The sequence below is a fragment of the Ooceraea biroi genome, chromosome 1 (assembly GCF_003672135.1).
Source record: "Ooceraea biroi isolate clonal line C1 chromosome 1, Obir_v5.4, whole genome shotgun sequence".
Taxonomy (NCBI): domain Eukaryota; kingdom Metazoa; phylum Arthropoda; class Insecta; order Hymenoptera; family Formicidae; genus Ooceraea; species Ooceraea biroi.
This window is the reverse complement of record NC_039506.1, coordinates 10,807,134-11,374,910: the sequence shown is the minus strand read 5'-3', so window position 1 is coordinate 11,374,910 and position 567,777 is coordinate 10,807,134. Positions and strand designations below refer to the sequence as shown.

The window sequence follows — 567,777 nt, the reverse complement described above, 5'->3', positions numbered from 1 at the left end:
GCAGCTGGATCGTGAGGTGTTAAGGCTATTTTCCATTTCTAGTTAATAAGTATCTGTGACCTATCTCAGAGTCTTACCCGGCACCGTCGAGAGGAGCATCAAACAAACCGCCAAGCTGCTCATCTTCTCTGATGGATCTGTTGTCGCGTGCACTACCTCCTCACGTTAATCTCGCATCGACGATCCTTCAGCCTTTCCGCTGCTTCATGCTTTATCGGTCTAACTGAGCACACCAAGAAATGGAGCCAGTTTCCTTGTCTTCCTTGTTTTTTAAACCGCTGTTTGCTCGCTTTCCTGTTTGTTTTGTATGAGCTATTAAATGAAACAGTAGCGTTACAAGCCGTTGCGAAATACGTGTAATACTTTAATACGTGTAATATTAATATTATACATATTTTTTTGTATAAGTACTTTAATACATGTTAAGACACAAGTAAAGTTCTGTTGTTTGTAAATCCTTCAAAATATTATGATAAAGCAAACAACCTTCTCGCGTTAATCTCGCATCGACAATCCTTCAGCCTTCCTACTGCTTCATGCTTCGTCTAACTAAGCACACCAAGAAACGGAACCAGTCCATAGATGCCAGTTAGGAACCTTACAGCATGCTACTGCATATGGAGGGGATACGCACACAAGCGAGCAACCAATCGCACTTCGGCCGCCAAAGTGTAGCGCGCACACGTACATGGTTGCTCGCTTAGTGCGTATCACCTCCATACGTGTAGCACAGTATACTGATATACAGTAGGGACAAAGAGCGTCGGCATCTTTGATCTTTTTCAACCGATCTTTTAGGTTCCGCCATGTCTTCGGGCGGCAAGTAGAGTATCAATAATATTAAAAACCACTGCTATCAGTAAATATTTTTAATGTGTTTTCTTAAAAAAATTACATATTTTATAAATACATAAGTAATGCATACCTTTCTTTCTCTTTTGGAAAGCGAAAAATGATATATTATCACATTATCATTGTGAAAACAATTTTGCACCGCACACACTCGATGTATTCTCTTAGACATTGTTTTTAACAAAAGCACAAAACAAATAATACAATACAATATACGAATTTTTATGTTTGGTTATGTTTCTCTATCTATATGTGATTACAGTTACGGAGATAATGTGCGTTCTTTACTTTAAACGGGATTGGTGCTGCCCAAGAACATGGCCGCTTGGGATGCGCAAGCAAATCTGCGTGGCTGACTCGAAAACGGGTGCTTGTCCCTACTGTATATCAGTATACTGTGCGTGTAGCATGCTGTAAAGGTAGAAATACAGGTCCATATTCTCAGCTCACTTTTATGATAAATGTATGCATTTAGTATATAGTTCATGTTACATATATTATAGAATATCAGAAATAAATACGCGCATTTATTGATAAAAGTGAGCTGAAAATATGGACCATAGACTTTTGCATAAGGCATAACACATAATGCATAAGGAAATAAACCAATCAGAATCCTCTATTTCCCTCTCTGGGATGAAAATGGAGGATTCTGATTGGTTTATTTTCTTATTCGTTATGCGTTATGCAAAAGTCTGTGTTTCTGCCCTAAACGCAGGGATCGGCAAGTGGGCACTGCCCGCGGGCACCCAGTTGCCCGCGGGCAAAGCTGAACGCGTTAAGGTGCCTTTAGATGGGAGCGTCGAGCGTCAAGCGTCGAACGTCAAACACACGTGCGCAGCACTCTTGCGCAGGATTCAAAACAACCAGATTGCAGCTTCTTGACGCTAATAGTGCCAAATAGTGCCAATGCCAAATAGTAATACAATGTCTAGTCCAACGACATATATAAATAGACCAAGCATTCTCTTTACAGCAGACCCTCACCGGAAGTTATATAATTTATATAATATATAAATTATAGAATTACGCAAATGACAGCATATATTAGAACTTAACCAAACATTAAGGCCGGTATTCATAGTCGAATCTTATATTTAAGACCGTCTTAAGTGTATCTTCAAATACTCCATAGCCAATAAAATGATCCATACAGCATCTTCAGATGAACTTAAGACGGTCTTAAATATATGATTCGACTATGAATACCGGCCTAAGAAAATAATTGGCATAACTGTTTTATAAATATAAGATGAGTATTATGCCAATTAATTTCTTAATGTTTGGTTAAGTTCTAACCCATACAGCACGAAAACGTTTCAGAAATATTTCAGAAGTATTTCATCTGACAGATGAAAACATCTCATAAACATTGCAAAATGTTTCTGCAACAGTTATGAGACAACTCCGAAATAGCAAAATGTCCACGCACTTGCATTCAAAACCTTATAGAAAGGTTGCTGAAAGGTATAGATCAATCTGCAACCTTTCTGAAATATTGCCGAAAGATTACTGAAATAGCTGAAATCTTTTTGATATATTACTAAAGGTTAATTGAAATAATTTTGAAACTTTCCTATGATGTTGCACACAAATTACAAAGCTCTTATTAAAATAAATTGAAAATACTTCAGAAATTATATTTAAATTTATTATACGAGTGTTCAGAAGATTGCAAATACTAAAAAGTTATAATAAAAATTATATATAAAATGTATTTATTATTTTTATTGTACGTTTTTATTTAATATTTGCAATCTAAATAATATAATAAATATGATTTCTGAAATATGCTTAATGAAAAAAATACATAATATATATAAGATGTATATAGATATGCATATATATCTATATATGTATATAGATATACACATACATAGCTACACCAAGTATTCACCAAATTTCCCTTTAAAAAGCGTTGTTACGTCCAGTAGACTCCACGGTTCCTCGCTTCCAAAACGAAATATTCTTTAAAAGATTTTATATAATATTTTATGTACGATTAAATCAGCGAACGTCGTTGCCACGCGCGAAAAAGATTTCGCGTGAGCGGAGGTCTCGGGGTCACGATGAGAGATATCGCGATTCCCGGAAAAGAAATAATTAACTGATTCCTGAGCGATTGCTCTCATCGGAGCCGTGAAATTTGGCACATGTCCGGTCAAAACAAGTCTTTAAATCATGGTTAAATCTGGGCTAATAAAGCAATCGTCACGTTACCGCGACGTTCGAAACCTATTTATTCATCTAGGGGTTAAAAAGGTTAATTATCGCAAATGACACGCGAAAACAATTATCAAAGAATACCGCCAAGAGATTTCTTTGACTTACGAAAACAAGTATTAGACCCATTCACTGATACCAAGTAAATTAACTATCGCAAATGACGCGCGAAAACAATTATCAAAGAATACCGCCGAGAGATTTCTTTGATTTACGAAAGCAAGTATTAGACCCATCCGCTGATACCAAGTAAATTATTATAAGCGATAACCAATGGTTCGCGCAAACAATTTTTTGTGAATTCCCGGAAACAAATAGCACTCCCCATGGTCCTTTAAACGCATATAAAAAGGCGACGATCTGCCCAGAGACTCACTCACGGACTCACTTGTAAGATTTTTCTATACTTATATTTTATATTATTAGAGTAGGATCGGGACCCGACGGATATGATGGTGACGTATCACAGTTGAGTCTTATACTCGATTATATTAAAAATTACGTGTATATTTTACGAGTAAGTTACATTGCGCATATCAAAACCGGTGATTGACGGAATTTAGTCGAATTCGCATTAATTATAAATACCTCGGGAATAGATAGAATCGGTTACGAATACAAGAGAACAAAAAGAAAAAAAAGAAGCGAATATATTACTCCCCTCGAGGTGCTTAACAATAAATCGGTGAGTTGTTCCCTCGTTGGCTCTTTCTCCTGCTCCAGGGTCTTTACTGATCCTCGCTGCCCGGGTACAGCTCCGATCGTCTTCTGATCGTCCAGTCAAATGATAAATGCTGAGCTCCTGCAAGGAGCGGGTCCTGGGTAATAACGTAAGTGAGTTTCGTGCCGAAAGTTGCCTCCTGATCGTTCTCTTTGCCAATTCGATGATCCGACCAGGAACAGAGTCCGTAGACGCCGATGTTGCTTCGCCGAGACCTCGGAGCGAAAGAGATCGAGTAATGTTGGAGCGCTTCCTAATTACCGCAGAGGTGTTTTACCTCACATGCGCTCCGATATCATCGCCGATTCTCGCCGTGGCCCACCGCTCGCGCCCGTATACGTCTGACCCCTTGCGGTCCCCTTACCAATCTCTTACACACTTAGTAACCAATTTCTTGTGTGGGAGTTCCGAATAATTTGTTGGAAATAAGTCTCAGTTATAATCGGACGTGTGATAAAGTCAACGTTCGCCTTCTTTCTGTCTGGAGAACTGGCAATCCCACAACGCTGAACATATTGAATAGACTTCGAAAAAGTAAGCGAAACTCTTTACATTATTAACAAAACTTGTAATATATATATATATATATATATATATATATATATATATAATAATTATTTTACCATTAATTGGCAAACTCAATTTATCAATCAAATTGTAACGCTCTCTGCCCCGCTTCAGAAAAGATAAAAATATTACATCAAATTATCATCCAACTTATATATTGCCGAAGAAATTGGAATACATTAATTTGTAAAATATCTTCATCGTGGTTATCGTTCTCCATTCCTTTCGTGGAGACCTCCGTCCAACAAATATTCCATTTTGCGTGACTTGTCCCTTTCTTTTAAGTGGCTCCTACCAAACGCGGATCCGAGTGTTCGAGTTCTGTAATAAGTATAAGTGGCGCCACTAGTGTGTGTGCGAGCAATCTTGGCTGAAGACGCCATATTATATAGTTTTAGTTCTTCCTTGTATTACGAAGTAATCTTTTGTATAACGAAGTAATATATTGTGTTGCAATACTATAAATAAATATTGTAACTGTTGAGAAAACTAGTTTAAACTTTGCGCTAATTCTGCCCAATTGTCTCGGGAAGATTCGGGCATCAAATATCGATAGACAAATATTGGCACGACGAGACGCGTAGCGATGTATTCGACCCTTTTTCTCACGCGACCGTTGTAGCGAGCGAACGTACTGAGCGAGCGAACAAATAAGTGGATCCACTGGCGGATAGTTACTGGCGAATAGTTTACCGATATAGAATAAGGCGGATTTGTGCACAGATCTGAAAAACGAAAAAGGCAACTGATATCTGGAAGTCACGGAATCAATCGGATGAGTAGAAATTTTTCTTTAATTTGATTTATGAGATTCTTTGCTTGAACAAAGCATTGGCTAATTTTGTATCTTCTTTTCTTGTGACTTTGAGGTTTACACGTATATTTTCTTGCTTATTTGTATGTGATTGATATATAATTATTTGAAACTGTTTGAATGTATTGTTACATATTTTTCGTAATTATATATATATACATTTTCTTTTGTTTATTGAAATACTGAACACATTTATTTATACCTTATCTCGCACATTTGTAAAGGGAAATAATCAAATTTCAACAGTAACAACAACAAGAGGTCTCGCTTATTACAAGTTCCCCTCAGGAAAATAACCCACGGGAAACCCACGCAGTAGAGGGAAATAGATATCTTACGGGCGAACCACCGCACAAAAGAAGTTGTGAACCGATCCCTTGGTTTAGACACTAGTTCATCTTCACACTCGTCACCACCCTCTCACTCTTCTTCCTCTTCCTTGGAAATATTACCAGAGATCTCCTCCATATATAAGATATCTTCATCCTCCTCTATATCAGTTAGTCCGTCTTTGTCTCCACGTTCGTCCCCTTGCCCTTCCCCCGTTCCCTCTTCCCCATGGTACTCACCAATTGGTTCACCAGATCTCGAAGAATATCTGGATGAACCTATTCCTCCTCCAACATCCCCTGAACCAGTACCTACCGCTCGTTTTCCTTCTCTCGAAGGGCTGAGGGATTTCTACGAGCGTAGTCTCGAGGTCTTTCGGGAACACCTCCTCAACCTTTTTCCCACCTACAAGTTACCCCTTCCGCCCAATGCATTTCTCCTCGGTCCTGATCCCATTGACGTTCCTAGGTTAAGGGCAGCACTTGTCCATGTCAACTCTAACACCGTTGTTTCCCTCATTACCCGCAACCGCCAATATCCCGTCCTAATCCCTGCGTTCCTCATACAAGATTTCTTTAGAGATTACCAATGATTCGGATATCTGTCATAATTATAAATAGTTTCACCATGTTTAAATTTATCTCGATGTATTCTATCTCCGTTTAATTTATTTCTTTTCTTTATGTATTTGCGTAATATTTTCTAAAATATATAATTTTAATTTGTTAAGAAAAGGAAAAATCACTTTTATTTGAATAACCCTCAATCACTCCCCTTCCCACAACAGGTCGTACAGGTCCTATCCCAGGTAAAAGAGATTGAATTCTCTTACCTAAAAAGGGACCAACGAGCAGACTTGTTCCAAATCTAAGGATAAAATCGACCTTGGTCGTTGACCCTACAGACGGAACTCGCAGTCAGCTCGACTCAAGTTTTGAGACCGAGTGTCTCAAATTTTGAGAGGCGTGTGTTACGCCCTTCCCTTGAGCTCATAGAGCTCTGGACGTAACAGATCCTAAAATTTGGGGGCTCTTCCGGGATAAAAGTACGATCTGTTGAGAGGGGAATGAATACGAGGTTTCAAAGTGATAAACGGGTGGTTGAAGAGAATTATAAATTAGCAATAGGCAGAATTGACGCTCCTTCATCATCAGCTCTTCACACTTCCACCCCCATTCAAACTCGCAAAGAACAGCACTTTTCACCAGACCATTCCTTTTCACCAGACCAAACTGTAGTCGGCGAAGAATCCTCTCTATTTGCATCCTTTGATCACAGCGAAAAAACCCTCACCTTGCGCTCTTGCACTCGAAGAAACTGAAAATTCGATAACCATGGCTCAAAACCCTTTCGCCACGTTGAAATATGCGATTGAGGCCGTGCCCTTCTTCGACGGTAGCAACATTTCTTTGAGCTATTTTGTCGAAGGTTGTGAAGAAGCAAAATCTATGCTACCTAATGAAGCCGAATCGCAATTCACGAAAATAGTTAGAACACGCGTAGTAGGCGAAGCGCGTAGAACAATACAGGGACAAGTTTTCGAAACCATAGCTCAACTGACAAAATATTTAAAACAAATTTATGGCTCTTCGAAAAATGCCTATCAATTACAGGGAGAATTAGGAAATATATACCAGAAAAGTGAAGAAAATGTAGTCACTTATGTTAACAGAGTAAAGGTTTTGGGGAAACAGATATTAGAGGCATATCGCAGCTCTGGCAGCCTTCAATCCGATTCGAATGTTAAAATTTCATTAGAAAAGGATATGGCAAAATGTTTCATTAGAGGATTGAAACCGAAAATAGAACAAAGAATTGCTAGAGATCTAGATGTGCACGCAACTATTGCAGATGCTTTAAGAATAGAAAGAGAATTACACGCAATGACAGATTTACGAAAACGGTCAGATAATACTTCAAACAAACATAATTTACAGAATACAAATCAACCCTGTCAGATATTTTACAAGGTAGACCATGCAGCTAGTAATTGCAGGAAGATTATTAAACCAGACTTAGGGAATGAAATCCTAATTTGCCAAATTTGCAAAAACCGAGGGCATAGCGCCGAGAAATGTTGTCTCCACGATCCTCAATCGCGAGCAGCCATAAATGTAACTCCGGCAAGCACAATAATTTGTCAAATATGTTCTAAATCTGGTCATAGTGCTAAAACGTGTGGTTCTAATCCGAAAAACAGCAAGAGAATTTCCGTAATTTGTCAGTGGTGCGAAAAGCCTGGTCATTCAGCCAATAACTGCTGGAAAAAACAAAATTCCGAGCCTAACTCTAAACCAAGGATTACGTGTCAACTTTGTAATAATTTCGGTCACGTCGCAAAAGATTGCCGGTTAAAATTGCTTCAAAAGGATAGCCCTTGTCGATATTGTAAAGAACAAGGGCACTTGATCGAAAATTGTCAGTTGCGTATCATAAACAACAATAAACGAAATAGTAATTCACAGAGAAACTACAACGGTCCTTTGAAATCGGGCGTACAGCAAGGGACCGAACAAGCTCCACGTCCGTCAACGTCTCAGCAACCCAAATAGAAACGCACGAAACACGGCCAGTGACAGCAAACCTTGACAAATATGGTCGGTTGCCTACTGTAAAAATTGATATTGATAATTACTTTACGGAAATACCTTTCATGTTAGACACAGGATTCAGACATAATATTATTAAGGAACATTTTCTCCCAAGAGGGGTTCGCATTAATCACTCAAAACTCTTCCAACTAAATGGAATTAATAAATTTCCGGTATACACACTCGGTGAAACTGCATTATCATTTTTTAATACATCAATCGTATTTCATATAGTACCAGATGATTTTCCAATATCTCAAGCTGGAATATTAGGAAACAATTTTTTTGTATACACGGGATCCAAGATTGATTACGCAGACGGATATTTAGAAATGTCCGATATGAAAATACCTTTCTTTACATCGGAAACTATCATCGTTCCTCCGCGATCCGAATCAGCATTTTACATCCGACTGCAAAATCTCGAGGTTAAGATAGGCTATGTGCCGAAGATTACACTAACACAGGGAATTCATTTAGGAGACACCATCGCAGACAACGTTAACGGGAAAGCTCATTTGCCTATAATAAGTACTTTGGACAAAGAAGTGGAAATACGCGTGCCGACTTTGCGAATGGTACCTTTAAATGAATATCTGGATGACCTATTAGCGGACTTAAGCAATGAACAAAGTAATAAGCAAAAGGAAGAAGGAAATATGGAAACGGCAAGTATAGAGGACTATGATAATGGAAAACAAGAATGTTTTATCAAATCCAGTGATAATTCCTTGATAGAAGAATCCGATATTTCCGGGGAGGGAAGTTTCCAAACCTCTCCAACCGATATAAATTATTTAGGAATAAGTGAGGATTATCCACCCTCAATCCAGTATTCTTGTCCTGTCGAGTGCGATGAGGGAAGTTACCAATTCTCATTAGTCACTACGAGTCCAATTGAAGAAATAAAAGAAGGAAATATAAAAAGAAGAAAAGAAATAAACGAGAATAAAAAATTAAAGGAAAATAGAAATAAAGAAGAAAATAATTCCTCCAGAGAGGGAAGTTTCCAAACCTCTCCAAAAGATATAGATTATTTAGGAATAGGTGAGGATTATCCACCCTCAATCCAGTATTTCTGTCCTGTCGAGTGCAATGAGGGAAGTTACCAAACCTCATTAGTCACTACGAGTTCAATTGCAGAAAATAAAGAAGAAAAAATAAACAAGGAAGATAATAAAAAGGAAAAAGTAATAAAAGAAAGAAAAGAAATATACGGGAATGAAGAATTAAAGGAAAATAAAAATATAGAACCAGACAAAACCAGTGAAATAAGAAAAAGGAAAAATAAGGATGGAGAAGTAACAAGTAAAAAGAAAAGAAAACTTTCCAATATAAATTTTAAATTCTCTAGAGAAGTAAGCTACCATACCTCTTCAATGGAAACCAACAATTCGGAAATAATTGAGGAAAATAATCAAGTAAATTTAAACAAACTACCCTCCATGGAATTTGCACCAGTACAAATGAAATCACAAGTAATAGCAAACAAAGCTATACGGAAAAGGAAATCCAAATCAAGGAAACTACAGAAATGCTTCAGAATAACAAGTGATGCATCAACGAAAAGGGCTTCCGAAATAATAGAATTGTTACGCCTGGATCATCTGAAAGAGGAAGAAAGAGGGAACATTGAAAAACTCATTGCCAACAGTCAAGATAGGTTCCACTTGCCCGGAGAACAGCTAACCGCAACAAATGTATTACACCATGATATTCTAACAACAGATGATCGACCCATAACCACACGACAATACAGGTTCCCGCAACACATAAAGAGGAAATCAACAGACAGGTAGAAGAACTACTAGCAGGAGGAATAATAAAACATTCGCAATCACCTACAATACACCTCTGGATAGTACCGAAAAAGGAAGATTCAAAAGGAAATAAACGCTGGAGAATGGTCCTTGATTTTCGCCAATTAAATGATAAAACCATAGGAGACGCATATCCTGTACCAAATATAAACGAGATCATAGATCAGCTAGGAGGAGCTAAATATTTTACTGTATGTGATTTAGCCTCAGGGTTTCATCAAATAAAAATGAATCCAGCACACAATCACAAAACTGCATTTACAACCCCTTTTGGACATTACGAATCCTTAAAAAACCTTTTTAAAAAAAGAAAAAATATATACGCCAAGTACATAAAAACTCCCAACTGTCAAAACTCAAAACTAAATATGAAATAAATAATTAATTAGCCAAGTATCTAGAAGCAGTTTGAGTATTTTACCCAAACGTTTTCCATGCATACTCTCTTATCGCATGACAACATTGAAGTACTTGGCGTGCCCGAATCACATTAAAACGTCCTGTCCTACCTATAAGAGACACAAAATCATTTGCGAGTCATTATTGAAAATCATGAAGATACAAATCAAGATATTGTACAAAGTTACAAGAATACATGACCACTGCGATTCGGGCACGCCAAGTACTTCAATGTTGTCATGCGATAAGAGAGTATGCATGGAAAACGTTTGGATAAAATACTCAAACTGCTTCTAGATACTTGGCTAATTAATTATTGATTTCATATTTAGTTTTGAGTTTTGACAGTTGGGAGTTTTTATGTACTTGGCGTATATATTTTTTCTTTTTTTAAAAAGGTGTTTTAGGGATCTCACTCTTTTTTGTAAATTTTAAAAATTTGACTATATTTTAGTTTTACATTCTTTTGAACATATAATTAGTATTACATAATTTCTTTTTATGTTTTATTATCAATTATTTTGCATGCTAACACGTACATCGTTCCGATGCAATTTGTAATAAATTTTATTAAGAATATATATTTATTAAGAATAATCTTTTGATTTTTATATAAATGTGATGTAAATAATTTTTATATATTTTATACTTTTTTCTGTTTTGCTAACAACATTTCTCTATGTGATTTACAATATTTTTTATTATAACTTTAACAATATAACTTTACTTTCACATAAATCATTTTTACGAGTTTTATAATTTTATGCAATGAATGTGGTAGCGCTCGACGTTATGCAATGAAATTCGTGGTATTGGTGCAGTCAATCCCTTTCTCACTAACTAATATGACGTTGCATCACGTCGATGACGGCGACAACAACAACGACGACGACGACGACGACGACGATGACGTTGCACCACGTCGACGACAACGACGACGACGATAACATTGCACCACGTCGATGACGGCAACAACAATGACGACGACGTTGCATCACATCAACGTCATCGTCGTCGTCGTCGTCGATGATGTTGCTTGCAATTACTTGCAATTTATGTCTTTATCGTGAAATAAAACATTTCCTCTGTATCACATTTTTTAATAATTTTTTAAAATAATTTTTTAATAATTTTTTTTATAGTATTTGCGATTTATATCTTTATCGTAAAATAAAATATTTCCCATATATTATTAAAATAATTTTTAATTCATAATAAATTAAATCATGCATGTGTGAACAGCAGCTTGAAGGACAAAATCGCTTTGCATGTGTATGTGCGAACATACGTATGTGAGTCTGAACCAGAATACGGAAAACGGAACGTCACGATTCTACCGTACGATTATAATATCTCAGGATTGACTGCACCAATCTTATTCGAACTGGTCGCGATCGAAAGCTCGCATTCACATTTTATTATACAGGTGCCGTTAGATTTTTGATTACGGCTTTAATTCCTGAGATATTTTAATCATAAGTTGATATGACCTGTCAAATGGCATAAATTCCAGATAAGCTACTTGGTAGCGCGCGACGTTTATGCAATGAAATTGGTAATACTCGATATTATACAGTGACTCTCATTGTTCGGAACCTTATTTTTGATTATGTACTTGGCGTTGCGACGCTACCGCGTCGCTTGATTTGTAAGAATGTCGTTCGGATTAAAAAATGCACCTTCAACGTTCCAAAGATCGATGGACTTATCTTTAAAGGGAATGCAAGGCCGGGAAGTATTTGTGTACATAGACGACATAGTTATTTACGCGAAATCTATAGAAGAACATGAGAGGAAGTATAATTTATTAATAGATCGCCTTCGGAAAGCTAATTTGAAATTACAACCGGACAAATGCGAGTTCCTGAAAACTGAAGTAACCTATTTGGGTCACGTAATTAGCAAAGATGGTGTTAAACCCGATCCAAAGAAATTGGAAGCAGTGCAACAATTTCCCAGACCTAAAACTCCAAAAAATATCAAACAATTTCTGGGATTGGCTGGATATTACAGACGATTCATACCAAAATTTTCGAAACTAGCTAAACCACTAACAAATTTATTAAAAACGATACACGTTTTGAGTGGACCGAAACTCAAGAGGAATCTTTTGAAATATTAAAACAAAAATTGTGCGAAGAACCCGTGCTACAATATCCTGATTTTTCAAAACCTTTTATTTTAACCACAGACGCCTCAGGTATTGCTGTAGGCGGTATATTGTCACAGGGTGAAATAGGCAAGGATCAACCGATAGCCTACGCTTCCCGCAGTTTAACAGACACTGAATTTAAATATGATACTTATGAAAAGGAAGCCCTAGCCATAATATATTGCGCGAAACATTTCCGACCCTACTTATACGGACAAAAATTCACCCTAGTTACCGATCACAAACCATTGATGTGGTTCAAAAACGCACAGGATGCAAACATGCGAATACTCCGATGGAGATTGAAATTAGCCGAATATGACTATGAGGTGGTATATAAAGCCGGTAAAACGAATGTAAATGCCGATGCATTATCCAGAAATCCAGTTAATTATAATGAAAATGATTGCAAAATAATTAAGCCTGGATTCTATGATCCTGACCGTCCAGAAGACGCTGAAGCAATATCTAGATTACTGGAAGAATCTGACGAAGAGGAAGATAATAACTTTGAACTATATTTACAGGATGATGAGAATTTTGAGGAATTTCAATCAGAACAGAATCAAATTGCAGAAAGGGCAGAATTAGAAGAACAGATAACCGAGACAGCATTAATTCACGATCCACCTATCATGAAGAGAAGACAAACACGCAGTCAAACCGCAAATCAAATACGAGTTAGAGATACAGCCACTGATAATGACGAAAGAATGGAAATTACCGATAAAGAAAGTGACAATGAAGGCGAGGATGAAGAGGAAACAAAAGAAGAATCGGAAGACATGGATATAACCCCAGGGCTAATGAATTAAACAAGTAATATTATCGAATCACGGGAATTACTATTTCTACGGAAGGACAACGTAGCATATTTCGTAGATACGGACGGAAACCCTCTGGACTCTGGATCTCGGAAACTGAGCGTAATGACCTACCAAGGATAGGAACTCTCATGTTAGGGCAAGTTAAGGTAATAAAACACAAGAAATTCCTCCACATGGTATTACCCATTAGCGAAAAACAGACTGAAGGACCAACAATGACAATGGATCGGATCATTTTTGTCGTACACAACTTGAGGACTATTACCGATAAATTAAAAATACAAACGCTTAGTATCGCAAAAACTGATTTAACTAATAATGTACCATGGAGTAACGTGAAGTCACAACTACAAACAGCCTTTGCAGATGCACCGACAAAGCTAATAATTTGTAACGGGCAAATTAAATATCCACCGAAGGATTTACGCTCCGAAATAATCCGAGAAATGCATTGTTTGCCTACGGGAGGACATCGCGGCGTTACTAAAACATACAATAGAATCAAACATAAGTATTATTGGGAAAATTTAAAAATTGATGTGCAGAAACACATACAACAATGCTTACAATGTCAATTGAAAAAGTTAGCCAGAGTTAAAACTAAACAGCCGATGATAATCACCGACATGTCGGGTGCAGCTTTTAATAAAGTTGCTATGGATATCGTAGGACCCTTGCCGAAAACGGACAGGGGCAATGAATATATCTTAACCCTCCAGGATCAGTTAACCAAATTTTGCATGGGAATACCATTACCCGATCAAACTTCCGAGACCATAGCTGAAGCATTTGTGAACAAATTCATTTGTGTATTCGGAGCACCCAAGGCCATACTAACCGACCAAGGAAGAAATTTCATCAGTGATTTGATGAAAAAATTAGCAAAAATATTCAAAATTCGAAAATTCCGAACTATCGCGTTCCACCGACAATCGAATGGATCGTTGGAGAGATCACACCACGCCTTAAGCGAATACCTTAAACAATACGTTAATGAGCAAAAACACTGGGATCGATGGGTTGATCTTGCGATATTTAATTATAATACTAGTGTACACGAAGCTACGAAACACACCCCGTATGAACTAGTATACGGCAAAATAGCTCGAATTCCGTCTCACGATCCCTTAAACCCCGACGATAAATTGGCTACTTATGACGAATATCTAGTAAATCTAGTTACGCAACTTCATAACATTCAAACAACCGCCCGTGAAAATGTTATTTAAGCTAAACATAAATCCAAAAGATATTATGACCGGAAAATAAACCCACAAGTCTTTAAACCAGGTGACCAGATATTTTTATTAAAGGGACCGAAACCAGAAAAATTTGGAGACCAATATACAGGACCACACAAGGTTCTAAAGATATTAAATAAAAATAATGTGAGGATTAGGATAAAAAAGAACAGCAGAGTAGTTCATCCGAATCGACTTAGAAAATCGCATATAACACCTTAACGCGAAAATAACCATTTTTTTCAAGATTCCAGATGGAACCAATAAGCAAAAGCGTTTTTACCTTCATATTATTATTAACAACATGGATATACAACACACATGGAATTACTGGATACGATTGTGGTGCACCCACTACAAATATAACTACATTGTCCTTACTTAACATCGAGGAATGTGATATACCCCAGGTAACCGTGAACTCCAGCAGACAGTTCGTACAGCTGTTACAATTGAATGATTTCCAAACCGTGCACGTAATACAATGCAAGGTAGAAATAAACAGATTAATCCGGAAATGCGGGATGCTCTCCCACACCATAGATGTTCATAATGGAAAATTTGCTTATATAGAAGAAGTAACTAGAGAAACTTGCCTTCGCATGCACGTAATTGGAACCGCACAAATAGTCGGAGTCTTTATAACAGGACTAAAATCAAACGAAACCACGAGTCGGCTGGCTACATTCACTGGTTATGTAGATTCCACTGGAACCTGTAACGGAGGAGGTTACTCAGATCATTACGGAAGCTGGACCGACGTTGTAGTGATCGGCACCATAAAAATTACTCTACAGGACTATGACGCAGTTGTACGAATAAATACAAATCGCGTACAGCTAAAATCTGGAATAACCTGCGAACTAAGTGACACAACATGCGTTGACATAGAAGGTGGAAACACCTTCTGGGAAGCACTACCACAAGACTCTTGCAAATTCTCAAGATACAGTCTGCTATTCGAGGGATTCACAGACAAAATTATCGACAGTATAACTGAGCGTTCTCAAACAATATATTCCCTAACCGCAGAAGAAACTAGTTTTGCTCTGGCAGTCAGAGGAGAAGAGGTAATTTGCAGACATACACTCATAAGGACGGAACATCCTAAACTGATAATATTTTCAACTGAGCCTGGACTCGGGTTATTCAAAGCACCAAGACGGGTTAACAACCTGGATAGTTTTGCCTATATGAATTCAAAGTTCGTACATGTCGAGAAATATATCAGTGCACAAATTAATCAGTTATACCGGAACATATTAATCCAACAATGCAGGTTAGAGCAACAAATGTTGCAGAATGCTCTAGCCATAGCCATGCAATCACCTGATATATTTGCATATCATCTGATGAAAGGACCAGGATATATGGCATTGTTAGCTGGAGAAGTGATACATATCGTAAAATGCGTACCTGTAGAAGTGAAAATTCGACAGACATCGGAATGCTACAGTCAGCTACAGTCACTCGCAACAATCAATCGTATTTCTTAACCCCTCAGACGCATGTATTACTAAGGCAAGGCATACAGATTTCCTGTAACCCATTGGCACCTACCATGTACCTTTTGGGAGACGCCTGGTATAAACTTGCACCCAGACCAGTGGACACTCTACCGCCGGTCACAATGAAACCACTAACAAAACCGACATGGAAGTACATTAGTCCAGGATCACTCGCAACCAGTGGCATATATACTGTTACGTCCAGGAGACTCCACGGTTCCTCGCTTCCATAGGGAAAACATAAAATAAAGGGAAGAAACAGATAAGAATTAATCCCCATTAGCGGGAAAACGACCGGACGAGCGTAGGGGGGAACAGGTGGTCTTATTGTAATAGATATCATGAAACGATACGTAAACCATAAGGTTCACAAAATTATTTCACACACCCCCACCTGCGCTTAGCTGAAACGTTCGATAAGAGAAAAAGAGGGAAAAATCACCCGGAATCAATAGTTAATCACTAAACAAAGACCGCTTCTGGTTCGGAAAGACAGAGCGGGACTTGGGAATTGTCACTTACTGACGGCAATAAAAGTAATCCAACGATAAGGAACCCTGCCATACAGGGGCAGCTGTGAAATAGATTAAGGAAATGCAAACATGGATTGTAATATGGATGGTCAAGTGAAGGGTCTTCACAAGTCAAGTGCCGGACTCTAATCCTTGGAAACGATAACGTAAATCCATCAGATATCATAGTAATACAAAAGCAATGGACGCTTCATTAGAAACAATTTTATTGCCTTTTTCTGTTCTTCTTTTCTGGGAAAAGAGTGACCCCCGCCTACACTCTTTAGTCCTATATAAAGGGAAAAATTTAGCCAGAGAGTCCTCTTCTATCTTGGCCAGCCTGCAATTCACATCGTTACTGTTACGTTCCCGTGATCGGGACATCGGGCTTAAATATTAGAGTCAGTGTTGGACTCCACCCGAGCGATTCTGGTCTGGTTGGCTCCATCGCCTGACTCATTGACAATCAACTCCATCCGAGAACCGATACAAGAAAAGTAAGCCTTTTTAATTATTTCATTTAATTACCCTCTAATCGTTTCGCGATTCCAGTAGAGCAATTGTCTATTCCGATTTATTTCCATTTAAGTGGCCGATAATATTCGCGGACCAACCGATTCCTCAGCAGATTCGGGTTATTCCTCATCGGCAGATTTGCTATCGTGCAACCAAACTGCACCCCTCCCAGCGCCGGAAACAACCGAGCAACTTGATACATTTAGCGATAGAATCGAGCAGCGATTATCATCACTTACAATTAGCATACCATCTCCTACCTCAACGACTGTTAATCCACCTTCCTCCCCTAGTGTTTCCCCTTTTTCCCTACCTGAGTTATCCCCGCGGTGGTACTCACCCATCTCTTCTGAACAGCTTGGACAATTCCTGAATTCGGTCCTCCCTACCCCCGCTCCTGAAATCAACCAAGGAACATTCCTTGACTTTCCACCCCCCGTTCATGAAAACCCTGAGATTGGAGGGATGTCAATCCCCTCAATTTCAACACTTCAAGAATTTTCCCAGAGAGCCTTCAACTTGGTTCTTGATTATTTCCTGGATCTTTTCCCCACCTTCACTCATCCCCTTCCTCCACACACCGTTATTTGCGGCCCTGGATTGATCGATATACCGGCTCTCAGGGAAGCGCTCAGTTACGCTGGCCCTGATACCTTTATTCCCTTTATCACACACAACCGCATTCACCCTGTCCTGATCCCCGCGTTTTACATTAGTGAATTTTTATATAATTTTAATCCTGCAATGTAGGCGTAAATAATGTAATGATAATAATATGTATCAACGATTTTTGGATTAGCTATTATACGTTTGAGTTAGAACTAATTTAGAATTATAAATATGTACCGATGTTCCTCTGAATGAATCGGATTACACAGTTTTTAATTTTCAACTTGTACAAATATTTTTAGTTAAAATTTGTATAGATATTGTATTGTGTTTCCTGTAGCGGCGTTTTTATCGAATTATTGTAATCATGTTCAAATCCGCATTCCAGTGTCAAAACTTTAACCATTTGTACTCGTATTTTCTGATGACCATTGACAGAATAAATTATTGTTAATTTACCAAATAAATTTCATTTTAGTTAATTACCCTCGTTTCACCCTCGTCCTTGACAGATCATACGGGTCCTATCCTTGTGCAATAGGGATTCATTTCTGTTACCAAAAAAGGACCATCGAGTTGACCGTTTCGAACTATTAGGGTAGATCGACTTAGGTCGTTGACCCAAAAATCGAGTGTCCGTTTCGAATAATAGGGTAAAATCGACTTTGGTCGTTGACCCGAAAATCGAGGGACCGTTTCAAATAATAGGATAAAATCGACTTTGGTCGTTGACCCGAAAATTGAAACAAAATCGGTCGGCTCGAACACACGAGGTACTGCGGTTGTGTGCCTACGTACCTCGAGAGGCGTCTGGTTGCGCTCTTCCTCGAGCTCACGGAGCTCTGGACGTAACAATACACAACAGGACTTGGAGACACTCCGAGATCACATAATGTTCCCTGCTGAACGACCCGCGGTCCTTAACACTGTAGCGAGAGGAGTAATGGGCCGACCTACCACCCTACACGAAGGTTCTATCGCCAACCTACTTGACGAAACTTCCATAGAGAAAATAGCTATGTCAACCTGGGAGAAATTCTGGAACAAGTTTCTAATTTTTGGCAACCTAAGCGCAGGATGTATCGCCATATATCTAATCATCCGCGTAACCAAACTTGTACTGGACACCTTTGTACATGGATATGAGCTACACACTGTCTATGGCTGGTTCGTCTATTTACTCGGAGCCTTATGGGAATCCCTCACACAATTGCTATTGCATTTAGGGCGTAAAAACCCTAAGGCCGCACCGCCACCTGACGTAACGATAATAACACCGTCTCAGGAAACCGGCAATGAAAGCAACAATAAAACAACAAAGCCAACTGCTACCGAGAATTCTGTCAGGCATGTTTCCTCGGTATCCAGTGTTTACCCGCTCCTGTCCTCTTATCCTCCCAAAGATGAACTCAAAAACGTTACCTTCTCATTCGATATCAAAGAATAAAATTTTGTTTTAAAAAAAGGGGAAGGAGAGAGAGAGGAAAAAGGGATGTCCAAGTCTACAATTTGATTACACCATTATTATAGATATCAAAGGTTCCTGATCACCATGGAAATTAAGGGAATCCAGTCTTCCCTCCTGACACGTCGTCCGCTTGCAGTCACTGTCATCAGGGTCGACTCACCGGGCCTAATCTGGATACACATAAAAAACTCAGAGAAAGACTACCAGGAAATGAGGGAGGACCTCCAGGTGATGATGCAGCGCAGAGGGAGGTATTTGGGCTGCTATCCAGATCAAGTACAAGTGAACCAAGTTATCGCCATCAGGGATGGCAGTCAATGGCATAGAGGATATATAACAGCCATCGAAGGAGACCTAGCACGCATCACCCTGGGAGACTGGGGGCGAAAAATCTTACGCCCGCTCCATGAGTGCCATCGACTTCCTGTGCGCCTCCATGAGTTGGCTTGGCAGGCCATCCCCTGCAGTCTCTTCCGCATAGGCCCGATGCAGCCCTCTGAAATCTGGCGGTTTGAGACTCGGCAAATGACGAAGATGTTAGCAGAACACAAAAATGGCTGGATTAGGATCCGGAAGGCAGAAGATGATGCCGCCATCGTTGACCTGACTATTGATAACCACCCCGAGGACGGACGCTACGATTTTAAAGATATATTGAGCAAGATGGGCTTCGTGCAACAAGCTCCAAAAACCTTCAAACCAGACATGTATCTAGGACTAACTCGCAGACCTTAAGAATGCGCCGTACAAGTATGTATTTCATGAAAGCCGCTCATACACGCGAAAGTACAGTGTTCCTTACAATATAGAAACCGTGTCAATAGATGACCAACAGACAATCACTTAATGATAATTCATAGGAAGTATATATATAGTAATAATAATTACTGAAGGTATAACATAGCTTAAGTCTGTCTAAGGTGTGGCAACTGACATTTTGAATAAAAGTAAAATATGAGAAATAAGAATGAAAGAGAGTATTTCATTTCGACACAAGATTATTTTAATTTCTATGCAAGATTATATCATATTCATATTTATCAATAGAAGAATAACCATAAAATTTATGCATTCTCTTCAAAAATTATTTTTAGAAATATGTTGATAATAGAAATGTCAGTTATCACTTTTCTATCTTATATTTAGGAAATTATAATATAAATCAAGATAATTTCATGGCTTTTTTGTCTTTATGTAATTTTTAATGTGCCTACAGCCAATATCTGTTGCGGCTTTTTGGCACTCTGTACTTGTTTTCGCAAACCTTTCTCCACCTATTAACAGAAAAACATGGTGCAATTTGATTCGTCAAATAATCTTACCGATATCCCTCAAAAAAGACCATAAGGCATACAACGGGTAGATGTCCAACTTCTCCAACTACAACTGTATATCATAAGGATAACCAATGTCCATTGCTTCCAATGATCTGTAAAATTTAGTTCTCGAGGCGTCACGATAACAACAAACGAAAGCTACGTGTTCTATAGTCTGTCTCTCTGCTCCGCATTCGCATCTAGGACTTTCTATTATATTTTTATTTGCTAATGAATCATTCAAATTAAAATGTCCCGTTCGTAATCTGTTCACCATAGTTACAAAACCTCTTTCTTGTTTTATCGCTTGAAACCATGGTTTCTTTCTCTCTCTACTATAAAACCTACTGAAATAATTTTTTCCCTTGTATTTTCCCTCAATCTCCACCCTATCTGCCGTTCTCGTATACATTTCTTCTTTATACAACGCTGTCCAATCCTTATATGGCACCTTCACCCTCTCGTCTGTCTCTAAATTTGTTGCTTCTTTAGCTAACTTATCCGCCAATTCATTTCCCTGTATTCCTTTGTGCCCTGGAATCCATCCTACGACCATTTTAATTTCTCTGTTATCTAATCTGGTGCGAATTCGTTGATAATCGTATATTCTTTTTCTTATTCGTGTGATATAGCTATTTTTATGAACATTTATCCTATTTCTACATAAACTTTCGCACACACTTTTGGAATCAGTTAAGATTAATACGTCTTTATTATCTCCGTTTTCTTGTAAAAATCCTATAGCCTTTTCTACAGCTACTGCCTCCGCTGTAAAAATTGAGCAATTTCGGTTTATACTCATTTGATATCCTATATCCGAATCCTCCCTCGTTATTCCGACCCCCACGCTTTTCTTTTCCTTTTGCTTCGACCCGTCCGTATATATAACTATGTAATTATCCTCCAGTTCGAATTTGTCTTTGAATCGCCGTAACATTATCCCGTCGCTCCAATCATACTTGATTTTTTCTTCTCCAATTTCAGTATCTACTCTTATTAAATTTGTCAGCGCCCAATAATCACTATCAAATACTTCAAATTTTCCTTTCCACTCCATTTTCTTTTTATACAAACTAATACGTTTCTATGCTTACAGTATTACACTCCTACCTCCTTGAGGGTGTACTAACCGATACCTGCAGTTCAATATATCAAATCTATTCATTAGTCCGATAAAGTCTTTATCTCCGAACATCATAATTCTGGTCCAAAAATTTCTTGCTAGAAGACCTGCTCTTTCCTCCTCCATTCTCATAAACTTTGCCTCTGCTAACATAACATTACACGGAGTGCTATTCCTGTAACCTAATGCAATTCTGAGCCCCTTATATTGTACTCTTTCTATCTTTATTTTCTCCGCTTACAATCTAGGAAAATATACAAACAGTCCGTATTCCACAATCGATCTTATATACCCAGTCAGTCAAACCTGCGAAGAACAGACATTGGCAAAATCTGTTCGATAAAATATGTGAGCAGAGAGGCCACAGATTGGGTACAAAATCCACCCAGTAAGCACACTGTCAGCAGTATGCCGACAGATTGGCAGCAGATATGAAGCAGAATAATGCAACAGATCCGGTACCATCTGTGTCCGCATTAAGCTTGTGTTCTGCCAGCAGATCCTGCTTATAACATGATCTGACAGCAGATTGGCGGCAGAAACTGAACAGAGCTTGCCGACATAACCTGGCGGCAGATTGGCGGCAGAAATAGAGCAGGATCTGCGCAGTGTAGTTGGCAGCAGATTGGCAACAGAAACCGAACAGAGCCTGCCGACATAACCTGGCGCCAGGTTGGCGACAAAAACCGAACAGGATCTGCAGCTTTTAACACTATTCAAATTTACACGGCTAGGAATATGCGTTTTCGCTCCGCACCGCTAGGTGGTGAACATGTTGAGTTCTTACTCGACGTTAAGATTTAGCCTGACAGTTATATAATAAGTTAATATACGCGTCTTGACATAATAATATTAATTTTTCTAAGAATTTTTGCACTTGCGGCACAGAGGTTCTCATGGACAACGTCCATACACACCGCAAGCAATCTGAAGGCATTAAATTTGCCCATTTAATCAAATTAAGTATTGATTAAAAAAACAGATTACTTTACAATAGTGGACCAATATAAGAAATTAATTCATACCCCACATAAAAAATTAGATTTATATTGTTAACCAATATTGCTCCAATACATTTGTACTACTATGGCACTTTCTCGCAGAGCCTGCTCGATTTCTGCTCCCAATCTGCTGCCAACTACACTGCACAGATCCTGCTCTATTTCTGCCGCCAATCTGCCGCCAGGTTATATCGGCGGGCTCTGCTCGGTTTCTGTCGCCAATCTGCTGTCAGATCATGTTAGCAGGATCTGCTGGCAGAACACAATCTTAATGCGGACACAGATGGTACCGGATCTGTTACATTATTCTAATTGAATCTGCTGCCAATCTGTCGACATACTGCTGACAGTTTGCTTACTGGGTACGCTTTATACATTAAAACAGCCGTCGCGACATCCATTCCCCAAGAAACTTTACAAATAAATCTTAAGATATTGCATCCTCTGTCCGCTTTACCTTTAACCTCCTCCAGCTGGTCTTTGAAGGACAGTTTATTATCGAAAATTATTCCTAAAAATTTTGCCCTTCTTTGGTAATTAACTCGCTTGTCCTTAACTAATATAAAACTATTAAGTCTAACTAAACCTTTTCTATTAAAATCAATTATTTGAGTTTTCGTCGGTTCTAAATCTTGTTGGGCAGGTAATATTTACACAGCTTCGTAAAGTTAAATAAAGGTTTTATTATATTCGGAATACACTTTTACTTCTTTGTGAAATAACACGTATCGCCAGATTAGCTTTCTTGATCGATCAGTGAAAAAGCGCGCGCGGCTATATTCAGGTTTACCAACCTCTTATAACGAAACATAAATTCATTTTGCCAACGCAATAATACTTTTCTGACACAAGTTACTAGATTACAGCACTCTAACACCCTCACTTAATCTATAACTTGTACGCTCTTACATTTCTTTCTTTTCTTATTGCATACCAATGCCTTTAACACAAAATTGATGTTTACAATCTGTTAACGCCTTCGTTAACACATCTGCTATCATCTCTTCAGTACACAAGTACTGAACTCGCAAAAATTTTTCCTTAATCCATTCTTTAATTTGATAATACTTAACATCTATGTGTTTACTCCTTTTGTGTAATGTGTGGCCATCGCATAATTTTCCTGCTGCTTGATTATCATTATAAATTGTAACAGTTTCAATTTCTTTTGATAACTCAGACATAAGTCCTTTCAAAAATACATATTCTTTTCCACATTCACTTATGGCCACCTACTCTGCAAAAGTAGTACTATCTGCAACAGTCAGGGATCTTTGCTTTTTAGCTGCCCAACTTATCGCACCATTTGCGAGTTTGAACACATATCCTGTGAAGGATCTTCTGTCAACAATACAGCTACCATAATCTGCATCAGCATACGCTTTTAATTCGTATTGTCCTTTAAAAAAACTTAAACCCATATTCGTTGTACCTTTTAGGTACCTCACTACCCTTTCAGCCGCCTTAAAATGTTCCTTACTGTTGCAGCTATTAAACTGACTTAAATAACTTACAGCGAAACATATGTCGGGTCTCGTTGCCACTGCTAAATACATTAGAGCGCCTATGAGTTTTTGATACAATGGGTTTTGATTCGCATTATCAGTCGACTTATCTAACCTTAAGCCTAGCTGCAAAGGTGTTCATACAGGCTTGCAGTTTTCCATCCCGAAATTTCTGATAATGTCTATAACATAGTTCTCCTGATCTAACTTGACAGTATGCAATTTTCTATCTTTAGTTACTCTCATGCCTAAGCATTCACTTACAGAGCCTAAATCTCTTATTTTAAAACATTCAACTAACCTTTTTTTAAGTTGCTTGTTTCTCTTTTAGAATTAGAAAAAACATAAAAATCATCCACATGTAAACCAATTACAATGTAGTTATCTTGTTTTCTCTTTATGTATACGCACGGATCATATTTAGATCTATCAAATTTCTGCTCAACTAAAAACTTGTGAATCTTGTCATTCCAAGATTTAGCCGCCTGCTTAAGACCATATAACGATTTTTTTAGTCTGCATACTTTATTTTCTTCGCTGGTTTTAACAAAACCCTCGGGTTGCTCCATAAATATCGTTTCCTCGAGATCTCCATTTAAAAACGCAGTTGTTACATCTATATAATCCACTTCTAAATTTAATTCAGCAGTTAAAGCAAAAAGCGTTCTAAGTGATGAGAGTCTCACTACAGGTGCGAAGGTTTGATCGTAGTCCCTACCAGGCACTTGCGTAAAACCCTTTGCGACAAGTCGTGCCTTATATCTTTTTAAACCATTAATCCCCTTTTTAAGTTTATACATCCATTTACATTGAACGACATTTTCGTCTGGAGGCCTATCAACTAATTCCCACGTTTCGTTTTCAACAAGCGATTTGAATTCCTCCTTCATAGCGTTCTGCCATAATTTTCTATCCGACCTTTCGCACGCTTCGAAATAAGTCTTTGGATCTTGAGGTCCAACAGCGAGGAAAGAATATTCAAAATCATTATTTCTATTAGGCTTTCTGATTCGTTTAGGATATCGCCCCCAATTTGATCAGCCTGATTATCATTAATATTTTGAAAATCCTCACATTCTAAATTATCATTATCACTCAAACTTTGGTAATCATCATCATTTGAGATGGATTGATTTGTCTGATTTTCCATTTCCAATGTGTGACATGAAGCCGCATCTGAACTTCTTTCCTCTCTGTCTTCAAACTCAACCACATCTATTACTACTTTATCGCCTTCATCTACAATGACATGATCACCATTAGTGTCACTTACATCATCTCGTTCGCAAGTATCATCATTATTCTTAAAAATTGACGAATTAAGTACATCGGTTTCAAAAAAGACTACACTCCTAGCAATACCAACTTGCTTTGGATTACTCTTATCAACTAAGCGGTATCCCTTAGTTTCCTCACTATAACCTATGAAAATCATTTCTTTTGATTTTTTATCTAGTTTTAGTCTTTTCTCTTTTGAAATATGTACTTGAGCACGACATCCGAACACTTTAAGATCTGAAATATCAATCTTTGATCCAGACCATATCTCTTCCGGTACAGCATCTTTAACCGCTTCTGTAAGAGATCGATTCTTTAAATAAATCGCTGTGTTCATGGCTTCAGCCCAAAATCTTTTATCCAAATCTGATTCAAACAGCATACATCGAACCTTTTCAGTCAATGTCCTATTTGTCCTCTCAGCAATACCGTTTTGCTGAGAACTGTATGCCACTGTGGTCTGATGCACAATCCCGGATTGTTTCAGAAACAATTCAAATTCCTTACTTGTAAATTCACCACCTTTATCTGTCCTTAAACACTTAATCGATTTATTTAATTGTTTTTTCAACAAGTGCTTTAAAAAGACGAAATTTTGAAAGCGTTTCTGATTTATGCTCAAGCATGTACCCAAAAACTTTTCGGCTGTAATCATCGACAAAAATCAAACAATATCTAGCTCCACCCCATGACTTCACTTCCATAGGTCCTTGGATGTCGCTATGAACGAGATCTAAAACAGCCTTAGTCCTACTACCTTTCTTAGGAAAAGATTTGACGCATTGCTTTCCTTCGAGACAAGTTACACAAACTTTATTGTCCTCATCCTGGAAATCGATACCTGTAACAATATCTTTTAATATTCTCATTCCTTTTCTATTCAAATGGCCCAATCTTTTGTGCCATAATTCCTGACTGGACATTCGAACAGCGGACACTGCCCTCACTGATTCCTGTAACGAAGTATCTACTACGTATAAACCATCTCTTTTCGGACAAATAAATTCAATATTACTAGAAATTGTACAACTTGATCCATCAAAAACTTTACAGGATTCTTTATCGAAAACGACACTGTAACCTTTTTCTGTCATTTTGTTCACTGAGAGCAGGTTCGCTGACAAACTCGGAACATATAATACATCCGTGGCAATCTTTACATTTTGACTATCTAGCCTAAGGTTAACTTTACCGACACCTTCAGACTTAATTTCTGAATCATCGGCAACCGTAATCGATACACAAGCTCGTGAATCCAAGTCGTACATTGCACATTTGTCCTTTGCCATATGGGATATCGCCCCTGAATCGATGATTCACGTTGAAGGAGTTGTGTGGTCACAAGTGCACGAGCCAGCAACGTAGAGTTCTTCTTACTCACTGCTTGATCAGCTGACACATGTTGGTTCTTCGCTTTCTCCTTCTTGGCAGGATCCTTTTTGAGTTGTGGACAATCTGGTTTTTTATGACCCGGATCGCCACACTCGTAACATTTGATGTCCTTCTTCTGCTTGCGCTGAGTCTTTTTAACTGATTTAGACACTAGCGCTGTTCCAGGCGTCGATTCATCTTTAACGCGCCTTTCACTCTCACCGAGTAAAGCAGCCTTGACATTCTCAGATCTAGCCTCCTCCTGCAGTTGTTGGTTCATAACGGCCACAAAGTTTTCATAATCTTGAGAAACACCATTTCTCATAACGAAAGAGATCCATTTATCTTCAATATTCTCGCCCATATCAGCCAGCCTCTGTACTACAGACAATATGTCTTCGATATACGCTTCCATGGAACTATAAGATTCTTGTCGAATATTGAAAAACGTGCGTGTTAACTCAAACTTGGTGGCCATGCTGCACCCATCGTATGCCTTTTTGAGGTTAGCCCATGCATCTTTTGAACTTTTCACATTGTGTACGTGCATGTAGCAGTTCGCCTTGACGGATAAGCAAATTTTTGCTAGCGCGTTCTGATCTCTGAGTCTATCGGTTGCACTATTGACGGACACTGTTCCATCGACGTAACCAAACAGGCCCTCGAGCATCAAAGCCATCCTCATCGCAAATTTCTAGCTCCCGTAATTGGACTGGCCCTCCAGTTTTTCTATGTTAGGCACTGATGTTGAAACAGTGGTCCCGGTAGAAAAACTCTCAGTGGAGGTTCTTGCTGCGGTTGGATTTACAGTAGCTTGATCCATTGTCTCCGGCATGATCGTGTACACTTAACCTTTCAACTTCTCTTTATATGTATCAGCGTTGAATGTTAGTCTCAAACGCTCTATTATTCTTCCGCTGGGCCCATAACCTGTTGGGCAGGTAATATTTACACAGCTTCGTAAAGTTAAATAAAGGTTTTATTATATTCGGAATACACTTTTACTTCTTTGTGAAATAACACGTATCGCTAGATTAGCTTTCTTGGTCGATCAGTGAAAAAGCGCGCGCGGCTATATTCAGGTTTACCAACCTCTTATAACGAAACATAAATTCATTTTGCCAACGCAATAATACTTTTCTAACACAAGTTACTAGATTACAGCACTCTAACAAATCTAAACCCAACTCTATTAATCTTTTATTTAATTCCTTTATCCCCGTTTCGAGATCGACCTCCATTTCTGCAATGTACTTTCCTGAGATATATAACACTATGTCGTCCGCATATTGTAATATTTTAACAACGTAATTTAAATTCCTAGATATGTTCTTAGTATAAATCGCGTACAAAATCGAGCTCAGCACCCCGCCTTGCGGTAACCCTTTATTAACTAACCTCCTCTCTGTTCTGTTCGTGTCTATAACAAAAATTGCATTTCTGTCTCTCGTCCATTCTTCTATGTAATTTATAATTTTCACAGGGCACCCTGCTTCTCTTAGTATTTCAACTAATAAACCTCTATTTACATTATCGTATGCCGCCGAAACGTCTAAAAAGGCCGCAATTGTACATTTTTCTTCCAAAAAACCCATTTCTATATCCGCAGCTAACTTTGTAATGTTGTTTAAACAAGACCACCCTTTGCGAAATCCATTTTGATTTTTGTCTAAAACATTATTCTCTGCCCACCACATCAATCTTTCATTAACCAATCTTTCTAGAACTTTTCCCATACATGACGACAGGGTAATTGGTCTTACCTTCTCCTTATTGCTTTTATCAATGAAAATGACTTGATTCTCTTTCCAATCAGAAAACATCTTTGACTCAGTAAAACAGTACTTAAACATTGCTAGTAATTCATTCTTGAACTTCTTACTCATACCCTTTATCATTCGATATTCGATATGATCTAAACCAGGTGCTGATTTTTCGCGAGCCATCCCTAATGCTCTTTCCAACTCATTCATTGTAAATGGCCTATCCATCTCTCCCTCTTCCACTTCTGCGCATTTGAACTTCGTAAATTCAACCCACGGAGGTGCTATTCTGTCGATTTCTTTCACGATCTCATCCTCTCTGTTTTTGTTTTGCCATTTTTTCCAGTCAATTACCTTAACACTATTTTGGAGAACTTTCATTTTATTCCAGACGTACTTAAAATTTATATTTTTATTTAAACCTCTAACGAATGCTTTAAAACTTTCCTTTTTTTTTAAATTTGATCATTTTTCTAGCTACCGCCCTGCACCGTTTATATTTGATGTAACTGTTCACATCTAAACTTCTTCTATACACTTTAAGAGCTTCTTTTCTTTTCTTAATCACTTCTTGACAATCTCGATCCCACCAGTCCACCGGGTTCTTTTTCCTAAATATACGCTTGACATTTCCTTTATATGTTGTATTTTGACGCTTTACACTCCCGTAAGTAGCCACCTGTATTGCTTCTTTCATCAATTCTACTATCTTATTATATTTTTCTTCTATACTACCTTCTAAATAATCACTTGAATCTAATAAACTTTCTCCTCTTAAAATTAAACTATCATAGAAATCCCAATCTGTTTTTTTAGATGATAATCTATTAGGTTTCTTTCTATAAATTGTGTTGTCTATTAAAAAGTCAAAAACTATCGGAAAATTATCTGATCCCCACATATCATTTTCTTGCTGATAACTAACTTTGTGTATTAAATTTCTAGAACAAATCAAGTCTAACAAGGGGACCTTACGGCTACCGGGTCTCCGATTTTCTTCATACTTGCAGGATTTGAAGTTCAGTACCCGAACATCAATTTCCTAAAGCAGTACGATGCGCTTCTCAAAAACACTCGAGAAAATCGACTTTGAAGATTTCCAAGAGCTATAAGTATAGAAAATTTGAAACAGTTGTCAGAGCCGCTCGTAGCCGAGCGCATAGCACTCTAGTCTCGTAAGCGCGAGGTCGCCGGTTCGATTCTCATTGGCTGTAACTTTTTTTTATTAATTTTACTTGAATCCTATATCTAACATTAACATTTATCAAATTGAAATGCTAATTAATAAATATGTAATCGTAATTTTGGCAATAAAAATTAACATCTTTTTATTTTTAATTACCACTCGCTTGAAAATACGAATATTTATAATAAATTAAAATGTGGTACAAAAATGGAAGACATTAGATAGGAAATAAAATACTTTTTTATTTCTAGAGATTACGAGTAAATACAAAAATAATATTAAAAACACAAAAATGATATTAATAAAAATATTTTTTTAATTTTTATGAATTATTAATTATATATATTAATTGTATGAAATATATAAACAATAAAAATATAAGTATAAATATAAATATAATAAATATAAGTGATAAAATAACTGACAGTATTATTGATACATATTATTTTTGCATTTAACAATAAGACGTTTTCCATTTTTGTACCACATTTTAATTTATTATAAATATTCGTATTTTCAGGCGAGTGGTAATTAAAAATAAAAAGATGTTAATTTTTATTGCCAAAATTACGATTACATATTTATTAATTAGCATTTCAATTTGATAAATGTTAATGTTAGATATAGGATTCAAGTAAAATTAATAAAGAAAAGTTACAGCCAATGAGAATCGAACCGGCGACCTCGCGCTTACGAGACTAGAGTGCTATGCGCTCGGCTACGAGCGGCTCTGACAACTGTTTCAAATTTTCTATACTTACAGCGCTTGGAAATCTTCAAAGTCGATTTTCTCGAGTGTTTTTGAGAAGCGCATCGTACTGCTTTAGGAAATTGATGTTCGGGTACTGAACTTCAAATCCTGTAAGTATGAAGAAAATCGGAGACCCAGTAACCGTAAGGTCCCCTTGTAAGTTAGATGGACAGACACCCCCTTCTCCCAATCTAGATTTAGTATCTATATTTACTACAAATAAATCCATATCTTAAATTTCTTCTAATAACCTCATACCATTTCTGTCAGTATCTTCGCAATTCCACATAATATTGTGCGCGTTAAAGTCTCCCGCTACTATAACATTCTTAACATTTTTGTAATCATTTATAATATTCTTCCAACCATTTTGATCGACTACCTGACTTGGCTTTCTGTAAATACCTATTATTATTATTTCCTCATTTACTATATTCATTATTTTGACGCCAACACAGTCAAAATCATCATTAGGAATTTAAAATTTATCAATTACCTGTATTTTATAGCAATCGCGGACGAATATACCAACCCCACCATTTCCTCTATCCGTTCTTCTTAATTTACTTTTAAAAACGCCATTGAAACCGCGAATTCGAAAAGTGACATCCGGCCTCAATTTCGTTTCTGTAACAATAGCCACATCATAATCTTGTACCCTCTTCCAGGTTTCCTCTTTTTTGCTATTAAGTCTTCGAGCGTTCCATAACACAAGTTTTAATTCCATTGTTTACCTCTTTGCTGATTCGTCTCCTCATATCCTTCCCCACTTCTAACTCTTTCTCTCTCTACTTGTACTTGTAGCATTTCAAGCCTCCTCCTTTCCTTTCTTATTACTTGAACCATTTGTTCAAATTGTCGGATCATGTTTTCGAATCTGATCTCCTGCCTGTCAATTTCCCTACTCCACTCTGATCCAAGCATTTCTGTCGAAATACTATCCCTTCTCTCACCCGTAATTGCTAATCCCCCTTCTTTCTTTACAAATTTCATATTCTCTAGAATTTATCTCCCACCTACTTTTAACATAATCATTCCCACGCTTATCCTTCTCTGTCACTATCACATTTCCGTTTCTGTCCCTTACGTCTTCCCTTTGAAACTCCTCTACTTCACGAGATTGCCCGTTGTCATCATTTCTCATATGATTTACACGATTTGCTTTTCTTCCTATTACCCCTGCATAACCTTCCCTCTCATCTCTCTCTCCTCTGTCAGTAACCGGTATTCTTTCACCTATCGTCTCGTAACCTTTCCGCTGTAAATCCGGTCAAACTCCGTTACTTTGTAACGAATTTATTCTTCCTCTATCGCCTGTCCTTATTTTCGCTGCTTCTTGAAAAGAAATATTTTTTTCTGCCATTAATTTTTTGATTTCATAATTTACTTTATATATTTCACATATCTTACTCGTAGGTCTGTGGTCTTCGCCACAGTTAATGCAACTTATTGGTCTATCACATTTACCGTGAAAATCCTCACCACATGAGATACATTTTTTTGCTCTACAACTCGATTGCATTGTATATATGACATGTTTTTGAAGAATGCTTGATATTTTGTTTTCGTTTCACTTTCTCAGTGGCTTTCGTAGTGTACTGACGTGGTATCGTGGAGAGATCTGTGAGTCTTTGTGCGTTGTTCCAAGTCTTTTTCTAACAGTGAGTTGACTTTAGTTCATGGTTTTTGGCTTTTCGCATTCCTATAATTATTTATATTTTACCGTTTCGTGATTTGTTTATTTGTAGAAATCGACTTGTTTGTATTACACTTAAAGAGGGCTGGAAACCCGGCCGAAACGTTGTGTGCTTCACATTAAAATTTGCCAGTTTGGTCGAACAACTTATATTTTTATTCATTTACTTTCCTGGCGGCTTAAACTAGTTTGATATTAATATTACTTGCACGTTTCGCCCTTTCTTTTACCATGGAGACATTGAAGAAAAGTGTTTTCTAAAAAATTAATCCTCTTCAGAGCAATCATTTTAATAATGTGCAGATATTTTATTTTAATATCTATTGATAACCACACGATAACGATATGTGATGATTTTCCAATGGCAAAGAGGAGTGAGATTGTTAAAGATTTAACTTGAAATTCTTTTAAATACTAAGAATATTGATTAATATGATTAATAGTAATATTAATATTATTTAATCTAATTTATTGAAAATATTGCAAATGCAAATTTTTCGTTTCTCATTGCAAATCGTAGGAAACAAATTAATTTCCTTAAGTATTTTATTTACTTTCGATTACTTTTAATAATTTGCGAACTTCGAGAGAATGTACGACGAAATAAAATATTTGGTTGCCCTGAAAAGGGCAAATTATTTTCCCGTTTTCTTTCTTCACAGAAGATGTTGGAAGTGGCCACCGTCCATCCCGACGCAAGCTCTCGTGCGTCTCAGTAAATTTCGCTGAGTCTTCTCCATCAGATCACTGTCGATAGCCCAAATGGCATGATGCAGTTTCTCATTGAGATTTTCAATATCCTCAGGAGACTTTCTGTAAATAATTTCCTTGCAATATCCTCACAAGAAAAAATCCAATGGATTAAGGTCCGGGGATCTTGCGGGCCAAGGTATTGGACCATACCGGCCCATCCATCGTCCGGGAAATTGCTCGTTCAGATAATTTGTAACCACTGGTATTGTGTGGTCCAGCACCGTCTTGTTGGAATATAATTTGATTCCTTTGTGCTAATAGCACTTCTTCCAAAAAATCTGGAATATTTTCTTCCAAAAATTCCAAATACGATGCACTATTTATAATATCCGGCAGAATAACTGGACCTAGTATGTTCGTACCCATGATCCCTGCCCAGACGTTCATTTTCCAGCGAACTTGAAAATTTCTCAGTCGAGTAACTCGAGGATTCTCGTTGCTCCACATATGCATATTATGGAAGTTAAAACTTCCTTTTCGTGTGAACAGCGATTCATCGCTGAATATCACACGAGAAGGAAATTCTGGATCCTCTTCTACTCTCCTCAGAAAATTTTCACAAAATCTCTTCCTCCGAAGATAGTCTTCCTCTCGCAACTGCTGCACGGGGGTGTAATGTTAGGCGTGCAACTTTTCTTCCTTGAGGATTCTCTGTACTGTGGAGTACGACAAATCGTGCTCTCGAGCAATGGCCCGAATACTGATTTCAGGCTCTTGTTCGACAGTACGAAGGACTGTCTCCACATTCCGCAAATTTCTTCTTTCGCGATGTCTACCGCAATCTGTTTTTTTTTTTGGTAAGATGGATCCAGTTTCGTATAAGCGTTGAGCTGTGCAAGGATAACGGTGGCCGACGGGTGTCTTCCTCGATTCGGATACAATTCTGCGTATCTTCTTGCAGCAACGTAATGCTGCCCCTGGCACTCGTCAAGTGCCATCAGCATTCGTCCGCGGGGACGCGAAAGGGGCATCGACCCCCCGCGAAGATCGTATAAATAGGATGAAGCGATCGATAGTGCAATCAATAATCCCTCGATTATTAGAAGCATTAGGTGACATGGCAGCATACACGAACGAAGAGTACTACGACATACTGATGGAACTTGGCGAGTGCCAGGGGCAGCATTACGTTGCTGCAAGAAGATACGCAGAATTGTATCCGAATCGAGGAAGACACCCGTCGGCCACCGTTATCCTTGCACAGCTCAACGCTTATACGAAACTGGATCCATCTTACCAAAAAAAAAAACAGATTGCGGTAGACATCGCGAAAGAAGAAATTTGCGGAATGTGGAGACAGTCCTTCGTACTGTCGAACAAGAGCCTGAAATCAGTATTCGGGCCATTGCTCGAGAGCACGATTTGTCGTACTCCACAGTACAGAGAATCCTCAAGGAAGAAAAGTTGCACGCCTAACATTACACCCCCGTGCAGCAGTTGCGAGAGGAAGACTATCTTCGGAGGAAGAGATTTTGTGAAAATTTTCTGAGGAGAGTAGAAGAGGATCCAGAATTTCCTTCTCGTGTGATATTCAGCGATGAATCGCTGTTCACACGAAAAGGAAGTTTTAACTTCCATAATATGCATATGTGGAGCAACGAGAATCCTCGAGTTACTCGACTGAGAAATTTTCAAGTTCGCTGGAAAATGAACGTCTGGGCAGGGATCATGGGTACGAACATACTAGGTCCAGTTATTCTGCCGGATATTATAAATAGTGCATCGTATTTGGAATTTTTGGAAGAAAATATTCCAGATTTTTTGGAAGAAGTGCTATTAGCACAAAGGAATCAAATTATATTCCAACAAGACGGTGCTGGACCACACAATGCCAGTGGTTACAAATTATCTGAACGAGCAATTTCCCGGACGATGGATGGGCCGGTATGGTCCAATACCTTGGCCCGCAAGATCCCCGGACCTTAATCCATTGGATTTTTTCTTGTGAGGATATTGCAAGGAAATTATTTACAGAAAGTCTCCTGAGGATATTGAAAATCTCAATGAGAAACTGCATCATGCCATTTGGGCTATCGACAGTGATCTGATGGAGAAGACTCAGCGAAATTTACTGAGACGCACGAGAGCTTGCGTCGGGATGGACGGTGGCCACTTCCAACATCTTCTGTGAAGAAAGAAAACGGGAAAATAATTTGCCCTTTTCAGGGCAACCAAATATTTTATTTCGTCGTACATTCTCTCGAAGTTCGCAAATTATTAAAAGTAATCGAAAGTAAATAAAATACTTAAGGAAATTAATTTGTTTCCTACGATTTGCAATGAGAAACGAAAAATTTGCATTTGCAATATTTTCAATAAATTAGATTAAATAATATTAATATTACTATTAATCATATTAATCAATATTCTTAGTATTTAAAAGAATTTCAAGTTAAATCTTTAACAATCTCACTCCTCTTTGCCATTGGAAAATCATCACATATCGTTATCGTGTGGTTATCAATAGATATTAAAATAAAATATCTGCACATTATTAAAATGATTGCTCTGAAGAGGATTAATTTTTTAGAAAACACTTTTCTTCAATGTCTCCATGGTAAAAGAAAGGGCGAAACGTGCAAGTAATAGTAATATGTTTTGTAAAGAATCGATTTCGTGCGACATTATACGTTTTATTTGTTTTCGTGACTGTGTTGAATTCCCGCGTTTTGATTTCTGAGGCTTCAACCAATTACGCATTCAACAGTGTTACCACATAATAAACAATAAAATCAGTCGACTGCTCGCTATCGTCGCGTAAACATGTGTTGTGTGTTCGTCGCGAAAACACGTCCCATACAGCACCGATTAATACAGAAAGCTTTCAAGAAGGTTTTTATTGCAGAGAGGTTGTAGTAGGACGATCGAGTAACTCAGTACTGATATCAGGCCGTAGTAACTCTTTCCCATACAGCACAGAAGCTTGCACCAACATTGCAGCAACGTTGCAACGTTGCAAATTGCAATGCAACAGTACAAAAACATTGCAGAGATATATATCCGCAAAATACCAGCACACTTGTAGCAACATGACATTAATACTTCGGAAACATTGCACAATCAAAATTTGTAATTAATTAATATTAATAATTCATTTTATTAAAACATTGGAGTCTTCCTATCCTAATGAGATTCGTCCAAATCTATTCGACCAATGATGTGTGATGACCAGAATCTAAGCTCGGTAATATATATGTGCATGCGGTGTTTGTCTCTTTCGACTATCTAAAGAACATGGTGGTTTTACGACGCGAGCATTATTCTAAAAGAAAGTAGTTACGTAAAAGAAAAAGGTAAGTACTTTTTTATAATATTATGTCTAATTATAGCACTTGTGTGCTGTTACTCTTGTATCTATTAATTATAATAGAGAATCACTCTATTTGCCTATTTCACAGTTTATATCACTATAACCTCAAAATTATGGAAATTCATTAGAAAACTGCATATTAATAGTTGTAATATTTTTAATAACTTTTTCTGTTATAGAAGCTGTTCGTGAAATACACAATCATGCCACTGATGCAGAAATTGCTGAATGCATTTCCAAGTGGCTTGCTCAAGCTCCGGTTAGGATTAAGAGATCAAAATATGTCATTTTACATATAATTCTATACATACTTGCAGTATGTATATTTTTATGTAATTTTATGCTAATATATGAATTTTAATTCCTATTTTATTTTTACAGGCAACATACAAACAAAAACGAAGAAGATTCAATTATTTAATTAAAGGAAAAATATTTTAACATAATTAAAGGAAAAATAATATCTCAAAAAGAGGATTTTTAAGTTTTTTTTTATAAAGAACAGTTACTTTTTTATAACAAAAATAGAGAAAATGTTTATTTCATTTTTTATTACTATTGTTATATTACATATAATTGTCTATTTATGTTAATAAATAAAAATATTGAAGTTATATAAATAAAAATATTTAAAGTATGTAATAATGAATAATTATAATTATTGCAAATTCATTACATTACAATATTATTATGACGTTTCGTTGCAATGTTCCGAAAAGCGGACATTTTCACATTCCTGCAATCCCATAGCAATACTGCAGAAACATTTCGCAGTGAATTTGCAATGTTGCTACGTTGCGGTGGAAGATTCTTACAATATATATGCAATCTTTTCGTGCTGTATGGGTTATTTATTCGTAAGGCTTGTATGAAAAACACAATAAATATATCGTATACAAATTTATACGGCGAACAAAACAAATCACAATATGAACGTAAGAAAAGCGTATGATCGTTATAATAAAAGAACGAACAGTAAAAGAACCCAAAAACAAAGGTAGATGGGGAACATGCGTAAACAAACGCGAATCGCGTACAGTGACGCCTTGCGGCAATATCTATAACAAGCGAGGAAGTTTGATTTCTAACACCTTCCCTCAAAATTAAACGCGAGTAACATTAATGTCTTTAATCCCCATCCCATTGAAACAAAACGCATGTTTTTCGCTAGATAGGGCCTTTGTTAACACGTCGGCGATCATGTCTTCCGTGCACGTGTAGACGAGGTCCATGCGATGATCCACCAGGGCTTGTCTAATAAAATGACACTTGATATCAATATGTTTCGAGCGAGAATGAAAAACAGGATTAACTGCCAGCTTAGCTGCGGCTTGATTATCGTTGTGGAGCGTTATTTTCGACAGCGTTGGCGAGTCGATTTCCGATAGAAGTCTCGATAGATGAATGGCTTCTCTTGCGGCATCGCTGAGTGCAGCATACTCAGCCTCGGTTGACGACAGAGCTACGGTTTTTTGTTTCCGTGATTCCCACGATATGGCGGCGTTCGCTAGCAGAAAAACTGAACCAGTGTATGATCTGCGATCCAGACTGCAACTTCCCCAGTCTGCATCCGTGTATCCGATGAGATTTTTGCCAGATTTTGTATAATGTAATCCGTGATTGATCGTACCTTTAAGGTATCTGAGGACCCTCTTGGCACACGTCCAATGAATTTTCTTGAACGATGTGTTCCATTGACTCAACGAACTTACAGCGTGAGCGATGTCAGGTCGAGTTCCTTGTGCCAGGTACATTAATGAACCTATGAGTTCCCTGTATGAAACTTGTGCGTTGTCAGCATCGAGATCGTTATTATCGTGTAGCTTGATACCAGTTTCGAAAGGGGTACGCACTGGTTTGCAGTCAGACATTCCAAATTTCTTCAAAACGTCGCGAATGTATCCGCTCTGAGAGAGATGAATTCCCTTTCTGTCTCGATCTATCTCGATGCCGAGACAATATCTCGCGTTACCAAGATCCTTGATTGTGAACCTTTTCGCGAGCTCTTCTTTCAAGCGTTTAATATTAGTGTCATTGCGAGATGCGAAAATAATGTCGTCTACGTAAGCGAGAGCCAAAGTGGATTTACTCTCGTCACAATAGACGCATGAATCAGCGTTAATTGGCTTCATACCCAGACTCCTCAGCACAGTGTCGAGTCGCTTGTGTCATTGACGTCCGGCTTGTCGAAGACCGTATATAGCCCTCTCTAATTTGCAAACCTTGTCACCGCTATTTAGTTGCGATAACATTGTATCAGCCGTTTTCGTCAAGGTGGGGTCATCCTCTGTTGCGATGATTCTTTGGAGCATCTCTTTCAGCATCTCTGGTTTCTCCATATACACTGTTATATCCATGGCACTGTTTAGGTAGGCGGTTGTGATATCGATCTGGGAGATCTTCAGGTCTCGTTCAACGGCTACGGCCATGAATGTCCTTAATGAGCTGAGTCTTCCCATACAGCACAAAAGTTTGCAGCAACATTGCTGCAATATTGCAATATTGCACATTGCAGTGCAATGTTGCAGAAATATTGTATAGTCATGAATTTGCAATATAGTTTAAACACGTTACAGCAACATTGTAAAATATTGTGAAAATAACATGTCCTTGTATTGTGTGTTTGTGTGTCACTTACAATTAGAGTAAGTATTCAAAAATGTTTAATATTATAATAATTTTAATACACATAGGATTGAAAGCATTTTTATATTAATTATATATGTATATAAATTTGTCTATTACCTCCAAACCCTAAGATTAAAATAAAATAAACTTATGCGTTATTATACATACAAGTTGGCATGTTAATCTTAATACATTAAGTGGTGTTTAAACTTTTCATAAAAGATCCATGTGTTCTAGAATGGTTTTACTTCGTGTTAAAGCTATTATGCCAACATGTGTATAATCTAAAATAATGTAAAATAATGTGTGTATTTATATTAATGTTGTCATGATTATTATAACAATCAAGTAAATGTGCCAATATATCGTTGGACTGGATCTTTTGTGCCTAATAATATTTTTTACACGAATTTATGTACAGTCTTCGCTTAGACTTCGCTTAAACTACGATTCAACTTGAGACTGCGTTTTAAGACCGTTTACTATCGGTCTTGAAACGCAGTCTCAAGTTGAAGCTAGAAGAAATCACATAATTAAATTTAATTACGTGATTGCATAGTTTGTTAAGCGAAAAATATACATACATTAACGCGAAATATATTATTAGGCACAAAAGATCGAGCTCAACCATATATTGGCACATTTCCACAGTAGTTTGCATGTATATTTTACTGCAATATTGCTACAACGTTTTGTAGCAATATTTCTGAAAGCGGACATTTTACCGTTGCTGCAATCTTGCAGTACTCTTGCAACAATATTTCGCAATGGTTCTGCAATGTTGCAATCTTGCCGAAAAATGTTGCTGCAATATTGCGGCAATCTTGCCGTGCTGTATGGGTTGCGACCGGGGCGAACGTGTCATGGAAGTCGATGCCGGGACGCTGAGAAAATCCTTTTGCGACCACACGAGCTTTCCTTCGCTCCAATTCTCCGTTGGCCTTGTACTTGTTTCTCAGGACGGTGCGACAGCCGATTACCTTTTGATCATCCGGTCAGTCGACAAGTGTCCATGTCCCATTGCTTACGAGAGATTTTACTTCGTCGTAGATGGCATCTTTCCAGTCTTCGCCATTCGGACCTGAAACAGCTTAAAAAAATGGTATATCTGAAACTATCATAGCAAATTGAGCATCGAACCATGCTAAATCATCGTCTATGTAGAGGCTGGGCGCCTGCAGAGCGGTAGCCGCCGCTACATACACGCTAGCCGGCGTGCGGCGTGAGACCGCTCACGCGGCGTAGTTCCGCGAGCGCCGCTAGGCGTCGCAGCGCCAGCTCGCTTACTCGCGCGCAAGAGTCGGCCGGCGCGATATATAAGACTGCGCGGCAAGACCTCAAGCATCTTCTTCGACTCGCTCTCCACCACGAGCATGAGTCGAAACGCTGCTACAAGCAGATAAGGGAGCGTAAACCTACGAGATCAGGAAGGCCGATAGTCCATCGCAGGCCAATTCAACCGGCAGTAGTAGTACCCACTCCTGCCGACAACTTGCAGCCAGGACGGAGTATTGGAGCATTATCGACCACATCACCGGAACCAGTACTCGCAGCAGCACCTCGTCGTAGAAAGGCGACCATCCGGGCCATTTCAACGGTCCAGATCCCGTCTCTCCAATTACCTCTACGACGGCAACAGATTCCGGCGCCAGCAGAGAGGGCATCGCTAGCACCAGCGACCAGAACATCTCCGGCGTTAGCGGAGAGAGCATCGCCAGCCAGAACATCTCCGTCACCAGTACCGGCCCCAACATTGGTATCTCCGGTAGCCGGGACATCCGGGTATTCCTCCGCAACCTTCGAGGACGAACCACCACCAAGGATCTGTGAGGACATTTTACCGTGGGCACTACGGGAGATACAGCTGTCTCCACCACGGCGAACACGTCCACCCAGGAACACCCTGGACCCGTGGGACATCCGAGTTCGCCGCCTCACCAGCCCTCGATTAAGGAGAAGCTCGGCAACACCATCACCGAGAAATCGGCCAACATCCGCCGATAAAGAGAACGTCGCGACCCAGACCAATATCTCGTGGGTCGATGTATCCAGCGACGAATCTCCTTCGCCGCCACGAGATAAGTGGGGCCCTATTCTCGTCACCCTGACGAAGCCCCACCTATCGTATAGAGAAAGACGCCTGGATTAACATCCATCCACCAAGGAGCACACCATCGCCTCCAGCCGCGTAAGCGGCTACTAAACTTCCACGACATCAGCGCCGCCACCGGCGCTGCCTCCTATAAAAGGAGACATCACGACGACGAGCAGCAGCAGTCAGCAGCAGCTAACGCTCCTGACGACTCCAGCTCAGCTCTCGTCGAAGATACGGCGCAGCTCGCCGTTACAACACTTTTTATCAAGACGTGAAGACGTCACGACAACTGTATCAATTAGTTATCTCGAATATAATAATAAAAGAATAAATTATTATATTCCCTGCCTCATTCTCTTCTCCGAGCGAACCAACAACGTTCCCACAGTCTAGATCCTCCTCTGTGACTGATAGAGGAGTGGGTTCCTTCACGTGGTATTGTTTGGCAGGACGACCAGATTTTCCGGTATGTATCTTTCGTGGACGACCAGGACCACGTGTTAACGGTTGAGCACTCCCAACCTCGATGCCTTCGTCCGATGATTCGCACTCGTGCTGTTACGCTACGTCGATTGCATCTTCCGCAAAATTGTCGTTTGAATTATAATTCGGTGAACCGTTGTCGTTCGCGATCTCAGCCGTTCGATTTTGAACAAAATCGTCACTTGCGAAATCTTCATAATTATTGTTTGCGTCAAACGTCTCCAGGAATTTTACATCCCTTGCGATGACAATCTTACTGTCCTTCGGGATCCATACACGATATCCCTTACTTGCGTCTGCATATCCGATGAAGATTCCCTCTATTGATCTAGGTTCGAATTTTCCTTTATTCGGATTTTTATTCAGGACGAATACCTTACTTCCGAACGTTCGAAGATGGCCTATATCAGGCTTCTCTCCTTGCCACAGCTCGTAAGGCGTGTTGTCGCCTAGGCTCTTGGAAATGCAACGATTTCGTATATAGTTTGCCGTGTTTATAGCTTCCGCCCAGAAGTGTGCGGGTAGTCCGGATTGTGCAAGGAGGCAACGTGCGGTCTCGACGAGAGTCCTGTTCTTGCGTTCTGCGACTCCGTTCTGTTCAGGCGTGTGTGGTATAGTTAAACGTCGTTTGATAGAGTGAGTCCCGATTGCGCACATTACTCATCGGACACGAAGATATTTTCTGATCGGACACAGTTTCGATCAGACACAGTTTCGATCGGACACATTTCCGATCGGACACAGTTCCGATCGGATACATTTTCGATCGGACACAATTTCAATCGGATACATTTCCAATCGGACACAGTTCCGATCGGACACATACAATTTCCATCGGACACAGTTCCGATCGGACGCAGATTCTATCGGACACATACAGTTTCCACCGGACACAGATTCTATTGGACACACCTACCAGCTGCATTACCCGCCCCACGCTAACACTGTCGAGTAATTGGTACGATTCTGTATTGATTCAACGACGTGAAAAATCAAAAACATAGACCTCCTTGAACCCATGTGGAATCGTACTGATGATTCGACAGTATTCGTGTGAGGCGGGTAATGCAGGTAATGCACCTGCACCCCCGCCGAAAGAAATATAAATAAACTTCAGGGGGGCTACCCCGCCCGAGGTGGACCCCGATTGGCGTGGAATGTCCAAGACACGGACCCCGTCGAAGACATGCGGAATCATTTACTAATCATTAAACATATTTTGGTAATAAATGTGTCCGATCGAAACTGTGTCTGATAGAGAATGTGTCCGATGGAAACTGTGTCTGATAGAGAATGTGTCCGATGGAAACTGTGTCCGATGGAAATTGTATGTGTCCGATAGAAGAATCTGTGTCCGATCGGAACTGTGTCCGATGGAAACTGTATGTGTCTGATAGAATCTGTGTCCGATCGGAACTGTGTCCGATCGGAACTGTGTCCGATAGAAACTACATGTGTCCGATACGGGGTTGGGCAGATACTTCGAAACAAAGTATTTAAGTACAAGATACAAGATACTTTTTCGACATATATTTAAATATTATTTAAATACTATGGCTTTGATGTGTATTTAAATACTAATTGTATTTAAATACATTTATAGATACTTTTAAATACAATTATTCTTTAAATTTACGTTTATTTTTTAAATAATAGTAGATGACCTTATTGTAATTACTTTAATAAAAATAAAAAATAAAATAAAAGTTATAGCCTGAAAATAGAATCGTATGTATCGAAAATTGGATCGAAAGTAAGGTAAAAGCAGCATTTTGAAAATTAATTAATTTATTTTAACTCATAAACTTTTTTTCAAGGTAACAGAGGTATAAAATATACATATAATAGGCAGCTACTATATCACTAAACCACTAACACTATATAATATATAATAGAATATACTCTGCATAATTCAATGGATTTAATATTCTGCAATCGAATATAGATATAGAACTGATTTCTTTCTTTAATGATAAACAGAAAACGCTTACTATACTATATATATAATATATAGTGATATAGTATACAAAGTATACTTTATTTATTTATTATTGCTTTGGTAATTCTTATTGCCTTTTAAAAATACCAATGTTTCAAATATTTTATCAGATAGAAGACCACGAGTAGGCGAATGTATAAATCCCGCAAAAGAAAAGAGTCTCTCTACAGGAGCAGAACACAGACTAGTATTAAATTTTATAAACGCCTTTTTCACACGTGGATATTTATTTAATGTATCAAGCGTTTTCTGTTTATCATTAAAAAAAGAAATCAGTTCCGTATCTGTATTTGATTGCTGCAGAATATTAGATCCATTGAAGATAAAGAATTCATCTTCACTGGAATTAGAAATACTTGTGACTTCAAGAGGCACAAGCTCGTCTATAGCCGCGTTACACAAGTTTTGAAAACGTAACTCTTCCTCGCTGGACATAGACTTTGGAAGCCACTTTAACTTAAATGTTGGGTGTAAACACGAAGCAATGATAGCATCGTTTACTGTTGGCGAAAAATTGAAGTAGTCTTTAAATCTATTCTCGAGTGAAGTGATGAGAATTGTTACAACGCCATTTAAAAATCTCAGATTTCTTTCATGTAGCATTCTCATTCTCATTTTAAGAGAAAAAAGAGTTGGCATTAGAATGCCATAATAGCATTCATTTTCGCTCTGCAATCGGTCTAATGCTGATGCAATGGAAGATAATACATCGATGCATTCTTCTAAATAATTTAATTCTACATCTTTAAAAAGAACATTTGAATCTAATTTTGACATTAACTTATTTAGATTTTCTCGATGTACTAAAAGATTGGACAGCGCATCAAATAACGAATTCCAGCGTGTAGGGGTTGGATACTTCAAACTCTTTCCTAAGAAATCAACAATTTTCTCTGATGTACTTGGTCTTCGAGACATATTCCATAACATCGTGCATTTTCCCATTGCTGTATGATGAATTTTTGATGCAACAGGATTTTGTTTCAACGCTTTTGTAAAGTCCGTAGTTGCCAGCAAGCTTAAAGTATGGCTTGCACATCTTAGGTGCTTTGGTAGTTCAATAATAGATTCAACATCAGTGTCTTTTTGCTCGATACTACGAAATTCAAAATCTATATCAAATTCATCGTTATATTCATCTAAATCCTCTTGTCCGTTATTAGAATCTGAAAAAGAATGCATTTATAAATTATATTCAAATATATATTCAAATCTGTAATGACCAAAAATATTTATTTATAAATTCATGCATACGAACATTCGGAATCTATTTCTCCTTCTAGTACAATAGGTATTTCTTCTTCTAGCGCAGCAGGTATTTTTATCTTATAACCAAATTCTTTAAAGGCTTTAACAAAATTTTTTCCATTGTCAGTTACTGTTGAAACTATCTGTTTGCTCTTCAAATTATATTGCACATTTATTTCATATAAAAAATTTGCTATCCGAATATAATTATGCGTTCCCTTAAAACGTTTACATGCAAGAACAGCACCGTGACGTTGAAAAGTGTTCTCGTCGATCCAGTGTGTTGTCACGCCCATAAAACTTCTATGTTTTGTGGACTAAATATACTGCTGTAGTGCATATAAATTGAACATTTTGAAACACTTGTAATAATTGTCCAGTAACGGATATACAGTCCTCTTCTATATTTCGACTAAGTATTCGACGAGACATTACTCTGACAGAACTGTCTAAATCTCGGCATAATCCAATAAAATTTAGATCGTCAACAGTATGAAGTGGTTTCATACTTTTCACAATGTAATTTATTAAATTTTGATCAAAGAGTGCTTGTTTATGTTTGTTGCTAGCTATGTTAACCTCACTAAATTTCAACTGCTTCTGTTTTACACTACTTTCAACGTCAATGTTTGTAGGTGCAGATTCGTCATATTCATTTGCCACTTTTCTTTTTTTACGATTATAGGATCTTATTGGTGTCTCCGTGAATTTCTTGAATTCTATGGGATGTAATCTCTGAAATTCAAATTTTAAGAAATTTAACACTCATGCTATATGTACATATTTAATTCTCAGATTTATTCAAGTTTTTAAGTTTTCAAGGGTTGTATTAAACATATATTTTTTTAAATAATTTTATAAAAAATTTACCTTCAGGTGTGTACGAAAATTGGATGTTGCATTTATTGCGCCTTTTATCATTATTTTTTTATGTTTGGAATTGCAAACCTCACATTGAGCCGTAACGTTATTGCCATCTTTATTTTTTATGACGAATAATTCGCCATTTAGGATAGCCGGTATATTTTCTTTTTCACACTCGTTAGATATTCCGGGTTCAGGATCCATTTCTTATGTTGTATGCTTACGTTCGGAAAAATCTTCAAGAAACTAATCTGTAAGGCTAACTAATTTGTTGGCATTGTTGATTGTTACATTGATTCGATTGTTTGATTGTTGCCAACTCAAGAAACCAAATCGTAAATTAATGGACAGCAGTGCTGCCAAGAACTGTGCATGCGGTAGCATGGCTACCAATGCAGTTTCTGACATCACTGATTGGACGGTCATGTATACGGATCTTGTGATTGGTGAGCCAGCACATAATTATGGTTGCGGTTGTTTATAGCGAAAGTTCGCTTCCTTTCGCCATAAACAACCGGATCACGAGATAGATACACACGCTCAAAAAATTTCTAATGAGAACGGCTTCAACGATCAACAAAAAATGTATAAGGATACATAGATGGTGTTGGTATAGGTGAAATATAAGTAACGATAAGCGACAAAATATGTAATTAGTAAGTATATAAATACATATAAATACAAGTGTTAAGTGCAAAACGAATGGAGTGTTGCACACCGCCACGCTGTGACCGTCGGTGTTCTCTCGAGGTCGTGCGTGGTCGAGAAAAGAAAAACTCTTCTCTAGATTTGATGATATTTATTTGATCCCGCTCGTGAGTTCGGAAGTCGCGGGGAACTTGCCGGACAATTACACACAAAAAATCGCTAAATACAAAACTTCGAACGTGAAGGCAGTTAAGCGATGTTACGACGGCGACGACTGTTTTGCGAATGACTCGGGCGCGGCCTCTGCCGAGCGCGCGACGCTCGGAAGAAAACAACAGAAAAACGCTCGCGCGATCGGCGATCGAATCGCTGGGCCTGCAGCCGCGCGTAAACACAATACAAAAAACATATTCGAACGAAATTAAACGAAATAATTAACAATAGCGGTAACATACTGCCCCCTTTGAAAGGACGCACTTTCAATGCCTAAAATAAAATTAAACGCATCGTATAAACTAAGCTTAAACTTAAACAACTACACAAAAAAACCATTAACGAAAATACATTTCATTCCTGAACGGGTAAAATCGCAAGCTTGAATAATGGTCTAACAATTAGACCCTTGGCAGTTCGAACGGCGGCTGATCGCGCAACACCGTCGGAGCCGGGATGCACCTCCTCCACGCGCCCTAAAAGCCATTGCAACGGCGCTAGGCCTTGCTGCTTTATAAGCACCATCTGATTAGGTTGGAGTTGGACACCCTTGTTAGTTTTCCATTTGGAACGCTGCTGCAAAGAGTGGAGATACTCAGCACTCCAGCGACGCCAAAAATGCTGCCTAATCTGCTCCACTCTCTGCCAGCGCGTCAAACGGTTTTCATTAACGTCATACAAATCGTGGGAAGGAAAGCCATTCAACGCCGTACCAACCAGAAAATGACCAGGAGAAAGGTACATCAAATCATTAGGGTCGGTGCTTAATTGCGTAAGGGGACGCGAATTTAATATCGCTTCGATCTCGGAAAGAACTGTCTGCAGCTCCTCGAAAACTAAATGCGCTTTACCAATGATTCGTGACATATGACACTTGGCTGATTTAACGGCAGCCTCCCATAACTCGCCAAAATGAGGGGCGTTGGGAGGGTTGAATTGCCAGGAAGTTTCCTGCTCACACAGGAAATGCCTGACAGGTTCTTGTGTCCGCTCGTCATTTATAAAATCATATAACTCTTTGAGCTGTCTAGCAGCTCCGACAAACGTGGTTCCGTTGTCGGAGTACATGCAACTGGGTTTACCTCTTCTTGAAATAAATCTTCGAAGCGCAGCCATAAACGCATCCGCAGTGAGATCGCTTACTAACTCTATGTGTATCGCCTTCGTGGCGAAGCACACGAAAATCGCAATTTACGCCTTGTGGTTTCGAGCGTTTCGCCTTCGCCCTTCCCGTAACATAATCGGTTCGGCGTAATCAACGCCGCAGTGCTAAAACGGCCTTGAAACAGTGACGCGACTAGCTGGCAGGGATCCCATCATGGCCTCTGACAAGCGGGGCCTTGCCTTGAAGCAGATCACACACTCTCTAATAATTTTTCTCGTAATTGAACGTAAAGATATAGGCCAAAATCATTGTCGAACAGTAGCCATAGTGGATTGCGCCCCTGAATGCAAAGAGCGCGCGTGTTCATGCATTATTATGCGTCTTGTTAAATTATGATCGCGGAGTAACAATATAGGATGAAGCGCGTCCGCTGCTAATTCGGAACTTTGTAATCTGCCTCCCACCCGTATTAAACCAAATTTGTCCATGAAGGGAGCTAGCGACAGTAATTTGCTGGTGGAGCCGAGTGGTCTACCACTGCTAAGCGCGACGTATTCGGGTGAAAACGCGCTCCTTTGCACCGACCTGCACGCAACGCGCATGGCGTAAGAAACTTCATCGGGAGACACGTGCATTGTCGGCACCACCGGCCAATGTTTCTTGCTTAACCTGAGACAATAAGCTATAATGCGATAAACCCTACCGATATTCGAATGCTTAATTAACAATTGATCGACGATAGGGCGCTCCGAAATTGTAGTGACAGCGGAAATCCTCCGCCGCTCAGGAAGACCATCTTCTGAGCGAACAAAGTCGCCGCCTGGCCATTGATCCGTGTCACAACGCAAAAACGATGGGCCATGCCACCATAAATCCGACGCCGCTAATTCATGCGGATCAAGCCCCCGCGATAAAATATCAGCGGGATTGCTCGAAGATGGGACGTGATTCCAACTTTCTATTTCGCTCAACTGCTGAATTTCTCCGACTCTATTGGCGACAAATACCGAACATTTTCGAGAGCGTGACGCGATCCAATTTAATGCGACTGTTGAATCCGACCATAAAAAAACGCGTGCATGAGACAACTCAACTGAGCTGTTTATTTTTGCCATTAATTGCGCCACTAACAATGCTGCGGATAATTCCAAACGCGGAAGGGACACGGCTTTGAGAGGAGTAACGCGCGATTTTGAGCAAAGGAGCTCATCGCGGTACTCGCCACTTTCGAGAACTGAGCGGATATACACGCAAGCTCCGTACGCGCGCCGACTGGCGTCGCAGAAGCCGTGTATCTGCACACGTGAAAGGTCTGTCACAAATTTGACACGGCGCGGTATCCGTATTTGATTCAATTCCGGTAACCGGGATTTAAATTTTGACCAACTCGAAAATATGGCCTGAGGGACCGATTCGTCCCACTGGATACCAGCCTGCCAAAGCTACTGAAGTATTAATTTTGCGATCACAACTGTCGGGCCGAGAAGCCCGAGAGGGTCGAACAGGCCAGCGATTTCGGATAATATAGTGCGCTTAGACACAACTTCATGCGGATCGTGGCGCATGTACGAAAAATGCAACATGTCATTGACTTGGTTCCAATGAACGCCTAAAATACGCGAATCCGAACAATCACTAATCGTTTTAAAAACCCTGATCACCGAAATTTTCCAACACCTCGGGGGCATTAGAAGCCCATTTACTGAGCTCGAACGCTCCTAATCGCAATAATTCGACCACTTCGTCGCCGATAAGCCTAACCTCGTCGAGGGTATCCGCTCTGGTGAGCAGGTCGTCCACATAAAAATCGCGCTTAACGCGATCCGAGCCTGTTGGATATCGTGCCTCATGCTGATCGGCCAGATGCTTAAGGCATCTCGTTGCCAAATATGAGGCAGAAGCTGTACCATAAGTAACCGTAGTTAATTCATAAACTTCGACGGGAAACTCAATGTTGCTACGCCACAAAACTCGCTGCAAACAGGCTTGCGACGGATCGATTAATATTTGCCTGTACATTTTAACTATATCAGCAGTTATAACATACCGAAAGGTGCGAAATCGCATCAAAATGGACACTAAATCCTGTTGAACGACCGGACCCACAAACAGAGCATCGTTCAATGAATACCCGGTACTTAACTTGCACGACGCATCGAAAACAACGCGTATTCTTGACGATTTATCCGATTTCTTAAAAACAGCATGATGAGGCAAATAAAAAGACGCCGCTTCCTCATCAGCCGGTACATTTACAAGTTTCATATGGCCAAGCAATTTATACTCGTCCATGAAGGACACATACTGAGCTTTCAAACTTGGATTGCACAAAAATCGTTTCTCGAGACCGCGCAAACGTTTCAAAGCGGCGCCCTCTTATTTTCCCAACTTACAGATTAAATCTTTCTTAACCGGAAGCTTAACTACATATCTACCTTGCTGAGTTTGGCTCACACTATCTAAAAATTGTTGCTCGCAATATGCTTCTTGAATAGTATAATTAATCGAATAACTGGCAACATCTTCTAATTGCCAAAATTGCTTTAACTGATCATGCAACTGCTCGTTAGCTACGGTTGCGTGACAGACCCGGACGTGTCGTGTCGCGCTCGGAATTGCGCCCAACTGGCCCGCTAATATCCATCCCAACCGCGTTTTCTGTAATGTGGGATGTGACGGTGTGGACGCGATTTGTCCTACACAAACTAGGTCCCAAAACACCTCCGCGCCAATTAAAATATCGATGTCGGAAGACTCATGAAACTTGGAATCAGCGAGATCCAAGTTACGCGGAATGTCGAAAGCGGCCTGCTGTAACGAAACCGCGGGAATTTTTTCTGTTACTTGGGTAGTTACGATACAGTCGACATGCGTTGTATATGAACTTAATCGAGACTGCAACCGAACACGCGCGATTTGATTAACTCGAGTAACAGTTTTGCCTATGCCTGATATGGAAATATCTATCGGACGCGCTTTTAGGCTGAGACTGCTAAAAAACTCTCTCAAAATTAAATTAACTTGAGAACCGCTATCCAATAACACGCGAGCACGCCTTTTCGCGCTCTTGCCATCTTAAACATATACGACGGCGGTCGAAAGCATAATATATTTGCTTTCACGTGAAGTCAATGTATGTGTAACTAACGCGGACGAAGACGCCGACTCGAGACTCGATTCCTCGGAACCCGTAACGTTCTTTTCTTGCGCGTTTGATAACGCCGGCGCGTGGAGCAGCGTATTGTGCTTGGCTTTGCAAACCTTGCAAGCTCCCGACGTACATTTGTTAGCGGTATGAGTCGTGGCACGCAAACAATTAGTACAAAGCTTTCGACTACGAATTTCCGACACCCTACGCGCGATCGGAAGCGCCAAAAACCCTTCGCAACGATACACCGAGTGATCGCCCTGACAATAACTGCACTTAAATTTAACCGTGGTAGCGCACGCCGTATGACCCTTTGTGTTGACCGGTGAACGCGGTGAGACACCCTTTGCAGGGGCGGTCACGCCTTTGCCGGTAGCCTCTAACACGCGGCATCTATGCGTGATAAAGTCCGTGAACTGCTTCAAAGTCGGCAAATTGGAACCGGTTAACGAAACCTGCCATTCCCGCACTGTGGCTGCATCGAGTTTAGCGCTCAAAATGTACATAAGTTAATCATCCCAATGAGACGTCGGACGGTCGAGGGCCCGAAGGGCGAGAATATGCTTGGCCGCGCCGTCGGCAATTTTCCGCAAGTCGCAAGCATTCTCTTTCGTCATGGATGGAAGATCCATGATAGCCTTGATATGCGTGTGAACGATAACTCGCTTGTTATCGTATCGTTCCCTCAAAAGCTCCCACGCTACGCTTAATTCAAATCCGAAATCTCTAGGGAATGAATAATATCACCAGCTTCGCCGCTAATAGCCGTTTTCAAATATTGTAATTTCTGGACGTTACTAAGTGACGCGTTGGAATGTATAATCGAACCAAACGTATCATGGAACGGAAACCACTCGTCGTATTTACCCGAGAACTTCGGTAGCTTTAATTCTGGCAATTGGATGTGAGACACCGTGTCGGAAGCACTGGAAATTCTCGGCGACGGCGTCGCTACAGAATTTGCCGAAAGCTGCGGCGGATGCAAAAAACCTCGAATTTTCGTAGCCAATGCATAAAAAGACTCCTCAAAAAGTGCACGATCGTCTGCGTCGCGATCATCTATTACCTCTAATTACGATTGTACATCGTCGTACTCTTTCCAATACTGGTCTAACCTAATCTTGCGCTCTTCTAATTGAGCCACTACCGGTGACGACGTACCTTCGATAGAATCGACGTACGTTTTTATGCGCGTGCATGACCCTTTAATAATAGATCGCCGCTTTCTTAAAATAACCGGGTCTTGCTCACTGGTCATTTTGAACGTATATATTTGGATCGCGGCAAACAACACGATATCTTTTCTGGTTGGCAACAACGGATAACTCTCCTTACCCGACCGCAACAGACGCGAAACTCAGGCTGGATCTCGGGCTGGTTCCGTTGAATTTCGGGGCGCCGAAGACTCTCCGGGACGTGGTACTCGGCCGCTTGCAGTCCTCCTCAGGTCACACCCGCTCGTCTTCAAAGCGGTGAATTTAAGGCCTCTGGTGACGGCCTTTGGATGAGGCGAATGCCTCCGCTGATAACCTCTGAATGAGACGAATGCCTCCGCTGGATGGCCTCTGGATGAGGCGAATGCCTCTAATGACGGCCTCTGGATGAGGCGAATGCCTCCGCTGGATGGCCTCTGGATGAGGTGAATGCCTCCGCTGGATGGCCTCTGGGTGAGGCGAATGCCTTCGCTGGATAGCCTCTAGATGAGGCAAATGCTTCCGCTGGATGGCCTCTGGATGAGGCGAATGCCTTCGCTGGATAGCCTCTAGATGAGGCAAATGCTTCCGCTGGATGGCCTCTGGATGAGGCGAATGCCTCCGCTGGATGGCCTCTGGATGAGACGAATGCCTCCGCTGGGTGAAGCTGACCCGTCCGAACACGCACGAACGTTGGCGGGATTCGGAACCTCCGGATTAAATCCGGCTCGAAGGACCAAGTTGTGTTAAGTGCAAAACGAATGGAGTGTTGCACACCGCCACGCTGTGACCGTCGGTGTTCTCTAGAGGTCGTGCGTGGTCGAGAAAAGAAAAACTCTTCTCTAGGTTTGATGATATTTATTTGATCCCGCTCGTGAGTTCGGAACTCGCGGGGAACTTGCCGGACAATTACACACAAAAAATCGCTAAATACAAAACTTCGAACGCGAAGGCAGTTAAGTGATGTTACGACGGCGACGACTGTCTTGCGAATGTCTCGGGCGCAGCCTCTGCCGAGCGCGCGACGCTCGGAAGAAAACAACAGAAAAACGCTCGCGCGATCGGCGATCGAATCGCTGGGCCCGCAGCCGCGCGTAAACACAATACAAAAAACATATTCGAACGAAATTAAACGAAATAATCAACAATAGCGGTAACAACAAGATACATGTAGATTAAATAATTAATTACAAAATTCAAGATACTTGATTATTCAGTATTTAAATACCGTATTTAAATAAGATACATAATTAACTATGTATCACAGATACTTTAAGATACGTATCTGCCCAACCCTGGTCCGATAGAATCTGTGTCCGATCGGAACTGTATCCAATGGAAACTGTATGTGTCCGATAGAATCTGTGTCCGATCGGAACTGTGTCCGATGGAAACTGTATGTGTCCGATCGGAACTGTGTCTGATAGAGAATGTGTCCGATGGAAACTGTGTCCGATGAAAACTGTATGTGTTCGATCAGAACTGTGTCCGATGAAAACTATGTCCGATGGTAACTGTGTCCGATCGGAAATGTGTCCGATCGAAACTGTATCCGATCGAAAAATTTCTTCGTGTCCGATGATTAATATGCGCAATCGGGACAATCCCGTTTGATACCGGAATCCTTTAAAATCTTATCCATCGTAGCGTTGCAGAATTCCGTTCCGTTGTCCGAGTGAAAAGCTTTTATACGTAAACCGATTTGATTTTCGACGAAGTTTTTAAACTCGATGAATTTATTCGCTGCTTCGTCCTTGCTCTTTAAAAAATAAACTTGACACAATCTAGAGTGATCGTCGATGAGCATCATAAAATAACGAGCGTGTCCTATCGATTTGACTCGCATCGGTCCACAAAGGTCAGAGTATATTATTTCGAGTCGTTCCTTAGATCTGCAAGTGCAAGATGAAAATGGAAAGCTGGTTAATTTTTGTGTTATGCATACCTCGCAATCTGAATTTCTGGAAATGTCTTTGAGCTGAAATCCGGTTGCGGTTTGCTTCTGAGACATATACACTAAGTCATTTAAATTGAGATGACCTAGGTGTTCATGCCAGATTTCGGTCTCGAAGCGCTTCGTTCGCGTAGCTGTGTTTGCTTGTTGAACAGATCCTTTGACGAAATATAAGTCACCTTGACGCTCGGCGATGAGCTTGATGTTTCCTTTGCAATCTTGTACGGATGCTCTATGAGGTTCAAATATGAGTCGATAACCTTTGTTTGTGATTTTGGCAACAGATAACAGGTTTGTCCTTAAGTCCGGAACGTGCAGAGTATCCTTTAGTTGAATTACTTTGTTTCTATTACCAATGTTGGTGGAGAATATCACGTCTCCCTTTGCATCTACGAAACTAGTTGCATTATTTGCTAATTTGATGTCGCTTCGTGTACGTACCGATTTTGTGAAGGTCTTGGCATCCTTGCATAGGTGAGATGTACACCCGCTGTCGAGACACCATTGACTCGCGTCCGTATGTTGAGGGCGCTCGGACGTTGAATATTGAACAACATCAGTAAAAAACTCTCTACCTCCGTGTTGTTCGCTTTCTCGGCTTCCTGTTTCTTTCTCTTACGGCAGTCAGCGTATTTATGACCAATGATCTTGCAGAAAGAACATCTGTATTTTGGACGGATTAATGCTTTCGTGTCGTCTTCGTTGCGTGGCGTTTGTTGATTTTTATTGAATTTTGTGCTTGCGTTGCGTTTGTTATGGCGAGCAAGCATCGCGCCTGATTCGCCAACTGTTGTCTAATTTCGCGTTTCGTACTTTTCTATGATTTTTATTTTTAATTGTTCAGCGTTAGGCAGCGTATCGCGTGATTCTATTGCGCATCTGAAGTTCTCAAAACTGCTAGGTAAACTATACAGGAGCATTATGGATAGCAGGTCTCCGTTTATCGAAACATCCATAGATTCTAATTTATCAACGGCATCGAAGAACTGGGCAATGTGTCCTTTTTAACTCACTGCCTTCCGACAATTTTGTTTGAATAAGGCGTTTGAGCAGAGTTGCCTTACGTGCGGGACCTTTTGAGTCATATATAGACTTCAGCTTTTCCCACACTTCACTTGACGTTTTACAACCACGTACCTGTTTCAGCTCGGTAGGGTTAATAGCTAGGATCAGGGCATCTATCACGTAACTTTTCCCCTAGGATGGAAAATGAAAAATGAAAATTTCGCGTGAACTTTTATGTTATGATTTGCTGCTGAGATGAAGAAATTTTCATTTTTCATTTTCCATCTTAGGGGAAAAGTTACGTGATAGATGCCCAAGTCGGATTTTGCTTTACGATCTTCTTCTTCCCATGTTCTGATGGCAACAGGACCGCTACTTGAAGATGGACATGTCTTTTCACCGCTTACATAACACCAATTATCGTTTTTCACGAGTAATGCCTCTACTTGTATCACCCAAGTATCGTAGTTGTCTTTGGTTAACATTTCCAGTCGCGTGGAATTGATTGTATTTATTTGCGCCATTATTTTGGATACCTTGTGAGTGAAATCCTTTGCACAACTATTGTGTATCTTCGTTTCGTCCTCGCGGCCCTAGGCCCATAACCTATTGCAGAGCGCGGTTGTAGTAGAACGATCGAGTAACTCAGTACGGATATCAGGCCGTAGTAACTCTTTTATTTATTCGTAAGGCTTGTATGAAAAACACAATAAATATGTAGGTCTCACTCGCGAAACCGACATCCACTGTCTCTGATGAACTCTGGTTATATTTGTGCAGCTTATGCTCAAAAGAAAACCACTCAACACTTTAATGGATATAACAGTTTATATTATATAGAAATACACTTTTTCTAACGCATTTGGTGCCTGCCGTTACAACTCTCGACATGCACACGATCGCCGCGCTCGAACAAGTCTCTCGTTACCAAGCGGGGAGACAAAAGATCATCCGTCAAGCACCGAAAGCGCTCGCTCGCGTCCAATACTCGCACACCGCACAAGGGCGCCTACAGCACCCTCGTGCCCGCGCTAAACTCCCTACAATTATATCGTATACAAATTTATACGGCGAACAAAACAAATCACAATATGAACGTAAGAAAAGCGTGTGATCGTTATAATAAAAGAACGAATAGTAAGGACGCAATCCCATGGTGCGGAACGTGCACAATGCGGAATTGGCGGAACGCTCATGATTGGTTCGATCATTGTTACGTTCGTTCCGCCGATTTCTTTCCGCACATTTTCATTTTATCGCGGAATTAGGCCTATGGCAGAGAACGCGACGTAAGCACTTACGTCGTAACGTAGTTCAAGGCAGAGAAAAACATAAACGTATATGGCGTATATGGTATATGCTTACGTCGGACATAGTCGTAACGTAGTTCAAGGCAGAGAAAAACCATATACCATATGCGCGATATACGTTTATGTTTTTCTCTGCCTTGAACTACGTTACGACGTAAGCGCTTACGTCGCGTTCTCTGCCATAGGCCTTACGTTACTCACGTCTGTCGTTTCCGCAATGTGGAATTGACGGAACGAAGTCCGTCCAATCACAGACGTTCCGCCAACTGTATTCTGCTGAAATGTATTTTCCTATGTCCCATGCACCAGAACTGGCGGAAGCGCAATTGGCCTCCGCCAATCACATGATTTTTTCCGTAGATTCTTCTGTTGTGTCTATCGGAATAGCGTATATTATTTGCGCGCACAAATTACGCTTCTGCGTTTTCCGCTGCATGGGACATAGGAAAATAAACTTCAGCGGATCGGAATTACTACGAGTATATGCACGTGAAAATGCATGTAGGCAAACCAATGAATTCAGAAGAATTGTTTGTTGTTATTTGTGAGCTACTAAAAACATTAAAACAAAGTTGGTGTGTATTTAAAAAACAGGAGATACGTCGCAAAATTGTGAAACTGTATTTATTATACAGAATTGCAAGAAAAAATGAAAATATACAGAATCAACGGAAGTGTTGGGTATGAAACATATTTAGTGCCGAAAGAAGATTGCTACAAGGAGCAAGCGATAATTTTGTAAAAGAAATGCTGGTCGAAGACATAGAAAAATATATAGATTATTTTAGAATGCCACCTCAAATATTTGAAACGTTATTAACATTGGTCCAACCAATCATCAGTAAAAAATATGTTGTTCGAGAACCTATTTCGCCTGAAATGCGGCTCCACCCAAGGAACACAACGCAGTCAAAATGACATCATTTTGACGTCATAATTATGTCATGATAGAAAAAGTCAATATGATGATTTTTGGTTTCAAAATTTGACGATTTGTTGACGTCAAGAAAACATCAAAAAGACATCCTATTGTAGTAATATAGGAGGAACCAAAGCGGTCTAAGAGCCGGAGCACAGACTTTTGCATAATGCATAAGAGAATCAACTAATTAGAATCCTTCATTTCTATCTTCAGGATGACAATCCTGAAGATAGCAAATGAAGGATTCTATGATTGATGATTATTTACATTATGCAATTGTCTGTGCTCCGCGGTCCTATACGAGTTTTCTATGTTTTACAATATATAAGAAGATTGCTACTCTCACCTAACATAACCTGTTTGCTGTCTGTAAGTCATGAAATGCATGGATAAATTTTTTCCTTAATGTTAACTTGAGCTTTCTTCAAAGTTAAATACAGAATATAAACAAAAGTTAAACACAACATAAGTAAAATATCGTAATGCACGGCTATATAATATACTTACTGGTTTTGCAGTATCGTCCATCTTAACGAAAGAATATTATTTCAATTACAGTAGAAGATTCTTTTACTATTATTATATATTACTGCAATTAATAGCACTGTTTTCACAAGACTTATAATGCAAAGTTCGCAATTTCACAAACATTCGTTGAATAGCGGGAAATAATACCGTTGCCGTTGCACATTGCACATTGCACACAAGGGCCATTACAAATGCGCGGCAAGAACTGACACGATGGCTACTCTTCCGGAAGTAGCAAAACAGCAAGAGATGATTGGCTACTGTAGCGAATGTATATGAACACTCGGTAAATTCAAATGAGTCAACGGCACCTCTTCAGTGTATTGCACTTTCTATATCAAGTTTTTGTAATTACATTACTCGAAAAACGATTCCACTGCGAAATTAATTATCACATACATGTAATACACATAATAGAACTTTTACAAGCTGAAAAATACGCGTTTATAAGATGCTAATAGAAAGACTATTAAATTATAAAAGTGATCCATTTTAATGCATTAAAGTGACCTGTAAGGTCATTTATGAATATAATAATATATAATTTTGAGAATTTTTTATCATTTTGAAATCATTTTCACATTACTATAACTTAGCAGGGCCAGCGTAAAATCGATCATATGTGATGATATCATGATAAATCAAATTTACGTCACATGGAAAATCATGACTATTTTGAATCAAAATAAAGTCATTTTGACTTTTTCTTGATTTCAGTGTGTTCCTTGGGCAGATTACACTGCGTTATCTAGCATCAGGAGATAGTATGAAATCACTATCATATGCCTTCAGAGTCGCACATAATACAATCTCAAAAATTATACCCGAGACTTGTGAAGCCATGGTTACGTGAGTAACGTAATTCCGTGATAAAATGAAAATGTGCGGAAAGAAATCGGCGGAACGAACGTAACAATGATCGAACCAATCACGAGCGTTCCGCCATTTCCGCATTGCGCACGTTCTGCACCATGGGACTGCGCCCTAAAAGAACCCAAAAACAAAGGTAGATGGGGAACATGCGTAAAGGAACGCGAATCGCGTACAGTGACGCCTTGCGGCAATGTCTATAACGAGCGGGGAAGTTTGATTTCTAACAGTTTTAAAATCATTTCAAGATTTCACATTTCATATGCAACATTTCTGAAAGGATTCCGCAATATGTCATATGAAATGTTGCAACAGAAATGTTTCTAAAACCTACCACATGCAATAAATTTGAAAAAATGTGAATATTGTTAAAAGTAAAATTATATACAGGGTGTTAAATTTCAAACGTACCAGGTGGAATATCTCGTAAACAATGCATTTTAGAAAAAAATGTTTCCTACAAAAGTTGTAGGGTTTCGGAGGGAACATAACATAATAATATTCATATAACCTTGGGCGGCGTCTCCAAGGTCAAGTGGAGGTGAGAATGAATTTTTTAAATGGAAACCCATATTTTTTATTATTACATCTTTTTCTACTAATTACTTTGAACAACTTATGTCTAAAGCATTTTTTTATTTACCTAATATTTTTTAAGATATTCAAGAAAAACTTGATAACTCTTTCAACATTCAGTTTATGATATTGAAGATTAAATGACGGAACGAAAGGACTCAGAAAAGAAAAAATAAAATAATTAATGAAGCAAATAAGAAATAGACTTTATTAATAAATTTTCATTCAAAAATGAAAGAATTTTTGCAAAAAGAATTTTTAGAAAAAGTAACGAAGTCAACCAAATTCTTTCATACCCAGACAGCACAAAGATGTCCTAAGGACATCCGAAGAACATCCAGGACGTACATGTGTGATATCCTGAGGATATCCCATTTTAATCCTCGGATTTCCTCTGGATGTCCCGAGGAAGAGGAAATGATAACCGTATATGATCCTCTGGAATATCGAGGGAAATCCTATGAAATATCCTAAGGATTTCTATAGGATATGTTTGGGATATTATTCGTACGTTTCAAGGACGAAACCCATACAGCACAGAAGCTCCAGGGAACGTCGCAGGGACGTCCACAGGATATGTCCTAATTGATTTCTGTGCTGTATGGGTATTTATCAATTCTATATATCAGTGCCTCAAAGATAGACAGAGTTAAGTCACATTTTTGTAAAAAAATAGACTTTTATATTTTATGAATTACTCTCTAAATTTCGTGTAGTGGAATCTCACTCTTTTGGAATGAGATATCACTTCAAGCAATAATGATTTCAAAAGAAAAGAAGAAGAAAAGAGTACTGGATCGGTTTTCCGGATGGTTATTTATAAGATGATAACGCAAATGTTTCTTGCGAGAACGTCACGCCTGGCCTGGCCATCTATCGGTCGCTTGGTGAATTAGAGGCGGGAATCTCAGGATATCCTGGATGTGTTTAGGATAATTTTAGGACGTTATAAGCTATCTGACATAATATAGACAGGCCAGATATTTTACAAACATCCTGTGGTTATCCAGTGGATATTTATGGGATATTTATATTTTATTACAATATTAAAAATTTCTAATTATGTTAAATATTCTACATAATTGAAAAAAATTATAAATGCATACTAAATTTTCATAAAACAAATTTAGAATCATATCTTAAAACATCCTCGAAATATCTTGAATCGTCCTGGACATATTCAGGATGATCCTGAGGACATTTGGTGCTGTCTAGGTATATATGCATATCTATATACATCTTATATATATTATGTATTTTTTTCATTAAGCATATTTCAGAAATCATATTTATTATATTATTTAGATTGCAAATATTAAATAAAAACGTACAATAAAAATAATAAATACATTTTATATATAATTTTTATTATAACTTTTTAGTATTTGCAATCTTCTGAACACTCGTATAATAAATTTAAATATAATTTCTGAAGTATTTTCAATTTATTTTAATAAGAGCTTTGTAATTTGTGTGCAACATCATAGGAAAGTTTCAAAATTATTTCAATTAACCTTTAGTAATATATCAAAAAGATTTCAGCTATTTCAGTAATCTTTCGGCAATATTTCAGAAAGGTTGCAGATTGATCTATACCTTTCAGCAACCTTTCTATAAGGTTTTGAATGCAAGTGCGTGGACATTTTGCTATTTCGGAGTTGTCTCATAACTGTTGCAGAAACATTTTGCAATGTTTATGAGATGTTTTCATCTGTCAGATGAAATACTTCTGAAATATTTCTGAAACGTTTTCGTGCTGTATGGGATGTTTCTTTCTTCAAATAATTGTCACGCGCCGAATGATTAGTAGTAATCGATAGTGATTTATAGTGATTAACTGATCGATTCGTTAATGCATTCCTCATTCTATCGATCAAGTGAGTGAATAGAATGTATCAGTGTATTGAAACGTCAAACAATGAAGAAGAAAAGAAGAAAAACTTCTACTTAATTACTGGACCTTAATTACTGGATGGATCTTTCTCATTGTGGAAACAACAGCTGATCGCTACACACGACCCACACGGAACATGACGTCCATTAGACGTCCATATAACCTCCACCGCTCCATGCGACATCTATCTCCACGATGGATGTTAGGTAGATCTCTAATAGAGATCCATATTCCCTCCATAGTGGATATCCACTACACATCCATCATGGACGTCTAATATACATCTATTATAGATATATAATGGATTTATAACTATACACAAAAAAATTAATAGTGAAATTTTCTAAATTATTTAAAATTTGTAATAGACGTTAACTGGATGTTTTGTAGCTTCTTTAGAAATTTAACTTTACTTACAAATATTAAAAACTTGATTAATTATTCATACTTGTTGCACATATTTTATTTACTCATTTTATGTGTATAAATGATTGGTTTTAAATACAAGAAACATATTTCTCATATTCAAACCGATCACTTACAAACACATAAATATGAGTAAATAAAATATGTCCAATAATTGGTATGAACAATTGCTCTCTTTCTTAATTGCCTGACAGTAATTAAGGGGGGACATACACCTAGAAGGATCAAAAAGAGACTAAACTTTGCGAATTTTTTCCGGAAAAACGGAAAGAGATAGAGAGATCGAGTTTGTTTCTATGTAAAGATCACAGTTTTCTCTATTAAAAAATTTGTGTTTTATTATTCCAAAATTCAAAATGGCGGTACTATGCTACAGCTCCTAACTCCTAATTTAAAAAACGGCGTTTGCGGTGAAAACCGTGGCTCCCACAGAAATCATCTGAAAGCAAAATCACCTCAAGGGTTATACAGTTAAAACATAAATCTAGTCTTTAACATAGCCGTTTTTCGAAATATTGTGTTTGGACAAAATGGCAGCCGGTCAAAGTTGACATAACGATTTTTTGACCAAAAATGTCGCACATTTTTGGCTACAGAAAATAAACTAAGCATCGGAAAAAAATCCTATGTTAAAGACTAGTTTTTAGTGTCTAGAAAAAGTGTGTAAAACTGCAAGCCGATCGGTTGAACCATTTTCAAGATATAGTTGTCACGCGTTTTGAAAACCTCGTTTTGAGAAAAACGCGTTTAAAGTTTTATGTTAGGTTTACACAACGAAAAGATGACAAATTTTATATTTACACTGAATCATCTACTCCAGGCCCATATAGTACACCCTCTGCCGAAGTAGATGCTTCTAGAAAGTCTCTCTGTTCTTGGCAACGACGTATTCTCTCCTCTCTCGTACTGCTTAGCGCAGACGTGCTATAGTTCTTCTCTTCTTGTTCCATCTGAATGCCGATTCCTAAGCAGTGGAGGTTTCTTTGCTCTTGATTTTCGAATATTTTCAGATGTTCGGAGATCTCTAGATCATTTCCTGCGATCCATTTCTGTTGTATTATTTTGCTGTACTATTCGATTCTTTCGATTGCTCATCCGGACAAGAACTACTGTGGAACCGACTGTTTGTGTTTTCCAAGCAGATCTGATGCTTGGTATTGGTATATAATAAATAGAAAAGGGAGGGGAAAAAACCCTAACCAGAAAGATCTTTCGTTTTACACCTGTGAAAACCGAAATGACCCTAGCGCGCTCGAACGGACTCGAATATACTTACGTGTAACTTTTATATTACTGGCCAGATCGATTTATAACTGCACAAAAATATTTTTAAGATATCATACTTTGAAAATATATATAGAAAAAAAATCGATTTTTTTTATCCTTCTAGGTGTATGTCCCCCCTTAAGAAAGAGAGCAATTGTTCATAACTTATTGGACATATTTTATTTACTCATATTTATGTGTTTGTAACCCAGGCAGTACATGTTAGCCTAATATATGTTTCTTAGACGTATCTAATGTCTAAGAAACATAAAGTACCATTTAAGAAACGGTTTAAATAGAAACCGTTTTTAGACCTAAATTTTAAAAACGTATTTTTCACGTTTCTACAGAAACGAAAAATATGTTTTATTAAATTGATTCGAAATTATATAATTAATATAGAAAAAATAGTAATTTCTACTTAATTTGCGAGTATTAATTATTTTTACATCATACGTTTCAATGTACTCGATTATGGAACAAGAGATAAAAATCAACACAAGTGTGTGTGATTCCCGCCTCTGATTCACCAAGCGACCTGGCCAGTCGTGACGTTCTCGCAAGAAACATTTGCGTTATCACCTTATAAATAACTACCCGGAAAACCGAACCAGTACTCTTTTCTTCTTCTTTTCTTTTGAAACTTTTTCATAAAATACACATAAAATGAGTAAGTAAAATATTTGCAACAAGTATGAATAATTAATCAATTTCTTAATATTTGTAAGTAAAGTTAAATTTCTAAAGAAACAAACAAAACATCCAGTTAACGTCTATCTTTCATCCATCAAAGCTCCTTTAAATATCTACGATTAAATATCTATATTACATCCACGAAACATCTATGGATACGTCTAATGGAGGTTGTATGGACGTTTCAAATGCGGAACTATGGATGTCTAGTAGATGTTTACTGGATGTTATGTAGATGTCTAATGGAGGTTTCGAATCTCCATGATGGAGGTCTAGTGGACGTCCATTGGAGGTTTTTGTTCCATGTGGGGATGGTACGCGTGTACACGTTTAAACATGTTGGAACATGTTAGAACATGTAGGAACATGTTCTCTCTCTCTCTCTCCCCCTCTTCCTGTTCCTCTCCCTCTCTCGCACGTATTTTAAATATGCTACTTTTAACTTAAGATTAATATTTAAGTGTGTGGTGTATGTGTGTGTGTGTTATGTGAATTTCAATGTATATGTTAGGGTGGCAAGCCTGCAGGACTTGCGCACAGCAAGTGGCGCGCAGTGAGCATAGATATAACGATTCACTTGTATGAGATAAGATTAAAATATATGGTATTAATCCAAATTGTAAGTAATTCCAATCGTCTTGAGACCTTCCGTAACATGGTGTCAGAAGTGGTACTTCTCTAATATCTCAGAAGAGCAGTACATCCACGCATCAACCAGAGATCCATTCGACTTCGATCTCGTACAAACGGAGAAGAGGTTAGAGTACACACGATGGAGACCAAATTAACTGAATTTCTAGCGGCACAAACGCTACTTCTCAAGCAAATGCAACAAAGCCAGGCTCAGGAGTCAGAAAAAAAACGCCAAATGCTTACGATCCATAGGAGTCGCCTTCACCGAATTAAAAAACCAACTGCAGCAGATTGAGACAGGCGGCCAAAGGGCTACGGATTTACATCTCGACCTCACGAATACATCTAAAGCCCATATAATACAAAACATACCATGGCCTCAGCCTTTAGAAGTCGATGTTGGAAATATCAATGACAACTTCGACCTTTTTAAACAGAACTGGAACTCATATATCGTCGCATCGGGGATCGATAAATGGGGACCGCAAGAAGAGGTACGCAAGATAAATATACTTTTATCTATCATAGGTGACAAAGCCAAAAAGAAGTTTTCCAACTTTTATTTAACGGAAACAGAAAAGACTTCGGCCGAAAGAGTTCTCCAGTTAATTAGTGAGCGAGTCAAATCAGATCGAAATTTGTTGTATGACAGATATATGTTTCATACGTGCAACCAACAAGAAGACGAGTCATTTGACGATTATTTTATCAGATTGAAACAGATTTTCGACGTTTGTGAGTACAATCAAAACGTGACAGCCGACAATATTTTGAGAGATCGCTTAGTTTTTGGTATTCGCAATATGGATTTAAAGAGAAAATTTTTGAAAGAGGATCTGACAATTTTTACCTTAGATAGATTAAAACACACATGCAGAGTAAAGGAGACGACGGATCAGCAACTTCAAACGTTAGTTTCTGAAAACAAACCAGTTCACATGATAACAGATAAGAATAGAGCGAAGAAGGTTTGTAAATTTTGCGCAAGGGTACACCTTTTTAAGAAAGAATTGTGTCCCGCTTGGGGAAAATCATGCTCTATTTGTAGCGGAAAAAATCATATTTCCCAAGCATGTAAGAAAAATAAGAAGGCAATTCAGCAGAAAGGTACAGTGGAGAAAACGAAGAAACCCCGAAGAGTCAAGAAAATCGACAAGGAGACGCAAAGTGAAGAGGAAACAGAGGAGGAAGAGGACACACAGGTTTTCAAAATATCAAAAATAAATAAAATTGAAGTAACCAAACGGAAAAGCCGTGCGGAATTAAATTTTAAGTTCGCAGGGAGATGGAAAAGAATCCTCTGTGATTTAGATACTTGTTCAGAAGCCAACGTTATCGGATTTAAAAGGTATTGTAAATTAGTGAGAACGTCGAATCCAACACTCAGACCTTCAAATGACCAATTAAGAAGCTTTGGAGGTGATCCTATCAAGACAATGGGTGAGGTAATAGTTCCCTGTTTATATAAAAGGCGAAAGCACATCATATTTCAAGTAGTTGACGTGGACCATGGACCTTTATTGTCCGAAAGAACATGTTTAACCTTAGGTTTAGTAAAATACTGTTTCAAGTTAAGCAAGACGAAAACAGATCCAACACTTATACAAGGCAGATTGGAGGCGGAAAGGATCATCGCGAAACACAAATCCATATTTGAAGGGTACAGCTTAATCCCAGGAGAAGTAGAGTTAGAGGTCGACCCAAACATACCATCTGTAATACAACGGGCACGGAGGATTCCCATTTGCGTGCGAAAGGATTTAGAAAACGAGCTGGCGGTATTAGAAAAAGAAAATATTATCGTACGAGAATCAGAACCGACAGACTGGGTACATAATATTCTGCTGGTAAAAAAGAATAATAATTCACTAAAGATATGCATCGATCCAGTGCCTTTGAATACGGCCTTGAAACGCCCACACTTTCAATTCACCACGTTGGACGAGATTCTCCCTGAGATTGGTCGAGCTCGTGTGTTTTCTACGGTGGATACGAAGAAAGGATTTTGGCAAATCAAACTATCGGAAAAGAGTAGTAAACTTATTACTTTCTGGACACCATTTGGTAGATACAGATGGGTGAGGTTACCATTTGGTGTATCTCCAGCACCGGAGATTTTTGCACAGAAAATGCAAGAAATTACTCAGGGCCTTAAAGGCATAGAGATACTCGTTGACTATATTTTAGTATACGGCTGCGGCGGAACTATGGAAGAAGCTACGCGGGATCACAATAAAAATTTAGAAGAGTTGGTGCTTAGATTGGAAAAGAACGGTTGTAAACTTAATACAAGCAAATTAAATTTGTGTCAGGACTCCGTAAAATTTTTCGGCCCTCTGTTGACAAGCAAGGGTCTTTTGCCAGATGACACGAAGGTTGAAGCAATCAAAAATATGCCGGCACCGCAAGACAAAAAAGGCTTATTACGTTTTTTTAGGAATGACAACGTATCTAAGCAGATTTATAAAAAATCTGTCATCCGAAACAGACACCTTGAGAAAATTAACCAGAGAAGACACTCCGTGGGCATGGACGTCGATTGAGAACAACGAATTTAGGAAAATAAAAACCTTAGTGGCTAATATCCATAGCCAACAATATTTTAATCCACAACAACCTGTCACAATAGAATGCGATGCAAGTGCAACGGGTCTTGGTGTGGTAGTCTACCAGCTGGAGCAAGTTGTTGGATATGCATCGAGAACTCTCACACCGACAGAGAGAAACTACGCTCAAATTGAGAAAGAGATGCTAGCTATCGTATTTGGATGTACCAGATTTGACCAGATAATCGCAGGTAGTATGAAAACCATTGTAAAAACAGATCATAAACCTTTGATTTCAATTTTTAAAAAACCTTTACTTAAAGCTCCAAAACGACTCCAACTCATGTTGATGACGCTTCAACGATATAATCTGGAGGTACAATTTGTTAAAGGAAAAGAGAATGTAGTAGCTGACACTCTTTCAAGGGCGGCATTAAAGAACGACAACACGAATCAGAGCAGGGTATACAACCGCAATGTTTTTGAAATCGGTAAAGATGTCAAAGTCTGTCGAATGATAGAAAAAGCCAACGTACACGGAACTCTACGAATTACACCGGAACGAGTCGACCAAATTAGAGAAGCAACATTAGGCGATACTACTATGCAGCGATTGGTCTCGTACATTGTAACAGGCTGGCCCAGGTACGTACAGGACGTACATGAAGATTGCAAAGTCTACTTTAAATATAAGGACGAGCTATCTACACGGACAGGTCTTATTTTTAGAAACGACCAAATTGTTATACCTTTCGCGCTACGGAAGACTATGATCGATAAGGTCCACGTGGCACATTCCGGTGTGACAGCTACACTTAATCTTGCTAGAGAGACGATATTTTGGCCCGGCATGTCAGAACAAGTGAGGCAAAGAGTGCAGAACTGCAATGTTTGTATGGAGTTCAGAGACTCCCAACAAAATCCTCCCATGCAATCACATGAGATTCCACAGTATCCATTTCAGTTTATTTCGATGGACGTATTTTTCACGGAGTATAAGGGTAAAAAGAGGAAATTTCTTATCACAGTCGATCATTATTCGGATTTCTTCGAGTTAGACATCTTACCAGACATGTCAGCGGAAACGCTAGTATAGACTTGTAAAGAAACGTTTAGCCGACACGGTATACCATACAGAGTATGTAGCGACAACGGCACAAACTTTGAAAACAAACTGATGCGAAGTCTGGGACAGGAATGGGGCTTCGAGTTTGTTACCTCAGCTCCAAATCATCAACAAGACAACGGGAAGGCAGAAGCAGCAGTAAAAATCGCAAAAAAACTGGTAAGGAAATCAGAACGAAGCGGACAAGACCTGTGGTACATGGTGCTACATTGGAGGAACACGCCCAACAAGATAGGATCCAGCCCGGTACAACGACTTTATTCCAGACGAACTCGCTCCGGACTCCCGACCGCGATCTGCAGTCTTCAACCCAGAATCATACAGGAAGTACCAGCAAGAATAGAACACAATAGACGGAAAAGCAAGTATTATTATAATATGAAGTCAGCAAATTTACCCGAACTAGAAGAAATAGGCCAACCAGTGGCACTACAGTTACATCCTGATAAGAACAACTGGAGTAAGGGGACGGTGCACGACAAACTAAGTAAAAGAGACTACATCGTAAATGTAGACGGCGCGAGGTACCGAAGAAATCTAAAGTCACTAGATAGATAAAGTACCGCAATCGTCCGCCATTTTAATTCCAACTACACGGTGTTTTTATCACAATATGTTCTCTTCACATCACAATATGTAACCTTCTCAATGGACATACAACGCAACGCTGCTTCGTAGAATTGCACTTAGTGTGTTGATAAGTTGCATGTTTGCACTAAGTACACTTCCAACGCCATTTTTATTCCATGTATTTTATCACGGATTGCTATACTTTATCTATCTAGTGACTTTAAAGAAATCTAGTCCACATAAAACCAGCTCCTCCGGACGAACATAAGAAAATAATTCCTTCAAACGAATTGCCGTTGGAACACACACCCACTACAGACCTTAACTTAAGCGATACAATATCCGATAACATAATACACACGAAGGAAGGATATACCAAATCGGAGAAGACCAATATAGAAAAGGATAGTCAACAGTTGGATCAACTCAACACCCAGCGACAGAATATACACCAGCAGATATCGTTGGAACCAGTAAAAAAGGACTACAAATTAATACTAGACCCACGAGAATTCACAAAATGCCAAAGAATTTAGATGATTATGTCGTTTATAAGTAGATAGTTTTTTCAAGAGTAGTTTTTTTTCGTTTTGTTTGATTTTATTTTTTTGTCATATTTTATGTTTTAGTTAGTTTTTTTTTCCTTTAATTTATTAATAAAAAAAAACAAGGAAAAAGGAAACAATTAAAGGAAGAAACAAACAAATTGACAGGGAAGAGAGGATGTTAGGGTGGCAAGCCTGCAGGACTTGTGCACAGCAAGTGGCGCGCAGTGAGCATAAATATAACCATTGAAATATAACCATACTGGAACGCGCACTGCTTTGTTCTCGCGCGGTCAGAGCTGTGCGAGTGAGATAGTTAGGCCAGGCACGTGCTATTCTTGTCTAACTAACAGTCCTAATCACGTGATGTGATATACTACCCAGTCTGAGAACATTGCCTTTACATACATTTTCTACACATTGAAATTCTATTGTATCAAAGGAAATTTGTAATAATAGTTTTCAGAATCGAAAACTAAAATAATGTATACAACGAAAAATGAAATTGTTTATATGTAGTAATACAAAAATAATCTCATGTTTTGTAGTATTTTATTTATATTTTGTATTATCTTATATTTTGTATTATTTGTATTGTATTTTGTATTTGTTATATTTGGATGTATTTATGAAATACAATTATAAAAATGCAAAAAAATTCCATAAATAACTTTATTATCTTAAAATTATTTAACGTAATATTGTTTTGCAGAAATAAAATAATATAATAGTATATAAATTCTCGGATTATAAATATCACAATGTTTTATGAAAAACGTACATGTAATAGAAAATTATAAATTTGCAATACCATATATGTACATTAATATGTATATTAACAAAATGCTATAAATGTGTTTAAAAATAGGCATTATACATAAAGAAAACTGTATGATTATATATTAATATACTCACTAATTGCATAAACAAAACTTTAATATATCAGTCAATCGTTCATCGCATAAACAAAAGTTTGGTATGTATCACTCAGTTGTTAGTCGCATAAACAAACCTTTGGTATGTATCAGTCAGTCATTAAATTGCTAATAGAGTGCAATACTTTTAATTTCAAAAATAAAGAAACTGTATGTTATGCCGAAAATCAAAATAAATTACATTACAATCTTTTAGCAACTGATCATACATTAACAAAACGCCACAATACTCTGTATATGTTTTAACGTTACATAAATAAAAATCTAAAAATGTTAACACATTAGTATAACGTTATTAGTAACAAAGTACAGTAATAAAATATAAAGAAATATAAAAAGAAACGAATAAAAGAGAACAGATTATATAGAATATATACTATACGTATATATAACTTGACTACACACGACACACGTCACATACATACAAGCTGGAACCAATGTTTTCAGCCACGGTAGTTTACGTTTAGAAAGAGACAACACGGTCCCAGCCATAGACGTATAATATATAGACCGCGCATTCGGCTTGGAAAGGTGTCACAGATTGAAAAGAGTCAGCATGCTTTGGATCACCATTCTGTCTTTGTCTAAGAATGCAGAGTGGAGATCCCTTCTCGACAGTTCTCTATGCTGTTTCCCCACTCGAAGGGAGGGCGTCTCTCCCACTACGCGTCATTAGAAGAAGACAGAATAGTGATCGTACAGAGGCTTTCTCTTTCTATTCTGTGACGCGCTCTAACTGCGGGAGACATAGGACCGCGCGGTCTATATATTATACGTCTATGGTCCCAGCACTCTATTTCCCTCTGACCGCTCGGTCTCGTGGAAGGGGTAGGGTAGTGCGCGTTCCAGTATGGTTATATTTTAATGGATATAACCAAGGTCGGTAGATGGAGGAACTGGCGAAGTAAGGTCCTCGCATGACCGCCATTTTCGGGACAGTGCGTATGTGTGTATGTATGTATGTACACGTAGTATCATGATATATACATGTGTATTGATGTGTATGTCAGTCAGCAGGCAAAGTCGACAACAAAGTGAACAGAGTGTTGTGAAACAAAAATGCCAGGTTGTTTTGCCAAAACCTGCATTTATGCAAAAATACTTTACCGTTCTTACTCATGTATCTCGCATAAAACGAGAATAACCTACATTTCGCCGCCATTTTCGGGTCAAATCGTGTGAAGTGGATGCGAGGACCTTACTTCGCCAGTTCCTCCATCTACCGACCTTGGATATAACGATTCACTTGTATGAGATAAGATTAAAATATATGGTATTAATCCAAATTGTGAGTAATTTCAATCGTCTTGAGACCTTCCGTAACAGTATACGTGTCCTACGTATGCGTACATCAGCTGATCGCAGCGGGCGCCTCACGTAAGCACCCGCGTCTAACAGTACGTTGCGCCATCCCTGCTCATCTTCTCTACGCGACCCGTCATACGCTAACTATTTTTCCTTATAACTTAAAAACTAAGCTTCGGACAAACTTTTGCCAAAGGAAAAGTCGTCTCAGAATACCATCAGGAATATGCTCCTTTAAGGACAAGTGGTTATTCTGAATCACCCTGTATATATATGTAATAAAAATAAAATTGATAAAAACATATCGCAAATAGATAGCTATGAGCTGTGCTGGATGTTCGTGCAATGTAGTTTATTCTTCAAATGTTTGTACATACGTTTCGGTCTACTCATTAGACCATCTTCAGTGTAACCCCAAACTGGATAACAAATTAGAAGTTAGGAAAAAATTATCAAACTGAATATACAATTAATAGTTATTTACATACCAAAAACATATTATGAAAATTATTGGTGATATATCCCAATTTCTATATATAACTAAATCTAAGAATTATAGAATTATTGATGAATTTTCAATGTTTCAGTATTCAGATTTACACTCTATGAACAAGTTGCGATTATTTGATTTTATAATTATAAACAATTCGTCTCTATATCATATGCATTACTGTTGCACTACTAATATTTTACTCTTTGTTAGATTGATTTATAAAATATAACATTCTGTTTCTTTGTTTTATTTAAAATATTCCACTACATATATATAATTGTGAAGAAACTACATTCCTCATCTTCATATTTCGCACATTTTTACTACAACCAATCATCATTGCGGCACCAAATGTACCATGTGACCACATTCCCCCCCCCCCCGCAAAGCGACTTCACTCCCCTCACCGATAATGCGTGTTTATGCTCCGTCCCCTTATTCCTATATCTATGATCTCTGTACTTGGCGCCAAGGTCCGTAAATAAACAGAAGACAATAGAGAAGGTCTTCGCATGGGCGCCATTTTGGATCCACGAAGTGAGACAAATATATATTGTTTGTCACTCTAACTTACTGCACCAATACATTTAAGTGCACCACTACATTTAATGCAAACAACATCTGTACGATAGTGGTCGCCATATTGGGGCCAATGTTATGAAGTGAGTGCGAAGATCTTTATACCATCTCCTCTTCATCTACGGACCTTGCTTGGCGCATGCGCGACTGAGAAGGACAGAAGGGCCTACATGCAACGTTCCTTTTCTATTCCTATATCGCAACCGCTTACGCGTTAGCATATGACTCGCACACTGTATTCTTATATCTCTATGATTTATATACCAGTTTGATGACTATAATGTCTTCGTTCGAGAAAAGTGCTGAACGATTAAGTAATTCTTACACGGAGGGAAAAAAATTCAACATGTTTCCCCACTGTAAAATAATCGTAAAATGATACCAGAAATCGAAATATGAGCAATCGCAGTTTGTCAGTTTTAGTGCCCTTTAGTTGTTTTCCGTTTTTTAGTACGTAAGCAGTCGTTGAATGAATATGAATATGCTTCAAGCGGAGCAGGATATCGTTCACTTTACACTTTACATATATATTAAATTTAAAATTACTGGTAAAGTACATAAAATTATAAACTTTTATTCGGATTTATTCTTCTCTCTTACGCTTAATGAATGATTTAATGACAAATTTAAGTGAAAATTCATAATATTGTGCTATAGAACGAAATAAACAGAAATAGCTAAGTGTATGAATATTATCTTGCGATCCTGGAGTCGTCCGTATTACCGGCGGAATCGGTGATTTTGTTGAAACACTATACTTTTTAATGGTTGTGCAGAATAAAAAATCCTTTTCCACGAATAAAGTATACACGGTCATGGATACGGGTCCGTTTGAGTTTATATTAAACACGGGAAAAAGTTCTAAAATTACAGTTTTGTTATCGATAGCCTAACTTTGGCTTAATATAAAAGTTTAGCACTTTTTATATACAAAATGAGGGTACACCCGGCTGGGGATAGAATAAAAGAAAATGCTTTTAGAAGTGAATTTAGAAGCGTAGTATAAAAGAATAGCGTTTCAACTTTTGTACATATGAAATCGTTACCAAGAGTAAAAGAAAGCACAAGATTAGTTCCTTGATATCGTGCAAAAGGATTTTTTCATGGTGCAAAAGGATTTTTCATTCTGCGCTATTAATGAAAATAGTTATTAAAAAAACTCATTCATTCCGTCAGTAATACAGACGACGCGAAGGAGTTCACTAGCCATTGCACAGAATAATAATTCCTTCTCCACTATTAAAGTACACACAGTAATGAACTGTAAGGTGGTCAATTTTATCTTAAAAACGAAGAAAAGTTAGAAAATTAGTTTTGTTATCGGCTTGTGACATAACACCTCAAAACACATATTTGCTTAATATTTTTGTTTTGCAGTTTATACGCCTAAAGTAAGACCAGCTTACATTCAGGACAGGATCTAGGAATATTATGAAACTTTAAAGACCTGTGTCCACGATCCAAGAACTTTGTCAAAGTTCTAGTTCCGAGAAAAATTTACTAAAACTTGGATCGTGGACACACCATAGACTTATACTAGGTTTGTTCTTTTTCGCTGCACTTCTGAACCAGTGCAATAAGTTAGAGTGAGAAAAAATATACTTGTCTCACTTTAACGTATTGCACTAGTTCAGCAGTGCGGCTGAAAAGAACAGACCTACTAAAGTCACTAGATATATAAAGTACCGCAATCCATAAAGCCCGGTGTCCACGATGCTAGAAATCGGTCCGAGTTCTCGGTCCCAGATCTCGGACAATAATGTTTACACTCGAACAAACATAGATAGCGCTGTAATCGAGTTACGATTCTAATTTCAATCTGTGTCATATGTACCAACATGAACGCCAAATCGAACAAAATACTAAGTTCTAACCTTAAAAAGAAATTGTAAATGCTTCGTTTGTATAGTGTGATTCTATTCTGAAACAGTAAGTATAAATATTTTTAATCGCGGTTTTTTAAGTAAGATTTGTAAATTGTATGATACATTATTTTTCAGCAAAGACAATAATTTATATGTTTTGATTTTCAGAAATTTAATACAATACGAAATCTTCGAAAAATTATATTAAAATTGTGTACTCATATTTTGTCTGCTACAATGTCTGTTAAATTGAAGCAATTAATCGCAATTGCTTCACTAGTTGAAATTGTGGAGGAAGAAGAAAAGGATACAATAAAGAAAGTACGAGAAAAAAAGCGTCATCGAATATGGACACGGGAATGGATATCCCGAAGAAATCGCGAATTACGAGGCACAATTAATTTAGCTCATATAGAGCTGAGAAATGAGGATGCTGATTATTTTCAAAGATTTTTTGGATTGCGACATGATTTATTTGATCGACTTCTGGAACTAGTAACACCTTATATACAACGTCAAAATACTAATATGAGAGAATGTATATCTCCTAAGGAACGATTGTCACTAACTCTGAGATTTTTGGCTACTGGTGAGAGTTATAGAAGTTTAGAATATTCAACAAGAATTCCAGCATGTACAATTTCTCGAATAATTCCTGAGACATGTCGTGTTATATATGAAGTTCTTCGAGACGATTACTTGCGGGTAAATAAGAATTTACAATTAATAAAGATATATTGTGACATGTGTATAATAAATTGTGTCTTCGAAATGCTTATTATTAAATAATGTATTTAATGATTTTTATAGATACCAACTACAACTGCTGAATGGGAAGAAATAGCAAATAAGTATCTTGAAATGTGGAACGTTCCAAATTGCATTGGTTCCCTCGACGGTCGACATATAGAATTTAAAGTACCACTTCAAGATGGATCATTTTATCGAAATTATAAGGGAACGAACAGTATTGTTCTCTTAGGATTAGTCAATGCCCATTATCAATTCATGTATATCAATGTCGGTGTTAATGGTAGGGTAAGCGATGGAGGGGTGTTTCGTGACAGTGACTTATCGCAATTTATAAATGATCCACAAAATACACTTAATGTGCCTAGAGATAAACCATTACCTGGTATGAATGAACCTGTTCCTTATGTCATTTTAGCTGACGCTGCCTTTCCGTTACAAAATCATATATTAAAACCTTATCCATCACGAAATTTATCGTATGATGAGCGAATATATAACTATAGATTAAGTAGAGGTAGAAGAATCGTCGAAAATGCGTTCGGTATTTTAGCAAACAGATTTCGCGTTCTTTTAACACAAATTTACCTTCCTGTTGGGACAGTTCAACAAATAACTCTTGCATGTTGTGCTTTACACAATTATCTTTCTAAAGAAAATGCTACTTACTTACTTGGAGCTGTAGACTTTGAAAATGTAGAAGATCGAGCTGTACTACATGCTCCATGGAGAAATGATAACGTACAGTTACGCAATTTAGAAATTATTAATGTAAGACCTAACAGAAATGTAATGCATATTCGTAACGTTTTTAAAGAATATTTCAACAGCGTTGGGAGAGTGGAATGGCAAGATTTTATGGTTTAACTTTCTATCAAATTTTTATATATGTACTGCTGTTTATTATAAATGTATTATATATGTATTGCTTAAACTTTTTATGCATATATTAATAAATATATAATCTTACATAATTAAATGTATTAATATTTTTTATTATAACAGATACATAACAAAGATAAATTAAACGCCTCACCATTCTTCTTCTTTTCGTCTCGAGAACTCTCTAATGCTTTAAATTAAATCCTTGTAGCTTATTTTAAGAGCTTTCCAAAACACTATACTAAAGTATTTTTTCGTTAGGTACATCTCGAGTAATGAGACTTGAAAGTTACAGTACCGCCGGCATTAGCATTACGCAAGATGTACCACGTAGAGGTTGCACGGTCGGATTTACACCTCGTGTGTTTGTGCGCGTGCGCGCGTGTGTGCATGTGCGTGTGCGTGTGTGTATGTGCGGTGTGTGCGTGCGCGTGTGTGCGTGCGCGTGTGTGCATGTGCGTGCGTGTGTCACCGCAGGAGGGTTTGGAGTCTCTAAATATCGGGGAAGTGACGAGCCTTGGAGTCCTGATCCCTGCCGTGACACACACACGCACACCCACACATACACACACACGCACATGCACACACGCGCGCACGCGCACAAACACACGAGGTGTAAATCCGACCGTGCAACCTCTACGTGGTACATCTTGCGTAATGCTAATGCCGGCGGTACTGTAACTTTCAAGTCTCATTACTCGAGATGTACCTAACGAAAAAATACTTTAGTATAGTGTTTTGGGAAAGCTCTTGAAATAAGCTACAAGGATATGCAATAACAAATAGGGGTCCTATTTAAAAAAGTCAACTTGACCTTCATATGACCTTGCGTACTCCAACCAAAGTTAAAATTCTTATCACTAGTAGGTATATTTTATATAGTCCTACAACTTTTTATCTTACAGATTTTTCATTATAGTTGATTGTTTTCGAAATATTTTAGCGTTTCCGGACTTTTTGAAAACCCTGTATATATATATATATATATATATATATATATACAGGGTGTTTCACATAAGGATAAAAACCTTTCGCTCACAGGTAGATCATGTCAAATTGAATTAAAAAGTCCTGCATCATTTTGCGCAATAATAACCGAGTTATTAACGTATTGATATCAACGTATGGGAGCGCGGTCGTGCAGCGAAGCCGTCGCCCGTCGGTCATTGTTGGTTACAGCGCAGTGAGGCAGTAGTGCCCGAAAGCGTGCTTTGTAGCATGCGGTGAGGATGGAGTGGGAATGGTCTCGTGAATCGTTGCACGCTTGAGGCCCTAACCCCACTCCACTCACATCAGTGAGGCCAGAGACTCGTCTGATCTTATCGCGCGTACTGATATGTTAATCTTCTTTTATTAATATCTCAAAATTTTACTGGTTATTTGCAAAATTATATAGAACATTTTAATTCAGCAACGAGATCTACCTGCAGGAGAGTGATTAAACACTTTACGCGAGACACCTTGTATATCGCATATTTTATGCAAGTAAAATAGGAAAAACGTATTTGTTTGCAGCTGGTGAGTGCATCAATATCTTACTTCACCTTCATGTACTCCATGAAGAAATAACAATAACATAGAAATGCGTGATAAAATAGAAGAGCATTTAGGATTAGTAATTAGGATAGAATAGAAGATAAAGTACATATTTTGCCTTATTTTTTCATGTTTAATATAGAATGTTGATTATAGCGTTAGTACATACTATAATTTACCTGCATATATTAGAGTGGTACTTACTTATCCTTAGTAACAAATCTTTTTCGAACTTTTTGAGCTAGTAGTGTAGTGTAGTTTAAATCTTAAGGTTGGCACTTTAGAACCGACTAAATGGTGGGAACATATTTGAGTTTAAACCGGAGTTATGATTAATTAAAAGTAAAAACATCGAATTAATTGCCGCTCCTAATACAATAAAAAATATAACATAGACTTGGTATTAGGAATTAGTACTTAAACATAATTACGTAGAAAAAGTGAGAAATAGTTATAATAGACTTTTTCACTTTTTATGCATGCATTTAAGAAACAATGAAACGTCGATAATGCATAAATAAAATGATGATTCAAACATTAAATATATTTGAGCATAGTACTTGTAACATTATCTCGTTAGATCAATAAAGAAACATGAAACGTTATAATAAACATTTATTGTATCAATATTTAATTCATGCAATTACGATGCAACAATCCATCAAATAACAGGATAGGGTGTGTTCGGGGAGCACGCTATTAGCGCTATCAGCGTCAGGCTATCTTTGTTACTCATTCAATATAGAACAAAGACTGATGCTAACAGCGCGAAAATACGCTCCCCGAACACACCCATAGTATATCAAAACAATTGAAGAGATTATTAATATAATTAAGGGGATCCTGGAGTTGTCTATTACCGACAAAGTAAATGAGTTTTTTTACTATTAGATCTTTTCATTGATTGTGCAGAATGAAAAATCCTTTTGCACGATATCAAGGAACTAATCTTGTGCTCTGTTTTATCCGTTACCTCGATTTTTCACTGCATTTTTCACAATTCATATGCACGAAATTTTCCTGCACGCTAATCTTTTTTACTAGGCTTTTAAACTCATTTCTAAAGGCCTGTGTCCACGATCCAAGAACTTTGTCAAAATTCTAGTTCCGAGAACAATTTACTAAAACTTGAATCGTGGACACACCGCACTTGGATGCAAAACTTGTTTTCTATCCACGTTTTGCATCCAAGTTCGGTGTGTCCCATAGACTTATACTAGAGACACTAGAATACAGAGTCTGGACATCTCGTGGACATCTTTCCATTGGTTGACGTTCTCAGACCCCTCACAATGGCGGAGCCAATCAAAGTCAGTGATGGGCCGCTGCCAGCACGGAATAGGAGTGGAGAGGGTATGCACGTGACGCTGCGTGACGCACACATCTATCGTCTCGTGTCCGTGAACGAGGGGTTTTGGGTGAGATGTCCAGACTTTGTATTGTAGTGTCTCTAGCCTGAGTGAATGTGTCTCTGTCTAACATGCGCATAGTGGGGGGAAGGAAAAGAAGAGAGTAGAGAAGAGAAGAACAAACTGTTAGTATGTACCCTGTACATATAACGATAATTGCGATTCGAGTTGTTAAATGTGAAAAATAACACCATTAATTTGAAAATGGTGAGATATCTTATTATCAGTCCAATTATATTTATACAACTATATAGTAAACTATATAGTACAACTATATAGTACAACTAGTATATTGTATATATAATATATAAATATATTTATATTTTATATGTTCTCTTATAATTAAAATTATAAAACACAAAAATACTATTTTAGAAAATGTATTTTCATCGTTAGGTATAATTAATAAACAATTTTACACAAAAATGCAAATAAAAACATTTTTGATTGGCGGGGCTTGAACTGTCGTCGTCCTGTCGGCGCCTTTTCCTTTTTTTATAAAGATCAAATAATGTTTAATGGAATAGGTTATTTTTATTGCTATGTTTATTTCATATTGATATGTTCAACCAATAAAGAAATGTTGAACAAAAATTTACTTCGATATGATTTGAACCGGACGCTTCAATCACTGTTACGATATTACATTTCCCCTTGAGTCACTTCTCCCCTCTCTTAACAAAGAACGAGAAAGATAGCATGACTCACGGAATATCTCTGTCCTTCAATGTAGTCTTCAGCACGCCCATAAGGAGGCGCAGTCTATTAGTAGGTCTTAAAGTCACTAGATATATAAAGTACCGCAATCATCCGCCATTTTGAGTCCAACAGCTGTTCGCTCAATGTATGTATGTATGTATGAATGTATTTTGCGAATTGTATATAAATGTATCTACAAATAAAAAGGAAAACCATATAAATTATATAAATAAGTTTTTATTTCTTACGTTTTATTACTTACATATGCTTTCATAGCAACACTTTTACTGCTGCTAACGTTTTTTAGAACATTAGGTTCCCTTTTTACAAAAAAATGTATGCGTGCTAGCACAAATGTTTTTTAAAAGTTTATACATAATATTGTAGCACGACGGAACAAAACTTATAGGACAATATTGTAACAACATGTGAACAAAGTCTATAACTTGTACTTTATTTGCAAGTTACTTAATTTTATTTTTTCTAAATAATAGTTCTCACTTATATATAACATTATATATGTCTATATTTGGAAAGATTAAAATATTTTCCTTATACTCTCGAAGTTAGTGAAAGAACTTATATTATATTTACATCACTCATATCACTCACAAGAGTATTAAAACAATGATCGCAATGTTTAAAGTTTTTCTATCTTATGTAATAACGCACCTGTTAAATGATACAAAGCTGTTTGTAGCTGTTTGTTGTTTCATATATAATAATTATTATTATTGCAATATACAATGTTTCACATAAGATTATAATTTCATTAAGGGGATCCTCGAGTGCTAGTAATACCAAAATCTAGTGACTTGTTTTGTAAACGCTTTACTCTTTATTGGTTTTACAGAATGGAAAATCCTTCTCCACGATAAAAGTACATACTGAAATACATTCAAAAGTGCTTGATTTTATATAAAAAATAAAGAAAAAGTTTTAACTTACAGTTTTCTTACAGGTGTAGCGAGCGTATTATTTATTTGATTGTTATGCTACATTTAAGGCAGTTTTAACGCACGAGGAACTATTAAAACACTTCGGTTTAGGTGAAAATATATAAAGATGCTGACTTTATTTAATACAGACTAGAACTGATTAATTAATGCACGTGTGACTTATAGCGCGAGCAATTAGCTTCTCTTTGTTCTCTGATTCATCCCAAGGCTCTCCATCTCGGTATTCGTGCTGCCCTCTCATTGGTTGGGCTAGTTCTGCCTTGTACTCCTTAGATGCCGCCACACAGGCTTTGACCTAACCTCGTAAAATGATTTCCTTAATATAAAAGTTTGGCAGCTTGTACGCACAAAAGTGAGGCACTTTTGAATGAAGACATAATGAACGAATATGAGGCGGCTTTTAGAAATGAATTTAGAAGCGTAAGAGAAAAGAAAAGCGTTTTGAAAATTTGGTACATACATCAGGTTAGAAATCATGGCCAAGAGTCATGCAGACTACAAAATTAGTTGCTCGATATTGCGAGAGATGGCGCTACTCGATATGTCCCCTCGACGGGGCGCGTATTCGGGCCTGGGACCGGCATTGCCACATATCCAGAAGGAAAAAAGCAAATGTGCAACAATGCAACGGACGATACGGCTACGGCAATGATAAATGTGGAATACGGGACCGTGCCGGCATTAATGCCGCGATACGCGCCTCTGGCCCCTGCACCAGCATATGCTTTATATTTTCTACAATACAATACTTTATGCACTTTGTACGTACAAAATATGAATGACCCCGACTCGGGATAGAATAAGGATTATTAAGGACGCTTTTAAAGAAAGTTTTCCGCGTAGTAAAAAAAGATACGTTTCTGCAAAACTTTTGATGCATACGATTTGCGTGAAATCAGGGCCAAGAGTAAAACGTATGTTTGTACGTATGCTGTACGTACAGACATACATTTTATTCAACATAAAAAAAATTATTAATTCCGTGTGCCCCAGCTCGCGATCTCCCCTTGAAAGTGAGAAGTGTTGCTTTGTATATTCAATGAAAGTATGTTATGTAATACACGAATATATTATATATGTTTTTTGTATAAATGTATTTTTTAATATGTATCTGATCTATATCCTTTTTTATTATATACTGTATTATGCTAATATGCTAGGAATATTTATTATATTATATGAATTTTATTAATCATGTATACATACCATAACTTTTTCTTTAATATGAAGCAATAATACTTTCTCACATAAATTAAGAGATACATATACGAGAGGCATAAGGGAAATCAAAATTAAAATAGATCATGTATGCATTCGTCAGTCCCTGGTAAAAAATTTTCATATATCATATCCTATAAAACTGTACGTAATTATATAGAAACATATAAAATTATGTATCAAATATGTCCATATATGTCCATATATGTCCATACATACTTCCTTTCTCTTGTATAATTTTTGATCACATATATGTAGAACAAATAATAAGAAAAATAATTGAAAAATAAGTAGAAAAGTAATTTGCGCATTGTCTTTTTGTAAAATTGTGATTTTGTATAATTGTGAGATAATATATTTTATACATCATCATATATAATCGTATATAACATATTTCTATATATAGATAATATTTTATACATCATCATATATAATCATATATAACATGTTTCTATATATAGAAATGTTATATACGTTATATATGATGATGTATAAAATATATTATCTCACAATTATATAAAATCACAATTTTACAAAAAGACAATGTGCAAATTACTTTTCTACTTATTTTTCAATTATTTTTCTTATTATTTGTTCTACATATATGTGATCAAAAATTATACAAGAGAAAGGAAATATGTATGGACATATATGGACATATTTGATACATAATTTTATATGTTTCTATATAATTACGTACAGTTTTATAGGATGATATATGAAAAATTTTTTACCGGGGACTGACGAATGCATACATGATCTATTTTTAATTTTGATTTCCTCTTTATGCATCTCGTATATGTATCTCGTTACATTTATGTGAGAAAGTATTATTGCTTCATATATAAAGAAAAAGTTATGGTATGTAATACATGATTAATAAAATTCATATAATATAATAAATATTCCTAGCATATTAGCATAATACAGTATATAATAAAAAAAGGATATAGATCAGATACATATTAAAAAATACATTTATACAAAAAAACATATATAATAGTATTCGTGTATTACATACTACATACTTTCATTGAATATACAAAGCAACACTTTCTCACTTTCAAGGGGAGATCGCGAGCTGGGGCACACGGAATTAAATAATTTTTTTATGTTGAATAAAATGTATGTCTGTACGTACAGCATACGTACAAACATACGTTTTACTCTTGGCCCTGATTTCACGCAAATCGTATGCATCAAAAGTTTTGCAGAAACGTATCTTTTTTTACTACGCGCGAAAACTTTCTTTTAAAAGCGTCCTTAATAATCCTTAATTCTATCCCGAGTCGGGGTCATTCATATTTTGTACGTACAAAGTGCATAAAGTATTGTATTGTAGAAAATATAAAGCATATGCTGGTGCAGGGGCCAGAGGCGCGTATCGCGGCATTAATGCCGGCACGGTCCCGTATTCCACATTTATCATTGCCGTAGCCGTATCGTCCGTTGCATTGTTGCCACAATTTGCTTTTTTCCTTCTGGATATGTGGCAATGCCGGTCCCAGCGCCCGAATACGCGCCCGTCGAGGGGACATATCGAGTAGCGCCATCTCTCGCAATATCGAGCAACTAATTTTGTAGTCTGCATGACTCTTGGCCATGATTTCTAACCTGATGTATGTACCAAATTTTCAAAAACGCTTTTCTTTTCTCTTACGCTTCTAAATTCATTTCTAAAAGCCGCCTCATATTCGTTCATTATGTCTTCATTCAAAAGTGCCTCACTTTTGTGCGTACAAGCTGCCAAACTTTTATATTAAGGAAATCATTTTACGAGGTTAGGTCAAAGCCTGTGTGGCGGCATCTAAGGAGTACAAGGCAGAACTAGCCCAACCAATGAGAGGGCAGCACGAATACCGAGATGGAGAGCCTTGGGATGAATCAGAGAACAAAGAGAAGCTAATTGCTCGCGCTATAAGTCACACGTGCATTAATTAATCAGTTCTAGTCTGTATTAAATAAAGTCAGCATCTTTATATATTTTCACCTAAACCGAAGTGTTTTAATAGTTCCTCGTGCGTTAAAACTGCCTTAAATGTAGCATAACAATCAAATAAATAATACGCTCGCTACACCTGTAAGAAAACTGTAAGTTAAAACTTTTTCTTTATTTTTTATATAAAATCAAGCACTTTTGAATGTATTTCAGTATGTACTTTTATCGTGGAGAAGGATTTTCCATTCTGTAAAACCAATAAAGAGTAAAGCGTTTACAAAACAAGTCACTAGATTTTGGTATTACTAGCAACTCGAGGATCCCCTTAATGAATTATAATCTTATGTGAAACATTGTATATTGCAATAATAATAATTATTATATATGAAACAACAAACAGCTACAAACAGCTTTGTATCATTTAACAGGTGCGTTATTACATAAGATCAAGAAAAACTTTAAACATTGCGATCATTGTTTTAATACTCTTGTGAGTGATATGAGTGATGTAAATAATAATATAAGTTCTTTCACTAAACTTCGAGAGTATAAGGAAAATATTTTAATCTTTCCAAATATAGACATATATAATGTTATATATAAGTGAGAACTATTATTTAGAAAAAATAAAATTAAGTAACTTGCAAATAAAGTACAAGTTATAGACTTTGTTCACATGTTGTTACAATATTGTCCTATAAGTTTTGTTCCGTCGTGCTACAATATTATGTATAAACTTTTAAAAACATTTGTGCTAGCACGCATACATTTTTTTGTAAAAAGGGAACCTAATGTTCTAAAAAACGTTAGCAGCAGTAAAAGTGTTGCTATGAAAGCATATGTAAGTAATAAAACGTAAGAAATAAAAACTTATTTATATAATTTATATGGTTTTCCTTTTTATTTGTAAGATACATTTATATACAATTCGCAAAATACATTCATACATACATACATACATTGAGCGAACAGCTGTTGGACTCAAAATGGCGGATGATTGCGGTACTTTATATATCTAGTGACTTTAAGACCTACTAATAGACTGCGCCTCCTTATGGGCGTGCTGAAGACTACATTGAAGGACAGAGATATTCCGTGAGTCATGCTATCTTTCTCGTTCTTTGTTAAGAGAGGGGAGAAGTGACTCAAGGGGAAATGTAATATCGTAACAGTGATTGAAGCGTCCGGTTCAAATCATATCGAAGTAAATTTTTGTTCAACATTTCTTTATTGGTTGAACATATCAATATGAAATAAACATAGCAATAAAAATAACCTATTCCATTAAACATTATTTGATCTTTATAAAAAAAGGAAAAGGCGCCGACAGGACGACGACAGTTCAAGCCCCGCCAATCAAAAATGTTTTTATTTGCATTTTTGTGTAAAATTGTTTATTAATTATACCTAACGATGAAAATACATTTTCTAAAATAGTATTTTTGTGTTTTATAATTTTAATTATAAGAGAACATATAAAATATAAATATATTTATATATTATATATACAATATACTAGTTGTACTATATAGTTGTACTATATAGTTTACTATATAGTTGTATAAATATAATTGGACTGATAATAAGATATCTCACCATTTTCAAATTAATGGTGTTATTTTTCACATTTAACAACTCGAATCGCAATTATCGTTATATGTACAGGGTACATACTAACAGTTTGTTCTTCTCTTCTCTACTCTCTTTCTTTTCCTTCCCCCCACTATGCGCATGTTAGACAGAGACACATTCACTCAGGCTAGAGACACTACAATACAAAGTCTGGACATCTCACCCAAAACCCCTCGTTCACGGACACGAGACGATAGATGTGTGCGTCACGCAGCGTCACGTGCATACCCTCTCCACTCCTATTCCGTGCTGGCAGCGGCCCATCACTGACTTTGATTGGCTCCGCCATTGTGAGGGGTCTGAGAACGTCAACCAATGGAAAGATGTCCACGAGATGTCCAGACTCTGTATTCTAGTGTCTCTAGTATAAGTCTATGGGACACACCGAACTTGGATGCAAAACGTGGATAGAAAACAAGTTTTGCATCCAAGTGCGGTGTGTCCACGATTCAAGTTTTAGTAAATTGTTCTCGGAACTAGAATTTTGACAAAGTTCTTGGATCGTGGACACAGGCCTTTAGAAATGAGTTTAAAAGCCTAGTAAAAAAGATTAGCGTGCAGGAAAATTTCGTGCATATGAATTGTGAAAAATGCAGTGAAAAATCGAGGTAACGGATAAAACAGAGCACAAGATTAGTTCCTTGATATCGTGCAAAAGGATTTTTCATTCTGCACAATCAATGAAAAGATCTAATAGTAAAAAAACTCATTTACTTTGTCGGTAATAGACAACTCCAGGATCCCCTTAATTATATTAATAATCTCTTCAATTGTTTTGATATACTATGGGTGTGTTCGGGGAGCGTATTTTCGCGCTGTTAGCATCAGTCTTTGTTCTATATTGAATGAGTAACAAAGATAGCCTGACGCTGATAGCGCTAATAGCGTGCTCCCCGAACACACCCTATCCTGTTATTTGATGGATTGTTGCATCGTAATTGCATGAATTAAATATTGATACAATAAATGTTTATTATAACGTTTCATGTTTCTTTATTGATCTAACGAGATAATGTTACAAGTACTATGCTCAAATATATTTAATGTTTGAATCATCATTTTATTTATGCATTATCGACGTTTCATTGTTTCTTAAATGCATGCATAAAAAGTGAAAAAGTCTATTATAACTATTTCTCACTTTTTCTACGTAATTATGTTTAAGTACTAATTCCTAATACCAAGTCTATGTTATATTTTTTATTGTATTAGGAGCGGCAATTAATTCGATGTTTTTACTTTTAATTAATCATAACTCCGGTTTAAACTCAAATATGTTCCCACCATTTAGTCGGTTCTAAAGTGCCAACCTTAAGATTTAAACTACACTACACTACTAGCTCAAAAAGTTCGAAAAAGATTTGTTACTAAGGATAAGTAAGTACCACTCTAATATATGCAGGTAAATTATAGTATGTACTAACGCTATAATCAACATTCTATATTAAACATGAAAAAATAAGGCAAAATATGTACTTTATCTTTCTATTCTATCCTAATTACTAATCCTAAATGCTCTTCTATTTTATCACGCATTTCTATGTTATTGTTATTTCTTCATGGAGTACATGAAGGTGAAGTAAGATATTGATGCACTCACCAGCTGCAAACAAATACGTTTTCCTATTTTACTTGCATAAAATATGCGATATACAAGGTGTCTCGCGTAAAGTGTTTAATCACTCTCCTGCAGGTAGATCTCGTTGCTGAATTAAAATGTTCTATATAATTTTGCAAATAACCAGTAAAATTTTGAGATATTAATAAAAGAAGATTAACATATCAGTACGCGCGATAAGATCAGACGAGTCTCTGGCCTCACTGATGTGAGTGGAGTGGGTTAGGGCCTCAAGCGTGCAACGATTCACGAGACCATTCCCACTCCATCCTCACCGCATGCTACAAAGCACGCTTTCGGGCACTACTGCCTCACTGCGCTGTAACCAACAATGACCGACGGGCGACGGCTTCGCTGCACGACCGCGCTCCCATACGTTGATATCAATACGTTAATAACTCGGTTATTATTGCGCAAAATGATGCAGGACTTTTTAATTCAATTTGACATGATCTACCTGTGAGCGAAAGGTTTTTATCCTTATGTGAAACACCCTGTATATATATATATATATATATATATATATACAGGGTTTTCAAAAAGTCCGGAAACGCTAAAATATTTCGAAAACAATCAACTATAATGAAAAATCTGTAAGATAAAAAGTTGTAGGACTATATAAAATATACCTACTAGTGATAAGAATTTAACTTTGGTTGGAGTACGCAAGGTCATATGAAGGTCAAGTTGACTTTTTTAAATAGGACCCCTATTTGTTATTGCATATCCTTGTAGCTTATTTCAAGAGCTTTCCAAAACACTATACTAAAGTATTTTTTCGTTAGGTACATCTCGAGTAATGAGACTTGAAAGTTACAGTACCGCCGGCATTAGCATTACGCAAGATGTACCACGTAGAGGTTGCACGGTCGGATTTACACCTCGTGTGTTTGTGCGCGTGCGCGCGTGTGTGCATGTGCGTGTGTGTGTATGTGTGGGTGTGCGTGTGTGTGTCACGGCAGGGATCAGGACTCCAAGGCTCGTCACTTCCCCGATATTTAGAGACTCCAAACCCTCCCTGCGGTGACACACGCACGCACATGCACACACGCGCACGCACACACGCGCACGCACACACGCGCACATACACACACACGCACACGCACATGCACACACGCGCGCACGCGCACAAACACACGAGGTGTAAATCCGACCGTGCAACCTCTACGTGGTACATCTTGCGTAATGCTAATGCCGGCGGTACTGTAACTTTCAAGTCTCATTACTCGAGATGTACCTAACGAAAAAATACTTTAGTATAGTGTTTTGGAAAGCTCTTAAAATAAGCTACAAGGATATGCAATAACAAATAGGGGTCCTATTTAAAAAAGTCAACTTGACCTTCATATGACCTTGCGTACTCCAACCAAAGTTAAATTACAAGAAACTTGATTTATTTAATCGACCTTATACTGGCATATAAACAATAATATATCACGCAACGTTTCGACCTACAATTTTGGTCCTTTTCAAGCGTGAAATTTCCAAATTAACATTACGTGAAAGTCGTTTTCTAGAATGTATCTCATTTTTTATATAAGATTTTGAGTGACTCTATCCCCTCTCCGTTATCATGTGTGCGAGACAGTTGAAATTTTGTGAAAGGTATTAGTAAGTGTATTATTAAGGATGAATTGCTTATATCTTTGGATGTCGTGTCTCTTTTTACTAATATTCCAATAGAGTTAGTAATGAAGGGAATCGAGAAAAGATGGCCCATGATCCAGAAGGGTACCATAATGACGTTAGATCAATTTAAATACGCCATTGAATTGGTGTTGAATTCCATAAGTTTTTCATTCAATGGTAATTTTTATGAGTAAATTTTCGGATGACCCATGGGTTCACCACTGTCTCCCATACTGGCGGATTTGGTTTTGGAGGACCTCGAAGTACACTGTATTAAAAAACTCAGTTTTGATCTTCGGATTTATCGTAGATATGTTGATGATATTATAACTATTTTACCAGTTGACAGAATCCAAGAGGTTGTTGATGTTGTCAACAGTTACCACCCACGTCTAAAATTTACTGTGGAAAAGGAATTGAATGGTTCTATAAGTTTTTTAGACACAATGATTATTCGTGATGGAGATAGGTTACTCACGAATTGGTTTAGAAAACCGACGTTTTCGGGTCGATATATTAATTACAATTCAAACCACCCGGAACATCATAAGATCGGCATAATTAACAGGTTAATTGATAGGGCAGTTTTACTGTTAGACTCTAGGTTCCATGATGTTAATATTGATATTGTGAGAAACATTTTATTAAATAATGGTTATCCCTTGGACATGGTCAACAAAAATATTTATAAGAGAGTCAAAAAGATTAAGTTTGAGAATGATGTGGTTGGTGACGTTGAGAACGTTAATAGAAAAAATAATATTTGTTTACCATACATATCTAAGTATTGTGACAAAATCAAATGGAATACATAATCACGAATTTGATTGGATGAATACTAAAGTGTTACATAGGGAAACTCATTATAAAAAGAGAGAGATTGCTGAGATGGTGTATATTAAAAAACAAGAAAATTCGATTAATGTTCAAAAAGACACTGATAACCTGCCTATTATGTATGACTCTATTTTTAAATGTATGTGACTGTGAGTAGTGGGGTAAGACTTGTTTTCAAAATTAGACTCTGTTTTCTTCTTGGCTTGCTCTCTCTCAGTTTCATGATGTCTGCTGAGTGTTACTGACATGTTTCTTTAAATTTTGTTATTGTCATGGAAGGTCGTTTTCTGCCAGTAAGTTGGTTTTTATCTTTATTTTTATTATTTGTGGGTTAGTCTACAATAATGACTTTTCAATCCTTTTCTAGAAAACGACTTTCACGTAATGTTAATTTGGAAATTTCACGCTTGAAAAGGACCAAAATTGTAGGTCGAAACGTTGCGTGATATATTATTGTTTATATGCCAGTATAAGGTCGATTAAATAAATCAAGGTTCTTGTATGATTCACTGGCGTCAAGAAGAAGTTTTGCTTGAAATCAAAGTTAAATTCTTATCACTATTAGGTACATTTTATATAGTCGTACAACTTTGTATCTTACATATTTTTCATTATAGTTGATCGTTTTCGAAATATTTTAGCGTTTCCGGACGTTTTGAAGACCCTGTATATCTGTGTACCGGGTGAGTCATTTAAAGTGTTACAGACTTATATCTCGATAACAAAGCATTTTAGAGAAAAATGTTTCAGACAAAAGTTGCATGGTTGAAAGGGGGCCATTCAATGGCGGTAACAGATTGGTCATTCGAGGTCATTTTCAAGAACATTTGAAGGTCAAGTCAAATTTTTTAAACAGAAACCGATACTTTTTATTGCAGATTCTGATTCTCCGTTGAAAAGTAAGTAACTTTTGTTCGAAACATTTTTTTAAAAAACGCCCTCTTTATCCCGAAAACTCACCAGTATTTTTTAGTATTTTACTCAACAGTAAAATACTAAAAAAAACTTGGACTTCCGTTTCCGGTGCGAGAGAAAGTGACACGTGAAAAGATAGAAGGATTTTCGGTAACGAGAGAGAGGAGAAGGAGAGAGAGAGCAGAGGAGAAAGTGAGAGAGGGAGAGAGTGGGGAGGTGAGAGAGTGGTGAAAGTGGAGGAGGTTAGGTCGGGAAAGGCAAAAGGGAGTGTGAGAGTTAAGAAGTGGAAGTTAGGAGAGTGAGGTTAGACATAGACTGGATAGAACATAGAAGGGAGAGCGTAGAGTAGAGGATTGGAATACTAGGGCATAGAGTAGTGGGTTAAGAGAAGTGATAAGTATAGACGGGGCGGAGAGGCATAGACTGGGGAGAAGGTAGAGAGAGAAAGTAGCAGATAGGGAAGAGATATGGACAAGAAGATGGGAGGGTTGAAGAAAGAGGAAAGGAGAGCGAGTTATGGGAATGTGGAGGAGATGCTAAAGAGGAAAAGAGAAGAAGCGTTAGGAGGCGTAGAGGGGGATAAGGAGGAGATATTTAGAGATAGTAAAAAAACACAGAGATCGCCAGGGGGAAAAGCGAAGGAAGGAGAGGCAGACAGGAGGGATATAGGAGATATGAGAGGATGGGATGAAAAAATGAAAGAGATGATTAGTGAGTTGAGAGAAGTGTTACGAGAGGATATTAGAAGAATGGAAGAGGAGGTGAAAGGAGAGATTAGAGCGCAAGGGAAGCAGATGAGAGAAGAAGTAGAGGATCTAAGAAGAGAAATGAAGGAACAGGAAGAATTAGGAAGGAAAGAGAGGCAGGAGATAAATAATAGATTAGAGAAGGTAGAAAAAGAGATGAAGGAGTTAAAGGAGGAGAAGAGGAAAGAGAGGGAGGAGGGTAAGGTGGTAAGAGGAATGAAAAGGGATAATTTAATAGAAAATGTAATAGATCTTGAGAGAAAGATGGAGATGAGGGAAAGAGAGGAGAGAAGGAAGAATGTGGTGATAAGAGGAGTGGAGGTGAAAGAAGGAAAGAGGGTGGAGGCTGTAAAGGAAGTGTTAGAAAAGATAGGGGCAAGGGGGGAGATAAGGAAATGTAAGAAAATTGGAGAGGATAAGGGAAAAGGAAAGGAGATGATGTTAGTAAAGTTAGATAATGAGGAGCAAAAGAGAGAGATTATGTCGAAGAAGAGTAACTTAAGAGGGAGAGAAGAGAGAGTAATGGATGACTGGACATGGAAAGAGAGAAGAATGAGATGGCGGTTGGAGGAAATAGCGAGAGGAGGAAAGCAAGGGGAGGAGAGTATGGTTAGTTTATGGAAAAATAAGAATAGATGATCACTGGTGAAAATGGGATGAGAAGGAAGAGGTATTAAGAGATGAGAGAGGGATGGTTAGACTTAGTTTACAGAGGGAAGGAGAGGAGGACAAGGAGGAAAGGATGATAAATTAGAGAAAGGAGTTATAGAGTTTGAGGAAGGAGGAAGGCGAGAGGGGAGGAGAGAGAGATGGAAGGTGGCCTTTTGGAATGTGGCAGGGTTATTGAATAAGAATAAGGATTTTTGGATAGAATTAGAGGAGTGGGATGTTATGGTATTAGTAGAGTCATGGTTAGACGAGGGAGGATGGCAGAAAATAAAGGGTAGATTACCAAGAGGGTATGTATGAGAGGCGCAATTAGCCAGGAAGAAGAATAAGAAAGGAAGGGTGATGGGAGGGATGGTAATGGGAATAAGAAGTGAATTGGTAGAAAAAGGATCGAGTGTAGAGAAGGGGAAAGAAGGGATAATGATAGGAAGGATAAGATGAGAGAAGGAGAATTGGAGGGTGATAGGAATTTATGTAAGAGGGAACATAGAGGAGACGTTAGTGGAATTAAAAAGATGGATGGAGGGTGAAATGGAAGGAATTAGAACTATAGTATAGGGGAGATTTTAACGCGAGGACTGGTAGGGAGGGAGGGATGATTACGGGAGGGGAAGAAGAGGAGGGAGAAAGAAGAAATTCAAAGGACAAGACAATAAATAAAGAGGGAAGACCTTTGATTGATTTTATAGAAGAAAAAGGATGGAGTTTGTTTAACGGGAATATTAAAGGGGGTGAAGATAGGGAATACACGTTCACGGGAGGGAAGGGGTGTACGGTGATTGATTATGTAATGGGGGATAGTGATGTTAGAGAAAGAGTAGTGGAGATGAGGGTAAGAGATAAGATTGAATCAGATCATCAGCCAATAGATCACGATAAGAGGAGTAGGGTTAGATAGGGGTAAAAGGAAGAAAAGGGAGAAATGTTGGAGAGGAGTGTGGAGCGAAGAGGGAAGAAGGGATTTTAGGGAAAGGTTAGGTAAATTAGATTTTGAAGAGAGGGAGTTAGTAGATGAATGGAGAGTGATGGAAGGGAGGTTAAAGGAGGTGATGGAAGCTACAGAAAAAAAGGTAGGAGTGGTAAAAAAGAGGAGTGATGAATGGTGGAATGAGGAGTGTAGAGAGAAGAAGAAAGAGGTGAGAAGGGATTTGAGATTGTGGAGAGGAGGGAGAGGAATGGGGGAGAGGTATAGAGAAAGGAAGAGAGAGTATAAGAAATTATGTGAAGAAAAGAAGAAGGAATTGAGTGAGAGGTGGGAAAGAAGGCGGCGAAGGTGATTAGGGAGGGAGAGGTATGGGAATTAGTAAATAGAGATAGAAGAAAGAGAAAGAGAGTGAACGAAGGAATAGACATAAAAGAGTGGAAAGAACATTTTATGAGACTATTAGGAGGAGTAGAGGAAAGGATGGTTAGGAGGGAGAAGGGTGCAGGATAGAAAAGGGGATGAGGAGAAAGAGATAAGCAGAGAGGAGTTGAAAGAGGTCTTAATTAAGCTGAAAGAGGGAAAAGCGGTGGGGGAAGACGGAATTCCGAGCGAGGCATGGAAATACGGGGGGGAGGAGTTAGAGAATTGGGTATGGAGTTTTATTAATAGGATATGGAAAGGAGAGGGGTAGCCAAGAGGGTTGGAAGGAAGGTGTGATTGTGCCAATTGTGAAAAAAGGAGAAGAGAAGGTAGTGGAGGAGTATAGAGGAGTGACACTAATGACAACTAGTTATGAAATTTATGCAATGATTTTGGCAGAGAGATTGACGAGGGAGTTGGAGGAAAAGAAAGTGTTATCAAAGAATCAGATGGGATTTAGAAAAGGTATGGGGATAATAGATGCTATATATAGTCTAAATTATTTGATAAATAGAAAACTTGGCAAGAAGGGGGGGAAACTAACGGCTCTATTTATTGATTTGAAGGCAGCATTTGATACGGTAGACAGAGGGGTGTTGATAGAAGCAATGAGGGGAAGAGGGATTAGAGAGGGGCTGGTATGCAGAGTGGAGGAGTTGTTGATAAGGGAAACTAAAAGTAGAGTGAGGGTGGGAAGAGTGGTTGGGGATAGTTTCTGGACAGCAAGAGGGGTACGTCAAGGGTGTCCACTGAGCTCAATTCTATTTAATGTGCTGATGGCGGATTTGGAAGAGGAAATGGGTAGAGTAAAATGGGGAGGGATAAGGTTAGGGGAGGAAAAGATTTATTCACTGTCGTATGCGGATGATATAGTATTGATAGCGTAAGAGGGGCGTATCCCGTTTGCATGCACACGGAACGATTGCATACCGCACGATTGCACACGCAATATTGCACACGTTGTATTGCACACTGTTTTATTGGACACAGCACGATTGTACACCGCACGATTGGCCACCGCACGATTGCGCACGCACATTGCACGATTGGACACCGCACGATTGGACACCGCACGGATAAACTTTCGAAAAGCTCCCACACCCAATTTACATATCCTTTGGTGAAAATGCTTGAAATGACTCAAAATGAATACCCTTAAATAGATTTTTACCGACAAAAAGGATAAAGGCATAAAAAGTTCAAATAAAATAATATGTAGTGATTGAATATTTTCAGCTGGATTTTTGTAGATGTACGGTTTTCTATGCATCATTATATATTTTTACATGAACTTCTAATGTGTTTATTGTGTATCTCAGATGTTTCTTGTACGGTACGGAAAATAAAGACATCAGGCACACTGTATACACGCATGTACTTTGCAAAATAAAAAACAGGGGATGGGTTGGGTTAGGTTAGATTTTTTGGAAGTGGAGCCCCCCGAAGGGGGGCGGAACACACTGTATCCACGCATGTACTTTGCAAAATAAAAAACAGGGTTGGGTTGCTTCGTCTTGCAAAGGAGTAATATTAGTTTCAACTATTTAAGCCTTTATCCTTCTTGTCGGTAAAAATCCATTTAAGGGTATTCATTTTGAGTCATTTCAAGCATTTTCACCAAAGGATATGTAAATCAAGTGTGGGAGCTTTTCACAAGTTTATCCGTGCGGTGTCCAATCGTGCAATGTGCGTGCGCAATCGTGCGGTGGCCAATCGTGCTGTGCACAATCGTGCTGTGTCCAATAGAACAGTGTGCAATACAACGTGTGCAATATTGCGTGTACAATCGTGCGGTGTGCAATCGTTCCGTGTGCAAATGGAGGCGATCCGCGGAAGAGGAAGAGGAGATAAAGAGCATGATAGAGAGATTGGATAGATATCTGGAAAGAAAGAAATTAGAGTTAAATGTGGGAAAAACAAAGGTCATGAGGTTCAAGAAAGGAGGAGGGAGGACAGCAAAGAAGGATTGGAGGTGGAAGGGAAAGAGACTAGAGGAAGTGAAGACATTTACCTATTTAGGATATAAGTTGCAAAGAAACGGAGGGCAGGAAGTGCATGTGAGGGAAAGGGTGAAAAGGGCAGCGAGTGTAATGGGGCAAGTTTGGGGTATAGGGAAGAGGAGGTTTGGGAAGGACTGGGGAAGAAGGCTATGGTTATTTAATAAGTTAGTATGGACGGTGATGGGTTATGGAGTGGAGATTTGGGGATGGAAAGAGAGAGAGGGTATGGAGAAATTGGAAGAAAGGTATTTGAGGTGGATGTTGGGAGTGGATAGTAGAACACCGGGATATTTGGTTAGGGAAGAGTTACAAAGGGATAAATTGAGAGGGAGAGCAGGGAAGAGGGCTTGGGGTTTTGAAAGAAGACTGGAGGAGAGAAGAGGAAGTGAGCTGGCTAGGAAGTGCTGGGTGGAATTAAAAGAGAGGGCGAGGAAAGGAAGGGAGGGAAAGGAATGGGAGGGGGAAAGAAGGAAGCACTTTGATGAGAGAGGTGTGGATATGGAAGAACTAGAGAGGAAGAGGGAGCAAGGTGGAGTGGGTTATGAGGAGTTGGAAAAGGAGGAAAAGAAAAGAAAAAGAGAAGAAAGATGGGAAAGGATAATTGGGTCAAAGTATAATAGATGGTACAAGGTAGTAAAAGGAGAGGGACTTCCGGAATATCTAAAAAAAGGGTAGGGAGAGAGCAGATGGAAGAGAATAGCCAGGTTTAGATTGGGGAATGAGGTAAGGGATGGAAATTATTGGGAGGAAGAAGAGAAAAGAAGGTGTAGACTATGCGGGGTGAAAAAAGAATCATGGGAACATGTCTGGGAAGAATGTAGAAATTGGAAGGTGGGGGGGGGTAGTTGGCAAGATGCGGTGTGTTGGGTATTAGGACAGGAGGGTGAGGGGGAGTGGTGGATGAGGGAGATAGAGGAGGAGAGAGGTAATGGAGGGAAGGGAGGAGGGGAGGTGGAGAGGATATGTGAATGACTGGGTGAGTGTAATGGGAAGAAAGGGAGAGAGAAAGTGAGTTGAAAGGAAGAAGTAGAAGCACGAAAAAAGAAAAAGAGAAAATGAGCAGTAAAGCAAGAGGAAACGGAAGTCCACAGGGGGCGCGCGTGTGTGTGTGTGTGTGTAGATAGGGAGAGAGCAGGTGTGGACGGATTCCAATAGGAGGGTGTTCACACTTGAGCTGACTTAGTTATAAGGTAGGAAGATAAGTTAGTGTATAAGGTAGATATAAGATAGCTGTAAGAAAGATTGTAACCCACTGGGAGCAATCAAATATTTACATATATATACATATACTAAAAAAAACTTCAGTGTCTGTTACAAAGCGAGTTATTATCATTGGTCCGTCAAAAGTTGAACCTGAGTTTTCAGGATAAGAAGAGCGTTTTTAAAAAAACCTGTTTCGGACAAAAGTTACTTACTTTTCGACGGAGAATCAGAATCTGCAATAAAAAGTATCGGTTTCTGTTTAAAAAATTGGAATGACCTCCAAATGACCTTGAAAATGTCCCCGAATGACCAATCTGTTATCACCACTGAATGACCCCCTTCCAACCCTGCAACTTTTGTCTGAAACATTTTTCTCTAAAATGCTTCATTTCCGAGATATAAGCCTATATAGTAACACTTTGAATGACAGGCCCGGTATAAATAAATATAATTTATATAACTTTATGTATAATTTACTGTAGAGAAACATTCTAAAGATGCTGTAAATACTCCACCAACATCCAGGAAAAAAATTCTGGTGCTCCTTTGTAATAGAAACAATACTTGTTTCTGTACTTGTATCGGTGCTAAGTATCATGAAACATTGTACCTATAAAGAGATAAACTAAAGTAAAAAATACTATGAATAACTAAACAAGTATGAATATAAACTATTAATAATATATAAAAAATAAAATTGACAAGTTAAGAAGTATAGAAAAATTAATTAATAATTTTTCACAAATATGCAGGTGTTTCTATTCTATTCTACTTTCATCATTAAAAGCTATTAGCATGAAGTCGTGAGCACCACAATATAAAAATATCACTTACGTGATTATATATATATAATTACTATGATCTGTAATTTCTTGTCCGGTATAATTAGCTAGGTACATACCTAGAATCATACCTAGTACAGCTAAAAAGTGCAATACAACTTCCATTTCCTTCGTAAGTGACTCAGTTTGAAATATCTGAAATATTATTGTGTGATCAACATTTTACAACATTTTACGCATTACTTTACGCAAAATCTAAAATTTATTGCAGAAAAATGCAAAAGTTGTAAGGGAGCAATATTTGTATTATATTTCTCGTATTAGAAACTTACCAATGTTATCATAAAATTAGGAAAATTTGAAATTTGTATGTTACATAATTTTTGAACATTTTGTTCCTTTTTAAAAATGAAAATTGCAAAATCTTAGCTATAAGTCGCTTATATATATGTTGAAAATAGAAAAACTTACTCGAAAAAGATTGACACTCAAGCAAAGCACAGTAGCTATTATTAAAAAGAAGAATGATCCTTCCATTTCATTCATGAAACATTTTGCGAATCTTAAACATAGATATTATTATTAAATATCAAAAATGTTATATCAGCCATTAGAAATAAAACTTTCGATTATAATGGTACAATATTTCTAAATATTTTCAATCGTTATTAATTATTTTATATTTCTGACTAGCATCCAAAAGTTATAATACAGTGTGTTTTGTATATATATATGTTGTAGGCTAATAGGCTCTTGCACGAAAATAGTTTCTGACTAGACAAATGCTACCTGCTTGGTCAAATGCTAGTGTCATTTTATTTGTGTCCAAATACTATTTTCCTCACAAATAGCATTTTTCTGTCCGCTTTTTAGGAGAATAGACAAATGCTCCTTGCAAATCCCTCCCCTTGCACCCCTCCCTGCAAAAACCTAACCTAATCTAACCTAACTTAACCTGTAACTCCTCCTTTCGCGTAGATAGCTGAAAATATTATCCTGCAATATTATTAAATGTTTTTTGTTCATAACGTTTAATAATATTGCAGAATATTTACAGGTTGAGTTAGATGAGTGGCCTTCATTTGGACACAGTGTACAATTGGACACAGCCATTAAAATTAATCAAATCTAACCTAACTTATCCAAACTAAGCAATTTGATTGGTGTTACGTACATTAAGCGTATAATGGCGAACGAACTGCGGGCTCATGCCCTTCGCGCGGTGCTCTCCGGCGTTTTCTCTCGGGAACGACGCGGTCAAGGAAAATGCTCCTTTTGTTTGCTATATTAAATGCACACGGCGACACTTTTATTGCAACTTTATCCATGCTACAATCGTACGTGCTAATCGAACCGTTGGTTGCACGCTTCGATACGTATATGGATCGCGTATCGAGCGATCGAGCGAATCTTTGAATCTGAGCACGGCACGCCCGGCTCGAGCGGAAAGAAAAACGAAAGGGGCCGAACGCGGCCGACGCGATACGGAACTAGCCGAGAGGTTACGGACGCGTCCGAACGACAAGCGTTATAGCGGACACATAGCAGCGCACGCGAATGGGCGCGAAACTTTTGGCGCGGACGGTACCTTTAAATCGTCAAATAAATAACGGATATATATATCCTTAACAATTGGCTTGTGTCCAATTGCACCGTGTCCAACTGAACCGCTCCCGTTAGGTTAGGTTTTTGCAGAGGGTGCATGCCCTAACAGCACATGATATCATTCAAATATTCTGTACTCTTACTATCAATATACATACTATAACTAACATACTGAGAACATGTCTGTAATATCATTTATAGCATGTTATTTCTCGTTTATTCTCAGGAAATACTTGGAATATCTCATATAGTATATTATTTCTGATACATTCTCAGAATATACTATTGAAATACTTAGAAGTTGAATCAATGTATAACAACGCCATCTGAGATATACGTATAACCTCTGATATCGCCGGTACCGGTCTTTCTCATTTTGGCATTGCGTGCCGCTGGTTTGGTGTCCACGTGAAAAGATTATCCAAAGTGATCGAGTGTCTTGTTTGAAAAGAAAAGGACGAAGATTCCCACATAGCAAAATATAAGAACAGAATTTAAAACGCGCTTATCAAATATACTCGATAGCGTAGTGGACGAGAACGAGGACTGTGGATCTCAGCGACGCAGGTTCAAATCCCGCGTGGTAAGTGGAAATTTTAATTAACAAAATACATACATATCAAGTAGCAAAGCTCAGGGGTAAATATAGTAAGAGTATATTAATTGATAAATAGGTAAAAATTAATTTTTTTTATATATTTTTAATCTAGCCCAGGCTAGTTCATTACTAGACAAATATATTTGTCTAGCGGCTAGGACTTCTAAGCGTCCCAGTAAGCATTGTGATATCAAAAAGAGCTCTTCAAATAATCAAGTTTGAGAGTTGGACTTCTGACGATGCCATCTTGAAGATAACATAATGATGTCAATAAGCTCTCTAATGCGTCAATATTTGAGACAAAAAAGACATCACATAAATGACATCTAAAGGAATACAAGAATTTGATATCTTATAAATGTCAAGAAAATGTTAACATTAAGAATTGCTATTTACTAGTACTATTTATATGAAAAAAGATAAAATAACCGAATATATGTATTACATATATAAAATTTTATTACACGTATATATAGAATATAATATTATTATAATATTATAAAATCATTTTAGAAATTACATTTTAATAATACAAAGATAATTTTTTTATAACATACAAAACTATAATTTCAAAAATAATAGAAAATACTGAATTGGTGTATGTATACGACTCACACATATATACAGGGTGTTTCCTAAGTAAGTAGACAAACTTAAGGAGGATATTCCTTGGCTTATTTTAAGAAGAAAAGGTCATATAAACATATGTCCTAAACTGCTTTGTTTTCCAAAAAAAGTACATCACTGTTTTCGTTCACTTTTCGTTTATTATAGAACAGTTTGTGTTATTGCAAATGAAACAAATGAAAAACTTTTTGATTGGTCCTTTCTTTCTTCCCTTGAAACTTAACGGTGCTTCGTATCTACATTTTCTTGAAGATGAGCTACCTTAGGAAGATATTCCACTCATGCTCAGAAATAGAATGTGGTTTATGCATGATGGCGCTCCACCCCACTTTAGCTTAGCAGTTCGTCAATTTTTGAACAGGAAGTTTGCCAATCGATGGATCGGTCGAGGTACTCAAAGACCAAACCATTTATGGCCTGCAAGATCCCCAGACTTAAATCCAGTAGATTTTTTTCTATGGGGACAGCTTAAATCTTTAGTTTACGCTACACCTATTCAAAATGAAGAAGATCTCAGAAATCGCATAATAGATGGATGTGAAAGAATACGTAACACTCCAGGTATTTTTGAGCGTGTACGTCAATCAATGGAAAGGAGAGTTGAGGCGTGTATCATGGCTGCAGGTGGACATTTTCAGCAGTTACTGTGATGTTATTATTTTTCTTTTTAGTTACTATTTTCTTTTTCGTTATAATTTTTCTTTTTGGTTGCTATTGTTTTTCATTTGTTTCATTTGCAATAACACAAACTGTTCTATAATAAACGAAAAGTGAACGAAAACAGTGATGTACTTTTTTTTGGAAAACAAAGCAGTTTAGGACATATGTTTATATGACCTTTTCTTCTTAAAATAAGCCAAGGAATATCCTCCTTAAGTTTGTCTACTTACTTAGGAAACACCCTGTATATATATATAAAAAAATTATTTTTGTATTATTAAAATGTAATTTCTAAAATGATTTTATAATATTATAATAATATTATATTCTATATATACGTGAATTGAAATTAATTTGAAATTAAATATATATATATATATATATATATACATACAAAAAATGAACATGTTATATTAAAATTGTAATTAAACTTTTAATTTCATTTGAATACTTGCCATATTGCACACACGTGAAAAATAAAATCATGACAATAATATAAAGAAAATTTCAATATCACTTTTAAACATTTTTTTTTAATTTACCGATAAACAAAATCAAATATTAGAGTCAAAATCAAATATTAAAAAAATTAATGGATGCATTCAGTAATACAATCGCTCACTGAGCGACTAACAAGGAAGGTTAGCCAACCCGGAAATTCAGAAAATTCTGAAACTTTGTGTGCATATAGAGTAGTTTTCCGTAACATAAAACTATTTTTTTTCATGCTGAATTATACAGTTCAAGGGGGTGACATCACCCCTTGAAGAAAAATGTAGGTATTTCCATTTTGCGAAATAACTGCCAAACGGTGAGATATACAAAAAAAGTTTATACAAAAGTTGCATCTCTTTTTTATGTCTACAAAGCTGTGTACGGATAAGTATCGAAAAATGAATGCTTTTCTATTTACCTCTCCACCACCCCTTAAAATTGAATTTTTTTTACTTCATAAATTTACGTCAAAGTACTTCTCCCTGACCTCTTTTCATACGTCATAATCAATTTATGTCTGTTATATTAAAAAAAAAAAAATAAAATAAAAACCTTAAAAGAAAAACTCCGATTCCCAATTCCGCGCGTTTTAGCAGTTTAATTATTAAAATGATTTTAAAAAGTAATATTTAAATTTCTCGTACCGTTGATTTTATAATAGCCTCTTGGTTAATGCGGAAAACAGAAATGAAATGTTTGGTAAAATAATATTCACAACTGTTTATTAAAGGAACTGTATATATGATATAAAAATATAAATCACACGGGATAAATCGATAAGGCGATAAATGTAGTTTTGAACTATCGCGATCCATTGGAACGTCTTTCCTCGCATTTTTATTAGATTATTTTGTAAACGGCACGATAAATATGATGTTGCATGAACAAGATATTGCACTTTGACATTAAATGACGCAGATTCATATTGATGCACCGATAACCTTGTCGAACTTTCCGATTTACACAAAAAATGCGGATTGATTCTACAGATTACATAGTACATATTGTGTGATTGATTCTTGACTTATTGTTAATATATATTAGTAAGATATTCTGTAACGATATAATGATGTCACAATATTTAAATCATAATTTATATCAATTTCAATCATTGTTCGCTTATTTCAACAAGGTAGTTTGTATCTATTTTCAACGAATGTATTAATTGATTTTATTAATCCTCATATATATAATATTTGCATTCGTACATTCGTTTTTTGTACATTCTTTATGGTTTACTTATACATTGAAAATGTTATTAATCGAGTACAACAATACAAGTGTTAGTAGTGACAAATACAGTAAAATTTGCTAATTGATACAGTAATGATATTCTTCGTAAAAATGTTTAAAACAGAAATATTAGTACACGCTCTATTGTTTAATTATACATTACAATAGTTATATTAGTGCAAAATGATAGATATACTAAAAATTACGGATTGTAATTGGTACAGTAATGATATTCTTCATAAAAGTGTTTAAAACAGAGATAGTCGCCACACCATGCACAGCGTATAAAAGCGGCCATCCCACAAATATTACAGTTGGGTATATTCTTTTCATTTTTGAAGTAACAGAAATCTACAGGATTTTGAACTTCGGCAGGATGCGTTTCTACATATCCGCTTTTATACCAAGCATATTGAAACAGGTTTTTAAATCTAGGTGAAGAAAACTGATTATGGGTTAGTGATTGCAATTTAATTATTTCATTACGGGAGTGTAGATTAACATCTCTCTTCAAGAATTACATTATCCGAAAATGTTCGCCCAAAATTTTTCCAAACCCGGAATCCGAACACATCTAAAGGCTGAATCATTCCCGTTGTCTTTTTGGAATGGTTAAAAATTGTACCTCTTTGTCTTGTGGAATGTCAACTGCTCTAGTTGTCTTGGGCAGTGTCCGTCCATGAATGAGTAACATGCTTTTACGGCCAGTATTCGGTAGATACACTTTGCTGAACCAAGTTTTGAAATGTTCAGACGTGAGTTTTCCTGATTTTGAAGCTTGGATGTAAATGTTAACTGGACGGAAAAGAGTTTCTTCCACCCTCGGGCCAAATGTTCCCGTAGACTCCTTCAAAACTATGTATAGTGGTGAAAGAAGACGTTCACTTGCTGAAATAATAGGCATTATAGTATAACTGTGTGTTGTAGAAGATACTGATTGAATCATTGCTTCAACTGTTTTTACTCCTAATTTCGTCAATGTTCGCCTAGAATGTATTTCAAGCTTGAAACCACTCTCGTCTGCATTATAAATTTCTTCAACTCCAAAAACTGGAATGTTTGACTTTGCGTTTGAAACAAACGATTTTGCGATATCTTGTAAGTTGCCAATATCTTGAAGCATAAATTGCGTCCTGAATGTTGTTATCTTGCGGGAAACAATTCTGTGCACATTCCTGAATTTCCAAATCCACCATTTACTTGCCTTGAATTCAGGTAGGTCCACTTGCTCCTTTGCCTCCAAAGCCCATAATCTTAAATTCATGTCATGCATAATAGATTTTCTATCACATGCTTCTTCAAACTTTTGCAGTACATATTCCGTAATAAATGGAAATTTATCTGCATTTGTTCCACCTTTTTCTATACTTGCTTCCCATCTGTATAGCTGCTGTAAGGATTTAACCTTACGAAAACTGTTCTGTACGCTAGTTAATGCCCGACGTGCCTTCTTTCCGCTTTTCCAAAACTCTACGGTCTTTCTCTTATAACTCGAAAGTCGACCTTCCCACCTTCATCATCGACAATACATTCTTCATATTCAAAACTGTCTTCATCTTCTTCTTTTTCTGCAGGCGTAATGTATTCTACAACTTGTGCTCCATGGGGTTCTGATGGATCAGCAAAATCAAGCACGTAATCATGTTCAAATGATGAACGTACGTCTTGCAAATTTTGTAGAATATCACGAATTTCATTATGCACTTCAATTGCAAAAGGCGTTATAGGTGTCTGTGTTATACTCGCAATTTGAAACGTAGTCGCTAACATGTTTATTATGTTCGCAACATTAACCGGCGTCATTTTCTATCAGGCAAACTTTTCAACAGAATGCTGATTCCTGTCGTAAATGAGACTGGAAAGTAATACTTCCTCGGGCATATTTATATGAATCGAAAACCGCGATTACATAAACTTATTCACCGAAAAAATGTTGGAAAAAAGATTATAAGTTGCACCATTTTCCTCATTTGCGACAGTAGTCCAATCTATGCACCAACTTATCTAATTTTTCGTGTGGTTTGCAAAACAGATAGACACATCCGTATTACGTAAATCGGATAGTTCGACAAGGTTATCGGTGCATCAAAATGAATCTGCGTCATTTAATGTCAAAGTGCACACAGCTTTGTAGACATAAAAAATAGATGCAACTTTTGTATAAACTTTTTTTTATATCTCTCACCGTTTGGCAGTTATTTCGCAAAATAGAAATACCTATATTTTTCTTCAAGGGGTGATTTCACCCCCTTGAATTGTAATTCAGCATGAAAAAAATAGTTTTATGTTACGGAAAACTACTCTATATGCACACAAAGTTTCAGAATTTTCTGAATTTCCGGGTTGGCTAACCTTCCTTGTAAATAGATTCGCTACTTTTTCTCCACTATTTTTCTAAACATTTCAGTTCTTCAATTCATGTCGTTTGGTATTTTGATTGATCCGATCTCCAGCATGCTGTAGCCAGATTTTAATAACTGTTTGGATAGAATGGGAAGAAATACTGTTTCCACTACCACTGATAATGACTTCTGTAAAAATACGATTAATAAAATGTTTTTAATAAAAAATTATTAATTAATAAAACTTATAAATTGTTCGTTTTATGTATTTATTATTTTCTAAAAATATATTAAGAAATATCAGAATACAAATGTTTCCAAAAGAAATTAAAATTAATTCTTGAACGTTAAACGTATGTAGTGAATACTTAATGAACAAAATTAACTGGAAATAATATATAATAATAATAATAATAATAGTTATTCTAATAATTTGGAAAAATTGCAACAAAACTATGTTTACAACTCTTTTGCTATTTATGGTCAATGCAATTTTCATTATTATAAAAACATAATGACAAAAAATGATAACGTTACCTCTTGTTTCCTTCTTCCTAGTCTCTTGTAGTCAGGTTATGTTCTACTCAGTGAACTTTATTAACAATATTATAGGAAAAAATTAAAGCCGAGTGAGACCGAAAAATAGTGCCAAAGTTCTTTCTCTCTTTGAGAGTAATTCTCTCTCTCTATATATAGTAATTCTTTGTATTTTATAGATATTTCTGCGTGCAATCTAGCGCTATACACCTTTCTCCATATGAAAGTAAATGGTCGCAAATAACCGCGCGAGGCACGATTGCACGGAAGGTATCATAAAGAGCTTTTTTGAAAGACATCTTATGAAAGGATAACTTATTGATATCGTTTTTAGAAGATGTTAATGAGGTCTACAAAGTCTTCTTAAAGAACTCATGCTCTCAATAATGCTCACTTATTGATATCGTTTTTAGAAGATGTTAATGAGGTCTACAAAAAGTCTTCTTAAAGAACTCATGCTCTCAATAATAATGCTCACTGGGGTTACATTACTGGCTCAGTACTAGCTACGTTTGCTAGACGGGGGCTATAATATATAAAATATATAATATAAAACAAGTATCGGCTAGCTAGTGATTGGCTACCGACTAGGTTAAATTTCCACTCGGGATACTGGCAACGTTCTATCAATATACTATCAATATACTGAAAGATATTCACAATATATACTACGAACCAGAATATGTGGGACATAGGAACTTTCTCAGTATGTACTCATAATGTCACAGTACGTATATCGAACGATCTGAGAATCTACGCAATATACTTTTCAGATATTCTCCGAACTTTCTCAGTATCTACATGTGCTGTTAGGGTGGGGAGGGGTTTGCAAGAGTCATTTGTCTATTTCTCTAAACAGCGTGCAGAAAAATGCTATTTGCCTAGGAAAATAGCATTTGACTATAAAAAGTCTTAATAACTGAACACGAGCTATTCGACTAGGTAGATAGCATTTGTCTAGTCAGAAGTCATTTTCGTGCAAGAGCCTATTAGCCTACGGTATATACTTTGTTTATATTGTACGGTAATACTTTGTTTTTATTGTAACCGATATGTTTTAGGAAAAGCTATAACTTTGCTGTTACAATGCTTTAGCAGCATTATTTCTACGTTTAATAGACATATAGGTATTATCAGTTAAATACTAACTGCATAGCTTTACGATGTAAGTCTACAGCACAGATTATCTTCTTGTAAATTACAATCTCATTTTTCGTATTAAGATCACGTAACAATTCGATCGTCATTGCTTGCTCAATTCGGTAGCTATAAATAACGTTTCTTCTATACATTCTGTTAAATTTCCTTTCCAGATTGTTTGAAACAGAATATAATATTTTTCAGACAATCTGAACATCCATTGTTTATTGCATAAATCATTTCTTTACCTGGCAATCGCAAACATTCCACAAACATGCTTGAAAATCGCCATCATCATTGTTGTCGTCGCTCCCAGTACGATCAATTCTGTAGTACAGGCTGCGTTTAGATGCACAAGGATTAAAAAATAATACTTTTCTGATACAAAGAAGTAATTGGTCACCATTTCCATCATGTGAATTGCATAAGACTCATTTTTCGGCATGACGATGTCAAGAATGTACGGCGAATATATTATAATAGAATTACAAAACGTACCGCACATAGTAAGTACTGAAAACAAAGTAGTCTATATAAAAAGAGTTATTATTCATGTTTCTAATATTCTTTCCAATTTATTTTTCTATATATATTGTGATAATAATCATCGACTTCTTTTCTTACCTATTACTTTAGTCGTAAGACGTTTCCCAAAGTATCCGTATTTTTCATAGATTTCAATTTCGTTTCTGTCCTTTAGCCCATCGTAGATGTGTTGTAATTGATCCAAGATATATTTCACCTATCATGTTAAAAAGTTTTTTATGTCCTGCAAAATTTGAAAGGACATTGCCACGTACAGTAATTCATTTATGGCAGTCACTTTCTTTCTGGAGTAGAGGCATAACTTACATTTTTCATGTTAACCCACAAACAGATGAACATAATCGCGAGCATGAGAAAGAGTGTCGCGGAAGAGAGTAGTCTGATAGCACGATCAATGCTACATTTTGCATTGAAGAGTCTTGAAAACTACAAACAAAAAATTAAATTTATTGATGCAAGTGGATAATTGTTAAATGACATATTTCAACACTCAACAAACACAAACGATAATGTTAAATCGTTATGACCTAGATTATCTAATATTGGTGTGCTATGCCAACGACACCTTGGTGGTGGCCGGGAGCCCAGGATGGAGGGAGGCCACACGAGCGGCGGAGTTCGGGGTGGCATGCGTGGTCCGCGCCATTCGCGCCCTTGGGCTGGAGGTCTCGCCGCACAAATCGGAGGCCGTCTTTTTTCATGACGGCCTCCGTGGTGCACCGCCTTCGGCCCATATCATGGTGGGGTACGTCCCTGTCCCGGTGGGGCCCAGTATGATATACTTGGGCCTCACACTGGATGGCCGCTGGTCGTTCAAGGATCATTTCATGGGATTGGCCTCCCGGTTGGAGCCATGGCGGTCAGTCGCGTGATTCCCAACCTGGGGGGCCCAAACGTGAAGGCTCGCCGCCTGTATGCGGGAGCGGTCCGTTCGGTGGCCCTTTATGGGGCACCTGTGTGGGCGGGCGATTTGGCGGCCACCAGCCGGGCGGATAAAGCTGTCCGGCACTTCGGAAGAAGGGTGGCCGCCCGCGTAGCCCGCTTGTACCGGACCGTCTCCCACAGGGCGGCGACGGCCTTGGCCGGCACTCCCCCCCCCCCGATTTCCCTGCTTGCGCCCGCGTACGCAGATGCGTACGAGCGGGCGCGGCAGGTGCGGGAGCGGGGTGCTAAATTAACGGCCAAGGCCAAAGAGATCCTCGGACGACAAGCCAGGCAACAGACGCTGCGAGCTTGGCAGCGCCAACTTTCGGACCTGACCGTCACGTCGGGCCGAAGGGTTGCCGAGGCCATCCACCCCTGTCTGGCGGAGTGGCTGGACAGGGGATGGGGGCGGAGTGACGTTCCGCATAGCTCAGGTGCTCTCCGGACATGGCTGTTTCGGGGAGTACCTGAGCCAAATAGGGCGCGAAGATGGACCACGCTGCCACCATTGCAGCGCAGACCAGGACACGGCGCAGCATACGCTGGAGACGTGCCCGGCGTGGGCAGCGGAGCGCCGTGTCCTGGTCAATAGGATTGGAAGGGATCTCTTCCTCCCGGCGGTCGTGCACACGATCGTCGGGAGCGAGAGATCCTGGCGTGCATTTGCTTCCTTCTGCGAGGAAGTCATCTCGCAGAAGGAGGCGGCAGAGCGGGTCCGGGAAGCCGCCGAACCCGCTCTGCGACGAGGAGGAAGAAGGAGGCGAGGGGTCGGGCGAGCTAGGCCCAGGTGACCCTGCCGGGGGGATCTTGGTTAAAATCCCCCCTCACATCGAGTTGGCAGCGAGCGGGAGTGGGGGCCGCGGGGTGCAAGTCATGCACCCCATATGCGGCCCCGAGATAGGAGGCGGGGCAGGCCCAGTACCGGCTGGGTCTGCGATCGCGGTGGGGAATCGGGCGGGTGACAGGGTACGCCGGGCCGGCGGGGCATTTGCCCGGGCCTGGCGTTCACTCGCCCGATTCAACACGGCATTGCACCGGCAATGCCGTGCACGTGGCGGGTCCTCGGTGGGGGCTGGGTGCCGTTGGGGTATTTGCCCGGGCGCCCGGGGGTTGGCCGGCGGGGTACTTGCCCGGGCCATCCCCGTCACGATGTCCCTGGACGTCGTGACTCCCAACGAGGACGGGTGGGATAGACGGGGCGAGAGCTGTTTTGGGACAGACAGCCCTCGCCCTAAAAAGCCCCCCTCTATGATGGGGGTCCCCGTGGAGTGGTGGTCTGCCACGCTCCATGGGGTGGGACGGGCCCGCATTGGCGGGCACGCGCTTTCGCAGCGCGTAAGGCCGTATACTTGGTGGGGAGAAGCCAGAGGAATCCGTAGCGGTTCCGGGCTTCCCCTATAAACACCAGGGCTGGCAGACGGAGGTAGGTTTAGTGAGTAAGAGTCTCACACTCCCTCCGCGTTCCGCCCAAGGAGCGCGGGGGGGGGGGCCTATGACGGGTTCCTCCTCCTAAAAAAAAAGATTATCTAATATATCTATGTTAAGGCTGCTGTAGCCTCGCCGCGGCCATCTTGTTGATGACGTCAGAGGCGAGAAAATCATGCAAATTTACGTTGCGAAATTTATGGAAATAAAAACATATGCACAAGGTGACACTCGTGATGAATTCAGCACACTTGTAAAAATATCCAGACGATAAGCCTGAAACTCAACAATCAATACGTAACCTCAAAATCAGCCTGGAAATTGGGCTGATTTTGACAGAAGAGGTGCAAATTGACAGCTGGCGCATACAGTGAATATGAAGTCTCACATATGATGTCACACTCTAATCATATCGTCCGTATATTTTTGTGATATTGCTGCACACACCACATGTCACTGTAACGCACAACAATAAATATTAACGGAATAAAGCGCAGCGTAAAATTGACGTACTACACTGACATTTTCTACGCCTATTAGATCATCGCTTTCCGCCGTGAGGCGCTGCACGAGTTTGGGTTCTGTTCCGTGCGAAGTAAGTAAGATGGAAAGATTGTTCGTCTTAGTCTAACCTACGGATTCAGGATAGAACAGAATAGGTCGATCAAGCACGGAACAGAACCGCTAATCGCTTTTACCAACGAACTACCGCAGCAGCACTTTCAATTCGGAGTTCTCAGCTGCGGGCTCAGCAGTCTTAAAATAACATCAGAGAAATTGATGATTACCGATCCGGTGACATCAAATAAAACAAAGCTAATATAAAACATCTTTTTGCCGTCTTAATGTTATAAAACCGTATCTGTTAAGTTATATTTATTATGTTTGGCAAGATAAGTGATTTTATATAATCAAAATGAGAAAATCAGATTAATAAAATGAAATGTTCAATAATAATAATTCCATACATTCACACGAAATGGCATTCGCTATTAATCGTTAATGCTGCCACAATTAGAAAATGAATTACGAACGCTCTGATTTTTAAAACTTACAAAACCAATAGATCATGGATGTAATTTCTGTTTTGATATTTCAATGGCTTTGCGTTATATATATATATATATATACACAGGGTGGGGCAGTTAAGGTGTTACAGACTTATATCTCGGAAACGAAGCATTTTAGAGAAAAATGTTTCAGACAAAAGTTGCAGGGTTGGAAGGGGGCCACTCAGTGGAGGTAACAGATTGGTCATTCGTGGTCATTTTCAAGGTCATTTAAAGGTCAAGTCCAATTTTTTAAACAGAAACCCATACTTTTTATTGCAGATTCTGATTCTCCGTCGAAAAGTAAGTAACTTTTGTTGAAAACATTTTTTTTTAAATGCCCTCATCCCGAAAACACAGGTTCAACCTTTGGTGGACCAATGATAATAACTCGCTTTATAACAGACACTGAAGTTTTTTTTTTAGTATTTTACTGTTTACCGTCAGCATTAGCGTTACCCAGTGTGCACCACGTGGAGGTTGCTGATCGGATTTGCACACCTTGTGGCCCTGAAAAAGGCCGGTTGCTTCGCTTTACACTAATCCATGAGATGTTCAAAATGTCCTCCAGCATTTTCTAAACATAATATACTTCTTCTTCTGAAATTACGTACTGCTTCTTAGTTTAAAGCAGAGCAATCGGCCCTTTTCAGGGCCACAAGGTGTGCAAATCCGATCAGCAACCTCCACGTGGTGCACACTGGGTAACGCTAATGCTGACGGTAAACAGTAAAATACTAAAAAAAAAACTTCAGTGTCTGTTATAAAGCGAGTTATTATCATTGATCCACCAAAGGTTGAACCTGTGTTTTCGGGATGAGGAGGGTATTTAAAAAAAAATGTTTCCAACAAAAGTTACTTACTTTTCGACGGAGAATCAGAATTTGCAATAAAAAGTATGGGTTTCTGTTTAAAAAATTGGACTTGACCTTTAAATGACCTTGAAAATGACCACGAATGACCAATCTGTTACCTCTACTGAGTGGCCCCCTTCCAACCCTGCAACTTTTGTCTGAAACATTTTTCTCTAAAATGCTTCGTTTCCGAGATATAAGTCTGTAACACCTTAACTGCCTCACCCTGTATATACAGGGTGTTTCCTAAGTAAGTAGACAAACTTAAGGAGGATATTCCTTGGCTTATTTTAAGAAGAAAAGGTCATATAAACATATGTCCTAAACTGCTTTGTTTTCCAAAAAAAGTACATCACTGTTTTCGTTCACTTTTCGTTTATTATAGAACAGTTTGTGTTATTGCAAATGAAACAAATGAAAAACAATAGTAACCAAAAGGATCCTGTTTCCATAAGACGTTGATGGATTCTGATGAAAGTCGAAATATGAGGTACCTGACGATTCGGGTATCTGTCATTGTAAATACGTCTTGCTTGACGAGCGTTTCCATTAGCAAGACCGTATACGAAATGCATATCTGCCATTTCGGCGTTTGTGTAATTTACCATAATTAATAAAATTACTAAACTTAATAGGAACTAATAAAGTTTGCGTCAAAGATAACGTGATAGCAGTGATGCCGGATAGCGTGCTTTTGCAGTACGAGTCAACAGCGGTGGGGATGGAGTGGGGATGGTCTCGCGGCGGCCGCGCGGCGCAGTCTGAAACGAGTGTTCACTTGCGGCGCCGCGAGACCATCCCCACTCCATCCCCACCGCTGTTGACTCGTACTGCAAAAGCACGCTATTCAAAAAGTGAACGAAAACAGTGATGTACTTTTTTTGAAAAACAAAGCAGTTTAGGACATATGTTTATATGACCTTTTCTTCTTAAAATAAGCCAAGGAATATCCTCCTTAAGTTTGTCTACTTACTTAGGAAACACCCTGTATATACCCAGCATATACTTTTAAAAATTTATTAAATCGTTAAAAATCTTTGAATATGCTGGGAAAGTGTATGCTTAGGTGTACTGCTTCGACATATGTAGATCTCCATATATTACGTCTTAACTACTAATTTTAATTCGCACGTTTTTCAAATTTTTTTTGTTTATAACTTTTTAATGAACAACGAGCGACGGCTAAAACCTCTTGAAGGTCACTCAGGAGGGTAACCTTGACAACATATATCAAGATCAAGGTCATTGGAGGGGGCTCCCCTTTTCTGAACTTTTACCCTTACTTAATATACAGGGTGGGCCATTTAATGTCCCACCCCAAATATTTCTTTTCTTACACCTTTTACAAAAAAATGTTTCCTACAAAAGTTGTTTGACCTCGGGGGGGACACAAAACAGCGATATCAATTTGTTCGCAGATGGCGCCACTTTCGAGATTTCTTCATGGCAGCGATTTTTTTTAATGGAAGTCGATTTTTTCTCGAAATAAAAGTTGTAGCTTACAATGAAAGGAATACAACGGTTTTTTGTTTTTTTAAATTGGACCATTTTTCGCTGAGTTACAGTGTTTCAAAGTTTATAATGTAAGTAAAAAGCTTCCACGCCCATAAGTACAGTGTGCGTACTTTGTGACTCCAAATCTCACCTGTGTGTGTGTGCGCGCGCGGGTATGCGTGTGTGTGCACGTGTGTTGTTTTTCTCCATTATCTGGACTAATGCTCTTTTGTTCAAACTTCCGTTTGATGGTTCACCAGCTCGAGAGACGCATTCTCCAGTGCTTAGCATTATCCAGGATGAACGACGTGGACGTGGCGGGGCTTTTGTCCTTTGAGATGCTTGATTTACGTGAGTCCCCTTGCCTCTCACAATTGGGGTGCTTGTTTAACGTGAGTCCCCGTGCCTCTCACAATTTGGGGTGCTTGTTTATCGTGAGTCCCCGTGCCTTTCACAATTGGGGTGCTTGTTTAACGTGAGTCCCCGTGCCTCTCACAATTGGGGTGCTTGTTTAACGTGAGTCTCCGTGCCTCTCACAATTGGGGTGATTTTTTAATGTGAGTCCCCTTGCTTCTCACGTTTGGGATGCATTTTTAAAATGAGTCCCTTCACTATATTACTGGATGTTTGTAATATTAGCACAAATGCTCAAACAAGTTTCCATTGACAGCGGCACACTTTATTAAACGTAATTGAAAGCTTTCTTGGACTTTTTGCAATACACCAGGAGTAATTTCTAAGAATGCGTTTCTGATACGAATTTTCATGTTGTCAATTGATGTTGATTTTGTCGCAAAAACTGTTTCTTTTACGTATCCCCACAAAAAAATCTAGTGGCGTAAGATCAGGAGATCTTGGCGGCCACTCTTGTGTTTGACTACTGATGCCGATCCATTTGTTTTGAAAGAGATTATTTAAATACGTAACTACGTGGCGATGTCTATGGGGGGGAGCTCCGTTCTGTTGGAACCACGTATCACGACGAAGTTCCAAGATAACATTTTCCAAAAGACATGGTAAATGATTTTGAAGAAACATCAGATAAGTTTCACCATTTAAATTTTCCTCGAAAAAATAAGGTCCGATCACACAATTGCCTATAATTCCTGCCCAAACATTTAGAAACCATTGGTGCTGAAATTCTTCATTTCTCTGCCAATGAGGATTATTTTCGGACCAATAATGACAATTGTGACGGTTTCCTCCTCTTCTGTTATTAAACGTCGATTCATCTGTGAAAAGAATCCTCGAGAAGAAAGATGGATCTTCAGCAAGTTGGTTCTGAGCCCAATCACATTTATCGATAAATGTGTCTCTCTAAATGTGATTTAAACATGTTGATAAAGATGGACGTATTCCAAAAGCACATTTATCGATAAATGTGATCTCAGAATACAGGCCAAAGTCCCGCCACGTTCACGTCGTTCATCCTGGATAATGCTAAGCACTGGAGAATGCGTCTCTCGAGCTGGTGAACCATCAAACGGAAGTTTGAACAGAAGAGCATTAGTCCAGATAATGGAAACAACACACGTGCACACACACGCACACGCGCGCGCACACACACACACAGGTGGAGATTTGGAGTCACAAAGTACGCACACTGTACTTATGGGCGTGGAAGCTTTTTACTTACATTATAAACTTTGAAACACTGTAACTCAGCGAAAAATGGTCCAATTTAAAAAAACAAAAAACCGTTGTATTCCTTTCATTGTAAGCTACAACTTTTATTTCGAGAAAAAATCGACTTTCATTAAAAAAAATCGCTGCCATGAAGAAATCTCGAAAGTGGCGCCATCTGCGAACAAATTGATATCGCTGTTTTGTGTCCCCCCCGAGGTCAAACAACTTTTGTAGGAAACATTTTTTTGTAAAAGGCGTAAGAAAAGAAATATTTGGGGTGGGACATTAAATGGCCCACCCTGTATATAAGTTGCGACTATGAATACCAGCCTTAGTATTTTTTATCGTTTTTATTTCTATTTTCTTCTGAATATAATAGTTAATACTATATATATTATACATAGGTATCGTTAATTAAAGATTGATAAACACTGTTTAACAAAGTATGACTTTTTTCGAACACCGGAACGAAACTAATCGTTTTTTATAATTTTTTGGACACTAGACGTGAATCCGATTTCCAAATTGCTCCATCACATCAAAACCGATATCAAAAATTCCTTTCGAGGTGTTTCGAATTGAACTCCTTATCATATATTTGCGCTACATTCATGAGCGAGAATCTTCTCAAAAATACGAGAAGATTCGATTAGAGGACTCATGGACAAATATCAGATAATTGCATAAGTTCGTGCCCGATTTAAAGATAAACTTTAATAGGTTAAATTTGAAAGAATACAGTTTTATTAATCAATTATATAGTCTCCACCCTTCTCTACAATTGTTTTCCAACGATCTACAAGCTTGTTGATTCCATTTTTGAAGAAAGAGCTTGGTTTTCCTTGAAAAAAGTTCGTGAGGTGGTTTTCGACAGCTTCCTCGGACTTAAGATTTTCGCCATTCAAACTATTCTGCAAAGACCGGAACAGATGAAAATCTGAAGGCGCAATGTCTGGAGAATATGGTGGGTGCTGGAGAATTTCCCATTGCAACTCCTGCAGTTTTCGCAGCGTCTGTTGGGCGACGTGCGGTCTAGCATTGTCGTGGTGGAAGATGATGCCTTTCCGATTGACCAAAACCGGACGTTTTTCTCGAATAGCCGCATCGAGTCTAGTGAGTTGCTCACAGTACTTGTTCGCCGTGATTGTTTCGCCGCGTCGGAGTAGCTTGAAGTGAATAATTCCCCTGCAATCCCACCAAACACACAGCAACACCTTCATTGGATGCAGGCCAGCTTTTGCGACGGGTTCTGCACCTTCACTTGCTTTTTTTCAGGTCCTCTTTCTCTGTACGTTGTTGTACAGAATCCACTTCTCATCGCCTGTTATCATTCGATTCAAAAAAGGCTCTTTTTTGTTACGTGCGAGGAGAGAAATGGCCACATTCATGCGGTTCAGCTTATTCCTTTCAGTCAAGAGATGCGGCACCCATGTATCGAGCTTGGAAACGTATCCAAACTTTTTTAAATGGCGAAACGCGGTCGAATTATCAATTTTCAGCCTCTCAGCAATCTCTTCAGTTGTAATCCTTGAGTTTTCTTCCACTAAGGCACACACAATGTCGTCATCAATGCCAGAAGGCCATCCAGAGCGGAGTTGATCTTCCAAGTTGAAATCACCATTTCGGAATCTGCCAAACCACTTTTTAACTGTCCGGAGAGCAGGAGCACGGTCCAAATAAACGCTCTGAATGTTTGTTTGTGCAGTCCCAACACTCACGCCTTTCCGAAATTCGTATAGCATTACATGCCGCAAATGCACCTTTTCGTTCTCCATTTTTAAAAATTTCTCTTACGCACAAATTGACTTATCTGAACGATGCCTGACGCTAAAGTGACACAAGACACTGTCACCTATTCAGTGCATGCAATATAACCACACAAAAACACCGGAGCTCCGCCACGCAGTAAGTTAACCCCATCTATCTGAAAATCGGGCACGAACTTATGCAATCATCTGATATTTGTCTGGGAAGCAGTACCTGAGGCAGAAAAACTGCCTATTTGCCAAGTTATTTGTCTGACAAAAGTAACCGATTTCGGCAGGCGAGATCACTGAGACATGCGCGAGCGCATGACGTAATTGGGCGACGGCCAATCGCACTGATAGCCTCGCACTTCGCGCATGCTTGGAGATCGCCGGTCGAAGTCAGGATCACGGATTCCACCAATCGATTGATGTAACCGGAGGTCACCCCGTATAATTTGAAACTATTGGCCAGCGAGGCCGAGAATAATAGAAAACCGAGGATATATATATCGCGCGCGATAGCGATAGGCCGCTTTTGTCTTACTTAGTCTCTTGGCTCTATTCTGATCGCGAACCCGCGCTTTCCGTAATATCTACGCTATTAAAGTTGTTAAATGTTGTGAAGTTGATTGTTAATAATAAACTCATATTGTTAGTGAAAGAGTGTCAATTCTTGCGCTTCATCCTTTCGAATTTCCGATACGAAATACGAGGGTTGAAAATCCTAATAACATATTTTATTTTAATTGCAATTAAATTTTTCCAGTACGTCACATTTTGTAGCTATAATATGATGAAGTTTGTCAAAATAGCCCTTTTTTGTCACTTTAATTGCAAAGGAGGAGGACCGATAAGCCACGATTTCGGCCCCCTCTGGATTTTATTGTAAATTATCAGAAACAATTTCTTAATACATAAAACACTAAATTAAGCTGTTTTCAGCCTAAACGGACATGTTCAACGTGGTCGTTATCTTGTTTAAACATAGAAATTCGTATTTGTGAATATTTTGTGCAGTACTACACAACTCGTCTGAAAATCGTGGATATTATATTGGAAAATCATGAACATCATAATATAATTATTTTTGTACGTAAACTTGATGCTGATAGTGAAACGTATGGGGTGCTTGATTCACGTGAGTCCCCTTGCCTCTCACGATTCGGGATCGTTCCTTACCAACTAAATATTCTTTCGCATAACATACCCAGTGAACAGGAAATGTGCAAGATGCCGACAAGATGCCTGCAAAAAGATAGGGAGATGACGATCAAAAATTGTGGAAAATGTCCCATGCCGTGATGCAGATCGTGACGGTGTTTCCTTCCTCTGATTGGTCGGCTGTCATGTGACATGCGCCATGTTAATACCGCGTTATTCAAATGTGGTATTTATATGAAGGTGAAATGAGAACGTTATGTCAATTGCCCATTATAGAAAAAGGTCAAGTTAAATTAATTGCAGAATCATTATTAATGTAAACGCAAGAGAACAAATAAAATACATGTAATAAGAGAGATTAAAATAAAGAAAGCAATATATATATATATATAGTTATTTATCCGATTATATATACTTACAGTGACTGTAAGTATATATACTCGGATAAATAACTATTACAGGGTGTCCCGGATTTTAACCGACAAACTGCGGGAGCATATTCTACTAGTGGAAATAAGAAAAAATTCTTATATCGAGTTTGCTTAGAAATGCTTTATTACAAAGTTATAAACCAATATTGAAAAGAAATATGAGATAAGTAACAACGGAGTTTTTCACAAAAATAAAAATTATGTACGCAATGATTTAGTGACGCATTTCAAAATGTTGTCCTTGCACATCGATACAAGCTAGACATCGACGTAGTACAGAATTTGTTACAGTACGACATTCCTGAAAATTTTGTTGCATCTCAGTAACTGAATTAGTAATTCGTTGCTTTAAATCTTCAAGCGAGATTACTTCTGTACTGTAAACTTTATTTTTTACAGTTCCCCATAAATAAAAGTCAAGAGGCGTTAAATCGGGCGATCTTGGAGGCCAGAAAACCGGTCCTCCTCGACCAATCCACCTATGAGCATAATGTTCATCTAATCAGTTTCTAACTTGTCTAGCATAGTGCGATGGACAACCGTCTAACTGTATCCAGCTGTTTTGGCGAAGATTTAAGATTCTTTCCGAGCGTCGTCGGTGTCTTAGAGCTGAACGAACATCATCATATTCATTCATAGGTCGAAATGAACCCAAATTACGTAATTGCAAATGGGTATTACTAAACACAGAACTATCTGGTACTCTCCTGTTAGGAAATCTACGTTGATACTCTCGTACGGCAGCTCGTGCATTTCCGTCACAGAATCCGTACACGAAATGAATATCAGTGTATTCCTCATTTGAAAACACTTTTGGCATTCTGATAGTAATTGCTAGTTCACACGACGATTGAAATCTAACAGCTACTGTTGTGAAAGTAACAATCATACTGAATCGTTTCAACATAGTGAACATGAATACATGTGAATACACATAACATAAACATCTTCGACCTTCCAAATTCTACACTATGTTCCGTTGTTACTTATCTCATATTTCTTTTCAATATTGGTTTATAACTTTGTAATAAAGCATTTCTAAGCAAACTCGATATAAGAATTTTTTCTTATTTCCACTAGTAGAATATACTCCCGCAGTTTGTCGGTTATAACCCGGGACACCCTGTATATAAAGGGTGTCTCAGAAAGAATGGGACAATGCTCGTGTGCAGATAGAACGGACTGAACTGAGTCGAAAAGTTTTGTACCATTTTACAATTTTCGCAATAATTAACGAGTTATTAATTATTAAAAATTACTGTATTATTCCGGCCTACCGCCGAATGCAAGTGCGCGGCAAGATGCGACCGCCTACAGCGATCGAAGTTGCTAGGCGCGCGGGGTGTTGTTTATTACAAGTGGCCTGCCTAGCCATTGCCACTGCGATCGCTAGGCACTCGACCGCTAGGCGGTCGCATCTCGCCGCGCGCTTGCATTCGGCGGTAGATCGGACTAATACAGCGATTTTTAATAATTAATAACTCGTTAACTATTGCGAAAATTGCAAAATGGTACAGGAGTTTTCGACTCAGTTCAGTCCGCTTTATCTGCACACGAGCATTGTCCCATTCTTTCTGAGACACCCTGTATATATTGCTTTCTTTATTTTAATCTCTCTTATTACATGTATTTTATTTGTTCTCTTGCGTTTACATTAATAATGATTCTGCAATTAATTTAACTTGACCTTTTTCTATAATGGGCAATTGACATAACGTTCTCATTTCACCTTCATATAAATACCACATTTGAATAACGCGGTATTAACATGGCGCATGTCACATGACAGCCGACCAATCAGAGGAAGGAAACACTGTCACGATCTGCATCACGGCATGGGACATTTTCCACAATTTTTGATCGTCATCTCCCTATCTTTTTGCAAGCATCTTGCCGGCATCTTGCACATTTCCTGTTCACTGGGTATTTCTTACACAAAGTCACTTTTTTACCTCATAGATTCAGTACGATGAAAGACGAGTTCATTTTTCACGGTTTTGCAGCCAGGTATGTGTGTGCTATCTGACCTATTTCACTGTCAGCAGCAATTTTACGTACAAAAATAATTATATTATGATGTGCATGATTTTCCAATATAATATCCACGATTTTCAGACGAGTTGTGTAGTACTGCACAAAATACCCACAAATACGAATTTCTATGTTTAAACAAGATAACGACCACGTTGAACATGTCCGTTTAGACTGAAAACAGCTTAATTTAGTGTTTTATGTATTAAGAAATTGTTTCTGATAATTTACAATAAAATCCAGAGGAGGCCGAAATCGTGGCTTATCGGTCCTTTTTCTTTCTCAAAATTGTGACGTGATGAAGCAATTTGGATTCGTATTCAGCGTTCAAAAAACTATAAGAAACGACTAGTCTCGCTCCGGTGTTTTTTTTGTTGAACTGTATAATAATTTGTAATATATGAATCATTGTTTAGTTTTTGTTATATCATAGATAATGTATATGAATCTTGTTTTGTCTTTCTGAAAGCCTATTTTAGTATTTATATATATTCTAGCAAATTGAAGTATACATAATTAATAGTATATACATACATATATACTATGTATATATTATATACATAGTTTATGTAGATCTTACTAATAAGGAGAATATGTTTCATTAATGAAGAATCTCATTTCTATAAACGATAAGTTTGTGCGTAAGTTTAGGGTTTAATATTCATAATCGTCTATCTTATTAAAACGTAATTATAATGTCACTGATATGAAGTAATTAAAGTGTCACTGATATGAAGATGAAAAAAGTCGCGGAGTCGTGTCTTTATAACGACATGATATTTCATGCGTTCGTCATATTATATTATATTAATAGTACATTAAACATAGTATATTAATCCATCATTTTAACGCCGTTACATTAGTCATCCTTAGTCATTCTATGACTAAACGTGACATAGGTATATTATCTGGTTGACGTACCTGAAATGCGATGCTGCTCATCAGTAAACAACAAAAGAATCTTGCTTGAAAACGAGTGAATTTTGTTTCCTTGTCAGGCCACAAGCCGAAAGGGAGGAGTAGTATCCTATTCCAGTTGAAGTATCTCTTTCTAATACAGATCATCTTTCGTTGAAACTTCGCACTTGACTGCGAAATAATCTACACCAGTTTGTCTATCCCCTTTTTCCATCACTAGAGTATTTTAAAATTTTCCTCTCACCGCATAAATTTCCAAATAAATTTTTTAATTTAGCATAAATGTAGCGCGAGGTGGTGCACGATACCACCGTGTGATTGTAACACCTGTTTGATGACTATGTAATGTCTTCGCTTGAAAAAAAGTGTTCAATGATTAAGTAATTCTTACACGGTGGGAAGAAAAATTCAAGGAGTGTTTATTTCCCCACTGTAAAATAATCGTAAAATGATACCAGAGATCGAAATTCGCGCAAGCGCAGGTGCTCGTTTTTGCACCCTTTTCTTTTCGTCTTTTTATTCTGCAGTGAGCACTCGTTGAAGGAACATATGCTCTGAGCGGAGCATTTTATCGACTTTATACACATATATGTCAAGTTTGAAATTATTACTGGTAAAGTACATAAGACTATAAACTTTTATTCGGATTTATTCTGTCTTGCACTTGATGAATTTAAAGTGTATATTAAAGTGACAATTTAAGAGATTCTTTTGTAGAACGATATAAATGTGAACAAGTACGTGAATATCATCTTTATTATCCATTAACATTAATCCATTAACAGGGAAATTAGAGAATTAGATATACGTTTACATTACTTCCATTTACTTTCTTGTTGACAGCGCTTAAACTTTGTTAGCAATATAAATTACTATTACATGTATGACAAGTACACATAATTGCATAATAATTGCACATGATTGGAAAATGGTTCGATTAGATTTTGATTATAAGCTTTCACATGCATGCGCATTGCGTTAAAATACAAGAATTGAAAAAATGAGAGATTGACTTATGTCTGCCCCGTGATATTTCGGACACTTTGTGTAGCAGAATATTAGTATTATATTATTATATGTGATGAAAATTTTTCAATCACTACTCAATTCCAATTATTATTCAATTATTCAATTATCCAGGTTTCCTGTACTCCAAAGGCGGTTATGCCATTTTATCAGGGTTAGGCATTTATTCATAAATTATAAAAGTCTGTATTTATACGTGAGCAATGTAAACTATGTATAACATCCCAGTAAGCAAAATGTTCGCAGCCTGCCTGCAGGCTGATAACAGATTCGATCAGAAACCCACACCAGAACCATAGTCATCTGTGTCCGCATTAAGCTTTTGTTTTGCCGGCAGAGACTGTAGAACAGAACCTGACAACAGATTGTCGACAGAATCTGTATAAAACATAACTGGACAACAGCGCCGCGCAGATCCTGCTCGGTTTCTGCCGTCAATCTGCTGAGTTATATTAGCAGGCTCTGCTCGGTTTCTGCCGACTATCTGCTGTCTAGTTATGTAAGCAGATATTGTTGTATTTCTGCTGACATACTGACAACATCATTTGTTATATCAGTTCCTGTATGCAGTCTGCAGTCTTTCTGCCTTCAAAATTTGTAGCGGGTATTTGACGAAAATCTGTTCTAACAGACTTGGCTATCTGGGATGTTACCTAAGTCAACAATTTAAAAGAATATTCTAGTTTAACGGGTCAGAAAAATCATTTTTGTGCATATTTCGTAAGTATTTGGTATGGATAACATGTCTGCAAAAAGATTTACCTCGATTCACAAAATTAACAAAGTTATAGCACCTGATAGGGAGCAGCCGCCGGCGTGTGCTCGACGCTCGGGCCGCGTGGCGCACAATAGGGATATTTCGAAAATTTTCGAACATTTACTATTAATTTTATTTTGCAAATAAATATCTGTTAGAGTGGACATAGTTCGTTTACACACAGTTCTTTTGCGCACAGTTCATTTGTGTTCCTTTGGACATGTAAAAGTTGGAAGCGAAGTTGCAGGTTAGTTTAGACTAGATTAGGTTAGATTATGGTGATTATGGTGGTTATGGTAACTTAGCAGTGTGCAATTTTGTGTTGTCCAACTTCGCGGTGCCAAATGAACGGTGAGCAAAAGATCTGTGCGCAAAAGAACTGTGCGCAATCCAACTGTGCGCAAAAGAACTGTGTGTAAACGAACTATGTCCATTCTAACAGATGTTTATTTGCAAAATAAAATTAATAGTAAAGAGTGATGCCAAAAATCGCCTGTTTCGCCACCCTTGAAATCCGACTTGAATTTGGTGTTAAACGATAGTTATACAGGGTGTTTCCTAAGTAAGTAGACAAACTTAAGGAGGATATTCCTTGGCTTATTTTAAGAAGAAAAGGTCATATAAACATATGTCCTAAACTGCTTTGTTTTCCAAAAAAAGTACATCACTGTTTTCGTTCACTTTTCGTTTATTATAGAACAGTTTGTGTTATTGCAAATGAAACAAATGAAAAACAATAGTAACCAAAAGGATCTTGTTTCCATAAGACGTTGATGGATTCTGATGAAAGTCGAAATATGAGGTACCTGACGATTCGGGTATCTGTCATTGTAAATACGTCTTGCTTGACGAGCGTTTCCATTAGCAAGACCGTATACGAAATGCATATCTGCCATTTCGGCGTTTGTGTAATTTACCATAATTAATAAAATTACTAAACTTAATAGGAACTAATAAAGTTTGCGTCAAAAATAACGTGATAGCAGTGATGCCGGATAGCGTGCTTTTGCAGTACGAGTCAACAGCGGTGGGGATGGAGTGGGGATGGTCTCGCGGCGGCCGCGCGGCGCAGTCTGAAACGAGTGTTCACTTGCGGCGCCGCGAGACCATCCCCACTCCATCCCCACCGCTGTTGACTCGTACTGCAAAAGCACGCTATCCAAAAAGTGAACGAAAACAGTGATGTACTTTTTTTGGAAAACAAAGCAGTTTAGGACATATGTTTATATGACCTTTTCTTCTTAAAATAAGCCAAGGAATATCCTCCTTAAGTTTGTCTACTTACTTAGGAAACACCCTGTATATAAGACATTGATCCCCTGAAAGTTTCAGATTGAGCCTACTCTTTATCTTCAAGATATGAGGGGTCAAAATTCGCATTGTGCATCAACGTCCTTATCAACTGTTCTGACCCATTTCAGATGGTGCTTGATTAGCGTGAGTCCCCGTGCCTCTCGTTGCATGAATCATGTATACGTTTTGATATACTCCTTTAATTTTGCTTTTTAGGAATGGTTATTGACACATTGCACATATCAAGGTTGGGTATATCGATCCCATTGTACTGTCCATAGCCGATATACCATATAATTGTCATTTTATGGCTGCAACATCCGACAGTACGTGAACCGCTCTCGCAAGTACAAAATATTCGACAATCGCGTTTCTACCAGATTTATCGTTGTCTGTTAATACAAAGATGTGATGATTTTTCCCGCTGCGATACCGAGATTTCATGTAAGCTTTTACAAGCAGCAGATCTGTGATGGTAATACCATTGGCGTAGTTTAAATTACCAGTCCGATGTCCCGAACTCGGTTCGAACTTTTGTACTAGAAAGATTTTTTTCTTTTGATGCTCTGCATAATAAGAAATTGCATTATTTATCTGATAAGGCCCAAGACTGATATAATATAAGTCGTCCATCGTAAGGTGTGGAAATTGAAGCAGAGTATTATTTTCTTCATTATCAAGAAGTGTATATTTAAGATCAATATAAGGAGCTCTCAGTTTAGAAAGATTGTATTCCTCAACGATGCCTTTCAAACGGTTTGGAGTATTCAATCTTGATTTCATTACATATGCAATTTCTTTATTTGCTCCATCACTCACAATCAGTATTGGCGTATGGAACAGGTTAAGAAGTGCAAAAGCAATCATAAGAGATTCAAAATCGTGATGTAAAGTGGCGTTATGAGCTGGCAAAGCGAATATTTTGAATTTTTTCTTCAGTCGACCGAAAATTTGTTCGATAATCTAACGGATCTTTGTCACGAATCTCGATTTATTTGCTTCTAAGGTGCCACGTTCCCCGGTGCCGGGAATGTAAGCAAGCAGCTTCCTTTGTTTAAGATCCTCCATGATATCTCGAAACCCATTATCGACGAAAATAACATCATTTTCTCGGAGAATCGCCAATATCTCCTCATATCTATTGAAACAATCTTTCAGTATTATCGCATCGTTGTGGGTAGCGTCGAAGGGCCCTAACACAAAGAGGACATAGCCATCAGGAGCACACCCTACCATTGGTTTTATGAGCGGCATTTTTTTTGTTCGCTCCATAGTTGTTTCTGGCCCGCGAAATTCTTCGACTTTTGCGTTAGTCGATACGTTGCATCGAAGACACATGAGCCGTTGTCATCGGGAATATCAAACAATATCCTCGCTGCAGGCGTAGTATGGTTCACTATAAGTGTTCGATCATTTTTATTAATAAATCCTGGAACTAAATTCTCCAGTAAATCCCTTCTCGCTTTATTTATGTGATTACTGATCGTTTGCTACAGCATCCAAATAGAAAAGCTAACTGTTTATTTGAGAGAGAAGTGCGCAGTTTACAAAGAAAAACAGCACCGTGCTCAAGTTTACATTTCTTACTAAAATCACAGATTTTCTGAAACTGGCTTTTATCAAAAGCAAACCATGATTGGAAAGTATCGTTGTCCATGGAATGAATGTTGTCTATATGAAGAGCATGTTGTTTATTCATTTTAGAATTATGATAATAATCAAACATGAGATCACTGATAATTTTTTTTATCTTCAGCTGCCACTTCGCATGTGATTTGTGTCACAAGAGGCCAATAGTTATGGACAGCCAGATGTTCAGAATACATACGAGCATTGAGACAAATAAAGAACTTATAGTTCATGAGAAGAAGATGACGTGTATCATTCGGAACTGAAATTAAGTTTCCTATATAGTATTGCAACCAAATGTACACTGTGTATGAGAGTTCAAACCTCTTCTGTAAATCGTAAAGTCAGGGGTGTTTTGATTTACTGCAACGACAGGATTGCCGCGAGCTAAATCATAGCAAGATTTGCAGATTTTACTCGCTGCTGGAATATCGTTGATTTCATCCAGTTTGCGCTTTTTTGCGTTTGTATTTTTGTCTCAGGTTGTTGATACTAATTAGAGAGATGAGATCACTAGAATAAAACTTATCAGTTCGATCGTTTTTGCTCTTGACAGCTGAGGCAAAAAATGGAAGGCATTTTCTCAATACCAAATGGTACGCCAAATCAATGCACCGTATTGTTAGACAGGAGTGACTGGGTTCGCTCCTGTGAAAGAATGTGCGTAGCTCTGAAAAGTGCTGATACACAGTAGCTCCAGCGAAAGATCGTCCACAGAAGCCCTGAAAAGGATTGACCTGGACTCAAATTTGCAAGAACCAATGCAATACAGTTCTGGACAGGAGTCCAAGGAATACAACGCAGTCAAAATGACATCATTTTGACGTCATAATTATGTCACGATAGAAAAAGTCAATATGATGATTTTTGGTTTCAAAATTTGACGATTTGTTGACGTCAAGAAAACATCAAAAAGACATCCTATTGTAGTAATATAGGAACCAAAGCGGTCTAAGAACCGGAGCACAGACTTTTGCATAATGCATAAGAGAATCAACTAATTAGAATCCTTCATTTCTATCTTCAGGATGACAATCCTGAAGATAGCAAATGAAGGATTCTATGATTGATGATTATTTACATTATGCAATTGTCTGTGCTCCGCGGTCCTATACGAGTTTTCTATGTTTTACAATATATAAGAAGATTGCTACTCTCACCTAACATAACCTGTTTGCTGTCTGTAAGTCATGAAATGTATGGATAAATTTTTTCCTTAATGTTAACTTGAGCTTTCTTCAAAGTTAAATACAGAATATAAACAAAAGTTAAACACAACATAAGTAAAATATCGTAATGCACGGCTATATAATATACTTACTGGTTTTGCAGTATCGTCCATCTTAACGAAAGAATATTATTTCAATTACAGTGGAAGATTCTTTTACTATTATTATATATTACTGCAATTAATAGCACTGCTTTCACAAGACTTATAATGCAAGGTTCGCAATTTCACAAACATTCGTTGAATAGCGGGAAATAATACCGTTGCCGTTGCACATTGCACATTGCACACAAGGGCCATTACAAATGCGCGGCAAGAAATGATACGATGGCTACTCTTCCGGAAGTAGCAAAACAGCAAGAGATGATTGGCTGCTGTAGCGAATGTATATGAATACCCGGTAAATTCAAATGAGTCAACGGCACCTCTTCTGTATTGCGCTTTCTATATAAAGTTTTTGTAACTACATTACTCGAAAAACGATTCCACTGCGAAATTAATTATCACATACATGTAATACACATAATAGAACTTTTACAAGCTGAAAAATACGCGTTTATAAGATGCTAATGGAAAGACTATTAAATTATAAAAGTGATCCATTTTAATGCATTAAAGTGACCTATAAGGTCATTTATGAATATAATAATATATAATTTTGAGAATTTTTTATCATTTTAAAATCATTTTCACATTACTATAAATTTGCAGGGCCAGCGTAAAATCGATCATTTTTTCGTCACTGAGCAGCGTATGTGATGATATCATGATAAATCAAATTTTCGTCACATGGAAAATCATGACTATTTCGAATCAAAATAAAGTCATTTTGACTTTTTCTTGACTTCAGTGTGTTCCTTGGGAGTGGCTGGGATTAGTCCGGTAACTGACTGATGCCCGATAGTCTACAAGGAATCGTCCACTTTAGCCCTCGAAAAGACTGGCGCAAGATCGATGTTGCAACAACCAATGCATCGCAATTCTGAAGGGAACCGTGTAGGAAAATAAGCCAATATATCTAGCCGCTGCCGACCGCGGTATCGAAAATCAGCGCCATCATGTAGAGTAGCGACGTACTAAGTGCGCGCCGCGAAGCGCGCGCATAAAACAATGAAGATTCAAAGAAGCGCTCGTCCGAGAGACGACGATTGAGGTGTAAGTCCGGATCTGCAACAGGTGTAGTAAGCCTCAAGCCGTAAGAATTGACCAATCACAGTCGATCTTTCTCCTCATATTCCACTGAGATTGGTTAATTTCTTACGGCTTAAAGCTTACTACACCTATTGTAGATCCGGCCTAACAGTTCGAGCCGACCGTCTGACAAAGGACGTATATTATTGTGTTAAGTTAAAGAATCGAATACAAGTAGTAAACGAATATTTTCGACGTATATTTCGTATTTGAGACAACCGTAAGGTTTAATTATCTTACATATCAGAAGTGGGATTTGCTATACGTGCCTTGTTGGTCGTCTAACCTACGACGTGTACGTGCGAGCATGGGTCGCCATCGCTCGCGTAATAGATCGCACCATGGCGAGGCGACGGAGAAGAGGCGACGACGTTCTTCGTCGTCGACAGCGAACGATGAGAGGGAGCGAAAAGACGAGCGTTTCGAGCGATTGGAACGCATGGTGGAAAGTTTGGATCGACGATCATACATGAGTAGTTCATGTGTGCAGAAAGGTGACGAACAAATGATACCGTTGTTTGACCTATCGAAGGATGATCTGGTAATTGAGAGGTGGATCGAGCATGTGGACGAATTGGCTGAACAGTACGGCTGGGATAAACGTACGATTATGCGTCTGATTCCTAGTCGCTTGAAGGGTCACGCACGGTAATGGTATGATACTCGTCAAAACGTGGCCATTTCGTGGACGGAAACAAAAGAGATGTTACAACAGCATTTTCGTAAGTCTATTCCTTTTGCTAAGTTACTAAGAGAGGCGGCACTGTATGGAAGCGTGCCAGGTCAAGTGCTGGGGGATTATTGCTTCCAGAAATTGAACAAGTTACGTAAGTTAGATGTTCAAATACCCGATAAATATCTTATTGACGCGGTAATAGGCGGGATTACGGATCCAAGTGTTGCGAGAACGGTGCGCGCTGTACAGCACGCAGATGCGAACGCTTTGTATGCATTCATGACGGCGTTGGATAACGTGGTGTCAAAAGGCGCGAAAAGTAAAGTTACGACGGATCAAAAACACGACCGAGGTGAGCGGGTTTGGAGTTCCTCGCGTCGGGAAAAATCGTAGACCGCAAAGGAGGAAAACACGGCGTCGGCTAGTGAGGTTAGTGACGCAAAAGCTAAATACGCACAAATAGAGTGTTTTAATTGCGGCAAGGCAGGCCATATTGCTAAGAAATGTCGGAAGCCGCGCGTAGAGTGCGATAAATGCAAGCAGTTAGAACATTGTAGTGATAGGTGCCCATTTAATAAAGACGTGAACACTGTCGAGAAATCGAATCGTACAACGAGCATGTACGTACTCACGGTGCATGTTAACGGACATAAGGTAAAAGGGCTAATAGACACAGGAAGCGTTTGTACCTTACTGCGAGCGTCAGTTGTTGATAAATACGATAAAAATGTGCATACAACGGCAGAGTTAGTACTGAAAGGATTTGCCGGGCAAACGGTGGCCAGTAACAAGACTACGTCGTGCGAAATTAAAATTATGGAAGCAGTTGCGTGCGTTAAAGCTGTTGTGGTGCCGGACGATCTTCTTATTTATGACGTGGTTGTCGGACGAGATTTTCTAGAACAGGAACACATTGTGGTTATTAAAAGGAAAAACGAATTGCTGTTGAAGCAAGTAGCTACGGTCGACGAGAAAATAGAACGTACATTCGAGGTTAATTGCGTTGACGTACTAACGATAAAAGCAATGCACATAGGCAACGTTGATGAGGACGCAAAGCAAAAGTGTGCGAAGTTGCTTGAGGAATACCGTGATTGTATTTCATTTTCCATGAAGGATTTAGGCAAAACCAACGTTATCGCGTTGAGTATACAGTGCACGTCTGACGTGCCGATAGTTTATCGTCCGTATCGTTTAGCCGCGTCGGAGAAACAGATACTGCGGGATATTATTCAGGAATTGTTAGAAAACGATATAATTCGAGAGTCGAGTTCGCCATACGCTAGTCCCATCTTGCTCGTAAAGAAAAAGAATGGCGAGTATCGTATGTGCGTAGATTTCCGGAAGCTAAATGCAATCACAATTAAGAACAAAATGCCGTTAATTGAAGAATAGATAGATAACCTAGGCGGTAACAAGTATTTTATAGGATTCGATTTAGCATCTGGCTATTATCAAATACCAGTAGCAGTAGGTTCCATTGAGAAAACGGCATTGGTGACTCCAGAGGGTCACTACGAATTTTTACGCATGCCGTTCGGGTTGACTAACGGGCCGGCCCTGTTTTAACAACTTATGAACAAAGTGTTGGGAAAATTAAGGAATTCTGTGGCTTTCCCATATGTAGACGATGTAATTATTCCGTTCAAGACGATAGAGGAAGGAATGATCCGACTACGACAGGTGCTCGAAGTATTTCGAGAATATCATTTAACTCTTAAACTGCAAAAATGTTCATTTTTTGTTGAGACAATAGATTATTTAGGTAGAGAGATTAGTGAGCAGGGAGTCAGACCTGGAAAGAATAAGATCAATGCGGTATTGCATATGGAGGCTCCATGATCTGTGAAGCAAGTACGCCAATTCCTAGGGCTGGCTGGTTACTTCCGAAGATTCGTCAAGGACTTCGCAACGATAGCCGAGCCATTGACAAGACTGACTAAGAAAAACGAGCCTTGGGTATGGAATAAGGCGCAGCAGGAAGCATTTAGCATGATTAAGATTATTCTTACGACACGACCGGTACTGGCGATATTTGATCCAAATCGAGTTACCGAAGTTCATACGGATGCGAGCGCAGTTGGTGTGGGAGCTGTACTGTTGCAGCAAATTGATGGTCACATGATTGCTATAGCGTATTACAGTAGTTAAGCAAACGACCGCAGACCAACGCTGCTATCACTCCTATGAGTTGGAGACAATGGCGGTTGTCTTGGCGCTGCGTCACTTTAGAGTATACTTAAGCCCGTATCAGACTACGTATTGGAGATTGGAGATTGAAATTTGACCAATCAGAACAAAGCAATCTGGGTCTGCTTTGTTTTGATTCGTCAAATTCCAATCTCCAATTCGCAATCTCCAATCTCCAATACGTAGTCTGATACGGGCTTAACTCGGACTAAAGTTCAAGGTTGTAACCGATTGCAACGCTTTACGTACGACCTTCACTAAACGAGATCTGCTCTCGCGCGTTGCCCGGTGGTGGTTGGAGATACAGGACTATACGTTTGATATCGAGTATCGCGCCGGATCCAAAATGGCGCATGCAGATGCGCTTAGTCGCAATCCTGTGTCGGTAGAACTAGAAGTGGCGGGAGTGGACATTACGGAAGATGATTGGATTCTGGATTGGCTCAATTACAAGACGAGCAGCTTTCGCGAATTCGCACGATACTTTTACGCAATCAATCGACACATGAAACGAAACATTATTTTGACGAATATTTGATCAAGGACGGTAAGGTATATCGACGTCTGGACCATCAGACGAGTAGGTGGGTAGTGCCGCAAGATGCGCGGTTCAAGATCTGCAGGCTATGTCACGACGATGCAGGTCATTTGAGTTTGGAGAAAACGCTGGAACGCATCAAGCGCAACTATTGGTTCGCAGGTATGAGATGTTTTGTATCAAAGTATATAAACGCTTGTTTAAATTGCGCATATTACAAGAACACGGCTGGGAAAAAACAGTGTAAATTGAACGTAGTTGAGAAGGTGCCGATATCATTTCATACGATACACATGGATCATATCAGCCCTTTTGAGACGAGTAAACGACAGAATAAATTTCTTCTAGTAATTGTAGACGCATTTACGAAATTCGTAATTGCCGAACCCGTGAAAAGTCAAAAAGCATGTTACGTTATACGGACGTTAATGAATTTGATTTATTTGTTTGGAGTTCCAACTCGGATTATCAGCGACAGGGGAACGGCCTTTACATCTCAGGCGTTCCGAACTTGTTGTGATACTTACGGAATTAAGCATGTGTTGAACGCAGTAGCCATGCCTCGAGCAAACGGGCAGTGTGAATGCTACAATAAGACAATTGTACAGGCGTTGGCTACAACGAACGCAGAACGAGATTCCCGTGATTGGGATTTGACAGTCAAACAAATTCAGAGTGCGCTGAACACGACGTGCAATAAGGCTATTGGCACGACACCCATGAAGGAACTCATTGGGTGTAATACGCGAGGAGCCGCGGAGGCATGACTGCTGTCTGTGGTTCAGGATACGGAGTCCTGGTTGAGCGTAACTGAGCTGCGACAGGACATCACGGCTCATGTCAATAAGGAGTAATTAGCACAAAAAGAACGGTATGATAAAACGCGACGAGATGCAAAACAGTACGACGAAGGTGATCTGATTCTGGTACAGATCACAAGCGAGCCGGCAACCGGCTCGAGCAGAAAATTGAATCCTAAGTTCAAGGGGCCTTTTCGAGTGCGAAAGGTTCTTATAAACGACGTACGAGGTTGAAGATCTAAGAGAAGGGTTCAGACGCGGCAGGACAGTAGCAGTTGCTGATCAGATGAAACCCTGGATTGTGGTGTACGGCGAATAGTTGCCAAGCAATCGATTCCACACTATTCAGTTATAACGAACTGTCTAGTTATTACGGACTGTCTCATGTTCGCAAACGGCGAACATCGGGTTCAATTATTACGGACTGTCTCATGTACGCGAACGGCGAACATTGAGTTCAGTTATTACGGACTGTCTCATGTTCACGAACGGCGAACATTGGGTTCAGTTATTACGGACTGTCTCATGTTTGCGAACGGCGAACATTGGGTTCAGTTATTACGGACTGTCTCATGTTTGCGAACGGCGAACATTGGGTTCAGTTATTACGGACTGTCTCATGTTTGCAAACGGCGAACATCGAGTTCAGTTATTACGGACTGTCCCATGTTTGCAAACGGCGAACATCGAGTTCAGGGGGTCTATTACGTATCTCTTCACGGAGTGAAAATGTGAAAAATGAGCAAATTTACTAGAATATTTATAATTTGATTGGTCAACACCTAGTGAATTTGCTCACTTTTCGCATTTTCATTCCGTGAAGAGATACGTAATAGACCCCCAGTTATTACGGACTGTCTCATGTTCGCAAACGGTGGACATTGGATTCAGTTATTACGAACTGTCTCATGTTCGCAAAAGGCGAACACTGGGTTCAGTTATGACGAACTGTCTCGTGTTCGCAAACGGCGGACATCGGGCTCAATTATCACGGACTGTCTCATGTTCGCAAACGGTGAACATTGGGTACAGGAATTACGGACTGTTTCGTGTCCACGACAAATTTTAGGTGCAGTGATCCAGTTTCTTAGACCATGATGTGGGGACGGATAACTGGAGCATGAATGCCGAAGAATAAGGTACAGGAGTGCAGCAGCATGCAACCCCGAGTACCGCAAGGATGCCTGAGGACAGACATCGGAACGGATGGCCGAATGTAGGAAAATAAGCCAATATATCTAGCCTCTGCCGACCGCGGTATCGAAAATCAGCGCCATCATGTAGAGTAGCGACGTACTAGGGGCGCACCGCGAAGCGCGCGCATAAAACAATGAAGATATGAAGAAGCGCTCGTCCGAGAGACGAGGATTGAGGTATAACAGTTCGAGCCGACCGTCTGACAAAGGACGTATATTATTGCGTTAAGTTAGAGAATCGAATACAAGTAGTAAACGAATATTTTCGACGTATATTTCGTACCTGAGACAACCGTAAGGTTTAATTATCTTACAACCGACTCAAATGACTTCGGTAACTGATTGCTGCATAATAGCTTCGCAAGGAATCGTTTACAGTAGGCACTGAAAAGGACTGGCGCGCGATCAATCTTGCAAGAACTAAGGCGCCATCATGTTTGACCGAAAATCAATTTTACAATAAATTGTTTAAGCAATTATATTAGAAGAAATTGTTTTCACAATTTTTCTTCAGCAATAATCATTACTCTTGGTCAGATCCTACATTCAGTATACTGCGTTCACGGAGAGAACGACCAGGCATTTCGTCTGGTACGGTCAGATCCTGCCCCCTCCACACCGGCAAATGGGTGTGGCGTCTCGTAGGCCAGTGCTGTTACAGCAATGGTGCCAGACTTGACACTGCCACACGCGCACACAATCGAAGAATCGTGTACGACGTGTGCCGCTCGATGCTCGGGCATTGGCTGCGCCGAGCGCCGAGTGGCACACGTACACAGTTCTTCATTGTGTGCGCGTGTGGCAGCGTGTCAAGTCTGGCATCACTGGATTACAATCGGCAGAAGGGGCCCGCACTAGGAGTCGCCTCCACTTGGACACAGTACAATTGGACACCGTGCAAATGGACACCGTTGATTTGGACACCGAAACTTGTACACGATTCAATTGGACGCCGTGCATTTGGACACAGTAAAATTGTACACCGTTCAGTTGTACACAGAAAAGTTGTACACCGATCAGTTGTACACAGAAAGTCGTACACCTTTCGGTTGTACACAGAAACTCGTACACCGTTCAGTTGTACACAGAAAGTTGTACACCGAAAAGTTGTAGGGGAGAAGGAGGCAGTTTAGGACAGGGGCAGTATTGGACATTTCGAATAAAAAACAATTTGTCACTTTTTCATATGTTGAACGCATTTTTCGGTTACCAATCGGTCAAGAGGTAAACGTCACGTGACAGCTTCCGCGCTGTTAACTGTCAAACTAACCTACAAACTATTAATAAGTTTTGCTGGCTGATGTAATTATCTTGGCTCGCAAATGTAAGTATTTTTAGATTAAAGTATTGCTCAAAAGGAACCTATTGGTATATTCTGGTTAAGATTATGTTTTGCGTTGTAATAAGCGAAATACAACGGCATAATAAAAGAGTTGATAAGAAATATTATGTTTTTTTTTTCAAGTTAGAGTTGGGGCAGTATTGGACGAAATTTACGGGGCACATTAGGACATGTCCTAATGTGCCTTGCAATTGTTGCTAAAAGGAATTTTGTGTCATTTGTTGAGTTTGCATATCGAAATATGTTTTTCTTTAGGTACATTTAAAGTATAAAAATGGTGCGAAATTACAAAAAGAAGAGAGCTACATCTGTCAACGAGGAAGACTTGAAGAAAGCTATGCAACATGTCTTGGACAAAACGATGACACTCAGAGGAGCTGCCAATGCTTTCGGAATTACAAAAAGCACACTAAGCTATCGCTTGAAAAATATTAAAAACAACAAAAAGTCTAAAAGTGAAGATTTTTTTTTCAAATATTCAGTCTGCCAGATATTCACTAATTTAGAAGAAAATATGTTAGAAAATTACATGCTGAAATGTTGTAAAATGAACTATGGCTTAATATATCGTCAAGCTAGAACTGTAGCATATGAATATGCTAGGGCTTTGAAAAAATGTCCTAAATCATGGGAGCAAAAAACCTGGTATCTACCCTTTCTCTAGAAATGCTTTCACAAATGACGACTTTGAATGTGCAGAGGTAACAAATCGTGCCCTCAAACAAATTTCGAGGCACGAAACTACGGAAACTACTGTTATATTCGATCAAGAATCTTCAGATTATAATGACCCGAGCATTGTAGGTGAGCAGTCCTCAAATACCAGTAATCCAACTCAAATGCGAGTAGAACAACCGCTACCAGAAGTTAGTGCATCAGCTGTCCAAAATAAAGAGCCACTAACTTTAATTGAAAATGCTGCATTATCTGAATCAATTTGTTTACCTGAAATGATAAAACCTTTTCCTAAAGCACCTCCGCGAAAGGAAGGGTCCAAAGGTAGAAGAAAGGGAAGATCACGCATTTTGACGGATTCGCCTGAAAAAATAGCAATAGAAGCAGCATATGTAGACCGACAGAAAAGATTAGAAAAGTCAGGACTAAGAAAAATTAAAGGATTTTAGCAAAGACAACAAAAATCAAAAGCAAAAATAGCCAAAATTTCAAAAAACAAAGATTCTAGTCCAGAAGATACGAAAGAAGAAAATTATTGTTCCTTTAATGACACTGAATTGGAATTAACAGATAAAGATGATGTTTCGTTAAATACAGAAGATTTTAACGCAGATAATTTAAATCCTGGAGATTTTTGTTTAGTGAAATGTTCATCTGAAAAAAAGAACTTGTCCTTGATTTTTGTTGGCAAAGTAGAAGAAAAATTTTTAAACGGTTTCACTGTTAGTTTTTTGAAGAAGAAACCAGGATTTTACAAATTTTTCTTTCCTGAAAAGAAGGATGAATGGCCAGTGACTGCTACGGATATCTTAGCCAAACTGCCATCACCAAACGATGCAGGTAGCACTTCGAGAACTGCAGGGATGATGACGTTTAGATTTAATTTTTCTAGCTTTAAACTTGGCTGATTAATTTTAAGTTTATTACGATCTCAATTTTCTTTTGTTATGAAAGTTATTTTTAAAAGTCTAAGAAAGTTATTTTTGTTAAATTTTTACTTTTTAATTTGTTACAAAATTAATAATCTTAACACTTCACACTTTAATTTTTTAAAGGGAGTTGTTAGATATTTTATTATTTAAAATAAAATAAGACTGATTCTTGGCCTTAAGGCAATAGATAGACACTTATGTTTATTTCATTACGTAGTACAAATTACCTTACGTAGTACGCGTAGTACAAATTACTTATTGTTAAACAAAAAATATATTAAAAGAAATTTGTAAGACTGTTGCCTAGTAACAGATTTATTATTTTTGGTAATTATGCATAGAGGAGCCAGCCCCGATGACCTTGACCTTGACATATGTTATAGAGGTCACCCTCCTGAGTGACCTTCAGAAGGTTTTAGCCGGCGGTCATTGTTTATTAAAAAATTAATAACCAAAAAAGTTTAATAATTTTGCACAAATTTTCAGCTATCTACGCTCGTTCACAGCCCGCTTCGCGGAAGGGCGGGGAGCAGGGGCTTCGCCCCTCCCCCCCGCCGGAGCCAGTGTAACAAATTTCACCGTACAGAGTTCGAATTAAAAAGTTATTAACAAAAGAAGTTTCGAAAATGTAGTAGTTATTTTGAATATTCAAAGACATAAACGATAAATATGTATATGAACGAAGGAAGGAAAGTCATTTAAAGCAGTGAATCGTTAATATATAGAATAGTTTCTTTTAATATAAGTACAAATTATTCTCTGCTTTAACCTAACCTAACTTAACTTAACCTAACCTAACCTGGCTTCGCCCCTCCCCCATCGGGATCCGTACCGTGTACCACGTGATCAAAATCTGTACGGTGAAATCTGTTACACTGACTCCGGCGGGGGGAGGAGCGAAGCTCCTGCCCCCAGCTCTCCCGCGAAGCGGGCTGAAAACGAGCGTATGTGCCCGGGGCTCCACTTTCGGAAAATATAACCTAACCAAGGATAGGTTAGGTTAGGTTAAAGCAGAGAATAATTTGTACTTATATTAAAAGAAACTATTCTATATATTAACGATTCACTGCTTTAAATGACTTTCCTTCCTTCGTTTATATACATATTCGTCGTTTACGTCTTTGAATATTCAAAATAACTACTACATTTTCGAAACTTCTTTTGTTAATAACATTTTAATAAACAATGACCGCCGGCTAAAACCTTCTGAAGGTCACTCAGGAGGGTGACCTCTATAACATATGTCAAGGTCAAGGTCATCGGGGCTGGCTCCCCTATAATGCATAATTACCTTATTTTTAATAAATAAAGTGAAAAGACGAGAATTATCTCGATTTTTTATTATCAGTCCTAAACTGCCCAGTGGTGTCCTAAACTTCCCCTCCAGGGAGGCAGATTAGGACAGAGAAAACATTTTTTTAAAAGGCAAAAACAACGCACTACTTTCAAATGTGTTTCTTTCATCATACGTTTATATTAAACATTAACAATCAAATTAATTTATAATTGTATTGGAGAACCAATTTCTTAAAAATTGAAAAAGCTACAAGCTTTAAACAAAAAAGTCTCCTATAGTGCCCCCTTCTCCCCTACACAGAAAGTTGTACACTGTCAGTTGTACACCAAAACTTGTACACGGTTCGGTAATTATTAAGAATACGGGCATCATCTCAAATATCGATGAATTACTCAATCGACGCGTTTTCGTCCAAAACGAAAGAATCTGGCAGAGAAAATCGTCGCTCTGTCCCGTGAAGCGAGATATTAATTGTCAAAGTTGGCGACTCTTCAGGTTAGGATATCTGTCATACCGGCGATATGTAGCGACACGAGCATCCTCTGTGGTCACCTGCACATGCTGAGAGCGAGGTTCCACGCAAAGCAAAGTTCTACATTGTAACTTCCACGCAGTACTTTTGGTCACCCCAAAGTTTTGTTATTTTTTTTATGTGGAAGAGTACTAGGTGACGGGCAAAGCCCGTCTCCTCGTGCTCTTCCACCCAAGCATATACTTTCCCAGTATAAAAAATTAATAATATTAAAGTAAGAAAGTTTCTACTGGGAAAGTATATGTTTGGGTGGAAGAGCACGAGGAGACGGGCTTTGCTCGTCGGTACGACAGATATCCTAACCTGAAGAGTCGCCAACTTTGACAATTAATATCTCGCTTTACGGGACAGAGCGACGATTTTCTCTGCCAGATTCTTTCGTTTTGGACGAAAACGCGTCGATTGAGTATAAATTCATCGATATTTGAGGTGATGCCCGTATTCTTAATAATTACCTATAAAATGTTTTGGGATAAAAATTTGAAGGATCACAATCGAATGATTATCGTAAATTCTGCATATATAAATGCAATTTCTGAAGAATTTTTACACGATATTTTGGCTTTCACTTTAACAAGTGCATATACTAATGAGAGGAAACGCAACATTAAAGATAGATTTTGTTATTTAATTCACGAGGTAATTCTTTTAATTTTAATTAATAATTATATCAAATATTGTTTTTTATATACTTTGTGGGAATTTAAAGCTGAAATAAAATGCTATCTATCTACTTTGTAGGAATTTGGACGACTTCGACGCAGCCGTGTATATAGTTATAGCGTTTATTTTAAAGAGATGTTGGATTTAAATTTTAATCCAATAAAAAAATCTTAAAATTAAATGGTAATTATACGATTCCACTGCTTGAAATGATTTTTAAAGCAGTAAATCGTTGATATATAGAATAGTTAAAGTTATAGAATGCTTTAAATGATTTTTCCAAATGATTTTTACTAAAATCTAACCTAACCCAATCCCATTTTTTATTTAAAATCGGGAAGGTCGTCTGTAGTATACTTAATTACCAAATTATCTTTTTATTTGCCAATGAGCATCATTTAATAAACAAAGAAATACAGTGTCCGAAGTGTAATAGCAATTTGGAAATTAACACAAGTAATCTTACATTTCGCTGCTATAAAGTATACTATGAACAAAATAAGCATAAAAAGCGTGTGAAAAAACAATGTTCCTTTCAAACAAATGCAAAGTATGATATATGGTTTTCGAAATTAGGTAGATGTTGCGGCCTCCGCGACATCCTGGAACTTCGGTGGATACAATTGGGTAATCGCACAGAAGAAACTGCTGAGTCGATCTTCGAACTTATGAACGCGTTTGAAAAGAAATTCGGCTAAATATCCCGCTAAGTGGGAAGTGCGTGTCCCGTAACGCGGGATATTAGCTCGAACTTCTCTCCAAACGCGTTCGATGTGTTGTGTGTGGGCTCCTTAAAATTAAAAAAAATGTTAATACATTTATATTACATTTATTTATTTTTTCATCTTGAAATATCTATACTTACTAGTACCTGGATCAACGAAATTCACTGTGATTCACTGTCAGATGCTGGAAGCCTTCATTGTTTAAACAATTGTACGACTTCCAGCAATCTGACATTATCGTTGTTCCAGGTAGGATCCACTCTTTAATAACACCCAGCAAAGTTTCTCCTGTGCAATCTGGAACGGGAACTAAAAATATTTTTCCAGATTCCCGTTCGTATCCACCGAAGATCCAGTTCCCCTTTATTATTCGGCCACAGTTGAATTTCCTCTTGCCGATTTTCGCCTCGTCGATTTCTACGACTTTACCCGGACCTCCGAGTTTGGTGGAATTGTTTTCCGCCCAAAATAAGCAAACCTATATCATGTTGTACATTAATGTTGACTGTATTCCGTGCGAATTTTGCTCGTAATAAATAATTATATTATACTTACCTCTCGGCAAAAGGAAATCCAGTCAACGACCGCATGAGGGGAAAGGTGCAGCTCTTCGCACAAAACTTGTTGTCTTGGAGGCCTCAACATTATAAAGTATGCGGTTAGTCGGCATACCGTTCCCAAATCTAATTTTGATTTGGAGAACCATGTATCACACTTTGCACTTGTTTGAAAAGAACATTGTTTCTTCACACGCTTTTTATGGTTATTTTCTTCATAGTATACTTTATAGCAGCGAAATGTAAGATTACTTGTGTTAATTTCCAAATTGCTATTACACTTCGGACACTGTATTTCTTTGCTTATTAAATGATGCTCAATTAGAAAATTTATCAAATCTTTTTTATCGTGTGTCACGGCCAAGAAGTCGTGTGCAGCTACATCTTGATATAATAACGTAGAATAAAACAAAAAGGGAATCATTTCGCGTTCGGGGAGACACTAGCGCTATCAGCGCCGTGTCTTTATTACTAATTAAATATAGAACAATAAGACGACTAATAGCAACAATAGTATACAGGACGCACCTTTTAAATTATGTTACTTTTCTAACTTGTCAATCAGACAGCTATCACGTGATCACTCTACTCTGTATCTCCAATCACGTCACCGCGCATGCTTGGTCAGTGTCACGGAGTTAAAGAAAAGAGCATAGGTCTGAGGGGGTGAAGCAATGGCGGGGAGGGGGATTTGATCGTCGGCCATGTCTTTACGGGCTACTAGTAGTGTCACCTATCGACAATGAACTATATCATCTGTTTGTTTAGTTGGTAATATCGATAAGTTTGCACAATCTGAAGCAACAGAGGAATTCCTGCAGATGATGAACGACTTATTTGATATTTTTAATTCTAGAAATTTACGACAAAAGTTTTATAAACGTCCAATAAATCCAGATAATTACGAATCAGTTTTATGCAAACTTGAGGAATGCAAAGAATATTTGTTAAACTTAAAATTTGAAAATGGGCAATTAGTAGTACGTTCTAATCGTAAAACGGCAGTCCTTGGCTTTTTAATTAATATCGAAAGTTTGAAAATGTTATATCAAGATATATGCGATAAGGAACAATTTCTACCATGTATACCGTTATATCAAATTAGTCAAGATCATCTGGAGATATTTTTTGGATGCATTCGAGCTTTTGGACGACGGAATAATAATCCTACTGTTAGACAATTCAAAGCTTCTTTCAACAGATTATTGCTCAGAACAGAAATTAAGGGTGCAACAACGGGAAATTCTATAGCTCTAGATGATATACCTATATTAAATGCGACTTACACTATTATAACCAGAGGAAGTAATAAATAAAACTTCTACAGTCGTGCGTATGATAGATGATTATCAAATCAATAATGAAAATTATGTAAACAATGTTGCAATTGATTTTGATCATCCATATGTAGCTCTATTACATACTACCAATTTAACTGAATATGCTACGGAAGTTGTTACGTATATTGCTGGATTTATTGTTCGACATTTAACAAAACGAATTATGTGTGAACTATGTACAAATGCCTTGATCGACGATACAAAATCAGAACAACTTATACATCTATCATACGCACGACTGTAGAAGTTTTATTTATTACTTCCTCTGGTTGTAATAGTGTAAGTCGCATTTAATATAGGTATATAATCTAGAGCTATACAATTTCCCGTTGTTGCACCCTTAACTTCTGTTCTGAACAATAATCTTTTGAAAGCAGCTTTGAATTGTCTAACAGTAGGATTATTATTCTGTCGTCCAAAAGCTCGAATGCATCCAAAAAATATCTCTAGATGATCTTGACTACTTTGATATAACGGTATACATGGTAGAAATTGTTCCTTATTGCATATATCTTGATATAACATTTTCAAACTTTCGATATTAATTAAAAAGCCAAGGACTGCCGTTTTACGATTAGAACGTACTACTAATTGCCCATTTTCAAATTTTAAGTTTAACAAATATTCTTTGCATTCCTCCAGTTTACATAAAACTGATTCGTAATTATCTGGATTTATTGGACGTTTATAAAACTTTTGTCGTAAATTTCTAGAATTAAAAATATCAAATAAGTCGTTCATCATCTGCAGGAATTCCTCTGTTGCTTCAGATTGTGCAAACTTATCGATATTACCAACTAAACAAACAGATGATATAGTTCATTGTCGATAGGTGACACTACTAGTAGCCCGTAAAGACATGGCCGACGATTAAATCCCCCTCACCGCCATTCCTTCATACCCCGCACCCATAGTAGACCCTAATGCTCCCTCCTTTAACTCCGTGGTCAGTGTGGGCTACGCCCGTAGACTGCCGGTATGACAGATTTCCTAACCTCGAAACTGTCATTTTTCAGTAAGCTGTAACTTTGGTTCTACTTGAGAGCGACGATTTTTCTTCTCGCAATCGTGTTTTAGGACCAAAATATACATTTCTACCAAGTTTGAAGGAAATCGGAGAGGAAGGAGCTCTCCTTCACAATTACCATTATTTATTATTTAGCTTTAACAATATATAGTATATATACATAAATATATACAGGATGTAACAAAAGTTTGGAAACGGTCGAATATTTCATAAACTATGCATTTTAGAAAGAAATGTTTCAGACAAAAGTTGTAGGATTTCAAGTAGCGCATTACATAGCAACATCAGTATGACCTTGAAGAGTGTTGTCAAGGTCATGTGAAGGTCAACTTTGTTTTCTTAAATGGAACCGCCTATAAAATGTTACATATTTGGATTCTACGGGAAAAAAACGAGTAACTTTTATCTAAAACATTTGTTTGAAAAATGCTTCTATCAAAAGTTATACGCATTTAAACCTTAAAGTAGAATACATTGCAAGTAATGATAAATTAATTAAAAGACTTTATCGTTTTGTTCTTTTACTTTATTAAATGTTCGAACTGGTGTCCATTAACATCTAAACACTTATTAAGTCTTCTTACGAAACTGCTCTAAATAACATTTCTGGGGTCACGCTACGCAAGCTTCACGTATTCTTCGTTCGAGTCATGATTTTCGAACTTGATAAGCAGCATGAAAACCAGCTCAAAACTAACTAAATGCATAAATTTGTATTTACATTTTCTGATGTGTAAGTATATGTTTCTTTTAGTTAACATCGAGTACGTACTCCAAGGCCATTAGCTAGCGCTAGCATGACCCCAGAAATGTTACTTAGGGCAAAGTTTCGTAAGAAGACTTAATAAGTGTTTAGATGTTAATGGGCACCAGTTCGAACATTTAATAAAGTAAAAGAACAAAACGATAAAGTCTTTTAATTAATTTATCATTACTTGCAATGTATTCTACTTTAAGGTTTAAATGCGTATAACTTTTGATAGAAGCATTTTTCAAACAAATGTTTTAGATAAAAGTTACTCGTTTTTTTCCCGTAGAATCCAAATATGTAACATTTTATAGGCGGTTCCATTTAAGAAAACAAAGTTGACCTTCACATGACCTTGACAACACTCTTCAAGGTCATACTGATGTTGCTATGTAATGCGCTACTTGAAATCCTACAACTTTTGTCTGAAACATTTCTTTCTAAAATGCATAGTTTATGAAATATTCGACCGTTTCCAGACTTTTGGTACACTCTGTATGTATGTATGTATACTATGATTACGCGAACGATACTTATGTTATTAGCATTTTATTATTATAAAATAACTATACAGAAATAAAAAGTGAATTTTTTAACAAATATTGATACTTTAACTCGCAAAAAATAAAAAAATATTTAAAAAATAGTCATTTAAAAACTGATTCGACTTCTTTTTTAAATGTCTTTCTATTTAGGAAGTTTTTAACATTTATAAATAATTAAAACATTTATAATTATAATAATTTTCATGGATGACTACGATTGCTCTTCCTGGAAGTGTCGCAGATTATCGCAGCTAATTGTGACAGAAAATGGTGAAGTTAAACTTAAGCTTTAATTTAAAAAAATAATCGTAGCGAAATCTTGCGAAACAATTAATTTTTTGCTTGTAAAAGAAAAAGAATGTTATATTGCCGCCTAAAACAATATAGAATATTAACAATTAAAAAATCAATCTAGCCATAATATGTAAATACACTACTTATCATTTTGATCGATAAGTTCTTAATGTTATTAAAATATAAACAATAACTTAGTTTTTAATTTTTGCAAAAATATGAACTCGTCAGATTAAAAATGGCATTTTTTAAAAACAATGGTTAATTTTTGTTCATAACTGCAAATGATTCTTTGATAGTCAATACATTATTTATTAAACTCGATTTCGAAAACACCTTAATTTTATATTTTAGGTTTTGAATTTGTAAGAATTCGCCTGTGTGGGGGATTTCGAAGGGGACAGTCGTCAGGTGCACAACGGTTGTTCCGAGTTTTTTTTTTCAACTTGTTATTTCGTATTTTGTATTTCACTCATTTTTGCAATTGGCTGTATCGAACCTGAAAGGGATCGGGTGCCATTCAACACTAAGAAGAAGAAGAAGAAGAAGAAGAATTCGCCTGTGTGCGCCGTCTCCGTCTACATCGCGGTCGTGCCATCTGCCGTTACCGGCCAGTTACTCATAACCGACCCTCCAGCTTACCGATAGGCGGGAGTCGGTCATTGTGTGCGTCACACGGATATATGGAAGGCATTTATGCCGTTGCTTGTACAACTTTACTGTGTCCAAATGCACGGCGTCCAATTGAACCGTGTACAAGTTTCAGTGTCCAAATGAACGGTGTCCATTTGCACGGTGTCCAATTGTACTGTGTCCAAGTGCACTACTCCCCGCGCTAGCGCATACGGCAGTGGGTAGCGCGCTCGAGTCCCCCCCCCCCCACTCTGCCTAAAGCTGCGCGAAGCGTGGTCGTTCTCCCCGTGAACGCAGTAGTCGGCTCAAAACCGACTATACTGCGATTCGACAATTTTGAGCAAATTGTAGTTTGCTTAGGCATGGACAGAGCTGGGATAAAACTTTGAGCTGTTCATTTCCAGGTAGCAAGCACACGTCATTGTGACGTTTCAAATTGGTAATTTTTGGTTATATGTCGTCAAACTGACCGATTTTTAACCTAACCATATATTGACGTCAAGAAGGGAGTCCAATTCGGATCGTCGTACGAGACGGATCAGAACTAGAAAGTGTTGTCTGATGCAGGTTGTGCAGAGGCGGTGTATTTAGAGAGAGAGTGAAAGCTAGTGCAAAGAGTTTTATATTCAGAGCCTTTCTCGTGAGATTGATTTGAAATGTCCGCGGTTCCCCCGATCGGACGGGGGAACAGATTCAACTCGTACGAGAAGAAAAGTAGGAAAAGCTAGCGGAGGAAGAAGTAAAGAATCAAGCGGTATGCCAGTTATGGGGAACAAGAAGAAAAGTCCAGTAGTGCAGAAAATCGAGGTTGAAAAGAAGGCCTCAAATAAGTCGGGAGATCCAATAAGTTTGAAGAGTGAAGAGTTGGTTCAGAAGAAGCCGATGGTCTCGAGTGCTCAGGAAGATCAAGATGAATCACGAGGGTCCCGAGAAGAGATATGGATGTGGTGGATTCAAATCTTGTGTTAGAGATGAGTCAAGAGTTAGTTGGTGAGATGGAAGGACATGATGGCGACGTGTTGTTAGCTAGAGGTAACACGGCGACAAATAGCGACAAGGTCAGAGATAAATCAACAACAGATTGTTACGTTGTTATTGACGGGTCATTGTGGAACGTTCAGGACGTTGATGCGCAAACGTTAGATAGACTAAAGGGGCTCGATATTCAGCAGTTAGATAAACAAAAAGAAGGTAACATCAAAATTAAACTCAAAATATCGGCAGAACATGCGGCTTCGAATAAAGGTAAAAATTTATTTAAAATGTTGTCATGGTGTAGTAAGAATCAGGTCGTTCCAAGTAATGCGGAAATGTTAAAATTTAATTTAGCTCTTCTTACATTTAACAAAGTTATAGAAGCGAAAGAGTGTTTAGTTAAGGTTAATTCTTTGAATGATAAATGGCTTGTTGGTATTATAGATAAGAGATTATTTTCCTGCAAGGGTGTAATCGCCGACTGGCCTTACGATATTCCAGAACTTTGGAAAAACATGGTGGACAAGGACAAGGATGATATTATTAAAATTGAAAGAATGAAGAGGAGGATCTGGAATAAGCAAACAAATAAGTACATATCACAATTTACGGATAATTTTATTGTTACCATGAAGGGTTCTACTTTAAAGGATAAGTTCACTATTTTCGAGAATTTACATATTATGTTACGTGTGAGGCCATACGTGGAACCGGTGGTTCAGTGCTATAACTGTTTTATGTTCGGGCACATTAAGGCCCACTGTAAGAGAGATGTTAAATGCATCCCAGCAAACGCAAACATATAACTATAATATTGTCGTTATAAAACGGAATATAACGCGCAATATAACACGAATGTACTAGGTTATATACACGTTAGTAGTAATTTCCTACTTATATGAATAACATATATATAACATGTATATAACATGAAAGTAACGTGTACCATAATCGTTATGTTACATGAGTATAACACATTTATAACATGTTATTAAATCTTGTTATATACCTCAACTTTGTTATTACATAGTTACATTATTGAGATAACTTCAGAATTAAACTTTTAACTATTATATACTTGTCTTTCATAAACATTAACTCAAAAGATATCAAATTCATAAATTAATTACAAGCACAAATAGATAAAACTCGATTTATCTGTATTTGAAATTAATTTAGAAATCTGATATTTTTAACATTTACGTTTATGAAAGACATTAAGTATATAACAGATAAAATTTTCATTCTGAAATTCTCAATTATTATTAATAAAATAATCATTATTAAAGTTTATTGGGCATATAATCTGTGTAAAAAAATAGTAATATAAACAGTCCAAACATATTTTAATATATTATAATGACGCAGCTTTTCCAGAGGAAAGGGAAAAATATAAATATTTAATCATTGTATTTTGCACTCTAAACATATACATATAAAATATACATAGCGTGTTATTGTTGCGTGTTATGGAAGCATTCTCTTTATCCAAGGTAATCTTTTCTAACAGTAACATTAATATTAAAAGTATTCAAAATAAGTATTATATTATAAAGAAAACTAAATATTTGTACATATAATTTTACCAGTATTCTTTAACTTATTACAGTTAATCTATGCATATGTAAAATGGTAGTAGACAAAAGTCGCATTGCAAGAATGCAACGCCGAGTCATTTCCACTTCTACGAAACATTTAGAATTACTTAATTTCATTATCAATCTTTAGAGTTTTGTACATTTGATAATAATAAGCATTTCTAAATGTTCCGTAGAAGTGAAGACGACCCGGTATTGTATTTTTGCAATGTGACTTTTGCATACATAACCTACTACACCATTTTACATATGCATAGATTAACTGCAACAAGTTAAAGAATACTAGTAAAAATATATGCACAAATATTTAGTCTTTATAATAATACTTATTTTTAATCAATGTTAGAAATTAAGGATTACCTTAGATAAAGAGAACACTTCCATACCACGCAACAACACGCTGACACGATGAAAGAACCAGCAAGAACTGAAAAGAACGCAAGGATGCCAACAACGAAAAGAGGAAACATTTTAAATATATATGTTATATTCATGTTATAATATATATAATATAAAATGAATATAACATCTCTATATAACACGTTGTATAACATCAAAGTAATAATAATATAGCATTTGTAATATCACGTGTTATGTTCAATTTATATTGCTGTTATATTATTATAACCAGGAAATAACACAGTTATAATAAAGTTTTAAAACAAAGTAATATTACAGTTATAAAAGGAAATTATGTAGCCTCAATATTAATAGTGTATAACAACTGTTATATTACGTGTTACTTCTGAGATATATAATAGTTATATTCTGTGTTTGCTGGGATTATTTGTGGAGATAAGGCTCATGGAGTTTGCAACGATCAATTAAATTGTATTAATTGCGGTGGAGAGCATAAATCCACGGACAGAAGATGTCCGGTTTTCCAGAAAAACAAGGAATTGAAGGTCATTATGGCTCATAATAATATTTCATTTATAGAGGCAGAAAAGCTAGTGTTTGGTAAACACGATGAATCAAGCATGCGATACGATAGATATACGAATCATAATGCCTGGCCGGCATTAGGTCTTTCCAAGAGAAATAAGCAGAATATACAGGAGGATAAATCGGATCCGGTAAGTGAAACTCGGTTCGTTCACTACAATAACAGATTTGATCGAAGGAATACGAATTATGAAAGAGAAAACGTACGACATAGGAAAGAAAGAGAAAGTGTAGATAAAAGAAGACAAGAGTTTTTAGGTTACAATAAACGATTTAATGGTCGAGAAGAGGAGATCTCTAAAGATAGGTTTGGATTACTTTTACAGCAAAATGAGATTAGTAATACTTCGAATAAAACTTATACCACGGAAAGAAGAGTAAATTATGTCGAATCCCACGAAGGTTATAATTGGGTTGCGGATATTGAAAACATTATCTCGTCTTTGAAGGATACAAACAGGGAGACAATGAGTCTCAAACATGACTTGTTAAATCTTATGTTAAAATATAGTGTGCCTGTATGCTATCATGGAGAGGAGGAAACAGTGTTTGACAGAGTTGAAGATTTCAGAGAAGAAGAAAGAAGTAAAAAATGTAGAAGCGAGGAAGATTTAGTTAGGATAAGAAAGTTGACGGCTGGTATAAAGAGCGGTGTCAGGGGTAATGAAGGCGGTCGATAATACATCTTCACAATGACGAACATACTGTTATGGAATGCTGGTGGCATCAGAAATAAGAAAGCGGAATTGTTGCACGCTATATCCCCTTATGATATAGTAGTTATAACTGAGACTAAGGTCTGTAGTGATAGTATTATTTATTTCCCTGGATATAAAACGTATAAGTCCGATAATTTAAACAATAGTGGTGGTGTGGCTATTTTAGTAAAACATGGCATGGAATTTGAAATAATAAAGGATCTAAAGGTACAATCGGATAATTTCGACGTCATTGGTATCAGGGTTGTAAACACCACGAGAGTATTTAACTTGATCGCGGTATATAGAAAACCTTACGGACGCGAAAAAATATCAACGTGGAATGAATTGCTCGATTTTAGTGAAGCGGAAGAGGATACGATCATTCTTGGGGATTTCAATGCTCATCACACTTCGTGGAATTGCGATACAACAGACAAGAATGGAGAAAGATTATTTTTGGCTATAATGTACGATAAGGGTTACACTGTCTTAAATAGTGACACCAAATCTCGATTGAATTATTATAATCAGGTTGCCTCAAACATAAATTTGGTTTTTGTCAATAATGATTTATCGGGTTTACTAGAATACAATCAGCTTTCCGATACGTGGGGATCGGATCATTATCCTATAGAGATTTCGTTTGACATAGAGGTGGAACCTTATAGAAAATTAACCAATAGAGTTACTGTTGGCAATAGAGTTCGGTATTTTACCAACACGACGCGAGCGCTACGCGACGCGATTTATGTATTACGGCCGGTATTCATAGTCGGATCTTATATTTAAGACCGTCTTAAGTGTATCTTCAGATACTCCGTAGCCAATGAAATGATCTATACAACATCTGCGGATAAACTTAAGACGGTCTTAAATATAAGATCCGACTATGAATACCGGCCTAAGTAATCGATGAAGTTAAGATGTCGATCTCATACGACACGAGTAATACACGCTGTAACGTTACAAATATATCTTTTCGTTGTGTATAATCACCAGGACACTCTGCTTATCCTACCCATAACCAACAGGTTATGGGCCCAGGGCGACTACACTGTGAAAGTATTGAAGGTAATAGTAACGAGATTCGCGAGTAATTTGTGATTTGTGAAATCAACGCTCGGACAATAGCGACAGACGTGTTACCGCCATATTGAGACAGTTCGCGTTCAGTGCAAGAAAGTGAGGTTAGCGAAGATTGTGTACGACAATGGCTAACAGCATCGTTAAAATTGAGTTTCCGGCAGCGGCTAAATTGAGAGCCGGTAATTACAAGTTGTGGCGATTTAATATAGAACGTCATTTAAAGAACCACAATGTATGGGAATACGTTGTTGACAACAAGAAGCCAGTTAAGGCCGACGGCGAGGCGGTTGCGGTGTTCGCGGCAAGAGAAGGTGCGTTTAACCCGAAAAATATAGTTGCCGAATTGATAATTAGCAATTCTATTGAAGAGTCTGAGGTGGACCACATCATGACGTGTGAGAGTGCTTATGAAATGTGGACGGCACTGCAGCGAGTTCATGAGAAAAAGGATCCGACCAGCAAGTTAGCGGCGTCGCAGGCTTTTCACGACTATCGTTACGAGACAGGGATAGAAATGTCAAAACACATTGCAAATGTCAAGAATCTGGCGCGTCGATGCAAGGACTTAAATGATGAGTTGTCTGAAACTTCGGTTATGGCAAAATTGCTGCAAGGATTACCAGCAAAATATCGAAGTGTCGCGACGATCTGGTGCAACAAGAGTGAGAAAGATCAACATTTGCATGAGCTCTGTGCAATGTTAGAACACGAGGAGGCAGCTCAAGATGCTGATGATTTAGCAACGGCCAAGATGGAAGCGCTCAATGTCAAGCAAGATAATAAGAAGAAAACGCAACATAAGAAGACATTGAAATCAATACAGAAGAAGAAAGAACCGATTCGTTGTTTTAATTGTGACGGGCTTGGTCATGTGGCGGCTAAGTGCCCGAAAGAATCGATTCGTTGTTTTAATTGTGACGGGCTTGGTCATGTGGCGGCTAAGTGCCCGAGTGATAAAAGAGAGAACACCTCGAAACAGAAATCAGAGAAATCGAGTGGTGTAATGACTCTAGCTGCGGATGTAATTTTGGAAACCGATAGTGAATGGTTGGCAGACAGTGGAGCGTCGGCACACATTATGGGAAGAAGAGAATGGTTTTCATCGTTTGAATCCATGTCGGCAAAGTTTTCATTAGCTAATAGCGAACAAGTAGAAATCAAGGGCTGTGGTGAAGTCAAGGTCGAGTGTTTGGTAGATGAACAATGGCAATCAGTAACTTTGAAGAAGGTGTTCTTCATTCCTGGTTTTAAGAAGAATCTATTCAGCATTGGTGCTGCAGAAGAGTTAGGCGTGATATGTCAAACCGGAAAGGACTCGATGATTTTCAAAAGAAACAGGCAGAAAGTGGCTGAAGCAAGGAAAACCGATAATAATTTGTTCATCATGAAAATGAAAGTGTGTCATCCTCGAATGCCAGAAGTCAATGCAGCTGTGGATTTGCAAACATGGTACGAACGTTTAGGGCATATCGGAATTAATGCCATTAAGGGGTTACATACCTTCTCGGCGCCAAAAAATTAACGTACTTTGGGAATTTTTTTCTGGAAGTGTGTAAAATAAATTGGAAAACCAATTATTCCGTGTTGTTCCTTGATATTTATTTTATATAAAACAATTTTTTTTATTCATTTATAGTATATATAGACCCCGTAATTTCCAACCGCGTAAACCCTTACATGAAAATCCGGGGTTCATGGGCAGCATCCTAATTTCCTGTAGAAACACAATATTTTAAAAATTCAACCGGTGTCTTGTAAAATGATGTAGCTATGGTCCATTGGGCCAAATTTTTAAATTTTTGAAAAATAAGAAAATGAGACCATTTTGAAAAAAAATTTTCATTTTTCGTCTAAAATTTACACCTTTAAATGTACTCCAACAATATTTAAAATTAAAATAAAAAAAAAATGGCTCGATGGACGATAGACAATGTAATTCTGCGTAGATGGGCGCAAATTTGATCCAAAAATATTGAAAATTGTTCAAGTTATCGTGCTGCCCGTGTTGAAAAATGTGGTTTCGAGAAAAACGCGTTTAAAGTTTCAAGAAGGAAACACTGTACTAATTTTTCAACTTACACTTAATTTACCATTCCTGCAGCATACTGTGGACCTTCCTGCGCCTTAAGTTGCTCATTTTGAACAGTTTTATGTAACTTACGAGCAGTGCTAGCCTCTTTTATACTTTGTATTGCTGCGATCCTCGTATTACGCAAACGATTGGCGTCCTCTTTGTCGCAGTACTCGTATAATTGCTGGCCAATTTTACATCCCAATTGTTGTAAAATGTGCATGTAAATGTGTGCACCATCATTATATGTAGCTGAAGCAACATCAGTAGCTATTTGAACAATGGAGCGACTTCCGGGTGTTAGTTTTGGTGCAATTTTCCAAATTTTTGAATTTACGCTCTAATGTGCGCAGGAATATGCACAGAATCTCCAAAAGGTCTCTCACTAATAAAACGACCGTTACCGAAAATGTATTTGTGAGTTACTACCTGAACGTTTTACCTGGCTCTTTATTGTTCGGCGAAACCTGTTTTTCGACCGTGCGCGCTCTAACATTTTTGCTCATATCTTCGTTAAAATTGCAATATCGTTAAAAACCTTTTTGCTCCTAATTCTACATACTCTAAAGATTTGATTTCCGTAAAAAAAGAAAAATCGATTTTTTGAAAGTTGAGAAGGTATGTAACCCCTTAAGGAGATGTCAAAGCGTGGCTTGCTCGAAAGCCTTGAAGTACCAGAAAAGGCTAAACTACAGTGTGAAGCGTGCGAGCTAGCAAAGGCACGTCGACGCAGTTTCAAGACTAACACGAAGAAGGTCAAATATAAACCAGGCGAGTTGATCCACACCGATGTTAGTGGTCCATTTCCAATGCCATCATACAGTGGAAAAAGGTGGTTCATTTTATTCAAGGATGATGCCACGGGCTTTCGGATGGTATTCTTCATGCGTCACAAAAACGAAGCACTGGAGTGTTTCAAGAAGTTCGTAAACTTGATCGAGAACAAGTGGGAGCGGCATGTGAAGATACTTTGTAATGACAATGGCTTGGAATACGAGAATAGTGAATTTTTATCGTATCTGGAATCTAAGGGCATTGAACATGAACCGTCTGCATCCTATACGCCCGAGCAAAATGGGCGAGTGGAGAAGGACAATCAAGTGATCGATGACAGTGCGCGGGCAATGTTGCTGGCAAGAGATCTCGATGAACGATTGTGGGCAGAGGCAGTACGAACGGCGGTTTACTTATTGAATCGTACACCGACAAAGCAGTGTCCCGATTCTACACCATATGAGGAGTGGTCCGGTAAGAAGGCATCGATGTCACACATTCGCACATTTGGATCAGTCGCTTATGTGCATGTGCCGAAGAGTAAGCGAACCAAATGGACACCAAAGGTTCGGAAGATGATTTTAATCGGCTATGAAGGCGAATCGAAGAATTATCGGTTGATGGAACCGAACAATCCAAAGAAGGTGGTTGTGTCGGCAAATGTCAAGTTCCATGAAACAACTAAGTGTGAAATCGAACCGGAAAAGACGTCAAAGCTACAGTTTGTTCAAGCAGATGTCGAAAAGGAGCCAACGGACATTGTAGTCAACGAAAATATTTCCACAGAAGATAGCTCGAAAGATACGGACGATGACGAGGAAGAGTTCTCGACACCGTGTCAAGATCGATATCAACTGCGAGATCGCAAGCAGTTGCACAAACCAAGTAGATTCGAGATAAATATAATAGAGTTCGAAGAGCCATTGACGTACGCAGAGGCGATGACCAGTAGTCATGCAAGAGAGTGGCGAGCAGCAATCGATGTTGAACTTCAAGCGCTTCGGAGAAACAAGACCTGGATCACTTCAACTTTGCCGAAAGGTAAAGAAGCTATTTCATCTAAATGGGTGTTTAGAATCAAGCGTGACGAATTTGGTTGCATTGAACGGTTCAAGGCTCGACTGGTGGCACGAGGCTATAGTCAAAGAAAAGACATCGATTACACGGAAACGTTCGCCCCGGTCGTTCGTTATGAAAGCGTGCGTACTTTTCTGGCTATGGCAGCTCTCGAAGGTTTTGAACTTGGACAGTTCGACATTAAGACGGCGTTCTTAAATGGCAAATTCGAGGAAGAGATCTATATGTGGCTGCCAGAAGGAATAGAAAAGGAACCTACTGTCGTCAAACTTCAGCGATTGTTGTATGGCCTGAAGCAGTCGCCACGTCAATGGAACAAGAGGTTTCATGAGTTTTTAATGCAGTTTCAATTTACGGCTAGTGATCATAGAACTTATATATATGGAAGGGGAAAAGGACCCGCACAACTGTGTCCAAAGAGTGAGACAGAAAACTATAGTCCTGTCTCGTTTCATTACTTTTCCTCGCAATGCGCATGAGCGGCCGAAGCGAGAGTGTGAAATTGTATTTGTGATTGTAGGTTGTGTACCACGTGTCAGTTTGTGATTGTAGGTTGTGTACTATTGTCAGAGAAAAAGAAATGGGAGTTTATTGTGTGCTGTGCGGCAATCGGAACAAAATCGTTTCATATCACCGGTAAAGAAATTAAAAATTATTTTTGTATAGGTTATGTATATGTTTCAGAATATATACGTTTATTTACTGTGAAATTTAATAGTTTTGGCATTGAAAATTAAAATGCTCATATGTGCTTTACAGGTTTCCGAAAGATAGGCATAGTAGAGAAAAATGGTTATCTTTCTGTGGAATCGGAGAGAAGGATCTCAATACTGTTACCTTCCTATGTTCTAATCATTTTAAGGAAGAGGATTTAACGAAGAGAATAAATTGTGTTATTGTAAATCCTGGAGCAATACTATTCATCAAGACACAAAAAAGAAAGAAAAGATACTATTTAATAAAATTAATGTGGTAATTGTTTGTGTGTCTAACTTTGTGATTCTTGAGGGTATCACGAATGTACAATTATAAAATAAAAATATATTGCAGATCAAATACAACAGATGACAAATATCAGCCACTAATGAAAAAACACAATTGGGATGAAATGTCCATTGTGGAAGCTAGTACATCCTCTGACAATTCTCAGACAGTAGCTAATATTGTATCTACATTGATCGAAGGTAATAATTATTTTATGGATTTTTTTCGGAAGTTCAGCCATTTTATGTTTATATCTTTGAAATAATTTATATAATTATAAATAATAAATAATAAAGTTACACATTGTAGCAATATTAATAATTATATACTTCTTCAGTGAACTGTCAAACATCTCCAAGAACAACACCTCCAAGGACAACACCTGTTCTCGAACCTCGATACGTTGGTGACATTCGAACCCCACATTTAGCTACACCTCGACGACCAAAACAAGCTATAGCTCTGACACGACGAGTTATCAGTCAACATACGAGGACCATTAAATCATTGCAGCAGTCACGAAACAGATTACGTGCGCGCATAAAAAGCATAAAAGACTTATTAACCGAGTTGAATCGAAAGAATTTAATTTCTGAAAGTGCTTTTGACAATTTGATGGTAGGTTTGCGTTGCAAATATACTGATGACTGCAATGAAATATACTAATAACTGCAATTGTAAATGAAATATAATTGTAATTGTTACGAATTTGTAATATAACATCAATTGTAAATAATTTATGGAATTCACATCAATGAAAACATAATGAATAATTAGTATTATTGTATCGTTACTATTGTTATTGTTATTATTATTATATGGCATTCGTATTAATCTCAGTTGTGCTTTAATGTTTTATTTTATGTTTTTATTGTTTAATGTTCTATTTATTTATGTAATAGACAATACAAGTATTGTATTATAATAAGAAACAATACATATTTCATTTATTACACATTTATGGTAAAAATTAAAACATTATTCGTATCTCTTCATTCTCAATATGTATGTTCCTTCCAAAGATAATATATAATAAAGTGCTTACATACATTATACATATCATACAACTGTTCTATATACATTGCTACACGACAGGTTATAAGCATGCGTCAACGATTTAGCGTGTGCGCATAGCGAACCAAAGTCATGTTCTGTCTATCCTTGTCGCACAGATGTTAGACACAGTTTCGGCCTACGGAAAGTATATGTTATTCCCCTTCCATGTGTATAAGTTCTATGGCTGGCCCTAACAAACTGAGGTTAGATAATTGCAAATGGCGTCCAGCCATAAGAATCTATTCCGTTCAGCGGACTCCCTCTCAATTAGGGGACAGAACTAGGACCACTTTTGTTTCCCGGAGTTCGGCCTCCTTATCTCTTACTTCGTGCTGATGAAGCCTGTCGGTGACTGACGGTGTTGCGTAATTTTAATTCCCGATTTTTATTTTAAATCGCAGTCTGTCAACTAATTCTTAATAAAAGAAAGAAATATTCTCAAAATAAATTGAAATATCACTATGAGAAATCGTTTGTAAATAAAGCATATAGCTTAGGTTTTAATTTACCCATGAAATGACACTAGTTTGTGATTTTGTAATGTCAAAGTTATAAACTATATTAAAATAAAACATGTTTTTTATATATAAAACATAAATACATATATTTTATGTTGGTATGCGATCTCGTAATTTTAGGTTTAAGTCTAGTGGCGAAAGTGTTGCCGCGAAGTTAGGTTATTTGCCTGTCTATGTTATTTTATAGTTCGTGATCGTGGTTTGTGAATCCCCGCGCGTTGCGTTTTATGTTAGTCGTTCCTTTTTACTCAAACCGTACGTATCACATTATACGATACTAAAGGAACATTGTCTACGATTATTTAAATACCTCACAATAGGCACCCAGCATTATTGAGAGCATGATTTCTTTAAGAAGACTTTTTGTAGACCTCATTAACATCTTCTAAAAACGATATCAATAAGTTATCTTTTCATAAGATGTCTTTCAAAAAAACTCTTTATGATATCTTCCGTGCAATCGTGCCTCGCGCGGTTATTTGCGACCATTTACTTTTATATGGCGAAAGGTATAGCGCTACATTGCACGCAGAAATATTTATAAAATACAAAGAATTACTATATATAGAGAGAGAATTACTCTTAAAGAGAGAAAGAACTTTGGCGCTATTTTTCGGTCTCACTCGGCTTTTATTTTTTCCTATAATTTGTTAATAAAGTTCACTGAGTGGAACATAACCTGACTAGAAGAGACTAGGAAGAGAGGTAACAAGAAGGAAACAAGAGGTAACGTTTATTTTATGGTATATTTATTTTGATTTATAGTTTTTGTGTAATCATTTTTAAAGTAGAGTTCAAAATGGCATTTCGCAAAAAATTGAAAAGCTTATCTGTAAGTCAAAAAATAGAAGACTCCTTAAAGAATATGAATATTTACATGATACAAAGATACAATACAAATAGATACAAAGTGATGTGGTAAATAATGTGGAAGATGATGTGGAAGTATGTATAATATATATAGTTGTTGATTATATATCTATATTACTCTTTTTCTCAAACAGAAGCTTGTCGAAATGACATGAACAAAATTACACGATTATTGGTTACAATCCAACAATTGTTGTTAGATGTCCATCCCCATTCTTCACAAGAGAATGCAATAAATTTCAATTTACCGATTAGAACGCATGAAGCACTAGAGGAATTTAATAAATTGTTAACACAAGACTCGGTATCTTTATTGCAATATGTAAGTACTTTTTATCAATTACACATAAAAAACTAAAATATATGTACACTAGTTACATTTAAATAATCTTTTACAGAAAAAATTAATTAGAACTACAGGAGGAAAATATCCAGAACAACATGTAAGAAATGTATTAAAACTTACTCTAACTGATCAACTAGCTTACAAACTCTCATGGACAGGACAAAAAAATATCATACAAACGAGAGGCATGAAATTTGTTGATGTCATTATCGGTAATTTTATATTTTTATTTAGTACTTTTAAATTACTTCGAAATTGTACTGGGTGTTTCTGACATAAATGTTAATCTGACACACACACACACATACGTGCACATACATACTTATGCACACATGTATGTATATATGTATAATTGTTATTAATTTTATAAACTTCAATCATATTCAGTACTATTTTATCATTTTTTGTCATTATGTTTTTATAATAATGAAAATTGCATTGAGCATAAATAGCAAAACAGTTGTAAACATAGTTTTGTTGCAATTTTTCCAAATTATTAGAATAACTATTATTATTATTATTATTATATATTATTTCCAGTTAATTTTGTTCATTAAGTATTCACTACATACGTTTAACGTTTAAGAATTAATTTTAATTTCTTTTGGAAACATTTGTATTCTGATATTTCTTAATATATTTTTAGAAAATAATAAATATATAAAATGAACAATTTATAAGTTTTATTAATTAATATTTTATTTAAAAAATTTTATTAATCGTATTTTTACAGAAGTCATTATCAGTGGTAGTGGAAACAGTATTTCTTTCCATTCTATCCAAACAGTTATTAAAATCTGGCTACAGCATGCTGGAGATCGGATCAATCAAAATACCAAACGACATGAATTGAAGAAATGAAATGTTTAGAAAAATAGTGGAGAAAAAGTATAAAATCAAACACCTTACGCGTGTAATATAATTAAACACCAACCACAAACCCAACACTTATAAATGTTTGAAATGTCAAACATTAATAAACATCTTGAAAACGGCGACAACGAAAGTGTTTGAAATTTCAAACACTTATTATTTAGAGTGTATATAGAAACAGTCCATAAACATACGCAAAATGTTCATAGAATATGCTACAGAATATTTATAGAACATTCAGAGAATGTGAGTTTTTGTCTACTTCAAATGTTCCATGGAAGGTTCACAGAACTCTGAAGCATTATATGAGAATATTCTAAACATTCTCCGATATTATTCTATGAATGATCATAGAACGATCTTGTGCTGTATGGGTTAGAAGATGATAATATTAACCTTAAGAAATATTAACATGCAAAAACTATTTACTAATTTTGATTCCCATATACAAGATTTAGATCTGATGGAAAATCATAAGTATGTACTGGTTAAGTTAATATTACAAATTTTTTTAATGTTCAATTAAGTTATTATGGGAAACAAAGTACCTTAAATGAATATAAGACATTCGTGAGGCATACACTAACAAAAACAGTCATTTTTTCTGCCCAGTAAGTGATGTTAATATGTTGCGTTTTGTCGCGTAGATGCGTGCATTTATGAAGCGATTTTCATCATGCATGACAGCTGGACTGGTCTATTCGGACACATACACGCTCGCGTACGCACACGTATAAATTCCATTCAGCATTGCCCATTCGATCGGTCACTCTCTCGTATTCTCTCGTTATTTATGGAACAAAAGACATGCTCGAATCTCGAACGGTTATTAACATCACCAAGGAATCGTAGTAAACAAATTTCCAAGGAACAGTTCCGTTCATCTTGAGCCTTTAATGTGTTCAGTTCAGTAGAGTATGTGTCCGAATAAGTCGCGACCCAGAGTCAAGGCTCCAGGCGTTGTCGTGCACCAGTCTGCAAGCGATACAGGGCGAAGGCCCCTAAGTGTTATAATTACCACGAGAAAAGGACAGTTGCTGTATTGACAATAAATGTACGTGATACGAAACCACAGCGTGGATACGAAATATTATTGACGCTGCTACGATTCACGTTTAAACTTTAAACATATATATTTATATGTTAAAATATATGTATTTATGTTTTATATATAAAAAACATGTTTTATTTTAATATAGTTTATAACTTTGACATTACAAAATCACAAACTAGTGTCATTTCATGGGTAAATTAAAACCTAAGCTATATGCTTTATTTACAAACGATTTCTCATAGTGATATTTCAATTTATTTTGAGAATATTTCTTTCTTTTATTAAGAATTAGTTGACAGACTGCGATTTAAAATAAAAATCGGAAATTAAAATTACGCAACACCGTCAGTCACCGACAGGCTTCATCAGGCTTGATGCATACGAAACAAGCATGGCGTTGCATTTTAGTTCGCCGCTCTCCCGTTTGGTACCTTGTAGCGCAACAGATGTTGGACACACGAAAACGTAGGACAAATGGGACTGTTAGCAGTCCATACTTATATAGTCAAAGGATCAGACTGTAATTCCATTAGGAAGATAGATGAGCGATCACCGGTGTAGTTATCGTTCTTTTTTTATTACACTTGTGTCCGTGTCAGAATTTTCGATGATGAATTTGGCGCGACTCGATTCTATCGTACATTTCGTACAACCTCACCCGAGTCACAACCGATATTATGATAACATGGCATAGCCAAGCGAAAAATAAGTGGAAGTATGCTCAGCAACGGGAGAAGTGACAATCAGAAGATTGTTCCTATGTCGTTCTGGCTATTGGTCATATTTGGTACGTACATATTTAATCATTAATGTATTATGATAGCTCGCTGACGTGAGATTCGTTAGGAGAGAATTCGCTTTATATCAAACATATTGTACGCATTGTAATCATTATTCGTATATTCGTAATGTAAAAAGTATTTATATATAGTCATTAATGACGACAAATACTTCATGTAATTATGTCAATTAAAGAATTTATAATATTTTGTACATTTCTTGAAGTTTTTAGAACGGATGTCATTTATTTTGTTATTATCACAAAATATTAATTAGAAGGGATAATATCTAGAATCTAAAATAAATAATTTATTAAACAAAATACAGATATGTGATATAATTATTAACAAAGTTTCATAAATTAACATACAGTAAAAAATGCAGTATATTTATGTATATATGTGTACACAATATATACAATTATTAAATAACAAAAATATTATCATATACTTACTTTTGCATAACTGCAGATTTCATAAATTATTTTGTTTCTCTTTAGATAAATAAAGGATGGGTTGTATCAATAGCAAGGTAGAAGTTAACAATATGCACTCAAACATATTTGAAGTAATGTATATAGATGGTAACATCACTTCTCCTGGACGCTTGGAAGTTACCGAAGTAGATATCTCATTGTATCAACAAGACAAGCCACCACTCACATGGCCGCTAATGTGTTTACGAAGGTATGGAATTACCAAACCAGGCGAAATCTTCACCTTTGAATCAGGTAGACGTTGCTACACGGGTGCTGGCATATTTTCCTTCAAGTGTAAGCGGACTGAGGATCTGTTTAATCTCATAAAGTTAAAAGTCAATCAGGTCAGTCAGGTACTAACATGAACCTTCCAGTATTGATCCACCTTTCAATATCGATACGTAATATTAGGGGGAAAAAAAACATTACAAGTATTTCATCGATAGGTGCGCATCATCAGTAGAAGTCTTGCGCGGGCAACGGAGCTGCCATATACGTTGCATCCTGCTGCAGCAAGAGCACGACTGGCATTGACGGAACCTTATGACATGGAGGAGCCTTACATGAATCCAATACCGTTCAGAAGCGACGTTATTCGCATGGGTTCCGTGATACCAAAGCGCTCGCCACCTTCTATGCCACCGCCACCGCCACCGATCTCTCAATCCTACCCGTCCTCTCTTTACACCAACAAGGAGGTCTTGTCGTCCATCTCTATGGAAATGAAGCACGACAGTAACAAGAGTCTTGGCAGACTCGATAATACGATATCCAACAACGGATGTATGGAGACCGAGCTGATGAGCACTCAGTGCGGCATGGAAGTCATCAGTCATGACGCGACATCGTCGTCGTCGCTGACTATGGCGCCGTACATGAACATAGAGAACTGCAGCAAGTCCAGCTCGCGTTTGTCCACGCAGAGTAGCTCCGAGACGGTTCAAATCGGCAAATCGGAAAGTAACGACACGAGCGCATCCGATCCCGTTTACATGAACATAAATCCTGGGCAGAAGCATGTGCAGAACATCGCTACTAGTATAATACATTATCATCGTCGTCCTCCTCCTCCACCACCTCCGTCCACACCCAGCTTGCATCCGGATGAAGAAGAGGGTTCCTACGTTAATCTGAAAACGAGCGAGATCGAGAGTCTCAGGAGAAGATTTCCTAGTGCCTCGGTAACCTCGGAGATATCGCTCTTGGATTCGTTTGCATCGACAGGATGCCCAATCGGAAGGGTAAATTATGCGATTCTGGATCTAGATAAGAAAGACGTACCTGCCAGCACATCCGATAACACGACGACGAATCCTACGCTATCGCCGCCTGAATCTTCGAGTAAGCCGCGAAAGGGCTACGTCACAATAGACTTTAAGAAAACGGATGCTCTGGAGATAATAAGCCAGTAAGTGAATTTTACTATTTTCTACTTTGCCATTACGTTCAAAACGACGATCTCTGTGTTCCATACAGTAAAAAAAAAGAAATGAGGAAAATCGAGCTAATGAAATTTAATGCATAACATATTTATAATATTTACAATTGATGCAGATTATATGTATACTTTATTATACATATAACTTTTTATTATACATATTTGTATATAATAATTGTATTACACGACAATGTTAAACTAGTTTAATATATTACATAATATATAAGGTTCCATAATAGAAGTATTTATTAACGCTCCTATAATAGAGATGATCCAGCTGAGTCAAAAAGTCCTGTATCGTTTCGCGATATTTGCGAATTTTATTATTGTGCAAAAGTTGTTAATTGATCAAGATTTGCAAATCAGATGGCCTTTTACGCATCGAGGCAGTAGAGAATGTACTTTAGTTATAGCAACAGCTATAACTAAATATAATTTCGTAGGATAATGCGTCGCTGGCATCCTTTTCTAATATTTCCTTTTCTAATTAGGTCGCTGCCGTGCCTAAAGTACTCCGGTTACTGTCTCAGTGCACGAAATGCGTTTTGATTTGCAAATCCTAATCGATTAATAACTCTTTTATTGCGAAGATCACAAAACAGTATAGGACTTTTCGGTTCAACTCGACCCACTCTATTTCCAAGCAAGCGTTGGCTAGAACTTTCGGACACCTTGTATATTACACACAAAGATGCTAATAATATTGTTAATGATTTAATGGTAAATCAGACAATTTCTTTTTTCTATAGCTTAATATTTGACCAATAATGTAAACAAGCACAAATTGTTTTGTGCACAAATCCGTGTATATAGATTGTTTCTATATACATAATTGTTATGCCTACATAATTAATTATGAAAAACGGAATTTATATATTACATATTTACAGGTATTATATTTTAGAGAAGCTTATACAATACGATATTTTTCTTAAGTAAGTCCCCCCCTTTTATCAGTTACGAAATATTCCAAAAAGCACACACATACAGACACACGTGCGCGCAGCGCGTGTCTATTTACATGACTTGAGAGATGCGTAGAAAATTACAAAATACATAAATATGAACACATTAGACTATTACTAGTTTTTATTTACTAGAATTTTATTTTATACGTAATTTGTATTTCAGAGTCTTTGTTAGCGAAAATATAAGCTTCAATAGATTTCACGTTTGGTTATTGAGACCTTAAGCTTCAGCAAAAATTAACTTTTTTTTTATAAAGAAAATAGCTTTTTACTATTATTACATATTTTTACGGATATTTTTGTGCTAATGTATTTTTAAATATAGTTAATCGTATAAGCTGTATGCAAAAATTTCACAATTATTTCAAGAATCTGTTTTTATTTTAAATAACTTATTGCTTATCATTGTGTTTTAAAGAATTATAATTATAAAATTATAATATATAAAAAAGACCTATTATTACTTAATTGTATTATTTGTTTTACATTTTAAATATATTATAGAAACTTAAATTACATAATAACAATAAAGGATTGTTTAACTTATTGCTTAAGAGCAACAGATTTCTGAAATAATTAAGAGTCTCAAATGTTATTAAAAAATGCCTAATTAGCTTTATTTAAATAGATAGTAGATAAATCTATTCCCTTTTTATTATTTATTGTCATATAGAAAATATTGTTATTTTATTTGTTGTATATATGCATTTTAGACAGAATTCAATTTTTTGTTATCAAAGTATACAGAAGATTAATTTTTTCGTTATTTTCTTCATTTTTTAATATCATAATTATTTATCTACGATAAAAGATCTATACAAGCGTTTTTAACAGACATGGAAATAATGAACTTGTTTTACTCATATAAAAAAATATTTTTTAAAATATGCACCATTTTCGAAAATTAACATGTTCGCTATTCTATAAATATAATATATGCAAAATAACAGTTATTAGTTAGAATTGTTATTATTTAGAATTATTTAGAATATTTTTGCAATTTATGATTTAAAAAATATTGAACTAATATACAAAAAACGATATGTAATACTAAATTATTAAAGTTTATATAATAATTTTTCATATTTACTATAAAATTTCATCATTTAATTAATTTGATAATACATATTATCTTAAATATTCTCGTTTGTTCATCAATACTATTTTTACTTAAAAATTTCAAAAACTTTTCAAGATAAGAAATATGTACTTTTGAGGAAAACTATATTAGGATCAATAAAATATGTAGAAAATAAATATAACAAATATATAAACAAGTAAATACGAAAATAGTGGTGGTGTTAGTACAACTAAAGTAAATTCTCTATTATATGATTTCAAACACTTTTTAATGCGATGAACAATAAACGACCAATCTCATATAAATGTTAGGTAATCCATTTCATATGATCTTTTTCTACAATTTTTGTAATACTTATGTGTGTAATTTGCAGAATTTGTAGTTTTGGCAGACTGCATAAGAAGATATAAATATCAAAATGACTAGAATTTATTAGCAAATAATACAATATTAATACAAAATAGTATTAACATTCTATAATATAGCATGCGCGCGCGCGCGTGCGTGAATGTATGTGTTTTTTCTGTATAAATAATATTTTTATAATATATGTTTATAATTTTATTTTTTGTCCATATATAATTCTTAAATATTTGAATGCCAGAAAACTTTTAAATTAACCATTTTATCCATTTCCTTGATTGTTTTGATAATTATATCTTCATTGAAATTTATTAAATTACTTGATACATTTATATAACACAACATAACATTATGTAAAAGAAACTTTTTTATTCTGTCTAAATGACTTTTATAAAGTTTACAAAGTTTCTAAAATATAGAAATTTTAACTAACTTAATTAATAGAAAAAAGTTTTTTTCTTACATAATGTTGTAAAGAAAATTGATTCATATGCATACAGTTGTACGTACAGTTGTATTCACGCAACTCTATAAATGATATGTGTGTATATATGTGCTTCGAGGATTCTGTGTGCATATGTATGCGTACTCATTAAACTCTATTTTATAATATGTTTGTATCATTTTTATTGCTTTTACACACACACACACACACACACACACACAGAAAGAGAGAGAGAGCACATACACACACAAGGTGTGACATTTAAATTAAGACGCCTAAACATATAAAAAATAAAATAAAATGAAAAGAAATCTTTCAGACATTGTGCTACTTGAGTTTTGGAGTATCAAAATGAAATTATGAAGGTCAACTTCATATTTTTTAATGGGACCCTACTTTTTCAAACAAATTATATTTGTAGTCCTTTTCACGACAAATTCAATTATCACATACTTAAGATCATTCGAGATCAAATAATAGAAGCAGAGTTTAAATCGTTTGTTTTACGATTCAATGTTCAAATGATGATGATTAACTTCGATACAGATGATCATTAATTTTGATACTTTTGAGTACGTTGAATGAAAGATTGATGAACGTAACAAAGTCATCCTGTTTAACATCGTGACATCTCTGATTTTCCATAGTGTTACTAACGTTTAATTTTGAAAATCATTATGCTGTAGCTGTGATGTAATGAGTTGTGATATAGGTGCAATTTATAACGTTTAAGTATTCGCAAAACAGATATTCAGATATTTCAGTACAGTGAGAAATATACTACTAGTACTTATTTGTGGATTATGAGCTACTTCTATTGTATTTATATTGTTGTATAGATACAATACAATAATATTCCTAATACAACAATTTCATTATTTCCATTAGTGAATCTTGCCATTTTCTTTTTTCCTCCTGAACATTTATCATTTAAAACTTGTTTTCAGAACTCTACAAAAGTTTTTCATACTGTATGGTTGATTCTCAGCGAGCAACTGAACTGACTTTTATATCACCAACTGGAAGATGCGTTATTGTAGACAATAATATTATTGTGTGCAACGTGTGTCTTTCAGTTAGCAATATAAAATTCATTCTCTCTATGTTGCTCGCTGAGAATCAAGTATGTAATAAAATGATAGTGTACACTAGTTACTTCGTTCTTGTCGTATCACTTGTGTAATCTGAGAGAAATGTTCCATCACGTTCTTCGATTTATTGAGTTATGAAAAAATTTTTAAAAGAATGTTCATGAACTCTCTGCTTGAGTTAATATCGAATAACCCTGAGTTTGTGATCATTGAATTCTGAAAATGTCATGAAAATGGCTACAAAAGTAAGTTTAAAAAAGTAGGATTCTATTAAAAAATATGAAGTTGATGTTTATTTCACCTTGACACACCCTGAAGATCAAACCAATAGCACAACCGCACGTCCCCTTTGAAACCCTGCAACTTTTCTTCCTTGAAACATTTCTTTTCATTTTACTTTATTTTTTATATATTTAGACATCTTAATTTAAATGCATATATCTATATTGCATATGTGTATTGTATATGTGTATATGTATGCATATGTATATGTATATATTAGTTACTAAACTGTAATATAGAGTCTCATCTATCAAAAACGTATGATATTCATATATTAATGAAGAAGCTCACATGTGTTGGGTCAGTTCGGTTTCGGCATTAAATTTTACTTTATTGCATTGTAGGAACAAGTTATCAAGCAAATAATCATCATTGTCTGTATTATACGTAAATTAGTTTGAAAACTTGAAAATTGAATTGTTTTTTGATCCTGCATATAATCATCTCTGATATACATATATTGCAATACATATTAATGAATGATATCATGTTTATACATGTGTGCTTTGAAGTTAATGACTGATAGCGTCATTTACGAGCTGAAACGTGAACACATATGCAATGCTTAACATGGATAAAATATTTATATGTTATAGCAAGCATAAAAATACAATAGAAGCTTCCCTAAATAAATACATATCTTATTAATTTTATTCGCACATGTATTTATTCTTATAAATTTGTATTGCAATATTATAATACTATAATGGTCTATAACTCAACATACAGAGTATCCCAAAACTCATCAGGAATAATTTTAAAGGCAGATTCTATGAGGAGAATGTCTTAGGACAAAAATTTTAATATGAAAATATCGCGCGGAGCTATAATCGTTTATTAGAGTTTTTAAATAGAGAACGATTAAAGTTCACTGACAAAATTGAACTTGGTGCACTCGCGTATATCGAGATTTTATATAGCATATATTTCATTGTTTTTAATTTTTAATTATATACGTATGCAATGTAGAAACGCGTATTGTGTATAAGAAAAAATAATTTCTTTATGAAATTATTACCTACTTGCACAATAATTTCAATATTGTCGTAGAAATTCATGGAAGCACCTATACTGTATAATTCTGTATTTCGACATACTAAACATGTGAAATTTCAGCTATGTTATTAATGAATTTCACTCGCTTTCTATTTAAAAAATTATTATATTATAGCTGAAGCTATTATCGTGTGCGTGACATTTTCATATTAGAATTTTTATCTTAGAATATTCTGTAAAATCTGCCGTTAAAATTATTACTGCTGGTTTTGAGATACCCTCTCTATGCGTGCGTGCGTGCGTGCGTGTGTTAAATACTATGAATGTATATGTTCAAGAAGTCTTTTTATTCAAAGAATATACTTTTAACGTATAGTTTAAAATGCATTATAGCATGTAAATTTAGTGTTGCACGTAAATGGAATAATTACAATCACGTACGTTTCGATCTAGGTCCAGGCCCTCTTCAGTGTAATACAATGATACTCGATAGAAAGAAGAATCAGTTATGAAAAGATAAACTGGATATTCGGGATATTGCAAATCATAACTACGAGCCATGAGAGAGCGGAATGGGTTACCATAAATCCCTATGTATGGCTACATGCAGAAAGCGTCCATATATTCCAGAGTCACTACTCATCAACAGCACTTCTTTTGAAAGCATGAAATACGGAAAACGAAAATCAAGATAAGCAGAAATATTATACAGAGAAACGAGTTTATCTACGTTACAAATCGACCGATGGATCCACAACGACGAGAAGAGGTCATCTACGATAAAAAATAAGACGCGAGAAAAATTTAATATATAGATTTCTTTTTCTTTCGAGATAAACGTATCGACATCTAGTCATTAAAGTTTAATTTCAATTTAGTCACAGGAATCCAACCAATATCATCATTACGATAAGTGTAAATAGATATACTTCTCTTTGCTTTGAACGAAGACGACCAAGCCAAAGTATCGAAAGAACAATGTGCGATTTTTTAATCAGAGTCAGGGAATATTTGAATTCACGTGACCATGATTTTTTTTGTTTGTCATTCACGAAAATTATATGACTTGAATCAATAATGTTTCTTTTATTATTTAGTTGTTTCGATGCTTTATACATCATAATGTTATTTTATAAATTGTTATTAATACTAATTGCATCCAGATATCTGATATACTGATATAACAGTGGCAATAGAAACAACTAAATGACAAACTGCTTAATACACGGTTTTTCTACGTTTTGGTGCGACTGATTTTTTTTAATTGTTTAATTTGTCATAATGCACCATCTCTTGATGAGTGATTGCGTTATAGAGCTTGGATGAGATTGACATATCAGCTATAATCACTCAAACTTTCAAGGCTAACATGTCTGCGTCATTAGTTTTGACATCAAGTATGACAGATCTTATCGATAGTATATTCGTTGAAGAAACATGCTTACGGAGGATCAAACAGGTGCCAGAGTGGAGCACTGCAAAGACATGCTAAGAGTGGCCGATTCGGATTTCATCGTTACTATTGACAAAACGTATTGTTTTCAATATGAGCCACAGAACGGCAGAAGACAGTGCGCGTGCAGAAGATTCAAGATATTGCTCACCGTTTTCTTCGATTCGGAAAAGAATCATTCACAAGTAATTTATACGGGAAGGTCAAATTCGCCCTGAATATCGAGAGCAAGGGTCTTGATCGCTTCTGCACGATAATGCAGACTAGTGCACAAATCAAAGATTGTACACAATTCGCCTGATTTGGCTCCGTGTGACTTCTGGCCTAAACTCAAGTTGTCGATGAAAGGAAAGCGTTACGATATTATTCAGGATATCCAAAAAACTTCAACCGCAGTTTTCGAGGCGATTCCGAAAACGAAGTACAGTGACTGTTTCAAAAAATTTTTCAACTTCCAACGTTGACTCAGAAGAAGTATATCTTGGATTTGAAAAAGATAAAACCAAAAATTAACTGTCTGGTATTTTTTTTCGGCAGCCGTACCACAGCTCGGACAGATCGTGTAGCTAAAGCACGAAACAAAAGATTTTATATTTTCATGATTCAAGTGACCTAATGATTGGCCTCCATCCGCAAATTTATGTGTGATGGTTCTATAATATAATAATTATGTATATATATTACTTAATTAGTAATATGTAAAATATTCTGTGTGTGACAATGATTTCTTTAATAGCAAGAATATTGATTGACCTAAAAGTAGAAAATTTGTTATTGATCATCGTTTTTTTATTTCATTGTATTTCTGGTTTTTTCTTCTTTATTGTTTTATCACATATTTTATAAAAAACATTTGGATTTATTAATTATAGGTGTATATATATGTATATGTTAATTATATATATATATTTATACATTTTTAATAAATACTGTAATGGTAAAAGAAACTTCTTCCATTGCGCACAAAGATATTCATCATGCGGATGAAGATTATTATTTATGTTATATCAATTAAATTTTAGATAAATATTAGATTAAAATTTCAGATTTATGTGATTAACTTATATTCATCTCAGTGCTTTACCATGCTTGAATAGTTTAGTTCGGCTTTTTTTATAACTGATTTTTTTCTACTATATATTATTGTATTACACTGAAGAAGGTTTTTATATATATATATATATATATATATATATGTGTGGGTTGAAATGTGTATAATTATGTTATTTATTACAAGAGATTACAATTAGTTTCATAATAACGGCGATCTGGCTCACAGTAGCCTCGCCTTAATTGATCAACGGTAATTGATTATATCAAAGAATCTCATTTTGTAATTAAAGTATTTTAAGTAAATTAGGATATAATCGACCTTTTTAGGTTGCAATAATGTTCTTAGGACCATTCATCTAGCCATGCGCATGATTTTATAATGCAATCTGTGTGTACATGCATGCGTGCGTGTAATGTGTATGTGTGTGTGTGTGTATTTATTGTATTATAAAATCATGTATGGATTGCAAATACAATTATAAAATTGCGTGCGTACGTGCGTGTACGTGTGCGCGCGCGCACCCGTACAGCATACACACTTTTCTCTTGTGCCAAAATTATGTATATTGGGGATTCCACAAGATTAAGCATTTGTGAAAATGTAGAATCTGTAATTAAGACTGTTCTAATAAAACAACAAAGTTACTGAAAGTGATGGACGCGAATAAGTGAACATTTAGAATACATTGTGGATGTATTTTGTACGTATATATGTATATCTATTTATCATTAATTACTTTAACACGTATAATAATATTACGATAATACATACCATTGTATCCACAAGACAATCCGCAATGTATTTTATAATGATTTTCGCAGTTTAGCAAGGGAGAGAGAGAGAGAGAGAAATTGTATACGTGCGTTCAAAGTTTTTTGCATTATATTTTGAAAAAACGAATACGGCCTGTAATGACAGTATCATTGCGTCAATTATGAATATGTAAAATACTGCAGCCTATTATATACATGCCTATTCATGACTGACACGATATGAACGTATACGTATATTTTAAAGGGAATATTTTTTTAAACATAACAAAGATATAATTGAGGTAAGCGCATGTAGTATAGCACGCACATCTGTATATGTAATACGTATAACGTATGCGCGTATCTGAATTATATGTAATAAGAGATTATCAGTAGGGCGAATAATATGAGTATCATGAAGAGCGAAAGTGTATTCAGCGCAAAAGTGTATACGCGCTAAACATTCCCTGGTCTTTTCTAAATATCTTAAACGGCTTAAACCATCATGAATTAATTTAACTATGCGTTGAAACGCGCTACGTTCGAATCTCAAATTCAGCGTCGATGTTAATAATATTAATATTGTAAATTAATTTTTTTATCGAAATTTTATGCAGCATCTGGCAATCCTGATCTGCGTCAATAGCGCGGTGTATGTTAAAATTTTACGGCTGTGAGAGATATGTCATGTAATAGACATGCATTGGAAAGAGTTTTTGCAGTTTGTACGTCCGTTTTGCCCGACTCTCTAATGTATATAACGAAAAGAAGTTTATATAAAATAGTGAAAACTATTTATTTTTATGTAAAATGACATATTTATTATTTAGGTCTTTTTGATATTTCAGTGATCAAAATTCTGTACATCGTACGCGATCGTTGCGTAATATTTATTTCATAACTCTAACACAGCCAGTCAAACGTTACGTAAAATACTTGAAAGGGGAATAGTTTGAAATTCATGTCCAATTGTACACATGTGGACACGGTTCTAGTTTACTCAGTCTGGCTTAATTTCATGTAAATCTACGAAATATACAATAATGTATTTAAATGTACAATAATGTATATGTATGTTGAAAATCGTACTGTCTCATTTTATTAATTCCCACTCTCAATTAATTAATTGTGATAACAACGTAAACGTAAAGTGTTAAAATGCAATAATAATCACAATGGTGAAATTGACAAGATGACAAAAATGTAAAAAATCATCGATACATCGGTTTTATTTCGTCAAGATACAATGACAATAATACGTTAACAGGTATTCGCGTAACGAGAGTCTTACATATTCTAAATCGTAAACGTTGCAGTCTTTTTTTTAAATTAAATGCACTTTGAACTACAGCCAGAGGATGGACCTATGGGATTTACGACAATGATTTCGCATTATTGCATCTCACAATTGCACTTTTATACAACCAAACAGATTAATCACGATATTGAGCAACTGGCATGACAACTTACGTTAATTCTATAAAAGTAATCTTCGATATTACACATATTGAATTAGCAATTATTGAACGCAATTCAGGATGAATCAGGCGGCGAGTTGCCGACGCCTGGTCAATTCGTGATCGATGAGGAGCGAGATATCGGGGTGACGGCGCAGAATGGTCCCGCAATAGCGCATAGTCTGGCTAGGATCAGCGCCAGCTTTCAGCAGTAGCCTGACGGCGTTGATGAATCCACTCTCGGCGGCGACTTGTAACGCCGTCAAACCATCGATATTGACCTTCTCTAATTGGGCTAACGGCGACGTGACCAACAGCGATACCGTCTGATGAAATCCCCTCGCCGATGCGAGGTGCAAGGGTGTGTTACCCCCGGCATCCTGCGTGCTGGGGTCTTCGCCGTGCTCCAGCAACTTCGCCACGATATCGACGTGGTTCTTCCGCGAGGCAATGTGCAATGGGGTCTCACCGTACCGTGATGCGATGCCCACTGATGTGCGTGGTATCAGCAGCATCGCTGTATTCAAGGCACTGCACTCCAAGCTCTCGTGGAGCGCCGTCTCACCGCGATCATTCTGCAGTGCGGTGTTCACCCCGGCAGCTAAGAGCGTCTCGATCAGCGATTCGATGTCAGTCTTGTGATTATCTGCGGGATTTACAAATTTGCGATAAAAAAATTTTGCAATTGGCATTGCATTGATTAGATAACAAGAGTTTATACTATTTAAAAAATTCTCACCCGGTAATATTGTGAATTAAGAAATTAAAGTTCGAAAATGCCATGTAAGGATGCACAGAATATTGACTTAGAAGGAGTATATTTTGAATAAAGAGTTAATAAAAACTGATTGACGTCTTGTTCTTTTTTTCAGTACCAGTCGCACCAAAATCTAGATAGACTGTGAATAATCAGGATTCGTTTTAGAAAAATGAGACACTCATGCAGCGTCTGAGTTCAAAGTGACCGGAGATTAATAATTTTTTAAAACTTAAGTTGAATGAATACGAATGAATATAAGGAAAAATTTGTATTTTGTGATGTTAATTTTAAATTCCAACTTCAGACTTCAATCGATCAACTTTTAATTGGTCAATTAAACTCGATAATGTTCAAGGAAAAGGTACACAAAATTGATTAAAAAGTTATTCAGAGTTCAAAAAAATATAAACTTATAAACTTGATTATTCTAGATTATTATAGTCGTACCAAAGATTGTCGACGAGGCCAAAATATGCAAGGCGCTTCGGCCTTGATGATCCTTGGCATTAACAGGTCCTGCTTGAGCCAATAATTCTAGTGTTTTCAGAGCCGCATCAAAATTGTGATGAAGAGACCTTAACGGCGCGTGAGCTAACTGGCGGGAAAGCATATGCAGCGCGGTCGATCCACTGCCGGCTTCCTTAACACTTGGTGGACAGCCGTGCTTTAAAAGATCCTCTACGAGTTGTAACATGTTGCCCAGTCCACTGTTTAAGATAACTCGATGGAGTGCTGTTTCACCGCGCGGCGAACGCACAGCTGGATCACATCCACTTGCCAATAGTATACTACACGTGACAAAAACTTGCAAGAAATTCATATATGTGTCCTGGTCATGCTGTGTATTATTACGTATAAAATATAATATCGTATATATACGTTTTTATATAGGTATTTGTTTCAGTAATGCATAAAAAATATAGCATAAAAATAAAAATATAAGCATAAAATTATTAAAATAATTAGATTTATAATATAGATTTATAGTATATTCTCGCATATTATTATTAATACGCGAGAATAAAGTATTAATATTATGGACAAATATTTCTAATTATTATGATGATGCGTCATACATATTGACTCAAAGAACATGTAAGCACATTATGAATATCTGTTATTAAGTTATCATCTAAGCTATTTATAGAATTATCAAGTTTTAGAATTACCAAAAATATTTTACACGTACAAGTCTGAGCTTTGAATAATTTTTTTAAGTAATTATGTCAAAATGTAATTTGAACTATTAAAATTACAAGTCTATAAATAAACCTAAGAGACAATTTATATAATAATTTTTACATATTTTATAGTTTCTTTCTATATTTATCACGATAAATCAATTTTCCAGATAAATAAATTAGTAATAAAAAGTGCCGATTGTTTAAATTTTAAAAGAAGCGCGAGCGCTTCAATGATTTATTGCCGAAAGGACGTATACCTTTGCACAAATCTTGGCAAGAAAAAAATTATGCAAGAGACTGTAACTTGGTTTATTTTCATTTAAGTTTCACGAGAAACGTTTCGCATGTTTCGCATATTTCACCTGAAAATTTTACCTGAGTACAGGTAGATAATGATTCGTGGCCGCTACTAGTAAGGACGGATCGCCCGACACGTTCCAATCCGGTTCATCCAGATTTTGCACGCAGCCGCTGGAGATTAATGCTGAGACACGTTTAGCATTTCCCGATCGCACAGCGTCGTAGAACAATTTGTTGCCATCGTCCTGTTGTCCTGTTATAATTTCAGCGTCTTCGACGCGACCCTCGTCCTTGTCCAGGCGAAGCTCCGCCACGTTCTCACAATAAATTCGCACGTCCGTCATTACCGTGGAGACTTGGGCGTCCCCGTCAGCGTGAACGTTACCACCATCGAATGCCGCATTTCGTTCCTGCATTTGAATTTCCAGCACGATTTGATTTTTTTTATTCTTCTCCTGGTCTTTAAATTTTCTCTCCTCCCTGATCTGCTCCTGCCTCGCTGCTCTGCACGTGGGTGCACCTTCCATCATAGTACCGTACGCTGTTGAAATCGAAATCGATTCCTTCTTCTCGTTCCCGTTCGTCTCCTTACATTTATCGTTGCTCGTACTTTCGAATTCCTCACTCCTGGATTTGTCCATTTCCGAAGTATCGCTTATCAAATTCAGGAAAATGCCCAAGTTTCTCTCCTCGTCATTGTCTTCCTTCTCGCGTGCTCCTTCGTTGACGTTTTCACCGTACGATTCGCCGGGTAAAATGTTTTCTGCAGAAGAAGAGATCGCAGATTCCTCGAGAGACGAGTGCTCACTTACTATGGGACTGGCCAGTAATGATGACGGGATTTTCTTCATCCGGCCGGCGAGCAAAGGGCCTGGATTGTCCGGTTCACAATCGTCGAAACAAGTTTTCACGGACCTGCATGGAGTTGTCATCTTTCGCTGTTCGCATTCTATCATCGTCTCGTATGCGGAAGTCATCACGCGCGACATTTAATTGACCCCGATTAATTCGCTCGCGCTTAAACGACGAGAGAGGTACTTTCAACGCAGAATAATACACGAATCATACGATCAACGCGCGTATCGTTGGTAACCGTACAATAAAACACGTGTTGTATTAAAAAAAAGTCAAGAGAGAGAGAGAAAAGACACACCAATGAGACGTGAATGGAGCACACGAGTAGAGCAGAGATCGTTGAAAAGAATCGAGACAAGCAGAAGCCGCCGGCACTTTCAGGCGTTTTATAACGCTTCGCTATTGCGGCTTCATCCTGCCTGCATCAACTTCTCCCTTTCTTCCTCCGCCTCATTTTCGTTTTCTTCGTCTCCCTCCACATCTCCACATGCGGCTACGTTCCGCATTTTGCGTGCGTTGCAGACCTTTCGTTGCCTGCCCCACTTCGCAGACCTGCGTACTCCTTAATCCTCCAACTCCGGCGAGCCATAGGTGCCGAACCAATGGAATTTGCAGCAGTCAGACTGATAAGTAGTTGTTGAATTTGTCGAGAAATACGGTAACACCAAACATACTTGTAATAATATTATAAATTTAAAAAAAGAGAGAAGGTACTTTTTTCTTCAATATACCTGTATTTCTGTATGAAGAAATTAATTATATTCAAAATTTTTAATTAAAATTAAAATTTGAGAATACGTATGTAATAGATGTAATATTTATAAGAGAATAATTTACAATAGAACTAAATCAGTGAACAATTTATCTTTCACTGAATCATTAATGCAGCTTTTTTACTTAAAATCCTTCAAGTGTGATTCAGTTCACACGATTGGTACGTCTATGTACTCGCCTTCTGTCAGGTACCGCGATGAAGCAAAAAGATCTTAAGAGAGACGATAGAAAATTCGGCGACGCCCTGTTGCGATTGCAATGAAACGCGCAAATGTATATGTGAATAAAAGGAGGAGAATAATTTTTACGTTAAACCTGAAGCTACGCTAAATGTTTAACGTGCGTGGACTTGTAATTTTGGCAAAATGAACATTAATTAGAATGAGAAATAAGTACAGTTCAATGCTCGTGGTACATGTCTGAAAACTTTATTAAACATTAATTTACATTAACTTAAACACGAACAATAAATATCTACTTATGTAAACCTAACTTATATAATCGAAACTACAATGTTTCTCTTTTTGTCTTACAGAAAAGTAACAATACCTTAGATATTTATACACTCCTATTATAAGGATCAAAAATCATACCTTTCGTATGCGCCTTTTTAATGTTTAATGTTAAATAAAAAAAGAGGTTGCTCTAATTATTGTTGAAATTTCGTAGAGGTCGCAACTTTCTAATTAAATCAAAGAAATATATCAAGAGTCGATTGACCGTGTGTATGTGTGTGTGTGTGTACATATACACATGTTCACTGAAATAGAAACATGTCTGATATATTATGTTAATTCAACGATAATATCGACATATAATATTTACAAAACTTACCGTTCAGCTGCTTCGCGATTTAGAGTCCAAACGAGATTTAGATTTGTCACGGTTCCTGGAATCAGACTTCCGTTTATTGCGATCATTTTTGGTAGAGGAATTTCTGCTACAGGATCGACTGCGCCATGACGATCGCGAGCGAGATCTTGAGCGCGACCGTGATCGCGATCGTGATTTTGATCGCGAGTGGGACAACCTGAAGTAAAAATCGTCGTAAATAAAACTTGAGATAACAATTGTACGATTATATGATATATTTTCATCTATTCTTTTAAGTATCAAACGTGACTTCTCTATTGTTTTTTACAATTGGAGATTATTGATTAAATATTAATTTTCAAATTGTATAGAATATCTGAAATTATTGACAGTATTCCACTTTTACTACCGGTTAGCTATTAAGACCCATATTAAAACGCATTATCGAACCAACCTCTTTCCAATTATCTTCGCAAATATATGCAATTATTATTTTCTTAATTCGTACATGTTATATGCATAATAATACTAACATGTGTATGTGTGTGTGTACACTATTTTTCTGGCTGTTTACAAGAGACAAAATCATGTGACAAGCGGCTGTACGAGAGAAAGCGAATGAATAATTTATACAGAATAGAGGATCGAAGATGATTGGATGAAGGGCGGTTCAAGAAACTTCTGAATAGTTCTCTCTCAATAACTGTTAAAAACCAAGACCAAGACCAAGACCGAGACTAACGTAAGACCAAGACGAAGACCAAAGATCAAGACTAAGACCACGACGACGACGACGAGGACGACGAGGACGACAACGACTATTTTGAACGAAGAACGCCAGAGATATGCTTAAACTTTTGGTTTAAGATCAGCCATTGGCCAGTAGATCAGTATCCAGTGGAGATCAGTAGTGGATGCGTAGAACTAGTCGCTCCGTATACACCCATATTCTTTTAGCCGTATTTCTCACTCGCAAAGTGTGCAAAGGGAATCTAAAGTAGATGTTCTATTCTGTAACTACGATCCGCGACGTGTCACAAACGTGAACCCAAGGCGTGAATCGATGCGCGCGACTACGATGAGGTAGCAATATACATTTTTGTGCATCGTATATGCTCAGCCGCAACTCCTATAAATAATGGGTAATGTTACATCGATCACAGTACCTTACAGTTAATGTTTTCTAATCTTTCTCTTTTAATCATTATCAATTGTCTCTGAATAGTTCTTAACGAATATTTATTCAACAAACACAACCTAAATTGTGTAAATTTTTTTGCACAACTATATACGAAATTAGCACATTGATTACAATATTTATGACATTCTCTTTTAAGTCAAATATTTTTCTCACATAACTCAATGTAAATCATCTTATTGAAGACATTGCTATAATCTTGCTTTCTAATTATAAATTATCAGAAAATTAATTAAGTATGGAATAAAGATCCACAAAAATCTAAATACAAGTAATTTAGGTAAAACAGAATATTGCAATCGCTTGGATTTGTATTTTGATTTGTGTAGCGAAAATATAAAGCTACTTCTCCATAACTATGTTGCGATACTTTTCTACTTTATAGGATTACTTCTCGTAACATGTAAGAAGACAAGAACTTCCAATGCAGTTCGAGATAATAAAATCTAAAAACTGTAATGTGTATAAATTTTAGATGCCCAAATTAGGGATATTGCATTTTTATAACAAAATTTATTATTATAAAAGAATTATTACTTCCACTTGAAGAAGTCTTAGACAAAAAAAGTCTTACCTCTTTTTGTGAGAGCTCCTTTGACGATGGCAATCTCTTGCATAGTGACCTCTTTCGCCACATTCGTAACATCTGTCCTCGGGATGAAACGGTCTACCTTTTCTCGATAAACCTCTGTCTCTTAGTTTCTTTCCGTTTGACAATTCTACACGGACACGTCTTCCACATATAGTGCGACCGTCCAATCCTCTCACTGCATCCTCCGCGTCTCTCTGATCCTCAAATTCAACGAAAGCGAATCCAGGAGGATTTCTGGCAACCCAGACATTTTGTAATGGTCCATAGTAAGAAAATGCATCCTCCAAATCCTGCTTACTAGCATTGCTCCCTAAGTCTCCCACGTAAACCTTGCCGTCAGACGAGTAACGCGACACCTAATAAGTACATAAATAATGAGACAATAAAAACCTAACAGAGAAAACAAATGCATAGTTAAACATTTTCTCACTCCTCGGCATATCTACATCGAAAGACATAACATCGAATAAAACGCGTAATTAAAGAAAAGGAATTCTTACGTTTTTTTTAAGCTATTCTTTTTTAAGAAAACATTATATGTTATATTATATCGTCGGTAATTAAACTCTTTTTAATACCTTGCTCATTTTACTCGGCTTGTAAGTTACGCACAAATCCAAACTGACAAGAAACTGTTGAAACTGTTATTTCGTCTGAAAATATTTTGTTATATTTTATTTTATTAATTCGGAGTGTATGGTCGACAGCTTCGTGCTATGTCGATTTGATAAACAAATTATAAACAATTACAAACTGATTATAAACCATTTCGCAAAACCACCTCTTTTTTAATATCACTCTCGTTACGGATCACAAACAAAGAACGCACTCTTTTCCTAACAATCGACAAGAGACATATAGAGACTTCTAGTGGCGTTCATGCAAACTACGTTTAGTCTATTCAAAATTGCAGCCAAATTAAGAAATAAATAATATATTATTTACGGAATTTTAATCAAGAAGACTGCTACGAGATAAGTACAAAGCAGAACTATAATATTAGAATGGACGCACCTATTATTTGCCTTGATTTGGAATGATGCTGAGAGAGAGATGACCTTAAAGCCTTGTGTCCACGATCCAAGTTCTTGGTCAAAATTCTAGGTCCGAGAAATGTGTAGCCAATCAACATGCAGCTTTTATGTAAAAACTGTAAGTTCATTGACTACACATTTCTCGGAACTAGACTTTGACAAAGTTCTTGGATTGTGGACACAAGCCTTAAGGTGCCTTTTCATGCAGCGAATTTTTCGCTGCGAATGATTTTTAGTGAGTAGCGAATAATTCGCCGCGAAGTGACGAATAATTCGCCACGAATAGTTTGTGAGCGTCACATCTGTATGGTTGCATGTCAACAATAGTAAGAAAATATTATACATAGTTGTTTTGAAATGCTTTTAAATATTATATTTAACAAATATAGATTAAATTATTACTTTGTAGGAAAATCTTGAAATCTTTGTAATGGACGACGAGTCGGTTATAAACTGGACTTGGTATAACCATCAACTGCAGTGGTTATTGCAACATGTATAAGCAAATTATTATTATATTATACAGAAAAGGAAAACTGCTGCAGTTGCAGCTACACTTTTACATTTGAGAAAAAGTGGAAAAAAAGATATTGTAAAAAGAAATATTGGATAGCACCCATTTTTCAAGAAAGGAAAGTGCATGGATTCTTTCATGCTGTGCTACCTAAACTCGTTTTAGAAGATTTGAGATTTAATAATTACATACGCATGTCTGCAACTCAATTTGAAAAGTTAACATTCTTAGTTGGAGCAGACATATTCGCTCCTTGCGAATATTCGCTACAAGCTGAAACTTTTCAGCGAACAGCGATTACTCGCTAGCGAACAGCGAATGATCACGTGACCTTCATTCGCGGCGATTATTTCGCTGCATGAAACGGCACCTTTAAGCCTTGTGTCCACGATCCAAGTTCTTGGTCAAAGTTCTATTCGTATACACTTGACCGGAATTGAACGTAATTTTAAGGAACTGCTATATACAATCGTTTGTATTTCGTTTGAAGAGTAATGAAGTGTGATTAAAAAGGTTTGTGAGTCCCTCAGTTAATTGTAATTAATTAATTATTTTTGCTTAACGTATTTAGCCGGAACAGATTAGCCGGAATAACTTCAAACAATATTTTTGTATGGAATCGTTTGTATTTTGTTTGTAGAGTACTGAAGTGTGATCAAAAAGGTTTGTGAGTCCCTCAGTTAATTGTAATTAAATGTTTATTACTCGGTAGTTAGCCGGAATGGCCGGAATATAGATTTTAGTTCCTCATGTTAAAAGAAAAAGGCGCCACTGTTCCCTGAAATTCTATTGACAGTTTCCCTTCTATGATGTTGAATGATTTAAGCCATTATATACTTACCATGCATACTAAAAAAAGCATAAATATATATAAATTAAACACTTCTTTCCCGTGTACATCAAGCTGTAAGATGTTAAGTAAGATATTTCATGATAATAAACGCCATGACGCTTGCATTATTTCTTTGTTTTATTCTTATCATAGTTATATATATAGTTATATTATTATATATAATACTATTTATTAATTCTGCGTTTATATATGTATATATTCCTACATCGTATTCGTCCCACGTTTTAATGAAGAGCAATACAGCATTGTATTTTGTAAACTTAAAGCTATCGGCAACAGAGCCTAAATTTTAATTACCATTTATAAATATTTTAATTGTTTCTAGATCTAGATAATAAAACAAACTCGGTTAGAGAAATAAAAAACAATGTATTTTTACACATTACAGATTTGAACAATTTGCATGTTTACTAACAAATTTATATCATTATTGAAATTTGTTCTTTAATAATCTCGCATGCACGCACATGTATACGTGAAATGCTGTTAAAATGATGGAATGTTTTATTGTCCGTTTTTTTAATACATATTTTTAATTAATAATTTGGAAAAATGCAAAGAAATATATTTACACTAAAGCCCGTTTTAGACTATGCAATATATTATAATATATTGCGCTAGATTTGACGCAATTTCTTGAGCAAATTTTTGCTGCAAGAATTGCTTGCCGTTGATTGCATAGTCTAAAACGAACTTAAGATATTAAAAACGTATCACTTATTTTCACAATTGAACGTGATGTATGAAAAACGATAAATAACGATAAATAAAGTAACTGCAATGGCAATGATACGCGTGTAACACTATTTGAATATTTTGAATTAAATTATAGATTGTCCGAGGGCGCACCACACATACAGTAAAGGCTAGTTATTGGAACATTCTGATCTTGGTGATGATGATCCAACCTGGTAATTGATATGTGGTCCGCGGCATGTTCCTAGCAATCGACGGTTCTCCTGTAACAAAATTATATCATTAATAAAACAATCTAATAGGGTTCATCTCCTGTTAAATTTCCATGGGACAAAGTTATTCAATGCAATGTCTGTTTATTATGTTTACTATTGTTTGGGATTAGATAATGTTTAGGAGAAATTAGAATAGAATTCATGTTGTCGATCACATGTTTTACTTGCTAAATTAATGTTATTCTTATAATAAAAGTTTCTCAAACACATTTTGTGAATAACCTGTGGCTTTTTCATTATGATTTTCTATATCATGATTCTTATTATATTACGTTACATACGAACCTCGAATTAAATAACACATCAGCTCGGTTATTAATAAACCACACCAATATGATTAAGGTGCCGGCAACCAGACTACCCAAGATCATGCTGAAACGTTCTGTCGCTGCTGATGGTTTAAGAAACATTCTAACGCTCAACGTTTGCCATATGGACTCTGTCTACATAGAGTACACATCAGACTTCATATTATATCCTAAAAATGAGAAACCATTATTCAAGAGAATCTTTCAGAAAATATGCAATGCACAAGTAATTAACGCATAACTTAAGCTGGAGACACAATGCGAGACGATAGCGATAGGAACAGGGAATAACCAATCGCGTTGTTCGATTTGGTCATCCGTACTCAAATCGTGTAACGCGATTGGTTATTCCCTGTTCCTATCGCTATCGCCTCGCATTGTGTCTCCAGCTTTACCGTCAATGATAAATGCCGAACTCACAGCTGTACTATAATTGACGGTTGAGTTTATGCATATTTCTGTAAAATTGTATTCACCCATCCATGTGAGGCAGTTTTTGTGACAAGTCGTTTCATTTATGTCGCTGAATTTCTTGCCAGACAGCAAGGCTAGAAGCTGTCCAGTTAACGTCGTCACGGCATTGGGCGCTCAGTGCACACCGACGTACAGTGGCAAAATCTGATTGATCAATTTAGCACCGGATGTCGAGGCTGCATGAAACCGAGTGCATTTAGCACTTTGGATGTAGCAATATAACATTTCTGCGACGAGATCTTCCAGCGGTATCGGCAGATCGGCAGACTGCGGCGCTGACTCGCCCGTCACTATCATTTTTAAAACATGATACAGGAAAATCTTAATAATGAAAAATGCATAAAACGTATGTCGAAATCGAACAGATTGTGTACCTATTAAAACCAAGATTTTCCCCGTCGTCCAAGATACTGTTGTAGTATCGATTTAAAAATTTTTTTCCATGATTGGTTATAACAACAGTCGTTAGACTGGGCCTCGCCTCCAGAAAACTTTGCACAGATGTAGGTGGTACGCTATCATCTAGAATCGATGCATTCAACACTTTACTCAAACGATCTGTGGTATCATCTTTACTGCTGCTATGGAGAACTATTTTCTCTTTGCCCAGTTGGCCGAACTCGATCACACTCTTGATATCATCCAACTTCAGATTAATCCCACCGAGAGCGTTAAAATTGTTCTGCTTCATATTGTAGATTATACGACTTGATCCTATGTAATCAAATGCCTTTCCTTAAAAGGATAACTTTAAAACAGACTATCGATAAACCATATGGATTACGTGTGCAACATCAACTCTCAATACCATAGAAGGGAAACTGTCAATAGAATTTCAGGGAACAGTGGCGCCTTTTTCTTTTAACATGAACTAAAATCTATATTCCGGCTAACTACCGAGTAATAAACATTTAATTACAATTAACTGAGGGACTCACAAACCTTTTTGATCACACTTCAGTACTCTACAAACAAAATACAAACGATTCCATACAAAAATATCGTTTGAAGTTATTCCGGCTAATCTGTTCCGGCTAAATACGTTAAGCAAAAATAATTAATTAATTACAATTAACTGAGGGACTCACAAACCTTTTTAATCACACTTCATTACTCTTCAAACGAAATACAAACGATTGTATATAGCAGTTTCTTAAAATTACGTTCAATTCCGGTCAAGTGTATACGAATCAAAGTTCTAGGTCCGAGAAATGTGTAGCCGATCAACATGCAGCTTTTATGTAAAGCCTTGTGTCCACGATCCAAGTTTTAGTAAATTTTTCTCGGAACTAGAACTTTGACAAAGGTCTTGGATCATGGACACAGGCCTTTATCACTGAGATATAGGGTGTTTTCCAGCAACGACACAGTGTGACACAGTGTATCATTCTATCTTTGTTGTTCGCTGATATTGAAAGAAGATAGAATGATACACTGTGTCGCACTGTGTCGCACTGTGTCGTTGCTGGAAAACACCCATAATAATACTGGAAGAGGCACTCAGCACTGTTATGCTTCGACCGTAAGCGAAAAGTGGCCGTGAGACAGTAGATTTTCAGGTCACGGTCTGTCTTTGTCTGATGTGCGGGACGCATGCGCAATTACTCGCAGTACAATCCGGGCCAAAAGTTAATGATAAGTTTCGTACAATCTGTTCAATAGTATCATAGACATGGAGATATGGACTGCACCATCCATAGCTGTATCGTATGCTCAGGAAAAATGAGAAGGAGAGGATGTGAAGACGGCCAATTTCTCTCTCTTTCTAAGCGTTGAATAGAAAGAGAGAGAGATTGGCCGTCTTCATGTCCTCTCCTTCTTTTTTCACGACCACTTTTACATATGGATGGCGCAGTCACGGAGTTAAGGGAGAGAGCATAGGTCTGAGGGGGTGAAGCAATGGCGGGGAGGGGGATTTGATCGTCGGCCATGTCTTTACGAGCTACTAGTAGTGTCACCTATCGACAATGAACTATATCATCTGTTTGTTTAGTTGGTAATATCGATAAGTTTGCACAATCTGAAGCAACAGAGGAATTCCTGCAGATGATGAACGACTTATTTGATATTTTTAATTCTAGAAATTTACAACAAAAGTTTTATAAACGTCCAATAAATCCAGATAATTACGAATCAGTTTTATGTAAACTGGAGGAATGCAAAGAATATTTGTTAAACTTAAAATTTGAAAATGGGCAATTAGTAGTACGTTCTAATCGTAAAACGGCAGTCCTTGGCTTTTTAATTAATATCGAAAGTTTGAAAATGTTATATCAAGATATATGCGATAAGGAACAATTTCTACCATGTATACCGTTATATCAAATTAGTCAAGATCATCTGGAGATATTTTTTGGATGCATTCGAGCTTTTGGACGACGGAATAATAATCCTACTGTTAGACAATTCAAAGCTGCTTTCAAAAGATTATTGCTCAGAACAGAAATTAAGGGTGCAACAACGGGAAATTCTATAGCTCTAGATGATATACCTATATTAAATGCGACTTACACTATTACAACCAGAGGAAGTAATAAATAAAACTTCTACAGTCGTGCGTATGATAGACGATTATCAAATCAATAATGAAAATTATGTAAACAATGTTGCAATTGATTTTGATCATCCATATGTAGCTCTATTACATCCCAAAGAGAACAAAAAGTCAATAAAAAGTCACGATAATGTCAAAATGATGTCTTTTTGACTCAAAATGGTCAATTTATCATCAAGGCTCCTTGCAGTAATGTCAAATTGACATCATTGTGACATTATCGATATGTCGATCTATAGCTAGATTATCGATATCGAGAGTCATTCTCGAGTCGGCCAGAAGACAGAAGAGAGCGGATTTATATCACGCCCGCGTTTTCGTCAGTACTAATTACGTAGTGTGGAAATTCAACGTGGTTGTGTCTGTATGGAAGCTGCCGGAATGGAAATTACTTCATTAAAGGTATTTATAATGCTAAATTATTATCTCGACTCTTAAGTTTGAGTTGAGGTATATTGTTGTGTATCGAGAGCTTATAGTACTTTTGGAGGTTAGGCTATTAGCAAGGAACAAAGACGTGTGTTTATACGTTTATTGTAATCGTTATCGTAAACGGGAACGTGAAGCCAGGCAGAGAAACCGATAGTCATGAAAGGTTATATTGGAAAGGCTATATTGTCTGGATGCGGACAATAGTTTTTTTCATGACATTACTTACACTTTCCTCTGCCTTGCTAACACATTCGTGCTGAAAAGTGTAATAATCACTTAGATAGTCAAGTATTATATATGGTTAGTTTTCTTCCAACGTTAATAATACATGTATTATTATACGTGTTCATTAATAATTTGAGTGACTTTTTCTGTGTTTATAGTTGAAATACTTGTTACGGAAGGCAAAGGGACACACAAGTTCTGTCTTCACTTATTCTGTTTTGTCGACTTTACTTAGAAATAATCTGGCACAACTTTTTAGTTTTTGTGAGTTCCATAAAACCTTGTATGTTGCAAACTTGCTGCGATTCTTACGCGTTTTATTTGTCTTTTATTTCTTAGTTTTTGTTTAGTAAACTTTATTTCTTTGTGTGCCTTTAAGGCTTTTATTTTTGTTCTGCTTCCAATTAAAATATAAAGCATAATCTACTACCATTCTTCATTTTGTAAAATACCATGTTTGTTCGTGTTTTAAAAAAGTTTCCTCATTTTAGTATGTAAAATTAAAAGAAATGTTTTAAACTTACAAGGTTTTTCATGTGCTTGATGCATATAAGTTTACTTATTATTATTATTATTAAATCTCGTAAACGATATGGTAAAAGATATTAAACTTTGTTATACACGTACATTGTTAGTTTAATTACTTTTTTAATCACGTACATAGTATTAGCTGTTAATGTTTCGAAGTTAATAATGCAAAAATTAATTAAACTAACAATGACATATCTTAAGAGATCTCTCTTACGTTATTGATTAAAGTGTCAAGACTTCTTTATAATAGTTTAGATATTTGAAATACGCAATATTTTATATTTTATAATATTTTATGCAACTATTATTATATAATATTTTCTATTATATGAATATTTTTCATATTATTACTATTCTTCTTTTATATAAATAATAATATGTATTACATATGTACTACAATAAAAAGTAATAATTTATTTTTGTATTGCTCCCTTATCACCTATGAATTTGTGAAACTACTTTGGCCTAATATGGAATGCAAATAATCAGCGGTGCGTTAATCAAAATGACGGCATATTATAATCAATTTTTTGCCCGGTTTGACGTCATTGTGACTTGTACCATTTTGATAACATTTTGACATCATTTTGATATTATCGTGATTTTTTATTCTCCTTGGGTAGGATTATTATTCTGTCGTCCAAAAGCTCGAATGCATCCAAAAAATATCTCCAGATGATCTTGACTAATTTGATATAACGGTATATATGGTAGAATTTGTTCCTTATCGCATATATCTTGATATAACATTTTCAAACTTTCGATATTAATTAAAAAGCCAAGAACTGCCGTTTTACGATTAGAACGTACTACTAATTGCCCATTTTCAAATTTTAAGTTTAACAAATATTCTTTGCATTCCTCCAGTTTACATAAAACTGATTCGTAATTATCTGGATTTATTGGACGTTTATAAAACTTTTGTCGTAAATTTTTAGAATTAAAAATATCAAATAAGTCGTTCATCATCTGCAGGAATTCCTCTGTTGCTTCAGATTGTGCAAACTTATCGATATGCAACACACTTCTGCACATTTTAAGTGCATTTGCAACAGACGAACTAAAGATTTGGGCTGCAAAGCGACATTCATCTTTTTTTTACTCTGTTCGTAATTTGTTACCCATATGTAAGCCTTCGTTTTGTTGGAGTTCGTGCAATGATACGATATATTCCCATGATATATTTTCGTTATTCTTATTTTTAATATTTTTGTAATCTCCAAAAATGTTCCGTAGTAATTTTATCATGTGACACGGATCTAAGAATACATATATTTTCGACTTGGAGATAAGATCTACAAACCATGTCTGTAAATGTTTAGGATCCATGTTGCATTGCAAGCTACGTAACATGCTTAAGTTACATGCTGCACCGTCACATGTTACAGTCTTTATATGTATTCCACAATCGTGCAATAGTAACAAACATTGAATAATTAAATTTGCTTTTTGTTCACCGTTGATGCCATTAATCAAAAAATATGCAACTGGTATTTTCCATAACTCATTAATGCCGACAACCAAAAATACAAGTGCTTCTTTTGCAATAGAACATTCCTCACTCGTAATGTTATTGCCAACATCACAATAGCCAACAAACTGTTTCCCATTATATTCAATATGTTGTCTTATTGCCATTTCGTCTAACATTAGAGCCCCAAGTAATTTATGATTCTCATTTTTTACACGTTCTTTAATAAATGCTAAGACTTCCCTATTAAAACCGGGTTCACCATCTACAGACCAATACCATTTACATAAAGTTTTTGGATGCGGAAGGCATGAATCGAAAGTTTCTCTGACATACGAATATCCTCGGGGGGGAGTAATAATGTAGCGTTAAGGCAAACGTTCGTAATTCTGGTGAAAACTTGCGAGTGAGTAATTTTTCTTTTGATTTAGCAATAATTCGTTTAAGCAAATCTTTATTTCCTGCTGCAATACCTTTTAAATTATAAAGTTGTTCTTCTTGCAGAAAATTGTTTTCCTTTAAACGTGCAATACTGCTTTCATATTAGCTATCTTTTTTTTTGCATCCGTCTTGTTTTCTGTTTCAGAACTTTGATCCGTGATTGATAATATTTTTTCATTCTAGATAATTCTTCTCGTAATTTAACCTTTTCTGGTGGATAATAAATCCTGCGAGGAGATACTACAGTACCTTTGTATACTTTGGAAGATGATTGTGCTACAGAATTAAGCCAGAAGGAAATGTCATTGTATATATCTCTATGCATATTTGTATGTATATTACAGAATGTAGCAAGAAATATTTTCCTGTTGCATATTATATGCAGAAAATACTTACATGTTAGATTAATTTTTTCGTCCATATTTTCAGCAGCTGTTTTCTTAAGTAAGTTTAACTGTAAATAATAAATTAAAGTTTTAACAGTTGTTTATGTTATACAAGTAAGTAAAGCTAATCAAGGAAAGTTATCTTAAGAAAAAATGATTCCTACCATGATATTTGCTTTCAAAAAAACTATATGTTTTAATTTTTTCTTGAGACTAAATTTTTATATTAAAAATCGAGAAAAATATGTTGATGATTTAATTGTCTTATTCTATATGTTAACGTACATAGTATTAGCTGTAGCATAGTGTACCTGTGTGATATCAATATCTCGTCTTATTTCCATCTGGTTCGTATCTATAATTATTGCAGAACCTTTAGTTTTCTTATGTATTTTCACAGGTTCATCGTTGTATCCCAGGCAGCACACATTGGTTTCAAAACCGTTTCATAAACGTTTTGCCGTACCATTTCATAACCATTTTATTGAAACGTTTATTTAGGAGAAAAATGTCCACCAAAAAAACGTTAGGAGAAACGTTTCTTTTTCGGGAAAATAAACGTTTCAGAAACCGTCAGAAAATATCAATTCTATATATCAATGCCTCAAAGATAAATCAGTGTTAAGTCACATTTTTGTAAAAAACCTAGACTTTTATATTTTATGAATTAACTTAACATTTCCTTAACAACCTCATTCATAAAATATAAAAATTTTGTTTTTGCAACAAATGTGACTTAACACTGTCTACCTCTGAGATACTGATATATTATGCTTTCTAAATATACTCTTTGTGCAATTAATAATAATGACAAATATTGCTTGAAAATTTATCAATGATGCTTCATATAAAATTTCTTTGGCAAATTAAGAAACAACATTTGTCACTTTGTTTTTTAGTGTACAAAAATCATTTGGAAAGCTGAACGTATATCTTTTTATGCTTTATCATATAAATAAAACTTTGATATATAAAAGTATTTTAAACGATTTCTGAAATTGGTATTGGTAATATAGAAAATTACACCTTATATACTATATCAAAAAAGAGGCTTTCTTTGAGATTTCCCTTTACAATCATTCTACACACACACGCACGCGCGCACAAACACACACACACACACACAATGACGATAAAATAAGAGCGACCAAAGAGATTCCCCTTCGAACGCGCACATGTAGAGATTAAACATTCAACTACACTTTTTATTAAAAGTTATATTTTTATATTTACATATATACATATATGTAAAATTTCAGGACCACCCTGTATATATATGTGAACTTCATATTCTGTTTTTGATAACATTTGCAGAACATAATTATAAATAATATATTTTAGAAATCAACACAATTTAGAATTGTACATTTGTACAAAGCTTCAGGTTTTTTTTGTATATGTTTTATAAGGAAAATGTCGGTACAACTTAAAGTACGATGTTTTTAGTATTATAAATGAGAATAAATGTGATACTTAATGTTTAAAGAGTAAATAACAACGTTAAAATAAAATTAATTAACGCATATAAAAGTTGTAAAAGAATTACACACACAAGCTACAAAATAAACTAAATGTTAATGTAATATTAAACTAATACATAATATAAAACTGAAACATTATAAAATAAAATGCTAAACTGTTACTGATATTTTTATGGTATTAAAGTATATAATTTTTGTTATATCTTTTTACCACCGTCAAAGTATCAGAAACATCGCCAACTAAAAATGTGTAAAAGTATATAATATTGCACATTGCGTATACATATATGTACTAAGTTTTAAATTTAAGTTTTAAATGTAAGTTTTTAAACTAAAAGTTTTTATCGATTTTGGTTTTAATTTTTAATTACATAATTGTATTACGCATAACATTATAACAAAACAACTAACAGTGCTTTTATATTATCGGTCATCTTTGCGATACATTATTAGGTGGTAAAGAGATATATACTTATTTTAATGCTTCAATGAGAACACGTTTCAGTGGCGAGTGCGAGTACATTGCAGAATACTATGATAATACATATTCCTAATTGTCCTGCAAATTACTAAATAATAAATCTCAAATTCTTGAAATGGAATGGATAGAAATATGTAAATACAAAATAAACATTAATATCGAAACTGAAACGATGAGAAATTATACTTTTCTTGAATTTGTCTTCAATGCCCTGGAATCGGCTAAGGTTACACGAAGAGGTGCTAATTTGAGCTAATCTTTTATGGACTTTTCTACATCATATATTGCAGCATTTGGTTCAATAGCCTTGACAATAGCTAAAAAAAAGAGATAAATTTACATATGATCAAATGCCATATATTAAATGTGATAAATGTTGATCAATACTAAAAATTAAGACGATACAACAATAAACATGTGAAATTATGATTCAACAATAATGAAGTTTTTGGAAGAAAATTTAATCAGAAAATAATTTTTCAGCGCAAAACTTATATGTAAACATCAATAAGAAATTAACATATGTAATATCATATGTATTGTCTATCATGATTAGTATTTATATAAAATTTGTTATAAAAGAAGAAAAAACAAGACAAACCTATGACTAAGTCCTTTATTTTAAGAATCTTGAAAGATTTCTTCGGTGTTCTTCCTGCCGTTAAAATTTCTAGCATAATTATTTGTAATTATTCTTTCCAGAGTCCTTCTACTGATCTGAGAAACAGTTGTGCCACCTGATATGCTTAAAGTATTAACCTATCAAACAAAGATGATAATTAATGTGTTAGTTTTATATGAAAAACATAAAGCAATAAAAAAAGATAATCACAATACAAAAGAAAGAATTTCAAATTGTAGTGTTAGAATTTCAGTGTTCGAAACATAAAGTTTAACTTTAACACTATTTGACACTGATGAATAGATCAAATAAAGAGGACAACAGAAATAACAATTACCATGTACTCCAAATTTGTATTAGTATCCAAAAACCTTTCGAATTCTTCCAAATTTTCATCACTGTCAATTGGAAGTTTGGGAACACCTTCCATATGAGATACTTTCAATAGTCGGAAGTGTACTATAAGTTGCTTCACCATTGGAAGAAGTATATTCATTGAGTTTTCTAATGCTCCTAATTTTGTAATAATAACACGAAACAAATCTGAAAAGAACATGTACCTTTTAGACAAATAAAAGTATTGAAAAAATAACAAAATTTAACTTAGTTTGTTCGCAATTGATGCTAATCGGTGCTATTATGATTTTGTAAATATAAAAAAATCCTGTCAAAACCGTACCTGATGAGTGCCTAAGTGAAGTATTTAATGTAATGTCATGTAAGCGCTGTGAAGACTCAGTTCCTCTTGATGAGGAACTTTACGAACTTAGTACAATATTACAAGGTGAACGTCTTGGAGATGAACGTCTTGGAAATAAACATGATGGAGAAGAAATTGTTTTTGACGAAGGTGTACACGTCTTATATTTTGATATAGTGCATATTTATTATCTATTAAGAATTTTATTTATTGAAACAATTTATCTGCTTTATTTAATTTGTCTTGCTTTCTTTACAATATCATATGATATTGTTATGTTCGAAGTCTGCCCGAACACGTAACAATATTTATAGGTTAAGAATATTCATGTCGAGATAACTTGTTTCAATAAATAAATTTCTTAATTAGGTAATAAATTTTCAATCATGTAATTAGAATATATTAATAAATCAGTACACAATGCTTACCTTAATAAACTGGCTTTTCCCACCTTCTGTAGAGAGAGAGAGAGAGAGAGAGAGAGAGAGAGAGAGAGATGATGATGAAATCGAGCCCGAGCCTAACTCTTTTTCTTTTTGCGGAACAGAACAGCTTTCCGTTCAAGGCAATAATGGGAAATAAGGTTAATAATTCAATTAACCAAAGCGCCGATACTCGCAAGATAGCCTAGGCACACACAAAAGAAAACCCGACTGCATAATACACGAACGTGTACAAACATGTGCGTTCCACTGCGCTCGACAATCAACAGGCCGATGCTTCGACGTTCGAATGTTTAGCGTAGAAGAAAACAATATATAGCCTTTTCTATCTCTTGTCTACCGATCATGCGAACGCGCACTCGATGCCGGCGCGCGTAATAATTATGTTATTTTTCCGCGCAATGTAAATGTATAAATAAAAACATAAATTTAAAAATAAAATAGGTACAACTTTTTTTGTTTCACTTACAAAAGAATCATCACATCACATAAATGGACATGACATATAATAATCACATAACGGACGTATGATACATAAATCATTTTCAATGAAAAAATTTTTTAAATAGCTTTTATGTAATTATAACAAACAAAATCTCCATATATCCAACACTTTTTGAAATTTGCCAAGATAAAATTCATATAATTATTGAAATTAATCTCTGCATTTCAAAAGTGTAAAATTATGTATACTTAAGCACACACACACACACACACACACACACTTGTGTTGATTTTTGTCTCTTGTTCAATAATCGAGTACAGGGTGGGGAAAAATTATTGGTCAAGCTTTCGCCAGTCGATTCTACTCGTCGAGATCGCCAACATTGCATCATAAACATGGTGTCGCAAAATTAACTTTCAAGGTCATTTTCAATGTCAATTTTTTTTATTGGCTTAGTCGATTCTACTCGTCGAGCTGAACAAAAGTCTCAAAGGGACCATATGCCGGAAATCAATATTTCATAGAGAAATCTTCGTTTGAATTTTTTTTGCCTGAAATTTCAAAAAAATCGATTTTTATGAAGTCAGAAAATAAATCTGATGCTTATAAAGTTCTTAAAGTCATGTTCTAAATATCCTGATCATGATTAGCGAAAATCACCCCCCAAAAATGACCCTGAAAAATTCGTTTTCAAGGTCAAAAATCTGCTTAATCTACTCTTAGCGCTACGCAGGAACAACGACGTGGACATGGTAGATTTCTGTTCCCTTCGGGGTGACTTGATTACATTGAGTTCCCCTCGCCTCTCACCTCGGGGTGACTTGATTACAGTGAGTTCCCCTTGCCTCTCACTTTATCGTCGTCGACGCTACCTACGAACAAACAGAACTGACCCATCGGCCCCAATAGCTCTGAGCAGTTGTGCTTGTCTGCCAGCTTCAATGTGACCACCACCGTTATCAATGCAAGCTTGGAGTCTCTCCACCAAATTATCTCGCACTCTACGGAGCACAGCTCGATTTCGTGCTAAAGTAGCAACCGCCTCTTCAATGCGATCTCGTAAATCCTGAGCTGTCCTTAAAGCCCTGCTTGACCCATAAACAATAGCTTTCAGAGCTCCCCAGAAATAAAAGTCCAGAGGGTTCAGGTCAGGTGAACGGGCGGGCCATAAGTGTGGCGCAGGATTACGACTGATCCATCGAGTTCCAAAAGCTCGTTGTAAAAAAGCGCGGACTTGCCTGCCGAAATGCGGTGGAGCACCGTCATGCATAAAAAAAATTCGATTACGGGCATTCCTCGGAACCATACGTCGCAGTCGATTCAGGAGAGTATGACGTAGAAACCGCAAATATTCAACGCTTGACAATCGGTTTGAGAGAAACACAGGAGCAATATAATCATTCCCGAGCATCCCTGTCCAAACATTGACTGAAAAACGGCCCTGCTGAACTCTTTGGACCATTGCGTGTGGATTGCGTCTGCGCCAGATGCGAACATTTTGCCGGTTCAAAATGGAAGTGCTGGAAAAACTGGATTCATCAGTGAACACTATATTTTTCAGAAAGTGCCGATATCTTCGGATCTTGCGAAGCATCCACCGATAAAAACGAAGACGAGCTGTGCGATCACCAGGTCGTAACTCATGCACTACCTGCACTTTGTAGGGTCGTAGGCCTTCCTCACGGAGAATGCGCAAGACTGTTTTATAATCAACCCCTACTCGCGCGCCTATGCGTCGTGATCCTATGACAGGATAAGTTCGAGCTAGAGCAATCACACGTTCCTCAATTCTCCAAGACACACGAGGACGATCTGCCCTACGGTGGCCAGCACCTGCAAAATTCATTTGCTCCTGATCATGTAATCGTTCATCAAGTCGTTGAAATTCTCGACGATCAGGCATGGACCCTGGACGTAATGGTCTGCCATTAGCTTGGCTTCGCAACCAACTAGCATAAAGAGCTCGTGCTCGTGTGTAATTACCATGAGCACGATCAATTGCTCGAAGTATTAGACGTTGGTCACGCCCATCCCGAAGCACCCGATCACGACCACCACGGCCACCACGTCGAGGCATGCTACAGCAACGTTATTCTTAGAAAAAATTTGGTAAAAAATTTAAACAATTTTTTTAAATTTTACACTGAAAATTGATTCAAGATCAGCGGCGGTCTTCTAATAATCACGAAAAAGGTCTGGATATGGATGGAAAGCTTCTTAAGCACAAATAACGAATGTCTTATGGAGCGATATATTATTCCTCTCCGAGGCAAATGATCGTTGCTTTAAGGAACCAACAGCCGTTGAAATGTTACTGGGTACCAAGATACCCCGAAGGGAACAAAAATCTACCACGCCCACTTCGTTGTTCCTGGGTAGCGTTAAGAGTAGATTAAGCAGATTTTACATTCATCACAATTAATTTTACGAAATTTTTTGGCTTCTAAAAACTTCAAACGAAGATTTCTCTATGAAATATTGATTTTCGGCATATAGTCCCTTTGAGACTTTTGTTCAGCTCGACGAGTAGAATCGACTAAGCCAATAAAAAAATTTGACATTGAAAATGACCTTGAAAGTTAATTTTGCGGCACCATGTTTATGATGCAATGTTGGCGACCTCGACGAGTAGAATCGACTGGCGAAAGCTTGACCAATAATTTTTCCCCACCCTGTACATTTAAACGATGTAAACTAATTAATACTCATAAATTAAAAAGAAATAATTAATACTTACAAATTAAGAAGAACTTAAGAAATTATTATTCTTTCTATATTAATTATATAATTTCGAATCAATTTAATAAAATAAATTTTTCGTTTCTGTGGAAACGTGAAAAATACGTTTTTGAAATTTAGGTCTAGAAACGGTTTCTATTTAAACCGTTTCTCAAATGGTACTTTATGTTTCTTAGATATTAGATACGTCTAAGAAACATATATTAGGCTAACATGTGCTGCCTGGGATGCTTCTAAGTTTTTTGTACATTTTTCTTTGCACGCTATTGATGTTGGTTTCACTAACTGAAAGTATTTACACACAATAGATATTAAATACAAATGGAATATTCTAGTATAATCAACGTGTAATACGATATAATTGTTAAACATCTTACAAAAGGAATTGCATATTCTTTAACATATCTACGTATTTCTGGAGATCCATACAAATCTTGTACTCGGAAATGCAAGGAACATAATGTTGATCTTGTTGTTAAACAAGCTTCGGGTATATTAATCGCTTTACACCACGCTTTCTTCTTTCTTTCATTTTTAGGAAAACTGTAATATACATATTCTTCAGATTACAGTTTATCTGAGGTGTTTCATGTGCTTATTTTAATTTTAGTTAGAGTATCTTAAAATATCGTTTACGAAAGAAGATACAGGTTTATATTTTTAATCAAAATATTTAAAAAAATTTAGGTTAATATTCTATCTAAATATATACGTAAAAAATGAAATTTTTCCTTCTTCTTCTACTTCCTCTTGTTTTCTTGATTTTTGTGATGTTCTGCTGTTGCACCCACTTACGACACAGCGTACCATTTTTGCACAAAATGTTTCAAAACGAAGGACCGAGAATAAAGACGAACTGTCCGTGACGAACATCACGCTTTCCTTTAACATAATTCCGTTAAAAACAAGTGAATTAAACAAAAAATCTTTTATATATATACATTACTCTGTATTACCAACTAAACAAACAGATGATATAGTTCATTATCGATAAGTGATACTATTAGTAGTCCGTAAAGACATGGCCGACGATCAAATCCCCCTCCCCGCCATTGTTTCATACCCCGCACCCATAGTAGACCCTAAAGGCAGGAGCACAGACTTTTGCATAAGCGCATAAAAAGATGTATAAGGAATTTGATTGGTCTATAAGCATGTGCATAAGGAAATGGACCAATCAAATTCCTTATGCATCTGTTTATGCGCTTATGCAAAAGTCTGTGCTCCTGCCTTAATGCTCCCTCCTTTAACTCCGTGGTACAAGGTCCGTAGATGAACAGAAGACAATAGAGAAGGTCTTCGCACGGGCGCCATTTTAGATCCACGAAGTGAGACAAATATATATTGTTTCTCACTCTAATTTACTGCACCAATACATTTAAATGCACCACTACATTTAATGCAAACAACATCTGTACGATAGTGGCCGCCATCTTGGGGCCAATGTTGTTAAGTAAATGGGAAGACCTTCTCTATCGCCTTCTTCATCTACGGACCTTGCAAATGTACACCATTTTGAGGGGTTTTGGGTGAGATGTCCAGACTCTGTATTCTAAGGTCTGTTCTTTATTGCTGAACTGCTGTACTAGTTCAGAGTTTATCTTTTTTACACATTGAAAGGAAAAGGATAACCTCTGAACTAGTGCAGCAGTTCAGCAATAAAGAACAGACCTAGGCCGGTATTCATAGTCGGATCTTATATTTAAGACCGTCTTAAGTGATCTTCAGATACTCCGTAGCCAATGAAATGATCTATACAACATCTGCAGATAAACTTAAGACGGTCTTAAATATAAGATCCAACTATGAATACCGGCCCTATAGTGTCTCTAAGAAAACCTATATCATGTACCTTCTGCGCATGCTCAGTTGCCCTTGATTCCCTTTGGTACAGTCCAGTCAAAAGTTAATCAGTTATGCCCGATTCCACCAATGTCGCTTAATTTTAACAGTAGTTTAACTCACTCTTCGTCTCTTTCTAACTACCTGCCTTAGAAAGAGACAAAGAGTGAGTTAAACGACGGTTAAAATTAAGCGACGTTGGTGGAATCGGGCATAAATGTTTCAATGTGATCCGTTTGCATGAACAATTGAGCCTCTTCTGCGAGATTATCATTATATTGAATGTCTGAGCAGTCAGATGTCCTAGAAGTATTTTCGTGTATGTACATACATGTCGTCTTCCATATCCATGAAGGTAACCGACATCAGATCATTTTCCGTATTTGTTGCATTTGATAAAGCATGCCCAGAATATACCATTTTAAACGGTTTTGCAATTCCACTGGCGAAGGATGATCATTTGCATGCCCCATAGCCATAACCCTTATATATGAAACGAAGTTCTCGAGGATGTCCTGATTTAGTCTTCTTGTAATGATGAAATCGATCGTTAATGCATCCGTCGAATATTTTTTTCTTCACGTACTGAAGTAATTGCCATAATGAACGGTTACTCAATAAGATTCCCTTTTGAGATGGAAGTAAGTCGATCTCTTTGGAGTTCGCATGTTGTTAACAAGTTCTTCCATTTCATCAAGTATTTTATAACTACATATAAATTCATTTCAGAAGAAACTGTGCATTTGAAGCTCTATCTTACTATTATATAAAGAAAAGTCATATTTTCCTTTGTTACCTAGGATCTTTAAAACTACTGAACCAATCGACTTGAAATTTTAGTATGAGTATCTTGAGGGTCCCTGAAATGTCATAGACTATATCATTTTCTATAAACTTATTTTCTATAAACTTATTTTATAGAGCGAGCGAAGCCGCGATGGGGGATGCTAGTTTATTATAGCATATTGTTGCATATTTCATCCATAAGTGCATATTTTTGCATATTTCACCCATATGTACATAATATTTACATATTTTAACAATGTTTTTTACATTTCACATTGTTTCCTGATTGAAATTCACGATTATTTTTTCTAATATAGTAATAAACAGGATAATTAAAATAAAAATATGCTGTGGTATATCTTTTTGTTTCGACTGATAAAGGAATTTACTAGATTGCTAATTTTCGAACCGCACGCCGCGCACTGATACGCACCGAGAGGCACCTTTTTTCTGTATGCTACGAACAGAAAACTTTTGGATTAATATTAATATGTATGTGTTTGTATTAATATGTTGTTTTGTTACTTAATTTAATGTTTTCGGTTTTTTAAAAATGCAATAGGATTAATTAATAGATATATAAATCTACAATACAAACAATTTTTCATTAAGTTTGTACTTCGTTATTATAAATAATTTAGAAAATATCTGAAAATTAAAAAAAAAGTAAGTTTTAAGAGCATATTTTCTTGTTTTTAGAGCATTTTTTCACTTTATGGAGCATATTTTAGGTGCTTAAAACAGATTTTTTTAAAGCATATTTTTGGTTGTCCTAGTAATGATGATCTTTAACTTTGCGTTTATTTAATATAATTTATACTGTACAACAGTTTGTGAAATATGGAATGAGATTTTGATATCTTTAATTTAAAGATATATAAACTCAATGTATGTTTTTCCAGAAAAATATTTAAAACTTTTTACAAAAACAATGAGATTCCACTAAAAAAACTTCACAAAGGTGAAAAAAATACGCCAAGTACATAAAAAATCCTAACTTGTATGCAACAAGAAGTTCAAAGAAATATTTATAAAATTCAAAACTAAGTATGAAATCAATGTAGCCAAATATCTAGAAGCAATTCGGTTTGAGTATTTTATCTAAATGTTTTCCATGCATACTCTGTTATTGCATGATACCATTGAAGTATTTGGCATGCCCGGTTCGCATTGGACATGTATTCTTATAAATTTGTACGTATCTTGATTTGTATTGTATCTTGTATCTTGATGATTCTTAATAATGACTCGCAAATCTTTAGTTGAAAATATTAAAATAAACGTTTACAGTTTTACAGACTAGTAAAGTGATTATAAATATTTCTTTTCATTACTCAATTGATACAAATAATTTACACGAAGACATTATTTACATAAAGTGTAGATTATAAATAGGAAGTATGTTTTAATGCGACGTCAAGTATTTCAATGTCGTCATGCGATAAGAGAGTATAAATGGAAAACATTTGGATAAAATACTTAAACTGAATTGCTTCTAAATGCTTGGTTAGATAACACTAATAAAAAAATATTTTCTTTTCATTACTTGAAACCAGATAAGGTTTTTCTTATAAGCGTATTTTATACCGATTGTTTAATACGCGTATTAAATAGTAAAGAACTAGTGCATCCGTTTAGTCATTGGCTGATTAGCTCAAATGTACTATTCGATACGCGTATCAAACAATCGGTGTAAACTAGGCTATAGATTTTTGGATGCTGAACATGATGCGGCAAACCAAGTTTTACCAGCACGTCAAGTTTGAGAAATAATGGAAGTTTAATATGCAAAAAATGGTTTTTTCACGATATTTTAAATTTTTTTGTAAAAATGTCAATATTATTTTGAAATACTGATCAGAAGTCATGACGTATTGTTCATCACTTATAAAATATATTTCTATTATTTCGATATCTTACTTTTTAGCCATGTTATGAAGGATTTAAATACAGAGTTTTGCTGAAATAGCAAATATTCCGCCTATGATGATGAAGTCATATTTATATATTTATAATTTGTAGTTTAGGTATGTGTAGCTATCGATACATATAAACAATATAGTTTATCGTGAATGTATATTTATATATATATAGGATGTCTTATTTTAATTGCCCACCTCCTCAAAATAAATACATTTTCAAAAAAAATTTATTTAATCCAGTCGAAAGTTATATATGATCTAAAGGGAAACAAATGGTAAAATCAATTTTGAAAAAAAATTGTTTTTTTCCAAGGTCACATAAAGATCATACAAAGGTACATGTGACGCTGCCTCAGCGTCCTCATATGAGAAGTAGTTCTTAGCTTTAATCTTTCAAATCATGGCTAAAAAATAAATTAGCGAAATAAAAACAAAAATGCATTATTTATAGGGGATGAACAATACATTCATGACATGTGATCAGAATTTCCAGATAACGTTACCCTTTTTTTACAAAAGAATTTCAAATATCGGAAAAACAGCCATTTTTTACACATTAAATTTTAAGTATTTTGGAAACTTGACGTGAAATTTGATTTGCGGCATCGTTTTCAGCACCCAAAAATCTATAAGAAACACCTTTTCTGGTTTAAAATAATTTTTGGCTGGAAAGTTACTAGTGTAACTATTGATTTCATATTTATTGCGACTCGCGCACAATTTTCCTTGTATTACGACACATTATGACATACACAAGGAAACTAACTTGGCGAACAATACCGAAGTGAAATGTTAAGCAGACTTGGGTGGATTTCGTCGATGTTCGACTCTCGTCACGTGAATTATACCAATTGTAACCAACTGGACAGAGGCGCGTGACTGCCTCGTTGCTGCTGTAGCATGCGATTGGTGTGTGATATTGCTATAACGTACCAGTACTGTAGCTTTATCTTTACCCACAGGTTCCGCTGATGTCATCTGTTTCTATTAACATTGATTTGATAGTTTTATATTTGTACCACCAAATCTAATGTTTTCTAAATCTTTCCGAAAGATTTTCTAAGATTTATTCAATAATAATCACTGCCTTTGTTCACACTACAAAGGAAAAAGAAAAGATAACATATATTCGCAAAACTTTATAAAACTTACTTTGTAAAACTAACTTTTTTCTAAAACTTATTTTGCCAAAAATAAGAATAAAATGTTACACAACACACACACACACACACACACACATATCAAGAAATTTTCTGTTTATATAAATTAATATATACCTTTTAAATAAATTTTTGATAAAAAGATATTAAAAAATGATAATCGAAAATACAATCGCAATATTTGTCATCGATAAACGAAATTGTTTCACGGAACTTGATATCTTTTTTACATCTTTCTTGTAATTTTATACGTGCACATTGCAACGAACATTTTTCTATGATTTCACTTAAAAAGAATGAAAAAGAAAGACAGAGAGAGAAAGAACGTGAGCAATGTCGATTCATATCGACTACGATAGTCAAGCGCAGTTCACCCATCACCGAAGTCAGTCGCTATCGAGTCACTGTTGTGTGCGGTTGTTGTTATCGACATCGTTGTTGCCACTTGCGGAGGAACCTCATCAGCAATATCTCGAAATGGGTCACGAGGGAGAAGTCGTTCTGATTCAAAACTCTGTAAGTAATCGCGAATGTGAATGCGGATCGGACCTGCCGAATAACCTGTAACCGTGTGAACGCGATGATCGCGATTACCGTTCACGCGGATATGCGAAATGGAGATAACCTTGAATGTAAAAACGCGCGGAGACGCATTTGCCGTTACGTCCCATTCTGGCGCATTGTTACCAAACGTCGGGGAGTAAAATGATTTCCGAAACAAATGACAGTATACATTTGTCGTGCCTTATTACAATGATAATTTAAATCATCATCCTGCATACCGATTATATCGATCTGCCTTTTTTTTGAGAGAGAAAATCATCCAAGTTAAATTAATACTTTTTATTTCCAAGTAACGGAACTGTGCGAAACGCCGCTTATCGTATGCGCGCAATGGAAAACGTAAAAATAATTGCATGAGCATACATGATTGATAGAAGCATATGGTCTGGCAACAGTGTGTCCAGAGAGTAAATTACGTTATACATTTTCTTGGAACCGGCCTCGTCCCTGGCCTTGAGCGCATCGATTTCGTTCCACGTTTTTCCGCAATTCGCAGTCCTACCAATCTAAGCGGGATCCAGACGTGGATTCCACGGAATCGCTTCGCCGTGAATATTCATCGAGACGGTTAATTGGCGAAATATTACGTCAATGTTCAATGAGTAATTCCAATTACGCCATCTTTCTATCATGACCACTCGGGTTCTATTCCGTTATTCTCTGTTCCATTGATTAGATAATAAATCAAGCAAAATAAAATGAACGTTGCTAATATTAACAGTAACAGTGAAATAAGACCCTAATGGAATTGTTGAATAAAAAAATATGGCATACACTGTCATGTCCCTTGACCGGCGAATAAATTAAATGTAATCATCGATCAAGATATCTGTATCTATATATATGTGTGAATATCACCGATCTCCGCTTATCTACGCGCGCGCGTGCGCGCGCACGTATGTACACGTAATATTTCAACAATTATATGGCATTTCATAAAAAATATGAATAAGTTTTAATAATTATTGTATATCCGCATGTGCAGGAGGACCTGAAGAGCAGACTTGAGAAAGCAGGCACCAATTTGGTGGTTATTGATTTCTTTGCGGTATGGTGTGGACCGTGCAAGATAATTGGTCCAAAGATCGAAGAGCTGTCAAAGGTTTCGATATCTTTTTCTGTATCGATATTTCTTTTTTTTGCATTTTAACAAATTTATCTTGCTAATTTGTTGAACAATTAACATAAACTATTTATATATCTGCGTGTAGGAACTGCAGGATGTCGTCTTTCTGAAAATCGATGTGGACGAGTGTGAAGATCTTGCTGCCGAGTATGACATAGCCAGTATGCCTACATTTGTCTTTATAAAAGAAGGCAAAGTGGTATGTATTAAAGTGATTGGATATTTTCCATTAGTTATAATTAATATAATTAATTGATATAATTACAAAATCGATTTATTATTAATTATTATTAAAAATTAAATATTAAAAATTAGATATAATTAAAAAGAAATTAGTTATAATTGATAAAAGGATGGATAAATGAACAGCCATTAATCAACTAATATTTCTGCTTTCTTTCAGTTGGAGACTTTTGCAGGTGCAAATTACGATAAACTTAAAAGTACAATTCAGAAACATAAGTAAATGACGTATCGCGTTCTCAAGTTGAATAATAACGTTGAATTAGCACTATACAATCAATACAAAACAGCTCTTTGAATAGACAAGCAACTTTCCATTGCACGTGTTGGAAAAGGAACAGTCGATTTGTTTTTATTAATATTATTACGGTCGTTTACGCTACGAGACTATCGCTTTTAGAACTCTGAATAAAGTAGCATGCTTGTATAAGTATAGTATTTGTTCGATGTAACTATTTGCCGTTTTGCAGTAAACATTTTTCCAAATATTTAATAAGATAAAAAGATAAAATTTGATAAGGCCTGAGACGTATCTGCTCGGCATTCAGAGATATAGACAAACTGTTGTTTGAAGATGGTTCAACACTCGAAGAGTTGTGTAATGACATTTTGGCCCCTGATTGCGTATTTCGATCCATTTTAAATCACCGGAAGTCTTGTTGTGAAATAAATATTACAAAGAATTGTAATCTGCTTATATAAATAAATACGTATATATATGTGTACAACATATATGTAAAACATAACTGTGTATCAATATTTATTAAAAATAAATTAATTGTGCGAAAATATTCTGTCTGTCGCGCTATATGACATTCCTCGATCATCGCACACCTTGCGGCCGAAAATCGAAGTGAAACATCCTCATTAAGCGGACTACCCTCACTACTGTCGTAGTCGATGAGCCGTTGCGCGCACGTTGATCACACAGCATCGCGCTGGATATTCGCATTTTTGGAGAATCATCTAAAGCAAAGAACGTTGTCTCTTGCTGGACCTATACCGTAGTCTGTGGTCAGTTCCATCTGAAACTAACCTCAAAAAAAAAAGAGAAAAGTGTGGTGCCAGTCACACAAAACAGGAGGTGGCTGACGGCACATTAAACAAATCATAAAAAAAAGAGAAGTATACATTAGTGAATAATTTTAGATTGTACTACTACTTTCTGAATTTGCTGTAAATATTGACAATATCGCAACAATGTCAACGGCTAAAAAGTTTTTAAACGAAAAACGAAAATTAAAGAATATGAGGTAAGTCTTATGGTGGAACGAATGTTTTATGAATTTTCTAATTTTTCGAATTCTAATTTCTAATTTTGTGTTTTAGTAAGGTGGAATTGCAGCAAGTAATAATTATGAAGAAACAATGTGACGCGAAAGCCCTTGCGATAGTCGAGCAACTCTTGGAACCAGATGTAAATTCGGATTGGCTTCTGCAAAATGTAAGTACAGTAGCATATATTATTTCTAACTGCTAACTGCTTGACAACAATAATAACGTTTATCAATTCCACAGCTGAGATTTTTAAAAAAATGTCACATGGAGGACGTAATAGAGGAAAGAACGATACTGAAGTTATGTGGATATGTTCTCTGCTCAAAACCATTAACCGTAATTATCCAACAACAGTATCACATATCGACACGCAGCAATAAGGTATACGATGTCAGTAAACGGAAGAAATTCTGTAGTTCGTCATGTTACGGGGCATCCAATTATCTTCTTGAACAAATGCTGGACAGCCCATTGTGGCTGAGAGATAAGGAGGATATATCAGTTTTCAAAATTTTATCACGTGATATAAATCGTAAATTCACTCAATGTGGAGAGGAAGTTAATATTCTTAGTAATAACCACTCGCAAGGTATAACTGATAATAACAAAAATAAAACTGATAATAACAAAGAATATAACACGATCGAGCAAACGAAAGAAGATGTATTGTGTGATACTTCATCAAGCTTCAAAGAAGAAGATACATATAGTTCTTGTTCAGTAGATGATGTGAATGCTGAGAAAGAAGATGTACACGTGAAAGAGATTTCCATAAATACTGAGTCACAAGAATTACTCGGCTGTGAAATAAATCCATCGAAACTACATAAAAATCCGATAAACGAAGATTGCAGTTTACAGGAATCCATAAAAGAAAATCACAATGATGATACGCAAAAGTTAAATATAAAACCAGAAGTAGAAAGACAATCCGAAGAGATTCTACATTCTCATGAGCACGACACGGATACAGAAAATACAAATTTTGAATGTGAAAATGTAATCACATGTAATAAGGATAATAAAACTTTGCAGTCCCAACCGGATGGCACAGATAATAAAACTGATGGGATTAAAACATTACAGCCCCAATTGGATAGAATATGTAGCAGCAGTACTATAATTTCTTCAGATTCTCGCACTAAACATAGAAAAAACAGGGACGCGGATAAAAGTAAGAAAACTAAGAAATTCAAACAAAAAGAAGCGAATAATGTGGTGGCAACAACTGATGTTTACTGCAATCTTATAGCACGTGTCGAACAAAGTGTTAGAGAATGGGTGACAGAGAACACGCTTTGCCTCTTACTAGGCAAGGAAGATGAGAAGAATCAGTTATTAGAAAGCCTTATACAGCAAGAAAGATATCAGAAATTGTGTAAGAAACTGGATAGATTACAATTGGAAGATAAGATGAGAGATCACACCAACCTGGAGAGAGATACTCTCAAACCTTTACCTGTTTCCTCTGTACTTCAAGAGGAAGGGAAGAAAATCGAATTGAAGGTACAAGCTTGTTTTCTCTTAATCGAAAACAAGATACATTAGATAATCAAATAATAATTGTAATGAGAAATTGTACAATACGTAGGTGCGTGCATTCTATGCAGGGGAGACAACATTTCCATTATCCGGAGATAGCAGTAAGGAATCGGAGAATAAAGATGACAATGGTGAATCCGTATTACCACTAACAGAGAAATGCGCGCCCAATGTAATTCGGCGTCGAATTTTCTTGGATAAACTTAATACGATGTAACTATTCTGATTTCAACATGATTATTGGAAATGTTAAAAAAATTTATTCAAGTCCTAATTATCATTACTTGACAAAGATTTACGTTTATTGATTCCAGATTGCCGGATTTACTGCGTACTCTCGCGAACAATGCGAACGTTTCTTCAATGATGCAGTACACTCACAATAATGAGAGGTATTTCCTGATCAAGATTTTGGTCAGCACTTTTAATCTATCTGCTGGAAACATCATTTTTAAAACTGGAGAATGGACACTCGTGGGACTCATCGTCATCAAAATGTAAGTTGGATTAACGGGACTTGTAAGTGCAAAATCTCAAAGTACGTGTAATTATTCCAGGTTGAGCTTTATCGATGTAAAACTGCAATCACTACTCCACTCGAAACAAGCTTCGATGTACACGTCTATGATGCTCACATTGTACAAATTGGATGGCAATTATTTGGACAGATTTATGATGGAAGTCACAAACAGTATAAATGCATCCGAGTTAAACGATAGGAATTGAAATTATAAATTAGTATTAACGGACTGTATGAGTTTTATAAATGTATAAATGTACAATTTTGTAAATATACACATGTACAATTTCGATTCTTATAAAACATCGATTGTAAGTAAGAACCTTATTAGGGCATTTAAAATAATTGTTTGTTTTTTTATAAACTTTCATATTTGTTTCTTTTTATAGAATTACTTTTTTACAATTATATTTAATAATTATAATTTAGATATAATTACAGTGTTTTATTCTTATAAACTGATCAAGTCAAAACATTTTTGGAAATTTTCAAAAATCTTAAAGGTAAATAAAACTAGGCAATTGGTCAAGATATATTATGAAACGTACCAATAATAATGTGTCCTCATAAAGCTCCTAAATCCATAAATTAGGAAAGTTCAATGAACATTATTATTATTCATTTCGAAAGATATTTCTAAAGCGCGCTTGATGTTGGAGTTGATAACCCAGTAAGTGTAGAGGAAGGACAATCGAGGCCTAACGTATCCATTTGAGCTCTTGATGCTAATTGATCTTCCGTAGAGTGGCTACCGACCTTGTCACGCAGAGATTCATAAAGAGTGTGAACTGCTTCGTTGTGCTGCAAATCGTGAAATGTTTAATTAACAATAGAAAAAATTTATTATACTAAATTATCCACAGCAGCATTAAAAATTCTTTAAATATTGCGACAATAATATTGTTACCTGACTCGTTGGTTGCAAGGCTTTCAACAGCGAGTGCAATCGCGTGGAAGGCAACTTAGGATATATATACCAGAGGAGTTTCAACAGATGCCGTGTGACATTGTCTCTGCCTAAACCAGCTAAGAAAAACTCGTCAAAAATTACTGTACAGAAGGATTCATTCGAGAATTCATCAGCCATGTTCAGTATCAGCAGTGAAACCTGCGATTAAAAATTGAGATCATCGCTATAGTAGTTATCATTAAAGTTCAGTATTTTGCACGTAATTGCAACAAATATAATGTTCGACAGAATTGCGCACGATATCAATAAACATGTTACCAATGTGTGCAAAAATGGATCTTCGAAAGCCCGTTGCGCTTCGCAATTTGGTAAAGTCGCCAGTACCCTCATCAGACCCCTGGCGTCTCCTCTGCCCCGTCCAACTCCGCCGCCGCCGCCAACGTGTAACGCATAATACATGGACAAAACTGCGGCCACTCCGGAGAGCTGAGCATAGGCCTGGCACGCGTCGGGAGGCGGCCCAGAATGCTCTATTATCGCAATTGCGCTTTCTCTTTCGTCCGGTGGAAGTCTACAATTGAGTTGTCTTATCTGATCGTCCACCTAAGAAATTAATTACATTATCGTACATCCGCGTCGTTAAATTAAGTCTCTTAAATTAATGAATCGTTGAGTCTTCCGCATATACTTCAGTCCAAATATTGAAGAACAAAACATCTCGTAAAATTACCATGAGTGACATCAGTGCTGGCAGAAACTTCGTAACGACTTGACTGTCTAGTTTTGGCTCCTTGAAGTCTTGCAAGTCGATCATCTGCCAAGCGGAGAGTCCCAGTGCAAGCATCCGTAATAACAATACAAGCACGGCGTTCTCTCTGGGTAATGCTTCACCGTTTATCAAATGAAGCGCTATTTTGATTGCACTGCTGGCGAGAAAGTTCACCGCATAGGGATCGCACAGGGTCATACTGAGATCCCCCAACACCTGCTCTTGTCCCTTCTACACAAAACTATAGATCATATCGCTGTCCTGATGTAACAGTTAAAACGATATCAGTACAGTTCAATCTCATACCTTGATGCTATCGAGAAAACCTTGCAACTCACGAGATCGCTTAACGTCCACGTTCTTCTCTCGGATACAGGCATCCAAACACCAAGTGAACTTGTGACACGGATCTACGCAGATGATTTCTTGCACCTACACATAATGCAACTAAATAAAAGTCAGAGAACGATATTGGATAGAATTAAAGCAACAAAGTGTGTCGTATGGTGTTATTTTTTATCGATAAAAAGATCTGACGAAGTATACGTACGCATGTTATATGTATTATTTACCTCTAAATCGTGCAATGCCATTAGCAGTTCCGCTCTCAAAGTGCAATAATGAATATTCTTGGTACGTAGAAACAAGGTCCTTAGAAACTGCAGTACCATGTCGTACAATTTTACGCTGTGCCCAATCATGTGGGCTAATTTTTGCACAACTTCCCCTTGCCTCCTCACCTACGTAAAACGTAGTTAGAATTACTAGATCGAATCACAAATCTAATTTGCATCAGTTACAACGCACGTACCTTAGGAGACGGCGTAAAAAACAGACTATTTAAATTGCGATGGTCAAATAAAATCTGCTCCTTCTCGATGATATAACGGCTAAATAACGGAGAAACTTCGTCTCCGAAAAGACTTTGATTATCCCTCCAGATTTGTCGTTTCACTTCTGTATCGGCATCATTGTACAACTCCTTTTCTTTGACCAATACTCGTAAATATTTGTCCTCGATGTGTGGTGTATTTCTTAAAATACACATGACAACAGGTCGCAAAGCGGGGACTCTCACAGCAGGAAAACTTTTAGACAACAATTCTTTCAGTCTTTTATCAGCGGAAGAACTTTTTTTATCAGTTCTTTCCACGCCAAGCTCGTTAATTTGTTTAATTAACCTCTCACGTAGCTCCTCAAGAACAGAGGCGTGAAAATCTAATCTTCTAACCCCATGTAGATCAAGTAAGGGTAACATGGGACGCAGTGATGGTAATAATATACCATTCTGTAACTGAAATACAACAGACACTTATTATAAAATACAAAATGTTAAATATTTATTATAACCAACCCTATGTGCTGCTCAATTATTAGGTATGTACATTTACTGCAAAAGTTTCTAAGGTTACAAATGAATGGATGCCTCAAAAGATGAATCAAATTATCAGCATGGGAATTATTGCCCGAAAGATTATTGATAGTAGCCAATATTTCAATTAAAATACATGTCATCTCATTGTCATTAACAAATAAAAATAGCTTTTTATTTTATCGTATGAACTTTGCAAGCAACTAATATCAACACAATTTTCTATACAACGATCTTTCTAAAATCTTTCTAAGATACAATTATTTCCCAGAGTACAATCACACTCTGAAAAAGATAGTATTTCATCGTTTTGCGTGAATATGTTTGATTATTTACCTGAAATTCTTCGATGGCTTTCAGTGGATCTGTACAACTCGTTAAAGCGTCTCTTAGGTAAACTTGCCCAGGTATTTCAAGATCCTCCAGTCCGTTACCAGTGGACGTGCTATTGCTCTTTACCGAATTCATTATTGCGTCTGGTTGAACACCGCAATATCTCACACATGTATTCACATAAAGTTGCGTATATTGCGTTCAAACTGGAATATCTTGAATAGTTATTCGTTTATACACGTGTGATACATTTGATGACAAATACTCGTTACTTACCTGACATCTGGCGTCCGCTGTTATCGTTACGACCATTGAAGTAGTGGAATCATGAAGACCGACAGTGGCACGTGGGCACGGTCTTACTGCTTACATTATGAAATGTTCGGAAACGATTCCGATCGGAATGATTCCGTTTTTTCCCCACATTTTTCCCTTTCTTTCCCTTTTTTTTATAATAATCTTAGATACTATACTACTGGACCACGCACTGTTGCACAATAAGTTCTGCTGTACTGCAATAACGAACAGGATTTTTGCCAGTTCTGCAATAGAAAACGCTTTAGTATACTTCTTGAACTTGTGCAATAGAGCAATAAAAAAACAAATCTTTTAATAACATGTGACTGTATATAAAACAAAATTTTATGAATACGTATACATTAATTTTCATAACTATTATCTAATTTTGCATTTTAATATAAATAAATATTATAAAAAATTGTAATTGTGTAGCAAACATATTTTTTTAATTTTAAAACGCTTACTTCTTTAAAATTGTATTACAATTTCAGATTAAATTATTAATATATTTAAAATTAATATATTTAAAAACCAGTGGGAAACGAATAAACGTATGACGAACAAATCAAAAGTGGCCTTCCCACAGGCATTTATTTATCAGAAACGCTATCATTAGAGTGTCTCTAATAAATAAGTTTATGAAAATTAATAAGTATATGTACACAATATAAGAACAATGTGTTATAAAATTTAATTATTACGCTATTATATACAATAAAAATTAATTCCACAGAACGTAAATTAATGGCATGTAAATTAAGAGGGAATTTTATTCTTATATAACAAAGAATAATTTTCATAAAAAAGGATATATTATTTTATAGAAGAGGTACATATTATTCCTTCCTAAAAGGAGAAGAGAGAGAGAGAGAGAGAGAGAGAGAGAGAGAGAGCACTATATAAATTACACAGCAAAAAATATTTCTGTATAACAATACGATTCTTTCCACGCAGCAAATGTTATTTCTCATATCTCAATCACTTTTTAATTACGCGTAATGTATTAATGATATTTACATAACAGTACAAGTAAAAAATTTATTAATTTAATGAAGCATCGATGCGATGTCGATAAAGCAGGATGTTGCCAGCATCGCAAAATCAGGCTAAAGTGGTAGAGGTGAAAGGTCAAAGGCAACGGGTTAGCATGGATATCGACTCAGGTGAGATCGAGAGGGCGAGGTAACCCGGTTACAGCCGGGGCGGGTGAATAGGCGCGAAAGCGGGTTGCGCCCCAGAATTCGACTTTGGCGTTTTCGCACACGCGCGCTGTTTAACAACACCCTTCGCTCCGAATTACGAACCGAAAAAAGCCAGGCGAGCCTCCGTCAATCCCGTCTACGAAATGTAAGATATACGATATACGTAGAATCTATTCTTCAATCTCAATTTCAAGTGAACTTTAACAGATCCGTAATGCAGCATGCGAAGTATATTTGCTAATATAATGCTCTTCAACGACAGATAGCGTTTGCTTTGACGCGATCTTTTTTTTTTATTTCTCTTTTACACAAATATCTTGTTTTTCTCAGCAATAATTCTTCTCTCGTGAATGCGACGCTTTTGCGGAAAGTAAAGACAGAAAGTAATGAGTCAGCTGTCGTTACTCTTGGACTCTTGCACCCCCGTCTAGACTCGGCCCTGCGCGCAGGGGTGCTACTGCGCCGATGTGTGCCGAGGGTGGAAAGAGCGAAATAGAGGGAGAACGAGAGAGCAAGAGAAAGAGAAAGAGAGAAGGAAATGGAGAAAGAGAGAGTAGAGGCGCGTGCGATGCGGCTGTCTGCGGCTGCTCCGGCCGTCAGTCGGTGGTCGTGAATGGTCGCACGTACGCTCGCGGGGTTGACGGGCGCGTCTACCTACATCCGCGAGAAAGGCGATGGAGGCTTCGTGCGCCTCGCCGACGATCGAGTGAGAGACACGCCGTTCGTTTTGATCGCCATCGCCGTGCGCGTTCACGAAGCGTGCGTTTCGTGATAAGGCTGCATGGACGGACGCACGGACAGAGCAGCGCGAAAAGAAGGGTGCCCACGAGCAACGGGGGCGACAAAATGTCGTACCACTATTTATCGTGAACGAGTCAAGTGAACGTGGGAGAGGGAAAAAGAGAAAACGAGCGGACGAGCGAACGGAAAGAAAGAGAGGGAGAGGGAGGAAAAAGGGGGTTGAGCACCGTGGCGATATCTCTCTCTCTCTCTTTCTCTCTCTTCTCGTGTTGTTTGGTACGCGCAGTCATTTTTGGTGTTGTTGGTTGATGGCTTGATGCCTGTTTCTTTCTTTTTTTCGTTTGCTATATAATTGCTGTTGCTGCCGCCGTTGAAGCCGCCGTCCGCTGCTGCAGCGGTCGCTAGCGATCGAATCGAAAAAAAAAAAAGATTTACACTCGAGCGTAGCCCTTTCGTTGTCTCTCATCGTTGTCGTCGTCGTCTTCGTTGTCCCTATAATACTGTCTCCCTCGCGATATGTATATACCTCCCTCTTGAATGAGAAAACAAAAAAAGATTTTTTCGTCCCCCCATCGAGAAAAAACGATGCGAAAAACAAGAATCATGATATTCCCGGGGGCCACCAGCCAGCCTGTAATTTCTATCTTTTTTTTATCACGAGTAGATGACAGTTTCTCAGTAGGTCACTACTTTTCTTCTAATATCTCTCTTACGATATCTCGTGTTCGTCGTGAACGTTTCTTGGTCCCGCGAATATCCGCGGATTTTTCACGTTGAATATATATTTTCCTCTCGTAACTTTTTTTGTGCACGCATGTACCGTGTCATGCATGCATGTGTCGCTTAGCCGCTAGGCATGATCAACGCTTATCACTCACTCATTCGTCATACGTTTTTTAACCGCTGCATAGTTGAATTGGAGAACGGTCCTTAGAATCTGTCATTCAATTTTCTTTCAACATGAGTAATTTGACTCCCGTTTCATCAACGTCAGTTAATTATAATTAAAATGTTATATTATTTATTATTTTTATTACTCATTTAAGAATCAAAGTTGGGAACTTGAACAGTGTCAATTGATTATTATTCATCTTCTCTGCAATTAGACTAATATTAAAATTAATTGATGAAACGGACTCCTTACCATTCTTAAACCTTGTGTGGCCAATCAATTTGCACTTTTACGGAAAAGCTGCAAGTTGATTAGCTACATATTTCTCAGACCGAGATCTCGAACCGATTTCTAGCATCGTGGACATAAGGCTTTAGTAATCAAATATAATATATTAATTACTATCTTACTTATACGTAATAATATAATTTAACTGACTTTTCTGTCTAGAAAAGTAATTCTTTTCAAAAATAAAAAGATGAAAAATTAAATTATTTTGGAATTTAATAAATATTGCTGAAATCAGCTACGAAGTATCAAAGTAATCATAATGAAAATTTACATGTAACTGCGATATGTTTTATTGCCATTTTTCTCACTATCTTACAATCATCTCACAATAAACGCTTGTAATTTATAATCAAGCACTTTTATTTAATGTATAAATATGCATATAGAATATGCAATAGAAATAGCTTTTCGCTCATTTTTTAAGCACTTTAAACTGTTAATAGTGACATGAAGATTGTTATGCTTGAAGCAAGTTCGGAGTCTGTGAACGTGCTTTCGACACACGTAATCGAAATTAAATTACGAGTAAATATCAATATGTTTAATACACAACTCAGTTGTACGTACATTTATGACGGTCATGGAAATTGCCATGTATGATATTACTAAACTTTTAAAAATTAATGCAAAATCATCTTGAGATCGCTTCTTAAAATAATAGAAATGTAACAAGAAAATATTACACATAATTGTTTATATATATGTATAAACAGTAATACAATATTCTTTTTAAATCACTTTACATATATAAAGTTAGGAACATTTTACATATGCATATTATATGATTAAGTTTGTATAAATGTGAAAGAATTATAAATGTTATGCAAGATAGAAAGAAGTTTTCAGGTTTATTTGAAAAATTCTTTCCAGTATGCATATCGTGACTGTACAAAACCTTTTTATGTTAATAGAACTATATGAATAGCAATTAGATATAAAGCTCAACTGTTCTTGTCTTGCCATTAGGAATTAGCGAAAACTGAAAGCAGAGCAAGACATTCTGACGTATATACTTTACATAGAAATTTTCGGAAAAATCACTATTTCAAATTCTGAGTATTATTTTGTTATTTGTTATTAAATCATAATGTTATATAACATATATATATACATATCTTAACTTTTCTAAATGCACACTTTCTGATACAACACGAATGAATTGCTCGCTACGTATATTGTTATATTCGTACTTGCTTTTCGAATATCCAGCGAACGCATAACCGAAAAGTTTTATAGAGACGCTATATATAACATGATTCTAATTGATTGCAATATGTGTAACGTGCAGTGTTTGAGTTTTGAGATTCAATTTCGTATTTCAATTTAAAAGGTAAAAATGATCTTTTTCTTTTTTCATATCCTTTCTTCAAATTTTATTTTCTCTGTTTTTATTTTATTTAATATGGAAAATGTGTTTATTTCATTTTGAATTAGAAAACAATAATATCTAAGAGTTAGATTTAACATATTGCTTTATTCATGCTTTGAAAACTGTTTAAGAAGAAAAAAAGATTGCTATTTCGGAGAAAGCATGGAATAAACGTGATGGCAAGTTATGCTTGGAATACGCGAATCAAACCAAGTAAATAATGCGTTACGCGTTCGCTGATTAGTGGTGACTCAACCCAACGTAAAACGAACCGCTTTCAACGTGCTTGCCACGTAGTGATTTAGAGACGTAGACTGTAACGACGGGCGCCACAGCGGCCGGAGCTCCGTCACGTTTCTTGCCGTTCCAGAGGGGGCAAGAGAAAAAGAGAAAGAACGTGGGAGAGGAAAAGAGAATTCTTGCGAGATAAAATAAGGAATCGAGAGACACATGACATGGATTGTCAGCATCATGCGACATAACTCGTAACGAGAACGGGGCAGCCGGCCACGAAGCTGCTTCTGAGACGGACAGGCGGGAAGAAACCCGACAATCTGCTGAGCGATGTACGCCGCGGCGGGTGGTGCCAGCATCGCCAACCGGAGGAAGCAGAAGCGGCTGCAGCTCAGCAAGCAGACACCGGTCCACGTCGTCCCGCCAAGATTGAAGGGCGTTCCACCCGGTTCGCGTCATCATCAGCAGCACTACCAGCACCACCAGCACCAGCACCAGCACCAACATCACCATCAGTACCAGTACCATCACCACCACCATCACCACCACCATCCGACCAAGCTCGTGACTAATCGTTCGCACCAAGTTGCGCCCACATCGCAAGTACCACGAGCACATCAGCAACAGCAAGCGCCGACGTCGACGTCGTCGTCGTCCGCCGCGTTCCACCCGAGCATCGACGATCGGCACCGTCACGCCGACCACCACAAGTCCCAGCAGGTCGCGCCGGTCTCGCCGATCCAGTTTCCGATCTCGCCACCCCCGCTCTCCCTCGAATCCTCGGCATCCGCCACCTGTCCGGCCAACAAGTCCAGCAAATTCCCCTTTCCGCCGCCCTCGATCCTCGATCTCCGAGCCTCGCCTCCTACTTCGGAGCTACAGGTGGGTACATCGTCGGGAACTCTCTCTTCCTCATGACCAGCCTCCCGGACTCATGCTGTTTCTTAGCCGCTCACTCTCGCCCAAGTCACGTACCACCACTATCACACCGTCCACCCTTCTTACGTATAGTTCTCCACATGTATTTATTCACACGCAAATCCCAGAAATCACGCAAATGTGAGATAAAATGCGTCACGCAATGCGCCTATCAGGCAGAGAAAACTGTTGAATTGCCGGTTATTCGATGCTGATGCTTGGTTTTGTGATGGATGCTTGATTGGTCAAACGATATAAGTTCAACGACAAAATTATGATATATGTTTTAAGAATCGTTACACGCGATATCCTTAGGCGTTTAAGTTGACCGGGAAGCTGTATGTTTATTTTTATAGTTCCACCATTTTTCTGTTAAGTTTTTAGTACATTGAATTCGTCATTATATGAAGTAAAATCAAAGTCAAAATAGATAATAAAGATTTGCTTCTCTCACAGACAGGCAGTGTATTTCTTTACCGCCAACAATCTCGATTGGAAGGGATCCATTTTATTATTCTTTCCGCTTCAGTTTCATGTTTGAGCGTACACCGATCGAACTTGATTATGCTACTCATCGTACAACCGTTATCTCTGCCAAGTGCGATCATCGGCGAATTAGACCAACGAATATTACGAGCTCGATACACACACACACACACATACACTCTATCGCTTTAGCGCGACTCACCCCTCACTTAAGCGTGTATACGCTACCTCTGGTTGCACCACATCTCTTTTGCCGGCACCTCGTACAACGTATAGCAAATAGCATCGATCGGCTGTCTGGTGGCGTACAACACGCGATAAACCTATCAAGGAGTAAGAGAGGCGACAGATTCTCCACGCCCGAATATTCTCCCGGCCCTCGGCCAGGTCGGCTAAAGGCTCGCAATGTAATTTCAGTATAGCGTGAAACATGCCTCCTACGATTCCCGTCGGTGAACACGAGCAGCGATCGATGTTGATGGCGATGGGTAGCGCGATCTTAGCCGTAGACCGTCACGTCCGGTACCGATCGGGATCGGCGGTGTATCTATGAGGTGGTGGACCTCGTAGAAAGAGCGGTCTTCTCTTCATGTTATCGGGTAGGGGAAGATAAGGTAAAAAAAGATAAGAGGAAGGAAAAAGAAAAGTCAAGCGAGGGCCAAAGAAAAAGGTCAAGATTCCGACAATCGATAGTATATGCAAATGAGTGAGCAGAATGCAGGCTGCTCTATTGATTAGACGAGAGAAACACCGAATACGGGGGGGTAAGGTGGTGAATTTTAGAGAATTACCTTCCAACTTCGCCACCAGACTCATTCCGCCGCTTCCACGATATCCCCCACGATCTTACGTGTACGGGGTAAGTATCAAGTCACGCCATACGACGAGTCGTCAGCCGTCGAAAAGCGATCTTAATCCTTCCTTCCTTCGCGTGAACCCTGCGTAAATTAACATCGCGACTTGTCGTGCGGTTCTTCCGAGTGCCAACAACACTAACGAACGAAAGGTGTATAGAATAATGTTAGTGCAACGGTTCCGCGAGTATCGATCCGCAATATACGTGCTGTTTCGCCGATCAATGTCTCCTTCAGCCTTTTACGGCAATTACGGCAAAATCGATCGAATGATCTTCGGGGCGATCCTGCATAATGAACTGAACCGATAAATCATATCCTTCTCAGCTATCATTTCTGATTAAAATAACTTCTCGTTCATTCATATAACACAATCATCAATATATTTATAAAGGAGTTATCGAAGAAGACTTTCACGTGTCCATATCAAATCCAAGATATGCATAATTGTCTTTTAAAATTTTATAACGAATAAAATAATTGTGCAAAATATAGTAAATCAGAAATAACTTACCGAAAAAGTAAAAGAGCAAATAATTCGTTGGACGAGGTCACTTTAACGAAAGTTCATACGATTTACATTGGCCTTGACAATTACTCGTGGCGATATGTCTGAGAGTTACATATTTCAGTGTGGCGGTCAGGGACCTGGTAAAGCGGCATGGCAAGGCTGCAACAGACCCTCGCCCCTTCCTTTATCTCCTACGTCGCCTGGATACAATCGGGAAGGCTACAGAACGAAGCAATGCGAGGCACATCGGCGATGGATGAAGAGGAACAGGGTAAACGTTATTGAGACTGTCGTGACACTGGGAAAAGAAAATTATCTATATTATATTGAAAAAGAAAATGTTATATTGTTTACATTACGATGTTTAATTAATACAGATACAAGTACAAATCAAAGAGCAAATTAAATTGCATAAATTCGAATTAATTTGCTGAATTAATTTGTCGAGGAGAGATAAAGTTGATCTCTTATAAGAATCTACATAAGAATCTATATAACATGTTGCGGCGAGATTTTATCGAGCGAGATACAATATAGTCGGAAATTGAGTCTGGCGAGGGAGTAACTCGTTTCGTCGCGTTTCAGATAAGGGATGCCAGTTACTGCTACGGGAGCAGCGGCGAGGACGACGAGGAAGATGACAGCAGTAACGCTATTCGCCAGAGGGGAGAGGTCAGCGCGGCAGTGAATACTGTGCTGTACGTGGGTCTAGGGACCACGGCGCTCGGTTTAATTATCTCGTTTGTCGGCATCGGGGAAAAGGGCTTCCTAAGCCCACAGCTAAGGCTAGTCGGTCCATCGTTACTGTGCGCCGGACTACTGTGCTGCCTGTTCCGCGTGCTACTATGCCTCTGCCTGTGCCGTTGCGGCCCGTGCCACTGGCGATTCTGCCACGTCGCCTCGCACAAGAAAGAGAAGGCGAGGAAAGCGGATGCACGATCGATGGGAACGTTACCGACCGCCTCGCTGCTGCCGCCCACGCAAAGGCAACAGCAACAGGAACGACCGATCGCGCCTACGAGCCGCTCCGTGTCACCAGCGACGAAGGGACACGAGCTTCTGCTCTCGCCTGCCCAATTACCGGAGTGAAGGACAACGTGTCGCATCACGAACGTTTTCTACGAATGAATTCTACGCCGATTTACTGCCGGTTCTTGTCCAAGTACCCGACTCTAGTTTCCGTTGCGGCCTGAACCACGAGTTCTCGCAGCCTAACGAGTAGTCTGAATGCGTCTTTAGAGCTTAAACAATAGAAGAATAAAGGAATCGGCTACGTTTTTCTACCCTTGTGTCGTGTTCGAGAAAATAGCGATACCACCATTAGATCGATCCACCAGGTCTCTCTCTCTCTCTCTCTCTCTCTCTCTCTCTCTCTCTCTCTCTCTCTCTCTCGTAAACAGTCTCTTGCAGTTTATTTGCGCTCACATTCTTACAAGCTTCTTGCTTCTTTATAAAGATTATTTTTACCTTTCGGTTCGATCGAATCTTATAATGATTATGCCTTAACATTAAAACTTAAAATATTTCGCTGCCCATGTTACTAGGCAAAGTCGCGTCTCTTTTCTCGGATCTGTACGACGATTATCGATGCCCAATTTCACAGATCGCACAGAGTATCTTAGAACGTGTAACGCGTGTGTCTTACGTTATATCGATATCACTTTAATTCCCAGTGATCAGGAAAGTTGGAATTGCATCTGTTCGTTGGATGAATAACTATAGATGACCGAATTGTCAGAACTGGTGACGCTCGATGCCGTCGCAGTGATGGCGAATAGCTGATCCTCGTACATGTTACCCTGCGTTTCCATTTTCCCATTACCAGTAGCCGCCCCAGTGCTCGGAGGATTATCGCCCTTCGTTGCCTCACGATACTTTTGCAGATACACTTTCAGAGGCTCGACGTAATTGTCGAAACCAAGCGTGGTCATAGCGAACAAAATGTCTTCACCATTGATAGTTTTACGCTTCTCCATGTGACACCTGTCACTCGCTTCCGACGTGATAAATGAAATGAACTCCGACACGCACTCTTGTACACATTCACGCGCATCCTTAGCTATTTTCCCAGCCTCAGGGATGGCTCGTTTCATGATCTTTGCTACGTTCGCTATCGGCAAGAAGCGATCCTGTTCTCGGAGAGGTCCACCAGCCGTGGAAACGCCAGGACTTTGCAATGGATCCCCCGTACCGTGATTCGAGTCATCTGTGTTCTCAGGGTCATCTAGGTTTGGAAGCATTTGTTAAAATTTACACTTATCCTTTATTACTCGAGCAACTCATCTATCAATTTGTTTGCGACCATTTACAAAGGAGAATACTCGTATAAATATACTGCTCAGATATATATATATATATATATATATATATATACATATAAAAATATCGATCTTTTAATAAATACATATGATTGATACATTTTTATTTTGATACATCTTATGTAGCAAACTAATCCCATCTCTCAAGTACAGACACAGTTTTAGTAACCTTTCAATACGTTTAAAAATGGTTTATTAATCATTGACGCATATCGCTCGTTGATGGTTTGCAACGCAAAGATAGAAAGAACTTTAACGAGCTTCATCACTATTGCAATAAAAATTGTAAACATGGTACAGTCTGAGAAACTGTATACTTATACATGAGATGTGATTAATGATATGATAGATACAAATATAACAGATCGCGAATTCAAATAATATTTAAATGTACGACGAAATGTGTACGTGACGATCGTGAATGCCAATGTGAACGTTATCTCTCCGAAGAAAACGCTAACCTACCTTCCATGTCGTCCGATTGTACGCCGATGTAAGACGCCGCGACGCCGCCTCCGCCCAAGAACGCCGTCGATCCTAAAGGGCCACCATCGTCTCCGCTCTCACCACTATTCTCCATTTCTGATATTGCTTGATTCGATGCAAATCAAACACTTTCTACTCTCTTAACCTATGCTATCTTTGTTTTCACGCTGCTACAAACCGAAGAGTGGCTTGTATATACACATACGCATCACATCATGGCTGCATTCAGCAGATTCAACCACGGTATAAACGTATATAAGTAGCGACACTGAACTCCTTCAGCGGTATCCAATTTTCAGTGCGCGTGCGTCGGTTTGTCCTATCAGAAATATGCAATTGGACACAGCCAATAAAAGTAGTCAAATTTAACCTAACCCAATCAAACTAAGCAATTTGATTGGCCTGTGGTCAATCGGGACGTGGACAAACGTGGACGCGTGCTGCATCCTGTGTGGAGGAGCCCACATGCTCCACGCAAATATTCCTATATCCATGATGTACAATCTTACGTGCAAGAATTCGTTTTCCACGTGCTTGGATTATAAAATAAGATGTTACAGATCCAAAAGCATTTTTAAATCTTTAAGGAGAGGAAAATTTTATTCAGCATCCGCATCCAATCCACACTATCCAACCGACAAACCGAACAGCCTTGCTTCAACGAAGAAGTAAACTACAGTATCACAACATACTACGTGGTCCATATTGCTATCTCAGTTTCCAGTCTGTGCGATTTTTAGTTCCTCTCTCTCACGTACGCACGCGATACGTTGATTGTCCGTATAACGATTTGCGGGCGTGTGTACGTACGTGCGAGGTATTTAGCGAAGAATATTGCGACACTGTGAACATCGTTCAGGAAAACATAGGTAATCGGGAAGATGCGATTCGCGAACACGTTCGACCAACATTTATGCGATTGAACGACCTCGACAGAGATAGGTAAAGAACAATGTTCGTGCGGCTGAGCATACAGTTGTGCGCGTATATGTATACGTTCGTAACAATGTACGTCACGCCACGGCAACTGCCATATCTGATGTGCTTAGGTTCCGGGTTTTTTTTCCCTTCCTAGCTTCGCTCGTCGCATTGTGTCGATGTGATTCTCGCTAGCCTTGTCGAGACGAGGCGTCGTGACGCTACGCACAAAGTCGCACGAACGATCGAAGCCATTGGCGTCCTTTAGCCTCGCGACAACGAACGCATCGTTGACGATCGCCTCGGTACCGCATACGATGCCTTTTTATCTGAAATTCCAATAGCTGAGCACGTACAGTGCCACGCACGGCTCGGCATTGTCCGCGAGCTTGCCAGTCCCCGATTCGTTTTTTCTCGTCCAATCATCCGTCGTCCTCTCGTGCTCGCGAATCTGCGTCCGCCACCACCGCCGCCCGCATCCTGCCACGTTCGATAAGTGATAGTCGTTCAACCCAACGGTGCGAGTACCTCCGTAACTCTGTTTACCAGTGTACTCGGAAATTCTTGAAATTACGAAAATACCAAAAAAGAAAAGAGGCGCAGGTCGGTGATGGGTCTATTTTCCTTGCTGCATTAAAGTTACATTCCTTTTTACAGTCGGAAGTGCAGCTAAAATACACGAGTCCATCGAGTCGGTTCAGTTCCATGTTCTTGGTTTTTTTTTTAATTATCCAATACGAGTAATCGAGTATCAACAATCTCGTGTGATTAACAATTTTGGAAACGGATGTTAATTTCAGCGCTAAAAAAAATTAATGAGATTTACAAAATGATGGATTTTCTGTTTAAGATCAATTAGTATGAAATAAAATATATTCATAAATTCTTGATTGTTTTTTTGAATTTTTGCATCTTTAAAACTGAGTTATTGTTATTATTGACAGATAACTCTATAATCTTAATAAGCTGCATTATAGCTCTTGAATCACGTGAGAATAATCAAAGGATCACCAATCATGGAGTCATCGGACAGAAAGAATGTGTATCTTGCAAAAACTGGTGACAATTCTTTAAACTCAGCAATGAGAGACACCATGATCGTTGGCCAGACTAATATGGCACCAGGTATATGGTTGTAACTTGAAAACTGCTTCAGTTTTCCTTCAGTGGTGACTACTAGGTTCTCTTTTATAGAATGTGGCGGAGAAAGTGTGATGAAGCAGAACAATGTGTCCACAGTCTCCAATAATCAGGCCAAGTGGTCCAATACTGGACAAAGTAAAAATTTCATCATTAATGCCGTACCGGTGAAGAATGAGGTACAATAATTTGTATTCATCTATACATATAAAATCCCTATTCTGTCTGTCGTTGAATTGATCGAGTACTTCCCGACATGCTAGAAACACCAAATTTCGCATGGTGATAGGGGTTCATCCCCAGGTAATGGGAAAATTCTTGAAATCTTTAAGGGGATGCTGGAGCTGCTAGTGAACTTCTTCGCGATGGTGCTGCCATTTGCACAATAAAATGCTTTTTATAACAATTTCGCAATTTGTACGCACAAAATTGCGGTTGAACGAACTCGGGATAAAATAAAGGAATATAATGAAGCTTTTCAAAGTGACTTTAGAAGCGTAATAAAAGAGAATTCTCGATTCTCCTTTACGTAAAGGAGAATCGAGAATTCTCTTTTATTACGCTTCTAAAGTCACTTTGAAAAGCTTCATTATATTCCTTTATTTTATCCCGAGTTCGTTCAACCGCAATTTTGTGCGTACAAATTGCGAAATTGTTATAAAAAGCATTTTATTGTGCAAATGGCAGCACCATCGCGAAGAAGTTCACTAGCAGCTCCAGCATCCCCTTAATTTCAACAATGGCTGTGTTCAGCAGAAAAAGCAGATCGGTAAGCGCTTAGTGATTCTTTATTATGATTGGTTTCTGCACTTGAATCCAGCGAAGATCTAAAGGCAAGAACCAATTGTATTAAAGAATCACTGAGCGCTTACTGATCTGCTTTTTCTGCTGAACGCAGCCAATGATAACGCCTGGCGTAGACAGGTGTTTCCCTAGTAATACAATAAAATACATTATATTGAATTTTATCATATTCATAATACAATAAATTCAATAAAAAGTGGATATTCATCAGTTGACATACCTTACAAGTACTTGAATTACTATAGACAGGCCTTATATTTAAGGCCTCCTTAAATTCATCTTCAGATGTTCCATAGTCAATAAAATGATCCATAGAGTATCTGAAGATAAACTTAAGGAGGCCTGAAATATAAGGTCTGTCTATGAATACCATAGTTAGAAACAACCTTCCCAACAATTTAAGAAATTTTAATCAAATTTGAGAAAAAAAATTGTTTAAATTGCAGTCTTATCTAATCAAAGAGAATGATGAGCATGTAAAACAACCAAAACATTTTGATTAGTCAAATCACAATTTCAATTTCAGATAGTATGATAAAAGCTTTACAGTAATTGCAATTAATAATAATGATGTTTTTTTGTAGATTGTACATCTGGAGGATGGTAATGCCCATTGCAACAACAAGAAAATGTATTACTATGAAAGACACTACAGCGGTCACGAGGAGCCCGAGAGACCAACGCGTAGAGGAACGAAGAGATATAGGGACAAGGATGCACCGAAACGTGCTCTGTATGTGACAAGTTTCGAACGAATGACAATTGAATTTTACTTCGATGCCTTTTACATGCACTTTAATATTATTATTGCTTGATGTTTTTTTAGTGTTATTACGATTTTTCTTAGTTAATACGATCATATGTTATAATGGGAAAAATATTTGTTATTATAGTTTATGTTAAAAGTTCAAACTGCGATTACCCATTGTATCATTTTGTTATTGTATTGTATATCTCATAGGTCAGCGTTCTTCTATTTCTGCCAAGAGCTGCGCGGTAAAATGAGGGAGCTGCACCCCGAGATGGGAGTAGGCGATATCGCAAAGGAATTAGGAAAATTGTGGATGAGCACGGATCTGCAAACGAAATCTAAGTACATGGCTATCGCGGAAGAGGATAGAGCTCGATATGAAAGAGTACGTTGTTGTTTTTGGACTGCACTGGAAATAAAAACGAATTCGAGACTTGACATTTATTTTACAGATTTTCGTGCAAATATTCGTAATTAATTAATCCGCATGAAATCTTTGTAAATTTAATGTAAACCTACTGATTTAATTTGCAGGAAATAATCGCGTACAACAAGAGAGTGAAAAATTATGATCCGGAAGAAGTTGGAACCGTATAAATGACACCACCAGACAGAACTGGCATGCTGGATTTACTTTGATTCAAGCATTGCATGCTTGAAAATTTGACTACTAACCTAGTATTATTGATCGTTGTATATATTATGTATACTGTTGATATTGTCCGGAAAAGAAAAAGAAAAATGACTTGCGAAAATTCAGTTATATACTTATAACACAAAAAATAGATTTGGAAACAAGAATTCCATTTTATAATGACTTTCTCACACGGAAACGCTATATTATATATACGACTAATGCTGCTAATTATATATAGATATATATATATATATTACTGATGATGCAAATTCAGTCAGAGTCCCAATTATCCATTGGCAGATAATCGAGATTCTGTACAAGTTTTAGAGATAGTTAATGATTCAAATAACAGTAAATGCTATTATGCGACATTAATATTAAAATAATGATAGCGATGATAACGATATTGGTAACGTTCAAGAATAATAGAAACGTACATATTGCACTATGCACTCTTATACCGCATTAATAGAGCTACAGTAGATTGCTTCGCGTGACATAACAGACGACGCAAAAAAGATGTTCATTAGCAGATGATAAGGAAAGGACAATGTAATTTTATTACATGATAACCGCCTACGTATATATGACAGATTTCCAAGAGAGATTGTTAGAAATAATTTTGCCGCCTCGCAATACACTTTATATACGCAATATACTGACTTTGCTACTTACAAAGTAACTTTAAGAATAGTGGATAAAAAAAGTACGTTGTCTACAATAATTTAGTAATTCTAAAATTTTTAATCTAAAAAAGATTTTTAAAATCGATCATTGAATTGATATTCACATCTTGCAGAGGCAAGAAGAAAATGCTTGTTACAGCAATATAAAGTATTTGTAACGGTAAACGGATTGAGAATCTAGGATCAAGTTCAAAATTGCGAGAGTAATGAAACAAATTCAGAAAAAAAGGATTGTCTAAAGAATAATCAGAAAGCATTAGCAGGCAGCATGGAAATACTTTTTTCCAATCGTGTCAAGAATATATAGATCGTAATTACATCGTGTTAACAAATAATGAAATTTATTTTTTAAATTATTAAAATTTTAATTTCTTCCCTATACTTTTATCATTACATCAGTATATAATGTATACAATCTTGATATTTCCAATGATATATATTATTCTTTATTACATCTTCATATTAAAGTTTAATCAAATATACACTATTTTATTTTCTTTCGTTTATAATAAAGTCGAATAAAGCACCTTACACTTTGTATCGATGTTTATTTTCTGCGTACAATTGTCTTTCAAACAGACACGTAAATAAATACTTTCTTTATCCACTAAATATTTCCGAGGAATTATAAAATGATATACATATTTCTTTTTCTAAAGGGAGATGGATAAAAAGTTTTTATAGAGAGGCTTAATCGATAGGAGAAACCATTTAATTATTACAGCGATTATGTCGCTAACGAACGTATTGAGAAGGCATATAACAAAGTAAAAATTGAGAACAGGAAGAGCGTTGTACAGTGCACTTGTCAAACTGCACATATATTCATATACTTACAATAAATTTAGATATATACATATATCGGGAAATTATATCGAAGTCCCGAAACCACGGAATATATATTCTATGTATTTTGTTCTTTTTTGCAATAAAGATAAAGAGACATAAAAACACATTGGTCGGACAAAAGTTGTTTATTTCATAATAATTGCACGCGTGTTGTCTTTCCAACGTACACTATCGCCCGCAGTTTCTAAAACGAAACGCACGAGCGATCCCCGTGCATTTGTACACTTTTATCACGTTAAGTTCTATGTATGCACACATACGAGTTGTCCGGTGTGAATAAAAAAAAAGGTAAAATAAGTGAATAACTTTGATACTGAAATATATATATGTTACAATATTCACCGTAACGTATACATACATACATACATACATACATACATACATATCTCTCTCTCTCTCTCTCCTCTCTCTCCTCTCTCTCTCTCGTTCGCTCGCTCGCTCTCTGGCTTTCCCTAATATATATATGTTTTATACACAGTTTCTTATAAAATACATATACAAGTAAAAATTAATATTACACTTATTGCATAACTAATGTATAATAATATTACAATAGTTACATGGTGAAATTTGCAGTCGCACTGCAAAGTGCCGCTACGTCGTATCGCTACTACTCAGACCATTTTTTTGATCCAGCTTATTCGCATTAGTTTTAACTGTGTATATGAAGAAACTTAGAGCTTCCTTCTCCACTACCGGGATAGTCTTGAAATGCTTCATCAGAGTCTGTAACAATAATCCGATACCTTGTAATTCTTGAGAGTATAATCATTAGAATGGTATAACAAAATAACAAAAACCATAAATATTATTCAGGAAACATCTCCGTGCATAACACGATATTTATATACCTTAAACATTTATGTTGATTAAATTATATCCTTTAAGATATTTATATATCTCCTTATATATATAAATATATTTTTATATATTTATATAATTATATTTATATTCAGTACTGCATTAGCATCATGCGTACGCGAAATAAGAAAATGGTAGTAGAGAAGAAAATAATACTTACATCCGCTAACTGAGCCTTATTGAGACCAGGACGTGTAGGTACTTTATAGTGCCTTTTGTATCGCCTCAAAGTCCCGACTTGTAACTGGAAAAGATCGACTTCAGGAAGATCGTTGTCGGTTTCACCAGAGTCCTCCTCGGAGTCTTTACGCCTGCGTTGCTGTTGCTGCTTGGTTCTCGCACACTGGATTACTTGTTTGTGATAATCACAGATGTATATGTGTCGTGCCTGTACACATTGTATCCAAACGCAAAGCATTAGAATAATAATAAAATTATAAATCTACATAATATATGCAAAGCGTCACAATTGCCAAAGCACTTTGCTGTATGATCACTATCTCCGTTTCTGAATAGAAATCAGCTGTTTGCATGTGACAATAATGCCTTCTAATAATCAAAGAACTTTTAATATAAATACATAATTAATATAAAATTTCCTTATAAAAAGAATGTTATTGTTTGCACCATATTAGTGAATCTTCTCGTTGCAACAAATTTATAGAAATATTTATGCAATGTTACTCCACAATTTTAAATTGAAATGTAAGTTCATGAAAGATAATAACCACTTGGCATGTTATTTAACATGCATAACATGTTATTTGAGTAGTCACAAAGTACAATTTATTAACAATGTCTCATAATACTTCATTTTCCTTAGAATATGTTACATGGAACAACAGTCTTGATGCGTCACTGTTGATGCTTCATATATCTCAAATATATCCATCACTCTTACTATTCTAGTAATTATATTTTTCAATATTACGATAGACGCAAAAAGATCAGCATAATTAACTGGAATCCTGGTAAATATCGCTGAAACGTCGCAAAATGCCATTGCTACTCCGGTTCTCGTGAAAGTAAAGAATCGAAACGCGTGCGTGTAGAAAGTTTAGCTCGTGTGCGAATTTACTCCTATTTACGCGCATACGGACCATGTGATCGAGATTGAGCTTGAGCCGCCGCTGAGTGACGGTCTTCTGGATGCGTTTGCTGTAGGACGCGTTACCAGCCGGACGTGAGCATCGCTCTCCCTCGTCGACCAGGCAGCAGATCTGGTCGGCTGCCCCACGGGAGTCTTCCTCGCCGGTGCTGAAGCCGTTCATCCTGCCTCGCTGCTGATAACGGTCGCGATTACCTCGCTCGCCTCGTTACGTGCCCGGTAACTTCGTCGGCGACGCCGACGACGACGACGATTGGCGTGGCCGGCGTGTCAAAAGTCGAGCGTAGCACAGCCGGCAGCTGCGACGAGGCGACGATGACGAGAGAAACAGCGACACACCAAGCGATCACGCTCGCTCATAATTTCCTCTCGCGCGCGCTCAACCTGAGACTCGGAGCGTTTTTTTTTTACCTACAAAACTCTTATAAGTCGGTCCCTCCCTTCTGGGACGCGGTTCGAGTATCCTCGAGTATTAAGCACCGGGCAGAGGACCGCAGACCGCACTACGCCGGTTACAACACCGTGGAGCGCTCGCTCGCTCGCGCGAAACGCGGTGTCTCGGCAACTTCACGCGACTGTTCAGGAGAGCCCGTCGCCGAGCAGAGCTAGTCTCGTGGAACAAGTACGTGATTCTCGCACGTTGTTTCTGATTAAACTACACCGACGATCGTCTGGTGTTACGCTGCTCGCGACGCACGCAACGCACAATCACAGGTGCGATTTACTTTCCGCAGAGAAGTTTACTGTTTATCAGTTTGCTGCGATCGCTATTGCGACGCCAACATCACTTGACGACAACAGGAACAAGAATGACGGTCACTCCAACCGATACGCATCACGATCCGTTTTCGACTGCGCGTCGCAACTCTGCAAGCAGTGTTTTGACTACGCTATCAATGTTCCCAGATCCGTGCAGTTTTGATGAATCGACACGCATGCGCGTGTCTCCCTTCCTACTTTACCAGCGTCATCGCACTAGTAAACCAATGAGTGCACCCGAGGCATATTCAGCGAGTACGATGTTGTTTCTAGACTGTAGTCCAGTTAGCACTGCGAATGCTACAAAACACTTTTTATCCTTGTTTTTTTTCAAATAAATAAAAGGATGAGAAGTGTTTTTGCAGCATTCGCAGCCTTAGATACTTGTGCATCATGACTCTGAACGAAGGCGACGACTATCGACCTTCGTGCGCATCTTCTGAAATGCATTAAACGTAAATTGCGAAGTTGCTATCTACACTTGTCGCCATTTTGATTATTTAGGTAGAATTTATTTGAAAAATTAATTCAACGCATTCATTTGTTTCGTTCTCCGAGCACGTTTTGTACTAGACATAAAAAGGTAAGGAAGCGCCGGCAAAATGAGTCTTGTGCTGCAGTATCAGGTTTTGACCGCAGAAAAAATAAATGCAAGGAAGGAAAGCGCAAATAAACTTAAAAGACTTATTATTTTAATATCAATAGCGATAAAGATAACACGCATCTTTTGTATGGGTTCAGTATAATTTTACATCAAGAATCTTATTCGTATACTCATTATTTGCATGTGCTTGAAATTTTACCATTAATCTTTTATTCTTCGAGCAAATAATTAATTTAGATAATTTATTAATTGTTCCTACATCAACGATAAATATCTTAGGTTAGGATACGCAATGTCACTAATTCAAATAATAAATTAATATAATGCATTTGTAATAGCTATTCGATCTATAATACTCTTCCATCTCTCTTTTATGTTAGGAACTAAATATTTGCCTCGTAAAGAAATAAAAATCTGGAAAAATGTATTTTTTGTGTATTACGTTCAAAAACTATTTTTTTGCGTTCCTACGAAAATAATAAATTTAAATTTTAAAACGTACACTTCCTTCGTAAGACAAAACATAAAAAGGACGAAGAAAGAGAGAAACAAATGAACGACGAGCATCACGGCATCAAGCAGGGACTCAAGTTTTCCTTGCGCGTTATTGGTTTTTCCGCGTGATGTTGGCGGTACTGTGTCAACCGTTGCATCGTATCGCGTTCTACGTCAACTGGCGCCATCTGCGATAGAAATAATGCCTAACCTCAACGATCCCGCATAGTCGATCGTGACAATCTGTCGTCGAGCGAAACCTAAATCGACACTCGGGATCGGCCGTTGAAGGTGACGGCTTCCGATAAGGTAATCGCGGTTGTAACGAGTGCGATCGCGTTCGTCGACAAACGAGTGACTTTGCACACATGCATTTTCCCGCCCTTTCGGCCGGCCGACATTTTATCTGGTGGGGGGCAAAAAGAAACGCACCAAACATAAAAGGTCAGCGCTGATTGGCTTACTTTTTGCGGCTTATCTGAAATAAGCCAATGGTAATGGGAGATTTTCCCCGTACACTGGTCGTATGCCGCACAAGTGGCGTGGGGTCGCGATATTCGAAGCTGAAGAATCCTTTTAGCCGTAGCGGATCCCGTTCCAGGTAAGAAAAATCCAAATATTTTTCGTGAATCGCGTTGACAGATCGAGCGGATACCGCGCGGATGCGCCGCACGTATGCCCGCGCCGCCGGGCTCGCCCAATACGAGCGTGTCCGCTGGTTGTAGGCCGCTACCGTGCTGCGTTTATCGTACGTATAGCTTTTATTTCCGCACTACCGTCAGCACACGACAGCAAATGGCTGCCCGGGCGGACGCTACGCGCGCGTACACCTTGCCGTCACGTCGTTTCGTCGCGCGTTATCGAGATATCGTACGACAAACAAACGACGGTGAGCTTTGCTGTGTGGTTACGCGTATCGCTGAGGAGCCGCGGAGACGCTCGCCGTCGCGGTCGTCGCCGCCACCGCCACCGCCGCCGCTCGCTCGCCTTGCCTCGCTCGTTTGCTCCGCTGCGTCAACGACGTTGACGTCAAGGCTACGTGCAACGTGTAGGCGACGTCTCGCAATTTTTCGTTGCTCGTTGCCTTGCCATGCATCGGATCGGCGATCGGGTCTCTCAGGGGTCACGAGACGCGTCCATTGTCGGAAAGTCAGCTGCACTCTCGCGCGGTCATCGCTTCACCATGCATGGCGCGACATATCGGGACGCGCCGCCAGCCGTTTTCCCGCCGCCCCGATCCTCCGTCGAGAGCTGTCACGAGAGCGAGCGAGCGAACGAAAAATCTCATCTCGAGCTTTCCGAGGAAAATCGACGCGTCTCTCTCCTCTCGCGTCCCGCCCTTTCTTCCGCCCATAGCTTAAATTATTTTTCTCCGCGATATATACGCTCGTTTGTGCCAGCGGAATGTCGCGATGCGCTCACGATCGAGCAGCGAGTTGGCGGGAGTAGAGCGGAGGGAGAGATAGAAGAACATAACACGAGGAAGAAAGAGAGAGAGAGAGAGAGTGTGTGTGTGTGTGTGCGCGCGCGCGAGCGAGTGAGAGAGAGAGAGAGAGAGGTGTTTACACGTAGGCGTTTCTCTTGCCGATGGTGCATCTCGCGCGCGCGATGCGCGGCGTAGCATAAAGGTGCATCCAGACTTGTGACTCGTCACGATTGTGCGTTGCATCGCCGCATGACGTTAGAAACGATGGTAGGTTGCGACATTACGGCCACGTATCGGTTGTCAGCCGTCACTGTGCCGCGCGAATCCTGACTGATATCCTGATAAATACGCGGTACGTACGCAGTGTGTTAGCGATATATTTTTACGTAAAGCGTCGCTCCGCTATGCGGGGCATTTTTTTAACGTGTACGAGTCTGGACGTGACTTGATCGTGCGACGGCAGTGGAGGCGCCAAAAGCGAGCGTGTCGTCAGTTGACTCGCTTGACGTTTTTATTCGATCCACCAGTCGTCGTCCGACGTGATCTCTCGCGCGTCCGAAATAAATGTTTTCCGTTTTCGTGACACCATAGGTTCATACTTTTTGACTGCATTTGCCTTACACTTTCGATCGTTTTTCTTTCTCTCTCGTTAATGAATGATTAATTATACATATATATATAAATATATACACACGTAAGAACTCGGTATAGTTTGCTGTATTTTAGTTTGTGATAATTTTCGTAGAGGGCATTGCAGAACGTGTGATATTCAAGAAATATTGGTATTCTGTTTTTCAATGAATATGTATACACTAACGTGTGAATCTTCCATTGTGTGGTAGAGTTTTATTCATGGGAAGACCGTTACAGATGTAACAGACGTGAATCTCTAATTTTGCAAATTAAATTATTAAAATTAAACAAGTTGGAATTGAAACTGTCATAAATTATCTTGTAAATTTTTCGTTTCTACTTATCACTTGTCATTTTTACTTTCTTATCTTAAATGTAACGTAACGTAAGTGTAAGAATGCAGCTAAAAGAACACAAAAATCTCGTGTAAAAAAGGTTTCTATATTCACGCGATTAATGAACGTGTGATGTTCACGAAATCGGAACCGAAATGGCGCAATGTAGTGTAATTCCGTAATCAAATTAGGTTGTGATGGACAAGCAAAACTACTCTCTCAAGTGAACAAGTTACAATCAGTGGATTTATTTTCCGTAACATGGAAAACGTGACGACTGACTCGCAAAGAATAGTTTGACGTGAAGATTGTTAAAAATGTTAGTAATAGAAAAGAAGAAACGCGTGTGTGTGTGTGCTATATCCATAAGGCTATTATTATCATGAAGAGAATTTTATGGCTTGTGTCTCAACGACACGCATCCTATTCTCGGTTTTTAATAGTAATCTCTACTGTTGATCCGAGACAGCTTGTTTATAAATGAGTATTCAAGTGTACATCACGATATTGAACTTCGCGGTGGCTTCGAGCCTTGCAAACATTCACGAGCTTTAACCAAGCTTAAAAACTTATACACAGAAAAAACCTAAAAACTCATACACAGAAAAAACTTAAAAACTCATATACGAGCTTTAACCAAGCTTAAAAATACACAGCACGCAATGTAGAGTATGGTCAGTGTTTATCTAGATACAATTATTCAGATTTTCATCTAGATGCGATCATTGTTTATTTGATCTTTTATTTATATAATTAAAATATGTGGCATCTTTATCTGTATCTCAGATAAGAAAAGTAATATATTATGAATATATTTTATGAAACATCTAAGATAACGTAATCAGTGCGCACTGAGTGCAATTTTTCTCAAAAAATATCGCCTATTCGATAAAAGCCTATTAAAACACTGTTAATACATTATATATAATATTCTTATTATATGTAATGTATCACTATTGAAATATATCTCTATTTTCCGTAGTTGCCTCGAGTGTATTATTTTTATATATTTTAAATTGTTTTAAATAATATCTTAAAAGTATCTAGATAAAACACTTAACTAATTCATCTTTTACCTAGATACACTCGAACCGGAATTATCTTTCTCTTATCTGAGATGCATGCTCATATGTTTTATCAAATCTGTATCTAGATTATTTCAAGTTAAACGCAACACTGACTATAGTCTACGTAAAGGGAAACACAGCCGCAAATATTTGTTTCTTACTCGATGCGCAATATCTTCTCGATCGATTATCCACAAAAGCAAAACTTAGTTGGAACAAATCGCATATCTCCCCGCTTCTCGCAGTTTTACTTCTTCATTCGTTTTGGATAAACGATTTTCCGTCGGATGTGCCAAGAATTAGAATTTAAAATTAGGAATGGAGAAAAATTGCATCACCGACATATAAATAAAATACGCGCATATTCTATATCTTGTTGCTTTTATATTGTAAAATATTTGCTTAAAAATCTTTTTACTGAAATCATGTCGCAATTACGCTTTTTTGACGGAATTATTGGAATTTCGCGCAAAACTAGTTTAGAACAACGATTAGAAACGTTATTCTGTAATATTTAATTGCAAGTTTCTCTTAATTATACGAAGCAGGTTTTCTCTTATTTTTTAAGTCATGAGCAATCATTTGAGCAATGGCGGATTAAGAAGCATTTGACAATTAAATTTCAACTCGGTCAAAACGTACGTGTTGCCGTATTTTGTTTCAATTGCATGGTAAAAAGCGCACCGACAGGGCGCGACAATTGTACTGCCACATGGCACGATTCGAAGCTTTCGAAAGGCAGATGGTACATTTCGGAGGGTTCCCGCCATTGTGATTCCACCGTTTCTGTCTCGCGTGGCCGCTCGCAAACGCATTATATTAGATAAAGAATTACGATACATTACGAAAAAGCAAATGCGCAACATATGTAAGATACACGCACAGAGATGTACACCACAAACGTACAAATCAAATGCGTAACACGCACATATACACACATCGGTTTCCTTTGCACATCTACGATTTAGGATTGATTCTCTCGAAATTTAACAACAAATTCTTATCTCAATCGAAGCAATCGAAAAGATATCAAAAGACGCATTTTTATACCAAGTATATCTTTTAGCAATACATTTATCCTTACAGATATGACTTGAATATTTCAAATTTATTGAAATTTTTCTAGCGATATGATATCCAATGAAATCTATATTAGACAGCTGTAGATAATTTGGTTTTTTGTCGAGTCGAAAATATATTCCGAATTATGAAAGTTGGCGTTTTTTCGGGCGCAATATACAAGTATATTTCGAGTAGATCGGTTAGTCCGGCTCGATCGCTACCAACGTAAACGAAGGATCTCCATTCCATCGTCTCGTTTCCTTGGTGTACTCTATTCTCTGTATTTTGTAATCTCTTATTTCTTTTCCTTTTTGTCTCATTCTGCTAGAAATTCGCTGGTTTCAACATTTTCGTACGTAAATGTATACGTATGTCCGTTCGTTAAGTTGCCAATGCTGGAACCTGGGAATGCGCGATGGCTTTGTCTCTCTTCGTCTTTCTTGTGCCTCCATCCCTCTCACCTCTCTCGCGCTTGTACATCCCCTCTCCTGCGTCTTCTCCTCGTTCTCTTCGTCCCCTCTAACCTCGACAACGCCACCGCTACCTCTGTCTCCCTCGCTTTCCCTGTCTCTTTCGCTCATGCGTCTTATTGACCCGGACCCGGTTCTCTTCTCCTCTCTCTTCGATTCGCGCCGGGTTACCCGCACCGACTCACCCGCCGCCTCACGACGGCAAGGGTTGCTCGGGGGGGGGGGGCGGAAGAGGGGAGGAGGGGATTGCGAGGTAGTAGGAGGGATAGGGAGGACAGGTCCGACGCACAGGTTCCGCGATATACATTTTCATTTCATCTTTCTATCAAAGATAGAGAAAGAGAGAAACAGAAAGAAAAAGAAAAGAGCAACGCGCTCTCGGGGAGGGAGGGGTCAGGAAAAATTTCGGCCATTCCCCCGAGGCCGTCGATCGGCCAGCTTCTCTATCCGGTTCGCGCGAGTCGGAATTCACGATATTCGCAACTTCACAAGCGAGATCGCGAGGAAATTAGTATGACGTGAGGATACATCGTCAAGAGCAGCGCGCGCGCGCGTCACATTCTTGCGACTGTTGATCAGTAAAGAGATAATGAGCAATACAAGAGGGAAGGAAAAAGCGAGCGAGTAGCCGTACAGTGACAAATTGAAACTCATTGCGCCCCTTAAGTTGTAACGCGAATCGGACGCTGCATCCCTTCGAATAATGAAAAATCTATGTATTCTTTCTTCTAATTATGATTATGGCGCAAGCGAACCGTTTAAAGTGAGGGTCGATTTGCAGTTAACGACATGATCCGAAACTATGCTGAAAATTCTAATGATTTTACGTGAAATTTTACGAAAAATATTTCTTTCAAGGTGGTGTGCGATACTTCACATAACTAGTCGAGTTTGTACGTAAACCGACTCTGATCCGTTCCGTTTCGTTGGAGCATGATTCAGGTCCGCGTAGTTGATCCTTGGGGGGACATTCTTCGCGGAATGAGAAATTTCGGTGCCTTTGAAGGTTCTTCCGTATCGACCGACAAGGAGCGGTTCGCCGCCGGTCGGTAAGGATAACGACGCGTGTCCTCATCCTTGCGCGTACGTACGAGCGGGAAAAAGGGCGTACGACGAACGAAAAGCAGGAAGCGTCACTTGTCCAATGTGGGGCAAATTCCACCGAGTTAGCGAGAGAGCGTTGTAGCAGTGTAACAAAACTAAGAAGGGTAAAAAAAAAGAGAAGAAAGAGAAAGAGAAACAACGAAAAAGGGGGAGAGAAAGAGAACGACAACGAGGAATCAACCAGTCGGTCGCGGTAGATACGTCTCTCCTCTCTTTTTTTCCTTTTCTTTCCGCGTGCTTCTCTTTCTCTGCCTAAAAGTTGACCTCGAGTTTCAAGGGTAGAGAAGGGTTCGCAGTCGTTGTACCCCTCTGCATCCCACTCCTCCCCTCTTTCAATATCTTACGCGAGGGACTATAGCGCGCGGCTCTCTCGAATTCTCTACGAACGGAGAGAGAACGAACGGAAGAGGAGAAAGCGACGTTGCCTGTAGCGCAACGGTGGTAGACTCCCGCCATCCCCACCGGCGGCATGACGCCGTTCGATTGGCCGGCGCGCTTAGGTTCTCCTTTGTGAGCGGGCGGGTGAAAGCGTGCTTGGCAACGTCGCGAGTTTGCCGGCGTCCGCTGGAAGGAAGGCTAAACTGGTACGGGTGTACAAGCGAGAGAGACAGAGAGAAAGAGAGGGACAGAAAGAAGGATAGAGATGGCGAGAAGCGGCGAACGAGACAGCCGGTAGAGGGTAGTGGGGAGGGCGGCAGGGAAAACTGAGAGAAGGAGAGAGAAAGAGAGGAACAGGGAAAGAGAGAAAGAGAGATCGTATGAGCGCGTCCAGGCGGTCCGTTCTCGCCAGGTTCGCCCTCTGTGTGTGCGACGTCGCGTGTAGTGAGTCGGTAGAGGCAAGAGAGAAGCGAGTCTCGCGCGCGCGTATGCTTCTCCAATGTGAAAAAGCTATTACTACTACTACCACTACGGGCTGCTGTTGCTACTAATACCACTACTATCGCCACCATCGTCATCGTCAGCGGCGTGCTCGTCGGACGTGCCGGCGTCGCTTCGCTTCGCGTCGCGTCGCGCCGCGCCAAACCAAGCTAAACCAAGCCAAGCCGCCGAATCGCCGCGAATCGCGAGCCGTGTGCGTGTAACGCGCGATAGGAAACTCCTGTAGACGCGCGTGATGCGCCTCTTGCGTCGCGCTTAAGCGTCATAGACGCTGTATATCATCGTTGTTTTCGTCGAAATTTTATTACTGTTGTATCGAGCTCCAACATTATATCAAGGACGCGGAGTATTATATATCCGTATCCTTCGACGACGCCGCTGTTGGAAGAAGGAACCACCGTGGCCGTCGAACGAGCGGGTCTCGCCACGGGACAGTACAGTGGGAGGGAGTGAAATAGATAAACGGGCTTGAGGGAGACAGAGAGAGAGACGAAGAAAAAGAAGGGAAGGAAAGAAGGCGGGAGAGAAAGAGAGACGAAGCGTCGTGAGCGTTCGACGTCGTTGCTTCTCGTCGTCGATGGTGGGGAGACAGAGGGAAAAAGAAAGAGCTAGAGGGGGAGAGAGAGAGCGCCCTCCCCTACCCACCCGCCCGCTTGCCTCTTCTACCCGCCGCCGTACCTACTCACGGAGCTAACGAACGGTCGAGCGTAGCGTCGAGTAGACCGCATCCCAAGTATAACGTACCGTACGAATATTCACGGGAACTGAACTAAGCGCGCGCTCGCGACACACGTTCTACGCACTTATCAAACGAGAGGGCAAGACGAACGCGGTGGTCATTGTCGTGTGGAAATGACCACGAGCAACGTATAACACGGTGTTTGGTATTTGTGGTAGTGCAACCACCATCGGCCGGCTGAACGCGACAGTGTCGTGTGACAGTGAAGAACGCATTGAACGCGTGCGTGCGTGCGGTGCGTGGTCTCTCCTATCCGACACCTAAGCGTTGGTACTAGCGAGTTCCCAAGTGCGCGAATGTGAGACAGACTTCTTCTTCGTGCACGACCGAGAAAGAGAGAGAGAGAGAGGGAGAGAGAGATAGTCACACCGTTGTGTGCACTGTGCGTGCACGCGAGATGTTACCGAGTATGAGCGTGCGAGCGCGCGCGTGTGCGTGTGAGTACTAGAGAGAGAAAGAGATAAAGAGAGTGAGGGAGGGAGAGAAAGAGAGAGAGAGAGAGAGAGGGAGTGAGAGAAAGGGAACGCTAGCGCGTGCATGTGTGCGCGCAATTCCTCCGTGCATCCTTCTTTCTCTCGCCGTGTGGTGCCCACCAGTGGGTAAAACGAGAGACTGAGGTGACGGACAAACGGACGTACTTGCGTGTCCGATATGTCGGAACACCACCGCGTGGCCGGTGGCTGGGGCACCGCGAGCCCGGGTAACCGAGAGGATGCCTCTGGCGGTGCCGCCTGGTGGCCTTCGAGCTTGAACGCCGTCTCGACCGATCAGCAACAACAGCAGCAGCAGCAGCAGCAACAGCAGCAGCAGCAGCAGCAGCAAAATCTGCATCAGCATCTGATGAATCAACAGCAGCAGCAGCAACTCGCTCAACAGCAACAGCAGTCGCAACACCATCCAGATATCGTCCGAAGTACTGCCGCCGCAGCGAGCCAACAGCTCTTCTCCTACAAAATGGCCTCCAGCTTCCAGAATCCGGCCACCACCGGCACGGCGTCGAGTCCGGTGTCGACGTCCACGCCGGTCGGCGGCGGCGCCGCGTGCATGAGGGGAGGATACGATTATAGGCTCGGAACGGCGCCTGGTCCTGGACAAGGCGCCGTCGCTGCCGGTGGTGGCGGCGGTGCGGGTACCGGTGGTGGCGGTGGCGCCGGTGCTGCCGGTGTACCCGGCACACCTTCCGCACCGCCCGGCGTACAGTGGTGGTATCCAGGCGGAGTCATGGACGCCGCCGCCGCTCAGAACAACCTGCATCAGCAATTGCAGGGTCAGCAGCAACAACAGCAGCAGCAGCAGCAACATCTTTCGCCCATTACTACGCAAACGTCCACGCCCCCCGTTATGTCCCCGGTATGTTGCGAAGTACGAGTACGACATAGCACCGCCCCCTCAAACACGAAAAGTTTCCCTTTTTCGAACGGCCTTTTTCCTCGAAGCGCCGCGCCACGTCGTTTTCTCCTCTTTTATGCCTTCGTGACACTTTGGGCGTTCTCATAAATGCCTTCCCGTTACCCAGATGCCCAGTTTTCGATTCATGTATCGTGTACATTTGGGTATTTGTGTCCGGCGTCCTCTCAATGAACAGGCGGGCGACCAAAAAAGCACGACGATTGGCAATCAACTCGCTTGAGCTCGCCGTGTCTTTTCATTCTTAAATATCAAATTGGGAAACGAAATAAGGCAATTACTCTGTCTTGTTACAAGTTTAGAGACACAGTGAATCGGATTTAGCTAAAATTACAAACGGAAGACTCTGAGACCGATGCAGGCCTTCTGTTTCGCAGATCGAATCTACGTCGGACAGTCTCAATCTAAGAACCGGCTATCCGGTAACGGGATGGCGTTTACACCTTTGTATCGCGTTGTAGTAGTAGGTATACGTAGCCCGAAACGCGACGACCTCGCTCTGCACCCTTCCCTCTTCTTTCCTCTTGCTTGCTGGCCTTTCGGCCGCTTTCGCGCGCGCGGCAAACGAGCGGTTGACTATAATGTGGAGAGAGAAAGAAAGAGAGAAATATATATATATATATATGTATGTATCTATATATATGTACTTGGTCCGACCAAATGGCCACGCGGCACTTTTGACAACTTTTCCAGCCGACTCTAAACGCGGGAATCTGTTCTTTTCAATTATATCTTCGCATACTTTTTCTACTTAACTAGATATGTATTTGCGAGCTTTAATATTTTTCGTTTTTTTATGTAGAAAAATACCTTTTTAGATAGTTTTCGAATCGTAGAACAATTTTTAAGGTGTTCTCTCTCATGAGTCACCAAGGAAACTTTTATATAATGAAATCTGCGTCTGTTTTTAGCATTCGTTTGCTGTTCTTTCGCGCAACGTATTCATCTTAAGAAAAACGGGCTTTATGGTTTTCTCTCTCCGTCCGATGTTGGCAACTGATCTATCTTTGTTGTTTCTTTCTTGGCACGTATTCCGTTGATTTTCTCGCAATCATCGAAAATTGCGTATCGAACACGCCGTTCTTCATTGAGAGATCTCGACAAGAATAACCTTTAATTGACAAAGTGGTATCATCAATAAATCGAATATCTAATGTAATTACGATAATTTAAGAAACTTTGACAGACATGTTTCTTATTAAATTAAGAGATTTCATGATGATTACACCTCGCTCGTAACATTGTGAAAGAACCCACTGTCGGTTAGAAGTTACGATCGCAATCGATAATATATTGAAACAATGAGATACATTGAAATTTCTTCGGTTGCACTCGGAATGAACTTTGATAGGCAACGAAGAGGAGGTGATCTATTCCTGCGAATTGCGATAATTGTGAAAAACATCGCGTGCATATGTATGTTCATGTGTTTCTTCGTATCTCTTTGTATCCGAACGAGTTTAAATTGCAAGGAATTGCAGCCCGTGGAAATTTCACGTGCATTATCTACATTAGAGATTTTGCAAACGTAGAAGTAACAATATCCTAGAAAGAGAGAAATATTGCTAAGCAAAAGAATGTTTATTTTGCTTCATCTTGTGTGTTGGAATTTGCCGATCTGGTGATCTTGACCAATCGCTGATGGTAAAAAGAGTAGGAAAGAGAGCAATTCCGGATGACGATGAGCTAAGCAATTTGTACGTTGATCTTGGAAATGGAACGGCGTAATACAAATCAGATATGGAATACGTCTCTCTCTGACAAGATTTTCCATAACTTAAAATTTTCTTTGTCTTGTTGGGTGGTCGTTCGAGTCGGTTTTCCTCAATAGATTTACACAGCATTGTAGCCTGTGTGTAAAGGCAATATCTCGACTCAAAAATGTTTCTCGGAGCAATTCGCGTATCTCTTTATCGTTGAAAAGGACAAACGATCGCTTGATTTACGTGATTTCTTACTTGACTCAGTCGATTCAGTCGACACTTTAAGACACGACAATGGAGGTAGGGGTTCAGAATCTGCCCGGTATCCTCGTACAAACCGAAAAGTGCACTCTTGTTCTCAGTACACTACTTAATTCTATTCCATCAACGGCAGATTTTACGATGTGGGGGAACAAACATATCGTAGGAAAAATTGGTCTTCTGCAATTTGAATGTGTAGCCCAATATGGTAAAAGACCAGAAAATCATTAATTGCCGTATCGGCGGCGTGCAAGTAAAGTGAACACCGATTTTCGCGCGTTTCGTCGTCAGCGTTCTCGTCCTGGCTCGCGCGCGCGGCTCTCTCGCCCCGCCGTGTCCGCGTCCGTCCGCCCGTCCGTACATCCGCCGTCCGCTATTGATTCCGGGTTTCATGCGGCCTTCTTCGTAAGTGCGTTCGCGTTCGGCGAGACCGGCTGCGCCGGTCGCTTTGGTATCTGGAACCTTTTCATTTCTCTTCCGTGATTTAACCAACGTCGAAAAAGTGTCGAAATATCCGTTTTCAGTAGCACTGTTGTGTACCTCCTGTACACTCGGTAAAGAATGAGTTCACACATCTTGGCAAAAAAATGAGGAAGAGTGGAAAGTTAAACAGAACGGAATTTTATTACGAAGTTGATCAACATAGAAAACAGAAATATTCTCTAGTCGATTATATTGAAAGAGATTCGTTGTCACATTAAAATTAAAATTAAAAATTAAACTTCCGTACAACTAATATTTCTAGTTTTTAGATACTTGGGAAATACACGAGGCTTCGCGATTATTTACGCTTCTCACATTTTTATGCATTTTTGTTTCAAAGTAGTAATGGAATTGATCTTTTCTAAGCTACAAATTTCATGAAGATTCGAGGTTGCCAACTTCACGTAGTAATGCTTCGATTTTATTTATCCGTGTTGGCAATGATATCGAGAATATCGGGATCACGTGCGATTTTCTCGTGAGATCATGAACAAATAATCGGACTTATAATATAAGAAAGCGGAATCCTGTTCGAGATATATGCTACATGAAAGTTACATGTATGAAAGTTTATGATAAATGATCCGTCCGATTACGTACTTTCGCGATGATAATTCTTTAAAAAGAATGACGCGATTTTACGTGATATTTTATTCGGAAATTTCTTAGAATTTTCAAAGTATTTCAAAATATTTGAGGAATAGAAACAAATGTAGGAAATGAAATTTGTAAAATGAGAAGTAACGAGTATATTTTCTAAACTAGAATCGAGTGTTAACTTTTTAATGATATTGCCATGTTAAAAAGTAAATTATATTCTTCATTTATTTATTATGTATTATATAAAAATTCTAATATTGCTTAATATTTTATATAATTATCATATTTGTTTACTGTAAATACATTATACGTGAAAGGATAGAAACATTAATTTCTATTAGATACACGATGTGTAAGAAGGTTAGAAATAAATTTATTGATTTAGCATAAACATTGCGCTGATTAAGAGAAATGTATTTCGATTCTTCATTTACATTCCAGTTTTCACATGATAGGTGTTTTATTAAAATATTTCTAAAACTTACCCTAGCATGGATGCGCGTTATTGAATGCCAAAACTTTAATGCTAAGGTCATTTTTTGCAAACAGTTTTTAACGAGTACACGAGTTCGACAATGAGAGTACACGTGTTTCAAACTTTAGTGTACAGTTGAAAGTAATCTTCGAAAGTAAAAACGGTTGTCTATTGTTCAATTGGTAAGAAGTCACCTTCGTGTAATACTTAGAAAGGAACGTAGAAGATTACAGAGGAAATTCGTTTCTTATTTACTTTTATCCTCATAAACGTAATTTCCATTCGGATAAAGCGAATAAGACTAAAACAAGGAAATTATTCTCTAGATCATTCTTTGTTAATACATTGATTTATAAATGCGAAATCATTATTCATTTTATTACTCTCAAATGAATGTTAAATTTGGAGGCATTACAGTTGTGATGCAATACGCATGTACAATGCGTATTGCGAAATTTTTTACTGAAAAACATAATGTTTGCCCACTTTCCATTTCGGCGGATTAATAAAATCCGCGCGTATTCACGACGAAAGTATTTTGGGAATGGGAGCATCGATAGGAATACCTGCCGAACAAACAAGACCGCTCGGAACTCCTTTTGATTGACGTTCATAGGAAAGATAGCACAACGTAAACATCTGGCCTCTATTATAAGTCGATTGTTCGGTTAATTTTATTTCTATCCCCGCGAATATAGAAGATCGTACATCGTAATACAACGCCTGCGACCCACGAGAGGCATAAATTTTTAATCCGTTGCATATATCGCAGCGTGTCTATAGAATGTTGCATGGCAAAGTGCGCTACTGCGGGAAAGCGAGAGAGAAAATAACGCGTTCGCTCGATAGAGAGAAATTTCCCGTAATTAAAATATCTTTTTACATTTGTTATTTTTAGATTATTACTACGTAGGTAAAATAGCTTTAAGAACGTTTATTCCCAGGCACCAGGATTTTAATTAATTAATTACATTGAGACATAATTAATTAATTAAGCCAGATATATTTTATGTAATGCGATATATTGGGCCGCGCCATGAATAATGTGAGTTTTCCCTCAGATCGCTATCGCTATTTTTCGATTTCGAACGTACGAAAGCGCAGTTACGCGCCTCGGGCAAGAGCAAGGCTTCCGTTTTGTTTGCAAAAAAATCTCCAAAAGTAATGCGAGATACTCGCATTACTTATGGAGCGGCTCAATACCATTTTCGATTCTACATAGTAGTTATTTTGCCGGCAGATCTCACATCCGCACGTAGGTCAACTAGATTTCCGATTATTTCTGCAGGTACGTGGTAACTATTATTATCCGGAGTAATAACGGTCGGTATATTGTACGTATAGTACAGGTACATATAATGATACGTCATATTCGAAGACTTCAGACAGCGCACAACCAACTTTACATAAATATGTTACATGGTATAAGTGTACAAACTGTAAATCTCGCGCGAGCTGCGCTTTGTAAGCATACGCAGTCGTTAAAGTGAATCTTGCGCATGTAACTTGCACACATGTTTCTTCAAAGACTACTTTTGACTTTACAACTTTATTGATTCTTCGTCCATGACGAAGTTTAAGAGAACGATATTTTATTCTTCTAGTGCGTCTATAGATGACTTCATGCAAGCTGTTACAAAATTCATCGTGTTAGTTTAAATAGATGTATATATTTTGTGCAGTCGAATTATGTGGGGCCATTTATTATACCTAGTATTTCGCATCTGATAACATGTGTATAATTAATAACTTAACTTGTAATTTATCGCGTTATTTCCTGTTTTGAAATGGCTTAATAATATAATAAATAAAGTGATGAATTTTGTGACACGCCATGCATGTGTATATAATATAATGTTAATATGTCATAATAACGTAATGATGTTAACAATATTGTCCATCTGTACTATTATTGTGGCACTACATGTAGTAATAACGACGTGATAATTACATACATAATGATAATAATATATCGTATAATATTAATATTGTGCACGTACGTACAATATAATGACCATTGTTACTTGGCAAAATCAAAAACTCGCGTTTGTACGGCGAGCATTGTTACGTGTGTCTCATTGTCAATGTGAGATCGCGGGCCCCGCAGCCGTTCATTAATTTAACACGCAAGTCGTATTACGTAAAGTGCGTAACGACACGTCTCAGTTATCGCAAATAATTTGCTAAATTTGCTCGTGCCAAGTTTGAGTAACTAGCCTTTTGCATTTTGTCATCTCTCTGCAAATCTCCGTGAGATTTCCATAATTGCTCCTTCTCGCGCTTTAGTAACACGCGATGAAATTTCCTTCTCATTTTTTATGCAATATGCGATACGACAATTACGTCTTTGCATAATATACACGAATTCTCCTATCTATTTCAAGAATTATAAATTTCTATTTTTTTTACATCAATTACATCTTTTTAATGTGAAATCTTGGAATTTAAACATCTGATATAAAGACAGAAAAGTATCATTGTCATAATGACCATTGTTATTATTTTAAGATCTAAACTTGTTTTCGTATACAGAGATAGAAAGTATTGTTATTATTAAAAGCGAGTCTCTCGAGTTACTTTTTACGGCAGCAATTTGCATTGTAGATCATTTGCTTGGGTTTCAGCACCAAATACTACCGCAAAATAATCTTCAACAAAATAACGCTCAGAGTCTGCAGCGGGACAATATGCCGAGAGGAAAAGATTCAAAGCCAAGAGGACGGATGACAGCGTACGCATTCTTCGTCCAGACATGTCGCCAAGAGCACAAAAAGAAGCATCCCGAGGAGAAGATCGTCTTCCGGGAGTTCTCCAAAAAATGTGCAATGAGATGGAAGGTGAGATTCCCTCAGACTTGAATTATTTATTCTAATACATTTTTTTCTTGTTAAAAAGATACTCTTTGTTTTATATATAGATATTAACAATACTATATGTAAATATGCAATGTTAAAACTTAATCACATATAAATGTGTGCAAATAATTATTAAAGGCAATCTCTTATGAAGAGAATTCTTGTGTAATAGAACTCTGAAGAAATCGCATATTTTATGAAAGTCGAACTTGCAGCATCAGTTTCACGGTTGGAAGTAAAAAGCGAGAGCGAGAGGCGTAATATTCTGTCGAAAGTTTTGCGAATTTTACGATATCTACTATGATCTGTGACTGTGAATAAACATGTGCGTTAAACATTACGTGCAGGCAGGACACTTGTATTATTACAAATAAGACGCTCAGCTTTATTTAAATTGACAGTCTATTTCAGCCGTATAATTGATATTATTAATAAATTAATATAATTATTAATAAAAAATGCGCGTATTAAACTTTCCATGTCATTAAGGAATGAGGAACTTTCTAAACGTGTACTCTATAGTCATACGCATACAATTCATGCCCCACAATTCTCTGGATTCTGAATTAAAGAAACATTTATTCTCCAATAATGAAAAATGTTGAAAAATGTTATTCGATGTATTACATTTATTACATTAGTCGAGGAAATTTGATACAAATGAAATAAAGTTTGAATAATGTACAAAATTTTCTGACTTTGTGATTACTAAGGGGAGATAAAAATATGTTTTATTAATCGGAGTGGAAAATTCTCGGACTAACTATGCAAAAATGGTAATGCTGCGCGTATTTATATATCGAATATTGTGTTATAGACTATGTCAGACATAGAAAAGAAGCGTTTCCATGAAATGGCAGAAAAAGATAAGAAGAGATACGATGCGGAGATGCAGAACTATACACCACCTAAGGGAGAGAATAAGGGCAGGGGCAAGAAACGCAAACACATTAAGGATCTCAATGCGCCAAAAAGATCGCTGTAAGCCTTGTTTGTAGATAACGTTTGTGTAGAAATAAGGGATAATAAAAGTGAAGAATATTCTAGAAAATTTCAAAAATGAATTTTAATAAATTTTCTGGAAATTCGATGTTTAGAGTAAGTTTTTCAAACTGAAAAAGATTAAGGTAACCGTTACTAGTTTTCGCAAAAGAGGAAGTGGTTTAAATCTTTATTGCGCTGTATACTTTTCACATAACTCACAGATACGATTTCACAATTAATTTTATCAGGTCTGCTTTCTTCTGGTTCTGCAACGACGAGCGCGGTAAGGTCAAGATGCTGAACCCCGAATACGGCGTAGGCGATATAGCTAAGGAATTAGGCAAGAAATGGTCGGACGCAGATCCCGAAACCAAATCTAAATACGAGGCTATGGCGGAGAAGGACAAGGCTCGATATGAAAGGGTAAATTTAAATCCAGCAAAACTAAAATCCCTTTTAATCATTGAAACATGTTAGCATATAAAATCAAAGGCGAAATTAGCTTTCTGGTACATCACGACGTATATTCAATAGAATAAATTTCCGAGGTGCTCTTAGGACACTCTCTTTTCCATGTTTTTGCAACAAGGAACTTTTTTTTTCTGTCGCAGGAGATGACGGCGTACAAAAAGAAAATGCAAAACGACGGTGCTCCGACGGTGATGGGAGGAGCGCCGGCGAACCAAAAAAGCGATAGTGAAGAGGAAGGATGGAAGGATGACGACGAATAGCGGATGCACGTCGAAATTTCTTCATCTATCACCCCGTGTCCTTCATCCTGAAAGCATACCTCACCTACTGTACGTACCATTGACCTTAGCGTGAGCGTACTTACACCACCATCACTAGGAGAACAAAGTAACTAACCACCAAGCAACCAAGCCCTCCCAACTACAGTTTCCACAACAATCAATCGCTCTCCCAGTTCTCTCCCTGATTATTTACGGTAATGATAAAGTTATCCGCGATGATTATGATAATTATTTTAAAAAGGAAACCTAGTATGTATGAGTGCTGCTGCGTGAGCGAGAGAGGATCATTGTGTGAGTGAACATTTGTACTTTAACATATTGATAGTAACGATCATGTAAAGTGGCTAGTAGGATAGCGGATGGAAGAAAAAAAGGAAAAGAATCAAGAGGAAAAAAAAAGCAAAAAACCGAAAAGAAAGCGGCGAGCGCCCGCACTTTCTCTACTCGAGCGGAAGAGACGCAGGGGCTCAATCATTGTTTTGACTTTTTGCTCTATCGGCGCTATGTTACAAGCTACATAGCTACATAGTTTACTAATGACGAAGCATCGCGATGTGATGGCTCGTGCGGGACGAGAATCGGAGATGGCTGGCTATTTTACCGAGTTTTTTGAAAAACTAAAAAAAAAAGAAAAAAAAATACGTTCTCGCTTCCTTCGCGTATCGGCGTATACCAGATAAATAATCGAAATTACGGCAACATTTCCAGCGATCTCGTGGGTTTCCCTGTTCCCGGGACGAACGAGTCGCGTCGCGTTGTTGCGAGATATATACTAGTTTCGGGGGTAATTTTGATTTCAGTTCAGTTCATTCGTCGCCAGCGTCGTCGTGATGCATACAGACACGTACATGCAAATCATTGTATATCCTTGTACAGAGAGCTTCGTTTTTTCTTTCGTATATTGTTAGTGGACCGATCATGTTGAACGCGCGTACCGGGGCATGGGACTGCTTATGTGCGCGCTTTTTTTTGTAATTGATTTAACAACCGAGTACATGTCTCTTGTAATAGTTGTAAGTGCGTTTAGTATTAAGTGTATCTTAACACAGACCTGGATTCTTTGCGACTCTCTACGTCTTTTTTTTTAAGCATGCGATTTACTCTTTTTCTTGACACTACACGGCGGTGTTACGAGCTACGAGCCACCACGTGATTGAGCCTTAATTACGTAGCTGATAAGCGATTGCTCGATGCGATGAATCGAATTAAGAGAATTGTGTGTGTGTGTGTGTGTGAGAGAGAGAGAGAGAGAGAAAGAGAACGATAGAGAGAGAAAGAGACGGAGTGCGTGTGCATGTAGCTCGCAGCTTCCATTCGATCGTTGCATATGAGATGTCGCTCTTATACGAGAAGTTGACGTTTTTTAGTGACCATTATCACGTTATACACATCACGTTGAAGTGACACGATTCTTTTACAAAAATACCTTTCAGTTTTTTGCACAGTATGTTTATACATGAATTCTTTTATATAAGTTTCAAATAGAAATTTGTCGGAACGTAGAGAGAAAATTGAGGAATCCAATATACAACTTACTTTTTAATTTTAAAGTCGTTGTGATATTATTGATATTAATAATATTATACGATGATATTAATAATATTGATAATATTATTAACACAATAACAATAGTTATAAGACAATTGTTATAGAAAAAATTTATGTAGTATCACTTCCATGTTTAAGAAGAGTCACATTAACGTGAGAGAAATGAATATTAGCATAGAAAAAATTTAACATATTCACACAATATAATGAAGGAAAATCATGTTTATATACAATTTTAAATCCTTTTTACGTTTAACTTGCTGATTTTTGTGGAACGTATCGATCGAGATAAGATTATTGAGATATTGTATGTTTATTGGGATATTATATATTTTCATATTTTTGAGAAACTCATGGAAAATCATGGAATCTTTTTTAGTTGATATTTATATTATATATACATTTATATATTATTCACATTATACATTTGTATCGTACATGTACTTTTGTTTCCTCGAAAGTAATCTCTGAAAAAAATTGTTGATAAAACCGACATTTCATATGCAAGGGCTAATATTAAATCAAAATTACTGTCACGGTATCCCAGCGCCATGGAGCAGCGGCATCGTCGAGTCCTAATACTTGACAAAACGACGACTGTTGTATATTTCATGAAATTAAAATACCATTTTTTTTATCATAGATACATTCGCGCTGTTTCGGGGCTGCCGGCGGCCTCGTGTAAGCTATCGCCACTGCAGCCACGAAACTATTTTCCTTGTAAGACCACGAAGATGAATTGTAACGCGAAACGATAACGCGATTTCCTGGCACTCATTTTAATAGTAGACATCAAATTTTTGTTCATTAATCCCGAATTTGATTTCAGTAATTAAAGATATCAGCAGAGTCGTTTTTTTTACTTTGTTTTCCTTCTGTCGCTTTTAGCGCATGACAAAAGACAATGTTTTGTACTTTGTTTTCTCTCCGTTCAACTTTTTCTCTCTTTATCTTCTACTCTCTCTCTCTCTCTCTCTCTCTCTCTCTTTTCTCTCTCTTTTCTCTCTCTCTGTTTTTTAGTCGATACTGAAGTGGTCCCTGCCCCTTGCCATCGCCATTCTCCCTCTGACATTCGTTTTTAACTTCAGAAAATAAAAGTAGTAAAGCAAAATACGTTCAAATCTCTCATCTCGAGACTCACGTGAATGATATAACGATCGCCATTTGCTTCGTCGAATCATGTTTCTGGGAGCGAATTAGTAGAAGATAGCTCCCCGCGAAGAAAGGCGTTTCTCTGTCTTGTACTGCCTCGAATCATCTGGTGTACAGCAGGTTGTATTATAATAAATTATTGTGGTTTCTTGTAATATTAACATTCCTAGATCCTATAGCGTGTACAGTGATTCTGATCGCATTCGGGATTAGAGAGGGGAAACGAGAGCAGCCGAGTAATAATATGCTGAGATAAAAAAAAATGAAAAAAGACAGGAAAGGAAAAAAATAGGATCTCACTGGTTTCTTCTTCTTCTACTTCTTCTTCTCTTCATCATCATCGTCGTCGTCGTCGTCGTCGTCGTTGTCGTCGAACGGTAAAAAGGATCTAAACATATAAAGTATATATGTGTAGTAATATATATTTTATATGTTTCTCTGTATTTATTTATCTTGCGCGTGCACATGCATTTATATAAATATATAAATATAAATATATATATTTATATAAATTTTAGAAGCTTCATTATAATTCGACCGACACTTGCACCTCGATATTTGGCTCTCTGAAATCACTATATCACTTCTCTTAAAGTTAAAGTCAAACCTTTCTTTGTCTCCCCTTCCCCCTTTCCTTACTGTTTTTAGGACACATTGGTTCACATTGTCAACGTAAAAGGAAATGATTTTAAATATTGATTGATCGATATATACACGTTCTTACATGTACACACATACACACATGATGAGCAGAACGAATGAAAAGGAACCTGTTTTCTAGAGGAAGTTAGAGGATGCGAATAACAAACGACTGTAAAATATCAAATTGTAATATTTTAATACTGATTTGCAGAGATGTGCATAATTTTAACATATAGCTGATTATAAAAAGAACGAGCGAATTGTAACTGATACTGATATTGTGTGAGGCACGGTATCCGTTCTAGGGAGAGACAACTGAATAAAAAAAAAAGAAAAAAAACGAACGGAGTATTCGAAAAGATCATGACATTAATTTCCTGTGTTATACTACTAGGGGAATTATGATAGTTAAACGAGAAGATATGTTTGTTTTGTATATCTCTTAGGGATAAATAAACTTTTCAAAAAATATCTCGACAACGGCTCTTCTTTCTGGCACAAATTACCCGTTTTCGAATTAATCTAATAACAAAATAATCAAATGTAAACGGATAAATATTTGCACGGTTACCATTATACGATTTGTCATTCCATGATCATTATGTAATTTTATATCTGAATATAAAACAAAATTTTTGTGTTTTCGAGTGAAATATTTCTGAAACTAACGCTATCATAAGGAGTTTAAAAAGATACTTGATGCAATATCGATATAAATTTTTGACTGCAATCATTCCGAACAAGAGTGATCAGTTCGAGAAATTTGGTATGCCAGAAATGATGCCGTTCGTATTATTTCTCTTATCTCGTTCATGCCGAAAGATTGAACAGATAAGAATTAAGGAGAGATGTGACAGATCAAAGTAACAATTAAATTGTAGTTATCTTATATTTAATACTTAACTTTAAGACTCTTAAACACGTCTTATATTTAATACGCAAGAGTTAAACCGTCAAGAACCCAACTGGCTACATTAATCGTTTACTGATTGTTTGTTCTTGTAATTAGAGTTCGCATGTCAAAATATAAACATTGTTTATTGAATATCCCGATAATTCTTGTTAATAACTGTACATTTTTTGTTAAGTTTTTAGTAAGCCGTTACATCTTTTGGAGGATTCTTCACGCTTCAGTATTCGTGATGTCATCAATAATGTTCTATCGTTCAATGTTTTTAATTTATTATGTGTTTAATCGAAGAACTGTTACAATTATGGTTTTCTCAAACTCGTGTTTAGCGAGCAAAGCTGCAAAGAGGATTTTAATTGAAGGTATTAGTTATCGTTTTATGATTTGTTTTAAACTTGGGATCGTCGACCTTCAAACATGTGCCAGATAAGTGCTTTACCATCGTGTGGATCGCTAAAAATCTCCGATCGTTAAGCCTGTACTTAGTTTTTGCGCTCGTCTAAAAGGTTTTTGTTTGAACTGTAGGATTATATATGCCAGCCGTGTGTGATCGTTGTCACAATTTTTACAGCAATATCCAATACGTCGATACGTAAATTTTGTTTATTAAAATATGTCAGCAGGACTCTCGATGCTAGATTGTTCTTACGATTGTTCCTTGCACTTGCTTCGAATCTGATCTGATGAATTATTGGATTTCGCTTCTGATCGTATTCGTTTTAATCTAAAAATAAAATTCTTCGGTAACTCCTCGAGATTCACTTACTCGCTAATTTATGTGCTTGCTAATGCGGCGATTTAATTTGTTTTTACCTGTCTCGTTAAAAACCAATGCGTCAAAATCAGACATTGCATTCAAACAACATCGCCGCATTCTCTTGATGAGCTTAATGCAATATTTAATTTTAATCCATCAATCCAGAATCAAATTTCGTCAATACATTTTTCCATGCTCACATATGCAATCTTCACGAATATTATTTAGCTATATATATTCATCGAATATTTATTTCGGGGTAAAACAGTGGAATACAGAGAGAGAAAAAGCTTCACATCGAAAATTCCACAGAAAATTTAATTAGATAAGCAATAATCTAATCAATTTAACACAATAAAAATTCAAAAAGTCATGGAATGAGTCAAGTAGTTAAATATGTGTACTAATAAATCATGATTGTCAAAATGTTCGATTAAAATCCTGTTAAACGAAAATAACAGGATACCTAAAATTATTGCCGCGAAAAAAAAACATTATCATAACATTATAACATAGCGTATTATCCTTCCCAAGTCTTCCTGAGGTATAAACACATCGTGAATAATCGGTAATGCGAACAGCATTGTGAACATGACTAAATATACATGCGACATCAGAGTGATTAGTTCCAGTACATTTTCGTCCGATAGCTCAAAATATATTAGAAAAATTATGACCCAGACGTGCGCTATTAGATACATTATTATCTCACTGATATGCACTTTAAATTAGTTTGAGCTGCTGCTTGATCCGGCTGGCAAGTCCCGAAATAAAGTTAATGGAATTCAAACTGAGAAATTGCGAAATAATTATTTGAATTCTTAAGATCAATTCACGTAGGATACTACAGATCACACAATGCCCGCGAATGTGACTTGGTTCGTCAGATGTGACTCAAAACAAAACAGATTTCTTATGACGATCAGTTAGACATTGCGTGGGCATATTCGAAAATAGTAAAAGTGTATAAGACGATATTTTCTAAAATAATTTCAAATTAATGAGCGTGCAATTTAAAATATAAATAAAAAATTAAAATAAATAAATATGTATATATTAATCTTATATATAAATATATATATATATATATATACATATATACACGTGTATAATACATATTTATAAATAAGAAAAAAAATTGAAAATATATAAAATAATTATTAATTATTGAATATATAATAATAATAATAATAAATTGAGAATATATCAAATACATAGATAAATATAATGCACAAGTAAATATATTTATTGCAAAAAAATATGCGCTGTCAAACTTTTTTTCATAATATTTTTAATTTTAAACTATTATAATTTATATTAAGTATTATTATTAATTTTTATTTATATTTATGTTATGTATTATTTTATATATTTTCAACCTTTCTACTTATTTCTTATTTATCTTGTACATATAAACATTATTAAAACATATACTATTGATCTTATTTTTATGCAATTTTTATTACAATTTTAGATATAGTAATATGCTAAAAAAAGAGCGAAAGATTGAGAAATAGAAAGAGTGAGTAAGAGAGTAGAGGTACTTATATCCATACAACTTACATAAGCGCATAAACAAATGCATAAGGATTTTGATTGGTCCATTTCCTTAAGCGCGTGCTTTGTAGATCGATGAAATCCCTTATGCATTTATTTATGCGCTTATGCAAATTTGTGTGGATATATTCTAAGGCTAATACATGCTAGGATGACGCAACCTAGTGTATTAAGTTATTAGTAGTCTCTGATGTCACCTGTCTCATTGATTTTATACTATCGCATATATACAACAATTGTTTCATTGATTTCGTCCAAAAACATGGGCAATGTGCAGAACGTTGATTCATGAGAATAGGTCTTTACGCAGCGCGCCATCTCCCGGCACGACGTTGAATTATCCTCGCGTCGAACGGATCCTCGGACGTTCGTTTTGCTGCTCTAGATATGGCCATATTTTTGTTTGCGTTCCGTCTTGACAGTTACAAGGGAGCACGTATATTTGAAAATTCAATGTAAGAGACTTGGTACTTTGGTAGCCGTTGGAAGGTCGTGAAAGGTCGGTTCGTCCGGCGGCACGTTTACACTTTTATGTTCATTGCGTTTCCAGCAGTCGTTCTGACGACACGACTCAGCGCGATTATCAACGCCGGGCGTTGAAACTCGAAGACTTCTATATGCGGTCATCTTGCTAGGTAAGCCCGAAGACCCCTTCCTCGAAGAACCATTCCTCCCGATGTCGAAATTCGTCAGTCTCTCAATTTCCCCCGTTGTGGCGAACCTCTCTGACAGATAAATATTTTTTAATCATTGTTCCGCCGGCGAATAAATCGCAAATGAAGATACAAAGTCACGCAGTCGGAGGGCAGACGTTTCTGCAATTTTTTTAAGTTATTGCATTTACATGTCAATCTTTAGCCCCATTTTGAGAATTTACAAATAATTTCCTTTATGTTACGATTAAATTTATTAGTGTTACAATTTTCGTTAGTGTTGAAATTTTATTCTTTTACCAAGCGTCACTTTACTGAGTTGTCAGATTAGATTCAGATTTTACATATAATGGCAAGCATTTATTATAAACTTGTTACTTTTTACTGCATCTATCATATTTCACAATGCTTTGTTAGTGAAACAAACCATTGTGAAACATGATTATACCATTCATGTCGGTTTGACCTCATTTACCACGTGAGTAAAGAAATGTTCCAAATATTCTTTCAGAATAATTAATCACCATGGAGCAAGATACGGAATACGTGAAATTGCCTCTTGAAGAGCGCTGTGCACACAAGGTAATGCCAATACTTTATTTTTTAACTATTTCTAGCGTTTCTCACATGTTGGATTCTATTTGACTAGGATAAATTACTTAAATTAATTTTGTCAATACCATTGCAATTGCTGGAATTAATAAAGTTTTTATTTGCACATGATTGTAAATTACAGCTGTTATCTTGATTTCTAAAAAATCTTACATGTTATACATATTACATTAAATAATTAATATTTTATGTGTGAATTTGCAGTCTTGGCGAGCACGCTTGCACGGCTACGAGGAATGTGTGAAGACGTTTCAGTGCATTGACGATGAGAAATCACCTGAATGGAACAAGTACACGGGCTTCATCAAGAAGTTTGTGATGGACAGTAACGCAGCGGCGCAGGAAAAAGGCCTGGAGGCAACCCTGGCCTTTGTGGAGAACGCCGCGGTAGCTAGCAAAATAGTTGTCGAAGTGATGAATGGCATCGTGTCCAAGTGCATCGCCGCTCCCAAGGCCAAGACGAAGGAACTGGCCGTACAAATCACACTGATGTACATCGAGATCGAGAAGTGCGAAACGGTGCAGGACGAATTGCTGAAGGGCACCGACGCAAAGAATCCGAAAATCGTCTCGGCATGCATCGCCACCCTAACACTGGCACTCAAGGAGTTCGGCCCAAAAGTGATCAACATGAAGCCGCTCATGAAGAAGATAGCGAACTTCCTGGAGGATCGGGACAAGACTGTGCGCGAGGAAGGCAAAGCGATGGTCGTGGAGATGTATCGGTGGGTGGGAGACCGCCTGAAGCAGCAGTTGAACACGCTGAAGCCGGTGCACATCGCGGAGCTCGAGGCCGAGTTCAACAATCTTGCGGCTGAAAAGGTGGTGCCCATGCGCCATTTGCGCTCGCAGAAGCCGAAGAATCGGGGCAATACTGATTCGGCAGCGGGAAGCGAAAATGGCGAGGACGACAACGATGACGCGGATGGTGCCTCGATCCCAGACGTAGATCCGTACGATATGTTGGCGCCTGTGGACATCCTGTCGAAGCTGCCGAAGGATTTCTACGAGAAGCTCGAGGCGAAAAAGTGGCAGGAGCGGAAGGAAGCGTTGGAAGTGCTTGAAATGCTCACCAAGAACCAGAAACTGGAGAACGGTGACTACGGTGACGTGGTGAGAGCCTTGAAGAAGATCATCTTGAAGGACACCAATGTACTGGTAGTCACGTTGGCAGCGAAGTGCCTGGCCGGCTTGGCTGCGGGCCTGAAGAAGCGATTTCAGTCATACGCTGCTGCCTGTCTGCCCGCCATTTTAGAAAAATTCCGAGAAAAGAAGCAGACAGTGGTGCAAGCACTGCGTGAAGCCGCTGACGCTATTTACGAGAGCGTGAGCATTGATGTCATCCTTGAAGACACCGTTACTGCTTTGGAAAACAAGAACCCAGCCGTGAAGGCCGAAACGGCTGCTTACTTAGCTCGGTGCTTCGCTCGTACGCCACCCGCGAGTCTCAGTAAGAAACTGCTCAAATCGTACACCGGAACGTTGCTGAAGACGTTGAACGAGCCGGATCCGACAGTGCGCGACAACTCGGCGGAGGCGCTTGGAACTGCGATGAAGCTAATTGGCGAGAAGGCGATGATGCCGTTCCTCACGGACATCGATAATCTGAAGATGACGAAGATCAAGGAATGCGCCGACAAAGCGGTAATAACCGTCAAGGTGACGTCTGCCCCGAAGAAACAGGAACGGCCCAACACTGCTCCGGCGAAGGTAGAGTTACAAGCGGGCAAGGCGAACAAGGAAAATTTGAAGAGTGCCAAATCGAGCAGCGCGAAGAGACCCAACACCGGCACCATCACTCTGAAGAAGTCGGGCAGGAAAGCTGGTGGTGCCTCGTCGCTCACGAATCTGGCGTCTTCCGCAAAGAGACCGGTTCAGATGGAGAAGAATTACAGTCCGGAGGAGATCGACGAAATGGCGATGCAGCTTCTGCCGGCCGAGGTGATCACTGGTCTTGTAGATGGCAACTGGAAGACTCGTTTGGCTGCAGTCACACAGCTGTCTGATATTATTAAGACGATGGAACCGACGGAAGCATCGGCGCAGGTGATCGTGCGCATTCTGGCGAAGAAACCTGGATTCAAGGATACAAATTTTCAGGTAAGAACAGAATCAAATAAATTGACACGTACAGAGTGGTATAAGAATTCGTCATACTTTAGAGCCAATTTTTGGTTGATGAAGCCGGCGGACAGCAAAACGACTTCAATATATGAGAAAGTCATCTTGCCATGTCTTGTTTCTATCGCTCGATCCTAAACTGAAACTGTTATCTCACGCGTTACATACGTCTTTATTCGAACGGTCAACATAGTGATCAAAATATACAAAGAAATCAAGATACGCAAACACGTTCGATCAGTTGATCGTTAAACGAAACCTTCAAATTGCTACATCTGAAAAGCAAACCATATCAATAATATTGTTTTCAACGCCAATTTTATTTTGTTTGCAATTACTTTTGCTTCGAATACTTCATAAAGTGTTTGAAATTATTATATTTACTAGTTAAATTTAATTTACGAGACACTTATTTCTATTTTCAGGTGTTGAAACTGCGTGTCGACGTCGTGAGGTATCTGGCAGAGAATCATCCGTTCACGGCCACCGTCGCTGAATATTGTCTTACGGATATCGCGGAAAAGCTAGCGGATACGAAAAACAGTTCAATTGTCATCGAAACATTGTTAGCGATCACTGAAGCTACTAGTCTCGAATACGTGGCAGAGGAAATAGTTGCATACGCGTTTAATCAGAAAAATCCGAAGGTGCAGCAGGAGACACTGCTATGGTTGTGTCGAGCAGTCACGGAATTCGGTTTGTAATGTTTTTATATATTTACTTAAAGTATATTGAAGTGTAATAACTTGTAATGAGGAAAGTAAAACTAAATAACAATGATAATATTTAATCTTAATATATACATACTAAAATAAACAAAGCATTACTTTGTCATATATTAGGAATTCATGTCTTAAATCCGAAAAATATTAAAAATAAAAATCGAAATATCAAATTTATTAATGTGAATATTCCATAATGTTATATAGGTTGGAGTCTCAACATCAAGTCCATCATTGAGAATATGAAGAAAGCTGTAGCAGCAACGAATCCTAGTGTGCGCACCGCCGCAGTGACTCTACTGGGAAATCTGTACTTGTACATGGGCAAACCACTATTGGCATACTTTGAGAATGAGAAACCTGCGTTGCGACAACAAATTGAACAAGAGTGCGAGAAGCACAACGGCGAAATACCACCGGCAGCCGTTCGCGGGGCCAAGGCCAAGAGGAATGCGAATGCGAACGTCGAGGAGGAGGACGATGATGAGGACGACTCGGAAAAGAAGCAAAACGGCAGCGAGCCGGAGTTGAACGAATTGATCCCGCGTGTTGACATTAGCTCACAGATCACCGAAGCGTTACTGGCCGAATTGGCCGACAAGAATTGGAAAGTCCGTAACGAAGCGTTGCAGAAGGTGAATGCTCTTTTAGCAGAGAACAAGTTCATCAAATCTACCATCGGCGATCTGCCGCAAGGGTTGGCTCTGCGCCTCGTAGACAGTAACAGCAAGATTGCGCAGTCGGCTATAGGTAATGGTCGGATAGTAATAATTTTTCTAATTTTTGTATTTATTTTATTAACGCTTTAATTAATTAATAAAATTTTTTAAATTGTGATAATTATCTTTCTCTTTCTCTCTATCAATTCTTCAATGCAACTTGTCTTGAAAAATTAATAATTAGCTATTTTAATTATTTTAGGTATATGCGAGGCTCTGGCCACAGCTATCGGATCACCAATGAAGCAGCACATCCGCACTTTGTTCCCTGGATTCCTGCAGTGTCTAGGTGATAGCAAAAATTGGATCAGAACGGCCGCGATTTCCTGCATCAATACGTGGGGAGATCAATGCGGCTACAAGGAATTCTTCGATGGCGAGGTGATAGGGGACGCCTTAAAGACAGGTTCACCGATGCTACGAACAGAATTGTGGAGCTGGTTGGCGCAAAAATTGCCTTCGATTACAGTAAAACAGATTCCGAAGGAGGAACTTCTTGTGTGCCTTCCTTATTTGTATGCTAATTTGGAAGATCGCAACTCTGATGTTCGAAAGAATGCTCAAGAAGCCGTTCTTGGATTTATGATCCATCTGTCTTACGAAGCGATGGCGAGAAATACTGAAAAGTTAAAGGTATTACGCGAATTACAAAAATATTTTCTGTAGTTCATCTTTTCCAATATCCAGATTCAATCTGTAGGAAATTGTTTCTTAACAATATCGAAGCAGTAATTCTTAAATTATAAGCAATTAAAATTTAAACTAAAATGTTCAAAAAAACATTTCATAAAAATACATACGTAGAAGATAAGAAATATATACATAGAATATACATGCAAATATAAATAATTTGATGTTAATTTGACTTAATTTAACTTAATTTAACTTATTAAATTATACTTTTTTATAGCCAGGATCAAGGACCGTGGTGCTCGCTGCACTGGACAAAGCTCGTCCTAATTTACCTATGAAACCTCTACCCAAAAAGGAGCTTTCAGATGACAATCTCCAAAAGGGTAATGCGAAAGGCGCGAAAGTGGTGAAAGCGGTTAAACCGGTAAGGAAATTGAACATATGGCTCGATATAGCATGTGCACAAATACAAAATAAAATAAAAATATAAAATAAAAATACAAAAATTAAATACATAGATCTGTTTCAATTCTTCCAAGTATTCTTTCTTCGTTCGAATTGTTATCTTTATATTAAATGAGTTTAATACGATATGCTCTTACAAAACAGCGCGCGCGCGCGCGCACACACACACACACACACACACACACACACACACACACACTTTTATAGTTTAGAGATGATTTCTTTTTATATTTCACGATGTACCGTTAATTGTCGATTGTTCCAGAAGAGCGCGTCATCGAAACCGGGCAGTGCCCGTAAAAAAGACGACGACGTGGATACCAGTCCTCTACTGATGGTCAACAACCTGAAGCATCAACGTGTGATCGATGAGCAGAAATTAAAGGTGCTCAAGTGGAACTTTACTACGCCTAGAGAGGAATTCGTCGAGCTTCTAAAAGATCTTATGACTGCGGCGAGTGTCAACAAGACTTTGCGGACGAATATGTTTCACTCCGATTTTCGGTATCATTTGAAGGCTATCGAAGCGCTCACTGAGGTAAATATATCTTTCTAAATTATACAGGGTGTCCCGGGTTTTAACCGACAAACTGCGGGAGCATATTCTACTAGTGGAAATAAGAAAAAATTCTTATATCGAGTTTGCTTAGAAATGCTTTATTACAAAGTTATAAACCAATATTGAAAAGAAATATGAGATAAGTAACAACGGATTTTTTCGCAAAAATAACAATTATGTACGCAATGATTTAGTGACGCATTTCAAGATGTTGTCCTTGCACATCGATACAAGCTAGACATCGACGTAGTACAGAATTTGTTACAGTACGACATTCCTGAAAATTTTGTTGCATCTCAGTAACTGAATTAGTAATTCGTTGCTTTAAATCTATCTGGTACTCTCCTGTTAGGAAATCTACGTTGATACTCTCGTACGGCAGCTCGTGCATTTCCGTCACAGAATCCGTACACGAAATGAATATCAGTGTATTCCTCATTTGAAAACACTTTTGGCATTCTGATAGTAATTGCTAGTTGACACGACGATTGAAATCTAACAGCTACTGTTGTGAAAGTAACAATCATACTGAATCGTTTCAACATAGTGAACATGAATACATGTGAATACACGTAACATAAACATCTTCGACCTTCCAAATTCTACACTATGTTCCGTTGTTACTTATCTCATATTTCTTTTCAATATTGGTTTATAACTTTGTAATAAAGCATTTCTAAGCAAACTCGATATAAGAATTTTTTCTTATTTCCACTAGTAGAATATGCTCCCGCAGTTTGTCGGTTAAAACCTGGGACACCCTGTATATATTTTTTATTTATATTTTTATTTATATTTTTTAGTTATACAAATTTATTTATAAAGATTTTATCTCTATTAATATAGCTTTCGCAATAAGAACAGTAATGTAAAATTATGAAAAAGATCTGTTTTATTTTGCTAAACAACACTTACGAGATGTGTAATATTTTTTACACATAACATGATGTTTGATTCTTTTTTTGTTCTCTTTTCCAGGATCTACCTGGAAACAGCAAGGCATTGGTATCTAATTTGGACCTCATCCTCAAATGGTTGACACTGCGATTCTTCGACACTAATCCGTCGGTCCTGTTGAAAGGACTGGATTACTTGCAATTGGTCTTCAATATGCTAATTGATGACCAGTATCATATGCTAGAAACTGAGGCGGCATCGTTTATTCCTTATCTTATTATTAAAGTAGGTATACTTTATTTTTTTTTTTTTATATAAGATATGCAAAATTGTGTTATTATATATACTCATCTTATTATATCGATTAACAGATAGGCGATCCGAAGGATGCCGTACGTAATGGCGTGCGAGCTTTATTCAAGCAGATGGCTCTGGTATATCCCGTGAGTAAATTATTCTCGTACGTAATGGAGGGTTTGAAGTCGAAGAACGCGCGACAACGAACAGGTAAGCGATCTTAATCCAAGCTTTCATACGAAATGTTTGGAACTCGAGAAATGCTAATTAAAATATCTCCGTGTTCGCAGAATGTCTGGATCAATTGGGATCGCTGATTGAGAATTACGGAGTTTCTGTCTGCCAGCCGTCCCCGTCCGCAGCGTTGAAGGAAGTCGCGAAGCAGATCGCAGACCGCGACAATTCCGTACGGAACGCCGCGCTGAATTGCATCGTTCAAGCTTATTTCCTCCAGGGAGAACGTATATTTAAACTCATCGGCCAGGTACGCGAAATCCGATTAATATTAAAATCTGATTAATATTAAAATGTCAAATAAAGTGAAATGTGCGAGCGTGAATTATATTGCTTGCTGTAGATCTCGGAGAAGGACAGGTCTTTGTTGGACGAGCGTATAAAGAGAGCGGCGAAGAATCGGCCCGCAAAATCCGCGTCTGCTACTCGACTCTCCGCGCCTGCAGTCACAGCTTCCAGTCCGCCGACAGACGACATGGAGGTGGATTACGAAGAGGAACCGGAGGACATCCCCGAATGCGTGGAGTCAGTACCGGAATTGTAAGTCGATTCCTGGAATTACTGCTGCTATTGTTGCTGAATATGCTATTTATGATTAAAATAACTCCGTGTTCTTTTTTAATGACTTTCTACACTTTTCTGCAATTATATTATTTAGTCTTATTTCTGCAATTTTATCTTTTGGAGTATATTCATTTGATGTGAAATACAGAAAGTGTATTGAGATCTAGTTAAAAAGAACAGATCTAACCTTAATTATAACATTAATTATAACATTTAAATGTCTTAAACGCAGAAATGGGGATTATTTTAATGAAATAAGATGTATATACGCGAGAGTTACAACTCTACTTTCATATGTGACTTTTTTATATCTCAATTTGATTAATTCAACTTGTTAAATTATCTATACAATTAAATATTTAAATATATAGATGATTCTCTTTCGAGTTAAAATATAAAGAAATTCGAAATAGATTAATTTTCATTTGATAACAATTATTGTCTACATAATAAAAAATAATAGTTAATTAAAGAATCATTATTCAAATCAAATCAAATTAATATCAAATTTTATTAATTGGAGAATTCAGAACATCATCAAGTCATTTATGTTCGCACGTGCCTCGCTTTTAACATATTCACAGGGCATGTGCCACTGACAATAATGAGGACAAGCAGGTACCTTCTACGGTTGCACAATCTGAATCACCTACAAAACCGGACCAGGAAATTATCAGCACACACGAAACTGACATGCAAAATCATCTTTTCGATCAAGACGATCTAAAAACGTTTGTGTTGCTTCTCTTAATCATTTACGTTGTCTTTGCGACACGCTGTAATTGTGACGTGGTGCTGGGAAACGCTGTGGAATTTTCGGCATTCTGCTTGTAATAATTCGTCCATTCGGACTGTTATCGTTTGCAGATCTTTTTGATTGCACTTTCTGTATCATCTTTCTATTCTTTCGACTTCCTTTTTGAAGTTTGAATTAACATCTTGAATATACATATACTATACACCTTTTGATTTTAAAAGTAAAGTACATATAATCGAATTTTCTAAACGCTTATGATAAATCATTTTGAAAAAAGATTTATACAATTTTAATATATATACATTTTTTAATTTTATACTTTTTACATACACTTTCTATTCATAATTTCCACATATCTGAAATCTTTCAGGCTTTTAGAATTTGCATTGGTAAATCTAATTTCTGTGATAATGCACTGTGCCAATGAGAGTGTGAAAAAAATGAATAGGCACATACACATGACTGAAATAACGAGATTTTTGTTACCTAGTACAATATATAAATCATGTACTTACAATAATATCGTATCGTTCACTTCACTTATCATTCATTATCATTCACACATTTACTGTAAGATCGTTCACTGTAAAGTAAATGTTCGACTGTTAAACGTCTCTAATCGAAATTGTGGTAGTATAATTCGAGTAGTAGTGTGTACATACATAGTGTTCGATTTGATATGATAATTCAAAGTTTCAGGTTTGATCGGCATGCATTAATTTTTTTAGAAATTCTCCTACATCGGCTCAATCAAAGGGTCCTTCTGGTCCCTTCGGACTGGATATGGAATTCCTGCAAAGGCTCGAACTGAGCGCCCCAGTGAAATATCGCAATCCGGTACTGGTGGAACCCAGCTTGTCGGATCTGAATGAGCCTCCAGTTAATGTGTTAAACCCGCCCAAGACACAGTAAGTTATATAAAAATGTTGCAATTATATAATCGCTAACAGAATACATTATTTAATTAAACGATCTATTATTTTACTATTTTATCCCTAAATTGTTAGTTTAGAAATAATTTATATTGTATGTGAGGTTGCTTTTTCTTTTAATAAATAAAACAAAATAATTCTATATAACACGTATTCCGCAGGATGATACCCATTTCACCACCGAAACTGTTAGTGTCGAAATCATCATCTGCTATACCACTTGCTACTGATAATAGCAAAGACGACACTCTGGAGCGTAACATCTTGTCTATGGCCAGTATGGACTTGCCCACTGCAATACAGTCCATGAATGCAATGGAAAACGTTTGTATTTGCTCTCATAATATGCAATGTATAAAGTCGAAAGTTCGAAAGAAGAAAAGTTAAATTAATATTTTATTAATTAAAAATTCTGTTACATTTTCCAAGCTAGATGGACAAGTTAAAACCTTGAGGCGATTATTGATACGTAATCCACGACTTAGTTTGTGTGAATAAAATATACAAACATCTCGATCCTATTTTGAATCCTTCTCAGTAATTGACCGTGACCGTGATCCAATAATGGTTGTTAGATGATTTTCATACACACAATATTCACACACAATAAATTATGCACTAATAACCGCGTTCAAACTTGCTCATCTAGCTTGGACTAAATTAATAATCTTTGTATTAATTATACAAAAAATCTTTGAAATTCTTTGGAAATCTGGAAATTTTCTGATTTATTATGTAATAAATATAATATTTACGTATTGCAGTTACTAAAATCTCATCAAGCGGCTAGCTTGCAAACTAAGGAGGACAAATTCATCGGATCGATAAACATGCAACTGAAACTACTGCAGACGTATCCATTGCGTCAAGAAAACGCGGATGTGTCCAGAGGCTTCAGGAACACATTCTTGCTTATACTTGTGGTGAGCATTGTTATCTTTTATTATTAATTTTAGTAAGAAATGTTAACAACGTTTGAATTAAATTGAATTAAAGATCTCAATAAAACATTTCGATTAGTAATTTTATTTCTTCAACAACAATAATTTCTTTCAGTTTTATGACACTGGATTTCTCGGGAAGAATGTTTCCTTCATACATCTGAAGGAATTGGTAGATCAGATGATAAGCCTGCTGGCCGAGAACAAACTGGAGCACTTGCATCAAGCCGGAGCATATTACAGAGTGATAAATAATATCATGGTGAAAATTATTGACAATTCCAATCACACCACTATCATATGGTAGGATTTCGCAAGAACTGTGTGAAAAATTAATCTTATTACTTCGATCACGTACCAATTTATTACATTTTTTTTAGCGTACTGATTAAGTTACTTCATTCTTGCGCCGAGTCGAATGTCCCCTCGAAATACGAGGAGCTGGTGATGAAGTGTTTATGGAAAATAGTGAAAACGATGACAAATTGGGCAGCCGACTTGAATTACGATACGATACTCCTGGAGGTGCACCGTTTCCTTAAGGTAGCGTAGTTTCTGCTCGATGACTATTTGGTTAAATATAATTTGAATATTTGAATGAAATCGATTTGTAACAAAATCTATATCTTGTTTCATACATTGAGTTTTTATTTTTAAAGACGCGATGTAAATAATGTATTATGTTTTATAGGATTATCCTACTACGTGGTGGAAGAAGCGGAAGTCGGATACACCATTACGTACGGTGAAAACGATTCTCCATAGTATGACAAGAGTGAAAGGCAGTTCGATACTTAATCATTTGACGCTGATAAACAACACCAACGAGTCCGAGTTGCACGCCTACTTAATAAGATTAATCGCGGTTAGTAATAATTGCTGTAAGCTAAAACTTTAATGCGGATTATGAGACGTTCTATAGTAGATGAGAAATTAATATTTATTACTGTATCAAGTTGTAACGCCAGGAAATTCAAATATCCAATCACTTTCAACGACCAGACTGGCAGTTTATTAACGAAATATATATAAAACCACAACGTTTCGATCACGCTTCTGATCCTTCTCAAGTGTTACAAAAATTAATCAAATCTCATTCTACAAATTAGAGAAAGAAAGAATAAACAAATCATAAGATACAATGTTAAAACTTAGTTAATATAAAAGACTCACTGGCAAAAGGAGATCTAGGGAGCAAGATGTAAACGATTTGCAAAACGGGCAACCGTCGCTGATGGAGATTCACAAACAAGTGAGACAAAGGAGCAAGCTATGTGTTTGTCAAAATCGTGTCATAAACACAGGGCAAATTCTCAATGTCTAGCTGTAGATTGATGGCATTAGGGTGTCTCTTAATGAAAATCATCTCTCTCTTACGTAAGTTATTTTCAGAATGTAGGATGCCAACGTTAGACCAATCAAATTCGTGATCGTTCTCCAGTCTGTGTCTGCTAATAACCGACAAACAATTATCACTTTTCTTAATATTTGCCTGGTGTTCTTTGATAATACTTGCGGTTAATGTTATCGTTGGCATCCACACCCCTATCCGCATTCACATCCACGATCCGAGTCCTATGCTTAATATTGTTCAGCCTTTCATTTACGTATTTGTTGATAAAAGCAAGTGGATAACAATATTAAGCATAGGACTCGGATCGTGGATGTGAATGCGGATAGGGGTGTGGATGTCAACGATAACATTAACCGCAAGTATTATCAAAGAACACCAGGCAAATATTAAGAAAAGTGATAATTGTTTGTCGGTTATTAGCAGACACAGACTGGAGAACGATCACGAATTTGATTGGTCTAACGTTGGCATCCTACATTCTGAAAATAACTTACGTAAGAGAGAGATGATTTTCATTAAGAGACACCCTAATGCCATCAATCTACAGCTAGACATTGAGAATTTGCCCTGTGTTTATGACACGATTTTGACAAACACATAGCTTGCTCCTTTGTCTCACTTGTTTGTGAATCTCCATCAGCGACGGTTGCCCGTTTTGCAAATCGTTTACATCTTGCTCCCTAGATCTCCTTTTGCCAGTGAGTCTTTTATATTAACTAAGTTTTAACATTGTATCTTATGATTTGTTTATTCTTTCTTTCTCTAATTTGTAGAATGAGATTTGATTAATTTTTGTAACACTTGAGAAGGATCAGAAGCGTGATCGAAACGTTGTGGTTTTATATACAGGGTGTCCCCAATTTAAACGTCAAAACTTCGGGAAGGTGTAGAGGACCGATAAACTAAGAAAACAAATCCTTTGGAGATTTGCTCGTTTTTGCTCCGTTTTCGAGAAAATCGCAAAAAAGATTTGTGTCATTATCAGTTGCTCTTTTGAGTTGATTGGCACCGAATAAACTTTCTCCTTCAAGATTCCCCAGCACGAGGCGGAGATTCAGGAAGGTAAGCAGCGATACATAACATTATTGCGCGTGTACGCTCTTAAGCGACGCGCGTTATCCACCGTCGCGAGCGATTCCTACTCCCGGTCGCCGATACCACCAGCATCGCCATCGTTCACGGCACGGCTGGGCTCGTCGAGCTCCGACCAACCGATCCGACCTCCGAGGATTCTTTTGTTTCTTTACATTCTTGCTCTTTCTCCTTAGTTATTACGTATTAGTCAGTTACTTGTTACAGAATGTAATTCACTTCAAGATATCCGAGTAACTGACTAATACGTAATAACTAAGGAGAAAGAGCAAGAATGTAAAGAAACAAAAGAATCCTCGGAGGTCGGATCGGTTGGTCGGAGCTCGACGAGCCCAGGAGCCGTGCCGTCAACGATAGCGATGCTGGTGGTATCGGCGACCGGGAGTAGGAATCGCTCGCGACGGTGGATAACGCGCGTCGCTTAAGAGCGTACACGCGCAATAATGTTATGTACCGCTGCTTGCCTTCCTGAATCTCCGCCTCGTGCTGGGGAATCTTGAAGGAGAAAGTTTATTCGGTGCCAATCAACTCAAAAGAGCAACTGATAATGACACAAATCTTTTTTGCGATTTTCTCGAAAACGGAGCAAAAACGAGCAAATCTCCAAAGGACTTGTTTTCTTAGTTTATCGGTCCTCTACACCCTCCCGAAGTTTTGACGTTTAAATTGGGGACACCCTGTATATTTCGTTAATAAACTGCCAGTCTGGTCGCTGAAAGTGATTGGATATTTAATATTTATTAAAAAATAGAGCCTTAAACCAGATGAGATGAACGCTGCGGCGAAGGCGGCGCCAAAATTAAGTAACAGTGGAAAAGCGCAGAAGCACCTGTCCAAATCTACTCGTCAGCAATTGGCCGAGATATTCAAGAAGATTGGATCGAAAGAGCACATGCAAGAAGTATGTATATACGTAAAAAAATTAATTACATATCTTTCCTAGTTTCCTTCTCATTGATATCGTAATTTAATGTGATCGACATGTGTTGATCACGTACATACTTCAATGATGTTTTAATAATATACTTTAACGATGTTTCTATTATTTAAAGCGCACTTTTCATTACATTTTTTTCGCAGGGCTTGGTGCAATTGTACGACTTCAAACTTCAATATCCCGAGGCCGACGTACAACCGTTCCTGGTCAAGTCCCATCAGTTCTTCCAAGATTTCATAGAGCAGGGACTGAGAGAGATCGATCAAGCACGAAAAAATCAGAACATTTTATCCCAGGCTAACAATCAATACTCTAGTGGTAAATATAATTGAGCTTATTGACTTCTACAACCGCGCAATAATAAATTGATATTATCCAAACGGTCACTTAAAATTTTTTCGGTTTAATTTACTGATGAGATTCTAATACAAAGACGAAAAACAAAGATTTCCGAAATTTATTCAAACTTTTCAAGACCAACAATTCAATATAACAATGTAAGATTAGTATTCGACACAACTGGCTATAAGATCTCTTTATTACAACAACGTTTCGACCATACGGGTTGTGGTCCTCATCAGGTGACAGTGTTACATCTAAATTAAAATAAAACTAAGTAACTTATCATATACCATAATTAAACAAAAGCGCATAACTTACAATCATTGTCGTGTGATCAAAATCAAAATTACAATCGCAATACAGTCATCCGTGGACATAAGACAAGTTACAGCACGTCTAAATCGAACAAATAGCACAAACAATCTGACAAGCAAACAACCCAAATTCAAAACAAGCAGAGTGATAGATTACTACTTTAGTCAACATAAACTGTCATATACACTATTTAAACTTTCAGTGTCCGTTTGTAGATTAATAGTGTTATCAAACTTTTTTATGTAGTACATTTCGGCGATCTGTCTCTTTCTCCAATGTTTTTCTTTATTTACTTCGTTTGGTTTGTCCAACATATACCGCGTTACAATCTATACAATCAATACGATATACTACATTAGTCTGCTTGCCATGTTCAAGTCTATCCTTGCCTCTTACGTATCAGGCAATCAAGTTTCTCAGGTATCGTATGTAAAACCTCAAGATTACTTCCACGCAAAATACGACCGATCTCGTCGCTGTGTGAATCGCAATAGGGAACAACGACGCATTGTCTCTTTTCCTTTTGATTGGATGTCTCCACGCTAGTACAAACCCAGATTTTAAGTTCTCTGACACGACGCTTGATCACTTTTCTAATTAACTCAATCGGAAAACAATTATTACACAAGATATCTTCAACAACCTTAATATTTGCATCGTGAAAGCGATTGTCCGATAACAAAATAGCATGGTCAACTAGATTTACGACCGTATTCGTCTTATACTTTAATGGATGACTGGAGAAGAAATTAATGTAACGGCCAGAGAAGGTCGGCTTTCGATACCAATTAGTAAACAATAAGCCATGTACCGTTGTGTTTAAAAAATTTTAAGTATTATTCTCCTCCAGTTCATACGTAAAGGACAACCTTGGATGGTAATCATTAAAGATGTGAAGAACTTCCGAAAGCTTCGTTTTCGGAAGAATTGCGAAAATATCGTCCACATATCTGTAAAATCGCGGGACATCAAAATCTAATAATGACAAACAACGTGTCTCCAAATCGCGTCCGTAATTATGTTCACTAAAATAGAGGATAGAAGAGACCCCATGGGACTACCGAAAATCTGCTCATATGATTGTCCATTACAGTTAAAACAAGTACAGTCAAGTATTAAATTAATAGCGTATAGAAATTGTTCTAAGTTTAGTCCCACGTGAGATATCATTCCATCTACTCTCATTACCCTTCAATACTAGTTCTTTAGGGACATTTGTAAACAACGAAGAGACATCCAAAGAGACCATTACTTCGTTCGATTTGATTTCTTTACCAGTGATTAAAGATACAAAGGACCAGCTGTCCTTTACGTAAGATTTTGGTTGCGGGATTGTTCTTTTCAGAATATTATGTAGAAAGGTAGTGCCGAATACTAATCTTACATTGTTTGCTAAGTTATTTACTGGCGTTGAGAAAGAACATTCCTTGTTGAATTTAATATAACTTGTAATCGTTTAATTATATACGAAATAATAATTAATGCAGGAACCACCGAGTCAACAACAGTGGTTTCCGATGAGAAGGACATGATGGACCCAATGTACAGGCTCGAGAAACTCCGAGCCCTCGAAGCGCAATGTAGAACGACTTCTTCGCAGCCGAACCCACCATGAATACTCGTATATGAATATATAAATTAGGTAAGCGACACACGATACATGTATCCATATATTTGTGAGACGAGCGTATCTGTTTCATCGTTATTCTAAAATGTTCAACACCACGTTTTCCATCGCTTTGTTTTCCATTCAAACGAATCACGTGTCACACTTTGAATCGTCCGAATCCTCCGCAAATTCGGCAAATTATAGTTGTCGTAGACTCGGTGGTTCCTGCATTAATTATTATTTCGTATATAATTAAACGATTTTAAGTTATTTGTCATTTTATGTCATTATATTGAATTGTTCGACTCGAAAAGTTTGAATAAATTTCGGAAATCTTTGTTTTTCGTCTTTGTATTAGAACCTCATCAGTACATTAAACCGAAAAAATTGTGAGTGACCGTTTAGATAATATCAATTTATTATTGCGCGGTTGAAGAAGTCAATGAGCTTAATCTGCTTAAATTAAGTTTAATGAAGATAAGTAGTCGGACTTCGTTGTCTTGTTACAAGAAAGAAAAAGAAACGTTTAAGCAGATTGCGTTATAATTTGCCGAATTCGAAAAGACTTAAACGAACGTGAACCGCAACAAAAAATGCTAAGTAGAACATAATGTATATCATAATAATCTGCGTTCTAACTACAGCAATTATGTTCCCGTAATGTAATGATGTTATTGCGTGCGTGCACGTTCTCAATCAATGTTTTTTATATAATATAAAAAAATTAAAAATGTTAAAACTTGTGTTCGAGCAAATCTTATGTTCATCAAATACTTATATATGAAAATTCATTCGTACGATACTTTAAAAGAAAATCATTAAAATAAAAAAATGTGTATTTTTAATGCTTTTGTTGCTTTTAATTACATAGGAATATTTTGGTCATGTTTTTTTCATTCTGTAAAGATAGAAGGTTTCGCACTAAACAACAATTATATATAAATATTTGATGAATATAAGACACAAGTTATAATTGTTTTTTCTCTGATTTCAAGTATGATTTAGATAAGTCTGATTTTACTTTATTTTTTCTAAACTAAATTCTACTTAAATTTACTTAAATTTGATCAAGTTTATCATTGCTGCGTCATTGTTGTTTAGTGCGAAATCTCCTATCTTTACAGAATGAAAACAAAACATGAACAAAATATTCCTATGTAATTAAAAGCAAACAAAATCATTAAAACTACACATTTTTGGATTTTAATGATTTTCTTTTAAAGTATCGTGTGAGTGAATTCTCATAGAATTAATAATATATAGTATCTGTTTAGAGGCTTTATTTCTTCCATAGAATTTCTCTTACGTGAAAAATTACTAAAACTGATGGGAGGTTTCACAAAGCTGACAAGGATTGTTTTATTTATTGAGACGCAAAGTTATCATTTATCTTTTATCCAGTATTTATAAATAGGATCGAGAGAAGTAACAGGTTGTAGCGACTATATGGCATCAATACTGATGTCAATAACTCCATATAATAAGAAGTGACGTTGAGTTGCAAAGAACTCATAACTTAAAAGACAGCAAACTGTTTTTAATTTTTTTCATGTTAATTCGCAATCAAATGCCTATTGCTAGCTAGCGTCTTTCAGAACAAAAAAGAAATGATCCATTTGAGTTCCAAGTAACATACTACGGCTGCAAATATAGCCGCAAATTGCGATATACCAATGCAATCATTCCACTTTTTTATTACACACCATTGTAGATATTTGTGAGTAAGAAATGTTTTTATGTTACGAGATTTTTGCAGCTCGATGATGGGAAGTGTTCACCTTTCTATTATTGGTGCAGAAAAAAAGGAAAGCAGGAAGCGTAGTTAGTGTCTATTCAAAGCGAATTATCTTAAAGAAAATTAGGACGCTTAGTGAAGCATATAATAATGTACGAATCTCTTAACGAGTATGAGGTTGCTATATTTGAGAACTTATCGCTTTTTCCCAAGACTTATATTCTGTAGTGTAAATAGAACATGTATATACATGCACTAATAAAAACAGTGATACTCGAACAAGAAGACGATGTATTCGATGATTCAAGGAGTTCATACTAGTACCAATTAATACGAAGTTTTGAATGATTTTCCCTTATATATCAACGTTATTTGATATTTCTCTCTCTCTTTTTCTATATATATTGGATTGCATTGCACATAAAATGCTAGATTCCGAAAACTTTTAATTTTATGATCTTACAAAGTCTTTGAGTAAATTGTAGATTTCTTACAATAATTTTGCGGGAACGTAAAAAATTCAGAAACTTCTCCAACATAATCCTGGCATTTTATATATAATGATATAATATTTATATTTACTTATTAATATTTATTTATCTTAATATAAGCTCTTACAACATGTACTTAAAATCGTTTTTTTACATAGACTTTATTTCATCAACCTTATGTAGTGTCTCGAGGACGATTCATAAATTTTATTTGCATACATTAAATTTTTCATTGTATTTGGAATATTTCATTCCATCCGCAAATAGAACATTTCTTTGTTCTTTCTATTTTATAAAGCAATCTAGCAACATCATAAACGCACCATTCACATCTTGTTATACGTATATACATATTATCCTATTTTTTCTATTTATATATCATAAAAAACTAGTTTTCTTTAGTATCTTACAAATGGCATATATAAATATGCTACTGGTAAACCTATTTGTGTGAAGTACAGTTGAATATCGCATTCAGGCGCACAAACCGATGAATTACATACACAGATTCAACAACACTGTTATATCACGAGGATGTCTACTGCATCGATATTACCAATTACTATATTACAGCTGAAAAATAGTAAAGTATATTATTTTTTTACATACAATATATGATACAACAGACAGAATAGTAAAAATGCTCTTTCTTTGCTTCGTTTTCTTCTACATAGTGTCAATTTAAAAGTAAAAATTATGATTTTACGATATGTATACACACACACACACACATATATCTTGACTTTACATTTTACAAATTTACAAGTAATAACAAGAAAAAATCGTTAATTCCAAAATAACAGTCTCCACTGAAACAAACTTCTTTTTGATCTCTTCTTGGATATTCAAACGTAAATAATCTGCTATTTATATTAGGAAGATGAATTTTCCGGCCGAACTCTGGCCAAGAGCATCTAGTTAACTTCATAACCACTGCAAAGGGCTATGGAATAGAATCATACTGTACAAAGATACAATACTCTATATATGATACATAATGTTCACAAAATAGTACAAATACTGGTAAAAAATCTCCAAAGTCAAGGGAAAGGAAATCTTCAAACTTCTTCCACAGGATTGATGAAGAGCGCCGATAAGGCGAACAATAGGAACACGAAGCCTCCAATGATAGTCACTGAGAACGTAATAGTACAGTGTTATACTGCATAGTTTAAAAAATTTTTAAATAAAAGTATTTATTTAATTTATTCTCTGTATTGCGTGTAAAATGCACAATAAAATGACTTGTTTTTGACATTACCTGTTCTCACGGATATCTTTTGCGCTATTATACGTCCTCCCAGTACCGCTAAGCTTGTGCAGAACAAGTGGCCTAATATTCCGCCCAATACAACTCCGTAAACATCCTAAAAATGATATATTAATACCATTACGTGTAATGTATGGAAAGTTGTTATTGTTACAGTAGAGATCACTGTTACAAGGTACCTCTCTTGCCGCGAGGATAATGGTCGTTAATTGAGAACGGTCACCCCATTCCGCGAGGAAGGTGAGAGTGAATGCCTGAAGGTATATCTTCGAAATCAGCATGAACGCGCTGGTTTTCGTGTGCTTTCGTATTATTACTCCGGATTCGGGATCCTGAAGTACGGTACTCGCTGTCTGCTTATCGTACTGAAAGCGATGACATTTAAAGATTATTTAATCTACAAAAACGGCATCGTAAATGTAAATATGCAGCTTTTCTGTTACTATTTTAAACTAGTTCTCTCTCACAGAGGAATATCTCTACAATTTACACTTGTGATTAAATAAAACAGCTCGATATTAAATGAGGGGAGTACTAAAAAATAATTGCCACGCACATAAATATAGAGAATTGTATCTTTAGGTAATTAGGAAATAACATGATTTATAATTCTCTACATAATTTTTTTGCATCTAATGAGAAGAGTCCATAAATTTACCTCGTCGTCTCTTTTCCTCAGGTCCGTTTGAACCTCTTCTAATTCATCTTGTCCTTCGGAAGGTGACATATAGTATCCATCTCGTAACATTTTCAATCCAAACAAGGCGAACAAAAGGGTGGAGATATAATAGGTATACACGCGAGGAATTATTGTAGCTGCATATCCGAACACCACTGAAAGTTAATAAGTTTTAGTTTCTGTTCCGTTAAACTGAGAGATTGGAAGTTTATACTTTTCTCACAAGAAATGTGATATAGATTATTATTATTATGAAATGCTATAAGATATTTATTTTATTATATTACGTATAAAATGTTTTGTATCAATGAGAATAAATTTCAGAAAATGTCAGGAAACAAAATACATTTCACGTAATATGCAACGATTCAATAACAATTACTATAAAAATATTTGAGATTATATCATCAGTTTCAGCTTCCAGATTGGAAACATGTATTTTCGCGTATTTTAATTCTGCCATTTTGGCCATTTCATCAGCAAGAGAAGTAACATGATATACTGGAATATCTAGATACTGGAAAAATGATCTGATATTGAAGATTATATTGATACCTGACAGAATAGTCATCAGCGCAAGAGCACTTATTGCTCCTAATAATACAGTCAGTCTTGTATGTTTCATTGCCATAATGGCAGCAATAAAAAACGTTTTATCGCCTAATTCCGATACTACGATGACCGATAAAGATGCGACGACTGCATGCAGGAAACCCAATCTGTCAGACTTCTCAGATGCAGAGTCTGGAGATTTCTAAAATAAATACATAAATCAAAATTTAGAGAGATTTAAAATATCGAGATTTTTATATATATTTTCTGTAAGTTAATACATTTATAAAGTAAAGTTTAAAAGTACTTGTTTATGTTTTAAATCTGAAAAATCTCAATACTTTATATTTGAAACTTAGACTATTTTCAGCATTTTTTTTAGAATATTGCTATTACAGAATTTTTTAGGGATATTTTTAAACTTTTCAAAATATTTTCTAAAATCTAATAATTTAAGAACTTTAAGATCATCATAGCATTTTTTTTTAAATACGAAAATTTAGAGAACTAAATTTACAATTTTTTATATCGTTCTTGTGAAAATTTAGATTGATATGCGACATCTTTCTTATCAAACATTTCTTTGTCGATTTAACAACTCTTATGAGAGCAATGTTTTTTACTAATACGAATAGTCACGAGATTTGAAGGAATATCGAAAAAACTCACCGTTGATGTTGCAATGTGAAGTTTCTCATCGTAACGCGGCTCTATCTCACCGGCGACCACCGAGAGGTAAAATATCGTAATGAAGCAACAAGCGCAAATTAAACGCTCAATCTCCATCGCGCGATGCTTCGAAATATGCATCGCTATTATTGCGGGTGACACTCGTGACAAGCGTTGCGAGATAACCTCTAAAAAACGGTCTCCGCTCGTACTTATATATCTATCGAAACCACCATATTGTTAAACGAACGGTTCGTACAAAGGTTATGTCGCATCGCTGTCAAAGGTGACGCGCGTTTGATGGGAACGAACAAACGAAAAGGTTGTCTGCACTGATTAAGGTCTATTTTGATCAAATATACATTCATGTGCACGGAGAAATCAATCACGCGTGTACAAGCAACGGCATAAATGTCTTCCTTCGGTTATGAGTAACGGTCGGTAACGGCAGATGGCACGACTGTGATGTGGACGGAGGCGGCGCGGCGCACACAGGCGAATTCTTACAAATTCAAAACCTAAAATATAAAATTAAGGTGTTTTCGAAATCTAGTTTAATAAATAATGTATTGACTATCAAAGAATCATTTGCAGTTATGAACAAAAATTAACCATTGGTTTTAAAAAATGCCATTTTTAATCTGACGAGTTCATATTTTTGCAAAAATTAAAAACTAAGTTATTGTTTGTATTTTAATAACATTAAGAACTTATCGATCAAAATGATAAGAACGTGCTAATAACATAAGCATTGCCAGCGTAAACATAGTATGTATACATACTAATATATTTTTATGTATATATACTATATATTGTTAAAGCTAAATAATAAATAATAATAATATAAAATTTATTAAGAATATTTTTCAATATATCTATTTAATATATATAAGATATATATATATATATACATATATATTTAATATATGATATATGGAAAGTTATTCAAGAAATATGTTTGAGACTGTTTCGACGTTATTAAATCTTTGGTGGCCCTGAAAAGGACCGATTTTTGGCCCTGAAAAATAATATATATTACTGCAGATAATGCGAGTTAGTCGCATACAGTGATGACAGCCTCATTGTTTGCGAGTAAAGGTCGTTCTACATTAGACGCAAGCAAGCAATCGCATGAACGTAAGCTGCACTACTTCCGATCGTAAACTGCTCGCAAGCAGCAGTCGCAAAGTTTGGTCAAATTTGACATTTGCGTCTCTGCGATTTGCAATAACCTGAGCGTCGAACTTTGTTATCATGGCAACTATATGATATAATTCCAGCAAACACAAAGTAACAGGTAATATACATGTTAGTTATAATTTCCCACTCAACAATGTAATTGTTACATAACACGTATGTTATGTTGTATTTATATTGAGTGGGAAATTATAACTAACATGTATATTACCTGTTACTTTGTGTTTGCTGGGATAAGACTCGTGCGACTTGCGATTAATGTGCATGTGGTCAATCGCTTGCGACTAATGTAGAACAACCTTTACGCAGCCTCGAAAAGAAGAAATAAGCAGGGAGAGTTCCGTCTTCTCTCGACGAAGACGTTTTGTTTATAACATCACTGGACTCGCGCATCGTTTATATACCCAACGGGGTGTGTCGATGCGAAGACTTGTCTTTTCTAACTTTTTTCCATTTTGAATATACAGTCCTGTAGAGCGGACTTTCTTTCTATCTATACTTCATTTGTGGAAAAGGATTTTTTATTTTGCACAAGCAATAAAGAGAATTTTCGAAACTGCAATTACCATCGCTATAGTGAAAAATAATATCTCACTAGCAACTCCAGCTTCCCCTTAACTGTACTCATAAAAGTGAGTGAAAATGAAAAGGACATTGTAGAAACACACTGCGATTTCCCTACATTAAGTGATTGTGAGCCCATGTCAGATAATGTAAAACAAGCATTTTATAGAATGTGTGGATATGTGGTTTTCAAGTTGAGATACTCAATAAAATGTGAAGACTGTTATCTGAAATTGCAAGACAATTCTAATTTTGCATATACACCATCATCTTTATCTGCTTTTGTAGCTATTACAGATTATACTCCTGGAGCTCAAATAAGAGTTAGCAATGAAGTATTTGACATTCTTGAAGGGGCAGAAAGGATAATGTGGAAAGCCAAGTCTAAATTGTTATTTTCGGGAGTCTTTGCATAATGAATTTGTATCCTACTTCGACACTGCTTTGAAACATCTCCCTTTAAGCACTTGTCACAATGTTAAAGGAAAATTAATATCACGATTTGTGTCAATGCGTTTAAAACAACTAGCAATAACTTTAGGTAATACAGAGGATTCAAAGATGAATATGTCATCGGGTTTTGCAAGTAAAACGATGGGAGCAGCAATATTAGCTCATAGATTCAAACCAAAAAATTATACACTAAAATATTAAATTAGAGAGTAAGTGTTTTCTATATGTACTTTAAACAAAAATATTATTATAGATATTATGGTTATCCTGTGATATTATTTTTATCTATATAATTATCTGTATGCTTTCTGTTCAAATGTGTTATTACAAATCACAAAGTGATCTCATTGAGTTTTGTAATTGCTAGTAATATCTTTTATTTGTTTTAAGTTATTATGGATGGTTATTTCATATGACTGGATTATCCTAATATTTTTGTGATATGTCTATCAATGTTATCATGTGCATATTTTTGTACATTAAAAACTGTTGCGAATTTATTTTCGTTGTGTTTTTGTAAACTGTTGCGAATTATTAATTTATAAATAAAATTTTGAAAATATTTTTCATGATTAATGTTCCCAACTATTCTTTTAACTTCCTTATAACTATAAAATAAAACAATTCATTTTATTCTCCAAAATTATATTATTATTATAATATATTCTACTTACAAACTTATACTTATTACTTCTATTAAATGACGTAAGTAACACGCTTTCATATATTAAATAAACTATACAAGATTATTATACAGATACAAGATTATACGATACCGATACAAGACTACTAGTATTAGTACACAATTGAAATACTATTATAATTGATATTGAAATCGAAGTAGTAGCACAATATCAGTTATTTGCCAACAATCATTTTATAAAATATGTACAATTGAAAAATAGGTAGAAGTAACCAATATTATCAAATATTTAGTGCATTATATGGAAACCAAAGGATTTAATATGTACTAAATCATCTTGTAAACGATGAACTCTTTCTTTTAAAATTTCATTGTCCTCCTTAATATTATTTAACCGTCCTTCCATTTCCTTGTAGATTACTAAGAGCTTCTCTTCTGCATTCTCCTTTTTGGAAGATAATGTTAAGTACTGATAGTAAATCTATACCCGTATACTTAAGAATAAACTTCAACACAAAACACAATCCGTACGAACGTGTAATTAATTCTGGCTGAAGTGTATTCTTAAGAATTGGTATTAAGTATTGTGCGGACGCTCAACACATTTGTACTCTAATACATTTGTATACATGTTTCGGTACTCACTTCGCACAGTGCAGCGGTTTTTGTGGGCTTCCAATCCGTAATTCCACTAGCAGTAATCCACGCTTCTCTTCTTTCATCGTCGGGTAATGTTGTTAGGCAATATCCGTTTTTATTAGAATTTGCACATCTCGGTGCACTGCAGTACTTCGGCATTTTGTAATCATTTATAATTTTCATAACAACAAGGAAACTGAACAAGGAAAATCTGCAAATAATATGTATATTCGTAGCTTTATTTCATGTAAATCAAATCGAAGAGGGGCAAATATTTTCAAAAGTAATAATGTATTACTTACGGAGATCCGACTGATACGACGAAACACGACGGAACTATACTTTTAACCTCTTAGATGTCAATCATGGAGCTTACAGCACCCCATCCAATCAGAGGCGATGCGGTCACGTGACCCAGTTCGCCACTCTCTCTCTTAGAGGCTCTCTAGTGTACACTATGTAAAACAAAAATACTTCAATTTTTAAAAACTCGTTTCATTTTAAAATTTTTCAATGTAAAAAGTGTTTTTTTTTTAAATATGTAAAAGTTATTTTTATGCTGATTTTCAATAAAAGTATAATAAAATAAGCGTCATAAAATAATTTTTTTTATATTAGTAGCATGTAAAAAATGATTCATTGAAATATCTATTTTAATATATTTACCCCTAGGCGTCTTACATCGAATTATTTTTCCCAAAATTATTTACTTACGACGTAAATCATTACTTTTGCTGTTACTGCTTACATTTAAGCGACAAAATAAGGAATAAAATAAGAAAATAAAGACAAATACGTACTTCCCATTTTATATTCGTTATTATATTTCATACTTCTTGAAATCCAAACACATCTATTTGTTATCTATCGATGAAATGATATATAATAAATATCCGCACTATATATCCTAAAATTAACAAAATATTTTTCCTTTTTTTTTGCTATCTTCCTTGGTCTAAAGTGTATGCAACTTGTTTTTATTTTTCCTTTTTTTTAGAAGCTTTTCCTCTTTCCTCCGAAGACATCTTCTTATAAATTTAAATGCAGTATATCCGTCGTAACAACAACCAGCCTTAGCCAATAGTTTATCTATTGTTATTATTATTATTATTATTAATATTACTATTATCATTAATATTACTATTTGAGAAAAACGTTGCGAAGCGGATAAATTAAGTGAACGATGTAATTATATCGATTATATAAGCCTTTAATGGTGTATATCGAGTTTCTTATTATCCGTGGACATTAAAACAAGACAGAAAAGAAAAATATGTATATCTAGAGATACAAACGCGTAATTGTTCCCTCACGATTGCCATAACCGTTTGTGGAAAAGAAAAGGAAAGGTAAGTGAGGAGAGGAGATTACAGATAAGACATATCGGGCCATATTCAGAACCTTTAAAGTGAGGCCTACAACGAGAGAGAATTTAAGGTATAAAACTTAAGCTTTAACTTAAATTTTTAACCATAAGAAATTGACCAATCACAGTCGACTTTTTTTCACATTCAACCGTGATTGGTCAATATCTTACAGCTGAAAACTTAAATTTTATGCCTTAAATATTCTTATTGTAGAACCCATTTAAAAGTGGCTTAAAAACCAGCAACTAATTGGCTGAGGAGCCACGTCGGGGACGTTTTCATCGTTGTGAGCGTGTTCTGAATACGGGCCATCGTGTTCGCGCTAAAAACTCGATACTGATTAAGACAGGAGTACAGACTTTTGCATAAGCGCATAAAAAGATGCATAAGGAATTTGATTGGTCTATAAGCATGTGCATAAGGAAATGGACCAATCAAATTCCTTATGCATCTGTTTATGCGCTTATGCAAAAGTCTGTGCTCCTGCCTTTACTCACACTTCTATGGAACTACGTTCAGAACGGTCTAACAGTAATATCGACCTAAAGATCATCGATTACTCGTTTTATCTCTAGTTTTTAAATTTATATTATTCGATTCTATACAAATAGAGCGGAGTACGTGAGCTAGAAAAAAGAATCACCGTCCCGTTTTAATGACTCGCTACGTGAATCGAACTGTTTATAAACGTTACATGTTTTTCTCCTCGTGGAAATTTCATTTCGCGCGCTATGTTTCTCCCTTCTCCGTTCGATCGCGACGCCCTCGAGCGTTTCGCGAGCAAACGGGTCCAAGTGAGATACAACGGAGCGAAGAGAGAAATTCGGATTTCATCGGGGATGAGTCTGAGTCCCCAAACTTTGCAGCTTCGCCGTTGCAATCGTTGCGATATTTAATTAAAGCCAGCGCAATTTATGTTCGTGTATGTCCAAATGGATCTGTGCAAGATTCACTTCAAAATAATCAGAATGATCCTTTTGATTTAATTTAAAAAATACAGAAATGCGAATAATTGATTTGTGATTGTAGCGAATTTATGTCTTAATTATCCTAAATCGTCAACAATTTAAAAGAAAAGATTTTTGTTACCACAGAATAATTTTAATGAAGAGACAATGGAGATACAATCAATGGACAGGAAACAAATCGCAGAATTTTCCGCTTCTGATATCGCAATCCAACACTCGTGTAACGTTTGCAACGACTCGATCCCGAAAAGCCTGGCGACGAAGCTCGCACACGAATCTTATTCTAAACCGAAACGAAGAATCGATCTCGCTATCGCGCGCACTCGCTGCTTAAAGTCCACTACTACTAAGCGCTGGCGGTAGAAACGCGTAAAGATCTGCGTCTTGGATGCACAGGCAAAAAACGGAAAAAAAAACAAAAAACAGACAGAGTGCCTCACATAGACGTTCATAGACGAGGATCAGCTGCAGTGACGTCTCCTTCGTGCGTTACATCGTCGTAAAATAGAAATTTGTAGAAATCACTATGTACGGCTAAGTGTCTCAGTTAAGTAAACATCATCTGGCGCGGTCGGGGATCGCGCGGGCGAGTCAGGGCAAGGTATAGCGCACGTACGGCACCTCGACGTCGTTCCCGTCCTCGTCGTTGCAGCACAGCTCGAACACGAGAGCGCGCACGTGGGGTTCTAGCTTCTTCTTCGACACCTTCTTCACTACTTCCGACATGAGCAGTCCCATGCGCTCCTGACACTTGAGCTTCGCCATGAAGAACGAGTAGAGCATGCAGATGCCCTGCGACAGCATGGTCACCTCGAGATTGTGATTTTCCTTGAAGTAGTCGAGGAACTCCTTCAGCGTCAGCTCGCCCTTCACCTCGAAGCGGTCCCACAGCGTCCACTCGATGTCGTAGTACTTGAGCTTCGGCGCGGCGATCGGCTCGCTGAAGCCGAAGAACGGTAGCGCCAGATTCACGAAGCCGTTCTTGTAGAGCGACAGATCGCGCACACCGCGCGTCAGCTTGTACAACTCCAGGCAGACGAGACCACCCACCACCGAGGTAGTGGTGGCGATTGCAGGGATGATCTTGCCAGCGATCAGTTTGCTCTTGTGCCGGTCGGCCGGCGAGATCTTGTAGTTAATGGCGCGTAAATTCGATGCCGCAACGATGAAGTCTATGTGGAAGTTGGTGTCGTCGTCCTTTTCGAATTCTTGCGGATAGATTGTCAGGCCGTTCAAGTCTTCCACCTTCGGCAACTCCTCCTGCAGCTGCGCTAGCCGCTCGTGATCGATATTACCACTGCCATTTGACACTTGCACCTGTGAATAGCGTCAATCCTTTTAGATCTCTCTATCACATTTTGATTATTAATTTAACAGAATATTTCAAAATTTCCCAAACTTTTATTATCGTTAATGCAATAATAAGTAATTAACAATAATAAAAACTAAAAAAATACTACATAATTAATATAAATTTTTTACATTGTAAATTAAAAAATGTTTTATCTCAAATAACACTCGTATGAATTTGAAGCTTCTGAGAAATAATTCTAAACGTACAGTGTTAATCAATTACCTGTGAGTCTGTCTCGGCGATCTTTACACCAGATTTTGGCGCGAATTCAGGCACCCTGACAGTAGCCAGGGTCGCGGCGATCTCCTCTCTATCGCAGTTCGTGGGTATGCCGTAAACCTTGGCCTTGAGATTGGCGGCGGCGACGATGTAGTCCATGTGCAAGGGGTCGTTGACGTCAAAGGTCAACGAGTCTGGGCAGCGTTTCGGGCCGGACCAGAAGGGCTGACCGCTCGAAGTCACCTGGTCCGGTGGGAAATTGAATAACAGCTGACGGATCTGATTGCTGTACTGCTCCTGCCAGTGGCAGCGGGCCCACGCCGCGCAGTCGGCAAACGTGGTCGGCCTTTCTTCTACCAGCGCTGTCTTCACGGACTCGAGCACTTCTAAGGGCTGCACACCGGGCAGTTTGAGCGTTCGTTCGACGAATTGCGGATCGGAGATGTATTGCGCGGCGTTCTCCGCGGATTGACGGAAGAGACCCTCGAAATTGTCACGCGCCCACTGCAGAGTGTGCTCGATCGCGTTGGGGAAGTTCTTGAGCGTGCAGATTGGGATGCTCTTCTCCGGCGGGTCCTGCGACGAGCTGTACGACTCGGTGAGGAAGGGCACCACCACCTGGGTGTTACCCTTGGTGCCGAGAGTGCCAGACTCCAACAGGGGTTTACGATAGTACACGCAACGGCGATCCATGTAGATGCGTGCGTTCACGTTATCGAGCGCGTTCGCTACACCGTCCAACACCTCGAAGAAGTCGTCATTGTAGATCTTTTCCGTTTCCGGGCACACCCGATTCTCGTGCGCGATCACCTTCATGTCAGGGTTCATACCCTTGATGACCCGGGCTGCCGTTGAAGACTTGGACCGCTGCACGTCTGACGGCCTGAACAGGAACTGTCGATTCAGATTGGACTTTTCGATCAGATCCATGTCTGTCACCGTAACGCAACCGTTGTCCGCGCCCACGCCGATCATCGCGAAATTCTTCAGCAATTCACAACCTATCGCGCCGGCACCGACCACGAAATACTTCAAGCTACCGATCTTGGCCTGGAATTTCCGGCCAAAAACAGCCACCTGAAAGGAGAGCATGATCAATTACTGAAATTAATATTTTAGTTTGTTATTCAAAATTTGTTTATTTAAAACTATTTTTAAAAAGTCGGAAAAAAAGATCGCGATCAATTAGTGGCCGATGCTGTACCTGGGAATCATAACGAGATCCCGTGGGACAACAGTCCTCCTCGGTGAGCTCTGAGCGATCGGCAGGCAGACATTCGATGGCATCGAAGTACAACCATTGATAGATGGGGTGGAACTTGCCGGAGCAGGCTTTCATCACCTCCTGGGCGACGATACCGCCAATCGTGGCGTTCATAGGGTTCAGATCTCCGGCGGACACTTTGGCAAATATGCGCAGCAGCTCGCCATTGATCTCGGTGTCAAAACCATACGTCTCCTTAACTTGCTCGGTAGTCGCGATGAACTCGTCAGCGTCCGCCTGATTCCATGAACGTGGTACCTTGCCTTTCTCGGTCAGGTACTGGTGCAACGCCAGGAAGGCCAGATGCAGCTGCTCCGGATAATCGAACTTGCCAAAGTCGGTGATGAGAAACTCGGGCTTCTTCAGAGCCGTCTGCAGTGGTGTGAAGCGCAAGGTTTTCGGCATCTTCACTTGGGTAACAATGCCGCCACGCATGTATTCGGAGAACCTGACAATATTTGATTTTTTTTTGTACAGTAATAAAAAAATATTATCATTAATCGTATCATAATTCTAATTAATCTGTTTCTGTTTCAGAAATAGCAGATAGTTATTAATAAAGTTGTTTAACGCAAAAAACAAACGTGATTAAAAATCTTGCCATATTGAACAACAAGACAATATATTTAGATAATAAGAAACATATCTCTAACCGCCAGGAGTCTCACCTGGAGGTGTCACCGATGCTGAACGTGTACGGTCCCAGCACCTTGATCTTGATCGGCTCGCAGCCGTTAAGCTCGGTCATGCCCTGTATCTCGGAGAAGGTGACGTAGTCGCCATCCTCCATACCGTGGCGCGTATCGTCCAAGCAAGTGACAACACCCTCGCTGTCGCGAGAGACGCTGGCGACCATCGCGCTCACTGGTGGCTCGCCGTTCGTGTCCACCACGGTAAAGGTGTCACCAAAATCGCAGAACACCTGTGAGAAGAGGCCACGGGTATCGGCGATTATGAGAGCGATGTCGTTGGCACGGGTGATTTCTGAGATGCGTAACTGCTCAGCCAGCGGTGTCTCCGTTAATACCACGACCTTGAACTGCTGAATGTAATCCTCGCTCAACGGACCAGAGTAGTGACGGGTAGGCACGTAGTTGTTTAGCTCTGACAACCGCTGGCAGCACGCGGCCGCACGGTTTTTACCTGTCGAGTGAATTTAATTTTGATATGAAATCATTAATAACATATTCCTTAAAACTTATATTTTGCCACAGGCCACGTGTGTTAATTTAATATACGTGAGTCATTATGTGAATCATTTTTATTTCATCGATTTTTGTGAATTTGTCAATTTGGGAACAAAGAATTCTATTATATTTTGGTTATTTAATTGGTATGTTGTTATCTCAAATTCTATTTTAAATGAGAATAGTGAAGATAACGATAACTACGTTTATTAAATGATGTAATATAATCGTAATTTGCAATTTCATTGCATAGAGATTATTATATTTCAATTAAATCTTATCGTCCTGAAGATTATTCTTTTTGATTGCACAAATTTATCAAAGGAAACTGGAGACTTTGATATTATTCTGATAAATTTTATTTGACAAAAGAATGTTTTAATTTATAATAATTATTGCATAAGCTGACCGAAGAAAATGCTCCTTCTAGTACTTTCTCATCTATTTTTGTATCTTTCTCTTGGTAAAATTTAAATACAAAGCCCATTCTCTGTCTTAAATTCATTGAACATAGTTGTTTAACAGCCATTCATTGTGCATTAAAATTCCACTTTCAATATAAAACTGAAAAATGTAAATGCAAATGTAGAAAAATGTAATCAAAATGGATGAACCTTTGGTGAACATTAAATGTTCTTTTATGAATATGTATTCCCCTTGCAATATATTTTCTTCCCCCTCTTTCCGTTCTTTTTTTTCAATATTTTATATTTAATATTTAATCTCACAAGGGCCTTCTAGAATTGTTCCAATCATTGGTATGTCAGAATTATTTGCCAGTGAATGTGCTTATCGACTCCAGCAAGAGATAAAAAATGCATTCGCGCTTTTTTCGTCGTTGGCGCGTTTCACGTGTTTTCGATCGGCTTTCACCTTAGCTGAGGGCTAGTTTCGCTCATTCATTCATCCTCACCTACGTCCGCCTCGGTGAGATAAAACTGCGAGCCCAGATCGGCCAGTCTGCAGAGAGCGTGGTCGTGCAGCGTGACGGACTTGACGCCGCCAAGGATGACGTTCTTGGCGATCTCGACACCAAGACCACCCAGGCCGGAGATGAGCACGTCCGAGGACGCCATGCGACGCATGGCGTCGTGGCCGAGGACGTAGAGCTGCCGTGAGTAGAGGCTCTCGTCGATCTCGGCGGGCGCCCGGCCGGCGGCGGCGCCGCTCGCGGAGCCGCCTCTGCCGGTGCTCGTGGAGCCGTTCTTCGCCATGTCCATCTCTGTGATGATAGTTGTCGTGGGCTCGTCGTCGGCTCCTCCCGTCGTGCTGGCAGCACCAACGCGTCGCTTCTTGGCTGGGGGATCAACGGAGCTCTCCGCCACCTCAGCACTAGACATCGGAGGACTTCACGGACGTGTCACGGAGACGTCGGATTACGTGCCGTCGATTGTTTCCCCTGATTGTGCCCTCAGTCCCTCACTCTCTCTCTCTCTCTCTCTCTTCTCCCTTGCGCGCGTCTTTCTCTCTTCTCTCTCACTCTCTCTCTCTCTCGCTCACCCTCCCTCTCTTTCTCTCTTTCTCGCACACTCCTCTTTCACTCCCACACTTTATTTCGCGTTCTCTCGTTCTCTTCCCTGCTTTCCCTAGTGATTCACTATCGCGCTTGCCACCGCGCGCGAACACACGGTCCACCGAGCTCCGAACGCTGCGCCCTGACACCGATGGCAACGACGACACCAGAATGAAAGCGGATATCAGAGCACGGATGCACGTACCGACCAACCTCACTGTCGCCACACCGCACGTCGCCCCACTCTCTCTCCCTCGTTCCTCCCACCGTAAACTACTGCCACCGCCGCCGCCGCCGCCGCCGCCGCGTTGCAGCCCGCGAAACTCGCTCGTGCTTGACCGTCGCCCGCGATTGTCTCCTATCTCGGATAATCTGTCTCGAGAGCACCGTCACTGCCGCTTCTGTTTCCTTTTCCTTTTTCCGGGATCGAGTACTGACAGGAATCTCGCACGCACGCCGATACGCCACTCCACCGTCCAACCCACCGACGACGCTGCCGTCCCTCTCCCCTCCCACTCTCATTCGCTGTTGCCACACGGATTCGCGGATTCGCCGACTCACCCGACGTACTGTCAAGTTGGCAAGATACGCGCTCCGATCACGAAACACGAGCTGTGCTTATGTATATATCTATGGCTGCGCTCGCTATCGACTCTGATTGGACACGTCACGACAAGGAAACTGTAAGGGCTCATGCACAATGAGACACAACGAGAGGAATAAGGAACACGTAACAGAACATGAGGAATAAAAAAATAGGGAATTAAATTTCGTTCACCAGTTCACGCGTGCGTGGCTTTTCATGGTCGAAATTTAATTTTCTATTTTTTTAAATTCCTTATGTTCTATTCCATGTTCCTTCTTCCTCTCATTGTGTCTGAGCCCTAAAGATGCGCGCGTTTATGCGCATGCGTTATACAGTCGCTCATCCGAGCGCCATCATAGGCCATCATAGGTTGCGAGTTCGATGCTCGAAATAGATTTTTATTACATATTTAATGAGAATGAGACGAACACAGGAAACAGAAAGTTTGCAATCAAAGCTTTGTAAAGCAATCAATGCTTTTTATAAGCGAAGCATACGTGTATCTTTGATTATTTAGTTTGTTACGCCATTGAGTTGAAATAATCTAGAAAGAAAACGAATCGATCATAACCTTTCTTCATAGAAATGAAAAATATAGACAAAACATAAGTAAATAAGAATAACAGTATTATTTAATTTGTATTATGTAACGAAAAAACTTTTATTTTTCCTGCTAAAATAAATTCAAGTTTTAATCTAAATCTTGATAAACAATAAAATTTCATAGACGCGTGTCAGTTGGTAGAACTTGAGCACCAATCACAGGGCGCGTTTGCAGTAAGCAAGTAGTGTCGCAATACGCGAGCAGCAAAGGCTTGAGGAGCGTGACCAATCAGAACTTTCAGCACCTTTTATTACAGCCTGTTTAAATTTAAAACATTTAAATCGAACCATTTAAAAAAGAATGTTAAAATATCTTGTGAAGGAAGACGTAGCGAAGACGCGCGCGAGAATTTTTAATGAAAACCAGTTGCAAATCGCGTAATTTGTCTAATTATAAAATATCAATCTATGCAATCGTCAGCATCGCAATATCATTCGGAAACAATTAGTGATATACTTGCACAATCACGAACAGGTAAGATTGCACAAAAATTTAAAATAACGTTTTCTCAAATAAAAGTTAAGGAAGAAGTAGCCTATACTCCATTTTTTCTAAGGATGGTCGCAATATTTTCGCCATATTAAAAAAATACAAATTTGGTAAAATTAAAGAATATTAAAAAAATATTACATTTATAGAACAAAATTAAAACATTAATAAATATAGATTTAGTAAAAAAGCAGATGGTAAAAACTAAATGGATTAAATAAAGGCTTTAGCTTTAGCTTTAGGCAAGGTTGATCGCAAGAAGCGTCCATATATACACAAAATTTTCTTTCAGTTCATCTTTTAATTCATCCACTTTTTACAATTTTAATTCGTCTATACGTTATTCTGTACAACTCTTATGTTTCCCATTTCTCTCTGAGGTCTTCGATGAAGGCACGTAAGCTAAGAAAAACGACTTGTCTGACAAGTATGGGAGTGTATTTTACAAGTATAGATATATCGTATACGATTAATTATAAATAAACGCGTTCATTCAACGTCGTAATGTAACATTGTTCGATGTTTCCCGTAAGTTAAAGAACAAGGAGAGAGTTTGCTCCCTCTAATATGTTCTTTCGCAGCACTGTTAACAGCATTAAGAGATCGTTCGTAATTTCTGCGTCGGTAATTTAATGAGATTCACAATCTAAAACCGCGTGTCATCACTGTCCACGGAGACCGGGCTGCCGAACACCCTTTGCTCGTCCTTGTCCCTTTCTTCGGCGTTCCTCCTGCCGTTGCTGGCTCGCGACTGCGACTGCTTCCGGTTCCGCGATTTCGGTTCCGGTTCCGCCGTCACGAAGGACGACGGGGGTGAATGCGATATCGGCGGGAAGGGGACGGTGGGGGTAGCCGAGTCCGCGGTACTGTTAGGGGTGGAATTGGCGCCTTCGTCGAGGGTACCGCTCAGAATCGAATCGGGCGAGCCGTTAGATTGCTCGGCGGGCATCACGGTAGTATTGGTACTGTCATCCGCAGCGGCCGGGTTGTTTGACCTCGACGGCGGAGGCTTGCCCTCCTCAGGAACCGTCGAGGTGCGCCGCGAGGTCATCCTTCGACCTTGACTGTCACCGCGCGTGTCTTCGGTTAGTTTAGTCGGCTTTGCTCGGGTTCGGAGCGAACAGACGGCAAGCATCAAACATGGTATTATTGAGACAAAGCTACCTCTTTTGATGTAAACTTCGATTGGTGAAAGAATTCTTCTGTTTCATTATTAGAATTAAAGCAGCCTTGCTTAGCCAGGAGGCCGGTAAAAATCACAGATAGATACATTTTTCTATTATTTTCTATTATCTATATTTATTTCTATTTTCTATTATTTATTATCTAATATATTTTATATTATCTTCTATAACTAACATTAAATTATTTGCTGTAAATACATGGAGACACATAAATACCGTGCTTAAATACCATGTTTGATGGAATTAGAAGCAATAATTCGCAAACTGCTTACAATTACTGCGTTAACAATCCATTTACATTCTCTCGGGGAAGACAATACGTTTTTGGAAAACAACATTTTAATATGTTTTAGTTGACAATTCTAAAAAATATATATACATAATTATGTAATGATGTATAAAATTTATGTATATATAATGCGTTAGTAATAAAGAAAAGTAGTAATATTATTAATTTTGTCCAAAAACGTACTCATTTCATTAACACATTCGCAGCCGGCGGTTCTGACGCGAGAGCTTTAGTTGGACGTCGCGTCGTCTAAATACGAAAAAAGACATCCATAGAACTACGTCAGCGGCAACCAGCTATAGATTTTTAAATGACGTAGAATTACGTCACCGGCAACCAGCTAAAAGATTTAAAATGACGTAGAATTACGTCACCGGCAACCAGCTAAAGACTTAAAAAATGACGTAGAATTATGACGTTGCCGGCTGTGAATGTGTCAAGAGCAAATTTTAAATTATACATATGTCAATAGTATAGATTACTTACTGATTTATATCCACCGGAGAAATTCTTTGTTCCGGGCTGATCAGAGGCCGGTTGCCATTGTCCCACGAATTGTGGCGGCGATGATTGCTTTTATCTTTATAAGCTTCGGCGATATTATTGTAACTACCGACGATCCTGCGTCTGTCAAGTTCCTTCAATACTTTTTCCGGCATGCTGCCGGCCGATCTGCCGACATACAATCCGCTGCCTAGCGTATGCTGTAAAAAATTATTTCTTACGAATGTAGATAAATCGTCAGAAATATCGTAAACGCTAATACATCAATTCCAGAAGAGTCAGCAAATAATCATGACAATACAAGTACACGAAAACAATTTTATATTATTTTGTATTGCTATAATCTGAATATAATTTTTCTGCATAAATGCATATCGTGCTTTTCAGATGCATTTCAACCGTACCTTCGAAAAGGAGTATATCGGACTGGGAGCGGCGTTCGGATTGGTCCAGACGTTGGTTGCACCAGGTACGTCCTCATTGTTATCATTGAATAATTCCGCCGCGTACGAAGGCTTCGCCGGTATTATGGGTGATCGGCAGCATACGCTGTTAAAACATGATAACATTAAAAGTAAAACTATACATTATCACATAAAATAATACATATAATTTAGAAACAATTTATAAAATGCAAAATTCGTCAGATTTTCTTCCTAACGTTCGTGCTGAAATTGTTGCTATTCAGCAAACTTACGAGTTCACGTCCTCGAGCTTCCTAAGCAATCTCTCGTTTTCCCGACAAACGAGTTCCTGGTCGCGTATCACCTGGTCTCGCGTGATAAAGAGCTCCGCATTTTCGCGACGTAGCTCTTCGTTCTCCTGTATGTATTCTCGGATCAATTTGCTCAGTTCCGACGTCTCCATCTCGGCTAACTTGTCAAAGTCCACCTCTGGCGGTGTCACGAGTAGTCGTCGGTCAGCTGCAAGTAAATTTGAAAAATTAACGATAATTAATCAAACAACGACGATTGTCAATGATTTCTTAAGAACATATATGTAGTTCATACTTTTGGATTCGCTGCGCATCGCCTCGGTGCTGAGATGAAGAGCTGTCCTTAGATGCTCGTTCTCGACCTCGAGAGCTTTCACCTCTCGTTTCAAGGTGAGAATTAGAGCTTCGCGTGGATCCTAAAAGTAAAAAGTTTCATTTTATGTATTCCTTTAATATTTCTTTACTTTAATAATTCTTTAATATTTCTTTAATCGAATTTGTTTGATAATTTGGAACTTGCTCGAAGCAAAGAATACGCGATCTTACCATCACTATAAGAGGTTTCGTGAAAATCTTCTTGGCTCTCGCGGCGTATCTCAAGGTGTTTAAGGTTTCGCTGGCATTCGAGCGAGCTGGCGAAACACAGGCGATCTAAACATATTTGATTGGTATCATTAAATCGACATCATAATTGCAATCTTGCGAACCGAGTATAATTAGAAATTTTTACGATTACGAATTCATTAATTAACAGATATTATAAGAAATCTAACAAATTAGAAAGGAAAGGCGTTGATTTTATTGTTCAGAATTCTTCTTCGAACACTGGATGTTCAATTCCTCAATTCGATTGCACTTATCTATTTGCTTCATCTCTACTTCTATATCCAATGTATAGCTCATCGTAATTAAGTTATTCCATTTATTTATTTATATATCCATTTATATATTTATTTAATTACTTAATCTACACATTACCTATGTTGGTTTACTGTTGATCATAATATTAATATTCGTCGCGTAAATACGAATTACGTTTTTGCGGAAACATGTTATTGCAGCATCAATTTGTGAAATAAGAATGTTATCTACTTGCCATCAAGGTGACGCCATTTCCGGCGAGACTGTCCGCCAGGAGCTTCGTTAATTTGCTATCTCGATAAGGAATATGGCCTGACTTTCGTTTTCCGTCACTCAAGGAAGCAATGCAGTATCCTAAACACAAACGGACCGCCTTTATTCCCTCGGATCGATAAAATAAACAAATATTCTTTCGTGAAGTCGCGAATAAGAAGATATCGTGTTTCGAAGGAATTTGCAAAACGCATTCACTATAAATAAAAATGTTTGCGAAAGATCCCTATTGCTTCTTGGTGTAGCTCTAATCGCGAAAGTTTATCGATTACTTTCCATAGGCGGAAGGCACAGCTTTTCATATGTCAGTAACTTTATAATTCACTTATCGATTACTTCAGCCATTATAAATAATAAACGCATCGCGATTTCAAAGTCAAGATCTAATCCAATTTTCAGTCGATAAATTAATCACAATGGCTATTCATAGTAAAGCGTACTGCCAAGTGTGACATGTACTTCAGTTTGCGTTATATTTAGATATTACATTATTGCATACATAAAATGTCTACGGTAAACTAATTTTATAACAAATTATACGTTATACATTATGCGATTTCGTTATGTCGAGAAAATTTTCATAATTTTTGATATCACAAAATATTCGATGCCATTATTATAACGGGCTTTTATAACTTACCTAATACCATGAGGCTTTTGTTAATGTTGTTCGCTTCCTCTAAGGTTTTGCCTTCGCTCTGGGTTTTCTTTGTCATCTCGCTTCCAGCAAGATCCACGAAATTAATTTTGCCTTGTTTCGAGATAAACACACCGTTCTCCATCTATCGATACGAGAAAAACTTGTTTGAAATTTCGATATCGAAGTAATTGCGGTAACATAAAGTAGTTGGCGATGAGGAAAATTAAACTTGTCTTACTTCATGATAAATGTGTTCAATTTAAGGAGAAAGTAATGTGTAATTATCGTAAAATATTAGATGTATGCAAAAGTTTTAGTCGCTTTAAATGCATAATATATGTATGCAACACAGTTCAATCATCCAAATATTTGTCCCTTTTTTCGATTTTCTGTCATCTCTATTTTTATTTAGAGATAAATTTCTTTATAAAAAAAGTTTTTTCGTATCTCAGCCACATCTCGAAAATACTATCCAGTTAAAAAATATTACATTTAGGATAAATAATAATCCGAAGGCGCCAAGTTGGGAGAATACACTTAGTTCAGAAAACTTTTCCAATTCAAGTTCAAAATGCTTTACTGAATACGAAAAGCATACATAGCTTTTCATCGCGTTCGTTATTGTTGGTCAAAGTTTATTATGATATATCACATTTTACAAACTTCGATGCTAACTCTTTAAAAACATAAAAAAGCGAGAATTAACGAGTTTAAAGTTTAAAGAATAATACTAAAGTGGTGAAAAAAAACGAAAACTTCTATACATACAGCTAATAATTGTTTTGACTTACCGCTTGTTCAGAAGTTATATTTACAGTCAGAATCGAGTGGCTTCTGCTAGAATAGTCGTTCATATTGTGCGAACCGATAGATCTATGTCTCATTCCTAGAAAAATTCAATAAAATTTTGTGTTAAATAAAAAATATATAGAATTTTATGAAATAGAATGCTAGAAAATCAGTTTTGAACTTAATGCAAATGTAAAGAAAATTCTCAATATATTTCAACAGCTATGATGTTTGTCAACTGAGAAATCTAAGAATTTGCGAGATAATATCTTATCTCTCTTTCAAATCATTTTTTCCTGAAATTTACCTTCTTCAAGAACTGCTAAGAGATCGTCCAGTTCTTCACATTCCACCGTGAAAAGATTTTCAACGAAAAATCCACGCGTTTTTTTGCTCCATCGAACTGCCAGAGGTTTTCTCGAAGTACCAGGATTTAACAAATCTATCACCTAGTTATTTATTTTCTTGTTATTATCACTTTTATAACAAAGATCTTTCCGATAATAACCACATAATCACATCGTTCTATTTTATAAAATTATATTTTTTTAAATCCTATTTTGTTGTTTTTACCAACAATACGTGATATCATAAGTGGTATCATAATCTTATCATTATAAGAGTAATCGAGAGAGAAAGAGAGGGATACCTTCTCATTGTAGATTTCCAGGAAAGAAGCCTTTAACACAAAATTGCAGTTGTCATGTTCTTGAAGGACTTTAAACAGGTAGACGAAGGAACGGAAGACCAGACCATGGTCCTCCGAGTACGGATCCATCCTTTCGAACTACAATAAAAAATAAAAAAATGAAAGAGAGAGAGAGAGAGAGAGGGGGGGGGGAACGTAAAGCCACGCAAATTTAACTCTAGAAAGGTGGCTTAATGTGACTTGACTCTAATTGAACTTTACACTAGAATTTGCATATTCAAAAGAATATCGATAATTGAGTTCCTCCACGTTCTTTGTTTTCCATAATAGAAATATTTTCAAACTAAAATAATTAAAATAATTAAATTAAAGTTAAAATAATTTTAATTTTAATATTACCAAATATATGTATCGTGAAATATTTCGCTCGCTTTTTAATTATTCTTAAAACGCGCTCTTTATCGATCCCGTTATCTTTCTTCTCCGTATTATACATACATGTCATGTATACTTGACCTATCAAAATTGTAATACCGCATTTAGTTGCAAGAAATAATATTACGTGTGACTTGGACGCGTCGTATTATCTTATCTACGAAAGACAATCAACTTTAACCTTCCGACTGACTATATGGATATCGATCGTTAACGTCACCATATGTTTTACGTATTGTCTTCTGCAAAGTATGGACAGTCGCGTAGCGCACTATACCACGAACAGAAAGAAAAAAAAACACTTCGCGTAACTTTAAAGTCTGACTGATTTCTCTCGAGACACTAAAATAGCATTATTATCGCGAAAAACCGTCAAGAACTCATTTACTTAAATTATACAACTCGAAATAAATATCTTAAAATAGAACTTAAAATGAAAATTTTTTGTGCTTATTAGTAAACGTGCAATCAAACTCTAAAAAAATGCCTTGATATTCCTGCAAATGCTTAATGACATTTTAAAAAAGCAATTGAAGCAAAAGCGTCAGAACGAAGTTTGTCACTCACGAGTCTCGGAGGTCCAGTCAGGGTATGCGTCTTGCCACTTCCGGTTTGTCCATAGCAAAACGCGGTGCAGCTGAAGCCTTCCACGGCCATCTCGATGAGGTTTTTAATGCCAGAGTACTGCAAGATATCCTCCTGCGTAGCGTTCGGCTCGAAAACAACGTTGTAGGAAAATACCTTCGGCTTCTTGTCGCCGCTGCTCGAAACTGCATCGCACTGCAAGAAGAACAAAGCATGAGCCAAATATTATTAAATAAGATATCTTTTTTAGTTTTGACGATTCTAATGATATCGATATGAAAGAAATATATATATATAATATAATATAATATAATAAGAACATTAGGAGAAATTCCACGGAACAGAATAGTTTTGAGAACGAGGGTGGAATGCAGTATTTTCGAAATGGTTTTTCAATTTTCGCACTTACGTAGATTTGTCCGTCACCGGGAAATTGCACGACCATTTCGTCACCGGCTTTAATCTCCTTATTACTGAGCGGACGAACTCTAAGAAGAGAGTAAGTTATTCCAAGTTTAATGTGTCATTGTCATAATTCCAAGTTTACTTGAATTCTTTGTGTTAGAGCGATTCGGGTTAAATACCTGACGACGACATTTATGTTGTTTTCTGGAAGTAGATGCTTCGTCGCGATTACCCGTTTATCGCCGTCTATCAATCTTTCGATGCTACCAATCCTAAAAATACGTAGCAATATTTTCACAATATATCATATCACAATATACATTAGTTTTATGTCTACTTTAGATGAATAAATTTATTTATCTGACATGATAGTGAATCAATAAACTAGTAAATTTTATTAAAAATAATAACAATAACAATTAACGAAACCGTTAAAGAATTTAGCTAATAAAATAAGAATATTGTAATTGTATATATTATAATTTATTATCTATTTTCTTAGGATTAAAACAGTAGATAATATTTTATCTACTGTTCTACATAGTTAAAAATCACCGTGTAGATCTCAGCATTGACGTTCAAGCTTCTATAGTTAACAAAGAGACATAGAATTTGTAGAACTTGCAGTTACTTGTCATTACGTAGATATACAGTTACTACTGCGATGGTTCTATTATTAAACGCGATCGTCGATTTAATTCCGCAAATTAACGGCATTCCATGAATAGGCGATAGCAAGCCGATACGGAAATGTCCAGTCAATCGTTCGATTGACCTCTAATCGTGTAGCCAGCTCTCATAATTTACGAAGCCCGATCGAAGCACATCGAGCCGATTTGTTCGCGTGTTTTGCCGCGTCCTCCTGGTTTGGCGCGATTTCTTTTTCATTCCGAAACATCGCAGTATCTCCAAGAAACCTTTTTTAATGATTCAGGATCGAACTTGGTAAGTATCGGATCGTTAGGTCGGCAATTGACAAGAAACCTCCCGTTGAGAGTGCGCTCTCTTCCGCAAAAATCTCATATCCAAACACAATATCATATTGTATTATTTGTAAAAAAACTGTTATCGATATATATATTAAATTATAGGATATGAGATTATTTTATCAATTATTTATTATTTTATCAATAATATGACATGATATCAATAATAGGATATGAGATTTTATCAATAACATGTTTCTTACATCTTCAGAAATAAAATATACAATATAATATTGTAAACATTCAACAACTTTTTGAGTTTGTCAAAATAAAGAGCAGTCTCCATACTTTTACTTTAATTAATAGTACACGTTAATCTGTGTAAAAATAGAAAGACTTTAAAAATGGAACAAATTTTAATATTTTTATATTTAGGAAATAACATCACAATTTAACGTAATAAGTAATAGTTGATTTTCAAGAGATATTGTTATAAATATTCTCTAAAACTAAATCTATGAAATCTAATATTTTGTCCATTTCAATACACAACGGTGCAACACATATTCAATTCATATTCAATTTGATTTATTCACCTAATTAATTTTTACTTAGGACAAGTATTATTTAGGAAATGTTTCGACAATTTTGGAATAGGATCCCTCTCAATGGGTCTCATAAATCACGTGTAAGCCGATGTTTATCTCTTTGCAACGTCATATCGCTTCTCATGTCACATTAGTGCTGTCATTCACGTTGGCCCCCCTCTTTTACGAGGCTCAATTATTTACAAAAATCGATCGATGTGTTTCATGATATTAATTAGCATGTACACACATGCACAACGTACGCACATTTATATTATAATATACGTATTTCGATGCTACTTATTGATTGTGAGACCTTGCCACGCGACCTCTCAGTATAGTCGATATTGTAACGACTATTCTGTGCACGTACATGCGTAATATCTCGATGTATCACCCGTGCATTTATCCCTTCTTTTCTTTCTTGTATGTACAGAGACAAGTCAGCAGAGACGGAAAAGTCTTTCCTGTCTTTCTTGGAAAAGATTAGGGTTTAAAACGATACGTATCACGCGATCTTAGATACTCGTCAACTATAGTGGTATTTTGAATCTTAATACCTTTTATATAAATAAAAAAGAAAAATTTTCGAATTTAAAATTTCGAATTTAAGTTCGAAATTTTATTAAATAAGATAGCTTTTTTAGTTTTGACGATTCTAATGATATCGATATGAAAGAAATATATATATATATACATAATATATAATATAATATAATATAATAAGAACATTAGGAGAAATTCCACGGAACAGAAATAGTTTCATGATTGCAATACAATTTAATTTGTTTTGTAGCAATTACAATGCACGAGAGATTAAAATATGTAATTTTATTAAAAAGAAACATTAATAATCTTTATGATATTCAAAAGGATAACTTTGAAAGAGAAAAGAACAGTGCTCATTACAACAGTGCTTAGTGTTTCCGCTTTCGAAATCATCGAAATTGGGCTTTTGCACGCGTACGTTTGTCTTATCTTCAAGAGGAGTGTTTTTATGTGCTCTATATTTCTAATGAATTATTTCCCATATGTTTGCCAGCATATTTACATAAAATGATGGAATGGACTTTCATGGTCACAGGCAAAACAGATGAGATTAAATTGATGCGCAACTACTATTCAAACACAGTCGCGTGCCTACTACCAACACAAAACTGTAAAAGCATCGTCATCGCGCGATCGAGAGCTAATCTTTTTTATGTAGTGATGCTTTTTGAAATATTTAAATTTATTATTGCGGTTCGCGTGTCGTATTATAGTCCATCGGAAAGTACCCATTTCATTCTCCGTAATTCAAATATTTCTATATTAGTTTAATAAATAAATAATGTAAAGTTAAATAGATAATGTAAAGTTTTTTCTATCGATTATTCTCGATTATTTCGGGGGGAAAATCGCGTATCCCGTAATCAATAAACGACGTTGATGCGATGCCGTCTTACGTCTATCTATGGATACCCCATAACGTGCGAACGTTCACTGTCGCAACATGTCGTTCCATATGTGTGTATGCGCGCGCACGTGTGTGTGTGTGTGTTTGTAGGGTGTTTTTTTTATCAACGTGTGTGGAGCTCATACGAACCACCTCTAGTAAAATCGAATCGAACGCGCCGCATACGCGCAAGTTACTGTTGTCTCTGTTGATGGCCGCATCGTGCGGCATCTTTGTCCCAGATCTTCCGAACAATTTCCAGCTAGGCGAATTTTTCCCGTCGACTAATCTTTTTACGAAACCACCAATCGATCGAGCAGTTTCCGCGTTTCCGCGTAATCTCGAAATTAAGTTGCAAGAAAAAGCGCCAAAACAATGTCACAAATATCCGTGTCGAGCCACGTGTACATAAAGTATTGAACGCTGATTGGTACCATCAGTTTCAGCTGACGGGTTTCTGCATAAAGAAAAAAAAGATTACATCACGCGCGTTCTCCACGCTATCTATCAATTCCACATATACCGCAATCATCGTCACGATGTTATCGCCGCAAATCAAAGCGATAAAGCACGAGGCCCCGATAATCGAGGTGAATTCTTTTTTCCATCACATATTTGCGCGGACATAATATAGGCACGTCACTTCAGCCTGTCACGTATCGATCGATTGTCCATTATCGTTAACTTTTTTTTTCGGCGATCAATACGTCAATACTTTGTTACTTTGATTGTTCGTTTCGTTTCGATTAGGTAAATTGCTTCACAATAATTTTATCGCCGAGATCTAATAAATTATTATCCCTGAGCCAGTTACTTGACAGAAAGATATTAATATATTTTTGGAAAATAGATACAGCTACATATATGTATAAAAAAAGGTAGACATAATTATTAATCATTTCGATGTCGCTAAATTATTCGCGCGCAATGAGTTCTGTGACAATAAAATATCGATATATGAAATTTCAAATTTGCTTCTAAATTATCTTTCCCAGCAGAAAGAGTTTTATATTTATAAATAATTTATATTTTTTAATACAAATTTTTTATGTATTTTGTGAATATTCCGTAAATTATTTTCGAAACCAATTAGATATTTTTACAAGTGAAATATTAATATTAATTACATTAAAAAGAAAGAAATTTTAATCGCTCCCTCGAGATTATTAGTATACAAAATAACGTGTTATAATCAGGCCGCTTGAATGCCGGAAGTAAAGATCAAGAATCTCTATAGATAAGAGGAAGTGTACGCCGGGCAACTGGGACAGCTTAGATAATTCAATGCACAAAACGATTTAGATCGATTCGCAACGTGTTTCTTCCTCTCGACATGCAACTAGAAGCATAATACTTACTCGTTGCCCCGCGAATGCAATAGTGCACTTTTCCCCTTTCCCTTGGAGTCGGAGCTGTCGTTCTTTGCTGGACTACTTCCTCGAGAACCAGTTTGATTGGCGGGACTGTTCCCGCGCGAACGTCGTTGAGAATTTGTCTTTTTTTGTCTTCTGGACATCTCATTTTTCCCATTTTCTCGTTGGGGGCTCGAGCCGCGCGTGGGGGACGTATTTTTCACCAGCACCATTCGTCAACCTACCAAATCCATAATGACCTATGAATTCGATCAAAACAATGTGCATTTGCGTGTGATAATTTCAAAGTATCACTAGCATCGATGTGAAAATTCTCCCTCTTAAATAAAATAGAGATGTTAGAATAATTTACTGCGCGATTCGTGAGCTTATCTTCTTACAATCTTTTCGGTAGGCGCGCAAAAAATCGACGAAAATTTATGCAATCACGTGCGCATCTAACAGTCGACTAATTACGGATACTTCGCGCTTAGTACTCGACTCAATTGCGGGCCTTCGCCAAGCTTGGTTTCGCTCGCGTTGGTAATTAATGTTGCTGCGGTTAAAGCGAAAGCTGCTTCGAAATGTTTCAGAATTGATTTATCTAGAAATTCTCCTCGACGAAATATATCGTTGACGTCGACATCGAATAAATATTGTACAATAAATAATTGATGAATGGAGGAAATTATATATAAAATCATAAACGTATTAGAGGGATAAAAAAGATAAAAACACGATGAATATAGTCTAATGTAACACAAAAATCCATCTGTGTGAATTGTTTGAATCCGTCGATTTCATTCCAAGTATTTCATCTTTTTAACTGACCGGAGGATTAATTAAAGTTGTGCTATGAGAGCATTGAAATCACCGGTCCTCCCTCTCTTTCTCTTGGAGTTTTCCCTCCCACGGGTGGACATTACCGTTCCGGAAGTTGCGCTTTGTTACTTTGTTGCAAGTGAAAGTGAATGAACGTGAGGCGACTAATAAATATATTTTACGCGTGTCTAATTAAGAAAGAAGGCCGATAACACGACTAGTAACTTGAAAATCAACCACTCGAGAAATTGACGACCAATTAAAAGTGACCGACTCTTAAACAGGTTTACAGGGTAATACTATCCCGCTCACGTAACCGTTCGAATATCAAAATCAAGATTCCGTTAATTTCCGCATAGGATCAATATTCCTTCAGAAAAATAAAAACGGCGAAACGCCTCAAGGCTTAAGCCCATCTCTCCCTAATGCAGCGCGGGGAGGATGTTTTCATAATTAAAGAGATCGCTTAGGCCGCTTATATCGCGCTTAAATCCAACATTACGTCCACCATAGTGTATAGTCCAGCCCGGCAAAAGTGCACTTACATTCGTAGTTTCATGTATCGTCCGGAAAATTCCTGGCGCCCGTTTTGAATCGCGAGACCCACCCCCGAACGACAAAGACTACGCGCGTTCACGCGGCGTTGCGTTCGCGATGATCAGTCAGTGGCGATGATGATTTCGAGCGCGTCGAGCGAGTCATTGACACGACACGGATATCGCGAGGGTAAGAACACTCGTCTCGCTGCAGGCGTGTAGCAGCAACCACCACCGACGCCGTACTGACACTCTTGGGGGAGTGAGTCTTGACTCTAGGATGGCCATCGTCGGCGGAAACGTACGGAAAAGAGAGGGTAGTTTTCCTATAGTCAGTGCGTGTCGCGCCGATCGAAAGCGGCAGTCGTTCGTCACAACACTAGCCACCGCGGACGCTATTACTACCACCACCGTCATTACCACCACTGCTGCTACCTGCTGCCATGCCACCCTCGTCTGTCCAGCGCGGTCACCGTCCACGTGAACTTAAAAATACACCCCCGCGAACTTGACATCGACGACGACGTAAGACTCTCTCTAATATTACGCGTTAGACATTACAGACAGTAGTTGTCATAATAAATATTTTTTTATTCACTTCATCACTCGAATAAAATTTTATTTTGTTATTTGCATCCATTTGTATTTGTATTGTTTTTAGAAAGGCGAATAAATAGATCGTGGGGAGAGAAAAGGGATTAATGCAATGTTACGACGACTTTTCGGAAATTTACGTCTTGGAGAGCATGATGGATGGATGGTAACAGGAGCGTTTGGTGTACGCTGATGTCGAACTTCCGAAATAACGCGCGATGCATGAAGCCAGGTGCACTCGATTATCCGAACGTGCTCGCCTTTCCATTCATCGAGATATTATACTCCCCGAAATAGCTTCTTTGTGCACTTTGTGCAACGCCGTATGACGGTTTTACGATAGCTAGACGATACTTCGTTGCGGTACGTCGACGCTGGCGAAATGAGACAATTTGCGGTCGACAGTATCAGGTCAATTAGATTTATGCAGAGAAAAGTTGTAGAATTTTAGAGCGTGGGACAGAAATTTAAGACGTTAGCTTTTACATCTATTTTCAGGATGAAAAACATACTTTATATAAATGGACATTCCAATTCCTAATTTCTAATAATAGAATACTATTGTAGTTATATATATAATTTTTTAAATATTTAGCACCTTTCATGCATCTCTTATTTTTCTACAACTAATAAAGAAGAAGACAAACGTTCGACAGAAACCAAATCTCACGTCTCCGAAAGGCTCGGAAAAATTGAACAAAGGAGTGAATTAATTAATTTAAAAAAAAACCGAGTCTTCCATCAGCTGGTGTCACAACGAACATCTGGACAGACGCCATCATTCATGCTCCGTGGAAACCCGCTCGAAGACCCACGAAACCCACGGTTCTCCTAGCAGACCCCATAGGACCCCGTAGATTTACACGGACGATCGCGTCGCGTGCACACGCACGTACACGCGCGCACACCAGGGGAACGAATTCCTCTTTCTCCTTCCCCGTGAGTCGTCGGGCCGCCTGTTCGCCTTCCTTCCTCTCTCTTTCTGTCTACCGCCGCCACCTTGTACCACCGGGGCACCGAAGAGGAGAGGCTCCCTCAGACCGACAGTTTCGTGCGTTACACCGTGGCGTGTACACGGGACACCACGAGTAACGCGATTCAACCGTTATCCACCGCGATTATCCACGACGGTTTTTTCTCGCGATCCCATCGCGAAACCGCAAGGAAATCGTGATCGGTTCGCGAATCTCTCGCGAATCGTGGTACAGTGTACTCTCCTTCTTTCTCTCTCTCTCTTCCTCTCTCTGATGGTGACCTGACGGCGATGGATAAATGCGCCGCCCGTCTGGACTCGTAAGCCGCCACTGAACCCGAGAACGAGAGTACTCGACGCGCGAAACGAAAGTGAGTACGAGTACTATCCTCTCCTCATCTCTCGAGCACGCTTCATTACGGTTTACACAGTCGTAAACAAGGGTAGGTACACGGAGAAATAGATGCAGGAACGAGTTTTGAAATCGAAATCTTTTTTCGAAACCTCTCGCTTCATTTCTCTTTTCTTTCTTCTCTTTAAAATATTTATCTCTTCTTGTCTTAAAAATGTTCATCTGCATCACCATTGCGATTTACACATTGTAATTGATTATAATTAGAGAAAGAAGTCGGAGGAGTTCGGTGGGAGTAAACCTGGTGGCTTTGCATTCTCGCATTCTTTCTCTTTTTAACATCCGCGAGATCGAGATCGAATTAACAATGTCTGTTCAATATGCATTCAGGAGAGGCACTTCGTGGGCGAACGAATTTCTTTTGTCGCAGGTTCCCACGTGATCCGCGAGTAAACGCGGGCAATTGTAATTTATGTGACATCCGCGTGAGTCACGAGGAAGAAATCGCGATCGCGTCTTTTATTAGTGGATGCCGAGGGAATGCGAATCGCCGCGGATGTCGCGGATGCGCTTGCACGGACGCGGCTTGGATGCATCGCTATCGCGACTCGCGGGAGCACTTTCGCGTAAAATCATTTGCGATTTTGACCTGTTCGCACTGGCATTGCTGTTTGTTATTGCCCATTGCGCAACACGTTACAATCACACTGTTACAATCGTTCGCGCACGAGTAAAATCGCGATTCCGTTTCTTGCTGCAAACCTATTTCACGGTAATCATACCGTAAGAGTATCGCGTTCGTAGCAAGTCGTCGAGTTCTCACCTTCAAGATTAATCGGACACGCTGTGCACAAACTCTGTTGCGACATTTTGTTCTTTAAAAACACTTCTCGTATCTGATAAAATGTTGAACTTTCAATAGCTTAATTAATTAAGTATAATTTAATAGCGATAAATTGATTGATTAGACTCAAGAGAAACTTACCAAGACTTTGTTACCGAAATAGTTATTGTGATAGAACGTGCTAAAACATGTTTGCCAGAGACACGACAGCACATCGTGAAAGGGTCAAGAAGTTGCTCGGTGGGAGTCACCGTATCGTTGTCCGCTTTGAACGAAGGTTAACGGTTTTTAACCGCTTTGATGAAGATGTCATTGGTCTGCCAAGGCCGGTTTTACGTCATCGCACCGCTGCATTTCAAGTGCGATTCGACAACTCGCTCGAAATCAACGAAGGACATTGCCAAGTGCGGTATCAGTGTTCTCGACGATCGACATACACTCCTTATCTATCGCGTCATTTTTCCGAGAAATGACAGGTCTGTCAGCCAGTTTGGCTCTTTCCTTAGTTTCCAGTTTATCACTGGATCGCAGTTTATCTCGCATAAATCCAGTTAATAATCCGATCCAGTTTATGATGAGATCCAAGTAATCCCGTAACTTCTCGACGCAAAACGTCCACTCGATTCATTCACGAATATTATTTGTACATTCGTAAACCAGCGTACTCTCGAGCGTAACTGCGTTACGCAATAAATCGCGATGTCATGCGGGACCCGCGCGTTCGATGATCATTCGGATTCTAGGCGAGTCGAAGCAGAAATTGCGCCTATCAAACGGTTCGTAAAACTTTCTACAATTGGCACGGGGGATTCCGCGCAGATGCCAGCTACGGAACCGCTGAATTATCTTCCTGGAAAGTAGACAGAGGCGCAGAAACAAAAGCGAGAATTCGGTACCATTGTTGTCGGCCGGAGAGTATACTTGGTACCCCCGTGGGACCTGGAACGGATTTCTTTCGGCATGTGCATCCTCGATAGGGGACTCGAAAAGGAAATGAGAGAAAGCGGGCCTGCCTTCTTTTTAAGACAAAGGCAGAAATCGGAGCCGCGACCGCCGTGAAAGTGACGATTAAACAATTTTAAGTGACGCGACAGTCATGCATAGTGATGAATAGCATATAAAATGTGAAAATAGCGTGTAAAGCTCTGCTCCGTGGAAACGCTCCGGGGTGAACGCGAACGACAGGTCGTTCGCAGTAACGTTTTTCCTCCCATGCGTGAGAAAATTGAAGAAAATGCAGGGAAACTGTCTTGCGGAACGTCAGTCCACGTCTCTGACCTCAGAGTGCTGTTGCGATACCGTTACGCGATGAATATGTATCTTCCATGTGCTTAAAATATGATGAACATTAAATCCCGAGAATTATTACTTTCCTTTTCACCGAAACTACGAACGACCATGTTCCAACTCGAATTGCTATAAATGCGAATTTTATATGTAAAAATATCACCTTGGGATTTATCTGCAAGTCTTTGATACGAAAATCGAAAATTAGTAGCGATTCTAATTATTTTATTATTGATGTACTATTTACTGTTAAAAGAGAAAGACTATCCTCACTTTCAATCACTCAAACGCGTGACGCGATCGTTATTAAAGACCGCGCATTGCATATATCATCGTACATCGCGAAAACTGGCACGCAAGTAATTGTACCGAGACTGAAGAAACGTGTATGCAGGGCTGAGTACGTCTGTTTCCCAGAAAGTGCGTGTTTAGCGGCATGAGATTGCAGGAGCTGCGAATTGAACCGGAACGAATGCGCTTGCAGGGTAAAAAAAAGCCGGAGTAACATTTCTCTCCGCGAGCGCGGATATCAAATTGATACATCGCGATGGAAGATGATCTTCTGAGCTTGTCTCGCTCGTTTCACTTTTCCGCGGACGTTTAATTAAGGCTATCGACAATTGCTCCGATAAAACTGGCAATTGCTGGAGCAAAAAAGTCAAATACGAATTGAGACGACTATACCAAGCGTGAATTATTAACTTTTTTCCTTAATATTATCATATTAGGACAAATTATCGGAAGAGAGAGAGAAAGATTGTGATATTATAATTGTTACATTTATTTTATTATAACAGATATTACAATTAATTATATTTGCTCTGTAATAAAATTGCAGGTAGCGAAGAAATGAGTATTTTCATCGTAATCGAGTGAGTTTAATCATGCGGAAAGTACAAATCGAAACGAAGTATTTAAAACAAAAACTTTTTCGGCTATTTAAAGCACGAGGGGGTTGTCAACAGGATACCTACTTTCTAAAAGCAAGTTTTTTCTCAAATCGCTTCGTTCACCTGGTTCACTCACGTCGTTTACACACACGCGTAATATTCGTGTCTATCTGCCCTGACATTTCACGGTTGGCGAATATAATATAGGGTCGCGCGAGCACCGTACATGGTTCGCCAACCGTATTCGGTGTACACGATAAGTGACGGGTTGCGTGCCAGTTGCGCAAATCGCATAAAAAATCCATCGTATTACGCGATCGGTTACATCGCGGGTTCCGAACGGGTTCCGACAGGCGTTTTTGGGATCGGTGTTTCTTTTTTTCCCCGATCTGATAGTTAAAAGTGCCCTCTGACCAAGGAACTTCAAGAAACTTTTAGCAAGAACGAGCAACTTTTTTAAGAAACATGGAACATCAACAAAAAGTTGCTCGTTCTTGCTCCAGTGGGGACGCATCGATTAAACGCAAGCGCGCCGGAGTTGGATTTCCACTTGGGGTACCGGATCGCATTACGATGACGGCAAACGGCAGTGACGACGTGACGGTATCGAGATCGGCGGCTTTCTGGAAATTGTCTACGCATCAACGATTCGACGGTGATCGGGAATTAATCGTAAACGATTCGGCGGAGTTCTCGCGTGTCTCGCTTTCGGCAGCCACTCAGGTATCGCGTGGCGCAGCGAATTAGCGGGAAACGTTTGTTTCGCAAGATGTCCAATTGCCTCGGAGAGGGAGCGTAACAATGCATGAATAATGCTGGTACGACGATGAGAACGCGGGACTTTGCGTGGGTCAAGACGAATATTTATTCGAGCAGCACGCGCGTGTCCGCGCCGCGGACACAAATTTTTTCGTTTCAAATACTTCATTTGCATAATTTGTACTTTCAGCATGATTAAATTCACTCGATCACGATGAAAATGCTCATTCTCTTCGCTACCTGCAATTTTATTACAGCGCGGAGCTAACTTTTACTCGCGCGCGCTTTACGCTGATCGGGGTGTCGAGGAGGAGCAGCGGAGACGTACCGAAAATAGATCGGCGCTTACTTTAAGTTTAAATCGACTCGCCGCGGTCTTTCCACCCGTGCTCGCCTCTTCGTCTTCTTTTTGTTGTCCTCTCGCCTTCCGCCGCCGCGATTCGCTCTTGGCCGGTTTATTATTACACACGATGTACATTCCCTGTCTCTCCCTTTCTTGTGTACACACTCGGCTCTCTACCTCTTTCATCCTCTTCGCGTCTGGACCGCGCGAGCGGAGCTTATTAAGGCTCACTACTACCGCGGATGATCACCTTGAAAGCCCTGAACTTCAGGCCCGACGATGACCGAGGCTCAAGGTCGGTCCGAATACGAACTGGCTAACCGGTTTCCCCGAGGAAGATTCAGTGCGAGGAATACGTAAGATCACCACGCCTCCATAATTTAATGCATTAGCCGTCAATAAGAACAATATCTGGAAATTGATGAGGTGTGCGTAAGGATATTTGCATTTTTTTTATCGCTGCAAATATCATCATTTTCGATTTATCGTGCGACGCTTGCGCAGAGTGAGATATTGTTGCTTTGAAGTTTTATTATATTTCTGTTATATTGTGTATGGTGTCAATTACAAGTTTATGATGCAAGAAGACCTAATTATTTATAGATTATTTATTTTTTATTTTATTTTATTCATTATTCTATAGTAGTGATGAGTAATTAAAGAGAGTATCATCTGATATAAAATAATATAATATTAATAATAATAATAGTAGTAATAATAATTGCAGTCCGATTAAGTGTGTAATACAATGCAAGCTAAAATTATATCAAGAAATTAATATAATAATATTTTCCATGTGTGACTTCTCATGGAAAAAACCTCTCACTCTGAATCTTCTTGGCGAGGAGCCGAGGATCGTGCTGAAAATAGATTCCACCATCGGCCCCCATAAATTTCAGTCACCGAGTGCAACCTGTGCAAGCAAAAAAAATGGCGCTAAGCTTCTCTAACAGTATCCCGACGAAAAGGCAGTAACACGCGGACAGGAAATGTCGCTGGACGAGCACGTCGTTCCTCCTTTTGTTGTCGTAAGATAAGAACGCTTTTACTATGCGGACTTCGTGTGACTGCGGAACGTGTCCCGGAAATTGTCCATCGACCACGGCGATCGAAAACGCGCCACGCGACGTGTCGCGCGGCATGTACAGGGTGTTTAAAAATGAAGGGTTGCGCACGCTTGGAGAACGCGAGTCGCTTATAGTTGATAAAGACGCTCAATTAGCGGATCACACTGGTGGTAATTACGAATTTCGAATTAACGAGGAATAAGTCATCGTTAGAGACATTTTTGATGCCTAAATTTTGTTATAATAATTCGCAAATGTATAAAATTTGCTATAATCCTGCGCACGAGCGCTATGCTGCTCGGTGGAAGCCCGTCTCTCTTCTCGCCGACACGAGAGAGCCGACAAAAGGCCAACCGGTTTCCGGAAATGGGTTGCTTCGTCCTCAAACGATAGACGAATGTACAATATATTTCGCGTCGGACGCGGAGATGCGAGAAAATAAGGTTACCTAATTACCTAGATTGCGCGACAATAATTGCAGCGATCTCCCGATTTTATCCAATTAAGATCAAAAGCGAAATTGCAAAGCGAACAAAATAAAATATTTCAACAAAGTACTTTTGAATTCGAATTATTTTTCTATATCAAAGTGTTTAAGAACGTTGATTAAACCGAATAATTCAAATTTAAATTTAAATTTAAATTTAATTGTCAATTTTTCAAATTGTCGGATCAATATGAAAGGATCTTATTAGCACTCTCTTTGTCTTTATCTTTTTTTACAGTTTCTCAATGCGAGCTCTTCTTGCAACGAAGAGCTCACGTTCACCCCTCGCGCGCTTATTTTCGCCTCGCGTGACGAGCAGCGATGACCTCTCGTCGCGATTTTTTATTCACCGAGCATCTCCATGTGGCCCGAAGGCCCCTTTTTTCCCCTTGACTCATCGTCCGACTACGCATTACGTCAGCGTCCCCGATTCAGCGGGTGCAGAAAAATGCAACGGAACGACTTTCCGTTTCGCGCGAGTGTGCGCGGCATATGTAGAAGCGCATAACGATCGATTCTAACGGATTAACCGAGTAGAGGACATCACAAATTGGAAGTTCCGATGAACGACCAGCTCGACATTCTCGTTAAAGAGAAATTACTTGGCAAATTGACCGAGGAAGCAGGTCGAAAATCGATGAAAACAAGAATTGTCGATCTCTCTTCTCTTTTTCTCTTTCAGATGTCTTATTTACAATACGTATTGCATTATATTTATCCATTTTTATTGCATATATTATATATATTCTATATTATATTTTTATACCAAAGATAACAAGAAATTGCAACATTTACGTCACACGTAACGTTCTTGTTCTCTTTTTACTACACCTGTTACATATATTTTCGATGCATTAATTATCTACTAACTATTTTTCTAACTATCCGTTAAAACGTAAAATTAGTGTCATAACAAATTTAATTGATCGAGTTGTACTGTTGTCAGACTTTTGTTTTCACGCCTCATTTCAAATATTGAAATTGTACGATCCACTTTACTTAATAATTGTTATCCACCGCAATTTATTAACAAGCATATTAACCAAAGATTAAAAGTAATCAAATGTATTGACAATTTTAGCAACATCAACGAAGATATACAAATTAATAAAAACCTTATAACTATTCCTTACATCAAGGATCGAGCGAGAAAAGCAGACGAATATTGAAGCAATGTTGATTGTATTTATACTGTTCCTAAAAGACTTGATTGTATTATTAAGGAAAAGACAAATTGGCTGATGGTCAACAAACAGGTGTTGTTTAAAAAATAGATTGTCTAAATTGTGAGGCATGTTACACTAGACAAACCAAACGACATCTTGAAACACGTGTTAAGGAACATAAGTCGGATATTCTGAAGCATGAAAGTGATCATTCGGTTGTCAGTAAGAGTTTTTAACAATCATGAGTTCGATTGGTCTAACGCAAAATATTTGTATCATGAAAATCATAATAGAAAAAGAGAGATCGCGAAAATGTTTTTCATTAAGAGACATTCCAGCTTGATTAATTTGCACAAAGATACGGAGAACTTGCCGGGTGTTTATGATGCTATTTTGAAAAGTACTTGTTATTTGTTCGAGGTCGTTTGCTGTTGTCGTGAAGTTGCTCTGTGATATAAGTTCGGTCATTTTCGGCCAGTAAGTAATTGTATTATTATATAGTTTATATTTTTATTTACTTTTCCTTATTGATCTTTGTAATTTTTAGAAAGTGACTGATAATTTACACTTGACGAGGACCTGAATCTAGGTCGAAACGTACTTGTATGTACTCGTGTACTTGTTAACAAATAAAACTGCCAGTTTGATCGACCATAAGGAGGCTTTAATGAACTTTTTATTGAACTCTCTGACGAAATAAACGAATCAAATTGATTGTATTTTCTAGACACGTTTACATTTGCCGCTTTGTATACAGAAACTACTTTGTATATACGGTCAGTGGAATGTAGATGATGACATAACGCTTTTATCTATATTACCGTTTATGAAAGCTACATTTTTTGACGCCGGCCGCAGACGAGCCAGCGACAATGGTCCCCTTTGTGTGCCACGATTGATAACTCCTCTCGCCGCAACGATGTAAACGCGATCAGAACGAAGTAAGTAACTCGTTGCTCGCCGACCCGCATTCGCGATACCTTCTCCAAAGCATTCGCCAAGGCGAGGGAGATATTACTCATCGAACGCGGTGGGTTCACGACCGAGTGCCAATGAGTCAGATCGATTCTTTCGTTCCACGAAAGAACGACCGGTGTTGCGTTTGCGGAGATAAACACCGTTTAATTATCGATCCTGCAGTTCCACCGCATGATCCAAAGGATCATTAATAACGGTTCCCGCTCCTTCCCTCTCTCTCTCTCTCTTTGACTTATGGATCTTATCTCCCTGTTCATGCACGCTAGATATCATACATTCATTATTCACATGCAACAGGCATTTTCAAGCGTTCAAAGCGCGTGGCAATTAGACAAACGCATATATCCGTGTGTATCGTATTTATAAATACGATATTTCTCATTTGAATTCAAGCAATAACATCTAAATTAACTTATCGATTTGAGAGAGAACACCACGACTCTAATCGCGTGTCCCCGATTTCTCGTTGTCTCCAGGATCGATCGCCTGAAAGATTAATACGACGATTAGTTAACGCAACAATGTGCCATGAGTCCCACCGCGATAACGTAGTTCGCACGCGAGGGACATTTCGCAATCGGACCTTACACAACGATGATCCCGATGACGGAAAAGCCGCGAATACTCTTACCGGTTCTGCAGGACAGTCACGTTGCGTTGCACGCGTCCGCAGAAAGAAAGGAAGAATGAATCCAGATTAGATTAGATTAGATACCGACCTCACCGTGACTTGTTAGCTTTCCATTATCGATTAAACCGGTTCTGCACCGGTTAATTGCATTTCGGCAAGTCCTACGAACTATCAAACAATCGCTGCTCCAGGTCTTTGACTTGTGCGGACACGCCGCGTGACGTCAGCCGCGGAGCGCGAGCGGTTCTCCCGCATTTTTCATTTCAGTAATCGTCGTTTGCATTTTTCTGACTCACCCGCTCGGAGCCGGCAACAATTTGCAGGGACAAGATTTAGCCCGGACCTCCGATCTCCAAGCACAATCTCTTGTGTGCACCATCCGTGCAATAATTTAGCACGCAATTCGCGTTCATGTGTAACGCAAAGAAGTATCTTCCGACTGAAGATCTACCGTGACACATCCTTTTACCAATTTTCCGCCAGGAATCGTTTCTTCCTTTTTTATTGCATTTCGCCATTAGGCGTCACGACGCGCCGCGGCCGTTCCGCTCCGCTATCAGTTGTGCGGATAACAAGCGTGGGGTGGGTAGGCGAAGGGGGAGGGGAGATGGACGTCGCCGATGGACGATGGATGGAAGAAGGTAGTGGTCAACCGTCAGGTCATTCTTGAGTAGCAGTCGCAGGTGGTTCCTCCGTTACGTCCGGTAGCTCCTCGCTTGGTAGCAGGCCCAAGCAGATCGTTCTGCGCGATTTTTCCTCGGCGGAGGAAATTTTTGCGAACCGAGGGATTTCTCTACTTCGTCATTGTGCGTTTGCGTTATCTATTATCGTGACGAGCACGATGGACGGTTCGCCTTCTACCTGGTGGCTCGCGATTCCTCCAACTGGTCCCCCACGTCACGTGAAAAATTCACGCGTGCCCGTTACTGCAAAGAGACGCAATCGCGTCACGTGAAATTGGGGGAGACAAATGGACCGCGTTACTACTGCAAGTGAGAGTGCGTCTTGTGATTAGAATGAGAGAAACGAGACAGTGTGGATGATCAGTGGATTGGGAGGAATCTTTCCTTGTGCGTAAAGTAGACACAGTGATATCGCGTACGAAATTACGAAGAGACTAACGCACGCATGTCGATCAGACGTTATTCGAATCGAGATTGATCGTTGCGACATGATATTTCAGCTTCTATTCATTTCAGCATCCATTCCGAGTCTTGCCTACCTTGAGGCCAAAATTTGTCCTCTATTTCTTGTAGAAAATGTGGCTGGAATCGTAGAATGTCTCTTTAGATCTATATCTTTGATTGTTATTTAACAAATGAATTCGCTCGTCAATTTTAAATCACACTATCTATGATTGCCTAATACTTTGAGCTTGGTTCCGCGATATCGAACGTCATAATGCGCAAATTCGCACTTTATCTTATCTGGCGAGTTTAATCTTATAACCAGGTAGTGAGGAGTAAACCAAAGTCGGATTCGCTCTCGTGATTGACAATGCCGAAACGAAGAAAATCGAGTTGAATACTTTTTTCTTTTTTTTTATTTGGATATTATAGGTGCAGGTGACACCGAGCTCGCGGGAACATGGGGTAAGTTCTTCAATGGATTAGAGATTGTCGAAATAACTTTTAGAACTTTATTTACGAATATTTCATCAACTGGATCTGTTAAGTCATCAAAAATTTATATATTTAAATAGTGACAAAAATTTTATAAAACTTTACTGCTATTCCAGGAACGAAGACGATTATTATTACTATATTCTTGTATCGATAATTAATATATACGGCATTTTATATTATCAACTTTCTCTTCTGTCTCTTTATCATTTGCTCGAGGCATAGAAATATTTGTCGATCGATCTATTGCTGTAGGTTGTATTGTCTACAAGTGTTGAATGTTACGAACCGCTCCAATATCTAATCTGAGTCTTTATCGTTCGCAAGGCCAAATAAAATGGCGAATAACTTTATGCACGTTAACTGTTAAATAAATTTTTAACGTCGCTTTAAAACAACGGAAATGCACAATTAATTCAACATAATCTAAAATTTTCTTAATTTAAAATTTAATGACGAATATGAAAGAATCAAATGCACGTTAAATTAATCTTAATTTGCTTAAATAAATTTAAGCAAATTAAATAATAAATAACTTATTTGTATAAACCTTACGTCGAATAATCGTATTATTTATCATTAAAATTTGCGCAAAATGTTAATTGATAAATAAACGGATATAAAAGCAGTCAATCAAAAATTTGACCCGAATGCTTGCAGTTTGGAGACAGCCGATACCGGGGGTGGCTTGAGCAAGCCTGGCGCGGAACCGGAAGTCTTCAAACACGACCGGAAATTGCTCGGGAACATGGAGCGTGGATTGCACGAACGCGACCGAGTCGGCGTTCAAGACTTTGTTCTGCTGGAAGACTTTCGCAGCGAGTCCGCCTTCATCGACAATCTACGGAAACGATTCAAGGAGGATCTCATTTACGTGAGTAACAAGCGAAATTAATTCTCTTAGGACAAGTTGAAAAATCAACTGTCAATGATATATTTAATTCAAAATTAACTGTTAATGATATAATATATTTAATTAAAAATCGACTGTCAATGGTATGTTTAATTCATTGTTAAAAATATGTACGATAAATTTCGATGTAACTTTTTCAATTTTTAACGTATTTTTAATCTTGCATGGATGCGTGATAATTAATGAAAAAAAGTAAGTCCCATATAATCTTGATCTTATTAATTATATACATTTTTAGAGAATGAAATTTACACGAAGAAATTTAATTCTATGTATTCAACTTACTTTCACGAAACGATAAAAATGTATAAAAATAATTTATAAAGAGTAATAAAACTTTAAACATATTATACATCTTTGATATTAACAGACGTACATCGGTCAAGTGCTCGTCTCGGTAAATCCGTACAAAAAACTGTCTATCTACACTCCGGAAACCATCCAGTACTATCACAGAAGGAACTTCTTCGAGGCGCCTCCTCACATGTAAGCATATTCCGCGTATCTTGTATTTTGCATGGTCTCTCGGAAGAAAATTAATTCTCAAGATAAGAAAGAGTCAGCACGCAATTCAGGATATTCTACATAAATCAAAGTTGCGATTACTTGAATTGCATTTATTGTAAATTTCTTGTCCGCAGTTTTGCTCTGGCGGACACCGCTTATCAATCCTTGACGAAGGAGAATCGCGATCAATGTATCTTGATTTCAGGTAAGAGCTCGCATTTTTATTTTATATTTAAGCGATCAGCTATTAGTATAGTAGTAAATTATTTTCGGTTTCATTAATTTTATCATGCTTTAAATACCAAGTTATTTCTCATATTTCTATGTTTTATTTAAGGCGAATCGGGATCTGGGAAGACGGAAGCATCCAAAAAGGTCTTGGAGTTTATAGCGGCAGCCACCGGGCATAAGAAACAGGTCGAAGAGGTGAACGAAAAATTGATCGGCAGCAATCCCGTGCTGGAGGCATTCGGTAACGCGAAGACCAATCGCAATGACAACTCATCCCGCTTCGGCAAATATATGGACGTACAATTCAATTTTCAGGTAAAATTCCGGTTCACATAAGAATTGTTTAAATAATAAAATTTAAATAATAAAATAATTAAATAAAATGGGATCAAACGAAATAAACGAAACTTTTTTCGCGAAATTGAAAATTAGAGAGATTAAAATTAAAAGAAATTAAAAAATTTGTATGCTAACGCTTGATTTCCATATTAATGTTTACAAATGAATTATTTCTGATTAAAAATTAGTAAGAATTTAAAAAGTCATATTATCTGTGCCAAATATCAGAATAGCCATCAATTTCTTTTAATTGAACTATTTTTGCAAAAGCGTTTTATTTATTTAGGATTGGATAATATTTTTTTCCAGGGAGACCCAGTTGGCGGTAATATCTTAAACTATTTGCTAGAGAAATCCCGAGTTGTACATCAGTCAGTCGGCGAGCGTAATTTTCATATCTTCTATCAGCTTTTGGCAGGCGCGGACGACGACACGTTGCGAAAGCTGTTCCTGAAAAGAAACCTCGACACTTTCTTCTATCTGAGCAACGGTGTAAGCGCATTCAATTTTGGTCATATATGCCATACATTGCATTTCATATGTATAGTATATTCCATACATTTTGTATTCAACATTCTACATTTTAAGTCGGTATTTTCTCTCCACGTTTTAAATTATAATTTTTTTCTTCTTACCAAAGTCTCGTTTACAATTTCCTCGTGTTTCCGTAAATCTCAGACGAAAGGTACGGTGGATACCATCGACGACGCCAATCAGTACAGAGAGGTCATCCGAGCGATGAAGACCATGGAAATGTCCCAGCAGGAACAAAATGACCTGTTCGCCATAGTCGCGTCCGTGCTGCACATGGGTAACGTGGGTTTCACGGAGGAGGAGGGCGTGGCAAAGATCCTGAAACCGGCGTCCGTCGATGCCGTAGCTGCGGTAATTATTTTTAACAATGAGATTTTTTTCGATAGAATAATTAACGAATTTATAAAATTAAAATATCATTAGAAATGAATATTTATTACAACATATTATGAACGGAATATTATTTGAGAATGTTTGAGTTTTCAATCTTCATAATCATCATTCCGTTACATAACTATTTTTATTCTTAATTATCTTGTTACATGCTTGATTTTTCAATGCTTCAACAAAATTCAATGCCATGGCATTGTACAATTATACGAACGGCTAATGAGCTGATATTGTACAGCTGCTAGGATGCGACGTGAAGCGACTGGCAAAGGCGTTCACTCACCGTACCATAGACGCTCACGGTGACGTGGTGGTTTCACCACTGAATAGAGAATTAGCTATTTACGCGAGGGACGCGCTAGCGAAGGCTGTGTACGACAGATTATTCACCTGGCTCGTGACTAGACTCAACAAATCTCTGCAACCTCAGACTGATCCCCGGCGCAAAATGGTCATGGGCATTTTGGACATTTACGGTTTTGAAATCTTCCAGAAGAACAGGTACCTGTTGAATGTGCGCTAACATTACAGAAAACATTTCGTCAAACTTATGGCTTTCATTTTACATTTTCATCGTGTTTTATACATTTATAAATAAATATTTAATATTTAAATTTAAATATTAAGAAATATATTTTTTTATGTGTATTACGTTTTTTGGTATTTAACATTGCACTTATATTTTTATGTTTTACATTTTACAATGGTATTTATTTGGGGAACGGAATTTTTCTTGCTAGAGAAATTAATTATGTGAGATATATACAGGGTGTTTCCTAAGTAAGTAGACAAACTTAAGGAGGATATTCCTTGGCTTATTTTAAGAAGAAAAGGTCATATAAGCATATGTCCTAAATTGCTTTGTTTTCCAAAAAAAAGTACATCACTGTTTTCGTTCACTTTTCGTTTATTATAGAACAGTTTGTATTATTGCAAATGAAACAAATGAAAAACAATAGTAACCAAAAAGAAAAATTATAACGAAAAAGAAAATAGTAACTAAAAAGAAAAATAATAACATCACAGTAATTGCTGAAAATGTCCACCTGCAGCCATGATACACGCCTCAACTCTCCTTTCCATTGATTGACGTACACGCTCAAAAATACCTGGAGTGTTACGTATTCTTTCACATCCATCTATTATGCGATTTCTGAGATCTTCATTTTGAATAGGTGTAGCGTAAACTAAAGATTTAAGCTGTCCCCATAGAAAAAAATCTACTGGATTTAAGTCTGGGGATCTTGCAGGCCATAAATGGTTTGGTCTTTGAGTACCTCAACCGATCCATCGATTGGCAAACTTCCTGTTCAAAAATTGACCATCCCCACTCCATCCCCACCGCTGTTGACTCGTACTGCAAAAGCACGCTATCCGAAAAGTGAACGAAAACAGTGATGTACTTTTTTTGGAAAACAAAGCAGTTTAGGACATATGTTTATATGACCTTTTCTTCTTAAAATAAGCCAAGGAATATCCTCCTTAAGTTTGTCTACTTACTTAGGAAACACCCTGTATATACCTCCATCTTTTTCAACGTCTTCAATTACGGAACGATAATTCTCTCTCTCTGATTACTTCGATGTAGCTTCGAGCAGTTCTGCATCAATTTTTGCAACGAGAAATTGCAGCAGCTGTTCATCCAGCTGACACTAAAGTCGGAGCAGGAGGAGTACTTGCGCGAAGGAATAGCTTGGGAGAACGTAGAGTATTTCAACAATAAGATTATCTGTGACTTAATCGAGGAGAAGTATAAAGGTTGAATCTTTATAGAAGCCCGATATAAAGCACGATCAATCACATTCGCGATTACGTGCTGTTGTTAATTAATCGTCCATGTGGCAGGTATGATATCATTGATGGACGAAGAATGCTTGCGGCCTGGCGAACCGACAGACATGAGTTTCTTGGAGAAATTGAACGTGAATCTAAGCAACCATCCCCACTACATCAGTCATCAGAAGGCAGACTTACAAACACAGAAAATTATGGGTCGAGATGTAAGAATTCGTTAATTACTTATGTATTAATTATTAGGTGCATGCAACAATTTTGGTCATTTTTTTGCACGTTTTCACTTTAGGTGTATAATATATATAATACGATTCAGTCGTTAAAATATTTGCCCTCGCTTTTTACGATTTTCTGCCATCCCTCGGATAAATTTTAAATTCCTTGCGAAAAAAGTTTTTTTTTTGTTTTTCTCAGCCACATCTCGAAAGTATTATTTAGTTAAAAATACTACATTGATTGGTAATCCGAAGGCGCCAAGTCGAGTGAATACGTCCTGTGCGGAAAAACTTTTCAGTTCAAGTTCAAAATAGTTTGCTGAAAGCATGTATAGTTTTTCATTGTTCATCGCGTTCACTATTGTTTTTCGAAGCTATGTTTATCCTTAACTCATAACGTTTTACAAACTTCGATGCCAACTCTTCAAAAATGTAAAAGAAGCAAGAATTTATTTAAAGTTCAAATAATAATACCAGAGCGCTGAAAAAAGATTAAAACTTTTGCATACACCTAATATATTGGAACTAATGAGAGAAAGAAGAAAATTCTTATTTCTTCTTCCAATTTCTTCTTCTAAATTATTTTATTTTATTTAGATTAACTTTAAATTTTTGTGTGATTATATACATATTTGTGTGAGTTATTTAATATTAATAATTTATTTAGATAATATTTTTACGATAATTGTTTTGTGTTAATCTTTTAAACACAAAATTAAGCATGCTATAAAATATAAAGATAATCTTATTAATGCTTCAGGAATTCAGATTGGTACATTACGCCGGCGACGTGACGTATAACGTACGCGGATTTCTCGAGAAGAATAATGATCTATTATTCCGGGATTTGCGTGAAGTTATGTCGCACACGACAAACTCCATCACAAAGGTAAGATTTTAACATTCACAAGTAAACTACTCCCACTCTTTGATTTTCTCAAATTTTAAATATACGTTGCATTTCTGGCTTTAATGTACAGAATGTATTCGACGTGAAAGATTTAACGAGTAAAAAACGTCCGGAAACTGCTATAACTCAATTCAAGAATAGCTTGAATAATCTGGTCGAAATCCTCATGGGCAAGGAACCATCTTACATTCGCTGCATCAAGCCCAACGACTTTAAAATGGCCAGTAAGTATAAAACCAATTTATCATAAAACCAAATTGAAACAAAGTAATTTTTATTCAATTACTCGTCATCAATCTCCTTATCCAAAACGCCACTTTTATTTTTTAATCGTTAAATATTTTTAATAACGTTTAAAATCTTCATTCGACTCTTGACGTGCTTGGCGAAAATGATTAGATCGTATCATTGCATCTTTCAAGAGAAGTCTTCATGAAGCTCTCGCTTTTAGATCAATTCAACGAAAAGATCGTGTTGCATCAAGTGAAGTACTTGGGCCTGATGGAGAATCTACGAGTGAGGCGCGCCGGTTTCGCATATCGAAGACCATACGAGCAATTCTTGCAGCGTTACAAGAGCCTTTGCTCTGAAACCTGGCCAAATTATCACGGCCCGGCGAAGGAGGGCGTTCAAATGCTCGTATGTTATCTCGGCTACGAGCGCGACGAATACAGGATGGGCAAGTAAGACCGTGATTCCTGCATTAAACATGACCCACTGAACCAAAACTCATTAATGACTATTAAACATATTGAAACTGAATTGAATTTTGTGACTATTGCAGTACAAAGTTATTTATTCGATTGCCGAAGACGTTATTTTACACGGAAGATGCGTTCCAAGTGAAGAAACACGAAATAGCCGCCATTATCCAAAGCAAGTGGAAGGGTATATTAATGAGAAGAAAATATTTGGAGATGCGAGCAGCGGCGATTGTCTTCCAACAGTACATTCGTAGATGGATTGCGAAACGCGAAGCGAAGAAGCGTCGAAAGGCGGTTGTTACTATCCGCAGGTATTTTTTCCTCTACCTCATTTTCCACTTTTTATTTAAAAAAATACTTATTGTATTATTTAACGTTTTCTATTAGTTTTTTATTATACTTTATATCTCGTACACACACACATTTTATTTTTTTATTTTATATTATAATTAATATTTTTCATATGTGTACAGTGTACTAATTTTGTTTTGGTAATGTGGTATAGATTCATTCAAGGCTTCATCACTCGGAACGGACCGCCTACTGAGATTAATGTGGCATTTATCGAACTGGCGAAATCGCAATGGCTCATTAGACTCTCCAAGACATTGCCACCACGTGTCTTAAATAACTACTGGCCACCATGTCCATACGCTTGCCGAGAGGTACAATCATTTTCTTTTATTCTTCTATATAAAGATTTTCAGCAAAATCGAAATCATATGCTTGAATATTTATATGTATATACAATAACTAAAATTGATATAATTATATATATATATATCATATACATATTGTCTTGCTCAACTAATAATTAATATAATAAATATCTAATCGCAGGCATCAGAGCATTTGCGTGTAATGCACAAGCGATGGAAAGCCCGTTGTTACCGAATGGCATTGAAAAAGGAAGATAAGGAGCACTTTGAGTTGAAGATTCTTGCCGAGTCCTTATTTAAAGGCAAGAAAAAATCCTACGCGAAGAGTCTAGGTCCAAGATTCCGAATCGATCGTCTCGGTCAGGAACACAAAGCGCTGCGACAGAGCTTTATCAATAATATCCTGCCTTCCGGAGAAAATATAAAGGTAACACTAATTTTTTTTCATGAAAAAATATATTATATTTATATATACATATATATCTCTCTTTTCACTATATTAAATTACACTTTATTTAACTTAAGTTAATCCTAAAAAATAGAAGCTTAAATTGAAATACATTTTTTAGTACGCAACTCCCGTCATCAAGTACGATCGGCACGGTTACAAGCCGCGCGAGCGAGTGCTCATTTTAACGGAGAATGCCGTGTACATTCTCGACACGCTCAAGACTTTCAAGCTTAAGCATCGCCTACCTTACAAGGCTATCGAGGAGTTGGTTGTCACTGGAGAGTCCGATAATTTACTTATTGTCAGGATACCACCTGAATTGAAAAAGGATAAGGTTTGTTTTTTTTCGGAATTTCAATAAATCTAGGAAAATAAATGCCGATGATAGAGATAAATTTGATAATTAAAAATTACAAGTCAAATTAGAACAAACTACTAGAAAAATCATTTTAAATTGTAAGGTGGAATACTTTTCTTACATAATAAGGCAAATAAGTAAAAATAATTGAGTAAACGGTATTCTTACGAATTTCTATTATTTTATTTTTCTTAGGGCGATCTCATCTTGGAAGTTCCGCACATAATAGAAGCTTTAACGAAAGCAATTGATATTACTAGTAACCGGAGCATTCTCAAAATCGTTAATACCGAATCGTAAGTACCCTCCAAATAATTTGCGTATTTGTTGTTTGATTAGCGTCTATCAAAGCTAATCAAAACTCACTTAAATCTAAATTTGCTTCCATCGAATTCAGTTGGTGCGTGATTGTAAATCTATATACAGTGCTGGCAAAAAGTTCCGGAACAGTTAAAAATCTTAGAAAATAATGATTTAGTGGAAAAATGTTTCAAACAAAAAGTATAGGGCTTAAAAAAATCTATTAGATGATGATACATATTTGCCCTTGGTATGACCTTGGAAAGCCCGGTCATGGTCAACATAAAAATCTTAAATGGAAACCCCTATTTTTTATTCCATATTCTTGTAGCTTAGCTCGAGAGCTTTTCGAAACGCTATAATAAATTTTTTTTCTCTTACGTACTTTTTGACTTATAAGGCTTGAAGGTTACACAGTACCGCCGGCATTAGAATTACCCAAGGTGTACCGCGTGGAGGTTGTACGGTCGGATTTACACCTCTTTTGTGTGTGTGTGTGTGTGCGCGCGCGTGCGTATGTGTGCGTGTATGAGTGTGTATCATCATCTAATAGATTTTTTTAAGCCCTATACTTTTTGTTTGAAACATTTTTCCACTAAATCATTATTTTCCAAGATTTTTAACCGTTCCGGAACTTTTTGCCAGCACTGTATATCTATATATATAAGCCAAATACCACTCACTCACTGACTCATCAACGTGCAGCCCGAACCACTGCACCTATCGACTTGAAATTTTAAGGGTATATTCCTACTATCACGTAGGTGCTCACTAAGGGTGGGTTTTCCGAAATTCCACCCCTAACGGGTGAGAAGGGATAAAATGTGTTTTTATTTAATTCTACATATAAATATCACGGGCGAAGCCGTGACGGGGGATGCTAGTAAAGAATATATTAATTAAAATTTAATCCAACAAATCGATTATTATTTATCTCAGTGTATCCTAGTTCCACTAATGTTCGTACCGTGTTTCAGTGTGTCTCACAAGCTAGTCAGTGGTAAAGAAGGAGTCATCGAATTTAAAACCGGCAGCACTCCGGCAATTAGCAAAAATCGGCAGAGTGGACACTTGCTAGTGGTAAAAATTTCGAATCTCTAGATACTTTTAATCCTTTCGACTCATTGTTACGTTTGCTTTTCTGTACTTAAAAAAATTGTTAAATTGTAGGTGGCTTCTCCATAAAATAAATCCCAGAAAGGAGATCTTTTGAGGATCGAAAGAACCGCAAGTGCTATGATGCCCGGAGCAGCCTTGATACAATGTGATTTAGAGAGTACGCGAGTGTTAAGAAGAGATAATATATGCGACTTTGATGCACTAAATTACTCTGGCAAGTTTGTACTTCATTACAAACGAATGACAACAACGACGCGCGCGATCACTTTTGTTTTCAACGTTAAAATTGTTTCGAAAGGCACAGTGCCATAAGGCCGTTTTTGTATAATATTCCTCTGTAATCTAAGTAATAATATTAATTGATATTTATTCTGATCGAAAGGGAAAGATCCGATCGAATTGGTGAGTTTACGTGTGGCGAATTTGTAAATGTTGTTTAAATATAAGCTAAGCTTCAAAGATGTCAGCGCGATAAATAAAGAGAGGCAAATCTTTTCTTTTTCATCCCTTTTCTTATTTAACGAACAAACATTAATACCGTTTAGTTAATATTTACAATACATTAGCCACTTGCGCAAGCGCAAGAGCAGTTACTTAATATATCATTTCTTTTGTGAACTAGCCGAGTCTTTCTTCGTGAGAGTCTTCCTTCCCTCTAGAGCTCTCTCGCGCAGTTCATCCTCCACAACGGTGTTTACCGTTTTCGTAATCATCTTCTTCAATTTCTGGGTTTCCTGAAACTTTGTCTTCTTGGGCTGCACAGGAGCATCTTGAAAAAGAATATTAATATTTTAATGTTGTGCTCAATGTTAGTAGCAACATTATTATGTAATTGATTTTGTGATTGTTTTCTCTCGTTGTTGGCATCACTTACTTCCACGTCTTTGAACAGCAGCGCCTTTCTTCTTGGGTTTATTAGCCTTTGCCTTTTTTGCGGAGACTGGCAATTTTGTTTTAACTTTAAGCTTTCCTTGCGGCATTTTTAGATTTTATCACCGTGTTGTATATAGGTTTAAAATATCACTTGTATATCTCTCTACATATAAAAGAAAAAATTTAAAAAAATTAATACAGAAGAAATAATCTCTCTAAATCCCTATATTCATAAAAAATAAAATAAATACAGAAGAAATAATGTTCCTAACTTATATTCATAAATTGTAATAATATATTCATAAATATTAAAATTATAATAATATATTTATAAATATTATGTTATATGTATACTGGTATGTATGTGTCCCTAATATATGTACATAATATTCTATTATTATATTATTATACTTTCTTAAGAGAGTTATAATCAATTATAATATGAATTTATATGATATTATACAAAACTATGGATCATAATTATGCGGTTACACAAATTTTTACAGCTACCAAATTTATCAAAGACGCAATATGTAAATGCGAAACAAAATGTAATTATACGTAGTATCTTGACGTAACAATCACAATAATTCATATTATCATTTACGAAAGTAATAATGTTATAAGATTAATTTATTCTCCATGCACGTGGAGGTTATGTCACAGCGTTCGTGACACTCACACGAGCTGTGACTAAAATCACTGAATTTTAATTATAACCAATGCGATATTACAATTCTACCACCGCGTACTTTGCATTACAGCAGTTTGACACCTTCGTATTATAGGTCAGCTTTGCATTATTTAAAGAGTTTTGCTATAAGATATGCAGCTTACGTAAAGAAACTTGTCCAGCGTTGACTTACGAATATTTATCAAATATGTACTGACGTATAAAGTGTTATACGTCATTCAGTCTGTACACCTTAGGCTCACACCTATCTCGAGCGTCGCAAAGAATTTACTTACAAGTTATTGCTACTTAATGCGTAAACATCGGACATCCCCGTAACGTAACCACGTGACACTCGAAGTAGAAAAACAAGAATCGAGAGTGCGCATCGAGTAGAGTCGACCGAAGTCACCGACTGAACGACTCGGGTATATTTCGTTCCTTGATCTTATTTTCGAAAACGCGCATACCTATGACGCACACTCGCATTAATTAATTTTTTAATTAATTAATTTTCCTTTACATGTATCTCGTTCTATCGTTCTATCAATACTGTAGTTTAATTCCGAAATGGAGCTGCAATGTCGAATTGCCTCGTATCTACGTTCACGACACATGCTTCAAATTTTTCAAATCATTTACGAATTTCGAAGTCACGCCAATTTTACGATTACACGATCAGTCGAACGTTCAAAGCACAAGATTCGTAGAAAATCCATGGATAGATAGTTGGCTTATCCGTGACGTGCGAAAGCCAAATGAGGTTATATATCGATCATTTTTCGAAATTTGCAGCTTCTACTTGTTGAATTGTGCAGTTGCGCACAAAATTCACTATTCTATAAATTGTCTAGAGAATTTTCGTGTGCGATCGCTCGATTTCGGAAAACAGATATGTCAAACAGAGAGATTTTACGTAAAATTTTACGAACTTCATTCACGTTGAATTGCGCGTGAAACTTACTCGAATTGTTTTGTATTTTCTATACATTTACTGTAGAAATTATGTATAGTTTACTATAGAATTATTATATTATTATGGAATCGCTATTATTATAGAATCACGATATGACGTCGGCTCTTTGAGATTTCAAAACAGGACTTGTTTTTCTACAGTTTGACCTTTGCCCCCTAGTAACCGTATATTGATTTTTGCGAATCACTGCACACTTGTTGCAGGTTCATCGAAGAAAGCGGACATCGGATTTGAGAAAATGTCGCTCTCGAAGCCATCCAATCTCATGTACAGTCTCATCGGCGCGTATCTACAGCGTCTCTACACCAATCCCTTGAAAACGAAGGCCATAACGAGGTAACCAAGACAAAATTCCATTATATCAAAATCTATACTCAAGTATTATAATTAAATAAGTTGCAGTCGGCAATTACAATCAACATATGTCTATATATCAACATGATCAGAATATATTCCTTACAATTTCTCATAGTCGTGTTACTAGGCTTTGCTACTGCTCCGTCATTATAAAATAACATTAAACGTTATTATAAAATAACATTAAACGAAGCCTGAAATTTAAATAAAATTTAAGTTCCTTAAAATTGTTTTCAGCTGCATCATCACTGCCCTTGGCAATGTAGTGTCTCAGAAGTTGTCCGGTGCCAAGCAACTCAATGAAGACAGTGTACTGGCCTTCGCTCTCTTTGGGTAAATTATGCGCTGTTTGTTACGCCACAAGTTGACACAAAACAAGATTCTGATATTTAAATGAACTCTCATGTGCATCGTTGCAGTCTGTTCTTCGGAGGACCAGTACCCCATTACTTTTACACATACATACATTTACTCGTAAGAAGTCCCCTGGGAATCCTGCTGATAGAGAGGCTCATTTACACACCGTGTTTCCAGGCTTTGGCGCTCTACATGCTTGCCATTTTTGAGGTACAGAGATATTAAATTATTGTTAGTCATTGTTGACAAACTCTATCTTAAGATAAAAATTTCAGTGTTATTACGTGACGAATTTAGCTCAAGCATCACAAGATAAAAATTGTTGACCGATCCTCAATAGCTATTTAAAAGTTGCTTGCATTGTGTTGCTTTTGATTTCTAAATAGAAATCTTTTTACAGGGCAAGCCACACCGATTGGCACACGCTCAAATGCAAAAATTATACCTGCCAATGTTGATAGCTAATCTGAAGTATCTGACGTTGTTGCAGTACATTAATATAAAATACGTCCCGCCAATGGTAAGGTAACGTGCACATTGTGCATTCTATTAAACTACACTTCCTATACACTTTCAGGATTACTTACAAAAAATTAATTCAAGCGTTACATAAAAGTTTGCCTCTTTATATTTTTTCTATAGAGAGTTTCTTATATTTTTTATGGAGAATTATTTGTATTGAATATTCCTTTTTCCGTTCGTCACAAATATTCTTAATTATTTGTATTATTTTCTTTTTATAATATAGAACTCATAGGCAGTGTAAATAATTCTCCCTTTCATGTTTCATTTGATTTTTCAGTTGAGAGTCTTGGTAGTGAATCTCATTGGTTTTATGTGGGTTGTCTATCTTGCAACGAAACGAGCGAAAGCTTCGAAACAGAAGTAAAGGGAGATGCGATTTTTGTTGTAATTATTGTTATACATATCTTTTTTGTATAGGTATATAGATTTATAAATATTTTTATAACTATGTGAAAAAAATACGACGATAATAAGTGGTGGAATGTGGCATCATTCCAAGAGGTGACGGTATCTCACATATGATATAATATATAACGTATCTTGAATTTAAATATATCCTTTCTATCTTAGACAAAACAAAGTAACAATACATTCCAATTGCAATTTGTTGTCCGTCGAAAAACTTGTAAAATACGTTGACTTGAAAAATTGTGAAAAATATACATTAATATATAATCAATATGTATTTTGTAATCAAATATGTATATAAATATTTTAATAGATTATTATATAAGATACAAATAAAAATGTGAAATTTTTAAAGCAGTTGTTTGTTAAATCACGATTTTTTTCCAGTAGAATTAACGAATTTATTGAATATCATTTATTTGTCTATCAATTTCAATTATTTATTATGCGATAATAATTTCCTCCTGGCTTTATTATATACTTATATCTTGAAAGATGCGGAATAAAATTATTTTGAAAACAAAATACGGCGTTGCATATATGTTTAAGATTTTCGATTTAATCACACAACAACAATACAGAGTATATTACAGATATAATATTCGAGTTTCTTTCACTTTAACGAGACAGTAACATTCCATATTGTAAATCATAAGCAGATACAGATATCAGCTTTAAAAAGCCATGATGGATTCTTCTCAACAAGATGATGCGCTCATGAACAAATTGGAGTTTTGCTTTAAAACTAATTCGGACAAGTAATTACCTTACACATTGTGTTTTTTTTTATGTTCACAAATAGTATGGAACTGATCTTTTCGGAGTTGCTAAAACGGTCGCAGGGTACAATGCGAAAGACGTTCCTGAATTCTTAAATCCCATAATACGGCTTTCACTGTACGTGTACGTGTGTTTGGAAATTAATAAGGAAGCGATTACAATCATTGTCCCGCAGACTGTAAAATATCCGATTTAGATGAGTTTCATATGAACTCAACAGCGCTGATCGAGCAGTCACAATATTTTATCAGAGAATCTTTTCATTAAAATAGAATCAGTCGTTATAAATATGAGAACTAGTGCTACATAGTTTCTTTATCTAATCGTAAACGATGTAGACTTTCAAGTACGGTCTTTAACTCTATGTATATATATATCTTCGAGACTTAACTTCGCGTAATCATCGAGATTAATATTCTAATCATGTCTTTTTGGTACGCTGCGCTACCCGACCCAAGTTTATGGGTCTGAGAAATCATCTTTCTGTGACTAGAGTATTCATTCAAATTGCAAATATTGCGTGTAAAACTCGCAATATTATAATGCGGTAATGTATAATATTCGTAGTTATAAAACCTAAGATTGCTTTATAAAATAAAGAAATCAATAAATAAATATTTTTACAAATAGAGAAATAAATATACTAAAAATTAGATCTCAATTTGCTTTGCGTGCGTTCTGCGTTATTATTTTAAAGAGACTATCAAATTCGCAAAAATTTATTTGTTAATAATTCATGGAATCGCTCGCACAGAGAGCACCTTCCTTGTAACTTAGAATAAAATTATCAAAAGATAGAATAAAAAGAAAAAGATGTATAATAAATAAAATAATATGTACAATATGTATAAACAACAGAATTTGATAGTCTCCAGACATCACGCAAAGAGTTAAAAGATTTGAATTGTTTCAGAAAAGTACAGAGTACTCTGAGAGAATAAATATGTACAAAAATGACTTAATAACATTGCACTAAAGGATTATACATAAATTCAATCTAAATGGTAGTTACAGCAGAATATTATGACAATGAAGACAACGAACGAAGGATGCTCAAAATCGTTGTAAGTTATTGTTTACATCCACACAAGAGCGTTAGAGAATTATACGACTAGAAATTTAGAAGCGCTTTAATGATAATTCGGAATAAAATTTTACGCTCACGAAGCATCGAAGGTTACGAAACCTTTCTTTCATAAAGAGAGAGAAAGAGAGAATACGCGAGTGTACGAGAGAAGAGTTCTCACTTCTATCATTAAAATATCCATCTATCTTGTTAAGTCGACATTTTAAATCAGATAAGAATCTCTTCTAGAAAGTTATAGAAAAGTTACTGCATTTTTATAGGAGTCTATTCGAAAGAAATAGGAAAAGAGAATACAACGCGTCAAAATCTACATTGATACTTAATCTTTTTCGTGATAAGTTTTTAATATCGACGATAATTGTAAAATTGCACATTTAAATTCCGAAATAAATATTGGTCGGAGTAATATCTTCTTTCCAGATTAAAAACCTGTTAGACTGGATATTACAGATACAGATATTACAGATACGACCAAGGATACTGTAATTTTCTTTGTAAATGTAATATCGATTAATCGATATCGTATTGTATTACTGAAAAAAAAAAATACATAGTTTCTAGTAGAAACTTTCTACATAGTTTCGAAATTTGCTTATGCATTAGGCTCGGAGTGGCATATCTACTTAATTAAATAAAGTTAAAACAGATATCGTTTATGTAATATCTGATAAACAATCGACAATTGTATACGTTTCACAATCTTTCAAATAAGTCTTTTAGGCTTTTTAGACTTTTCTTTGAGTTAATTGATATCGTAAATGATTTATGTTCAGAATGTCTCAGAATGGGCTGAAAGTGTCCACGCAGTGTTGTAACTTGTGCAATTCGCTGTGAATATTTTCTCAGCAAGGATAATAAAAATCAATCTAAATAATTGAAACAATAATTCAAATTTATTATTCAGTAAAATGCTATTAAATCTGAATTAAGATTCTATAGTGATTTTGAATAAAATTCCGTTGTCTATTTATATCTCCGCAAGTCTAAAATTTTTCAATCAAGAAAATGATACTTTTCGTATTGATCTCAAAACTTATCAGTAACTTAAAATTTTTTTAATAAAACTTAATTCCGAGTTTTACAAAAGACAAAGCTTCGTGCCCACTCTTCGAGACATACTGTCTTTTCAAAAACACAAATATTTAATCTATTGAATATTTTTCAATTCTTTGTGACCTGAATGCTCATTCATGATATTGATATTTACAATTCCAGAATAATACCTGTTTAATATATATACACAGGTGGAAAATGGTGCTCTCTGCGAGATCTATTCCTCAGAGTTTGTTGCAGAGGTCCTGAATCACCCTGTCTATACACGTAAACATTTAAATTAATATTTTGAATATATTAGCGGGTTCGGAAAGTCCCGTCAGGTCGTCAAGGGATCAAAGTATGCCGCTCCGAGTCTAATGTACGAAGAAGGAACGTCGATTCCCACCGGGAACTTACACACGTCCCTCAACGCGTGTAAGACGGACTACGGCTTGCGGAACAACTGGACCGATGACTCGGACTGGACCAATTGCTGTGCCTGCTACTCTCAGAGCTACTCGGCGACGAAGGTGGCGTCGGAGTAGGTCGGTGATACGGAATTGGACGTTTCCTCGCACTAAAATAAATATTTGTTAGTATATCAACAATACTCTCTTTAGGATGTTACTCGACAGATGTTTATCTTGAAAGCAGTAAAACAATTATACATATGTAGCATTGTTCTTATTATATTAATAAAAACGACTTTATTCTGCACAATTAACTTGATAATGATAGTATGTATCAAATGTGGATAATAATAAAAATAGTTGTTATAAGTAGTGGATAATTAGTATAATTAGTAACAAATATAATGGTTATTGTATCGTAAATTGTTATTAATCAATAATTATGATGGATAATATGCAAGTTGGAACTCTGGAATATTAATAATAATTAGTTCTTAATTGTTAAAGATGGCTAAGTCTATTAATTATGATTAATCTGAACAGATAGTAAAATACACATGCGTGATGAATTAAGGAAACTGCATACATAAATACTGGCATGTAAAAAATATCATAACTCACCTGTCTGCAAAACATTTCTCTGGAGAGAAAAAGATACAGTGTGGCACAAGAAACATTCATAAATCGCGAAAATGTGTAACTAAAAAAAATCATAATTAAGAAACTATAACTAAGAAAAAAAGAAGAGATTCGTTCATTGATAATTTTTGTTTATTTTGCGGCATCGACATCGATAAAATAAAAGGTATCTCCTACTGCGAAAATAATGTAATTTACAATATTTATACGGGAAAACGTACACGCATGCTACATCTACACGATATTCCTAGATCTACAAATTAATAAAAAAAAAAATGAAGAAGGAATATAAAGAAAGAAAAAGAATCATACAAATAAAGAATCCGAAAAATGCAAAATAAAATATGAACGCTGTACTATTCTACGAGATTGTCAATAATAATAATTAGTTCCAATAATATTTGGTCACATGTTACATGGAACTTTCTATGCGTTCTTTCCATTGCATTCATGATTTGAATCCAATCTTATATAATTTTATATTTTTCAAGTCTTTATTTAATACTACTATCAGTTATATTGTTTTTTGAAATTACTTAACACTTCACATTTGCATGATTAAATATTATATGAATATCTTTTTTCTTCAAGTATTGTGACATTACCCAATGCTAATCGTTCGGACGCGCATTAATATTTAAGATAATGTCTTAAAATAATACAAATAGGAGATGTTAACACGTTTGAAGTATTAATCCTAAGTCTGCAAATAATAGCTTGCAAAGACAATTTATAAGTCTATACATCCGATTGTTGTTATTATATGTATATTAATAAATGTAGATCAATAATGGAAACATCTCTGTGCGAAGCCGTAATTCTATCTTCTATGCCTGTCCCTCGATCTGTCTCTGTAGGACACAACAAACAGAATATTAGCATATCGAAAGTCGAAACTTAGAATCATACTCAGAGGAAAATTTGATCATTTCCCGGCGAGGGAAAGTCTCCTTATATGTCTAAAATGTTTTTTTAATCTTCATACAATGTTTCTCAGGAACTTTTCTGGTTACGCAGTTCTTTCGCAATTACAAAGTACTTCATCACTGCATCGAAATAATAATACTAATAAAAATCGAATAAAATACTAATAATCAAAGACATGAACCAAGGAAAGCGTGTAACTGATATAATAGTGGCAAGTCTACGATTACGAGTGGACTCAAGAAATCAGCGTAGTGCGTGGTAAATACATATATGAACTATCACGATAATATCGCACACACGCTCGCGCTCGCGCACCTACCTTGTAATACGACGTCTGTCGAGGAAGCTGGGTGAGCCGTGACGTCGCGGTATAGACGGCGAACGTGATCTGCTAGAGGCGGAGCTGCTGGAGCTGGAGCGGGAGGATCTACTGGAAACACTGCTCGAGGATCTAGACGAACTTGAGAAGCTCCTGCCTCGACTATGCCTCGAACTGTAAGAAGAAAGTAAGTTTCTTAGTGTATTTCTACTACATGTAGCAGTTGCATTGGTGCTTTTGAAAAGCTATCGACTCTTACCTAGCGGAGGAACGCGAGCTGCTTCTCGTGTGACTGCGTTTATCCTTGTCTCTTGATGCTCTGGACGCTGACCGCGACCGACTCTTGGATTTCTTCGACACCGAGCGGCTGCGCGACCTCTTCTTCGACACTGATCTACTCCTGGACTTCTTCAGCGATACGGAGGAGCGACTGCGCGATCTTCTCTTCGACGTCGAACGGTTCCTGCTTCTGGACCGTGAGGCGGATTTCTTGCACCTCGAGGACGACCTCGATACACTAGTGCGCTTCGACTCCGCCGAGGAAGATCTCGATCGGGACGAGCGTTGGTGCTGCTTCGCGGCTTTCGCCTTAAGCGACGACTTCTTCGCGCGAGAAGCCGACCTGGAGGCTGATCGCTGCCCATCGGGCGACATCGGCGACTTCTTGTCTCTCGATGGTGATCTGGAAGACCTCGCTTTGCCTGCGACGGACGGCGACCTCGTGCAAGATCTTGACGCCGATCTGGAGTACAGTTTGCTCCTTTTCGGTGACTTCGAGCGCCGATCCGACCTGACTAGTGAAACGTTCGGCAACGGCGGCGGCGATTCGCTCGGCGAGCGCAGTTTCATCATCGCGTTGTCCTCTTTCGACGTCGTCGCTGCTGCCGTGGGAGAGTGAGAAGACGACTCGCCTTTGGTAACATCTTTTCTCAAGCAAGCAATCGGTGGCGAGTCTTTCTTGGTGCCGGTAGTACTCGGTGACCGCGACGATCGACGATTTGCCTTGCTTTTCATGCTAGGCGATGCGGAATCGACCTTGTCGAAAGATTGAGGTATCGACGGCGGTGGCGGCGATTCACTCGGTGACCTAATTTTGATTGTCGCCTCCTCTCGAGTGAGAGGAAGAGCCGGTGATGGTGATCTGCTGGATACCGGCGACTGAACGGCCGGCAAGGCCTGCACCACGATCGGTTCCCTAGATTTCGATCTGTCCCGAGAGAGCACGGCCGCGTTTTGCGCGGCATTCTTCGGCGGCTCGCTCGGCAAAGCAATGTCTAACACGCTACTCTCCTCTCTTCTCTCGATCTTTATCTTCGTCGGACTGATCGTCTTCTTCTCCAGCGCCTCGCGCGCCTTTGCCGCGAGACCGCTCTGCAAGCGCTTCAACGTATTCAGCTCGATGATCCTCCTCTCCTCGTCCTCCTGCTGTTGTTGCTGTTGTTTATCGGGCTCGTCGTCAGCCAGATCGGCCTCGTCCTCGCTCGACGATCTCAAACTCACCCTGGGCGCAACCGCGACCTGCTGTGTCCTCCTATTCCTCGATGTTGAGCGCGATTTCCCCTTGTCTCCCCTTGTCTTCTTCTTCTGATCCCGCCTTGATTGCTTTCGGTCCTCCAAGATGTCCCTGTAGCGCTCCGGATTCTTCCTCACAGGTGAGTAACTCAAGGTAGATCGTGATCGTCGACGGGAATCGGATCGCCGGCGTTGCTGCTGTCGTCTCGGCGAGCGCGATCTTCGACGAGAATCAGTGACATCCCGGCGTCTCGAGGGTGACGCAGGCCTTCTGCGGGAAGATCCGTAACGATCGTACCTGGAGCGACTCCTGCTCCTGGACACAGAATGCCGGCCGTGTCTTCTGGGCGACCTGGAGTAGCGCCTCCGTTTGGGAGACGGACTCACGCGACGTGACCTCGAATATTTCCTAAGGGATCTTCCTCCTCCACCACCCCTGTCTCCTCTGTCGCCCCGATTTCTGGAGGACGACCTATGTCGCCGTGACGGCGGAGCGGGACTCCTGTTGTGACTCATCGGCGACTTGTCCCGCCTGTCCGTCGTGCTCTTTTTCGTGGGCGAGTCTTTCTTTGTCTTAAGAGTGGTCGACGATGGCGGTGGGGTCTCGTTCCGAGACGCTGTTCGCTCCGCTCGCTTTGGTGATCGGTTCGAACGAGGAGGAGGCTCCCGCGAGGCACTCGCGGCACTCTCGGAAATCTCATTTCTCGATACTTTGTCGGGCACAGCATTTTTCACCGACTTTTTCGGTCTTTCCACAGAACTGTAATTTCCCATCGGGAAATGACGGTTAATATCGTGTCGATTGAACCAATCAATAACAAATTTTTAAGTAATACCTCTGCAAATCTTTTGGATATTAAAAGAGTAACTTGATGTTCAATAAATAATAAGGATTTTTATTGTCAAAAATGTGACTATTTTTTGCCAAGCATTTTTAGATCAACGATAAAGTATAAAACTTGAAGGAAGAAAAAAGGTAATTGTTCGCGATGATAATACTCGTGTGTCGGTATTCAATTAATTGATTTGCGTTCAACTCAATAGAGTTAACAGTCTCTCGTTAGATCATATGATCATTCCATGTACATAAGTGTATTATAATGTAAACATATGTTTTTTGGTGCGACCGTAATTTTGACTCCGTCTATCATGCTTTGATCCTTCTTATTTTACATGCTTCTCCATTGATTTATTGCGACGCGAACAGCAATTAACTTACCTATCCGTGGAGCTTTCGGATGACTGACGTTTCCGTTTAGTCGAGGTCTTCTTCTTCTAAAAGAAAATTCAAGGTGGATCAATATTGCTTGTCGATTCTTGTCAGTGAACATCGATCATGCATTCGTCAAGAATACAACGAAAAAAAAAAAACAATAACAGAAAAAGAAACGATATATTTGTTTAAAAAACGTTTTTGCGGAGCCTGCTCCTTTTTCGCGGGATTTCCAATTAGCAATTATTGCCAAACAATGGCAGAGATATGTACGAAATAAAGAAATGTCTTTGTATTTCTTTTAACTTGATCGTCGATTTATTCGTCTTGGCATGCATGCCTAGGAAAAGCACTGCACCTTGACAGTAATCCCGTGTTGAAGAACAAGCAGTCTCCGAGATCGATCTTCCGTAATTAGCGTGTAATATAGTGCTCGACATACAACGAGTGAGAGAAATACAGAGGCTCTTACACGACAATAGTAAACTCGTAAATTTCAAAGTACACGACGTACGTATGAATTCACAAATTAGAAATTACATTGAGTAGCGGCATATCTGGTACTCACTCAGGGAATGTCTCCTGTCAAATGGCGCTGAATAATTACAAACAATACTGAGATTTATACTTTGAAATAATGAACTGTCGAAAAACTGGAAATCAGACGAAAAATCGTATTTTTACGTAAAAACAACAAGCGAACCCCGAGGAGAAAGAGGAGGATGGGGATGATCATGCTATCTTTTTTCGAGACAGTGGCCAAACCCAAGAGATCGATTAACGATAATGATCACGCAACGCCGATCGATTAACGAATTCAGGAGAAACGAACATAAACTAGAGACCATGCAGCTTCCACCGTGCTAATGTATATATAGATAATGTATATAGAAATAGAAAGAGAGAAAAAAGAGACAGGATTTACATTTGGTTTTCTTCGAAGCATCGTGCGTACCTCATGTTTGTCCTTCCCCTCGAGAGCTTTGAGCTTTTTCTTTCTCTTTTTCTTCTTCTTCTTCGATTCGGTCTCGGATGAGCTACGCAATGCACATATATTTTTATTTCAGTTCATGTATCATTTTTGTAAGTAATTTTTATTGAATAGAATTATGCCGTAAATATAGAATAAAGTTACAGAAAGAACGAATTGATTTTCAAGGTAGAAAACAAAGGATGACGAGGAAATAGATAAAGTATTTTTCGATTAATTTAAAGTAATTTTTCTTTAACAAAAATATTTAAATTTATTATATGTGATAATGAACAAAATATGTTATTATATTATCAACTTATTGTATAAATTAGATAAATTGATTATCATTACTTGCTGTCACCGGAATCCTCGCTGGAATCACTGTCAGACGACGTGGCCTCGGCCTTCTTATGCTTCCTCTCCTTCTTCTTCTTCTTCGATTTTTCTTTTTTCTTACTAGACTTGGGAGATTCCGACCTATGAAATCGAAGATTGACAATCGTTACGAGAGCCTCAAGACGGTCGCGATATTGTTTTGTTTTGTCAAACGATATTTAGTCTTATATAAATCTTGCAGTGGACGTCTTCCTGTTGGCAAGTGCATACCTTTGTGCTGACAATATATAAAGAAAGCTGTAGTACACAATATATATATATATATATATATATATATATATATATATATATATATCCGTGTACGTGAAAACCAATGCCCCATTCTATCGAATATATGAATGTATACACACGTATATAATATACACAAACTATCCGCTCTCGAAATGATACATAGCTTGCCGCGATAAAATTTGTAAATTGTATTTTCATCGCCAAGAGTGTAAATTACATTCTCATTTCAGTCTCTATTCAGCTTTTCGACACCTAATGTCTTCACGATGTAACTTGATTTCGAAACGAAACGCAACTTTACAGCAAATACAATTTATACAGAATGTTTCCGAGATAATTGTGCAAACTTTAATATCTCTTGCATCAAAACGAAAAAGAAGTCCGCATCAATATTGCATCAATGGACGAGATATTTATTATACTGATGTGAACTTCTTCTCTTTCGTGAAGTTGCAGTTCGTCTAAGTACTTCAGAAATATCCCGCAAATATATCGTAAATACACTTCGCATCGCAATATCCATTCCAAGTGAATAAAGTAACAAGAAAACAGAAGTCAACGATGCGCATACAAGTGAAATATTCACAATATTGCGTAATATTGCAGAATATTGCGGCTATAGCTAACAAATCGACTACGTAGTAGCTCGTTTTGAAAAATCTGGTTTTTACACTCACTCCCATAATTTCCGAAACCACTTTCGACCTCGGATTGGAACTATAATCGCGAAAAACCAGATCTTTCAACAAAAATTTACGAAAGACAATACGAAATATATATATATGTATAATATATATATATAATACATAATATGAGGAGTATTGATATAAATATGGGATTAGTATTACCTTGATAACCATCGATAGGGACGGACTTGTCAGAAAAAAATAGAGAGATGACATTAACAACAAGCTTCATCGATAAACAACAACAGAGAGATAGAAATGTATGATTTTCGTTTTTTTTCTTTGAATAATTTTCTCTAACTTTTGTTACGCTTACTGCGAAAAAGCCGCGTTTCTCATTATTTCGCAACCCCCGGCAAATGTTTGCTCGTTATTGTTCAAAAATTAAGATTATGAAATATTTATATATTAAATTTATAAAATTACTAGAATAATTATTATATTCATAAAAATCGTATCAGAGTCGTATATAATATAAACAATCTTTTAACACGCAACATCTTCGCGTATGTTTCTTTTTAATTTTTAAATTTTAATTTAAAAATTGTAAATTAAATTTTTATTAATTCAAAATTTATGTTATTAATGTCTATTAAAATTTCGTACAATTGAAATAACTGTTAACGTTTTCAATTACATCAATTAATCATCGTGAAAAGCTCATCGAAAGTAATTTGTACATAATTTCTAATATAAAATATTTTACGACTCTGATTTGAAGGACGAAGTACAGCAAACGTTTACCCGTGGGGAAAATATCTAAGTGCGTGAAAAATAATCCCGTGAGAGAATCCCACGATCGATATCGTTCTAATCGCGTTTCTGCATCCGACGCAAGACATTAAGCTTTCTCGAAGAGTGTCTTTTTGTCTTTTTTTTTTCTGTTTTTGGCAAATTAGTCGCGACGACCACACTTACCTACTGCGCCTACTGGGTAGGCACTCAGTCCTCCTCAGTTCTGTTTGAAACAGAGAAAGGTGTACGGGATATGAAACAGTAGGTGGTGAGTCATGAGTTTACAGTTCTGTAAATCCGGCTATACGCGTAAAAAAGCAAGAGAGAGAGAGAGAGAGAGAGAGAGAGAGAGAGAGAGAGAGAGAAAGAGAGAGATTGATAGAACGAGCGTTTGCAAAACGAACAATCCTCTCGATTAACTTCGACTGTAGGAAGAGAGAGTGAGGATAAGTTTCTACTCGGATCTTGGTAATTTCCTTTTCTTTAGTATCGAGGATCTTTCCGGAGGTATATGGCGGGGCCGGGTGTGCGGTCTTGGAGCCTCGATTCGCATTTTATTCAAAACGAAAACCGATGGTCAAAAACGGAAGCGAGAGAAAGAGAAAGAGAGAGAAAGGTCACGTGAGATCGAATCCAGCCTCCATGGAACCGTGCGCACACCGTTTACGTTGTGCTGTACCTTTCCCGTTTGTGCTTCTTGGCCTTCTTCTTCTTGCTGGCGCTCGCGCTGCCGGAACGCTTTCGCTTCTTCTTCTCGACGGCGGTGGTGGAAGCCGCGTCCGGCGCAGGTAGCGGCGGGGACGCCGGGCTCGGCGTACGTACTAGCTCGTAGACTTTGCTCGCGGCAGCGGCGGCGGCGGCTCGCGCTTCCGCCTCGCGCGCGTGCCGCTCCGGGTCTAGACTACTACCCTCCACGAAGAACTCGGAGATGCCGAACGCCTCGCGTAGCTTCGCGTTCTTCTCCTGCTGCGCCTCGGCGATCTGATGTGTCTCCCGCACGCTGAAAGGAGAATAATTTCGTTAAAACGTTAAAAGTTCAAATTGTTTTTGCAAATAGGAGAAATCGCGGAATTCACAATAATAGACAAAAGGTAGAAGCCTCAGGAAATAAACTCTCACGTAATTTTGATCAGTGGAAAAACGCTGCGGGATTACTTCGATTATCGATTTGATGTTTACGATGGAAATGAGTCCACGGAAATATCTATATACAGTGAGTGCAAAAAGTATTCATACAGGGGAGATTTCTTTAAAAAAATCCTTATTTGTAGAAAATAAACTTTAATTAACGATATATTAATACTGAATACAATATATGTTACATCTCTGAATAATATTACATCAACAAAAATATAATAATTGAAAGAATCGTCCTTATAATTAACAAAAACAAAAACTTGTAGTAAATCAATGCGCAGAAAGTATTCGTACAGTTGAGAGATTTAGATTGTAGCGTTGCGACACAAGTGTTTATGTGGAGCTTTTTTGTTTACAATAGGAATATGTGTTTTACTTCTCGGTTACGGTGCTAGAAATACTATCTATATCAGTCTTACTGCGTTATTAGAGCAAAATGGGTCGCAAGAATAAGGAGACTAACGAAGAAGAGCGAAAAATCATTATTAAATTACACAATCAGTGTAAATCTCTATGGGAAATTGCTCAGCTCATCGATAGACCTCGATCAACAGTCCAATCAATAATTGACCGTTTTTGTATTAGAAAAACAGTTAAAAATAAACCAAGAAGCGGCCGACCACAAGCCTTCACTGAAACCGACAAACGTTTCATTCTTCGCCAAGTAAAGCTGGATCCGAAAACAAGTGCTCCAAAGATTGCGGGCGAACTAAAAAATCGCGGTGTGAACGTTTCCGCTAACACAGTTCGAAATGTGTTGCGAGGAAACGGATATCATGGTCGTGTTGCCAGGAAAAAGTTCTGAGTAAATGCGACTAATCGCAATAAACGATTAGAATTTGCGAAACAATACTTAAATAAACCGGATGAATTCTGGAAAACAGTTATTTTCTCAGATGAGAGCAAATATAATATTTTTGGCTCCGATGGCAGGCGTATGGTATGGCGTAAAAACAAATACAGAATTAGACCCAAGAAATCTTGTACCGACGGTTAAACACGGTGGCGGTTCTGTACTTGTTTGGGGGTGTATGAGCGCAGCTGGAATCGGCAATCTACATTTTATTGATGGTATAATGGACCACAAAATGTACATAGAGATTTAAAAAAAAATCTTCATACTAGTGCACAAAAATTAGGAATCGCGGAAAAATATATTTTCCAACAGGACAATGATCCTAAACATACAGCATATAATACAAAACTGGCTTTTATATAATGTTCGGAAACAATTATATACATCTCCCCAATCACCTGACCTCAATCCTATTGAATCCTATTGAACATTTATGGAAAATTCTTGGAGATGCTATTAGAAAAAGGTAAATTTCTAATCAAAATGATTTAAAAACAGCTCTTCAACAAGAATGGAATTCTATCTCATCAACTGTCACGCAAAAGTTGGTACATTCGATGAATCAAAGACTACAAGCTGTAATTAATGCTAATGGAAACCCTACAAAGTATTAATTAATAAGTTTTTTTAATTAAAAAAGGAGTGTATGAATACTTTCTGCGCAAGGAATTAATACAAGTTTTTGTTTTTGTTAATTATAAGGACGATATGTTTCGATTATTATATTTTTGTTGATGTAATATTATTCAGAAGTATAACATATATTGTATTCAGGATTAATATATTGTTAATTAAAGTTTATTTTCTACAAATAACGATTTTTTTAAAGAAATTTCCCCTGTACGAATACTTTTTGCATTCACTGTATATATATAAGCCAAATACCACTCACTGACTCATCAACGTGCAGCCCGAACTACTGCACCTATCGACTTGAAATTTTAAGGGTATATTCCTACTATCACGTAGGTGCTCACTAAGGGTGGGTTTTCCGAAATTCCACCCCTAACGGGTGAGAAGGGGTAAAATGTTTTTATTTAATTCTACACATAATATCGCGGGCGAAGCCCGCGTGACGGGGGATGCTAGTTATGTATATAATTAACTTGCCTATTTCGCATCATTTAACTTATTATCGACGTTTCTCGCTAAATATGTCACGTTGATGGAATACATAACATAAAATAAAATCTAAGAGAAATATACGCTGGCGCAAGTTTGATATTATATATTTGACACACATTTGATGCTTGATTGTCGCCTTAAAAAATGTTGGGATTATTATTTTCACAACAAGCCATTCAGATCCGCGATGATCAGTGTAACACACTTATTGGTACACCAGAACAGAGAATTATCGTGGATCTTGGAACAATGATCGGGATCACAAACGGGATGACAAACCGAACATGACCGAGATAGAGCCTACCGCGTCGAGATCTTCACCGTCATCCTCGCTGTACTCCTCGGGTGATCGCTTCTTCGAGAGCTTCGGACAAGGGAGGTATCTAGCTTCGCGAGAACACCCTGTACAGAGTACAGCACCTCGGCGTCGTTCTTAAGAGACGCAAATGTCGCGGCGCTAATGACATAACACGCCACTACAGGACGACTACAACGGCAAGCAGGGGCAGCAATCGTGCGACCCACCCTCTCTTTTCCTCTCTTCTTCTCCCTCTATCTTTCGCTACTTTTCCTGCGGCAGTGAAAAGCGGCAAACCGGGTTGAGCCGGGGACGAGAGCCACCCCTGCGCGCCTGCACGCACGCCACCGGAACACGGTGGATCAATACAATCCAGCTGTTCTCTTTACTGGCATCCCCTTCGCGCCATACAGCAGAATCGCCGTTGACCCGACACCGAGTCGATTGGCAAACAATTGAGATTCAAAAACCAGAGTAAATAAGTCATTCCTATTAAAGATTTTCTAGATCAGGACTCGAAATAAAATATTTCTTTTCCGTTTCATTGCGCCAATAGTTTTCAACATTTATAACAACATTACAAATATTATAGGCGTTTACAACCAAAATCGATAAAAAAAAATCGATAATGATCGACAACAGGAAATTGCATTCACAAAATTGTGTTTCAACGTCCCGGGCAACAGAAGTTTAATCATACAACCCCCCCCCCCCAAGTCTTACACATAAATAAGTAAACTGTACATTGGAGTTATGTTTGTCCGAAAAGTAATTTAATTTTCAAAGTTATATAACATAATAAAAAAGCTTCTCAATTAAACAAAATTAAATTTTTGTTAAATTATTTGACTCCTTTTTACTTGCAGTAATCGTTGTAGGCGACAAAAGTACTTGAATATTTTTTATTGTCGTTACGTAATAAAATCGCATAATAAAGTCGCTCGAGGAGCCATTGAAACAAGAATGAATCGTTCCCCGATATCTGGTTCTACATATCAAGCTGAATGTTGGAAGCGGAAGATTCACCTGACGACAGAGCGCATGTTGCTTCGCCGTCCGGCGAGCAGGTGCAGCTGAATACGCTGGCAGCAGCAGCAGTGCTGACGCTGCATCTGCAGGAATTGCTGCTGTTGCTGCTTCCTCTTGCCGCCGTTATTAGCTGCCGTGTGATGTAACTTGCGTTTGCGCGAACGCTTTAGCACCTTCTGTCGGTCCAGCAGAAAGTTGCCGCCGCGCCACAAAGTCTCGAAGAAGGCCCGGCCATCGGCCGGACCCCGCCCGCGTGCAGGTTTCGCCGGTGATACCGCCGACATCGTCATTCCTCAAACTTCTCCTTTCCCCTCTCGGCGAAGTCCGTAGAATGCCACAGAATCGCTAGTCCTCACTGAATACTATCTCTGATGAAGGATCACTGAGTTTCAGCTCTTTGAGATCGTTCTCAGGATCTTGATGATAGATCGAATTTCAAGTTTTTAGAAACTGGACAGTATCATGCTAGTTGTCCAATGTCCTTCAACAACGTAGAACAATTAGAACTGTTTCGTGTAAGACTATCTTTGCTCAAGATTAATTATCCAGCCTGACAAATAATACGTATCATAATTTCTCTTTATATTCCCAGGTATGCCCTAATAATCGATAGTCCAAATGATATTCCAGTTGGAGCTCGGTTTCTGTGTTTTGGTTCTTCACGATTTTAATCTAGATCGTATTAGGTGAAATGAGATGTGGTGGCGCATAATCTTGGCCAGGTAATTAGGCCGCTAATTGAATGGTTGGCTCACGTTGCGCAAGTAGCTCTCCGACACTTAATCCTTTCACGAGGAAAACAGAAGGGGCGGAACAACGGGGGTAAGATTGCAGGCGATGATAATAGTTCTCTCCCTTTCCGTTACCGCGCCTTTTGTACTCAGTATTCCGGCTTTCCTAGGTAAAACAATCATCCGACGACGGTGACAATGGCAGGTTCTGTCTCTCGCTTTCTTTATGCGTTATTACATTCGATATTCGTTGAGCGACTTTTATTATTTGATATCGTAGTGTTCCCAAGCGTTCCATAATGTGTTGTCAACGTATCTTAATCCTTTCTCTCTCTCTCTCTTTTTTATTTCGTTATTCTTATTATGCTTCTGATTTTTATAATAATTATTATATTTTGTTTGTATATTATAATTGTATTATCCTATGTTGTATTATTTATTATTATTATTCGTGTCACTCAGATCATTAAGATCCTTTCCTTATTCTGTACCGTGGAAGAATATATAACAATATGTATATTGGCGAATATATAGCAATATATATATTGGCGAACTTGTATGTACTTTAATTCGAGTTCAGGAAGACTTTAGATCAGGCACACTATTAAGGTCATACTTCTCAGGACGAAGCAGGACACTTTCCTTAACAACGTACCGTCAACTCGTAGTTGACGACTTGGAGACACATGGATTTCGTAGAAAAAGCTTTTCGAATTTCTTCTAAAGTGGAGACACGTGAATCAGTACGATTCAAAATTCTCTATTCGTATCTCTCTCTTTCTTTGATCCCGTAAAAATTGAGAGAGGAAGACGCAATGTAGATTCTTCACAAGACTGCATTAAAAATAAAAATGCTTGTTTAATTTAAACGTTTTTTTTTGCGCAAATTTAGTCCTTTAATTAAAAACACCTTTTTGTATAAATTACAATTTTTGAAGCTTTTGCAGCATTAAACTTTCACTTTCTATTTCTTCATAAATTTTTATTGCCTTCTTCTATCTTTCATGATTTTTTCTTTTGTTAATTAAGGTGGTCAAGTTATTCCTATTTCACGTATATCTCGTTGTACGTTGTAAAACTTTAAATTTAAAAAATTGCCTTCGTGCACATTAATCCTCTTTATAGATACAGCTCGTTTAATCTTCTTCGTCTAAACTTCTTCGCGTAGTTTTCTCTGAGATCTTCTGGAGTAATGTTCAACACTTAATACTTGATATATGATACTATAGTTAATATTTTCCACTTATTTGTATTATGATTTAGTCTAGTAAAATGTACATAATTAATATCTTCTGATAGATTTCTTCTCACTCAGAATCACTCAATCGATATTTATTAATACCCGATATTTTCCATACATATCTATATTGTGGCTTGCTCGATCTTCTTCGCAAATTTCTTCGCTTGATATCACTTTAATTACTCGATATCTTTCGTGCGCTCAAACGGTATGCAATCAAGCACTGCTTGCTTCCGTGAGACGTTAATTCTAGACTTAAATTCTATCCCGCGATATACCCTAACTTAGCACTTAGGGACAACTTAGCGGAGTAAAATCGCGGTATCGCGGATTAAACGTTATGGAAGACTTTTGTGATTTGTTCGCGGATTGTGCGTCGCGCCGCGTCACATGTTCCTCTCCGGCGAAGTCATCCGGTCACCCCAGATTAATCAGAGTCTCGGTGCACCACCCGACGACACACGACGACGCATCCGCTGGCTGCGTCATGACGCCGGTCCATCCTCATACTGAGGCCGTCGGAAAAGAGAGCCGAGCGAGATGCTGCGTTCCCTTCCACCACCTTTTCATCCTTTTCCGCCCCGAACGCATCCTCAGGGCGCTTCTCTCCCCTTTAGCGCCGGCGCTATGGGATACGTCGATAGCGCAACTACAACACCCCTCGACCCCTGACCTCTCTCCGCGTTTTCACTGGGATTGGCATAGAATGCAACGCGTCCCCGCCCTCTTGCGATATATATCACGTATCTAAGCTAAAATATTTCTCAAACCCATTGATTGCTTCATTTGCAAAGAAACATACGATTAATTACTGATGAATGGAAATTAGCGTCTTATGGCGTCTTGTACCACAAGTGTATCAAAAGTTATTCGTAACTTTATTCGAAACAAAGTAATTTCGAAAATAATTGATCTCACCTTTTCATAAAATATTTTCTGTTCGGTTATTTTATTATATATTAGTATTATTATTATATATAAATTTTGTAATAAAATTCATTTTCTCTCTTTTTTTATATTTTCTGATTGATATTTCCGATATTTAGGAAACAATATATTTCGGTAGGTATGATGTATATAAAATCACATTTTCATGCGATTATATTTTCTTAAGGATATTTTCTTTTCTGTTTGTGAAAAGTTTAATATCTATATTTTTCTTCTGAATGCTAAGAATTTTTTGTTAGGATACACGTTTTCTTTAACGTCGGATCGAATAAAACTGCGACGAAATGATCCCGGAAAGCTCAGACACTCTTAATATTATATGTGTCATATGGCACCCACGCCATCCAGGATAATCCCAGATTTGATGGCCGAAGGAAGCCAATAGGAAGAGAGAAGCTTTCCTCTCAGATGAGAGAATCATTCTCCCAGTATTTTACGAATTCTCTTCAAGAGAACACACTGATATTTTATAAGCTAATCGTTTCCAATGAAACCAGATCAATACATCTATTATTAAATTTGATATAACGTGATTTACGTTTTACAATGTCAATTATATACATTATATTTTTTATTTACTCATACTATGTATGTCAATTATTTTTGTTGTCCGATTATTATATTTCAATTAATTCCGTGGACTTCATAATTCAATCTATTAGAGTGTTTCATGCGAATCTCCGAATTCGAAGAAAAATTCAGTCAAGAAAATATTAAATGGGAAATGTTACTTACTTAACACGGCCAAATTCATCTTGCGGCGTGACTGGCTTGACATCACTCCCCATTAGCATCGATCTGTAGGATTCTACTTTGTCTTTTATTTCCTCGCTCGTAAATCTGCAATTCACACCAAGAACAACATAAAAAGATATATTTATTCTATACTTATTACATTATTCTATCTGTCTCCCACAATTCGCAATCTTTATTCTAAAGATAGATCTTTACAAAAGATCACTATTAACAAACATAAATTGCAAATTGTTTAAAAAACGATGTTAGTCTCTGTTTATCTGGAAATATTTATTATTGTTTATCGAAAAATATTATATTAACCAATTTGGATCTCGACAGAGCGTTATCGTTTTTAATGCTGTTAATTCTTAAGCAGTCTCCTGACTTTGATATTCAAATTGGATTATAAACTCTAATAGCATTTGTTACACCTATCTTTGGCTTCAGTATGCTCTATTAATAAATACTGAAGATGAAGTATCAAGGTAATAATACAAGTAAGAAGGTTGTAAAAATATTATTATAAACATCAAAATATATTATTCATTTTTTAAAATTATTATAATCTAGCTTTATGCTATACTATAAGATTAAGCTAAAGTAACACAAACATAATTACTACTACTATATTTACAGATTCAAGCTTATCTTACAATTAAGACTGCAAAGAGCATAAAAGAAAGGCCTATTTACCCTTTATCCTCTAGAATATCAGTCAATTCGGCACACTTGACTTCGATTCTTCGCTTCCTGACATGATCTAAAATTTCCTTGTTTGGCTGTTTATTTAGTTGGTCAGCTTTGCTCTCTTCTGCCTTGTAAGCAACTTTATCTTTGTTTTTACGCACGATAGCCCAGTTTCTCTGCACGTGTCCATTGGTTCCAGATCCACGTGGAGTTTGAAGTCCAATGCCATTGTACATCTTGTTTCACTCCTGCAAATCAACAATAAGTAGTAAACTTTAATTGGATGAATAATAAATTAAAGATATAACAATAAAAGCACATCAGATATTCATAAGTTATGACATTAGGAGACGTATGCAATTAAGTTCGAAAATAACAAGTTTCTATTGCAACAGCATTTTTCATTTCATGGATATCTTTGAATGTGCACCTGCATAACGACTATTTCGACCTTAACTTGTTGGATCGCAGCATTGCCAAGAACAGCATGTGAACTTAATTCTAAAATAAAAATCTTACAACGTGAACAAGTAACGGAAAATGATAATATTCATGAATCAAACAGTAAGATTAAAACTTTAAAATTGCATTTTGACATATCGTTACACATCTGTGCACCTTTGAAAATGATTCTGCGTATTTGTTACACGGAAACTATTTATGAGCCATCTTACACCCGTGAATTCCTCACCAATTCGAAATTGATTTTTCGCCAACAGGTAAATTGCCAAGAATCACACCACCGTGAAAAAAGTTACAAGCGCCGTGCCGTGCCGTTCCGTTCCGCCGACTATATCATACGAACGGACTGACGTTCGCGTCAGATGACGGCACCTTATCGCGACATCAAATCACTCAACAATACGTGTGTGTATACATGTACGTATGTACAAGGCATTTAATAATCTACAGATTCACAGGACCTAGGTTATGTGCACACGCTAATCAATTATCGATCCGGTTGCGCGGCGTTGCGCAAATCACGCTCGTTCGAACGAGACCGCGTTCGTTGTCACTTTGGAGAAATTACTTTACCTGCACCCGTGAGAGTAGCCGACAACGTTCCCGCACGAACCGGTAACCCATTCGCCGTTTACGAGTAAGAACACGAGACAGAAGCTGGTAGAGAGAAGAATCTCCCAGCACTCCTACCGCGACTGACTGCAACGCAATGAGCGCAAATGAGCGCTTTCTAGTTGACCGTTGCGATTTTCGGCTCCTTTCGGCAATTATCGCTAATTTTCGGTGCCGCCGACGCGACGGAATATCCCACCCAGGTTTTCAGTTTCCCCATGAACAGCCAACATCCAATAGGAGAGCCTGTTCTATAGAACCGAAATATCACTAGTTCAAATTTTATAGGGTCTCTAGTTTATTCCCTGAAGCTAGTTACATTCGGGAAATTATCTGTTCGAAATGTAGCTGCAACGTGTCACATCTGTCACATTCGTGCATCATGACTTGAATCGTGGTTGACAGACCTGACAGTTTTGCTGCGATCAGCTTTGACGTATATGCAAAAGACTAAATGTAAAGTTAAAAAAAGGTACGTAGCATCACGTAGTATCAGATCGAACGGCAAGAATGACGACTGTAGGTTTCTCAAGCAACAGTCACGATGTACGAATATCTAGACACAATGCATATGCCGGAGCACGTTCCGAATGCGTATGTTCCTCTCCCTTCATCTGATCGCTCGACCATTCCTCTTGTAGAACGACGTCACGCACGGAAGCGATCGCCGCGACATCCGCGAGCGACGCCTGACATTCCGCCGTGCTCCCGTCCGTCGTCGTCGACGGTTGCGTCAATGCCGAGGAGCGTGCGACGCGTTTCGCATCGCGGTGCGTGTGCCTCCTCCTCCTGCTCCGGTGGTGTTTTGTGTTTTGGGACGTGCCGCTCGCCGTCCTTTATCTCCGCCACCGCCCGTTCGCCCCGCTTCCTTCACCGTGCGTTGCTCCTGAGGTATCACAATAGTGATTCGACGTCACGATCGACGACGATCCCCCACGGACGACAATGAACGAGATGTAGATCTTGAGATCTTACGCTGCACCAGCGTTGATTGACGGCGTCGTGACGTCGAGTCTCGGAGCGAATAACTACGACGAGGAGAAAGAGGAATCTGCGTATTCCGATTCTCAATCACGGGCGATGCATCCTTGTATCGTTAATAAATCATCGACCTCGGGACATCGGTAGAGATTGCTCATCGAACGAGAAAAATGGAGATCCTCGGGGACTACGAGTACAATCCCAAGGACCTGATCGGTACCGGCGCCTTCGCCGTGGTCTTTAGGGGCAGGCATCGTAAAGTAAGTATTTGTCACCCAGTTCCGCCAAGCGTGCTTCTTGCAAGTTGGAACCACTCGAAACCAATTGCCTAAAAGTTCTTTCATGTATTCGATATCAAAATTTCATTGCAAAAATGCATTGTCCTAAAAAATGGGACTTTTCTCTAAATTAATTCTTGGTATCTACTTTGTGTAGTTTTGTCAAGACGATGGCACAAAAACAACATGGTACAATTCTTAAAGACAATTGTGATGATTTTGCTATTGCATTGAATTAGTATACTCCAAATTGCTTTGTTTCAATCTAAACTTTAACAAGTCTTATGATATTGAGACTACACATGCTAGTAACAACAATTAGATTCAGTTGCTTTGTATTTTGCAGAAACCAAATTTGGTGGTAGCTATCAAAAGTATTACAAAGAAAACCTTGGCTAAATCGCAGGACTTGCTGAAGAAAGAGATCAAAATCTTAAAGGTACATTTTTTGTAACTCTAATAAACTTTGGGAACTTTGTAGACGAAAAGTAAAGAAGAAATATAAGAAATCTTTTAAGTATTAAATGGATCAGTTAATATCATTTATCTCTTGATTGAAAAAAAGTATAAAAATAAGAAATTAAAAATAGAAAATTTGCAAACAATATTTATTATTTTCTAGGCGTTAACAAAACTGCATCATGAAAATGTTGTTGCATTGTATGATTGTAAGGTAAGATTTATATTTACGAAAAAATATTAGATTGTAAAATACTTGAGATGTAAAAATGTTAAAATTAAATAGCTTTTCTCACTTTCTTTCTCTTGATGTAGGAATCTAATCACAATGTCTTCCTGGTTATGGAATATTGTAATGGTGGAGATTTGGGAGATTACTTAAATGGTAGGCATGCACAAATAATTTTAAAAAATTGTAACAAGAAAATTATTATGAATAATTATCTTTATTTCATTATTAATAAATAATTAAATAAAGATATTTAGCAATAAACTTGTGTGCATGTGTGTGTGTATGTATGTGTGTGTGTGTGTATATATATGTATATATATATATATATATATATATATATATATATACAGGGTGTTTCCTAAGTAAGTAGACAAACTTAAGGAGGATATTCCTTGGCTTATTTTAAGAAGAAAAGGTCATATAAACATATGTCCTAAACTGCTTTGTTTTCCAAAAAAAAGTATCTGTCATTGTAAATACGTCTTGCTTGACGAGCGTTTCCATTAGCAAGACCGTATACGAAATGCATATCTGCCATTTCGGCGTTTGTGTAATTTACCATAATTAATAAAATTACTAAACTTAATAGGAACTAATAAAGTTTGCGTCAAAAATAACGTGATAGCAGTGATGCTGGATAGCGTACTTTTGCAGTACGAGTCAACAGCGATGGAGATGGAGTGGGAATGGTCTCGCGGCGGCCGCGCGGCGCAGTCTGAAACGAGTGTTCACTTGCGGCGCCGCGAGACCATCCCCACTCCATCCCCATCGCTGTTGACTCGTACTGCAAAAGCACGCTATCCGAAAAGTGAACGAAAACAGTGATGTACTTTTTTTGGAAAACAAAGCAGTTTAGGACATATGTTTATATGACCTTTTCTTCTTAAAATATGCCAAGGAATATCCTCCTTAAGTTTGTCTACTTACTTAGGAAACACCCTGTATATATATACACACATATATATATATATATATACATATATAATTTGTGTCTTTTTAACAGCAAAAGGTACACTTTCTGAAGATACTATCAGACTGTTCCTTAAACAATTGGTCCGTGCGATGAAAGTGTTGCATGCCAAAGGAATAGTCCACAGGGATCTCAAGCCACAGAATATTCTGTTGAACCACAATTGTGGCAAAGCATGTCCACAACCGCATGAAATTACGCTGAAAATAGGTAAGTATATTTTTTTTATCCGTTAATTTTTGTTACATCCATATTTCTTTGATATTTTAGATATGTTAAGCGTGTCTCTTTTTGTGTTTCAGCGGATTTCGGTTTTGCCAGGTTCCTACAGGAAGGTGTGATGGCCGCGACTCTTTGCGGATCGCCAATGTACATGGCGCCCGAAGTCATCATGTCCCTCCAGTATGATGCAAAGGCAGATCTGTGGTCCATAGGGACCATATTGTATCAGTGTCTCACTGGGAAAGCGCCACATCCCGCAAACAATCCTCATGCACTTAAGTCAATCTACGAGAATACAGTTAATCTTGTTCCCAGGTACGAGATTATATTTAGAGGTTTATTATTATCCAAATATGAAGTATAAAAAAATCCATAAAATTATAAAGGTTGCCATTACTTCGCGCAAGAAGAGTTTTGATTTATTAAAGCGGATTCTTTTCGTTCGCTCATACTGGCCACCATCTTTTCTTGTTTTATTTTAGTGAAAACTTGTCTCATAAAATTTTTGTTCTTATTGCAAGGTGAAAAAAGAGAATTATGTAGATTTTTTTCCTCTTAGTATACCACCTGGAACGTCACCCGAGTTGACGAATCTTTTGATGGGCTTGCTGAGGCGTGAGGCGACCGATCGTATGGACTTTGACCAGTTCTTCGGCCATCCGTTCCTCACAGGAGTGCGGGAAAGTCCGAGTCCGAGTCCAGTGCCCACTGAATTACCGGCGTCGCCGGGGACAATGGCGATCCCGATTGAAGAGGGGACGCCGATTGTCAATAGATCTGAACCAGAGGCGACAGAAACTCCGTGCTCCAGTCCTGAAGACGACTTTGTTCTTGTACCGAGCGATATCAGTAGCGACACTGATAATAATCCACCAGTCAAGTAAGTGCAAATTAAATGGTGGATTGAAAAATAAGAGAAGTTATAATTTCAATCAATTTTATTATTATTATTATTATAAATAATTTTCAAAGAGTTATCTAAGACGAATTATTGTGTTGGAACATGTTCTGTGAAGTAGAAATCTTAATAAGTTTAAATTTTTCATATTTTTATATTATCTGTTGTGTTAAACGTAAATTAAGTTCCTTAAAAAAATTATCTATTCTAATTATTTTTCAGGTACACTAAACAAGTAAGCAGGGAAGCTGTTAGTCCTCCTCGACCATGCTTATCGAAATTGGGCGAGTATGTTACTTTTTTTTATCACATTTTGGACATGCTAATTTATTCAGTTTTATATAATTACGCTCCTATAAAATTTTTAACTTAAATAGTGCATACTTTTTTGAATCTCTGAAATATCTATTGTATAAAAAAATTCAAACACATTTTTTTATACAACTATTCACCAGATATACCAGGCAGACGAGCAGGGAAGCCATCAGTCCACCTCGACCGTGCTACTTGCCGATTTCCGAGCCGATTCCCGTTCCATGCCAACGAAATACGACGGCTCAGCAACCACCGCAGTCTCCTTCGGCAAATGCCGCCCGCGGTAGTAGCGTTGTTCCCCGCTCCCAGCCCATTAGCATGAAACGCAGTGTGGACTCTCATAGAAATCACCCACCGGATATCGGCTCTCTCAGCCCGCCCAGCGTACAATTTGTTATTGGAACTCCTCCTGGCAGAAGGTACGGATATTCATTTGTCGAAGATATCATTTTTTTCCTTTTTCTCTCAATTCTAAATTGTCATGTCTCCCCGAGTAAAGTTGAAAAAGAAATTATCTAATTTCGACTAAGAAAAATAATTATTCTATCATTCGAAATAATTTAATTTTCTTTAGAAAAACAGTTAGTATTTTTCCCAATTTTTCTCGCTGGAATAAAGCTTACTCCCCAATTGTCACAGGTTGAGCGAGACACCGCCGCCGCCAAATACCTGGCAGGTCAGTCCCGTGGCGAGACACACGCACACACCAAGCGGAACCTCGCCGTTGCGGCGCTCAACGGGCAATAATAGCGCCTCCTCGCCGTTGCTCACAGGACCGCTGGCAGTACTCGGCTCGCCGACATCGAGAGCTTTTCAAGATAACAACAACACTCTCAGGCACTCGCCTGTTATACCCTTTGGCACCAGAGCCGTCACTCTTCCCGAGATATCTGGTAACGCTTTGTTTCATTTGTCAGAATGTTGCATTAGAACAATTTACATTGGCTGGAGCAACGTTGTGTCGATACTTGTAAAATATTATTTGTCAACAAGCCGGCAATTTACAAGCTAATAATCGCAATGTCGCAACTGCGACGTCCCTTTTTTCTCTTAGGAGAGCTTAAGGGTATCGCGCAGATAAAATACGAAAGAATCATTGTCAATTGTTTGTCCGATAGTCACAACTGTCCTCGTAAATTTTACTATCCGCTATTGCCGTCCGTAGAAGCCAGTAGTTTCCAAAGCCTCTTTCCGGACTTTCCGCCGACCGACGATCGCCCGCTGACATTCATCGCACCGGAGTTGCCGGAGGAGACTCTGATGGAGCGCGAGCACAACGAGATCTTGGCGAAACTGAACTTCGTCGTGGCATTGTGCGAGTGTGTGTGCGAGGTCGCCAGGTCTAGAGCTGGGCCGCTCGGCAACATCGAGGAACAACCGGCGCCGCTTAACAGCATCGAACAGGCTGGCAACGCGGCCACCAGGAAACGCGCCGAGCAGGTCATCCTGTTGGTGCGCGCCCTTCAGTGGCTCAGCTCTGGTCTGAATCTGGCCACTCAGGAGCTCAAAGCCGGGAGACTGCGTCCCACAACCAGCGTAAAGGAAGGTAAACAGTTGTTACAACGTGCATTACCGCTGGTCAATTTTGCGATTAATGGAAAATCGTAAATAAAGACAGAAAAGACGTGTATCGATTAAACATATTTAAATCGGGATCGAATTATGGGAATTTTTAAATTCTACCGTTGCAGTCGTCGGTACTATGAACGAAAAATTCAGGTTGTGCCTGACAGAATGTAAGCAGCTGAACAGCGTGGGACTCCTTCGCCAAACAGGAGCCACGGCGGACAAGATACTGTACAATCACGCGATTCACATGGTACGGACACAGCCGTATTTTTTTTGTTTTCAATTACGCTCATCGTTGTTCCCCGTCTTTCCGAAGCTTGAACACATACCTGCATTTTGCTTTCGACAGCTAGAAGAAAAAGTTTAAAAATTACACGGAATATTTCACTTTTACAGTGTCAGTCGGCAGCGTTGGACGAGCTGTTCGGGAAAGGCGGCGAATGTTTCCAGCGTTATCACACGGCGCAAATTTTGTTGCACTCGTTGGCGCAACACGTCAGCCATAGTCAGGACCGAGCTCTGCTCATCAAATGTACGTATCGTAACGTTACGTTTTGCCTCCCTGCCAAGAGCTTAACGTTCTCTGCAACTTGCGCACTTATTTTCGTTCAAGAACGTTGTTCCGATCAATTAAAAAGAAGAATCGATACAATCTTAATTTGTTGCAAAAGATAATTGTAATATTCGTTACATATTGCCGTCAGTACTGTAGTTTATCTTTAAAAAATAGTGAGAATTAAATTATTTCGCTGGCGCGATTAATTTTTTCCATTTTATCGCGTTCCATTGTATTTTCATGATTCATTGGCGATTTTAGACAAGGAGGCCGTGGAGAAGCGGCTGTACGTGTTGCAACAACAGGGTTACATCTACGCGACCGAGCCCACGTAGCGCTTGTGAAACACGGCAGCCGAATACGGCGGCGACAGCCGTCGAGAAGAAGTCCCGCCTGTGCAGCCGCCCGTACCATCGTACTCGATATCCTTCTTGTGTAATATATTCTGCCCTATTCTGTACAAAAGGCGAGACTGAAGCTGACGATCTCGCAGATCGAAATCGCAGCGGCGGGACTGAATTCGCGTTTAGCTTTCTTTTACCGAGGCTACGTAAAGTGAAATAAAAATAGAGAAGCTATATAGTCGCGTACGGAATAGGGTAGAGAGCGAAGAAAGTCTCCTCCCATCTATATCTATTTACTCCCTCCACCCCGCAGATTTCTTTACATGATTTATCAAAACCTAGTAAAGGCTAAGATATTAAGATTGTACACTGTATAATGTACGTGCACGTGGTCGGTTAACTAATTTTATTTCGTATATCAATCAATAAACGTGTATACTGACAGCATTGTGCGTTCAATGTAAAGGCACGTAAAGAGGTTCGTCGAGTTCCCACGGTTTGACCGCGGTGGTCAACAACGACAATTGTACAAAAGAAACATGGCTCATGAGAAGACGTAGACGCTCGATCGATTTTCTCTTCTCTTTCTTTTTAAGAAGACTAGAAGATCGAGAGAGAGAGAAAAGAACGGCAGGTCGATAAGTTTGACTTATCCCAAACTGAAAAATTTCCGTGTCAAACTTCGTCGTATGTATATACAGTGGGCGAAATCGGTGTTTGCGCGTGTCATCGTTTTGGAAGTGATCTCATCCAAAGTATCAGATTCAATTATAAATTACTGGATATATTACGTAAGTAATTAAGCCAAATAAAAAAAAGTAATAAATTCGAGTATTTTAGGAACAACGATTTCGGCTTTCTTAATATTTTCTTTCGACAGACGCAGATGCTTGATTTTGACCCGTATTATCGTATCGTTGGTACCAAATCGCTGATTCAATGTTCAACTTGATAAGCTCATCGGTAGCATTAAGCCCTTATGTATATCTTCCAACACGAAAAGCTGACTTTGTAAGCAAACGTTTCACGGAGTATCGTTCTCTCTATCTTTCTCTCTCTCTCTTTTTTTTTATCTGTGCGTTTTGCTAGGTAAACGTCTTTATTTATTCTCTTCCACGTCTTTCGTGGCGTCCGGTATCTGTTTGTTATCTCGATAAATAACGTAGTTGAGGACCGCGGCGAAAGTGGTCCACGCGAAGTACGGGATGACGAAGTAGCCGGCGATAGGGTTGACCTGGTAGAACGTGACTCCGACCGGTATCGTGCTGATCCATAGCGCCGCAATGTCGTAGAGAGCCTGCGCACGAATACAAAGCGTTAGTTTAAGTGGTACTTTCGCTCAAGGGGGATTTGGATCGCTCCGAGCGCAATTAACTTACTTTAATTTTGTACAGGATTAATGGAACGTAGAAATTCGAAACGTACGAACACGTGCTCGACTCAAGTATCTGCTTTAGGAATTCAGTTTAACAGAGAGAGAATTGGAGAACACACACGATCGTGTAAATTTTATTTATTTATTGTTTTTTTTATAGATCTATTAATAAGATGTATGTGCTGCTTTTGATAGATGCAGTCGAACACGAGTTCACGAGAGTTGGATTTAATCGACCGTGAAGCGGTTCAAAGCTTTCTCGATCGAAATCGTCGTAAGATTCATGGGACCGTTCGAGAGCGATTCGAGGACCGACCGGTCGCATAGAGCTAACTCGAAGACGAAATTTTGCTTTCTTCGTTTGTATCGTAAGTGCAATTGTACTCTAGAAAGACACCAAACTGCTAAAAGGAACTCGTAAAGCTCTAGATTGTTCGTGCAAACAAATCGTGGCTGCTTTATTGTCGAAATGAGCAATATTTTACAAAAGTATAGACTATGCGTGTCACAAAATCGTTTAAATAGTCTTGTGATGCGTAATCTCCGTTTCTAACAAATCTCGATTTTACACACGGTTTTAAAAAAAGGTAATGATTTTCAGGATTATCTTTTCTGAATTGCGATTTCATTATTAATTCCTAGTTTTTCTACTCTTACTAGTCAGTCATCTTCTAGGCGGATAATTGTGAATTATTTATAAGCGAGAGAGACGTTGATTTCAACAAGATCTACTCTGTGACTCTGTTATACGTAATGTCTTTTAATAAAATTACTAATATATATATAATAATAATAATTATATATTATTATACGAAACCTCTCGAATAGTCAGTCCCACGTTTAATTCAACATTAAATACATGTATGTGTACGCATGTGTGTGCGGATGCGGATATGCGTGCGTATATGTGCATCTATGTATGTATGTATGTATATTTATATGTACAAAACGTGATACCCAATTGATCTTGTGAGCCCCGAAGAATATCGGTGTCCACAGCCAATTAAGGGCGAGATTAACGCCGTAGATGCTGAACGGTACGGCCGCCCCCGCGAAACCACCCCCGTCTCGCCAAACGACGTACGACGAGTAGCCTATCGAAAAGTAGGCAGCAGTCCACACAGGTCCAAACAACCAGTTCGGCGGCGTCCAGGCTGGCTTTTTTAGCGACTAGAATAGGAGTAACGAATTAAGCGCAAACATCTATTACCATACAAAAGGCGACATTGCATGTTATTGTATCAATAATAGTAGCAATATAAGATGTAATTTATTGTGAACAATTGGGCATTTCCGCAATCGACGGCAAGCAGAGGGTCTAGTAGCTCTCTTACGGTTTACTTATATCCCTTTCTCGTATTCTCGTGTAAGCGAAATAAAAGTATTCCGAGATAACATATCAGTCATGTATGCACCGACCCTCGCTTCACTGCGATGCTTATGTAAGTGCGTTGGCAAGAAATCCAGGAAAACAAACTCATGAAAACCTGTCGATGTATCCTTTATTTATTTAAATATCTAAAAAGCTTTATGTAATATTCATTATTGACGGTTTTGCGATACGTTGACGTCGTGACTAAACATTAACAACCAGTTCTACCTGTGAAGATCATGCGATAAAAATATCGCTAGAAAATCGACGTTCAGCGAGAGTTATATTAAAACTGTATTACTTCACTTTTAAATGTCAACAATTAAATCGATCAATTTTTTAAATAAGAAATTATTTAGAGATCAGAAATGCTTCGCTTTTAAATATCAACAATTAAAAATCGATCGATTAATTTTTTAAATAAGAAATTATTTAGAGATCAGAAATGCCTCGCTTTTAAATATCAACAATTAAATCGATCGATAAATCTTTTAAGTAAGAAATTATTTAGAGATCAGAAATGCTTCGCTTTTAAATATCAACAATTAAAAATCGATCGATTAATTTTTTAAATAAGAAATTATTTAGAGATCAGAAATGCCTCGCTTTTAAATATCAACAATTAAATCGATCGATAAATCTTTTAAGTAAGAAATTATTTAGAGATCAGAAATGCTTCGCTTTTAAATATCAACAATTAAATCGATCGATAAATTTTTTAAGTAAGAAATTATTTAGAGATCAGAAATGCTTCGTAAAACCATGTGTGTAATTATTCGCTATAATAGATCGCAATTTTTAGATGGTTCTGTTCGTTCTACGTTCAGAATTTGCGTTTGGATATCACATTATGAAAATAATTATATTATTGCAAGTATTAAATATAATAGACAACCATGTGAGCGATTATTAATTATGATTATAAATAACATGCAATTACGGAAAATTATAACTATAGAAACAACACATAATGCTAAATATTTATAAGTATAAATATATAATTACAATTATATATATATATATATATGTATATGTACACATTATAATAATTATAAAACATATTGTAAAACTTATTATACAATAATATAATGTTGTAATTATATACATTTATGAACAATACATTCGGATGAATAAATTATTATAAATAAATTCTAGATAACAATAACGCTATTGCGTAACAGTTATATATATATATATCAGAACTCGTGAGACGTATATATATATACGTCTCACGAGTTCTGATTTTCCATAGTAAATAAAAAATGTATTGAACGATCTAAATAACATGTGTGCACTTTGCTAACCGGTCGGGTAAATCGATTTACATCCACCGGCCTTCGCCTACAATCTTCACAGAAAGAAAATTTACAATTATAACAGCCGAACGAGCACGCAACGCAATTCGCGCAAACAGCTCGCACCGATTCACACTTTTCCATCAGTGACGCAACCGCCCCGTGACGTTCGTGTCCTTGGCGCTGGCGTTTAGCGTCTAAACATCTGTAATGCGCATATATGATGTGGTCACTCACCTCGTACCAGGGTTTGAGATTTTTCTCGGCGATGATCTGGCCTATCCAGCCGCCGACGTTCGGGAGGATTGTTGCGCCCGCTAGGGGCCAATTGATGGTCATCCTGACGCCTGAAACGAACGCGAGCGCACACAACGATCCGCGAGGCACGCTCGTGGAGAACGTCGATAAGCGGACTGCTGGGATGAGTTTAGTCAGCGTCACAAAATTGTCATAAATTTTCCGGGCAGTGATGTAACTATCGTCCGGGGATTCCTCTTCATCTGGTCTCCGCTGCCAATTTGATTGATCCAGAAATTAATAAACTCCGCTCATACATACTTTATGCTCCTTTTTTATATAGAAAGATAGCTGAAACAGTACCCGACGGCTGCGTTCGTACACGCTTTCGCGCAGTCAGCGTCAGTCCGTCTTTGTTCTACGTTTAATGAACAACAAAGATAGACTGGTGCCGGCAGCGCGAAGCGTGCAAACTGAACGCAGCCTTAGTATGTATTATTATCAAGTGAAATCAAAATTGTGTCTTGTCTCGAAAAAGAATAATAAGAAAATCAAGGAGCCGTGTGCATAAAGACAAGTAAAAGCTTTTACTAGTGATTTTTCAAGTAAATACTCGCTTTCGTATGCGCAAAGGATTAAGTATCTGCTGGAAGTAGTATTTACTTAATTTTTCAGTAAATACTTAAAAATACGTATGCATAACACGAGGTATTTACAAGCAAATGCTAGATTTTATCCATCTCAAGTCTGCCCCTCGCCTATCTTATTTTCTTATCAGTCGTATCACACTATTATTGATCATATCATCATATTATTATGGAACATTGAATTCATCTTGAGCTAACACACAGTGCATATAAAAATATATATTAATTCATCGTGTGACACTTGAACACTAATAGTATTTCTCCTTTCGATCTCCTAGCATTTACTACCTATTACTAGCAAAAGATTATGCATATAAAATCTAGTATTTACTACTTATCTATTGGGTTGTTCGGAAAGTTATTTCGTTTTTTCAAGGAAAAATGAAAGGCGGTTTTTTCATATTTAGAATAAATTTTATTCAGTGATGTATTGCCCATTTTGTTCCACTACCTTTCGCCATCTTTCTGGCAACTTTAAAATTCCACGCTCATAAAAGTCCTTCTCCTTATTGACAAAAAATTGAAGCAAGTGATTTTTGACGCCTTCATTCGAATCGAAGTTTACATTGTTCAAAGAATTTTGTAGAGACCGGAACAAATGGTAATCGGATGGTGCCAGATCAGGAGAGTATGGTGGGTGTGGTAGCACATCCCATCCAAGCTGTAAAAGCTCCTGGCGAGTGACCAAGCTTGTGTGTGGTCTGACATTGTCGTGATGGAATACGACACCTTTCCTATTCGCCAATTCTGCTCGCTTCTACTTGATGGCAGCATCCAATTCATCCAGCTAACGACAATACACTTTCGAATCAATCGTCTGGTTGCTTGGTAGTAGCTCAAAAAATACGATTCCCTTCCAATCCCACCATACAGAAAGCATCATCTTCTTTTGATGAATATCTGCCTTCGATGTCGATTGAGCAGGTTCATCTTGCCTGGACCATGATCGTTTTCGCTTAACATTGTTGTAAACAATCAATTTTTCATCTCCAGTTATGATTCGCTTCAAAAATGGTTCATTTTCTTCACGTTTCAACAATGAATCGCAGATGGTAATGCGTCGAATCAAGTCAATTTCCTTTAAAGTGTGTGGAACCCAAATATCGAGCTTTGAAACGAATCCAAGGCGTTTCAAATAATCGTAAACGGTCGAATTCGATAAATTTAACTTTTCAGCAATTTCGCGTGTTGTTATACGACGATTTGCATCCACCAGAGCCTTTATTTTCTCGTCATCAGCTTTAATTGGCCGACCTGAACGTGGTGCATCTTTCAAATCGAAATTTCCAGTACGAAATTTCGAAAACCAATTCTGATACTGACGTTCACTCAATACATCTTCTCTGTACACGGTACACAATTTTTTCTCGCTTGCACTGCATTTTTACCCTTTCGGTAGTAAAAAAGCAAACTATTACGAAAATGCTCACTTTGATTTTCCATGTTTGATGTAATGCCAAAAAACAATTACTTGACAGATAGCAACACAATAAGATACTAAATGACGTCTGAAATATCAGTTGTCAAAATATAAAACGAATTTGCCGCTTAGAGTAAGGTTAAGTATCGAGGAACGCGACTAACGACATCTCTTTATGAAAAACGAAATTACTTTCCGAACAACCCAATAGCTTTTACTTATTTTTATGCATATGGCTCAAGGAATGACACGGCATCGATATATCGATAGATTTGAGTGCGAAATATTTGAGAAAAGGACTAGAATTAAAATTAAAATTGAGTTTTTGCATGGAACGCTTAATTCTACTGAATCCGTCGAAAAATACATTATATTAAGGATTTTGGTTGAAGAAAGGTTGCGTTGGCCACAATAAAAACAATATTACAAAGTATAATAATAATAAATAATTAATGATTATTATTATGCTTCACCCCACAAATTCAGAAGAAGAATAAAATTAAGAGTCTAGAATTAATCCCATAATTAATCCTCTCGCAAAGTAACAAATGAGTAACTGAACAATCCTATAGAGATTGTGTGTGTGTGTGTGTGTATGTATATTACAAATATGTGTAAGCCCGTGTAAAAGTTTTCCTCTTGTCGTTATTATGTTACAAATTACGCATTCGGTGATGTATACATTCACGAAGAAGCACGGGACTTCTCGGTATTTATGCACGATACGCGAGTCGAGTAGCAAAGTACGGGGGAAAAAAATACGTTAAAGAAAAAAGAATTAGCACTTCGCCGTGACTTCTGACTGCTCTTCTCTTCCTCGTTGTTACGCAACTTGGTGCGCTCTCATTTGCATATGCATCTAAAATTACACCCAGAACAAAGTAATAGTTACAATGAATTGTAAAAATAAACGCGATATCGGTTGCAGTTTTGCTTTACGTATTTTTGTTTGTAACACAAATATATATAATTTATAGACGTGTGTGCGTGTGTACGGACGAATTATAAACCATAAGCAGAAACTGCAAACACGAAATTCAAGTAGCAGCTTGCATAGTTTATATATACATTGCATTCTGTGTATATATAAAAATATATATATATATATATATATACACACACACAGTGCATAAGTTTCTGGCAATCGAATGTTTTACGGACTTTACGTCAGTACTTGCGTATTGTGATCCAGCATGCCAGGCCCCTATTGTTAATCTAATTGAAAGTAAATGCGTGTGTTCGGTGTACGAGTATGTACAAAAATTCCCGGAATAAACGGGTCAAGTTGGGACGACTTTTCGATCAGTCTTTCTCCGTCTCTTTAAAACAATTAAAACACCAAATGGAATTTTCGAATAATTTAAAATGAGGGATTCTTTTTAATAAAAAAGGACGAGGTGACGTAAACTGAGAAAGACAAAGAAGAAAATAAATCTTTCGATTAGTTTCGGACGCATTTAGCTAGGCTTCACAGCTTTTTTTTATTCGAGACTTATTTACAGGAGGTCTTCCAATTTTGGGAAGCAATGAAGAAAATGATAAAACATCTTGAACATTTTTTTTCCTCGCTCGAGAAAATAGACCTAACGATTCATCGAACCAATGATAGTCTGCTGTTGAAATCGGACCCGTTTACTTCGAGATAGCCAGAGTCTAAAGAGCGCTCTGGAGAACACTTGACGACGGACTTTATCTGAGAAGAAAGTCAATAAAAATACATTGTACGATTTTTCTCTCGCTCGTCGTTGCAGTCACTCGCGCCGTGCGCGTCTCAATCGCTGATTCATTCGCGTTTGACACAGAGACTAAACTACGTGTCCGTTAATGCCAGTACCAGTATTGCTTTGCAGCATAAAGACCTTGTTTCTGCAACCTGCTGCAGATTTTCTCTTTATGATTCCATGATTCTATGATCGTGTCGAGTTATAGCCAGATTCGCCGCAGGAAATACTCGGTTCTCTTGCCCTACTCGCTTTTCTCTGTCTTTTCGCTGCCTTTGTTGCTCTCCTTGTCGCGTGCGGTTCTCTCTTTCCTGTGATCGGACTTGGACGCGAACAGGTGATCCTTCACGCGCTCCTTGACGAGCTTCTGCGGAATTACCATAATAGTGGTAGTGGTGTTGCCCAGGAACAATATGAGAAACATGACGCTGAGCACTGGCACGTGCCATGTCGCTTCTGGATGATACATCAGCTTATACAACACGTATGCATTGTACAGCTGAAATAGATAGCCGACGAAGAGGAACGGCAGCAGGAAGGAGAGGCCGCGCCACATCCAGGAGTGGAATCCCTCGATGGTGATGTCCATATTGTCCCTCTCACCTAGCGCCTTCAGTCGGTAGAGAACACCACGTTGGTAGCGAAATTGCAAGTACTGGACTACACCTGAAACATTATGTTGGATTAATAATTTATTTATTATATTTATATTTTACATTTATTTTCGATCTTTAAATTAACTTTTTCTCTTTTCTATATTATTAGGAATTGTATTTGTATGTACTCCAGCATTTTTGCTGCATAGTAAAATATTTATAAATAAATTATAATATTTATGAATAAATTATAATATTTATGAATAAATTATAATATTAATTTTTTTTCAATATCGTTTAACATTGACATTATGTTAATTTATTAATACGTGCATGCACACATCAAAATGCATAAAAGTTATAATTATTTATAACTATATGTGCGTGTGTGCGTGCATGTGTGCGTGACGCATGATTTTATTAGATCACAAATAATTTCTGATGAAAATTTTTCTTCATTCCGAAAATCGTGAATATTCTGATAACTTCTGCCACGTATACTCACTGATGTACACGTTGAACCACATGAACTGATTACGAAACTCATACCAAGGTCCCGTGTTTGGCCAGACCAGTAAAACGCCAGACACTACGGTGGAGAGAAAATGATGAAATCTCCACCATCCTTTGATCCTTGAGCCATTGACTTTAAGTATACTCTCTCTTATTGTTAACGTGCAGTAGTACCAGACCAGGAGAAACATAAAACTGAGTTCTAACGTTCTGAAATAAGGATACAATATATTATGATAACATAGTGATGTATATTTACATATTTATAAATTTCAAGAAAGCAACGCAATAATATTAATAATGCTGAATTGTGATATTCATTCAGTGTGATCTCACCTTACATTAATGAGCAGATTTAGCACAGACAACACGAATCCAATTACTGACAAAACTAATTTAAATTTCTCATACTCGTCCTTATATTTGAACCTAAAAGCAAACAATTATTTAAATATATATATATATATATGAAATTTGATTCTAGGTTGGGTAATAAGATGCGTGGGGGGAGGTACTGGGAAGAAGAGAGGATGCAAGAGTGCAGGATATGTGGAAGGGAAGAGGAGTCGTGGAAACATATTTGGGAGGAATGTATAAAGTGGCGAGAGAAGAGTACGTGGCAGGAAAGGGTATTAGAAGTACTAGGGGAGGAGGGAGAGGGGGAGAAATGGATAAGGGAGTTGAAGGAATTGAGGGGAGAGAAGGGGAATGAATGGAGAAGTGAGAGAGAATGGAAAGATGATGAGTGAATGAGCGAAGATATTATAGTTATTGCAAACGGAAGTGAAAGGTCTTAGATTAGGGCTTAGAATAGGACTTAGATTAGATTAGGGCAATGTAGAGTAGGTAAAAGGCGTGTGTGTGCGTAGTTAGGTTAGTGAATAGATAGTGTGTAAGGACAAAAATGTAAATAGTAAATGTAAAAAAATGTAAATGTATATGTAAAATGTTTGGCGGCGTGCAATATTTGTAACCCTAAGGGGAATCCAAGGGGGAATCAATAAACTATATATATGAAATTTGATTCTCAATGACGATAGATACTTGTCACTTTTGTTCAATATCGAAACATTAACGTTGCCCAGGATAATTTGGAGGTATGTGCCATTTGATTTTGGTAAGGTTTGCTCTATTTCATAGAGCTGTTGCTCCCTCCTTGCCATCGACTCCTTCACGTCTTCTCGTGCGTTTGTATTCAAACTGAAAATAAATAAAAGAAAATCAATCATTTAATCTCAGTGGTGAGCAGAAATTCTAAATGGCTCTATCAAGATATTTGATAACTGGGATTACTAGTTTCTTTCACTATATAATTAATGTTTTCAAGAATTTCATTAGCCATTTTCTCCAAAACATTTAAGACATTAACTTACTGTATCAGGGATTTGGATATTATACCCAGTCGATACTTTTGGTGAGAGATACCCTTGACACATTTTGCTTGTAATTCACCAACTTCCTCCAATTTTGCAAGATACTCCCTGTTTAGTGCCTACAAATAAAACTTTCTTCAAAATATTGTACAATCTTTTGCCTCATTACTGACTAATATAAATTATTATTATAGATTATAAAGAATTTGATAATTTCTAATTTTTATATCAATTATATTATTTATTTAATTAATGATTATTTACATAACGTTTCTTCATATTACAACATTCGTTCATTTTTCATATTTTCGTGTCTTCATATTCTACTCATTATTTTATCATTGTAAAATCATCGCGACTTTTCCGGAACGCTCAGGAATAATCAATTACTCTTTCGAGTCTATTAAAATTCTGCCATATCATTATCCGTCGTTATTAACCCGATCAGGAATTAAGACGGAAGCCGCAGAGTGCCGCAAATCACTTATACGTGACTTATCGTTAGACAAACGGCAAGGTCACGGTATCACGTGATTCGCGAGATCATCAAAATCGCAGCTTTTTTTGCCGGTCAGCTTAGGCATTTGCGATCATCAGCTGCGGGACAACGAGCATAACCTCACGAATCGCGCGAAATCGGTCTTGCTCGTCGAGCGGAATCGAAATCGCGCCGTCTCACCTCGAGCTGCTTGTAGTCTTGCCGCAGGTCGTCCCAATCCTTGAGGCAGGACTCGGCGTCGATGTCGTCCATCGCGTCACGAGGAGTTCGTTCTTAAAACCGAAATCTCTATCGAGCGTCGCGGAACGCGTACGACGGCACCTCTCCCGCACTTTCTGCACTTGGTGCTTGCAAAAAGACGCGAATCGAGAAACACGGGAAGTAAAAAGTCAAAGGAGAGTGCGAAGGAGTCGAGAGTGTAGGAGAGTGCAGGAAGGATTCGAGTCGAGATGCAGGACGGTGTAGTCTCGAGTGCACACGTCGTCCTCGGCCACCTTCGACACGCGTGTAGAGAGGTGGAATGTCGTGATCGGGAGCGAAAGTCCAGGGAACAATCGGTGCACTTGACAGAGCGATCGATGCCCCTGCTGATAACACTGATAACAGAACGGGACGGGACCCGACTGCGACAGGTAAACGCTGATGAACCGAAGGGAACACCGCGCGCCGATGAGCGCGCGAGGATTATTAAACTTTAACAGCCGAGCGCCATCTGTCCTGCGTCCGTGACGTTTCGAGCTATCGATATTCGACATTCGATCCTCTTTGGTAAGATGAGATATATCGATACCCTTTTGTTGTTTTTATTCGAATTCGTAAGAAACATGATGAAAAGTGTAAGAAAATGCAACAAGAAGATATAATTATAACTGGAATTTATATATTTATATAAATATATAAAATATTAGGCATATACTTAGGTGCCGAAAAGTTCTGTCCGTTTTTTAAGTAAAGAAAATAACTAAAATAAAATAATAACTTTTTATAATATTTTGTATTGTATGTCTTTATTGTCTCCCCTTAGGGTTGCAAGTACACCGCGGAACCTGTTCCGCTACATTTCTCCCATAATCACCTCTCATCATACCCCTCTCTCTTTCCCCTCACAAAACATTTCTTTCTCTAACCTGGCCATTTAGCGACCTCACAATTCTACTAACCTATCTCCCTCCCCTTTATCTTTTCCATCCATCTCACCACCTTCCTCTTCATCTTCATTTCTCCTTTTTTCCTTTTTTGTCTCCATCTTCTCTTCTCCTTTCTGTCCTCCTCCTGATTCTCCTTCCTCTCCCTTCCTTCACCCTCCACTTTTCCTTTCCTGCAACATAATCTACATTATATCTTTTCTTCGTTCTTCTCTTGTCCTCTCCCCCTCTTCCCTCTCTTTCACCTCCCTCCCTCTCACCCCTCTCCCTTCTTCCTCTTTACTATATCCTGCTCTTCCTTATCCCATACCCACTCTACCCCTTCTATCGTTATCTTCCTGTTCTCCACCTTTACTTCCTTCCCCCTATCTCTCTCCATCTTCGCTCTCTCCATTAACCTCCACCTAACCCTTCTCTCCTCCATCGTTAAGTCCTCATCTAATCCAATTCTCCATCTCCTCCACGCTTCACCTTTTTTCTCCAATAACTTTCTTCTATCCCCCCTCTTCATCATCTCTACTATCAGTACCCACCTCCCTCCTTCCCCCTTTCTTTCTTCCACCTCTCCTAACTCCGCACCTCCCCCTAACAACTTCTCCACCATTCTTTCCATTATTATCCTCCTCTCTCTCTTACTCTCTCCCTCTATCCCCCTCCATATTACCTTACTTTTCCTTTCTCTCCTTCTCTCTGTTTCCTCCTTTGACTATATACCTATGGACTGCTAACGTTGCCACTTAGGTAATGTAAAAGACGCGATCCAAGATCTCAGCGCACCCACGTCCCAACGGCCAAGCCATGAACTAATAGTCGTACATATACCTTTGACTGAAGCATTTGTTCTGTGGTTTCATGACGCATGTGAGGTGTTATAAGTGACAAATTCTAAGTGAAAACAAAATGGTTCGTTATTGTTGTATCAAATCATGTACAATCACACGATACAAAGCCAAAACAGGAATACAAAAATCGTCTCGAAATAAAGAATTCACACTTGGTTCCTTAAATTCTCTGCGATTATCGGTCCGCAATTCCGATGGTTGATGATGCACAGATCCATGAATCTGAAAGGTTTCTCCTTACTTACGAACGGACGTCGATTAATCATTGAGGTCATACCTCATACAATAACGAGCACTACAGAAAAAATATTTAATATTTATAGAATAGAAAATAAAACACGCATTTCAAAGAATGACTTTGCACGTAATAAGAAATATAAATGTCCAAAATCTTTTTACCAATTTTAACGCGCACGTATTAGATAATGATTTATTAGAAAATCACAAACATAAAATGATAAAAACAATAATAGAGTTTTATTTAAAAATAAAGTTATATTGGTTTGGCAAAGAATTGACACGTAACTTACATGTAAAATATGTCCGTAAAGATTTTACCAAACTAATTTTGTTCAAAGGGCAGTAAGTGTAATCTATATATATATAAGCCAACTACCACTCACTGACTCATCAACCTGCAGCCCGAACCACTGCATCTATCGACTTGAAATTTTAAGGGTATATTCCTACTAGTACGTAGGTGCTCACTAAGGGTGGGTTTTCCGAAATTCCATCCCTAACGGGTGAGAAGGGGTAAAATGTGTTTTTATTTAATTCTACACGTAATATCGCGGGCGAAGCCCGCGTGACGGGGGATGCTAGTGTATAATAAAACTGATTTCTAGTCTCTTAAAATTACGTTTTTATTTTCTTAATTTTTTCCTTTCAAGAATACTTTATTGTACTACATTCTCATGTACCTAATGCTTTATTGTAAGTAAGAAAAGAATTTGAAGTTATTTTGCAATTTAACATGAAAAGTGCAACAATTTTACTGTTCAAAAAGCATTTAAAAAATCATATTAATACAATGACCATGAATATTTTGTTTTATATTGTAGTATAAGAGAATGTGAATATTATATTCTTAAAACAATGTTCACGAAATATATGATTATTAGTTCTTGGTTTGGCCGTTGGTACCTGGTGGCGCTGAGATCTTGGATCGCATAATGGCTGCCCATTAGCAGTCCATAGGTATTAGTCAAAGGTTTCATCCCTTTTTCTCCTCTCACTCTCCCCCCGCTCCCTTTTTTCTCTCCTTCTCCTTTCTCTCTCCTCTAACCTCTTCCCTATCTCCTCCCTCTCTCTTCTTTCCTCCTCATCCTTTTCCATCTCTTTCCACCAATCCTCTTCTCCCTCATCCGTTTCTTCCTCTTCACTCGTCTTCTCTCTCTCTTCTCTTTCCCCCTCGCTCTCCACTCCACTTCCTTCTCTCCTTCTCTCCCCTCTCTTTTCTTCTTCTTCCCTTTCTTCCTCTTCTCTCTTCTCGATACGTGTTCTCATCTTCCCCTTCCCTTCGTCCTCTCTCTTTCCTCTCCAATTCCTCTTCTCTTCCTCTCCGATCCTCCTTTCTTCTTCTCTCCTCACCTCCTTCCTTCTTCCCTCCGCTCTTTCTATCTTCTCTTCATTTCCACTCTCCGGTAACTTTTTATAATATATATATGTATTAATATTTAATTTACAATGTAATATAATTTCAATACAATTTCCATATTATTTACAACTTTTTCCCAAGTAAAACGAACGAGTCGTAATCTGTTTTACCAAACTTTTCTAATTGCTTAAGATAAATGTACGACAGAACGTTTCGGCATATCTAATATAAACGATAATTAATATAAAATATAATATATTTTTTACACTTTCTTCAATACTCTTCGTCTTCTTTTTTTTACTTTTTTTGTCAGTCACAGCTTTGTGCGTTTTGGAAAACCAAGAGGAAATCTAAAACTCTAATCGGAAAGAAGATTTATTACCGTGTGTGAACAGCTAGCATACAAAATTTCGAAAGAGACGTGGAACAAAGGCGTGATATAAACCTCAGATAATTTACAATTCATTTTAGGATGATCTTAGCATATCTCGGAATGTAATCCGTATATCCGTTCGTCTCTGAAACCGATCGGTTTCGGTTATTTTGATATTCAGATGCTTGTCCGCATTATTTATAGACACTTATCGGGCGGTTCAAAATCTCTCGAAGACGAGGAGATATTTTTTATCAATTCTAATGAGAATCTTATCAATCCATGGCACACGTGGAATTGTAATCTGAAATTTCGAGATCCCCGACGATTCACGTTTTCAAATATAAAAACTAGATTTGAATTTTCAATTGGAAGGATCGCGTTAAGGTACTTTTCCTAACAAAAAAAAAAAACAAAATTGACAAACGCGAGAAATTAATCTTAGCGCCTTTGCCAGGTAATAAAACAATCTCGCACTCGTGAAACTCGTGAGAGGGATTCTTTTGAACACCTTTAATCGTGGCGAGGGGGATAAACGGCGGCGCAGCGCTAGATAACGGTATTCGATATCCTGTTGCAAGCCTGTGAACCCGCTCGCGCAGGAGGCGAAAGGTCATCGCGATTGGTTCGGCTGCGTTTCCGATCGGCGCCGCTTCCGGTTGGCCACCAGCACCACCAGGAAGCCGAATACGCACGGCAGTAAGAATCGGGATGCGCGCGGATCTGGACGAGTTTGACGTTCGGCCGTTTGTCAACCGAGAACGGTAACGGACTTGGTCAGTTCCGAACACGCGTCGTTTGAATCCTGAGACGCCGGATAGTCCCGAGTAAGTGTTTAAAAATAAAATAAAATCACGGAAACAGCAAGTTAAGGACATGATGTCGCTACGATGAAGAGAAAACATTCCTAATTGATTTCGATGGCAACATATAACGTTGCGGAGTGTGGGAAGAACAAGCTGAAGCTAGGAGACAAATAATGGTAAATAACGTAAATACATTATTCAGCGAGATTTTATCAAATGTAATTTTCATGATTTTGAATCTTCGTTTCCTGCTGGATTTAATTAAGTAGGAAGTTATGAAATTATAATTAATTTAGCTTTAATTAATTAAAATTATATTTAAATTATAAGAAATTATAATTATAAAAAATACCTATAAAAATATTGCATACGAGAAGATTCGAATCTCCGATTGTAATTAAAAGCAAACGAAGAAACTCCTCACGTATAAATAATTAATTGATTAAAAAATTTTTTAATTAATTAGCAATTTATTTGCACGTATTAAGGATCAGATAAAAAAAACTACAGCATCATTCTACATCAACGAGATGTCTTAGCGTTCTTGATGAAAAATGCTCCTGTTGTCAACAGGACAAAATTTGTTACAATGCACGCGCGCGCGATACCGCGTTTCGCTTGTGCGTATAAATATCATCCTGTTTTCTTAATTGCTTTTATCTTCTGATGATGTCGCGCTTTTCAGCGTGCGAAGGAACGCATCGACATCGCGTTTAATTAACGTAACGTGTAAAAGAGGAGAAAATACCAACACGGAACATCCGATATTGTTATATAGAAAATTTAGCATTCGAGGCGAGGAATTGGGCTTGATATTCTGCTATTCGCAAACTGAAAGCTGATAGCACGCTACATATTTGATGTAACGATAGAGAGTAATATTATATACTATATTTAAAAAAAAAACAAAAAAAAACGTTAAGCTATCACGTTCCATCGAAGCCTTTTCCTCGTCTTCTGCAAAATGTTGCGCTCGTGTTACCTTTGCCCCTTAATGATTTCGCCGACGCGAAGGAGGAAGTGCTGAATCAAATCCCGATAGGATCATGATACAATTTTTCGTCAACAGCCGAGCACCGGCTACGCAGCCATCGTGTTTCTTCGAGCTGGTGCATCGACCGCTACAAAAGAGATGCATGTGGTACAAAGAGTCTCGCGGAGGATCTCAAGATTGGCGAATTTCTGTGGCGGCTTCAACGTTCCATTCCTCGAGTGCAGAACACCGGGATGCTTGGGATTCTTTCTGATTAATAACGATGTGGCTTCTCCGCCAAAGAATCCAGTTGATCAAACCGCGATAAGGAGCCGCACGGTGTCTCGGCTGCTCACGAGGGGTTTCAGTACCTTGGTGAGGAAGGAGCCGCCCGAGCCGCGAGGAATTCCATTCTTCGGCACGATGTTGTCTCTGATAATGGCCGGGGGCGCGCAGAAGCTGCACGAGTACGTTGACAAACGGCACCGGGAATTAGGCCCCGTCTACAGGGAACAGATCGGACCGGTGCGGGGAATCTTCGTTAACTCGCCCGACGAGTTCCGCAGCATCTTCCTGAGACTGGAGGGTCCCACGCCGCAGCACTTTCTGCCCGAGTCCTGGATGTTGTACAATGAGATTCGGTCGCAACGCCGTGGACTGCTCTTCATGTGCGTTCCGTTAAAGTAATTCACTGGTTGCCGACTCTAAACTAATGCGAAAATAACGAGATAACGTCACACGTTTTTCCAACAACAGGGACGGAGACGAGTGGCTGCACTTCCGTAAGATCCTCAACAAGACGCTGCTGCTGCCTAATTCGACGAAGCTGATGTCCGCGCCTTGCCAGGAAGCCGCCGAGAACTTGACCAACAAATGGAAGAGTTACAGTCGACGTCACGTTACAATACCGAATCTGGAACATCGGCTCTATCTATGGTCCATCGAAAGTAAATCAAAGGGAGATTGCTTCAAACGATCCGTCGCTGTTAACGATATTAATTAATCTATATATATATATATATATATATATATAAGCCAAATACCACTCACTCACTCACTGACTCATCAACGTGCAGCCCGAACCACTGCACCTATCGACTTGAAATTTTAAGGGTATATTCCTACTATCACGTAGGTGCTCACTAAGGGAGGGTTTTCCGAAATTCCACCCATAACGGGTGAGAAGGTGTAAAATGTGTTTTTATTTAATTCTACACATAAATATCGCGGGCGAAGCCGGGACGGGGGATGCTAGTTAATAATATATTCGTTGCAGCGATGCTGGCGACTCTGATGGGCTCGAAATGGCGGAATTGCGAGCAACAAATGCGACTCGAGGCGGAGTATCTGGCACTAATACTGCACGACATCTTCGTGTATTCCTCCACGTTGTCGATGTTACCAGCTAAACTGGCAATGAAACTCAAATTGCCAGTGTGGACCAAATTCGTCCAGGCTGCCGATGCGATTTTAGCCAAGCTGCATAAACTGGTGCCGGATATGATCCGACTGAACGGTGATGGCCTCCTTGCAACGATGATGGAGAACGGTATTCGCGACGAAGATGCTACCAGAATTGTCACCGATTTCATCATAGCTGCCGGCGACACGGTACACTTGAAATTTTATCTCAATATGAAGTATCTTGTAATTTATCTAAATTTAACAAAAAAAAAGATAGGAAGGATATCAATTCTGTAATCTTTAAAATCTTCAATTCCTTCGAAAACAGAATTTGAGATATTTAATCTTCCTTTTGCGATTTGTCGTTTAGACAGCCGTCACCCTGCAATGGGCATTGCTGCTGCTCAGTAGCCGTCCCGAGCTGCAGGACCAACTGTTTCACGACATGAAAAAGCTGTCGTTGGAAGAGCTCCTGCAATACCAATTGCTGAGGGGTGTATGGAGAGAAACATTAAGACTGCATCCCGTCGCGCCATTCCTCACGAGATACCTGCCGGCAGATAGCACGATCGGCGATTATTTTGTACCGAAAGGGGTAATAACCGTAGTAACCGATTGTTGCGATCAAAGAACTTTTTATTCGTCAATTATTATAGGATAAACTTCAAGCATTTAATTTGAAGAAGGTGACCTCGTTTATTCCATTCCAGGAGCTGGTCATTCTGTCGATTTACTCAAGCGGCCGCAGCGAGAATGATTTTCCCCAGCCGAACGAGTTCCAGCCGGAAAGGTGGAGCAGAATGAAGGGGGGTTATCAGGGCGTAAAAAATTCCTTCGCCACTCTACCGTTCGCGTTGGGCGCCAGGAGTTGCATCGGCCGCAAGCTCGCGGAAACGCAGCTGTCCCTGGCACTGGCGCAAGTAAATCGCCGATTAATTCCTACGCAGTTCCAACTTACGACTGTGACCCACTTATGACTGTATCTCATTCATGTTGCAGCTGATAAAAACCTTCAAGATCGACTGCGAGAACCGGGACAGCATAAAGATGATCTTGCATTTGACTTCGATGCCGTCACAACCCGTCAAATTGAAACTGACAGAGAGGGAAGCATGAATGTTGAATGCTCGGGAAGCAAAATTAACGCCACTTAATTATAAAATATTTTATAATATAAAATAATAAAAAAAGACACTATAGAGATTTTAAATATTTTTATAATAATATAAAATAATAAAAGAAGATTAAAGATTTTAAATATTTTTTGTATTGTCGTATGTGTATATACAAATACTTCGAGTTTCGATTTAATCCGGTGAATATAAATTTCGATATCTCGGAATATATACAGAATCGATAATATAGACAGAATGTTACAAGGATGTACTTGATCATCGTGTGGCTTCGCAATTGAAGAATGCATCAAGAGCTCGCGAAGTCTTGCAAGCCAAATTTCAACATAAATAAGAGATCAAAATTTAACAATAACAAGTGACGAGTTTGTCCAAATTTACAGTTTACGTCTCCAGACGCAGTAATTGCATAATTCTAGTGTAATTGCACAATTTCTCACAGATCTCTACTTGAATCTGTGTCCGATGCCTCTAGTGTTGGCATAGCGCGTCCACGACGATCTCCCTGATCTCGCGCAGGAATTCGTCGAAGATGCCGCTGGCGTGGAAGTCGCGGAACGCGCTCACCGTCTCGTTCCACGACATCTTCGCGGTGAGGAAGCTCTTGATGCAGTACGACCTAAGTTCGTCGCAGGAATTGCTTCTGGCCCAGCACCAGGCGCGGCTAAAATTTTCGTGGCTCAGCTTGGCCACGGAGCTCTCGGTGAGCGTGTCCGATAAATCCGGCATGAGGAATTTATCGGCCAGCAACACGGCGTCCAAGAGAGACTCGATGCTTCTGTGCTCGTACGCGACGCCGCTCATCGCCAATATGAGCGTGTTCAGGCCGTCGCGCGACGTGTTTCTCAGCCGCACTCGCTTCTTACCCGACTCGTTGAAGTTACCCTCCAGCATGGCGGAGAAGGCGTCCGAGCGCTGGCACAACGTCCGCCTGCACGCCTCCACGGTCATTCCGTCGTCCAACTCGAACATCACCGTCGATGACACCGTTGGCTTGAAGTCACACGATCTGTCGTCGTTCGTCGTCGCCGTTACGGTGGTCGACCGGTCGACCATCAGTTCAGGTTGAATCTGCAACGTCCTTGCCAATTGGCAGATCGACCAGCTCGCCCGTTCGTGCAGCTCGTGCGACGGTTCCGTCAGCATACGAAATATCAGCTTCAGCCCACCGTTATTCTTCAGCAGACCCTTGAGCTTGGAAGGCGACGTGATGAGAAGCGGTATTGACACTGCAATGATCAGCTTGTACTTCTCTTCGTCGCGCAGCAATATCGACGACAACTGGCCGACTGAGCCGCCGGTCTCCGCCGTTTCACGCAACGGTTGCATGTATTGCTCCGGCTCCGACAGATTCTGCACTTCGAACGCGAAACCTTGCTTCAACAGTGGAATAAAGTACGTTGCGTGTCTAGAAAAAAAAGAATTCGTTATAAATATATTGAACAAATATATGTGAAATGGTTTATTCAAATTCAATCAAAAAGAAAAAATTGTGAACGCGAGGTAAAATTTGAAGACTCTTACCTCACGATCCTGATCAGTATCTCGGAAGCTTTAGCATTTTTCGTGTATTTTATGTAAGTCAGCAACGGTTTGATCATCGTGGGATCGGCCAATCTCTCAATCGGTTTAGGAAGGAGACTCAATTTATTTAACAACGTCAGTGTCGCGATTGACATGTAGTAGCGAGCACTGGTCTTGTTAGAAGTGTCGGAATCGCTCGAATTATCCGTTTCGATCGTCAGTGATTTGTAGCTCTTCAGCGAAAGGGCTTCTTCCGCTAACAATTCTACAATAAGAAAGAAAATATACAGAAACGTTAATCTAAGAACTAAGGAGTTACATTTGAAGCTAACTTTTATGACAAATAATATATAATTTTTTTAAACAAAAAGCTGATTGCTGATAGAACTGGTAAAGATGATTTACCGTCATCATTGTCACCGTATTCCGTATCGCTACAGACTGGACTGTAAACGTTATCGTCTGTAACGTCATCAGCCTCGGTGTTTAAATCATAATGCGGTAAGGGTGGCGTGCTAGGAGGCGACGAGGAATAACCGCTTGTACCGCTTCGCGGACTCCAGTCGTCTCGATGGAAGTCCATGCTATATCTGTAAGTTTCAAACAGTGAATTAATCGATATTATACTTTGATTTATGCTATATCGATAGTTTTATTTTAATAAAGAAAAATTGCAAAATCGGCAAGAACTTATGCACCAATCTAATATAATAAGTTGGATAACTATTTTATAACATTTTTAATTTTATATAAACAAATATATATATATATATATATATTTACAATACTAATTATACTTGACTGCTTCCTCACCTGCCCGGAAAATTTTGTTTCAAATACTTTAAGGTTTTCTCATTGGACAAACGATCGCCAAGACGCTTTTTGGACATACTGCCTTTGCTGTCGTTCACGGCCATAGCAGCCATGCTCGTCAGTTTTGCTCCTAGAATCTCCACTAGATCGAGTTTCGCTAGGATTTCGAAGGCGATGTCGTCGTAATAGAAGTGCACGAGCGCATGCAGGAGCACGGAATGATAACGCTCGTGCTCGGGCATCTTCAACAGCTTAATGAACAATTGCAGCCCGTTGTCGTTCCTGATCCTCGCCCGATTCACCGCTTCCCGACTGAACAAACATAGACTAAATAATATCTCCTCGGACAGACCACTGGAGACGCTACTCGCCGAATCGATCAGAGCTATGAGCTGCTCTACTGTGCCGCAAGTGCCTAACAACAATCGGCATTCCGCTATCTTGCAGACACTGTAGAGACACTTGAGGGCCATTTTATTGTTGAACCTGAAATCGGTGCTCGTACAGCACTGTACGAGACACTTGTAGCCCTGCTTGTGCTCGTCGACCTGTATCTGTAGACCGCAGCGGGGATCAACATCCTTGCCGATCATCGCTGATTGAAGAAATACATGCATCGCTTTTAGACACGCGTCCACGAGTTCGACATATTTGGCGTCCACCTCAAACGTCTTCATCGCCATGACAAATATCTGAGCGACGAGTTTGACAATCTCATACTCTGTCAGCATCTTCTCCCTGCTGTCCTCATGATAGCTCCAGATATTCCTGAAATATTATTATGGAAATATAATAACATATATATAAGCTTACATGAAATTAATTAATTTATTTAACGTCTATTTGGAGCATTTCATCTATTTCAGAAATATAAATTTACAATAAAATAGATGTAGAGTGGAATGAAAGACCACGTCGCTCTGTACCTTATAGCTCTAACAGCCATCAAATAAGTTTGCATATCGGTTTTTGATTTCAAAAGCGCCGTGAGTGTCTCCACCACTCCGGCATCGTACAATTTATTGGCATGCCAACTACATTCCGATAAATTACTGACAAGTCTACAGGCACGGCAGTGCAATTTACTGTCCAGTTTGAGATTCTTTATTATGGATATTATATTGGATCCTATCTTGCTGCTTTTTACCTGAAATTTTGCATTTTTTTCTACATAAATAGAAAAAAATAAAAAAACAAAAATATATTTATCAACTAGTCCAATTATTACACAAATGTCACAGAATACACTGGATGTACGGACACAAATGTGCCACTTGATCTTGTTACAGAAATCAAATGATTAATATTGAATATATATATATAATCAAAATATCTATAATTTGTAATATATATATTTTTTATTGTACTTATAATAAAAATATATATTATAAAAATATTGTTTCATTAAAGTAATCTTCTTTTATGTGTGTGTATACAAAACAATATTTTTATAATGTATATTTTTATTGTATATATGTACACAATAAAAATATTATTAAACAAATAACATAAAAAAATTATTTCCTTAAAATAATCTTTTACTGACATTTTGTGTATATATTTATTTCACCTAAATTATTAATAAAAATATAGATTAATTATGTGTATATAAAAATATTTAAAAAATATATATATTAAAGTGTCTATTAAGTATATGTTATATATATGTATTACATAATATTTTCTATAATATATTTTCCACAAAAGTCGAAAAAGTAATTATTCGTCTTTTTAAATAGACATTTACGTGTCCCATTGGGACGAGCTCTAACTACACCCCTGATCAGCAACGTCAGCTTCACTAATGGCTGCGTGCTAAGAATGAGAATGCAAAGGACGCACCTTTTCTCTGGCGTCGTGGGCCATGCAGGCGTTTGCGAGAATGCTCAGACTCATGTTCAGTATCGCATGGTTCTTGTGGCACAAAAGCTGAACAAGAATATCTAGCCCATTGTCTTGTTTCGCAAATTCCTTGCAGCGTTTCGAATCGTTCTTGAGCTGGAGGAGACAAGTGCTGATGCCACTCACACTGTTTACTCGAACATGCTTTGCCAGCTCCGAAACGACCGAGCACTCGGTTCCTAGGCTCTTTTTCTGGATAGGCGACAACGTAATTCCAAAATCGTCCATCCTGACGCGATCTTAACAAAAAACACTTTATTATTCGCGACGCAACATAACCTCAAAATCGTACTGGCTCACGTTCGTTCACATTACGTGGCACCACGCACATACCAGTCGTGCCACGCTCATGTCGAGTGCTAATTATTGTAGTCGAGAATTTTCGACTTTCTTGAGATTGCTGATTCTCGATCCCGGTAGCTGCATTAACAAGAGGCATTAAATGAAAAATTAAACCTGTTCAAGCTATTTTGACAAATTTGACAATTAAAGTTTCGAGGTCAGTTTTAGAAATTTTAAATGTCCCGCAGTTTTGGAGTAATGATCTAAGTACGACAGATATGGCGCTCCGTTTCAGCCCCCTAGTCTTGGCGAGCTTAGCATTTTAGTTGACAAGTTACTTTACCTCTCTGTCCTTTTTCAACGTTTTTGCTATTTTTATCAAATACGCAAAATTTTATGTTTCATAAATTTAAATATTTTTAGAATATTGTGCAGGCGACTATCGACATACCTCTTCACTAATTTTCACACTTCATGCTTTATGATGCTGTGTTTACTGCGCATGTGCGAAAACACGCGTTCCCGCTGACGGCGTTGACAAGCTCGCAAAATTTGCGCGTTTGCGAACACAAGTTCTGTTTTCCGTACAGTTCTGTGTGTGCTGTTTGGTAGTGAATAAAGTTGAGTCTGCTGAATTGTGATTTTTTTGCAGTACAGTGATACGTTTACTGAAGTCAGGATGATGATGGACTATTTTGTGACCAACAATTCCTTAGCACCCGCACCCATGGGTATCCAAAGCACAGCGGGTGCTGTACCCGTGAAAAATGATAAAGGTTAGATTCCATTCTTTCGCTAAAGCAAAGTAGATATTTCGCAAAACATGAAGAATAAAAATGTTAGAATCCTTATTATTCAAGATTTTAGCGCATTGTTTGAATAAATAAAAATAACTATTTATATAACCTTGTAAAAACAAAATTTTAATAATTTTTTAAAGATTTATTTTTCATTTACAGGAGAATTGTCGATGAAAAAAGTGAAGGTGCATCGTTATGTTTCTGGTAAGAGGCCAGATTACGCAGCAGTGAGTTCAGACGAAGAGTCAGAGGAAGAGGACTTTCTTGAGAAGCGCGTACACAAGGGTTACGATGATGAGGCCATTGCTGATGTCACCACACACTCGTACACGAAGACCAGAGACGAGGATGATCCACGTCTGCGAAGATTAACGCGACAGCAGAAAGAGGCACCCGCCGAAGTACGTGTGGAAAGACACAGGCACGTCCATGAGCCCGAGCTGATCGAGATCGAGCTGGAAAGAACACGAGAGAGGATCAAATTGGAGAGTTCTGACTCGTCCGAGGACGAGGAACTGTCGGATTCTGAGATAGAAAAGCGACGAGAGGCACTAAAGCAACGAGTACTATCTAAGAAGGAAACGGAGGAAGAGTTGATACAGGAGGAAGAAGAAAAATCAGGCGAGAGTTCAAACGAGAGTTCGGATTACGAAGAATACACCGACTCCGAAGAAGAAATCGGGCCGCGTTTGAAGCCCGTGTTCGTTCGCAAGAAAGACAGAATCACGGTCATGGAGAAAGAGAAGGAAGCCATACGGCAAAAGCAAGCCGAGGTTGAAGCTAAAAAACTAGGCGAGGAACGAAAGAGGGAGACTCTGAGAATGGTGGAAGAATCAGTGAGGAAAGAGATGGGTTCCAAGAGTAATATCGAGCCAGAGAGCAAGCTGAACGACGTTTGTACGGATGACGAGAACGATGAGGTAGAATACGAGGCCTGGAAGCTGCGCGAGCTGAAGAGGATCAAGCGTGATCGCGAAGAAAGGGAGCAGCTCGAAAAGGAAGGTCTGGAGATCGATCGTATCCGTAATATGACCGAGGAGGAGCGAAGGCAGGAGGCGCGATTGAATCCGAAGATGATCACAAACAAAGCGGCCAAAGGCAAATACAAGTTCCTGCAGAAGTACTATCATCGCGGTGCATTCTACCTGGACAAAGATGATTCCATATTTAAACGCGACTTTTCCGGTGCAACTTTGGAAGATCATTTCGACAAGACAATCCTGCCGAAGGTCATGCAGGTGAAGAACTTCGGGCGCAGTGGCAGAACGAAATATACTCACTTGGTGGATCAAGACACCACGCAGTTTGATTCACCTTGGATATCAGAGACGGCTCAAAATCTGAAGTTCCACAATAATCAAGCGGCAGGAATGAAACAGGTCTTTGACCGACCATCTTTGAAGAAAAGAAAAACTGAGAATTGAACGCTAATTTTGCTAATATTTACACATAGATCTTTGTTTTTTTCTCGTTTTACGTTTTTCAAAAAATAATATCGAAACTGTATATTTGTAAATACAAAGAATAATATCTGTAAGTACAAATGTACCTTAGTTATATCATATCATAAAATATGTATATATAGTTTATATATAAGAGATATTATTTCATTATTATATCATTAGTTGAAGAGAGCAGTGCGCTTGTGCAGACTCGTCCGCATCCAAGTCCAAATGTAAATATATGCGAGCAATCTGATTGCCCTGAGCTATCATGCGTTGCCAGAATTTCGGAGAAGCGTATAAATCAGCGTTCTTCAGAACTTCATCCCGGTGTCCTACCACCGAAACTCGCGATGCACACGTCCATCTTAATGTTCCAAAGTCTAAGCACATGATCCTTTGACGCAGACAACAAATGTTGGAGTCTCGGGTGAATCTTCAATTCGTTTATCGCGTGGCCATGATTGATGTAGTATTTGATGCAGGTCGTGGGACTTATATTCAGCATTATATTATTATATTAACTTATATTCATCGTCGTCGGCCCGCTTGAGGTCGCGGGCAAGGTCGAGCTTCCTTCCGCAACCTGCATGGTTCCATCGACGAGCTGTAAAAATTATTTCACAATACGTAAGCTGCAAACGGCTAGATAAAAATATTTCGCCATTGTACAGACGCGTTGATACGCATTAATGACACAAACATAATGATTATTGTTTTCGTTCGAAAAAAGTAGGACGTAAAATCATTCGTAGGTGTCGGTTTGGATTTTCTCGTCCCATTACTGAAACACTAAATATGACACTTAAATATGTGGCAACTTCAATAGCAAGTAGAAAACAAAACATAAAAGCAGATTATACAAATTGTCCTTCCTCGAACAATGAAGTCGATATTAATAATTAAATTCTATTATTCTTACTACGTGAGAAGGAAATATGGATATACAATTTATTGGTAAAAAGTTGATATTGCTCACTTGGTACGTTACTAAATATTGGAATAAATCAGCGAAAAGTGAGTTATCAGATCTTGCGAATAGTAAAGAATAATAAAAATAAATCATTGGCAAGTGTTCTTTGGAATTTTGCTTTACGATCCATAAGCAATAGAAGATGCGGAGCTCTTAAAGCTGCTGATATATTACTAGTATTCCTATAATAATATTAAATACTATAAAATAAATAGTCATTACCTTAAACGACAACAATTCGTGGATGCTTAGTAATCACTATAGACATAATGTTAATAATCGACCGGAAGAATATTTCGTATTATTGTACTTTGTATTGAAATATTTATGTGTATTAAATACTTATTTGTACTGAAATATTTATATGTATTAAAATATTTATTTGTATAAAAGTATCTGCTTCATATTATCATTTCCTTTATTTCTTCCAATAAAATCTTTTAATTTAAATCCTGATTGTCCGTATCTTCAAGAAGTTTAGAAAGTTATTCCAAAACACATTATAATTATTTAGTTATATGTAGAATGTTTAATTTTCTATAGATTTTACATATTTTGTCAGTCACTGTACGCTGCGTCCAGCGAGAGATAGCGTGGCGTGTAGTACCGCGCTACTTATTGTTAGTCTACGTAATACGGCACGTTCGAGCCCAGAGCTATTGTCTCAGCTTAGAAAACGGAGCGGTGTAATAATCGTGACATTTGAAAGTGATATAAAAGTGAAATTGTATATTTGTATATTGAAAGTACACAGTTTAATGCTTATGATGTATAAAATAATTAAATCTGTAATAACATATTTTTATTTGGGTTCCATAATATTATGAAAGATTTTAGATCTTTGATGTGCTGTAAAAGAAAATTTACAAAACGTAAAAAAATTAAAGTACGCAGTTGAGTAACATTGATATCAAATATATATATTTATTAACATATACTTACGATGAAGTGCTAGAAGTTTCAGAAATTGTTTCGCCTGTGACATTAATTATTAACGGAGTGTCGCGTCAATCATACTGTCTGCTATGTGATCGACTTCCCACATCTTTTTCTCTTCATTTTTTACGTGCCTAATAAAATTTCTCCAATGATCAGCTGTCACCCATTCAATGCCTTGTTCAAGTAATAGTTTTACATCTTTAAGCTTAAAAGTACTATTATTGCTTTTCACGTATCCCTTAACCATTGACCACACCATTTCAATTGGATTAAGTTCACAATGATACGGAGGTAATCGGAGAACCGTTTTATTATCATGTTGTGCTAATTCGTCAACGACATATTTATCATATCTATCTTTGTGTTGGTTAGCAATGTGCAAAAGTTCGGCCTTTACTAAATTATCGGATGTTTCTTTTCCTTTATTTTCTAGCCATTGTATTATTTCGGCTTTTCTCCAGGAAGCATTCGGCAGTTTTTCAGTTTTCATAGAATGATACGGAGCATTGTCCATGACAATAACTGCATTGTCGTCTAGCAATGGTAAAATATTTTTCCACCATTCCAGAAATGTATCCTCGTTCATTTCATCATGATAATCAAAAGCAGAGATAGATATGTGATTTAACTGTTGGGTAGCTTACCAGGAAGTTAGAACAATTGGCCCTAATTGTTAGTTTATCAATTATAATACTTTTCGCCAAGTTTTTCTTTACCTCCAAATCCCTTGCTTCGGTTTTTTACATTGAATCTTGAGTATTTTTCAAATAAATATAATAAGGGCAAGATCAAAGAGTCAGCTGCAAATCATCGGTTAGAATTAAATAGGTAACTTCAGGAGCCAAGTATTTTTTGATAGCATGCAACTGGGTGCGATCAACGTCACGTTACTCTACTATGGGTGCTTTCCAATTGTTTACACATCTTAACACAAAAGCATTTTATTGGCTATATATTATCTAAAACATTTTACACGATAATATATAGCCAATAAAATGCTTTTGTGTTAAGATGTGTAAGCAATTGGAAAGCACCCTATAACTTCTTTAATATTGTGAATTTCATATACTCTTTTATACAGGGTGTTTAAAAAAAAGGTCGGATATTTTATCCACGTGTAGTACTCTTGAAAAGAAGGAAAAAAGTCTTAGGCAACATAGGTCCGCAAATCAACTGTTTCAGAGCTAGAGTTGATTTTGTATCTTTTTGGATTTTTATTTTTGTTTTATTTTTGTTTTAATTTTTATTTTTTTATTTTTTGTTTTTTGTTTGTCAAATGGCATTATTATTAAAAAACAAACAGTAAACGCGCTAATAGCTAAATAATACAAGATGTTTCAACGAAAAATACTTAAAGAAGATGTTCTACATGTCCACCTTCCATTTGTACACAAGCTTCACATCGTCGCAGAAAGGAAGCTCTTATTCTTTCGAATATCCCTGGAATTTGGCGAATAGTATGGCAGACATCTTCTATTCAGTGCCGCAAGTCGTCAACGTTATTAATGGGTCTTGAATACACTAGCGATTTTAAATATCCTCAAATGCAATGGTCCAATGGGTTAAAATCAGGGGATCTGGATGGCCATGGCACTGGACCCCCTCGTCCTATCCAGTTATTATTGTAAGTTTCATTTAGGAAATTTTTAACGATAACTGCGAAATGCGGAGGAGCCCCATCGTGCATATACCAAAGGTTAACTCTATCATTTAGGGGGACATCTTCCAATAGTGGAGGTAGAGTGTTATTTAAGAAGTCAAGATAAACTGCACCAGTTAAACGATTTGGAAAAAACACTGGTCCAATTAAACGGTCCCTCAAAATACCCACCCAAACGTTCAAAGAAAATCGATGCTGATGTTTGGACTCAACAACGGCATGAGGGTTTTCATCAGCCCAAACATGTTTGTTGTGGAAATGAATGATCCCGTTGTTTGTAAAAATAGCTTCATCTGTAAATAAAATATTAGCAGCAAAGTCTGGATTTTCTTCAACTTTTCTTAGTACGAATCTGCAGAACGCTAGTCTGGAATCATAACCGGGGGCTATAAGAGCTTGCACCCGCTGAATATGGATACAGCTGCTGTTCACGTAAAATCCTCCAGACTAAGGAAGCATTCATATTTAGTTCCGTAGCTATTATTCTGGTGCTGATATTCGGATTTTCTTCTACTCTTCTTAAAACTTCAAGTTCTGCTTCAGGAGTAGACACTGACCTGGGCCGTCCGGCATCATGTTTACTTACACTAAATGAACCATTTACGACGTAAATGCAATTTGGAAAATAACTTATCAGATGGAAGTGCACGATTCGGAAATGCTTCAGCATACAGACGCCGTGCTTCATAAGCGTTACCATTGGCACAGCCGTACATGAAATGCATATCTGCCATTTCTGCATTGGTATAGAGCGGCATTTTCTTTTATTTGCAAATACTTTTAAGCGAAAACAGTAGAAAACTGATACAGCACTGTAGCGAGATTAATGATACTTACAGGAAATAAAGGGAAACAAAAAGCAATGACTTAAATTTTATTTTATTTTTTCATGAAAAACACGATGGCGCGGCCGTTCATTCACGACGTAAAGTGCGTGGAATCGAAATCAATGACACGATTAGATACAACTGATAAATGACTCTTGTATACACTGGACTGCACAAGACATTCCTATACTCCGTCCAGCGAGAGAACGTTATCCGTCTGCGCATAGGCGAGCGAAGTGGGGATAGCGTGGCGTAGTGGTGGCGTGTATAATAGCATTAACGTGCTCGTATCGCGGCGTAGTGGGGGGTCTCTAGAGAAGAGATCTGCGCGGAACGGTCACGTTTTCGTCTGCTCCGATAACGTTCTCTAATCATCAATAAATATTAAAATAAAAATCCAAAGATACAAAAATCAACTCTAGCTCTGAAACAGTACGTTGATTTGCGGACCTATGTTGCCTAAGACTTTTTTGCTTCTTTTCATGAGTACTACACGTGGATAAAATATCCGACCTTTTTTTTAAACACCCTGTATATATATATTTTTAAAAACCTCCAGCATGAAGGAAATGCAAAAAAACTTGATTTTTTAAAACCATCACAGTATAGTGTCTCCCTTTAATATTGGTCATATTTCAACTATTAATCCCTAAACACTGCACTCTACTGACCTATAGACATAAGTCTATGTACTGACCCCCATTCTAGTCTCCGTCTTCTGGGTGCTTTCCAATTATTAACACATCTTAGCACAAACATACACAAAAGCATTTTATTGGCTAATATATTATCTAAAAATCAAGATAATATATAAAAACAAGATAATATATAGCCAATAAAATGCTTTTGTGTCAAGATGTGTAAGCAATTGGAAAGCACCCTATCATAGCTGATGTCATGTCAAAGTCTCATCACATGTGGACAACAAAACAAATGCGGACGGGGTGTAGAACAAGTAGAGAGTGGTGCAAATTATACATCACATATGAATAGAAATAATAAATCAGATATGTATAAAAATAATAAAAGATTTATGCATTGCTACTTTTGTGATAAAATTTATTGTTTATAAACTTGTAAAAGGCCACTACGTTAAACAAATGTTTACATTGGAATTCAGTTCGAAATTATATATCCTATTCTAAAAAAGGCGTGTTAACTTCGTGAAGTTCTTTTTTATCGAATATTGAGGCCTCTTTTCCGCGACGCTGATTGGTTCTCTCGATTGGTTCAAACTTCGTGTAACTTGAACTTTGTGTTGGCAAATGTCAGAATGTCATAGTGGCTGTCAGTGCGGTTATATTAATTTATTATTTCTTAGGAACGTGAAAACGGCAGCTGTCAATTCTGTCAAATTTGTATTGATGAAACATGATGAAATAAATAACACCTTTAACGCCTTTTTTGAATAGGATTTGTGTTATTTATTATATAATAAATAATAGATGAATATTATTATTCGAAAACATTATTAATATTGAAAAATAAAATAGCGCGCGTCTGTGGTGCTAGTATATATAAAATTTATGTGGCAAGAACTAATATTCTTATTCGCTGAAATTCGTATTAAATTTTAATTAAATGTTATAGTTTATTATTTCATCATGAATTGATTAAATGTATCAAGTTCAATAGCAAAGTCTAGATTAATGTACTTGATAGCATAAAATAATAACATATTTCGATATTGAAAACCAGTAATTCTAGATTCTTTTGAGTTAATTCAAATGCAGATAAAAAATCTACTAGAAACTGCTGGTATTTATCAGTCAATACTGTGGTTTCAAGTACTATTATAGATATTTTTATGATATATCGCACGCTGCTGTCTTCAACGGAGAAGTGAACTGTACAAATGCACACAGTGGAATGAAACGCATGAAATTCTGGCGTTAAAGGAAAAGTGAACTACGCATGCGTCGGTTTCTATCAAGATATTATTTTACGAATATTTTTTCCGTGGGAAGTAACCACATGTCGAATTTCCTTTAACATTATATTGATCACTTAATCGCCATCGTCTTCTCGGGGTAGGTGACAAATTATGAGTGTATCGAGCGCGGTATGTGCATCTTATATCCGTTTATATATTGAAACCTAGTGGTCAATTCTGTAATTACCAAATTCACTAGATGTTAACCAATAAAAGTATAACTATTCTAGTAAATTTGTTCACTTTTGTACTTTTCACCAAGTGAAATGATATAGAATTGACCCCTTCTAGTTTTGGTCTCACTTTCCAAACACGAAGATGAATTTCTTGGTCTCTAATCTTCATGACTGCATATATTTAATATTTAATTTAATATTTACTTCAAATAATTTATTAACATACTTAATATTTACCTTAATGGTAATTATTTAGTTTAGGGTCTTCACCTCCGATTTGGCTGAACCTTAGAACATATACTACTGGAAGAGGCATTGCCTATACTTCTAACGAACCTGTGTCTAACATCTGTGTGAGAGAGAAAGGTAGAGAATCCCATTTGTCTGTAATGTGCATGAGCAGATATCGGCGTTGCTATGGTATCGTTGGGGAAGACATATATATACCCAGCAAACATTTTGATTGTGGGATGTTGCCAAATGAGAAACAAATGTCAGCGGAACTATAATGCTAAAGCCAGAGCCTACTACTGTGCCCTCAGTTGGTCTCCAATGTGAACCAAATCTGACGAACATATTCTATAGTCAAACTGACAACATTAGAGCAGATCTGACAATAGAACGGTGAAAATGTTGTATATTGACGGAAGTGTGCTAACAGAATTGCAATAACAAAGTATGTTTTCCATTTGCGACCTTCCGGCAAACATAATTTGTTGCCACATTTGCAATTCCAGAAAATGTTATAGAGGTATATGATTTGCTCGAGCACGTAAATTTACGTACCTATAGCAACGCTAATATCTGTGTATGCGCATTACAGACAAATGGGACTCTCTACCTTTCTCTCTCGCACAGATGTTGGACACACAATTGGCTGCATTCAGCAGACTCAGGCCCGCTTCTACCAATGCCGTTTAACTTTACCCGTAGTTTAACTCACTCTTCGTCCTTTTCTAACTACCTGCCTTAGAAAGAGACGAAGAGTAAGTTAATCGACGATTAAATTAACTGGACTTTGGTCAAAGTGGCCCTCAACAGTTGGGCAACGTTACTAGATTTTCCGCTGACACTCGGGCTGGATTCGGGGAGACGCTATTTAGCACTATTTAACGCTGAAAATCTATAGTCATGTCACAGATTAATAGACAGATAGTCAAAGGCCCGGGTTAAGGCGAGACCAGCATTTCCGTACTTCGATTATCGACACACTTTGCCCCTTACCGACAGACTCAGTGAGAAATGCTGGTCTCATCTTAACCCGGGCCTTTGGCTATCTGCCTATTAATCTGTGGTCATGTCACGTATACTATAGATTTTCAGCGCTACATAGCGCTAATAGTGTCTCCCCGAATCCAGTCTCGATGTTATTTGTTGGTTCTAAAAGTTAGAACCAATTATGTTCGATTGCTACTAAGCGGTTGAGTCTGCTAAATGCGGCCATTGTATATATCATATATGTAATACTCATATATAGCCAGTCGCTCTGAAACAGAGGCGAAAATATTACGGTGCGGACGATATCCTTTTCTCTGTCTGGTAGAGAACTTTGTTCGCAACGCGCATGCACGAAAAGTTATAAGAGACAGTGAAGTTCTAACCTAATTCACGTGTCGCTGTGTGGAAAGAATGTGAAGAAGCTGAAAAACGTGCAAAAGTAAGACAATTTTTATATTATTAAAAGATACAGTACCCTAATAATTTTATTATCTGTATTAGCGGTTGTATAAGTCTATTTCATATTTAACCGCTTGCGCACAACACCTTGCGCACAACAACTAAAGTAACTTTACTGTCTCACTTTCATCGGAGACGTTTTCTCTCACTTCCATTTACAGGGACTGGCCATATATGAGTATTACATATATGGGTGCGTTCCGTTTCAGGGTGCCGTTACATGGAGCGTAACTTGCGTAAGCGTAACCTGCGTAACCTAGTGAGTAGCTAGAATAGGCACACTGCGTATTCTAGTAAATTACTAGAATGTACGCTATTCTGAAAATTCCATTTTACATGGCGCGTACTTTGCGTTAAATGCGCATAAAGCGTAACAAGCCTAACCAATAACAGATCAGGACTTCTGTTGTACAATACAACAGAAATAAATCGATTGGTTGTTATTATTTAAGCGTATTGCTAAATACGCGTCATGTGAAATAGATACTTTGATGTAAGAATGTGTTGAAGCGTAATATAAGTGTGTAATGTATGTACGAGTATGCGTGAAATAACCTAAATAAAGTATACGGAGTGGTTGACTGGTTGACGACGCGTGTCTAGCACAAAAAACCTGGAATCTCTTAAACATGGATTCTAATCTTGTATTAGCGGTTCTTGTCAACAAATTATACTTATTGTTACGATATGGTTTTCATTGATGCTGATGTGGTCTTCTCCTTCAACGTACTGCTTGAAGCACTTATGATCAATAAAATTTGTGGTGAAGCTAAAGAGCCACCCACAATATCCACATTTATGCTGTATTTTAAAAAGGAAATACATAAGTGAAAATGTATAAGCTGCAGTAAGCTGTTGAAAATAGTCCAGACATGCAAATGAATATACCATAGTTATCGGACATAAATTGAAATTCTTTTGTCATACTATGCAACCGATGTACTGATTTATATCCAAGTAATTAAATGCATTATTTAAACATTTTGGTCCATATTCTCAGCTTACTTTTATGATAAATGCGTGCATTTAGTATATAGTTCACGTTACATATATTATAGAATATCATAAATAAATATGCGCATTTATTGATAAAAGTGAGCTGCGAATATAGTCCTTTATAGAATTTAGATGCATTTCTTAAATTACCCAAATTTGATCCATTTTTTCAGAAATTTTGGCACGGCGATCGCGAGTCAAAAAAGGATACACACACACTGTCACACCATGCATTTAGCATATTTTCCACCAGAAATTGGATTCGGCGTAATTGACAACTGGCGTAGAAAGCGTAAACTAACTAGGCGTAAGTTTTATAGTAACTTCTATAAAATTACTAGGTTGCGCAGGTTACGCTTACGCAAGTTACGCTCCATGTAACGGCACCCTCACGCATATGCGCGCATTTATCTATAATGAATGTTACGTATAATATATATATATATATAATGCGCGCATATGCGTGAAACGGAACGCACCCTATGATGCACAAGCACGGCGCATGCTCATATCACAATGTGTCGTCAATATGACAGAGTTTCTAACCTGAACAGTGTGCAACTTTACCGATAAATATCTCGCTTTGCAAGGCAGAGCGACGATTTTAACTTTCCTTTTCGATTTCTACGCGCCACACTACACATTATTGGTGAGTTTCAACCAAATCGGAGGTGAGGAGCCTAAACTAAATAAGTACTAAATTAATATAATATTTCACGTATTCATACGATATTATTGGATGCGTCTTCGTTATTAATACAAAGATAGCATGAGAGTGAAGTAAGATACTGATGCACTTACTAACTGAAAACAAATATACTCTCCTTAGTTTATCTTTTTCCTTACTTTTGAACAATGCACATATATTATTTATGTATATGTATAATTTTACCGAAGTAAAGCACTCTATAGATAATGTGAATAATCCACCGATACTCAAAGTGAAAGCTTTGCTATTTCTTTGTAATAAGAACAAGGTCAACTTCTGCATCTGCAATGGTGCTAAGTACCATGGAGCATTGTATCTATAAAAAACGTGGCATAGAATTGACAATTTGAAAAAAAGATATACGATTTATAAAAAGATATACGAGCGCTTTCAACACTGAAAATTATACAAATAAAAATATAAGAACCACACAACAATAAAAATATTGCTTACACCGCAAGAAATACATGATTATTAGAATCTGTAATTTCCTGTCCAGCATAGTTAGCTGCAAACATGTATATAAACAGAAAAATGATAAGAAGAAGATGTCCCATTGTCTTTTCTATTTCTTGCATAGGTGATTTAATTTGAAATACCTAAACCACCATCATTGTACAATTAATACCTTAATATCTCTAATAATATTTATATCTTTGCAATTCATCATTTCCTATGCAATTTCTAGCGAATTTTTGAAATTGTATGTTTAAGCAATTAGCATGATATTTAGAATTTACTTTTTTCATATTTTAAAATGATTCTTAATAAGATATTTATCTTCTTATTAAAACTTTCTTTCGAATTAAATATTGTAAAATGCTACATAGAGTACTCATAAGTAATAATGAATGTAAAAAGCTTACTTCATAAAGATTCAAACTCAAACAAAGCACAGTAACCATTGTAACAACGAAAAGTGATCGTTCCATGTCGCCCAGAACACATTTGGCATACCTTTAAAAAATGAATATAATATAATATAATTAAAATAAGTTACTAGGAAACAATGTAAGTAAATTTTAATTATGTGTATTGTTTGACCATCTTTATTTATAACTATATTTTTTAATTAACTACAATAACTGCCCCATACAGTAGCAATTAGTATTAAAATTATAATTCCTATTAGTTCTCGTCCTCTGTATTCATGCATACTATTGTATGCCTGTAATGATAGCTACTAGAAAAATACGTTTCCCATTGCTTTATCGACGGTAATAATGTGTACATATTATCATATCAATACTAACTCCGTAGCTTTGCGATGAATGTCCACGGCATAGATAAACTCTTTGTAAAACATAGTTTTATTTTTTAAGGTAATATTTTGTAACGTAGCCGTTACTGCTTGTTCGAAGCGGTAGCTGTAAATAGTATATATCTATAATTATATCGGAGATAATTTTCGAGATCCTATGAAGTAAAAACTATTCTTCTCAATGTGAATAAATATCCGTTTTCCGTTTTTCTACTTTTATTTATTTACCTAGCAATTCTGAACATTCCACAGATATGTTTCAAACATGATAACAACATTGCCCCTACCGCTATGAGTGTAACTGCTCCTGCGGTTAAAACTGCGTATAGATACAGAAACAATAAATAGAAATATTTTTCTTGTACGGCGAATCCTTCAGTCACAATTACTATAAAGCGGTGCATGTAGGTCTCATTTTTGGGCATAATCATATCCAAAATGTGTGGCAAACATTGTATTGCAATCAGATAAGTCTGAGTGCATATTCCAACTACTAAACATTATCTCTTTCAGAGAAACAATAAGATACATATATGCATGAGCAATATAATACAATACAACAAATCAGTAAATCATAATTTCTTAGTAAATATTGTAATCTAATTCATAATACTGCAATACTAAAAGTACTAAATAAATAATCACAGTGATAAAAATTCACAACAAGGCTTTTTCTTACTTATAAGACCGATTGTTATTCGTTTTCCATTATTTCCATATTTGTTATAAATAGCAATTTCTTTCGAATCCTTTAGCCTCTTGTAGATGTATTGAAATTGCTCCAATAAATATCTTATCTATTGTAGTAACAATATTTTATGCTGAATAGCATTATAAAGTATGAAAGAATATTTTTACATAGTTAGGAATTTATTCAGTTTCGAAGAAAATAAAAAAATAGCTTACAGATTTCATGTTAATCCAAAAGGAGATATACTTAATCAGGAGGAAAATAAAATATGTTGACATAGAAAGCAAATGAAGAGTAAATTCAAAGGATTGTTCTGTAAAACAAAGTCTTGAAAGCTGTAATTAAAACTTTCTTGGGATTTATTTGCTTCAACATTCATTGCCTCATCTAAACATATAAATGTATAACATGTAAATTGTATAATAGCAAACACTAGGATTAGAAGTATACACATACCAGGAATATGATGAAGCTTATCATCATACTGAGATACAATGCTGCCTGAAATCGAGCAAACTTTGATTGTTGATAAGGCCATAAGCCAGTAGCGAGTAATATAATTCTATTCAAGCTAAAGTACCGTTCTTGAACGGAGATACTCATTTTACAAGCGATCGTGAGTTTATCGAGTTACGTTTGACTGCAAAATATTTTGTGGTGGTTCGTGAAACCTCATCTTGCATAAAAGCAATTGCGATTTATATAATCATATAACATTATATAAAATTGTATAATTGTAAAATTGGTAAAATTTCTTTACCAATTTTAGAATTATACAATTTTATATAATGTTATATGATTATATAAGTAAATTGCCATGCACACTGTTCAATAATATAAACGGAGTATAAGATAGCACATACCGCGCTCGATACACTCATAATTTGTCACCTACCCCGAGAAGACGATGGCGATTAAGTGATCAATATAATGTTAAAGGAAATTCGACATGTGGTTACTTCCCACGGAAAAATATTCGTAAAATAATATCTTGATAGAAACCGACGCATGCGTAGTTCACTTTTCCTTTAACGCCAGAATTTCATGCGTTTCATTCCACTGTGTGCATTTGTACAGTTCACTTCTCCGTTGAAGACAGCAGCGTGCGATATATCATAAAAATATCTATAATAGTACTTGAAACCACAGTATTGACTGATAAATACCAGCAGTTTCTAGTAGATTTTTTATCTGCATTTGAATTAACTCAAAAGAATCTAGAATTACTGGTTTTCAATATCGAAATATGTTATTATTTTATGCTATCAAGTACATTAATCTAGACTTTGCTATTGAACTTGATACATTTAATCAATTCATGATGAAATAATAAACTATAACATTTAATTAAAATTTAATACGAATTTCAGCGAATAAGAATATTAGTTCTTGCACATAAATTTTATATATACTAGCACCACAGACGCGCGCTATTTTATTTTTCAATATTAATAATGTTTTCGAATAATAATATTCATCTATTATTTATTATATAATAAATAACACAAATCCTATTCAAAAAAGGCGTTAAAGGTGTTATTTATTTCATCATGTTTCATCAATACAAATTTGACAGAATTGACAGCTGCCGTTTTCACGTTCCTAAGAAATAATAAATTAATATAACCGCACTGACAGCCACTATGACATTCTGACATTTGCAACACAAAGTTCAAGTTACACGAAGTTTGAACCAATCGAGAGAACCAATCAGCGTCGCGGAAAAGAGGCCTCAATATTCGATAAAAAAGAACTTCACGAAGTTAACACGCCTTTTTTAGAATAGGATATATAATTTTCGAACTGAATTCCAATGTAAACATTTGTTTAACGTAGTGGCCTTTTACAAGTTTATAAACAATAAATTTTATCACAAAGTAGCAATGCATAAATCTTTTATTATTTTTATACATATCTGATTTATTATTTCTATTCATATGTGATGTATAATTTGCACCACTCTCTACTTGTTCTACACCCCGTCCGCATTTGTTTTGTTGTCCACATGTGATGAGACTTTGACATGACATCAGCTATGATAGGGTGCTTTCCAATTGCTTACACATCTTGACACAAAAGCATTTTATTGGCTATATATTATCTTGTTTTTATATATTATCTTGATTTTTAGATAATATATAGCCAATAAAATGCTTTTGTGTATGTTTGTGCTAAGATGTGTTAAATAATTGGAAAGCACCCAGAAGACGGAGACTAGAATGGGGGTCAGTACATAGACTTATGTCTATAGGTCAGTAGAGTGCAGTGTTTAGGGATTAATAGTTGAAATATGACCAATATTAAAGGGAGACACTATACTGTGATGGTTTTAAAAAATCAAGTTTTTTGCATTTCCTTCATGCTGGAGGTTTTAAAAATATATATATACAGGGTGTTTAAAAAAAAGGTCGGATATTTTATCCACGTGTAGTACTCATGAAAAGAAGCAAAAAAGTCTTAGGCAACATAGGTCCGCAAATCAACGTACTGTTTCAGAGCTAGAGTTGATTTTGTATCTTTGGATTTTTATTTTAATATTTATTGATGATTAGAGAACGTTATCGGAGCAGACGAAAACGTGACCGTTCCGCGCAGATCTCTTCTCTAGAGACCCCCCACTACGCCGCGATACGAGCACGTTAATGCTATTATACACGCCACCACTACGCCACGCTATCCCCACTTCGCTCGCCTATGCGCAGACGGATAACGTTCTCTCGCTGGACGGAGTATAGGAATGTCTTGTGCAGTCCAGTGTATACAAGAGTCATTTATCAGTTGTATCTAATCGTGTCATTGATTTCGATTCCACGCACTTTACGTCGTGAATGAACGGCCGCGCCATCGTGTTTTTCATGAAAAAATAAAATAAAATTTAAGTCATTGCTTTTTGTTTCCCTTTATTTCCTGTAAGTATCATTAATCTCGCTACAGTGCTGTATCAGTTTTCTACTGTTTTCGCTTAAAAGTATTTGCAAATAAAAGAAAATGCCGCTCTATACCAATGCAGAAATGGCAGATATGCATTTCATGTACGGCTGTGCCAATGGTAACGCTTATGAAGCACGGCGTCTGTATGCTGAAGCATTTCCGAATCGTGCACTTCCATCTGATAAGTTATTTTCCAAATTGCATTTACGTCGTAAATGGTTCATTTAGTGTAAGTAAACATGATGCCGGACGGCCCAGGTCAGTGTCTACTCCTGAAGCAGAACTTGAAGTTTTAAGAAGAGTAGAAGAAAATCCGAATATCAGCACCAGAATAATAGCTACGGAACTAAATATGAATGCTTCCTTAGTCTGGAGGATTTTACGTGAACAGCAGCTGTATCCATATTCAGCGGGTGCAAGCTCTTATAGCCCCCGGTTATGATTCCAGACTAGCGTTCTGCAGATTCGTACTAAGAAAAGTTGAAGAAAATCCAGACTTTGCTGCTAATATTTTATTTACAGATGAAGCTATTTTTACAAACAACGGGATCATTCATTTCCACAACAAACATGTTTGGGCTGATGAAAACCCTCATGCCGTTGTTGAGTCCAAACATCAGCATCGATTTTCTTTGAACGTTTGGGTGGGTATTTTGAGGGACCGTTTAATTGGACCAGTGTTTTTTCCAAATCGTTTAACTGGTGCAGTTTATCTTGACTTCTTAAATAACACTCTACCTCCACTATTGGAAGATGTCCCCCTAAATGATAGAGTTAACCTTTGGTATATGCACGATGGGGCTCCTCCGCATTTCGCAGTTATCGTTAAAAATTTCCTAAATGAAACTTACAATAATAACTGGATAGGACGAGGGGGTCCAGTGCCATGGCCATCCAGATCCCCTGATTTTAACCCATTGGACCATTGCATTTGAGGATATTTAAAATCGCTAGTGTATTCAAGACCCATTAATAACGTTGACGACTTGCGGCACTGAATAGAAGATGTCTGCCATACTATTCGCCAAATTCCAGGGATATTCGAAAGAATAAGAGCTTCCTTTCTGCGACGATGTGAAGCTTGTGTACAAATGGAAGGTGGACATGTAGAACATCTTCTTTAAGTATTTTTCGTTGAAACATCTTGTATTATTTAGCTATTAGCGCGTTTACTGTTTGTTTTTTAATAATAATGCCATTTGACAAACAAAAAACAAAAAATAAAAAAATAAAAATTAAAACAAAAATAAAACAAAAATAAAAATCCAAAAAGATACAAAATCAACTCTAGCTCTGAAACAGTTGATTTGCGGACCTATGTTGCCTAAGACTTTTTTCCTTCTTTTCAAGAGTACTACACGTGGATAAAATATCCGACCTTTTTTTTAAACACCCTGTATAAAAGAGTATATTGAAATTCACAATATTAAAGAAGTTATAGGGTGCTTTCCAATTGCTTACACATCTTAACACAAAAGCATTTTATTGGCTATATATTATCGTGTAAAATGTTTTAGATAATATATAGCCAATAAAATGCTTTTGTGTTAAGATGTGTAAACAATTGGAAAGCACCCATAGTAGAGTAACGTGACGTTGATCGCACCCAGTTGCATGCTATCAAAAAATACTTGGCTCCTGAAGTTACCTATTTAATTCTAACCGATGATTTGCAGCTGACTCTTTGATCTTGCCCTTATTATATTTATTTGAAAAATACTCAAGATTCAATGTAAAAACCGAAGCAAGGGATTTGGAGGTAAAGAAAAACTTGGCGAAAAGTATTATAATTGATAAACTAACAATTAGGGCCAATTGTTCTAACTTCCTGGTAAGCTACCCAACAGTTAAATCACATATCTATCTCTGCTTTTTTCTTGAAAAGAACCAATGACAAACACATGTTTCAACTTTTAAAGGCAGGAGCACAGACTTTACAGAATCAAGCAGATTAGGAATTTCTTTTTTATTACGCTTCTAAAGGCACTTTTAAAAGCTTCATTATATTCCTTTATTTTATTCCGAGACTGCTTGGGTGCAATTTTGTGCGTACAACTTGCCAAATTTTTATAAAAAGCATTTTATTGTGCAAATGGCAGCACCATCGCGAAGAAATTCCCTGGTTACTCCAGCATCCCCTTAAGGCGATCCTGGAGTTGCTAGTGAAAAGTGTTGCCAATTGCACACATCATATACAAAAATTAAAGTTGAAATTTTATAAAAATTTTTATAAAAAGTTTTATAAAAATTTCGCAATTTATACGCACAAAATTGCGACGGTCCCAACTCGGGATAAAATAAAGGAATATAACGAAGCTTTTTGAAGTGACTTTAGAAGCGTAATAAAAGAGAAAATAATTTATGAAAATCTTGTATTTATGTATAAGTATGCACAAGATTTTCATAAATTATTTTCTCTTTTATTACGCTTCTAAAGTCACTTCGAAAAGCTTCGTTATATTCCTTTATTTTATCCCGAGCATGGACAACCGCAATTTTCTGCGTACACTTGCCAAATTTTTATATTAAGCATTTTTTGTGTAAATGGCAGCACCATCGCGAAGAAATTCTTTATATTGCGTTTATTCCTCTAAGGTGAGGAGAAGGCGCTTTTTGTTCCACCTGGAACTAACTAAAAAAAAATAGTCACAAATTATTACTCGCCGATGGAATGACAAACTTGGCGAGTTGTCTGATTTTTTCTTACAAATAAAACATATGTTCACCATGACTATGTACTAGAACAATTAACTTAGAACACTTTTAATATTCTTCTTTAAAAGAAACGAATTTTGATGAACGATAATCAACGGCATAAGGCACGGATCCAACAGGATCCGACCTCTGAGCGATAACAAAGCAGCCAATAGCAGTAATAGAAAGAGACAGCAATTGGTAGTCAACTCGTCACTTCGTTCCCTCTTCGTCTAAAGTTTAGACTCTAAAGCCTGGTTTACAATCAGTCGGAAGACGTAGTTGTATGTCGTGCGCACGCGTAATTCGGTTACGGACGGCCGAATCGAGCAACGCGATTGGTCGAATCCTTACGTTACGACATACGACTACGTCTTCCGACTGATTGTAGACCAGGCTTAAAGGCCCAAAAACACAAAATTCCGTAAGACGTAACGTAAGGATTCGACCAATCGCGTTGCTCGATTCGGCCATCCGTAACCGAATCGAGCAACGCGATTAGTTGAATCCTTACGTTACGTCTTACGGAATTTTGTGTGTTTGGGCCTTAAACCACAGATGTCTATACTAAAGTATAGACATCTCTAAACCATAGACATAGTAAGAATAGACCGAGCGTGTTCTCAACTTGGCAGTGAATCACAGGTAGAAAAAGAGAGAAAGCAGGCGAAGGATTGCTCTCTCTCTCTCTCTCTCTCTAAGGAAAGAAGAGTGGGGGTAAGAGCGGAGAGTGGGGAAGACGCGAACAGAGAGAGAAAGAGATCCTCCACCATTGAACTATAACCTAACTGGAATGAGCGCCAAGCCACCATTGCCGTTTAGTGAGAAAGAAGGACAGTAATACCTATTCTCGTGTCGTCTTTGTCTAAACGGCAATGGCGGCTACAGGTTGGGAAAGGACAGCTATACCCTGCTTTCACCCTCTCTTTCTAAACGGGTCACGTGACCCGAGAACAATAGCAGTGCTCATTCCAGTTAGGATATAGTTCAATGTCCTCCACCTATTTTCCGTCCTTTTCTAGCTGTGCTTCACATTTTGCGCTTCACGCTCGGTCTATTATTATGTCTATGCTCTAAACTAACCTAATGCGAGGGACACTTTTTCATGGCTTCCATTGTACGGATCGCGCAGTCCACTATACGTCAATGCGGCCGACCAATCAGAAAGAGGAAACACCGGAAAGACCAGCGAAATCGTACACGTGCTACGGAAAACGTTCAGTTCGGTTCAGTTCAGTTGATCGTAAAATTAGTGAAGAGTGTTATTCGATTTAGAAACGAAAACGTTATATTAATCACAAAATAAAAATGGAGAATAACAGGAAGAAGAAAGATTCCCGCAAAATGAAAACACAGAATGTAAAACAAATAACAATTAGGTTTAGAAGCAACACAGAGAGGTAAAAATTTTTCATTATTTGTTACCGAATACCTATTAGAATATATCAGAATATATCCTTCATAAATATATCGTAATCAGAATATACATCTTGACTTGAAATGTATAGGTACACAATACCAGAATACCACATAAACGTAGATGGCTCAATGACGGCAGTCGAATTGAACACCTTGGTGAATAATTTAATGAAAGGTGAGGCCGAACTTGATACAAAAACTGTTTGCTTATTGCTTTCATCCTGGATGTCTTATTCCTTTTCTCCTTAATTCTCCCTTCAAATAACATTTAAATCTGTTATATATACATATTAATATTTAATTAGGTATTTGATTAGTTTTCACAAATCGGCACAATTCATGCATCTTTCTCAAGAAGATATTATTTACAGATTCAATGGACGTCGAAGGTCAGGTGGAGTTTGATTTTGTGATATGCTCGCAGTTCTTGCGGACCTCGTTAATAGAACACATTACGGAAATGGATATTTCCACTGAGGAAATAGTAGTGGACTGTTTAGAGAAGCATACTCCACCGGAACCAAAGGATTGTCTTATACAGGATGATTGGATCTCCACCATCGCTCTTTGTGGAAAATGGTTAATTATTTACTGTTATATAAATATTACAGTGGAACATGATTCCAAAAGGCTATTATGTACAATTGAAATATTAATACCGTGAATTATTCTGTTCCCAAGGATTTTGACTGGTTCTTATGACAACACATTACGCATATGGGATCTGGAAAATCATGCACAACGTCTTGTGATATCCGCACATGCACGACCTGTGAAGGCAGTGGCATGGATATCTCTTGACGATGAGGAAGCGGTTTTTGTAAGGTAATTTGTCAGAAAATCAGAAAATATTTTCATGTTTTATTACACAAACACGAATTTTGTACGCCTATTTGAAGTACGTAAACAAAACTTTTAACACATGGAAGGTAAGGTGTAAGAATGATTTTTGTCTATGCATACTTGCAGCACGTCCATGGGAAACGACTGCATGATCTGGAACTGGAAGATAGCGGAAAACTCGGCGAACTGTGTAAGTGTCTGTAAAGGGCATGAAGGGACTGTCGATACAGTCAGCTTGAATCACGATAAGACATTAATGGCGACTGGATCCTGGGATAAGATGTTGTACATCTGGTCTGCGAGTAAGTATCCTGTAATTCCAGAATGTCTTTTTATATCTGCCTTTTAATTCGCAATCGCAATTGTAAATCGGATCGGATCATGAACAGATTGGAGATGCTTCAGGCTTCAGGCATAGCTTTGTAACTTACTCTTTCTATATTTTAAATACATAGATGTAAAGCAGAGTTTTTGAAGAATTTTGTGGATATTTCGAAAGAGTTTAGACGTAATTACGATAAATTTCAATTGCTATTGGCTGTGAAAGGCTGATTAATAAGATAGATGTGTCTTGTGAATTAAGGTACCCAAGGCGAAGATGAAGCTGGCGAACCTGCGTCAAAAAGGTCGCGAGGAAGTCATGTAAACAGAACAAAGGTGTGTCAATGAATTTGATCAAAGTGAAAGCATTAATCTTAATATATATTTCGTAGTTTGGCGCTTAGTCAAACATTCTTGAGAATTCTGAAACGGGGCTTCCATGTAATATTTTTTTAAAAAGTAATTGCGTTCGCATTTGTTAAAATGGTTACCAATATACAAGGGAAAATTCTGTAATCGTACATGAATCCGTTTTGTTGCATGTAGACTCCGCTAAGAGCTATGAAGGGACATACACATGCTGTTAGTGGAGTTGTGTGGTCCAAGAAGAGCGAAGTAATAACGTGCTCGTGGGATCACACTATGAAAGTATGGGATACAGAAATGGGCCACAAAAAGCAAGAGATCCACGCAGAAAATAGTATTTTTAGCGTGGATTACTCACCATTATCGAATATGTTACTAACGGGATCGGCCGACGGGTTCGTGCGGCTGTACGACCCGAGATCTACAGGTAAGAAGCGCCACATAATGGAGAGAGGGAGATAACGTTAATTCTACACAAAGAAAATCAAAGTAATATTCCGTTTTTCGGATCTTTGATCAGTTGTATCTCAGTTTTGAATTTTTGTTCTCTCAACTATCAACTACTTTGGACTCTTATAAATAATTGAGATTTAATTATAATTATAATTTAATTATAATTTGAACTCTTATAAATAACTGAGATTTAAATATAATCATGTGTTTCAGAAGGTGCCATTATGAAAACAAAATTTACGTCCCACAAGCAGTGGGTCGCAAAAGTTTGTTGGTCGACCGTAGACGAACATCTGTTCATCTCGGGATCCTATGACAGCGTCGTGAAGATGTGGGACACCAGAAGGTTAGTCGGCAAATTGCAAATATTTATTTGATCAGTTCAAGTTCGAGAATTGTTTCATTATTAGTTGCTGCTTCATGAGACAAAAATATGTAAAATGGCAAGATAGTCCTTCGTAAACTTCCGGATCTCGGACAAAAATAAAAAAAAATGATAACTCTAAAGACATGAGATTATATTTGTATTAACAATTATGAATTTCTTTTAGCTCCAAGACTGCGCTATATGATCTGGTTGGGCACAAAGATAAAATATTATCCTTGGATTGGACGAATCCTGAAGTGATATTGTCCGGTGGCGCGGACAATACGCTAAGAATATTCAGCACACCCGGAAATTAGCGTATTGGGAAACAATGTCTTACGATATCTGGTGCATCGGATAAAAGTTGCTTCGCAATCCTGATTCCAGATTACATCTGTAAATTTTATATATAATAAAAGTTTCAATAAAAATTGTAAATAGTGGAAAATATAGTAAACTTCTAGTGACTTTTGGAATTCACCAATGAACGCCCTATATTACGATAGGCGTCGAACGTTATGTTGGCAGAACTGTGAGTGGTATTTGTATTCAACTTCAGATACGTAAGAAAGCGGTGTATGTGCAGTGAAACGCCAAATCGAAAGTTGCGGTGTAAGGTTATTTCAGGATATCTTTTATATTTTTATTTTGTAAGTAATTGAAAACTTTATTCTATATTCGGGACGCGCTTGCAACGATAAAAGCGCCTTCAGTGTGGCTTTTCAGCCAACCAGATGATTTTTAAGCCACCTTTAGAGGCAGTTTCATCCTAAGCTTGTAAACGCGTTCTGAACATGGGCCTGTATTACTGGCTTATATTAGTGTGTCGCATACATGTGTTATTGGGCAGCATTAGAGAGTATCTCGTTCACGATCTTTCGTCGGATATAATCGTCCGAAGTAATGCTGTGGATAGTGTGAAGTATACTGTGTTGTGATCAGGGTTGGGTAGGTATAATATGTGAAGTATACCTATGTAATACCTGTGTTTTATACGTATTATACCCGTTTTATACGTATTATACATGTAGGAAACTGCTCCAACATCCTAACGACCCAACCCTGGTTGTGATTATCATTTGAACAAACTTGTAAATTAGTGCGGTTTTAAACTAAGTCAATCGCTTTCTCCAATCTCTCATAGTTACAGTACGTTTGAAATAAGTGATAAACATTGTTGGATATTATTAGTAACGAGTTTTCAGCTCTTCCGGTTTATAAATGTTATACTTACGTGTTGGGTGTCAATTATGATGAACGCTGCATTTTAATTCTGTGAATCAGTCTTTTTATGCATAAGTGTGTAAGAGACAAAAGAAAAGAAAGAGACAAAATGTGAATCTTACTGGAAATATATTTAAGTTGCTAATAATTTTCTTTAAAGATTACAAGAGAGAATGGCACAGAGATTTCCTGTACCAAATGCAGGAAGCAATGGACCACCTCCTCAACGATATCCACCGTCATCGGTACCACCAAATTTACGGCAGTACTCTGGACCGAATTTCCCAGTAAATAAACTTTTTAATTCCAATATAATCAGTAGCATGTATATGAAATATTTTATCTAGTTTACATGAGTTTTAAGTCTAATCAGTTTAATTGCTTATTTTATATAATAAAATTTTGTGTAATGATTATACATAATTGATTTATTATTAATTTTGTCCATTTTTTCTCATAGATGCAGCAGAGATCTGGATTCACTCCGCCGCCACAAATGGGTAATGCAGGTCCTGGTCCTGGAGGGATCATGAGACCAAACCAACCTTATACAACTATGCGTCAAGGTCCAATGCCTACACCACCAGTTGGGAAAAGAAGCGCAGATCAGAGAATTCCTATGTCACAGCAAAAACCGTAAGTATAATGGTCCTCGAGACAATTTAGCAATGAATGTTTTTCATTAATTTCTATTTTGTTATTCCCACGTATAAGTTTTCTATTTTTGCATCAATTGAAAATTATGCTTTAAACGATTAATGCTTCTGTTGTTGCATTCGCATACTATTTGCACGTTTGTATCTAGTTTTGTTATTTTTGTGCATACAATATTGCTATTTCCATGATGATCTGACACATTTATTAATTAGTATTATCTAATATCGTATTTGTACTTTAAATAAATTTTGTCAGGAATAACCACTGCAACCCGATGCTTACAAAATTATTTATAATTTCTGTATCTATGGTTTTTTCGAATAAACTCATTTAGGTATTTTTGGAACAGTGATTTTTCACATTCCACATCAAAGAAAAAGAAGAAATTGGCAGACAAAATACTACCTCAGAAAGTTCGTGACCTGGTGCCGGAGTCGCAAGCTTACATGGACTTGCTCGCGTTTGAGCGGAAACTGGACGCGACTATAATGCGAAAACGTCTCGATATTCAAGAAGCTCTGAAGCGACCGATGAAACAAAAACGGAAACTGCGCATTTTCATATCAAACACGTTCTACCCAGCTAAAGAGGCGGGCGAAGGGGAAGAGGGTTCCGTAGCATCCTGGGAGCTCAGAGTCGAAGGACGACTTTTAGATGACACTAAAAATGATCCCAATAAGGTAATAATACCATGACGTGAAATATTTATCTAAATCATAATATTAATCACTCAGTTAGTTAATATTTAGTGTAATTTTGCACAAATGATTTAATAATTTAATTTAATGATTTAATTAATGATTTAATAATTGCGCGATTTTTCCAGGTGAAACGAAAGTTTTCGTCTTTCTTCAAAAGCTTAGTAATCGAGTTGGACAAAGATCTGTATGGACCTGACAATCATTTGGTCGAATGGCATCGTACATTGACCACTCAAGAAACTGATGGATTCCAAGTTAAACGGCCGGGAGACAAGAATGTTCGTTGTACCATTCTTCTTCTCCTTGATTATCAACCATTGCAGGTACTTATTTATATCCTTTGCATTTATTGAGATAAGAAATTCTACATTAATGATAATAATTAATCCTGATGTTAATCCGTGTTTCTCAGTTCAAATTGGATCCGAGATTAGCGCGGTTATTGGGCGTGCATACCCAAACGCGGCCTGTCATTATATCTGCGCTGTGGCAATACATAAAGACGCACAAGCTCCAAGACAGTCACGAGAGAGAATTCATCAACTGCGACAAGTACTTGGACCAGATATTTGGCTGTCCGCGAATGAAATTCGCCGAAATACCGCAACGATTGAATCCATTACTGCATCCGCCAGATCCTATCGTGATAAATCACGTTATAAGTGTAGAAGGTAAATGAAACGAGCTCTCCGAATATCAATATAAATAAATACTCTAGAAATATAAATAAAAATATAAATTTTGCATTAAATTAAATATTAAATTTAATATTATTTATTAAATACCGGATAACAATGCCGTAAGTTACAACTGATCACGAATGCACCTAACGTGGAATTTTACATCGTTGCAGGCACGGAAACTAAGCAGACCGCGTGCTACGACATCGACGTGGAAGTCGATGATACACTGAAGACGCAAATGAACAACTTCCTCCTGTCAACCGCGAGCCAGCAGGAGATTCAGAGTCTGGACAACAAGATTCACGAGACCGTCGAAACGATTAATCAGCTGAAGACCAATCGCGAGTTTTTCCTAAGTTTCGCCAAGGATCCGCAGCAGTTCATTAACAAGTGGATAATTTCGCAGACGCGGGATTTGAAGACGATGACGGACGTCGTCGGCAATCCGGAGGAGGAGAGGAGGGCGGAATTTTATTATCAGCCGTGGGCGCAAGAGGCCGTGTGCCGTTACTTTTACACGAAAGTGCAGCAGAAGCGAGCGGAGTTGGAGCAGGCATTGGGCATCAGGAACTCGTAAAACTATTGAGCTTACATTCGAACATCTTACCGTACAACTATGTAAAGTACTCGTAAGTGTCCGCCGTTATAATTATCACGACACGCAATGCTATCACGTTTCTGGTCTTTTAAAACATACATTTGTAATATTACAATTTGTAACATTAATGTATACTACGCGAATAAAATTGCATTTATCTATCATGAAGCGAATTTTACGTTTGTGAAAACGGATTACTCTTTTCTAATTTTGTACCGGTTCTATCGTAAATCTCGGTGAAATTTTTATTAAAATATTGATGGTAAATTTTAAATTGGTGAAAAGTGCAGAACTTTTAGTATATTCGGAATAATTATTTTCTCCGTCATGTCTCTTTGTCATAGCATTAACGTAACAAATTCCGATGATTTATTTTTATATAATTGCATAAAATGCAATCATATATATATATATATATATATAATAATTATATTAAAAGTTCAGTCTTCACGATAATTTATTCCTTATTGAAATGCAGTTTCTTCGTATAAATAAAGACAATTACATATCATTTTCCGTACCGTTGTACACATTTGCTATATATTTCTAATAGATGCGTGAAATCTTTCACTGAAATATCTTTCAATGAAACATTGACGGACAGCGGCAGCATTCTGAAAGAAAAAAATCGATCGATTAATTTTTGCGAATACAAAAAAGAATCAAACTTGGATAATATTGGGTGCTTTCCAATCGCAATATCCGTGGACACTTTCGTGCACAAGTTGTGTTCCAATTGTCATTTTTGTCGACGCAACACTACACATCCGTGCTTAGTCCGACACGTGTACGTTTGTGTTAAGATGTGTTAAACAATTGGAGAGCACCCACTGACTCGAGTACTTTTATGATCTTACAAAAATTCTGTCGTTCTCGTGTGCCATGGTAGCAGACCATACGTGGAACAAGTGGAACCGTATATTAAAGCGAGATCGGGATCGGGCATCCCCTTTATTTGTAACTTTTCGCTGATTAGTTGGTCCGTGATCTCTTCTGGATCAAGGTTTCCCGACGACACGGCTTTCGCCAATGATTGCGTTAATGTCACTATTTTTCTCTTACCGTCTATTTTGGATAGTAACGATACATTTATTTTCGACCTGCTGCCTGCAATCAAACCATGTGAACATAATTGGTCAGACGGTTTCTTCAAATAATCGACATCGACATTAGGATCAATAGTAAAATACAGTATGAAGAAACGCAAGTTTCCAGTAGTTATAACATTCGCAGGAAACGTGAAAAAAAAATGCATTGTTGGACATAAATTGCTTAGATATTATAATCGCTTTACCTATGTTACATAACATGACGTGGCCTACTCCTTTTACATTATTTCTGGTATCGCTCTCTAATTATTCGTTTGAAACTACGCGAGCGATTAGAAACTGCATGTATTAACATTACAAAGTCGTTATATAAAGTTCTATTGTAAAAATAATGGGATCTTGCGGAAAAGCATACAATACCGGTTACTATTCCATTTTGACTAGGTGCTTTCGTGTGTGAATGCCAAGCAATATGTTCTACTAGATCAGGCCGTTTTCTTGCCAACTCCTCTTTAAGATAGGTTTCATTTTTCTGCAAGAAACCTGGAAAATATCGTCTAATATTAGTTGCAAAATTCAGTTTATATACGTCGTTGTACATCACTTTTATTATGAAGAAATCTGCAGTTTCTTGAGAATCACTTGTATTTATGGATTGAAATCTGTTTCCTTAGCTTCTTGCAAATTGATTTGCAAACATTTAATTAATTGACATCTTTGTACTTATAATTAAGTAATAAAATTTATGTAAATTATATATCTTCTTTTACATTTTACTAGAACATACTTAAGCTATCTTCTAATGCTTTAATTGATTGTATATCATAAAAATTAACAACATTATCTGATTATTTGAATGAGTGACTAATGTACAACAAAGATAAGCTGTTTACTATGCAAAATAGATATGACTCATTCATTCATATAAAATTAATTGTTAAAATAATTAAAATGTTAACTTATAATGCAATAATTAAATTACAAGGCATTTGCAAAAGTTGCACTGCAAGAATAAGCTGTTTGCATTTTTAAAACGTCTATAAATTTATTTCCTGTATGTATTCGAAATAGATTATGTTCATGCATGGAAGTGTTGCAGCCGATAAACAGTCATCATAGGCAATTTTGATTCTATAAAAGCAAAATGAGAGGGAATATAGTATTGCGGAGTACTAGAAATATGGAACCATGATTGCATCACAATAGTGGAGTAACGTACTAACGCAATAGAAAACATTTTAGCAAGAAATCGACTCACTGCTTATGAGATATGATGACTGTTATTTATTTATTAATAAACTGATATTATTAATAATTATAGAGCTGATAATTAAAGAACAATATATATAAACAAGATATAAGAGACAAAGCTGTTGAACAAATTTTTATAATTCATCGAGTAAATCATATGTTATTACAAATATTTTGTTCCAACAATTTTATATAACGTAATATAATTATGTCTTTAACTGATTATATATTTATACAGATTGATCATTGTATTATAAAAAAATTATATTAAAAAAGTATTCTAAAAATATTAGTATCGTCAAATGTATCACATGTTCTCCCTATGATCTCTTTCAATTGCAGCACCAAGTTATTAAAATTTATAATACGCATGAAACATACAAGATAATAGAATTTAAAACATGTAATGCTACTTTAACGTGTCTAGGATGAAGTGCTCCAAGATATTACGTTGAATGGCAAGAACTTTGAAAAGCGATGTTAACAAACATACAGTGGAACTTCGATACAAGCAGCACATACACACACACACACACACACACACACACACACAGGTGACACACTGATGATTTGTTTCGTTTGATATTTTTGGCGGATTTTTCACATATAGATATAGTGATACCAAATCGTTTTTTACCATTACGGTCAAAGAAGCTGATGTAAGGTATATCAAGTGTAATGCACCATCCAATTATACGCACACAATCCAGAACCAAGTCGTCGCACAGTCCAAGCACGATCACCAGGTGCTTGGGGATCTTCTTGGTTTTCGCGAATGTGGCAACGAGCACATCGAGCTCCTTCGTTGTACTCGCGGTGATGGTGTACCAAATATCCGTGCACTTACGGAGCACCGCAGTACCAATGTAGAGGATCGCGGTGTACAGAATGTGAAAGAAATGCGCGAGCGTTAACATTGTACGTAATAGTATGTACATATTGTCGATGTGCGTCCGCGTATTTATACAGCATAATCACACGAAAATGGTATAATTAGACATAATTATCCGAAGGCACCGAGAATAATTGTCACAATTTGCACATTCCTCACCGTTGACTACTACACGCACTACACGATAGCCTCCAAATGGCAGATAACAGGTATGTATGTACGTGCGGCTCTCCGCGAGTCCTCAGTCCTCGTACGACTCACGTGTATACCGCGCGCATCGAGATTATGCGCATGCTTCAATGATAACCTCGTGCTTAAATCGGGTTCTCATCAGCGATGTTCGTCGATGATAAGAGGTTATTTCGTGCGATGTGACAAGTCGATGTCATAAGTATCATGGATGATGAACTACATGGACCACAGAGGGAACGTGATTGCCATGACTGCTACTGTTGCAGAAGAATCTTGTGATTAGGGGGTGGAGAGGGACTACAGGCACATCGGGTGATTTCGTTTTGACTCGACATCGTAGTAAAGGTATATCCACACGTACAAATTTGCATAAGCGCATAAACAGATGCAGTTCGTATACACTTGACCGGAATTGAACGTAATTTTAAGGAACTGTTATATGCAATCGTTTGTATTTCGTTTGAAGAGTAATGAAGTGTGATTAAAAAGGTTTGTGAGTCCCTCAGTTAATTGTAAATGTTTATTACTCGGTAGCTAGCCGGAATCATCTTTTTGTAACAGCCAATGAGAGATTGAAGCCAGATACCGCCATCTTGTCGTGGCAATTTAAATTCGAGGTTATATTATTATTGTACACATCTGGTATTCTTCCACCATGATTCCGGCTAACTACCGAGTAATAAACATTTAATTACAATTAACTGAGGGACTCACAAACCTTTTTACTCACACTTCATTACTCTACAAACGATTCCATACAAAAATATTGTTTGAAGTTATTCCCGCTAAATACATTAAACAAAAATAATTAATTAATTACAATTAACTGAAGGACTCACAAACCTTTTTAATCACACTTCATTACTCTTCAAACGAAATACAAACGATTGCATATAACAGTTCCTTAAAATTACTTTCAATTCCGGTCAAGTGTATACGAATATCCGTTACGAGTTAGCACGACCTTCTCAATTGTTTCCTCAAATCTGTTTACATTTAGGTACTGATAGAATCATATATGTGTGGCCTTAAAACGTGTTTATATATTCTTCATATTTCTTGTATCATTTCGGATATTCGTTATTCCTTGGTCGTGATAAGATATATATTTCACCCATTGACATAGGAATATATGGACGGAGCCTATGCTACGAACTTAGGCAAGGAGGGTTATGAGATTTGCGGTAAGGAGAGGCTGCTGGCAAATCGGGCGAGTTCGGCTGTTCTCGACATCGCCCGAATGATACTTGATAAAGTTTTGTAAAGTTATGATACTGAAATTACATGTACGATGAGTTATTGTGTTGTGTCGGAATGTAGCAATCGCATTAATGCAAAAAGGAAAAATTGGCAACAACTTATGAAAGAAAATGATCCGAAAATTTCTTTTCACTGTAAGTAAAATACATACAATTGTAAGTTATACACAATGCCGGTAAAACGTTTCAGATATTGTTATGTGTTTATTGTTATATTCATATGAATAATTGTTCGATAACAGTTTTTCATTTATAGTTGTTATTATAATTCATATATTTAATATTAATATATGAATTAATAAAAACTATAAATGAAAAACTGTTATCAAACAATTGTTCATATGAATATAATAATAAACAAGCCAAAATTCTTTCTTAACACAATAATAATAAATTTAAATAATAATAAACACATAACAATATCTGAAACGTTTTACCGGCATGTGTATAACCTACAATTGTATGTTTTACTTACAGATGAAAAGAAATTTTCGGACCATTATTTTCTTTCATACGTTATTGCCAATTTTTCCTTTTTGCATTAATGCGATTGCTACATTCCGACACAACACAATAACTCATCGTACATATATATATATCACTAGCGGAACCGAACATACCCGAACAGCCGAAGTTACACGAAGTGCCAGTGCTCTCCCCTTACCGCTAATCTCAGCTTCCCCTCGTAAAAGGCTCCGTCCATATATTCCTATGTCAATGATTTCACCACGATGATAGCGCAGTGACATGTTTTCAGTGTAAAGAACTGTTTTAGCGGTAATAACAAATAAGTATATAGATCTTCCTTTATACATTAAAATCGCTACGCTTCAAAATGCAGGTAAGTCATTAGAAACAGTTGATATATTTATTTCCATTTAAAGATAAAGTATATGTATAAAGAGCAAGCAATGGTGTACGTAATGGTAGAGATACCATAGCACAGAAGCACGTATAAGAGCACAATTTGTTGATATAAAAACTAAATTCCATTTATTTGTTATGACTTGACATGTTATTATATGTTCTTTAAATTTGCTTCGTTATCAGATGTGATATACAAAATCCAAAATCTTTTTAAAATCTCGTAAAATAATACCTGGATGGTTTATTACTGAAAAAGCAAAATTACAGAAGGAAAATGTGTTTGTAAGACGATGTACATGATATTTTATAATCATTTAAGTTTTCCTGATAACCAAATGTTCTTACAGACAATATTTAAAAGGAGACTCGACATCCTATTCCTTCAAGTAGTTTTAAGTGGTATTATATTCACTACTGTGATAACATCTATACAAGCGGAACATCGAATCGAAAATAAAACAAGAAAACTTGGTTATCGTTTACCAAACGATGTAGTGCCACAACACTATATATCAAAATAATGTTTTCTCAAAGGATGCTCTATTTTGAAGCCGAATGCAAAATTGTTATTTAAATTCAAAGTTCAACATCAAATATAAGTTTACACAGTCACGACACAATCAAACTTGAGAAAGACAAAATAAAATTGATTATGCAGAATGGTAAGGCGTATGAACGCATTAATAGTACGTACTACAGTCACGAGAACATTCTAGACCTCTATTTCGAACACCAGCTATTTCCTGGAACTTACACTCTGTTTATACCCTACGAGATATATACTCATCTTGATGAAGAGGAGGAGGAACTAGGTTTTTTAAAATGTTTATTTCAGCATAATCCACGACTGAAACAGTGAGTTAACATTTAATGAGTACTCCTACACTGAGATCAATTTTCATCGAATACATCGATTAAATAGTTTTCCGATTGTTATTTTTGTTTTCCGATTAAATGATGGATGTGTTCGATCATTTTCTTTGTCTTTTATACAATTTAATCGGATATCCGTTTGTTACTATAAAATATAATATCTTAATATTCATTAATATAAAATACACATTAATATACAATAATAATTATTATGTATTATATATTATAGGGAGACAAATAATTTTGAGCGACCGTCTAATGGGATAATACGCGATAACATTAATATGTTAAATATTAGACACTCCTTTCAAATTACTATCTAGAATAACACGTAATAATAAGCTAAACGGTGTCCTATAAATAAAGCACTATATGCTTGCTCAACTTGATAATTGATACTATTCAAAACAATATTTTGACAATTCGTATTATATGAGGATTGTCCTTAAAACAGGTATAAAGTGTTGGCAACAAATATTCAATCTATTGAAGCTCGAAAATGGTTTCCGTGTTGGGACGAGCCGGAATTTAAAACAACATTTCAAATTCATTTCCATCATAACGTAAAGTAAACTATCAGATATGGGCAACCTTGTCAACTGAAAGATATACACTAGATGATAATAAACAAAACTGGATGTGGACAAATTTTAACATTTCATACCCAATATCAACTTATCAAGTGATGTTTACACTAACTGATTTAGATCTTGAATATCACAAGGTTGTGTATCATCCTACAATGGAACTTTTGAACACAAATCTGTTTTGTCCGATATGGAGTAGATCTAAGGTGGAAAAGTTTATTAAACCCTCAGGTGTTATGAGTGAGTATATTCTACATTCTGACTGGTACCGCAAAATTTCTAAAACTGTCACGTGTATAGAGCAACTTGCAATTCCGACTATGCCAGTGGATGTCATGGCAAAATGGAGGCTCATTCTTTATAAGTATAGCATACTATTCTTTATATAGCGATACAAAATTATTTTTTGCTAATAGTTTATCAACGTAAAATTTAATCATTATATTAAACGTTTTATATCTTTACATATATGTATGTATATAGCTGTCTTTTAAATATTATGTTACAGAGAATCGCTTGTCACTTATAATGAAGAAACAGATAGCAGTGCTCAGGAAAGAGAGCTAGCACACACAGTAGCACATGGAATGGTACATCAGGTGATAGATAGTGCAATCACACCATCGTGGTGGTCTCACTTATGGTTGAATGAAGGGTTTGCCGCTCTTCTTCATGTGGAAATTCTGGATGAGGTTTATTCATATTATTAACGCAAGCTTTAGTAACATTCGGTTCATTCAGTTAACGAAACTTTTCCTTTATAGATTTTTCTGAAATGGAAATTTGTGGATTTGTTCGTGGTTCAAGTTCAGCAAGACTGTCTTCATCTCGATACAGATTTCACTATGAAACCTCTTTCGTATGAAGTCCGAACACCATCAGAAATTAAATCACTTTTCTCTTTCCCAATTTATATCAAAGGTAAATCAGAATAAAAATAAACAAGTGACACTCTGTAATTGTTTACTTCCAATTAACATAGAGAAAACGAAAAGTTATTTGTACTCAAATTTTGTTATGTATCTATTATTTATATGCCTTATAATGTAACTGTTTTGTTATGCAAAATATGAGCACAAATCGAATGGGATATGTAAAACGCATTATTTATAAAGGATATGTTACATAAAAAAGATTAGTATTCTTGTATTATCTATGAAGTAGTAATATATAAAACACTGTATGAAAATGTATCTTGAATGTATTTCGTCTCAGATATTTTACATTTAACATGGTTAAATATATAGATTCACATTGTATAAATACCTATTTGTCTTTTATGTACATATACACTTACATTTTTACAGCACCTGTCATATTGCTCATGATACAACATATTATGGGCAAGGAGTTTCAAGATATTATCAAGAATTACACGAACACTTAGTAAGTAATATTCTGTAATACAGTAGCACAATAATAACGTAATAAACACAACAGTATAATTTTAGTGTGCCTGTGATCTCTTATTATATTATTTGATTACGAACAATGTAAGCTACATTAAAATCAAATATAGAATTTCATGCAAATTAAGGGTTATTATAATTATTAAGGTTTATTATAATTACATTAGCTTTACTCTTTATATTTAATATATTACACTATATCTTTCCTTACTATGTAATGCTATTATATGTATGTAGTATAAATTATATATGTACTTTATATATAATTTATTATAGTTCCTATTATAACAAAACCTATAAATTTTATACATTTAGCTTTCGTAAGTCTCCTACGCCCGATGATTTATGGAATATGATGCAAGTTAACTTAGATAATCCAGAACTAGGTAATCCTACCATGAAAGATATAATGGAGAACTGGGTAAGAGAAAATAATTATCCTATTGTAAATGTTCGTCGAACTGAACTTACGCTGGAAATATCTCAAGATGAATGCATCAATGAACACTATCAGCAAAAAGCACTTCAATGGATACCTATCACTTTCACTACATGGGAACAGTTAGACTTCGATAATACGACTCCTCATCACTGGATACCTCCAAAGGATAGCACAAAGTATAATATATCTATCTCACTTACTAATAAGAATGGATGGATCATACTAAATTTACAACAAACAGGTGAGTATAGTGTGTGTTAAATTGATATTCAGTTTATTTTATATTTTATCTACAGTTTTATATGTTTTCAATATTCACACAAATGGTGTACATTAATTGCAACATGCATATTTATTTTTTATCGTAATTGTGAATCGCATTGATGGTATTATTTAATATTATTTATTGTGCAATAGGATACTATCGTGTAAAGTACGATAACAAGAGCTTAAATGCAATTACATACTATTTAAGGTTTTTGAAATATATTGATATTCATGTTCTTAATCGCGCTCAACTCATTGATGATACATATTATTTCTTGAAGAGAGGAGAAGTTACATATGACAGGTTTTTACGTCTCATAAACTATTTGCGCGAAGAGAGGGATTAAGTAGCATGGTATCCAATGTTTCAAATTTTTAGAGACATCGCATTTCTTACCATTTGAAGAGAGCAAAACTTTAAAGGTGAGATAATCATAAATTTATAAAAAGTTGTTAAGAAGCATGGTATACGTTACTTGCATATAGTGTATAAAATATCATATATTATAGTGTTTGGATATTACATGAATAATTAATATCAAGAGAATATCGAAATATATGCATTAATATCAATTACAATGTGCAAAAACCGTAAGTAAAACTAACAGTGCAGAAAATGTGTAACGTTAATACGTACCTGTTTTATACGTGTTACATACATAGATTAAAACATGTCGTAAAATTATAAATGATGTAGGAAGATATTTGTGTCATACATGTATAGCCTGTATGCTGTATATGGAATATACTACCAATTCAACTGAACAAATGCAAAAAAGTTTGGAGTTATATATTGTTTATTGAAATAATAAAGGATTAATAACTTTCCATATTTACTTTTATAAAGAACAAAACATTTATATGATGGTCATATCATTTTTAACAACTTTTATAGGAAGATATGCGGTTGATTTTGAAAGGTTTGCTCGAAAACATATACAAAGAAAAGTCCCAGGAAGACGATCTTACTAAGTGGTTGGCCAAGAGGCTGTAAGATGGGCATGTATTTTTGGTAATACAGAGTGTCAAGAAATTGCGAATGCTAGATTGAAGGAATACCTACAAGATTCCTACATAATGCAGCACAAGTAATTCCTGCAATTACATTCTTTCTGTGGTGGTATTTCTCTTGTATAATACATGAAATTCGAGACAATTAATAGTCGCAAATGCGGAAGTTTTTGAAAAAAGCATTAACTGTTTGTTAAATCGTATATGTATAATGATTATATTATGGTTTGTGCAAAATTTTCTACAGGTTAGTATTATTAATTGTAGTTGTATTATACTTTGTTTCTGCATATATATGTACATGCGAATATGAAAGTTATGAATAGTACAATATATATAACATTGTGAGGACAGACCAAACGTAATATATTCCTTAGTCTTCGCTCTTAATTTGCTTTAAAATATTTGTATTGTTTCTTTTGGTTCTTGCAATTTCATCTTGTCAGAATGATTTTTTGTTACTTATAGATGTAGATGTTGTTACTATATGTTATTTGTTGCATATATTATCGTTTCTTCGTCAGCATGTTGTCGGGAAATTTTTAAATTTTACGAAATCTGTTAATAATTAATTGTATCATCATAATAAAAACTTTGTTATCGTAATTTTATTCATTTTCTGCATGTTATAGATTTTCGCCGGAATGGAGAGAATGGGCGTATTGTAAAGGTGCGATGATAGCGAATGCGAGTCTTTTGTAGAAATTGGTGGAATTGTTATACACAAATAAACCTAAAAACTTTAATTATATTTCGTGTGCTGCAAAATCCGATGCTGCTATATACATTTTGTTTAATTTTTATCTTGGCAAGAAAGACAGCAGTTCCAATCTTTTTCCTTATTTCATGTTTGATGTTTATGCAGTAAGACTTATAGGCATCCGTGCGACACTATATTTTGACACGCACAAGTAATAAAATTATTTTTATAAATTGCTCTTTCAAAAGTATTGTAAGTTTCTTTACCAGTATAATATAACTTCGAATCTATTAATTCAGTCGTTTGCAGTGTTTCAGATTCCGACAAAGTCAAACTATTATGTATTATTATAAATCGTTCATTTTCTAAAGATGAAATTTATGAGGTAATTTTTATAATTCAATTTTTTCTAGTGTTTTCGTATGTTTTATTGTTTGGTACTTAGTAGCTTTATTTATTATTGCAGATACGAATACGCACAGTATAAAAAGTAATGTCTTGTTATCGTACTTGTATTAAAAATGTTAGTTATGACTGGATTTTGGCACAAACTGGTGTACAAAATTTGTTGATATTGTGGTAGTTCGTTACTTGTAACTATTTCTTTACATAAAAATTTTTATTTAGAACATGAAATTTGTTTTAGATAAGCAAAATCAAGAATGATTATTTTAAAGACTCAGAAATAGATGAAAATCTTAATAGCGTTGTCGAAAGACGCATCCGTCAAATCAAGTACCAAAAAGAGAGAGTTATAAATTTAATAGACAAACTAATTGCTTAAATATGTCAGGGAGAGATAAAGCAATGTGTTTATGCAATTGTATTATAAAAATGTTGAGGCATTTGCTTATAATTAGATAGTGTTTAACGAATTTATTTAATATGAATTATTCAATGTGTTTACTTGTGTACATTAAATTTATATTTTAATACATTTTTCTATTTATTTTTCAATTATGTTTAGTATTAATATCATTATTATTATTATATTGTATCTGTTATATGTTATTACGCTTTTACTATAATTTATATTTATACTGTATAGTTATTGTTTTTCCTATATAACATTGGCTGCGTTCAGCGGAAAAAGCAGATTGGTAAGCGCTCAGTGATTCTTTAATACAATTGGTTCTTGCCTTTAGATCTTCGCTGGATCCAAGTGCAGAAACCAATCATAATAAAGAATCACTAAGCGCTTACCGATCTGCTTTTTCTGCTGAACGCAGCCATTGTTTTCAATAAACACAGTAAGTCAGTAAAATAATTGTATAATGGTATATAATATAATAGAGCAAACACAATTTTGAATTAGAGAAAAAACCTTACGATTAACCGGCGTTGCCGTTATTGCTGACTGGGCGATTTGTGAAGAGTAATGGAGGGTCCGAATGGTCCAAGAGCGTTCTCGTTTCTCGACGAACAGTTTATTTTGTGGTTGAATACTTAACAGGCAAACGATGTTACGAACAATTATAATCGGAAATCTTGCATGCGACAAAATTTGACAACAATTGACCGCAGTTAATTTATGATAAACATTTTTAAGATATTTATGATAAATATTTATGATCTGTTTAATCTAAGACTACAAAGAGATTTATGAAATATTTTGATAAATATTTATAAAATATTTAAATAAATCTTATAAATATTTTATAAATATTTCATAAATATTGTGTGCTGCCTGGGTAATAAGTTACATTATATTATTGATAATATCAGAAAGGAGCCTGAGAGCGCCCAAGCCGCCGCGTTGCTCGATTTGGTCATCCGTACTCAAATCGTGTAACGCGATTGGTTATTCCCTGTTCCTATCGCTATCGCCTCGCATTGTGTCTCCAGCTTTACGCCCATTTTCGAAGATAGAACTATTTCATTACATCCTTTGACTCTATACCTATGGACTGCTAATGGGCAGCCATTGTGCGATCCAAGATCTCAGCGCCACCAGGTACCAACGGCCAAACCAAGAACTAATAATCATATATTTCGTGAACATTGTTTTAAGAATATAATATTCACATTCTCTTATACTACAATATAAAACAAAATATTCATGGTCATTGTATTAATATGATTTTTTAAATGCTTTTTGAACAGTAAAATTGTTGCACTTTTCATGTTAAATTGCAAAATAACTTCAAATTCTTTTCTTACTTACAATAAAGCATTAGGTACATGAGAATGTAGTACAATAAAGTATACTTGAAAGGAAAAAAATTAAGAAAATAAAAACGTAATCTTAAGAGACTAGAAATCAGTTTTATTATACACTAGCATCCCCCGTCACGCGGGCTTCGCCCGCGATATTACGTGTAGAATTAAATAAAAACACATTTTACCCCTTCTCACCCGTTAGGGGTGGAATTTCGGAAAACCCACCCTTAGTGAGCACCTACGTACTAGTAGGAATATACCCTTAAAATTTCAAGTCGATAGATGCAGTGGTTCGGGCTGCAGGTTGATGAGTCAGTGAGTGGTAGTTGGCTTATATATATATAGATTACACTTACTGCCCTTTGAACAAAATTAGTTTGGTAAAATCTTTACGGACATATTTTACATGTAAGTTACGTGTCAATTCTTTGCCAAACCAATATAACTTTATTTTTAAATAAAACTCTATTATTGTTTTTATCATTTTATGTTTGTGATTTTCTAATAAATCATTATCTAATACGTGCGCGTTAAAATTGGTAAAAAGATTTTGGACATTTATATTTCTTATTACGTGCAAAGTCATTCTTTGAAATGCGTGTTTTATTTTCTATTCTATAAATATTAAATATTTTTTCTGTAGTGCTCGTTATTGTATGAGGTATGACCTCAATGATTAATCGACGTCCGTTCGTAAGTAAGGAGAAACCTTTCAGATTCAAGGATCTGTGCATCATCAACCATCGGAATTGCGGACCGATAATCGCAGAGAATTTAAGGAACCAAGTGTGAATTCTTTATTTCGAGACGATTTTTGTATTCCTGTTTTGGCTTTGTATCGTGTGATTGTACATGATTTGATACAACAATAACGAACCATTTTGTTTTCACTTAGAATTTGTCACTTATAACACCTCACATGCGTCATGAAACCACAGAACAAATGCTTCAGTCAAAGGTATATGTACGACTATTAGTTCATGGCTTGGCCGTTGGGACGTGGGTGCGCTGAGATCTTGGATCACGTCTTTTACATTACCTAAGTGGCAACGTTAGCAGTCCATAGGTATATAGTCAAAGGTTACATCCATTTTCTGACACTGTGATGATAGGTCTGTTCTTTTCAGCTGCACTGCTGAACTAGTACAATACGTTAAAGTGAGATAAGTATATTTTTTCTCACTCTAACTTATTGCACCAGTTCAGCAGTGCAGCTGAAAAGAACAAACCTATTGTCTCCACTTCATGTGTGTCCGTGCTGCGCCCATAATTTTCGCATTGAGAAATACAGCACCGAATGCGGACTTACATTCCATTTAACTTGCGCGTGATCTTTTTTCTTTATATATTATTATGAAAATATTAAGTAAGTTCGCATTCGGTGCTCTTTTTCTCAATGCGAAAATTATGGGCGCAGCACGGACACGCACCAAGTGGAGGGAGACTTTATCGACAGCGCCGGAAAATGGGCGCAGCGGATTAGTTCCAACAGCAAAAGTGGGCGCGAGTGGCGTCTACGGCAGTCTGGTAAAACCCTGGCTACTGGTACCTCTCTGGTTACACTGTACTAGTACTGTTCTGTGTTTCTATATACATATGTATATATATATATATATATATATATACAGAAGCTTTGACAGTGTGTTTATTCTGTTTATGTATTGTTGTTCATCAGATGAGTCTATAAATTTTTACTGAATGTAAGTTTGCAAAATTCTATAATCGCTCATCACACATGATTACATGTAATTTTACAATTGTAAACTATTCCGTAAACTTCCGTAAAATGTACTCTAAACTCAAATTGCATACAAAAGTTTTGTGTTTAACTTTCGCTAGCATTAAATGATACAAATTCCGGAGAATATGTCTATATTCCTACGTACGTACGTAGTTTTAAAGATATTACGGAGTAAGTGTTATCATACATTGTAGGACAATGGTAACAGGACCTGCTGAACATGTGTGTGGGATACAGGCTGACGTTATATTTGTCATTGAAGGAACGGCTGTTAATGGAGCGTACCTCAATGACCTTAAAACAAATTATCTCGTCCCAACGTTAGAGTAAGTACTGAATTATGTATGTAATATATTTTATGTACTTTAGTATATTCAATTACATGTAATAATTACATGTAATAGAGAAAGGAATTTTTCATTAATTCGTTTATATATTTCTTTGTATTACACAGATATTTTAGTCAAGGGGGCATAGAAGATAGGGAATATGTTTCTGAGGTACAATTATATTTTTTTTCTACTATTTTTACAATTAATTTATACGTGCACTCAATTGATTTATTTTATCTGGCAAATATATCATTTTAATCTACCTGAAATATTTGTACAACAGAATAGCACAACGTTATACGGAATAGTGGTTTACCATGCCGCTGATTGCTTACCGGCACCTTGTACAGAGACTCTTGGACCTTACTCAAATCCTCATAAGCTGTTGATGGTTCTAGATAAACTCGAGTGAGTACGAAAACATAATTCACTTTGTATGGATCCATTTCTTATACAAAATGAAGAACCATCTACCTTGTGCCACTTGAAATCAGATATTTCTCCTTTTATCTCATTTTTATTTTATTAGTTGTAACATTCTTTGTGTCAGGATGGTTGGTGGAAAGGGAGAGTCCTTTGCAAATATAGGTGAGGGTCTTGCCACGGGATTGCAGTGTTTCGAAGATTTACAACTGAGACGGGAACCAAATACAGCGTCACAGAAACATTGCATCTTAATATGCAACTCGCCCCCATATCAGACCATGATTCAGGAATCTTACAAGTTTGCTGGCCACACCATTGAGCAAATAGCTACCATTTATCAAGAGGTAAGCGGTATAACATTTATTTACAAGCCGCAAGTAATCTCAAGATCACTCTTTGCACATATTTATTGCATGTTATTTATAATCTTTCAGAGGAACATTAACATCTCCATATTATCGCCGCGGAAGATACCGGCGCTGTATAAATTATTCGAGAAAGCCGGCGGTGACTTGCAATCCTCGCAGACGAAGAATTACGCCAAGGATCCGCGACACTTGGTGCTGCTGCGTAATTACAACCTGAAAGAACGGCCCGTCAGTCCGCAGATAGGTGGTAACGTTCACACCGCCGCTGTTACCGCGGCACAGATTCCCCTGAGTCCACTGCAGAGCAACGACAGTCCGAACACGAACCAGGTTCAGCAGAACATCGCGCCACCGAATCAGCAGCAGGGTCCGCCCTTCAGGAGCCAGGCGCCGCAGAATATTGCTAACGTACATCAGACGGTAACGCCGTCCATGGCGGCGCCGATGAATGCCGCACGGCCACCCTACAATCCGCAGATAGCCGCGCCGCCGAACTACCATCCGGCAGGTGTGAATATTGCCGCCAGACCCACGAGATGGATGCGGCCCTTCATAGCGCCGAGCGCGACCGCGCCCGCCAACGCGCAGGGCAGCGCGTTGATAGCACAACTGACGCAGCCGCCTTCGTCGTTAGGACTCAACGTGGCTGCGTTCAACCAAAGATTGGACGGTAATCAATTTAACATTCATCACACTCCGTTTTTTATTTCCACATAATAGATTTATGTATAAAATATCGTATGGTATTGATTTCAACAGCTGGCAACAATGTCATGGCGCCTAATCCGCAACAACAGCAGCAGCAACTCACGCAGCAACAGCAACAACTGCGATTGACGATGCAACTGCAGCAGCAGCAGCAGCAGCAAAACGCCCAACAGGCTACCATGTCGATGGCCGCCCAACCGACTCACAATCAATCAGGATCGCAGCTCACCGTATCTTGCATTAGCCAATCAGTACCCACTCAAGTGCCGCAGACTGTTACAGTGTCGCAACAAGCGCCAGTCTCAGTGTCTTCCATCACGCAACAGATCACACATCCTCAAGCACAAGTAATCAAATTATATTAATAATATATATGAGACCCTTTCAGGGTCTCAGTGAACTTGATAGGATTTCTGACATTTTCACTTTTAAAGAAACATTCTGACGTTTACCTTGAGGGCTTAAGTTCCCATTAAGAGCTTTAATATCCCCAGAGTCTCTAGATTTTAAAAAAGAGAAGCTAATAATTCCTGAGAAAACAATTAATAATATTTGTGAAATATCTTGTTCAAATCAAATAATCCTTTAAGTCGCCAGAAAATTAATCAAAGTAAACTTTGCTAAGTTGATAAAAGTGAAAGTTGAATTCAAGTGTCTTTGCGAAGCAATGACACTTGAAAAGGACCGAAATATAAGGTCGAAACGTTGTGTCTACGCCTAATTTGTATTGCCAGCCTTGGTCATTAATAAAGGATTACTTTTATCAACTTAGCAAAGTTTATCTTGTTCATCCACGGATTGTCCTGTATGCGAGATCATTTTATATTTATAGAGTGAAATATTGTGTATAGAATTGTGCTACATTTATGTTTATTTCAATTTTACTACACGGTGATTCCATACTCTGACCTTCCAGAACAATGTAGCCACTGGTACCGTGCAAGGTCAACAGCTCATGCCGCGTGAACGTCAGAATATCTGGCAAGGCATTGTAGAATGGATCGAGAAGGCGAAAAATCCTACGGACGCGCAGAAACAAACGAGACATGTTCCGTGCCAAGTCTCGGCTAACTCGAAGGACGGAGATCCGGAATTGTAAGTGGCATTAATTAACATCGTCCTCTCCTTTGCTGTCTCGGTGTAATCGTTTTTATTTCACACGACTCATCTCGTCTCTTAGGAAAGCGGACACGTGGCCACCAAAATTGATAATGCAACTGATGCCGAAGCAGCTGATAGGAAATATTGGTGGTTCTTATTTGAAGAATTCCAAGTCCGTTCTTTTCCATCCAACGCCGTGCGAGGCGCTGGAATCCTTAACAAAAATGATGAGCGCTGGATTTGTAAGTATACTCATTATAAATAATTATAAATTTTATTATTAACAATATATAATTATACCTTATGTATAAAACTATTAAATGGAGATAAGATATATATATTATATGGGGAATATTTTATTAGGCTGGCTGTGTCCACTTCACTTCTGCTGCATCGAGTCCAGCTTGCGAGATAAAAGTTCTCATACTCCTATATACCGCGGAGAAAAAGACGTACTTGGGCTTCATTCCGAATGACCAGACGGCGTTTGTCGATCGCCTCCGTAAAGTGATACAGCAACAAAAGACATCTCAGGCTTCTATGAGACAGGGACAAGTGAATGTAAATAACAGAATAATAAGCTAATCAATATTGCATGGACGATGATCAAAATATCGGAGAATAACCATCTGGCTTTGTTTATCCTATGCTGTTAGGCCAATCCTGGACCAGGAAATGCAATTCCTGCACCCATGCCTACCACAGGTGCACAGGGGGGTATTCTTATGTCCCAAACAAATACCATGACGATGGGTGGCGGTCAGATAACGCAAAATGTCGTGTCCACCAACGCTCCTCCGCAGACTCTAACTTCGAGCAGTGGTCCGCAAGCGCAAATGAATATGCAGGTAACGTGAGAGAGCGAGAGAGAGAGAGAGAGAGAGAGAGTGTGTGTGTACGGTTGCATCTTTATAAAAAATGGAAAATAATTTATTGTTCAAGATGCTGATTGACTTGATGCGTTTACAGAATAGCGGCATTAGCGGCCCTCAGGCAAATGCCGCCGCCGGAGGTATGATTGGTCAACAACGACCTCCGTTCGACGACATAGAGATGGCTCGGCACCAAAACTTATTGAAGATACAGCATTTGCGGCAAACGTTAGAAGCCGCGCAGCAACAAGAGGCGCAATATAAATCGCAATTGGAAGTAAACGTGAGTATAAATTTCCTCTTTTTCGTGTTTATGATTACAACATTTATTTGTCACACAGATTCAGCAAAACCTGGAAGTGGCGCAACAACAAGAAATGCAATATAAGCAACAGCTTGAGGCAAGCCACTCTTGATTGTCAATAGACATTTTTGTATGTTACATGGATTAATTTTTCTCTCATCTTCTACAGGCACAACAGGCGCAGAGAGGTCTCAATCAGGCCGCTATGGCCAACCAACAGGCGAACGCTCAGAGACTGATGCGTCCTGTCACCACCAACAATCTCGGTCTAAGACATCTGTTGCAACAAGTAAGGATGCAAAATTTTATATAATATAATGCATTTCGGAGACAAGTTAAATTTATTTACCTTTATTTATCTTTTAAGATTGTTTAACAAAGATCCTACAAAAATTTATTTACCTTTATTTATTCTTTAAGATTTAACAAAGACCCTATAAAAGGACTTATCGCGCAATGCATATTATGATTAATGTAACTTGTATCTTAATGCATTTCTGCAGCCGCAACCTCAATATAGGCAAGTATTTGGAGTGCAGCAGCAAATGGTTGGTCCAAGAGGACAGATAGCGACGAGACCGATGGCACCCGGCAACGCGCAGAACCAACAATTTGAGGACGTACCGAATTACGACTTTCTTAATTAAATATTCCTAATAAGAGTGTCTTTTTTTTCCTTTTTAACTACAATTTATCAGTATTTAAGGAAATGTATATATTTGCGGGAGCAACGAGTGATTGTATTTACATTTACACACACACACATACACACAGCGTGTGCAAGTAAGCGAAACTATTTGTACATAAAACTATATGCGTAAAACGTGGGAATGGATTACCTTGTATGGCGAATACAGAAAATATTGTTATATACATATACATTTTTGTTTCTGCAAGTTTTATTTAATAATTCCTGCTTTACATAAATACAATATCGAATGCAAAAGAGAAAATGGTGGATATTATTTCAAAAGATGTGATCAAAACAATATTGTTTCTGTAACAATCCTTACTCATTACGTTCATGTATGCAAAATAGAGATCTAAAAGAGACAACTGAATATTTATATCATTAATAAAAATTGAAAATTAATTTTTTATCAATTGGAGGAGGCAATTACAAGGTGTCGGTTTTATATACATGTATATAATTTATATATATATATATATATGTAATGACATAATTTATATATAAATATGTTTTATATACATGAAAAATTATGTTCTTATTAGTTTTCTATTTAACGCCTAATGAGCTATATATATATTTATATATAAACGTACCCACTTATGTACAAAATGTTTTACATACGCCCAAATGCGTATGTCTCAAGCAATACTCTAATCGATTTTACTAAAAGATCGCATTAACATTATTTATTATCCTGATATCATCATTTAAGTTTTTTTCGTCTGAAAAGTTCGTAAACACGATGGAAAAGATATAAAAGTAGATTATCCGACACGTCTAATGGAGGACACATTTGTCATTAGAACAGAATCTTACATTCTTAGCATTAATTAAAAGAACTGTACAAGTGGACGAGGGGGAGGGAAGGCGAAAATGTCCCCGATTTGGTGGAATCAATACAATTGAATGAAGTTTGTTGTATGGCCATCCCGGTAGATCGGGTCGTCCGTGATAGACGCGCGGCACAGCGGACACGAGCGCTCCCTGTCAAGCCACGTCGAGACGCATATCTCGCAGAAAATGTGCTTGCAATGAAGCCTCACCGGTGTAGAATACTCCTCGTGGCAAATGGCGCATATGCCACCGGACGCGATCAACTGCTCCTTCGACGGAGATACCCCTAGACTCTACAAAATCAATCATCGATGACGATCAGTCAGCAATGATGACAATCTTAGAAGTACGATATATGTGCTCGTCGTGAGAATCGAACGTACCACATTCTGGAACAACTTCCACACCGCAGTACGGAATAGCTTAACACGCGTCAACAGATCGCTGCCTTTGCTCATAGTGTACATCACCGAAAAGAAGATTCCCACGATCTTCTCAGGGCCCTGGTAGGCTTCATAGAGGTAGTACAGCCACGGCTGAACGGGCGCGACGCATCGATAGAGCTGCGACGCCGCTTCCACCATGAGGTAATATTTTCCCTGGAATTTTTCAACATTTCCCATTATCCGTTCGCGTTGCACAAGTAGCGTAAAATATCGAGCAAACATCGCGTAAAACAATGACAACTAAAAAAAATAACTCATTCCATCAGTAATGTAGACAACTCCCCTTAAACTAGCGGCACTTACCCGGTTCTGGAACGCCAGCAGCCGCACCGGCAAGCACGTCAAGAGAATCTTGCAGACAACGGTGATAAGCTTCAGGAAGAAGTCCATCATGGCAACGTAGCACAGCAGGTCCCAGATTGTGAGCGGCTCGGCGTAAGGCGCGAGGGTGTGCAGATCGAAGGTGTAACCAACGAATACGATGCAGGCGGTGATGTAGCCGAGGATCAGCATCAGTAGTGACCAGCTGCGATTGTGCTGCTTGGCGATCTCGCGTTTAAGATCGTTGTTGGCGTGAACGAACGTGATCAGCAGCACGATGAACATCAGTATCCCGGCGCGATGATCGTACAGGCTTTTCGCGAGAAGAATAGTAATGAAGGGAACGTATTGCTGCAGTTGCTTCAGCATTGCACGACCTTCCACGCTAATCTGAACATTGCTATTGGCAGTAGCATCCTCGGAGGCATTGTTGTTGCCGTTATTGTTTTGGCTGTTCACAATCTGGTGTGCAGCTTCGTTGCCCGAGTGATCAGCCGGTGTCACCGTTACGTGATGATGGTGATGGTGATGGTGATGACGCATCGACTCGACCTGAGAACCCGTGCCACCCGTCGGAGCCTCTTCGAGGTTGATTATGTAGCTGTCACTCGGCGACGTTACCGCGTGAACGTGATTCCGTAATCCGTGAATAGCCAAGAACGAGGTGAACGATAAATTTGGCTGTTGGAAGTTGAAGCTTAAATAAGTTGTATATACAAATACTACTTTTGATATAGAATAGTCCAGTCGCAACACACGAAGCAATTTGCATATGTAAATGTGTGAAAAAATTTTATATGTGATGAAATAAATATTGCATAAAGTATAATATGATAACATACCGCTGCCTGTTGTATAAAGGGTCGAATTCCTTCGATAGTGGAGGAAATATTATCTGCAAATGTCCTCGAGCGTTCTGCAGTCCTTACACTAAAGTTCAATGCCGTCGCAGGATTCATGCTCGGCAATGTGTATCGAATAGTATTTGGCAATCCTTGAGTCTGCCTATTTTCATTGAGACTTGTTACACGTGTCGACATTGGATTACTATTGGCTTCTGTTGTTTCTTCTGGTCTATTCTCAGCCATACTTCACCTGCAACATAAAGACAAAATAATCAACAGAAAATGTCAATGAGCAACTTGTATTAATAAGGAATCACGACAATAAATAATGAATCTGTTTATCATATTATTATCATATCATTACACAGAGAATGTGAACGGTTCGATAACAAGTTTTCAATTTTATTTATGGTATTACATGAATATACGGGAAAAATATACAGGATATGCAATAGGTGACGTGTATATGATGTAATAACACGATTTGTGGGAGTACATGTATCTCTTTACGCGTGTCAAATATTACCTGTGTGACGTCAGCGCATAGGGTTAACGAATAAACATCACAGAAACATTCCAGAAACGTCGAGAATGTGAATCAAATCGCAGATATGTAAAGTACGCCTAACGATTATGAGCTACATTCTATTTCTATAACAGAAGTAGGAAAAAGATTATTAACGACTTGTCAGCAAAATCGCGTTACGACCGTTGAGTCATGCTCGGTCCGCCGATTTATTGTCCCGTGATCTGATAATCCCGCGAGCCTGCACGTTTCGTCACGATCCACGTTCTTCGCAGCAGCCACTCATCGGGGATCTCTGCAGGTTTCCATTTATCATGATTTTGACGTAAGGATATACGTATATGATCGTTTTGCACTTTTTACTTGACGATCATTCGAAGGATGAGATGGTCACTGACATACTAAACGTACAATGTGACCAAATATCGACTGTGGATAACTTATCGACGGCATGAGATATTTAGTTATCACTTCTTTCTCTCTCTCTGTCTTTCTCCGTATAATTTTTCATGTTCTTTTATTTTTATTTGGACACGTCCCACCATTCCAACATAAAATGTCACCTTATCGTTATTATATATATATATATATAATAGCATCTAGCAGCTGTAAATTTCTGACGATTTCGAGGTCAAATGAAGCAGTCTCGAGACACGATTTCTTCACCGATTTATCTCGTACTATTGTTAGAATTACTTTCATATATTTATAGTATATATATATATATATATATATATATATATACACACGATGATATATATATATCATCGTGTCATATCATAATATTATATCATATGCTATTTATTGCGTAAAATATAAAATTGTATAATTATTGTATAATTATATACAAACTTAAGTTAAACCAAATACTGCAATTTCTATCATGTGCATTAATCGGCGACAATTATATCCTCGCATAGCGAGCACACGAGAAACATCAGCGAACCGTTCTTTCACATTTCATCCACTCGCACAAACATGGAACAAAATAAATACAAGGTGTTTGCGTAAAAGGACGTAAGGACACAAATAGATAGCGACTGAGTAATTCCTTCCCCTTACATTACTGTTTAGATTTGAAGTGTTGGCAGTACTCGATCATACCCGGTCGATGGTTGACAATTCCGAATTAAGTGTCACGATTGAAGATGACCTCGTTCAATATCTATATCGATAGAGTTGAGCTTCGCCAACGCATTTTGTATTACTATGCGCAAAGCAAGAGTCCTGTAAAAACTACAAGACGGATTTGGGGGGGAGTATGGAAGGAATGTTCTGCCTTTTAGTGTCTGTAAAATGTGGTTTAACAAGTTTGAGTCGCATAAATATAATCTCAAATCAAGTGATGCAACTAGAAGCGAACTGAAAGCATTGCTCAACGAAAACTCGTCACTATCACAAACGCAGCTTGCATGGAAACTTGGCATTTCTAAAGCAACAGTACAGCGGCATTTGAAAGCAAGAAAAGAGAACCGGCAGATAGAAAGACAAGTTACAACTAGAAGCAAAGTGGAAGCATTGTACAAGGAGAACCCGTCCCAAACAAACCAGGAGATTGCAGACAGGCTTGGAATTACTCAAAAAACAGTATGGCAGCATTTGAAAGTAATAAAAGAGAACCGGCAGATAGAAAGACAAGTTACAACTAGAAGTAAAGTGGAAGCATTGTACAAGGAGAACCCATCCCAAACACACCAGGAGATCGCAGACAGGCTTGGAATTTATCAACAAATAGTATCGTATCATTTGAAAGGAATAAAAAAGAACCGGCAGATAAAAAGACAAGGTACAACTGGAAGCAAAGTGGAAGCATTGTATAAAAAGGACCCGTCCCAAACACAACAGAAGATTGCAGAGCGGCTTGGAATTACTCAACAAACAGTACGGTATCATTTGAAAGGAATAAAAGAGAACCAGGAGTAAGAAAGACAAGTTGATAAACAGGTAATATGTGCTGATGCTTTTTTATCTCGCGTGTGATTCTATATACGCAACTTTTACCTTTGTAATTTTAAGTGAATATGGATGTAACGATATCGGACTCGGATACAGACTATAATGAAGAGGATAATACTCTCGTTGCGGCATGCACGTGACAAAGTGCTCACATCATAAGTACAGTGAGCGACTGCTTCCTTTTTACTCGGAGATTTGCGGCACTTGTCAGCAACGCTTGAATAAAGTAACAAACTGTTAGCGTAATATAATTTTTGTAACATTCGGAAAAGTTAGGAGAATGTACATGTCTTTGCTATTTATTATTAGGAAAGTTTAATTAATGGCATATATTTTCTGACAACCTTAACTATCGGTTTCTCATCAAGATGTAGTTCTTCGCGAATGAACGTTTAATCATTAACGTGCTTTTAACAACAAAAGTAAATAGTATCAGAAAGGATAGCTTTAATCACTCGTTTAAGATGTATTGTAACAATGGAATAATGTTAAACCTAATCTAAGTATGCAACTCGCGACTATACCTATTTATTACTCTTTCTTGATACGATCGTGATCCGTTGACTGTAGATATTGAGACAAAGATACTTGTCACTAGTCTTTCAGTCAAGCTCGTGAAGAATCATGGAATGTATATCGATTTATATCGTATTGGCAAACGTGGTCATGCAGTGACAGCATTCCTTGCAGAAGGAATCCTTTCATCCGAGGATGAATAGATTTCCGCCAGTTAAGATATATATTTCGGAATAATTATTCTTTGTTTTTTGCTGTTGAAAGTTCGGGTTTATCAAATGGATTAAATGAATACAAATGTTCGGGACTAAAATTGTAAGTAGGTGACGTGATTATATTTGTAATGTAATGTTGTGTCTCTTCTCTGACTTTGCTTGATTCAGATCAATTTTAATTTTTTATTAAAATGTTTATTGTACAATATTATATGTGTGTATTTTACAACAAATGTTCTTTACCTTCAAAATTATCGGTAAAAAGATAGACAAAGCGGAAACAATTAATCTTAGTCAAGGTGTTAATTCAACGACCAGTCTGACAACTTTATTAATTTAAATGCACAACGTTGTGCATTTAAATTAATAAAGTTGCCGAACTGGTCGTTGAATTAACACCTTGATTATTTCAATATTCCTGGCGGTTTAAATTTTGGACGTTAATTAATCTTAGTTTATCTTTGAGCGCGTATAAGACCGATATATGGCCGAGGTATATATATAATATTCTAATAAATACGAGGTATTATATATATAATACCTCGTATTTATTAGTATATTATAAATTATATATATTATTTATTGCGAATCAACTTATCGAATATGAATGTCAGCTATATTTATTAAAATATATATTTATTTATTTGAGATAGCAATCGAGGCATTTGATAGAAAATTGATAACAGGAACAATTATATTACACTCCAAATAATGTGACTAAAGATGAGCTATTATTTCTCCAAAAAATAATAAAAAACAATAAAGCTGCATCAAAACTTACTTTCACAAGATTATTTTACGTTTCTGCTTGTCTCTGTTATTGTTTCCGATTGATTCTATGTAGCTGTAAGTGCATTTCGATATCGGATGCTCGACAGGTGCATTTATGACCGTCGCCCAGATAATCGAAGCAATCGCTCCCAAAGCTCGTGCCATGAAGAGTATGGTTTGATTGAGTTTCATGTCTTTTAATCCATAACACTAAATACGAATGATTATGAAACAATGTAAACATTATATTTGATATTAAAAATAATTCGTCTCTCTCTAATCGCAATTCTCAAAACAAGCCCTGCTTTACTTTTATTGCTCATTATTTCTTATTCTTAAGAAATTTCGAAATTTATAATTATAATTATATAATATACATTATAAATGTATTAACATACAATTTACATCTCTTTCACTTTAGCAGTAACTTTTGCTTGCATTTCTCTCCGTCACATATTTATCCGTTGATAATAAACAAAGTTATCATTACCTGAAAAATCGTCGCAGCTATGGCATTCTGGTCCGGTTGAATATCCTTGTCTTTTGGTCTCTTCAGTCTCAATTTTAATATTCGCGTAATATCCTGCGACAGCTACAACGATTTCAGAGTTTTGTCATTTTTTTGTATTGTATAAATTTTTCTAAATTTTATTTCGGGTACAAGCGAAAATTCTCTTATTGCGCTCTCTGATATACCTTCAATTCGGAATTATCGGGCAAATGCTGTTTAGCATAATTCAAGAGAGCTGTGTATCGCGGATCGCAAATATCCGTTTTCTTGTGCCCCATCAATTTATCCCTGCTCCATAAATTTAGTACGCAGGCTTCCAAGGTGCGTTCCGTCCATGTACGGCCGAGTGTACTACGGACTGTTGTTTGCAATTCTTGCCACTGTAATGTGTAAAATGAGACTACTGTAAAGACAACTGCACGAGAATATTAACAACTCTTTTTTCTTTTTTTAATTATCTCATCTTTTTTGATTGACCTGCAATATTGTGCCGCTTCTCGGCTCGTTGGCATATGCCAGAACGCTGCTCGCCAATATCTCGTTTATATCAAGATCAGTTGAACCCAAAATCTGTGTGATATGAGCAGCGGGAGTTCCCCCATCATCATCACTAGTTAAAGTTAAAGAATAAATAATTTCTTTAATTCTGTTATCCTTTTTTTTGACATTTATACCATGTAGTTAAAATAAACAACGTGCGATTAAAAATTACTCTGATACACATAAAACATTTTCGTCTTATTATTAATCGGTTTCTGCTTAATTAACGTTTTTTATATTTTAAATAATTAACTCTACTGCTTCTTCTGCTTAATATTTTAAATTTTATAATACATTTCTAATAAAAAATAGATTTTTATTAGAAATAGAAACTTGTATTATCATCAAACAATTAGAAAATGCTTACGCATTTAAGGTGACATATAGTCTCAGAAAATCTGCAATAGATGATTTTCGGCTGTCGACGGCTTCGTTTGCGTTAACCAAGCAATTTAAGAAAAATTGTATCCAATCACCATCATTGTTCACATTTGACAATATTTCACCCTTTGCAACCAGGCCGATGATTGCTGGTAAAGTTGCGAGAAACTCCATACCATCTTCATAGGTATACTTGAGGCGAACATGGAAGAAAAGGAAAGACAAATTTCTTTGTTAATACTTCGAAATTTTTCTAATTTAGCAAATCTATTTATTTTTTATTTAGCAAATCTATTGTTATATTTTTTTTCTGTGAACAAATGTCGTTTTATAAACGTATATGTATAATGTGATTAATATATATTTAATATTTGGCACTCCGATGCACTGTGCCGTTACATAACATATACGTAATATAAATGCACATATTTAATACACATAATTAATAATAACACATTTTACTGTAATTTTATGCAGAGAAAAAATACTACTGTTTATCTTCTTGATTTTTGATTTATTGATTTAAATTATGAAATAAAAATTCGTAAGCGAAAACTTTTATTACAGAGACTTCAGTACGTCTTGCAAAATTTGTTACATACTCTTAATTCTTACATTATGTTATTATTTGCAAATATTTCATCATGTCCTATTGAAGAAAATGTTTCTTTCCCTTATTATACATATAATTTCAGGATAAATGATTTCTTCTAATTTTTTGCTCGCACAAACAAGTTTAGCGGTGCAAAGATATTTAATTACCTCCCAATAAGTATACGGTAAAGCACCATATCTTTTGGCATTCTTTGCATGTTTGCTGATGTCAAAAATTGCAAGCGCCGCTGATAATCTGTGTAAGGGCGTAATCGTCTCAGGCATAGAACGTAGAACGGAAATGATTGTTTCGCCCCGCGGTCCCGACCACCATTCCGTACATTTTTGACGTCGTGATGTCCAATCTGCAATTAAAGAAGCTGTTTGCTGTTGCGTCGGAATGTCACCGGTTAAAAGCAGCCAGAATACAGCCTCTGCGATCGGCGAGTCTCCTTGACGTGGCAATAGAGCAATCACTTCCGGTATGGTTAGTCCACGGTACACGATCTACAAGAATTTATGAGAGAAACATGATATTCTGTTTTGTAAATTCAGAATATTTACGTTTCTAAAAACTTAATATTAAACATTTTTGCAAAGTTTAAGTTGAAAAAAGAAAAGAATATTTATTTTTATTTTACACATTTATGATTAAAGAGAAAAATAAAAATGAAATACGATCAAAATTATAAAAATATGACGAGAAATTGGAATTGTTCATATTTCGTCAGTATAATTTAAAAAATAATTAAAAATTAAATTATAATAAATCATTTTAATCTGTCTCATGATATATATTACTCCATGTTTAGGACTGATTTCCGAAGTTTCTCTGACAATAGTTTTCACATCATTTAATCCATCATACAAGCTATCGACTGTAATTTCACTGATTATAGTGGGACCAAAGTTGCGACGGAATTTCCTCAGAAGATCGTGATGCACAGGTATCTTTTCACAGAGAGCTTCCTTTAGATTTGTGCTTGTGCTAGGCTCCCCTCTCGTCTTGCTTACCTCAAGAATGATAAATTTCTCGTTTATTATACTCATTTGAAAAAATATTACCTTATTTTATTTTAATTAATTGCAATTTCCATAAATCAATTCCAACCGTCAATACGTGCCGTTTTCCTGTTCCGAAAGTAGCTCGCCCATCAGCAGACAAGAGACAATCTTTCGTCCTGTTCCAGAGCAGATAAATCTTTCGATACTGAAAGCCTTTTATGGAAAACATCTTTCGCGATGATTTTTTCGGTCGTGGATTTGAATCGACAGAAATAATGTATCAATCTATGAATGTAACAGTCATGCAACGGAAGATGTGCTGAAATAAAGCAGCGATATAGTTTCTCCCGTAACACTCCAAGATTTATTTGTCACATAAAATTAAACAGAAAATTTTTATGTTGCTTTCAGAGCCATTTTGGCATTTAATCTGCAGAAAAATTTTCAATCTTGCTTCAAGCTTCTGGCTAGCACTTCAGGCAATTGTATTTGTGTGATACTTGTAGAGAAAAACTAAACGGTTTATATCCAGCTAATATTTTACAGCCTTTTTATTATAATTTCTATATCGGTGCATATGTATATACAATAAAATATTACATTATAGGTAGATTGCACTTTTCTTTTTTTACCTTAGTTTTTCTCAAAATCTAGAGAGGACAAACGTAATTCTCTTCTGCAAATATGAATAGGAAAGGCAAAAAAATTTAATCTGACACATTCAAATAGACAAAGAAACCGAAAATTGCAAGGCATCCAATTTCGTATAGGAGCAAGTATATTTTTCATCAATACATTTGTAGAAAAATTGAAAACTATAGGAGATAAACAAAGAGAACAATTAGATATTGCTTGATACAATTTTTTAATGATATTTTCGGCAATTAATGCTTTTGTGATTTAGAAAAATCATAAGGAAGATATGAACCCTATTGAAACCAACTTTCAAGAATATGGTTTTAAAATTGTTGTAAAATGAACTCATGAAAATTGTGGAATATCGAGGATTGTTTTGGAACTTGATTTAATTAGATTAAGTTAGGATAGTTGTTATGTTAGGTTAGTTCTGTTGGGTTGGGTTAGGTTCAGAGCTGATTTCAAATTTAAGTTTCATTTTAGCCTTATTTTTAATAATAATATGATTTTCAATATAATATTTTAGTACTTTAATTTTTTGCTTTATACTTTTCTATATGTTTAATCATTATATGTAGTTATAATATTAAAACCTTTTATAATTTGAGGTTTTTAGTTACCATATCTCTATAAAAGGTGTGATTTATATACTAAATAATAGTTAAATATTTTTTTGTTTATTTAATTTTTACTTTTTATAAATAGATATCGGTAGAATATTTTATATGGAAATGGTACAAAATGTTACAATATTTTCCGTAGTAGGGACATATATGCCATTGACGTTTTTACTATCTGCAAGAAAATATCTAGAATAATAACAGGATAATAAAAAGAAACATGCACAAGAAGTAAAATCCACTAATGAAACTTACGTTTGTAAATGTACTTAATGATAATATGCAGAATTTCCCAGCAGTCAACGTCAACGGTTTCTCAGCTCGAGTCATACAAATACTGATTAATCTTGTATGTTGTGGTGGATTTTTATACCATTTAATATTATAAAATGCATCCTGTAGTCCGGAACTCTGTGAACACAATGTGTGAATTTTTATTATGTTTAAATACAAATTAATTAATTACGATTTTAAACTTCTCATTCTCATTTGAACAGCATCAACAGAAATTAATTTAGACACTTTAGAGAATATGATTTACCATAAATTTCTTAATTTTATCGAGATAAGTTATAAATTATGTTATTTACATATTTATGTAACATAGTTACCTCAGTGATTAGACAATCTCCTATATAACAATATCCAAAAATTGTCATAAACACGCAGCTTGTATACAACAGAAAAACTATAAAGTTAGTGTTATCGCCGAATTCCGAGTTCTAAAATATAATTAGATTTTCACTGTACTGCAAATATATTTTTTACAAAAAACTAATATGTACAGCATATAGAAAAGTACCATTAAAGGGATCCTGGAGTCGTCTGTTTTACCATGAACTTTATTGTATTGTTATTGTTGTTTGGTTGCATAGAACAACAAATCCTTTTCCCACAATTACAATACACACAAAAATGCTTGTCAATGGACTGGACTTTATGTTAAAAACAAAAAATTTCAAAAATAACAATTTTATTACCGATTTGTGGCTTACCTCGTATGATATATAAGTTTGTACGTACAAAATGAATAGTTATTGACAAAGAGACAAAAGGAAAGAATATAAGGAAATTTTTAAAAGATACTTCAGAAGTGTAAAAAAGATGGAGTGCAATAAAAATTTTGAGCATATGTGCATCTCTGAAATCGTGACCAAGTGTAAAACAGAGTACAAAATTAGTTCCTTGATATCGTGCAAAAGGATTTTTCATTCTGCGCAACCAATGAAAAGATCTATTTAAAAAAATCACTCATTCCGTCAGTAATACAGACGACTCTAGGATCCCCTTAAAACACAACATTTCTTAAGGAAGTAATAACTGTGTTTCTTATTTGAGGTTTTTTATTAATTATATTAATTTTTTATTACATATAATTCTAATAAATCCTTTCTAACTTCAAATCATGAAACTTACCGCCAGCATGTTTAACGAAGTCAAACAAAGTATAAATACTGTGCCCACAATTTGTTGAAGGAATATGTAGTTGAAATTATTCTCCAAAATTTCTGCTAATCTAGAACATTAGTATCTTTAAAATGTAGTAATCATTCCCAACATTCAGTTAAATTATTCAAAAATACCGTATATGTATATTATATTGACATTACTTACCGACAAAACGGCAAATGAAATATTAATAGACTTACGTTATTAAATGTTGATGCCTTAATACGATGTTGGTGAAATTGCGACGATAATTCTTGTGATTTTTCAACAAATTGTTGACTTTGCACGTTAAAGCGGCAAATTGGCCGCAAACGTGAAGAATCATGCTAAGTAGATAGGCGTCCGCACCAGCGTAACCGCATATAATAATGGGCACCATAAGCGTCAGGTAAATACAAACGCAAGTATAGCTGGTTGTATCCTTGATCTCGAAGAAGTAAGCCGGATATGGTAATTCATACGAGTAATTACCGGACATAACTACATACATCATGTTAAATTTAGTTACACAGTCTTTGAGTTATGTTTAATGCGTTTATCCAATGGATCCTGTTCTCATGAAACACGCACAATCAATGTTGTTGGGTCATATTAATACTTTAAATGTTTTCTGCGATTTTTTATAACACGAAAAATAAAACTTTTGATTCTTCTTATTGTTTCATAAATTTCTTATATTGTTTTATAATCCGCAAAACATTGACATGTAATTGAAAATTTTTTTTATGTTAAGAATTATCTTTGTGATATCATAATTATAGTTAAATAGTTCATTTTGTTATTTGGTAAAAGCTCTTTAGATACATGACACGCAGATTGCAAGTGGCTAGCTTCCCTACCACTTGCAATCTGCAATGGTTTTCTATGGTACAATAAAATCCATAGTATCAGGATACGTAAAGTACATAATATTATATATATTATACATATATATATAAAGTTTTTTAAAATATTATATATATATGTATGTAAAATATGTAATTATATAATATTTAATATTTTATTACCATATTTTATCACTTATGTGCTGTAATAGATGCAGTTAATTTGATAAAATTGATAATTGTTTCAATTTGATAACAGTCCACTAAAGGGGAATGAAAGTGCATTGAGGAAAAGGAAGAAAAGAAAAAAGAAAAAAGAAAGAAATAGAAAGAAGAAGAAAGAAAGAAAGAAATCAAGTCAATCAAACGTTCCACTTTTGCTTAAGTAATTAATAATTATAAAAATAAATATATGATATAAATGATAAATATAATTTTCCTTAAGTTTTTAAATCATTTTTAAACTTTTGTATTTAAATAGTTACTACTATTTGATTTGACTTCCGGGTAGGAACCGCGTTTATCGTCACATTGGTCCCGACATTTCGTGAACATTTTAGTCCACTTCATCATATATTAATAAGTATCCGGTTACTTTTCTTTCTGATGATGACAAAAGATGCGGCTCCGGCGGAAGTCAAACATTTCCATCAGTTTTATTATTAAGTTTTATGTTTTTTAAAAAAAATATATCAAACTTTGAATTTTGTACATATATATCGTACTTACATTGCCTCCAATTTGCAATAAACATTCTTAGATAATAGGATATAGCTGTAATTATTGTCGTCCCCATCGAAACCTTTGTAAATACTAACGCGATTTCGTTATAACGCAAATATGCCATTGTTTCTTGTACACTGCTATAAGTATTTATCGAAAAATCATCTTTAATAGCTTTCACAAATTTGGCCATTATTCCGCAGCTCCGTCTCAATATAATCATTTTTCCCAGTATCATTGATAACAAGATGTTATCTGTTAAATTGTCAACAATGTTTCCCAGGTGTCCAAACTGTTTGATTAAGTGACGCACTGCCATAGTATAATAAATTAACATATAGACAGTGAAGAATATATATAAAAAGTCATTCACTTTGGACGGCCACAAGCCCAAAAATTTCAAAGGCCAGCTGTTCCAAGTTATTATGTTTGACGCACGATTAAATTTCGCCTGAAAATAAAAAAAAATGTTAGTTTTGTTTAAATACAATACGGTGAATACATATATTTATTAAAAATTAAGTTTGAAAAGATTTTTACATTTTACACATAAAGAGTATCTATGTAACTCTTAATTTACATATTTGTTTGTTAATTATCTGTTATTACTAAACAAATGTCATTAAACTTAACACAAATATTTAATAAAATGCTGTAACTATCGATATTATTCGTTTACGTTAGAATTACGTTTTTAATTTTTTTTTAATTGATAGATATTAGATATAGATATTAGATAGATAGTTAGATATATGTGTGTAAACGTTTGAAGAGTCAAATGTTCGTAACAAATGTTCGCTTTGAAGAAAATTGATATTAAAATATCAAGTTTGATTGTTATCTCAGTTAATATCATGTCTATTATAATTAATTATTAATAATATTGTTTTTACATTACCTACACACTATATTGTTAATAATTAGACATCGAGATAAAAATTTTAATTTCTGTACCTGCATAGCTCACTCGATTTCAACACCAGTCGGGAGCGTACAGCAGACTGATCGTAAACGCATCGTACCTACTTCGAAGTAAACTTTGTCCATTAATGAACAAAGAAAAAAAAACGTCCGATCGCATTAAAAAGAAAATAGATGTCGTCAATTTTCTTGCAAGATTAATAAACCGGTCGCGCATTTTTTCGTTGTTTCTCCGAATACGACATCACAAGTAAGGAACCATATAAGTGTTCGCCGAAAATATCGCAGACACGCCATAATATAATTATAGCTTTTCTTTAATATTCTCTTCTTTCGCTCATGTTTCATGCGCTCTTTTGCCTGTTTTGACATGCAATAATGTCGTTTTACAGACATTTAGCGTTCGCCAGATGTTACTTTCGCGAAAAAGAAAAAAAGGAATTAGAAGGGAAACGTTTTTGCGCCATACATATTGTAAAGAGCTGCGCAGTGTCTAGATACTTATTCTTAGCATTTAGAAACACAGTATCCAATGCGCAGTTACTTGACAATCATTATTAAAAGTGCTAGACTAGAATGCGCGTGCGTTCATATACAATAAATAAATTAATTTTCAAAATTATATAAAATATAATTTATATTAAAAAGTATATAAAGCATATATATTAATTACTAATAATAAGCATTTTTAAACATTATATAAATTAATGACATTACAAATAAATGATACTACATATAAATATTATTTTTTTAATTGTGTACAGATTGTGTATTACCAATTATAAATTTTATTCGTTTAACCATCAAAGTAATTTTCCTTTTTCCAGTTTTAATTACATTTGCATATTGTGCTACCTGAAACATAATACTACGAAAAATAAAGTACTGATGATGCCAGTGATGCCAGCAATTACTATGTTTCAGTGAATTCAGTCGAATTTATGGAAAACTGAATGAAACCAATAACCATACGAGTATGGAGTTTTTTTGGGACAATACGCTGTCCCATGATTGCATGAGCTACACGTTCAACGCCATAATAGCCATCATTCTGCTGTGGCAACTCCAGACGATCATGTACCTCAGCCTATACATGTGATTGTCAATTACTTTGTTCCATCATGTTCCATGGTAATGTACACTACAATGTATTTCTATAATACTAATTGAGATGTGTTTGCAACTGTGTATTAAACAATTAAATGCTAAAGATTATAACAACTGATAGAATTGTATACTGTATGTGATGTACTGTTTGCAATGTTTTGCATCAGGCTATTTGCGGGAAAAAAAGATGGAAAAGAATGTATTGGATTCAAAGAGTAATACAATTTATGATTTTGGGGGAAAATATTGTCTTGCTTAATTAATCCAAATGATGGATTAAAAAATTAATAGTTATTCGCTTTAATACATACATGTGCATAATTAAATTGAAATTGTCAGCTTAGAATTTTATGTTATTTAAGTACCTTGATATTAATTATTAGCGCTTTTATTTATAAAAATTTATTACTTTTTTTCAATATTGCAATAAATTTGTATCTAGATCATGTAATCTAAATAAGAGAAAAAGTGCTAGAAATATGAATATCATCAATTTGATGTTGTCGATGTGTATAGTTGACATTGTAGTCATCGAATTTATATCAATATCATAGTTGTAGTCATTATCGTAGCAGTTTCCTCATAGTTGGCTGTACTCACAAAAATTCGCAATTGCATTTTTACTTTCATTTGCATAATATATGTATATCTGCACCAATCGTATCAAACGTGTTGAACGAACAAGTAAATCGTTTATAAATGTTTGCAAAAAATGACGTTAATAGAAAAAAACATTAATATTGAAAATGTATTTATGTACTTGTCAAGATTTCAATTCGTCTGCTAGATTCTTTTTTCTGTTTAGTCCAAAAGCAGCTTTCGCTTTTATTTCGATTCGGCCAGTTTTACTTTGGGATGATAATCGTAATTTTCAGGATTATTGGTGGTGCTGAGTGACATCTTTGAACAATTCTTCGAAAGGATTTTTATGGTATAACAAACTGGTGTTGCGATGGCTGAGAATCTTCTTGACACAGCTGCGAAGGTAAGCAATGAGTCAATTTAATGATAATGAGCATCATACTAATAATTATAATAATGTAAAGCAGTACTTTCTACTTTAAACAATATATTTGGAATATTTTTTATTTGACTGTGTAAATACATAGAAATAATTTTATTAATTCAAGTCTTTACACTTGCAGTTAGTTAATAATACACAATATATTTTTTTATTTTTAACATACTTATATGTTATATCGCAAAATCAAACAAAAAAGGGAGAGTTAAAGACAGATTATCAAGAGACACGGTAGTGTCTCGCGCCAAGTATACGCGCAGCGAGACCGCACCGTGACTCTTTTACGCGAAGCGATGCTTTCGCAGACACCCAGATTATTAGATCTCAATAACCGCTGAACGGATTAAGTTCAGAGTAGGCTCAATGGATAGCTTGGGGTCGAATTATGTAATAAAAGTGTTTTCATTTTTCTTCTACGTGCCCTACGAGCGGAGATATGGCGATGCAAAGTCTGAAATTGGAAAATTTCATTTAAGAAACGTCGTCGTCATCATCATCAAATGTACAGTCCGTTCTTTTTCGTCGAGATGGCAGCAGCTCCGTTTATACCGACCGGCGGAGATGCTGTTGGTATATCTGTGTGACTCACACATAACGATCATATGTAGAGACTCTACTTTAGAATTGAGATATCGAGAATCTGATTGCGCTGACTTTTTGACATTCGTTTGTAGTTTCGTTTTGTTTGTAGTCGAACTGTTCAAAAGGTATTAATTAACATTTGTTTAAATAAAAAATAGCTAACTTTGCCATTTGTTAAGATATCGATATAATTAAAAAATTTAAATAGTAAAATATTTAGAATATTTATTATATAGCTTATAATTGAGAATATTCACTCTTAATTCACTCTTCGTCTCTTTTTTATATGCCCTTTATAAAAACACAAAGGTGCAATCGAGCCTAAATTTTAAGTTTTATGCCTTAAAATCTCATTGTACATTATTGTTACAAAAGAACGCTATCGCAAAGTGAAAGATGTTCCATGGGTATTGTCAAAAGTAATTGCTTCAAGAGAATTGTCAAAATCAAATATCGCGGCAAAATATTGCTTGGGGTTTGCATGGTTTACAAAATACAGATAATGTTTCGTGTTATGCAAATCCTCATATAGTATAAAAAAGAATATTTCACACTACAAAATGTGTGAAATCACAACAAAATTAACTTTTTTAAAAAAGGTACAAAAAAGCGCCAAGTATACGCGCCCGAAGTTCTTTCAAAAAAGAACTTTACAAAACTAATGATATCAACAAATTGCGCCAACTACAATGGGTATTTATGCAAACCAGAAAATCTATTACTTTTTATTATTACTCTTTGGCTGATATTCATTGTTGATTCTTATTTAAGACCATCCTAAGTACATTCATAAGATATTTGAATTGATACGAATAAATATTTTAATACATATACATATATAAATATGTCAATACAAATGTGTTTTTTGAAAATACTTGGCGCTGCTAAACCGAATAAAAAATTCTCTTAGTATTTATTTAATTTACTTAATTACTTAATTATTACAATTACGCAATTTTGCGTTTTTGCATTATACGTTTGTTTCTTTTTATAATTATGCATTAAATTAAAACTCTGTTAAATGTTATATATTATAAAATCAATTAAAGAATGTTTTTTCTTCTATGAATAATAAGATAATGTCTTGTACAGTACTTTTACTGCAGAAAAATCGATTCAAAGAATTTGTAATTAAAAACATTTTTAATAGGTTTAGAACATTCTAGATACAATTATTCAAAAACTATAATTGTACATGTATAATTGTACAATATAATTCCAGCAATAAACATACTACAATAAATAATTACAATAATACAATAATAATAATATTTTACAGATGGCCAAAAAATAACTATGTATATAATTATTTTATTATATATATATAAAGCAGATATTTTTGTAGTATTTGTATAAATGTTCAACCACAGTACGCGTTTGCGTATTACAAAATGTTTTCGGTGATTAATTCGCAATTGGCATACATGCGATTGAGCGAACGTTATACGTATTTTTCACGTGACTTGCATCGCGTGATTCAACGTGTATGATCGGGTGTGCTCAAATGTAACAATTAAATAATAAACTGATAACACCGCTATAACAGTTATAGTGTTTCACATACGTAATAACGGCACGTGATGATTGTAACGATGATGCGTTATTAATAACGACGTCAACCCTTACTTCGGGATCTAAAATATAATACGTGCACGTTGCATTTGTCTTAGGATACATATAAACAGTAACAATATACTAATATAAATTACACTAGGTGTGTGTGCGCGCAAGTGTGTGTGTGCGTGTATATGTTTATAACATTTCATATTTTAACAACTACATTTTCCCCGTGATGAGCTTGATTAACATTAATTTATCGATTAACTCTTAACAATATAGTAAAATATGTATGTACGTATATATACTATTGCTTCGTCCTTTCCAAGTACCTCCTACAGCATCAATATTATTAGGCCGAATGTAGCACGAGGAAAAGATTGAGCTTCTTGAAAAGAACTTCGCGCTGCATTTTGCTATTCTCTCACCTAATATATACGATAATTTCGCTATCTTTCATGGTATCCAAACATCCTTCATGAGCACTTCATGATTTGTCAATTGTTTGTTTTTATACCGTTGGCACGATTTTTTCTTTCCAGAGAGTAAAAAAATCTTGAATTTTACTCGATAATTTGCTGGCGATTTAGAGTGTCGAAAATTAAATTCGTCAAAAAGCAGGTATCATAATTCGCAATTTGTATAAAATAAACATAATTTTTTCTCCGTACACGAGTATGAATGCGAAGAATCTTGAATTATAACTCGATAATTTACTGGCGATTTACAGAGTGTCGAAAATTAAATTCGTCAAAAAGCTATCATAATTCGCGATTTGTATAAAATAAACATAACTTTTTTCTCCGTACACAAGTACGAATGCGAAAGATGCGGTATCACAAGGAGATAGGTTCTTCACGCAACTTGTGTGGAGAAACTTTGCGAATTATTTACTTTTAGTTAGATTATAGAAATCGCTTCGATACATATGATTACCACAAGTTCACCGTAGGAAATCTCAATTATATTATTGTCGCTTATTTTTTTCAAAACCGCTCTCTTGCGCGTCTCACGCACGCATTTTTGGCTTACAATCTTAGAAAAAATCATCCACGTGATTTCTATCGCTCACGACTTTACATCGGTTGATCGCGATGCAGACGATGGAGGCTTCTCTGTTTCTGATTTCATTGCTTGAGACCGAACATACACAACATGCCATGTTGTATAAATCAGCGACGACTATCGGGTAACTTGTATTCATCTATTCGGAGAATCTCTACGTGATCCTCGTGAATTCGTCGCTCGTAGCAGGGAAAGCATTTATTGTTAGTCTCAATGTCAAAGAAGAATGCACTTCTCGCCGGTATCGTGTGGGAGGGATCGCATTGGTTGTAAAGCTGCGGGTGACGGCGAAGCTGGTCTTCCCTCTATTGCTTGAATGCTTTTCATCAGTTCTCGAAATACCTGTCAATTATTAAAAAGAGAACATGTATGTATAAATATATTTTTTTTATATAATTAATAAAATATATTTTATATTTAATAAATTCTTCATATTTCTTAACTTATTTTTAATCTTAAGAGTTGAGATAAATCCTACTTTAACAAAGAGTGATACAGGATAATCGCTAATCAAATTGTTATTTAAGTTTCCAGCGATTGGGTGGAAGAAATGACGCACCTGCACCACGCGGCAGTTAAATCTGGCGCTGCACTCAACGTAACCGCATCTCCAATGTTTCCGAACAAGGTTTACGATGTCCCGATATCTGGTTCCTGAGGCGGCGGCCTGCGACAATTCGTCTTGCTTGTTCCCAACCACCAGCAACGGTACACCCCTCATGTCGCGCGCCTCGTAGATTTGTTCGCGCAATGTCCTGATGTACTGAACAAACGTTCCAGTCCAAGAAATGAGAAAATAAAAAGCTAAAGCAACGAGACTAATCGCGTCACTATGGGGAACGATATACAAAGTCTTGAATCGCAGCATTTTATAATTCGAAAAAAATTACAAGTCGCGGTCTTTCAATATTTTAACTGAATTCTACCTGAATTGTTTTACCTAACGTGGGAAGAAAAAAAACAGTAAGCAGATTTGCTGAACTAAAACAATTTTTAGCTGCATTACCAAATAAATTTGCTAATTCTGATTGCAACAATAGCCATTTTACCGAGATAAAAATGAGAATAATGGAGCACACAATGACGAAGATGCACCTCACGACGTTCATCTTTGATTGAACTGGAGGTATGATTAATTGTGGAACAGCGAACTGTTATATTGATGAACCAATTAGGAGTGACTCAAGCCTCCATTTCCAAGCGATTGGCAAAAATGGTAAAAAATAGATGGTATCTCGAACCACATATCTTATTTAGAAATTTTTCACACAGAAGAAGAAAGGCAGGAAATAGATTTGCTGAAGTAAAACAGTTTTCCAAATGCAAACGGTAAATATTTTAATCAAAATATCTGCCGTTGCGGTTGTGGAAATGTTGTTCGGGATACCCTTTTCCTTGCAATCGTTTACCGTTAGTCTCATATCATCATATCTTACGTACACAAAATTTTTATTCATCCTCAGCCTTCTTCGTACTTTTGATTTGCTGTCAATAAAATAGATTCAATCGCATTTACAGCAATCGACCTGCGCGAGCCGCGTTACGTTTTTGTTCCCGAGAGAAGCTTCCGTGCCCAATAAACAGCCGGATAATCAAAGTTTTGCGGCCGCAACTTTAACGCAACTTCAACGTCAGAAGTCAGAAGCAGAGGGTCTCTTGGTGACAGTTCTTACGAGTGGAAGAAAGATAAGCCGCGTTCACCAAGTTTCCGACAGCCTTCCGGAGTGAAGCCCCGTCTCGCGACTCGCGCGTGCATTTAGCTCATCAAATCCCAGTGGATACGTACTTGAAACGTGTCCTGATTGCTGAGATCAAACACCAGCACGTACGCAGTCGCGCTTCGCAGTCCGCAGTAACGGAAGTCCGTCCATTCCAGATGCGAGCTGACCGGGAAGTACGGTAAAGTCGGCAGATCGGTGATCTTCAATTCGTACAGCCGATCGGCGAGCACCACGCTGGGGTAGAAGGTTTCTCGTCTCTCGGTTGGTCTGTACTCCTCGGAGAACTCACTCCAGACAAATTGCTGGGAAGAAAAATCAAGAACCGATCACAAATGCGAAGGAAGTGCAATAAATTGATGATACATTTTTCCGAAGACGTGAATTCAAGCAATTCCGGCTGCTAAGAGAGACGTTTGACATTTTCGTCAGAAGCGAGCGGCTTCCTTAGGATATTCGTCGTGCCTTTTAATTTCCTCGGGATCGATAGTCATCGTCGTCGATAAGCAGAAACTACTATCGGAAATGAATAGAGCGCCCGTGCGACTCGTTTCCTCGCGATTTGTTCCCTTCCTAACTCTTTGAAACAAAGATTCCGATACTCTCGTCGATCGTACGAACTGCACGTACACGTGTTTTTACATTACGGTGTTTTCAAAGTCGCCCGTGCGCTTCCGTTCTCCATCAAACTAATAGAAAGTGCAAAGGAAATATTAAAAATGTCTATCTATATAAAAATAATAAAAATGCCTATTTATATAAAATATTAAATAATTTTATTTATATAAAAGATTAAAGTTTACTCCAATTTATTTCTTTTGTTCACCAAAATAATTTCCAAAAAGAATTGCGAATGTTGATACATTATATTTCCGTGTGTATTTTCATGTATTCGAAAGCTTAATTAATACGTAAACGGCATTTGCACACGCGAAGTAAGACGTTTAATTAACGTAATTACGTGCATATGCTTTATTAAAGGACTCACTCGGATTATACTTGTCTTTCCCACGCCGGGTGCACCTAGGAAGACAACTTTAACGCGATCTAATGTGTCCGCAGGACTATCCTCCTCTTTCGATCCGCTTTCGGCGCCTTCATAGATTATTGTGTTTCCGCCTCTCCTTTCCAAAAAATCGAGGTCCAGCTCTGCAGCAGAAATGGACAAGATTGTAACAATGAGCGAGCGTAATGTGTAACACGCGGTACAGCGAGGACTTGTTGCTCAGTATGCACGCTATCAAAGGACTATTGGCAATAACTTTGGGATCTGATTCTCGGAGCTAGAAATACAGCACGAAAATGGGTCGCGTTTTGATTAATTCCGCTATATATGTATCACAGCCTCTCTCGAATTATACGATCTCGATGAAATACCAAGGATACGTAACATCGTGGATTAATCGGAATTATTCCGCAGTCAAGAGTTGTACAAGAGACATATTAAAGGCATTCGGCGAATGCTATTCGCCTAATCAAGACTGTCAGTACAAGTTAAATCGGAAGCTCACTGGAATACATTAGAGATGCAAAATAGGTAAGGGAAGTGATCATTCAAGGACCAAGTTATTGTCAAGAATTAAAATTGATAAATACACCAACTAGGTAATCTTCCTCGTTAATATTTTCCATTTTGTCTTCTTTAGATTTAAGTTTTCAGTATAAGAAGTTTGCAAGAGAGAGAGAGAGAGAGAGAATACATGGAGCAATCTGATAGAGTGCGAATTAATTAATTAACACTATCTAGATGAGAATTCACTTTTGGGACGAACGGACGCAAAAGATGAGATTCAAATTTTGCACATCGGTCACGTTAAAATACCATCTTGCAAATCATACGAAAATCATAAGAACAATCCCGTAAAACAGTTCGCGAAAACGTATTCTAGATATTTGTTTTGCCGAGTTCGTATAGTAGTTTCTTCTCGGCTCTGTCTGAGTCTCCATAAAAATATATTATTTATGAAGAGAGAGAATATTTTTACACACGTGCGATCCGTGTCACTCATAAATCATAATATATTGTGTACCCTTCAAACAGTATTCGTTTGTCTTTGCGAATATTCCACGTCATAAAGTACTTTACGACGAATGAATGATGGAATGAACAGCGTTTCGCATCATCTATGATTGAAAGGATTTAATTACAAATATAATACAAAAGTAAAAAGCATAATAAATATATAATTGAAATTGTATACTACGTAAAGATTTTATGTAAATAAAATCAGAGATCTCGTGATTCATGAAATTTAAAATAAAATATCGTTGATACATATCTTCATCAATTTATCTTTTATAAATGTATAAATTTATTGGAACTTTGTAGAAATGGTGTATTGTATAAATATAACGGATTAATACGCTGTTATGGATGATTACATGAGATTTTATTTCACTGGAACGCGATGTATCAGTCCAAGCAGCGTAAATAAAAGCACCGACAGATGCAGTTCATAACGGAAATCAATCCTCGATTCGTAATTAATTAAATGGATTAATCAAAAGAGTTTTCTTATAACACAGCATGCCTTAAAAACACAAAACAGATTACTAATTTAAAATAGCTTACTAGATTTAAACTCATGAAAAAAATCTATTATAAATGTCTATTATAAAATAAATAAATTGATAAAGGATCTTTACGTTTCTAGATAAAATCAAGATTTACTTTTTTTTAAGTAATGTTCTCTATATCTTTGTAAATTAATGTACACCTATACGATGACAAAAAAATGAAAAATAAAAATAAATAAAAGCCTCTAATTGTGATATCTCATGCGTTCAATATGATCAAAACATTTCGTGCATTCACAAGCGAATCTGATTTACCCAAAAGCCGTTTATTCGCGTGTAAAATCGAACTCGACGTCGAAGTCTCGTTGTCTTTCAGCGAGTGATCCATGAGATTGAATTATAAGTAAAATATCGCGATCCTGGCAAATGATGAGTGTTCGCATCGCACCTATTGCCCCTTCTGCCCGTTCAGACAACCTTCGCGGTCGAAGTTCGCCGATCGACTGACGAGGAACTCCGCGATACTGTCCTTTCTAACCAGGGATCAACGACCATGTATATATGTATATATATGGGAAATTAAATCTTATTTATTATAAAAAATATAGAATGCAAGAAATTTATTATTTCAATCGCAATTATTAAATTATCAAATGATATCAAACAAGATGTATTATTTTAAGCTGTTTAATTTTATATAACGTTGTAATGTTAATGAAGAATTTCTTAAATAATAAATTTTAAAAATATACATATTTTTAACAATTTTCCTTAAATAAAGTTTATCAAGTTATTAAATATAAAGATTATTACATCGATGTATTATACAATAATTTCCAAGTTATTTTATACAAATTTCTCTCTCTCTTTCTCTCTATTAATTAATGTTAAAAATTACAAGATGAAAAGATCATTGTCAACGTATTAACCGGGCTAAGTGCAAGCTATTACGCTATAGTCCGAAAAGTGTCCCACCATCACCGTTATTTCATCAGCAGGATACCATAGCATAAAGGCTAATTCCGCAGATTCTCGCTTCGGAGCTTTTAATTAATTTAGCTCATGTTAATACACATATAACCAACATATAATACACACATACATTGATACTTCCGTTTACATACATCTTGATGTAATTGAATTTTTGTCGAAAACTGTCATGTACTTAATTTGCTAACGAATCGTGTGATACTCAAATTTTTAAGGGATCTATTGAGTAACATAAAAATGGGAAAAAATAAATCAACATAAAACAGATTGCACATATCTTGTTAATCCAAGATATATCGAAAGATCCTAGCGTATTCTATAAATAAATTATAACAGGCAAGATGTGAAATACACAGCAAGATTAATACTTACGATAATGCTTGTGCGGCGGGAGGCTTCGCCTCCTCCAGCCGCTCGCAGTTTTTGTACCTATGGTTATCGGTGATTCGTAGCAAATTTCTCACAAGTTACGCTGTCGCGGATTGTGGTACGTTATTTCGTTGCTTGAGCCTTCCGGTAATGAAACGTTTAATCTCACTATGTAGAAGGTGATCGTCGATTGTCCATGACACTCTCAACACTCGATTATATTTTTTAGTTCATGCTTTTCTCACTTTCAACAATTATAATTAGATACATACTTATTATAACTAAATGAGGATGAATGATCTTCCTCAATAAAAATGATCTCACTTTACTTTTTGAGATCGAAATGCAAAAGCTGTTCAATCTCGCTAATCAGTTTACAAATGAAAGGATTTCTTGACTCATTGTCCATCGAGCGCCTCTTTTGCTCCACTAATTAAAGAGCAATTCCGGGCACACGTTCAATCTCGTCTCTTCCTCATATCCTCTCAATTTACAACGTTCCCTATGGGAGATGCCTATTACAGTTTATTACTTTACGAAGATTGATGCATCAGTTACGTAACTCGTTCCATCTCGCATGCATCGCTCTTCTCGCTGTCCAATGATATAATCGAACAATCGATCACGCCGTTCAACGCGTGATACATTTTTAGTTTGATAAACCAATGTCTGTATCAGGGCTTGAGACTGATATAATTTCAATGAGCTTAATGTTCGATGAGCAGGCATAGAAATGTATTCTGATTCGTCGTCGCGAATAAAACGCGTTCTTCTCACGCATTATATCGAGAAATCATCGAAATACAATCGAAATTCAATCGATCTCCACTTGTAAAACGTACTTGAGAATTTGAAATCATGCTTTGTTAATTGAGCGCACAATGATCGATCGATCATCGTTCTTCGATCAGTTCAATTTCTTCAAATCTCCGATTGCGCACGCCTGGACCGTCTGGATCCAATCCACTCGTTGCACTCGCGATCAGACGCGGCGAACGCGCGTGTCTCAGGGAGCACCGTGGCATCTTTCCGTTGTCTCATCGTTTTATCGAGTTTTCCAGCCGATATTTACGACAATAAGACAACAGCACGAAGTAGATATGCCCGCGACGCGTCAGACTCGCTGCACGCGCCAGTATTGCTTTCCGTGTGTATTGCTTCTCGGGGGGGACGAGGGATGCTGCAACGGCGCAGGGATGACTGTCATCATCGACGATCGTCAGTAAAGTCTCACATGCCCGATTCCGAGGCTCTTCAGTCTCGTGCTGAATGGAAAGCGCGGTCGATTCTGCCTGGACAATCGGGGCATCCTTCTCGACGACGGCGGCGTATCTCCCAGAATCCCATCTGGACCGCAAAAGATCCTGACTTAGGTTGGATACACTCGACTCGGCTGACAACGGCGACGAAGAGGACGATCCTCGATTACGCGATCGTGAGACGACACGCGTCTCCGCAGGCGTGTCTCTGTCACGAAACGACGGCACCACGAGATTTCGGTACAGGCAGCATCGCGGGAGCACGCACGAGGTAGAGGCGTTTCAGGCACCACAGCATAGTCATCCCCCGGACGATCGAAACTACCCCTAGAAACCCCGTTGGAGATGCTGGCGGTCTGCGCCTGCGTGCGCCTCCATACCGCCGCGACGAAGCGGCCACGCGCCAATTTTTCACTCGATTTGCCTTAAACTCAATGGACAATGAACCAGGGAGCACTTTTATTTAACTCTTATGTGAGTAACGAGGTAGCCGGGTAACTTGTGTTTTTAAACTAAAAATGTTTTATGTTCTAATCATTGTACTAGGCAGCTGAAACGCCTAATGCGTTTCAAATAGAATAGAACACTTTCCTCAAATTACAGTATTACTTGATTTAAAACAAATTAATCATAAATATAAATTGAATAAAGATAATATAAAAAAAGATAGTATCAATGTTAATAACATTGCAATTACTAAAGATTTAATTGGTGATCAACAAGATATGAAAAGGAAAATAAATTGTCATAATCATAGAGATAGTAATAAAGAGGAAAATACGAATTAATGAAATAAGTCAGAAAACGTTTTATTGCGTACGACAGGTGTTATTAGTTTACGAACAAATAAAAAGAGAATTCTTAACAAAAAATATTATGAATTACATAGAAATGATTTATTAACAAGAAAAAAAAGTTATTATGGAAAACAGAAATGACATAAAGAAATGAACTAAGGAATATTATGAAAAACATAGAAATAATATAAAGAAACGGAATAAGGAATATTATGAAAAACACATAAAACATTTTAAAAAATCAAAAGAAGAATATTATAGATTACATAAAAATAGTGTGCTATTAAATAAAAAAAATTACTATAAAAATAAATTACGGAAAGGATTAAAAAATAATCATACATTTAATAAGAATATTATGTTGAAATATAATAAAGAAAGGTGTATCAGAAATATATCAAAGCTTCTTAGAATGGCATCGTTGTTTGAAAATAGATTGGAGGCTGAACGTATAGTAAAATGGTGCTTTTATATAAGAAAGGTTTATATTCTACAAATAAAAAGAATCTATATATATATATAAGCCAATATTTAATAAATGTAAACAAAAAATTGAAGTTTGTCTGACACGTGCAACGGAATGTCCTTCATTAAAATTTATAGATTATGTAAATATGTTTTGTGGGCAAGCTAAACATACAGCTTCTTCGGAATTATATTTTGCAGAAACTGCCTATCGTGTATATAATGTTTCTAAACCTATTGTAATGGATTCCGAAGGCAAAGCAATTAACATTTTACCTTTAATAGAATCAAAACATAAAACCAGAAAAGCATGGCGCTGCAGTTTTCTTTGTAAAATAGAAGAGATTATTATAAATGATTTAAAGTGCTGCTTTCAAGAATTTTCAAAGTGCACATTAAAGACTTTTCGTAATAAATTTTTATGTTATCATACTTGTTACAATCGGATACATCAAGATAAACTAGGTCATTCCTATGGCTGTTATATTGATTATAAAGTATGTAGATCATGGTTTTTACCTATTGAGATAGTATCTCCTCATTATCCGATGATACTAAATATTAAAAGATTAATATATGATTTGATCAATCTTAATAAAAAATTTAATAAATTAAACAAAGCATTAAACGATGTTGATATAAACAGACTCCGAGATATTTCAATTGAGGCTCAACAGAAAGCAACGACTGTATCATCACAAGTTATTGCGGAAATTAAATGAGGATGAAATTCAGTCCCAATATAATTTGGCCTTTAACGCACTTACGAAACGATCAATGGATGTTCCATGTCGTCATGTGATAAGAAAGTATGCATGGAAAACATTTGGATAAAATACTCAAACTGAATTGCTTCGAGGTACTTGGCTAGTTAACTATTGATTTCATATTTAGTTTTGATTTTTATAAATAGCATTTTAAACTTTTTGTTGCGTACAAGGTGAGATTTTTTATGTACTTGGCGTACTTTTTTCACCTTTATAAGGTTTTTTTAATGTATGATATATCTTTAAGGAGGTTCAGGTGCTTCAAAAAAATGCAGCCAACCTCATGAAATTTTAATATATTGTTCTGCAATGCAAAATAGAATTATGTGAATTTTTTTGGAATTTTTCATAGCCTCGTTTTGAAAAAAATCGACTCAAAAGATTTTCCTTTTTTCATAGGTTTTTATGGGTAATGACATAGTACACAACTTCAGAATGAAATAATGCAAGAAAAAATGCAAATGACAAAGAAAAAAAAAGTGCACATTTACCTTAATAATTTACAAATAAATGAGAGAAAAAAGGAGGTAGATTATCGCATATTTCGTAGAGAAATTAATTATTAAAAATGAAATTGCCTGATTTTTCGTCTACTGAGAAACTGGAAACTAACAAATGTGGCAACAGCGCAATCGAGTATACACTCATATTTTTTTTTACTCACAAACTGTCCTTTCCATCTATATTGTTTATCTGTCATTTTTGTGGTTAACACTTGAATTTTGCGGTGAACGCTAATGCGCTGTTGTCAAGTCAGCATAGAATCCTATCACGTCCCACTACTCCCCCCGATGAAGCACCCGAACCTCCTTAAAATGTACATACACGTGTATAAATCTTCAGTGTATAAATAAGTGTATAAATAACCTTCATCACACCAATTAAGATTTTGTTTCGTCACTCACATAAAAATTAAAATGAATAAGACGAACAAGAACAAGACGAGGTGAACGATATAGTAGAAAGAGAGGATAATCATGAAAGTCGCGAAATTTCGTGAAAGGAAATTCATTCTTCATTCAGATTTTACGAAACTTTCTTGTATATATGTAAAAGTAACGTTTATGAGCCTTCAAATGATTTTATCCGTGCTAATTTGCATGACCACAATGGCACATACGTAATTACTTTCACGTACATCATACGAAATATTTTGTATATGTCGGAAGAATTGTGTTCTTCAAAAGTAACGCTCGAGTGAGAAGAAACTCAGTAGAGCAGATTCGAATTAATTTATTCGATTACGCGCCGAGCGGGATAAATCAATTCGGCATCTACAATATAATGAAGTATATTTCAATCTCTTTTACGATTTTAATTTTTCAAATGTGTTTTATAATAGCTTCGCGCAACGTGTTTTCAAATGCTACAATGAATAATGAAAAATAATTCTTTAATGAGATTATACAGCGAGAACGTAGTTTTCTAATTACGGTGAGTTTGAGAAGGAGTCAAGAGAGTGTGAAGAAAGCTATCCAGGATTCTGCCCTCTGACACTCTAGAATTTGTATGAACGTTTATATCAAGATTTTATTAAATAAATATAATACAGATTTACATATATAGAGAAAAACTATTTGATAATACTGTGACTTTATCGGTCAGAGTTTGATCATAGTAATGTACACATACGTTAATTATACACGTAATGGCGAGTATCCATTTGAGAGAAGTACACTGTTGAAAGTTATACCCTCTTTCGCAAACGAACATACCATTCCGAACAGAGTTACTGAAGAAAGTTACGCTCTAAGTTATCTTTATTCTCTTTACTCTCTTCACTACCTTCAAATGGATACGGGCTTAATGTCGAAGTAGATCGAGCTCGGATATCGTCAGTACACCTCCGTATAATATCTGTTAATGGCCTCTTTACTTTACGACGTTTCGCGTTATTCTCTCTCGGCCGTCCGGCAAAGAAAGTAGAAATATCTCGCATAGCATCCTCTCGTAAAACGATATCCGCGTCGATAAAAAGGTACATATTTATTAGCATAAATATACGGTCAGAATGAGCAGCCATGCACGGTGCAAACATCCTTCTGGGTGACGAAATATTTTATCTCGCTAGAGACACTGAGATATATTACGAAATATAAAAAACGAGGTACATTAGGTATACGCTTAGGTCCACCCACGTGGTTATACGTGTAATGAAAATATATATCTTACTCTATCTGTCTATTAAGATCCAAGTCTCTCTAAGTAGCGTTCGATAACTGTCATACCCCCATATAATAATTGACGCACCATAAAATCAACGTCGCGTCGCCGTTGCTTATCTGCCGTGAAGGAAACGAGCGCAGCTAACAGTTTTCCAGCTTCTGACCAGGCAACTAAGACTTTTGCAATATTTATCTCACGATGCATTCGCAGCTACGTAATCCCATTAACCCTTCGTGGTTACCAGGGGTCCAAAAGACCCAACGAAAAGTTTAAGATATGTAGAAAATTATCCTTGATCCGCGATCTACCATTCATTTTTTCACGACTGTCAACTTCGCGATTTTTTAAGTTATGTTAAAATTAAAATGTTCATTAAACGTTTATTTCTTCTTGCTATACAAGCTTTCAACTTTATTCTGTAATTTTTTTCATTCAAACTGGACGAATAGTGTAGTGTAAACACGGCAACCGTTTAAATTGGTCAATTGGACCCCATCTGACCACTATGTGATTCTCAGGAGGTATGACCAGGAAGAGTTAACGGCTACGTGTTCAAGTTGATTAACAAATCCTTGTTTAATGCCCCCCTTCCGGACAGGTGCGTGATAAGAAGCAAAATCTATATTTGCAGATCTAACGTGTACGCCTATCTCTATCGGAAAGTTAAGAGAGTGACATAATAAATATGGAGTTGAATAAATCGTACTTAGTATCAAAACGTATTTTCTAACTGGAAAGCGTGGGACCCAAGACTCCGTCATTATTAAGAGATAAATTGAAAAGTAACAGAAAGAGAACGAAAGATTCACTCAAGAATTAATTGAATTCCCGCAAAATTCGCGGGAAACTTGCGAGACAAAATCGGAACGGCACGTAATCCCTTTTCGTGCAATCTAGTTTTTAATCAGAGAAATGTAATTTTGAAAAAAAATCATGTGCACTTAAATCAATCAACGATATAAATAACGATATAAAGCTCATTACGCGCAACGTGCCGTTGCTAAAATTACAATATTACTTGTTTAGCATATTACGTTCTACTAAAAAACTAATCGCCTATTTACACATAATTTATACGCTTCGTTAACATTTACATGCTGCGTTCACTTCGCTGATTTATTTTATTTCGATCTTTAAAACATATAATGATTAACGTAATGACGCGTATAAGCTTTCATCTCTGGATCTTTAATTATTTATTATTTATTCGAAACGTCGTAAATTAAATTTAATATGTTAATTATTCTCGTGTTGCATTATCACACGACACATGGACAATCACAAACCGCTTCAACAAGCTTCGAATATTATCGATATTAGCGTATATCTTCCCCGACTTACCTCAAATTAATGTGCGTGATAATGAATCGCGACGAGTGCTTCTTATATTGCCGTCAATTTTACTGTTACTATATGCATATAAATGTGGAGAGAAAAATCATGCGGAGAGCTGCGCAACGAAATTCGCAATAACGAATATTAACGATAAACTTGTATTCTTCATTGCTTGTAAATCTTGATTTAAATAATCAAAACGGAATGTAGATATCGTGTCACTTATAATTTTAAGTAAAAGTGAAAATTAAAAATAAAGAACAAATTAAGAAGACTTCATCATCATTTCCTGAAATTAATTGGGATCTTCTCATGATTTTCCCCTCCACGGTTTCTAATATTTCGATACGCGTCGATAAAGACGCGAGGACCTTCTTGGGGGAATTCCCTCGATACGAGTACCTTTGGTTCTTCGTAAAAGCTATTTTGAAAAATATAATTTTGCACAGCCAACGTGTGCAACGCGAGGGACTGCGCCTGAAACGCACAGAGTCGAATGTTCACTTCAGTTGCACCAACACCATGAAGTAGGTCACCACGGCTCCCAATACCTGTAAAATTTTCAGAGAGTTAATTAGAACATTCATGATGTTTGAATGCGTATTTTATGAACACTGCAGTATGCATCGATAAATGTGAGAGAAGAAATTAAAAATACGAATACATCTTACCGAAGCGAAGAGATCTAGAGATACTGTAAAGAACTTCGCCCCTGATATAGACATAGCTTTCTGACATTGCTGACACACGATTTGTACGAATGTCTTAGCCTCCTCAGATCCATCGTACCAGTGGCAAGAATAAGCTGCTTCCATCACCGAAGTACTCTAAAAATGAGATAAAAGTTTCATTATCTGGTGTGATAAATTTTTTTTGTATGACAAATTAAAATTTTTTAGTAATATAGTCTTCAAGATGATTTAACGTTTCCCTTACGAAAAAATAATTTTAAAATAATTTTAATAAAACATACTAATTGTATATTTTCATTAATTATCATTAATTTACACACACATATATTGTTCATAGATCTTTTTTATTAAAATATAATCTGAAGAACTTGTTGGTGTGATATAATAAATTAACAAAAGTAAAATTTTGAGAAATATTACTTTTTTATATTAACTTTCTTGTCAAGAAATACGCACCTCTTCTATCAAGCGGTTTCCAAATATGCAGAACAAAAAGACCTGGCCGAACGTGTAAAGTATGTAGCCGATCGTGGAGGCCGCGTAGACGTTTATACCGTTCACCTGTAGCATTTAAGACTCGAACATATTAGTATGAATTCTTAATTCCTCGTATTAACCTATCGTCTTCGCATTGCTTTACTAATTTATGCGATCAATACAAGTCATTTGTTCAGGACCTTGAAAATGCGTATGACCAGCGGACGCACTCACCTTTGTCGCTTGATAGGCGAGCAACGTCAAAGTTATGGTCGTCGTCAACATATGGAGCAAAAGTGCGAAGCCATACGCATCTCCGACCGCGGTGACCAATCTACGCAGAGCAATAGCAATTGTTAATTCAGTTGATTAATCAGCGAAGTAGTTAGTAAGCCTAACGTCACTCGTAAATGACTCGCGATCGAGCGATTCAGCGAACGACATTTTGAACCATTGACAAGCAGCTCATCAAAGATACATTTGCAACGTTTGTTCTTTCGTCCATAGGTGCACACCACCCTTGATTTTCATATTAAACTTAAGTGATTAGAACTAAGTTGAAAATCGACGGGCGAGCGTTAGCTTCCGCCTTACGTATATCCTATTTCGCTGACCGCTCTCTTGTCGAGTTAACGTTGTTCCCCTGTAAGTGAATGATCGATATGTCGAAACGCCTTGAAGAAAGTGCGCTGGTCTATACCGTGTCACGCTGAGGTCATCGCTATCGCGCCAAGTCAAACCCCTAAAATACGCGCTGAACACATGGAGAATGTAGGCTCGACGGTAAAAATTATTTTCATGTAGATCAGAAATATGGATATATTATATTTTCGAAATTCTAAAGTCAATTTGTACGAAAATGTTGTATCGTCTTAGACCGTTTAAATTACCCGTACGATGTCTCCGATATCTCCATAATATTTCAAAGCAATTTTCTTTGCAACACAAAGTTTAATACAACTGTTATTTAAACAATAATAATTATTTTTTCGTATGTTTAAATCAATTTTATATTACCCTAAGTACGAAAATAAGCAGTATATAAAAGCAGAAACAAGCACAGCTAGATAAAGTCATTTATATTTGAATGGCGTGAACTGTGGACAAAAATCTGTCATCACGCGCGTGGCAGGTGAACCACGTGTGCGCATATGCACACGTGAACGTCGCGGCGAATGCAGCCCCTCATGAATCGCGTAGTCCGTACAACACACGACCCCCGTTGCGGTCAATATCGCGCTTTCTTAGAATAAATACTTCACCACCGTGGGAACACGCGCATCCCTTGCCAGCCGACGAGTGGCTTCGGCACCCCGCGAACCTGCAGGAAAACGGCATCCGTTCGCGCCGCGTTCTTGCGTTTTTTTTTCTCGGGGAGCAACCTGGTTCGATTGCCTCGATCACGTTTCACACATTTGAAATTTTATGAAGCGTGCGTTGTAATTTGGAAAACGTGGCTTTTGTAAAACTGTGGTGGGATTATCGGTAGCCATAGGCTACAAACGGAGTACATAAATGGATCGTTATTTAAATCGTTTTATACCTATTTATTCGTTTTTCACAAACTCGTAATATTGAAATTTTAAGGACGACAAGTATCAACTTTGTGCTTCTTAAAAAGATTATCTTAATTGAGATCTAAAAATTGAACTAAAATTGAATTAAAATTAATTTTAACGAGTTGATTGCCACGGGGATTAACTTTGCTAAAGATTGCACGTTCACCGTTTATGGTATATATTGTTTTCAATAAGTCTGTTTTGGAAATTTATCATAATTATTATCTCATATAATTTAATCGGTTCTCTATTAAAGATTCATATGACTTCTAAAGACCATTGATTATATTTTACACATTTATATTTTAATATGAATAGTTACTGATAATTCTTGCATTCAACAATGTTCAGCATATTGTTAATAGTCTTAATGAAACTATTGAGATAAAAAAACTATTTTATAAATAATAAAACAAGTCATAATAAAAAAATTATCTTGTTTTATATATTAAATATCTTTATCAATAAAATTATCGATAAAAAGAAAATTGGTTTCTATTTCCGATCAAAATTAAAGCCTTTATATCTGTAATGCTAGATTGATATTAAACATTAAACCAAAATAATATAATATAACAAAATATTGAAGTAATATCGATAAATGTTAATATTAAATTTTAAATGTAATAAAGTATTAACGCTAGATACACAATCAAAGACACACATAAAATGTTTCAGTTTGAAATAAATATTTGCAACCGTGATGTTTGGTGGCATGCAACTTTGTTGTGCGCACTTGTTAATAATTGACAGAGTAGTTAACACGTCTCTATGTGTAGTCAATATGACCATAACTATGTACTAAATACTTTACATGCATCTAACATTACGTAAGATTCTGGGTCACTAGTCCACACATAAGATGCGGATAACTTTCAAAGAAATGATCCGTCATTCGCTCATAGTGGAGGAGTCGCATGAATTAACTATACGTCTTCAGTGGGTAAGCGGAGCACCGGGACATCTCTCATCACGGCACCCAATGATACTGAATCTTTTATCCCGCGGTCTTGACTTGTTTTTATCTTATACAGCGAGAAGAAACAAACTCGATGGACAAAACGCTGGTGCGAGCAAGAGATGAGAGACTAGATTCGCACCAAGACTGAAGGTATAAGGAGGAGGGTAATAGGACTCACCTGACAATATGTTTGTGTCTCTCCACCCAATACTTGATCGCGCTCCTTACGAGCGCTTCTTGCTTCTTCGTTAATCCATTCGGTCCTACGCCTCCGTTGAAAGTCATACCAGCTGTCGGCCGGAAAGTCGCAGTAAAGTCCTGCCGATTGCTGTATATGTTGCGAAGATCGAGATCTAGCATGTTGTCGCTTTGGGGCGGCGGCGGTGGTGGAGGGTTGTCCCCATCGCGAAGATGATCCGCGCTGCCAGCCTATATGCAACAAAGAATTTTGTGTTAATTAATTATTTAACATAGATAAAAATATGGTTTCAGAAAAATTTCAAAGTTCAACTGTATTGCACATTGTTTACTAATACATTTGCATTACGTATTTTTTAAAATAATTATTTCTGCAAATATTGAAAATGTCATATTTTATGGCGGAATTCCTTGTATTTATAACGTAAAAGGAAAGAGGCTTTTTTTAAAGTAAAGTTGTTAAAATAAATTTGAATTGCATATCTAATTTTAAAGACTCATCTTTTTTTATGCATGAATTTACATTACGTTCAGGACAGGAAATAAAAATAAAATATGCTACAAAATGTGAGAGACCTTGAATAGCTCGCTACTGTTCGGAACTACAGTATCCAAAGTTGCGCTCAGCTCCATGAGAGGTTTCATGATCTGTTTCAAGTGCTGCAGCTGTTCACAAGCGAAGAGCAGCCACGAGCAGAAGAGCACGTCCAACGAGTTGGCGTCAATGAGCATAAAGAGCACCCAGTAAAACTGATATACAAGTACCAGCACATGCGTTATTCCCTTGCCGGCATCGAACGGATAAAATGAACGAATCAACAATTGCGGCAGCTAAAATTCATCGAAAAAATCAATACACACAAGAGCGGAATTAAATCGTACATTTATGTGCAACCACAATATAAAGTACAATTTTGTATAAAAAATATAATAAGATAAAAGTACAAAAGAACGTGTAATTTAAAAATAAGCACAATTCATAATTTTACTGTGTTAAACATTAAACTTCTCCAAATTTTAATGTTTTCCTTTATTTTATTATTTATGCAGTGCAAGATAATTTAATAATAAATAAGTATAACAAAATTTGTTATCCAACTTGCTGTAAATTTGGATCATTACCTCGATAATTTCCGTCTCGTTCGTGACCGGATCTACGATCTTCCTTATCGGATGCTCGAAGAAGGTGAGGACGGTCCAAGCTACCGCGGCTAGCATTGTGGTACCGCCGACCAAGAAGAGCAATAGCCTCATTTTCTTCAGGGCGATTGCGTGATATCGAGCATTGCTCTCGGCGAAAAGGGGGTGGGAATTCGGATTATTCCATATCGCCCACGTTCTGTAGAAATACTTGCTCCTAATGGCGAAGTAACAGATCTTGACGATACTATGCGTGAAGAAGAGGAGGGTAATCGTGTTGGCCGTGAGATCGTCGACGTCGGCACTCTCTACTATTAGATTTACGGCGCACAAGCCGAATTGCAACAGCAGCATGAACAGATTCACCTGGAACAGATAAGGTTCATGGCATACAGAGAATCACCGACATCCTTCAAGCATGAATGTCACACTTCAGCTTGAAGAAAGGATAATAACGCTTAGATGCCAATGGCCGAACAGCTTGGAAGAATTGTGAGTCAAAAGGTGATTTCTTTTCAGCCTAAATTTCATCAAGCGAGAACAACACTTCTACTTGAACATCGTGTGATTACTTACGCAGCAGTAGACTTTATGCAAGTACTTGGACGAATTATCGTTGTAATAGTTGAATACGAAGTGCCCAAAGGTCTTCATGACCCTTATGTTGGGCAGGAGGTCGGCCACCAGGCCCTGCTGCTTCATTTTCATCATCTGCGAGCAAATGGAACGGGCTGAGCATTACTCTGTCACGACCATCAACTCTGTTGTACGAGGTTGTCAAACTAATTCGTCAACGACATTACGGATAGCGATTACGTAAACGTAATCGTAAACGTAATCGCTATCCAAAGCGCGCTGCGATTCGTGCATCATCTGCCACAGTGTCATAAGGTGTGCATATAACGGTGCAGGGTGAAACTTTCCGAAATAGGTCTTTCTTCGCGTAAGGCATATTCGCTAATTAATATTGTGTATCTTGATTCGCGAGCAAATGTCTAACACAATGTCTCAAAGACTTAAAGATTCTTTTGTTCCTCAGAAAGTCTTGTCTTTCAAAGACAACTGCTTGTTAGCTTGTTGACAGACAGTGCAATGTTTACACTCAGTTAAGGCTTTCTGATGTGCCAAATAATCTTCACACATCTTTTAGATATCTGTTGCGTTATACTTATGTATTCAGAGATAATATAAGGGTGTAATAAGTGTTTGAAGTTGAAACACATGATCAAAAGTATCCTTTTCTTCGAAAAAATATTTAACAAACGTCCTTTGAATGTTTATTTCATTTGGCAAGTGCTTCTGTTGAAACAGGGTTGACAGAACGAGAGCCTACCTTGGTGACTTCGGTTATCCAAGATCACCAACGAGAAATTTGTTAATCCCGCAGTTGGAATTACGATGTGGCCTTCAGCGCCTCGCGATTACGTTGCAGCAAACGTGCCAAGTATACCAGAAGAACGAAGAAGAGCAAACTAACTATCCGGCCTGCCATCAGTCGTTTTGCGACCCGTCTTTGGTGTCTTGAGCGATTGTCTCTCCGGGCGAAGCCCAGGTACCCTCTGGTCTTTGCGCTTCTTCAACCCCCTGGTTGTGACCTGACCGCCACCTCCCACGTCGAAGGAAAACCCCCTTCCAACAGGGTAGGTACCAAACGTGGACCAATCGGGGCCCGGTAACCAGGCGCAGACTGCTTTGTTGCGCTGCGCAATACTCTGCCAACGCCATGTCGCTTTCTGCATCACCCCGTGAGTGCACAAAGAGGGGGATTCTATAGTCCCCTTAATAATTCAGGCCGCCAGCGTCGTCGTGCGCTCTATGCAGTTTTCAGCGTAAAGAAAGTTTCGCTGAAGAAAACAATTTAAAGTTCCAAGATGCCTAGAGTCGGGGTTAGCAACTGGTGAAACGAAGCTTCCGCTAGGATCGTTGCATTGATGTACGCAAAGCACTCCTTTCCCTGAAATTAATCCGGAGCTCTTGGTGATCGAGCGTTTGCGAGATCGCTAACAAGATTATAGCTTTTAGAAAAATTAATTACAGTAATAATTAAAAAATGGATACTTGATAAAGAGTCGAGAAAACTATGTATATGACATATACGAGATATCTATCTTGCGAATAGAATTTGTCCGGAATACTTTGTTAAGCTTTGCTGTGCAATGTGCAATGGCTCTGAGCACCCCTGAGCTAAATTGTAACGACCAATTTTTTTTATATATGTAAGGACAGAACTGATTTTTCGGAAAAAAATAGAGTTTGAATAATTCTTATCTCGTTTTTCTTCTTTTTCGGAAGAGGCGGAAACATGAAAGGTTCTTTATTAAATAAAGTCCGTGCGAATTTTCGCGAATGATTCGCGGTTGGTGTACTATCATCACATACGTAAGTTAGACTTGGTCGATAAAAATAAATGATTCGTACCATAGAACGCAATATGCAACGAATGACGTAAAACAAATAGTGTAAATCGGTCGAGAGCGTAGCTCGCCGTTGTGTGTGACCTATGTAGGAGGCGAGACGGTTAAATATGTCACATATCGACTTAAAACAGGGGTCAGGCTGTAGCTTACAGGCATGAATCGTGTACATAGTAACGAATCCTTCATTATTTAGGCCGGCAGTCCTTACTTTGACATGGCGATCGGTATAATGGAACACTAATGATAGTTACTGCGAAATGGACATTCTTAACTATGTAATAGAGAAATTGGAACGGAATGTTTCAATCGAAGAAATATTTAACTTGCGAATTACATTTAAATCATTTTTTATTTCAAATGGAAAAACACTCCTCTTGTTTCACTCCATTAGAATAAACTAAACAATTTAAATCATTGTTGAGGTACGTAATTCTTGAAAATATTTTTTTGCATTACGCGGTAAATGGAATCAGAAACTTCGATCATTGCGATTCGCGGTTGATCCGTCGTTCGGGCAACCAATCTTGTTGATCGACGATATGTAATTTAGTTGTTTCTTGAGGAGAAAATGAGGTGAAAGTGTCTTTTCACATGACAATTAAATAGGAACTTTTTAATTGAACTTTAAGGAATTGAACTCCAGAGAATCGCATTAGCCTCGCACTTCCACGTTTCTCGTCAAAAGCTGATTACGTGAGTAGTTCATGTTATTTATATCGGAAACAATTAATATATAATTAATATTATAAATTAATTTATTAATTTAACGTATTTGTCATAAACACTGGATTTTCTTCTTATTAATTTATTACAAATTGTTTTAATAAATTAAATTAAATATTTAATACGTATTTGTTTTATACTAATTAATTAGTAATTTATTTATTGATACTAATTAATTAACTAGTAGAAAACAGCATGTTTTACTTCGGTATCCTTGCGGTGCTGTGGTCGGTGTTGGCGTACTCCATTGGCTTTACAATGGATCGTTCAGGTATCTAAAGTGTCTAATGTTCAGTTGCATGTTCGCTTGCTTTGTTTGAGCAGTTACATTTGTGATTATAACTTAGAATAAAAAAATACAAAACGTATTACTTGCACGAAAGTTTCAATTCCACTTCCGATCTTCGACTTTATACTCTGAAAGACATATTTTATCTTCGGCAATATTTCGGTATTTGTATTTTACACAGTTATTTATTTTTAGAAATATATGCACTTGTTTGCGAATGCGTAATGCGTCTCTTAAATATGTCTTTCGCAAAACGCGATGTTAATTGTATAATATTGACTAATTTTAATTTATGTGCGCTTCGTTGGCAGCTTTGGTACCGTCCATGTGGGACACGGCGCCGTCCTTGGACACGTACCAAAAGGTATTCGTTGACCCTGCGTTGAACGGCAAGATACAGGTGACAGGCATGGACAATATCTTGCAAGCTGCAGATGTGAAGGTATCGGTGAAACTGACGGAGCAGATGCCGCAGAATCAGACGCGTAAGAAGAGATCGACGACCGAGAACACCACAACCGGGATGAAACTGGTCAATGACGGTGTAACGTTAGTGATGAAAAATGACAGCTCCAATGTTTCCGTAGAAAACGCCAACACCGTTACTCCACTCCGAAATGTTATCTTGCTTCTGATTGACGAAAGCAGCTCGAATGAGAGCAACCACGGGAATTCATGGGAGGATTGCAAGAAGAAACTGCCGTTCGCCATTGAAGGATTTCTTCAAGTATTCTTTTAATTATATGAATTATTTTTTGTAGAATATCTCTGTAGAAAACTAATTATGAATATTTAGATTAGTTTTATATAATTCTTATTATTCTTCTCAGACGATAATAAAATATGTAATTGTAGGAAAAAATGAAAGTAAAAGTCTTGAAAGTGTACTTCATTTAAATGTTTTCTATAATATGTAGTGATGATATAAAACTTGTATTTGTAAAAATATGAAATGTTTAAAAGTATATAATTTGATTAGATTCCAGTGATTAAAGAAACTACAATAGAGAATTCTTAGAAATATAAAATAGCATTGAAATCTTTATGAATGAAATATCCTTTTGCTTTCATTTCATTTATTTGAATATATTAAAATTCCATACATAAAATTAATATCCTAGAGCTGTCGTGATGAGATTAAGGCTACCAATTTCACCGTGAGCAGCGCTATTGTTCTTGAAAATAAAGAAAAGAACTGTGATTGCGAACATATCCTTCGTTCGAATATTGTTGATCTGTTATCTTGGGCGAGGCACGCGAAAGGAATGACAACAGGTTTCAAAATTTTGTTTATAGGCAGTTTAGAGATACTAAGAATTATGAGACATTAAAAATCAGATTTTTGAATTATTTATATTTTATATATACGTTTTTTATGACAACTACTGATCCTATCAATTTGATCGATCAGGCACAGTTTCCGGCAGCAATTTCTCGATACCATCCTTTCCTAGATACGAATTCGATGCATTTGACGAAAATGAAGCGAAGTTTGAACAGCGCATGGACAAGCACAATTCGAAGGACCCCTGGCAAATGATCAATCTCAGCGATCAAACAAAATCCCTTTCCCCCGTGACCATGGCAGACTCTAAATCCGACGGTAAATCACGAGGGATGACAAAGTGGAATAGTATTAGAAAGATATGTCGAAGAGGGAGGAAAATATTTCGAAGAAATTATTTATTTTGATAGGAATGTCGAATTTTGACGGCACTTGGAACATTTTCGATGTGTTCTCCAAAATGTGGATGGCCTTCTTTCGCTCTTTACTTGAATCGGTTGGCAGGAACAACAATACATCCGAAGAGGAGTTTTCATCGCGCAAACCATTTCTTGTTAAACCTTCTACGATAAGTTTGATTGAGAATACCATCAAGGAGCTCAAATCCTTTCCGAACAACAAGGGCTATATACTGATTGCTACCGTGCCGAGCAACGAGCATGCTGTTGTCATCGATCTTTTGCAACGCGAAGTAATCAGTCTTTCATATAGATATACTTCATATAGACTAGATACTTAATAGTATGTTGTTAATAATGATTTTATCAATAATAAGTTTATCGATTCGATAGTAATTTGTCGGAACATTTGCATTATGTATTAATCAAATACTAGATTTATGTAAGTTAATATAAATTCTATAAATAAATTATTGAAAAGATATATATATATATATATATATATATATATATTACTCATACTCTTTTTTTTAATTTTAATACTTTTTATATCAAATACTATTTCCTTGATCAATTCGCAGATTTCTCCGAAAGACACTCTTCTTGTAATGATGGAAATCTGTTCGGGCAAGAAATCCGTCCCATTCATCGCGGAAGGATCAAATAGCGGAATCCTTCGGGAAATAAAAACGATCTGGGAACTGCCGATCGCAATCAGAAAAGCGATCGAAACTAACTGTCATGATCCAGAATGCATAAATCGACAGAAGCGCGATGCTCCAATTATCTCACGTGTGCCAATGGAATTTTTTCTAGGAAAAACTGCCAGTGCGAAAGCGCGTTATTAGTAACTAGAACTAGATGTTGAAAAACTGGTAACTAAATACGTCATATGTTTTTATGTTAATAATAAAGATTTAAATAATCCGTAGTAAAGTCGCATGTTAACTTTAATGTGCGCTTTACTTGATACGAAGAAGTAGTAATATTTAATTTTATGTTTTTGCGGAACTATAACAGTTACACGTATCAGATAATTTATATTCTGAAATATGAGTTGTATGTGGAAAAAAATGTATATTTTCTAAAATTATTGAGCTTGACAATATCCGAGTGCGGACGTTTTAGTTGAAAATTTTATTAATCTTTTATGTTAATTATATTTGATTTTTATACATATACTACATTTAATACATGTTAACATTTAATACATTTATTACAACAATACCTGTTAAATTACTTGAACAGAGAAAAGTTTCTATATTTATATCCTGCTTTATTTTTAATTTGCTATAAACAATCGATGTATTCGTGCAAACTTGATGGAAGCCTTGAACGTCTTTAATTTTGGAATTGTTTGTTATAAACAAAGCGTGTTTCATATCTATATATTTTCTTTGTAGGATACTGTAAGCACCGAAGAAGCAACAATTATTGAGAAAGAGATACGAGTCAGAAGTCGACTTTATCGAAGACAATATTATTATGTGATCTCATGGCGACAATGGGTATCGCAATTTCGGTCTTCGCCGCGGCCTTGACCTCTTCTTGGAAAGAAAGCAAGATATAATATTTCGGGCCATTACATCTTTTACAACTTTACCTTTCACTCTTGCTGTCGCTTATATTTTATGTCTTATAACCGCAAGAGTCGGTTCTTTTTTCTAAAATTGCTAACGGCGATTTTGATCATTTTTTCTTTAAAAGATATTATGAAAGAGAGAGAATATGTGAAAAAAATATATATATGCACAAAACAGAACAGTTGTAATGTTCTAGGGTCATGGTATATCGAACAAATTCTTGAATAAATTTTAAGCTTGTATAACGTGGTTTTGTCAATTGCATCAGGCATAATATTTGCACAATTGTTTATGTCGCACTCTTCACTTATATGAATTCTTCACTTGTGTCCTACTTTTGACTCGCATTCGATTAATGAATTAACTTACTGTACATGCTGTTTGCTCAAATGGATAACGAAACCTTACTTTCCGTTAAATATTGATTTGTCTCGATAGCATTTTAATTAATTAATTATTCCAATTTATATATATATATATATATCTGCATAAGGTTCGCGAGGGAACGATGCTAGGGAAATTTTAGAATTTTCTGTGAAATTTGAGCGATTCGACTTTAAAATTCAGATCTTAAATTACATCTGGATTGTTTGAGTTCAGGAATATTCAGGTCATTTGATTATGACTCGGGCAAAGCGGAATTGGACAATGCAATGAGAAAAAGAAACGCAAAGAATAATTGAAACATTGAGTCCAACTGCGCAATCCGGACTTGCAGCTAGAATTTCTACAATATAAATGTTTCGGGCCGTCTATTGAAAATTGAGTCCGAACACGCAAGACATCTGTTCCAGAATGGTTCCCGTCCCGTTGGATTCTAGGTAAGAGCAACTTCCAATTCGTACTTTCAACCTACGGAAGTGCCCGCCACGTGCATAAACTCCGGAGTTGTTTTGCTTGTTTCCCTGCAGTTGCAAAATCGCGCGCGATTGCAATTTCGTACTGACACACGCGCGGATTCCTTCCCGCCCGTGACGGTCGCCCCGTTAACGTAATCTTGCGTATTCGCCGGTGCAACACAACAACGGTGTGCACTACACTCGCGATTATACTCGCAAAAGAAAGTAAGACGAGGGCACGAGCGTAACCGCGATTAACGGCGGCGAAGTTCTATGCACTAGGAAGCGAGCACGATGAAGAATCGAGCGGGAACGACCGGGATTTAATCGCGAGTATCTTCACTGCGAGAATACATCGCGCTGCGCGCCGGCTACGTCAATCGCAAATGACTTCATCTTTGTCAACTGCAAAAACGGGAACTCATGCGTGCGGCTCATATAGTAATGCATAAAAATAACTGCCACAGTACATTTCCACGTGAACACAAAGTAATCCGTGTCTTCCGAGAAGGAGAATCTCGCATAAAACCTTGGACAGCACACGTTTAATCGTAATAATACGTCATGAATTGTTTGTCTGCATGACATGTAAATGAGGTAAAAAAGTTATGCAAAATAAGAGCAACTGGAATTGCATGCAACGTACAGAAGCGCCGAAGGTTGAGCTCAATGTCTAATTAGGACATTACAATATTTATCTAAATCTATCGTCATCGTAATAATCTATAATATAACAAATAATATATAAATAAATCTAACAGATATATAAATACTCTATAATATTGTCATTGTAATAAATCTTGTAATAAATTGTAATAAACAAATAATAATATAATAAATAATCAATGATATTGTCATTGTATAATATAATAAATATTAATACAATAAATAATCTATAATATTGTCATTGTAATAAATCTATAATATTCACTTGATGTTGATGCGCACGAGTATAAGTAAGTAGTCGAAGACACGTATGTCCAAATTCTGGGAAGAAAGTTTGCCGTTTTGTTGCTTATTAGAGCAAAAAAGTCGGTGTATGCATGTGCACCAAAGCAGGTCCGGGCGTGCTCGATGGATTTTCGCGTTACGTGAGCGTACAATTTCATAAGTTTCTAAAAAAAGGCGGAATTGTATTGAGCTCGATAGCCATCGCCCAGTCGCTCGGTAAGCGAGCAATCCAATTGCGAAATTGTATTTTAACTCTGTGCAACGCACAAGTAAATTCGCTTAAACGCATTCAGTTGATTCCTTGATCTTCGAATTATTATTATCAGAAATATATGTGTAATGCAATATATCCTTAATATGTCTCTTTATCGCCAGCAAGCTATTGGAAGTCATAATATCGACGTTGTGCTCGTGTTTACATCAAGTAACTTGCATCGAGTTAATCATATTTCGTTTAGAATACTTGCTTTAAACGTAAACAGGAGTTTTTATTAATTTTATGTGATTCGCAATATGTGCTTATATGGGCGATAAATATACATATAATAGAACTCTGGTGTTTAATATTAATATATATTTATAAAGAGCGTGTATTATAAAAAGCATATGCATCGTTATGACGTCTTTAAGACGTCTTATGACCCGATTTATGACGTCTTTGGGATGTCTTTTTTGACGTCTTTTATGATGTCTTTTTTGACGTCTTTTTTTATCTCTTCTAACAATTTTATTTTTTGTTGAAATTGTTACAAATAATTATCGCAAAATTTTTCTCGCAGTTTTAGAATTCCAAGAAAAGAAGAAAAGGAAGAATTCCACATGCTATCTAATTTTATTACTATACTGTTTATTAATTGATTACTGCTTATTTGATATTCTATTGTTTTTTGAAACGAAGATTCTTTGAATGTTTTCGGCATCTTTCAGACTGCAGATCTCTTTCCGCTGCGTGGAGATGATCAGATTACTGTGGTAATGTGATTCTTGAACACTCTTAAATCATCATCATGTCTCCCACCGAGCAATGATTACAAATTTCTTTCTAGAAGGGGATCCCCCAAAAATCGCTCGTCGATCGAATTCTGTTCCTATACTATACCGGGATCATAACGGGAAGCAAAGCGAGAGTGGGGCATCTCTACGGTATAAAGGAGAACCGGTCCACGAGGTGTTCGCGTTCCCACTCCGTTGTCCGTTCGCTGTCTCTCGAGTTCGCCGCTCCGCTCATTTCTCTTTCTGCAATAATCCGAAAGTCATCGTCACCGCGATTACTTGCCAGTCAAGTGTGTCCGTCTAGTTCAGATCGCATAGAACAACGGCCAAGGTAAATCCAGTTCCGACTACATTATGTGTCACGTATGAGAATCATGAATCTTTTTCCATTGTTGTTTGCTTTGAAATCATTAACAAGTTTCGTGTAATGCAAATGTCAATTTGAAAATATTGTAATTAACATTATGTCAGTGTGTCGTCTGCTACATATTTGCATGCACACATACTAAAATGCATTTTTTATAGATAAGAAAATTTAACATTCTATACTTTTTCATATTTTCTACGTGATATACAAAGTTTAAGTTTTACTTTCACATGGAGTTTACGAAAAGATCTAAGGTTAAATGTTAAATTAAATGTCGAGTAACAAATATTCATTGATTAATGACTTATTATCTCGAATTTTTCTTTAGCCTTCCTAACAATTTGCAGTTTTTATAATACAATTTTGTGTAATTTTGTAATTTTCATACGAAGCTTAAAAAATTATAACAAACGTGTAGAAATAATATAAAATATTAATTTAATTAATTAAATGTTTATGAAGTCCTTAACGATATATTTCATAAAGATACATTAACATTAAGATAAGTGTTCGGAATTGTTTCTTAAGACATTATCATATTTTCAATTTTTCAATTTCACTATCAACTTTATTACAATAACTAGTAATAATAATAATGTATATCATATTTTTATATTCCTGTCGCATTAGTTAACGATTGACGATATGTTAAAATGATAATTCAATTATTTGCATATATATTACACGTGTTGCATGTGTCGAAATTAATAAAAAGATTCCGGTTTAAATAATTTAACAGTCAAATCTAAGTGACTTAAGGACATCAACATCAAACTTTTCTGAATAAATTATTAATTTGCCATTCATAAGATGATACATATGTTAATTATATAAGCCAAAACAGAAAATATCTGTATTACTATCACCTGATTGATTTCCACATGTCGACCAATTTCAGGTTCTCTCAAGGCCTTTAGCAAACTAACTTATTTGTTAAGAGGAAAGTAAGCGGTCCTATAAATTGTTCGAACTTATCATCGGAACTAAGAAACTTTTATTGTTAAATTGAAACCATTTTTAGACATTTCGTAAACTTTGAGCGTGCAAAATACTTTTTGTCACAAAATTATGTAAATTACTGTAAATCCCTCGTTCTCTTTGCCGTTTTCAAAATGCTCTCAAACATTCACGCTCCCAAATTTCCCCATTTTTTGCGTTGAAGATGAAAATCAAGCGTTCTCAGATTCTTTCTTTTTGTCTGTTACATTTTCTTTTACATTTTTCTTTATTTAACAAAGTTTTTGCTATTGAGCAAAATTTACGCAGTTATTCTAAACAAAGAGGCATTTATTGCATACCTTATAGTATACTTTATGAGGTATATCCTGAATTCCTCGATATAGGTCACAAAAACCGGAGGTCTTTTCTGTAAACTTTCTCTTTTTCTAATAATAATTAAAGAGGTCATACGCCAAACGTATGAAGAAAATAATCTCAGAACAATATCGCTGTTTCTGGAACGTAGAGAGGTAGAGAGGTCCGAGAAGCACTCTCTTCGTCAGAAACCGCAACGAGTATAGAGAAAGTTTTGGTTGAGCAAGTTGCTTCGGTCAGCATTAATTCCCGACGTAAGAACGATGGGTATCTTAACTGGTGGCGTAATCTCGTGTAGTGCACATTACGCGCGTAACAACCGAAAAGCATTATACACATGGTCGAGATTGCATTCGATTTATTCAGTGGTAATAAAATGATTTCACACTCTCTAGTTTGAAAAAACGACTAAAATGATTTGATAATTATTAATTTATGGCAAAGTTGTGATAAGAGGTTGATCATGAATGCGTTCGTGCCTGATATGGTGCTTCTTATCGTCATGTTTGCAGATGTTGCTGATACAACCCACGGAGGAGATGTCCAAGTTCATACGGGTGGAATTAAATGAGAATCCAGCGACACGTGAGAACGATCTCGAAGCAATCAAAGAGTGGTTCAGAAAACAACCGCATTTACCTCAATTTGATGGTATGCGCGTCTCCATTGAGACTAGGAAAATGGTTACTAGGAAAACAGAGAAAGAAAGCGACAAATATTAAACCTTAAATTTAGAAATTTAGTTCTAAATGTATGCATGCGCGCGTTACATTTACACACACGCGCGCGCGCGCGCGTAGCGGGGTTTGTTGCGAAATGTTGAAATTAACATGACAAAACCGCGGCTCCAACCCAAATCTAGTTGTAATAATTAACAGCGTGCAAGCCTCAAATATTTTATAGTAAAAAATATGTTAAAAAATACTAAGAAAAGGGTTTTAAATTTAAATTTAAAATTTATTACTATGCCGCACTGTGAAAATAATGCAATCTTATTTCTTTTAGATGACCGAAGAATAATGACGTTTCTAAGAGGATGCAAGTTCTCTTTAGAGAAATGCAAGCGGAAGCTAGACATGTATTTCACAATGCGTGCAATGATCCCCGAGTTCTTCAGCAACCGCGACGTCAAAAATCCGGACATACAAGAACTACTGAAACTCGTGTATGAAAATTAATTATCGTAAAGAGATTCGTCCGGTGATTAGTTTGCACAAGTGAATTAGGCATGTTTTGTTATCTCACATATTTCTTTTTATTTTGTAGACAGATACCGCCTTTGCCAGGTTTGACGAAGAGCGGACGTCGAGTGATCCTGATGCGAGGACTTGATAAAGATGCACAGACTCCGAATATTGCGGAAGCTATGAAGGTACATAATTTGAATTTTTGCAAATTGCTTCTTGCGATTTTACATATTTGCGCCAGTGGTATATTCAATGCTCAAATTTTACATTGCACGTTATTCTGTTGTTAAAGCTGGTATTGATGATAGGCGACCTACGTCTTAAAGAGGAGTCCCACGGAGTAGCAGGTGACGTCTATATCCTCGACGCTAGCGTCGCTTCGGCAAAGCACTTTGCTAAATTCACGCCGACCTTATCAAAGAAGTTCATGGTCTGCGTGCAAGAAGCTTACCCAGTGAAGCTGAAAGAGGTACACGTGATCAACGTCAGTCCGATTGTCGACACGATTGTCACCTTTGCCAAGCCGCTGCTGAAGGAGAAGATTCGCAATCGCATCTTTCTGCACAGCGATATTAATACGCTCTACGACTATGTGCCCAAGGAAATATTGCCGGCTGAATATGGCGGAGACGCCGGACCCATTCAGGCTATACAGGGTACGATATTTCGTCATTTTATTAATACGGAATTCATTATAAAAGAATTTAGAGAATTTTAATTTTAACAGCCCTTTTCCAAATCTTCTCAAACCGCATCGGTTAATCGTAAAATCTATTGTTAAAATTTTATAATATTTGCTTTTAATGATTAAACAGTAAAGTTGAAACAAGTTAAACGTATTCAAATAAACCTTTTTTTCTGGAAACGTATCACATTCATTAAATATATGAGACAAGTACGGCAAATTAGTCGGAATAGTAATTGAGATAGAGAGAATACTATATAAATATCTTTCCGAATAATTTCTCTTTGACTAATATAATACACTACTTTTTAGACAAGTGGGTGCAAAAGTTGGAGGAAAACACGGCTTGGTTCAAGGAACAGGAGTCCTTAAAAGCTAACGAGGCCTTACGACCGGATAAACCAAAGACGCACGACGACCTATTTGGTCTTGACGGATCCTTCCGGCAGCTGACGATCGATTAAATCGATTATCCCACTCTCGGAGGTACTCCTACGTGATCATCGCCAACAGCAGCCGTTAACCAGATCGTTCATTCGCGTGAACAGCAGAAACTTTAACAATCGATCGCAAACTCGGTCCTCGTGCTAAGAAGATGTATCTCATAGCATAATTTAATTGATACAAATTCGCCAAGTAATTGTAGAGATAACAATCTTCACGAACAAAGCGCAACAACAGCAGTATTTCTCTTAGACTTTTCTCTATTAACAAAATTTTATTTATTTTTATTAATTATTCTAATTAAAAGTTCTATCATAATTCTATGACTGTGAGAGATTCTAACAATAACTGACAAATCGTGACTTACAATTATTTGAAAACAAAACTTGTTTTCGAGTTTCAGTGTTGATGCAGAATTTTTCCCTTATGTAATAATAATTGGTTAATTAAATACTACTGTCGTGCTCTGAAAAGAATGTGCGCTCGTAAAACCATAATGATTGAGAACTTTAGCATTTCTCTGCAAAATTTACACGGTATAACATCAATTGTTTATTAATGTTGTTATTAATTTTCTTAATAACAAAATTAAGTTTTGGTTTTACATATTAATAAGTAATTAATTTTAGAAACATTTTATCGACTTATTTTACAAAACACTTCTAATGTAGCAAAAATATTTATGATATATGATATTTAATCGAATTGCACATTCGAATCCATGTCGCATTTATGTACAAGCTTATTATTGTGTTAGCATTATTATATAATATTAAAATATGCAATAATGTTTGAGAATTGCGTAATGTCGGTTTCCTGATATAACAAATAGATATAAAAAAAAGATTAATAAGTTCATAAACTTCCTCGATAAATCGTTGATTGTGCAGTTTATGCTGATTATGCTCACGCAAATGTGCAAAAATGTAACGCACTCGCGAAGCTATCATTTACGACTTTACGTGATATTTTATAGATAACAGTGAGCGTATTTATCTCTGATAATTCACTTTGAAAGATACGTAAACAAAATTCCGGAATGAAGTATGTAATTACGAACAATCTCGAATATATTCTAATTAATTCTAAAGCGTCTACTTAAGAACTACCTTTAAGAGAAACGATATCAAGAGTAGAAGTAACTAAAAGTAGCCATTTAAGAATAATTCTTAAAAAGTATATTTTAAGGAATATGAGAGAAAATAAGGATTAATAAGAGAGTATTTTCTTAATCGCGCGTGTCATCTAATAATGTACCTATTTATGTCCAAATATGACTTTTCAGAGTATTTGCTCAACCAGAGTTTTTTAAATGGATTTTGATATTTTTCAAAGAAATTCTTTTTCGATTCATATCAAATACGAAATTCTTTGCATGTGATGGTGCAAGAACAAAAAAGTATCAAATATGTAATACAACTTTCGCTATAATTGAGAAACGTGATAGAATGTTACATATACGTACGCCACGTAAGTCGTGTCACAACGAGTAAATTCATTAACAATTACAATAACGAATGCAATAGTTATGTAGTTAGGAAGTTAGGTAGTTTCAAAGTTGCAAAAGCGTCAGTAGCAATATTTCGCAACGCAGTATTTCGTAGTCTCGTAGCGAAACGCGTGAAGTGTTTTGTACGTTAAAAACGTGCTTTGCTTGACGCCAGCTGCAGTGCCGATTGCAGTCATTAATTTATGCCGAAGTGGAACGGAAAAAGAAAGATGCGATATAAGAATGTCGTATCCAGTGAAAGTTGCACGCGATGTTTTAACTGTCGCGTTAAAATCGCCCAATTCCATCCATCTGTGTTCGCTCAATTTACTGGGATTATTATTGTCGGATTCAGAAAATGTCGAAAAAAAAACCTAGAGACCGTCATAAAATTTCGTAAAAATGTATAATGATTATAAAAAGCTATTGCTATGTTTGTAATTGCTACAATCTCTCTTTTTTTCTCTTATTGTAACAATTTTATTGTAAGATATTATATAAGTCTCGTCTCGATTTTAGATACGCCTCGATATTTTTGATATTTTACTAAAAACCTTTTTCACAAATCTTTTGTAATCAGTATATTATAGCGATTAATAATTTTATCGATTATTAATTATTTATCGAATGTCTTATAATACTATTTATTTCTAAAATTTTTACTTGCTTCTTAGAAAAATTTTTATTTTATGGTTCGAAGATCCACGTCATCTTGAACGTTTTAATTGTTTGGGGGAGAACAGCAAATACTTTCATTAACGCAACGTTATATCTTCATTTGACTTGCACGCGTGCTGTCCTGTTTACCCGGCATAGTTTAATGAGCTCAATGATAGTCTAATAAACGCGACAAATAAATCTTTTTAAAGTGACACGTACGATGATGGTGGTGGTGGTGGTGGTGGTGCTAGTAGTAGTAGAGGTGGTGGTGTGGTGATATAATATTCGTTGTGGCATCTCATATGCGAGACGAGTATTCGCCTCTCTTCCCGTGTGGACACGTCCCCACTTCTTCGTTCTTTTAGTTGCTTGCAATCGTCATCCAGTCGGCTAGTCAGTCAGTCAGTCAGCTCGTCAATCAGTCGGTTAGTAAGTTAGTTAGCCGATCAGTTAATCGATTAAAACCTTTGCATTTTTGGGTGCAATCAATAAGTTATTGGATGTAAACAATTAATGTTTGATACAATATGTACATATATATAGAAAGAGAGAAAGTATAATAATAATTAAATTGATTACTTTGGACCTCGACATCTCTGATAATATTATTCCGTGAATTAACTGCGAAACGCACAAGTGTAAGTGTAAGTGTTTTGTTGAATTATCTAGCGTTCAAAGATCGTTTATTAAAGATCTTTAGAAGACAGTAGGTAAAACGGTATAGTCTCTCTAATACGAATTTGCTTGAGAATAAAACTAAAGCTAAGTTATATCATTAAACTTAAAAAAGAAATCGCAATTAGGATCGAATTTGTAATAAATTAATAAATAACTACAAGTAGCACTATAAAGTGAAGTAAATGTACTTAAAAATACACATTACATTAAATTAAATATAATAAATAAAATTAAAATATATATATTAAATACTAAAAAACTTTGCAACAAATTACAAAGAATTTCTCCAAATGTCTTCTCTTATTTTCTCTTGCAATAATTTTACAATCAAGATTGATATATCATATCTGCGTTGCGCAAGTATATTCTCCGTTGAGAACCTTAATTCAATTTTTTCGCGTTTTACATTACATTAAGACCGATTTAATATTACACATGTAACGTACACGGTCGAAAAGTTACCGAGTGTGTCCGAGCAAGAAGATTATTACTTTCCTGGCGGATGAAACTCACCAAGTAATTACAGCGTAGAAACCGATGTAAGAGTTCGCGACTGATCGTTTGTATTTTGCGTTGCTTCGACATACGCACGATTTCTCAATAATTTGTCGGACGAGTGCGTAAGCCCGGCTTTTTCCCGGCTTTTTCCCGGCTTTCTCCATCGCAAGGTGTATGTTACATGTACTTGCTTGAAACAGAATTCTTGTAAATGAAGAGGACGAATATTGCAGCGCAAATTGTGTAACGTTCGATACATACACAGACTGAAATCGATTTTATTTTAATAGCAGGCTCTTGGGAATTTGTCTCGATCTCTCCTTTGAAAAAGTTTCCGTTGAAGTTACTTCTTATGAACTTTTAACAACAAAAAAGTTACTTAATCGCGCAGTACTGCATTAATAGAAGGTGATGTGTAATAGGATTTCCTGTAAGTCATAAAGTCAGTGTTGAAAGTTTAAGAACTGTGATTCCAGTCGCTCAAGTGTACTTAATGAGGAAAGAGGAAAACTTAACGGCATTAATTGTGATTTGGGATTCTCCATAACATTATACTTTGATGTAAGTAATTCCGATGGCGTACAAAGCAGATTTCGTAATTTCTACGATTTTTGAGCACCACAATGTCGATGTAATTCTCAGTGATGCACATGTAAAAGTATCCCTAAATGTTTACCGAGTTTTATTATTTAATATGAATATGAGTTTTATTGTTTAATATTTGAATTGCGATTAATGAAGACGCTTAAACGTGATTTGCAATAAGTTCTTCTCTAATGCATCCCCGCTGGCACAAGGTACGGATCGATGTCGCGGTACTTGAATATTAATAACGAACATTCGCATACAGATGTACCATGTATAAAGTTACCGACTTTCCACGCTGTGGAATATCGAATTTACGATATGGAAGATGAATTCCGGTGGTTCTCACATGCATGGATATGCTCGCTTTCAAAGATATTTTCAAAACACAAAGAATCGGAAATAGTGATGTGCACGAGCGTAGCTCGAATAACACTTTACCGAGTAAACGTTTCTTAACATTTAAAACAACATATCCTTTTAGACAAACGTCGACGTTTGTCTAAAAAGGCGTTCTAAATTAATTTTAAAAAATGTGTCAATTTTGAAAATAATGATCGATATTGAAGCGGCTGCATCATTATTCCTAAAAATAACAATATATGTATAATTAAATTATATATGCGTTGGCGTTTTTCCATTCCGGCGGTTCTTCGACGAGTCAGGTCATACCCAAATGGTTCACGATGTCCCCCATGTTTCTTCAGGAGTCGTATGTTTCTCCCGCTTCGATCGAATCCCTCGCTCGAATCGCGCGGCGACGACAGCCAGGGTCGCCGACGTGATTCGCATTTCAAATTCAATCGACAGAAGGAGATCGCGCGATGGACAGGCGAGGAACAGTGGGAAAATAATAGTCGGATGAGGCGCGAGCGAATCCAAGTGAAGAGAATGAGAGAAGACACGCGCGGAGACACGCGCTCGTTCTCGGTCGCAAGTATCAATAGAAATGCAAAAATCCTCCGCGATGACGGAAGAGACAGCCTTTGACGCTGCGGAATCGTAACGTGAGGAACGTGAACGATTCCTCGCTTCGTCCACGGATGCGGGATCAGTCACAGTCATCCGTGAGTTTTCTTCGGGACCGCGACTCAAAGTGCAACGATTTAAATGCTAGTGCCAATATTAATGTAATACAAGCAGAATCGGCATTCACGATCAGCGGTGATCGCCTTGAACCCTCGACACTGTCTCAGACTGCTGCGGGTAAATGTGCATTTTATTACGTTTGGCAAATAAATTGAAAGATAAACGTAAAACGTGCGCATCATCAGCGATCGAATCACCGAAATCATGTCAGTTGCAAAGAGTTACCTTCGTTGCGGGTTCATCTACATTATCTGAATCACAATGAGATCCAATTCCGAACGTGGATCCCTCTTAGCTGTGCCTCGCTTTGTGTTAAGAACGTCTTTCTTTGTGTCACGAATTATTCCTGCATTATTTCTTGATTTAATTATTTTTTGGTCATTCATTGGGCCTGATTATTTCTTATCAAACGTAAACGAAGAGATCTTATGTCGTCTTAGGGAGGAGGGAATGACTTCAGTAAAGAATCGCCGAGTTGAAAATACGATTTTAAAATGTCCGCGACGACTCATTGATGATAACTGATACATACAAACACGCGTATACCTGAAGCTTCATTTCTTCATTATCTAATCCGCCTGCGTCCCGGACCGTGAACTTTCTGCCCCCGTAACGGCAGAGAGTACCTATAAGTATCGAAATGATAATTGCTATTTATTTCAGCTGAGAGAAAAACGGACAGGCTCGACGAACGGGCGTTTTGGACGAACGACGCGAAGGTGCGTCGGAGAAAATTTGCCGCAAAATATGTCGCGCCGATTCGCGTCGACGTCGCGGTACAACGGACGCACACGAGGCTGCTGAATCGATGTAACTGTCCCGCACGCACTTCCGGAACGGAACGGCAGCATCGCGCGAAAGCAGAATGAAGCTGAACCTCTTCGTCACGTGCATTACGGTGAGTTTTCCGCATCGGCGATCTCCGCATCGGACGACTTACGTACCTGTTGCGTGCGACGTTACATCACCGGACGCTCGCGCGACAAACGCGAGCACACGTGGGGAAATCCGCGGCGAAACGGCTAATACTGTTGCGCGAGTTACGGGAAAATGGAAAACACTTTGCACTTTCGCGGTTGATGGTTCTGGTGCGGCTGCGGGTTCTGCCTAAGGCTCTCCCATTTTAGACTATGCAATATATATTGCGCTAGATTTGACGCAATTGTTTGAGCAATGTTTTGCTGCAAGAATTGCTTGCCGCTAAATTGTATTTTATACTGTTTACATTTTATTTGACGCAAGATTTGCGCAATATGCATAAACTGAAAACTTAGAGAAACGTAATAATAATTTAATAATTTATTATTATTTATTTAAATTTAACTGACGTTATATAGGAATAGCGTGCTTATTAATAGGAACATATATAACAAAACGAATAGTACAGAGGCGAGTAGCGAGGCGATTATCATAACTTTGTACTAATCATAAATAAATAAATAACAAAAGTTTTTTTCTTTTTTGAGGTTCTTTCTGCACTACTGCAGGCAGCTAAAACGAACAGATGTATATACTTCTTGTGTTAGTGCAGACAGTTCAGCTAAAAAGAACAGATCTCGAAACGTACAAATCATAGCGCATGTCAGCAGACAAAAAATTACTCAGGTATAGAACACGTTTTCAATATCTTGCGCAATTTACGAAACACAATTTAAGTATGATATTCTGCAATATTTATTGCTTTAAAAAATCTTGCGCAATATATTGCATAGTCTAAAACGGGCTTAAGTTAAACGGAGAATAGAAGTTCGTAAGTTTGTTGTTGTATGTATTGCGATTTGAATTATTTACTATTTAAATTTGCAACGGATGCATGCATTGATTGGAGGTGTAAAACAAAGAAATTCATAAACTTGAGTTGTAAACCAAAATCGTTTTGCATGGAAATTAATATAGAATAAATAATATGAAAGTTTTTATTATTATTTTTTATTATGACACATAAATAATTACTGTAATGAGTTGGTTACTGTAATTAGTTGTGTGTAATAAGTTGCTAATTAGTAACAGATCTCAATTGGCTGATTACGTTATTCGCAACTTTGTAAAATTTATTATTATTCCGTAAGATGTCACGGATAGTCATTTAGATCTTTCTTAGACGCTGCTAAAAGCCACGAAAGTGAGTTAAAAAGTCTTCCGATATTTTTTAACGTTTTAAACTCGGTTCTTTTGCCGTATTTATACGAATGGAAATTTTTCGTAGAAATTTTCTAAATTTTCTAAATTTTAAAAAGTGAATATTTTCATAGTAAGGTGGTCTTCATCGCATCATTACTGTCGAGTTTTTAATATCGTAGTTTTGCATGGAAACCGTAGCGGAACGCCAACTTCCGGTTTCCTTACCTTATGCACAAATACGTATCTTTACTGCAATGCAATGCTTTCACGTTCTTGCATTTTATTTAATCATTATATTACTATTCTCACTATTATTAGATATAATATTAGATATTAGTGTTTGATTTAATTATTATCGTTCTTTTGCAGAGATATTGTGCTTTTGCGTTGCTACTTACTGATCAAAATTAATATAAAAATCTCAGTTAAAACACTTTTCGTCATAGATGCAACAGATGCTAGCATTATGCCTTTGTTAAAAATACTCGCTGCAGTATTTGTAGCATAATTCCCATATTTTTAATTCACTAAAAATCACTTTAGCAGCGGAGTTCTTGCTATTATTCTATATATTGTTTATGCTTTCCTTATTTTTCTTTTCAAGATAAATTAAGGTAAATCACCTTTGCTTTGATCATCGTATGAGACATTTAGTTTTTATAACTATTCCAGACAAAGTTAGCTTGTTGTGTTTGTATTGTACCATTCTTCTTATTCTTCCATTCTGCGCCACGAACAGTTGAATAATTCCGGTATAATATTGATGCTGAGGTTTTCTGTCGATAAAAGCCTTATGCAGAAACGTCACAAAAATTGCTTTTTCATGTTCGGCACAGGATCGCTTTATTCCGATAGCTAAGCCTTAATAGATAATAAAATAAATGCTCAATTCTTCAATCAATTTGCTCAGTGCTGTCACGTCGCTGTTATATTTGCTGCCAGCTTATTCTTACTTTTGTGAATTAAATAATGATCAAATTCTCTTTAACATCTTTTGTGATTTTGTGAAGGCGCATTTCTATTTTTGTTTACTGCATGTATGTCAATCTCATATATTGTTGGAATATGTCTTTTCGATGTCAAGATAAGCGCTTGGCCGTTGACAGCTGCTTGCGCTACAATGCGAGTGCCTAATTATGTGCTCGTAAGTCCGGAAATAACATTAATTTTTAAATTGAACCATTTGTATTATTCTTAAGAGCATATTTATTATATAAATTACATATTTATTTACATAAGAAACATTTTGGATTTTTTAACCGTTCAATAAGATTAAGACAAGAAAATGATAAGAAATACGCTGGCCTTAAAATACGAGATTTTTTATTTTAAGGGGGCATATACACCTAGGAGGCCGAAAATATGGTAATTTTCTGGAATTTTTTCTGGGAAACTGTTGGAGTTATCGAATTGTGGTTTTTTTAAGTTAAAAATATACACTTTGAAGAAATTTCATGATTTTTTTATTAGAAATTATTGCAAAATGTCGAAGATATGGCGTCGTGAAGAGGCAGTCCGGAAAAAATCATCCAAAACGGTACCAGATGTACCTTCGTCAAAAATCAACCGAAACAAAACATTGACATAGAATATTAAAATATATAACAATAGTTTTGGCGTATCGTAGCCGATTTCAAAAATATCGATTTTTGACAAAATGGCGGGTGTTTAAATTTAACATAGCGATTCTTAAGACAAAAATCCGTTCGTTTTCTCACTCTCCCAAAAAAACTACGAGTCCTAAAAAAACCCTACGATACGCGATAGATAATTATGTGCAGAATAACCCCTATAAATTTCAAACAAATCGGTTCAGTGGTTTTCGAGATATTTCTGGTACCAGTTTGAAAAATGTCGTTTCGAGAAAAACGCGTTTGAATATTCAACATATGTTTTTGTTAATAAAACATGAAATTTTGTTAACTTGCACAGAGTCGTCAATTCCAGACCCATAATATAAGTCCTCTGCAGTAGATGCGATGCCAATATCGTCTAAATTTTGTTGTCGGCGACGTATTCGCGCTTCTTTCGTCTGTTCCTGCGCGCGTGCCTCAGCTTGCGCTATGCGGCGATCATCTTCGCGCGCAGCATATTGGTGTGCGTTCGGTCCGAGATGCCTATAATGCTCATTATTTGTAATATTGAAGTCATACCATTATTGAATATGCAAGCAGCTATGTATGCAGCAATTTCTACTATAATAGCACCGCTGTGCATTGTTTTTGAGGCTATTTTCCAAATTATATTATTAAAACTTTCATTACTGTTGCCTAAACAGGCTACAGCGAGACAATACAATACCGTTATACTGAAGAACACAAAAAACCTAAACACGAAACCGAAGGGATGGACCGTGGTCCAACCACAACATCTCAGCGGCGCGCCAACAATGTACTGTCAAGGCAATAACTTCGTCATTTTTTGGAATTTTGACCTGAAATTTGCACAAGACATTCTCGAAATATTAAACATTATGAATATGTAAAAATCCAAAAATCGATTTTTTTGACCCTCCTAGGTGTATATACCCCCTTAACTAAAGATTTTCTTTGCTATCCTTTCCCAAATCATCACCGTTAATAATTCACTTGCGCGATCTTGCGGGATCGACACTGAACAGCGAGACGTATTTGTTCCTGCTATTCGGAGGGGCATCTGTTTCAGAAACGTTTCCCGCGAGGAAGATTCTCACGCGGGAATACACGAGTTCACAATAAGGCCGGTATTTGCCGAAGCTATTGGCATTTGTCATACAGGAATTACGCGGTCGACGAACCGAGCATTTCTCGGAAACATGGAAGACACTTTGGCGACGAGGAAGCGGGATCAAACGCGGCTCCAAACTTGCTTTTCTTCTCTTCTTAAACATATCTGTCTCGCGATAGATTTATGAATTAGTCATATCGCGTGGATAGCACGTTATAATATTTATAATAGCGTATAAATATTTAAGTACACAGCGCTAGAATAATTTGGGAATCTGCTTAACGGTGCACCTGCATGTGGATCTACTCTTGTTTGGAAAATAATGCATCTTTCTATTTTACACTAAACTCATATATTTTTGGAAGGTGTAGAAAACACACTTGCCAACATTTACAAAATTTCATAAAGTATTATAAGTATTTAATAATTAATTTTCAGCACATGTAGAATAAAAGTAAATAGTTTCTTTGAAGGAACAAATAAAGTATATAAACGCGTAACAATCACAAATATTTAATTAGATCGGTGAAATTATCGGTGAAAATTACTCTCTCCGATTTTGCCAATAAAGTGAATATTACTTAAACCACGACGGATATTGTTGGAAGAGTTTAATCCTTAACGAAGTTTCATAATGAAGCTTCAACTCTCTGAGCCGAGCGTGCTTGAATCTGTCACGTAGCTCGTACGTGCTCCGCGGATTTATCGCAGTGGTTCGTGCGATTTTATCATATATATATGTATTTATCATTCATGTCATTGGATTATTATAAACAAGGAACAAGTCTTGTAATATCGTTTCGTAAGTTTTAGCATGATAATTGTTTGATCAGTAATTTATGAGACCACAATATAGTAAAAGTCCATTACGAAATATTTTGCTCTCCAGGGAACTCATGTCAGTAGATTCTTGTGTTTGCTATCAAAGAAGAAACTAAGTTGACTGACGAATTTTTCGATTGTCGAAGTTCATACTTATCGCTTATCGCTACGAGTGATTTCAGTTAGATGTAATCGTGCAAAGTGAGTTAGGCTGAATGAAAGTCGTTAGAATACGCTCGACTTTGTGGAATTTATCGAATGGCAATTTGTAACACTAACACGTCACCCTAGAAAAATTTCTTCATCGTCTTCCTCGTCACGTAAAGCGAAGAATCTATCAACCTTGCTTCTCTTCGGAGCGGGAACCTTGATTTCGCAGATTACGCGCAGATTATGTTACAAAGTCGTAGTCCACATATAAAATTTAAGACTCTACACACACGACATTGTGCTACATCGAGCCATTTATATGGACAATACACGTGCACTGACAACCATCTTGATGCCTGCTTCCTATGAACGTTTATCCATGTTCACATTGGAAACTCGTGCTCGTCAAGCTCCCGTTAACGCGTCGCCCTTCATTGACAGATTCTGTTGGTAATATTGATTACCTCGACTACATGCGAGATAAACTCCATTTCAACGTACGACGTGAAACAAGCGATCGAGAACGGAAGCGATTACGCCCACGTCCTGGAGCTTTCGTTACTATTTTTTGAGGCGCAGCGTTCCGGCAAACTTCCGAAAGACAATAGGATCCCGTGGCGAGGTGATTCTGCGTTGAACGATCGCGGCTCAAACGGCGAGGATCTCACCGGAGGATACTACGATGGTAATGAAAATCAACCATTTTAATATTATTTAATAATATTATTTAATTTATAAACTCATGAAAAGTCAAGACGCAGAGACGCATGCAGGTTTTTATAATGAAATTATATTTAAGTATCAAAACATGAGAAAATGAAATTTCAGGAAGACATGAAAGATTAAATTAAAAAATAATTTTTATTTCTTTAATGATAAAAATTAATAATTTGGAGAGTGAATATGTTTGAAAATTCTAAACAAATTCTTACATTCGATGAAATTGAGAACAACTTTAGTTTTAGTTAAAAATAGTTTTAATTAACAACTAAAAATAACTTAAAACTAACTTAATTTTTAAACTAGATTTTGAAGACTCTATAAATCTCTTTATCTTAAAGAATTACATAATTTAAATTACAAAATCACTTATCATCTTTCTATTTCAGCCGGTGATTTTGTTAAATTCGGCTTTACGATGGCTTTTACGACGACGCTTTTAGCTTGGGGAGCAGTCAGTTGGCCAGAAGCTTATAAGGCCGCCGGCCAATTAGATGAAATTCGTAAAACTGTCAAATGGGCCACCGATTACTTCATAAAATGTCACGTAAGCGAGAACGTATTCTACGGACAAGTGGGCGATTTCTCGATCGATCATGCATTCTGGGGAAGACCGGAAGAGCTAAATACCTCTAGACCAGCTTATAAAATCGATGCCGAGCATCCTGGTAAATGTTGTTAACAGTTTTAAAACATATCTCGTAATAATATTCAATTATTGAAGAGATACAAAGTATATTATCAGAAATTATTTTTAAATTACTTTAAAAAAAGGATTTATAAATTAGAAAAATTTCGTCTCCTTTCTTTTTTACGCTTTATTTTTTACACTAATTTAATTCAGTTATTAAATTATATTATTATTAAATGATTATATTAATATTAGTAAATTATTGTTTGTCGTTATATTCATCAAGTATTTTATCTGTATATAAAGCACATTTTTATTTGCTTTTAATTATAGGTTCCGATCTCGCCGGTGAGACAGCAGCCGCCCTCGCGGCCTCGAGCATCATCTTCAGGAACGTCGATCCCGAATATAGCGTCAAGTGTCTTCAGCATGCGAAGGACCTGTACAAATTCGCCGATACTCATCGCGGTTTTTATCATACGGTGATACCCGGTGGTCAAGAGTTTTACGAGAGTACGGGTTACGGCGACGAGCTGGCATGGGCCGCCGCTTGGCTCTTCAACGCGACTGCGGAACCCAAGTACCTCTACGATGCCATACATCATTACCAGGATTTCCATCTCAACGAGAGACCAACCAGATTTTTCTACAACAATAAGGTCGCCGGTGTTCAGGTGAGAAAATTTATTTCTTATTTCAATAATATACATATATAATGTTAGTTCTCCAGTGTAACTTATTTGTTAGAATATCCTCAAATCTGATGCGGTGAAATAAACAATAGAAGTCTAATCTTTTCCTATAAAAAATTAAATAATTAAATAATAATTACGTTGTAATTACTTTAATTTTTTAAATATTTTCTGTCAAGATACTTCTTTTCCTTGTTTTTCGCAGGTACTGCTAGCACAATTAACAGGACAGTCCGAGTACCAGAACGCGGTTCGTGCGTTTTGCGATTTTTCAGTGCGACAACAGACACGTACGCCGAAGGGTCTCCTGTATATCGATAAATCTGGCACTCTCTCTCATGCTGCCAATGTGGCACTTATCTGCTTGGCGGCCGCGGACTCCGAAATCGGTGACTCGAGGGAGTATCGTCAATTCGCTAAGGAACAAATTGATTATATGCTAGGCGCAGCAGGTAAGACTTTGTGAGACATTAAAAAAAAACTAAAAATTACATTAAAAATTGTTTTATTAATAATTAATAAAATAGAACAACTTTTAATGTAATTTAGTTTTTTTTAAACACCTTGTATAATGTATGATGTATTAAAATAAACATTACTAAGTTAAAATGTATTGTATTAAAATTACTATTCTTTTTTTTTTACTCATCATCAATATTTTTTAGGGAGGAGTTACGTAGTCGGATACGGAAAGGATCCGCCCAAGCAGCCGCACCATTCCGCAGCTTCTTGTTCGAATAGACCAGTGCCCTGTGGTTGGCCGGAACTTGATAGAAATGCGCCGAACCCGCAGATCCTCTACGGTGCTCTGGTTTCCGGACCAGACGTAGCAGATCAGTTCCAGGACCGTCGAGACGACTACATTTACACGGACGTTACGTTGGATTACAACGCTGGTTTCACGAGCGCGCTCGCCGGACTGCTGCAACTGCAATTAAAGAGTGTCGCTTGAGGATTATCGGAAGAGAATGAACCCATTGTAGTTGTAGTGACGCGTAGAAAAACTTTTCTGTAAAAAATGAGGAACGAGACTCGCGTGTTGATTCCTCACGAGATACACAATGTGCATTATTGTAAAGAATCATGTATTAATTTAATCTTATGCTACGTATAATATTAATATTTGACATTATTGTGTAGGATCAACTTTATGCAAATGACTTATGCAATGCTCTGTGTGAAAGTGTTGACTCAGGTTCACGTTGAATCGTGATGATTAATTGGCGATTGGCAAAAAAATGTGAATGCATTTTAATTATCAATGATAAGATTCAAATATTATAATTTTCTTTTGATTTGTTGCACATCGCAGAGAAATAATATCTGATTTTTTCTTTTCATGTCATGATGTAATGTCGTTTTGTGACGGATAGAATGTCTCGAAATGAGAGATTAACACAATTTTGTAAACATGTATCTGAAAATGAGAACGTTTATAAATCTATTTTTAAACTGTTATTAATTTAAATTATATTTTAAATTTAACAGTTAAAATTGAATTTATTTTTCTGGATAAGAACGATTCGTATGCTTTACTTATTATACGCATGTTGGAAAACATTAAGAAGATTGACCATATCCATCTATCTGCCTCTATTTATGATTATTCTATCCGTTACTATTGTACAAGGCATATTTATTGTTTTCATGTGGAAATTAATTGAATAATCATGGTGCGCTCTTATTATAACCAGGCTGTGTAATACATGTACAGTTTCTCATCTCTTTAATAGATTGTAAATCATTAACAGTGCGTTATGTTATTAAAAAAGAACATTTTTGAAATAATGTAGTAATCTCTCAAAGTAAAACTATCTCAACATCTTTGCGAGAGAAACACGAAATTATTTTAGGTATCTAAAGATTCTCTCCTTAAATTTTTCAATGTACAAACGTTCATTTCCAACTTTTTCAATATATAAAAATCAAGCACAAAACTTATTTTATTATACAATAGTATTACAATTCTTTTTCTTTGAATCTACAGAACCGTGCTATGATTATACGGAATAGAAAAATTAATATACTACTTTATATTAATTTGTAATTGATTTTCTGAATATCTAGTTACATGTAACACTTGCCACTTCTTCACAGACCACTTTAAGCAGTCTCTTTTTGCCACTTATATTAAGTATTCTATTTACACCTGCATAATGGCAGCAGCATTCAACGAGACATAGCGCTGGCGACAACAATCGTATTGACAATATACTTTCCTATATACAGTGGTCTCTTGTTACGATCGAGCTTACATTACGCGCTATTACTATCTATAGCTATGTCGACGCAGCTGCACCATGCTTTGAAATAAGCGAGCAGTCGGTGCAGCCGTCATGAGACACGAGTACATCTTTATCTGGCAGTTAGTCTGGCTCTTCTTCCTGCTACATCCCGAAGCTCTTTACACGGGCGGTGAGTTCTATCTCACAATCTGCTATATTGTACTTTAACTTTGCCTCAAATTCGGAACGTTACGTTAAGTTGTAGCAGAGGAGACAGGAAATGAATATTCAAGGGGTTGTGCCCATCTGCGTTGCGAGAATGGCAGTCGATGCATCAAACGGAGGTTCTGGTGCAAAAATCCACCCTGTCCCGGCATGTTGTACTGCTCGAAATCCAGGAAAGGTGAAATTTCCAATGAATAAAATTCAATTCATATCTCGTGGAATAAATTAAATAACATTTCGATTTCTTCCGTATCCTTTCTTACTTTTGTGTATTTAATCAATTTAAAACACTTCAAATTAATTAATTTTTTGAAGTTTATTATTTATAACAATTTTATAATAAGAGGTGTTTGTTGTTGCGAACGAGTTTATTTATAGAAGCGTTGAAGGGCCCTACAACATGCGATACTGTTCGCTGCAACCAGGACCACATGTGCGTCGTTAAAATTCGAGGATGCCGTTGGGATAAAAGTAATTAACAAGTATTGATAGAACTGGTTATAGTTGTAATATGTTTCAACAATGTGAGCAATAAACTGACTCGGAATCGTCAATGTTCTCAGCATGTAAGCAACAAATAGCGCGCTGTATTTCGGAGAAGGAATATTACGAGGGGGCAGCTTCCTGTGCCGGTTTCAAATGTCCCTCGGGGGAACGGTGCATCCTGCGGGAATTGTATTGCCTCAATCCACCCTGCAAACTGATCAGAAGCTGCGCAGAAGCACTAGGTCATGTCGAACAAGAATATGATCCCATTTATCTTAGGGATATTTAAATTATATTCTTTGCACTCGTTTCAAATTATCTTATATAAATAATATATAATATAAATTCTGATTTTATTTTATTTTTATTTTATATGCATGAAAAAGGTTTTATAAATAATTTTATAAATTATATACATATATAACACAACACAAATTACAAATAATCTATATTAATCTATGTATAATCTATTTACATATATTTTTTAATATTTCTATTTAATAATTCATAAAATCATTATTTATATATCTATATCTTGTGTGGTACATAGCGCGTTTTAAAATACTCGCGAGAGATTTATACTTAAACAAATTACGAAATTACGCATTAAGTTCGTGCGTAAATAAAGATAAGATTGTTTACAGACGCGCAGGCTTGGTTCGACGAATGTAGAGGCTTGAATTGCACTTCGGAGTACGAATGTTTTCTACGGAGACCAGATAACAACTGCCTCGATCCACAATGCACGCATACGCCCGATTGCACGTTCACCACTGGTCTGTTTTTGATAAAACAACAGAAGATCATACTGATTGATAAATAATTGGGACGGAAAAATAATTTGACCAATTGTTTTTTGTTCATACAGAGGATGAGCTAATCAGCAAATACTGTCGCGGTTGGGTGTGTCCACAGGCGCAGAGATGCATAGTGCGAATCGCAGGCTCGTGCAAAGGTTTCAACTGTACTATCGAGAGATCGTGTCGCGCGTCATCAAACTCGCCTGCCACATATATGAATGACGAGGTAGTTTAGTTTTTAATTACATCATCGCCAATTATAATGAAACATGAGATCCGTCACAAATTTTAAAGAATAATATTATGTGAACATTTTTAGAAAATATTATAAAAAATATTATAAAAAATGTTACATCATTAAGTGAACTTCTCGTTTTCTCAAATTCTGACAATTTGTGGCAATCCCGTTTTGAGAAATTGTTTTGCGAATTTATGAAAAAGATTAAGACTCTATAAAAGAAATATAAATATAGATCGCCGAGCAGTCGTCGACTGAAGAAATCTTGACGCAGATGGAAACCGAGATGATTCCTCAGGAAGTGGAAAACCGAAGAATGAATACGCAAACAAATTACCCAGTCACGGAAAAAGAGGTGATGTACTCTCGCTTACGTAAACGAATTAAAGAATTCCGATACGAGATTCGATAGAAATGCTTATTTAATTATTATAATTATTTAATTATTAATTTCAGCCAACTTTGGTAGCGCAAAGACGAAGCACACGTCATGGGACACTCAAGTGAGAAATTAATTGCGATTAATATTTTCTAGTAACATTACAAATGAAAGTTTTAAGAATACAGTCGAAGCATTCAAGTTTACCTCTCCCAGTAAATTGCGACTTAATCGCGTTTCTTGCACAGCCAGCACGAGGCAAAAGTTCCTCTGACTCAGCAACAGTGGCGAGTCACAACGACGAAATCGAATCTAATCGCAGGATCATCGACGAACGGGCTATATTCGATAATACCGTATCCTCAATTTCGAATAAATCATGATGAACTATCAACAAGCAACAACGTTTTTGAGGTATTAACAGAGCAATTAAGAAATGATTAATAAAATGGACAAAAAATACAAATAATGTTAATATTAATTAATACTGCTAAAATTAAATATAATATTAAAATTACAAATCGCTTACCGGATCTTTCTTAGATCACGTCCGAGCTCCCTGACTCGTTGAAGAGCTCGGCCTTCTGGACGACTTTGTCCGCCGACAGAAAAATAGAGCCGACTGCATCGCGTGACACAAACAAATTAGAGGTGCTGAAGAAATTCTATATAGCGAGCGACGATGCGTTGCCGCTACCTGTCGTGTTGGAAGGTATCAGCTTCGTCGGACAAGGCTATCCAATCTGGATAAGAAATCCGCCGCCGTATCCTTCGGTATCGGTTTCGTTGGAAGCAAGGAGCGAAAATGGTTCTGGATGGGAATACCACGCGCCGCAAGAGCCGTACAGGATTTTATTGCCGCCATACGAGCCGGTGTTCCTTGTCGAGGATACGAGCAGGCGAGGCCAGTTGTTCCCATTTTTCACTTATGCGTATGATTACCCTTTCGGCGAAGCGGCTTTCATATCTTTGCCGGAAATAACAGTTGGAGGTATCCTGGAAATTGATTGAAATTAACGAATAATAAGGAAATTGCAGAGTCCAGATAATTGGAACACAATTAAATCATTTGAATAAGGAACATTTGGCATTCAACTTTATTCACATGATTTGAATAAGAAATTTCGATTGTGATTTAAATATATTTAAATTACTGGACTAATTAATCGAGATATTAAAATCAGCTGTGAATAAGAAAATTCGTGTATTTAAATTTATTTAGATTCTGTAAGTAGGAAATCCTGTTTTAATTCATTAATTACTTGAATAATATACAACTATTAAAATATTCTATCTAACAAGATAAAATAAGATAAGATTAAAATATTTTATCTAAGATTACCGAAAAAATACTTGTTTAAAGGTGAAACTTATGAATACTATTGTTTTAGATATAATGGAAAACTTGAAAATAGATGATACGCCGACAATTATAGATGACGAAATTGGCAATCACACAAATAGTTTCACGACCGTTAAGATTGAGAATTTCAAGACAAGTCATTTCGATGACTCGTCCAGCGATTACGCAAATTCCCTCACGACGGAAAAGACGAGTACTCTTTCATTGAATATTCGCGAGAAAGAGCTGGATAATTATGACGTGAGTAAGCTTCAAGGGATTACCACCTAACCATTTATTGTATTTCCCGCGGATGGAATTGGCATAGCAATTATTTATTTCATTGTTATACTCGAGCTATACAGAATTATGACTGGCAATTGTGGTATGTCATTCATGACTTATATGGAACCGAGCAACACGAATCTAAAGTAAACGTCGATGAATTTCTAAGCGACGATTTGGGTAAAACAACTATTCTAATAATAATATGTTATAATTTTCTCTAATTACATTGCGCATAATTTCTTAACAGTAAACCTGCAGAAATAAGTGCAACTTAGATTTTTAATAAATGCTGTGTAATACATTTTGTTTCGCAGTATAAAACGTTATATATCTCTGAAGTGTTTTGGTACAACAAGTAAATATCAATGAGAAATTTACTTATTTATATAAAATGATGTAAAAAATAAAAAAATAAGAATATCTTATATCTTAATTCATATGTAAAGTTCTCTTTTAACATTTTAAGATTATTGTAAATAATATTGAATCCATTCCTCTTGTCTCTCTTGCGATAACTTTCTTAAGTTATTATAAATAAATGATTATATCTTAAGTTATATATATTCAAATAATTTAAAAAATGTATTTGTATGGTCTTCCTCAGGTGGTGTAGAAAAATAACTTGGCCAGTGGTTGACTTAATACTTCCCGTATATTATACATCTCAACTGGCTGCTGTGTAACTCCGATATGCATCTTTTCTTTTTTATATAATTATCTTGAAAAAAATAATTAAGGGAATCACTTTTTCTTAATTAAGAAATTTAAAATATAATGTGATTATTATTTAATACCTCCTGATGTACTCATTGCTTAACTATTTTCGTTATTATTTTCGCAAATATTCTGCTGCTGCTTGCATTGTTAATATTAGAAAGCATACAGAGAAATAAGATATATTTTACACCAAAACAGAAATATTAATCCTTGAGTATCAGATTATACCATCATGAAAGAAAGAGAGAAAGGTAGTTTTTGTTTTAACATTTATATTTATAGACACATAGAAATAATACATTTGCTAACATGAAATTATCTAAAACATTAAAGTACGGATCAAATCAAGTACTTAAAACACAATTTATAGACCAAGACAATCAAAATCTTGCGACATTCAGTACGGCCGTTTCAACGAAACAAAGTAATTACAGTTCTCAGGTTGTGGAACGTTACGACCTTGTAAATTATTCTTATGACATGATACCCGACATTTATGATATTGACAAATCAAGATGCGAATATGTCGAAGGATTCAATTTGGCCGAATGCTGGACGCGTCGTTAGGTTCAAATAAAAGGTAGATATACCTCATGCATAACATTTCAACATTCTTACTACTTTCGTACATAAACATAAAGATTAAACTAAAATCTCACCTAAAGTTTGATTTTAGAGAAGAACTTCTACTTTCGCTTCCACAAAATTTGGCGAACAAGGAAACGAACGTTCAATAATATCATCGTTGTTTTATTACATTTACGATGATAACGAGGGAAAGACCAATTAATTATGCGGATTCTACTACAACCACATGAAACATGAAAACATTAACAGTCATACAATTAATCATACAATCAATCGTGATGGAAAATGGTACCGCTCTGTCTAATCAAGCGAAAATTTTATGGCACTTTTTATTATTGCCTTTGCTGCTCCACGTTACAATCTCTCTTGCGGACAGAATCGCTCATTTGTAAAGGCCGAAACGCTTCCGCAAGTATACAACGCAGGGGGTAGAGCGGGAGATAAATGTGCAATGGTAACGAAAAATTGCGACGTTTCGCACACTTTGCAGAAAACGGTACTGTACTGGTCCATGTGAGACCGGCGTTCACCGAAAATAGATGTATCCCGCACGATATCGTTCCTTTTTTGCGTTTCTACCATGCAGCTAATTGAATTGCAGCCGGCTCGTAATTTAGTATTTTCCACTGGATGTTTCTGTGAATTTAATTAGGAGTTCCTTTCGAGCGATATACTTCATCACCTCTGTCAGCGGCAAGGTAAACCATGCAGTCTAACAAGTTTAAATCAGTAAATTTTAAAATCAACGTGTTAATATTCATCGTACCTCTCTTAATATCTAATATTTCTTCTTTATTATTGAATTATTCCACGGTAGCTTCCACGGTAAATATTCCTGATAAAACAAGTAGTAATCGCCGCATGGCCCATAAGATTAAATCTTACGTCACGTGAGATTATGTCACTAATTTCAGGAGTGATATTAAAATTATTACATCTGACATTATATCATCGCCATTATATCATCACATTAATTTAATAAATCACATCAATTTAATAAATCCCTATAAAATCAATCATTCGATCGCGGGGCGGCTTCTACCTATCTATCACGTCTATCATGCAATCTTATCTTTAAGGGCGTTTAATCGCACCTGTTTGAACGCGATAAGGGCGTTTAACTGCTCGTCTGTCGTCGCGAGGTCTTCCTTGAGGCGGAAACTGGTCGGCATCTCCCTCGTCCCCGAAACTGCTTCCACGAGAGTGCGAGAAGCAGACGAGAGAAGGCAGGAAAGTGGTGGAAGTTGTCGAATATTAGCACGGCGATGGGGAATAGTGCTAGTCTAGTCGGCCGTTGATCGCGGTACCGCAAGCCACGGTTCTCTCCGAGCGTCTTTCCCGCGCTCTGTGCTCCGCAGTCTCTCCCCAGTCGAGCGACTGTCATCTCGAAGGATACGGGGTGGACATCCTTGAAAGGTGAGTTCTCCTTTTGCTCGAGCGTCGAGGACGACCGCCGGACCTCGTCGAAATCGTCTGCCGGTCTCGCACGGGCCGGGATTTCAGCGAGTTCGGATGAACGATGATTGTAATAATTGATAATTGATGAACGATGAGCCGAGAGCGACGCGAGTTGCATCTTTTGCACACGTATTCCGGGAGATCCACGCGTCTCATTGATTATTGTTAATGCAGATTTCATTGATCTTCCTCATCAATCTTCCGTAACTGTCACCGAGAGGGATATGGAAAACCAGTTGAGGTTAATTGATATTTATGGGAGTAGCTCTGTAATATAAAAGACTGTAAGTTTTTCATCCGGCTAATATCGATTCGTGTTTCCGACAAGCGTATAATTATCTTTACGCAACACGTGCGCGCGGGAGGTGTGAAAATTTCTATTAATTAGTTGACGAGCATCCGCGAACCGTAAAAGTATGCGCATTCGTGAGTTCATAAATAATCACATACTCGTAAGACGTGAAAAAGAGTGAAAGGCGTATCTTATCGCGTCTTCATGCGTTTAATGCGTTCCGCACGCTCGACGCGTCGCCGCTACCCCAGAAATTGTGTCATGATGCAATTAGTTAATTATTATCGGATCTGCTCTCGAGAGCGGACGCAACTGCGAAACAGTTGTACATTGTTCGAGTTGTGGATTAATTCGCTAACGTGTACCTTGGCATTAAGCGTTATCAGATCGATCCACCTTTCCCTTAAAACGTTACAACTATACGGTATTACATACGGTATCGGCCTCTCGTCTTCGAATATGCATAACTTTCTCAAATATCATCGGGATAGATGATTCTCGCTCGCGCAAGATCCCTGATCATATCGACGGATTACGCAAGATGTACGCCCGAGAAAAAAAAGTGCAATGCATGTACACAATATAAGTGCTATTAATATTCTTTGACGCGCGTAAATTAAGCATCTCCGTCTCAGTTTCCTGTCAATAGAATAGAGAGTTTTATATTAAAATTATTCTCATCGCACGATCGCGCACGTAATGATACAAAAAATATTCTAAGGACGTGTCGTAATGTATGATTGTAGAGGCGATAATTTATTCAATGGTGTGGCTCGGGATTTATGAAAACTACAAAGAACGTAAGACATGTCCATTCAATTATGTACCTTAAATATCTTGCGTTCTTACGCGACTACGTTCATTAAAGAGCCATATTACGGCGAATATCTGGCCGCTTGTGTTGCAGATAAAAATTACCCTCTCGTTTATTCATGTATATTCATGTTGAATAGCGGGGAAATTTGGTGGCGCTCATCAGATATCCCGTAATTATATAAAAATTGGGGGAGAAAAAGTGCCGCCCATCGAGATCGTTGTATACGCATTGCGCGATGCCGTAATCAATGAGGGACCGCAATATCCAAACGATATGATACTCGGCCCAACGAGGCAGAAGAAATTGATACAGAAAATTGGGATCACGTGTAACGTGGCCTGTAATATCCACATTTTCGTATTCGAGAATCAGAGCGTGCCGACAATCCGAGAAATGATATTTTGCAGCGATTGCAACGTTGTCAACATCGATGTTAACACTTTTTTTTCCAAGTTACATAAATCCCGATTAACATCCTCGCGCACCATAATAATTTCTGTGTAAACGATCATGCATGCACGTTGGCAAACTGTTACAAGGCTTACGTTTGATTGATAGCGCGGGACGTATTGCGTGAAACGCGCGTAATATGGATGACAATTAGAGATATAAAATACCGTGCACGCAAAATCTAATTAGGGCAGTCTTGAGTCACCGCAGAATCATACCACGTGCAGATCAGAGAAATAACGTTACGTCATTCGAGCCGAAAATTTTAGAAAGCCCTAAGGAAGGCCTCGCGTGTCAGCAGGAACGCGTTCAAAAACTCGATTACACGCAAGCATCATCTTGTATCTAATCATACATGCATAATGATGAGAAATGAGCAAGAGGGAGAAGATGCGTATCGTTATTATACATTTGGGTGTTACGATAATTTGCATGAAATGGGAAACGAGGCACGATTGCGCGTGGAGTAGTTTGCGGTACCACGCATACGCAATTTCTCAATGATCAACGTACGCACGTAGAACGGTGGCGAGAAGTTGCGCAAAACGATACTTCCATTAACTCCAAACGATCGAAAAGTGCCTTCCCTCATCGCGATTTTCCATCTCGAGCGAGAGGGATATCGCGAGCGAATCGGGACGGCGGTGCGCGAGTTAATCGTAAGACGCGTTGATGCGTCTTATTTGCGTCTTGTGTAATAAATAAAAATCCGATGACAATTAATCGGATTATCGAGCGTATTCTGTCTCTCGCTTTTTCGCGTTTCGCTTTCGAAAGTGACATAAGCGCAGCTCGAAGCGTACCGTTAAGATCGATCGTACGTCTGTCTTGTCTGTCTTACGCATATCCTCATCTCGGAACTGTAATTTCAATATTATTCATTTAGATTCGCGTTTCTTTCGGAATAATTTACGTACCACGTAAACAAATGCAAAAAGCTCGGAAGTGTCATTAATTGTTACGTGTCTTATTACTGTGTCAAATCTGAACTGCTCAAAGCCGCCGACAGGGCTTTTCTTTATAATATCCCGATTTCACTGAACGTGAAATAAGTCCTTCCTCTTTCCGGAGATTGATCGTCAAACTTTGTTTATTACACTCAGATAATATGACGGCAGGTACATTATATCTTATAGATAGTTTTAATATAATCGTAGGAGCGCGAATTCGCCAGAGGCTACGTGTTCCTAGAGTGTGTACGCTTCTTCGGCTTCAACACCGTTACGTTCACTGACCGAGAACTGTGCACTGTCTCGCCGTCGATTACGAAAGTCACGCTACTTGTATTTTACAGCTTCTCTCTCTACAGCTTCTCTCTCTCTCTGTTCCCGTACCTTCTCATCGTTCTGCATCATGTATATTCATATCGGTTTCGATACATTTCTCCGAATTGATTCCCAGTAATAAAGATAGCGTTTTATTAGAGAATCAATCAAGGACCATTGATCAGCAAAAAAAACGCCGTTAGTTTCTTTCCTTACCAACAAAGAAAAGCAAGGCCTGCTGATTTAGAGATCTCAAAAGATCTTCCAATTGGAAAAATAAATTGTGTATTCCGCGATACACAATGAGCATATTATTTTTTTATTGTATACATTATTATTTTATTATTATTTTATTGTATATAATAAAACGCAAGAAATGCCGAAACATAAAATATAAAAATTTTAGAAACGCCAGATTTGAGACCGCTTTGGTCTCCGAATGTCATAAACATTGTCATAACAGGTCGTTGTCCCTGCAGCGTTACTGGCCTTGGCCTCAGATGAAACTGTTTTTCAATATAAAAATATGCATAATTGCGACGTATTTATTCGCGGTGCTCCAGATCCTTTTCAAATTTCATGAAGAAGAATTCGCGGAGAACCACGCCGCGCGCTCTACATCCGCGCATCATCACGCTTCGCTCGCGGACATTCGACTGCGTTACGCCTCGCGCGGATTATGTATCCGCGTGAGAAATGTCGGAAGAGGAAATACGCCGTGTGTGTAAAAAAAAGTTTCACATGCATGCGCTCGCGCATACACATAACGTGCATTTCGCACGTTTCGAGGGGCGCAATCGTTGCATCGCCGAAGGAAACACGCCTCTCTCTATCTCTCTCTCTCTCTCTCTTTCTCTCGTTTTCAATGGCACCGGCCGGCTACCAGACCGATAAAGCTGAATGAATTTACGGGCGGAGATACCCCGTTACGAGGCTGTTATGCGTTCCTGGCGACGACGATGACGCGATTCCGGGTATGCGCACTCTCACTCTCGTTCGAACTTTTGTTCTCCACGAGAAACGGAGAGTCGGACTTCCGTGGTCTGCCTGCGATGCATCGCGTGCTGGATCGAAGATAAATGCGCTCTCGGCGGGACGGATGCACCACCGAGCATGACCAGTTGAGGTGTATTGTTCGGCTGGTTGCTTCGCCTTGTTCGCCGAATGGAAGCATTACGTTCATAGCGGATCAGCGACTGTTTCAGCGGCCGATTCCTTAGGCGATTAGAGTTAATGATGAAGAAAGAACATTAAAGCGTTCTCTCCACGACCTGCACCAGTGAATGATTGCCAACGCCAGTGAAAATGCAATAGCTTGCCTGATTTATTACAATTTTGAGTTTTTCATGTGGTATTAATTAAAATAATATATTATTTACTTAATATATTTTACTTATAATAAAACGTTAATAATACATTATTTAACTTTCATTTTATTTACCGCTAATTAATAATTACGGAGAATTGTGATAGTTATTATTAACCATTCTTTTTTTGATTATTATCTGATTAGAATCTAGAAAGACATCGGCAAGTAAAATGCTTCCATCGCAAATACGAGAAACCAAAGTTAAAAACAAGTTAATAAAATTCAAAAGTAAAAATTGCGATGAATATTTTTCTCATCAGTATCGACACGTGCGAGATCAGGACATTGCATGAGAAAGTCCTGACTCGCTATTATCTACCATCAAGGTAAATTATCATTTTAAGGCGAGCCTTTCGATCGAGGCACAGTCGACTTCTTGCTTCATCGAGTCACTTGAATCACGACGGGACAATAATGTGTCTGTTCCAGATGAGTTGCAACTGCCCGCTGACTGCGTCCACAGGACCCACTCTGGCCTCGACATGCGGCGGGCCGTCGTTCATGCTTTTCATGGGGCTGCTGGAGGTCTTCCTGCGTAGCCAATGCGACCTCGAGGACCCGTGCAACAGGCCCGCGCCGCCGAGCAATGTCAATACAAGGTGAGTAACGTGCGCTCACGCGCGCGAAGGCCGTTCTGGACGATCGCCGTGGCGATCGCCGATTCGAGTATATGGGTCACGGGTAAAACGAGAAAGAGAACCCGATCTCGCGCGCGCGCGCAGGGCCCCGCCTTTAAACCGATTTCTTCGGCGCGATCGAAAGCGATAACCGGGGTGCCCGCCTCGATTTCGCCGCGAGCGGTTACCCACGGTTATCCGGTGTACATGGGAAACGTGCATGACGCATATCGATCGCGATGTGGCAATCGGTACACGAATTTCTTATGATGTAAATGGCATCGGCTGGAAATCTCGTCTGAAAATCGGCTCGGCTAGATCTACCTCTTGATCGTGTCTGGGAACGTTTGTCAAATCATTTTACTGTCGCGCCGGGCGGCGGTTGACTCGTCGATGTTGTTCGTTCCTCCAGAGTCATCCGATTACCGGATAAAAGAATTTCCAGAAACTCGCGGAGGAATAAAGAAATTATATAATTTCTTTCTTTATTTTCCTGGGCTAATTACTCGGCGGCGGTCGAAGGAGACGTCGTCGGGACCACGGGAGGGGTGAATTCATCGCGCGCGTTTCCTTCATCTTTGCGCGCGACTTGCGGCACCCGCGCCGCATTGTACGCGACCGAAGATAATGACACGGCCGCCTCGCCTCCTGGTATCTCCTGACACTTATCGACGGGAGAGATTTCTTCCGTGAAGAGAGCATCGCGTCCGCGGGAAGCGTTCCACGACGAATGCTAAGTACTGCGGGGCCCCCGCGATTGTGTCGCGGGGCGCACGTCATTCACGTAATAACCGCAGGAACCGTCTTGCTCCTCGGAAACGAGTACGTGTCTTTCTCTCTCTCTCTCTCCTCTCTATCTCGTAAAGTTGTTGTGTATACTCGAGTACGTAATACCGCGAGGCATTGTTCTAATGCGTCTCTCGTTGCGTCACAGCTGGCTGCTGCATCGACGCGCACCTGAACCGCGTACACGCGAAAGGAGCAGTTGCCTCTCTTTTACGAGGAAGCTTCGAAATCGCGCCGAATTGCTAATGAGGAAGTCCGCTCACGTCGCGATATGACAGAGAATACGTATAGAGCACGCGAAAGAAACTTTATTGTACGCGCCTAGTCTTACAGAGTAACGCGTAACTCTTTACATGTTCCGAGATAATACCACTTTCCGAGGTAATACTCTTGATATAAATTCTATGCTTCGTTCGAATGACGTAAACAATTAAACTTCTTTTTTCACGTATCGGAGAATTAATTAAAATCCTGATATTTCACGTTATTAGGGGTATTCCGTTTATTAGCGGCTGCAAATCTCGATAGTCGCAAGACGGCTCATCAGTCTTCCTTTTTCGTGTAATATATTTTGTACTTTAATACCCTATCACGTGCATTAAAGTACGTTTAAACGATCTGCGAAACCGAGAGCCGCGTTAATAAAAACAGCGTAGCCGTATAGAATATGCCGTAAAGTCTGCGCACGCTACGTGAAAAACCCGTTTAGCGAAGATGGAAACAGGTTTTATCGTTCGTGCGATCGGTGTTTTAAGTGCCCATGGGTCTTTTTGCCCATTTTACTATTACCCTCGGCAACAATTAAACAAATGCGTAATATTTATTCGACGAGAAACGTCTGTTTCCACTCTGTGCGCACTCGGGTATCCCTCGCCGCGGTTTTCGAAAAATCTGGTTCAACAGTGACGGTAACGTTAAAACAAAAACTGATGTAACGATTATGCTACTTACATCATGTTTCACGAAGGGGTACGGTTGATACTTGCATATTAAAGAGAGCACCGTTTCCATATCGAGTAACTCAATAGAGTCCATAATCAGGATCTGTATTTAACAGAGCAAAGTGAGATTTATGAATTCATATCTTTGTTAGAGCTGCAAAACACACGGAGGATATTCGAAAGAAGTGTCACCTTTAAAATCCAGAGAGAGAGAGAGAGAGAGCTAGTTGGCACTTTCTAATAATTACCACTAACTAAATATCAAGTCTCTGGTGCAAGCGCGCCCTTTGGCACCTGATCTGTGTGAGATGCGTGATACGTGTACGATAACGAGCACCCGCGTACGTTCATCACTTATCTCATCCTCCCGAGGAACCTCTCCGGCTGGATTACTCGTCGACGCTGAAATGGTAATTGCCTCGATAATTAATGCTGGGGTCGAAATGAAGTCAGGTGGCAGGATTTCGTTAAACGTTACATTACATTCGTTTAGCTCGGGGGTGCAGGAGGATCCTCGTGCTTTCGACGGTCGCAATTTAGCAGGCACGTATACGTTTCGAGTACTTTCAGGGTAAATCAGCTTCACCGCTGATTGAGGAACGTGCAGGCGGATCGTTCGGGACGCGCCGCGGAATAATCGTACGCCGCTCGATCGTAAAAGTGCCGCGCGCGTAAAAGTGTGTCATTGTCCCGCGTAATATTCATACGGATACACGGTGCACGCCGTGGCATTCAGCTGGGAACGTATACCACGATCGTCCCGTGCAAACTCCTGAGAAACCTCACCTTTCGCCGGATACCTGCACCAGGCGGAAGGCAAAGGTGAGAAACTAGGAGAAAAAGGGTGCACCAGTCGGCCCAGGTGGGTAGGTCCTGGTATAGGGTCTAGGCAAAACTCGCTGGAGTTTGCGCAACGTCGATAATCGCGTTAGCTCATTAAGCAAGCTCGGAATTTAGTTTGCCGGATTAATTGGAGATTAGGAGACACGAGTCATTAAATTATTAACTACATCAGTTTCATTACACGTGGTCATACTCTAATTTCGTTGTTCAACGGAAAATTGCGGAGAGGCATATTTATCGTGAGAGAGTAAACGGCTGGATTTAATAGCGAGTAATTTGCTTTGCTCGAGCCGCGGCTTTTTACTCATCATAAATTCTCTTGTGCTTGAAGGAGGAAAGAGAGAGAGAGACGAAAGTGTGGGAGGTAAAGGGTGCGCTTAAATATAGTAGCACGTAGTAGCTGGCGATTGCGCCAGCAGCACACGTGGCGAAGGTGTAATACTTCTCTAACCCGGTTTCTAATTCGTCAGGTAGAAGATCGCCTAATAACGCGACTCCGCTAATTAACGCGCGTTTCGCAAACAAGCGCGCCGCGCCGTAAACCGCGTCGGAAGCGAGCAACCTTCCTGGCGCGCTGCGACAATCTCGTCGCTTTCGAAACGTAAGGCGAGCGAAATTCCGGTTGGCGAAAAGTGCGTATTTTCGCGTGGCTATCGCAAAAAGTCGGGCAAACAAGCAAGCGACGTTATCCAAATAAAGAGCTGGATGCAGGTCTATGTTATAGGTACCGATTACACTTTTTCCGGGATGCGCTATTCGCAGGGTGAATTCAAGACACGCTCGACACCGAATGGACTGAATCAGCTTCCGCTTCTTCTTCAGGTACGACTTCGTGGTGATCGGTGGCGGTAGCGCCGGTGCGACTGTCGCGGCTAGATTGTCGGAGGAGCCGAGATTTTCCGTGTTGCTGCTGGAAGCCGGACTGGACGAACCAACAGGCACCCAGATACCCTCGTTCTTTTTCAATTTCATCGGCAGCGATATCGACTGGCAGTACACCACCGAAAGCGAGGACGAGGCCTGTTTAAACAAGGAGCACAGGAAGTGTTACTGGCCTAGAGGAAAGGTACGTAGAGTCGAGTGTAAGATGGAATAATGCCTTTGATAAATGACAGAGTTGGGTAACTTAATTGTTTTCTTTAACTAAATTAAGTTTAAAGTTAATGACCTAAAAATTAACTAAGTTTACGTTAAAAGTTAATAACTTTTTAACTTAACTTTTAACTATTTAACTAGTTACTACCCAACCTTGGGTAAGTATAATTGACATCCGAGAGAAGATTTGTTGCACAATAGTACAATGTTGTAAAAAGAGAAACGTGTGCGCACACGTGAAACATGAGATATTTCTAGAATAAAGCGTACAAAGGTAAATTTTATTCCGCGTTATGTTAATATATAATCTTATATATTTTCTCCTGATATCTCCATCACATCTCGGTGAGTGGATTTTCTTACCAGTAATCGCTTATAAATTGCAATAAACTCATCTAATCTTCATTATCCTCACACGACTTGCATCCTTGTTTATCGAGTAGATAACGTATTAAACGCGATGCTGTAGGTACTTGGCGGTACCAGCGTGATGAACGGGATGACGTACATGAGAGGATCGCGCAAGGATTACGACGACTGGGCCAGGCTCGGTAACGCTGGTTGGAATTATCGCGACGTTCTCCCGTATTTCATAAGGAGCGAGGATAATCAGCAAGTGAATAGCATGGATTATGGATATCACGGAGTCGGTGGGCCGCTCACGGTCACGCAGTTTCCATATCATCCACCGTTGAGTTTCGCTCTTTTGGAGGCCGGCAAGGAATTGGGTTCGTATGATGACGGAAGCTTGGAAAATGGCAATTCTTTATGTAAAGATCACATGAAGAATAGACAGAAAGAATTTTCTAAAAGTTCCCGAAGACGGTTAGATTACTTTTACTTCATTTTATTCTAATTATGCTTCTAATTCTCCGGTGTTCAGGGTACGACGCGGTCGATCTGAACGGACGGACGCACACCGGATTCGCTATAGCGCAAACGACGTCGAGAAATGGCTCACGACTGTCCACGGCACGTGCTTTCCTACGTCCGGCCAGAAATCGCCCGAATCTTCACATAATGCTGAACTCGACGGCGACCAGGATCCTCTTCGACGAGAACAATCGGGCGATGGGTGTCGAGTTCGTCCACGACGGGATGGTTAAACGCGTGACGGTGACGAAGGAGGTAGTGGTGAGCGGAGGTAATCATTTCAATTGAATTAACGAATCGGTGAGCGCACTCATATCCGCGCACATAAATGATGCCGCAAGTCAATCATCTCTTCACGGATGCTCCTCTCTCGAGTTATCGACGCGAAGGAAAGTTGGAAAAAAAAGAAAGGAGCGACTGCGTTCCTTTCCACGTTGAAGGTCTCAGATATATTATAGAAATCTAAGTTTAGAAACGTTGCATCCTGCATAGTGTCAGTTTTAATTACTCATCCTTCCGCAAATTGTGTCGGGAGACAGTAATCACGCGTGCGGCTTCTCTCGAGCAATACAGATTGCGCATCACCGATGTCCTTGCGCGAAAGGGAATTTGCAGTAATAAGTTGGAGCGATAGAAGGATGCGTCATTAACTCTCGCGTTAAAAAATTAACAGAAGATAACAATATCCGTTCCGAAGAATCCATTTTGATGAACCTGCAACGATGACTCGATTTTACAAACTTAATTCAGACAGAATCATCTCCGTTGCTTTCCTATTTGTTATACATTTCTTATCGAAGTCGTTTTTTAAGACTTGTTTAGCCGCAAAGACCATGCAATTCACCGTAGAGTAAGCGTTAAGTACTGTAGCATCGACGTTAATCTGTACAATTGACTCGTCGTGTATCCTCAGGTGCCGTTAATTCGCCGCAAATCCTCTTAAACAGCGGCATAGGACCTCGAGAGGAGCTTAACGCGGTGGGTGTGCCGGTCGTTCGCGATCTTCCGGGCGTTGGCAAGAATCTTCACAATCACGTCGCCTACGCCCTGACCTTCACCATCAATGACACCGACACTACTCCGCTCAACTGGGCAACCGCTATGGAATACTTGCTGTTCAGGGACGGTCTGATGTCCGGCACAGGTAAGACACCCCCCGTCTTCCGTGTAAGATATTTTTGGCCGCATAGAAACATGAAACAAAATGGAGAAAAATAGTGTACGAGTATATAAAGGGTAGTCTTCCTCCTAATACCCGAATTCCATTATTTTACCTAAAATATTATCGTCTCTCATTGAGTTAATTTCTTATTTGTACCGATTAATTTTTAATTAATTGCTTGTTGATTTGCCTGCGTCTTTTATTCGACAAAATATACGACGAAGGGGCTAGTAAAAATTTAGATGCCGAGTTTACTCGAGCAAAATATGCTAAATTATATAGCAATAAGTTCACCAATCGCCTAAATTGGTAGATTCATTATTGCGATATAGGACATTTGTTTTTTTTAATTATTAGTTTATTACATCAGAGTTCGAGACTCTCGGGTCGAGACTCTCGTCCAGGTTGTAATCTCAATAATCAGATAATGACTGCTTCAAAGTATCAGCCCGGAGCGCAGCTTCGCGTCTTCCTGTTTACCATGTTGAAGACGTTGCATTTCTCAGGACACTAATTCCGGACCTTCGTGCAGTGAAAGTGTATTGCACAATGGTCACGTTCGCATCACGTCAAGAACCGCGATTTTACGTGACTTATCCCAAGCTTCATTTACCGCCGTCCGAATTGCGAATTGCTGAGACCGATCCCCCGTCTCGCGCGCGACGCTCGTGACTCCGCTTTTACGATCCGCCAACACGAATCACCCGCTGATCCCGATTCCTGTGCTTCTATTTTGCATATCATCTGCACGTACATCATCAATCGGACCTCTTGAACCTTTTAAACCCTCCAATCTCTCTCTCTAACCCGAGGAGAAAATTGAAAAAAAAATTGAAGCGAAGATGCATTACAACAAAAAAGAAGCACAAGCTTGTGTATAAAAGTATTAATGACCAGCGCATAATTTTACGACAGGCTTGTAATAACTTAACGTAACTTAACTTTCATCATGCGCGTGCAACACGTTAACAATTTTTCTCCCACTATGGTATTATTAACTTAATTGTGGTAATGGTGGAACGCGAGAAGATAATGATTAACGCTAAGGCAGCTGCGTTGATGTTCTCATAAAATTAATATTAAACGCCTCCGCTAATTCACTGTCGTTTGCTAGTTCATATTTACTATCTGCATTTACATTTTCGTATCGCAGCCTGAATTATGCTGCGCGCTAGAGTAAGTCAGTAACGATTTTCAAGAAAGTACATAGATACACGTCGGCCACGGTATTAGAGACATTCGCGTTTGTTACGCCGGTCGATAAACAACGCGGGAAGAAGGTATGCGCGAGAAAGTTCGTTCCGTATTCGCGCTCGTATTTCATCCTTTGCGCGATCGTTCAATTAAACGCTGCCCAATTAGGCGAAGCCAATTGACGAGAGCGGCCGACTCGCTTAGCTTCGTCCGCTAATCGGAAACGGATGGTGTTTGCGGCATGGTGAAGTGAGGCATAGCTTCACGTCGGGAATTCGCCCGGGAATTCATGCAGATATATACTTCATGCGCCGCGTATTCCTTTCACGAGAAAGAGAACCCGCACGGTCGTAACCCAGAGGCGGTTTTTAAAGGTATTCGGCACGATCGATAGCCCCGAGCTGAGCTGGTTCTTAACGAGCGTCACCTCCGGGGCTCCGGAAACCCCCTACGCGACTATCGAATCTCTCGCGAGCCCCTCGCACCCCGTGTTCGTTCTCCTTAGCGCGTAATGCCGGCGGCGCGGCGTGGCAAATAATAGCGGCTGGTAATAGCTGGTAGTTCCACCGCGCGCGAAATGTCCAGCCCGCGGCGGAATCGCTTTTCTTGCGGGCGGTCACGCGGCCGCGCGAGTCAGCTATGCGATTCGGACCGAGTCCGATTAAATTATGTAAGAGTAACGGACGTGAGTCGGATGAACGCTCGAGCGGTGGAGAAATGTTGGTCACGTCCCTGGTGACGATACCGGAATATCGGTTTCTTAAGCGCCACCCGAAAGACCAATGTTAACCGCAGTTAAGCGATCAGTCGTGGGTCATGATTTGTATCTATGTGTCTTGAATCGCGAGAGTGATTGTATCCTGAGGAGTAATTTTCGATTACTTGAAATGTAAGTTGAATTATCTAATGATTGATTAAGTAATTATTAGCAGTAAAGGAAAAGAGAGGAATATCATTTCTTGTGACTTGATGATGTTACTATCTCTGAAATAATAATAACTATACGTTATAAAATATTATAATTAATATTTTATAATTATTATAATTAAATTGAGTATATTAATATTTTATAATTAATGTAATTAAATTAAATATACGTTAGGAAATATTTAATCTAAGTAAGGACGAATTGAAGGGAAACAGGAAGATAACGCATTTTGCATCTCGCAGGAATATCCGAGGTGACGGCGATGATAAACACTAAGTATGCGGATCCGAGGGAGGATCACCCCGATGTTCAGCTGATCTTCGGTGGTTACCTGGCGGACTGCGCGGAGACCGGCATGGTGGGCGAGAAGAAGGGCGCGAACCGCAGTATCTACGTTATCCCAACGATTCTGCACCCGAAAAGTCGCGGTTACTTACGCTTGCGAAATAATGATCCGCTCTCGAAGCCACTAATCTACCCCAAGTATCTCAGTCATCCCGACGACGCAGCTACTCTCGTGGAGGCTATTAAGTTTAGCATCAAATTATCGGAGGCCCAAGCGCTCAAGAGGTACGAGATACTCAATTTTATTATCGGTTCTTATCTGAGTAAGCAATGCACGATGTTCTTTTAATTGTAACGTAATACATTTTAACAAAACGTTCGAAGCTTGCTTTTTCGAGCGTTTTATTTGTGTATTTCAAATACACGTAATTATGTATTACGCTATTTTTTGCTATTTAATTATATTATTACAGTTTTTATTTAAATACTAACTTTAATTCATAGTTGTCAAAATATTGTCTGAATATAATTTACCTTTTAAAACATTAAAAGCCATAATTATATTACTATTTATGTTAATTATTGATGATTTAAAATTTATGATTCGGAAATTAGATCCTGAAAATTTTAAATTAATCTCTCTCTTTCTCTCTCTATAATATAGTGTTCCTATTTATTATTTATAAAAAGCGACTTGACAATATCTTGATATACAATCATGTAACTTTAACTTGGCTAACTCTACGGGATAGATATGGCTTTGAATTGGACCGGACTCCAGTGGAGCACTGTGGGCATCTCAAATTCGGCTGCGACGCTTACTGGGAATGCGCGATTCGTCATGACACTGCACCCGAAAATCATCAGGCGGGATCCTGCAAAATGGGACCACCGGACGATCCTATGGCTGTAGTTGACAATCAGTTACGAGTCAGAGGAGTGCGCGGTGTCAGAGTGGCTGACACAAGCATCATGCCAAAAGTGACATCCGGTAATACGAACGCGCCAGCAATTATGATTGGTATGTAACCCGTTTCCTTTCTTAAGAATTTTTCTTGCTTTTATTTTTCCTTTTTTTCGTTAAAAGATAAATTTATACGTATTGCAGGTGAAAGAGCGGCGGACTTCATTAAGAAGACCTGGATCGGCTGACGTAAAATTACTTAAGGTCACCGTACCGTTCTCTTCATTACTATTTCGTACAGAACATCCAGAACGTGTTCCAATCCAAACAATGCAAATAACTCAAGAAAGTCGTAATGGAATTCGAAAGACGTCTACGGTAAAATAGTCCCAACTTTATAATGTCTTTTGTTTACGCTTTAGACGTCTTCCGGATTTTTGCGCCACTCTGAATCTCCCGCTGTAAATGAAAAGTGCTTTAGATGCAACAACGTTGCTGCAACTTTTGTGCTACATGGGCATATTCCTTCGGCGATTTTGTAGAATCTCGAGAATTAATTAATCATAATCGATTAGTGACTTCAATGATGATAATTAATAACTACAATTAGGATCGATTTATCCTCTTATTGTACAATATACAAGACTTTTAAAGTATTATTTAATAATGTACAGTTGTTCCGGTAATGTGTGTCACTCTCGTGTGACAATTCGAGACAACTTTCCTTAGAAAAATATAATTTCACTAACACAAGAAAAATTCAGTTAGACGTTTTTTTTAGTTTAGTTACACGACGACTCAGAACTTTACGCTCATTTAGTGCGCCATACGTTTGAGTTTGCGGCGAACATACAGGGGATTCCACTTTCGCGTACCAAATAGATCCATTAACCACGACAACCGTTTGATCTTCCTGTTTCGGTGTTTCCACCGATGCTAGGTAGAGTAAGAGATCGCGCACTACTATAAATAGTACATTGCTGCAGAGTGTATTTTCTTACACTTTTACGGAAACACTTGTAAAGAAATGGCATACGAATACAGAATATTTTATCGCGAGGTATATCGCATCTTCTTCATTCGAGGAGGCAAGGGGAGAAAATTTCCTCATATCCTTTCCCCTCTTATAAAGAGAAAGAAAACCTTAATTAAGAAAAAAAGAAATACCTGCCATACATGCACTTATATGTATATTTTAATATATGATTTAAATGCATAAAATGGATACATGTACACACATAATGTTACAGTACACCATAATGACTAAATTAACAGGTAACGACTAATTGTAAAATAATACTGACACGTTCGTTGACATTGTTCCTTCGCGGAGATACATGTTTTACGCGCACGAAAGACTAGACCTCCTCTTCTTTCTGCCTGCTAATACGCGAATATATACGCGCAAACAAAGCACCGGAAACATTGGTCGATTCGTTGTCCGCTCAATAGTACTGACGACGTCTGCGTCTGCTGCATTTGTACATTCTCCTGATTTTCTGGATGTCCCTTTTGCTGAAGCCTTCCCTCTGGCCGAGTTCTATGCGAGAGTTACCCTGGAAGATTCCGCCAATAAGATCCAAAATGCCACCATTGGGTTGGTTCTCCTGCGGAAACATGCACAAACACACGCGTGGACGTATGTACAGCCGGAGGTGCAAGCCATGTAAATTACGAACGCGGAAACAGAATTACACGGTCCCTGTTCCTGTTAAACTTGTGCACTGCAAGCTCGCTTTGCATTGAACCAGAAAATTGTAACAATCTTATAAAAAATAGTTTATACTCAATATTTATATTGAAAACGTATTTATTTACTCAACTTGAATAATAATGTTAAAAAGAGTGTAAAAATGAGGAAAATTATTTAATTGAATATATTGTCCTGAAGAAATTGATTGATTTTTGTAGTGGAAGATTGTTACAATTTTTTAATTGATTCGATATGATCACTAATGTCCATTTGAGAAATATCATCAATATCATAAAATCTCTTTCAAAAACAAAAATGTATACAAGTAAATGCCACTGAAGACAATTACAAAAAGTAACTTCGTTACTCATTTTTAATCTCTCGCTTGTTATATCTTTAAGAATTGCTCTCAAATGGACAATGAGCTAAGCTTATTAAATTTCAGGCAATCAAATTTAAGCTTTGTCCAACCAGTCACATATTAACAACTAAAATATTAAGAACTAAAATATTAAATACTCACAATATATAACTTAATACATAATAAATAACTTTACAAATATCACTTACTATCGGTACTATGGTAGGTTGACCATTCTTGGAGAACGCGTTTTTCGAGTAGTGCATCACACTGTCGTAATCGTAACCGACTCCGAAGGCGTCGGTGGTTCCCCTGGAGGCCTTTTCGAAATTGCCACTGTGACCTAGATCCATAATGCATGTGATAAAGATAGCAGTTTTGCAATGCAGACGATAATCTCGAGTGCTTATCGCACGGATGATGTCAGAAAATCTTGATAAGATATCCGTTTGTTTTAATATCAAAACATCAATGATTCTTTCAAGTTAAATAAGTAATTAGGATTCTCCGCATTTTCTACGAGTCAAATTATGAAGGCACAAACGGAAAAAAAACTAAAAATAATTTAAAAATATGTAACGTTTTTAATAAGATCAAATGTTATTTATTAACGAAATTTGTTACGAAATTATCCACTGTTAAATATTGATACATAAAAAAATGAGATATGCTTTGTTCAAATTTTTACTAAAAAGAATACAATTTCAAATTGGTCAAAAAATCCTGAGATGAAAATCTTAGCGATGATTAAAATAAAGGAAGCTATTTAAGACGCTAGAATTTCAGACGTTCTAGGGATATTTCTGAAGACGTACCATTCAAGATATTCTGCCATAGGATGTACACATAGCCATCTCGCTCGTATCTGCTCTGCTCGTGCAAAAAGCCGACGGCATGCATCAGTTCGTGTACCACAGTGCCTTTCTTCGTCACGCAGCCAGGAACCTGGAGATTCACATCCTGTCGACCGCCGATCCTACCTACGCTGCTCCAGCAACCAGTGTTGCCGGCCGTAATCCTGATGTAATCGTTCTCCTGACCCGTATACGGCTTAAATCTGATGCACGTGTACTTGTGATAGTCGTCCATCGCTTCGTATATGAGTCTTTGCTGTTGCGCATCTGCCATGCAAATCTCAAATCACGAACGAGGAACGAGGAACATTGAGTCGTAAAGTGGTCTTGGGTAACAAAAGAGGTAGCTTTCGACATTCGCCGGAAAGCCGAGTATTCTTGAGTACTCGATTTCCTCCAATTAATGTCAAGGAATTATCAGCTGATATGTAGATAATTAATTGGAAAATTGGACCGATAAACACTATCAAGCAACAAAAAGAAGAAATTGAATTGAATTAATGAAAGCCAAACACAATCAAGTAGTGCAATAGACAAATCTCAAAATTTTCTCAGATAGCAGAATCAGTTTAGCAAGAAATATTGCATTATAAGTAATATTGAGTGCGTTATTATTTTGGCATAATGTGAAGAAAATAAATTAATATTTTAGTGTAATAAAAATTTTAGACAGATTATCTCTTCACTTAAAGAAGCTATCAATCTGTTTAATCTGTAAAAGCCTCCTTTGCCCTCCGAAAACAGATTCGGAAACGGCTATTCAATGATAATAATAATTTTTAAATGTTAATAAAAGTTAATAAATTAAAAAGAATAATTTTCAATGTTAATAATAACAATAATTGTCCCTCTTAAAGATACTCACTGAAATATGGACTGACCATGAAAGGTACAACGCCGTTGGGCCACCGAGCAGAGTCCGCCTTGAGACCATTTCTACCCTGCGTTGGCGGAAACAGGATGTCTCCTTCTACGTAACTGCCCAATTCCTCGGGGTTCATGTCCATACCTTCATGCCACTGCGCGACTTTCAGGCCAGTCTCGTTGTCCGGGAAGCGGTACAACAGCTCGCCGAGATGCTGTAGATGAGCGATGAGTCCGTCCGGACTGTCCACGGCGTTGTCGAAGACGTCGCGACGACGGAGCGCCGGTGACGCCGACGTCAGTGTCGTCGTCAGGACAAAGAACACCGAGGCGAGGGTGGCTGATGATCGGCACGACATGACGGATGATCCGATTTGATAACGGTGAGGCCGCAGATGTTCTCTCACTCACAACAGTCCTGACAATAGGTTGCGAATGCAATGATCCGGCCACCCGAATTCTTCCGTGTTTTATACGGCGTGCCGAGAAGAAGCTCTGCCCCACCCGTCGCTGCTTCCGCAGCGAAGGAAGCGGTCCCGGAAATGATCGGGGCCACCCGTTGATAACCGTGGACTTTGGGTAACAATCTGAGATTTGCGCCTGGTTTCTTCCTCCCTCTCTCTCTTCTTTTTCTTCTTTTTTTTCTCTCTTTCTCCGATATCTCGAAGGTGCGACACTAAGTCTCCGAGGACACTGTCGCGGAGTTACGTGTGAGTCATTAATCCTCCCGACATGACGATTACTCCAAGAGGTCATATTCTTAGAATCTGTTTTGTAACTCTGCTGGCACGCGCCGATTGATTGCTAATATTGCCGGGTTTTATGAGATGCGAGATCATTCGCATCTGTCGTGCCAACAAACGCAACTGACTGTAAGTTGATCAATTTAGTGTATTTAATTACTGTTAGCTGATTTAGAAAAATTTAAGTGAGAACCATTAGCATTGTAAAGAAAGTGGCATTATTCGCAAAATATTTTGCATTTCTTTTAAATTAACAAATATTACAAAATAAAACATTTAGGAGAAAAATTGCAAGTTGGGGGATAAAAATATATTGCGCACGTGTATGTATACATTTAAGAAAATTGAAAAAGAAAGGATGACTTGACGCCCAAGTTGACATTTTTCTCCATCGACGTATGCGTCGAATTTCAAAGTATATTTATTTAACCAAGCAACAAGAAACAAAAAAATTTATACAAGAATAAAATAATGCAATGATAATCTTTTATTTCCCTCTCGGAAGGAAGAGAGCCTGTTTCGCTGGTCGATATTGCCACTTGAAGCGTCAAGTACGTTTACATGATCGGAGAATGGCATTTAGTAGTACGTCATTTCATGGCGTTGAGATTAACATCTTCTTCTGTGGGTTATTCACATGCAAATTCTGCTGAACAAACATTTGTCATCAAAGAGCCTCGGCGTAGTTTGTAGTTCCCTCGGAAGTACAATCTTAGATAGTCAAGGTCGCCCGTTCAATACCATTTGTAATATCGCAATGACGGATAAGATACTTTAACATGAGATACAACGCGAGGACATCGATACCGTCAAGTTTTTACGTATGCTAGAAGCAGTTGATAAAAACGGAGTAATCTAGAATGCGAGAAAAATCGATTACGGTATAAATAAATACTGAAGTAAAATAATATCGGATAGAATATTTGTAAAAGAGTAAACGAAGCCAAGTACACGTATTACAAATTATGTAAATTCGCTTTTCTGCATAAAAATAATTTCATATTTGCACTTATTAAAAAATTATTTAATGATTAAAACTTGACACAGGTAACATATTTCGATGTTTGCGTAACAATCCTTATTGAACTTTCTCCTCGAGGCGAGAAGTTATTTTCTTGTGCAAGTCATATATAAATATTACATTTTGATATACCTGAGTGCTTGAAATTTCAATTCTGTGTCAATTGATGAATTACATTTATCTATATACATATACTAAAGAGATTAAATATGATGAATTATATTTATTAACTTTAATCGTTTCCCACTTAAAAGCTATATTATATACCATAGTCTATGTTATATAGTCTCGCGCTTGCACGACATTTTCGTATTAAAATGTTTATTTTAGACTTTTCCATAGGAGCTTTAAAATAATTATTTATGTATCAGGGATATTTTGTATTACATGGAATAATTTCTTTAATTCAAAATTAAATCAAATCAGTCTTTATTATCAAATATATAAATATTATATGATACATAGAAAGAGAGTTTAATAATCAATAATTTAATAAGAGAGCACGTAACTTAAATTGTATAATAATAATAATAATTGTATAATAAAAATTCCTTAAATATATATTTATACAATTTATATATAACTTATTTATCGTGTAAATGACAATAAGTGAAAACAAGTTATGTTTCATTATTATCGCTACTAGGCTAGTTATAACGCGGTCTACGACTATCTATAACGTTTAAGCACAAGAGATTACGTTAAAGAGAATAGAAATTCTACTTCGCGTTATCTGAAACCAGTTTGAAACCTATCTAATAGCATATGTTACAACTAAAAGTCAGGAACTCGCTCAGATAGCACATTAAATTCTATGAATATTCTATTTACTGTCAAATATTCTTATATGAGAATATTCCTTCAGAATTATGTATGAATATGTCTAGAATATTTTTGTTTGCAAGGAACATTCTATAAATGTATGTAGTACATTATTAAAGTATTTAATAAGAATATGCAGAGAATGTTTCAAAAACGTTAAAAGAATATACAACTTTTAGTCAGATGGCGTTAGAAAATAGAATGGTTAGGAACTAGTGAATTGTTCACATCATCAAAGCACGACGTAGTACTTAGTACGAATAATTCCTTCAATATTAGTGACTCGAAAAAGAATCATTATTGTGTTTCGGTTTTTATAAACGCTCCCACGTAAAGTAGTGAAGTCCTCGACGATATTCCATCGCATATTGATTTTCAACACTGCCGATTTAACGATCGGGCTCGAATACGACACAAGTCTATCGCGTTTGTCAGTATTCGCGATCGCCGTTTTTTAAGGATTTAAGATTTTTGAGGATTAAGGATATAATCCAGTTCAAGAAGAACTCGTTGAACTGGATTATATCCTTGAATTGAATTGAAATGCGAACAGTATTCCAGTTCAAGAAGAACTGGAATACTGTTCGCATTTCAATGTGTCCTTAATTGTATGAAGTGGAAAGAAGCAGTACTGGCAAAGAAACGAGAAGAAGAGGATACCGTGAGAGGGTTAGAATTATTTTACGGTAAGAATTATTATGGAAACTTCTTTTTACTGTAATTACAAGCGTATTTGTTTTAATTTGGACTTTTTATTTTATCTAGCTGTTGAGAAAAAGAAGTAAAAAAAATAGTAATAATAATAAACCAGCAAAATAATAATAATAATAATAAAAATTAAGCTTATTATAATTTACTTGTGAAATGTACCCTAATATATTAATTATAATAAAATATTTAAAATTTATATTGTTTCTAATTTTATTTTAAATAAACGAAAATTTACATTAATTAAAACATTTTAAATATTTCAAATACACCAATTTCAAATACCTACAATTATGTTTCGCAGTGTAACAAAATCAAAATATCTGTTAATATATAAATATAGAAAACTGCATTTTTATAATAAATGTTAAAATTAAATAGATTATAATTTTAATAAGTATTATTATTCTATCCTTTGTCTATCAAAATATGTATTTGCATAAATATCTACAGTTTAAAAAGCAATTATACACAGAATATTTATGCATAGTAGACACGTGAAAAATAATTGATGTATCTCAAATATTTAAAATATTTTAAGTAATGTAAATTTTCATGTATAAATAACCTATATAAAATATCCTGTGAATATTCCCAAACTCTGTTTTGTATATTACAAGAATATTTCAAAGAATATTCTGTGGCTCTATTCAGCATATTATAAGTAGTCCCATTTTATTATTCTCTGCACATTTATATAATGTGCTTTTCATCATATCAGTACATTCTCAGAATATTCTAATATTCTCAATAAATATTTATAGAATCTTCACAGAATAGGTTTGTGTTATCTGGGCGTTAGCATAGCAGTTTCAATTATTATTCTAACCGAAATGAATACGTCAGTTCTTTCTTAAACTCGATTTATATATAGGTCAACATTTCCGGAATTTATCTCTCATATGATGTAAATGACTGTTTATATCAGACAAATAAATTAATTTGGTAATCAAACAAACAAATAAAGAAAAAGATTTCAGCAGTCGATGACTATTAATTTAGTCCTTATATACTTGTAGATATTTTGTTTAACTATAATATAATTAAAATATGACTGCGTAGATTATATTTATGTAAAATATTTTTAATATTTTGCGTCTTCTCTTTTTTTCATCGAAATTTAATTGACTTAATTGCTCGTGCAGATTTAAAGTCACACATATATATTTAGTTGTAGTCTTTGGCTATATTTATAATTCTATATTTTTGTTGGTAATAGAGTTCGCTAGTACTATTTATGGGTTATTATTAGTTTTATTTATGAGAAACGTTTTTTATTGGTTGTTACCAACTCCCTATACAAACGCGCCTTTTTGTTATATATATATATATGTTTGAGTCGGATAACCGCGTTCGATGGTCACGCATGCTCACGTTTCCTTTGTTCGTTTTGCAAAGAGTACAAAGTTATTTTCTTACGTTATTGTAACGCTGTGTAACAAGAGAAATATATCTCGGTTCATTTAACTCTGCTGAGTGGTGTCTTTAACCCATATATAACAACAATTTTCAATCATTCATATTAGGCGCACTTAATTACACTCAATATGTCTTTGTACTTTACTTCCCAGCAAACAAAATGCGAGCAATATGTTAGCAGATTGGCAACAGATTTCCACAAAAGTTGCTAGCAGATTGGCATCCGTTATGTCCGCATACGGCTTATAATCTGTTAGCAGATCCTGCTTACAGAATCTGAGAGCAGATCAGCGGCAGAAACCGAGCAGACTTTGCTAACAAGACTCGAAGTCAGATTGTCGACAGAAACCGAGCAAGATCTGCGTGCGCGGAATCTGACGGCAGATTGACAGCAGAAACCGAACAGAATCTGCAGCTTTTGGCCATTCATATTTACGATATGTTAAAGCATGTGTTTACTTTTAACACACTATAAATTGGCATTTTATATTACCATGTGTGTTAAAAGAACGCATTTGTTTGTGTGTTAAATTAAAGTACATTTGGCTTGATGTGTCTTTCTGACAGCTCGTTGCATAATCTCTCTCTTATTTAATGAATGAGACAATAAATATGCGACCACCACTGGCAACTTTATTGATGTCAAAAAAATGCACAACGTTTCGACTCCATTCGAGTCCTTCTCAAGTGCAATAAGTATAAGTGCGAGATGTGTCTCCGGTCGACTCGGACTTATATTATGTAGTTAATTTTCAGCCAAAAATTAACTTATTGCACTTGATAAGGACTCGAATGGAGTCGAAACGTTGTGCATTTTTTTGACATCAATAAAGTTGCCAGTGGTGGTCGCATATTTATTGTCTCATTCATTAAATATTTTTCTGGCGCCGCAAAGCTATACTATATACTCTCTCTTATTGTTAATTTATTCTAATCTGAAGTCCGAATTTTGCTTCGAACTTCAGATTGCTTTGCGGCGTGCGTGAACTACATGGACGTTGTCCATATGAGCCTCTGCTGTGCCGCAAGTGCCAAAATTTTCAGAAAAATTAATATTATCATGCCAGGGCGCGTATATTAACTTATAAACTGTTAGGCTAAATCTTACCATCGAGTAAGAACACGACGTGTGCACCGCATAGCGGTGCGGAGCGAAAACGCATATTCCTAGCCGTGTAAATTTGAATAGTGTCAAAAGCTGCAGATCCTGTTCGGTTTCTGCTGCCAATCTGCCGTTAGATTCCGCGCGCGCAGATCTTGCTCGGTTTCTGCTGTCAATCTGCCGTTAGATTCCGCGTGCGCAAATCTTGCTCGGTTTCTGTCTACAATCTGACTTCAAGCCATGTTTGCAGATTCTGCTCGGTTTCTGCCGCCAATCTGTTCTTAGATTTTGTGAGCAAGCTCTGTTACATTTCTGGCACCAATTTGTCGAATTAATCGTTAATAACAACTTTTGTATCAAATTTGTTTGGCTGGCAATAGTTGATAGCAGATAGTTGGCATCATCTGCTTTCGGCAGACTTGGCTACCTGGGTTTATATCTTTTTGCAATTACTCGTCTAATTATAATTATTTATCAATACTGTCCTACATCTTAGAGCTGATGTGTTTCTTACATCAATTCTTTGTGGTGCTTGCTATATCTAACCCAGATAGCAAAATCTGAGCAAACAAATTTCGAGCAGTGCTTGCTACAATAACTTTTAATACCAGAAAGGCAACAAATTTGAAGCAAGATCCGTTTTCTGGAATTATGTTGTCAAATTGCTGCCAGAAGTGTGACAGAGCCTGCTGTCAAGCAACACGAGCAGATTTGCAGCAAAAACCGCGCAAAGCCTGCGCTCATACCTGGCAACAGATTGGCGCCAGAAACCGAGCAGGATCTGCGCGCCAAACTTGAGAGCAGATTGATAGCAAACACTGAGCAAACGCTGCACCCAATCAGCTGTTTAAATGGCTTTTATATATGACCTATATATTCTAATTGTTTGATGATAATGCAAGTTTCAAATATATTTTTTATTAAAACTTTATTATAAAATTTAAAATATTAAGCAGGAGAAACAGTAGAATTAATTATTTAAAGTATTAAAAAACGTTAATTAAACAGAAACCGATTAATAAGACGAAAATATTTTATGTGTATCAGAGTAATTTTTAATCGCGCGTTGTTTATTTTAACTAAATGGTATAAATGTCAAAAAAAGGATAACAGAATTACAGAAATCATTTATTCTTTAACTTTACCCATACAGCACCGATTAATACAGAAAGCTTTCAGGAAGGTTTTAAAATCATTTCAAGATTTCACATTTCATATGCAACATTTCTGAAAGGATTCCGCAATATGTCATATGAAATGTTGCAACAGAAATGTTTCTAAAACCTACCACATGCAATAAATTTGAAAAAATATGACTATTGTAAAAAGTAAAATTATATATATATATATACCTAGACTAAGTATTCGATCTTTAGAGAAGCTAACCAGTTGACAAAAAAATGCATTATCTTCACATATCCTTTTTTTTCTTTCAAATATAAGTGTTGGTTGAACAAAGAATTATATATCTATATAATTCTTTCCTTTTAATCAACTATTTGGAAAAAGAAAAAGGAAAATATATAATATAAGAATAGCTCTTTGTCAATGTGCCAACAATTCACGCTTTTTAAAGGGAAACTTGGTGAATACTTGGTTTAGCTATGTATGTGTATATCTATTTATCTTATATATATAGATATATATGCATATCTATATACATCTTATATATATTATGTATTTTTTTCATTAAGCATATTTCAGAAATCATATTTATTATATTATTTAGATTGCAAATATTAAATAAAAACGTACAATAAAAATAATAAATATATTTTATATATAAGTTTTATTATAACTTTTTAGTATTTGCAATCTTCTGAACACTCGTATAATAAATTTAAATATAATTTCTGAAGTATTTTCAATTTATTTTAATAAGAGCTTTGTAATTTGTGTGCAACATCATAGGAAAGTTTCAAAATTATTTCAATTAACCTTTAGTAATATATCAAAAAGATTTCAGCTATTTTAATAATCTTTCGGCAATATTTCAGAAAGGTTGCAGATTGATCTATACCTTTCAGCAACCTTTCTATAAGGTTTTGAATGCAAGTGTCGCGGACATTTTGCTATTCCGGAGTTGTCTCATAACTGTTGCAGAAACATTTTGCAATGTTTATGAGATGCTTTCATCTATCAGATGAAATACTTCTGAAATATTTCTGAAATGTTTTCGTGCTGTATGAGTAACTAGTGATTATGATGGCGGGGCTCCTGCTGCTCATATCACACAGATTTTGGGTTCAACTGATCTTGATATAAACGAGATATTGGCGAGCAGCGTTCTAGCATATGCCAACGAGCCGAGAAGCGGCACAATGTTGCAGGTCAATAAAAAAAGATGAGATAATTAAAAAAAGAAAAAAGAGTTGTTAATACTCTCGTGCAGTTGTCTTTACAGTAGTCTCATTTTACACATTACAGTGGCAAGAATTGCAAACAAAAGTCCGTAGCACACTCGGCCGTACATGGACAGAACGCACCTTGGAAGCCTGCGTACTAAATTTATGGAGCAGGGATAAACTGATGGGGCACAAGAAAACGGATCCGCGATACACAGCTCTCTTGAATTATGCTAAACAGCATTTGCCCGATAATTCCGAATTGAAGGTATATCAGAGAGCGCAATAAGAGAAATTTCGCTTGTACCCGAAATAAAATTTAGAAAAAGTTATACAATACAAAAAAATGACAAAACTCTGAAATCATTGTAGCTCTCGCAGGATATTACGCGAATATTAAAATTGAGACTGAAGAGACCAAAAGACAAGGATATTCAACCGGACCAGAATGCCATAGCTGCGACGATTTTTCAGGTAATGATAACTTTGTTTATTATCAACGGATAAATATGTGACGGAGAGAAATGCAAGCAAAAGTTACTGCTAAAGTGAAAGAGATGTAAATTGTATATTAATACATTTATAATTTATATTATATACTTATAATTATAAATTTCGAAATTTCTTAAGAATAAGAAATAATGAGCAATAAAAGCAAAGCAGGGCTTGTTTTGAGAATCGCGATTAGAGAGAGACGAATTATTTTTAATATCAAATATAATGTTTACATTGTTTCATAATCATTCGTATTTAGTGTTATGGATTAAAAGACATGAAACTCAATCAAACCATACTCTTCATGGCACGAGCTGGGAGCGATTGCTTCGATTATCTGGGCGACGGTCATAAATGCCTATCGAGCATCCGATATCGAAATGTACTTACAGCTACATAGAATCAATCAGAAACAATAACAGAGACAAGCAGAAACGTAAAATAATCTTGTGAAAGTAAGTTTTGATGCAGCTTTATTATTTTTTGGAGAAACAATAGCTCATCTTTAGTCACATTATTTGGAGTGTAATATAATCGTTCCTGTTATCAATTTTCTATCAAATGCCTCGATTGCTATCTCAAATAAATAAATATATATTTTAATAAATATAGCCGACATTCATATTCGATAAGTTGATTCGCAATAAATAATATATATAATTTATACTATGCTAATAAATACGAGGTATTATATATATACCTCGGCCATATATCGGTCTTATACGCGTTCAAAGATAAACTAAGATTAATTAACGTCCACAATTTAAACCGCCAGGAATATTGAAATAATCAAGGTGTTAATTCAACGACCAGTCTGGCAACTTTATTAATTTAAATGCACAACGTTTCGGTCGCGATTCCGACCCTTATCAAGTGCTGTTGAATTCTATCAATTCTATGAGATAGTCATTTTCTACGGACACAAGAAACAAGAAACAAGAAACAAAGTTTCTTGTGTCCGTAGAAAATGACTATCTCATAGAATTCAACAGCACTTGATAAGGGTCGGAATCACGACCGAAACGTTGTGCATTTAAATTAATAAAGTTGCCAGACTGGTCGTTGAATTAACACCTTGACTAAGATTAATTGTTTCTGCTTTGTCTATCTTTTTACCGATAATTTTGAAGGTAAAGAACATTTGTTGCAAAATACACACATATAATATTGTACAATAAACATTTTAATAAAAAATTAAAATTGATCTGAATCAAGCAAAGTCAGAGAAGAGACAAACATTACATTACAAATATAATCACGTCACCTACTTACAATTTTAGTCCCGAACATTTGTATTCATTTAATCCATTTGATAAACCCGAACTTTCAACAGCAAAAAACATAGAATAATTATTCCGAAATATATATCTTAACTGGCGGAAATCTATTCATCCTCGGATGAAAGGATTCCTTCTGCAAGGAATGCTGTCACTGCATGACCACGTTTGCCAATACGATATAAATCGATATACATTCCATGATTCTTCACGAGCTTGACTGAAAGACTAGTGACAAGTATCTTTGTCTCAATATCTACAGTCAACGGATCACGATCGTATCAAGAAAGAGTAATAAATAGGTATAGTCGCGAGTTGCATACTTAGATTAGGTTTAACATTATTCCATTGTTACAATACATCTTAAACGAGTGATTAAAGCTATCCTTTCTGATACTATTTACTTTTGTTGTTAAAAGCACGTTAATGATTAAACGTTCATTCGCGAAGAACTACATCTTGATGAGAAACCGATAGTTAAGGTTGTCAGAAAATATATGCCATTAATTAAACTTTCCTAATAATAAATAGCAAAGACATGTACATTCTCCTAACTTTTCCGAATGTTACAAAAATTATATTACGCTAACAGTTTGTTACTTTATTCAAGCGTTGCTGACAAGTGCCGCAAATCTCCGAGTAAAAAGGAAGCAGTAGTCGCTCACTGTATACTTATGATGTGAGCACTTTGTCACGTGCGTGCCGCAACGAGAGTATTATTGTCTTCATTATAGTCTGTATCCGAGTCCGATATCGTTACATCCATATTCACTTAAAAGTACAAAGGTAAAAAGTTGCGTATATAGAATCACACGCGAGATAAAAAAAATCAGCACATTTACCTGTTTATCAACTTGTCTTTCTTACTCCTGGTTCTCTTTTATTCCTTTCAAATGATACCATACTGTTTGTTGAGTAATTCCAAGCCGCTCTGCAATCTTCTGTTGTGTTTGGGACGGGTTCTTTTTATACAATGCTTCCACTTTGCTTCTAGTTGTAACTTGTCTTTCTATCTGCCCATTCTCTGTTAGTGCTTTCATATGATACAATATTGCTCGTGGACAAATTCCAAGCCTTTCTGCGATCTCCTGTTGTGTTTGGGACGGGTTCTCCTTGTACAATGCTTCCACTTTGCTTCTAGTTGTAACTTGTCTTTCTATCTGCCGGTTCTCTTTTAGTACTTTCAAATGCTGCCATACTGTTGGTTGAGAAATTCCAAGCCTGTCTGCGATCTTCTATTGTGTTTGGGACGGGTTCTTCTTGTACAATGCTTTCAGTTCGCTTCTAGTTGCATCACTTGATTTGAGATTATATTTATGCGACTCAAACTTGTTAAACCATATTTTACAGACACTAAAAGGCAGAACATTCCTTCCATACTCCCCCCAAATTCGTCTTGTAGTTTCTACAGGACTCTTGCTTTGTGCATAGTAATACAAAATGCGTTGGCGAAGCTCAACTCTATCGATATAGATATTGGACGAGGCCATCTTCAATCATGACACTTAATTCAAAATTGTCAACCATCGACCGGGTATGATCGAGTACTGCCAACACTTCAAATCTAAACAGTAATTTAAGGGGAAGGAATTACTCAGTTGCTATCTATTTGTGTCCTTACGTCCTTTTGCAAACACCTTGTATTTATTTTGTTCCATGTTTGTGCGAGTGGATGAAATGTGAAAGAACGGTTCGCTGATGTTTCTCGTGTGCTCGCTCAATCCAACACAGACTTCGACCTCATTAGAGGCTGAGTGGGAATTCCGTTTCTGTTCATACGGCAAGTGTGCTCCTCCAGACGTCCAACCGCAATGGAGTTTTTCTGCTTGCTAAAGCTGCACAAACGTCCAGCTGCCGCGCTCGCGCGTGGTCAGATCCTCGGATGAACATTGTTCCTGAAAGTAAATTAATGCAGGCTCGTTATTTTGCCGGACAAAGCTGATCAAGTTGCCGTGTTTAAGATAAAGTTAAGATGAAGTTAACTAATAGAAATTGATATTTTGTTTACAACAAACGTACCAATGTCTTGATTGGTGTTAGTCGAGGCTGAGAAAGTATCTTGCATTAAACACATCGCACATTTTAGGCATGCAGGGATAGCTCACAGGTGGAGTGCAACAAAGTAGAAACACAGCACATGGTGGTACACAGCAGAATGGCGATTGACGCGAAACGTTATCACTTCAATAGCTTGGGACTCACGCAGATTATTAAACAGTTGAAGATAATTGTCGCCGATTAATGCACATTGATAGAAATTGCAATAGTTGGTTTAGCTTAATTCCCAGATAGCAAAATCTGAGCAAACAAATTTCGAGCAGTGCTTGCTACAATGACTTTTGATACCAGAAAGGCAACAAATTTGAAGCAAGATCCGTTTTCTGGAATTATGTTGTCAAATTGCTGCCAAAAGTGTGACAGAGCCTGCTGTCAAGCAACACGAGCCGATTTGCAGCAAAAACCGCGCAAAGCCTGCGCTCATACCTGGCAACAGATTGTCGCCAGAAACCGAGCAGGGTCTGCGCGTAAAACTTGAGAGCAGATTGATAGCAAACACTATGAGTAGACGCTGCACCCAATCAGCTGTTTAAATGGCTTTTATATATGATCTATATATATATATATATTGTATATTGCTATATTAATAGTTTTCTTTATTCTGAAGGAATGTGGAAAGAAAATTACATAATTCGATAAAATTTTTATTTCATTAATTTAATTTTATTAATTAAATAATATTAATGTTATTTATACAATTTATATAAGATTAAAATCAATCTGCTCTCAATCTGATAAGAATATAAGACGTCTTTTAATATTATCTGGGAAGTTTTGCGCACAGATCCTGCTCGGTTTTTGGCGCTAAACTGCTGCCAAGTTATGAGCGCAGACTCTGCGCGGTTTTTGCTGCAAATCTGCTGCTATTGCCTGACAGCAGACTCTGTCGCCAAAACACAAGCTGAATGCGGACACAGATGGCTACAGTTTTGGTATGGGTTTTTGATCAAATTTGCTACCAATCTGCGCGCAGTCTGTGATCAATTTGCTTACTGCCCACACAGAAAATAATTTGTATTAGATATCTACTGGATATTTTTGGTGGATATATGGATATCCATGAATATGTAGGAAACAACCAGTGGACATGCCTTAAATATCCAAATGTCCGCAATACGAAGTTACATAAATATCCATGGGATATGTAGACCAATATCTGTTGAACATCTACATCACTATCCTCGGGATATTTATATATATAATAGATATCTAGTGCATATATATTAATATTCAGTGGATTTCTCCGTGGATATCCATTCAAGATATCGTTAGTGTAAGACAATAAATGGAACATGACTCTAAAATTGCAAAATAACAAACAGAATTTTGATTGCAGAAATACTATATGACAGAAATGTGATTATAATATCACCATGATTTATTAAAAAATATTAAAAAAAGAGTACTGGATCGGTTTTCCGGATGGTTATTTATAAGGTGATAACGCAAATGTTTCTTGCGAGAACGTCACGCCTGGCCTGGCCATCTATCGGTCGCTTGGTGAATCAGAGGCGGGAATCTCCATGGACCATGGATATAAATACCATCTTATTGATATCTTTGATAGCTTCGTAACAGAGAGAAGCCTGAGAGCGGTCACGCTCGCGTTTTAACTGTAACGCCTCAAACGTGGACATATGCGTTCCACTTGACGCTCCCAACGCTCGCGGCGTCATTCTATCTTTATTCAATATTCAGTGAGCAATAAAGAAAGAATCACTTCAATCACTTCAATGTCCACGTTTGAGGCGTTACAGTTAAAACGCGAGCGTGACCGCTCTCAGGCTTCTCTCTGCTATTAAATATTGATACGTTATCCATAATACCTCAATATAGTTAGCAGACAAATATGATAAATCTTTTTTTTTATTGCAATCGTTTGAGAATCGTTTGGGAAAGTTTAGGAAACAACTTTTAGAGTTTGGGAAATAATAGTTTTTTAATAATTAATGAAAATTAGTTGAGTATATAGTTAGCAGACATCATTCCAAATAATTTTCTTTTTCGCTTCTTTCAACGCCAAATCATTTGGGAAATACGCCTATAATGTTTTCAGAGTTTGGGAAATAATGATTTCCCCTCAAAATCGAGTTGAAAGTCATCACCCAGCGTGCAGTATAATCTAGGGACTTTTTGACTATAGGCTATATAATGGAAAAACGTTTATAATCTTTGATATTTCTCATTGTTTTCCATTTCAATAATTTAGGAATCGTTTGGGAAAGTTTAGGAAACCACTTTTAGAGTTTGGGAAATAATAGTTTTTGGTAATACTTAAGGAGACGGGCCTCCTCACCGATTTTCTTCTAACTTTGTAATATCGTTTATTTTGATGAAAAAATACGATTGCGAGAAGGAAAATCGTCGCTCTCAACTAGAAAGAAAGTTATCACCTACTGAAAAATGACAGTTTCGGGGTTAGAAAATCTGTCATACCGGCGGTCTACGGGCGTAGCGCACACTGACTGAGCATGCGCGGTGACGTCAAAGTGCGCGAAATTAAACGCGTGTGTACTTGCAATGCAAATTAGATTCCAAATAGGTTTTCAATTCATGTGAAGCGAGGTTCCACGCAAAGCAAGGTTCTATATTTATTGTAACTTCCACGCAGTACTTTTGGTCACCTAAAAGTTTTGTTATTTTTTTTATGTGGAAGAGTACTAGGTGACGGGCGAAGCCCATCTCCTCGTGCTCTTCCACCCAAGCATATACTTTCCCAGTATAAAAAATTAATAATATTAAAGTAAGAAAGTTTATATGTATTCTGTATTCTGTAAAGGAGAATACACCTTTCTTTTTTATTATGCTTCTAAAGTCACTTCGACAAGCTTCATTATATTCCTTTATTTTATCCCGAGTGATGGCTGCCGCAATTTTTGTGTGTACAAATTGCGAAATTTTTATAAAAAGCATTTCAACTGTAATTTTTGTATGTGTACGAGTGCAAATGGCAACACTGTTTCACTAGTCACTCCAGGATCCTCTTAATTATAAAAATTATTGCTTCCCAAACTATGAAAGTGCCTTTCTAAACTTGCCCAAACGATTCCCAAATGATTGCAATAGAAAACATTAGAAAACTATGAGATATATCGAAGATTATAAACATTTTCCATTATATAGATGGTAAAAAAATCCCTAGAGTTTTGGCTTGATGTCTGGTTGATGACATGAAACTTTATTTTGAGATGCAATTATTATTTCCCAAACTCTAAAAACATTACAGGCGTATTTCCCAAATGATTTGGCGTTGAAAGAAGCGAAAAAGAAAATTATTTGGAATGATGTCTGCTAACTATATACTCAACTAATTTTCATTAATTATTAAAAAACTATTATTTCCCAAACTCTAAAAGTTGTTTCCTAAACTTTCCCAAACGATTCTCAAACGATTGCAATAAAAAAAAAGATTTATCATATTTGTCTGCTAACTATATTGAGGTATCCATAATAGATATGGACATCAAATAGATATGTAGATATTTATTAGATATTTAATGAACATTTTGTTCTGTGTGGGTGGGTTGGTATCATTTTGCTATCTGGGTAAGAGATCTCTCTCTACTCGAGTAATCTTTTATCTGCATTTATCTCTGCTTTATATACCATTTACATCCGCATTTCATTTACATTATTTCCTGTAATTTATTTTATATTTTATAGAGCTATATTTTGATTTTACCACATTTCAGCATCTCGAAGAAAAGTCTTTAAGTACAAACAATTTTGAAATAGTTGTCACAGCCACGTGCTTATAATCGATTCCTCCTAACTGCACATTCTGCACCTTCCTTCCGACGTTTTGTCCTTCTCCCTCCCATGTTCACGTGCGAACTTACTTCATTCAAGTCAGTGTTAGTATCCGTACGTTAATTATCGTACATGCACGATAATTTTAATCATTTTACGATGTACGATAGCACTTTGGTATTGTACATAAATATACGATAATTTGAGAAAATCGCGTTTATTCAAAATGGCAGTGTAATATTTCATTGCTATTTAGGGAATTTTTTTAACTAGTGACACATCACATAAATGTCCTTGTCGACCTATATCACTAGCTGAAAGCTAGATCTTAGGGCGCAGTCCCATGGTGCGGAATGTGCGCAATGCGGAATTGGCGGAACGCTCGTGATTGGTTCGATCATTGTTACGTTCGTTCCGCCGATTTCTTTCCGCACATTTTCATTTTATCGCGGAATTACGTTACCAGATACCAGTGCAAAAAGGCAAAATGATTTTTAATTTGTCTTTGCAAAAATATATGGTAAATAGTATTGTCAGTAAATGGCTTCACAAGTATAATGTTTTAGATTGTATTATCAGTGTATAATCAGGAACCGCATTTAAGGCAAAATAGGTTCTCGAACAACATATTTTTTACTGATGAGTGGTCGGACCAAATGTTAATAACGTTTCAAATATTTGAGGTGGCATTCTAAAATAATCTATATATTTTTCTGTCTTCAACCAACATTTCTTTTACAAGATTATCGCTTGCTCCTTGTAGCAATCTTCTTTCGGCACTAAATATGCTTCGTACCCAACACTTCCGTTGATTCTGTATATTTTCATTTTTTCTTGCAATTCTGCATAATAAATACAGTTTTACAATTTTGCAACGTATCTCCTGTTTTTTAAATACACACCAACTTTGTTTTAATCTTTTTAGTAGCTCACAAATAACAATAAACAATTCTTCAAAATTCGTCGTTTTGCCTACATGCATTTTCACGTGCATACACTCGTAGTAATTCCGATCCGCTGAAGTTTATTTTCCTATGTCCCATGCAGCGGAAAACGCGGAAGTGTAATTTGTGCGCGCCAATAATATACGCTATTCCGATAGACACAACAGAAGAATCTACGGAAAAAATCATGTGATTGGCGGAGGCCAATTGCGCTTCCGCAAGTTCTGCTGCATGGGACATAGGAAAATACATTTCAGCGGATTACAGTTGGCGGAACGTCTGTGATTGGACAGACTTCGTTCCGCCAATTCCGCATTGCGCACGTTCCGCACCATGGGACTGCGCCCTTATACTGACTTTTTTGATAATTACTTTTAATTTGAAATAATTAATTTTTTAATTTTATATTTACATAAAAAACATATCCTTTTTTTATTTAAGTATGTGTGCAATAGTACTTTATTAAGTATAAATATATAATAAAATTAGTATAAACACATACTAGTCTTGTATTATTACGTATTATTTTTTAATTGTAAGCAAGATACAAAAAATTATATGTTATAATAATTATAATAAGTTATAATAAAGAAACACATTTAAATCTCTGTCTGTTTCCCACCTATTTCTAGCTTAGGTTACACTAATTGTTTGATATGCGTATCAAGTACATTTGAGCTGATCAGCCAATGATTAAATTTACTAGTTATTTACTATTTATTGCGCGTATAAAACAATCGGTATAAACTAAGTCTCTTTTATGCCTTAGGTTCCTGCGTTTCTGTACGTTGGATGCAGAAATGCTTGTGCGACAGAAAGTAATACGACAGCCAATCATACTTTCATTCATATAAAATAACGATAAATTGACTGACTGTTGCGTTACCGTGCGGAAAGCGTTTTTGCTTCTTATGTGCAGAAGCCATATTACTTATTATATTAGTGTTTTCGAGTAAACGGATTTAAATCAATCCGAGAGCGACTAATATTGATTACGAGAACTCTTATTTTTTTTATAACGATTATCTCCAACAAAAGAAATAGTGTGGAAATGATTTATTATGTTTTATTTATATTTTCAAATATGTACGATAATTTCTATTCAAATACGATAATTTGGCGCCATATATACGATAAACGCCCTCTTGGAACCTACGAACGCTGATTCAAGTGCAAATGGTGCACCTGCGGCGCACCTAACGAAAGCATCCAATCCGGCTCGTCCGCCTGTCCGGCGCGTTGCTACATAGCCTAAAAATCTTCTCGAGACGCAGTTTAGAATGTGAATCGGATTTCGGCTGTGGAAGCGGTACAATCTCTGCTACAATGACGTTCGAGGACTCGTGGATAGCCGTCAGGCAGGCGGCTAATGAGAACAGGCACGAGCTGGTGTTGACAGGCGCGTCAGTCTCCAAGTTGATCGAGGACTCTGGTCTGGACGAGAGTCTCTTCGACCTGCACGGCCTCAACTATCTCAGCATAACGCACACGTGTCTCCGGGAGATGCCGGACGGGCTGGAGAAACTGACGAATCTGACGACGTTGGTCCTGCACTCGAACGAGCTCGCCGCTCTACCGGGCACGATCGGCAGCCTGAGTAAACTGAAGGTGCTCGATTGCTCGAGGAACAAGTTGACCTCCCTCCCGCAGGAGCTAGACAACCTCCCGCAGCTGAGCACGTTAAACCTTGCCGCGAACCTCCTGCAGTCTATACCGTCGCAAAGCGCGAATGTTAGATTGAGCATCGTAGATCTGTCGAACAATCGCTTCGAGGCGTTCCCCGATATCTGCCATGCTGAGCTTGTGCACCTGGCGGAGATCCATGTTAATGGGAATCAGATAGCGGAGATCCCAGCCAGCATAAGTCGGCTTCAAGCGCTGAAAATTCTAAATGTCGCTGATAACTTGATTTCTAGTAAAGCTTAATATACTTAGAACCTTTTTTATTTGTTGTACTCTTCTATGTACATACGTGTAATTCATCTTAGGAATCGTTTGAAAACAATTGTATTGTATTATGACACAGCTGTACCGGGTGAGCTGGCAGACTGTGGTAAACTGAAGGAGGTGAACCTGAAAGGGAACAAACTGGCGGACAAGAGGCTGCTGAAACTGGTCGATCAGTGCCGCACCAAGCAGGTGCTCGATTATGTGAAACTGCACTGTCCAAGGAGCGATCCGTCCACCGCGGAGGCGAACAAGTCCAAGAAGGGAAAGAAGAGCCAGAAGTCTTCCGAGAGTGAGGGTGTGATGGATGATGTGACCCATAAGCTGAAGATCTTGAAAGTAACGGACGACACGCCGGTGATAAAGATTATGGACCACGTAAAGAACATCAGACCGTACGTAGCGGCGTGTATCGTGAGGGACACACGTTTCACGGAGGACAGTTTCAAGAAGTTCATTCAGCTGCAGACGAGGCTGCACGACGGAGTGTGCGAGAAGAGGAACGCAGCTACGATAGCGACGCATGACTTGAAGTTGATCGCGCCCGGTAAGCCTGGTTAATTAATTGATAAGAACGCGATTATTTAGTCGCGTTAAGAGAGCTTCCACGTTAAATGTGTGTGTGTTGCTATTCAGGAGACTTGACGTACACGGCGAAGCCGCCCGCAGAGCTGGAGATTAAGCCTCTGATGCGCAGCAAAATGTACACGGGAGCGATTCTGTTTCAACAGCTGCAAACGGAGGCTGAGAACCTGCGTAAGGAGAAGAAGCGAAACGTGTATTCCGGAATACACAAGTATCTGTATCTGCTGGAGGGTAAGCCGTTGTTTCCGTGCTTGCTGGACCACTCGCAGCAAGTTATATCGTTACCGCCTCTCACGAACAGCGATGTAACGAAGATGAGTCCAGCCACGCAGACGATGTTCGTGGAGGTAACGAGTGCAATATCCTACACGGTTTGTAGGTGAGTCTTGGTCGATACAATTGCAGAATTTGTCTAACGATCTCTCAAAACTGGATTTAAAATTGTAATTAACAATTAATTACAATTTTAATTAATTAAGTTTAATTATTTTAGTTAATTAGAATTAACAATTAATGAACGCTTGTATTGTCAGTGCCATATGATGCAAGGTACTCTTTTAATTCCAGGAATGTGTTGGATGTATTTCTAAAAGAGTTAATAGTGTCGGGTCTCACTGATTCATCGGAGCAGAAGGATGCCGACAAGTTGAACAATTTACTGGTTGAGCAAGTTAAAGTAGTTGATAAGGAAGGAAATTTAAAACTGGTGTATCCGTCAAGAGCAGATTTAAATAGCAATTACGGATACTCTGTTACGATATTGCGAGAATAACAGGAACATGAGTTTAAAAATATTGAAATTTATTTATGTTAAAATATTTATATCTCTATAACTGTGATTTGATAAATTATTTTCAGTTAATATTGATACGTCTCTCTGTTGTATACAAATACAAGTGTACATATTTTCTTTCTGAAGAATATATTTTCTTTCTTTCTTTCTGAAGATGAGTTGGTGTCACTTCATTGCTAATTTGGAAAAATAATTTCTAGTATTTTCATCTTGAAAGATAATTAAAATTCCTTTGATCGAGATCTGTTTGAAGTCGAGTACATAAAACTTGCAAAGTATGAGGTATGATAGATTAAAGAAACCTTTCAGTGTTATAAAAAAGCATTAAATAATTCCGGTGACAACGTCGGTCCAGATTACGTGTATAAAATGTGGATTTTTAATCGTACTAATTAATATAATGTCAAAGAATATAGAAAGATTTGAAAGAAAAATCTCAAAAATTTAAAAAGCTTTAAAGAAATTTATCCATTGAAGAATGAAAAGGAAAGAGATTAGACTTTTCCTGAAGAAGAGAAAAGAATTAAAAGGCAAAGCGAGTCCAACGTATAATAGCTGCATGCAAATTTTAGATTACAAACAAACATTTAAAGAAGCACGTTTATGAGATTTCTAAAGCTATGTTTAATAAATTAATATGTTCGCACCTTTCCTCTCGTTTAAATCTTATTTAAATACAATTGCTCCAATATATTTGTTTAGACATAACTACGTCTCTATTTCCAGCTTATTTACCATCGCTCGTTTCTTCTTATTCTAATCGCAGCGTTCGCCGCGCGAACGTTAGTGCACAGCTTTTGATTTTTCAAGAGCAACGCAAGATCCGCAAGCCGCTCCAATATTATCTCTATCAGTGAACGTGGCTGGCCCGATAACGAAAACGTAGTGGTATCCGCAGATTTTGAATGCGAGGAGAGAGCGCTGATTGGCTGAGGCGGGCCTCGGCGACGGTGGCGCCGTTACTTGCTGCGAATCACCGCCTCGGTCGTGTGCCGGTGCTGAATCTTCATCTGTTTTTATAAATATTGTACTTTGCTACGCGTATCGCGATCGCGTCTCAAACATCGGACATTCGCCGATCGACACCTTCCGCCGCGTCCTCGTCGGCCGCACGCCGTGAAAATCGGGCTCCTACGTCTCGCAACGATAAGAAGAAAGTCCGACGAATTTTCCACGAACTTTCCCAACATGCGCGAGTGTTTGAAGTGATAACATGGCGCCGAAACGAACGTGACTGGTCATGACGGGGGAGTTGAGACCTTTGAGGTTAGTCCATTATTTTTCTTGTCATTGCGAGACCCTTATCGTCGCGGGAGCCCAGTTTTCCTCCCCTACTCCCCTGCCTGCCCGTCTTACCAGCCATTTTGTGCGTACGTGACGTGCGCTCACGCCCCTAAATAACGCTTTGATTGCATGCACACGCGAATCCACCTGTCATGTTTTATAATTAACACATTTGTTTTTGTTATACGTGCGTGTGAGCACTCGGCTCGCGTGGCGTAGCTGCTCACGTCACTTTTCTGCTGACGATGAAGTTGCTCGTTTGGAGTAGAAGAGCATTATGAAGCATTTTAGCGAATGCTCCGTTTTCGCAACTTGCCTTGCAAATTCTCCTCTTTTTTCTTTTTTTACGTTGGATAGATATCGATAACGTTCCGTTTCTCCGGCCGAAGAAGTTCGTTATGGAATGTTTACGTTGGATCGGGCACGTTTAGTTTCGCAAAATTGCTCGATAACGCTGGTCTTGTTTAAAGGACAGGCGGATAGCGTTAACCATATGTCGTGAATAATGAGACCGAACTATTGTGCAATATCGATAGAGATATGTCGCATTCCCATACATATATGAATGTCAACGCGTGCTGGAGGTCTGCAGGCGGAATAAACTTGAATATGAATGAGATTCTTAAACCATATATTTTATTCAACGCATTGTCTACCATTTGCATAAAATTGGACATACAACATACATTAACATGAGGTTCTGTGATGCTAATATAGGTATATCAGGTCACGTTTCTTGGTTTGTCGCTATTAAAAGAATATTTAAAAAAAATATATTAAACATAGAGAGATCACCGCGCTGTTGGAACTTGGAGTATTTATAATAATAAGGGCAACTAATTGCGAATGTTGAAAATAAAAAGTACCTTAAGAACTCATTGGTCCGACATAATAAATGCTTTGGAATATTATACAACGAACGATGAACTAGTTTCATCATCACTGACACAGTGTTTCAAGAATAGAAGCTCCTCGCTTTTTTTCTCTTGCAAAATTATACACCATGATATAGGAATTTGACTATTTTCAGGGAAACGGTATTTCCTACACATTAAACATACGCGTCGAGTCAGATATTTCGCACGATCACGCATCTTTACGCACGATAAAGCGCTCCTTAAAAATAGATTTTGGATAAAAACGCGTAAACGTGCGTGCGCAAACACGTGTTTGCGGGACAGGAAGATCGGTAAAATCACATTCAACCTGACTAGTAGGTCGACGAGTATGTACGTCGAGTGTAACTCGTACTTAATTCGCTTTGAGCCGCTCCTGGCGCTCTTTCACGTCGATGATGCTGAGGTTGATGCACGACACGTATCCGTGCAGCAGGGAGATTGCGGCTTTAACCAGCGCCACTGGGGCGCTCAGGTACACGATCAGTCTGTACAATCCCACACCGGCCACTGAAAAATCAGACTTGCTTGATAATCCTCGCGTTCAGATATTGAGATTGGCGATTGAGAAAAAAACGCCAATAATAATACTCACAAATGGGTCCCTCGGTGAAGTGCAGGAGGTACAGACCGGCGTAGAACGCCTCGTTTCCGGCGCACATGAAGAACAGCACGATGCGATTCGTGTAGTACAGCCTCATGATCGGATTCTCCGACATGTCGATGAACTTGTGACTCGTCTTCCCTTGCAAGAGCGTTCTGTCGCATTTCAATAAACGAAATAAATTAGTGATGGATTCAAGACAAGACAAGACAAGAATCGGACTTCTTGTCTTGTCTTGATCTTTAAAAATCAAGAATTACTACGTCTTGATCTTGATATTCAATTTCTTATCCTGATTCTTGATTCTTGCAAGAATCTTGCAAGATTCTTGATATTTTTATAATATCTATAAATATTAATTTACAACCGATTTTATTAAAATTTTTTAAATAGTTTTACAAAAAGTATCGAAAAAAATAATTTCGACAAAAAAAATATTGATACACACAAAATTGCATGAAATATTATTATTATTAAAATATAAAATATTGTATTGCTGGTAAAAGTAGATATGAATATCAAATATTAAATATACTTAAATAAAAATACACATTTTATTGGCCACATTATAAAATAATTGATTAAATTATAAATTTGCACTGTATAAGCTGCACATTTGTTAAAGAAATTAATGCTCAACTTTATAATTTTTATATTAATACTCGTATTACTTGTTACTTTTTAATCAAGTCTATAAGTTTAGAAATATAATCTAATCTAAAAAGTTTTAATTATTTTTCAACATAATCTATATATTAAATTACTTCTTTCAAAATCTTCAATGATATTTTGTTAATTGTATATTCCAGGTTAATTGTATGTTCAAAGTTAAAAATGAATCGGATTAGATTTAATTTCAGTTGTCAAGAATCAAGAATCTTGATTGATTTTTCTTGATTTTAAAGTATAAATCTTGTTTTGTCTCGCTTTTATCAAATGCAAAAAATTGATATTCTTGTCTTGAAAATTCAAGACAAGACAAGATCTTGAAATTCTTGTCTTGTCGTCCATCACTAAAATAAATGTACTCGAGCGTCACGTTTTCTCCTGGTTCTTCTATTATAATTTCTTCGGTTCCGCTGTTACTTACGTGTGCAAGTATATCCAGTGGCAGGCAATGTCGATAGCCATGCTCAACTGAAACCAGAAGGTGTAGGCGGGGTAGAACAGGCACAACGTGACCGTGAGGCACATCGTACCGACCCGATCGGTCAGCTGATCCAAGATCGCGCCGAATTTCGTGCTCTGGTTGTAGTACCTCGCCGCGTGGCCGTCTATCGCGTCCAACAGCGAGCTGACCACGTAACACCATGACGCGACGACGTAATTCGTGGGCATGAAGTAGAAGGAGATCAGTGCCAGGATCACCCTGCCAAAACCTGTCGACGCACGTGATCAATGTGCATTTCTTTCTCAAATTGTATTTCTCATAGGTGCACGTGTATCGATTATAAAACGATTGTCAAGTTTAAGGACAGTTATTATTGCGTCAGAAGCACTTGAGTTTGAAAAGAAAAAAAAACTTGTCTATCGATCGGTTAATTCAAACGTTACATAAAACAATAGCGCGTCAATGCAATCGATAAAGGCAACCTTAGAAGCGCCGCGAGGCCTGATTTTTATTCATCGCTCGATTGAATTATACCAGAATAACTCGACGATGAAACAACAACAAAATGGATTCGCGTGGATTTCACTCTGTGTTCGCGTTTCTACGTGCATCGCGTCTCGTGCAGTCAAATCTTCGCGGGTAACGATCTAGGTTTATTAATGGTCGTTACTACTGCGTACTACGAACGCCTTCGCAGCGCTTCGTGATAATTATTCAACGTCATGCAACGTCAAGAATGATGCAATGATGAGTTCCATCGGAAAACGTGGAACCAGTATTTATTTACCGATAATATTCGGCACGAACAGGAAAATATTCTCCGTCTCCGTCATTCTGGTGGCGTGTCCCGGTGTGGATTCTCGTCCACGGGAGGAGAGTATCGCAACCCGCGCGATAGTGCGGACGGAGGAGGGACGACTTATCTGGACACGACGCGGCGACCGTGTCAAGGATTATCTCGATGCGCCTCGGCACTCGCGAACTCTTCTTCTGCACTGCCGCGTGCGCGGAGTGCGTCCCTTCTTCCGGTGTGCTGCACGCGCCACGTTCTCGCGTCGTATTCGGCTAGCAAAGTAACGACAGCGAGCGAGCGAGCGAGGTCGAGACGACGTCGAGCGCGCCGATATCGCGGACTCGCGACTTCGAGATGTATCGATCCTCGCCGCTCGTGCGTGTTTCGACCGTAGCACGATTCCTCCGCGCCCCGTCCATCCCTGCGTATTACGTGCGCGCATGAATTGCACTTTTTCAGCTGTTTTCAGCTAATCTTATATAGGCTTATATTAAATTATGCTCGTAAGATAGAAATTATGTTTAGATATGGTAGGAGTAGGTTATATTTCCCATTTGTCTATCCCGACATCAAAAATAATATACAATTACGAAAGAAATCGTAAGGCAGAAAATCAAGGTAGAAAGAATGCAGTTGCAAGAGAGAGAGAGAGAGAGAGAGAGGGGAGGGTAAAGAGCAGATATAGATAAAAAGTAATGGAGCCTTATATCATCGACTTTAAATACCAATGTAATTATCTGTGTATCAACGCCAAACATTTGCACATTTGAATGGCAAATCTGACATTTTTACAAATTTCGATGTTCCGAAAACTCGATCACTGTATCACGATTATCATATTTAATTCAACAGTTTTCAAAGTCAAGTAAACGGATGAAATTTTTAGACTAAACAAAGCCTACGACGTTCGGAATGTATTCACTGAAAGAAAGTTGAAATTGACATAATTGCAATGTCAATTCGAGTCGAAATTGTTTAATCTATTAATTAAAACAATTGTAATTTTCTCCTCGGCGGTATAACGATGCCGCAGGCGCTTTGACCGAGCGGGCACGTGCCTGTTACGCCAGACGACATTTTCGGAGGCCGTGCGGCTGGTCCGCCACTGTTTCTCTGCGCAAAAGCGGCAGATTTCGCTTCTTATTGTGCGTCGCGACGGAAAAGTGTCCGCGTACAGCGGCGTCTCCGCCTCGGCTTCTCCCGGAGAAACTCGCGCGAGCGGGGACGGCGTCGAAGCGGTGGGTAGAAGCCCTCGCGCGGCCCTCGCTCCAGGACACGCGGCTTGCCCGCATCCGCGCGCGCGTACGTTCCATCTTTCGCGGTATCGGCCCGTCGAATATATCGAAGAAGTTTCCTCTCGGCTCATTGCGTGCGCGCGCGCGCATCTTCTCTCTCTCTGTCTGTGTGTGTGTGTGTGATCTCACGCCGCGAGATCGGTCATCAAAAGTTACGTCGCTCCTCGCGTCTCCGGAGCGACGTGAAGTTGGCCGCTTCAAGGAACGGGGCTGCGATGTCACGCGATCGATAATACCGGCGAGAGAGGTCCCCGTGATCTCGTCTCTCGACACGCTCTCGGGCAACCAATCGACGGACGTGTGTATCCGTGTGTTCGCACACACGGGACGGAGATTGACTCCGCGTCTTCTTCTCCGCGCGGAGAGGAAATATCTGCCATGCCGACGGTTTCTACGTCGTAGAGCGTCCGTCAAGCCGCGAGTCGCGTCGCCAGCAGCGGCGACGATGCATTCGTCGTTCGTCGGGCTCGTCTCCCGCGCCGGAGGACGGAGGAAGTAGGTGATACGCGAAATCCGCGCGCGCGCGCGCGCGTGTGTGTACGTGTATATGTGTGTGCGTGTGTGACGGCTCGTGAACGAGTGCCATCGTCGCGGTGCAGCGTCTCGTCCTTTTTCGGATGGACCTTTCCTGGAGCCTGGTGCATTCGGACAACGCGTGCGTGCATTCGTCGACTGCGCAGCGGCGGCGGCGGCCATTTTGAATCGATGAGTGCTCGTCGCGGCAGCGCGGCGGCGATGATCAACATCGTCGCGCCGTCGTAACGCCAAAGTCGGACGGTCGGTTCTCCGCGTCTTCGTCGAGGCCGCGCCTCCCCGCGACCCACACCACTAACGTACGAACGTACTTTCGGGAACGTTCGTGTTGACGCGTGTATGCCACTGACTCACGCATGCACGCATCATCGGAGAAATGGTGCTGCACCTCCGGGTTTTCTACTTTCGAGAGAAAACCACGATAACCGCGGCAGTGACACTCGACGAGTTTCGACCGACGGTTTCGGGAAAATAAGAGAGAATCGTCGCCCTCGAGAGTCGGGACTTTCGATGTTTCACGTGCGGCAAGTGGAAGCGCGCACAGTGGGATCCACCTGCTTAGCGCAGCGACCGCGTCGATTATTCGAATTTGACATGTGACCGCCAGCAGTTACGTTTACGTAAGTTGTCGTCGCTGCCAAAGTGACGCTTGCTCGGTCGCACTCGCGCTCGCGAGGGAACGTCATCGATCTCCGTTCCTCGTGAATCCTCCGCGTCTCTCGCGCTCTCGTGATATATCTCGCGGGCGAGCTGGTGACGAGAGAGACACACCGCGTATCGCGATCCGCGGGGACAGCTGTGTGCGCAAGTTGACAATCTGCTCGGGGGCTAACCTCAAATTCGTGCGGGACGATATTGGCAGTGTCCGGTGACGAGGTAGCGTGACTAAACTGCATTCACGGTTGCACGAACAGTGAAACGGGAGCGTGGAAAGCATGGGAAGTGCGGATTACGAGTGACAGTCGGAGTGGCACTCCGCGAGAAGACGTCGATCGACGACGGTTCGAGGGGTCGAATTTCGTCAACGGTGAGGAACAGGAAGCCATTTTCGTTGCACTCCCGTGCGTGAAATAGTGCGAGAATCGTGGAATGATTTTCCACGAGTTCGGCGGTTCGCGGATCGAAATCTCAGAGTGGATCTAAAATTACGATATCCGAATTAAGATTCTTTTTTAGGTTAGTTATTTCCTAATAAATCTTTTCTGAATTAACGAATTTGAAATTTAGCAGCTTCTTTTTCGTTAATGTTCAATGTTACGTTGGCGACTCGATCTTGTAGACGAGAGTTTTCTTGAAATTCTAGAGTAGAATGATAGGATAGGCTGTCCTTTTCCATATCGTAATTGCATCCGTAACGCGACAGAGAAAGAGGATCGAGTGATTAATCGAGCTTGACTCGCAGTATCGGCATCGGTGCAACCGGTTCGGACTCCTCGCCGACACCTTGTCCTATCGTGCATTGTCTTCGTCATTGTTGCCTTCTTCGGGCGGTGGTTTTCGTCGAATCGAGTATCCCACCCAGTGCAGTGCGGCGTCGTCAATGCGGAACAGACTACCAACTAATCCGCGAACGTCTCCTTCGGAACGCCATAGTCCTCGATAAATCGAACAGAACGGATACGGAGAGGATAGAGACAAATCGCGCGAGAGGGATGGCGATAAGGGAGCCATGAGCACGGCGGACACCGCGCTGTCAATTTCGATCAAGATGGCTCCAGGGCCGGAGCATCGTCAGGAACCGGTGGCTCCCGACAAGATCGCGGAGAGCGATCGTGCCGCGACCGCCGCCGATGTCGTCGTCGACGTCGAGAACGTCGATGCCACGACAACCGGTAGCGACAATGACGACGCCGTCGCAGCTAACACCGCCACCGTCGCCGCTGCCGTCGTCGCCGTCACCGCGGAGCAAAGTTCGAACGTCGAAATCGCACCAGCTAGCTTCGCCGCAGGCGCCGATCCGATCAGCCAAAGCTCACCGCCGAACAGCGGCGCCGACAGCAAACAGGTGAGCATCGTCGGCGGTCGCGTCGAGGAATCGAGTCCCATCGAGTCTCGAAACGTGAGATTAATTATGGAGTTTTTTTCTTCCCCCCCCCCCCCCATTAAAAGTTGCCACGAATCTAATCTTGGTTGAAAAACTTGAACACAGCGCACAGGATGTTCTGGGAGTCTTTGAAAGCGTGCCAAAAATTTTAAGATATTGCATTTCGTATAATTAGTTTCTTTTGATTATCTAAAAAAAATCATTAATCGCAAAATAGTAAGATGCAATTATTTATTGGTCGATTCATAGCTCTTTAATTATTAAATTTTTAATTAACGAAAAATTGTTGAATGCGATCTGTGATCAGATTGATCGGATATTTATGTGATTGTTTTGCTCGACAACCGGATTACAATCTGTTTTTCAACGCAATCAGTCTGTAAATCATTAGCGATGATCGTACGTTTTTAATAAACTGGATTGTGTTTGGTAGACGTTTGTGACAGTTTAACAAAACGGTGTCAGATAAAGTATTCTGTAGGTAAGCTTTTTGTAACAACTTTCTCTAAAAAGGGACAAAAAGTACAAATCCGTATCTAAAAAAACAGAATTAATAAACCATAAAGCCATCATTTTATTTGCCGAGCAGAATTAGATTTGGAAAGAATGTTCTACGATATGACGTACTGACTATGTAAAATAAAGAAAATTGAATCGCGAAAAGTGGAAACTTTTTATTACCTTTATTGCGAGAATGCTATCATATTATAAATTTTTAACTTTATTAATTCTTGAAAGTAATGCTGTATATCGCCAGTAGAATAATTCACCATAAAGCCAATTTATTGTCGACCGAGCTGGCAAAAATCATACAAATAGATTCACATGATTTTTGCCAGCTCGGTCGACAATAAATTGGCTTTATGGTGAATTATTATTCTACTGGCGATATACAGCATTACTTTCAAGAATTAATAAAGTTAAAAATTTATAATATGATAGCATTCTCGCAATAAAGGTAATAAAAAGTTTCCACTTTTCGCGATGTAATTTTCCTTATTTTTTAATACATCGTTTGATACAAGATTGTAACATAAAAATTTCTACTGCACACTTTTTGAAAAGCTTTCAAATTAATTTAGCCGTGATCCTATTGAATATTGATTGCAGTGAAATTAGATTTTCGTGCAATATATAATCTAATTATTCTTATCTCAATATAAAACAATGTAAAATATTTATGCTGTACACTGTATATACACAATTTATTCATTTTATACATATCATTTAGTTATTGTTGAGTTACTTACTTTTCATATTTAATTTATAATTCATGCCACTACCGAAGCAGCATAGTCAGTGTGTCATATCGTAGAACATTTTTTCTAAATCTAATTCTGCTCGACAAATAAAATGATTGCTTTCGTTAGAAGAGCGTACGAGCGTTCATCGAGATTTGAGGCCACATTGTTACGCTCCTGAAATGGCCATGCCGGCCCTCGACAGAGCGAGGACGCATCGCGCGAATACGTTCTCGATACCCCTTTTCGGCGTTCGATTAGTTCGTAGCGTAATTTCTCTCAAGCAATAAAGCGACTCGATCGCGAACAAACGGATCGATTAATAGCCGCCTCAGTATTTGATTTACACGAATCGCACGATAAAAATAAGGATCAGCCCTCGGAGTTGTTGTGCGCCGAATTTACATGAAATCAATAAAACGGTCAAGAGGTAAATTAAGGCTGTATTTATAATGAGAAACAGAGAGCACGCCTGATACGCAATTCCCATATTATACTCGTCGTAAAAAGAAGAAATATTTGTTGCCGTGTTGAGAGTGTCTGCTGCTTCTCATATCCATTTATAATTAATCTAATAACTATCAAAGGAAGCACTGTGTTGTCATTTTCCCCCCAGAATGTTTGCTCATCTCTTTCGGTCGTTATTAATCTCCATTGTATACTTTAATTCTAATTTTGTCCATCTCCTTTTTTTCTCTATTTTATTATGCGCATGCACGTTATTTTTTTCCTTACATCTCTCTTTTTTTTTATATTTTTGTTAAGAGAGATAAGTACTGCTACGATAAGACAGTCATTCAATTATTGCATACATGTAAATTCGAGTATCACTCTCGATTAAAGAATGCAATTACTCGCTAGCTTCGCCTCGTGCGCCTCCTCATTAGCTTCCGTGGTGAATACTTGCAATTCATTCGCTTTTTCTCCTTCTTATTATTATTACGTAATACGCCATTATCGCGCGATATACCCGCTAGAGACAGCAGCCACTATTATCTCGCTGGGGAGCACGAGTGCGCGATTTATTAACCTGCATCGCCATCGGTTTTTCGTGTAAACGCCGCGCGCCAGGAGGGCATCCAGGGGCACACGTGTGAGAGGAATACGCGATTGACAAAAAAAAGGCGTAACACACACGCGCGCGCGCGTAACGTAACGTAATGCGGCCCGATGTTGTGTGAACGCGCCACGCTCTCGCGACGTGACGATCACAGGCTGAGGAACTCCGTATACGGATGCAATACCGTACCGATCGATCGCACGGTATCCGACGCGAGGAAATCGGCAGCACGAAGCAGTCATCGTCATCGTATCGCGTTCACGCCGCGATATCTGCGATGTCTGCGACTGCTCCTAAAGCTCGATAATTTGCGGGGACTGTCTCCTACGTAATCATGATTTATAATGGGTATACGGTCGATGTCGACAGTTTTGTAATCGATATTTCTGACGATGATTCTTTCAAACGTTTCTCTTCGATGTACCGATTTTAAAATATTTAGCAAGTGGTCCCGAAAAAGTCTGACCTCCGATTTTCATCAAATTCGATGAGATTACCCCAAGTGCTCCTAAGTGGACATTTTTAAAAGGTTTATTGGCGCAATTGAAAATTGCATAATGCTAAGGGGTATATGTAGTTCCGAAAAGGTCCAATTTTCGATTTTTATGAAACTCGGTGAGATTGTCCCAAATACTCCTAAATGGACATTTTTAAAAGGGTTATTGGCGCAATTGAAAATTGCATAATGCTAAGGGGATGTAGTTCCGAAAAGGTCCAATTTTCGATTTTTATGAAACTCGGCGAGATTGTCCCAAATACTCCTAAATGGACATGTTTAAAAGATTTATTGGCGCAACTGAATATATATATATACATACATATATCCATATACATATATATATTTCCTTTATTTAGCATTATCTCAGTCAATTTTCAATTGCCAATAAACCTTTCAGGCACGTTTATTTAGGAATATTTGGGACAATCTCACTGAATTTCATGAAATTTCGGAGGATAGATCTTTTCGGAACCGCAGCCAATGTTTATTTGGGAATTGAGGGAACTGTTCTTCCCTCCGAAACATTTTTCTCGCTCTTCCGAGCAATTTAGATGGTCCATATATTACAGGATGTAATTTACATAAAGTTTGTTTTGCTACTTGCCGACACAAATGCTAAGAATCGAGAAACGGGATGTTCGAATATTCTCGACAAAAAAAAAATGAAAACGATAAAGATTTTCCGGAAAACAATTTACGCGGAATGCATTATGCACATCGCATCCTGGCGTAATAAAGTGCAACGTAGAATTCGATTTAACTCTAACTCTTTTATGCTCTAATTAAAATTGCAACTCGTTTGTTTCTCTCGTGTCCATTGATGCCGTCGAGTCTTGCAATCGCACCATAAATTCCGGTGTATTAAACGAACGTGCGCACGAGAAGGACGCCCTCGAAAACGCATCAATGCTCCAGGCACATTTTTAATCCATTAAACATTAAAGTCTCGTCAAATAAAATATTTTACATCCAGGACATATTTTCATTCTTATTAATCTTCTTTTATTTCTACTTATTCTTATTATTCTTCCTGTTACCGGAAGCTAAGAGAGAAAAGGAGGAAACAATTCAGCCTTTTGACGATAGACGTTAAACCGGCTCGATTGTAAACGTAATGGCACGTCATTAAACAATTAGAAGCTGCTGATGCCGACAAAAGAAGATGCGTTCTCGCGTCTTGTTGCTGCATTGTCGTGGGTTTCAAAAAAGACGGGAGATGATCCAGCGGGGGTATATCCCAGATGTTTAGGGCTAAATACGGTCGTGCGGCTGCAACCGCGCGGGTACATTGTGTGCGATTTTCCGATCATAAACCATATGCCCGAAACACGTATGTACGATCGTCACAGACGAGGGAAAACGCTCCGTCGCGTCTCCATGACAAATCAGATTTCATTGTGTGTTTGGTGTGGGCGCACGAAAACATTTGCTGCGTTCATTCGCAACCGAACCGAACGGTGGAAACGATCGCGCGTGACGATCGAAGTTTATTTTTGCACGCGCGTAACATCGAGAACTTCAGCGGGTCGCATCGACTTGGTGTTCCTCGTGTCTCGCGGCTGTTCGTCTCCCCCCCCCCCCCCCGTTTCTATCCGTCCTTGTGTATTCATGACGATTATGGATATCGCGATGTGAGAAAAAGGGAAGGAGAAAGTGATAGCACGGTCGGACGGGGGGAGTAGGGGGGAAGGGAGGAGGGGGAGGAGAGAGGAACAAAGAAAGAACAGAAAGAACGAACGAAACAAAAGCTATTTCGAGGCACAGAGATCCACCCGTGGCGCCCCCGGCGCCTTATTACGCTACTGAGCTGGCCCGTACTTTCAGTGTAATGGCGGCAGCCATGCTGGTAGGTGCGCGCCGCGCCCGCTCGTCGCAGTAGCTTTCAAAAACCGGGACACGTTCCTGTGCCGCATCGGCCGAAACGCTTCGGCTCCGGTGTCGACGACGACGACGCACGTATATCCTCCCGTGTATGCGTACGCGGAGACGTGGATCCGGCGCAACGCGTGCCGCGAACGTTTCGGCTGTTCATATGCTGATGAAAATCGGCAGCGCGACGACGACACGGTGACCGCGGTGACGAGAGTGCGAAGTCGGAGTGCGTGCGAACCGAGAGCGAGCGAAAACCCCTGTCGTTGTGTGTCCTCTAAAAATATAAATTCCGCGTCTCCCGGCATTGCCCAGCGCGAATTTTTTCTCCGCCTTCTATCGTAAGTAGCTCGGATCTCTCTCTTGCTCTCGTTCTCTCTCTCCTCTCTCTCTCTCTCTCTTTCCTTCTTTATCTGTCTCTCCCTTTGTTTCGTTCGAGTTCGCGTCTTAATTAGCTAATCGCCAGGGCGCTATCGATCTCACAGATGACATCAAACTCGCTCTTCATGCTTTTTTCGTATGTGTGTATGTCCGTCCTGTCCTCGGCGTTACGCCGATCTACGCGGTAAATCGCTCGTCATTCGCCCTCTAGTCTCCGGTTTTTTCTCTTTTTTTTTTCTCCTGCGCATAGTGTATCTTGCGAGAAATTCGGATTCGTTGACGATTCACGTCGTTGAACATTCACGAGCTTCGTGTAAACCTCGTGTAAAGGCCCAATGAGAGGCGTAAGGAACACGGAATAGAACATAAGGAATAAACAAAACATAGAGAATTAAATTTCGACCGAAATTCCGTGTTCCTTATTTCTTTCATGTCCGAGTCCTGAACCTCGTTATCCTCGGATCCTTTCTTTTGCTTCTTCCGTGCTCCTTGTTTCTCGCCGTGTCCTCCTTCTTTTGCTGTTTCAATGTGTCGACGTATTTATCCGTCTGTCTCTTCTTCTCGACACTCCCAAATTTCACCCACACGGGTAAATGTAATCCGCGTTTCAAAGCACTTGGATGCGTGTCCTGAAACTCCGTGAACTTTGCATCCAGAATGATTATTTTTAATTTTCAGATTGTGATGTCGGCATAATCAAGTTTATAACAATTTCCAATGGTATTATCACACACACACACACGTATATACTGTATACATTGTACATACTTTATATTATATATATATATTTTTTTATAAAATTTAATTTTATGTTTTCCTGATAAATTAATTTGGTATTTAATATTTGTATTTGCACAACAAGGTAATAATATATTGAAAATATGTAAAATATATGGATTAAATCCATAGGGAATTAGGATGTAACAATTTGTTCTGTGTCAAACATTTATTCAGAATAATTTGGAGCTAGATGCCAGCTAGATATGTCTGTCTCGTATTTCTTTTTATCTCTATACAGTACATTTTACTATAAGCTTGCAAAACAGATCCAATAAGGGAAACCTTAAACTTACTGTAGTGATCTATCAATATATCTGTACCTATCCAGCGTGCACACTGTTGTAGATTCTAATATATTCTGATATAAAATGGTGTATAATGAAGCAAAACTGTTTGATTAACACTAATGCAAAATTTCTGAATGTTCAAAAAGACATTACTAATTTTTATATTAAGGACGTGTCTTTTGCATATATTTGTATAAAATATTTCATTACTAGATCATCAGATTGCTTTATCATAATATTTAAAAAGCCTATCGGGAAAGATTGACAATTGAGTAACAATAATTATTTAAGCTACGTCCATTTCGGTAAAGATAAGTTACAATTCTGTATTAAAAATCTAATCAGCTTTTCTTTCGTTTGCATAAGATTACCCGTCACGATATGGCAGATGTCTAAAAAACAACTTGCGCAACATTGTCGTAAATGACACGTAATTTATTATTATTTTTAGGAAGAACCAGCAACTCTGTCCGCGTTGAACGAGGGTGAACTGCGTGCTCTGTTGGACGAGGCTATAACGTACAAGTGTCCGAAAGATCGGGAAGGGAAGTCTAATCTCTTTAAGGTATCCGAAAGTTCTCGCTCGAACATCTGTTTGCTGATCTGTGCTAGAAAATAGCGGTTTGAAACAAAGTGTATATTCCTTTTAGGAACTTTTACAAGAGGCAGAGGCGGACGAGACTGAGGAGGGACGCAGAGTGATATCCAACTCACGTTGCCTACCTGGTTCAAATCGCAGAAGACACAAACGGGAATCTGTGTCCGAGCGTTTGACACACGGCGGATCACTTCAGAACTTGGCACAACCTATCGCTTCGGAATTCGATAGTAGTTTTGCTTATCTAACATCTAGCTCGTGTCACACTTACGGCAGTAGCAGGAGAAAGAACAAAAAGTACACAGGTCCTAGCGTTTCTGCCCGGCAGAGAGAAGGTGGATCACTACCATCGAACGTAAACGCGTCGCACAGCCTCGCCTCTCTGGCTAACTTAGATCTAATATTCGATAAAAAGGTATTTGTTATTTAAAATCTATATTTTTAATAATAACTGTCGGTTATTTTTATTAAAATTGTCAATCTCTAAATAGAAAAATCTGCATTCTCTTGATAATAGTTTTAACGAATTACGATATACTTTTTGATCATATCGACTAACAACTCGAACAATTATTTTACGCACGATTAATATGTAGACAAAATTTTCTTCTCTGTTTGCGAAGAAGAGCTTCTGCGAGGAACGATCAGTATATGATTGGACCAATAAGGAAAAATCCAAGTCTTTAGACAAACCTTCATACACTAGTACAAAGAAGGAAGATAAGGAAAAAGAGAAGAAAGAATCGAAGAGAGACGTTGCCGGGTCGGGCGAGGTGGAACTAGAAGCACGAGAGAAAAGAGTCAGCAAAGGGAAATACGGAACAAATGAAATGCTGGAGTCAGACAATCCACCTCCGGAATACAAGTCAGATTATATGGTTATTGATTTAGGCGATGTCGAGGTAAGGGAGAGAGTGGGAAACATCTGAATTAATTAGCAATGATAATGAAATTAACGATATATTGAATAACTCAAAGAGCCATTGCCATTACAAAAATCAGTCAGTTTATTCGTATTTAAAATTGATTTTTTCAAATAATTTCTCTTATTTTTTTATGATTGTTGCTACGTAATTTGAAAGTGTTGTCATGGTGTGATGGCGCTTATAATGTCATCTATTAAAATAATTTTTTTCCGTCTGTAATATTTTGTTTCACGTACTGCAGGTAGGTGCTATTAGTGAGAGAAATGTGGCGTCCGCGGCAAGCGGCGTGCAGAGACCTCGCTCGTTAGACGCCGAGAACGATGAAGGGACTGAGATGAAAATTCTCGAACCGCGTAAACCGATTCACTACGTTACGCGGGCGACTTTCGACATCACGCAGGCACCTGTGGACACGACGATCGAGTTCCCGCTTCGCGAACACAAACAGGAGAAGTCGAAGATATCGGTTAATGGTGCGGAGATGACAGGGGCGTTGTCGTTTCAGTCGCACAACAGCGTAAAATGTGGGATAGGTGGTGCTTCGAACAGTTCTAGCAGCAGTCAGGGCAAGGTCGTGCCGAGTTTGTGTACCATGGTGCCAGCGACCTGGCAAACGCAGAATATAACAATGGGTAAGTTGCCCTGCACTAACTGCACTACGTTCGCGATATTCGAGATATTGATTTTTATGCTAAAGTAAAATGAAAATATACATGCACGCGTGTTTCGACCGATCTTCTTCAAGTCGATAGAGTTGTTTATGGTAAATTTAAGTACGCGGATTGTGCACAGAAGGTACGCGGTACGCAACGCAGCACATCACCATGAAGGATCCGTCCGCGTCCGGCGAGAAGAAATCGCTGGACGAGAATGGGAACGCGGTGCAGACCTACAACGGCGAGCGCAAGAAGCCCAGACGGAAGCACACCCAGGAGCACAACGTGAAGGTTTACAACGCCGAAAACGTCGAGGGTCACCGCAACGAGGATATCGACAGTCTGATTAATTTCATTGAGAATAAAGATTCCAAGAGCAAAAAGGGGAAGACCGGGAATCCCGTTAGAATGAAGACCAGTACCGGCACAAAACCGAGAACCAGAGAGAAGGACGCGAAGCGGGAACAGTTACCCGCCAAGTTGCAGAAGTCCAATTCCTTGGAAGAGATTTCCAAGACGAAATTGGAGGATCTCACGACGGAGAAAAGCGTTAGTTCCAGTGGTGCCAGCAGCGTATCCAGCCAGCACGGTATGATCTGTAACGCTTTTGTTAACCCAATAATAATCCCATTCTCGGAGAACAGTCTTAACGATGAATAAAAATAAATAATATATTTAAAAATAATAAATTAAAATTTTCAGGATTTTCCTACTTTTCAAATCTGTGGTGACAAACGTGATCTTGTATTATCCATATAAAAACGAAAACTGAAAATAATCGAATTTTATAAAAATTTTTTCTATAAAAATATAAAAAGCAATAATTCACACATGGCCTTTAATAGTTCAACTTTTAAATCTTGATTTATCATACACATTATTTCTGATGTTGCCTTTTTGTAATAGGCATGATAAACGTGGCATTGCGACGCGCGAAGCAGCGGAGCACCGGAGATGCGACGGTCGACAGTCGAGGCGACAGGCGATCCTGGGGTACAGAAGAGGGCCAGTCGATATATTGCAACGACACGGGCGAGGATTACGCTAGCCGCCGTAACTCCTCCACCAAGAAGATCAACCCGGAGCCGGAACACGAGACTGAGTTCCTCGTAGTCACGAAGAAGAAGAAGAGTAAGAAGCAGAGGAGAAGCTCCAGCGGCGGCAGAGCCCAGAATCTGACTACGTCTGGCTCGTATCTCCCGAATTCCAGGGGATTCTCGAACGAGTACAGGACACCGCTGTCGCCGGAACTCCGAAGGAAATCTGCGAGCAGTATGCCTCCAAGGTAATGTGCGATAACAAGCGACTAATAAATAAATAATAAATTAATTAATAATTAATTTGAGATTAATTCAAACATGGCGCTAAGAATAATTTTTTAAATTTTTTAAATAATTTTAACATTATGTGATTATTTTTTATAGCGACAAGTCGGACAGCAGTGACTTGGACTCGGTTCACTCGTTGCCGGTTACTTCGAACAGCTCGAAGCACAATCTGTCGAAAGTCGCGACATCGTCGGGCGGTACCCCGCAAGCGAGCTACGCGGACATAGCGCGCATGGCTACGATCAACATGTCGCACAATTTGAACATGTCTGTGATCGTGCCAAGTATGCTGAACAACACGTCGTGGCCCAGCGTCCCACCCAAGACTCCCTCGGAACCGGACAAGATGCCGCAGGATTACTATCCCAGTCTGGACGAGATACAGGAGAGGAAAGCGAGGCAGCTCGGCCAGGCGACCGGCACGGCGTCGGCGAGCCTGAGCTTGAGCTTCGACAAATTCTCGCCGATACTGGCGAAGGAGAAGAGCTCGTTGGAGAGGAAGAAAGCCGAGGCCCAGGAAGAGGCTATCAATAAGAACATTCAAGTGTACAAATACGTGCAGGACATCGGGAAGATGCAGGAAAGCCTAACGCAGCAGGAGCAGAAGCACGCTGCCACGGTGTTGCCCAGCAACGGCGGCACGAGTGCGAACGAGAGTGCTACCGCGACACCAAGATTAAACAATAACGGTACAACGGTGAACTATAGTCCAACCGATTCCGATAATAATCCTGGTTGCGCGGTCAACAACAAGGATTCCGCCGTGCACTCGAGAACCAATAACCCGCGTTCTCGCAGAACGTACGTGCACAGTAACCCAAATATGCAAACTCAGGGATCGTACGAGGAGCAGCACGTCAAGAAGGTTGCGTCTTCTTATCACGACGAGACGCCGAAGAAGTCGCACAACTCCGACGCCCCGCAGTCGACCGAGAACAAGAGCAATCCGCACTCGGACTGCGCTGCGGACGCGCAGAAATCGAAAACGGTGAAACCTGCGCAGGAGTCCGCGCCGAGCGTCGAGTCCGATGGGAGCGGCAAAGCAGCGACCAGTAGCAGCGAGCCAAAGACCGCGAGAGTCGTGAGGGAGTATCAGAGCAGCACGACGAGGCACGACGCAACGAAGGCGACGAGTTGTCCGTCGCAAAACGTGAAGCCGGACACGCAGCAGCGCGAGGAAGCGGAGAGCAAGAGGACGCCGAAGCCGCAGAGTGCGCAGCCGGAGAAAGATCAGTCGCAGAGATCGCCGGAGGTGCAGCAGCAGACGAAGAACTCGACTCCGCGACCGGCGGTGATCCTGCTGGACGAGACTTCGTCGGACGTTGCCAGGAACAACAATCTGCCGACGGAGCTAACCTTCGGCTTCGAGATAAACGAGCTGCTGCTCTCGGAGGATAACGGTAACGAGGAGGCGCCGGCGCCGGCGACGGCAACACCCCCGAACCCCGCGTTTTCGCCGGCCGTGCCACCGCCGCAGCCGCTCGTTAACAAGCCGCCGGCGAGCAACTTCGACAGGAATCCGCTGTTGAACTTCACCGAGAAACCAGTGAGATACGACAAGTTCTCGTCGAACTATCACATGCAACCGCCGAACACCCACGTCGCGTCGACGAACGCCCATGTGACGTCCGTGCACCCAGCGGTTATGGTGCAACCGCTGCCATACGTGAACTATTGTGCCAGATTTCCGCCGCCTACATATCTGCCACCGCCGCCTCCGCCGCCGCCTGGGATCATGGAGAAGTTCCATCCACCGAAGGAGGATTTCTCCATGTTGTACGTAGCTCCCGAAGAAGAGCTGAACGTGCAGACGTACAATCACGACAAGATCGTGTCGTTCGTTGGTTTAGGTAAGACGGCACGATTTCCTGATAGTTTCGCAACGCGTGTAAATATTTTGCCATCTTGCGTTTCACACGGAGAGAATTTTTTTCAAGATATTAACGCTCGTATATCGAAAAATAATTGCAATCCGTTTAAAAAAAAATTAAAAATTGCGGAAAAATGCAGAAAGAAATTTATCATTATTTATCATCAGGTTAAAAGGTCCGTGATTTTAATCACTAATTAAATAAATTTTTATGAGTTTTGTTTTTGACATAAATATATTCCATTCACAGTTTTACTACTAGCATATATTATTCAACAAAAATTTCTTCTAATACTTATCTCTTATTCTTTTCTTATATATTTGCTTCTTCTTTTTGGTTTTTAATAGCCTGGGATGCGGTTATGAGGGAAATGCCAGTGACTGCGACTGGACGCATACAGTTCTACAGCGGACAGTAAAATGAGGATTATCGGCGCATTGGAGGAAATCGGCAATAATGGTCCTTTTGTACCGGTAAACTACTTCCATTACAAATAGCTAGTTTGATGGTCTCCTGTTTGACACACGAGGCTGTAAGTACTTGTATGTGTTGCGTGCACGGCTGTTACCCCCCCCCCCCTCCTCCCCCGAGCGTACGGACGTAAAGTTTGCTCGGGGAACCACCTGTCTCACTCACGTTGGAGTTAAAACGCTAAGCCAGATCAGTGCGAGATCAGTGGAGCCGAGTTGCGGTGCAAAGTGTGCCTCAAGAGATAATAATAGCAATGTATATATATATATGTAATCAGAAACCACCAAAAACAAGAGGGAAGACGAAGAGAGAGAGGACAAAGTGTATATTCCATTGATACACGTTGTACTTGCGTGAAAATTTCTCACGGCGATAAAATGGTGTCGTAAAAAAATTCAGTATTGACTATTTTTAACGACGCTCGTGACGGGAAAGTGTGAGACTCTTTCAAGAACTATCAACTACGGTTCCTCATGTTTGGACGAAGGAGACTTCCAGTGTACAAGTCACGCATGTACATATACGTTGAACGTCAGTGTAGAGTTTTGGATACTGTCTTTGGACTCGTTTATGAGTTTACGGTTTCGAGGAGTGTTTAGGAAAAAAAAAAAAAACTGCAAGGAGAAACGTAAGCTCATAGTCTACCAGGTCTACCATGAAGCGGATCTCGTTGAAGAGAAGCATCCTTGCGCATCCCTGCGCATCAACGTGGTGTGTCTCCTGGTGCCTTCTGCACTATCGCGTATCTACGAGCGAATCTATGAACGGAGAATTAGAAAAGCCTATTACGTTAAACGATAATCGAGTCGAGAAGTCTGTGAAAAGTACCATTGTAATAAACAATTGTAATAATTAGTTTTCGAACTCTCTTGCGAGCTGGGACGATCTCGATCGATGCCGTTCGAAAGTTATGCGAACCAGCCGGTGAGTCTTCGTCGAGATATTAAATAATAAAGTCAAAATGCTGGGAATTCTAGATGTACTTTATTCGATACAGCAGCGTAATTAATTAATTAACAGAAATTAAGATGTGCGGTCGGTGATGTCGGTGAGAGAGGTGGATGGATGTAAATGCGCGGCTTGTGAACGTGTGTAATATATTAAGATAATGTGATTGACTTAGGACCTCTCAGAGTGGCTACTTCTTCCAGCTGTGAAGCAGCCGTTAGCTTAAGACAAAAAAGAAGTCACTAACTGGATTTCGAAAATAAAAAAAATGTTGCGCTCAAAATCTGGTCAAATAAACTGTGAGGATAGAGTGTGCTGAGTGTGTGAAGAAACGCTAAATTTTTACACGGACCTGCTTATTTAATAAACAAAATTAGTAATTATTCGTAATAATAATTATAAGAAGATACTTGCTTGTGATCAATAAAGATACGATGGTGTGGATGCGCGTGCGTGCGTAATGATTCATGCAAACCTCTGTCGGGTGGTCATGATGAAAATGAGATTGCTGTTCGACCATAGTGATTACGTACGCGTTGCAATATCCTCGGGTTTTCCTCGGGATTCTAAAACCAGAGCTATTCCAAATTGATTGCATTTCGTGCGGATCTTGATGTTGCAGTTGTTGCGCGTATAATGTTGCACGGAACATGTTCGCTTCATGTTTGAACAATGATAATTTAGAGAATTTAGGGTTTAACAGGAGAATTCAATTGACTCTGTATCTACGAATTGTTGACAATATTAACTGCCTTGCTCACGTGTATTGTCTACAGCGTTACGTGATTGTTTTATTATTCCAGATTTTCAGTAGCGAAAGAGAGAGATACTAACAGTTTACTGATATAATTTTCCTGAAGACCCGTCTGCATCCGGATGCAGCGATGCATTCTCGCGACATGGAGACTTTCAATTCCACTCAATCTGACCTCGGATTCTGCTGCTTGCTGAGTTCTGTGATCGTTGTAAATCAAAGCGTCCCAAAACTGCACAAAGATAAATCTGTGGATTATATTGATGTGTATCGTTTGCTCACTCGGTATACCTCGACTTTTATAAAACTTCATACGCGAAATACGTTCCTAGTTATTAAGTTTTTCCGTTTTTTCGTGTTTTTTTTCGGATATATCTCACAAATGATGAAACACAAATAATGTCCAAAACGCGAGGTTTTGTACTTTTTTTTTCCAAGGCGTTATTACAGGCGTGAAAACGTGATCACCGATTATTTTGATAAGCATGTGGAAATCGCATGATATATGCGTATACATGGCTATATAAATATATTACGGTCAATTTAATCTTAAATTAATCGAAAAATTAAGAAAAAAAAAGCAAAAAGTATAAACCATGTCTCTCGAGTTCATCATGCCTGTAAATGCCTAAAAATCGAGCCTAAGAGGAATAATAAAGCTGCTTTTAACTACTACAACAACAAAGTTCTTTTGCCTGTAAGTCTACAAATTCTATAAACTCAGGTTATTGCAGTCCACGTGTTATGCTCTAAGTAAGCAAACGTGTTAAACATTAAGTGTTCATCCCTTTGCGTTTAAAGCTTAGATTTAATTACATTTTTTTCGGTTCTTCGGTTCCGTGTCATTACTCATTAACGAAGCGGGAGTGCGAGAGTATATTCTACATATTGCGCCTGAAAATAGTTATTTGCGCATTGCTAGCCGTATATTCAATATACAAGAATAATGTTCGAACAGCAGTCTCGTGCGATGGAGAAACGAATGAATGAAGTGTTGCAGAAACTTATCGCCTTTATAGCGGTAATGATAAAGTAAATTATCATAGATAAGTTTCATATGGAAGCATGAAAGTGTATTGTCTATTTAGTATTAACGCAAATTAATTATTGTTAGTGGATTAGAATTGATAAAGTTTGTTATACATCGTCTTTTCTTTGCGAAGATATCAAAATTGCGTAAAAACGAAAAAAAAGATACCGTACTCTGTTGATATTTCTCAGTTTTTGTCCAGTACGTGTAGTAATAGCCCAGCTGGGAGTACAGCTTTCGAAATAAGAGAGAAATTGAGATATTTAATTGTATTGACGCAAGCGCATTATGAAGCATATCGGAGAATAACTCGAAAAAAAGCACGATCGTACCACGCCAAAAAATCTGTTATACAGACATGACGAAATAGGTCAGATTTTTGTGGGTTTTCTTTTTTTTTTTCTTTCTATCTTGTAGACAAATTTTGCGAACAGTTGCAAGCGCGTCATATCGACTTAAGGACATTCTGCTTTATTTTTCCAATATCACGTTTTACACTCGACTTCGGTCATCACACGGTAGCAGAGTTGCGAATTCCAAAAGTCGCACGAATTATCTTTCTATTTCGTCGACTAAGAGAATTTTCTTTTAATTCTTTCGCGTTCTTTTCTCTATACTTCTTTCTCGTATGATCGTATTATAAAGGTTCGATACACATCGATCGTCCAACTATTTTTCTTTTTATGTACACACAAGACTCGATTATGCTCACGCCGAATTAAATGCTACGGTACATCGGTATTCAGTTTGACTAAATCATCGGAGAATTCGCGTCGCTTTTGAACGGATGATATCTCTCTTTTTTTGAGCTATTTTAGTCCGATATGCGAGAACTATATTCAGAAAGTCAGGTGCTCCACTCGCCTTAAAGTAACAGTCACAGCCTGTGCCATTGACCGGTTCAAGTGACTAAGTGATAAGAGTTCACAAAGATTAGTGCAAACGTACTTGTGGAGAGAGACTAAACGAAAAAAAAGGAAGATAGGACCACTTAACAGTGTACATAGCGAGAGCGGGGAGGCAGCTACCTGCGTCACACGTGTAAAATAATAATTACTTAAAAAAACAGTTTTTATTCTGCGGACACGTGAAGAAACGCGTGGACATTGTCGCGGACCAGCCAAGACAACACTTTTAGTTTTCTTTCTCATTTCTTTTTTTTTTCTTTATCTGCTTGCATGCAGGGGATCGTTAACGAGAGTAATGTAATAATACTTTGAGAGAAACGACAAAAAGGAAAGAAAGCAAAACTGCATTATTGCAAATCCATATTACTCCCCCTACTGTTTCCGTTTATAAGTGTTTATGAGAAAAGAGGAATAAATATATGTTTATTTTCTTTCATACTGATATCTGTTTATCCGTTCATTTGCAGCGATGTAGGTATCTGCGAACGTTCGAATGAACTTGTACGTTCGAGCGTTCTCGATTGCGACACGTTAGCGTTACGCAGATTATATTCCCGTGTCTTCTTACCCGTGGATGTTTCCGCGTCGATCTTTCCTCTATCCCGCTTGTTCGACGCATCGTCGTCGTTGATTAAGGATTGACTATCGAATGTTAATCGTTTTAAAAAGCGCAAAGAGTGAGATTTCCGTGTCCGCCGAGTATTTGCCGGGTACTAATACAGCTCCGATCATCCGATGGCTATCTGGAAGACGGAACAGAACACAGAATGAGGAGCGAGTGTAACACGATCGTAAAAGAACGGTTCGATTACCACGGTGTCGATCTCGTACCGCTGTACAATTTGTTATTCGATTATTGAAACGGTTCTCTCCTCTCATGTTGTACATATGGTATATTGTATGATATAACTATTGTATTATTACTACCAGCGCTACGACAAAAAAAAATTATATCCAACTAAAGTTATTATTAATGCCGCTATTATTATATAGTGACGGGAATAAACGAAAGAGAGCGCTATTGCACGAGCGACTGTGTGTATATCGAAGCTACAATTTGCGTGAAAGGCTGTGCTGTCCAGCTGAAAAAAAACCTTATAATGCGAGTGTGTTGTTGCCAAAGTTCCCTTTTGCGAATGTAAGATACGGTAAGCAGTGATGTCGGATTGTCTGCTTGGTCGGGCGAGTATCATTAACGCAGCAGGCTCAGTTGAGGGTGGTAAATCAAAATCGCAGTTATTCCTCTTTAAAATCTATTTCTATTTCTTACACACATACACACACACCATATATATATATTTTTTTAATCGTATTTTAATGAAAAATCGCTTCATTACTTCGCGTTTATTTATTCCATTAATTTTAATTTTATGTTAATTTTTTATCTTTTTGCGGAATTTTCTACACTATAAAATTTGAGAGATTTAGGGCGAATTATCTTAATTCTTAATCGATCACCAATTAAAAAATGCAATATCTATATATGTATATATATGTGTGTTTAAATGTTAAGAACCATCCAACGAAATTCGTAATCTTCTTTTAAAGTGTCTCTAAAGATATGTTATATGTTAATATCGTTCGTCGGAATCGAGAACCACCCAGCCAGCGTCAATTCGCATTAGGCAGCGAACTTGTCGAATATGAAATGCTTGCGTATTGTATTCTTTTGTAATAATCTGTAACGACGACAGATAAAGTTAAGAAGCATCACCGTATGAGCGTGAAAATTGTACGTCGAGGGAGAGAGAAAAAAAAAGCAGAAAAAATTAATGAGAAAACATTATAAGGGAAGCGAGAGATATATCACGATTTATTCTCAGGTGATGTATTCACACATAACACACACAACGCACGCACACACATACATACATACATACAGCGCCACGCATACACACACACAACGAACAAACTGTTTATTATTTTGTTACTAATAATATTATCAGACACATGTCAAAGTTATCATGGACCATGGATGTGAAAGGGTCATTCGGAGTCGTTGCCATGGAATGTAAAAAGAATATACCGAGGTGTATATGAGTGAGAGTGAATAATGCAGAGAGAGAATGGGAGGGAGAACGAGAGAGGGAGCGAATGAGCGTTTCGCCAATCTTCTACGAAGAAGAAGAAGACGGAAGAAAAGTTTAAACTTCCCCTCCGGATGTATCCCGCAGAAGAGAGCGTGTAGCGTCGCCATTTGGCCTTTATGCTATCTTACTTGCGATTTCGTACAAGCTTTGCGTGCAATACTGTGATAAATGAGTCGTTCTACTTTTGTCCTCTTTCCTTAAGCGCATACGCACGTGTACATCGCGAGAGCCGCACACGTGTCACAGGTAAGTCGCCTGTTTTCAACCGGTTCCTTAAAGCGAATCGCGCCTGTTTTCTCCCTCGCACGCACGGAAAACGCGGTTTCTTCTCGGTTTGTACACTCTCGAATTTCCGCCGATTAAAATTCGCCGTAATCTTCCGCGCAGTTTCACTCGCATGATTCTGTTATGCAGGTATTGACACAATGATGTGTCGTTATCGCGGGCATCTCGATAATAATCCTAAGGGGGGATTGTACTTTATTCCAATCTACTAATGTATTGATTGTAATCGATTAATTACGGTCTACGTCGTATAATCGGATGACATACAAGTGAACATCCAAAACGCGCGTTAACTTGGTACTGCCATTACATTAATATGTTCGTTCCTAATTCTTGAAATGCAATTTAATATAAGTTTATTATTATGTGTTTGTTGTATGTATATATCATGTGGGTAAAGCTAGTTGTTTACAATAACTTGTTCTAGGATCGCGTAATCTTAATTCTTCTGTAAGAAGAAGAAGAGGACGGCACGCATCGTATTGCCGTTTTAATATTTCACGTTAAACTTCCAAAATGATTATTTTTATAATAATTAATAATGATAGCTTCTTGAGAGATAATATTGTATCGGTAGCCGACAGAACTCGTATAACTGTTCATCGCGTCACCGGAAACGCGAGAGCGTTTGAGGAAGCGGCTAGAAAACAGGCGGTTCTCCCGCAAACGATCGGTGTCCAGCATTATGCGCTTCGCGCGATTATTTTCCGAAGTTGAGCGAAGTTAGATCGCTAGTTTGGCGTGTTATTTTGCATCCGCAGAGGCTACGACCTGTGAATAAATGGTTTTTGTTGAAACGATTAACTGTCGGAGTGTGTGAAATCCTGACGTCTGCGCGTCTGATACAACTATAATGTAAATAATAACAATATTACCGAAAACGATCACTTGTTCTCCATCTTCTTCGTTGCACCATATTATTCGGAGAATTTTTCTAACGTCGTTCTAACTGAACCGAGAGCGGTTCAATAAAGCACAATTAAGTTACGATACGAAGATGCTAGAGATAATACATTGAGGAACGTTTACTTCTCGCCGATGGACATTCTCTTTGAACGCACACACACACACAAACACACCAGATTACATGGATGTTCAATGTAAGTTTATTCAAAAATTGGCAGACACATGAGTTTTTAAAGGTACAATACGCACTTGATTATCTGCTTGATTTATTATACTAACAGGTACATACATATTACTTTGCATTACACGTTCACCATCGTTCTACTAACTTTCCACTTTATCCTTTAGTGCTGTCTCGACCCCGCAACTGCTTACAACGACAATTACTAGATAGGAAAAGTCTATCGGAACTGTGCTATACGATCAACTTGAAACGAAAAATATACTAGGAACGGGTCCGTCCACTTTCTTACAGCTTAAATGGATACATGTGTTATAGCCTTCAGGAAGAACAAGAGATAAAGGGAGATGGAAAACGTAATTGAGCCGGAAGGTACCGACCTAGCATACAACGGCAATCGCGAGCGAGCCTGATGAATGTAAAAAGGAGCAATCATTGTTCCATGCATTGCTCCTTCTGATGTAAACCGTACCTCCTCTGCAGCTCCTCCTCCATCTGCTCCCTGCTCTGCTCCTGCGTCATCTGTTCCTGCGTCATTTGTTCCATTAGCTCGTGATTGTACGTGGAATGCAGCATCAGAGCCAGCACGCCGGCCCGCGTTGCCATGTTCGACCGAATCTGCCGCTCCTGCTCGACGAGCTCGTCGATCTTCAGCCACTGCCTCACTCGCTCCATGTCGATTTCCGCGCGCCGTAGCTTCTCCCACATGTAGTGCTTGACGCAGTTCTTCTTGGGCGCGCGGCAGAACTCGCCCGTGACGTTGAACACGTTCGTGACCAACGGACAGCCGCACACCTCGGTGTCGCCGATCTTCGGGTCCTTGCAGTGCTCCGGGCAGAGGACGCGCAGGCGTTTGCAGTACGTTCGATTGCCAGGATTATAAAAGTCGCAGAACATCACCTGGCCCTCGATACGTGTCTTGAAGATCGAGCCGAACGATGCTTGCGACTCGTACTGCAAAATGATGTGAGCTAAGTTAATACTGACTCGCTCCTTTCGTAGGATAAACTGTGCAGTTATCGACTTGAGCGAGATGCGAGATACAAAGTAAGAAGATCCATTTCTATCTTAATATTTTAATATAAAATATTATATAAAATAATATTATTATATAATTAATTTAATATAAAAATATAAAAATAAAATCTGTTTTTAAAAACTTTTATATTATTTTTATATTATTCTTATGATAATATAGCTCAAACTGATTAGAACCTCTTAAATCCAAGCAACCGATAACTGTTACAGTCTTCACAGACAAAAATCATCGCAGTACCTTGTTGAAACATTTCTCCATATGTTTAATCGCAGTTCTGGAATGGACCTCGTGTCCACACGTGATACAGTACATGCTGCTCTCTGTGTCATCGTTATCATCCACCTCGGCCTGTGGGTCGATAGTCGCGTGTTTCGCAAGCTCGACCATACGGTCCAGCTCAACGTGCCTCTTCTCTAGCTCGTGAAGTATCCTACGCACGTCGTGCTGCTGCTTCCTCACGGATTCTAGGGCGCGTCTGTTGTTCTGCTCCGCGATGCACGCAGTCAGCGACCATTCTTGTAACCGCTGCGGCAGCACTTGGTAAATCCTGCTCGTCGCCAGTTTTATGCCGCACTCGTCCGAGCAGTATTTGCTACCGGGCCGTGACTGCTTCGTGCACATAGGTCCGTAGCAGTGGCGCGGTGGCTCCAAGTGTTCATTTCTCTCGTTGCTCGAGTCCCGCTTCCGCTTCTTCGTGAGCTTCGTTCCCTTGTTGAGGCTCTTGGAAGGCTTGAGGGGGTCCCCCAGCACGCGACACGTTCGCTGGATGCATCTAAGCTTCAGTCGCACCGAAGGCCCAAATTTCTTCAGGTGTCTGCATGATACGCGCAAATTAAGACTAAAAAATCTTTTACTTGTGTGCTTGCAACATTCTTTCTGTGCAATATAAATAATGTTTGGTGGATTTTTTCCTCAATGCATTTACCTGCAAGCGTCACACTTTCCGCAGTTTTCTGCACGCAAGCACCCAGTACACTCTCCGCAGCGTTTTGAAGATTTTTTCTCTTTCTCGGTAGGATCCCAGGGCGCGTCGTATTCGTATCGATGTCCCCTTTCCTTCTCTTTGTACTTTTTATGCTTCCTGTCATCCTGATCAGTTCTACGCGGCTTGTATCGTGTTATGAGGGTTGGATCTTCCTCCCTACAGCGCTGCGCACAATAATCAATTAATCAGCAAACTATTCATCGCAATACTTTGATCGCAGGATTTAAAATTGCTCCTCGTTCAAAGTAGCTTCACTTACGACACAGAAAAATTGTTTAATATGTTTCGCATCCTTTTCAGTTATATTGATGCAGTCACCATGGTACCATTCCTCACAAGAGTCGCATCCTCTGAAATAATTTAAAATATCAGAATCGCCTTAACTTTGCCCTAACACAGAGAAATTCTGAAAAATAACTTCATATATCAACATTCCAAGAGGTTTACTAACATCATAAAACGAGAACTGTCGGAGCTTCTGCAAATGCAATATGCTTGACCGTCCTGTTTCAATAACGTCGCTATCTTGCTCTTCCTCTCGGGTAGCATAAACTGCTTCGCGATTTCCTCCTTCTGTAAATAACGTAAATATTGATTTATTTTCTGCGAGGTTAAGTCACTGCAAATTTTCAAACTCATTATTTATATACAGTAAATTTGAACAATTACGATTTCTACGTATTATGTTATAATTACAATAGATTTATGTAATACAGTTCGCAAGATAAAAACCTAAATTAAATTTCATCGATTTTATAAAACGTTATGCTTACCGATAGACTATGCTGCCTTTTATCTGCCATAATGAGGTGTACGATAGACTCAATGTAATGCGAGGAAAATGTTCAATCACGTAGTATTTACAATATTTACATGCTTGGGATTACTGCCGAAACGTTCCAATATTATATCAAGAAAGCAGAGAAAAGACCAAAAACTGTCAACCGTACATTTTTGTTGAAACGCTACGAGTCACCGATTGCAGCGCTAACTGTATTCTTTTAACGGCTCTCTAGAACTAACTAGTCACTTCTATTTTACTGTCGGTAAAGTCGTGATACTAGGATGCGGTTCACTTTGCGCTACAAATGTTTCAAAACTTTCTATCCTTTTTTTATTTGAAAGAAGAAAAAGGATGAAAAGTCTCTTAAAGGATTTGTAGCGCTAAATGGACCACATCCTACATCTACAATTTATTGACACACAAGAATACGTTTCGTGTTCAAAATTACGTATTTATAAATTATATTATTAAATTTCATTACTTAGGAAACTGAGACGGTCACGTGACCGCGTCACCGATTTGGCTGAAACTGTACGTACGTGTATAGTGCTTGATAAGAAACTTTTATGGAACAAGCCATTCGATGCGCCTCTCAAGCATTTTTGAGAAAGAGCAATTTGAAGTTTACGTGTATCTTCAGTAGTTAGTACCTGTGCAGCACATCGATTTTTCAGCCGAATGCGTGGGGTGGCAGACAGCGCGCCAGCTTCGTAATCGCGAGATCGTTGGTTCGAGTCTCGCTGTTGGGTTCTTTTTTTAAAATGTTTTTCTTATCGTTAATGTTTTTTTGCTATTATTAATGTTTCTTTGTATATACAATATTTATGCTGATCAAGGGTGCATTCCACTTAACACTCTCAACGACCGCGAACATCATTCTGTCTTTATTACTCACTGAACATTGAATAAATATAGAATGATATTCGCGGTCGTTGCGAGCGTTAAGTGGAATGCACCCCGAATTGCAATATTTAGTACGTGATTTTCTGCGACTCGGGAATTACGCGTTCTTCTTTTTGATTGGAAAAGGTATAGTAGAAATGATGAGTACATAAAAGACGTATTGAAAAACAGAAAACTTTATTATTTATTGTGCATGCAATATTTACTCATCAGAAGGCAATGTATTAGTACATAAGTCGGGATGATATTCATCGTAAAAACATGAGAAACAATACGTCGTGAAGCATCGTGTGCATCGTACAAAAGCTGCTTTTTTACAGGCACAAGGATTTTTAAGAATGCTGATGGGGAAACATACTTCATTTACGTACATGAAAACATTTCTTTCATCAGAAAGGAGTATGGAAAATTATAAAAATTTTCTGGTACAAAACCAATCGTTATGAAACTTGACACAAACTTAGTATGAGGTAAAATATGAAGAAATCTAACTAAAATCGACCGGCTAAATGAGTGGATCCTGGTCAAAAAGCAGAAAATGTGTCCAATGAATCGTGTGGCGGCAGTGCCATTTACCACTTATATAATCTAATTTTGGCAATAAAATAACATTGTTCGTGAATGGCTCCTCACAAATACTGCAGCTTTGTCGACTACATGAATGAGGAGTGTGTACTTCATAGAATTCCATAAAATGTCATTGGACACATTTTCTGCTTTTTGACCAGGATCCAAATGGAAAAAAGTTAAAAACTTGCATTTGTCTTTTCTAACTTTTTTCCATTTTGAATATAAAGTCCTGTAGAGCGGACTTTCTTTCTATCTATACTTCATTTGTGGAAAAGGATTTTTTATTCTGCACAAACA

General features: G+C 37.5%; 64 protein-coding genes, 10 long non-coding RNA genes and 1 pseudogene across 145 annotated transcripts in view; 35 read left to right on the top strand and 40 right to left on the bottom strand.

Annotated features, from left to right (window-relative positions):
* LOC105283233 (fibrillin-1) overlaps positions 1 to 853 on the bottom strand; it is a 19,775-nt gene extending 18,922 nt beyond the window's left edge. The window contains exons 1-2 of the mRNA XM_011345835.3: positions 487 to 853; positions 78 to 312 (exon numbers count right to left, since the gene is read on the bottom strand). Coding sequence (XP_011344137.1) covers positions 78 to 123 — 46 coding nt within the window. The 5' untranslated portion in view covers positions 124 to 312; positions 487 to 853. The remainder of the gene's footprint in view (positions 1 to 77; positions 313 to 486) is intronic.
* A 19,677-nt stretch (positions 854 to 20,530) lies between these two features.
* On the bottom strand, positions 20,531 to 21,523 carry LOC105283249. Its single transcript, XM_011345858.1, has one exon. The coding sequence runs from the start codon at positions 21,521 to 21,523 to the stop codon at positions 20,531 to 20,533; it is 993 nt and encodes a 330-aa protein (XP_011344160.1).
* Positions 21,524 to 23,822: 2,299 nt separating this feature from the next.
* LOC113561749 (uncharacterized mitochondrial protein AtMg00240-like) lies at positions 23,823 to 24,341 on the bottom strand. Its single transcript, XM_026968898.1, has 2 exons — positions 24,336 to 24,341; positions 23,823 to 24,221 (listed from the first exon to the last, which is right to left on the bottom strand). The coding sequence occupies exons 1-2, from the start codon at positions 24,339 to 24,341 to the stop codon at positions 23,823 to 23,825; spliced, it is 405 nt and encodes a 134-aa protein (XP_026824699.1).
* Positions 24,342 to 37,306: 12,965 nt separating this feature from the next.
* LOC109611240 (uncharacterized mitochondrial protein AtMg00810-like) lies at positions 37,307 to 38,335 on the bottom strand. The gene has a single exon (XM_020032941.1). The coding sequence runs from the start codon at positions 38,333 to 38,335 to the stop codon at positions 37,307 to 37,309; it is 1,029 nt and encodes a 342-aa protein (XP_019888500.1).
* Positions 38,336 to 39,667: 1,332 nt separating this feature from the next.
* Positions 39,668 to 41,201, top strand: LOC105283247 (translation initiation factor IF-2-like). The gene is made up of 3 exons (XM_026973543.1): positions 39,668 to 39,775; positions 40,231 to 40,955; positions 41,051 to 41,201. The coding sequence occupies exons 1-3, from the start codon at positions 39,668 to 39,670 to the stop codon at positions 41,199 to 41,201; spliced, it is 984 nt and encodes a 327-aa protein (XP_026829344.1).
* Positions 41,202 to 43,215: 2,014 nt separating this feature from the next.
* On the bottom strand, positions 43,216 to 48,307 carry LOC105283232. 2 transcript variants are annotated; one of them, XM_020032943.2, is made up of 3 exons: positions 45,527 to 48,307; positions 44,667 to 45,391; positions 43,216 to 44,574 (listed from the first exon to the last, which is right to left on the bottom strand). In XM_020032943.2, the coding sequence occupies exons 2-3, from the start codon at positions 44,950 to 44,952 to the stop codon at positions 43,451 to 43,453; spliced, it is 1,410 nt and encodes a 469-aa protein (XP_019888502.2). In that variant the 5' UTR covers positions 44,953 to 45,391; positions 45,527 to 48,307; the 3' UTR covers positions 43,216 to 43,450. Both variants share the same exon structure in this region, with proteins under 2 accessions (XP_019888502.2, XP_011344135.1).
* LOC105283246 lies at positions 46,736 to 47,497 on the bottom strand. Its single transcript, XM_011345855.2, has one exon. The coding sequence runs from the start codon at positions 47,495 to 47,497 to the stop codon at positions 46,736 to 46,738; it is 762 nt and encodes a 253-aa protein (XP_011344157.2).
* An 823-nt stretch (positions 48,308 to 49,130) lies between the features above and the next one.
* On the bottom strand, positions 49,131 to 51,892 carry LOC105283243. Its single transcript, XM_026972688.1, has 5 exons — positions 51,886 to 51,892; positions 51,382 to 51,624; positions 50,574 to 51,109; positions 49,922 to 50,381; positions 49,131 to 49,861 (listed from the first exon to the last, which is right to left on the bottom strand). The coding sequence occupies exons 1-5, from the start codon at positions 51,890 to 51,892 to the stop codon at positions 49,131 to 49,133; spliced, it is 1,977 nt and encodes a 658-aa protein (XP_026828489.1).
* Positions 51,893 to 63,435: 11,543 nt separating this feature from the next.
* On the top strand, positions 63,436 to 68,682 carry LOC105283242. Its single transcript, XM_011345850.2, has 8 exons — positions 63,436 to 63,585; positions 63,783 to 63,941; positions 64,072 to 66,331; positions 66,393 to 66,701; positions 66,774 to 67,095; positions 67,180 to 67,524; positions 67,588 to 68,100; positions 68,373 to 68,682. Exons 1-8 carry the CDS (start codon positions 63,436 to 63,438, stop codon positions 68,680 to 68,682), a joined length of 4,368 nt encoding a protein of 1,455 aa, XP_011344152.1.
* Positions 68,683 to 73,699: 5,017 nt separating this feature from the next.
* LOC105283241 (putative nuclease HARBI1) lies at positions 73,700 to 75,710 on the top strand. The gene is made up of 3 exons (XM_026970653.1): positions 73,700 to 73,932; positions 74,037 to 74,573; positions 74,679 to 75,710. Exons 2-3 carry the CDS (start codon positions 74,106 to 74,108, stop codon positions 75,483 to 75,485), a joined length of 1,275 nt encoding a protein of 424 aa, XP_026826454.1. The 5' UTR covers positions 73,700 to 73,932; positions 74,037 to 74,105; the 3' UTR covers positions 75,486 to 75,710.
* A 10,152-nt stretch (positions 75,711 to 85,862) lies between these two features.
* Positions 85,863 to 120,269, bottom strand: LOC105283870. Of its 3 annotated transcripts, none has more exons than XM_020033139.2 (9): positions 120,084 to 120,267; positions 106,726 to 106,845; positions 106,498 to 106,615; positions 106,122 to 106,386; positions 105,883 to 105,999; positions 97,108 to 97,198; positions 96,756 to 96,831; positions 96,332 to 96,464; positions 85,863 to 86,495 (listed from the first exon to the last, which is right to left on the bottom strand). In XM_020033139.2, exons 1-8 carry the CDS (start codon positions 120,225 to 120,227, stop codon positions 96,442 to 96,444), a joined length of 954 nt encoding a protein of 317 aa, XP_019888698.2. In that variant the 5' UTR covers positions 120,228 to 120,267; the 3' UTR covers positions 85,863 to 86,495; positions 96,332 to 96,441. The 3 variants fall into 3 exon arrangements, with proteins under 3 accessions (XP_019888698.2, XP_026826753.1, XP_026826759.1); XM_026970952.1 differs by having other exon boundaries at positions 96,316 to 96,464; positions 96,689 to 96,831; positions 120,084 to 120,266; XM_026970958.1 differs by lacking the exon at positions 105,883 to 105,999 and having other exon boundaries at positions 96,316 to 96,464; positions 96,689 to 96,831; positions 120,084 to 120,269.
* On the bottom strand, positions 103,418 to 104,887 carry LOC105283869. Its single transcript, XR_003406752.1, has 2 exons — positions 104,734 to 104,887; positions 103,418 to 104,385 (listed from the first exon to the last, which is right to left on the bottom strand). It is a non-coding gene; the product is annotated as an uncharacterized LOC105283869 (long non-coding RNA).
* Positions 115,061 to 115,752, bottom strand: LOC113562239 (histone-lysine N-methyltransferase SETMAR-like). The gene has a single exon (XM_026970961.1). The coding sequence runs from the start codon at positions 115,564 to 115,566 to the stop codon at positions 115,063 to 115,065; it is 504 nt and encodes a 167-aa protein (XP_026826762.1). The 5' UTR covers positions 115,567 to 115,752; the 3' UTR covers positions 115,061 to 115,062.
* Positions 120,270 to 127,511: 7,242 nt separating the features above from the next.
* LOC113563565 lies at positions 127,512 to 130,031 on the top strand (annotated as a pseudogene).
* LOC113562444 lies at positions 127,844 to 128,313 on the top strand. The gene has a single exon (XM_026971921.1). It carries the CDS (start codon positions 127,908 to 127,910, stop codon positions 128,271 to 128,273), a length of 366 nt encoding a protein of 121 aa, XP_026827722.1. The 5' UTR covers positions 127,844 to 127,907; the 3' UTR covers positions 128,274 to 128,313.
* Positions 130,032 to 137,607: 7,576 nt separating the features above from the next.
* On the top strand, positions 137,608 to 138,244 carry LOC105283872. Its single transcript, XR_894759.3, has 2 exons — positions 137,608 to 138,021; positions 138,124 to 138,244. It is a non-coding gene; the product is annotated as an uncharacterized LOC105283872 (long non-coding RNA).
* A 170-nt stretch (positions 138,245 to 138,414) lies between these two features.
* LOC105283873 lies at positions 138,415 to 139,950 on the bottom strand. Of its 4 annotated transcripts, none has more exons than XR_894760.3 (4): positions 139,856 to 139,950; positions 139,326 to 139,407; positions 138,911 to 139,248; positions 138,415 to 138,835 (listed from the first exon to the last, which is right to left on the bottom strand). XR_894760.3 is itself a non-coding variant. In XM_011346992.3 (4 exons), exons 2-3 carry the CDS (start codon positions 139,413 to 139,415, stop codon positions 138,922 to 138,924), a joined length of 417 nt encoding a protein of 138 aa, XP_011345294.1. In that variant the 5' UTR covers positions 139,416 to 139,453; positions 139,856 to 139,946; the 3' UTR covers positions 138,415 to 138,835; positions 138,911 to 138,921. The 4 variants fall into 4 exon arrangements, 3 of the variants coding, with proteins under 3 accessions (XP_011345294.1, XP_011345291.1, XP_011345293.1); XM_011346992.3 differs by having other exon boundaries at positions 139,326 to 139,453; positions 139,856 to 139,946; XM_011346989.2 differs by lacking the exon at positions 139,856 to 139,950 and having other exon boundaries at positions 139,326 to 139,849.
* A 3,971-nt stretch (positions 139,951 to 143,921) lies between these two features.
* LOC105283866 lies at positions 143,922 to 147,650 on the top strand. 6 transcript variants are annotated; one of them, XM_026968277.1, is made up of 3 exons: positions 143,922 to 144,318; positions 144,482 to 145,481; positions 147,427 to 147,650. In XM_026968277.1, exons 2-3 carry the CDS (start codon positions 144,853 to 144,855, stop codon positions 147,449 to 147,451), a joined length of 654 nt encoding a protein of 217 aa, XP_026824078.1. In that variant the 5' UTR covers positions 143,922 to 144,318; positions 144,482 to 144,852; the 3' UTR covers positions 147,452 to 147,650. The 6 variants fall into 6 exon arrangements, with proteins under 6 accessions (XP_026824078.1, XP_026824075.1, XP_026824076.1 ...); XM_026968274.1 differs by having other exon boundaries at positions 144,418 to 145,481; XM_026968275.1 differs by having other exon boundaries at positions 143,922 to 144,353.
* A 7,667-nt stretch (positions 147,651 to 155,317) lies between these two features.
* On the top strand, positions 155,318 to 157,820 carry LOC113561634. Its single transcript, XM_026968290.1, has 4 exons — positions 155,318 to 156,425; positions 156,704 to 156,891; positions 156,968 to 157,127; positions 157,649 to 157,820. The coding sequence occupies exons 2-4, from the start codon at positions 156,721 to 156,723 to the stop codon at positions 157,774 to 157,776; spliced, it is 459 nt and encodes a 152-aa protein (XP_026824091.1). The 5' UTR covers positions 155,318 to 156,425; positions 156,704 to 156,720; the 3' UTR covers positions 157,777 to 157,820.
* A 1,479-nt stretch (positions 157,821 to 159,299) lies between these two features.
* Positions 159,300 to 168,601, top strand: LOC105283865 (fibroblast growth factor receptor substrate 2). Of its 3 annotated transcripts, none has more exons than XM_011346974.3 (5): positions 159,300 to 159,629; positions 160,122 to 160,453; positions 160,547 to 161,508; positions 162,429 to 162,473; positions 167,218 to 168,601. In XM_011346974.3, the coding sequence occupies exons 2-5, from the start codon at positions 160,133 to 160,135 to the stop codon at positions 167,237 to 167,239; spliced, it is 1,350 nt and encodes a 449-aa protein (XP_011345276.1). In that variant the 5' UTR covers positions 159,300 to 159,629; positions 160,122 to 160,132; the 3' UTR covers positions 167,240 to 168,601. The 3 variants fall into 3 exon arrangements, with proteins under 3 accessions (XP_011345276.1, XP_011345278.1, XP_011345277.1); XM_011346975.3 differs by having other exon boundaries at positions 159,302 to 159,629; positions 160,122 to 160,444; XM_011346976.3 differs by lacking the exon at positions 162,429 to 162,473 and having other exon boundaries at positions 159,301 to 159,629.
* A 2,626-nt stretch (positions 168,602 to 171,227) lies between these two features.
* Positions 171,228 to 175,628, bottom strand: LOC105283864 (ankyrin-3). The gene is made up of 3 exons (XM_011346973.3): positions 173,800 to 175,628; positions 172,688 to 173,028; positions 171,228 to 172,126 (listed from the first exon to the last, which is right to left on the bottom strand). The coding sequence occupies exons 1-3, from the start codon at positions 174,711 to 174,713 to the stop codon at positions 171,567 to 171,569; spliced, it is 1,815 nt and encodes a 604-aa protein (XP_011345275.1). The 5' UTR covers positions 174,714 to 175,628; the 3' UTR covers positions 171,228 to 171,566.
* A 131-nt stretch (positions 175,629 to 175,759) lies between these two features.
* On the bottom strand, positions 175,760 to 179,063 carry LOC105283862 (serine/arginine-rich splicing factor 7-like). 5 transcript variants are annotated; one of them, XM_011346970.2, is made up of 5 exons: positions 178,971 to 178,995; positions 178,535 to 178,609; positions 177,939 to 178,312; positions 176,188 to 176,383; positions 175,760 to 176,113 (listed from the first exon to the last, which is right to left on the bottom strand). In XM_011346970.2, the coding sequence occupies exons 2-4, from the start codon at positions 178,541 to 178,543 to the stop codon at positions 176,191 to 176,193; spliced, it is 576 nt and encodes a 191-aa protein (XP_011345272.1). In that variant the 5' UTR covers positions 178,544 to 178,609; positions 178,971 to 178,995; the 3' UTR covers positions 175,760 to 176,113; positions 176,188 to 176,190. The 5 variants fall into 5 exon arrangements, 4 of the variants coding, with proteins under 4 accessions (XP_011345272.1, XP_011345271.1, XP_026830074.1 ...); XM_011346969.3 differs by lacking the exon at positions 178,971 to 178,995 and adding an exon at positions 178,707 to 178,725; XR_003407326.1 differs by lacking the exon at positions 175,760 to 176,113 and adding an exon at positions 176,909 to 177,295 and having other exon boundaries at positions 176,264 to 176,383; positions 178,971 to 179,063.
* A 95-nt stretch (positions 179,064 to 179,158) lies between these two features.
* On the top strand, positions 179,159 to 181,549 carry LOC113563116. Its single transcript, XR_003407327.1, has 2 exons — positions 179,159 to 179,316; positions 179,400 to 181,549. It is a non-coding gene; the product is annotated as an uncharacterized LOC113563116 (long non-coding RNA).
* Positions 181,550 to 181,618: 69 nt separating this feature from the next.
* On the bottom strand, positions 181,619 to 182,916 carry LOC105283861 (nicastrin). Of its 2 annotated transcripts, none has more exons than XM_026974285.1 (3): positions 182,485 to 182,916; positions 182,057 to 182,409; positions 181,619 to 181,806 (listed from the first exon to the last, which is right to left on the bottom strand). In XM_026974285.1, the coding sequence occupies exons 1-2, from the start codon at positions 182,799 to 182,801 to the stop codon at positions 182,307 to 182,309; spliced, it is 420 nt and encodes a 139-aa protein (XP_026830086.1). In that variant the 5' UTR covers positions 182,802 to 182,916; the 3' UTR covers positions 181,619 to 181,806; positions 182,057 to 182,306. The 2 variants fall into 2 exon arrangements, with proteins under 2 accessions (XP_026830086.1, XP_026830089.1); XM_026974288.1 differs by having other exon boundaries at positions 182,057 to 182,400.
* A 14,247-nt stretch (positions 182,917 to 197,163) lies between these two features.
* On the bottom strand, positions 197,164 to 200,879 carry LOC105284745. The gene is made up of 2 exons (XR_894911.2): positions 200,545 to 200,879; positions 197,164 to 197,763 (listed from the first exon to the last, which is right to left on the bottom strand). It is a non-coding gene; the product is annotated as an uncharacterized LOC105284745 (long non-coding RNA).
* On the top strand, positions 197,169 to 198,705 carry LOC105284743. Its single transcript, XR_894910.1, has 2 exons — positions 197,169 to 197,258; positions 198,592 to 198,705. It is a non-coding gene; the product is annotated as an uncharacterized LOC105284743 (long non-coding RNA).
* A 210-nt stretch (positions 200,880 to 201,089) lies between the features above and the next one.
* LOC105284742 (thioredoxin-2) lies at positions 201,090 to 203,429 on the top strand. The gene is made up of 4 exons (XM_011348482.2): positions 201,090 to 201,287; positions 202,321 to 202,437; positions 202,547 to 202,660; positions 202,865 to 203,429. Exons 1-4 carry the CDS (start codon positions 201,105 to 201,107, stop codon positions 202,925 to 202,927), a joined length of 477 nt encoding a protein of 158 aa, XP_011346784.1. The 5' UTR covers positions 201,090 to 201,104; the 3' UTR covers positions 202,928 to 203,429.
* Positions 203,430 to 203,541: 112 nt separating this feature from the next.
* On the top strand, positions 203,542 to 206,368 carry LOC105284747 (putative RNA polymerase II subunit B1 CTD phosphatase Rpap2). Of its 2 annotated transcripts, none has more exons than XM_011348485.3 (6): positions 203,542 to 203,957; positions 204,034 to 204,148; positions 204,223 to 205,488; positions 205,574 to 205,737; positions 205,839 to 206,021; positions 206,082 to 206,368. In XM_011348485.3, the coding sequence occupies exons 1-6, from the start codon at positions 203,905 to 203,907 to the stop codon at positions 206,248 to 206,250; spliced, it is 1,950 nt and encodes a 649-aa protein (XP_011346787.1). In that variant the 5' UTR covers positions 203,542 to 203,904; the 3' UTR covers positions 206,251 to 206,368. The 2 variants fall into 2 exon arrangements, with proteins under 2 accessions (XP_011346787.1, XP_026824015.1); XM_026968214.1 differs by having other exon boundaries at positions 206,064 to 206,347.
* On the bottom strand, positions 206,270 to 209,710 carry LOC105284746 (negative elongation factor B). Its single transcript, XM_011348483.3, has 8 exons — positions 209,432 to 209,710; positions 208,535 to 209,017; positions 208,296 to 208,463; positions 208,030 to 208,155; positions 207,685 to 207,954; positions 207,273 to 207,557; positions 206,952 to 207,152; positions 206,270 to 206,845 (listed from the first exon to the last, which is right to left on the bottom strand). The coding sequence occupies exons 1-8, from the start codon at positions 209,561 to 209,563 to the stop codon at positions 206,681 to 206,683; spliced, it is 1,830 nt and encodes a 609-aa protein (XP_011346785.1). The 5' UTR covers positions 209,564 to 209,710; the 3' UTR covers positions 206,270 to 206,680.
* A 1,807-nt stretch (positions 209,711 to 211,517) lies between these two features.
* On the top strand, positions 211,518 to 218,507 carry LOC105284748. Of its 3 annotated transcripts, none has more exons than XM_026971060.1 (4): positions 211,518 to 211,947; positions 214,594 to 215,339; positions 217,348 to 217,497; positions 217,812 to 218,507. In XM_026971060.1, the coding sequence occupies exons 2-4, from the start codon at positions 214,788 to 214,790 to the stop codon at positions 218,313 to 218,315; spliced, it is 1,206 nt and encodes a 401-aa protein (XP_026826861.1). In that variant the 5' UTR covers positions 211,518 to 211,947; positions 214,594 to 214,787; the 3' UTR covers positions 218,316 to 218,507. The 3 variants fall into 3 exon arrangements, with proteins under 3 accessions (XP_026826861.1, XP_026826832.1, XP_011346789.1); XM_026971031.1 differs by having other exon boundaries at positions 214,559 to 215,339; XM_011348487.2 differs by having other exon boundaries at positions 211,518 to 215,339.
* Positions 218,508 to 218,621: 114 nt separating this feature from the next.
* LOC105284749 (nuclear transcription factor Y subunit B-1) lies at positions 218,622 to 220,256 on the bottom strand. The gene is made up of 2 exons (XM_011348488.3): positions 220,010 to 220,256; positions 218,622 to 219,450 (listed from the first exon to the last, which is right to left on the bottom strand). Exons 1-2 carry the CDS (start codon positions 220,122 to 220,124, stop codon positions 218,903 to 218,905), a joined length of 663 nt encoding a protein of 220 aa, XP_011346790.1. The 5' UTR covers positions 220,125 to 220,256; the 3' UTR covers positions 218,622 to 218,902.
* A 498-nt stretch (positions 220,257 to 220,754) lies between these two features.
* LOC105284750 lies at positions 220,755 to 225,920 on the top strand. Of its 3 annotated transcripts, none has more exons than XM_011348493.3 (6): positions 220,755 to 220,899; positions 221,893 to 222,073; positions 222,143 to 222,267; positions 223,477 to 223,625; positions 223,854 to 224,028; positions 224,178 to 225,920. In XM_011348493.3, exons 2-6 carry the CDS (start codon positions 221,965 to 221,967, stop codon positions 224,238 to 224,240), a joined length of 621 nt encoding a protein of 206 aa, XP_011346795.1. In that variant the 5' UTR covers positions 220,755 to 220,899; positions 221,893 to 221,964; the 3' UTR covers positions 224,241 to 225,920. The 3 variants fall into 3 exon arrangements, with proteins under 3 accessions (XP_011346795.1, XP_011346793.1, XP_011346794.1); XM_011348491.3 differs by having other exon boundaries at positions 220,776 to 220,972; XM_011348492.3 differs by having other exon boundaries at positions 220,776 to 221,551.
* A 353-nt stretch (positions 225,921 to 226,273) lies between these two features.
* On the bottom strand, positions 226,274 to 228,675 carry LOC105284751 (histone deacetylase complex subunit SAP30 homolog). The gene is made up of 3 exons (XM_011348494.3): positions 227,777 to 228,675; positions 226,837 to 227,064; positions 226,274 to 226,541 (listed from the first exon to the last, which is right to left on the bottom strand). Exons 1-3 carry the CDS (start codon positions 227,945 to 227,947, stop codon positions 226,410 to 226,412), a joined length of 531 nt encoding a protein of 176 aa, XP_011346796.1. The 5' UTR covers positions 227,948 to 228,675; the 3' UTR covers positions 226,274 to 226,409.
* Positions 228,676 to 237,891: 9,216 nt separating this feature from the next.
* Positions 237,892 to 249,732, top strand: LOC105284753 (high mobility group protein DSP1). 2 transcript variants are annotated; one of them, XM_011348496.3, is made up of 6 exons: positions 237,892 to 238,707; positions 243,527 to 243,574; positions 244,911 to 245,123; positions 245,959 to 246,122; positions 246,374 to 246,548; positions 246,737 to 249,732. In XM_011348496.3, exons 1-6 carry the CDS (start codon positions 238,009 to 238,011, stop codon positions 246,854 to 246,856), a joined length of 1,419 nt encoding a protein of 472 aa, XP_011346798.1. In that variant the 5' UTR covers positions 237,892 to 238,008; the 3' UTR covers positions 246,857 to 249,732. The 2 variants fall into 2 exon arrangements, with proteins under 2 accessions (XP_011346798.1, XP_011346799.1); XM_011348497.3 differs by lacking the exon at positions 243,527 to 243,574 and having other exon boundaries at positions 237,893 to 238,707.
* Positions 247,841 to 252,917, bottom strand: LOC105284752. Its single transcript, XR_894912.2, has 2 exons — positions 251,569 to 252,917; positions 247,841 to 251,467 (listed from the first exon to the last, which is right to left on the bottom strand). It is a non-coding gene; the product is annotated as an uncharacterized LOC105284752 (long non-coding RNA).
* An 862-nt stretch (positions 252,918 to 253,779) lies between these two features.
* On the top strand, positions 253,780 to 272,218 carry LOC105284754 (protein mini spindles). 2 transcript variants are annotated; one of them, XM_020033406.2, is made up of 21 exons: positions 253,780 to 254,078; positions 254,608 to 254,678; positions 254,913 to 256,808; positions 257,255 to 257,525; positions 257,759 to 258,301; positions 258,473 to 258,903; positions 259,181 to 259,327; positions 259,637 to 259,906; positions 260,906 to 261,109; positions 261,196 to 261,331; positions 261,412 to 261,605; positions 261,699 to 261,895; positions 263,405 to 263,584; positions 263,770 to 263,932; positions 264,373 to 264,531; positions 264,665 to 264,852; positions 264,930 to 265,092; positions 265,241 to 265,414; positions 267,747 to 267,896; positions 268,076 to 268,250; positions 270,077 to 272,218. In XM_020033406.2, exons 2-21 carry the CDS (start codon positions 254,622 to 254,624, stop codon positions 270,202 to 270,204), a joined length of 5,826 nt encoding a protein of 1,941 aa, XP_019888965.1. In that variant the 5' UTR covers positions 253,780 to 254,078; positions 254,608 to 254,621; the 3' UTR covers positions 270,205 to 272,218. The 2 variants fall into 2 exon arrangements, with proteins under 2 accessions (XP_019888965.1, XP_011346802.1); XM_011348500.3 differs by having other exon boundaries at positions 259,634 to 259,906.
* A 286-nt stretch (positions 272,219 to 272,504) lies between these two features.
* LOC105284755 (transmembrane protein 165) lies at positions 272,505 to 279,515 on the bottom strand. The gene is made up of 8 exons (XM_011348501.3): positions 279,393 to 279,515; positions 279,097 to 279,301; positions 275,595 to 276,112; positions 274,929 to 275,127; positions 274,353 to 274,528; positions 273,874 to 274,059; positions 273,686 to 273,791; positions 272,505 to 273,559 (listed from the first exon to the last, which is right to left on the bottom strand). Exons 3-8 carry the CDS (start codon positions 275,733 to 275,735, stop codon positions 273,483 to 273,485), a joined length of 885 nt encoding a protein of 294 aa, XP_011346803.1. The 5' UTR covers positions 275,736 to 276,112; positions 279,097 to 279,301; positions 279,393 to 279,515; the 3' UTR covers positions 272,505 to 273,482.
* On the top strand, positions 276,990 to 278,639 carry LOC113562938. Its single transcript, XR_003407265.1, has 2 exons — positions 276,990 to 278,017; positions 278,199 to 278,639. It is a non-coding gene; the product is annotated as an uncharacterized LOC113562938 (long non-coding RNA).
* Positions 279,516 to 281,031: 1,516 nt separating the features above from the next.
* Positions 281,032 to 287,732, bottom strand: LOC105284756 (ubiquitin-like modifier-activating enzyme 1). The gene is made up of 5 exons (XM_011348502.3): positions 286,363 to 287,732; positions 284,931 to 285,405; positions 284,203 to 284,710; positions 283,002 to 284,075; positions 281,032 to 282,742 (listed from the first exon to the last, which is right to left on the bottom strand). Exons 1-5 carry the CDS (start codon positions 286,787 to 286,789, stop codon positions 282,017 to 282,019), a joined length of 3,210 nt encoding a protein of 1,069 aa, XP_011346804.1. The 5' UTR covers positions 286,790 to 287,732; the 3' UTR covers positions 281,032 to 282,016.
* Positions 287,733 to 288,922: 1,190 nt separating this feature from the next.
* LOC105284757 (kinesin-like protein KIF12) lies at positions 288,923 to 301,905 on the bottom strand. Its single transcript, XM_011348503.3, has 16 exons — positions 301,638 to 301,905; positions 300,277 to 300,511; positions 296,150 to 296,242; positions 295,975 to 296,053; positions 295,548 to 295,760; positions 294,546 to 294,683; positions 294,204 to 294,345; positions 293,899 to 293,993; positions 293,108 to 293,249; positions 292,430 to 292,548; positions 291,880 to 291,984; positions 291,629 to 291,749; positions 291,316 to 291,541; positions 291,023 to 291,167; positions 290,601 to 290,818; positions 288,923 to 289,705 (listed from the first exon to the last, which is right to left on the bottom strand). Exons 2-16 carry the CDS (start codon positions 300,501 to 300,503, stop codon positions 289,288 to 289,290), a joined length of 2,481 nt encoding a protein of 826 aa, XP_011346805.1. The 5' UTR covers positions 300,504 to 300,511; positions 301,638 to 301,905; the 3' UTR covers positions 288,923 to 289,287.
* Positions 301,906 to 303,270: 1,365 nt separating this feature from the next.
* LOC105284760 (myosin-IB) lies at positions 303,271 to 323,548 on the top strand. 2 transcript variants are annotated; one of them, XM_011348506.3, is made up of 21 exons: positions 312,672 to 312,805; positions 313,559 to 313,591; positions 314,282 to 314,495; positions 314,905 to 315,020; positions 315,176 to 315,246; positions 315,379 to 315,587; positions 315,921 to 316,103; positions 316,290 to 316,496; positions 316,774 to 317,036; positions 318,124 to 318,293; positions 318,381 to 318,535; positions 319,305 to 319,433; positions 319,525 to 319,678; positions 319,906 to 320,137; positions 320,239 to 320,469; positions 320,664 to 320,823; positions 320,999 to 321,244; positions 321,387 to 321,602; positions 321,822 to 321,922; positions 322,904 to 323,006; positions 323,097 to 323,548. In XM_011348506.3, the coding sequence occupies exons 2-21, from the start codon at positions 313,587 to 313,589 to the stop codon at positions 323,109 to 323,111; spliced, it is 3,180 nt and encodes a 1,059-aa protein (XP_011346808.1). In that variant the 5' UTR covers positions 312,672 to 312,805; positions 313,559 to 313,586; the 3' UTR covers positions 323,112 to 323,548. The 2 variants fall into 2 exon arrangements, with proteins under 2 accessions (XP_011346809.1, XP_011346808.1); XM_011348507.3 differs by lacking the exons at positions 312,672 to 312,805; positions 313,559 to 313,591 and adding an exon at positions 303,271 to 303,566.
* LOC105284759 lies at positions 323,543 to 324,895 on the bottom strand. 2 transcript variants are annotated; one of them, XM_011348504.3, is made up of 3 exons: positions 324,756 to 324,895; positions 323,920 to 324,081; positions 323,543 to 323,814 (listed from the first exon to the last, which is right to left on the bottom strand). In XM_011348504.3, exons 2-3 carry the CDS (start codon positions 324,023 to 324,025, stop codon positions 323,648 to 323,650), a joined length of 273 nt encoding a protein of 90 aa, XP_011346806.1. In that variant the 5' UTR covers positions 324,026 to 324,081; positions 324,756 to 324,895; the 3' UTR covers positions 323,543 to 323,647. The 2 variants fall into 2 exon arrangements, with proteins under 2 accessions (XP_011346806.1, XP_011346807.1); XM_011348505.3 differs by lacking the exon at positions 324,756 to 324,895 and adding an exon at positions 324,671 to 324,694.
* Positions 324,889 to 327,485, top strand: LOC105284763 (PXMP2/4 family protein 3). The gene is made up of 6 exons (XM_011348515.3): positions 324,889 to 325,019; positions 325,771 to 325,903; positions 326,162 to 326,257; positions 326,344 to 326,491; positions 326,682 to 326,801; positions 327,084 to 327,485. The coding sequence occupies exons 2-6, from the start codon at positions 325,806 to 325,808 to the stop codon at positions 327,168 to 327,170; spliced, it is 549 nt and encodes a 182-aa protein (XP_011346817.1). The 5' UTR covers positions 324,889 to 325,019; positions 325,771 to 325,805; the 3' UTR covers positions 327,171 to 327,485.
* Positions 327,486 to 327,753: 268 nt separating this feature from the next.
* LOC105284761 (serine/arginine repetitive matrix protein 2) lies at positions 327,754 to 348,217 on the bottom strand. 6 transcript variants are annotated; one of them, XM_011348508.3, is made up of 10 exons: positions 347,982 to 348,213; positions 346,953 to 347,194; positions 346,257 to 346,361; positions 338,837 to 339,157; positions 336,461 to 336,586; positions 336,062 to 336,173; positions 335,143 to 335,198; positions 332,671 to 334,683; positions 332,412 to 332,585; positions 327,754 to 330,693 (listed from the first exon to the last, which is right to left on the bottom strand). In XM_011348508.3, exons 2-10 carry the CDS (start codon positions 347,180 to 347,182, stop codon positions 330,543 to 330,545), a joined length of 3,288 nt encoding a protein of 1,095 aa, XP_011346810.2. In that variant the 5' UTR covers positions 347,183 to 347,194; positions 347,982 to 348,213; the 3' UTR covers positions 327,754 to 330,542. The 6 variants fall into 6 exon arrangements, with proteins under 6 accessions (XP_011346810.2, XP_011346811.2, XP_011346813.2 ...); XM_011348509.3 differs by lacking the exon at positions 347,982 to 348,213 and adding an exon at positions 347,638 to 347,975; XM_011348510.3 differs by having other exon boundaries at positions 330,543 to 330,693; positions 336,092 to 336,173; positions 347,982 to 348,214.
* Positions 348,218 to 348,384: 167 nt separating this feature from the next.
* On the top strand, positions 348,385 to 355,288 carry LOC105284765 (serine/threonine-protein kinase ULK2). Its single transcript, XM_011348520.3, has 15 exons — positions 348,385 to 348,492; positions 348,662 to 349,261; positions 349,626 to 349,718; positions 349,902 to 349,952; positions 350,054 to 350,123; positions 350,974 to 351,150; positions 351,243 to 351,477; positions 351,722 to 352,042; positions 352,283 to 352,348; positions 352,516 to 352,794; positions 353,015 to 353,268; positions 353,541 to 353,921; positions 354,067 to 354,194; positions 354,341 to 354,476; positions 354,762 to 355,288. The coding sequence occupies exons 2-15, from the start codon at positions 349,172 to 349,174 to the stop codon at positions 354,833 to 354,835; spliced, it is 2,355 nt and encodes a 784-aa protein (XP_011346822.2). The 5' UTR covers positions 348,385 to 348,492; positions 348,662 to 349,171; the 3' UTR covers positions 354,836 to 355,288.
* On the bottom strand, positions 355,237 to 359,420 carry LOC105284764 (translocator protein; the record flags this gene model as incomplete). Its single annotated transcript, XM_011348518.3, has 3 exons — positions 355,237 to 356,141; positions 357,177 to 357,389; positions 359,124 to 359,420. Coding segments are annotated over 3 exons (708 nt in total), but the record flags the coding sequence as incomplete, so codon positions are not given.
* A 2,205-nt stretch (positions 359,421 to 361,625) lies between these two features.
* LOC105284766 (transmembrane protein 120 homolog) lies at positions 361,626 to 366,502 on the bottom strand. Its single transcript, XM_011348521.3, has 6 exons — positions 366,073 to 366,502; positions 365,394 to 365,512; positions 365,065 to 365,220; positions 364,357 to 364,449; positions 364,013 to 364,230; positions 361,626 to 363,577 (listed from the first exon to the last, which is right to left on the bottom strand). Exons 1-6 carry the CDS (start codon positions 366,142 to 366,144, stop codon positions 363,156 to 363,158), a joined length of 1,080 nt encoding a protein of 359 aa, XP_011346823.1. The 5' UTR covers positions 366,145 to 366,502; the 3' UTR covers positions 361,626 to 363,155.
* A 74-nt stretch (positions 366,503 to 366,576) lies between these two features.
* On the top strand, positions 366,577 to 374,194 carry LOC105284767 (cytochrome P450 315a1, mitochondrial). Its single transcript, XM_011348522.3, has 8 exons — positions 366,577 to 366,660; positions 370,307 to 370,831; positions 371,725 to 372,296; positions 372,385 to 372,575; positions 372,905 to 373,239; positions 373,403 to 373,627; positions 373,743 to 373,952; positions 374,032 to 374,194. Exons 2-8 carry the CDS (start codon positions 370,829 to 370,831, stop codon positions 374,146 to 374,148), a joined length of 1,653 nt encoding a protein of 550 aa, XP_011346824.2. The 5' UTR covers positions 366,577 to 366,660; positions 370,307 to 370,828; the 3' UTR covers positions 374,149 to 374,194.
* An 82-nt stretch (positions 374,195 to 374,276) lies between these two features.
* Positions 374,277 to 378,766, bottom strand: LOC105284768 (armadillo repeat-containing protein 5). The gene is made up of 6 exons (XM_011348523.3): positions 378,345 to 378,766; positions 377,429 to 377,649; positions 376,503 to 377,270; positions 376,095 to 376,279; positions 375,690 to 375,954; positions 374,277 to 375,573 (listed from the first exon to the last, which is right to left on the bottom strand). The coding sequence occupies exons 1-6, from the start codon at positions 378,630 to 378,632 to the stop codon at positions 374,637 to 374,639; spliced, it is 2,664 nt and encodes an 887-aa protein (XP_011346825.2). The 5' UTR covers positions 378,633 to 378,766; the 3' UTR covers positions 374,277 to 374,636.
* Positions 378,767 to 379,206: 440 nt separating this feature from the next.
* LOC105284769 (microfibrillar-associated protein 1) lies at positions 379,207 to 382,254 on the top strand. The gene is made up of 2 exons (XM_011348524.3): positions 379,207 to 379,462; positions 379,646 to 382,254. Exons 1-2 carry the CDS (start codon positions 379,366 to 379,368, stop codon positions 380,908 to 380,910), a joined length of 1,362 nt encoding a protein of 453 aa, XP_011346826.1. The 5' UTR covers positions 379,207 to 379,365; the 3' UTR covers positions 380,911 to 382,254.
* A 356-nt stretch (positions 382,255 to 382,610) lies between these two features.
* LOC105284771 lies at positions 382,611 to 383,764 on the bottom strand. The gene is made up of 3 exons (XM_026975227.1): positions 383,732 to 383,764; positions 382,844 to 383,468; positions 382,611 to 382,750 (listed from the first exon to the last, which is right to left on the bottom strand). The coding sequence occupies exons 1-2, from the start codon at positions 383,762 to 383,764 to the stop codon at positions 382,893 to 382,895; spliced, it is 609 nt and encodes a 202-aa protein (XP_026831028.1). The 3' UTR covers positions 382,611 to 382,750; positions 382,844 to 382,892.
* A 6,759-nt stretch (positions 383,765 to 390,523) lies between these two features.
* On the top strand, positions 390,524 to 402,612 carry LOC105284774 (ribosome biogenesis protein WDR12 homolog). 3 transcript variants are annotated; one of them, XM_011348538.2, is made up of 10 exons: positions 390,524 to 390,780; positions 399,528 to 399,795; positions 399,904 to 399,989; positions 400,186 to 400,393; positions 400,496 to 400,639; positions 400,784 to 400,959; positions 401,241 to 401,314; positions 401,525 to 401,771; positions 402,014 to 402,143; positions 402,349 to 402,612. In XM_011348538.2, exons 2-10 carry the CDS (start codon positions 399,704 to 399,706, stop codon positions 402,479 to 402,481), a joined length of 1,290 nt encoding a protein of 429 aa, XP_011346840.2. In that variant the 5' UTR covers positions 390,524 to 390,780; positions 399,528 to 399,703; the 3' UTR covers positions 402,482 to 402,612. The 3 variants fall into 3 exon arrangements, with proteins under 3 accessions (XP_011346840.2, XP_011346839.2, XP_011346838.2); XM_011348537.2 differs by having other exon boundaries at positions 390,528 to 390,758; positions 402,011 to 402,143; XM_011348536.2 differs by having other exon boundaries at positions 390,528 to 390,780; positions 402,011 to 402,143.
* On the bottom strand, positions 390,817 to 394,240 carry LOC105284773. 7 transcript variants are annotated; one of them, XM_026974717.1, is made up of 7 exons: positions 393,351 to 394,240; positions 393,227 to 393,271; positions 392,986 to 393,157; positions 392,759 to 392,876; positions 392,308 to 392,572; positions 392,072 to 392,185; positions 390,817 to 391,775 (listed from the first exon to the last, which is right to left on the bottom strand). In XM_026974717.1, the coding sequence occupies exons 3-7, from the start codon at positions 393,046 to 393,048 to the stop codon at positions 391,595 to 391,597; spliced, it is 741 nt and encodes a 246-aa protein (XP_026830518.1). In that variant the 5' UTR covers positions 393,049 to 393,157; positions 393,227 to 393,271; positions 393,351 to 394,240; the 3' UTR covers positions 390,817 to 391,594. The 7 variants fall into 7 exon arrangements, 6 of the variants coding, with proteins under 6 accessions (XP_026830518.1, XP_019888963.2, XP_026830511.1 ...); XM_020033404.2 differs by having other exon boundaries at positions 392,986 to 393,105; XM_026974710.1 differs by having other exon boundaries at positions 393,227 to 394,240.
* An 84-nt stretch (positions 402,613 to 402,696) lies between the features above and the next one.
* LOC105284772 (brahma-associated protein of 60 kDa) lies at positions 402,697 to 406,641 on the top strand. Of its 4 annotated transcripts, none has more exons than XM_011348531.3 (7): positions 402,697 to 402,776; positions 403,549 to 403,675; positions 403,849 to 404,024; positions 404,380 to 404,725; positions 404,872 to 405,069; positions 405,159 to 405,417; positions 405,600 to 406,641. In XM_011348531.3, the coding sequence occupies exons 2-7, from the start codon at positions 403,562 to 403,564 to the stop codon at positions 406,004 to 406,006; spliced, it is 1,500 nt and encodes a 499-aa protein (XP_011346833.1). In that variant the 5' UTR covers positions 402,697 to 402,776; positions 403,549 to 403,561; the 3' UTR covers positions 406,007 to 406,641. The 4 variants fall into 4 exon arrangements, with proteins under 4 accessions (XP_011346833.1, XP_011346831.1, XP_011346832.1 ...); XM_011348529.3 differs by having other exon boundaries at positions 402,712 to 402,814; XM_011348530.2 differs by lacking the exon at positions 402,697 to 402,776 and adding an exon at positions 402,821 to 403,112.
* Positions 406,467 to 409,712, bottom strand: LOC105284777 (dehydrodolichyl diphosphate synthase complex subunit NUS1). The gene is made up of 4 exons (XM_011348543.3): positions 408,965 to 409,712; positions 407,497 to 407,619; positions 406,885 to 407,134; positions 406,467 to 406,641 (listed from the first exon to the last, which is right to left on the bottom strand). Exons 1-4 carry the CDS (start codon positions 409,263 to 409,265, stop codon positions 406,536 to 406,538), a joined length of 780 nt encoding a protein of 259 aa, XP_011346845.1. The 5' UTR covers positions 409,266 to 409,712; the 3' UTR covers positions 406,467 to 406,535.
* Positions 409,713 to 411,251: 1,539 nt separating this feature from the next.
* On the top strand, positions 411,252 to 417,763 carry LOC105284775 (aminopeptidase N). Of its 12 annotated transcripts, XR_003407386.1 has the most exons (11): positions 411,253 to 411,511; positions 411,885 to 413,361; positions 413,506 to 413,689; positions 413,762 to 413,918; positions 414,305 to 414,383; positions 414,722 to 415,089; positions 415,266 to 415,538; positions 415,626 to 416,373; positions 416,759 to 417,037; positions 417,136 to 417,211; positions 417,293 to 417,763. XR_003407386.1 is itself a non-coding variant. In XM_026974668.1 (8 exons), exons 2-8 carry the CDS (start codon positions 413,048 to 413,050, stop codon positions 416,107 to 416,109), a joined length of 1,245 nt encoding a protein of 414 aa, XP_026830469.1. In that variant the 5' UTR covers positions 411,253 to 411,511; positions 411,885 to 413,047; the 3' UTR covers positions 416,110 to 416,731. The 12 variants fall into 12 exon arrangements, 2 of the variants coding, with proteins under 2 accessions (XP_026830469.1, XP_026830476.1); XR_003407393.1 differs by having other exon boundaries at positions 415,495 to 415,538; positions 416,011 to 416,203; positions 416,759 to 417,211; XR_003407385.1 differs by having other exon boundaries at positions 416,759 to 417,211; positions 417,293 to 417,762.
* Positions 417,764 to 420,394: 2,631 nt separating this feature from the next.
* Positions 420,395 to 425,734, top strand: LOC105284800 (mediator of RNA polymerase II transcription subunit 25). Of its 4 annotated transcripts, none has more exons than XM_026968841.1 (15): positions 420,395 to 420,513; positions 420,922 to 421,053; positions 421,182 to 421,227; positions 421,343 to 421,467; positions 421,610 to 421,829; positions 421,920 to 422,523; positions 422,613 to 422,908; positions 423,478 to 423,656; positions 423,742 to 423,904; positions 424,026 to 424,223; positions 424,319 to 424,510; positions 424,605 to 424,817; positions 424,876 to 424,935; positions 425,008 to 425,127; positions 425,342 to 425,485. In XM_026968841.1, exons 2-15 carry the CDS (start codon positions 420,926 to 420,928, stop codon positions 425,483 to 425,485), a joined length of 2,688 nt encoding a protein of 895 aa, XP_026824642.1. In that variant the 5' UTR covers positions 420,395 to 420,513; positions 420,922 to 420,925. The 4 variants fall into 4 exon arrangements, with proteins under 4 accessions (XP_026824642.1, XP_026824644.1, XP_026824639.1 ...); XM_026968843.1 differs by having other exon boundaries at positions 420,398 to 420,531; XM_026968838.1 differs by lacking the exon at positions 420,395 to 420,513 and adding an exon at positions 420,564 to 420,686 and having other exon boundaries at positions 425,342 to 425,734.
* On the bottom strand, positions 425,725 to 428,811 carry LOC105284778 (RING finger and transmembrane domain-containing protein 2). Of its 2 annotated transcripts, none has more exons than XM_011348544.3 (5): positions 428,502 to 428,811; positions 427,973 to 428,225; positions 427,113 to 427,811; positions 426,747 to 426,962; positions 425,725 to 426,656 (listed from the first exon to the last, which is right to left on the bottom strand). In XM_011348544.3, exons 2-5 carry the CDS (start codon positions 428,216 to 428,218, stop codon positions 426,423 to 426,425), a joined length of 1,395 nt encoding a protein of 464 aa, XP_011346846.2. In that variant the 5' UTR covers positions 428,219 to 428,225; positions 428,502 to 428,811; the 3' UTR covers positions 425,725 to 426,422. The 2 variants fall into 2 exon arrangements, with proteins under 2 accessions (XP_011346846.2, XP_011346847.2); XM_011348545.3 differs by lacking the exon at positions 428,502 to 428,811 and adding an exon at positions 428,394 to 428,487 and having other exon boundaries at positions 426,423 to 426,656.
* Positions 428,739 to 431,399, top strand: LOC105284779. Its single transcript, XM_011348546.3, has 3 exons — positions 428,739 to 428,826; positions 429,576 to 430,445; positions 430,518 to 431,399. The coding sequence occupies exon 2, from the start codon at positions 429,798 to 429,800 to the stop codon at positions 430,422 to 430,424; it is 627 nt and encodes a 208-aa protein (XP_011346848.2). The 5' UTR covers positions 428,739 to 428,826; positions 429,576 to 429,797; the 3' UTR covers positions 430,425 to 430,445; positions 430,518 to 431,399.
* A 406-nt stretch (positions 431,400 to 431,805) lies between these two features.
* LOC105284780 (probable citrate synthase 2, mitochondrial) lies at positions 431,806 to 436,062 on the bottom strand. The gene is made up of 7 exons (XM_026968853.1): positions 434,787 to 436,062; positions 434,154 to 434,492; positions 433,378 to 433,583; positions 432,948 to 433,080; positions 432,656 to 432,850; positions 432,450 to 432,551; positions 431,806 to 432,169 (listed from the first exon to the last, which is right to left on the bottom strand). Exons 1-7 carry the CDS (start codon positions 435,033 to 435,035, stop codon positions 431,972 to 431,974), a joined length of 1,422 nt encoding a protein of 473 aa, XP_026824654.1. The 5' UTR covers positions 435,036 to 436,062; the 3' UTR covers positions 431,806 to 431,971.
* Positions 436,063 to 436,160: 98 nt separating this feature from the next.
* LOC105284781 (odorant receptor 2a) lies at positions 436,161 to 440,245 on the bottom strand. Of its 2 annotated transcripts, XM_011348549.3 has the most exons (7): positions 440,197 to 440,245; positions 439,249 to 439,693; positions 437,896 to 438,175; positions 437,663 to 437,762; positions 436,858 to 436,968; positions 436,502 to 436,657; positions 436,161 to 436,421 (listed from the first exon to the last, which is right to left on the bottom strand). In XM_011348549.3, exons 1-7 carry the CDS (start codon positions 440,200 to 440,202, stop codon positions 436,371 to 436,373), a joined length of 1,149 nt encoding a protein of 382 aa, XP_011346851.1. In that variant the 5' UTR covers positions 440,203 to 440,245; the 3' UTR covers positions 436,161 to 436,370. The 2 variants fall into 2 exon arrangements, with proteins under 2 accessions (XP_011346851.1, XP_011346850.1); XM_011348548.3 differs by having other exon boundaries at positions 436,161 to 436,657.
* A 463-nt stretch (positions 440,246 to 440,708) lies between these two features.
* LOC105284782 lies at positions 440,709 to 442,807 on the top strand. 3 transcript variants are annotated; one of them, XR_003406854.1, is made up of 3 exons: positions 440,709 to 440,810; positions 441,088 to 441,294; positions 442,146 to 442,489. It is a non-coding gene; the product is annotated as an uncharacterized LOC105284782 (long non-coding RNA). The 3 variants fall into 3 exon arrangements; XR_894925.1 differs by lacking the exon at positions 440,709 to 440,810 and adding an exon at positions 442,768 to 442,807 and having other exon boundaries at positions 440,939 to 441,294; positions 442,146 to 442,255; XR_002193682.1 differs by lacking the exon at positions 440,709 to 440,810 and having other exon boundaries at positions 440,939 to 441,294.
* Positions 442,808 to 443,997: 1,190 nt separating this feature from the next.
* LOC105284784 (ras-like protein family member 10B) lies at positions 443,998 to 450,238 on the bottom strand. Of its 2 annotated transcripts, none has more exons than XM_011348551.3 (5): positions 450,046 to 450,238; positions 448,202 to 448,362; positions 447,282 to 447,518; positions 446,055 to 446,277; positions 443,998 to 445,837 (listed from the first exon to the last, which is right to left on the bottom strand). In XM_011348551.3, the coding sequence occupies exons 1-4, from the start codon at positions 450,116 to 450,118 to the stop codon at positions 446,089 to 446,091; spliced, it is 660 nt and encodes a 219-aa protein (XP_011346853.1). In that variant the 5' UTR covers positions 450,119 to 450,238; the 3' UTR covers positions 443,998 to 445,837; positions 446,055 to 446,088. The 2 variants fall into 2 exon arrangements, with proteins under 2 accessions (XP_011346853.1, XP_011346852.1); XM_011348550.3 differs by having other exon boundaries at positions 446,055 to 446,258; positions 450,046 to 450,227.
* A 5,646-nt stretch (positions 450,239 to 455,884) lies between these two features.
* LOC105284785 (odorant receptor coreceptor) lies at positions 455,885 to 464,421 on the bottom strand. The gene is made up of 9 exons (XM_011348552.2): positions 464,239 to 464,421; positions 463,482 to 463,616; positions 462,888 to 463,271; positions 462,342 to 462,596; positions 461,746 to 461,996; positions 459,282 to 459,381; positions 459,027 to 459,131; positions 458,550 to 458,705; positions 455,885 to 458,429 (listed from the first exon to the last, which is right to left on the bottom strand). The coding sequence occupies exons 2-9, from the start codon at positions 463,614 to 463,616 to the stop codon at positions 458,379 to 458,381; spliced, it is 1,437 nt and encodes a 478-aa protein (XP_011346854.1). The 5' UTR covers positions 464,239 to 464,421; the 3' UTR covers positions 455,885 to 458,378.
* A 1,215-nt stretch (positions 464,422 to 465,636) lies between these two features.
* LOC105284786 lies at positions 465,637 to 476,749 on the top strand. The gene is given in 13 exon segments (XM_026968450.1): positions 465,637 to 465,744; positions 465,952 to 466,015; positions 466,230 to 466,316; positions 466,646 to 467,061; positions 467,456 to 467,609; positions 467,746 to 467,937; positions 468,030 to 468,310; positions 468,599 to 468,892; positions 474,577 to 474,715; positions 475,070 to 475,229; positions 475,331 to 475,436; positions 475,544 to 475,907; positions 476,249 to 476,749. Coding segments are annotated over 11 exon segments (2,334 nt in total). The 5' UTR covers positions 465,637 to 465,744; positions 465,952 to 466,015; positions 466,230 to 466,240; the 3' UTR covers positions 476,401 to 476,749.
* A 254-nt stretch (positions 476,750 to 477,003) lies between these two features.
* Positions 477,004 to 491,009, top strand: LOC105284791 (endoglucanase F). 6 transcript variants are annotated; one of them, XM_011348570.3, is made up of 7 exons: positions 477,004 to 478,954; positions 482,043 to 482,277; positions 487,620 to 487,863; positions 488,288 to 488,566; positions 488,863 to 489,203; positions 489,427 to 489,673; positions 489,887 to 491,009. In XM_011348570.3, the coding sequence occupies exons 2-7, from the start codon at positions 482,245 to 482,247 to the stop codon at positions 490,171 to 490,173; spliced, it is 1,431 nt and encodes a 476-aa protein (XP_011346872.1). In that variant the 5' UTR covers positions 477,004 to 478,954; positions 482,043 to 482,244; the 3' UTR covers positions 490,174 to 491,009. The 6 variants fall into 6 exon arrangements, with proteins under 6 accessions (XP_011346872.1, XP_011346871.1, XP_011346870.1 ...); XM_011348569.3 differs by having other exon boundaries at positions 477,004 to 479,167; XM_011348568.3 differs by having other exon boundaries at positions 477,004 to 479,173.
* Positions 489,201 to 489,496, bottom strand: LOC105284790. Its single transcript, XR_894927.1, has 2 exons — positions 489,405 to 489,496; positions 489,201 to 489,328 (listed from the first exon to the last, which is right to left on the bottom strand). It is a non-coding gene; the product is annotated as an uncharacterized LOC105284790 (long non-coding RNA).
* Positions 491,010 to 491,248: 239 nt separating the features above from the next.
* LOC105284788 (glucose dehydrogenase [FAD, quinone]-like) lies at positions 491,249 to 512,849 on the top strand. 2 transcript variants are annotated; one of them, XM_026968425.1, is made up of 19 exons: positions 491,249 to 491,636; positions 491,706 to 491,849; positions 492,050 to 492,142; positions 492,235 to 492,399; positions 492,802 to 492,933; positions 493,026 to 493,183; positions 493,431 to 493,550; positions 493,652 to 493,698; positions 493,823 to 493,988; positions 494,118 to 494,565; positions 494,966 to 495,177; positions 502,590 to 502,759; positions 506,170 to 506,413; positions 506,912 to 507,170; positions 507,326 to 507,586; positions 508,229 to 508,459; positions 510,842 to 511,169; positions 511,637 to 511,905; positions 511,993 to 512,849. In XM_026968425.1, exons 1-19 carry the CDS (start codon positions 491,558 to 491,560, stop codon positions 512,034 to 512,036), a joined length of 3,570 nt encoding a protein of 1,189 aa, XP_026824226.1. In that variant the 5' UTR covers positions 491,249 to 491,557; the 3' UTR covers positions 512,037 to 512,849. The 2 variants fall into 2 exon arrangements, with proteins under 2 accessions (XP_026824226.1, XP_011346876.1); XM_011348574.3 differs by lacking the exons at positions 491,249 to 491,636; positions 491,706 to 491,849; positions 492,050 to 492,142; ... (6 more) ...; positions 494,118 to 494,565; positions 494,966 to 495,177 and adding an exon at positions 497,631 to 497,925.
* On the bottom strand, positions 512,560 to 516,041 carry LOC105284792 (zinc metalloproteinase nas-4). Its single transcript, XM_011348573.2, has 4 exons — positions 515,562 to 516,041; positions 514,658 to 514,963; positions 514,052 to 514,185; positions 512,560 to 513,344 (listed from the first exon to the last, which is right to left on the bottom strand). The coding sequence occupies exons 1-4, from the start codon at positions 515,917 to 515,919 to the stop codon at positions 513,234 to 513,236; spliced, it is 909 nt and encodes a 302-aa protein (XP_011346875.1). The 5' UTR covers positions 515,920 to 516,041; the 3' UTR covers positions 512,560 to 513,233.
* A 7,655-nt stretch (positions 516,042 to 523,696) lies between these two features.
* On the top strand, positions 523,697 to 524,615 carry LOC113563564 (citrate synthase, mitochondrial-like). The gene is made up of 4 exons (XM_026975226.1): positions 523,697 to 523,705; positions 523,803 to 523,988; positions 524,093 to 524,194; positions 524,475 to 524,615. Exons 1-4 carry the CDS (start codon positions 523,697 to 523,699, stop codon positions 524,613 to 524,615), a joined length of 438 nt encoding a protein of 145 aa, XP_026831027.1.
* A 762-nt stretch (positions 524,616 to 525,377) lies between these two features.
* On the bottom strand, positions 525,378 to 527,455 carry LOC105284794. The gene is made up of 2 exons (XR_003407051.1): positions 526,335 to 527,455; positions 525,378 to 526,263 (listed from the first exon to the last, which is right to left on the bottom strand). It is a non-coding gene; the product is annotated as an uncharacterized LOC105284794 (long non-coding RNA).
* A 5,983-nt stretch (positions 527,456 to 533,438) lies between these two features.
* On the top strand, positions 533,439 to 535,722 carry LOC105284796 (leucine-rich repeat-containing protein 47). The gene is made up of 4 exons (XM_011348577.3): positions 533,439 to 534,159; positions 534,271 to 534,738; positions 534,828 to 535,155; positions 535,344 to 535,722. The coding sequence occupies exons 1-4, from the start codon at positions 533,571 to 533,573 to the stop codon at positions 535,546 to 535,548; spliced, it is 1,590 nt and encodes a 529-aa protein (XP_011346879.1). The 5' UTR covers positions 533,439 to 533,570; the 3' UTR covers positions 535,549 to 535,722.
* A 1,746-nt stretch (positions 535,723 to 537,468) lies between these two features.
* Positions 537,469 to 540,509, bottom strand: LOC105284798 (CDP-diacylglycerol--inositol 3-phosphatidyltransferase). The gene is made up of 4 exons (XM_011348583.3): positions 540,252 to 540,509; positions 539,444 to 539,732; positions 538,345 to 538,508; positions 537,469 to 538,259 (listed from the first exon to the last, which is right to left on the bottom strand). Exons 1-4 carry the CDS (start codon positions 540,295 to 540,297, stop codon positions 538,105 to 538,107), a joined length of 654 nt encoding a protein of 217 aa, XP_011346885.1. The 5' UTR covers positions 540,298 to 540,509; the 3' UTR covers positions 537,469 to 538,104.
* An 881-nt stretch (positions 540,510 to 541,390) lies between these two features.
* LOC105284797 lies at positions 541,391 to 558,992 on the top strand. Of its 4 annotated transcripts, none has more exons than XM_011348579.3 (9): positions 541,391 to 544,091; positions 550,699 to 550,812; positions 550,898 to 551,260; positions 551,472 to 551,747; positions 552,013 to 552,403; positions 552,546 to 553,016; positions 553,334 to 553,712; positions 553,852 to 555,605; positions 555,974 to 558,992. In XM_011348579.3, the coding sequence occupies exons 1-9, from the start codon at positions 543,756 to 543,758 to the stop codon at positions 556,042 to 556,044; spliced, it is 4,155 nt and encodes a 1,384-aa protein (XP_011346881.2). In that variant the 5' UTR covers positions 541,391 to 543,755; the 3' UTR covers positions 556,045 to 558,992. The 4 variants fall into 4 exon arrangements, with proteins under 4 accessions (XP_011346881.2, XP_011346884.2, XP_011346882.2 ...); XM_011348582.3 differs by having other exon boundaries at positions 551,469 to 551,747; positions 552,567 to 553,016; XM_011348580.3 differs by having other exon boundaries at positions 551,469 to 551,747; positions 552,564 to 553,016.
* Positions 558,993 to 563,195: 4,203 nt separating this feature from the next.
* On the bottom strand, positions 563,196 to 566,226 carry LOC105284799 (CXXC-type zinc finger protein 1). The gene is made up of 6 exons (XM_011348584.3): positions 565,997 to 566,226; positions 565,675 to 565,796; positions 565,483 to 565,573; positions 565,164 to 565,387; positions 564,476 to 565,052; positions 563,196 to 564,153 (listed from the first exon to the last, which is right to left on the bottom strand). Exons 1-6 carry the CDS (start codon positions 566,024 to 566,026, stop codon positions 563,632 to 563,634), a joined length of 1,566 nt encoding a protein of 521 aa, XP_011346886.1. The 5' UTR covers positions 566,027 to 566,226; the 3' UTR covers positions 563,196 to 563,631.
* Between the last annotated feature and the right edge of the window lie 1,551 nt (positions 566,227 to 567,777).

Coding starts and splice junctions, on each gene's coding strand:
- LOC105284757 (XM_011348503.3), bottom strand. CDS start 300,503: ATGGTGCTGGTGAAAAATACGTCCCCCACGCGCGGCTCGAGCCCCCAA. Junction 296,243..300,276: donor TTGCATTCGCGGGGCAACGA/GTAAGTATTATG, acceptor ACGTATTTTTAG/GATTGGTAGCATCGAAAGAT. Junction 290,819..291,022: donor CGATATACTCCTTTTCGAAG/GTACGGTTGAAA, acceptor AATTTTTTACAG/CATACGCTAGGCAGCGGATT.
- LOC105284754 (XM_011348500.3), top strand. CDS start 254,622: ATGGAGCAAGATACGGAATACGTGAAATTGCCTCTTGAAGAGCGCTGT. Junction 259,907..260,905: donor CTATCGAAGCGCTCACTGAG/GTAAATATATCT, acceptor TCTCTTTTCCAG/GATCTACCTGGAAACAGCAA. Junction 265,093..265,240: donor AGGTGCACCGTTTCCTTAAG/GTAGCGTAGTTT, acceptor TATGTTTTATAG/GATTATCCTACTACGTGGTG.
- LOC105284771 (XM_026975227.1), bottom strand. CDS start 383,764: ATGTGTAAACAATTGGAAAGCACCCATAGTAGA. Junction 383,469..383,731: donor TGGAAAGCACCCATAGTAGA/GTAACGTGACGT, acceptor GCTACCCAACAG/TTAAATCACATATCTATCTC.
- LOC113562239 (XM_026970961.1), bottom strand. CDS start 115,566: ATGGAGAACGAAAAGGTGCATTTGCGGCATGTAATGCTATACGAATTT.
- LOC105284797 (XM_011348578.3), top strand. CDS start 543,756: ATGAGCACGGCGGACACCGCGCTGTCAATTTCGATCAAGATGGCTCCA. Junction 544,092..550,698: donor GCGGCGCCGACAGCAAACAG/GTGAGCATCGTC, acceptor TATTATTTTTAG/GAAGAACCAGCAACTCTGTC. Junction 553,713..553,851: donor GCGAGCAGTATGCCTCCAAG/GTAATGTGCGAT, acceptor TATTTTTTATAG/CGACAAGTCGGACAGCAGTG.
- LOC105284777 (XM_011348543.3), bottom strand. CDS start 409,265: ATGTACATACTATTACGTACAATGTTAACGCTCGCGCATTTCTTTCAC. Junction 407,620..408,964: donor CAGCTTCTTTGACCGTAATG/GTAAAAAACGAT, acceptor GATATTTTCCAG/GTTTCTTGCAGAAAAATGAA. Junction 406,642..406,884: donor ACGAGAACGACAGAATTTTT/GTAAGATCATAA, acceptor TTTTTCTTTCAG/AATGCTGCCGCTGTCCGTCA.
- LOC105284742 (XM_011348482.2), top strand. CDS start 201,105: ATGTCGATTCATATCGACTACGATAGTCAAGCGCAGTTCACCCATCAC. Junction 202,438..202,546: donor AGATCGAAGAGCTGTCAAAG/GTTTCGATATCT, acceptor ATCTGCGTGTAG/GAACTGCAGGATGTCGTCTT. Junction 202,661..202,864: donor TTATAAAAGAAGGCAAAGTG/GTATGTATTAAA, acceptor GCTTTCTTTCAG/TTGGAGACTTTTGCAGGTGC.
- LOC105283241 (XM_026970653.1), top strand. CDS start 74,106: ATGTCTGTTAAATTGAAGCAATTAATCGCAATTGCTTCACTAGTTGAA. Junction 74,574..74,678: donor TTCGAGACGATTACTTGCGG/GTAAATAAGAAT, acceptor TGATTTTTATAG/ATACCAACTACAACTGCTGA.
- LOC105284788 (XM_026968425.1), top strand. CDS start 491,558: ATGAGACACGAGTACATCTTTATCTGGCAGTTAGTCTGGCTCTTCTTC. Junction 495,178..502,589: donor AAGAGCTGGATAATTATGAC/GTGAGTAAGCTT, acceptor TGTCTGTTCCAG/ATGAGTTGCAACTGCCCGCT. Junction 511,170..511,636: donor GAGGCCCAAGCGCTCAAGAG/GTACGAGATACT, acceptor TCTACGGGATAG/ATATGGCTTTGAATTGGACC.
- LOC105283861 (XM_026974285.1), bottom strand. CDS start 182,801: ATGAAGCAGAACAATTTTAACGCTCTCGGTGGGATTAATCTGAAGTTG. Junction 182,410..182,484: donor GAAAATCTTGGTTTTAATAG/GTACACAATCTG, acceptor ATCATGTTTTAA/AAATGATAGTGACGGGCGAG.
- LOC113561634 (XM_026968290.1), top strand. CDS start 156,721: ATGAACAAAATTACACGATTATTGGTTACAATCCAACAATTGTTGTTA. Junction 156,892..156,967: donor CGGTATCTTTATTGCAATAT/GTAAGTACTTTT, acceptor AATCTTTTACAG/AAAAAATTAATTAGAACTAC. Junction 157,128..157,648: donor ATTTGTTGATGTCATTATCG/GTAATTTTATAT, acceptor GTATTTTTACAG/AAGTCATTATCAGTGGTAGT.
- LOC105284778 (XM_011348544.3), bottom strand. CDS start 428,218: ATGGCTGAGAATAGACCAGAAGAAACAACAGAAGCCAATAGTAATCCA. Junction 426,963..427,112: donor TGCTGGCGTTCCAGAACCGG/GTAAGTGCCGCT, acceptor GAAAAATTCCAG/GGAAAATATTACCTCATGGT. Junction 426,657..426,746: donor GGAAGTTGTTCCAGAATGTG/GTACGTTCGATT, acceptor TTGATTTTGTAG/AGTCTAGGGGTATCTCCGTC.
- LOC105284791 (XM_011348570.3), top strand. CDS start 482,245: ATGAAGCTGAACCTCTTCGTCACGTGCATTACG. Junction 482,278..487,619: donor TCTTCGTCACGTGCATTACG/GTGAGTTTTCCG, acceptor CTTCATTGACAG/ATTCTGTTGGTAATATTGAT. Junction 487,864..488,287: donor CACCGGAGGATACTACGATG/GTAATGAAAATC, acceptor TTTCTATTTCAG/CCGGTGATTTTGTTAAATTC.
- LOC113563564 (XM_026975226.1), top strand. Junction 523,989..524,092: donor CCGATAATTCCGAATTGAAG/GTATATCAGAGA, acceptor AAATCATTGTAG/CTCTCGCAGGATATTACGCG. Junction 524,195..524,474: donor TAGCTGCGACGATTTTTCAG/GTAATGATAACT, acceptor ATTCGTATTTAG/TGTTATGGATTAAAAGACAT.
- LOC105284798 (XM_011348583.3), bottom strand. CDS start 540,297: ATGACGGAGACGGAGAATATTTTCCTGTTCGTGCCGAATATTATCG. Junction 539,733..540,251: donor GTTCGTGCCGAATATTATCG/GTAAATAAATAC, acceptor GTGCGTCGACAG/GTTTTGGCAGGGTGATCCTG. Junction 538,509..539,443: donor CACTGGATATACTTGCACAC/GTAAGTAACAGC, acceptor GAAATGCGACAG/AACGCTCTTGCAAGGGAAGA.
- LOC105283866 (XM_026968277.1), top strand. CDS start 144,853: ATGGATGTGGTGGATTCAAATCTTGTGTTAGAGATGAGTCAAGAGTTA. Junction 145,482..147,426: donor TGGAATAAGCAAACAAATAA/GTACATATCACA, acceptor TTTCATTTATAG/AGGCAGAAAAGCTAGTGTTT.
- LOC105284767 (XM_011348522.3), top strand. Junction 372,297..372,384: donor CGCCGTGGACTGCTCTTCAT/GTGCGTTCCGTT, acceptor TTCCAACAACAG/GGACGGAGACGAGTGGCTGC. Junction 373,953..374,031: donor TGTCCCTGGCACTGGCGCAA/GTAAATCGCCGA, acceptor TTCATGTTGCAG/CTGATAAAAACCTTCAAGAT.
- LOC105283870 (XM_026970952.1), bottom strand. CDS start 120,227: ATGATCTGTATTAGAAAGAGATACTTCAACTGGAATAGGATACTACTC. Junction 106,616..106,725: donor TGTGGGTTAACATGAAAAAT/GTAAGTTATGCC, acceptor TTAACATGATAG/GTGAAATATATCTTGGATCA. Junction 96,832..97,107: donor TGAGTGTCAATCTTTTTCGA/GTAAGTTTTTCT, acceptor ATAATATTTCAG/ATATTTCAAACTGAGTCACT.
- LOC105284756 (XM_011348502.3), bottom strand. CDS start 286,789: ATGTCTAGTGCTGAGGTGGCGGAGAGCTCCGTTGATCCCCCAGCCAAG. Junction 285,406..286,362: donor TCTCACCGAGGCGGACGTAG/GTGAGGATGAAT, acceptor TTCACTCGACAG/GTAAAAACCGTGCGGCCGCG. Junction 284,711..284,930: donor AGCATCGGTGACACCTCCAG/GTGAGACTCCTG, acceptor AAATATTGTCAG/GTTCTCCGAATACATGCGTG.
- LOC105284765 (XM_011348520.3), top strand. CDS start 349,172: ATGGAGATCCTCGGGGACTACGAGTACAATCCCAAGGACCTGATCGGT. Junction 349,262..349,625: donor TTAGGGGCAGGCATCGTAAA/GTAAGTATTTGT, acceptor TGTATTTTGCAG/AAACCAAATTTGGTGGTAGC. Junction 353,922..354,066: donor CACAACCAGCGTAAAGGAAG/GTAAACAGTTGT, acceptor CTACCGTTGCAG/TCGTCGGTACTATGAACGAA.
- LOC105284785 (XM_011348552.2), bottom strand. CDS start 463,616: ATGATGAAAATGAAGCAGCAGGGCCTGGTGGCCGACCTCCTGCCCAAC. Junction 462,597..462,887: donor ACGAGACGGAAATTATCGAG/GTAATGATCCAA, acceptor GATGAATTTTAG/CTGCCGCAATTGTTGATTCG. Junction 458,706..459,026: donor GAAACCGCTTGATAGAAGAG/GTGCGTATTTCT, acceptor TCTCATTTTTAG/AGTACTTCGGTGATGGAAGC.
- LOC105284784 (XM_011348550.3), bottom strand. CDS start 450,118: ATGGATCACTCGCTGAAAGACAACGAGACTTCGACGTCGAGTTCGATT. Junction 446,259..447,281: donor GCAATCAGGACACGTTTCAA/GTACGTATCCAC, acceptor ACGTTTGTTCAG/TACATCAGGACATTGCGCGA. Junction 445,838..446,054: donor TTAACTGCCGCGTGGTGCAG/GTGCGTCATTTC, acceptor AATAATTGACAG/GTATTTCGAGAACTGATGAA.
- LOC105284760 (XM_011348506.3), top strand. Junction 319,434..319,524: donor CGACAAACTCCATCACAAAG/GTAAGATTTTAA, acceptor TTTAATGTACAG/AATGTATTCGACGTGAAAGA. Junction 320,824..320,998: donor GTCCATACGCTTGCCGAGAG/GTACAATCATTT, acceptor ATCTAATCGCAG/GCATCAGAGCATTTGCGTGT.
- LOC105283864 (XM_011346973.3), bottom strand. CDS start 174,713: ATGTCGCGCGTGATGACTTCCGCATACGAGACGATGATAGAATGCGAA. Junction 173,029..173,799: donor CATTATCTACCTGTACTCAG/GTAAAATTTTCA, acceptor TGTCACGTGTAG/TATACTATTGGCAAGTGGAT. Junction 172,127..172,687: donor GGCCTCGTCGACAATCTTTG/GTACGACTATAA, acceptor TAAATCCCGCAG/ATAATCACAAGACTGACATC.
- LOC105284759 (XM_011348504.3), bottom strand. CDS start 324,025: ATGCCGCAAGGAAAGCTTAAAGTTAAAACAAAATTGCCAGTCTCCGCA. Junction 323,815..323,919: donor TGCTGTTCAAAGACGTGGAA/GTAAGTGATGCC, acceptor TTCTTTTTCAAG/ATGCTCCTGTGCAGCCCAAG.
- LOC105284775 (XM_026974668.1), top strand. CDS start 413,048: ATGTGGACAAATTTTAACATTTCATACCCAATATCAACTTATCAAGTG. Junction 413,362..413,505: donor TGGAGGCTCATTCTTTATAA/GTATAGCATACT, acceptor ATTATGTTACAG/AGAATCGCTTGTCACTTATA. Junction 413,690..413,761: donor ATGTGGAAATTCTGGATGAG/GTTTATTCATAT, acceptor TTTCCTTTATAG/ATTTTTCTGAAATGGAAATT.
- LOC105284799 (XM_011348584.3), bottom strand. CDS start 566,026: ATGGCAGATAAAAGGCAGCATAGTCTATCG. Junction 565,797..565,996: donor AAAGGCAGCATAGTCTATCG/GTAAGCATAACG, acceptor CGTTATTTACAG/AAGGAGGAAATCGCGAAGCA. Junction 565,053..565,163: donor GGAAAGTGTGACGCTTGCAG/GTAAATGCATTG, acceptor CGTATCATGCAG/ACACCTGAAGAAATTTGGGC.
- LOC105284773 (XM_011348533.3), bottom strand. CDS start 393,373: ATGAGTATCTCCGTTCAAGAACGGTACTTTAGCTTGAATAGAATTATA. Junction 392,877..392,985: donor TTTGGATTAACATGAAATCT/GTAAGCTATTTT, acceptor TTACTACAATAG/ATAAGATATTTATTGGAGCA. Junction 392,186..392,307: donor GGAATGTTCAGAATTGCTAG/GTAAATAAATAA, acceptor TACTATTTACAG/CTACCGCTTCGAACAAGCAG.
- LOC105284748 (XM_026971060.1), top strand. CDS start 214,788: ATGTACGCCGCGGCGGGTGGTGCCAGCATCGCCAACCGGAGGAAGCAG. Junction 215,340..217,347: donor CTCCTACTTCGGAGCTACAG/GTGGGTACATCG, acceptor TACATATTTCAG/TGTGGCGGTCAGGGACCTGG. Junction 217,498..217,811: donor GATGGATGAAGAGGAACAGG/GTAAACGTTATT, acceptor GTCGCGTTTCAG/ATAAGGGATGCCAGTTACTG.
- LOC109611240 (XM_020032941.1), bottom strand. CDS start 38,335: ATGAAGCCAATTAACGCTGATTCATGCGTCTATTGTGACGAGAGTAAA.
- LOC105283246 (XM_011345855.2), bottom strand. CDS start 47,497: ATGGCTGCGCTTCGAAGATTTATTTCAAGAAGAGGTAAACCCAGTTGC.
- LOC105284749 (XM_011348488.3), bottom strand. CDS start 220,124: ATGGAGAATAGTGGTGAGAGCGGAGACGATGGTGGCCCTTTAGGATCG. Junction 219,451..220,009: donor ACAATCGGACGACATGGAAG/GTAGGTTAGCGT, acceptor TTCCAAACCTAG/ATGACCCTGAGAACACAGAT.
- LOC105283865 (XM_011346974.3), top strand. CDS start 160,133: ATGGGTTGTATCAATAGCAAGGTAGAAGTTAACAATATGCACTCAAAC. Junction 160,454..160,546: donor AAGTCAATCAGGTCAGTCAG/GTACTAACATGA, acceptor TTTCATCGATAG/GTGCGCATCATCAGTAGAAG. Junction 162,474..167,217: donor CAATACGATATTTTTCTTAA/GTAAGTCCCCCC, acceptor GTTTCGATCTAG/GTCCAGGCCCTCTTCAGTGT.
- LOC105284774 (XM_011348537.2), top strand. CDS start 399,704: ATGGAGAATAACAGGAAGAAGAAAGATTCCCGCAAAATGAAAACACAG. Junction 401,315..401,524: donor GTCATGTAAACAGAACAAAG/GTGTGTCAATGA, acceptor TGTTGCATGTAG/ACTCCGCTAAGAGCTATGAA. Junction 401,772..402,010: donor GTACGACCCGAGATCTACAG/GTAAGAAGCGCC, acceptor CATGTGTTTCAG/AAGGTGCCATTATGAAAACA.
- LOC105284763 (XM_011348515.3), top strand. CDS start 325,806: ATGTCGCTCTCGAAGCCATCCAATCTCATGTACAGTCTCATCGGCGCG. Junction 326,258..326,343: donor CTGGCCTTCGCTCTCTTTGG/GTAAATTATGCG, acceptor GCATCGTTGCAG/TCTGTTCTTCGGAGGACCAG. Junction 326,492..326,681: donor ACATGCTTGCCATTTTTGAG/GTACAGAGATAT, acceptor ATCTTTTTACAG/GGCAAGCCACACCGATTGGC.
- LOC105284751 (XM_011348494.3), bottom strand. CDS start 227,947: ATGAACGGCTTCAGCACCGGCGAGGAAGACTCCCGTGGGGCAGCCGAC. Junction 227,065..227,776: donor AGCTCAATCTCGATCACATG/GTCCGTATGCGC, acceptor CAATGTGTACAG/GCACGACACATATACATCTG. Junction 226,542..226,836: donor ATAAGGCTCAGTTAGCGGAT/GTAAGTATTATT, acceptor TTATTGTTACAG/ACTCTGATGAAGCATTTCAA.
- LOC105284753 (XM_011348496.3), top strand. CDS start 238,009: ATGTCGGAACACCACCGCGTGGCCGGTGGCTGGGGCACCGCGAGCCCG. Junction 245,124..245,958: donor AATGTGCAATGAGATGGAAG/GTGAGATTCCCT, acceptor ATTGTGTTATAG/ACTATGTCAGACATAGAAAA. Junction 246,549..246,736: donor ACAAGGCTCGATATGAAAGG/GTAAATTTAAAT, acceptor TTTCTGTCGCAG/GAGATGACGGCGTACAAAAA.
- LOC105284779 (XM_011348546.3), top strand. CDS start 429,798: ATGTGGTTTAACAAGTTTGAGTCGCATAAATATAATCTCAAATCAAGT.
- LOC105284780 (XM_026968853.1), bottom strand. CDS start 435,035: ATGAGTATAATAAACGAGAAATTTATCATTCTTGAGGTAAGCAAGACG. Junction 433,081..433,377: donor CTATATGTCACCTTAAATGC/GTAAGCATTTTC, acceptor AACTTTAACTAG/TGATGATGATGGGGGAACTC. Junction 432,170..432,449: donor TAGCTGCGACGATTTTTCAG/GTAATGATAACT, acceptor ATTCGTATTTAG/TGTTATGGATTAAAAGACAT.
- LOC105284781 (XM_011348548.3), bottom strand. Junction 437,763..437,895: donor AGGCATCAACATTTAATAAC/GTAAGTCTATTA, acceptor CTAATGTTCTAG/ATTAGCAGAAATTTTGGAGA. Junction 436,969..437,662: donor CTTCGTTAAACATGCTGGCG/GTAAGTTTCATG, acceptor ATTATATTTTAG/AACTCGGAATTCGGCGATAA.
- LOC105283249 (XM_011345858.1), bottom strand. CDS start 21,523: ATGGAGTGGAAAGGAAAATTTGAAGTATTTGATAGTGATTATTGGGCG.
- LOC105284800 (XM_026968838.1), top strand. Junction 421,228..421,342: donor ATAGGGAATATGTTTCTGAG/GTACAATTATAT, acceptor TTTGTACAACAG/AATAGCACAACGTTATACGG. Junction 421,830..421,919: donor TAGCTACCATTTATCAAGAG/GTAAGCGGTATA, acceptor ATAATCTTTCAG/AGGAACATTAACATCTCCAT.
- LOC105284750 (XM_011348493.3), top strand. CDS start 221,965: ATGGAGTCATCGGACAGAAAGAATGTGTATCTTGCAAAAACTGGTGAC. Junction 222,268..223,476: donor CCGTACCGGTGAAGAATGAG/GTACAATAATTT, acceptor GTTTTTTTGTAG/ATTGTACATCTGGAGGATGG. Junction 223,626..223,853: donor GATGCACCGAAACGTGCTCT/GTATGTGACAAG, acceptor TATATCTCATAG/GTCAGCGTTCTTCTATTTCT.
- LOC105284746 (XM_011348483.3), bottom strand. CDS start 209,563: ATGAATTCGGTAAAGAGCAATAGCACGTCCACTGGTAACGGACTGGAG. Junction 209,018..209,431: donor AAGCCATCGAAGAATTTCAG/GTAAATAATCAA, acceptor GTTGTATTTCAG/TTACAGAATGGTATATTATT. Junction 207,153..207,272: donor ATCCATTTTTGCACACATTG/GTAACATGTTTA, acceptor TTTTAATCGCAG/GTTTCACTGCTGATACTGAA.
- LOC105284761 (XM_011348508.3), bottom strand. CDS start 347,182: ATGTACAATGGCATTGGACTTCAAACTCCACGTGGATCTGGAACCAAT. Junction 335,199..336,061: donor TGCTTCGAAGAAAACCAAAT/GTAAATCCTGTC, acceptor ATTTTCTTTTAG/AAGAAGAAGACCTCGACTAA. Junction 334,684..335,142: donor TCCGAAAGCTCCACGGATAG/GTAAGTTAATTG, acceptor GGGAAATTACAG/TTCTGTGGAAAGACCGAAAA.
- LOC105284755 (XM_011348501.3), bottom strand. CDS start 275,735: ATGCATATTTCGAAGCATCGCGCGATGGAGATTGAGCGTTTAATTTGC. Junction 274,060..274,352: donor TGAGGAAAAGAGACGACGAG/GTAAATTTATGG, acceptor CATCGCTTTCAG/TACGATAAGCAGACAGCGAG. Junction 273,560..273,685: donor AAAGATATCCGTGAGAACAG/GTAATGTCAAAA, acceptor TTACGTTCTCAG/TGACTATCATTGGAGGCTTC.
- LOC105284747 (XM_026968214.1), top strand. CDS start 203,905: ATGTCAACGGCTAAAAAGTTTTTAAACGAAAAACGAAAATTAAAGAAT. Junction 205,738..205,838: donor TTGGATAAACTTAATACGAT/GTAACTATTCTG, acceptor TATTGATTCCAG/ATTGCCGGATTTACTGCGTA. Junction 206,022..206,063: donor GGACTCATCGTCATCAAAAT/GTAAGTTGGATT, acceptor AAAATCTCAAAG/TACGTGTAATTATTCCAGGT.
- LOC105284766 (XM_011348521.3), bottom strand. CDS start 366,144: ATGGACGACATCGACGCCGAGTCCTGCCTCAAGGATTGGGACGACCTG. Junction 365,513..366,072: donor AAGACTACAAGCAGCTCGAG/GTGAGACGGCGC, acceptor TTTTATTTGTAG/GCACTAAACAGGGAGTATCT. Junction 364,450..365,064: donor ATATTGAACAAAAGTGACAA/GTATCTATCGTC, acceptor GTTTGCTTTTAG/GTTCAAATATAAGGACGAGT.
- LOC105284792 (XM_011348573.2), bottom strand. CDS start 515,919: ATGTCGTGCCGATCATCAGCCACCCTCGCCTCGGTGTTCTTTGTCCTG. Junction 514,964..515,561: donor CATGGTCAGTCCATATTTCA/GTGAGTATCTTT, acceptor TTTGCATGGCAG/ATGCGCAACAGCAAAGACTC. Junction 514,186..514,657: donor ATGGCAGAATATCTTGAATG/GTACGTCTTCAG, acceptor TTATGGATCTAG/GTCACAGTGGCAATTTCGAA.
- LOC105283862 (XM_011346970.2), bottom strand. Junction 176,384..177,938: donor AGGAGCTCTCACAAAAAGAG/GTAAGACTTTTT, acceptor TTTTTACTTCAG/GTTGTCCCACTCGCGATCAA.
- LOC105284796 (XM_011348577.3), top strand. CDS start 533,571: ATGACGTTCGAGGACTCGTGGATAGCCGTCAGGCAGGCGGCTAATGAG. Junction 534,739..534,827: donor CTTGAAGTTGATCGCGCCCG/GTAAGCCTGGTT, acceptor GTTGCTATTCAG/GAGACTTGACGTACACGGCG. Junction 535,156..535,343: donor ATATCCTACACGGTTTGTAG/GTGAGTCTTGGT, acceptor TTTTAATTCCAG/GAATGTGTTGGATGTATTTC.
- LOC105283242 (XM_011345850.2), top strand. CDS start 63,436: ATGGAGGTTGTATGGACGTTTCAAATGCGGAACTATGGATGTCTAGTA. Junction 63,942..64,071: donor GTAACATGGTGTCAGAAGTG/GTACTTCTCTAA, acceptor CTGAATTTCTAG/CGGCACAAACGCTACTTCTC. Junction 67,525..67,587: donor TTAGACATCTTACCAGACAT/GTCAGCGGAAAC, acceptor TATACCATACAG/AGTATGTAGCGACAACGGCA.
- LOC105284769 (XM_011348524.3), top strand. CDS start 379,366: ATGATGATGGACTATTTTGTGACCAACAATTCCTTAGCACCCGCACCC. Junction 379,463..379,645: donor ACCCGTGAAAAATGATAAAG/GTTAGATTCCAT, acceptor TTTCATTTACAG/GAGAATTGTCGATGAAAAAA.
- LOC105283873 (XM_011346989.2), bottom strand. CDS start 139,751: ATGATTCCCTTTTTGTTTTATTCTACGTTATTATATCAAGATGTAGCT. Junction 139,249..139,325: donor GGATTTCCTTTTGCCGAGAG/GTAAGTATAATA, acceptor AACATGATATAG/GTTTGCTTATTTTGGGCGGA.
- LOC105284772 (XM_011348531.3), top strand. CDS start 403,562: ATGGCACAGAGATTTCCTGTACCAAATGCAGGAAGCAATGGACCACCT. Junction 403,676..403,848: donor ACTCTGGACCGAATTTCCCA/GTAAATAAACTT, acceptor TTTTTCTCATAG/ATGCAGCAGAGATCTGGATT. Junction 404,726..404,871: donor CTAAAAATGATCCCAATAAG/GTAATAATACCA, acceptor CGATTTTTCCAG/GTGAAACGAAAGTTTTCGTC.
- LOC105284768 (XM_011348523.3), bottom strand. CDS start 378,632: ATGGACGATTTTGGAATTACGTTGTCGCCTATCCAGAAAAAGAGCCTA. Junction 377,271..377,428: donor ATGGCTGTTAGAGCTATAAG/GTACAGAGCGAC, acceptor ATAATATTTCAG/GAATATCTGGAGCTATCATG. Junction 376,280..376,502: donor AAACAAAATTTTCCGGGCAG/GTGAGGAAGCAG, acceptor TGAAACTTACAG/ATATAGCATGGACTTCCATC.
- LOC105283232 (XM_020032943.2), bottom strand. CDS start 44,952: ATGGGCGTGACAACACACTGGATCGACGAGAACACTTTTCAACGTCAC. Junction 44,575..44,666: donor AGGAGAAATAGATTCCGAAT/GTTCGTATGCAT, acceptor ATTCTTTTTCAG/ATTCTAATAACGGACAAGAG.
- LOC105283243 (XM_026972688.1), bottom strand. Junction 51,110..51,381: donor GGCTATTAGCGGCGAAGCTG/GTGATATTATTC, acceptor AACTCGATGCAG/CCACAGTGCGGGAATGGCAG. Junction 50,382..50,573: donor TTATGCTTTCGACCGCCGTC/GTATATGTTTAA, acceptor GTTCGGTTGCAG/TCTCGATTAAGTTCATATAC.
- LOC113562444 (XM_026971921.1), top strand. CDS start 127,908: ATGTTACAACAGCATTTTCGTAAGTCTATTCCTTTTGCTAAGTTACTA.
- LOC105283247 (XM_026973543.1), top strand. CDS start 39,668: ATGGGTTGCGACCGGGGCGAACGTGTCATGGAAGTCGATGCCGGGACG. Junction 39,776..40,230: donor TCCAATTCTCCGTTGGCCTT/GTACTTGTTTCT, acceptor TGCTACAAGCAG/ATAAGGGAGCGTAAACCTAC. Junction 40,956..41,050: donor CTGACGAAGCCCCACCTATC/GTATAGAGAAAG, acceptor CCACGACATCAG/CGCCGCCACCGGCGCTGCCT.